At 43.6% G+C, this 576,716-nt stretch overlaps 1 protein-coding gene and 1 non-coding gene across 3 annotated transcripts; one reads left to right on the top strand and one right to left on the bottom strand.

Moving 5' to 3' along the window:
* The first annotated feature begins 97,663 nt into the window (after positions 1-97,663).
* Positions 97,664-462,498, top strand: GRIN2A (glutamate ionotropic receptor NMDA type subunit 2A). Of its 2 annotated transcripts, XM_060122863.1 has the most exons (13): positions 97,679-98,092; positions 307,292-307,884; positions 345,641-345,755; positions 377,367-377,572; positions 382,479-382,647; positions 382,760-382,913; positions 387,558-387,683; positions 391,511-391,740; positions 400,523-400,683; positions 422,941-423,128; positions 453,480-453,718; positions 460,699-461,873; positions 462,217-462,235. In XM_060122863.1, the coding sequence occupies exons 1-13, from the start codon at positions 97,679-97,681 to the stop codon at positions 462,233-462,235; spliced, it is 3,789 nt and encodes a 1,262-aa protein (XP_059978846.1). The 2 variants fall into 2 exon arrangements, with proteins under 2 accessions (XP_059978845.1, XP_059978846.1); XM_060122862.1 differs by having other exon boundaries at positions 97,664-98,092; positions 460,699-462,498.
* Positions 462,499-501,116: 38,618 nt separating this feature from the next.
* Positions 501,117-501,189, bottom strand: TRNAE-UUC (transfer RNA glutamic acid (anticodon UUC)). Its single transcript has one exon. It is a non-coding gene; the product is annotated as a tRNA-Glu (tRNA).
* Positions 501,190-576,716: the final 75,527 nt, after the last annotated feature.

The raw sequence follows: 576,716 nt of genomic DNA, 5'->3' as shown, positions 1-576,716 counted from the left end.
GTGTGACTTTTTTCCCGTTAAATTTGTCTTTTGCTAGTGTAATTCATGAGAGCTGAGATAAACAGCCTAAGAGGACAGAGGAAAAGTTTTTCCTCCCCAACACTAATTTCCCCATTTTAAGATACTACCAAGACTGTGTTAAGATGATGCTCTCCTCTACTGTAGTACATCCAATCAACAGCTTTGCTTGGACAACAGGTTTTATCAGAGGTCCTTGGAGAGTCAATCACCAACTTATATATACTGTGTGTCTGTGATGTGTAAATGTGATAAAATCCCCACCAAAATGCAATGGTCCAAATGATCTGATTGCATAAAATGTGAGGTTGTGTGATTGCAAGGATAATGAAATTCCCTTTTGTATGATCAATTTTTCCATTTCAGTTGTGATCCATCTATACTTACAAACATGATCTAGCCTTACAAAGTTTACTCAATACTCATGAGTAAAAAGTTTACTCATAATCATGCTCAAAGTTTACTCAATACTAAAAATGTGTGGCAGCTTGATTGCAAAAACGATAACTCTTTATCTCTTCCTGTAACAACACCCCTTACAATGTGACTCTGCAGCTCCTCCCATCAAGAGATAGAACAATTGTTTCCCCAGCCCTTCAGTCTGGGCTTGCCTGATGACTTGTTCAGGCCAATGGAATGTAGCAGAATTGAAGGTGTGTCAGTTTTGAGCCTAGGCCTTAAGAGGACCTTCCAGCTTTTGCTGCTTCTCCTGGAATCCCAACTCTGTCATATGAACAAGCCCAAGTTAGCCTGATAAAGAATGAAAGACCATGTTGGGAAATTAGTCAAGCCACCTCAGCCTACAGCCAGCCTACCTCTTATCATGTGAGAAAGCCCAGCCTAGATCAGCAGAGCCACCTACGCAACCCACACCTAACACTGATGTATGTATGAGCCCACTAAGACCAACAGAACCACCCAGCTGACCTACAGACTCCAAATACCTATTGTTTTAAGTCATTGAGTTTTGGACTACTTTGTTATGCAGCAATAGCTAACTGATACTGTGGCTTAACCACACTGACTCCATTCTGTCAGCTCCATCTTAGGCCCTCAGTCCTACCCCTCCCCTTTCTGCATGACTGAGCTTTAGCCTACTCATAAGGAATGTGCCCAAGCCAGATAAGTTCCCTATCAGCTTTTACCCTTGCCTTCATCTGATGTGAAAACTGCAAGAATGTCTTTGCTGGCACAGGTGGTTAATGGTCATGAGACCCCTGGGGTAGGAAAAAAAATCCCTGATTTCCATCATTGTGTATGTGCTTCTCCCTTAGTGGTCAGATTATATCTTCAGTTTTGGCCCCTGTTAATCTCCCTGTACCCCTTTTGGAGGCTCAGAGAGCAGCTGTGAATGCCTCTGGATTGTCATCTGCCTGATCCTGCCTGTATGTAAGTTACCCACGATAAACCTCATAATTGTACTTCATGGAGTTGCCTGCTTGGTTTTTTGCTCTCAAAGTTCCTTCTCAGTTCATAGGATATTATTCAATATCCCTGCCATTCAACAGATACATATACTGTGGCAGATGTTGTTTATTGCCTAAAAACATATCTCCCTCTCTTCTTCCCAGCTAACAGAGTGTAAATTTTGTTCAGATTCCTTGACCTGGGAAAAGGTAGACAGTGGCCAATAACATTATGCCACATTGCTGGCTACAAATAGGGATGGCACATGAGCTATCCTGGCTCCTTGTGAGACATTGCTATGGTCATTATGATGAGTCAAAGATGAGCATCTGAGTGAAGATATGTGTCTTAGTCTGTTTGGGTTGTCAAAACAGAATACCATAGACTGAGTGGCTTAAAAAAACAAACATTTATTTCTCATAGTTTTGGAGGCTGGGAAGTCCATCTAAGTTCAAGGCAGATTCAGTGTCTGGTAAGAGTCAGCTTCCTCATCCATGAACAGCTGTGTCCCCATATGGCAGAAGGGTGCTCTTAGGGGTGCTCTTTTATAAGGGCACTAATCCCAACCCAAGGTTCCCACATCTTAATACCTTTATATCAAGGTTAAGATCTCAACGTATGGGGGAACATAAACGTTCAGTCCATAACAGTATCCCCATCAGAATTCTTCCCTACAGTTTTATATATGGAGGTTAGAAATGAGAAAAATGTGCCTGAGATGGGGGCTAAGTCCGATTGATCTGTTTTAGAATAAAGCATGAGAGATGAATTTTACGTCTGAATATTTTAGACAAAATTTATTTCTGTGTAATAAATTTACCAGAACAGTGAATTTATATGTCACCGCCCTCAACATACAAATTGCGTGACAAGTTATGGTCAGCCTTTGGACTTCTGGAAAGACAGATGCCACATTAAAACAAGATGATACATAATCATTTTTAGGACTCCCACTGAAATTTTCTTTTTTGCCTGGCTAAAAACAGCTGAAGCAATGGATGTTTGTAATAGGTGGGAGAATCATGTCAAATGAACCCATCTCCAAGGAGATTTAAAATGCTTTTGAAACTAAAAATAGAACTACCATATGACCCAGCAATCCCACTACTGGGCATATACCCTGAGAAAACCATAATTCAAAAAGAGTCATGTACCACAATTTTCATTGCAGCACTATTTACAATAGCCAGGATATGGAAGCAACCTAAGTGTCCATCGACAGATGAACAGATAAAGAAGATGTGGCCACATATATACAATGAAATATTACTCAGCCATAAAAAGAAACGAAATTGAGTTATTTGTAGTGAGGTGGCTGGACCTAGAGTCTGTCATACAGAGTGAAATAAGTCAGAAAGAGAAAAACAAATACCGTATGCTAACACATATATATGGAATCTAAAAAGAAAAAAAGATGGTTATGAAGAGCCTAGGGGCAGGACAGTAATAAAGACGCAGACCTACTAGAGAATGGAGTTGAGGACACAGGGAGGGGGAAGGGTAACCTGGGACAAAGTGAGAGAGTGACATGGACATATATACACTACCAAATGTAAAATCGATAGCTAGTGGGAAGCAGCCACATAGCACAGGGAGATCAGCTTGGTGCTTTGTGACCACCTGGAGGGGTGGGATAAGGAGGGTGGGAGGGAGGGAGACGCAAGAGGGAAGAGATATGGGGATATATGTATATGTATAGCCGATTCATTTTGTTATAAAGCAGAAACTTACACACCATTGTAAAGCAATTATACTCCATTAAAGATGTTAAAAAAATTAAAAATAAAATAAAATGTTTTTGAAACCCTCTGTGATACGGACCCAATTTTATGCATTTTCTTTGAACTCTATCATTCTGGACCCTGTTTGCCAACTTGTCTTTGCATTCATGTTTTAGACTAAAGCTCCATCTTCTGGAGAGGAAATGACATTTAACCACTGCCTGGCACATTGACTAACTGTCAAACTTGATTTGGAAGTTTCTGAGAAGATGTCTTTCTTAGTTATCCAAACGATTTCTCATTGGCAGCTCATTTTCGCCTTTGGGAAGAGTGTCATCTCAGTGGGGCAGTGAAACTAGGTGCATGCTATTGATCACCTCCCCTTTTTCAAAGAGAGACTCATGGCATAGTTTCATCTTTATATTTATGGTTTCTGCAGCGGGAGACTGATTGGAATAATTTCCCTTCCCTCAGCTTGTTCTTTCTTTGATCCCTCATATCATTGAACACCTGGGTATTATCTTCTTATTCTATGGAGAAATCAATTTTGCTGTATTTTATTCATGTGGTCTATTCTGAAGCTCCTTCTTGAATGCAAATATTTTAAGAAATATTATACATTAACTTTATATTTTTGAGAGATTGAAAACTGGTCAATTTTTTGTTTTGAAATAAAATTAATTTTTTAAGAATAGTTTTAGATTTAAAGAAAAACTGTGAGGATAGTGCAGAGAATTCTCATAAACCCTGCATTCAGTTTTCCCTGTTAGTATCTTACATTAGTATGGTATATTTGTTACAACTAATGAACTAATATTGATACATTATTATTAATTAAAGTCCATATGTTATTCAGATTCCCTTAGTTTTTACATAGTGTCCTTTTTCTGTTCCAGGATCCCACATTGCATTTAATTGTCATGTCTCCTTAGGCTCCTCTTGACTGTGACAGTTTCTTACATTTTCTTTGTTTTTGATGACAGTTTTGAGAAGTACTGGTCAGATATTTTGTAGAATGTCCCTCTGTTGGGATTTGTCTCGTGTTTCTCTCATGATTAGACTAGGGTTTTTGGCTTGGGGAGAGGAGGACTGCAGCGGTAAAGTACCATTTTTATCACATCTTATCACTGTGGATGCTGACCTTGAAACAGGGTTTGTCAGGTTTCTCACTGTAAAGTTACTCTGGTAGCTTTAAAGTCACCCACTGTAAAGGCTCTCTGTGACCTTGAGCGGCTGTTTTGGGGGGAAGGAGAAGCATAGTGCTTTGCTGTCTGTCTTCGCTCAGCTGGTGCCGCACAGCCGGGCTGCTCCTGGCCCCAGCAGAGAGAAGCAGCATGGATGATGGGGTCCATTTGATTCAATCTATTTTATGCAGCCATGGGGAAATGATGACCTGGGAGGACAATATGAAAAGGGAGTCAGGAAGCCAGAGTTGAGATCTGTCTCTAGACTTGGAAATTCTTTTGTTTCCATCACCAATATGTTACTGAATGCAAGTTTGTGTGCCCAACACACAGTGAGGCCAAACATTACTGAAACATCAGAGTTTGGAGCAGAGAAAGGTTTGTAGCAGGGCCACGCAAGGAGAACAGGTGGCTCAAGCCCCCCCAAACCCCTAACTCCCTGAAAGTTTTCAGCAAAGCATTTTTAAAGGCCAGGTGAGGGAGGGGCGTCCCAGGGTATGTGATCAGCTTATGCACAGTTCTCTGATTGGTTGATGTTGAGGTAACAGGGTGGTGTCACAGAGGTTAACATTATCAATCCTTAGGTGCCAGAAGGTCTGGGGGCTACGTGCTCATGGTCAAGTAGTTAATTTCTCCCATTTGGTGGTGGTGTTTAGCATCTGAAAAATTCAGGAAAAATCCATGAGGTACTATTATCTGGGTACTTCAGAGAGGAGATACAGCAGAGGATATGGTGGAAATGAAACCATGCAACTCAGATTGGGACTTGAACCCATGCCTAAACCCAGATTGGGACTTTGAACCACGTCTTCTAACTGAGATCACACAGCTGGTCTCAGGACTTAATGAAGCTCAGGTTCTTGATGTCTCATCACAGAAAGAATTCAGTGAGAGACAAAGTGATAGGTAAGAATTGGATTTATTTAGAGAGAAACACACTCCACAGACTGAATGTGGGCCATCTCAGAAGGTGAGAGGCCCCCAAATATGGGGTGGTTAGTTTTTCTGGGCTGCGTAATTTCATATGCTAATGAGTGGGAGGATTATTCCAACTATTTTGGGGATGGGTGCCCAGGAATTGGGCCACCGCCCACTTTTCGATCTTTGATGGTCGGTCTCAGAAGTGTCATGGCGCTGGTGGGTGTGACATTTAGCATATGCTAAAGTATTACAACGAGCATATAATGAGGCTCAAGGTCTACTGGAAGTCAAATCTTCCACCATCTTGGACCTAGTTGGTTCTAACCAGTTTTTGTCATGTCCTATGGCTATGTTATTCTTCTAAGGTTGTGCCCTGTCCCCTTCCCTCCTGTTTCAGAAGGGTTTGTCCCAGGAAGGCCAAATAGGTTCCTGCTCAGTTACAATTAGCTAAAGGGCTCTTGGTGTATCTTTGAGGATGGAATGGAAAGAACACTCCAGAAACAGGAAACTTGAGTTATATTCTAAAGAGTTAAGTTGCCTTGGACAAGACAGTTGCCTTCTCTGGACTTAGGGGAGGGGATACTGAAAAATATTCATTAAATCATCCATTCAATGACTTTACACAGCTCATGTCACTGAATGAGCTAGGTGACTCTATGAGGTAGATGTTACACTGTAACAAAACCACAAACATAATGGCAAGATTAATAAAAACAGCCATTGTGTATTGACTCTTACCATGTGCCAATCAGTAGGAATTCGAAGTGACTGGACCTATCGCTTCAGCATTCCAAATCTAAGGGGGAAAGAGAACAAATAGATAAGTTGTGGTATAATAAGAGAAGTATTTGTTTTTTGTTGTCCCCCCACACACACACCAGCTCCTAAAACCGTTGGAATTTCCTGAGTGACAGGAGTGTCTTTTGTTATACATAATGAACTCCTCACCAACACACCTGAGTTTATGCTAATGAAGTGACTTAGGATGGGGCCCCAGACAGCCTGAGGATGGGGCTGGTCACCAGAAAGACCAAGTGATTAGAAGGTTGGAACTTTCAGCCTCAACTACAGACCTCCAGGGAGGGCAGTCAAACTGGAGATTGTGGAAGCTTCTGGGTTGAGGAACATATCAAGGTGCTGGGAGGGTGGCATGCCCAGAGGGGGCCTGGAAGCTCTGTGCTCCCCTCTCGCACATGTTCCCCTAAGCATTTCTTCCATTTGGCTGTTCCTAAGTTGTATCCTTTATAATAAACCCAGAAACGTAAGTAAAATTCTGTGAGTCATTCTAGCAAATTATCAAACCTGAGGCAATTGGTCAGAAGTACAGGTGGCCCAGGATTTGTGACTGTCATCTGCAAGGGGAGCAGTCTTGTGGGATTGAGCCCCTTTAACTTGTGGGATCTGACACTGACTCTAAATAGTGTCAGAATTGATTTGAATTGTTGGTCACCTATTTGGTGCCAGAGAGTTGGTTGGTGTCAGAAAGAATCTTGCACAAGTACAAGAGAGCTGTGAGAGTTGTGAGGTGGCCAGTCCAGGAAGCCAGGAGAACTCAGAGGAGTTGAAACGTATAGGTCAAGTAATGAGTTATTCCATTCAAGAATGTGGAGGAAGGGTACTGCAGTAAAAGGAAGCAGTGTAGACAACACTTGTAGACAGTACTATTACTGTTAATAATAATAGTATATTAATGCTTAATTAATATCAATTAATATTATTGGTATTTAATAATTTACTAATTATTAACAACATAATAGCTGCTCCATTTCTTACTATGTGCCAGGTATTTTTTTTTTTTTTTTTGCGGTACGCGGGCCTCTCACTGTTGTGGCCTCTCCCGTTGCGGAACACAGGCTCCGGACGCGCAGGCTCAGCGGCCATGGCTCACGGGCCCAGCCGCTCCACGGCATGTGGGATCTTCCCGGACCAGGGCACGAACCCGTGTCCCCTGCATCGGCAGGCGGACTCTCAACCACTGCGCCACCAGGGAAGCCCATTTTTTTTTGTTTTAATTTATTTTATTGATTTATTTCTGGCTGCGTTGGGTCTTCGTTGCTGCGCGTGGGCTTTCTCTAGTTGCAGAGCAGGGGCTACTCTTCATTGCGGTACGCGGGCTTCTCATTGCAGTGGCTTCTCTTGTTGCGGAGCACGGGCTCTAGGCAGGTGGGCTTCAGTAGTTGTGGCTCGCAGGCTCTAGAGCGCAGGCCCAGTAGTTGTGGCGCACAGGCTTAGTTGCTCCGCGGCACATGGGATCTTCCAGACCAGGGCTCAAACCCGTGTCCCCTGCATTGGCAGGCAGATTCTTTACTACTGTGCCACCAGGGAAGTCCCCTATGTAGCCTTTTCTGATTGGCTTCTTTCACTTAGCCTTTAAGTTTCCTCCACGTCTTTTTATAGCTTTATAGCTCATTTGAGATGTCTTTTTAAGATGCAAATCGAATGTCCTTTTCCTCCTTCATCTCTCTCTGCTCTGCCCATGCCTGTGTTCCTTCTGTCCCGGATACTTGCCCCTCTCCCTCTGGCCAAGTATCTTCCTCTGGATACTTGCCCCTCTCCCTCAGGCCCTCTCCCACATACCCGTTCCCTCTTCCTAATCACTCTTCCTTCCTCTCTGTACTCTCATCTTTCTTAAGCATCATTTCATCAGGGGAGCCTCCTCTGCTCCCTCTGGGTTAAAACCACCGATCTGAGACCCTTTCATTCAGTACCTATGAGGTGAAACGTTTGTTTTTGTGTGTCTGTTAAATATCTGTCTTCTTTATTTGACAATATGCTCCTTGAGGAAAAGTATCATATCTGGTTTTGCACCAGCACCAAGCACATGCTTAATAAATATTTGTTGAGTGCATACATGCTGGCCAAATCTAGTTAACTCTGAATCTTATAGACCTGGTATTTCTTTGACATTTTTCCAGATATCACTGTCCAATGACATCCAAGGCCCGGTCTGGTCCCCATCCCAGGACAACTCTGAGTCTTCCTCTTTGGTTAAGATGCATCTTACCTCACTCTTTACATTAGAGTTTATTCCTTTGGCCACCTTATAGTCTTTATTTACAAAGACCACTAAACTGAGATAAGAGATTTAAAAAAATTAAGAAACTATGTTTTTCTTTTGTATTTGTTTTTCTCCTAGATTGAATTTTCCAGAAACACGATGTATATTTATAACACCATTAACCAGCTCACCTATCACCAAGTACCAGCTTAGCAGTCATGGCCTGAATGATGCTACACTTCACTTTTTCTTTTTGAGTCATTTGGCCAATAATTTCCATCTAGGGTTTTGGACAAGAAAGAGATCTGCCATCTTATTTTGGCATAAAGCCCTCGTTTACTCAGTGTATTCAAAAAGCCATTTTCCAGAGTAGGGGGATGTGTTAGAGTTGCTCAAACGCTCCGAGGCATACTTTTTACATCAGTTGTCTGTGGTGCTTTGGGGCAGACATTAATCAAATTCTTGGCAGAGGTTTGTAGGATATTCATGTTGGTTGTGGATTTGATCCATTGTCTCCTTGAAGTGGGAGGAAAAGATAGCAGACAGGAGACAGGCTGCCCAGCAAAGGCTGAATGAATCTCAGGGTAATTTAAATGGAAAGGATTAACCAGTTCCCCTTTATGGAGGATGAAATGCAAGAGCTTTGAGAGCTAATCCCTGAGGGTCTTTTCCAACTGCTCCTCAAGTGCTTGAGCTGAGACTACACTTTAAGGCTCCCAGTTCAGATTTAGGAAATCTCAACTGCAGGGCTTCCCTGGCTTGGCCTGAAAGATCCAACTTCTAGATGCAAAGTAGAGAATCCCATCCATTTCCAGATGGCACTGAGGATATGGGAGTTTGATGGTATACTGAGGGGCCGAAGAGTTGTCTTTTATTTGGATTGATTGTGAAGGCACTGGGTTTCCCTGAGTGCACTGAAAAGTTAAACTTCTCTATCCCCTCCTGCTAGCTCCGAGATAAGGTGCCCTCAGTGACAGGGAGGCTGGGATATTATCTTTTCAGAAGTTTACATTTCAAAAGGGAAAAATCCCAGACCTTTGAAAAATATTTCTGGGTTGTAAACTAAGCCAGAGGCTTAGTTCCCTCCAGAGATTATAGACGCAACAAAAGGTTAGGGAGAGGATTTACAACCACTAAGTTTCTCCTGGCACTGTTCTGGCAAGGGGAAGGGAGAAATGATCTCTTTTCATTTCAACAGCCTGGAAAATTCTCCCCTCTCCCACCCCCACACTAGCCCCTTTGAATTACCTGTAAGACAGGTAATTTTCAATGCCCCTAAAATTTTAGAATGATTAGAAGAAATAAAATTTATTGTTGTTTTACTTATTTTTGGTCTATTTTTTCCCCCAGAAAGTATTATTATAAAGGTAACACAATTTCACTGTAAAGAAATTGCAGAAGTAAAGAACATTATAAGGAAACTCAAAATCACCCTTTGAGGTTCACTATGAAAGTATGAACTAAATTTGGGACTGCTTGGGAATTATGTAAATATTCTGTTATAATTAAGAGTGAACTCTTTTGTATTTTTCCATCATCAAAGCCAGCTCAGTATGACTGAATAAAATGTATACCAAACGAAATATGTGTAGACTAATGGCAGGAGAACCAAAGGAAGCGATTATAATTATCATTAACTTTCTAATCATCACACCAGCACAACACCTTCATTTATATAACAAAATGCCAATGAGTGGAAGGTACAGGAGGAAGACGTCACAGAAGAAAGGGTAACCTAAGGATTACGCTCTTTTAATTCCCTTTTTCAGAGATCCAGTTCTGCACTCCCTGCACCCCACCACCAATGGACCATCACAACTGCCTTAGTTTATCCTATCTCTGAATCTTAATTACACTGCTGATAGGACTGTTCCATCTGACAAGTCAGATTGTTTGCCATTTCTTCCTCCTCTGCTACTCATCTGCTCCACAGATATTTACTGAGCATTTTTCTGTGCCATCCCCTGAAACTGAGAAGTACCCTGTGGGGCTCCTGGGCACAAAAGACTTTCTGTGTACCCCCCATTCTTGATTACAGGAAATAGGCTTCATCCAGCCTCCATGACCTTCCCTGCTTCCAACCAACAGGTTCAAACAGTTGCTAATCAGGGAAGGGAGGCAAGAAACAATAGTGCAGCCTTGGGGCAGGGTCCTGGTTCCCCCTCAAGGGACACACATAATATCCTTGAGTTGTTTTGCAGGTACTGAAACCCCCACCAGGTGGGAGAAGTTAACTATATGCTGCCCACAAGCAGGTAGACCCCAGACCTATTGGAACCAAAAGGTTGATGATGCTGACTCACACTTACCTCACCACCAACCAATCAGAAGAAAGTCCATGAGCTGATCACACCCTCCTCTTTGAACCATTACTATAGAACTCCTCACTACCCCCTCCAGGTCAGGACACACAGTTTTGAGGGCATTATCCTGCTGTGGCCCCTTTGCCTGGCAAAGCAATAAAGCTCTTCTTTTCTGCTTCACCCAAAACTCTGTCTCTGAGATTTAATCTGATGTCAGTGTACAGAGGCCAGTTTTGGCATCACCACTAGTCTAGGAGCTGGGGCTACAAGTGAAACAGCAGGGAAGGGGGTAGAGCACAACCTTTAAAAGAATGACATAGCCTGAGGAAATGGCATAAACTGGTTAGAACCAACTAGGTCCAAGATGGCGGATAAATCGACTTACACTAGACATTGAGTCTCAGTATAGGCTCACTGTAACACATCAGCACACTAAATGACATACCCTCAGGTGCCATGACAGTTCCAAGGCCGACCATAAAAGGTCAACAAGTGGGCAGTTGCCCAATTCCTGGAAATCCCCACTCCTTCCCCAATATAGCTGAATACGCCTCCCACTCATTAGACTATGAAATGACTCACCCCTATAAAAACTGACACCCCTGTACCTTGGTGCCTCTCACCAGTGTGTGAGATGGCCCACACTCTGTCTGGGGAGTGTGTTTCTCACTAAATAAATCCACTGCTTACCTATCACTTTGTCTCTCACTGAATTCTCTCTGCAACTAGACATCAAGAACCTGAGCTTCATTAAGTCCTGAGACCAGGTGTGTGATCTCTGTTAAAAGACTGTGGGTTCAAGTCCCAATCTGAGTTGCATGGTTTCGCAACCATGAACAAGATTGGCATGATCCATCCTAACAATGTTCTCCTCTTCCCTTATTGCCAAATGCAAGTTCATGTGTACAGTGAGGCCAAACAAGCTGAAATGTCAGAGTTTGGAGCAGACAGAGATTTATTGCAGGGCCACACATGGGGAACAGGTGGCTTGGGCTCAAAAGACCCAAACTCCCTGATGGTTTTCAGAGAAAAGTTTTATAGGCAAAATGTAGAGTGAGGGCTGCAGAGCGTGTGGCTTTCTTCTGATGGCTTGCTGTTAAGGTAACAGGGTGGTGTTTCAGAAATCGTGTGCTCAGCCTGAAATTACCATCCTCCACCTGGGTGGGGGCTTTAGTTCCTGTAAAAGAACTCAAAGATATATTGTTATATATATTCCTTGAGGAGAAAACAGGCCCCATTGCTGCACTATTCTTTCTTGACTGCTCCTCCTTTGTTTCTGCATTCCCTCCCTTCCCTGATAAGCAAATTGTTTGGATCTGCTCTCTGTTCCTCAGGGAAGGTCTAGGAGGCTGAAGCCTTTTCCCTACAAACTAGAAACGGGGGACACAGAAAGGCTTTTGTACCAGGAGCGCCACACAGGTTCCTGCTCAGTTTCACCCTCTCCTATAATCTGCTTCTCTCCTCTTCCATCCTTACCCTCATTTCACTACTTGGGGCTCCAATATGAAGACCTTTCTAGATTTATTTCATCTTTGTATTCCTAGGGCACAGCACAGTGGGCCATATTTCATACATTTTTCTGTAATGAATAAATGAATTCTCCTTCACTAGAATTAATCAGAGCCTGGATGGTAGAGCTGTGGCAGAAGGAATTTTAAAACTCCTTGGAATTGTTAGGGGAGCAGAATTTGCCACTCCAAAATATATCTCTTTGGCATATTACTTATTTTAAGCTGATTATTTTCTAAGAAATAGCAGCCATGGGAAAAATTCTGAAAACCAAGTAGGAGTTACCCTTTTGTTAGAAACATTTACATTTGCAAGGGCAATTTCCAACTGTAAGGGTGTCTCCCTCTCTGTACCTGGAAGAGGAGGATGACCAAATCTCTAGAAACTCTTATCAGTGGAGAAGGCGAGGACTTGAATTTGCATAACAACCTTACCTTTGTTTATTGTGCTTTTCCTGGTCACCTCCCAGAACTGTGCCTCCTACCTTTAACATCCTCTTGTCTTTAGCTGAGGTTGGTGTTTAAGGTAAGGGTTTTGGCTATTTGGAAGAGTCACTCAGTTTTCCTGGGTCTCTCCCATGTATACGTGTTATTAAATTTTTGTTTGATTTTCTCCTGTTAATCTGTCTCATGTCAGTTTAATTCTTAGAACAACCAAAAGAACCTGGAGGGTAGAGGAAATGTCTTCCTCCCCAGCAGAATCTTTCCATTTTTATCTGTTTTTTTTTTTCTGCTAAAAAAGGAGTCAAATGAGTCAACATAATAATAAAATCACTCCACAAATAAATAAAATAGAAAGTGAAACTCCTTCACATCCCTAACCTCTAGAGATAAATGTAGTTCACAATATGATGTGTACTTCTCCAATTTGTTTCTTTTTTTATGTAGCTCTATCTATCCATATACACACCTACATGTGTATATTTATATCCTATTGCCAATGAAAAAATTAATATTCAATCTAAGAAAGAAGTGGAAAATTTTATTCAAGCCAACCTGAGGGTTATAACCCAGGAGACAGTCTTTTAGAAAGCTCTGAGGACTGTTCTGAAGAGGTAAACAAAGAGGCCAGTATATATGTGATTTTGGCAAAGGGGTACGTGCAGTCAAGCACACATCTTGGTAAAAGGTTACTGCTATTCACAAGGAACAGATAGCTTAGTTAATGGCTTTAGTGCTTTTCTAAGTACGAGAAGATGTGAGAAACTGGATTCAAAATATTTTCTCCTGAAAATATCTGACGATCTGAGGGCCAGTTCTGCCAGTTTTCCTAGAGCACGAAGTGCCTCATCCTGACTTTTGCCCTGAATTCCTTTCAGGGTGTTATTGTAGGTCAGTGAGTGCAGTGGCTACTAACTTGACTCATGTCGAACTGGATAGTGGGCAACATTATGTTACAAACCATTCCCTTTTGGCCTTAATTTTTTTTTTTTTTTCGGTACGCGGGCCTCTCACTGTTGTGGCCTCTCCCGTTGCGGAGCACAGGCTCCGTACGCACAGGCTCAGCGGCCATGGCTCATGGGCCCAGCCGCTCTGCGGCATGTGGGATCTTCCTGGACCGGGGCACGAACCCGTGTCCCCTGCATCGGCAGGCGGACTCTCAACCACTGTGCCACCAGGGAAGCCCCTTGGTCTTAATTTTTATAAAGGTTTGGGAGGCATTTAGGGACCAGTTTGTCCTGTAATGCTAAGAATGCTCATCCCCAGGTCAGGGAGGATTTTGTCGATAGGTCACTCAATGTGTTGTTACAGGACTAGACTCTGTTAACAGTAGCCAAAACCTCTGGACCACCTGTCTTCCTAGTCTGTTATGGTCCAGGAAATAGTTCCCTCTTGTTGCTTCTTCCCATATCTAGAGTTACACTATTACAGTCATTGATCTTTCAAGTTGCTTAATCATCACTAATTTTATCTAAGACTCAGTCACACATTTGGTAATGCAAGAAACAATGGTCTTGTAAAATAGGCAGAATACAAGTAACACAGCTAGTAACATTAATAAGGTCATAAGTATTTAAGCTGAGAACTTCCATTTCGTGTGGCCCAGTATCTCCCCAGGTTGTCTGACCAGTCTGTTCTGCACCAATCGCTGTCTTTAAGGGAAATGATATATTAGCATTGTACATAAAGTTCACCAAAGATGTCTGCACATATAAGGCAAGTGGCGGGTCCTCGTGACCCCTTACAGGGTTGAGAAAGGAATGTTATCTTCTAAGGATAACTGGTGCCAGAAGAAGAAAAAATGATCTTTATGGTTGATCAGGTATTTTTGCCATTGGGGAGGCTTGGTTAATGCAGATGCACAATGCACACTAGAGGGGAGGGAAGAGGCCAAAGGGCAGAGAAAAAGTTTAATGTTTAAATTTTTCTTGTGTTGCCTTAAAATGTGGATTTTTTATTACATCATTATATATAATTTAAAAAACCCAAACAAGATCGTAGTAGTCAAAGGAATCTTCAACTATCTTTTTTTTCTTTCTTATTTGATAGTATATCTTGACTTGAATTTCCTCTAAATTCCTTTCCAACTTTAAATTGTATGCTTTTGAATCAAAGGCAGAATCTCCCTTATTTTTATTAACTAGCTCTCATTATTATATATGTACATGGTAAGTATATTTAACAATACAGAAAGGAATAAAATGAAATGTAAAGCCTCCTTCCTCTTCACAACCTGTTCTACTCTTCAAAGTTAATTATTTATAATAGTCTTCTGAGTATCCTTGAAGAAATTTCCGGGGCAAATAAATATATATATTTAAATAGATAAACATATATGTCCACCTACACACATATATATCCACAAAAGGAACTCACCTTTTTAACTTGTTACATAATTCAATGGAAAGAATTCCAAGTATTTAATAACTTTGTCTTGGATAAATGTCTCTTAAATGAGCCTCTGACAAAAAAATCAGTAAAATCATCAATCAGGTCTGTAAATTGTCAAATACTTGGCTATCTAGCGATGGTACAAACTGCTTTCCATTCTCTAAAAGCCATTCTCCTTTTCTCTATTAAGAGATCCAGAAGTTTTTTTTTTTTTTTTCTGTACAGTCTTCCCAGTATGAAAACTACATTTCCTAGCCTCCTTTGTAATAAAGTATGTCCATAAGACTGCATTTTGTCCAAAGGGCTGTGAGAGGAAGTGTTGTGGACAGCTTCTAAGTTATGCTTTATAATGTAATGTGTGGTCCTTCCTTTTGTCATTTTCCCCTCTCTACTGGTTGGAATGTGGACCTTGGACCATGGGAACAAGGACAACATCTTAGAGATGAAAACACCATAAAGTGAAAGGCTCCTGGGCTCCTGACAGCTTTGCAAAGCAGAACCACCAAAACTACTTGCATTTTGGGAGGAGAAGGAGAAATATATTATTGTCTTTGCTCTTATAAGACACCATTATTTGGAGTTTCTTCTGTACACAGGCGAGTGTCTGTCCTTATTATAAGACATTATTTCAAGATATTTTAAAAGTTATTATTTCCCTGTCTAAAGGCCCATTTTTCTGAAACAAAGGACCAGGATTACGTTATGAATGTTTTACCATGTTGGTTCAAATTATTCTGGGGAAATTAATTACACGGGAAAAAATGTGAACATCAACAAGGGGAGAAATAGAGACATGTAAGCAATTTCCCCCCACAACTTCATCTTTAGTTTCCTCCCCAGAAAACAAGGGCAGGACCACAGGGGCCCCTTTGAATAGAAGACTTTTTGCTCATGGTACATTTCCTAATTAGCCAGAAGCAGATTTTCTGCTCATTTTCCTCTGAACACCATGACTTTCCTTGGAGGCATTTGACTTTCCAACAGAAACTGAGGTTAATAAAGAAAGTGAGAAGAAGACATTTTAAATACAAGAGTGGCAAAAGAGGAGAGTGAAGTTACCTGGAACCTAAGTATCCTGTTGTCTGTTTGCATCAGGAGTCTCATCCTTGAAAGCTGATAGGAAGCTCTCACGGTCTCCAGCTCCTGACCAAGCATCAGACTTATTGCCTGAGGATGAAATAAAATTCGTATAGTATGGCAAGGCAAGAAGAATTTAAACATAAAATTTTTCTCTGCCCATTGGGTCTCCTGCATTTACCAGACCTCCCTAGGAGATAATGAAACCACTAAGTGGCATTTCGGGGGGCACCAAGGAGCTCCAGTTCTTTATGTCTCAGTGCAGAAAGAATTCAGCGAGAAGCAAAGTGATTTATTAGAATAGGACGCTTATGAGGCTTACAAGTGGGAGGGCCAGAGGATGCCATGCCCCAAGAACTTAGTGGGCCACAGTTTTATAATCAAAGGAAAAGTGGGGAGGGGGAGAAGACCACCTTCTTCCTCATTCTTGAGTAGATGTCACACTTCCATCATCAGTTCCTCCTCCATGTCAGGTGGGGGAGTTCTCTTGTCTCTACACGGTCAAGCTGGGACTGTCATGGCACTATGGAAAAATTATTTCAGGTCTCAGTACAATGAGGGTCTTTCACTTTGAAATGTCACCCTTCCATAAATTATTATTATTTTTTTAATGTGTGCAGAGAGCGTGTCCTAGGGGTCATTAACTACTGAGCTCACTGGGCAGGATGTGGGTCTCAATTGTGTGCCACAATTGTTTTATTGTTTTTGGGGCACGTCTCATGCTTCTGTTGCATGGTTTTGTTGCTAAGCAAGCCTGCTTGGTTTGTGGTTAAGCAAACATGCTTTCTTGAGTGATCATTAACTTACAGGTGTCTCCCATTGTTTTTTTCTTTACTTACAATCCCGTAGTGGGATTAACTATTTACCTACTTTGTCCCTTTACTCTGTCCCTATCAATAACATTCCTTCCTAATCTTGTAAGGGGTCAAGATGACTCATTACTTGCTTTGCACATGCGGATCTGGATTGTGTAAACCATCACTATGTCATTTAACGTATAACCCTTTATCTCAAAAATGTATATAACTGTGCTTTGACCTCTAATAGGCAGAAGAGTCCTCAGAGCTTTCTGAAAGACTGTCTCCCAGGTTATAATCCTCAGATTGGCTCTAATAAAAATTTCTATTTCTTTCTTAAATTGACTATTTTAAAAAATTTATTTATTATATTTTTATTTATTTTTGGCTGCGTTGGGTCTTTGTTGCTGCACACGGGCTTTCCCAAGTTGCGGTGAGCGGGGCCTACTCTTCGTTGCAGTGCGCGGGCTTCTAATTGCGGTGGCTTCTCTTGTTGCAGAGCACGGACTCTAGGTGCGCGGGCTTCAGTAGTTCTGGTTCATGGGCTCTAGAGCGCAGACTCAGTAGTTGTGGCGCACGGGCTTAGTTGCTCCGCGGCATGTGGGATCTTCCCGGACCAGGGCTCGAACCCGTGTCCCCTGCGTTGGCAGGCAGATTCTTAACCACTGTGCCGCCAGGGAAGCCCTTAAATTGACTATTAATTAATTTTTCAGTGACACTGGGGTGATAGTTCAACATCTTGATCCTGAAACAGACTTGGTAGCAGCAGGGAAAAGAGACCACAGAAAAGGCCAAGGATAGGGATAGTTGGGGATTCTGATGCCAAAAGTTTGGCCTCTGTGCACCAGTGGTGAATCAAATCTTGGAGACAGAGTTCTGGGTGAAGTAGAAAAGAATAACTTTATTGCTTTGCCAGGCAAAGGGGGACAAAGCGGACTCCTGCCCCAGAAACTGTGTGTCCCAACCCAGGAGGATTTGATGAGGAGTTTTATAGCAGCGGTTCAAGGTTGGGGTTGCTGGTAAGACTAGGGTGTGTGCAGGGTCTGCACTCGTTTAATCTTGTCTCAGGTGGTCCATCTCCTAATCTTCTTTTTTTTTTGCGGTACGCGGGCCTCTCACTGTTGTGGCCTCTCCCGTTGCGGAGCACAGGCTCCGGACACGCAGACTCAGCGGCCATGGCTCACGGGCCCAGCCGCTCCGCGGCATGTGGGATCTTCCCGGACCGGGGCACGAACCCGTGTCCCCTGCATCGTCAGGCGGACTCTCAACCAGTGCGCCACCAGGGAAGCCCCATCTCCTAATCTTGATGAGCTTCTCTGGTCTCCTTAATTTTACCTCAAGTGGTTTCTTGGCTGCTTCTCCCTTGATTAGCAACTGTTTGAATCTGCCCTTTGGAACTCAACGAAGGTCATGGAGGCTGTTCCCTATAAACAAGAAGTGGGGGACAGAATGTCTTCTGTGTCCAGGAGCCCCACAGGGTCCTGCTTGGTTTTAACTCCTTGAGAGGACCAAGGAACAGGGCCTCATCACCATCTACAAAAACAACAATAATATGAAGGATAAGACTTGCTAGGGAGAACCATCTAAAACTAGGAAATAAGGCAGAAATATGATCATGTAGGGGAGCAGAATTTGCCACCCCAAAATATGTCTCTTTGTCATCTTAACTATTTTAAGCTGGTTAGTTTCTAAGAAGCAGCAGCCATGGGAAAAACTCTGAAAACCAAGTAGGAGTTACCCTTTTGTAACAAATATTTACATTTGCAAGGGAAAAATCTCTATTTGTAAGGGTGTCTCCCTCCCAGTACTGGGGAGGGGAGGATGACCAAATCTCTAGAAACTCTTATTAAGGAGAAGGCAACGGCTTAAAAATCATCACAACCTTACCCTTGTTTACTGTGCTTTTCCTGCTCACCTCCTAGAACGGACTTTCCCCACCCTCAACATCTTCTTTTGTCTTTAGCTGAAGATGGTATATAAGGTGATGGCGAGCTCTGGGGATAATAAGCATGGGATGGAGAAGCCACTGCAGGGCTGAGCAGGACCCAAGAGGGCTGCTGCATGGATCACTTGAGAGGCGAAATGATGGAGGTGTATCTCATGTAACCTGTTGCCATTGATTTTTAGCCGCGCTTCTTGCCGTCAGTGGTTTGTATTCAGGGCTCTGACAGGCAGCGCAGCCTGTTGGAAAGAGCTTGCAGTGGGAGGTGGGAGACCTGGGTTCTACTACTTGTTTTATCACCAGCTTGCTGTATCATCTCAGGCTCTGTTTCAGGGAAGCAATTTCACCATCTGTGAAGTGGAGCTGATATTGCCAGGAAAGAAAATGAATATTAGGTTAACAAAGGATCATAATTAGTATTTAGTGATTGAGTGAAGCTTTGTCATCATGAATCTTAGTCTTTCTTCCCTCATTTAGGCATTTTTATTTATGACTCATTGAATCAGCCTCAGTTATTCACTCAGATGCTAGGCAACCGTGCACCCCAGTGTCTCTGCCTGCCCCCAGTTGTGACCCTCATGCCCAGCTCCCACCCAGGTCTTTTCCTCGATCTTGAGCCAAAGTAAAACCATCCCTGGCTCCAGGGGTGGTAACAGAGGCTGTGGCTCTGCTGGAACCTTGACTTTCAAGGAGCAAGGATCCATAAGGAGATGAGGTAGACCACTAGATCACCACTGGAGCTGGCCCAGGGCCCAGCTGGAATGTAGGAAAGCCTTTCCCTGGACTAGTCTTGCCTTTGAAAAATGCAGTGCAGGAGAGTGTAGTGGGTAAAAAGCAAGCATAAATATTCCTGGCCATCTAACTTTATTTGTGAAATAAATGTTTGTATAGCAAGGATATCAGTAATCTGAAGTCAGACCGGGCCGTGTTAGAATCCCGCTCTCCCACTTCTAACTGAGCGATCTTGGACACCTTATTTACCTTAGCTTCTTCATCTATAAAATGGGAATAATAGCCACCTCAAGGAGCTATTGCCATGAGACAATGCGCCTTAAGGGCCTGAGAAGTTTTCAATAAATGTTAACAATGCGTGTCTGGCTACAAACTCCAATATGCCTACTACACAGGGCCGGCTTTGGAGGGTAGCTAAGGCTGTGATGAAGTACGAGCTGCTGGCTGTTGGGAGGCTGTTCTCCATGGGCCTCTTTTTCATACCTTATGAAGAAGGCAGTAACTGCCTTTTGCTCTGGACTTTTCAAGCATGTTTGTGTAATGAAGATAGAGACGGTATGTCCCCTCAGGTCAAAGGGCAGGCATGCTTACTGTCAAACATAATTAAGATAATGCCTCTCTCTGGAGCAAAGGGCTGGCTTGCTTACTGCCTGTTATAATAGGTTCGGGCTCCCTAAGCTAGGGTGTCCTCTCCTATATTGCAACCCACCGTATGTGCAGCTGTAACCTGACCCTCTTCATGATGCCCTGTCAGAATTTGGGTTGGGGGAACCAGCACGAAAAATGTTCATACTCTGGCTACTTCTGTGAGGAATAAACTGTCCTTTTTTTCTGAGGCAGGACTCTCATGTCTTTTACCAATATCCATAAAACTATGGTTGACTAACTTGTTAGCATGCAAGAGGGCTAAAATCTCTGACCCTCTGCAGTTCTTGACACTGTCCTGGTCTCGGATGTCTGCTGTCATCTAGAGAGGAGAGAAGAGGTGGGAGCAGGAGGGCAAATCTTCCTCTTCCCGAATCTTGAGTGTGTGCCAGGGGCCTCCCTGGGAGTGCCTTCTTTCTGCTCCAAGGCCTGCAAGTCCGTCTGCAGAAAAAGCATTTCTGGAACAATTGGTGGGGTGGAGAACGAGAGAAAACATAGGACAATATATCAGGTTTCGCCTTTTGCACAGAAAAACGTACCCCAAACTCCAGACGTTTGAGTACCACCTTGATGTTTATTTTAGTTATATTTGTCCACAGTCTCCATAACTGCTTTCATGTTACTTTTAATTGACTTGCCCTTTTATTTATTCAGATAATTCTTTTAGCAAGAAACTTGATCTCACTATGATAAATGGAAAATCCTGGATTGCTTGGTATAAACAGAAGACAACTTGGCAAATAAATACGATGAAAACAGAAATAACATTGTCAAGTAATAACCAGATACAGTTGCCCCCGAAGACCTTGGTCCTGTTCCCACTGTTACAAAGGGATATGAGCCAGGGTTAGAGAGGGTTTAAAAATAGACTTTCACCAAACAGACTTTTCCCTTGATGCAACAAGCAGCCCTGGGAGATGAGTGAAGAGGGAGGTTGTCTGATGCCATGGGAACTTGCTACCCCAGATTGTCCAAGTGCTGGCAGAGGTTTGGGTGCTGCACTTTGGGAAACACTGGCCAGAAGTGATGCTTTACCAAAAGGGCGTCCTGCTCCTTGAGTGTCCTCCTTGCTTCCACCTCAGTGCTGGCCCTGCCTCCAGTCTCTACCTTCCTCCAGAACGGCCAAAGGAGGCTTTGCACGCTCCAGCTGGACTGTCACTCACGTCTCAGGACTCCCTGTATCCCGTAAGATCACGTCCAAGCTTTTCAACCAGCAGTCAAGGTCATCCACTAGTTCTTGTCTATCCAACACATGTCCTGTTTTCCAGTCAAACAGGACCACTTACAGTTCACTCCTTCATTCAGCAGTTTATTGAGTTTTGCCAACTTGTGTGGTGTTCTAGATACTGGGGCCGTGGGCACCTTACCACTTTATGGGTTCTAGGCACTTTCGCCATCATGGGCCTCTTTCTCCATAAAAAAATACAAAAATAATATTTTATAGCTGTGTTGGTATAGAGGTGAATAAAACCCAGGCTGGAATCATTGTTGTCATATTCATTTGTTTCTTCTGATTTTAAAATAAAATTCAAAAATGATACTTAGGAATTCCCTGGCTGTCCAGTGGTTAGGACTGGGTGTTTTCACTGCCAGGGCCCAGATTCAATCCCTGATCCCTGGTTGGGGAACTAAGATCCCGCAAGCCGTGCAGCACAGCCAAAAAAAGAGAAAAAGATACTTAGGGTTTCCCTGGTGGCACAGTGGTTGAGAGTCCGCCTGCCGGTGCAGGGGACGTGGGTTCCTGCCCCAGTCCGGGAAGATCCCACATGCCGCGGAGCAGCTGGGCCTGTGAGCCATGGCTGCTGAGCCTGCGCGTCCGGAGCCTATGCTCCGCAACGGGAGAGGCCACAACAGTGAGAGGCCCGTGTACTGCAAAAAAAACAAAAACAAAAACAAACAACAACAACAAAAAGATACTTAAAGAGTCATGGGCCCTAGGTATTGTGCCTGCCGTGCCTAATGGGAATTCTGCCCTGACGGGGGCATGAAGAGTGAAGACACATGGACACAGACAGAGACAGACAGACACACACACACAGTACTTATATACCTGAAGCTACTATCCAGTTCCGTGAGAGTTTTCTGCTTTCTCACCTCTCTAAGCTGTTGTCCACTCTTCCTTACTCCATTTCTTCCCTTCTCTGCTTGGCGGATAGTGCTCAAGCACACCCTTTATAATGTGTGGGCTGAGGTCTTGGACATATGTGTGCTGCCAGGCAGATCAGCACTGGGTCCTCCAGCCCATGGAGTTGGCTTTTCACCGTAATTCATTCACTTTGATCAACACAATTAGGGGGTCACTGGTCGATGCCTCTACCTTCTCAGCTTCCTCTGGAATTGTTCTAGGATAGCTGCAGCCGGGCCCAGAGCACACCCCAGCTCCCAGTCTTCACTCTTCAAGCCTTCAAAAATCCTAGACTATAACATAGAGAACCTGAGTTTTGCCCTAAGGCAATCCTGTGTTTGTTTATCTTGTGCAAAACTCCCTGACTAATTGCTAGGAGTCAGGAGCCTACTGCCCTGAAAATAGGATGTTAATAATCCAAGGAGAGACGGCAGCTGAGTAAGCTAAGCTACGTGTTGGCAGCCCCTCCCAGGCTGATCGAGTGCCCTCTGGAGAGAGCTGCAGAGGCAGCATCCAAGGAGGCAGATCCAAGGTCCCTAAAGGCCCAGGTGTCATCCCAGCTTGTTCATTGCATAGGAAATATTTACAGAGCAATCACTTTGTGATAGACACTGTGCTAGGGCTAGAAATAATGTGCTGGGCCCAGAGGAAGCCTCTCCTGGTGGCTGGCTCCCTCCCCAGAGGTTAGGTGTCCAAGAAATGTTTTCGTTTTATTACTTACCTTTCTGCTGTGTAACAGTTTCATTACTTATCTCTTCCTGAAGTTGTAAATTCTTTGCGAGAAGAGAACACTTGTATATTTTTGTCTGGCACATGGTGTATGCGCAATAATTCTATATTAGATGTCTTAGTCTGTTTGGGCTGCTATAACAGAAATACCATAGCCTGGGTGGCTTAAACAACAAACGTTTCTTTCTTACAGTTCTGGAGGCTGGGGAGCAGGTGCCAGCAGATTCGGTGTCTGGTGAGGACTTGCTTCCTGGTTCATAGATGGTGTCTTCTTGCTGTATCTTCACATGATGGATAATGGAAAGGGAGCTTTGTGGGGGTCTTTTTTATGACAGCACTAATCCCATTAATGAGGGCTCCACCCTCATGACCTAATCATTTCCCAAAGGCCTCATCTCCTGATACTATCACACCAGGAGTTAGGATCTCAACATATGAATTTGGGGGGACATAAACATTCAGTTCATTGTATTAGACGAACACCTGAAGTTCCACCATTATTAGTTTATTCCATTGGGTTTTGCATCACCTTCTTTCCAGGTGCTTCTTAATATGCAAATCATTTGTATTTGACAAAAATACATTCAGGTCCTGGGTCCTTAGTTATTTAATTTTGTTAATTTATTTAAAATAGGTGGTATATTCCTATGCTTCAAAGTCGTGAATGGTACATAACCCAGCATCCTGATAATATCGGGTGACTACAAAAACGGAGCCTGGAAACAGACAGATGGAACAGAGAAAGTGTCAGCTGGGGTACAAATGTGGCTGTCTTTGTCATTTTGCTGTCTTGTGTTTTTCTTCTTACTCTGTGTCTATGTTATATTATGTGGTTAATCAAAAAGCAAACAAAACACCTTTACTACCAAACAAAAAGTCATTGGTATCACTACATGATTAGACATGGTAGAACACCTTTATACTAGACATTTTTGTTTGTTTCCAAGTGATAAACTTAATATTAAAACACACACACACACACACAAATACCATTGAATGACCTAACTGAAAAGTTTAGTGATCTTCAGGCCTGGCTGGATCTAGGTGCTTAAGTGGTGAAATAAACAAATATTAGCCCAAGTCTTTCCTTTCCAGGCTAGCAAACCCGGGAAAAAATATGTATTTCCCAATAATTTCCCAAATGTTTTCAGTCCTGGGACTAATGCTGAGTATTTCTGATTGGCCAAGCCTGGGTCTTATACTCCCTCTTGGGAGTCAGGACAGAGCAGGGGAGTCAGGATGCTGTTATCAGAAGAAGGAGGGATTGATGCTGGGAAGGCAAAACTACATTCTTCCATGACACCTCCTTACTCATTAGACTCATCCAAGGCCAGGGACACAGCCTAACAATCCATTTGGCTTTATATTTACTTTCTGAGAGCTCGCGGGTCAGAGATGACTAAACATTTCTGGCACATCATTAGGATAATTGAATCACAAATTCAGGGCAGAGAGAAGCATTGATTAGTTATGTTGACTGATTACCAATGAGCCTGACTTCTGCTCAAATCAGAAAATGGAAAAGAGGGTGAAGATACCCTGGTCAGATTTGCTTACAAACCATGATTCTACACCTGCCATTTTTACTATAAACTTGTTGGCATTTTTGGTCTCCCTACTTTGGTTTAAAAGTTAATGCATTCCGGGCTTCCCTGGTGGTGCTGTGGTTGAGAGTCCACCTGCCGATGCAGGGGACACGGGTTCATGCCCCGGTCCGGGAAGATCCCACATGCCGCAGAGCGGCTGAGCCCGTGAGCCATGGTCACTGAGCCTGTGTGTCCGGAGCCTGTGCTCCGCAACGGGAGAGGCCACAACAGTGAGAGGCCCGCGTACCGCAAAAAAAAAAAAAAAAAAAAGTTAACGCATCCCACTTCTTTCAGAGATGCTCTCCCACAAGGCTGTGTACTGCTCTCCCACAGTACACAGCCTTGCAAGGACTGTCCCTTGGCCGCATGTGGTCACATGAGCCAACCCGGGGGAATCTACTCTATGGTGTCAAAGAAAAAACATTTTTCTGACACTTACTAAAGAAGAATAACAAAGACTTTCTTCAAGGGGCTACTGCAATGGAGTTTGCAGTAGGAGAGAGAGATTGGGCTCAACTCCAAATACAACATGAGAAGTGGGGATTTATAGCCAAGGAGCTAAGGAGGGGAGTGGTCAGTGGATGGAAAATTACTAAAGAGGGTAGGGTAATTCTTACTAAACTGACCTAACAGGAATCTCGCTGAAGATAGCCCAAGGTGATCAGATAGTACCTGGGGAACGGTGGCAGATGAGGAATTTGATCAGATTTTGAGGGTGGAGAGTCTGGCTAAATTGACTTGACAGGATTTTTGCTAAAACCAGGCAATGCAATGAACATGAAAGCCTGAAGGTTGAGGCCTCATTGAAAAGAGCGGTCAGAGGAGCCTGACAAGTTTGGTCACGAAGAGAGTCTTTGATAAACAACAAGGTCCTGCTGTATATCACAGGGAACTATATTCAATGTCCTGTGATAAACCATAATGGAAAAGAATATGAAAAAGAATGTATATATACATGTAACTGAATCACTTTGCTGTACAGCAGAAATTAACACAACATTGTAATCAACTATACTTCAATAAAATACCAAAAAAAGAGTCTTTGTCAATGGTTCAGGGCTCTAAATTTTGAGGACAGTGTTGAAAGATAATCTAGAGCATGTTAAAACTTTTAATTGTTTATTTGAACAAAAATCAATTAGAATCAGGCAGCATCCAATCTAGCAGATAGGAAGGAGCTCCGAGCAGCTGTTCAAAATGAGAGACTTTTATAGGCAGAAGGGAGTAGGAACAAGGAAGTTATACTAGGCAAAAAGTGGCTTGGTTATTGCAAGGTCACTTTTCTTTAGGGGATGATGGGGGGGGGGTCTATCAGGCAGATGACCTATTACCTTCCTGAATCGGTCCCCAACAAGCGTTCTTTCTGTCCAGTGTCCATTGAGCCAAGAGAATGAGACCGAGACCGAGACCGAGTCTGGTTCAGAAGCAAAGGAAAGCTTTATTCTTGGAGCAAAGAACGGAGAGACGTGCGCTCTGAGTAGATACTCTCCCCAGAAGGCTGTGGGCAGGGCAGCTTTATAGCCGGGAGGGGGCGGGGTTCCACCAGGTCTGACGCAGACGCGCTGCTCACGGCTCCAGGTCCCACAGCAGGGTGAAGCCTCTCTGCGCACAGCCCACGGCCGCCATCTTGAATCGAGGTGCCGTGTGCGCGCTTCTACACACGGCCCGTCTTGCCGGCGCCGCCGTTTCTCGTGAGGAACGCTGGTCTGAGTTGCCGGGTGTGAGGCCTCCGTACGCAGCACCCTGTGAGTAAGTGAAACTAGACTAAGCCCAAAAGAAAAACAAAAGGTTAGACTTTATTTTATTACCCAGATTCTAGTTTTATTTCCCGGAAGTTAACAGTTTCTGCCGGTGATAGCACTAGTGCTGACCAGGCGATTTCTGAGTGGCTGGTTTAAGACTACGTTTCTGGGAGAGCGGAAACTGTGATTAAGTTCAGTCGTGGTTTGGTGACGTGGGAAAGCATAAGCGACGCCATTTTGGCCTGTTGTTTTTTAACAACAGTCATTCAGAGATTGGGGGGAAAATGTAAAACTGCGGAGCTGCCCGAATTACCACTGTTTTGAGCCCAATTCCATAGCCTTCTTTTTGGTTCTTCAAGTTACCTAACATCCTCTCTATTCATTCCTTTTCTTCATGAATTTGCCATCTGTTACTTGCGCACAAAGAACCGATCTCATGTAACAGAGGCGTGCAGTGTGATCTGAGCATGTTTAAGTCTGGCATGTTGGTTTCTTCCTCCATAAAATGAGACTATTAATTTCTATTTGATGGACTGGTGTAAGGATTCGAAATATAATGGCTTAGTGCAGTGACAGTATGTTTTGCATTAATGAACGATTTTTAAATTGGGAGATCCGTGGATGGGCAGGCTTCTAGGAGTCAGTGAATCTACCAGAATGTATAGTTTGAACTGTGTGCATGTGGGGGGGCATATGCATGTACAATTACTTAATTTTTTTTGAAAAGAGAGTTCATTAGATTCTCCAAGTGGTCCCTGAAATTATGTGAAGAAATACCTCCCCATCCCCAGCACTAGACTAAGCTCTGTGAGGTCAGGGATAATCCTGTCTTGTTTTCTTCTCTATCCCCACCTCCTAGCACAAAGCCCGGCACTGAATACATTAGCCACTCAACACATACTTGTTGAATGAAGAAAAGATGAACCTTAAGTGCTTTGAGGTTTGATTTCCTCTCCTATAAAATCAGAGAGCTGGCAGAGTTGTCTGAAGTTCATTTCATTTCTGACCAACAGTCCCCGGAATTGTATATCCCAGAGAAGTGAAATGGCACGCCCAAGAGAGCTCCAGGGCCCCAGCCCGTATTCCAGGGCTCTGGTGTCTACAGGGCATAGGTTTCTTACACTTGCTTCAAAGGCTTCTACTCTTGTTGGATGTCTGGTTTCTCTGAGAGTTGTTGCCACGTATAACTGAGGTGAGCAGTTGTCAGGTGCCTACTGTTAGGTCTTTGGGAAGGCAGATATAGGGAAATGGCTGATAGACTGTTGATGTGTTCTTCTGACCCCCTCCAAGGAAATGGCATCATAATTTGGGGGGACTTGGCTGAGTTCTCTTCCCCAGACTATCTGATCACTCTTATTCCAGAAATGAGACACCTTTGTTTTCCACTGATCATGGTGGCAAAGGTGATACTGAGCCTAGAGCTGGTGTGTGTGTGTGTGTGTGTGTGTGTGTGTGTGTGTGTGTGTGTGTGTGTGTGTGTGTGAAGGGGGCACACTCATGCTCTGTTGGTATCATTGAAAGTGGACAAGACTCTCTGAAGTGGGGATAACATCACAGAATGGATCAGAATTTTAATGGTGCATACCTTTTCTTCCACTTTCAAAATTGCTATTTCCAAAAAATCAATTTCAATTTTAAAAAGTTTGCTCTTCCAAAGTGAGAATTTTAAGTAATTCTCACTTTGGGAACTTTTCTTAAGGAGATTATATTAGCACAAAGAATTGACGAGTCAAATCAACCTCAAGTGAATCATACATATAATCTAATGCTTATCCTTACTAGTGATTAAAGATTGCAAGCGAGATGTAGGCACAAACATTGCATTCCTTTTATGAAGGAGCCCAGATCTGTCAGCTACAGCTTCCTCTTGTTCTGGGTTAGTTTTGGATTCATCGGTGAGTTCCCAGTGATGGGTGTGGATCATTGTCCTCAGGTGAAGCAATGTTGGCTTTGCGGTTTCCCAGTTTTAGCCTCCATTAATTAGAAATGTCTGCGTGATTACTACCTATTCTCTAGCCAGTCATTGTCCACAAATTCCAGGGTTACTCTCAGTAATCAATCTAGACAAGCCAGGTACATCCTGCTAAAATTATTTTAGAGATAAGCTCTCCCTGGTCTCTTTCTTCTAGTAAATACCATTAGCCTATTTTCAAGGAAGTCTTGAAATGAATGGTGGAGGCCATTCATTTCCAGGTATTCCCCTGCTGGGAAGGAGGGAGTCATGGACTGTTGTAACTCCTTCCTTTCCAGAAGTAATCTGAAAAGTACAAAAAGTAACATATAGGAGGGTGGTGATTACCATATCTTCATGATGATTGTTAAAATGTAATTCTCAAAATGTTGAAAAGCATAGTTTTTATAAAATGCATAGTGAACATGTGTGAGAATTTCATTTAACTTATTAATGAGGGAAAACAGAATGAAAAAGCTGGATATAAGAAACTGGAGGAAATTAGGGGTTCTGTTTGGGGCGCAATAAGTTTGTGATGCCTATGACATATCAGAGTGGAGAGGGCAATCAGGCAGTCGCATGTATGAATCTCAAATTTAGGAATGAATGGGATAGAGACATACATTCATAAACTAGCACCACTTAGATGATATTTAAAGTCCTGGAAATGAATGAGATCGGCTTGGAAGTTGGTTGAATTAAGATATTTTTATGCATTGGAACATTGTGGGGCTCTTAAAAGGGATTAAACAGCAGTGAAAATACGTTTATGATTTATTGTGGCATGAAAAAAACTACGCCTTCGAGAATATAATGCGTGATACAACTCTATTTGACTATCAAAAAGTTAATAAAGTGTAAATAATAAACTTGGGCAAGGTATTCACCCACCAGTTAGTATTACTATTACTAGTCTGAGAATTCTTTTTTCAATTGTCAGAGAATTAACAAAACCAAGAGCAATACTTACAATCCCTTGCGTTCTAACTTATAATGCCTTGCATTTAACTCATGTGTTGAGATTTAAAAAGCACTTTTGTGTATGTATTTCAAGTAATCCTCAAAAATACCTTCTTAGATGGGGGAGGGGTATTCTGATTGTCTTCTAGTCACTACACTGGTGAGGGAGGGAATCTCCTACCCTAAATAATATGAAATTGCCTGAACGCAGAACACGGCAACACTGCACAGATGAGATGGACAGCTGTTTATGAGTCACACATGTACTTACAGCCCCGGGGGAGGAGGACTCTGCATGCCCTGCAGGGCCACAGGGGTTTTTTTCTCTGAGTGAACAAGCAAGGACCATGGTGGGCAGATTGGGTAGTAACAGGAGGGTAAGGTGACCCCTGGTTCCTGAGGAGGATGTGATTGACTTCTTGGGCTAGCAGGGAAGTGAAACCCATTAGGGTTTCACTCAGCCGACTGAGTGTGGTGCAGCTGTCTCAGCAACAGGGGAACTAGGCAGGTTGTTACCGAATGAGATGCAAGGCCCTCCTTGTGTGGCCCTAGCTGAACCGACGCCCCTCTTGGTTCAGTCAGGGAGTTCTTCCTTGCTCAGGTTCAAACTGCCAATAAGGAAACTGAGTTTGGTGCAAGAAAGACAAACTTTTATTCAATGGCCAGAGAATGGAGAAGGGGAGCTCATGCTCTAAAGACAACTTCTTCCTAATTACAAGCTGGAGCAAGATTTTTATAGGAAAGGATGAAGGAGGTTAGTGGGGGCGGGAGTCTTTTGTCATCCGATTCATGGAAATGAGTGGGGATATCCCAGAATGCAGTTCACACCTCTTTTCTGCCTTGTCTGGCCATTTGGTATCTGGGTCCAAACAGGCTGAACCAATATGGCACTAGCAGGTGGAGATTTTATCACAATGAGATGGTAGTGATATGTAGAGCAAACTTTGTCCCATTTTGAAGTTCAGGCAGCTTATACTGGTTTCTTGTGGTTAAGGCCTTCTCGTTCCTGTCATATAAACACAGCTAGAAGATACAGTCCGTTTTGGTTTTCAGCAAATTTGCCTGGAGGTCTTCATTAGAACTGGGGGGCTTCCTTGCCTCCTTGTCTAAGACAGGTGTACTTGTTTTATAGAGACAGTTTAGGTGCGGGTTAGGGACCCTTGGGTTGCTGCCCTGAGTGACAAGGTGGGGAGCCTTTCCTTCTGGAAGGGGGCATATATGGCAACAGCAGGGGAACCCACAGTAAGGCCTTTGGGGCCCTGTGAGGCTCAAACAGGCCAAGGCAGCACGTGAAACTTCAGGCTTTACAATAGAGCGTGAGGAGGGCAGCAGTTAAGAATACCTGTTTTACAGATGAGAAAACTAAGAGAATGAGCCACATGCCCAAGGTTACCCAGGGACAAAATGTCGTCTTTTGCTAAGTCATTTTTATAAATTTTTATTATACAAATCTTCAAGCATGCATGAAAGTAGAGAGAATAAATGAAACCTCATATAGCCATCATAGACCACAAGTGGCTATCTAAACTTAAACTAATTGGAAAAAAAAATCAGTTTCTTGTCTCAGTAGCCACTGCAAGGGCTCAGCAACCATCTTTGTCTCCTGACTACCATATCATACAGCTTAGATACAGAACATTTCCCTCACTGCAGAAAGTTCAGTTGGATAGTGCTGTTCTAGATTTAACAATTATTAATTTCTTGCATACTGCATTCACCTTTATATTTTGCTATACTATTTTAAAGCAAATCCTGGGAATTCCCTGGTTGCCCAGTGGTTAGGGCTCCACACTTCCACTGCAGGGGGCATGGGTTTGATCCCTGGTTAGGGAACTGAGATCCCACTTGCCGTGCAGCATGGCCAAAAACAAAACAAAACAAAACAAAACAAAAAAAGCAAATCGCAGTCAACATGGTATTTCTCCCTTAAACAGTTCGAGGCATCTCTATAAAGTAAAGGACATTCTCTTATATCACTACAGTGATCATCACATTTTACAAATCAACAATAATTCCTTAATCTCATGTAACACCTGGTTTATAGTTCAGTTTTTGGATTGTCTTCATCATGTATTTTCTTTTTGGCTGCGTTGGGTGTTCATTGCTGAGCGCGAGCTTTCTCTAGTTGCGGTGAGCGGGGGCTACTCTTTGTTCCGGTGCGCGGGCTTCTCATTACAGTGGCTTCTCTTGTTGTGGAGCATGGGCTCTCGGCGTGCGGCCTTCAGTAGTTGTGGTGCGAGGGGTCAGTAGTTGTGGCTCAAGGGCTCTAGAGCGCAGGCTCAGTAGTTGTGGCACACAGGCTTAGTTGCTCCGTGGCATGTGGGATCTTCCCAGACCAGGGCTTGAACCCGTGCCCCCTGCATTGGCAGGCGGATTCTTAACCACTGTGCCACCAGGAAAGTCCCCATCATGTCTTTTTATAATGGGTTTTCCCATCGGGATCCAGACATGGTCCACACCCTGACATTTGGCTGTTGTGTTTCTTGAATCTTTGTAAAGTAACAGTCCTTACTTTCCCTCTGCCTTTTTCCTATGCCATGAACTTATTGAGAAGACAACTCCCAAAGTGTTTTTTTTTAATATCTGTTTTTTATTTTTTTCATATTGTTTTCTATTATTTATTTATTATTTTAAAAATTTGAAGTGTAGTTGATTTACAGTGTTATATTAGTTGCAGGTGTACTTGGTTTTTTTATATCTTTATGGGAGCATAATTGCTTTACAATGGTGTGCTAGTTTCTGCTGTACAACAAAATGAATTAGCTATATGTATACATATATCCCCATATCCCCCCCCCCCAAAGTGTTTTGAATTTAAAAGCTTATTTTTTTTCTCCACTGACACAGTCTCCTTGAACTCTTCAAACCATGAAGGTCAGACTCTGGGGCTCTGAATTAGGTTTTGAAGAAGTTAGTGAAATTCCTCCAGGGTGGTGGGGAGGTGACAGGCTGTCAAATCACTGGAAGTAGTACATGTTTATCATAAATCTAATGTTTGGTCCTGAAGAGTGCAGTGGGGCCAGGGAGGGAAGAACACACCCATGCCGTTAGCAATTTGGGGCCAGCTGGGTGGGCTGCTGTGGGATTGGGAGGAAGTCAGAACAGGGAGGCTGGAGTTGGGCTGGGAGGACTGACAAACAAAACTGAGTTTCATGAAATGAGGGACTTGGACTCCTGAGTTCACCACTATATCCCTAGCACCCTGAACAATCCTGACTCATAGGGAGTGCTCAGTATTTGTTGGATGCATGAAGGAAGGAAGGAAGGAATGAACAAATGAACCTCTCTGGCTCAGATGCCTCCTTTGCATGGGATAGAGGATAACATCTCCTGCAGTGCGTTTGAAGGATTATGTGATTCAAGTGTGTTAGTTTCCTTGCCTTTTGAAAGAGAACTCGCTTTGATATTAGTGGATTTTACATACTGTAGATTTTTCTGAGACTTGCTGGATGACAAATGTCCTATGCCATTGTTCTTATGGGTTTGTTAGAAGGTGGAAATATTTAATAATATCCTTCAAACTAGGAAGGAACTTTGAGACTGAAAAATGAAGCAGGCAACTCCATAAGGTGCGATTACGAAGTTTATTGTGGGTAACTTACATACAGGCAAATTGTTCTTGTACTTATTGATAACTCAGTTTGCTTAATTGTCTGTCTTAATTTGGTCAACGACTCTTGGTGAGTCTGAATAATTAATGTGCATTTCAGAGGAGTTTTACAATCTTGGTGGCCTTTGATGACTCTTTAGATCCCCTGAAGTTGCTGTTAGGTAAAAATGAACTCAGGATTCCAGGATTCTTGCTCATAGGAAGGAGGGAATTAATGCCTACTGATTTTTATTATTTTCATGTTCTAAAGGGAAAATATGTGATATTTAGCACCTCTGTCCTGTAAATGTGTTTTTTTTGTCCTACTTGCCTGGCCAAATCCCATCAAGATATGATTTAAGGATACAAAGTTTATAAAAGTAGGAAGCTCCTTCTTGATGAAATGCCAAGAGTGTGTTGAAAGATGCGAAGCAAATCGTTCACATCTCTTATACCTTCCGAACTGGCACTCCAATCCCAAACTGCTGTTTAGCACTGTGTGACCTTGGGAGGTTACAATTTCTCTGAGCCTCCAGGGCTGGAGGGGAGGGGATAATGGGGGCTGTTGTTTCATGAGTACAGAGTTTCAGTTTAGAATGTGAAAAGTTCTAGAGAGAATAGTGGTGATAGTTGCACAACAATGTGAATGTATTTAATGCCACTGACATGCACACTAAAAAATGGTTAAAATGATAAATTTTGTTATGTCTATTTTACTACAATTAACAAAACAAGAGAAAACAACAACAAAAACTTTTGGCTTCAAAAATACTAATTCATTCAACAAATATTTATTCAGTGTTAATAAGTGCCGGGCACAGTTCTAACCACCAGATAGACAATTACAGGCAAGTCACTTCTTTCTTCACAGAGCTAACCATTTATTAGGGGACAGGCATTAAAAAATAGTCATGGAGATGAAAGTGTAATTCAAAATCAGACCATTAACATAGAAGCTTTCTGTTACCTGCTTTGCTAGGCCTGAATGGGGCAGTTCTGGCCATTTCTTCCATGATTCTGTTACTTTCAGGGTCACAAGGAATGTCTTTATTTGTCACGACAGCTGGAGTGACATGCAGGAATGTAAAGTTAGGTCATGTGACTCCCCTACTCAAAGTCAGCCAATGAGGTCTCATCACACCTCTGATCTTGTTTTCTGTCCCTTCCTCCCTCCTTCAAAAGAATGGTTGCAGCTGGTCCATCATCCACCTTCCTTTAGCCTGGGGAAGCCAGGGTAGAGAGAACAATAAAAGAAAGAAATGGGGGCTTCCCTGGTGGCGCAGTGGTTGAGAGTCCGCCTACCGAGGCAGGGGACACGGGTTTGTGCCCCGGACCGGGAAGATCCCACATGCCGCGGAGCGGCTGGGCCCGTGAACCGTGGCCGCTGAGCCTGCGCGTCTGGAGCCTGTGGCCCGCAACGGGACAGGCCACAACAGTGAGAGGCCCGCGTACCGCAAAAAAAAAAAAAAAAAAAAAAGAAAGAAATGATAAGGTCAAATCTCCTAGTAAATGTGCTTATGGGTCCTCCTGAGGGGGTTCATCACAGAAAGACAAGGGAGGGTCCTTAATCAGTCACACGGGGCCCTGTACTTAGAAGGGCCCTACGCTTGGTTTAAGTGCTCTGCAGTCACCATCTTGAAATGAATAATATTTGAACAAAGGGCCCCTCATTTTCATATTGTATTATGTGGCTGGTTCTGGTTCTCATTCATGGTATGGAATGCTTTTAGTAGGACATACCTGGTTGGTTGAGTTTACGTATGATAAACAAACTTGGAATTAATGGGATTTATGGAAAATGTCAGTGTCAACCATGTAATTATTAGAGTATGAAATGGACCTATTGTATCACTGAAATAGTCCTGCTTTCATCCCATAGAGGGCACGTATGTGAGCCTGAGCTAGTGTGTGTCCTATTGCACAAAGAAGGACTTGAGGAGTAGTGCTGGCCATCTCAGACTTCTTGCTTCACCTGGGTCTCATGGTCACTCTATCTTTTGAATTATTAGTAGAATTTGATTTTGGATAAGATCTCTATTATGGACTGAATGTGTGTGCCCCCACTGAATCGTCCGTTGAAGCCCCAGCTTCCAGTGTGGCTGTAAGGAAGTAATTAAGTTTATACATACAAGCACAAAGCAGGGGGTCATGTGAGCACACAGCAGATGGAGGCCTCCTACAAGTCAAGAGCAGAGGCCTCAGAATGAAACCTGCCTTGCCAGCACCTTGATCTTGGACTTCCCAACTTCCAGAAATGTGAGTAGTAAGTGTCTGTTGTTTTTAAGCCACCCAGTCTCTGGTATTTTGTCATGGTAGCCCAAGCTGATGAGATAACCTCTGGATCTGGTGGGACTGATTTGACAATTCTATGCCTACGTACTGTCACCTGACCTTGACTGAACTATCTAAAATTGCCCCTCCCAGGCACAAGAAAAAATGCTCAACATCCCTAATTACCTGGGAAATGCAAATCAAAACCACAGTGAGATATCACCTCACACCTATCAGAATGGCCATCATCAAAAAGAACACAAATAAATGTTAACAAGGCTGTGAAGAAAAAGGAACCCTCTTACACTGTTGGTGGGAATGTAAATTGGTGCAGCCACTGTGGAGAACAGAATGGAGATTTCTCAAAAAACTAAAAATAGAACTACCATATGATGCAGCAATTTCACTCCTGGGTATATATTCAAAAAAAAAAAACCCCAAACCACTAATCTGAAAAGATACATGCACCCCAATGTTCATAGTAGCATTATTTACAATTGCCAAGATATGGAAGCAACCTAAGTGCTCATCAACAGACAAATGGATAAAGAAGATGTGTATATATACACACACACACACACACACCCCCCACACATATACACAATGGAATACTACTCAGCCATAAAAAAGAATGAAAATTTGCCATTTGCAACATGGATGGACTTGGAGGGTATTATGCTAAGTGAAATAAGTCAGGCAGAGAAAGACAAATACTATATGATATCCCTTATATGTGGAATTTAAAAAATACAGCAAACTAGTGAATAAAACAAAGAAGCAGACTCACAGAGAGAACAAACTAGTGGTTACCAGTGGTGAGGGGCTATATAAGAGTGGAGGATTAAGAGGTACAAGCCATTATGTATAAAATATATAAGCTGCCAGGATATATTGTACAACACAGGGAATATAGCCAATATTTTATAATAGCTATAAATGAAGTATAACCTTTAAAAATTGTGAATCACTATATTGTACACCTGTAACATATAATATTATACCACTATATGGACTTCCCTGGTGGCACAGTGGTTAAGAATCTGCCTGCCAATGCAGGGGACACGGGTTCAAGCCCTGGTCTGGGAAGATCCCACGTGCTATGGAGCAACTAAGCTCGTGCGCCACTATGACTGAGCCTGTGCTCTAGAGCCCGTGAGCCACAACTGCTGAGCCTGCATGCTGCAACTACTGAAGCCTCTGTGCCTAGAGCCCATGCTCCACAACAAGAAAAGCCACCACAAAAGCCACTGCAATTAGAAGCCCACGCACCGCAGCAAAGAGTAGCCCTTGCTCGATGAAACCAGAGAAAACCCACGCGCAGCAACGAAGACCCAATGCAGCCAAAAATAAATAAATTTATTAAAAATTATACAGCTATAACTCAATAAGAAAAATGTAAAAAAAAAGATGTGAAAAAGAAAAAATAAATAGCCCCTCCCTCCCCAGTCACTCTTCATCTCCTTATCCTGCTTTTTGTTCTTCATACCATTTGTCATTCTCCAATATCATATTAGATGTTGTGTTCCATTCCTAGGGTTGCTATAACAAAGTACCACAAACTGGGTGCCTTAAAACAACAGAAATCTATTCCCTTGCAATCCTGGAGGCCAGAGGTCTGAAATTAGGGTGTCAGCAGGGCCATGCTCCCTCCAAAGGCCCTAGGGATGATCTTGCTTCTCTCCTAGCTTCTGGTGGTTACCAGCAATCCTTGGCCTTCCTTGACTTGCAGATCACTCCAACCTCTGCTTCTGCCTTCACATGGCCTCTTCCCCCATGTGTCTGTGTCCAAATTTCCCTCCTCTTATAAGGACACCAGTCTTTGGGTTTAGGGCCCACCCTAATCCAGCATGACCTCATCTTAGCTTGATTACATAAGCAAAGACCTTATTTTCAAGTAAGGTCACATTCATAGGTACCGGGTGTTAGAACTTGAACGTATATCTTTTGGGAGGACATAATTCTACCCATTACAGGTGTTAGTATGTTTGTTTTTTTTACCTCCCCCTCTCCTTCTCACTAGGTTTTAAACTTCCATGGCGGCAGGTCTGGACCTCTTTTGTCCCTGCTTCTAGCCACAATGGCAGGAGCAGTGCTTGATAGAAAAGAAAATTGGTCAAAAACAGTTTGTTGAATTAATACATGAGTGTTCTATTCTGATTCAAATATTCGTAGGACTGTTCTGGCATTGACCCATTTCCAACTCTACTCACTCCCACAGTTTGGGATGGGCTCCCTAGAAAACAGCAGCAACCTTGTAAAAGTCCTTGAAGAAATGGTCTACCTAGGAATTTTTGAAACTTTTCAACTAGAACAAGAAATAGCTTGTAGCAGCTGATGCATTAGTATTAGGCTTTCAAGAGCAAGGAGTAGTCTGAGAGATGTTGTGTTTGAATGACAAAATGTGTTTGTAACAAAAAGAAATGAAATCTACAGAGATTTAATGTCTCCACTTGACCTGTATTAACATGGGAAAAATAATTAAAAAAAATTTTTTTTACTTTAAAAAAAAGATTTATTTAATTTATTTAATTTTGGCTGCATTGGGTCTTCGTTGCTGCATGGGCTTTCTCTAGTTGCGGGGAGCTGGGGCTACTCTTTGTTGCAGTGCACGGGCTTCTCATTGTGGTAGCCCCTCTTGTTGTGGAGCACGAGCTCTAGGTGCGCGGGCTTCCGTAGTTGTGGTGCAGGCTCAGTAGTTGTGGCTTGCAGGCTCTAGAGCGCAGGCTCAGTAGTTGTGGCACATGGGCTTAGTTGCTTCGTGGCATGTGGGATCTTCCCGGACCAGGGCTCGAACCCATGTCCCTGCATTGGCAGGCGGATTCTTAACCACTGCACTACCAGGGAAGTCCCTAAAAATTTTTTTGCATGTCACATTCTCGTTGAAAGAAAGGATAGCAGAAGTGTTACTATTAATACAATTTTTAAAATCGTTAGCCTTAACACCATGCCCCACCCATATTTGAGTTCAATTATCTGATCTTTGTTCTCCCTTATGGCATTACACCTCAGAGTTAATCATTACCATCACTCTTCTGACCTGCCAGTCTTACCAGCAAGCCTGATGTAGCTCAGAACAGAGAAATAGCTATTTAATTGGTCATAGTTCTCAACTAGCAGAACCTCAAATTCAATAACATTTATAATATCTCCAGCTCTTATAAGGACATTTGACTAAAAAATGTTTTTTTCTGGGCTAGCTGTGTGAATTAACCTAAAATTATGTAAGGCAGCAGGACCTGGACTTTTTGGAAACAGAGACCTGGTTTAGAACCCTCCCTGTGTCCTTTACTAGCTGCTGTAACCTTGGTCAAGACCCTCAACCACTCTGAACCTCCTCAGTCTTTTCATCTGTAAAATGGGGACTAATATCTGCTATTCAGATTAAGCTAGGGATCAGGTGAGATACTATAGGTGAAGTTCACAGTCCAGTGTTTACAAAGGGATCAAATAATTTTTTTGTTGTGGGGAGGCCAGGGAGTGAGGTGGGGATGTTACTGTTCAGAATGTCTTTTGGAGTTGATTCATTAAAATTACGCAGGTAAGGCTGGTATCCCAGAAGTTTTCTGTTTGTTTAAACCTTTTTGGCAAATACCAGGAGCATGAAGGAAGGCAATAGGGGTAGATTTGGTAAGTACCTCTTATTGCCAAATGATAGCTGTATCTTGCCTTCCATGCCACTTAGGAGTCAAGGGGGTGGGAGTTAAGCACCAGAAGATACTAATGTATCTCAGGCATAGACGTGAACACTGACTACGCATACCTTTCATACTCCTACCAGATAATTAACTCCAGCATTAATGGTATAAATGGATAATCAAAGTGCATATTAAAACTTTTCTTAAAAATAAAAATAGCATTGGTGATTACTGCCAGTTACTGAGGTTGCAGAGTGCAGTGTTAAGACAACTCCTGCCTTCGCTGGCTGTGTGTCCTGGGCCCAGTCACTTTACCTCTCAGAGCTGCAATATGCTCATCTGTAAAATAAGAATAACACTAGGACCCTTTTGTTAGGGTTGCTGTGAGGATTAGATGAGCTTGCACATGTGAAGTACCTGGAACGGTATCTGATATACAGTGAGCCCAGTACAGATGTTAGCTCTCATTTCAACTAAGGTTCCTACCATTTCTGTTGCAAAGCCTTCTGTGCCTCTGGAGCATATATTTTCCCACAGTGGCTTATTTTACTTACTGAACATATATATTTGAAAAAATCAGAACCTGGAACTGAGTTTGCATTAGGCAGTTGTCTTGACCTTTGCCCTAAGTGCCATTGGACAGAATTGCCATTGAACAGAGCCACGACCAGGGAAAAATTTAGTCTTTTGGGGTGTAGGAACTATGGCCTTTGCAGTGACAGACATTTCTTTGGATGTTAGGAGTGAGGTTGATATCACCTGTACAGGTGACATTTGCTTTACCACTTCACTGCCCACAAAATGGCACATAGATGGTCACATTTCTTTTTTTTTAAAAAAATAAATTTATTTAATTAATTTTTTTATTTTTGGCTGCTTTTGGGTCTTCATAGCTGCACGAGGGCTTTCTCTAGTTGCGGTAAGTGGGAGCTACTCCGTTGCGATGCATGGGCTTCTCATTGCAGTGGCTTCTTTTGTTGCGGAGCACGGGCTCTAGGCATGCAGGCTTCAGTAGTTGCGGCACGCAGGCTCAGTAGTTGTGGCTCGCGGGCTCTAGAGTGCAGGCTTAGTAGCTGTGGCGCACGGGCTTAGTTGCTCCGTGGCATGTAGGATCTTCCCGGACAAGGGCTCGAACCCGTGTCCCCTGCATTGGCAGGCGGATTCTTAACCACTGCGCCATCAGGGAAGCCCCTGTCACATTTCTTTTAAAAATGGAGTCCTCCTGTCAAGAGTCTCTAAGGGTGCACTTTCTTTTCAATTGCTCTGCACTCATTTTGGAGCTAAAATAAAATGTTTTCACTTCATTTTAATTGAAGATGAAGTCACTGTGAACCGTAGAAGCCAGGAATGTGTACTGTGGGTAGCTCTTCCTTCGTAGTCACTCACCTTTGCTTTGACATCCCAGGGAGGGGCTATGTTTTCCAAAGTGTGTTGGGGGCAGGGGTGGGGCTAGTCCTAGGGGATATCCATGGTGCAGTGGTTCAGAAAGTTGGGAAACACTGGGTTAAATACAGCCAAACTGGCCTTTTAAATTAACAAGTTCATTCATATATTTCATTTCATTTATTCATTTTTTACATGCTTACTGAGAGCCTCTTTTGTGCAACATTGTTCAAGGAGTGGGGATATTATAATGAGTTAGACTTGATCCCTGATTCCAGAGCTTAAAATCTAGTAATGGTGGCTGCAGGACTTCTCAGAGCCTTTATTAACTGAATGTGCCACATGTGTTCAAAAAGGAATGGGATATCTTGCATTTTCTTACCTGAAAATCTTTTTTAGGAGAGATAGCTTTTGAGTTTAGTATTCTTTGGAACATACCTTTAGGAAATTCTTGGGTGGGGAGAGTAGTTGCTATATTGAGGGCACCGTAGCCACCCCCAAACTTTTGGTGTGCCAGAGATGATGAGAAAGTGCCAGCAGTGGCTAGGTCATAACTTCATAGGCATCCCCTTTCTTATTCCAATCCACTGACCTTCATTTGGCAAGAATGTGCAAGACCCATCCAAGTGCCAGAGGGTGTACTACATATATGAGTAAGAAAATAATAATAGAAGCAATGGTAGCTGACATATGTTAAGAACTTAATGTGTGTCCAGCCTTAGTCTAAGTGCTCGTTTCCTTAAAATATAATGCCAGTGATAGCTGGTATTCACTGAGTGTTTACTTTCTGCACTTCACATGAATCATTGTATTTGATTGTTGCAAAGACTCTATGAGGTCAATACTTCATTATCTCTACTGGATAGGTCAGGAAACAGAGGTACAGAGAGCTGAAGTACTCTGCTCAAGGCACCGGCTGGGAAGTGGCAGAGCCAAGATCAGTAGAACCCCACAGCCCAGTACCTTAACCCAGGAATTGTCAACGGAGGGCAATTTTGTGCCTAGGGGACAATGCCTGGAGACATTTGGGGCATCCAGAGATGCTACTGGCACCTAGTGGATGAAGTCCAGGGATGCTGCTAAACATCCTACAGTGCAGAGGACAGCCCCAAACAGAGAGGTATCAGCCCCAAATGTTGCTGGTGCCAAGGTTGAGAAACCCTCTTTAGCCAGTGCATTAGCAGGCTTTAGTTCCATTCCAGCACCTCACAGTTTACTGGGGAGATGTGACGAATGCACACACTAATTCTAATGCAAGCCAAGAGATGTGCTACAGAAAGGGTATAAATCACCCTTATGGCCCTCATTCAGGCCTTTTTATTTCTTTATAAACTCTTTACTGCCATGGCCACCTCACTGCTAACCCCCTCAGGGCCGTTTGCGGCCAAGGGAAGCTACTCCAGCCAGTCCCCAGCCTGACCTCTGGGGCCTCCTGGTGGCCTCAGGAGAAACTCCAGCCTCCTCAGAGATGCTGCAAAGTCCTTCCCCATCTGGCCCTCATCTGCCCCAATGCCAACCTCAGCTTCTCTCCCCTCACACCCCCTGTACCCTTTGCTTGTCCTCATACTGTCACTGCTCCCTGTTTGCCATCCCGTCTTTGCCGTAGCCCAGGGCCTCTGATGCAGGCTGCCCTCTCGGTCTGGACCCCTCCTCCTTCCTTGTGTGCTCTGCAAACTACTCACCCTTTAAGGTGTTGCTCAAAGATCCTCTCCTCCTTGACACCTTTCTGATTTTCCCAGAAAGAGTGAATTGCAGAGTCTTTTGTGCTTTCAGCTTCTTGGACACAGCTCTGGGATTCGTGGTTACATTATAACTTATTGATCTAAATGTCTCCCTGTTCATTTATTTGTCTGTCTGTCCCTCGACCTGTGGCTTCTCAGCTCAACTGTAGAATGTCCTGAAGGGTTTGTTAAAAAAAAAAAAAAATACAGCCTTCCCCACTGGATTTGGACATAGTAGATCTCAGATGAAGCTCACATCCTTAATCTTTTTATTGAGGCCCGATGATGTGCCATCTCAATAATTCAAGAAATAGTCTTCTGGCATCTCCTGCACACAAGCCCTAGGCCAGGTGTTGGGTATGAAGTGATGGACTAAACAGGTGTGATTCCTGCCCTCATGGAGCTTTCCCTGTAGTGGAGGAGAGAGAAGAAATGTACCAAACATTTCATGGAATTAAGAATTAAGATAAGTTCTGAGAGAAACCAAGATAAAGATTAAGACCCAAGCTGTCTTAAGCTGGATTCCTCAGAAATAGAGTCTGAGCTGCAGATTCCTTTGTAAGTGGTGTGCTGTGGGGATGCTCTCAGGAGGAAGGGCAGGGAAGGAGCTGGGTGAACATGTGGTCTCAGAAGAAGTCCAGCTGTGACCTGATCCCAGGGGAGCTCTGGGGTGGGAACTGCCTCACAGACACTGTCCTGCCCAGAGACAAGGGGGCTGGGACGCCCTGTACCCCATCAATCATCACTGGCTATGGGAAGGCAAGGAATCTTGCCTGTTGGATCATGGGGAATCCAATCAAAAGATGGGCTAGGGATTTTGGAGAAGATTCCTTGCCTTTCCGTTGGTTATATAAACTCTCAGGGATTTCCAGGTGAGGCAGCTCCCTTCAGCCAAGGATACTCCTCTGGAGAGGGGAGTGGGTATGAGCCAGGAATAGCCAGCATCAGCATCAGGGGAGTGGTCCAGTGGACTGGTAACAGGGATGTGGAGTGGGGGGACACCAGTACTACTTATTCCCTAGTGGTCAGGGAAGGTGTTCGAGGTGGTGGCATTTAAGGTGAGACTTGAGGGTGTGGAAGGTCTGCTGAGAGAAAGCCTGGTGGCATGGGGTGGGAGTCGGGGGAGTGGGGGATGGAGAAAAGAAAATTAGTCCTGCTGGAGGAGTGAACTTGTATGGCTGGAATTTTCTGAGCCAAGGCAAGATTGGCCCAACATGAGGTCCGAGGATTGCCAGGGCCACACAAGCCACCGTGAAGAGTCTGGATTTTATGCTTCGGGCAACGGGAAGCCTTTAGAGGGGTTTTAGTGAGCAAATGCCAGGACCTAATTTATGTTTCAAGATCTTTCTGGCTGCTGAGCAGAAAATGCATTAGGGTGGGGCAACAATGGAAACCTGCTGTGCTAAACATCTGGTAGGCATTCATTGCAAATCCCACAATTGAGCCCCATTTTACGGAGGTGGTGACTGAGACCCAGAGAGGGTAAGCAAGCTGCTGAGAGACACACAGTTAGCAAGTTGGCAGAGCTGGGATTTGATTCTAGGTGGTGTTGATGCAGTCTCCCACTGTAGGAGCATACTGTCTCCTTAGGGTCTGCCTCGTTCTTTATCCTGTCCCGGCGATGTTCAGCTCAGGGTAGAAGCTCCATAAATGTTTGTGGAGTGGAAGAGTGTAGGAGTGACTGAATCTGAACAGGAAGGGAAAGAACAGTGGGAGCATGCTGGGTCAGAGGAGTTGAGAAGGTGGTGGCCATCAAAATTCTATGCTCCCAGGAGACATGCAAGACCCTAGAAAAGATGCTGCACTTAGCGAGTGGGAGTCATTAGTGGCTTGGGCAGGTTTGGGTGGCCCAGGGAGGAAGCCAGATTGCAGTGGATTAAGGAGTGAGGGAGCAGGGGTACTGGTCTCCTGATTCAGCCTCATCAGTCAGGGCTGCCCTCCCACAGGTGCCGGCCCACAGGAATGAGTGCACCCACATGGGCCACTGCATGCAGGTGGGAGGAAGAGGTGGCGGGGTAGGATGGAGGCCCTGGGCAGCATCAGGAGTGCACAGCCTGAAATGGAGAACAAAGCAGTGTGGGCTGCCTAAGGACCAGGTGTGCCGACATCCACCCGGCTTGTGTGGTGGGAGTGGAACAGCGTGCAAGGGGCTCACTTGGGGGCAGGGGTGCTTCTCTTCAGAGATGGCAGTGAGAAAGAGGGAGTGAAGGGAGGGAGGAAATGGTTAGCGGGGCAAAGGGGCCAGCCCCGTGGGGTTTTCCACAAGGTTGTAGAAGTAGTGATGCATAAAAGCTAACGTTTATTGAGGGGCTGCTACGTGCCAAGCACTGTGCAAACTGTGCTTCATCTTCCTGATACTCTCAGCCTTAAGAGGAACGTATAAATAGTATTATCCTCATGTTGTAGGTGGGGAAACTGAGGCCCAGGTTCAGTCACTCACTTGACCAAGTCAGTTCATCGTGGTGCTAATGTGGAAGCCGGGATTGGCAGGCTCAAAGCTCATGCCCAAACCTCTTTTTGGTGCTGCTGCCTTCACCAAAACTTTCTTGTTCAAGTACAAACACCTTCCCAGGAGGGGGCGCTCTGTGGAGCAGATGGTGGTGGTTGTCATGATGCTCTGGCTTCTGCCCCAAACAGCAGGCCCCAGAAATCTCAGCACAAAGATGTTGGATTGTGGGGAATCCAATCAAAAGATGGGCTGGGGATTTTGGAGAAGATTCCTTGCCTTTCCGTTGGTTATATCATAGACACAGTGGCTCAGAGAGGTTAAGTAACCTGCCTGAAGTCACAGAGGTAATTGTTGATGAGGCCAGGATTTGAAGCTGGACAATTGTATTCTGGCATCTATAACCTTCACCAGTAGGCTGCTGGAGTGAGCAGACACTTCTGGTTAAAATGCAAACATCAACCCTGCGAGGCATAATGCACAGAGCTATTCATAGCTGTTGCATGAATTTCAGAGTAAGAAGGGCACTTAGTGATCATTTAGGTGTGTGGAACCTGAAGATCAGAGAGGAGATGTTCTTGCCCAAGGTTACCCAGCTAGGCAGCCAGGGAGCTGGCTGGGTTAGGAGCCTGAGGACAGATGTCTCTAAAGTGTTTGACACTGTCTCCAGCATGAGGCTCATTTCAGGTGGCCCTTGTCAGCTGATCACCCTGGTTCTGTCAGCCACGCTGGCTATACACAGAAGCTGGTCTTTATGGGCACGGACATTTTTATGTCCTTTATTCAGGCAAAACTCATTCCAGAATTTGAGCAACTTTGCATCTGGGGACATGCTTCATGGAGCCCCGGGCAGCTGAGTTGGTTCTCTCTGGGTGACGATGACTCACTTTTATTGCCCCATGGCTTTCGAACCTGTGCCCGCTGCAGATAACCTTGCAGGAGGCTGCAGCTGCCCTGGAAGGTAGCCGCTCCCCGACGCTCTCCCTCACCCCGTCTGCAGCAAAGGTGGCATCCAGTCTTCTTGTCCTGTGTCCCCCTCAACCTTTCTTCTACCCACCTCTCTGGTGTCTGCAGTCTGTCCCCTTGGGGAAGAAAACTTGCCACCATTTGGGCCCAGGATGAGTAATTGGTACTTAGAAGGAAAATAAAGATGCTAAACATGTCCACACATTTGTCTGGGTTACACCTGTGTTCTTTCAGAGCCTGATTTCACGTGGCCCAGGGTGTTCCCACTTGCTTTCTCAAGCACCATTTCCCACACCTCTGTGGGTTGGATATGGCTGGGAGCAGGAGAGACCCAAATTTGGCTTTAAGGCACCAGATGATGAAGCTAACCAGACAGAAGAAAAGGTGACCCCCACGGATAGTGATGACATGACCCAGATTTTGGGAGGCAGCCTTGATTTCAGCCCTCCTCGGGGCATCCCATTTGTCAGAGTCATGTTGGTTGGGATCTAGTTCTGATAGTGCAGTCGTCACCTGTGGTTGCTTATTCATTTGACAAACAAGTAATGAGAACTCCAGCTTGTTGCTGGAGATGCTGCTGGGGACAGGACGCACAAGGTGCCAGCTGTCATGGAGCTTACAGTCCAGTGCGGGGGATAATTCTTAGTTGATAATACCAATCGTTACTGAATTACACTTGTGACTGGTGCTATGCAGAAGAATGGGGATATATAAAAAGGGGGGGCAACCCAAGTTGGGGGGTCTTCAGGGAGTGTGTCCCCTTCCCAATTCACCGTCCGCTGTGGACTGCTCTGGGTGGCTCGCTGATCCTGCTTCCTTCGCAATGGAGGCAGATGGAGATGAGTCCACAGAGTGAAGGCGGCTGTGGTGGTTTCACCAGTCAGACCTGCTCCCCAGCAGCTGTTTGCTGCGGGTTAACCTGGTAAGTGAGCACATTTTCTCTATGCAAGTTCTTGTAACCCTATTTGGGATGTGCTTGGTCCTCAAGTAGAATGTGTCCCAGTTATAACTGATGACTGATGGCATTGGTGTTGTCTTTGTTTTTCTGTCTATCTGTCTGTCTATCCATCTGTCTGTCCATCCATCCACCCACCCACCCATCGATCACCTATTTTATCTTTCTAATTACCCTCTCCCCCTACTTTTTAAAAATTTTTTATATAAATCAAACCTGAATGCTGGTAGACTATAGGCCAGGGTTATTCAGACTTGGGGCACCCCTGCCCCCAAGTGAGCCCCTTGCACTGCGCCACCAGGGAAGTCCCCAATGGGTCTTTCTTAAGCACACACCGCTCATGTTAGCTCTCTACTGACAGTCTCCAGTAGGGCTTCATTGCTGTCAGGATTACAAAGCATTACCAGGCCCACGTACTTGGGCCAGGTAATGCTTTGTTATCCAGAGAGGCTGTTCTGTGCATTGTAGGATTTTGAGCCACATTCCTGACCTCCACCCACTAGATGCCAGTAACACCCTGCCTCCTCCCCCAGCTGTGACAACCAAAAAATGTTTCCAGATATTGCCAAATGTCCCCCGGGAGGCACAATTGACCCCTGGTTGAGGACCCCTGCTGTAGGTTATTAACACCCGCCCCCCAACACTGCCACCCCAGACCACCAGTCTCACACTTGACCTTCTTTCTTAGTGGTTACCCCAGCTGTCACTTCCTTACCTAGTCACAAACCTTGTTCACATGAGGACCCTGGGTCTCCAAATGGGTGTCATCTTACACTGGGTTAGGGACAGAGCCAAGCCTGGTGCCTGGGGCCAAACCAACTGCTGGGTTGGCCTGACTCATCTGCACATGCAGCCTCCTGTCCTGGACCATGTCCCTGGGGATGTCCCCTGGGATTTATGTGCCTCTGAGGCTTTCTTCCAGCTGCTCTTCTCCCCAAGCCCGTGCCCCTCTCCCAACTCTCCTTCTCCAGCGAGTTGTCATTTCCCCCACCTTCCTGGTAATGTTTTTCAGAAACGGATGTGGCTCTGGAGGATTTCGCCTCCGGAAACTTTAAAGGGAGTTTATGTGACTGCATGGAGTTCTCAACAGAGAATTAATGGTTCTATTAGAATTACAGTCATAGAACTCAGTGGGACTGAGGGAAGAAACTCATATTTCATGGTGGAGGATATCTCTGCTTGGGGCCTCATTTAACCTTTAACTCAGTTCCTTCCAAGTCCTCTGGATAATATCCAGACTCTCATCCCCTGACCCCCTCAAACCCCTCCTTGAACACAACTATTTACTAAACTAGATGACCACCTGCCAGGCTCTGCTCTCAGTGCTGGGAGTCAAAGGTATCCTTGCATTCCTGATACTTAAAGTCTACTGGATAACCACGTATTTAATTTTCTTGATTCTAAAATGCTCTTTATAAGATGCACCACTAACTTAAGAGTGGCCTTTTGGTAGTAAGAGGAGAGTAAGGAGTGAAGGAAGGAATAAAGGAAGGAAGATAGTCTATATTAAATGTACATACTTGAGGTAAGAAGTTTCAGAAACATGAAAATATGCTAAACTTTGATTTATTTGGGGGGTGCTGAAGAAGTATGCCTATAGTTGCAAAAATACAACTTATTTAGTAATAATATCCCCCGAAGTCCAGTAGATAGGGCTTCATGAAAGTAGGTGTATTATTTTTCTAGGGCTGCTGTAACAAAGTACAACAAAGCGGGTGGCTTAAAACAAGAGAAATGTATTGTCTCGCGTGTGTTTCTGGAGGTTGGAGGTCTGAGATCAAGGTGCCTGCAGCACCATGCTCCCCTGAAACCTGACGCGGAATCCTTCCTTGACTCTTCCTAGCTTCTGGTGGTTGCTGACAATATTTGACTGTCTTGGTTTGTGGCTAACTCCAGCTTCTGCCTTTGTCATCACATGGCACTCTCCCTGTGTGTGTTTCTGTGTCCAACTTGCCCTCCTCTTATAAGGACAACGGTCATATTGGATTAGGTGCCCACCCTACTGCAGTAGGACTTCATATTAACTATGTCTACAATGACCCTATTTCCAAAGAAGGTCACGTTCAGAGGTACTATGGATTAGGATTTCAACGTATTTTTTTGGGGGGAGAACACAATTCAATCCCCATAACCATAGGTAGCTACTGTACTCTATTTTTATTCTGTTTGTGATGGTATCTCTCTGTATCTGTCTTCTCTCTTTACATCTCCCCTTGCATGAGTGTATTACAGACCTGATACATCTTTTTATTTGCTCTTTTGTGAAGTACAGTTTTATCTTTAAGATTCCCATTGTACTATTTTCCTATGGCCGCTGTAACAAATTAGCACAAACTTAGTGGCTTAAAACAACACAAGTTTGTTAACAATTCTGGTCAGAAGTCCAAAATGAGTCTCATGGGGGCTAAAATCAAGGTGTTAGCAGGGCTGTGTTCCTTCCAGAGGCTCCAGGGAACAATCTGTTTCCTTGTTTTTCCACCTTCTCGAGGCTTCATGCATTCCTTGGCTCATGGCCCCTTCCTCCATCTTCAGAGTGCATCACTCCAGCCTCTGCCTCCTTCATCCCATCTCCTTTTTCTAACCTTCCCCTTCCTCTTATAAGGACCCTTTTGATTACATTGTGTCCACCTGGATAATCCAGGCTAATCTCCGTATCTCAAGATCCTTACTTAACTACATTTGCCAAATCCCTTTGCCATGTAAGGTAACATATTTACAGGTTCCAGGGATTAGGGTGTGGACATCTTGGAGGGGAGCATTATTCTGTTACTGGGGGCACCACACCCATGATGAAAAATTTTTTTACACGTACTCAAAATATCTCTCTCTGGAGAGGCAGGTCTCTCATACAAAAGATGGGAATAGGATAGGAATAAATACCAAACTAGGAGTAGGGATATCAACCTGTAATTGCTAAGGGGATTATAGATTTTGAACCAAGAATCTGGGCATAAGGTCTAACAATAAAACATTGCATTCAAAATAGGAAGGTCCTCAAATGTCTAGGACATCTGGCACCATTGTTCAGCCACATCTTGTCAGTTCTCTCTTTAGACATATTCCAATTTTCCCACTTCTTTCCATCCCTATGGCTGCCCACCTGTCCCAGGCACCACTGAGCCTCACCTGGATGACTTCAGTGGTCTCCTAACAGGTCTCTGCAGCCACCCAGCAGTCCAAGGGGTCTTTCGTTTTTTAAAATACATTTATTTATTTATTTTTGGCTGCGTTGGGTCTTCGTTCCTGTGTGCGGGCTTTCTCTAGTTGCGGCGCGTGAGGTCTACTCTTCGTTGCTGTGTGCAGGCTTCTCATTGCGGTGGCTTCTCTTGTTGCTGAGCACGGGCTCTAGGTGCACGGGCTTCAGTAGTTGTGGCTCGTGGACTCTAGAGTGCAGGCTCAGTAGTTGAGGCACATGGGCCTAGTTGCTCTGCGGCATGTGGGATCTTCCCAGACCAGGGCTCGAACCCGTGTCCCCTGCACTGGCAGGCGGATTCTTAACCACTGCGCCACCAGGGAAGTCCCCAATGGGTCTTTCTTAAGCACACACCGCTCATGTTAGCTCTCTACTGACAGTCTCCAATAGGGCTTCATTGCTGTCAGGATAGTATTCAAATGCGTAAGCACGGCCCCCAGAGTCCTACGTGATCTGGCTGCTAACCTAAGTCTTCTCTGCTACCACTGTCCCCATCAGCAGGTGCTCCAGCTGACCCCTGTCTCTAGCCCCTCTGTCTTTCCCCAACACTTCCTCTGCCAGAGACTATCAGGCTAACCCCCTCCTCATCAAGGACACCTTCCTGGACCACCAGAGAGGTTCTCCCTGTCACAACACAGACCCAACTTTGCTGTTAATTGCTCCTTTCAGTCTGTCTACTTTGCTGGGCTTTAAGCTCCATGAGGGCAGGCCTTGTCTCTAGCACCTAGTTCAGTGGCTGACACATAGCAAACCCTCAACACACAGTCACTGAATATGAGACCAGTGAGTTCTGATTTCAGCTTGACTGTGTGACTTAGAGCAAGTTTTATTCAACCTCTAGGAACTTGAGCTGCATCATCTAGAAAGGTGGGTGTAGAGATATGTTTTACATTCATCACAGGTATTTTCAGTTTACTATCTATCTAGCTTCCATCTGTCACTCTCCCTATCTCTGTCCCCTCTCTTATCTATTAATCTATCTCTATCCATCCATTGTTGAGAAGCACAGGTGAATGGATTGAGAAGCCTGGCTTTGAATCATGATTCTGCAGTTTTATTCTGTGTGACCTAGGGGTAGTTACTTAACCTATCTGAGCCTCACTTTACTCATCTGTAAGAATGGTGATACTTCTAGTACCAGCAGAGTTAAATGGAATGTGTATGTAAAGGGCAGAGCCAGGACAGAGTAGCTGCTTTAAAAATGATAGCAATTAGTATTGCTGTTTCATTAAAAACATTTGACATGATAAAGTCCATTACAAATACTTTTCCTCTTTCAGAGACCTGTTGATGGGCCAGGCAATGTGGTTTACTTCCTATTACCCAAAACTCCATCTCTTTATCAGTTCCCTATGCCTCAGCACTTGTTCTGTTCCGGAAACTTGGCAGGTAGTGTGTGCAGTTATTTTCAGAGGAACGAGTGGGTAAAATCGGCAGCATTTCCCCCGGAGTGTCTGTGCCCAGGGAGTATGAGTTTATGGTGCATCTGCTTTGTGTATAAAAGCCTTGTCCTCCCCCAGCACCCCCTTCCCCCCAGAGGCAGAGCAATTGGGGGCCCAGGCTACTTCCTTCATTCCCATTCCCTGCCAGGGGAGGGCTTGCTGACCAGCCTGCATAGTTGGAGGGAGGGCCACATTAAGGATGGCTTTGCTTCAAGGCTTTCCGGGTGAGCAGAGGCAAGAGGTCACCACTGGGGAGGGTCAGAGGCTTTGGAGAGACTTGAGAGCAGAGTTCAGGAGATTCTTCAACCTGAGATGATGAAAATGATACTGGGGCTCCCCTGGTGGCGCAGTGGTTGAGAGTCTGCCTGCCGACGCAGGGGACACGGGTTCGTGCCCCGGTCCGGGAAGATCCCACATGCCGCGGAGCGGCTGGGCCCGTGAGCCATGGCCGCTGAGCCTGCGCATCCGGAGCCTGTGCTCCGCAACGGGAGAGGCCACAACAGTGAGAGGCCCGCGTACCGCAAAAAAAAAAAAAAAAAAAAAAAAAAAAAAAAAGATGACATTGGATAATGATAATGGGGTGGTGTGGTATCCACTCTTACTGACGCAGCTCACAATACCCAAGTGGGATCACTTTAATGCATCATATATGGGTGGGGGGAGGGAGTGTTTTCCTTGCTGCCCTGCTAGGTGTCCAGAGGTTGCCTTGGTCTCATGGTTGTCAAGGGCTGGGGAGGCATGCTCTTGCAGCATCTACACTGAGCAAGAGTGAAGACTTTGTCCCTGGGGCAGATGCCTTTCCTTCCCTAGAGGATCAGCTGAGGAGGGGTGGTCAGCAAGAGAGCCTCTGGTCTAGCAGAGGTCTTGGGCACCCAAGGGGTCTCTCTTGGCTTCTCACCTGGCATTTCCTGGGCATTGGTCCCACTCAAAACCATGCTTGGTTCAGGGCCTCTGGTCCTGGATCTCCTCTCTCCTCTCTGCCTCTCCTTCCTGCCCCACCCCTTTCACCCCCACACCCCAAGCCTGCATGCCAGACTGCTGTCTCACACAGTAGCCTTTACGGCAAATCAGGAGGATCCTCTCTGACCGTTAACAGCAGAGTCCACATAGTATTAGCCACAGAAAGTTAGTTCCTCTTTCCTTAAGTGCAGGGAGGACTCAATCTTCACAAAACACAAATCTTCTAATTTCTACTTTTGGTGCTCCAGAGCTGAGTTTTCATAATTAAACAAACGGGTCAAATCATCACCTGAACCTTTATTCTAGTCTACTCTTTTCATTTTGTAGGAGAGAAATCCAAGGCTCAGAGAGGGAATAACTTGTCCAAGTCGGCATGTGGTTACTAACCAGCCGAGTCAGGATCTGAAGGTTGGCAGTCCTACGCCAAAGGCTGTTGGTTTAACCACTGTGCTTTCCCCGGTCCTTAGTGGCCTTGCTAACCAGCCTCTCTAACCTCTGGTTGCCCTACTGTTCCATGAGATAACACCTGTCTTGCAGGGCAGTAATAATAGCAATGGTTGTAGTAGTGATGATGATGATGATGATGGCCAACACTTACATATTGTTTCCTATTCACCCCCTTCTAAGCATCTTTTATGTGCTGACACAATAGTCCTCTGCATGGGTACACTGATTGCAGGATTACAGATGATGAGTACAAAGCAATTAAAGCAGGGCCTGACACACAGTGGGCTATAAATTGTGGATCTTATTATTATTGTTATTAATAGAGACAGGACGTGAAACTCGTCTTGGGTCTGAGAGGTCTCATGAAATCACTGCCTTCATCAACCCCAGCACCTATATTTTGGAAGCTTTTCTAGCATATTCTCTCCAGCTTGGCTGTTGCATTCTCTTGGCACCTTCCAGAAGATAGGTATTACCAGACAGTTAGCAGAGAGAAATTATTTTTCTCTTCAAAGAATTCCACTCTCCCCTTTGGCCACCATTTCCCTCCCTGTGTTGGGGAACAGAGCCTCTGATGGCAGCATGAATCTGGGGCAGGGCCAAAACATCACTGCTTCCCATACTGAAGGACCCAGGCGCTTCCCAATGGAAGAACCAGGAAGAATTAACTCCTGGGAGAGAGGGAGCATCCTGAGTGGTCCAGCCTCCTGCTCCGGGTCCCACAGCTGTGAACATGTGAGCGACATGTCTCTTTCCCTTGGAGCTGCCTTGGCCTCCTGAGGCGAGGTGCAGGCCCCCTTCTGCAGGGGAGAAATCTGGCGCTGGGAAGGCAGCAGCCCACTGGTCTCTGAGAGCCAGCTGGCGCACTGGGACCAGCTACAGAATTGAGTTCTGTTTTCTTAGGATTGGGTGGGAGGGAATCTGGGCCTCCAAGGCAATGGGAATAATAATAGTGATGTTGACGGAGGACAACAGTAATAACAGCAGCTACTGTTTAATGAGTGTCAGACTCTTTGTTAGGCACTTTACATTCATTGTCAGATTTAACCCTTAAAACAACCCTGTGGGGTGGGCATCCTTCCCCCATTTTACAGATGGGGAAATAGAAGCTTACATGGCTTAACAGACGGTGTGCCCAAGATCATACAGACACCAAGTAGCCAAGTGAGGATTCCAACCCAGGTTTAATAATGACAAGCTGGGGTTCTCACTGTTAAACTATGTGGGTTTTGAGGGTATAGTGCCCTCCAGTATGTGGCAGCCGCTAAAGAGCATGGGCTCTGCTTCCTACCGCCTGGTTCAAATCAGGTTTCTCCTAGTCTAGCTATGTCACTGTGGGTGGTTTGCATAACTGACCCTCAGTTTTCTCATTTGGAAAATGGGGGCAATGATGGTAATAACAGGGCCTCACTCATAAATCATCATCATGAGATTAAATGAGAGCATACTTGTAATACTTGGTGTCTTGGAACATAACTGGGTTTCTCAACCTTGACACTGTTGACATCTGGGGTTGGATCATTCTTCATTGTGCGGACCTGTCCTGTGCATGTAGGATGTCGAGCAGCATCCCTGGTCTCTACCTACTCAATGCCAGTAGCACCTCCACTCTCTGTTGTGACATCTCACACCATCTCCAGACATTGACAAATGTCCACTATGGGGGAAGAAATTGCCCTTATTCGAGAATCACTGGCGCATAGTACATGCCCATTACATGATAGACATTTGATGATGATTATTCTGACTGGACGTTAAGCTACTGCAGATCTGGTCTGCTGGAGAGGTCCTTAACCACTTTTACATCCAGGAAGCTGCTTCTTGAGGAAATTTGGAGCTGCTCCCTGGCTGGGACTGTCGGAAGGGAAAACCATCCCAGACAAAGAGCTGTGCTTTCTCTTTGGTGATAACAAGCAGTTTTTGCTCCCAGTTCGTTTTGGGGGGACCATTTAAAAGTACCTGGGTCTTCTGTAGCACCGTGATAACACATGGGGACTTCCTTTAAAGTAGTTTGGGTCTCCTATCATTTTACTAAATTAGGCTGCAATAAACGAGCACCTCTTGTATGCCAGACTCTTGCAATATAAAGAGGAATAGCTAGTACTTAGTAGGCCCTTAAAGTGTGCCAAGCACTACTAAGTTTCCTATGCATGTCATTACAATTCATCCTCAAAACAGCCCTATTATTATCCTCATCTTGCAGATGAGGAAAATGAGACACAGACAAGCTAAAGCATCTTGTCTGTGATTACACAGCCATCAAGTAATGGAACAGCAGTTTATACTCAGGTGGGTCTGCCTCCAGGGCCACTTTAATTATTTGAATTGGACAAAGTGTCCTATCCTGAGGGAGCTCCCAGCCTGGAAGGGAAGCCAGACAGTGGAGCAGGGGGCAAGGATAAAGGTAAACTCAGGATACGATGGAAGCCTGAGGGTAGAGGGAAGTATCTTAATCACTGTGGTCAGGAAAAGCATCCTCCAAAAGGCAGACTGCTTCAGCCTCAGGAGACGAGGTGATGAGTGGGACAAAGGCATTCTAACTGCAGGGACAGAATGTCCAAAAGTCCCCAAGTGCAGAGACACAGAACAACATAACTACGTGTCGTCAACTACAAACGTGCTGGATCCAAGAATGTGAGGCAGGGAGTGTTGGCAGATGAGATGGTCCAGGGCCAGAGGGCACCAAGTGGAGGAACTAGATCGTCAAAGGAACCCATTACTCTCTGAAAAATATCCACGAAGAACCAGGTTTGCAGAAACTGATAAAAGGACAGCAAGTACATGTTGGTTAAATTGAAAGGATGAAAAAAGCCAGTGCCTTTAAAAATGTTGACCAAAAAGCTTAGCACGAACAGAATTATACTGAGTTCGCGGGCATGAGTTATCTAGGTCACTGGATCAGGATTGCTGGATCATACAACTTCTGGGGGCGCCATCCACATCACAGTCCGTGTCAGTGGTGCCGTCTGGAGCAGCACTGTCCACCAGCGCTTTCTGCAGTGATGGAACTGTTCTATGTCTGTACTGTCTGTTATGGTAGCCACTCACATGTGGCCAGTGAGCACTTGAAATGTGGCTCATGTGGCTGAGAAACTTGCATTTTGAATTGTTTTTAATTTTAATGACATTTTATTTAGTCTTAATTAAAGTTAAATTTCATTAGTGGCTGCCATTTGGACAGCAAAACACGAGTCTTACAATGCCCAGCATATGTGGCTCTGTGTCATGGCTTTGATTTATATGTTTCTTGGGCAAACCACTTGCCTTTCAGAACACTGTTATTTTCCTTTCTCTCATTAGGAATTCTACAGTAAAACATGCAATGGAACAAATTAATAGGCATTTCAAAGATAATTAATGGTTTGAATGATATAAAAAAGCCAAAACAAACCAACCAACAAAATCAAACAACAAACAAACTCACATGACCAGTCATCAAGAAACATGGCACACTTGATATCCACAGAACAAAAAGTATTGTCTGGAAGGCATTGGTAGAGGTGGAGGTGGAGTTGATGGAGGTGTGGGAATCTGTTGCTAACCACAAAGGATGACCTGCTAAGTCATAGTCTCCATTTCAGACCAATTACAAGCATCTATTAACTAGGGTCGACCACTGGAAATTAATGGCCCCAACTCTTCACACTTTTTGACATGTGCCTTTGTATCCCCTCCCATTGAAGAAGCAGAATTGTTCCCTGATTTGGGGTTTCGTCATGTGATTCACTTTAGACATGTGTGATGCCACCAGTAGGCTTGCAAAGTAATTGCATGATGGGATTTGCCATCTTGCACCTCTCTCTTTGCCATGAGAAGAACTTGGATGGGCCCTCACCCACTGGAAAGGATGAGAAGCAAGTAAAACAGCGTCACTGCAGCTACACTATCCCAGCTCAGCCTCGGTCATCCAGACCCAGCCAGCCCAGAGATACACAAGTGAGCTCAGCCTGGATCAGCCAACCCCAGCCAGCTCAGACATGTGAGTTAAATGAATGACATTTGTCATATGTCACCAAGATTTTGAAGTTGTTATATGACAGAGGTTAACTGATACATGGCTGTTAATTATTTGATTTGAAATACCCTCATCCTCCCTGAGTATTTGAAATTCCAGTATTTAAGGGTCTATATTACCATTTTCTCCACTCTTTGAAACTCTGGTTTCTCTTGGTGGCATTCTAAGTTAAATATTTCTTTTTGGATTTTAAGAGCAATACGAACTCATTTCAGGAAATGGTATAAGAAGAAAAGAGATTTAAAAAATTATGTATAATGTCAACCTCCAGAGGTAACCACTGTTTTATTGTATATCCTTTCAGATATACACAGAGATACATACCTGTACATGCATATAAACACACACACACACACACACACACACACACACACACACACAAATACATGGGATAATATATAGAGATCTGTGTTCTGCATTATTTTATTTAGTTCAACATTTATACACATCAGCATTTTCCCATGTCCTTAAATATTCCAGGAGCATGATTCCTGGCAGTTGCATGTTCATATTCTGTGATGTGGCTGTATCATATTTCATTTAACCATTCCCTACTTTTGGACATTTCAATTCTTGGCAATTTTTCACTATTACAAATGATGCTGCAGTGTTCATCTTTGTATATAATTCTCAGTGTGCTTCTATGATTGTTCCTTTAGCTTATATTCCTAGAAGTGAAATTCCTTGGTGAAAGGGTCTGAACAATTTCAGTCGGGTATGGCCAAGTTGTCCTCCAGAAAGGGCAATTTATAGCCCTAGCAGCAAAATAGGAGAGGGGTCGGTGTTTGTAATTTATAAGGGCATGTTGGGGAAATTTGAGAGCAGCCAGATTGGGACTGGAATCTCTTTGAGTTTGTGGCTTGCACAGGACCATCAACTTGGAATCATGTGGAACCCCATTAAATGTGACATTGAGGGAACCCCAACACCCTTGACCTGCCTGATTGCCTCTAGCTGTGTAATTTCTGTCTGAGCTTGGGTAGTGCTGTTTAGAAAAGACAGATGCATCTGAATTTTTAAAAGTGCAGGGGGTGTGCCCAGCAGATGTCTTCTTTGTTGATAGCATGTGCCTCTATGGACCATCCCTATCACCTGAGGGAAAACTCCAGCTCCATCACTTTGTAACTTTGAGACTCTGCCAATCTACTTACTCTTTTGAAGCCCAGGTTTCCTCATCAGTAAAATGAAGGTAAGCTGCAATTTAAACTGGCAAATCATCTAGCAAAGGGATTGAAATGTAGAAGGTACTCTACATACATTAATTTTGTCCTTTTTTTCTAAAGAGGAACAAGGCCTGAGGTGAGGTGGGAAATGGTTGCAAATTCAGTCATTTCCATACTGGTTCTTTGATTCTTGTATATCCCGGATGAAGTTTCACAGAATGTGATTAAATGAAAAATAATGTATAGGCAAAGGTATATATATATATATATATATATATATATATATATATGTGTGTGTGTGTATATATATATATATGTGTCTGTATATATATATATATATACATACACACATCTGTATATATATAGGCATATATATACACACATCTGTGTGTGTATATATATATATATATAAAGGCTTGTTCTTTATTATGAGATAATGTAATTTATTATTTATTATCTTTAAGAGCTTAAAATCCTTTCTTAAGTGAAATATAGAATTTTGCTCTGGTAATGGCCAAGTAAGTGCCAGTTGAACTGATCTTGCCACAGATAACAAATACAAACTCTGGATAAAATATTAAAAACCCAACTACCTGCAGGGTGGATGGTAGTGGCTGAAACCCCAATAGAAAACCTGTACCCGAAGACCCAGAGGAAGAGTTATGGACAATTGCTCTCACAGGAAAAGAGTCAGAAATGGGGAGCCTCAGATCTGTAGATAAATTCCTCCCAAATCTGGCTGACTTTTGAAGCATCTTTTGCACACTTTTGAAGCATCTTTGCACACAACTTTGCACACAAAGCATCTTTGCTTCCCAACTGGTAGCGTTTGCAATTTGGTTCCAACCAAGTTAATTGCCTCCTAAAACAAATTTTAAAAAATCAACACTCTTTAGGGGGGAAATAGAACAGAATCCAGAGTCTCCACAACATAACATTCAAAATATTTAGGATACAATCCAAAAATTACTTGAAATGCAAACAAATAAGAAAATGTGACCCATTCTCAAAAGAAAAGACAGTCTTCTGGAGGCTGAGCCCACGATGACCCAGGAGTTGGAATTAGCAGACAAGGATTTTTAAAGTAACTGTTGTAACTGTGCTCCACGATGTAAAGGAAGATCTGCTCATGATAAATGAAACGTTAAGAAATCTCAGCCAAAAACAGAAAGAATAAGAAAGAAACAAATGGAGATTCTAGCTCCAGAACAAACAGTATCCAAAATAAAACAACCAAGCAAAGGGTTCACAGCAAGAGGTTAACAGAGTAATGATGACAGAGGAAAGAGTCAGTGAATTTGAAAATTGATCAACAGTATTTTTGAAATCTTAATTGATGTACTTTCTCTTCATTCCATTCTCTCTCCATGCCCCTTACCCCAGTCTAAACAGATGGCTGGGCTATTTCCTAGGGGGAGGGAGAAAAATATATATGGGACAGTGTAAAGAAGAAAGTCTGCAAGTGCTTGACTTTAGTGTTCAAACATCTCAGCCTCTAGGATAATTAACAGGATTCAGAAGAACTTCCAAATGGTTGCAATAACTGGAGTTTAAGATGAGTGAGTCTTCTCCCTAGATTGAGGGGAGGGGAGGAGAGAGAAGAGGGAAGTTAAACAGAAATAATGGTGTATCCTGGGGAAAGACCAAGGTAAAGAGAGCTGAGGAAGGTCTTACATTGTCATTTAAATGCCCCAGTTCAGAGGTGACACATATCACTCATCTCCCAACTCCTTGTGTGGGGCTAGTCACCGTGCCCCACTCAACCATAAAGCGTTCAGGAAGTGTTACCCCACCGTAAGCTAGGGAGGCGGAAACCGAAAACATCTGGCAGAACAGTGCTGATGATCACTACAGTAGGCGTCTTGGGGCCCAAATCTTCTCCCACTGGAGTTATTATAAATACATAAATAATAAATACATAAATCTCCCAGCCCTAGAATCTCCTCACTTCGAACATATTCCATCCAATCATCTTTCCCCAACATAGACTATTTCAGAAAGTTATCATCACGGGAGAAAACTAGGTGATTCAAAGTGACTCAAGTTGACCTAAACTTGTTTGGGTTTTGTTTGGATCTCTACTTTTGAGGCAAGTGTGTTGCCTGATCTTGCTGGCACAGACCCATGGAGACCTGCGATTCATTAGAGTAGCTAGCTGTTCCCTCGTTCTGTATCTTTTTCCTTCTTGGCACATGGAAGATTGCTCACAAGATTCTTCCCTTATCTCAAGAGACCTTGGAAAACAAACCCACTGTTTCCTTCATCACTCAAAGATGCAGATGGGACAGTAAGTGTAGGGACCTGTCTAACTGGCAGGGAAAACAGTGGTGATGGAAAATCCCATCCAGGCCTCACATCTCCCTGCTTCTTTTACCCTGTCCTATGCCTTTTCTCCATGTGCACATTATTCTTTTGGCACACTGAATGATGTATGACTTCCCAAATGCACCAAGGCTTACTGACTCTGCATATGCTCCTAGCTGCGCTGCGAATGTCCTTCTCCTCTCTCTTCCATGTGGGCTCCCACTGACTTACTCACTAACAAAGATTTATTGAACATCTACTATGTGCTATGCTACGCAGAACCCTAGGTGCTGAGGATACAACAGTGAAGAAGACATAGTCCTGCCCTCATGAGCTGATAATCTAATGGGGAGAGCCAGACATGAAAGAGAGAATATCCAGAGTAAGTGCTAAGAATGATGAAGATAGGATGCTTGGAGGGAGAACTGATTTGGATGGGAGTGGGTCAAGGACTGAATGCTTGGCTGAGCAAGAGGCATATAAGCTGAAACCTGGAACATGGACAGAAATTCGCCAGGTAAAGAATGGAGGAGAGCTTCCCAGAAACAGGGAACAGCATCTATGAGAGGCTTGAATCAGAAGGAGCTTTGTGCTTTTGAGGAAAAATCAGAGCATTCTGAACAAAGCTAAGGCCAGCATATCAAGGCTCAGCTCAAATAGCCTCTCTTCTGGAGAACCTTCTCTGACTCCTCTCTGCTCTCACAGAACTTGGGACATCCTTCCTTTATGCACGGTTATGTCAGTATCACTTGTTTATGCCATCCAAATGCCAGTCAGGGCTCCCTTGTCCCTTAGAAGCTCATTTTGTCACTCAACAAGTGTTTATTGAGCATCAACTATGTGCTGGATTCTGTAGACACATTGGTAAATAAGATAAGGTCCCTGCCTTCATGAGGCTTATATTCTGGGGATAGAGAGATAATATACAAGTGATCACATGAACCAATAGTGCAAGTTCAGAGGATGGCAAATGTTCTGAAGAAACTGATACAGAATTGCGTGGTATAGATTGAGGGGGAGGTGCTAAAATACACAGAATGGTAAGGAAAGACTTGAGTAAGGAGGTGATAGTTGAGCTGAGAACTGAATGATGAGAAGCACCTAGCCCTAGGAAGATCTGGGGGTTGAGAGAGTGGTCTAGGCAGAGCAAATAGCCAGTGCAAGGGCTCTGCGGTGGTGGCAAGACGGATCTGTTCAAGGAACAGAAACAAGGATCTTATAGGGTCATGAAGGCCAGGATAAGAACTCTGGATTTTTTTTCTAAATGCAATGGGAAGCCATCAGAGCGTTTTAAACAGAGGCATGACATGACCTGGACTCAGGGACTTTATAAATTTAGATGTCAAGACCTAATTGCAGTTTAAAAGTTCATTCTGGCTGCTGGTGGGGAACTGACAGTGTAGGAGGGGGCAGACATAGAAGCAGGGGACCACTTAGGAGGCTACTGCCATCTTCCTGGTGGGCAGTGGTGACAACTTTCAAAGTTGCCCCAAATGTCCCTGATTCCATGGCCTCAGATGGTCCAAAGCCCTCCCCATGATTTCTCAAAGGCTTAGTTCCTCGTGGGCTCTTCCATTCCCAGCCCCTGTGCCTGCATGCTGGTTTGCTAACTTGCTGAAGATGAGAGGCATCATATAACACATCACACTGCCCCTGGCCTCCCCTCCATGCCTGGCATGCTCCTTCATTTACTGCTCTGGGGAACAAACACATCCCTCTCATCGTCTCATGCAGGGCAATTTCATCCTCTTCTCTTCAGGTCTTGGCACCAGCAGCACTCATGCGCGTAGGTAATCAATTTTGCCCCCAGTGAATTTATTAAGACATCCTTCCAAACAAATATAGCACTTTCTCCAAAAGGAATCCTGGCAAATCAAGCGTTTTCAGGTTTGTGGATGTCAGCCTCTCCAGTTAGCTGGAGAGCTCCTTGAGGGCAGGGACTGTGTAAGAATATTTGTGTCCTTGGTCAAGTTCTCCCAGACTCGGACCCTGGGATGCAGATGCATTGCACGTGATTTATTAGGAAAGTACTCCGAGGAGAAAACTGACAGCAAGGGGATGGGGAAGCAGGATAGGGAAAGGAAAGTAGCCAAAGATGAGATTTCGGACCGAGTCTAGCCATAGCCTCATCCTGCAGGGAGCTCTGGAGGGTAAATGGTTTCTTAGAGTCTGACCCACCTCAAGTCAAGGCGGGCTGGGCTTATACATTCCTGCCCCCATGAGTCATTGGGGATGTCAACTCACAGGCACTTCTACAGCTCTGAGATATGAGTGACGGGGATCCTGCAGCTCAAAGACAGTCCTTCCAAGAAGGTAGTCGGAGTGAACTGGGCACGTAGAAGCTGGGGAATGAGCACGGCGAACTAGTAGAAGTGGTGGGTGGAGCACCAGGGGTGTCCACTACACTCTCTAGTCTCAGTTCCCAGAACCTGAAGCAAGATGGATGCTCCATGGTGTTTGCTGAATGAATAAGTGAATTAGTGTCCAGGGTTTCAGGCAGGTGTGGATTGTACTGGGTACAAGGTGACCAGAAAGGCAGAAAACTCTTAGTGAAGAAGGCTCTTCCAAGCTTCAGGGACAGGATGTGGATGGGCAGGGCCTGGAATTCCAGTGACAGCGGCAGGTGAGGTTCAGATGCCATCATTATGCCATGCCCTATTCTCTGAGAATGTTCCAGTAGCGATCGTTATGTTTGTGTGTTATTTTGACATGTACGACTTGCTTTTCCATTTAATTTTCTCATTGGGCCCTTAAAACATGCCCATGAAAGAGATGCTTCATTTTGGATGAGACGACTGAGGCTCAGAGAACTCACTAAGTTTCAAATAATGGAGGAGTGACAGAGCTGGGACTTGGACTTGTCACTGGAGGTGGTTGACAATAACTAGGTTCCTAAGGATGCTTAAGACGATTATTTAATGAAGTTGCTCTTTCTCTGGGGTAGCTCAGTGTAAGGTAGAGGTTGTAAAATTGGTGGCCCACATTCTAATTCTCCGATGTGTTCTGGGTAGCACGATGCTGTGGTCTTAACCCTCTTAGTTGGGATTGTGGCAGCTGTCTCCTATAGATGGATCATCCCATCTCCAGTTTTTAAACATTCCCCGCCACTCCCTATAGCTGTGCTATCCATTGAGGTAGCCACTAGCCACGTGTGGCGATTGAGCACTTGCAATGTGACGAGTCCAAATTGAGACGTCCTCCTGAAAATTTTAATTCATAAATCTGGCTCCCATTGGATTTGTATTGGACAGTGCTGGCCTAGAATCTCCCACATCAGGCCAGCATCTTGCATTTTCACTGCCTGCCTGACTCTGTAGGCACATGAATTTGTAATCCCTGCTGAATGAGAGGGAAGTATAACCTGGAGGGGACTAGGGTTCAAGTCTTGGCTGTAACACTTGCTGTGTGATTTGGGGCAATTACCTTCCCTCTCTGTGCTTGGTTTCCTCATTTCATGATGAAGACTTTGGACTTAATTTCTATCTTTCTACAACTGAAACTTCCTCTCCCACACACCTCTGAATTTACCCTTTTGTGGTGGGATGCTGCCTGCCAGCTTTGAGCTGAGCTTTCCCTGCTGGCAGCCCCTCCTCTTGCCCTGATTCCCAGCACTCCGGCTGCTTCTACATATTTGGGGAGCCCTGTTTCTATCAGGAGCCTCCCTCCTCACTCCACAGGGGGTTGAATCCTGGATCATTCCTCTTGGCTTGTTGTTTACAAAATGAGAGGTTGACCATGTTTCTCCTTTTTGGTTAATATCTGCAGTTTGCCCTCATTTAATTTGCATATCTTAGCTACTAGTTTGCTCACCTTCAACAATTATTTTCATACACCCTTGGACTCATAAACCATTGTTCCAAGTGGTGTGTTGCCTATTTTAAGAACTTAATTTGTTTGTAATGTGCACATCAGCTGCATGATTTGTTTCTTGCTTGTAATTAACTTTTAAGCTGATGCCATTCCCCCACCAAAAATGAAACTCAAGGTAAAGTTGGTAAGATTAATCATGCTGGCTGCATCCAAATCTTCCAACATCTTCATCGGACTCAGCAAGTTTGGGGAAAATGATATTTTTTCCTTCCACTTCCATCTGTTACCCTGCCGATCTTGGAGCCAATCCATCCATTAGTGGGCTTGAGTGTCAGAGTTGGAATCTGACACTTTCCAGTTTCTGTACCAAGAAACTCCCTCCAAACCCTCTTACCCTGCAACTTGAACCCATCTCCTCCTTCCTGAGAGCGTCCCCAGACTCATGGGCACTGATGAATCATGAAACCCATTACTGGGTTGTGTAATACCTCCCCAGTTTCCCTTATTGCTGTTGCTGATTTCCATGGTCTTCTGCAATGATGTAAATCAGCAATGTCTTAGATTCATAATCTGCACTGATGGGGGTAGTGATTGGGTTGGACAGAGCCAGCTTTATTAATCTTTCCATTTAATGACACCCTATCTGTGGGTCATGTGTGAAATCTGTAATGCAGGCAACTTTCTTCTGTGGCTGAGCAAATTTAGAAATTAGGTTGTACTAGATCCGTGCTTCTCAAGCCTTAATGTGCATATGGGTCCCTGAGAGAGCTTGCTAAAATACAGATTCTGATTTAGTAGGTGTAGAATGGGCCCTGAGAATCTGCATTTTAGCAAGCTCCCCCAGAAGCCAATGCTGCTAGTCTAGGACCACACTCTGAGATGTGGGCACTGGACTGCAGGCCTATGAAGACTGGAATCGTATCACTGGCACATGAAAGCTCTCAGCTATTTGCAGACTGAACGAGTGAATGAATGAATGAACTACACTCAGGAATACAGATTACTCTCTAACAGATCGATCTAATTGGAATTAGATGTGTTCCTTCCTTATTGCCACACTAGCAAAAAAAAAAATAATTTTATATATTTCCCAATTTAGGAAGGGCTAAATGTCATATGCCCATTTATCTCCTCCATATATATGGTATTTATGTGTGTGCGCACGCATATGTTTGGCTTTTGGAAATGAATTTATAGTAACAGAACTGCTCTTCGCCATGCGTCTCTTTCTAAGTATAGCCTGACTGCCTTCATCTGAAAGGGCCCGCTTCCAGAGAGCCCTGCAAACTGAGAAATCCTTGTTCCTGTTTTTAAGATTCTTCGGAGAGCTGCCTGGTTCTCCCTCTGAAGCCCTGGCTTTTCCAACGTTCTTCCAGCTCTCTGATGACATCAATGGAGGAGCTTCAATTAAGTGCTGACTCTCTGTAATCCTTCTCTTGAATATCCTGAAGCTTCTATTATTTTTCAGCTACTACGGATGGGTTAATTTTTTTCTTGAGGCCAAGGTTGTAAATCCATTTATATACACACCGAGACTACTTTTTTGAAACTGGAAGTCAGGACGTAGGATGGGATGAGGGTAGTCGCTTAAACAGACAGAGGACAGAACGCTTTAAATGGGATCCATTTCTGAATGCACCGGATTTTACGTTTAGAATTTCGTATTCAGTTTCTTCAGGAGGTCCTCTTAAACATTTCAGCTTTAGGATCCACCTGAATCTCTTTCTCCAAGACAGGCTGTGGGTTCTCCTGGATTTTCCTACCAGTTTCCATGGACAGTTTTGGGCCCCTGAGGTTTCCTGACTTGACCTCCCCTGTGGGATGTGGGAGAAAGTCAAAAGGAGGAACTCAGAGGTTGTTATTTGCCCAAAGCCTCATGACTGTGAGACCGTGGAGATATTGCACAGACTCAGGCAGTCTGCCCCAGAGCCAGCAGTCTTGCCTATAATGCTCCGCTGTTGTGTTTCTCAAATTTAATGTGCCAAGGACTCTCATGGGGACCTTGTTAAAATGCAAGGTCTGATTCGACAGGTCTGGGGTGGGGCCTGAGAGTCTGCAGTTCTAACAAGCTCCCAGGTGATGGTAATCTAGTGTGTAGCAGGGCTGAGAAGCACTGTTTTGGCCTTTTGTTGAGACTTCATCGGTTCCAGGACCCTTCTGCCCCACCCCCAAGACCTCCACCCATCTGTTCTCCTACAGAACAGTGCAATACCCCGTCTCTGGGGTAGGGGAGACCAGACTGGGGCAGACTTGGGGTCTCCTCCCCAGCACCTGTCCTGCCCTGGTCTGGTTGGTTGGACTGGAGATGCTCTGGGTACCATGGCAGTGGGGAGTGGGCAGGTGTTAGGCTAAATCTGACCAGGTACACGACAAGGAGAGGAACAGAGGTCTCCCCTGGGGAGCCAGGAGACACTTCCAAGTTGCTCCTTGCTGAAATATTCATCTGCTCAGCTGAAAATAACTTCTTCATTGCTGAGGAGGCTACCAGGGGTTCCCCTCCTGCCAGAAAGGGGGGCAGTAGGGGCTCTGGAATTCCAGGAAAGTTGATACCACCAGACCAGGATGTGTCAGCAAGCCCTGGAATGCTCACTGCCTAGGAGGTAGCTGTGTGGGGCCTTAGAACATCTCAGCCTCGTGGGTCCAGGTGATGAAGGTCACCTAGCCCAGCTGTTTTTCAGTGATCTAGATCTTTAGAGAAGATGCATCAGGGGGTTTATTAATTTCCTATGGCTGTTGTAACAACTTAAACTGAGTGGCTTACAAAAAACACAAATTTACCTTACAGTCCTGGAGGTTCAGAAGTCTGGTGCAGGTCTCACTCGGCTAAAATCAAGGTATTCTTTTCGAACCCTCCAGGGGAGAATCTGTTTCCTCATCCTTTTCAGCTTCTAGAGGCTGCCTGCCTTCGTCGGCTCATGGCTCTTGCCTCTGTCGTCAATGCCAGCAGCGGCAGGTTGAGTTCTTCACACACATCATCACTCTGACCTCTTCTGCCTCCCTCTTCCACTTTTGAGGACTCCTTCTGATTAATTGAACCCACCTCGATAATCCACACTACACTCCCTATTTTAAAGTTAGTTAACAACATTTAACTTCACCTGAAACCTCAATTTCCCACTGCAGTGTAACAGAATACACTCACAAGTTCTGGGGATTAGGATATGATATCTTTGGGGGGGCCATGATTCTGCCTAACAGGGGCTTGGGGGTCAGTCTGAGTGTGAGATCCCTGTTTCTGATCCCTTACTTCAACCAGACCATTTTTTTTTTGGCTGCACCGCACGGCATGTGGGATCTTAGTTCCCCCCGACCAGGGATTGAATCCATGCCCCCTGCAGTGGAAGCACAGAGTCTTTACCACTGGACCACCAGGGAAGTCCCAACCAGACCAGTTTTGTTAAATATGCAACCATGCAAAATTTTCTTTGAAGAGAGTATTCCAAGGCTAACAGATTTTTTCAACCAGTGGTCAGGTCCCTCCCTGCTCCAAACAGGATCCCTGGATCAGCAGCTAGCGATCATCTGGTAGCTTGTTAGAAATTCAGAACCTCAGGCCCTGCTCCAGACCTGCTGAACCAGAATCTACATTTTCGCCCAGACCTAGGGCAGTGTGTGTGCACACTGACGTTAGAGGTCCTGGGTTAGTTCCCTGTAACCGTAGCTGCTCACTGAAACAACCTAGAGAGTTTTAAAACACACTGATGCCTGGGATCCACCTGATTCATGGCCTGGGGTGTGGCCTGGGCATTGGGATTTTTCAAATTTCCCAGGGACTGAGATTCTGCTAGTCCAATTTGGGAACACCTGGACTAGCCCAGCTTCCTCTGTGTGCAGAAGAGGCCATTTCCCAGAGAGGGAAAGTGACTTGCCCAGGGTCACTTCCCATCCCAGGAGAGGACTCACACTCTTGACTTTATGGATTGAGGATTTCTGCCCCTACTAAGAAAACAAAAACAGTAGCAACAATATCAGTGTCATTTTGGGTGGAGAGTGGGAAGGGAGGAGGATCCTTTTATTTTTTCCTGCCTATATCCTTCTTTAGAGTTTGAATTATGTTGGAGTATATAAAAATGCTAAAGACTGGCTAAGAGACAAATCATAATGAAAACTCAGGGCTCTAATAGTGGTGACCAATTTTGGAAAACCCACCATGTACCAGGAAACTTGTACACATTTTTTCATTTAATCCTCATTGTGTCTTGGCAGAGTGGGAGGTAATTGTCCCATTTTGCACATTTTTGTGTAACCTCTAGAGTCCTGTCGATTAGGCACTGGAACCTAGCAGACAGCTGACCCCTTGGATGACCCACAGTTAGCTCTTGGCTTGGCCCCTGTTACAAGGCAGGAGGTTTGGGTGTGCAGCAGCCCCCAAAGATCTTGTCCTAATTTCCTGTCTCAGGAAATTCTCCCAACTCATCTGTCACGTGCTTTGTGGGTCACTGTTCTTTGACCATAAGCATCGGACCAGAAACAAGTTTCTGTGTGTCCCCTGCCCATCTCCTTTTTTCTTTTCTTTTTCCTCTTGTCTGAGTGGAGGCATCAAGAAACCACCTACCTTTGCCTTTATTAATTTGGTTCCCAAATAGCCTCATGGCACAACCATACATTACAGAGGAAACACTTGGAAATCTTAATTATTGTTATTATTAACTTTCTGAAGTTCACACCCAGTGCATATCATTTACCTGCTTTACTGGGTTAGTCATGAGGATGATAATAATGGTAACAATAAATAGCTAACACTTAGTGAGGTTTACTCCTTGCCAAGTTCTGTTCTTTACCTGTTTAAGCTCATTTAAATCTCACAAGCCTGGGAGACAGTACAATCATGGCCCTATTTTACAGATGAGAATATCAAGGCTCAGAGGAAATGGGCTGATGCTTGGAAATGGCCCAGTCCGTGGCCACAGTCAAGTGTGCAGTCATGGGTTTCCCCTCCCTCTCCCTCCCCTTCTCTCTCTTTCCGTCTCTCTCTCTGTCTCTCTCATTCTCTCTCTCTCCCTGACAGCTGTCTGGTCAAATCCCAGAGCTTCCTCAGAGGACACCCTGCAAGTCCTCCTTGGCTGAGGGTCCTTACTCTGGGAGACATCAGCCCACTCTCTTCACCTCAGTTTCTCCTCCTAGGCTCTGCCTTTCTCTCCGAGGTGCTGGGAGGATTCTGTAAATAGTTCCTTTGAGGTGCTGGAAGCACTGGGTGGAGAAACTCACTATAAATACCCGGCATTTATAATTAGTCTTTGTGGCGGCACAGTTCTGCATGTGGGGGAGGCAAGCACCTGCAGGGGCAGAAAGTCAAAATGCAGGGCCTGGGGGCTCTTGAGAGCTGGCTCCATAGTGCTACCTGTGCTGGAGAGAACCTATGGGAGTGAAGCCTCCCAGACAAGAGCACAGTGGCAGGGCCCCCATGCAGCCTCAGACAAGAGCAGTGGGGGCTGCTAAGGGCTCCCAGCTCCATTGCTCCCTGTCTGTGAGACCTCCTGCAAATTATTTTGCTCACTTGAGCCTCAGTTTCTACATCCATAAGATGGGAATTATCATTCCTATTGTGAAGAGTTAAAGATAATGGGTATAAAGCTCCCAGTACTGGTGCATGCAGTAGGTGCTTAATACATGTCAGATCCTTCTTGTTCCTTTTTGTGCACAGCTAGGCAGGCACCATCTCACTTGCATATCAGATGGGTTTCTCCTGCTTAAAGACTTTCTGAGACTCACTATTGGCGGCAAAGGTCCCCCGTGCCTGCATCTTATCCCCATGGTCCTCCTCTGAGCTGAGACTCACTTGCTCACAGCTGTCCACCTGAAGACTGTGTCCAGCATCTTCTGCTTTCTTCCCTGGGGCCTTTTCAGATGTTGCCAGAACCTGCTCAACCTATGCAAAAGTGCAGAAGTGCAGAGAAAAGAGCCAAGGGAACAACCATCAACCAATGGGGAAGGGAGCTGGTGGATAAATATGCTACCCTCCCTCCTTTAGGAGGAAATTTCTGGGAGGCTCCCTGCTTGCCTCTCAGAAGTCCTGGCAGCATCAAGGAACCCCAGCAGTCATCTTGATGGTGAACATGTATATGGCTTTCCCTACCAAATCTTTCCACAACCTCATTCCTACTTCTTGAAATCATCTCCCATTAAACCACCTGCACTAAACCCTTGTCTCAAGCTCTGCTTTTGGAGAACCCAACTTATGACGTCATCACACCTGGAATAAGATCCAAACTCCTCACTGTGACTGCAGGGTCCAGCATTTTCATCATTCCTTCCTCATCTCCCATCTCTCTCTCTGCTTCCCACTGCCTTCCAGTCATGCCAGCCTTCCATCATCTTCCTTTAACTTACCAAGCATTCCCTCCTTAGGGTCTTTGCAGATGCTGTTCCCTCCGACTGGAATGCCCTTCCCCTCACTCTTCGTCTGTGTCAGTCCTTCAGGTTTCAGCTTAAACATCAGTCCCTTAGAGAGTGTCACTCCCTCTTGGCCTCATCTCCTGCAGGTTCTAACCCCCTTTATTCTCTGTCACAACAGCCTGGATTTGAAATTGTATATTTGTATATTTGTTTGAATATTGTTACCTGTCTCCCCTACTAGACTGTAAATCCCATGTAAATATGGATGGGCTCTGCCGAGTCCCATGGACTCTACAGCATCTGGCACAGCCCTTGACACAGGGGGCATAGTTAATAAATATTTATTGAATGAAGATGGAATGCAGGTTGGTCGGTTCCCCCTCCAACCCAAGCTTTCTCTATCTGTCAGACTATGGGATGTTGACAGAGGGCTTTTATGGGGAGTGGTAAGGAGGCAGGAAAATACAGTCTCCATCCTCACCTCCCTCACTCCCACTTCGCCAGGATCAGGGTCAGAGGTTACTGAAAGAGACTCTCCAGTCTGGACTCAGGCTTCAGGAGGACATATCCAAGTGCTTCCTCCATGAACAGGAGATTTCATACACAGCTGGCCCTGTTCTCATCTGGAGCATGGCTGGGTGTGACTTCAGGGGGCCGGAAGGTTGATCTTCACTGTCAGCCTTTGTAAGGATAGGGCCAACTTGCAGCTGGTCTGTGTAACTCTGTGCTTATCTCCAGAGACACTGGAACCATGGACTTGGCCAAGAAGGGATGGGATGTATTAATCAGTGATTTATAGTGTGCTGTCTGAAGTTCAAAACCGCCTGGAAGTGCCGTGTACGAACTTGCTGCACAGTTTGTTGGAAAAACGTAGATGAATGGTGTGCACCTGGTTTCAGTTTGTTATGCCAGTTACTCAGCCCAGTTTTGTCTTTGTGACCAGAGGGAGGCAAAACGAACAAATGTCTCATGGGAACTTATGCCTTGGCATCCCTGAGGCTGAGATCTCCCACATACAGTTAGGTGGTTCGTGGTCCCGAGACCAGGCTAGTTCTGTGTGACCAAGAGGGGCATTATGGGTCTTCCTAAAGTTGCTCTGAGTTTCCTTTCTCTTATTTTCTGCATCCTTTGCTTGTAACGAAGTCTTTCATGACTCTTGCTTTGCTGGAGTCTTGTGAGTCCTTTCAGTGATCTGACCCAGCATAGTTGCTGCAGCCTCTCTGGTATGCTGGGCCTTAGTTCCTGGTAATTTCCTCTCTTGACACTGAAATTGGAGAGTCCTGGGATGTTTCATCTGGGAGGGCTCTCAGGGTTTTGGGACTGGCATCTGTTTCTTATGGATGAGAAGATGGAGCCGTGGAGACCCAACCTACATCTCATGGAGGAGAAGAGAGAGCAGCAGAAACCCAACCTGAAGGTGTGAATTGCCCATAATCACCAAGCAAGTTATACTCAGAGGAAAGGAATGTTACCTATAATCCCATCATCCAGAGACAACAGTAGCTAACATTTTAATACATTACCTTTTAGTCTTTTTTCCTTTCATATATATAATTAAACATAATTGACATATACTGAAAAAGCCATTTTACCCTTTGCCTCAGTATTACATTATGAGCATTAGTTGACGATCTTATAAAGACTCAATTTCTTCATTTGTAAAATGGGAATAACAATAATAATGATAATAATACCTGTACCTATATTTTAGGGTTGTTGTGGGGATTAAATGAGAAAATGCATGTAAAAGCTTTTAGCCCAGTGTGTGGTATATACTAAGTGCTCAGTAAAAATTATTATTATAATGAAATATTTAAAATCACAAATGGCTACAGAGTAGTCTATTGAGTATGTCATTATTCATGTAACTATTCCTTTATTGAATCCACAGGTAATAGTTAAGAATCAGGTAATCAAGTTAATTCTCAACTTTGTTTTTTCTACGCAGCACTGTTACCTTCTAGAAAAGCAAAATGTCAATGCAGAGGCCACTGGAGCCCATGTGTTGTTGATAACGATGATCACAGCTGCAAAAAAATAAGGGGTGCCTTGAGCCACTAGACCCCTCTGATGATGGGGAGACTGTCTCAGTTGGAAGTATCTTGGAGCTTAATGCAAAGCAAGTTCACAAAATCACTGTGACAGTGGGATGGGATGGGATTGACGGTGCAGATGCCCCACAGGTGTTGGACAGAGCAGGAGACCTAGGATCAAGTGGCCTGGGGGAGAGGTCAGCAAGGGTGTCTTGGAGCAGGTACAGCGGTGATGTCACTACAGATTTATGTACGTTGAAGCTCCTCTGAAAGCTCAACCTGAGACAAGGACATGGGTGCTGGTGTTTTATTTGGGAGAGGACCCCAGGAGGGAGAGAGTAGGGGGTGTGTCCTGAGAGGGAGGAAGCCAATAAAAGGTGTGTTATTGAACTATGGACACCTGGTCCTTGGGGCCTTTGGGACCCTTTGAGGAGCCACTAGAATGTACTTCAGAATTGTCCCTCCAGAGCATGGGATCCTGGGCATTTATCCATGATGGTTGATGGTTGCCTCTGGGTGTAACTCCTCTGCAATTCCAGGCTGCTCTGTGCATGGAGACACAAGGGGGTGAATGTCTGTAGTTCTGCAAAAATACCTGAGACAGAAACATGGAGGGACACGGGAGCCTAGGAGGGATGGTGTCAGGTGCATGGATCCAGACACGCAGCTGCCCCTGAAGCTGGTGGGTCAAGAGGAGTTAGAGGGACGAGGGATTTGCTTCAGAAATGAGGATGACAGCGGTGCTTCACTGCCCTCGCCCCGCAATTCCATGCCTTCCACTGTTGTCAGGAAATTCTCCCTTGTGTCCACCATGGATCTCTCTTGCTGTGGTTTCTTCCTCTTTCCCTTTGTTTTAGCCTAAAAGGAGATGCAGAGCAGCTGGCTGTGGTCAGATGGAAATGCTAGAAAAGCTACAGATTCTTGGCAGCCCACCCCTCCAGGTTCACTTCGGGCTAGACCAGTGCTCCCAGAGGACCCCTCTCTCCTTTCCTGTTCTCTTTCTTAATCCACTTACACAGGATGTGAGCACTGAATGTGGCCTGTTTGCTCCATTGGGTGGTCCAGATGCTAACGTCTCCCCTTTAATGATAGCTACAGCTGACATTAGTTATTTACTGTAAACCAGGCCCTGTGCTAGGTGCTTCCCATCTCAACTCTGAACGGCCTCTGTGCTAGGTTCTGTTAGTACCCCACGGTATGGGTGAGGAGGTTGAGGCTCAGAGAGGTAGACATTTCAAGCATGAGGTGGGACAGGGCTTCAAGCCACAGCCACGACACCTGCTCCCCTCCCTTTGAGCAGGTGTTTATTCACCTCTTTGTAACATGCTGTGTGCTCAGATGCTCAAGGGGGCACCTTGGGGTTCACAAGATGTTGTTCCTTGGGGGCCCTTTGCGTACCTGCCTAGTCTTGAGTAGGAAACAACTCTTAGCACTTGGGAAAGTGATAATTGAAGTAACATTTAATACTTACTGTACATTGAGTAACATATACCTGTTACCTCTGCACCTGTCCAACCCCCATTGGACATATGAGGAAACTGAGGCTCTGGGAAGTGGGGATTTACCCTGGGGATACCCAAAGCCACACAGGTGGTAAGCGTGGGAACCAGGTATCAAACTCAGCCTGTTTGATTGCAAAGCCCATGAGGTTCCCCACTAGCATGTGCAGGGTGCCTTCCATAGGGTGGCCATAAAGACCACAAACGAAGGTGAGAATGCATAATGAATGATTTATTGATATTAAAACACACACCCAAATAACTTCTGGTGCCGGTCCTTATGGCCTCCTTGTAAGTGCCTGGTGGGGGAGAGATTGAAACTGACTAATGGCCGTAGGTAACTGACATAAGCACTGGGTGGTGAAAATGATGTTGAGGGGCAGAGGAAGTCTGTACCAAAGTGCCAGCTGGATCCAAGCTGAGAGCGAGGGTGGGGGTGGATGGAGGATGATGCAGACTTGTTTCCGTTACAACAAGAAATGTGCCAGTTAGAGAACATTTGGCTCAGAGGACCTGAGATGATCCAGCTCCTCTGGCACTTTCAGGATGGGGCAAAGGAGGCCGGGATAGAGGAAATGAACGCCTGAGGCCCCACTGCTTCTCAGGGCCACGCCCACTGAATCCCGGCTCTCAGGGCGCAAGCTCGCCACTCTGCCTGTGTGCCCCGCCTCCCGGATCAACTGAGGGTGCGAGGGGATCTCTGGTGACCTGTGGGTCCTTCACTCCGTGGCTTCCTTGCCCCACTCCAGGGCTGCAGCCTCTTCCTGCGCCTCCCTCCCTCTCTCTGACTAAGAGAAGCCCTGAGGCCCTCCCTTCTGCCAACCCCCAACCGCCCCCTCTCCTCCGGAGCCCCCAGGCCGTGAGCGGTGGCTCCATGGAGAAGCAGGGCCGTGGGCGGGGCGAGCGGGATAATTATAATCTTGGAAGGTTTGAATCTCAGGCGTAGAAGCAGGGAGGCAGTTCTTCCTGCCCGGTTTGGGAGCTGGGTCTGAGTCAGAAACTGTCTCCCACAGCCCAGCCCCCTCAGAGGCTGATCTCACCTTGCCCTCCACCTTGGAGCCAGACCTTGAGTCAGTTCATTCATTTACGTGTGCATTCATTCATTTACAAAATGCTGGTTGTGTACTTATCACATGCCCCGCACTGCATGGAGCCTTGAGATACAGATTGGAAGGGGGCCAGGGGCATGTCGCCTGGTGGTTACCAGTATGTTGTCCGTCAAACTCCACAGTTTGCAATCCTGCCTCCACCATTTAGTAGCAGTATAATTTTTGATGCATTGTTTAAGCTCTCTGTGCCTTACTTTTCTCATCCGAGAAATGGGTATTATAAATATCTCCCTTGTAAGGATTAAAGGAGAGAATACACATAAACCACTGAGTACAGTGCCTGAAGCATGTTAAAAGCATACAAAATGTTAGTTATTGTTGTCGATATTATTTTTAAAATTTTTATTAAAGTGTTGAATAACGTAAAGTTCCTATTCTGGAAAGTCTAGAGTAGAGATGGCCAAGAGACTCACATGTCAACTTTGATAGATTGATAGAGGGTGCTTGGAATACTGTATTAAGAAAGATTATGAGGATCAGTTAAGACCCATCAGAAAAAAGAGCATGATTGATTACCAATGCCCGCAACAGGTTTTAGATAAGGGCACATATGCCTAGTATCAGCTGTCTCTGTTACTGAGTTAGTCCTCGAGAGGAGAAGGGAAGGGAATGGCAGGGGTAGTAAGAAATTTAGAGGAGTATACAGTCAGACCGTACCAGGTATTTGAAGCAAATGTTGGAGGGGCCAAGGCTGCCTAAGAGCTGTTCCTATGTGGATATTCCTGAGCGTCCACAAGGATGTGGATTCTTCCTGCTGCAGTGTGCCGAGAACTTTTTGTCACAATATCCAGGTTTGAATCCTGGCACTGGTACTCACAGGCTGTGTGGCCTTGGGCAAGCATTGGATCTATCCTGTGTCTCAACTTCCCCATCTGGAAGATGGGGAGAATGACCCACCTCTCACCACCTTCCTTGGATTTTGGTGAGGATTAAATGAGATAATACATGTTAAGAATTTAGAACAGTGCCTGACACATAGTAGATACTCCAAACCCTCGTGGTTAGCCATTGATATTTTGTGTGCCTTAAAGAACTGGGGGGGTAGGGAGGAGCTTTCTTTCCTTTATAATCCATTATCAGTCAAATAGTTCTACTCTAAGTGTTGGAAACGAGGATTAGTTGGAACAGTCAAGTTATTTAAAAATAGAGGATTACTAGGAAAAAGCTGAACATGTCAAACAACTGGTGAGTTGTTCAAATACATTATGGTAGGTTATACAGCATTATATAAAATGATTCCACTTTTTTGAAAAAGTATTAATTCATATATGACCAGGAAAAGATTTGGAAATTTGAACACCACAGAGTTAATAATGACTAGCGTTGAGTAGGTGGATTGTGGGTGTTGACGAAAATATTAATCAATAGTCGATCTAAAGAAGAAATAGAGAATTTTATTCAAGCCAACCTGAGGATTATAACCTGGGAGAGAGTCTTTCAGAAAATTCTGAAGACTGTTTCACTTGTTAGAAGTTGTTATATACGTTTACACAGTTATTATCAAGACAAAGGATCATACATCAGAATGGCACACTGATATTTGACATAAAGTTCACCAAAGATACGTAGTCCAGATAAGCATGTATGAAGCGAACAACTGGTCACCACGACCCCTTACAGGATTGGGAAAGGAATGTTAACTTCTAAGGAGTTATGTTGCTGGCATATGAAGAAGGGTAATGTTGATCTTTACAGTTGAGCAGGCATTCCTGCCTTGAAGAGGTCTGGTTAATGTATAATTCAGATGCACAATGCACATTAGGGAGGGCCCAATATGGGCAGGGAGTATGTTATGCTTAAATTTTCTTGTCTTGCCTCAAAACATAAATTTTATTCCATCATAGGTTACCATAGGTACCCATTGGAGTTCTTAACAGAAGCCAACCTGGGCTAAATAAGCAGAAAAGGAAATTGTTAAAAGTGTGTTGGGAGCCCCAATCCTCAGGTGAATGTCTCAGCTTTCAGGGGCATGACCTGAACTTGTCTGGTTGGCTTGCCCAGACCCCTGTGTGGATACCAGGAACTTGACCCTGCAACCACTATGATTCCTGAATGTAATTAACTCAACTCTGAACCCTAGGGGTGGCCAAAAATAATAATCTTTAAGACTAAATGGTCATTAGCTCAGAAGAATGTACAAAGTCCTTCTTTTCAACTCTGAGTTTTATGTTCCAACTCATGGAGTCCTCAGGTGGGCAGTTCCTCAATCTAGTTCACTTGGTCTCTGCTCCCTGGTGGGCAGGTACTTCCAGTTGAATTTCTGAGGCTTGCCAGTATAGTCAAGTCTCTTCATAGTCATGAAGGAGTAAAGTCCCCCAGCCCTTGATCACCCCTTTGTACCCTTTCTCTCTTCTCCTTGGAATAGGCCATTTGTCTTTTTTTTTTTTTTTTTTTTTTGCGGTACGCAGGCCTCTTTTGTGGCCACTCCCGTTGCGGAGCACAGGCTCCGGACACGCAGGCTCAGCGGCCATGGCTCACGGGCCCAGCCGCTCCGCGATATGTGGGATCTTCCCGGACTGGGGCACGAACCCGTGTCACCTGCATCAGCAGGCGGACTCTCAACCACTGCGCCACCAGGGAAGCCCAGGCCATTTGTCTTTGAAGCCCAATGAGTATCAAGACCATCAGACCCTTCTTCTACATTGTAGCACTTTTCAGTATGAAAGGATTTTGGGGAAAGGGTTTATGGGAGAGACGGCCATTGGTCAGGAAGGATCTAGACATCCTCATGGAGGAGGAGGCTTCTGAAATGAACCTCAGGGGTAGCTGTGATATTCCAGGCAGGGATAGGATGGAGAGAGGGCAGTGCAGGCTAGAAGAGGGAAGCATGTGATTTGGGAAAAAGTGATTTTTTTGAAAACAGCTCGGTCGACACAGTCATTGGTCTTGTTTTCTGTTCTGTCAATAATGCCCAAGTGTATTGCTTGACACTCAGTAGGCATTTCATGCATATTAGATAAAGTAATGAATGAATGAATGAATCAATGACTAGTCACAGGTATGGGGGAGGGGGAGATCTAAAGCCCAGCTGGGTGGTCATGGTTTAAATTCCTAAGGTGGGTTGTCATTGACTTTGGACAACAACATGGTTGTAATTCCCCAATTGAGTCCTAAGTGATGCCTGCTCCTAGCAGTGGGGGGAAGGGGAGGAAGGAGAGATCCCTTCTGTTGCCCCACCCAGGGTTGGAGTGAGAGACCTCCAACCAGCTAGTCCTTGTCTCTTTAACAGCCTCCTAGAGGCCAGGTTCTAAGGCACAAGCCCTTAGGCAACTGGCTCTTGCCTCCCTCTCCAGGTTTACCTTCCTCTGTTCTTCACCTTGAACATTTCTGAGAAGGAGAAAAGGAGCCCCTGATAGCTGGGAGGTGGCCTGGTATTCTCCTATGGAACAGAAATGATTTCACAGATCACCAGCACCAGACACGGTCACCCTTGGCTGTGATGGGTTGAGACCACTCTGCAGTTATGTCCGAACCACAAAAGTGACCAAACTGTCCCCATCCTGGCTAATATGAGTGACCGTTGCATCTTCTTCAGTTACTGTTGTAGCCTTCCTTTCCTGCTTTCTAGATAACATTAAGATACCCAGTTATAGACACAATATTCAATCGGTTAGTAGCAAGTCACCAACCCTGGTGGCACTCAAGAGAGGGTATTATACAGGGCGAAACACCAAGGGGTGGAGATCACGGGGGACATCTGAGAATTCTGCCTGCTGTGGCAAATCATTAAACCTTCACTTTAATGAGCCTACTCCCACTGTGCCCCCAATGATTCAGGCAGGTGGAAGGGGAAGACCTATAAGGAGACAGCGTAATGGGGTGGAAACCTTTACATATGGGTCCAAGTCCTCCATATGGGACTTGGGGCAAGTTACTTAAACTTTAAAAGTTTTAATATCCCCATTTAAAAAATAGGAGTCATCATAATAAATGATAACAGTAAAAACTACTTCATAGGGCTGTTTTGAAGGCTGAGAAAACACGTAAGGACTAGCTGGAGCAGAGTAAGCAATCAGTACATGTTAGGTATCATCCTGTTGTGCAATACTTCCCCCCCCCCCCAGCTCCCCGCCCCAGACTGGAAGGAAGGTTTTCAGTCCTTCCTGGCTGGATCGGGTGTCCCTGTTTGGGACTTCCACGGCCCCTTTGCCCTCTACCAACACAGCTCTTCTCTGTTCATCATGTCTTCCCCATTGGACCCAGAGTGTATTAAGGCAAGGTCCTGTGTCAGTTTTCCATAAGCTAGGTTTTGCTGCAGTAACAAACGACCCCCAAAGCTCAGTAGCCTCCAACTGAAAAAGTTTGTTTCCTTCTCACATTGCATGTCCATCGCGGGTTGGCAGTGGCTCTGCTCCATGTCATCTTCACACTGGGACCTGGCAGATGGAAGAAACTCTGTGTGGAACAGTGCCAGTCTCATGGCAGAGGAAAAGAAAAGACATAGTGAATAATGTGTCGGCTGTTAAATCTGCTGGGAAGTGACACGTGTCAATTCCATCTGCACATGTGTGGCCAAAGTCACATAGTCATTACTGAGTTTGATAGGATGGGGATGTAAAAATCTTCTTGTGGGAGGTAATCTCAAATCTTTGGCAAATAGTGTTAAAATCCACCATGTAAATCTTATAAAATTCATTTTATGAACAATAACAATACTAATAGCAGCAAAGTACTGGGTGCGTTTCCAAGTTCTTTACGTAAATTAACCCACTGAACCCTCATAACAACCCTGTGAGGAAAGGGCTATTGTTATTCCCATTTTATGGATGGGAAAACTGAGGCACCGAGCAGTTAAAGTCCCACGCCCAAGGTTGCACAGTTAGGTGGAACACCCAGAGTTGGGTGGGGAGAACCTCCAGGGTTCCCTCCAGGCTGGGAACCAAGTGGAGGTCCAGGAAGGAGCCATAAGGCAGAATTCCCAGATCCAGCTGGGGAAATGTGAGGCTCCTTCCTCCTCTGGCTGCTTCTCAGTGACCTCCCTTTGCACCAGGCTACATGGGGCCCCATCCCTTCCAGTAGCTTACATGCAGCTCCCTAGATGAAATTCTGTGTTTAGGGCCTGCTGAACACTGTAAAAATGTCAATTAACTTGATTTTAAAATGCTCCCAGTCTCATTAACAACAAACTATTAGTGTCGGTGCAGGCAGTCAGGGCTAAGAATAAATAATATAAATATTAAAAGGTTTCTGGTGTCATTAATTATCAATAATAAATTATACCCCACCCCCACCCTCTCACTGGCTGCCAGGGATCCCAGGAAGAGTTATTACTAGAAGTCTGACATTTGGCTTATTCATCTGCTGTAGAGAAGGAATGCAGGCATTGAAGACTCAGGCCCTAGGAATCACCGCTCTTATGACCTCTAGTCTGATGAATTTAAGTTGTTAGCAGTCCTGCAGTAGACCGTAATCACAGTGTGGGCCATAAGCCAGCTCTGACCCCGGGCAGGTGCCCTATCAATGTCTGGTGAATGAATAAATGAATGAAATTAAAGTTTTGAGCTTATAGTTGTACCTCTGAGCATGCATTTGGGCTCTGCTCCTTCCTAGCTGTGTGACCCTGAATGAGTCACTTCACTTCTCTGTGTCAGTTTCTTCTGCTGTGAAATAGAGTTGATAGTACTAGCAGCTACTTCACAGGTTGCAAAGATGAAAACAGAATATGTGTGTTAAAGCTCCAGGCACATAATAAGTGCTCAATGAATATTAGCCACCATCATTATCTTCATTTTCATCATCATCATTATTTTAATTATAATTGCAGCTCTGTGCTGGAGGAACTTAAAAGTTTTCTGGTTCATCCCCTCAGAGAAACATTCTGTAGCCATTAAAAATGATGTTTGCAGGGACTTCCCTGTTGATCCAGTGGTTAAGACTCCAAGCTCTCAATGCAGGGGGCACAGCTTCGATCCCTGGTTGGGGAACGAAGATCCTGAATGCCTCATGGCACGGCCAAAAAAAAAAAAAAGATATTTGCAAAGACATTTTAATGACAAGGAAATAATGCTTGCTTTAAGTTTAAAAAAGCAGACTGCAGAATTTCATATGCTTTGTGGTTGTGGTGATTTTAAACACAGACAAAAACAGGATGGAGATACATCAAAACATATTGGTGATATTTTTCTAGGTAGCGAGTCTGGGTAGTTATTTTATTTTCTTCAGTATATTTTATGTAGGTTTTAATTTTTACAATAAGCATATTTTGTTTATTATGAAAATTTCCCAACTCACACAAAAATAGACTAGTATTATGAACACCCATAAACCTGTCACTTAGATTTAGTGATAGTTAACATTTTGCCATATTTGCTTAATCTTTTTTTTTGGATGAAATATTTTAAAGATACTGACATCATGTTATTTTATCCCTAAATATTTCAGTGTGTATCTCTAAAAAAATTTTTAAAAATTTTCCTACCTAACCACAATACCATGACCACATTTGGCAAACTTAGGAATAATTCTTTCATGTTATCTAATACAGGCTTACCTTGTTTCATTGCACTTCACTTTATTGTGATTCACAGATATTGCATATTTTACAAATTGAAGGTTTGTGGCCACCTTACATCAAGCAAGTCTATTGGCACCATTTCCCCAACAGCTTATGCTCAGTTCATGTCTCTGTGTCACATTATGGTAATTCTTGTAGTATTTCAAACTTTTTCATTATTATTATATTTATTATGGTGATCTATGATCTGTGATCTTTGATGTTACTACTATGACTCGCTGAAGGCTCAGATAATGATTAGCATATTTTAGCAATAAAGTATTTTTTAGTTAATGTATGACATTGTTTTTTTTAGACATAATGCTATTGCACACTTAATAGACTACATTATAGTGTAAACGTAACTTTTTTTTTTTTTTTCTGTTTTTGCGGTACGCAGGCCTCTCACTGTTGTGGCCTCTCCCGTTGCGGAGCACAGGCTGTGGACGCGCAGGCTCAGCGGCCATGGCTCACTGGCCCAGCCGCTCCGCGGCATGTGGGATCTTCCTGGACCGGGGCACGAACCTGTGTCCCCTACATCGGCAGGTGGACTCTCAACCACTGCGCCACCAGGGAAGCCCAAAAACTTAACTTTTATATGCATCGGGAAACCAAGAAATTAGTGTGACTTACTTTATTGCAATATTTGCTTTATTTCAATGGAACCAAACCAGCAATATCTCCTTGGTCTGCCTGTACATAATCCATATGCAAATTTCCCCAATTGTCCTTCAAAAAAATTTTTTTTTAACAATAGATTTGTTTGAATCAGGATCCAGTTAAGGGCCATACATTACATTTGGTTGTCACGTCTCTAATTCTCTGTAAATGGAGCATAACATAGCCCTGCCTTTGTATCCATCACATTGACCCATACAGTTATTCTGTTGAAGGTTCCAACTTCTGTATTTACCTTTTCTTTGTGGTTGCATTGCTTTTGTAATATGAAAAACAGTGTGATTAAAAAAAGAAAATACTCCCCTCTGTAGTTTCTAGCCATGCTCCCAACTGTGTAAGCAATAGTAATAACTACATTTTCCTTGTGCCAGGCATGGTAGTCAGCACTTTATACTATACTATTTATACTATCTTATTTAATTCTCATAATAAACTTGTGACGTAAATACTCTTTTTATCAATCCTATTATATAAATGATGAAAATGAGGCACACAAGTAAGATTACTTGCCAAGGCCCAATTGTCAAGCAGATCAGCTCTCAAGCCAACAAGCTTAACCGCCATGCGGTATTAAAAGAACTGAAAGAGGGACTCCCCTGGTGGTCCAGTGATTAAGACTCCACGCTCCCAATGCAGGGGGCCTGGGTTCGATCCCTGGTCAGGGAACTAGATCCCACACGCATGCCGCAACATAGATCATACGTGCCGCAACTAAAGATCCGGTGCAGCCAAATAAATAAATATTAATAAAAAAGAAAAGAACTGGAAGAGTTGCTGCAAACTAAGAAGGAAGGCAGGGAAACCAACTCTGCCTCCCCTGGGGATGCTACATGACGACCAGGAAGCAGATTCCCCGTGATGCTCAGGGACAGGTCTGCAGGGAGGCGATGGAGTAGTGTCTGCAATGATTAAACCTGTTCTTCTGTCAGAACTTGGAGCTGCTCTGGGCATCTCTAGGGTTTCCTTCTGCTTCCTTTTCTTCCATTCTTAGCAGATTGGAAGGGTCCTAGGAAGTTGTGCTATTCCTTTTCTGGGCTTGAGAGTCCCTGGGTCTGTTTTTTATAGGCAAGGAGACATCAGACCCAGAAAGCAGCCCTCAAAAGGGAGGCTCCACAGCTACCAGGGTAAAGGACCTGTGGATTCACCAACTATTCCATTCCTGGGTCTTCATTCATGAATATTCTGGAAAATCAGGCAGTACATAGTGTGTTTTAGGAAAGAACACTGGAAGGGGACATTCAAGCACCTGGGTCCTTAGGAAGATTTGCCTCTTCCATGGACAGGCTGTGTGTCTTTGTCTATGGCACCCAGATTCCCTGAGCCCAAGTGTCCTGTATTATATCTGATTTAAAGCTGTCAGTTCGATTTCCATTGTGAGGTTGGTATAAGGACTGTGTGAGGATAAGAGTGGGAGTAACGACAGAGATATAAGAGCTCCTCTCCAGGGTGTACTGCAGGAGTTGCAAATTCAGATGTGCACACTGTCTAGGTAGGTAGCATGTGGTTCCCAGGAAAGTTGTCATGTTCCAACAGGACCCCAAAGCCATGGTTGACTGATAGATCAAGGCCTTGGCAATGGACCTAGGTTACCCTGGGATATTTGGACTTGGGGAAAGAGGGTGGTGAGTCATTCTTTCCTGTGGGTTTAGGTCCAAACTAGGAACAGGGGGCATTGATATGAATGCTCTCTCACTATGAGGAAGACAGTTTGGTGAGGAAGGTGAATACAGTGAGCAAGTGAGAGGGAGAGAGACACGGGAGACCCAGCTTCCAGTTGTTCTTGGGATCTGACTGCATCCCTGAGGTTTGACCATTCAACCATTTCTGGCTTCTCTGAGCCAACCATTCCTCCTTTTCTTGGCTGAATGGTTTTGAGATTGTTTCAGAGGAGAAAGCTAGAATGTACAGAAGCTTGGAGACCATCTCCTGGTCCCTCTACCTCATTTCACAGCTAATGCTTTGTTAACCACCTTGCTTCAGGTATCTGAGCAAGTGAGCAGCAAAACCAATACAAGAATCCAGGTCTCCTGACTTCCATCTGAGGGCCTCCCCCACCTCTCCACTCTGCCTCTTTTCTGTCTGGGCAGCACTTCATAATGACCCATGTTAAAACACAGTAAGTCTTACTATTTACTGAGTATATACTAAATTCTTCCCTGTGCTCGGTGATTCTCATGCATTATCTTAATAGCAACCCAGTGGAGAAGCTATTATTTTCCTCATTTTGCATAGTGGAACACTGAAGTTCGGAAAAGTTAAGCAACTTGCCCAAAGACACACAGGTAGTAAGTCACAGAGCCAGAATTCAAACTCAAGTTCTCGTGCTTAATCATGGTGCCCTGCCCTGTCTTTAGCGTCCTGCTCTACCGAGAGTGGCAGTGGCCACACACTCCTTAGAGCCGGTTCCCTTGCTGAGTCTATGACTGTGCCTGAGCAGCCCCAAGAGATCTGTCATTTCCTGTATCCTGTGGCTACTGGCATGGGAGTTCTTGGACTTGTATTATTTACCTAAGAATTTTCAAGGCTGCTTACTGCTTAGGTAACAAATACATCTGAAAATATGGATGGAAAATTGGCTTTGCTTACCCAAAAGTGGGGAGAGCTCTAGGCATTCTTGGGAAATGTTGGTGCAAACATGTGTGTGTGCAAAAGAGGCCTAGGTTTTTCTCATCATCCCCATGGTAGAGGACGGAATTCTTGATGTCTCCCTGATAAGGTGGCTTTGGTGCAGATCAACAGAAGTATGCCCTGTGGCGGACAGGGATGGCTCACTAAGGTCCTTTCCAAGTTCACAGAGATGACAGAGGGTAATCTATCCCGAAGTTTCAACTTCTGATCATTAAGAACCACCTGGGAGGGACTTCCCTGGTAGTATAGTGGTTGAGACTTCGCCTTCCAATGCAGGGGGTGTGGGTTTGATCCCTGGTCGGAAAGCTAAGATCCCACGTGCCTCGTGGCCAAAAAACCAAACATGAAAAAGAAGCAATATTGTAACAAATTCAATAAAGACTTACAAAGAAAAAAAGAACCACTTGGGAGGCTTGTCAAAAATGCAGTGTATCAGTTGTCTGTTGCTGTGTAACGCACTGCCCCGAATCTTAGTGGCTTAAAGCAACAACAGTTAGTTTGCTGAGGAATCTGTAACTAGGGCAGGGTTCAGCAGTCATGGCTTGTCTTTGCTGGGGCAGCTCAGCTGGGGACTGGAGGATCCACTTTTTTTTTTTGAATTTTAGAGCTTTACTACAGAAAACAGTGGCATCAGCATGACATGAGTGTGGTGCTCCAAGGACAATTATGCTTCAAGGACAGAGAATGACCCTGCCTGAGAAAGTTGCAGTGTTACACCCCCTACTGGACTCTTAATCGTCCTCCCCACCATGTTGAGATGGTTACGAAATTCCTGAGCCCACCTGGGCAACACCCACCTGGGCAACGGGACCTGTCTCAAATAAGGAAAGGCATCTGGGCTGTCCCACTCGTACCCTATAGAAGGAAGGTGTATGTGCCTCAGCCAATCAGTAAACAAAATTTTCACCCCGGACCATTATTTTGTTTTCTGGCTATAAAAACTGATCAATAGCATATGTTTGGGCTTGACTCTCCCAGACTGCTAGGAAGTTGGCCCGCTGTTCTGGCAGCGACCCTTCCTTCTAATAAATTCTGTCTTCTTTACATTCTGCCTTGTGTCTGGAAATTCTTTTCCAACCCGCGTTCAGACCACAACATTTGGTGGCCCGTACGGGGCTCTCCAGGGGCATCTCTTTCCCCACCTCCTCTCCTCATTCCTTGGGACCCTCTGTGAACAGGCAAGTTGCTGTGGAAGCAACGGAGGAACTCTGGCCAGGGCCACACCCTGTGTGTTCCGAAGGCTGCACGGTTCACTTTGCCCCAGTAACTGCCGCCCAGAGCAGGTGAGGATCCCTCTGTCTTCCTTCCAACTGAGGACTAGGCTGAAGGGTATCATGCGGGCACGGGTAAGGCATTTAAAAGCCATTAGGGTGCCTGCTGCTTGAAGACTCCCATGAAAGGATAAGGGGGTCCTGGAACGGACCAGGCTATTAGAGCGCCTGCCCCCAGCAAGACAACTTCCATGCAACGCGAGGCACATTGTGGATGAAGCAAAATACACAGCTCCCAGTCTCTTGGCCACTGCCTCCTCGGTAGGGATAGAAGGCGGAATCCTTAGTCCTCTTTTCTGTCGCTTCTGCTTCTTTCTCCTCAGCTCGGACTGACTCCAAAGGACCTTGCCGCCTCTAGGTCTTCCCGGGAGCTCCTTCCCATCCCTGAGAGTCTAATAACTGTGAGTCAATTCCCGGCTGGCTTCCGGGGATTCCTCTCTCTGGTCACAGATGCCCTGGCTGCACGGTTTCTCACTGCTCTGGCCACCTCAGTCGGACGCGACTGCTGAGACAGCCGGCCTTTTTTTGCCTAAGTCGCACGGAGCCGTCACTGGAAGAGCTCAGCAGCCTGAAGCGTGGCGGGGAGAGCGGGATCCACTTTTAAGATGACTCATGCACCTGGCTGGCAGGTTGGTGTGCTTGTTGGCAGGAAACCCTGCCAGGGTCGTGGGCTGTGGGCCTTGGTTTCTCTCTGTGTCAGGCTCTCCCTTGGATGCTTGGGCATGGTGACTGGGTTCCCAGAGTGAATGTCCCAAGAGAACAAGATGGCATTACACTGCATTTTTATCTAGCCTCAGAAGTCACTTAGCAACACCTCTGCTGTTCTGTATTGGTGAAGGGAGTAAAAAAAGCCACCTAGTTTCAAGGGTTCATAAACTCAACCTCTTGATGGGGAAGTGGCAATAGTGGTTGCCTCCAGGGAGGGAAGCTAGGTGGCTGTGGGGAGAGAAGAGAGGGAGGAGGGAAGGGGACAGTAGAGAGAGACAGATGAGAGAAGGGGGATTATGTCCCACTGCAGGGTTTTGGCATGCACATATATTACCTTTTGTTTACAACATGAATAAAAGGGCTAAGGTGGCAGGGAGTAGTGGGTGGTTATGTTGATGTGTGAGCATGTGTGTTTCTGTGCTCAGTCTGGGCAGGTATGGGTGACACAGTTAGAGCAACAGCTCCAGTGGGAAGCAAAGGAGAGGATTCCACCCTGGCCCAGGCTCCAGGGTGCCAGTACCCTTAATCCCAGAGATACACTAGGCTTGACCTGGTCCATCTCTTCAAATGGCAAGAGATCCAGCTGTCCCCCAGGGGCTGTGGGTCCCCCTCTCCCGCCCTAGTGACAGCAGAAACACATCCATAGGCAGAAATCACAAAAATCCTTTACCTTTTCACTAAGAGCAAAACAAAACAAAACTCCAAACAGACAAACAAAACCAAACCTCCAAACCTCACAAATAACTTCATTCAAGAAAGAAAGCTGGGAAGTATAATACCCACCATTTATTAAAGACCCCACATGTGCCAGATGCTTTACCTAATTTAATTCTCACACAACCGTGGTTTTGCAGAAGAGGAAAGAAACTGAGGCTCAGACCGGCAGAGTGACTTGCCCACGCTCGCACAACTAGAGGCAGGTGCAGAAGTGTGGTTCCTGCCAGGTCCCTTGGCGCCTGGGTCTGGTTGGTGAACGTCAGTCTTTCCTCCTCTCCCTGTAGCCCAGACCCTTGGCTTTGCCTAATGAAGAGAAATGTTCTTGATGCAATTTGGATCTGACCGCTGGACTTGGCGACAATTTATTTTGTGACTTCCCAGTAAAAATGGAGTTCTTTTTTAGGAACAGTGACTCTCGGAGGGCAGAGCCAGGAAGTTTAATTGGGTGAGAGGCAGCAACGAGTGTTGGAGCAGGGAGTCGGGAAACACCTATTCCAGTCCTGCCTGTGTGACCTTGGGCAACAGTGCTAATGCTCATTAATAGTAATAATACCCTCTACTTCTTGATTTCTTCTTATGTACCAGGTGCTGTGCTGAGCAACTCAGTGTCACCTGATTTAATCTTCGCAGCAATCCTGACAGGGAGGGAGGTACAAATATCATCCCCATTTCGTAGGTGAGGAAACTGAGGCTGCAGGCATTGAGCAACTTGCCCAAGGCCACCCAAATAGAAGGGTTACATCCGAGATTTGGGTCTGGGCAGAGGGCTTCCGGAGTCTGTGCTTTTACCATTGTGCTATCGTATTGATACACATAGGAATACAATACAGACACTGATAGTGGCTAACATTATTGAACATTTCCATGTGGCCACACACTATTCCAGTCACTGAATACAATATATCATTTTAACCCCCAAAATGACTCTGTGAAGTCGAAATTATCATCATCTCCATTTTTTCAGATGAAGAAACTGACTTCTCACGTGTTCAGTGAGGGGTTGGTTTTTCTCCTTCCGCCGCATGGTTGTCATCTAAGAGCTGTCACTTTCAGACAAAGGGTTAAGCTAGGCATGGACTTGGGTCATGTGGAGTGGAGGCTGGCCTCTGATGAAGCCCCTCCCTCTCCCTGTCAGAGAGAAGCTGGGGTGGGGGTTTGCAGAGGAGGTTGGGCGGGTGCTGCTGGACAAATGGCTCACCTGTACCTTCTCTGGAGGCTGGAGGCACAGGCCGCTCCCGGGGCTCACCTGGGCCTGGCTTCCACCAGTCCGGGATGGGCAGCCAGCCTCCTTGGCAGAGCGGGCTACAGCCCGAGGCTCCTGGGCCCCACGTGGCTTGGTGAAGTGTGCAAGGAAGGGAGGATCTGCCAGCGCGTCACCAGCCAGCTCCCCGCCGGGCACCATCTGGGACGCACTGAGCTGGAGAACAGGGCGGCCAATGGCTGCCTCCTCTACCCTGCGGGCCTCACCTCCCCAGCACACAGTCCAGGGAAGGTGTCAGGATGTCAGGAGACAGAACATCCCAGGGGAACTTCTTGTTTAGTCCCAGAGGGCCCTATCTGACACGTTAAACGAACATTTGTCAAACCTTTCCTGTGGCCGGTACTATGCTAAGTGCTTTGTGTGCATTGTCTCATTTAATGTACTCTACGCACCCCCATATTTACGTACTATTATTAGCCACATTTTATAGGTGAGGAAGCTAAGGCACAGAAAGGCTGAGGGACTTAGCCAGGGTCATGCAGCTGGTAAGTTTCAGAGCCAGGGTTCAGAGTCCATTTTTTAAAGCCTGGCCGGCTCCTGAGTCTTGGATTCTAATCTTTGCTCAGTCTCTTACTGTTGAGTAATTCTGTTCAGTGCCCTGCTCTTTGTGGGTCTTCAGTTTCTTCTGTGTGTTGTAGGGTTGGACCACATTTTCACAATGTGTTCATCAGCCAGGTTCCAGAGTTCTGTCAGGAGCTGTGGTGTGGGTGTGAGTGGGGTTGGGGAGGGGATGAGGAGAAGCTGAGGATGAGCATCAGACCCCCAACATCTTCCCGCTTTTCACCTGAGAGCAAACGCCACTTTCTGCTGCTCCCTCGGTCAGGATTGTGTGTGAGAGGTGGCTTACAGAAGGGGCTATGATAAGTTAGAATACTAGCAATTGCTGATCTGACGTTCTTGTACCCCAAGAGAGGAGGAAAATAAACCGCAGAGAGGGTAAAAGACCTATATCTAAAGAGGACCAGCAAGCTAGTGACTTGGGCCGATAATGTATTTGCTGAAAGTGCAGGTTCTGGAGCCAGACACAAATGGTTCAAGTCCTAGCTCTGCCTATTACTAGTGGTGTCCTTGGGCAGAGTCGGTTCTCGACTGCTAGACAATCCTGTTTTACTACCACGAACTGCTCCAAGTGGGATCGTTGAGGCCCTGAGTTATTCCACCGATGAAAGAACGCAGCAACTGGGTCATCTTTCTTTTAGCTCTTCACCCCCAACCCCAACTGCCAGCTCAAAGGGCCCAGGGCACCCAGACACGCCTTTGGACCTGACCAGTTTATGATGCAGATAGTGGGCGTTCCCAAGGACTGTCCCCCCACCCTCCACAAAGGAATAATTTGTAGTGACTTTATATCTGGCAACCTCTACTGGAATTCACGCCCAACAGAGTTCATGGGTAGGGAAAGGGCTGGGCTTGGGAGAAGAAGACATAATAAGAGGCTGTGTGTGACCCTTACTATTGATAATCCTTCAACCAATGAAGGATGAGGAGGTGGATGAGTCCCCTGATTCCTTGCCACCAAGTGGGATAATTAGGGGGCATAGTCTTCACGGTCTCTTAGCCGGTCTTCAGCTAGATTGGGACTTAGTTGAGCCCAGGTGCCACCCTCCCGTTAACACACCCTTGATTGGCTTCTTCTTTTCCCACTTCCTCCTGGGCTTCCTGGATCACCTCCCAAATAAATCAAGGTTCTTAGCTCCTATTTCAGGGTCTGCTTGTGATATTGTGATTTATAACAAGACATATATATTTGGTCTTTGTTGTTTTAGGCACAGAGCTCCTAAAACCCTTGGAATTTCCTAAGTGAAGAGATTGGAAAGGTGTCTTTTGTTGGGTTAATGAGGCGTCTTTTGGAAAGCACCTAAGGATGGGCTGGTTACATGCCAGTGGAGCCAACCACGTGATTAGAGGGTTGGCTGTCAGGGGAGGGCAGAGGGTCTGGAGATTGAATTCAATCACCAATGGCCAGTGATTTAATCTCTCATGCCTATGTAAGGAAGCTTCCATAAAACCCAAAGGCACAGCTACTAGGTTGGTGAACACGTGGAGTTGTGGGGAGAGCGGTGTGCCTGGAGAGGGCATGGAAACTCCTCGCCCGTTCCCTATACCTTGTCTTATGTATCTCTTCATCTGCCTATTGATTCATATCCTTTAATATTCCTTGTAACTAACGGGTAAATATAGTGAGTAAACTGGTTTCCTGAGTTTTGTGAGACACTCTAGCAAATTAACCAAACCCAAGGAGAGGGTCATGAGAACCTCGGTTGGTCTGAAGCACAGATAACAACCTGAACTTGCCATTGGCATCTGCAGTAGAGGGCAGTCTTGGGGTTCAGAGACCTTAACCTGTGGAATCTGATGCTGTCTCCAGGTAGACAGTGCCAGAATTGATTTGAATTGTAGGACACGCAGCTGGTGTCTGAGAATTTCTTGGTAGTGTGGGAATTACCCCCTCTTCCCCGGCACTGGAATTGGTGCAGAACCTTTACTGCTCTTGGAGGGATCCGCATTAAGACATAGCCTTTCAGGAACTTCACTGCAGTGCTGGGGGAGGTAGGGTGATTTTACTCCCATTTTACTGATGAGGAAACTGAAGCCTGGAGAGGTTAATGACTTTTCCCAAAATGGTAGATTATAGGACTCCTGACTCCTAAGTCAGTATCCTTTTCTCAGTGGTATACCTTGGTGCCTCCTAGCCACCTCTGATATAAGGGAGGACACTGGGTTGCTTTGCGTAAAGATCAACAAGGAATGGAATCTTTTGCTGCTGTCTTCATTTTAGTTCTCAAGACTAGCAGTAGATTTGTTTAGAAAAAGCCTTGCCCTTTGATTAGAACTATTTTCCTTAATGGGTTATGGGAGCAGAGAGGGAAGTTCAGCCTTTTGGTTAAGATATTATGGAAGGGTTAACTAGTGCCTTGGTTGATCTCAGGGTAAAGACCTTCAAGAAAAGGCACAGAATCATAGAATGTCAAATGTGGAAGGCAGCTTTGAGGTCATCCTGGCTAGTCTATGCCTTTCTTTTATAAATGGGAGAACGGAGGTCTAAAGAGGAGAAAGTCCTTAGGGTCAGCAGGTGACATGGAGATTAGGATCTGAGAGAAAGTAAAGGAAATACAGGGAATCAGAGTCAGGTTGTGCTGAAATCAGGACTCTCTGGGAACTTGCTAAGTTAGAAATGGCAAATTGGAGTCAACTTTATTCAGTGGATGGGGCTACCCAGAACACCTTGAACCGAGCAAGCTTGTGAAGGTCAATCTAAACTTTGAGAGAACCACTTGAAGAATTCGTTAGTGTTGTCTGCCTTGGCACGGGACATCTGCCACTACTAAAAAGACAAGGTCAAAAAGGCCGGGACCGTGGTTAGCTCAAGTGTTGGTGCCCATAGGCTGGAATTTGGAGGGATGGTGAAGGTAGATCACCAGTGGCAAAACAATGCCTAAAGGTGGTGGCTAGTCTGGAGTTTAGGTTACTCCACTCCCCCACCCCCCAAATATTTTTTTGCTCTATCCTTCTCTCTCATACTGCCTTGATCCCAATAACCTTGTAGAATGCAAACACACACACACACACACACACACACACACACACAATTTTATTTTACACAGCAGACAGTTAAAGCAAAAATTCTGGATCCTGCTCCAAATTTTGTCTTTAGCATTTTGTCTCTCCTAGTACTAAAGTCCCACTTGAGTCTCACTTTCCCCATATGCAAAATAAAGGTGTTGGGCCAGCTCACTGATTCTCAAAAAGTATTCAAAGAAATAGTATTCCCGCGGATGGTAGCAGCTATTATGTGTAATAGTTTTCCATGATTAATTTCTTTTAGAATATTGCCAGACTAATAAAAACATTTTTTTAAACTGCAAAACATCTCCGATCTTTGATAAGAATTCACCTTAAAGTTACTCAGGTAGGCAGATTTCCCCAGACTTACTTGAGAACAGAAAATACACCATACACAATAGTCTCTAAAGGTCTTTAGCTTCAAAATGCTATAATTCTTTACCGAGTTCCTCTGAGATGCATAATCAATGATTGGCTTGTTTTAGTTCTCTCCCATAGATATGATATGGTGGTTGATTTTTTAAAAAAATTTTTATTAAAAAATTTTTTTTAACATCTTTATTGGAGTATAATTGCTTTACAATGGTGTGTTATGGTGCTTGATTTTTAACCACAGTGTTTAAGTGGCTCAAAGCAAATGGCAACCCTGGGGGTCATTTCTTTAGTTGAGCGTTTGAAGATAAATCAATTGAATTGAGAACAACTAAAACAATTTGTTCCTTAAGACCAGACTAGGTTAGTTCAGTTACTTTAATGATGTAAATAATGTGATAAAAGCAAATGGCAAAATGGACTGCAGAATATTGTTGACTAGGGGGCCTTTTTTGGGGACATAGCCTTTGTCAGCATAGCTGCTATGAAGGTTCTCCATCTCAAAGTCTCAAGTAGCAAAATCCTACTCAACATCCTAAGCTGTGTGGTGGGTTTAGCTTTTCATCACAGCACAGGATAAAGTGGTCTTGATGACATACACTGTTACAGTCTCCATCCACAATGTGATGGAGTTCTAGGTACCTGATCCTAAGTGGTTCTCCACACTGGGGAGATGTCCAGCCTGGGGCGACTCCAGTTGCCTGTTCCTTAGACTGTTCCTTCAAAACTCCAGACTAGCCACCACCTTTTGGGTTCTTTCTCTATTCAAAAGAGGTCACACCTGTTTGATCTACCTTTCTGCAAGTCTGGTCACGAATAACTTCAAACTTTCCATCTCAATAGTTTTCATCAAAGACTATTTTAGAGTCAGCACTGATATACAAGGATGGAAAGCACGGTGGTTAATAACCGGGGCATCATCAGAATCATCTATGGAATTAAAACAAACATGCTTGGCCCCACCTGTGGAGATTGTAATGGAGAAGTTCTGAAGTGGGTGCAGGCATCAGTGTTTTAAAAAGCTCCACATATACCAACCCACATGTCCATCAATAGGAGACTGGATATGCAAAGTGTGCTGTATTCATACAATGGAAAGCTACTCAGCAATAAAAAGGAAAATGCTGCTGTTACGTGCAGCAACATGGATGGATCTCCCAGACATTAGGTTAAGTGAAAAAAGTCACCAAAAAAATATACAATGTAGAATTCTGTTTATATGAAGCTTGAAAATAAGCAAAGCTAGTACATGGTGTAAGAAATCATATTGGTGGTTTCTGCTGGGAGGAAGTGGAATTAACAACAAAGGGACACAAGGGCACTTTCTGGGGGTAATGAAAATATTCTATACCTTGTTTTTGGTGATGGTCTACACAGATGCATACAACTTCAAAATTTGAACTGAATCCTTAAGAGATATGCATTTTATTGTGTATAATTTATACCTCATTTAAATAGAAAAAGCCTAACTTCCCTGTAAGTCCCCAAATTAGGGTCCTGTACCTGTGCCAAAGTCCAAGAAATGATCATCTCCACCCAAGGGATGGGCCTAACCCAGCTCAGCCCAGTTACAGCCTCAAGAAATGGAACACTTTCCTATTCTTTGTCTTATATCACACAACTCCCCATTCTAATTTACCCTCCAGTATTTCTCCCATCCTTTCTCTGTCTTTTGGATGATAAAACTCTGGAGAACTCAACATACAACCACCAGCTTAGTAATAAACACATAGGTCTCCAGGAACTGTGCTTCTTTGCTATTTCCATTTCAGTAGCCACATCTGCATTCCTGGAAGGAGTCCCTTCCGTCTCAGGCCACCTTGTAGTTTATTGAGCACCTACTATGTGCTGGACCTTGGTGGCTCCTTTACCAAGAGCTGCTTCATTTTCTTTTCAAAATAACCCTGAGAAGTTGATCTTTTTTACTGTCCTCCCCATTTTCCGGATTAGCAATCAGGCTGATTAAGTGGAGGATGCAGGGTTAGAACAGTGATTGCAAAACCCCGTACAATTTAAGACCTCTTTCCCTCCAGGGCCTGAGGGGAGAAAAGCAGAGTGTTGGAAGGAGAGATACAATTGAGTTTAAAAGGGATAAAGGTCCTTATTTGGCATTGCTTTTCATACCCAGTTACCAGAATTCAAGCCAGCCAGGCCCCACGCACCCAGGCAGCCCCGTGCTCTCTGGCTTGCCCCTGCTGGTAGCTTAAAAGTGACAGCCTCAGGGCGACTTTGGTTTGGTATAACTTAGAAAACAAGAAAGAAGCAAGTGGAGGATATAGAGCTGTCTTTAGTTTTAGGATTCTGGCTCCCTGAGATCAGAGGAGTGGGTTCCTGTTCGGGGGTGGCGAGGCACAGGGAGAAGCATTGGAGCAGATTCTGTGGTGTGTGTGTGTCGGCGCGCCTGTGCGTGGAGGGGGATTGCTGCACCCAGCGCGAGGCACTGGGGGAGGAGGAAGCGGTAACGAAGATCTGAATAATTGATTCCTCAGCCGCACCAGACACCCGGGAGCGGGCGGAGAGCGTGGTTTCAGCACGAAGGACAGCGGCGCGCGCCTCCGCAGGCGCCCCCGCCTCCAGCCAGCCGCCTATCCTGGCCTTAACGCCGCCGTGCGCTCCGGAAGCCGGTGGCCGCTCTCTGCGCCGCTGCGGCTGCGGGGGGACTGCGAGGTCTGCCTCCACCGGCCTCCGCGGGGGGCGGCTGCTGACGGGAGACTCTTTGGCCCGCCTGAGCTCCAAGCCTGTCGGGCTTTCGCGGGGGCTGCTGCGTCTCGCCGACTGAGAACAAGTCCCCAAGTTGGCGTGGGGGCGCCCCTGCCTTCCTCCTCCTCTTCCTCTGAGGCGACCGCAGCAGAAGCACGCCTCGGGAGCCCGGTTTTGCCAGTGCTGTGAACCAGGGTGATCAGGAGCTCTCCGGACTCCCGCCGGGGAGTCGGAAGCTGAACGTACGCCTGGCGCGGAGCTGGCCTCGCAGCTAAGGGCTAGAGAGAGCTGCCTTCCCCCGCGCGCACCTCTCTCAGCCGGGGACCGCGGGGATCCCCGGCCACACGCGCGCGCGCGCGCTCCCACATCCACTCACACACACACACACACACACACTCGCCCTCACACACGCACCAGCCCGGAGCCTGGGCTGCGGAGAGGGCTCTCGGGTGCGCTCAGAGGATCGGGCAGCTACTGTCCGGAGTGGGGCAGGAAGCCGAGCTCAGGCTCTTGGAGGGAGGCGCCGAGGGCTTAGCCGGAGCACGGGGTCGGGTGAGCGCTGAGAGTCGCGGCCGCAGCCATCAGCCCTGGAGATGACCAGGGGCGGCCACTGCTGAGAACTATGTGGAGAGAGGCTGCGGTGAGTGCCGGTGCGGGACGCGGGGCCTGGGCGGCCCCTTTGGGAAGAGGACGGTGGGAGGCCTTGATAGGAGGGGGCGGCAGGACCGCAAGAGGGTCGTTGCGTGGGAAAGATCGCACCTCCCTCGGGGATCCGGTACCGCGGGAGCCGGAGTCCTTCCCTCCCCCTCTCCCCCTGCCGGCACATCGCAAACTCAGCCAGTCCCCCCACTCAACCCCCATTCCCTCCTCTTTCTTTCCCTACCACCCCTTGCTGAGCAGCTCCTGGCCGCACAACTCCCAGCAGCCGGCGCCGGGGAGGTGGCAGGGGGTGAGGGTAGAGGTGCTGTGTTAGCTTCTCGAGGGTGGCCAACCTGGGGCTCGGGTTCTCCTGTGCGCCCCAGAGTGGAGCTCTCCATTTCGGCCACAGGGTCTTAGGATCCGCACTGGGGGCGTCTCGGGCACGGAGCTTCAGCTTCACATCTCCGGTCGAGACCCCTGTGCGCACAGAGGGGCTGTGAGCATTGCAGACTGCAGCCTGTCCCCCCATCCTTCTCCCCCGGCCCGTGGGCTGACGCTGCCTCTCCGTCTCTTCTCTGCCCTGGTAGAGCCCTGATGCAGAGCCTCCGGCTGGGATAGCCGCCCCCCGTGGGGGCGATGCGGACAGCGCGGGACAGCCAGTGGAGCGCGCGGGGGCCGCAGCATGCGGTAACCCGCTAAACCCGGTGGCTGCTGAGGCAGCCGAGATGCTCGTGCGCGCAGCGCGCCCCACTGCATCCTCGACCTTCTCCGGCTACAGGTACGTCCCAGCGGGAGACCTAGGCTCGGTGGGCCAGGGAGAAGGAAGACTCGACCGGAGGAAGAGCGGGAGAAAAGATCTGGGGAAAGAGGGAGAGAGAAAGCGGGAGAGGGAGCACCGGTAGCAAGGCGCGGGAGGAGCACCAGGGGGCGCTGCGGCTCCGCGCTCGCGGTGCTTCAGCCGAAGAACGCCGAGGCCGGTGCGAGTTCGCCCTAACTTCCCCTGGTTTCAGCAGCGCCCGGCCCGAGGGGCGCGTGCCAGTGCTCGCGTGCACGACTGTGCTGGTATTTGCAGACAGGCGCGGCTGTGCACCTGGCGCGGTACATGTATGTGCACTGGCTAAGGACATGTGCGGATTCCGGATGGCCGTGGGCTCCCCTATTGCGGCCTGCGGATGTGCGCAGAAATACGCGCGTGCCTGTAAGGGTGTGCAGCCCACTGCCCACGTGCACCTAAGACTTGGTAACAGAACCTGAAGTGGAAAGCCTGGGGTGGTGAGTGGGGGAGCGCTGTACAGTTCACGTCCGTCGGAGAGCTTCTTGGGAGCCAAGCTTCCCCCCGCCCCTCCACCCCCCCCCACGCACGTTCTTTGCCAGCTCCCACGCATCGGTCTGCTGGGGGAACGTGCCTGGTCTCCAGAATTCTGCATTGCACATGGCGCGCGTGAGAGAGAGAGTGTGTGTGTGTACATATGCGCGCGCGTGTGCACGCGTGCGTGTAGGGGGCTGGTCCTAGGGCTGCTTGCACTTGAGTGAAAATCGCTTCATGGCCCCTCTGCGCAAGGTGGGGCAGACCGTAAGTTTCCCCCAGGCACGCGGGATTCTCGGGCGCACAAGCGAGCGTTCTCACTTCCATGCGCTTAGGGTGTACCCTGAAGGAGAGGTGCGGGGTCTGCTGCGGGTGTCCAGTGGAGCAGGTGGGTGCTGAACCCCGCGGGTTCGCAGGGGGCGGGGTCAGCCAACTAGCTTAGAGCGGGAGCAGGGTTGCGGAGTCGCTCTGTAGCCTCCGCATGCATGCCGGGGCTGGCTTGTAGTTTGCTCCCAGTGAGCAGGGGGCGGGGTGTGAGCTTACTTTCAGGGGCAGTGATCCAAGTGGTCCCACTTGGCGGGTGCGGTGGGAGACGTGGGTAGAGTCGGAGATGGAGAGGAGGCTGAATGCGAAGATGGATTTAGGGACAGATACGGAGAATTAGCTCGGATTGGAGTTGTGGATAGAGTTGGAGATGGGTCAAGGGACGTGGATGGCTTCGAGGATGGGGAATGGATTCAGTGACTCCAACAGCTCTCGCTGGGGTGCTTTCTATACCTGGCTCCTAGAGCAAGGGGCTGGGTCGGTAAATCCTTCCGTCTAGAACCCTCGCACACCGCGGCCCTCACTCTTGCTCTCCACCTTGCAGGGACCGTAAGTGGCGACTATGGGCAGACTGGGTTATTGGACCCTGCTGGTGCTGCCGGCCCTTCTGGTCTGGCGCGGTCCGGCGCAGGGCGCGGCGGCGGAGAAGGGTCCCCCGGCGCTGAACATCGCAGTGCTGCTGGGTCACAGCCACGACGTGACGGAGCGTGAACTGCGAAACCTCTGGGGCCCCGAGCAGGCAGCAGGGCTGCCCCTGGACCTGAACGTGGTAGCACTGCTGATGAACCGCACGGACCCGAAGAGCCTCATCACGCACGTGTGTGACCTCATGTCAGGGGCGCGCATCCACGGCCTGGTGTTTGGGGACGATACCGACCAGGAGGCCGTGGCCCAGATGCTGGATTTTATCTCCTCGCAGACTTTCATCCCCATCCTGGGCATCCACGGGGGCTCATCTATGATCATGGCTGACAAGGTAAGGCTGGGAGGTGATGGGCTGCCAGGACTGGAGCATGTGCCAATCATATGGTGGCCACCGCAGGTCTTCGGGAGCCCCTGACCTCTGTCTTAATCTGAAAGGGGGTTGTGACCACTGACCCTGGTGAGAACCAGGTCCTGCCTCTTCAACCTGGAATTGAATGGAAATGCTTATTACCTTGCTTCTGAAAGTTGGGTACTCAGAGACACCGTGGGTGTGCCAGGAAGAACTCAGGAAATGCAGAAGTATGATGGGGTGGTGGAATGCTTGGAGATTTCCAAATAGTGCACAGAGATGAGCTCGGGAGCACGTGAAACAATAAGGCTTATATTCCTATAATATTAGTTTTACCTGTTTGTGTTGTGGAAAATGTCTATTTTTCCCCCTATGGTGGTAAGCAGCTAAAACTATTTTTAAAGGATCAAACATGGGAATGTTGTAGAATAAAATGCAAAGTTTTTAGGTAAAGCAGAAAAAGGCAGAGAAGTGTCATGTTTCCATAGATCTCTACAATTAGGGGAAATAGGGTGGAAAGTTTGAGAAGCCCTGGGCTAAAGGCACACAGGACCGTGTCTCTCCAGGGGAGTGGCCGTGAGTGGGAGAACTGACTGCAGACCCAGAGCATGGAGGGTCTGGTGTTTTCCTACATGTTCCTTGCGAGGGACTGACAGGGGCTTCAAGGCCCTCAGATGGAGGGATTGGCTCCCAAGGATGGGTTTTGATGAGGTAGTCGGAGGGTGTCAGAATGAAGGAAGGTATGTCCAGATCTCTTGGCTTAGAGTGAGAGGGAGGGTCTTTCTGTGGACCAGCTGGGAGTGTTTCTGTGGAGAAGAGGGGAGAGAGGTTTGAAGATTTGACTGAGATGTTTTGAGGGCCCAGTTTGAGAATTGTACAGAAGTGCAGGTGGGAAAGGTGAAGCAAGGTGAAGAATGAGAAAAAAGGGAAGGGTTGGTGTTGTGGGTGCTCTGTGCCTCTATCTAAGCCCCGGGAAAGAAATGGAGGGGATCAGGAAGAGAAGGGTGAGTGTACTTGTGTGCCGTGGTCCCCAGACCTGGGACCTTCTTGTAGCATGTTCCTTAGATAGCAGGAGACATCCTAATGGAGCAAGCAGACATTTGTCATAGCACTTTTCTTCTGACACTCTCAAAGCACTTTTACATTCATCAAATCAGATTCTGCTTCTGCCTTAGCAATTCCCACCAGCTCCTTTGGGAACCGTATTAATTCTTTCAGGTCTCCTGGGCTGCAGCACATTCAGCCGAAGTACACAACTGATGCAGTATCTTATTAAACATTCATTTTAAATGGTTTGCAGCCTAGCAGGATTCCTATGTGTGGTTGAGTATTTTCCCAGCCATCTCTCAGTTTTGGGGGCTCCATTCTGGGATGAAAAAAAATAGGGAACAGCCATGTCCTGCCACTGATATATGACCATTTCAGAACTGGCAAGGCCATTAGAGCATCCTGTAACTTTCAGATGAAGAGACTGAGGCATAGAGCAATTAAAGGCGTAGCTAAGACCACCTGGTGTGTGATGGAACTAGATCTCTGGTTTTCTGGTCCTCTGGTTTCTGATGAAGGCCTGAAGGAGAAGAATAACATTGTCCAGCAGTGTTTTGGAGTGTGATTTTGGGATTTAAATATTACCACCAATTCCGTCTCCCTTCTGAAGTTTTGACGGAAGGAGCAACAGCCTCCAAAAAACAGTAGCCAAATTTGAAAGTGAAATTTCTGAATAGACTAGGGCCCAGCACAATCATTGGAGAAATATGGTGAAAAATGAATTGGAGAAGTGACTTGAGGCTTAGGCTGGGCTGGCAGGTGTGGGGCTCGGCTCTTACCTGACTTAGCCATCCAACTGTAGGCAAAGAAGTAGGAAAAGAAGTGGACTTATAGTTGAGCATCCCCTTCATATGCAGTGACCCTGTCCATGTCAGGCTCTGACTTACTAGACCAGCAGTTGCTTCTCCCTTGAAGGGGGTACTAGGAAGGGAGTTTTGAGAAGTCCAGGGAGTATGGGTGGAAGCATCTTCCCCTCCTGTAGAATGAAACTGCCTTATGGGGATTGGACAAGAGTGTGACCCCACTTAAGAGTAAAGAAGAAAAAGGGAGTCAGGAAGGGGCAAGAGGAAGATGAGAAAGGACATTTTCAGAGAGGTCAAGATTAGAGAGGGATTTAAGAGGGATGGAGAGGAGAGGAATGAAAGGGTCCATTGGCTCAAAAATGGTGAAAGGAACTGGATATTCCTCATTATTGTTGGGGCTTTCCAAGTTGGTCTTGATGGCAGGGAGTCAGGGAAGTCAGTGGGATAACATTGGGTGTATGTTGGGTCCCATGTGTGGGATGTACAGGTGATGTTGAGAGGAGTTGAGTTAAAGAGTGGTATTTTGAGAAACCTGGTTGTGTTAAAAAAGGAAAGAGATTGTCTGAGATATGAACAGCCCTTCCTTCCATTAGTAACACATTGAGTTGGCTTGTGCCTTTGCCACCTGTTTCTTGCGGAGCTGAATGCTGAGTGCAGTTTGTTTGACTCTGAAGGAGCATCGTGGGCATTGCCTAAAACTCCATCTTGTTTGGTTGGGTGTGCCAGTGGTGTTATGGCCACAGAATCTGAATCTCCCCAAACCGATAAGACCTCTCTGTCCCCTCTTAAGATGATGCTCATTCGGTAAAGCCCAGAACATACCTGTGTTGTTTGCACATCTAAATTGGTAACATGATAGTGTCCCTGTGGATTACAATGACAGTTAATTTGATTATCAGTTAAAGTGAGCCTCTCCCCACAGTTTTTACCTTTTCCTCAGTCTTCTTGACCCTTGAAAAAAAGAACAAAGCTTTGTAATAATAGAAAATGTGCTAAGTGGCAGATTTCTATGGTTAATTTACAACGGAGATGTTAATTTTTGCTTTTATCACTGGGTGGTCTTGAAATATAATTAATTTAGAGGCGAGAATAATGCTTAATGTAGATAAAGTTCTAATGTTATCTTGGTTTGGCCATTTTGATCCCGTTCACATGAAATACACTCTGGTTGTAGTACCAGCCCCTGGTAAATCAAGCGCAGATGCTAGACCTATACATTTCTGCTGAGTGTCCTCACCTCCTCCTGCCCTCCCCCCTTATTCCTCACTGCTTCATGGGGGAGAAGGCAAGGCTTACATTTTAGCTACATCCATCCATGTCAGTTACTGTGTGGGTTTTGCTTTATATATTATTTCTATACATACCTCATCTCCTCTACTGGAGTGTAAGTTCCTTGAGGACAGATTTTTTAAAAAGTGAATATGTACATTTGAAATAATGATATTCCTCCAACACAGACAGTTTATAAAAATAATTCTTTTCATTATAGAGCACTTAGAGAGTATATTAAAGCTTAAAGAAGAAAATAAAAATCTCTCTTTAAATCTTATCACCACGGGTAACCACTGTGGACGCTTGGGTCTCTTTCCTTTTAAGCTCTATGTATTTAGTTTTAAATTCAGGATTGTATTGTATGTACATATTGTTTTGTTTATTGTACATTGAATCCTTTGGGCTTTCTTAGAAGATCCAGATTTTTCTTGAATTCTGGAAGAATCTCAGCCATTATCTGTTGGATGTTTCCTCTCTAACATTCTTTCTTTTCTCTGTCTGTGTAGTTTCTCTGTCAATTCTCCATGTATCTTAAACATTTTTTTAAGTTCTCTCTCTGTGATACGTTTGTGCTATGTTTCCTCAGTTCTATATTCCAGTTAGCCAGCTCTTTTCATTTGTGTCTGGTTTATTATTTTGCCTATCTGTGGAGTTTTAAATTTCAACAATGGTTCGCTTTATTTCTAAGATACATAATGGTCCCTTTTCATCCCTTCCTGCTTTTGGTTAGTTTTGTTTTATGAAAAACTCTTTTCACTTTGTGTTGTAAATCCCTTCTCTGTGCCTTTGAGGATTTAAAAAATACTTATTATGAAGTCCTTCTCTGATTGCTCTAGCATCTTCTCTTCTTCCGGTGTGAAATCTTCCATTTTGTAGAGTCTGATCATTGGATATCCTCATATGTTCTCTAATTTTTGTTTGTGAACTTATTTTCAAGGCAGTTTTATGGCTTCTTCTGCCCTATATCTGTAAGCGTGTGTGCTTGTAAACCAGAGCTCCTGTCAACAGCTCAGCTCAGAGCTCTCTTTCTGCTCTATATACTCTGTGATGCAGGCTCAGGCCCTCGTCTCACGTAGGTGATTTTATTTTGGCCCCGTGCATACAGGGGCATCCTTGTGGCTGTGACTTGTGGTGGATGCTGCAGACGTTCCATCCTTATTCACAGCTAGCAGCATGGTTCTCTGTCCAGTTCTGCCCCTTCTCCCCTGGGTGGATGTTGGGACCTCTGCTCCCATGGCTCATATCAGACCCATTCCCCCACAGACTTTGATTCCTCCTGAAATTGTAGAGCCTCATCTTCTGATTCATTTATTTTTAGGGAGTCCCCTCCATTTTTGATCTGTGATTCCTTTATTTTCAAGCAGCACTATATAAATTGTGAAATATCTAAAGATTTATCTATAAATTCTATGCCTTAGGAGCGGAAGAGGGGGGTTACTGAATGTGTTCACTCTGATTTTGACCCAGTTATATTTCACAACCTGCTTTTATTTTTTTTCAAACTTGATTATGTATTCTTGGAATTTTCCCTTATCATTAAATAAACTTCTAAAACATGATTTTAAATGGCTGCAGAATGTTCTGTTTATACCACAGTTATTTGAACTGTTCTGTTTTTTTCTACCTTTAGTAAGGTTGATTTATGGTCCACATGTATGTTCTTTTTGGCACCTTGCACTGATCTTGCTTTTTGCATTTGTTTCTCGGTAAATATTTGGTGGTTGAATGATTCAAGTCATTGGTTTCGATGCCAGTTTACTGCAGTTTCTGGAAGAACTTTTACCATGCTGTGGGTTAGGGCTTTCCATGCAGTGTTTGTTCCCCAATGCTGACTGATTTCATAGGTGTGTGCCAAGTCTCCTCTTCTCTCTAGTGGGCAGATAATCACTAGCCATCCTGGGGATTAACAGAAATTGGGGGCTTCCATATGAAAGGCCTGTGTAGCATTGCTGAGTAACAGCTCATCTGCAGGAGGTTGGTGCTCTTGTAACCTGGCAGCTCTGAGTTTGGATGTGAGTGATGGGCCTTCCCATTAAACACAGAAAGATCATGGAAAGGGGAGACCTGCACATCAGAATGTTGGTGGAGCCCACTCAGCTCCTGCTCTAAAGGCATCGGGTAGTTCCTGGGAGAGTGGGGAGGCGTGTCAGATGCAGTCATCCACTCCTCCTCACAGAAGGCATTGGAGAGCAACAGGCATCACCCCGAGAGGCATGATTACCTTCCCACATGATTACCTTCCCACGTGATTACCTTTGGGGGTCACTGGCAATCACTTGGACCCTTGATAGATGTGGTCTGGTGGGGTTGGAGGGTTCATCTTCTCTTTGGTAGCCTCAGATGTAAAGTGCTTCTCTAGGTAGAGCGAGGGGGAGAAAGAGAGAGAAAATGAGAGAGGGAGGGTCTCAGGTTTGTAATAGGGTGTTGGTGGCTTCTGATAAGGCCATCATGAAAAGGAACAGTTATAATGTTGTTAACTAATGTGCTTGGTTTGTTCTGCACTCCCCCTTAATTATTTAAATTTGAATTAGTTGCCAGCATTTTAAAGTTAGGTGATATCACATTTTAAAAAAAATCCAAATTTCATGCCTCTTTGGAAAAATCAGAAGGCCTGGTAACATTGGGCTTACTTCTCCCCACGGTGATAGTTTGCTGGAGATGAATAGCATTCCTCCCTCCTTAGATGGGGCTGGCGCTCATCCTTTCTTCAGGCTCCAGCTTGCCCACTTCACTCATTTATGTTACGGACTTGGTCCTGAAGGCACTGGGGTTTGAGACCCCTGATGTTGGTGAAGAAAGTAGGTGGTCTTTGTTAAGAGGGCCTTTCCCGATCATTCTTCTTCTCTCCCAGGACTTCTCCTTGGGAGGTGGCAGATTCGGGGTGTGCACACGGCCGTGCCGCTACTTTCACGGCCACCATCACTGACCTACTGTAGCATTTTGTCGTTTTCGGCCACAGGCCTTAAACCCTTCTCAACACGGTCCTCTAGGAAGCCACTATCAACCAACTCAAGTCAGAAGACCCCAGAATACCTTGGACAACAAATCTGACAACCTAAATTCCGTTTCCAAACAGCAGTGTGACCTTGAGAAAGGCTCTTCAGCTTTCTCTACCTCAACTTCTCCTTCTGTGAAATGAGAGTTTAGGGAGATATTATCTCTAAGCCTCTTTCTAGCTCTGAAAATTTTATCACCTTCAAGAAGAGACTGGGAAGAAACACACCAAAATGTGAGCCGTAGTTATCTTTGAGGGGTAGATTCGTGGCTGTTTTCATCTTTTAAAAAGTGGCATTATAGCACGGTTAATATTATAAGTTGCACCTTGAGTTAGAATGTCTGGGTTTAAATTCAGGTGCCGGGTGCTCATGGGGAAGTTCCTTAATGTCTCTGAGCCTCAGTGTCTTCATCTTTAAAATGGGGACAATAATAGTACTTGCTTCTTAGAGTTGTGAGATTTAAATGAGATACTGGATATAGAATATGTAGCTTAGTGCTTGACTCATAATAAATACTTACTATAGGAATGCTACTGTTACTGTGTGGTTTTTGTTTTTCTCCAAAGTACATGTACTTTTTAATAACCAGAAGGGTTATTATAATAAAATGATAATAATATTATCATATTATCATATATTATATATTATAATAATATTATAACAGCCTGAAGGGTGATGTGGTGATGTGAGGGTATTCCCTGCAAGAAGCTGGGAATGACTCTCATAGAGCTCTTAGAAGTGGAGAGTCCAACATGAAATGATTCATATTTTCTTAACTGGGACAACCAGAAGCTTTTTTTGAGTTCTTAAGACTTGCTTGAGCTTTATCCTGGCAAACGGAAGACTAAGTGTGGCCAGTGTGAAAGTGACTGTGAGAGGAGACCGTCTCAGTGACCTTTACTGTAAGTAACTACACCAATTGGAACACATGTTTGCACTGGGCTTAGGGCTTTAGGGTGTGGACATATATAGTTTCTCATTTTCTTTCTGCCAAGGATTAAGTGGCTCTGAGATAGCCTGAGGACCCTGGCAGCCCCAAAGATATTTGATTAAAGAAGCCTTGTGATCTTATTCTTTTGCTCTTATTTTGTTATCCTTTCAAGGTAATGATTGCAAATCCAGTTGGTTTAGGGAAGGGGCTTAGATTCAAGAGGGCAATAGATTTTGATGTTAATAATCTGATTGCCTTAATTGAAATGATTAAGATGTTGGATGATGGAATTAAAATTCAAAACTGTCTTTCCAGAACAAAATGGTGAACCCATACTACAGACTGCACTGAAGGGTTTAAGAAGGATGTACATTCTTACAGGAAGGGGGAGATGTGACTTTCCAGCTCACTTGAGATTGATTTTTGTAAGGGTCATGAACCGGTGGACTGCCTGCTGAATGTGACTCATAGATGCATTAGTATTTTATTTCACCAGCATAGTACTTTAAAATGCTTGAATTTTAATGTCTTTGGGAGAGGTATGCATTTTCAAGTTCCCTACAGCCCTCCTTGCTCCCTGTTATCTCACATCTGGCCAGATTCACATATTTATGTTAACTGCATCGTCTCTGCAAGCATTTGAAACTGTGATCCTCAATTACAGGGTTTTTGTTTAGTTGCACATTTGTTTTGCGTTGACCAGATGCTCAGGAGATCCCAAGGAGTGATAGGGCTCTTAAAAAAGTAAAGGCCACATCTCCAGAAATATAATGTTCAAATCCAAAGAGGTAATATTTCCATTATACCTTTTCTGTTGTTAGGAGTGCCTTCTGTTCCAAGTCGCAGAATATTTGACCAATGCTGGCTTAAACTATTAAGACATTTAGTTTTATTGTTTAACAAGGAGCCCCAGGTCTAGTTTAGTATCGCAATAACCCATCAAGGGCTCTGGTCCTTTCCATTCTTCTACTTTGCCTTCCTCAGCTGCTGGTTCATCTTGGTCACAAGATGGCTGCTTCTGTTCCACCCATCACATCTTCACATACCAGCATTCATAAAAGGAAGAAAAGAGAGAGAAAAGAAGCTTTCTTCTAGGCCCTCTATCCTTTCAGCAGAGCAGACTTCCTCTTATATTTCATTGGCCAGAACTGGGTCATGTGCCACCCCTTGAACATCACTGATAGAAATTAATAATAAAGATTCTTCTCTAAGAATGGATAATTGTCACTGGAGCAAAATTTACTTCTGTTAGCAGAGGTGTAGGAGCAGTGGCTAACCTGGTACACCAGATGCTGTCTCCAGCAACACTAACACCATTATCTGTAGACTTGACTTAGTTCTTGGGGGTAATATTTGATGATGAATGTTGAAAAACTTCAGTGTGCCCAGAGGAAGAGCCTCCAGGTTTTGTAGTATCTAAATAACATATGATAAGAGTCTCAGAAGAAATATTTAGGAAAGTTCAGCCTGGAGAAGAGAAATCTCAGAGAGGACGTGAGAGATGTGCTCAAATACCCCATGGGCTGTTACAAGGGGTATTACAACCCCTTTACAAATTAAGAAGGTTAAGTCTTAATGTTTTTGAATTTTTTTGTTCTGGGGAAAGAACTGATTCCAGAGGATGAAATTTTAAGGTTGTTATGAAGAATAAGCTTTGGCAATTAGGTCTCTAATAGAAGACTGTGATGTTTCATAGAATAATGTATCTGTTGGACCTGACTGAGCCGAGAATGACTGCCAGGAGCAGGATAGAGAGTCAGACTCACATTGGCGAGACTGGATTGGGCCACCTCTTAAAACCCCCAAATCCTGGTACTTCAGGGCCTTGGATTTGGCTGAAAACCAACATCTTCACTTTCTGTAAGTGTGAGTAATTCAGTATAAATGTGCCTGGCATGGGGGAGGAATTTCTGATCCCTGCATCATCACCTCAAATCCCCAAAGGACTTTACATCATCCTGAAGGGTAGACCGTATTTGAAAAGCAGAAAACCTATGTATATATCAACACACACACATATATAAATATAAACATAAGTAGGTCAGCCGGCGTCGTATTTACTAGTGGAAATGTGTTTGGCTAAGAAGCACATCTCAGAAGACGATGTTTAGAATAATTGCCAATGATCTTGAAAAGGGAAGTTTTCGCAGTTGCATTCAGTTAGTCATAATTATTTATTAAAGTATATTCATGTTTTTGCACCTGTTACTGTGGTAATACTTTTGTACCCTAAAGAGATAGCCAGACCTCTCTCTGATTTTTCAGTTGGGTAATTATCCTTTGTCTGTTGTACTCCCCTGTGTTTCGAACATTTGCTCATGGCTGAAATTGCTCTGGGTACTATTCCATTGTTTATCCGCTTTTTCTGTTTTCCCCTCACATCTCCCAAGGAAGAAACACAACCCCAAATTCTTTCCAAACGCTTTGCCTTTCTGTTCAAATTTTACAACTTTCCATGAGATGGAAATGGATATGTTTTCTTTCTAATTATTCATTTATTAGAAACAGGTACTCACGTGAAGAGTAAAAAAAAATTCCAAATAATACAATGCATCATTCAGAGAAAGAATATTTGCTTAATGAATGCACGGCAGATCCTCAGTTGCCCTGTTCTCTCCATGGAGGTGACCATGTTACCAATTCAAAGAGGAAAAATGTTAATTGGAATGGTAGTTTGTTTCCCTTTGTACTTTTTTGCTGAAGTTGGTATGGTACAAGGATCCTTTCCTCTTTTAAATCTCACTGACTTGAAAGAGGTTAGTCACTTTAAATTGGTCCCCAACTGTGCCTATTTTTCCCAAGCAAAATAAAAACTCACGCTCAAAGCTAGGCCTGCCTACTCACCCAAGGAATTTAAGATAATGTGGAGTGATTTTGGTGGTGGTGGGGGTGTCATGATCACTTTATAGGCTAATGAGAGTTATGGGCCCTCCTCAGAGGAATGCATATTCAAGAGCATGCGTTCAATATTTTGTGCAATTTCAGGGGCACACAGACCCTCAGAAACCCATTCATAAGCTCCTTGGAATTGATTTACTTACTGGTTTATGAACACGTTCATGCTTCAAACATTTTTTGAGCCTGTTAACCTGGGCCCGAATGTTCTGTAGATAATATCTGTGATCACATTATTTGCTTTGATGTATTAATAACTCAGAATCTAGTTGGAGGAGACTTGCAGTTAAATCCCAGAGTGATGCACTGATGATTGGGACAGTTCGGCAGCTGTGAGCATATATAGAAGAGAACCTCGCTCAGAGGTCTGAGGGTGGGGGGTTTGTCAGGGAAGATGCCCTAGAGGGCTGTGATCTAGAGCCAAAGTCAACAACTGTTGATCCAGGAGAGGCCGTGACCCACGTGCCTGCCCTGCAGGTCATCATCCAGCGTGGCAGAGGATGAGCCATGGAGTGGAGGAGGCCGCTTCCCTCCTCTTAACGTGTCTTTCAAGGCTGCCAGGCTCCAGTGATGCTTTGACAACTCCTGAATTCTCTTCTGGACAGCAGTTCTCACAATCAAAACACTGAGCTTTTTGCCGATTTCTATTCTGTTGTCACAAACAGTGGAATGTCTCCTGCTTTATCTTGTCTCTTCCACATTAGGAAATTCTTGCCAGGAAGAGTGAGTGGCATTTGAAATCCATATTGTTTTGTATGTCTATAGTCTTAGGGCTGAAGGAAAAAAGACCCCTTATTTTCCAAGTGAATTGTTGTAAAGCTATTTGTGGGGCTGAGGAAATGTAGTGTTGGTTGATGAGTGAACAGAGCCAGAACTATGGGAAGTCGGTGTGAGCTGTAGAAAATGATATGATTGGTGTGGCTCTAGTGCCAGCCGATGGGCATGGCTTCCACCAATGGGATTTTGAAAATGGCAGGCTTTGGTGAAGACCCAAGCTTTAAGGTCAAATTGCACTTTAGTTAATTGCTGTTGGTTTTCGCCTTGGGTAGTTGGTACTCGTTTTTTTTTTCTCCTTACTTACTCTTCTTCTTTTTTTCTTTTTTTAAATTGAAGCATAATTGACATAACATTATGTTAGTTTCAGGTGAACAATGTAATGATTTGATATTTGTATATATTGCAAAATGAGCACCACAATAAGTCCAGTTAACATTCGTCCCCACACATGGTTACAAACTGTTTTTCTTTTTTTCTTGTAAAGCTGTTTGCCCGAGGTGTTGTTTTTAATAGCAAAAAATATGAAGAAATCTAAATTATCAAATAAATCACGATGTGTCCATAGAATAGGAAATGTAGCAGATAAAAATACTTACAAATAATTTGTTATGCTAATTACATACTAATTACATGATACAATGTTAAGTAAATTAAAAGCTATGTATGAAGTTACATAATCAATATGTATATTTTATATGTGTTTGTATATAAAATATAGAAAAAAAGACCAGAAGGGTATATATCAAAGTATTAATAGCAGCTGTTTGTGGATGATGAGGATGTGGATGTGATGATCAAAGATGATTTTTATTTTCTTTATACTTCTCTGAATCTCACAAATCCTATAACATGTGCATCTATTAGATTACTTTTATATTAGCTGTGGTTATTTTTTTAAACAGTCCTTTACTGCTAATTGGTTTCCAGAAAGATTGGACCACTGACATTTCCAGTAGCTATGGTAAAGTATCTCTGTCACCTAACTCTGGCCAGCACTTGAAACAAAAATTTTTCTAGTTGGCTCTGTGAAAATGTTATCTCATTGTTTTAATTTGCATGTCTTTTATGACACCTTCTGTGAAATATATTTAATTTAGTCATGTCACATCTTTATACTCACTAGGTGCTGCACATCTTAACCTCTTTGATGTTTCTCATTGTGTAAATGGAAAACCTCAGAAAATGATGGATTCCAATATAAAGTACAGTGAAATAATTTGAATTTCTAAAAAATAATAAATATTTTGAAGCCTGGCAGGGAGTTCTATGATTATTCATTCTTAGTCACCAGGCATTGCTCAACCGGTGTGTCTATATCAATGTTGTTTCAAGAATTGCTTTAAAATGTAAAATTTCCCAGCAGAAAATCATTTTGTGGGACTTGACTGTTAAGATTTGCCAGGAGGTGAGGTACAGAACTATGTCCTAGTTGGCTGGAGATGTGCTCATGTCACAGGCTTTGTGGTGCACGGTGGGGATGTGAAGCCACGGTTTGTTCTTTTCTCTAGAAAAGTGAAGGCAGAGTAAGGATGTGACAGTAAGTGCCCTGCAATCTGAAAGGGATATTGCATGGGTGGCAGGGAATAGATGTTCTCTGTTTCCATGGCAGGGGTGGGTGCGGTGAAATGAATTTTAAATGAAAGTACGAGGGATTTAGGGTTGATATTATTAACAGGTGTGGAGGATCTTCAAAGTACTTAACCACTAGTACAGCGTGATCATTCTTGTGAACTGAATGTTTGCATCCCTCCAAAATTCCTATGTTGAAACCTAGCCCCCAGTGTATTAGGAAGTGCGGCCTTTGGGAGGTGATTAGGTCATAAGCATGGAGCCCTCATGAATGGGATCAGCACCCTTATAAAAGACACCCCAGAGAAGCTCCCCAGAGAGCTTCTGCCATGTGAGGACACAATGAGAAGAGTTATGTCTGTGAATCAAGAAGCAGGTCCTCACTAGACTCTGAAGCTGCTGGTGCCTTGATCTTGGACTTCCAGCCTCCAGAACTGTGAGAAAGAAATATCTGTTTAGAAGCCACCCAGTCTCTGGTATTTTGTTATAGCAGCCTGAATGGATTAGGACAGTCAGTGACGAATCACAGCAGACTCCTCCTTCATAATATCCTGGAGCTCTTGTTGTGCCAGGCATTAGTCCTCTAGTGACTGATTATGAGAAGGTTGGGGGGGGGGCGGTTCCTGAGGGAGGGGCTGAGTAGCAGAGGGACTTGAAGGCCCTGAAGGCTGTGGCAATCAGAACCCAGGCATTTCAGTATGTTAATAACCATCTCTGTTGTACCTGTGTGTATCAGCTTGATATCACACTAGAGTAGTAGTGAGATCTCTTATGTCTTTTATGCCAAAGTGTGTGCAGTGGTTTTCCAGGACAGGAAAGAGGATGGCTGTCTCCTTTGCCATATGTCAAACCATGCCCCGAAATGGGGAGGTGGGGCTGAAAACATTTCGAAGTTCCCTTTCTTGAAATATGGATAGAAATGTGCTTTCTTCTACTTCTACCTCTGAGCCCAGTGCTCTTCCCTTCTCTCCTGTGAGTTAATTGTCCACCTGTACTCCACAAGCATGCCTCCCTCCCATGGTAAGAGGCAGGCATGGGAGCTGAAGCCAGCTTTGCGTCCGGCGCCCACCTCCCACCCCCTTGCTCCTTGTCTTCCAGGGCAAGACCTTCCCAAGCAACTCCTGTTTTCATTGGCATTAAATGAAAGGATCTGTTTCAGTCTCTGGTTTTGGGGTGTGATGTGGTTGCTTGCAGAAACACAAAAATAAACTTGTAACCTACTGGAAATAATCCAAGCATAAATGAGCTTTGTTAAAGATCAACTTTCAAAAGATGGCCATGGATGTGCCTTAGTGGGATCGTGTACTTGATTTGTGTAGAGTCTGTGGCGTTCCTCCCTCCTCTAGAATGGGAAATTCTCCTTCCCCATCCTGGTGCGTAGAGGTTTTCAAATCCTAATGTTTTCCAGGGAAATGAGGCATGTCTCTGGCTTCATCTGAGGGTAGGAGGAACTTGGGATATTTTGGAGTTTATTTTGTGAGAGTGTTATGGGCTCAGTTCTGTCCCCCTAAAAACTATATGTTGAAGTTCTAACCCCCGGTACCTCAGAATGTGACTGTATTTGGAGATGGGGTGCTTAAAGAGGTAAGTAAGGTACAACGAGGTCATATTTAGGTTAAAATGGGTTCTAATATAATGTGACTCGTGTTGTTATAAGAAGAAGAGATTAGGACACAGACATGCACAGAGGAAAGACCGTATAAAGACACAGGGATAAGACGGCCATCTGCAAGGCAAGGAGAGAGGCCTCAGAAGAAACCAACCCTGCTGACACTTTGATCTCAGACTTGTAGCCTCCAGAACTGTGAGAAGATAAATTTCTCTTGTTTAAGCCACCTAGTCTATGGCACTTTGTTATGGCAGGCCTAGCAAACCAATACAGAGAGGTTGGGTGGTACTTCAAGCTTAATTCCAAGCCTCCTTAGTGCTCTAATTCTGCTCGTGTACTGGGAGGGAGTTAAGATGCTCCAGCTCAGAGCCCAGACCCCCATCTTCTCTAAGACTGACTTTGTTCTTCTCATTGTAAGGTTTCTGTCCTGGCAGCGGGGCTCCTACATTGAGGAACTGAGTCCTTGTCTTGGGATCCTTCCTAGAACACTTCTAGGACGTCAGTGCTTCCTAAATAGTTTTACTCCAATAGCCTTAGGGAGTATGGCACACAGAACAGCGGTCCCCCAAAGATGTCCTAATCTCTGGAAACTGTGAATACATTACCTTTTATGGCAAAAGGCACTTTGCAAATATGATTAAGTTAAGGATCCTCAAGTGGGGATATTCTTCTGGATTATCTGGTGGGTCCAGTGTAATTACAAGGATTCTTATACGAGGGAGACTTGGGTGAGAGTCAGATGAGATAGGATGACAGAAGCAGAGACTGGAGTGATTTCCTTTGAAGGCGGAGGCAGGGGCCATGAGCCAAGGAATGCAGGCAGCCTTAAGCAGCTGGGAAAGGCCAGGGGACAGATCCTCCTCTAGAGCCTCTAGAGGGAACACAGTCCTACTGACACCTTGATTTTATTTTTATATTTTTTTCCTTTTTTTTTTAACATCTTTATTGGAGTATAATTGCTTTACAATGGTGTGTTAGTTTCTGCTGTATAACAAAGTAAATCAGCTATACATATACGTATATCCCCATATCTCCTCCCTTTTGTGTCTCTCTCCCACCCTCCCTATCCCACCCCTCTAGGTAGTCACAAAGCACCGAGCTGATCTCCCTGTGCTATGCGGCTGCTTCCCACTAGCTATCTGTTTTACATTTGGTAGTGTGTATATGTCCATGCCACTCCCTCACTTCATCCCAACTTACCCTTCCCCCTCCCCATGTCCTCAGGTCCATTCTCTACATCTGCGTCTCTATTCCTGTCCTGCCCCTAGGTTCTTCAGAACCATTTTTTTTTTTTAGATTCCATATATATGTGTTAGCATACGGTATTTGTTTTTCTCTTTCTGACTTAACTTCACTCTGTGTGACAGACTCTAGGTGCATCCACCTCACTACAAATAACTCAATTTTGTTTCTTTTTATGGCTGAGTAATATTCCATTGTATATATGTGCCACATCTTCTTTATCCATTCATCTGTCGATGGACACTTAGGTTGCTTCCATGTCCTGGCTATTGTAAATAGAGCTGCAATGAACATTGTGGTACGTGACTCTTTTTGAATTATGGTTTTCTCAGGGTATATGCCCAGTAGTGGGATTGCTGGGTCATACGGTAGTTCTATTTTTAGTTTTCTAAGGAACCTCCATACCATTCTCCATAGTGGCTGTATCAGTTTACGTTCCCACCAACAGTGCAAGAGGGTTCCCTTTCCTCCACACCCTCTCCAGCATTTATTATTTGTAGATTTGTAGATTATTTGTAGATTATTTGTAGATTTTTTGATGATGGCCATTCTGACTGACACCTTGATTTTAGTCCAGTGAGACCCATTTCAGGCTTTGGACCTCTAGAGCTGTAAGAGAACAAATTTGTGTTGCTTCAAGCCACTAAGTTTGTGGTAATTTTTTCCAGCAGCCTTAGGAAACCAATACAGGGGGAAAGTCTGGTAAACATACCCTGGAGGGCAGGCTGTGCCCCAAATGCCTTCTCTCTGTGCTTTATCGTAGAAATTCATGGGGATTATGCAGCCCATCTCATAATGTAACTATGATGGTATTAAAGCCAAAGTAATTGTAAAGTGACTTGTCAGAAAGATGTGTCAGTTTTTCCCTTCACCAAGGAGTCACGAGAAAGTGATGCTCTAGGAAGTTCTACTGTATTTATTCTCTCGGTGTGTGTACTGCTGGGCCATGCATTCCTCTGTTGGAAAATCCTGTGAGAGTATGTGCTTTGAATCCAGACAGCTCAAAACCTGGCTCCTCAGCTTACTAGCTCTGTGTCCTTGGGCAAGTCACTTAACTATCCTAAGCCTCAACTTCCTTATCTATAAAATACATGAATAGTAATACCAATCTTGCAAGGTTGTTGTAAAGATCAGTAATTACCTGTGAAAAGTGTATAGCACCTTGCTTGGCACATAAAGTAGAACCTGCTATGCTAACAGTAATATATCCTACATATTAACACTTCACATCCTCACGACAGCACGATGAAGTAGGTTTCATTATCATCCCCATTTTACAGATGAAGAAATTGAGGCCCAGAGAACTTAAGGTGTGTGTCTGAACGCACACAGGTGGTAAGTGGTAGAGCCAGGATTTGAACCCAGTTCTAGTTTGGCTCTCGGGCAGAGTTTCTCAGCCTCGGCACTGCTGATGTGGTGGCTGGAATGTGTGTGTGGGGGGCTGTTCTGTGCATTGTAGGCTGTTTAGCAGCATCCCTGGCCTCTCCCACTAGATTCTGGTAGTGGAATCCTGCAGCCCCAGTTGTGACAAACCAAAATGTCTCCAGACCTGCTAAATGTTCCCTGGATGAGAACCCTGGTTCTGGGTTTTGAGGTCTGCTCACTGTGCAATACCATCTACACAGTAGGTGCTTAACAAGTGAAGTCTTCATTACACTTTGGGCCCCGTGTTTCACAAAACCTTCGAAGCTCTAAGTAGACAAGTGTCAGTTGATGTTCCTGCCTCTTTATCTAGCCAGCATCCAGTGGGATCTGTTCTCCTATTTGGGGGTTGGTGTCAAGCCCCAGCAGAACTTTGTGTGTGAGGATGTTAATACTTTTCCATTGGCTTCACTGGCAGCTGAGGAGTGCTGCGGCAGACTGAGTAAGGGCACTAAGCAGATTGCAAAAGGCACAGACGCTTGTGCACATAGGCGCTTAATACTCTTTTGAGAGGGATGATTCATGTAGCTCACACATGGCCTCACGGGGAGTTGTCTGAACAATTAATGTGCCTCTGCCAGATTCTTCACGAGCAGTTTCCCCATTGCTCTTGGACCTGGATGGGAAAAAAGAGTTAAGAAATTCAGGATACTTGGGGAAGAGAAAAGAGGAAGAACGAATTAATAATGAGCTCTCTGGTAATTTGAGCATTTCTCCAAAATACACTGAGATCAACTTTTATCTCGTAAACGAATCTATTAAGTTTTATGGTTGATTTGGGTTAGGGTAGTTGGTTGAAAGAATTCATTAGGGTAGCCAAAATCTATGGTTCAGTTGCATGTAGGAAAGGTTCTGTTCCCTGACCATACCTCTGCCTCTAAGTAGTGCTATCGAAAATACAAATTGTCAGCCACACAGCCATGACCTGAGATCTAGATCATCCATGTTGTAGCATGTATCAGTACTTTATTCCCTTTTATGTCTGAATAATATTCCACTGTGTATAAATACACTTTGTTTAGCTATTCATCGATTGATGGACATTTGTGTTGTTTTCACCTTTTGACTATTATGAATAGTGCTGCTGTGAGCATTTGTGTACCATTTTATGTTGTTGAACACCTGTTTTCAATTCTTTCAACCTGTTTTGTTGTTGAACACCTGTATATACCCAACAGATTGCTGGGTCACATGGTAATGCTACATTTAACTTATTGAAGATTGACCTTTTTTTTTGTTTTTACTTTTTTTCCTACAGTGCTTTTCTTTACATCTTAAAATAAATTTTAAAAGGAAATGCTATATCAATACAAAAAATAGAAACCAGTTTCCTCTGCCATAAATAGATGGCAACAGTAAACTAACAAACAAACAAAATCTCTCACGCACACACACACACAAATCTTAAAAGAAAAATAAAAAAGAGGAAACACAGAAGTGCTATTAAATATAACTAGGTGCTATTTCGTACTAAGGCTTAACATTTCAAAAGGGCATTAGAAAGTGTTAGAAAGGTGTTGAAGATCTGTTAGCACCGAAATGAGACTTTCTCATCAACTAATTAGAACGACTGAAAGAGAATCAGTTTTACCCTATGTGCTTTAATGTTGTTTTGTGCCTTGTTTGTGTAAGACAAACCATCTCTGGTACCACATCTGGTCCTCTGGATCTGTCCATTCCTTAACTACCTGACTCTAGGTGACCACCTTCCTCTCTGTGTCACTGGGTCCCAATCACCTTTCACTTGGACTCTTGACTCCAGTCCTCCTGCCCATATGCTCACTATCAACCACCGCTCACACCACCAAAGGGGAGCTTTGAGCATATTAATCTCCACTCTTGAAGCTTTGGTGTGACACCGCCATTATTTCCAGGGTAAAATTTAAACCCTTAGCCAGGCACCTAAGAATCACCGCAATCTGCTCCTCATCCCCTTCCCGCTCTTTCTCTCCCGTACTGTACTCATCAGCTGAACTCGAGAATCTTGCTCTTCCTTCCACATTGCCCCTCGTTCTGACTCTGTCACTGAGTTCTTCCCTCCCTCCTCCACCCTCACCTGTGTTGATCTTCACCTTGGTTGATGTACCTCTCAGTGTTCTTACGAAGATCAAACGTGATAAGCCTAAGGAAACCCTGAAAACTCTAAAAAGAAATACAAATGCAAAACAGGTCATTGCTAGCCCTCCTTTGTCTTAGGTCCTTTGAATTTTGAATGTCAAGGTGTGTTTTCCACTTCTCAGTTTGGAAGCAATTGCCTTCCTCTGCCTCCTGTGCCCCACAGACAGAATGTCCTCCCATACGACTGAGCTTATTTCTCTCTTTATCCTTGCTGTAGCCATTTCCGTCTCCCCCCAGCCCCCACCCAGTGCCTGGTATATGTGGTTTGAAAAAGCAAAGCTGTGTCCACCGGCCCGAGAGGCCGTGTTGCCAGCGTAGACCAGGAGTGGGAAAGCTGTAGCTAGCTGCACTGGCTCCAACAAATATACTTTCTTTCCTTATTTTTCTTCTCTTATTAGTTGCGTCTTTGAATATTCTTCGTCTAATAAGAAGTGACAGTTTAATCGTTTGGGTTTTTAAAATTTATATTCTGCTACACAGCTGACCACACGTGATAAGGCAGGCAGCTCAGCCTTGTGGCATGATCCCCTCCCTCTTGCTCTTTGCATCAGAAGATTTGGGCGGAGCTATGAAACAGTTAATTCTATGAGTGACAAGAGTGTTGAAAATCACTGTAAGGCACAGGAGCTTCCCTGAGGGGAAAGGAGACAGGTGTGTGTGTGCAGGAACAGAAAGCAGACAGTTCTCCCGGCCTCAAGGCTACACCATCCCTTTTATTGTTCAGGGTCCCTCTACCACTTACAACTGATTTTCTGCGTGATTATTCACTGTCTTTTGAAATCTTTTGAGCCTTTGGAAAGATGGTACCTTAGACACCCAACATAATAATCGTTGACGGCATCAAAGTTGCATTATTGAACAAAATGATCGACAGAGACCATAGAAGGGATGTATTTAACTCAAGCCATTAAGCAGATGTGGAAGATGAGGCTCAGAGAGGTTCAAGGACTTGCTGAGGGCACCCTCCTTCCTGACTCCCTGTTAATGGGTCTCCTGGTCCATCAGATGGTGCTGTTGAAAGGACCAGCAAGGACATGCTTTTTCTGTGATGGGGGATCCTCAGTGCACACTTGCACACCACGTTGCCTTCAGATGAAATGTAAAACTACTGGCCATACAAACCCTCTTACCCTGACTTCTGATCTCTGGCCACCTCTGTAACCTCCAGCCTCCACTCGCTCCCCCCTTTACAATTTCCTCTAGTCCTGCATTTCCCAGAGAGAGTTCCAAGGAATATTAGTCCCAGGAGGTGTTCCCTCCAGAGAAGAGTTTGAGCCGAAACAAGTTTAGAAGATGTTGAACGTCAGGAAACCCTTGGATATTTACAACACATGTTATCCCATTAAAGGCTTTGAGAAGTCCTGCCCTATAGATCTCTTTTAAAATGTGTTTAAATTGTTTCCTAAATCAGTTCAATCACAAAACTCCCCTTTTGTTTTTTATACAATGCTTGTCCTTGTTGGCTTGATAAAATGTAATGATAATAGTGCTCCAGTTGTTTCAATACACCTGGCTTCTTGCCCGTGCTGCGGCCCTGCCTCTCTCTGGAACCCTTCAAAACTCATCTCAGAAGTCATCCCTCTGGGAGAACTCGCACCACTGCCCTCCATGGGATTAGGTGCCTTTCCTGTGCTTTTGCAGCTTTAGCATTCTGAAGCTAAGGATATTTTTGTTGAGAATAGGAACGATTCTTACCTATTTCCGTTCGTGTGTTCGTTGAGTCATTCCATAAATATGTACTGCGCCTCCTGTGTCCTTTTGAAGGGGATCCTGGGTGAATAGAACAAGCCCTTGCCCTCAGAGAGCTTACATTCAAGAGGATGGGGACAAAATATGAACTTGTGACACATGTAATGTTAGATTGTGGTAAGTGCTAAGATAAAAGCAGGGTAAAGAGGCTGAGAGTGACAGGAGCTGCCCTTCAGCATAGGGTTTTCAGAAAAGCTGCATCAACTAGGATGGGTTAGGTTATGCTGCATCTTAATGGCTTATGACAATGGGGGCTTATTTCTCATTCATGCAACATACCCATCCAAGGGTCAACTCGGAGCTCTGTTCCACATCCCTCCACTTGGAGACCCGGATGGACAGGGCCTGTGACACATGGAGTGTGGCTGATTGTCATGGGTGGGAGAGAAGGGGTGTGATGAGTCAGGTACTAGCTTGTAGAGGCTTCAGCACACATTTGATTGGCTACAAGTAACTCAAGGGGAGAGGAAGGTGCTCTCCTGCCTTGTGCCTGGAAAGAGGGGAACCGGAGTGGCTGATGGACAGCATTAATGAATACACAGAACCTCTCTCTGATACAAGGACATGTGAGCAGACACCTTAATGAGAGAGGAAAGGAGCCATGTGGATATGGGGGAGGGGCACTTGGGGTGGAGGAAACAGCACGTGCAAAGACCCTTCAGCACTCAGCACAGGGTTTCACATCCAGTAGGTAACCAGGCGGTGTTCGTTGAATGTACATCTTGAATTCCAGGACATCGTGCATTTGTGAGGTCTTTCTATTCCAGTTGCCCAAGTGGCAGATTTAGGCAAGTGCACCTTTGTAGGAACAGAACATATCTAACCAGCCCAAATAAGGGTTGTTTGATATTGGAGTCTCTCAATTAAAGGACTTAGAGTCAATTTACTGAACTTATCTCTGGCTACATGATTTATTTTGACCTGTCCTTTGATTGAGGGCTTTTCCCTCAAGGATCTTATGTTCCAGCCACAAAACAAGATAGAAACAAGTAAGTCACTCTAACCATATAATGTTTATAAAATTCATATGAAGAGGAAAACAAGTGTTTACCCCTGTGTCTACCTCATGGCTTTATCATACTTGAAATGACTTTATCACTGTCCTGATTCCCCGGTACACTCCAAGAAGGCAGGGGCAGGTCTATCTGCTTTACTGAGTATCTCCAGCACCTAGAATAGTGCCTGACAAGTGATGGATGGCCAGTACATCCAATACTTGTGGACTGGTTGACCAAGGAAAGGGAAGGCTGCGCATCTTTTAGAGTTTGGCTGTGGAGAGAGTGCTGACTTCAGCGCAATTGCCTGCCAAGAAGATGAAATGGATTTAGCTAGAGGAAGAGTGAGTTTATCTGATAAAGGCAGTGGTGAACTGAACACCCAGCCAAGAAGGATGATACGGTAGAGAACAGTTTGCTGAGGCCACAGGGAAATGAATCAGATCAGAGTGAGTGCTGGTGGGGAGGAAGAACAGGCTTGATGGATGAGAAAGATTTCAGTTGTGGAGCTGGGAGAAAGATTGCCACATGGGATCCATGGCGTTTAACCATAATTATGTCCATATTAAATGCTAACTTTGGCAAAAATAAGCAATTTGCTTGGGCTTATCCATCCAGAGAGAACAGCATGAATAAAGATGTAGGCGGCCAAGTACACGGTGTGTATGGGGAACCATATGTAGATGGTGTGGTTGAGGCGTCGGGTGTTTGCATTTTAACCCTAACTCTTCTTGACTTCGATGCTAATTTGGGGCAAATGGAAATGGCACCAGCCATGTTCTTGGATCTGCCAGGTGTCTTGATTTTCTGGTAATGGCTTGCTCAGTCCTGTGGTCTCCCCTGCTCAGACCACCATTGTACCAGCTTTCCTGGTGGCCACTGCTGGGGAGAAGATGTCTGAGATCGGCTGGCTCAGGCACGCCGTGACTCCTTCTCAGGATGAGTGACAAGTTCAGCATGTCTGTTGGCATGATGCTAAGTCAGCAGAAGGTTCTGAGTGTGCAGGCTCAGCATTTATCTTCCTGTTGGCTTGAATGAATGTCTCACCTGCAGCTGCCTCGATAAAAGCTGCAGTCTCTGATGAGGAGGGTTGGGGGTCAGTAGAAGCTGGGCTGCCTTGATGACTTTGAGGGTTTTTGTTTGTTTGTTTGTTTTTAACAGGTTGGTATTCCCACCTGAAGAACCTGTAATGCCTTGAACTCAGAGGCTTTGGAGGAGCATGTATATTAATGTTCCTTGAATAGCTGAAATTACTGGACAAACAGAAGATGGTAATGGCTGTGATAGTAATTATGATAAAGGCAGGAGGAAGCTTTTAGTTGGCTGGCTTGATTTCATTTTAAGGAAGCAAAAATGGAGGCTGATGATGTTGGCCAGACATTGCTCTTGCACAAAATGCCCTGTTTTCCTGTAGGTAAGAGATGTTCTAGGAAAATAGCTCTCTGATTTTTGAATTGAGTCCCTAGGGAGTCCTAGAATTTTGGGGTAACATATGTGTACCTTGAAGGAACATTTGATTTTCATGCCCCATCATTTCCTTTTGTGTCATGCTTCAGTGCCTTGGTACAAGTTGTTACCTGCATCTAGAAGGCCCCTCCCCACCCACTGGTAAAGTCAGGAACAGTTATTCACTTATAGGCACCAGACACGTTCTCTGGCCAGGAAAAGAGAGGGGAGCTCATAAGATTGAGAGGCTGAAGGGGCAGGGCCAGGGCAAGTCCTGGAGTTAGGGGAACAGAAACTACTCACAGTTCTTGGCAGGAACATGCTGTTTGAAATTAAAAAGGCTGTCTCAGATCTTGACCAGGGGAAGCCATTTAATGGATTCTCCAAGACGGTAGATAGCAACAAGGGCCTACTGTATAGCCTAGGGAACTCTACTCAATACTCTATAATAACCTATATAGGAAAAGAATCTGAAAAAGTAGATATATGAATATGTATAACTGAATCACTTTGCTGTACATCTGAAACTAACGCAACATTGTAAATCAAATATATTTCAATATAAAAAATTTTTAAAAAAGATGGTGGATGGCAAAAGTAAGGATTCCCCAAAGGCATTTATGGTAGTGGTGGTTGCTATGCCACCAAAGAAATGAATATATGTACATTACATGCCTCCGCTCAATGGTCATCTCCTCTTGGGAGCTTCCTTTGACTTCTCTGTTCACTCAGCATATAACATTCAGCAGATATTTGAGCATCTACTGTGTGCCGGGCATGTTCAAGGCAACCAGGTGCAGTGATAAACAAGATAGATGAGGTCCCTGCCAACAGGGAATTTACTTTCTAGTGGGGATGACAGATAATAAAAGAATGAATCACCATATAAGATAAATTCAGGTAGCCATCAGTGATAGGCAGGGAAGTAGAGCAGAGCAAGGTGAGAGGCTGGGGGTCGGTGAACTGGCATATTTTCGACAGACTGACCAGGGAAGGCCTCTCTGAGTTAAGTAAGGGAGCGAGTTGTGTGGAGGATGGGCAGAGGGTGACAGCAAGTGTGTGGACCCTGGGGTAGGGGTGGACAGGCTTAGCATGTTTGGGGAACAGACCAGGGTGGCTTGAGCAGACAAATCAGATGGAAAGTGAGAGGAGACAGTTTCTGAGAGGTGGGCAGATGCAGCTCCCATAGGATTTGTGGGCTATGAAAAGAAGTTTGGATTTTATTCCAAAGTGTGATGGGAAATCATTGAAGGGGCTTAAACAAAGAAGTGATATGACCTTATTTATGTTTCAAAAAAATCACTGCAGCTGCTCTGTTGATAGAAGAAGGGAGTGAAGAGGGGAAAAGAGGGCACCTGGGAAGCCTTGTTGCAATAATCCAGGTGGGAGACAAGCCAGGAGAGCTTCTTGGGCTAGGAGGTGTTGGTGGAGGTGGTGAGAATGATCAGGTTTGGGATATGCTTGGAAGGTAGACCACTCTTACTTGCTGACTGATTGGATATGAGGAGTGAGAGAAAGAGAAGTCAAGAATGAGTGAGAAAGAGTGACTTCTAGGGTTTTTACTTACTAAACTTTTGAATTTGGGGATAATTTTAGATTTATAGAAAAGTTGCAGAGATAATACAGGGAATTTCAGTACATTCGTCACACAGTTTGCCCGAACAGGTAGAACCCTAGAGTTCTAACGTGGTTAACAAGGTGGATGGAAGTCGCTATTTGTTGAGATGGGGAAGACGTAGTGGGGCGGAGGATGCCGCTAGCTCTGCTTTGGCCACATTATCATGTCATTTTACATCCAAGTGAAGATAGATGTCGATTAAGTTGGCTGGATAAGTGAATCTGGAACTCGGGGGAGAGCCTGGGCTGGAGATGCTGTTCCCAGCATGTGCATGGCATTTAGTGTCATAGAACTTTCTACTTTTGTATATTTGATCATTTCTACAATGAAAAGTCATTATACCTATGACTGATTCACTTTGCTGTACAGCCAGAAACAAATACAACATTGTAAAGCAACTGTACTCCAATAAAAATGAGTAAAAAAAAATAGTCAATTAAGCAAAAAGAATGATTAAATACAATAATAATTAGGTTAGGTGTCAGCATACTTTTCTGTAGGGACCAGTCAGAAAATATTTTAGGCTTTGTGGGCCATATGGTCTCTGTTTCAACAACTCAACTCTGCCATTGTAGAGAGAAAGCAGTCTAGATGATACGTAAATGAATGAGCATGACTGAGTTCTAGTGAAACTTTATTTACAAAAACTGGGCAGTGGGCTGGATCTGGCCCACAGGTTGCCAACTCCTGACACCTTTAGTGTGAGGTCAGGAGGATGAGGAAGAAGCAGCAAGGAGGCTGAGAGGGGGCCTCCAGGAGGGTAGCAGGAAAACCAGGGCAGCGTGGTGCCTAGGAAGGCAAGGAAAGGAGGGATGTGCGGCGTCCAGTGTTGAGTAGGATGAGGACTGAGAATTGGCCAGCGGATCTGCCTAAGTGGAGAGACCTTCACAAAGCCCTTCAGCAGCGCAGCGGTGGCCACACCTGCCTGCAGCTGGTGAAGTAGAGGATGGTAAATGAAGAAGTGGGGGTGGCCATTTAGATGACTCGTGGATCATTTTTGCTATAAAAGGGAACAAAGAAATGGAGAATTATCTAGAGGGGTTATGGGGATCAAATAAGGGTTTTCATTTCTGCTTTTAAGGCAGGAGCTGTGTTTATATTTCGGAGTTGATCTCTTCCTTTTGCTGCAGTTGTACCTGCACACACTTCTATAATTACATCTTTCATACGGTCATTTGTTTAAAATCTGTTTCTTCTAGGAGAACAGGGTTTCTCAAGCTTGGTGCTTTTATATTTGGGGCTGGATAATTCTTTGCTGTGGGAGGCCATCCTGTGTACTGTAGAATGTTTAGAAGCATCCTTGGCCTCTACCCACTAGATGCCAACAGCACCCCTTCCCCTGGTTGTGATAACCACACAGGTCTCTAGACATGGCCATGTATCTTCTGGTAATATTATTGCTCCTAGATGACCACTGATTTACTATGTGAGCTCCTAGAGGGCAGGGACTAAATGGACTCTTCTCAGTCTCTCTGGTTCCTAATACTGTGTCTGGTGCATATTAAGGGCTTAATAAGTATTCTGTTGAGTGAGGGGTGTTTGATTATCTAATGACAAAGCCGCATCATACCTGGGTGACCCAATGGGGAGGAAAGGGAGGTGTCTAGGGAAGACTTCAGCATGCCTCATCTTTGTTGAGGGTCTAGGGTTTGCAGTTGCACTTGAGAGCGGCGTGTGGTTGTCATCATGAGGACGACCACATACAGCTGTCATTTCTCATGCAGTTTCTGGTGTCGAGGTCTCTCACCTCTTGCCTCTATCAGCAGCTTGGCAATGTCACTGTCATGTAGTGTCTCCACAAGCAGGTGGACACCAGCGATGGGGAAACTCTTTATCTCAAGTGTGGCTAGGAACTGTGGATTCTGTGATTCAGGCTAGTGCCTAGAAACCCCTGGAATCACCTCCCCAGCTCCTCTCCTTCATCTCTAGACAGAAACCCAAAGGTGAGTGGACTTCCAGAGTCAGAACAATAATATGAATAACACTCACTTGGAAATAGCGCTACCAATTTACACTCTGTCGGGGAGCCTTCATTCTCCCATTGGCTCAGCACAACCAAGGGGTGTCTGTGTGTGAGCTGGTCTCAGCAGGAGCTGCAGATGACAAGGAATCACCATCCCCTGATGTGGGCTGACATGATGTCCTCCTCCTGAGGATCTTATAAAATGTTGTTGAATGAATGGAAGAGTGATAGGCTTCTCTGCTCCCGCCTCATCCTTGACTCCCTCGTTTCAGTGTCTCTGTTGGGTCTCTTATTATCCCAAAGGAGGGAATCTCAGGGTTCCAAGAGTTGAGTACTTCTCTCCCTCTTACAGACCTTCCTATATTGCCGTCTCATGGTCTTTGCCATATCAGTGTATTATCTACCTCAGGGGTCTACAAGCTATATAACCCATCCCCTGATTTTGTAAATAAAGTTTTACTGGAACATAACTGCACCCGTTCTTGTACAGACTGTCTGTGGCTGCTTTCTTGCTACATCAGCAGAATTGAGTAGTTGTCACAGAGACTGTAGGACCCCAAAGCCTAAAATACTTAGCATTTGGCCCTTTACAGAAAAGTGTGCTGACCCCAACCTATATTATTATTCAATCAAATATTTTAAATTAACTCAATTTAAAAATTATTATGATGAAAATGATCAAACATACAAGAATAGAGTGAAAATATAATGAACCCTCATGGCCCCTTAATTTAGCTTCAACTCACAGTCAGTCTTGTTTTCTTAATACTCTCCTCCTTTATACCCACCCCCTTGATTATTTTAAAATGCATTGCAGGGATTGTATCATTTTGTGATAAAATTTCAGTAAGTATCTTAAAAGAGAAAGACTCCATTTATTGAACATAAACATAATTTTGCTATTACATTTAAAAAAGTAATAATTCTTTCATATCATCAATTGCCCATAAATTGACTCAATGTTTTTAAACATAAATACCTACTTAAGTTTCATTCCGGGTGACAATTTGTTTGAAATTATGGTTTGGAAATGCTACTTATATTTTTTCTCACACACATTAGAATAACTACTGAATTATTAAAAGCTTTGAAGGAAAATGTGTCCGTGTACCCTTGCCTTGGAACACACCGTGTTAAGGAGGCCCTCGGCAGAAAGTTCTGACGACTTTCTTTTCTGTTCCTGTGAAGGGTCTTGGCATGTCCTCGTTTTACCATTTCAGCAGAGCCAGTCAGAGCCTGGAGCAAACACTGAGAACTCGCAAACCAACCATGAAACCTAAGGAACAGCCACTTTATAGTCACCTTCGCCAGCTCAACACAATTTATAATACAATTAAAACTGACAGATATAATTGAATAAACAGAAAATAGAATTAAGGTAATGTATCCTAAGTGTACCAAATTCCTATAATGAGTTGCTTTCAGCAGTTGTGGAAACATATAATTACCAAACAAATTACATGTTATTTTTATCCAAGAAGCTAATTAAGTGTTCTGTTTAAATGATTATGTGGTGGCACAAGGATCGAGATGTATTAAGTACCTAACTGGAAAAGGGACGGGACCTGAGAATTTTACATGGGAATACAATTGAGTGAGATCATAGTAAGGGTGCCTGATTCTGAGGCAGGGGTTGTGGGAAGTAGGGAGGGATCTGGAGAGGTTTGGACGCCTGCGGTTTGTTGAACTGATTGAACATGAGCCTGGGTGGCTTAAGTAAGTCAGGGCTGTTGCCTTGATGGAACCCTGGATCCTTGTTATTTGTTTGTTTTAAAAACTTACTCCCTTTTCTGAACTTGCGCAGTGGAGCTCCATTTGTTCCAGCTTGACTCTGACCCTGGGCTCTGCCTTCTTTGTAGCACTTTGCTGTCGTTTCCTTGAGACTCAGTAAATCTTCCGGTAGCTCCTTGTGGGGCTTGTGCCCTTTTGCTCTCTGGAATGTGAGGAAATGGGCATTTTGGGTTGTACACTTCTTGTTTCCCATATCTCAGAATAAGTAGCCTGGAAGAATTTTGCAGTGGAGCTTGGAGCTGGAGCCAGGCCCCCTGAATGCATCCCTCTTGTGTGTTATAGGAGAGAAGGACGCCTCTAGGTGGAGGAGGGGAGGAGCGGGTGGAAAGTCCTCTGAACCAGAGTCGTAAGACTAGATTTATTGTCCCTGTCCTGCCGTTGGTGAGCTGTGTGGCCTTCTGCAAGGCATCGCTCCCCTCTGAGCCCTGGTATCTCATCTGTAAAGTGTGGAAAATAGCCCGTGGCCTGCTTAACCTCATAGATGTGCTTTGAGGATGACACACTGTAATGCAAATGAACATTATATGTAAAGTCTAAATCCCAGCACAAAAAGAATCTGGTTTTGCAGCTATTATTAACCAATGACAGTTCTACCAAGTCAGACAAGGTGAGTGATATAACTGAAAATACCAGGAGTTGTCTTCGAGCCTGTGTAAATCCAGGAGTCATGGGTCTCTCCCATATGTCAGCTTGGGTTTTCTCTGTATTAACTTCATTTTCAGGGGATATCTCCTCATCCCAATTCCCAGTGGGGCAACATGGCCCCCAGGAGCTCTTGTCCTTCATTCTGCCAGTTAAATGACCCAGAGAAACTAGAGTGAGTGCAGAGTTTCCTTCCTGGTAGCTCCATCAAAAGACCCAGGGCTAATCCTGACTGGACTCCGCTGGATCATGTGCCCATAACTGAGCCAGTCGCTGTGGCCAAGGGATGGAGTATACTGATTGGCTGTGGATGTCTGATTACAGGTCAGAGTTCCAGTTCTGCCAGGCCTTTTGAAATATTCAACGGCAGCCACAGATCCCTATTTCTCATCTGCTGTACCCCAGGAAGTTACAAATGGTTGCCTGCAGATGTGTTTTTTTTGCTCTTGCAGGAGCCTTAAAAAACATGAAGGTAGTTCACTGAAAAGTCTGAATCTAGAGTTTCTGCTAAAAAATCAAAAGCTCTAGAAACATGCAGCCTGAATTCCCTCATGGCAACATCTCATTTGAGCAGAAAAGTAGCTGCCTCCTTTCGCTGAGGAGGGCCATTCCAAGGTTACTACAGTCCCCACTACATCCTTTTGTTACCTGGATAGTTGAGATCATTCATATCACCTGTCTTGGTTCTGGGGCATCTGAATTTGCTATACCTGACACAGACCAAATCAGTGTTTTCTAAATCTCCCTCATGTTAAAAATAACCAGGGATTGCTTTTTAAACATACAGCTTCTGGGGTATCCCTCTGACCTGCCATAACCACCACTCATTTTGACTCAGTGGGTTTGTACAAGGCTGAATATTTGCCTTTTTAACAAGGTACTCCCAGGTAATTCTCATAAAGGCAGTCTGGAAACACTGGACTAATGTCTAAGCCTTGGTATTCAAAGTGTGGCCATTGGATCAGCAGGGTCTCTATTTCCTGGGGTATCTTGTTTAAGTGGAAAATGTCAGTCCTGCCCCAGACAGACAATCAGAATCTGCACTTGAATAATATATCAGATTGGCTTTTGATTTGACCTCTCTTGTGTTTTCCTTTTAGTAAGTTTTCTCACCTACCCTCCTTTCCCCAGGCCTTTTCAGAAGAGCCAGTGTCCCCTGCCTCTCCCCACCTGGGAGAGCATTATAGAGACCTGTCCCATCCCTGGGGGATGCTCACCCCGACCTCCCATCACTGATAGATGACATGGAAAGATGCTCTGCGAATCTAAAGAGAAGTCTAAGCAGCTGGAGATCTTGCCTCTTGAGAGCAGGCAACCTGGACCCCCAGGTCCACTGGCCTCTGCAGATTCCAGGCCCCCAGGCCTGTGTCATGATCTCAATCTGGACTCAGGCTGATCTGTGTTTTCTTCATCAAGTGTTCTGAGGTATCTCACACACGACTGGGCTTAAACAATTTAGCCAAGCCTATTCTATTTTCTTTCAGTTTTCTTAATTTTGAGGCTTTTTGTTTCCCCAGTGGAGAACTTCTATAAGAAGAATTCTGAAATCCAGGCACTGCCAGGACTTAGCTGATGATGTTCTTTTCTCAGCATTCATTCATTCAGCAAACTGTCCTTAAGCACATCTATATTCAAAGCGTTCTGATAATGATGGCATATTAAATATAAAAATAGTTGGCATGTACTGCAAATCCATTATGTGCCAGGCATTGTGCCAAGTGCTTTAAATATCTCATTTAATCCTCACGCTAACTCTGTGATGCTTTGGGTATTCTTAGCCCCATTTGGCAGATGAGAAAACTGAGGCTCATTGAAGTGAAACAAAGTACTCAAACAGCTGGTAAGTGATTGGACCTGGATTCAAACCCAGCCCTCTCTGACTTCTGAATCTGCATTGTTAACCATGATAAGTCTAACTAGCATGAGTTAGACTTGATGAAAGGAAGGCACTGTTCGTGACACGTTATCTACAGAGTTTTTAATTTTTATTACTGCCATGAGGAAGGGGCTGTGTCCACTTTGGTAAAGACAGACCTGAGGTCTTGGAGTAGATTGGTCAAGCATTGACAGAGACCAGATTTGGGCTCTGGCTTGTTGCTCTTAATCCAAGGCTCTTCCCACCACCTCAGGCCGTACAGGCCACAGTCTCAAGGAGCTGGCCCCTCAGAAGGGGGAGAAGTCCTGTCTAGTACCTGGGAGTTTGTGACAAGTGTTATGTGGCTCTGACAGGCAGATCCCAGGCTCTGAGGATGAAACAAATGACTTTTTTTTGGTTGAGCTGTGATTATAATACAAGTTCGCCTTGATTCAGCAAGTACTTTGTGCCAAGCACAATACTCTCTCATTTAATCCTTTCAACAACCGTGTGATTATCCCCATTTCATAGAGGAGGAAACCAGAGGGTATGTAGTGTCTCACACAGAATAGACAAAAGGCTCTTCCATGGGTCTTTTCTAGATAATACTCTCTATCTCTGGCTTCTGCTTACCAGAGCCTGGGGGGTGGGGTGAAGAAAAAGGAGAGAGATTGATCTTTCAGTTATAAGATGAATAATTCTTGAGATCTAATGTACAGCAGGGTGACTGTAATTAGTGTATTATATACTTGAAATTTGGTAAGAGAGTAACATCTCAAGTGTTCTCAACCACACACACACACACACACACACACACACACACACTCAGATAGTAACTATGTGAGGTGATGGATAGATTTATTTGATTGAGGTAATCATTTCACAGTGTATACATTTACCAAAATATCACATTGTGTACCTTAAATGTGTATAACTTTTATTTGCCAAAAATAGACATCAATGGATGTAGAAAACGAACTTATGGTTACCAGGGGATAAGTGGGGGAGGGATAAATTAGGAGATGGGGATTGACATATACACACTACTATATATAAAATAGATAACTAATAAGAACCTGCTTTATAGCACAGGGAACTCTACTCAGTGCTCTGTAATGGCCTATATGGGAAAAGAATCTAAAAAAAGAGTGGATATATGTATATGTATAACTGATTTACTTTGCTATACACTTGAAACTAACACAACATTGTAAATCAACTATACTCCAGTAAAAATTTTTTTAAAAATTGAGAAAAATAATAGACATCAAAAAAAGAAAAGAAATGCCCCATTTTCCCTTCTTCCCAGCCCCAGACAACCACTCCTCTACTCTTTGATTCTATGAGTTGGACTATTTTAGATTTCTCATGAAAGCGGAATCATGTAGTACTTGTCCTTCTGTGACTGGCTTATTTCACTTAAGATAACATCCTCAAGGTTCATTCATGTTGTCACATATAGCAGAATTTCCTTCTTTTGAAAGGCTGAATAGTATCCTGTTGCATGTATGTACCACAGTTTCTTTATTTATTCATCTATAGATAGACATTTAGGTTGTTTTCACATTTGGCTATTGTGAATAGTGCTTCAGAGAACACAGTGCTAATATCTCTTTGAGATCCTAATTTCCATTCTTTTGGGTAAATACCCAGAAATGGGATTGCTAGATCATATGGTAGTTTTATTTTTAATTTTTAAAGAAACCCTTCCATTCTGTTCTATAGTGGCTGCACCATTCTGCATTCCCACGAACGGTGTGCAAGTGTTCCAGTGTCTTCATATCCTCACCAACACTTGTTGTCTTTTGTGTTTTAGATAATCACCATCTTGGCAAATGTGAGGTAATATCTCATTGTGGCTTAGATTTGCATCTCCCTGATGATTAGTGACATTGAGCATTTTTCACATATCTGTCGGCAATTTGTATGTCTTCTTTGCAGATAGACCTGATTTTAATCCAGCTCCATCATTTCTGCAAGTTACTTTATCCTCTTTGAGCCTCAATTTTTTTCTAAAATGGGACTAATACAACCTACTTACTAGGTTGTGTAGCATGCGCTGCTGGTGCTTGCTTGCCCATATCCCCCCCAGTCCTCATGTCTGTATATCAAAGGCTGTTGACTATGAACACACGTGACTATCTGTGAGGTCTTTTCTGACTCTAGAAGTAGGTTCAGCCCACCTTCAGGGTGAGTGAAGGTGCTGGAAGCAGCCAGTGATAGATGGGGAGTTGTGGATAACTACTCCAGTCCCTTGCCTCTTAGGTGCAACAACTATAATGTAAATATTTTATGCTAGGTTCCCAATGTCCCCAGGGGTAATAAGGTTCAGTCGCCCACAGTTGTAACTTGCCTAAAAATGCACCATTTACTTTTTCCTTTTCCTTCCCTGTCTCATTTCTCTTTTTCCCTACCAGTGTTTCCTGCGATCATTTCTCAAATAGGTGACTGGAAATTCAAATCTTTGTCTCAGTGTCTCCTGCTGGGACAACTCAAAGTATGACAGGTTATCATCATGTTCAAATTAAATACTGTATGTAAAGTGTTTAGCGCAGTCACCTGGCACGAAGTAAGTCCCAATAAAGGGTAGCTGCTATCATCATCATCATCCTCATCCTCATCCTCATCATCATCACCACCATCACCACCATCATCACCATCATCATCAGTCATCATCATTCTGAAGGTAGAATGAACTCATTCCTTCAAGGCATTTACTGACAGATTAAGTTTATCCAATATTATGAAGAAAAATGTGAAACAAAAGGTCACCTGGAATGTGTGCAGCAAAAGTATTGAAATAGTTTCTTTTTTTAAGGAGATAGTTTATTAATTATTAATCAGTGTTTTTAACCTTCAGTCCTTGTCTAACAGCATGGATAGGATAACAGGTCTGCAGTTGGCTATGGTTAGTCAAGTGCCTCTTGCATCCTAATTTGGTGATTCTGAGTTATCCATTTTGCTTTTCTTGGAAGAACTGGTTTTGTTAGAATCTAGTTGCAAGTGAACCTCACCTTTGAAGTTTTTTATTGATATGTGAGCTTGGTTTCCTAGTTGTGGGCTAGAGAGAGAATTATTCTTGGATTCTTATTGTTTTAGCCTTCATCACCTGTTGGAGAGGCAGGATTATAGGGTCTGTGCTGTGGATTATTATGCTCCAGTGTTTACAATATTGTCTTCCCAAAGTGTTGATGATGGACTCACTGAAGGGAAGGACAACAGAGAGCCTTCAGAATCCGTGGGGTTGGGTGGTGGAGCAGGAGGGGCAGGGGAGGGAGATGAAAAGTAATGATGAAAGGATAAGCCCATTTACTTGTAAACTTACTCAATTGACTTCCGTGTTCTTACTCTGGGCCTGGGACCTGGGACCTGGGGGAGGGGATATAGAAATGCATGAGAGGCTGTCTTGAGTGTTAGGAATGTAGCCTGATTATGTATCGCACCTGTGTTGGTCAGTCTTATTCCTCAATTTAGTTAGGCTACATTTGCCAGTTATACAGTCAAACACTAATCCAGGTGTGGTTGTGAAGTTGTTTTGTAGCTGTGACTAAAGTCTGTAATCAGCTGGCTTTAAGGGAGATTGTCTTAGGTAGTCTGAGTGGGTTTGTCAATCGGATGAAGGCGTTAGGAGTGCAGTTTAAGAGGCTTCCCTAAAGAAGGAATTCCACCGGAGGCCAGAAGCTTTGGCTCATGCCCAAGAATTCCAGCCTGGCCTACAGATATCAGACATGTCTAGCTATTCCCCACAGTTATGTAAGCAAATTCCTTGTAATAAGTTTCTTAATATATATCTCCTACTGATGTGTTTCTCTGACTGAACCCTGACTTACACGGATTTTGGTGCCAGGAGTTGGGTGCTGCTGCAACAAATACCTGCAAGAGTAGAAGTGGCCTTGGAATTGGGCAGTGGGCAGAGGCTGGAAGAATTTTAAGACACATCATAGAAAAAGGCTCGATTTTCTTGAACACATTGTTAGTAGAAATATGAATGCTAACGCCTCTGCCACTGAGGACTCGGAGCAAGTGAGGAGCATCATGGAGAGAACATATATCATCGTAGAGAACGCCTGAATCGTTACCAACAGACTGCTGGTAGAAATAGAAATGTTAAAGGTGCTACCAGTGAGGGGTAGCTAAGATGGAAATGAGGAATATGTTATTAGGAGCTAGAGAAAGGGAATCCTTATTATAATGTGGCAGAAAGTTTAGCTGAATTGTGTTCTACAGGCGTGTGGAAATCTGAAGTTGTAAGCGGTGAGCTTGGATAGTTAGCTGAGGAAATTTCCAAGCAAAGTGTGGAAGGTACAGCTTGGTTTCTTCTTTCTACCTTTAGTAAAATGCTGGAGGAAAGAGATAGATTGAGGGAAGGACTGTTAAGCAAAAAGGATGACTTGGGAAATTCCCAGCCTATCCAAATTGTAAAAGATACTAAAAGTAGGAGACACAGTCAGGAAAGCTGCTCTGGAGAGAAAGCCAAGGATGTGACTGGATAACCTTTTATTAGTGCCTGGAAATGATCAAAATGTCACAGTATTTGATCATACTGTGGGATCTTTAAACAGATTAGGTGTGTGACTCTCAGCCGTCTAAACAGAAGCCAGGGATAGAGTGGAATATTTAGAAAAGGTCTGTGGAAGAGCCTCTTGTCTAATGGAATGAATCCCTATGAAATACACAGGAGACCCACAAGGTTCTTGAAATTTCATACTAGTGGGAACATTGCCAATTTAGTCCGAAGGAAACAGAGAGAGGATGAAATGAAAGAAGACCACACTCCCAGAATTCTACAGGCAAGAAACATACTTCTAAACTACTAGGCTGCAAACACATGCTACCTCGCGTGAAAAAGGATGGATTACTCTGAAGGCAGTCTTGAAACACAGAGGATTATCTCCACACTTGAAACCGAATGTTTGTTTGCCTAGCTGGATTTCAAAATTACTTGGGTGTGGTAACTAGGTTGTGGTAACTAGGTTTTTTCTTTCCATTGTTTGTTTCCCTTTTAGATCAGGAATGGCTATAACTGGTATCCTATGCCTGTCCCACAATTGTATTTTGAGAGCAGATAATTTGTTTCCTAGTTTTACAGGACCACAGATGGAGAGAAATTTTGCTCCAGGATGGATTATACCTGATTTAGATGATTGAGATGATAAGATTTGGGACTTTTGAGCTGATGAGGTTTAGATGAGATTTTTGGATTTTGAGTTGTTGCTATAACAGGTTGAAACTGTGGGAGATAGGGTGACGGTTCTTTGCCCGTGGGACAGATGTGAATCTTTGGGGGCCAGAGAGTGGACTATGGTAGGCAGAATAAAGGCCCATCAAAGATATCCACCTTCTGATCTCTGAAACCTGAGAATATGTTATCTTTGGGGGCAAAGGGACTTTGAAGATGCGATTAAGTTAAAACTCTTCCCATCTTGAGATGGGAAGCTTATCCTGGATTATTTGGGTGGGTCCAGTGTAACCACAAGGGTACTTAGAGGGAAGCAGGAGTGTGAGAGTCAAAGGAGACGTGATAGTGGAAACAGAGCTTAGGGTGTTGTGGCTATGAGCCAAGGAATGCAGGCAACCTCTAGAAGTTGGAAAGGCAAGATTCTCCCCTAGGGCTGGGAAGGAAGTTCTAGGAAGCCCTGCTGACCCATTTTAGACTTCTGATCTCCAGAACTCTAAGATAATAATACATTTACAGGGTTTTAAGCCACTATGTTTGTGGTAACTTGTTCCAGCAGCAATAGGAAACTAATACCATCTGCGGGCCAGCCTTCTGCTACACTCTTTAAATATATTATGTTGTTTAATTTTTTAATCAGTCCTTCAGGATGTAGGTATTACTATCCCCATGTTGTGATTGTGACAACTGAGGCATTAAAAGTTCAGGTAGCTTGCCTAAAATGATAGAGCTAGTAAGTCTGGGATTTACCCATGTCCAGCTGGTTCCAATGTTTATGGACTCTTGAATGATAAATGCTGAAGGATGTGAAGTGGGCAAAAGGGTAGGTTGGAAAGCCATGAAGACATAGTTCAATGTGAAGCTTTGCTACATATGGTACGTGTGATGACCTAGTGGAAAGTGGTATACCAGATATTTAGATGCACTGGGGTCATATTACCTGGGCTCAAATCCAACTTTGCCACTTTTACTGACTATGTGACTGTGGGCAAGTTATTTCACCTCTCTGGACCTCAGTTTCCTCACCTATAAATGGAGATCATAGTGGCATCTTTCTTATAGGGACGTGGGGCTAAAAAGAGGATAATGTAGGTAAAATGCTTAGTATGGTGCTTGGCACATACTAAGTGCTCATAAATAAAATAATGATAACAGTAGTAGTAGTAGTAACAACAAAACATCAAAATACTAATAACAATGATGAATTACTCTTCCTGTTATAGAACGCTAGGCAAAGTGATATTGGGGGGAGGAACACAGGATCCATGGCAGATAAGGGGCACAAGCATATTACAAGCAAAGGGAAGAGCAGATTCTCCAAGCCTTTGCATACACCATGTTCCCCACATGGACCTCTCTTCTCTGCCTCTTAAATTGGCTACCCTCTTACGATTCCTCATTTCCTGTTCAAAAGCCACTTCTCCTGGGAAGTCGTCCCTGATCTCGGCTGGAATGAATGCTCTTCCTCTGTGGGTTTATAACATGAGGTACTTTCCTATTCCAGTATGCTTGTTGCCCCCCTAGGGGCCTGGAAACTCCCTGAGGGTAGAGGTCCCCTCAGTCTTTCTCTTATTTATTGCTCTGTCCTGGGGATTTCTCTCTCTCTTTCTCTCTTTCTCTCTTTCTCTCTTTCTGTCTTTCTCTCTTTCTCTCTTCCTTTCTCTCTTTCTTTCTTTCTTTCTTTCTTTCTTTCTTTCTTTCTTTCTTTCTTTCTTTCTTTCTTTCTTTCTTCCTTTCTTCCTTTCTTTCTTTCTCTCTTTTTCTTTCTCTCTCTCTCTCTCTCTCTTCCTTTCTCTGTCTCTCTCTCTCTCTCTCCCTCTGTCCCTCTCCCTCTCTCTCTCCCTCCCTTCCCTCTCCTCCCTCCCTCCCTTCCTTCCTTTCCTTTTTTTTTTTGATTGAATGAAGCACCATTCATGATGAGACTGGAGCAGTAGACCTGAGCCATGCCAGGGAGGGCTCCCTCAGGTTCCAACGTCCCCATGAATTTTCCCTTGAGTTGGTTTTCTTTCTTTCTTTCTTTTTAAAAATTAATTAATTAATTTTTTATAAATTAATTTTAATTAATTAATTTATAAATAAATTAATTTTTAATTAATTAATTTTATTTTTTGCTGTGTTGGGTCTTTGTTGCTGTGTGCGGGCTTTCTCTAGTTGTGCCGAGTGCATACTACTTCGCTACTCTTTGCTGTGGTGCGTGGGCTTCTCATTGTGGTGGCCTCTCCTGTTGTGGAGCACTGGCTCTAGGCATGTGGGATTCAGTATCTGTGGCATGGGGGCTCTAGAGCGCAGGCTCAGTAGTTGTGGCTCACAGGCTTAGTTGCTCCACGGCATGTGGGATCTTCCCGGACCAGGGCTTGAACCCGTGTCCCCTGCATTGGCAGGCGGATTCTTAACCACTGCACCAGCAGGGAAGCCCTGCTTTCTTTTTGTAACTGAGAATATCCCGGGGAGAGTCGAGGACACGGGACCTGCAGAGATGAGGCTGGTTGCCTAGCGTCTCCATGGCCCTTCACCATGGCAGCCCACTCTGTACGCTGTTTCTGGTCTCATTAAAACCTGTTCTCCACCAGGCTCTGTGTTTAATATTTATTGATCGCCTACAGCATGCAAGCTGCTCAGTAAGTGTATTCAGGAGCCTCGCTGCATGCCTTCTTGATCGGCTCCTGCCATCATCCCAGCTCTTGCAGTCTCATAGACGTGACTTTTTTTTATCAGCACCTTTCTAACGAAGGTCTCAGCTTCGGAGATGCAGTAGCTGAAGTTCCATTTCATGTGCTTCTCCAGCCTCGAGGGCATTGGTTTTTATAAAGCTGCCTCCTTCCCTCTCATTCCTTAGTCCCCACACTTCTTGGGATTGCTGAAGGGGAGGAAGAGCCCACGATTGGCTCTGAGTTCCAGCTGCCTGGTAGCTATGCCAGTGTTAATAGCATCTCTATTAGCATAATCCTTTCAATTCCCCCAGCTGTTTGCTTTTTCGGGGATCTGCCTGAGCCACGCCAGCCGCTTCTGAACTTCCTTAATGAAGATATGACAGTGGGTGGCTGGAGACAGGAAGTTGGAGGAAAACGGAGAAGGGGAGAGTCCCCTGGGTTATCTCCTTGTTACTCAATATTGTTGAATTGGATCCTCAACATTCCGTCACGTCATGTTTGGATGCTGGGAGGGGAGTTAAATATAGAATTCCTCCTTTTGGCATTTCAGAAGGTTTATATAATGTCCTGTTTCTTTTGACAGTGGGGAGGAAGCGGAAAGGATGGTTTGGAAGATGGGTCTGTGTCCGGAGCTCCATTCAAAGCAAAGGCTACTCAGCAGCCCGACCCATTTGCTTACTCAGGGAACGTTCTGTGAATCATGTTTGCAAAGATGCAGGTGTCCTTTTGAGCCTAAGGATCTGTTTAGCTCAAAAATTCTATTAATTATATGATTCTACAAGTAGCCTTCACAGGAGTGGATGCTGAAAATAGATCAGCTGTGTGGCATGCCCTGAATTTTCCTGGGACTGATGTGATTTTTCCTTCAACTCCTCTCTGAACCAGACTTGGAAATTCAGCTTGCTTTGTCATTTTGAGTCCCAGGGACCAGCATTCAAACCTTGCCTCCACCATTGCCCGGCTGTGTGGCTTTTCTGAATTTCATTTTCTCACCTTTAGCGTGTCCCCAAATCTGTGCCTCCTTCTACCTTTCCTATCTTAGTAAATGACCCCACTTTCCATTTAGCTGTTCAAACTACAAACCTAGGAGTCATCTTTGATGTCTCTTTCTCTTAACTGCTATGTCCAAATCATCAGCAAGTGCCGCCAGCTCTACCTTCAAAACGTAGCCATAAAATATGTCTCCATCTCCACTGTGACTCCCTATGTGAACCACTGTCAGTGGCAGCAACAACTTCCAAAGTGGGCTCTGTTTCCAGCCTTGATATCCTACAATCAGTGCCTGACCTAGCTGCCTGAGTGATTAAGAACGACAACAAAACCCATAAATCTAATCACACTCATCCTTACTTAAACCTTCCTACAGCTTTCCATTTTACCAAGAATTAAAATCAGTTTTTTGCTATGGCCTAAAAGGCTTGCCCTGATCTCCTGATCACATCTCAGACCAAATCCTGTTCTCCTTTTCTTTGGTCCCTTCTTTCTCTTCCTGGAGCAATCCTGAGCACCACCTCTGTGTCCCCTCTGCCTGGGATTTTCTTCCCCCAGATCTTCCAATGGTTGGCTTCTTCTCATGATTCAAGTTTTATCTCCATGTTGCTGCCTTTCACTCAAGTTCAGGTGGCCTCCATGCTCAACATTACTATATTGTCAGCTCTATTTTCTTCTGTAGCGTAGGTCTATCTAAACGTTATTTTGTTTATGTTTTATCTGACTCCTTCCATTGGGACACATTGTGTGTCCATTCAGAGCAGGGAACTTAGTCTTGGTCACCCCTGTATCTTATATCCTAAGAAGAGAGTTGTTCACATAATGGGTGCTTAGTAAATATCTGTTAAATGAATGGATTAAGAGTGGCCATGGAGGGAACACATACACACACACTTATATATGCTTTGAAAATGACATGGTAAGAAATGCTACGTTACAAGCTGGGAGCCAGACTTTCCATAGCTCTCCAGTTGCCTTGGGCAGCCTTGATCATATTTATGCTCCCAAGAAACTTTTTCTGCCTCTCGTTGAATAAAAATTCTTTAACTTTTCAGCTACCTCATGGGCCTTTGCATCTGTTCTGCATCTGTTTCTTAACAGAGTAGCTTGGCACATGGTGCTTTTTAGAGACATTTAGCATATAAAGATATTTATAGAGAAGGAATTCTCTTCTATTTTTGCCCAGTCATCTGTCGGAGAGAGGGGGAGCAGCAAGTATGCACTCATGATTCATTCTCCTGCCTGGCGAGTGCTGCCCATCTCCATCCAGGGGGGTGGGACAGTGGAGAGGAGCGTGCTGCATTCCAAGGCTGCTTTTAATGAATGAGGCATCCACAGTGATGGCTTTGCCAGTCTTGACATTCCATACATCGGGCCTGTCCTTTATGGTTCACATTTTCCAGGTGAGTTCTTATTACAGCCACTGCCCTCAGAGTGTCTTTAAGAGAGAGGAACTGCGAGGTTGAGGGAGTACAGTCCACAAAACCACCTTCATGTCTGGTATCAGTTGCAAGTGTTGGGTTCTGCAAGACCACCCTCAGTGTCGATAATTCACTAGAAACTTACAGAACTCACTGGAAGCTGTCATATGGTTTATTACAGTGAAGGATGCAGACTAAAAGCGACCAAGGGAGGCACATAGGGCAGAGTCCGGGAAAGTTCCAGACATGGAAACTTCCAGTTGTCTTCTTCCCATGGAGTCATGGACGGTGCTACTTTCCCAGCAGGGATGTGTGACAACAGCATGCAGTACTGGCAACCAGGGAAGCTTGCCAAGCCTTGATGCTCCAACTATTGGGTCTATGGTTGACTGCCTACATGAGTGGTTTCAGTCCCCAGTTGAGCTGATTTATGTAACTCAAAGCCCCCACCCTAAATCCCATTGTTAGATTATATCCAGTGTTATTCAAGTCCCCTGTGCAAACAAAAACATTCCGAGGGCTTACTGAGAAGCCAAAGGAAAGCCCAACCCTCTTTTGGGGAAAGGTTTAATTCTTCACTGTATAAGAGCTAAATACTCTTATACATACTCCTGGCATGGACCTCTGCAGATAGCGATGGGGCTAACCTTTTTTTTTTGCGCTATGCGGGCCTCCCACTGCTGCGGCCTCTTGCGTTGCGGAGCACAGGCTCCGGACACACAGGCTCAGCGGCCATGGCTCACAGGCCCAGCCGCTCCCCGGCACGTGGGATCTTCCTGGACCGGGGCACGAACCCGTGTCCCCTGCATCGGCAGGCGGACTCGCAACCACTGCGCCACCAGGGAAGCCCCCCCCCTTTTCTTATTCTAACACTTGAAATGATCCATTGATTCCACAGATATGTAGTGATTGTGAGCCATGAGCCTGGCTCTGCGCTCACTGCTGGGCATACAGTGGTGAAAGACACAGTTCAAGCCTTCAAGGGCCGGGGAGACAGGTAAACAGGCAATTATACATAATTATACAATTGTGCTAGAAATGATCCTAAGGGTTCTTGGTGGAGGGGTGTCTGTTCCAGCCTGGCTGCTGGTGAAGAGGGGGTGATGGTTAAGCTGAGATTGGAAAGATGATTAGAAGTTGGCCAACCTGGGTGACGTATGGAAGTGGGGAGGTGTTGTTTAGGTAGAGGAAGATCACCTGCAAAAGATATGGGGGTGAGAAAGCATGTGATGAGCATGAAGAGCTCCGTTTTTTCAGATGGCACAGCTCACAGGTGATTCACATAGAGCGTATAGTCAGTAAACACCATCACGGATTCCTCCGTCTTGTACCAGTGCAGTCAGGTTTTGATACGAAGTTTCTGTGAGGGATGCTTGGCACCTGTTGCTGTCAGGGAGTCGTTTAGACTAAAAGGAATGGAGGTGAATGAAAGGGGTTGAGTGGGGCGGACGAGTGTGAACTTTGGTGTTTATAGTGACTGAGGGCATCTCCAAGCCATCAAGAGACTGTGCTTTGGTTACGGTGACCTCAGCACTTCAGTGTGACTCAGAAGTTTCCCAGATCTGGTCACGGCCTCTACACAGGCAGAAAAAGAGTAGATTGGTGCCAAAGGTTTGGTTTATAAATGGTGTGGTTTATAAAAGCAAAGGATTTCTGAGACATTTTTGGGCACGTGAGCAGATGATTCACGGAGATTCTAGAAACCCTATTTCAAAGGCAGAGAATATTTTTGGCAGAATTAGATGGCTGCTTTGTGGTCCTTTCAGAGAATTCAAGAAATGCCATAAAAATTGATAGAAACCAGCCAGTGGGAGGGGAAAAAGTTGGCAGTTTGTCAAAGGGTTAATATCGTTCATATAAAAAGATTACTTACAAATTAAGAAAAAGGCAAATGCACCAAAAGAAAAACTGACTAGGAAAATTAACAAGTGGTTAGAGGAGAAAAACACAAAGGTCAGTAAACCCCTGAGAAAATGTTGAAACCCACTAATAATACAAAATATTAAAAATAAAATAACCAAGACAATCAGAGAACCCAGAAGTGTTAAGAGGGACTCCAAATTACTTTTATAATTAAGGAAAGCAAAATCACAGGTAAGGAAGCGAAACAGGGCACTTGGAAGGGGCTTTCTCAGAGGCGTCCTACTTCATTTTGGTGGGAATCATGGGGTGGCAGGGGGAAGGGAGGTCTGGGCCCCTCCCTTCTGCGATTTGGCTACTTCCTTGTCTGTATTTTGTCCTCACCCCGGCTCCCCTGCAGGTGTGAATGTGTCAGACCTCCTCTGTTCTGAGTATGCGAGAACTCTCGCTGTTATCTAGTGAGCTGAGGACAGGAAAAGACTGGCCTCAAGCCTCCTCTTACCCCGTCTCCTGCCCCGTCCTGCAGTCCTGCATTATGCCTAGATTCCTGGCAGAGGAAGAAGGTACCCTCCCTCTCCTGTCCCTGGGTGCCTGAATCATCCCTGTAGTTGTTAAGGCGTCTCCTTTGCTCTTGGCCACTCAGCCTTGTGTAGACAGACTTAGCTAAGCAGTTGGGGACCGGGGTACTCGGAGAGCCCTGCTTCCTTCTGGCTGCTCGCGGCATGGGGATTATATTTTAGCTCTCTTGCTTTGCTCTCGGCTTTCAGCTTCACTGGAGGAGAATTTCTGCCTCTCCCTGTCATGTCTTGGATTTGTGTAATTGAGGGAGGCTGCCGGGGGCAATTTATGTCTGGGATTTACTTATTCCTTAAGAGTGCAGAGACCGAGGTGGAGGGACAGGCTGGTCAATAGTGTGTTTACTCAGTACTGTCTCTGGAGGTTCTGACTTCTCCTAACAAGGGTTTGGGGTGTCTCTATCCAGTGCCTCCTGGTACTTCCAGGTAAAGCCGCATGTTCTTTGCTTCCCCTGCCGTTTTGGCAATGAATCCAAAAGGCTTTAAGAAATTCCACACTGGGGCGGAGGGGTGTCCCCAGGGTCAAAGACCTTCAATCTCTAGTAGGAAGCAGAAGGCTTTCAGAAGTCAAGTCCTGACCCCATGGTCTCAAGCCACCGTGGGGCTTGATTTGCTCAGTGTTCCATCTAGGGTTTGTAGGACAGATGTGTGGCATCCCCTGTTTATTGGCATCACATGGTCTTTGGACTGACATCCAGTGTCCTCACCGCCAGGCCCTGCGTGATTGGGCTGCTACCTGCTTTTTTTGCCTTCATTTTCTACCGTTCTCCTCCTTCTTGTGTCTAACCCCAGAGCCTTTTCACTCGCGGTTCCCTCTGCCTAGAATGCTCTTCCACTGCTCTGCATCTGATTGCCTTTTTATTATCCTTCAAAACTCAGATTAAATATCTTTTTTCGGAGAGGCCTTCTGTGAGAATCCTGTTAACTGCTCTCTGAGGAGCCTGCCCTTCAGGAACCTTACACAGCTCTAACTTTTATCTGTTCATTTATGTGATTGTATCTCCTCCATGAGGTGGGCACTCCTTGAGGGTGGGACCTCTGTCTGGGTCACCACTGAATGTCTAGTAGAGCAGCTGACACATGGCCAACTTCACAATACTGTGGGCCACATGGAAAAACCTCTTGCATCCAGTAACTTCAATCCCCTGTATCTAAGGCCGCGGAAAAGCTCTGCACCCAAGCACTGAGCAGTCTTGTCCTCATTTATCATCCATTTCAGGTTAGCAAATAGCTTTTGTTCTCCTGGATGAACAAAGCATTATCCAGGCTAAGTTGCCAGTTTTGTTGGTTTCCTCTCCTGCTTGTCATTGTGCAAATGGAATTTTGATGGTAACATAATAATAACAGCTTCCATTTATTGAGTGCCTACTGCACGTGGGGCAGGCACTTTGCATACATTATCCCTGATCCACACAGCATCCCTGTATGGTAGGTTTTATTATCCCCATTTACGGGTGAGTAAATAGAGGCTGTCAGAGACGAATTTGCACACTGGGTTGCCTGATTCCAAAACCCATATTCTTTTTCCACCATACAACATGGCCTGGCTTTTGGAAAACATGCATACACAGCCCTTCTCAAACTATGATGGTAGAATGAGCTGACAAGACCTTTCTTATTAAAAAGACTAAGCTGGTAGTTTGCATTGTGAGGGTTAGAAACTTTCAATTTCACATCCTCTGTCTCTGGGGACTCTCCTGGGTTTCCTCTGGCTGGGAGGGAGGTGGACCCAGGGGACCTGTGAGAGGAAACCAGAGCAGCAACAGCTCACATCTTGGCTGTTTATTATGTGCCATGGGCCGTGCTCAGAGCCTTACACCTACTGCTGCATTTAATCCTCATGGCAACTCTATTTTTGCTGTTATTTTGCGTACCATTCTGCAAGTGAGGAAACTGAGGCACAAGGAAAGTTAGAAAGGGTAAATAGCAGAGACTGGCTATAAACCCAGGTAATATGACTTCAGAGCTTGAGGGCTCAACCACCACGTTATCTACTAACTGGTTAAATAAGTAAAGCTTTCCCAGGCCCTCGCTATTCAAGGTGTGGTCCAGGAACCAGCAGCTTCAGCATCCCCTGGGAGCTTTTTAGAAATACCAACGCTCAGGCCCCCGCCCCGGACTGACTGGGTCAGAATCTACATATAACAAAGTCTCCCAGTGATTCGAGTCTGTGGTAAAGTTTGAGACATGCTGCTCCAGAAGCTGTGTGGTTGTGAACTAAGTGTGATATTCCCGAAGTCAAAAGCTGGAGATTTAGGGCATGTGGATTCTCGGAGACAGCCTGCAATTTCAATATCTTACAAATTATGGCATTAATGAGCCGTTGCCTCCTTTGCTGGGGGGATGAGTGATGACTAATTTAGTACCTTCAACAAAAATAAAAGCAAAATGAGCTTACAGAGTTGATCCAGGGCTTTAAAAAAAATAATAAAAAGAGGCAGCTGCTGTCTGCAGGATACTCTTGCTATAGTAGTACATCTAAGTGACCAGGGAGCCCCTGAGCTAGCATGGCTGAAGGTGTCCAGATTGCAGGTGAAGCTTTGGCAAATAACGTCTCTACAAATGGGGAAGGTAATGACCGCATTAGGTCTGCCTGTGACTCACACATCTGCAAATATGGTGAGGACAAAAGGGGCCTTTGATCCAAGAGAAACTGGCTGCATCTTACTGTGTTGGGGGAAATACTTTGATTTCCTTCTTTGACTCGAAACACTGGCATTGTGAGCTATATATATGTTTAATCATTGTCACTCACTGGGCAGTTATCCAGCTCTACTTCTTTATCTCACTGAGTCCTTGTAGACGTTCCCTTAGACAGCTGAATCCTTACAGACAAGGAGAGGTGGTTTTTTGTTGTTTTTGTTTTAACCTTTCAGGATCTATAAACGCCCCAAGGGCCACAGGAAGCTTACATGGGGTTTACCAATGATGTATGTGGTTGTGTTCCAGTCAAAAGATGAGTGGTGGTGTAGAAGATGATTGATGTCGTGTACCTCTGAGGCGCCTCATTTTCGGGGAGGGGATATGCTGACCATGCATCACCCGTCTAGCAGCAGACCCCAAGAAGGCCAGCACCATTTTCATCTTTGCTGTTTCCTTTCATCTTGCCAAGCTACATTTAGCAGGTTATTCGTCTAATTCCTTTAAAAAAATTTTAATGCTCCTCATTTTTTTCTTTTGAGGGACAAAAAGAGCCTTTTAGGAAATAAGCATCAGGAAACTAATCAAAGCATAAACTTTCTGGGAGGAATCTGATAGCAGCATGTCTTTAATGACCTTCAAGAAGATCACATGCTCCAGGCAGTTACAGGATTTGGGAGAAAATAGCTCTTTCTGAATAGCCTAACCTGCTGCAGTGTTCCTGCACTTTGCAGCCGTCCCCTCCCACCCCCGTCTTATAGCTTCCTTACTAAGAGTCTCCTGAAAGAGATTTCACTTGGATTAATACTCCTCCAGCTTTAACAAACTGCCAAGGGGACAGCTGATGCTAAAAAGGGACCTTTTGCAGGGTGCCAAGGTTTCTTCTGAGCTTTTTGGCCCTGGCTACAGGAAGTGTATAATGCATTCTGACTTGGGGCCAAATATTATTAGAGGATTTTGCTGCTTAAGCTCTTGAGTGTGGGTGCAGTTGGAAAAATAACATATTTGTCAATAGTTTACCCATTTCACAGCTGGTAGCGTCCAAAAGAAAGGGCATTGAATGAACTCCAGCTGGACTGGACTGAGGCTCGTCTAACATGAAGTTTTTCTGAAAAGGGTTTCCAGGAGCCTAGAAGCTACCTTTCACTTTATTTTAATTAAACCATGTTTCCCTCTTGTTTTTAGGGTTATGTGAGATGTTATGCACATTCTGCTTTTTTCACCTCTCTTTTTGCCTGACAGTGTTCCCATTATTTGAAATCTTTCATATTGAGTAAAATTCGCCAAGGCTGGTGTTATATTAAAGTGTCGAAAGTTTCAGCATTTGCTCTCCCTCCTCTCCCAGGGAGAACAGGTTTCTTGTCATGTTTGCCTGTGCGCTTTGCTATGAGCCATAGTTTAGAGAGACCCCCACATTCCTGTGCAATGAAAGAAACAGCATAATGATTTCAACTCAGTCAGAGTGCCCTGGAAACCCCGCCAAGTGCGGCTGGACCCAGCTGTGACTGCGCTTGCATTGGAAGCCTCTTGCATTGGTGTTATAGCAATGGATGAGCTTCTGCCTTTGTGTTCCAGGGTTTCTTGAGAGCTACCTGATTTCCACAGTCACAGGGATCCGGAACGAGACATGTGGGCCCTAGCCTATGGTGGATGCTGTTGTTGTGAACGATTCCAGGGAAGGAAGCTATCTGTGGGGTAATCTAAATGTTATTCTGAAAAGCCCCATCTCCTTCCCCTTCGCAGCTGCTGAGACTGAAGACCAAGAGTTGGGATCCTCTAAAAAAGTATTCCCAGACAAGGTGGGCGACTGTCCCTCAACAGGGATGCAAGCCCATACAAGGGGCAAAATGATTAGGTGACCTCTTGGGCCTGGGAGGTAGGTTTGTCCTGCTGGTAGCTCAGTTTAACTCCGTGGTTGTCATCACTTGGGACAAAGGGTAGGAGCATGTGAGAGAGACAGTGTACCAGGGAGGCCAGTTGTCATGGTTGCCAGCTCATAGCACCTGCTTCCTGAGGCTTCGTCCCTTCTTCCTTTGCAGGGCTGGTTTGACCAGGGTTTTGCACTAATTGAAGTGCAGTCAATCCACAGACCGTCTGATGACTGATGACTTTTGTGGCTGGGCTTGAAAAGAACTTGACTGTGGGGTTTTGTGTTAGAAATCGGATAGGCTTTTCCAGTTAGCCTAGTTGATATGGGAGCTGAAGGGATGCGGCCAGAAGCTGATCAAGGGAGGTCTGTGGGTGGGGACAGTGGGGTGAAGACTCCAGAGGGAGGCAGAAATAAGAGCACATGGAGAGGGGGAGACAGAGACAGAGAGAGGATAAGAATACAGAGGTTTTCCAGTGGCAGGCTGCATGTGTCCTTACAAATAAACAGGTTTTTTTTTTCCTTGAACTAACTGGGATGGGTCTCTTTTTTTGGCAACCCAAAACACCTGCATAGGAAGAGGGAGGGGGAAAAAAAGAGATCACGAGTGTATTTCAGACAGGAGATCTGTTTTCCCATGTGTTTAAATGTGGAGTCTTTCTGGTCTGTTCACCTCCCACCCATCCACCCACCTACATACACACACACTCTCTCTCTCTCTCACTTAATGAATTAAAAAAGAGAGAACTTTTATCAGGAGGCAGAATTCTAAGACACATCCAGAAAATTAATGTTTCATGAATTAGGAAGCTGAGAAAAGTGTCCACTGGCATCAGGACCCAGCAGAGTTCAGTAAGAGAAGGAGGCCTGAAAAAGCGATGAAGTGATTAATTGATCAAGTTGGGGAGGTGACCTCAGGTTACACCAGGGCTTTTCACCCTCAGCACTATGGCCATTTTGAGCAGGAAATTCTTCATTGTGGGGGCTGTACTGTGTATCGTAGGAGGTTTTCCAGCATCTCTAGCCTCCACCCTCTAGACGCCAGTAATAATCCCCGGTTGTGACACCAAAAATGTCTCCAGGCATTGCCAAATGTCCTCTGTGGTGAAATGGCCCCTAGCACTGGGTTAGACAAAAAGAAAGCCTTCCTTCCTTCCTTGAACAGGTTATTTCCTTTCCTGTTAAATCTGCTATTTGTGAAATGTGTGGAAGCTATAGAAATGAATAAGGCACAGACTCTGACTTGTAGGCACTAACAGATTCCTGGAAAATACGAATGAGAACAGCTGATCAAATAAAGCTGGAACATCCCTTCCTCTTGGTTTTGAAGAACAGCAAAGATATCCATCTGTGAGGAATGGGTGAAACACATTCTAATTTAAAGTATGTAAAGATAATGGTAGAGGCTGTAATAAAAAATACCCAGAATTTCAGTGGTTTAACACAGTAGAAGTTTGTTTCTTGTTCATGTAACAGTCTTCCTGACTGGTGAACGGCTTTCCTCCACATGGTGATGCGGGGACCCAGGCTTCTGCCACATTGTGGCTCTTCCAATCCCCAAGATCTCACTGTCCTCTGTTTCCAATCAGCAGAAGGAAGAATAAGGAGAAGGCATGCCCTCTTCTTAAGAGCCTCGGCCTGGATATCACTTTATTTATGCTCACTTCCCATTGAAAATTAGACTCCTGATGGTTTCTGATCAGACAGAATGAATCGGTATTGAATTGCTCATCTTGACTCAAACTCTGTGATACTCTCTGGTCAGGAAAATTCCCTAGGAGCCTGTTGATGTAGAGTGCTTTCTTCAACATGGGGGGAGTCTTGCATAGAGTCCTCCTCTATGTGCTGTTAGAGTGGGAGCTGGGGTAAGAAGCCAGGTCTCTGTGTTCAGCAGTCTGTCTCTCTTTGCATTTCTTCTCTCCTTTACCAGGATTGGAGACATGGATGGTACATAGTTAATTTCTCTATCCCCAATACCTAGCACAGGGTTGGGCACATATAAAGCATTCAGTAAATGTCTGCAGAGGGCATGAAAGAATGAGCAATATTGTTCACACCTTTAGAAGCACACATTCAAACAAGGTTTTACTTGTTAACCTGAAAATTACAACGTATGTGCTTGTAGAACTGTACCCCCAGCTCTACGCCGATGTCAGGTCAGGACGAACTCCCAAGTACTGCATTGGGGATGATCATTCTTTATTAGCCAGGGATCTAAGTGTCAGAAGTACAGCTCAGAGAGCTTTAAGATAAAAAGGGATATTTATTTGGTCATATAACTAAAGAGTTCAGGGTATTTGGTCTCCAGCAGGGCTGAGTACAGACGCTCGACAATGTGATCAGAACCTCTTTTTCTCTGTTTCTTGGTTCCGCCTTCCTCTATGTCAGACATTCTTCGGCGGACTCTCTTCAAGTGATGGCAAAGATGTCACCGGCAGGGGCAGACATTCATCATTCAGCTGAGCCACCTCAGGGGGAAGGGCTCCAGAGAATGTCACAGGGTTGAATTTCATTGGCCAGTCTGGTGTCATGTGCACATCCTTGCACCAGTCACCAATAGCTTCCCTCTCATTGGCTGGACCAGGTCACATGTGCGCTGCTGGAACGAGGGGTTCCCAATGCACATGGATTGAGAGGTAGAGAGGGACAGTTCTTTAGGGAAAACCTGGAAAGCTGTTGCAAAAAGCTTTGTAATGCCTGGAAGGTGGTGCTGGATGGGCAGAGATACCCGATGTCCACTCTATTTCCAGTCCTCTTATACAGTGGAACCCTATATTTTGCACCTCACACTCATGAACATTCTTCTGGCAATTGTATCTGATTAACCTCTTTTAAGTCCCTTCCCTGCTGTGGCCCCTGAGCTTCTTGTGGAGATTTCCCCCAGTTCAGAAGTGGAGCATATGGCTCAGGCCTGGGCCACTGGGGTGATTATATTCCCCTGGTCACAGTGAATAGTTCAGGGATGGTTAAGTGGCCCAGGAGTAGCCGATGAAATGAAATCAGACGTTAGCTCAAACTTGAGCGAAAGAGATCCTTTTTTCAAAATTAACTTTTATTTATTTATTTATTTATTTATTGCGATACACGGGCCTCTCACCGCTGTGACCTCTCCTGTCGTGGAGCACAGGCTCCGGACGTGCAGGCTCAGCGGCCATGGCTCACGGGCCCAGCTGCTCCGCGACATGTGGGATCCTCCCGGACTGAGGCACGAACCCGTGTCCCCTGCATCGGCAGGCGGACTCTCAACCACTGCGCCACCAGGGAAGCCCCCCCAAATTAACTTTTTACTATTAAAACTTTCCAGCATACACAAAAATAGAGGTAACAGTATAATAATACACAGAGGAAACTCATGTATCCACCACCCAGCTTCAGCATTTATTAACTTATGGACAATCTTGATTCATTATATCACCAACCACAGTGGATTATTTTGGAGCAAATTCTCAACATTGTATCATTTCATCTATATATTTTTCAGTATGTATCTCTAAAGGTGAGAGCTCTTGGGGGAAAAGATGGTATTTCCAGTTAATAAGGGAATCTAAAAAGATGTAGGGAGTAAAGTTACTGCCGCCATCTTCCTTCCACTTGGAGGCAGTGACTGGAGCCAACCAGAAGATGGCAGAGTAGAAAGAAGGAGAGTACCTAAGTCCTGATGACAGATTTTGGGCCCTGAATTCAGCTGTGCATGAAGTCAACTTTACCACTGTTCTTTTTAAGTTGGGTGAGCCAGAATATCCCTTTTAGCTATGTTGTTGGTGTCCTGCCCATAACGTCTTGGACCACCCTGAGGGTCATATGAAGCTTAGGTGGACAGTTCCCAAAACAATGATGGCTCCTTACCCTGAGCATGGGTACCTCTGTGCCTAAGGGCTTTTTCTGGCCATAGGATTGTGCTTGGCTCCTGCATATGGCAGACCAGAAGTGGAAGGGACTAAATGCTCCCCAGAGCCACCCTCAACCATAGGGAGCAGAAGTTGGTGTATAGATATCTTGGCTTCCTCGTGGCTCAAGGAGACAATACTGAGGCATGTTCTCCATTGAGTGTCAGAAGGTCCCCTGTGGAATTGAGTCCCAGTTGCCGCAGCAGTAACCCTCCCATTAATGCACCTGTTTTGGCTTCCTTCCCCTTCCTGTCTTACTTTCCTACTACATCACCTGTGGTCACCTCCCAACTAAACCACATTCCCATGATTTCTCATCTCAGGGTCTGCTTTAGAGAAAGCCTAAACGGAGACATTCCCCTTTCCTCTAGTCACTCTCAAAAAAAGCAAAAAAGAGTACTAAGTATTTATGCCCCATATTTCCCACCCTCAATATTTGCTTGGAATATGAAATAACGGATACTTTTGGGAAACTGTGTCTCCCCTCAATGCCTGTGACCCGGTATTAACACAAGACGTTTCCAGTCTTAGGATCCAGTTGCAGAAGTCAGGCCTCAGGAATACCAGGTATGCAGTGAATTTCACCTGCAGCATAATAAGATCAAGGTGCTGTTGACCTGGGCACAACTGCCAGACTGTGGTAACTAATATGGATACCCCAGCAGCTTTGCCTGATGGTTCAGATGATGATTTGCAGGGGGAGCTGCCCCTGGGTGTGCACATGGCAGGATGCTCTGTTTATCCTCCTTAAGATAGATTTCTGGCATTTTTGATGGGGGAACACAAAGAAGAGCTACTGTCTCTGTGAGACATTTTCAAGTGTCTTTCCTACTACCTACAAATTAAAACACATATGCAAACAAATACTAAATTGGTGATAAAACAAGTAGCTTCAGTAAAGAGACTTGGCAGTGTTTCTGGAGACCAGTTGTCCGGCATCTTGAACCTATAAGGAAATCACAAAGTAAGCTGAGAGAAAAAAAATCTTAGATCATGCAACCAACAGTCTCAAAGTCTGTGTGCTTTATTCAAAGGAAAATCCTCTTAGACTCTCACTCAGGGCTAGGTTACTCTGCACACAATTCCAACAGAGGATTGGAAGCCCCACATCTGAAGCAGAAGGGAACATCAGTAGTAGGGGCTTCAAACTCAAAAAATTAAAGGAACCAGCTGAGAATTATAAATAAGTGAAAAAAGGCAAGTGAACGCTACCTGGAAATGTGGGTCCATTGTTGTCAGCTTGTCCAATTTTTCAGGGAAAACTGGAAATTGGGATTTTTTAAATGAAAAAAGAAAACCCTTACTTTTATATAAGAAATATTTAAACAAAAAAGTTTTAAAAACAATGTGCAGGTTTGATGCCTGGGCGGGGTGGGGGCTGACTTTGCCCCATCAAATGAAGGATGAATTCTCCATTTTGCCACTGTTGCTTCTTCTTGGCTCCTGTAGGACACTTTAGCTTGTGATTCCTGGGTGAGATCACTACAGCTTTGAGCACAGGGTCTGGATTAGGCTTTGCAAATACTTGTTGGAGGAATCAGTGGATGCATAACTGTTTGCAGAGGTCATTCTTATTTTGGTTGAGTGGGCAGTGTTCTTAACTCCCCAAAACAAACTAGCTGTGGACATCCTGGGATCCATGTGGCAGGTGCCTGGGGACTGCTGGGGACACATGATACATCTTCCACCTCCCTCTCCCACGTTTACACAATCGGCTTTCAAAGGTCATGATTACTCTGTGGGCGATGGGCCGGCAGCCTCCGCTCTCTGCTTGTCTTGATTTGGTTCATTTCATCCAGGCTGGAACCTCCACGTCTGGAGTTTTCTCAGCTTTGCACAGCCATACCCCATTGGGCAAATTGAAAACAACCCCTTCAACTCTCTCTCAAGTAGCCAAGCGGTTCCCCTGTGGGGCTTTCCTGAGACCATATTTCAGCATCGGCATTGCAGAGCACAGTCCCATGAAGTCCTGGGGTGTAGTTTGATGATTGAACCAATTCTCCTTCTTAAGGTGTTCTTCATTCTTCAAGACCCTGCTCTTCAAGGTCATGAGATGGGCTTTTAAAAATTTAAAAATAGGGACTTCCCTGGTGGCGCAGTGGTTAAGAATCCGCCTGCCAATGCAGGGGATACGGGTTCGAGCCATGGTCTGGGAAGATCCCACATGCCATGGAGCAACGAAGCCTGTGCGCCACAACTACTGAGCCTGCACTCTAGAGCCCATGAGTCACAACTACTGAAGCCTGTGCACCTAGAGCCCGTGCTCTGCAACGAGAAGCCACAGCAAGGAGAAGCCCGCACACCGCAACAAAGAGTAGCCCCTGCTCACCACAGCTAGAGAAAGCCCGCGTGCACAGCAAAGAAGACCCAACACAGCCAAAAATAAATAAATAAAAACGAATCTTATTTAAAAAAAAAACTGAAAATAATCTTTGTTGTATTTATTTTTATCTGATCCCAATGTTATATGCCCATTGTTTTGGGAATATAGAATAAAATTAAAATTATCAATAATCTTGTCACGTGTATTAAACACAAAAGTATTTTTCCTTCAGTTTTCTTCTATGTATGTGTACATTGGTGTGTGTATATATGTGCTTTAGTCTCTTCAACCTGCTGTGACAGAAATACCATAAATTGCCTGACTTATAAACAAAAAACATTTATTTCTCATAGTTCTGGAGGCTGGGAAGTCCAAGATCATAGCACTGGTAGATCTGGTGTCTTGTGAGGTCAAGCCTCCTTATTCATGGTGCTGTATTCCCTGTGTCCTCACAAGGCAGAACCAGGAAGGATCTCTCTGGGATCCCTTGTATAAGGGCACTAATCCCATTCGTGAGGGCTCCACCCTTATGACCTAATCACCTGCCAAAGGCTCCACCTCCTAATATCATCACCTTGTGTGTTAGGTTTTCAACATATGAATTCTGGGGGGACAGGACATTCAGTCCATAGCAGTGTGTATATGTATGTATGCGTGTGTGTGTGTTTATGTACACACATACAGAAACATATAAATATATATCAATAAATGTATATTGATAATTGAGAAAAATTTAAACATGGAGTTCGTGTCTGCATTTTTTTTTTTTTTTTACGTATTATCAAATTCTCTGCAAGCATCATTTTTAATGCCTTAATAAGATCATATCATCATGGTGCTTATTTAACCACTTATCCAATGTTGGATATTTTGGTTGTTTTCATGGAAAGTTTTACTAATATAAATAACATGGTGATAAACAATTTTGTACATAAATTTTTATATTTCTCATGATTTTCTCAGCATAGGTTCCTCTTTTTTTTTTTTTTTTTTTTTTTTGCGGTACGCGGCCCTCTCACTCTCCTGACGCACAGGCTCAGCGGCCATGGCTCACGGGCCTAGCTACTCTGCGGCATGTGAGAGCCTCCTGGACCGGGGCACGAACCTGTGTTCCCTGCATCGGCAGGTGGACTCTCAACCACTGCGCCACCAGGGAAGCCCCTGTTCACGATTTTGACATGAATGGCATGGAATCATCTGAAACATTGCTGCTAAGAGCTTATGACTGAGGGAGCCCAGCTGAGCACCCAGAACATGCCAGCTTGATGTGCATTGGGGATCTCATGTGATTCCCCTGACAAGCCACAGCTATTTATCCCCAGCTTACAGAATGCTGATGCCAAGGATTCCATGCTATGATGAGGGTCACAAGTATCGTGAATCACAAAATCCTCTCTCAAATGAATGCTGATTCTTTTAGAGATGAGGGCTGTGCGTGCAGTGGCTAAGAGTCCCAGCTCTGTGATCTGGAGGCCTGGGTTTGATTTCTGGCTCTCCCACTTGGCAACTCTGTGACAGTGGATGGGTTGGATGAGGCGTGCATGAGAAGGACCTAGCCCAGGGTCTGTCTGTTGCAGGTGGAGTGCTCCCTGAAACTCTAGTATTATCCCCAAGAACATCAGCTCTTCCCACCAGAGGGATGTTACCATGGGAGGCACTTTGCGTGTTTTGTTCACCTGTATCCTCACCACCTAGACCAGTGTAGTCAGATAGCAGGCAGTTCAAAATACTTGTGAAATTGATTCTTCTTCTTCTTTTTTTTTTTTTTTTTACGGTACACGGGCCTCTCACTGTTGTGGCCTCTCCCGTTGCAGAGCACAGGCTCCGGACGCGCTGGCTCAGCGGCCATGGCTCACGGGCCCAGCTGCTCGGCGGCATGCGGGATCTTCCCGGACCGGGGCACGAACCCGTGTCCCCTGCATCGGCAGGCGGACTCTCAACCACTGTGCCACCAGGGAAGCCCCGATTCTTCTTCTTCTTGTTTATTAAATCTGTGCCTCTGACTTCGGTACCCTGAAGCTCAGCAGCAAAACAATATCCTCAGTAATCTAGGCCTTGGTTATCTCAGCTGGCACCTGCGCATCTCAGATGAGCTGCTAATTTTCGTCTCAGGAATCTTCTGGACTGCCAGGATCCCCGGGGAGGGACAGGACTTTCAGGGATCTTCTGAACTCCGGAAAAAATAACAGTTCTTGTTCACAGACGCGTGTCCCCCTTCCTTTGGCTCTGGTTTGCAAATTCCAGAGATGGTGCTGGGCTGCTGGCTAAGCTGGGCTGGCAGGAGTGTGGGCATTTAGTCAAAGGCTACAGGACACAGGCAGACTCAGCAGGACCCCATGAGTACTCCCCGTGCAACACCCTGCAGTGAATTTAAAGTTGGCTCATGGTAGTTTCCATACCAGAGTTGCAGGAAAGAGGTTGTATGTATCACGTTCTCTGGGGGCTGCTGTCGTTGTTTATACCCCTTGGTTTCCTTTGGTGCAAGCAGATCCACCTTTCTTTTCTTCTCCATCTTCTGACATGAACTTATCCTGTTATGTAGTGATGAAGCAGGGGATAGTCAAGGCCATAGGCTCGTGCTGAGATTTCCTGCCTGGCTCTTCCCAGTACAGAGAGAACTTCCCTCTGTGTGGTTAGGATTGAAGTACACAGGCTTGTACTTCAACATCCCTTCAATAAGAAAGTCTGGTCCCCCCCCTCCTGCCACCCCACACCATGCTTGCTAGCTTCTCAAAGTCCCTTTAGGGGTAGACTTCTCTGAGTTCGAAGCCAACTGACCTGTTTTCAGATCTCCACATGTCCATTTGTGAATGTTATGTTTTTAGTCCAGTTCCTTTGTCTTAATTTCTTTACCTGAAAATGGAAATGAAGGCAGTGTCTACCTTGGGAGTTTCCGAGGAGGAAAGAGTGATGCATAGGTTTAGCTTTCTATACACGGCCCATCTTTCCTACCTTCTTTCCTCTCCCTTCAGGAGTACCCCCATCTCCCACTCTGCCCGTTGCATTGCTGTTCACAAGAGTATTTTGCATTCCTGCTTCATTCTCCTTCTTTCTCCGGAAGTGAAGGAGCTAACTTCACAACATTTCTTGGAATGCCCTTTTACTTTGTTAAAAAATTCCATTTCTTCCTGTGCCTTCACATTTGTTCATCTAACAAACATCATCTGAGCACCTTTTTTTTTTACATTTTATTCATTATTTTTGGCTGTGTTGGGTCTTCCTTGCTGCACGTGGTCTTTCTCTAGTTGTGGCGAGCGGGGGCTACTCTTCAGTGCAGTACGTGGGCTTCTCATTGCGATGGCTTCTCTTGTTGCAGAGCCTGGTCTCTAGGCGTGCAGGCTTCAGTAGTTGCAGCACGTGGGCTTCAGTAGTTGTGGCACGTGGGCTCAGTAGTTGTGGCACATGGGCTTAGTTGCTCGGCAGCATGTGGGATCTTCCCGGACCAGGGATGAAACCCAAGTCCCCTGCATTGGCAGGGGGATTCTTAACCACTGTGCCACCATCTGAGTACCTTTTCGGTTTCAGGCTGCTTCCAGGCACCAGGAATTCAGAGACAGACTAGTCATGCTCCCTACCCTCAAGGAACTTGGCATCAGCCACAGAGCAGGAGGCTATAGCAATGCCATGTGTGATGGTAGGGTCAGCATGGTGGTGTTAAGGTGCTGGTGTTTGGAGGGTTTTTCTTATTTTTAAATAAAAATTATTTTAACCGGAAAAAAATTTTTTAATTAAAAAATTTAAAAAAAAGTTTAAAAAAGCCCTCAAATCAAAAAACCTCTTCCACTAATTTCTTTCCCTACAATGTTCGTCATCTTGCATATTTCAGGTGGGAATTTATGCATGCCTCATTTTATCTATGCTGTCTAGAGAGCTTGGGGGTACGAGTCTTTTTCCTTACATGATTCCATATATAATAGGTGCCAAAAATTTTAACATAATGGCTGGTTATTTTGCTTTATTTATTTAGAATGTCATAAGGAATTCCTATGTCCTTAAAATTATTTATGTTTATAATGGCTGCCAGATGCTCTATCGTATAACTTGTTTCACATGCATCTAAACCCTCCCATTGTGATTTTCAAATGTGGTTTCCTTATGTTTGTATATTTTTAATATCTCTATTAATGTTGGGTCAGCTGGTCTTAATGCCCAGGATTGAAAGCTTTCCTGGCCCTGATATGACCTTTAGATTTCCCCTCTCATTTTTCTGTGTCTGCAGAAAGACACAGTACAAGCTGTTAACTTTGGAGGGTTTTGGCAGCTTCACTAAAGGGCAAGGCTTTTTTTCTCTGGGGAATTGGCTTCAAGCTTTAACTGCCCCGGTCAGCATCGTTGGGTAAAGACCCTTAGGCCTTTTGTCAGAGTTTCAGAACCTTCTCACTTCCACTAAACTCTTTCTCTGGGCTTCCATCCATGGAAAAGATTCAGGATGAACTCTGGCTCCTCTGGGACCACGACTACAGGCACCAGACCTAGAGCAGCACTGCCTTAATCTTGGCAGAGAAGACCAAAGACTTTTTTGGCAACGAATTAAAAGTTTACTTTAGGCTTCTTTTATTTTATGCCTCTTCTGTGCCCCGTTGACACTTAGCAGGTGCCTCTGTTATATCGTTTATCACATTGTATTGTCTTTTTATTTTATCTTATTTTAGCTTGCTCCTCAGTCTTACTTATAGACTCTGATCTCATGAAGGATGTGGAAATCTGATCCGTTTCTCTTCCTGGCACCTAGTGGAGTACCTGAATATACAGTGGTGTCTAAAATGTTGATTTGATTGGAACCCAGGGATCATTGTATTGATTTTTAAGGCTGGGCATTTATTTATTTATGGATATTCCTTGCACTTTTCCACTAGGGAATCAGGACTCAGTGTAGAAACTTGGCGTTGTCATGTGGGTGCCCCAAAGAATCCAGTAATTGGAAAAAAATATATATGATACCATTCCTCCTTACAGCTTGGTGAAATCACACTCATGTATGGTCCCCAAACAAAGGAATGCGTTTAACCAAATGGAAAGCCAGTGGCAGAGCAGAATTAATGTAACTTCCATATTTATTATTTAATTACTTCATCAAATCATTTATTCCGGTAGTTTTTTATTGGATTCCCACGAACTTTGGGGATAAAAAGTTGAAAAGACTTTGTTCTCATCCTTATGCAGTGCTCACATCTGAAATCATTCTTTTAGCAAATATTTATTGAGTATCTATTGCTGTTTGAGGTGCTGGAGATACATCAGTAAACAAAACAGACAAAACTATTGAGTCTCGTCCACAGCGGGAGTACAGAATGATGAAGGCATGAGCGGTACTGTCATGCAGGGTACTTGGCAAATGAACAAAACAAAACAGAAGTCCAAGCAAACATCGTGTTGTGGGTTCTCTTCCCACTTTGCCCTTCCTTGTATTTTCCTTCTTACCCATCTCTTATTCTCTTTCTTTCTGGAGATTGGAAGAGGATGGGGAAAGAGAATTTCTTTAGGAGCTCTGAAAAATGGACGTTATATTTGGTGAGATTTCTTTGAGAGTCTAAAGTTGAAATATAAATAGTTCACACCATGTCTGAATCACTAATCAAGGCTGTGTCTGTCTATATACCTAAGCTGGTTAAAAGGAAAAGTTTGAACTCAAACTTCCTTACCCAGTTTTTGTACTCCACAGAACCATTTTTTTCCTTCCAGTTTTATTGAGATATAATTGAGATATACAGCATTATGTAAGTTTAAGGTGTTCAGAATAATGATATGATTTACATACATTTTGAAGTGATTATCACAGTAAGTTGAGTGAACATCCATCATTTCATATAGATACAAAATTAAAGAAATAGGAAATTTTTTCTTGTGATGAGAACTCTTAGCATTTACTCTGTTAATAACTTTTGTATATAACATACAGCAGTGTTAATTATTTATCATGTGCATTACATCCCTAGTAGTTATTTATAACTGGAAGTTTGTACCTTTTCCAGAAGAACCTTTTTTTTTTTTTTTTTTTTTTAGAAGAACCATTTTTGATGGAATTCAATCACACTTCTTTTCCTTGTCAACATCTGCCATGTATGGCTGTCAAAATACAGCCATATCTGTATTTTCTGACTTTGCACCCCAAGTTATCCTTTTATTGATCACCTGTTTTGTACAGTGCAAGGTGCTAGCAATGAGGGATGTGTAGGAATGCAAGACAGGTGTAGTCTCAGGCTTTATTACGCTTACAGTCTCATTGGACAAAAACACCAAATAATGAATGAGGCATCAAATTATATAATTGTAATTGCCAAAATTGCAATGACTGCTAATTACAGGCTGCTAACAGAGGGGCCCTCAGGGTGGGGGCAGTGCTCAAGGAAGGCTTCTTTAAGATAGTAATTGTTTCTGAAGGGTAATGAGGAGTTAGCTAGGTGAAGACAGACAGGGGTTGCAGGAGGGAGTAGCAGAGGAGCAGAGCATTCTAGCATGTGCAAAGGCCCTGTGGTTGGAAGGACTATGGGCTCTTTAAAGAACTGGAGGAAGGCCAGAATGATTATACACTAAAGGTCCAGGAATGGGAGTAGAGGAATGGAATGATGGTGGTGTTGTTAGAAGAGGTGGTGTCAGAAGAGGCCGTGCAGGGGAAAATAGGCTACTTTGGGGAGATCCATGAAGGGTTTTATTTAGGTAGTAAATAGACATGAACAGGTTTTTGTTTTTTTAAGAGAACTCTCTGGCTGCTGGATGGGGAATGAATTACAGGAGGCAACAATGGAAGCAGGAAGAAAAGCTAAGACGTTATTGAACTTGTCCAGGTAAGAGATTACAGAGAGTTAGGCCAGAAGAGAAAACAGAATAGTAGATGGATGGATATAAATAATGTATCGGAGGTAGAGTGACCAGGCATAGGTTGTGAGGGAAAGGAAGGTGGCAAGAATTCCAGAGTTTCAGCTTAGACGTCTCGGAGGGTAGTGGTGCCATGCACCGAAGGGGAGCGTGAGTCTGAAGAGGGAAAAGTAATGAGTTTTTTTAAAACACGTTGGGTTGGAGGAGCCTGCAAGTCCTCCTGATGGAAATGTCAGGGAAGCAATCTAGAGCTGGGGGGCAGGTGAGTATTTGGGAAGCTTCAGCCTTGAAGATAGATAAGATCACCCTGGGAGAGAGAAAATTGTGGGAAGAGAAGAGGGCCATGGACTGAGCCTTGACTGATTGCTAAAGGGTAAGAATTGAGTTTATTTACCATTATATGTCCAGCCCTTCTCTTAGGCCATAGTTTTAGAATCAGCACAGATCTGTGAAATGAATGAACAAATGAATGAATGATGAATTTAATAGTTTTTTCAAACTAGTTTGTGATAAGAGAACTGTAGTTTATAATTTTGCTTGGTTCCAGAGAGGGGGAAAATTCCTTTGCTTCTGCCTAACATATTATGGTTTTTACAGCCATCTCACAAATATTTTTATCATTGGCTATGCTCACATCTGGGTTCCATATTTTAAGAAGGATGTTGATAAACTGGGCTTGTTAAGAGGAAGATGACTAGGGGAGGTGCAGGCTGCTGGAAATGGTTCACTAAGAATATCAATGGAAGGATAAGTGTGTGTGTTTCTGGGAATAGAGAAAAATGGGGAAGGGAGAGGATTTGGTAGCTTGCTGTATACAGTTATTTGAAGGGCTTCCATGTTGAACATGGAGCAGATATGTTCTGTGTTGCTCTAGAATCTAAAGAGGTAGAGTCCAGAGGAGACAGAATCTGTCTCTAGAAAGAATAAGGAAGAGCAATGGGTAGACTCATTAGGTTTGAGTCCTTTGTCATTGGAGGGTCATCAGGCAGGTTAGGCATATGTCACAGAGAATCCAGCAGGGATGCTTGCACTAGGCTTGATGGGTGTGTATGAACTTTCTTATCCTTCAGGTTCTGTGAGGTTACTAGGACTTCTGGCAACAGTCCCATGATATAGATAGGTATCTCTTCAGCTGCCTAAACTAGCATCTCCTTATACCCTCTCCCAATTCTAGAAAAATTTTTAAATTAATTAATTTATTTTTTGGCTGCGTTGGGTCTTTGTTACCGCGTGTGGGCTTTTTTCTCTAGTTGTGGTGAGCAGGGCTACTCTTTGTTGCAGTGCGTGGGCTTCTCATTGCGGTGGCTTCTCTCCTTGCGGAGCACAGGCTCTAGGCGCTCAGGCTTCAGTAGTTGCAGCTCTCAGCCTCAGTAGTTGTGGCTTGTGGGCTCTAGAGCTCAGGCTCAGTAGTAGCGCACGGGCTTAGTTGCTCCGCGGCATGTGGGATCTTCCAGGACCAGTGATCGAACCCGTGTCTCCTCCACTGGCAGGTGGATTCTTAACCACTGTGCCACCAGGGAAGTTCCTTGACCATCGGATTTTAAGAAGAAATATTCTGGAGGTTAGTTAACATCCTGTTAGAATTGGCTGTTAGAATTCTCTGAGGCTGTGATTCTCTTTGTATCTATTCTGGTCTCATGATGGCTGAAATGATTGATCACTGCCCTTCAGATACATTTTCTGTATGCATTTTCTGTATGCATTTTCTCATACATTTTCTGCTCTGAAAAATGTCTGCAAATTGCATCCTGATTGGTGCAGTGTGTATTTTCTTGTCTCCATTTGATTTCTTTTAGCTTGAGACCCACACTGATTTTCAAGGCAAGGAGCGGTAAAGTGGACTGACATCCCTGGGTTTTCCTTGCTGGAAGATTAGGCTCTTGTCCTGGGTTTATAATTGGTATCCAAAATAATGGATTGAGAGGTGCTGGCCAGAAGGAGAGGAGAACAGGCTAAATCACAGGCCCGAATGACCCCTGGGATTCCGGCCAAAACCAGGGAGCAATCTTTCTTGGAACCCCAACATCTGCTCTTATTCAGAAAGCTTCCTGGTAATTTGAGCCAGCGTAATTAGACCATTCTCTTTCATAGCTCTTAGAGTTTTTAATCCTTTGAGATAGCAAACAGCTCTGAGTTGCTTAACTTATCTCTGTTTCTTTTATATGCTGCTTCAGGTAGTAGCTTTTAGTTCCTCTTCTCTCCAAGGTGTGCCCGTTGGACCCTCCAGGAAGCAGAGGGACTCAGGAGTGCAAGAGGTTTTAGGGAGCAGGGAGAGGGAGTGTAAATGCCTGTGGAAAATAAAATGAGGGAGGGAGGAAGCAGGATCAGGCAAGTGACAGTCTCAGACCACAATGCACAGATAGTGAAACCCCACATTGGGCAGAAACGGCCAGGCCCCGGTACCTCCACCATGCTCAGTCACTGGCTGGGCATCACTTGGGAAGAGTGTGGCCTCAGCTCCAAAGCTGAACCCGATCCTGAAGGCTATAGTTGGAAGCTGTCAGTGACGTGTGTTCTTAGTGGCCGAACAATACGTTCTTTCTTGAAGGAAGATTCCACGGAATGGTACCTCCTGGAGACCAGCACGTCTGTGATGGATACAAACTCAAATGATTAGGGAGCCTAGCTGAGTGCCATCAGCTGGGCCGTTCAAGTCGGTTCTGTCCACAAATATTTATTTACACTTTCTGGATGCTGGTCACCCTGCTCAGCAATCTACTTTGCAATGTGGTGAATCCAGCAGGGACCATCCCTTCAAGGAACAGAAGGCCTTGCAGATGCAATGAGAAGTGTGGACAGACAACCATTTCAAAAGATAAAAATGGACAAGGGTCTTAGGAGAGGTGCAGAGAAGATCGTCATTATAACAATAGCTGTCATTTATCGAATCCTTGTGATGGGCCAGGTGCTTTCCATGTGTCCTCTCATTTCATTAAGAGGTGTGGGCATTATTATTCCCATTTCACAGATGAGGAAGTGGAGGTTCAGAGAGTGGAAGTGACTTGGCCGACATCATGCAACCAGTAGAAATCCTTCTCTCCATCTCCGCTGTCACCTCTGTGCCCAGCACTCAGCATCTCTCGCCAGGACAACCGCAGGTCCTCAGGCTGCCCTCCTGCATGCATCTCAGCTCCTCTCTCAAACCTCTTCTCTCCACTGAAGCAAGCCCATGGGATCTTTCCAAATACAATCTGTGTCTCTCCCCTGCTTAAACCCCTTTGCTGGCTTCCTTTGCTATGGTGGTTAGAGTAAAAATTGTCTCTATGATCATCGAGGCTCTGCTTGGCTGACCTCAGCTACTTCTCCACCTGCCTTTCTTACCTGCCCCCCACTCACTGCACAAGTCCCGTGGGCCTTCTTGCAGTTCCCCACATGCTCGTCTGCTTCTTTCTGATGCAGGCCCTTTGCACCTGCTGTTCCTTCCACTGTCACTCCTGACTAGTAAATTCTTTTCCTGTGATTGAATAACACTTGCTACAATTTGTGTCTGTTTGCTTCTGTGATAATTAAGTATCTTTTATACTGAATATCGTCTCAAAATAGGTAGTTGACTTTCATAATGGTTTTGCAATTACCCTTAACGATGCCCTTTATAAGTCTTTAAGGTCAAGGAGGAAATCTTTGGTCAGATGCGCAAGGAATTTTAGAAATCTCTTTGCTTTGATCCAAATTCCTGTGGATGGGGGAGTTTAAGAAGGAAAGTGCAGCTTAAGGATCTAACCATGTTTATCAGCCATTTCCTGTCTCCACTGCTGCCCATGCCTGGCTTCACAGAATCCAGGATCTTCCCACAGTGGCAGACTTGGTCAGGGTCCCTTTCTAGCCCCTGAGTTTCAGAAAGATTTCATGGACCAGAAGGAAGGGAGAAAGCTGGTTCTACTGGCCCCTCTATTGGGCCTAGTGTTCCAGTTTGGCTGGAGGCTCTGTTCCTTCCCTGATGCCTCATAGATTTGATCATGGAGGATGCAGTCTCCAAGACGCCAAGATGATATGTGTGATGTGAAAATTTCACAGGGAAGAGGCCCGAGTCCTCCTCCTCTAAGATTTCCAACTTTAAACATCTCCTCTACGATTATTTGTTTAATGTGTGTTTTAAATCACTCCCTTTTAAATTTAAGTACATTTGTTTTAAAAAAGCAACTTGGCATCAGAACCATAAATGGAAAACCAGTATCACTTCCCACAAATAGAAAGTAAGTGCAAAAATAAATACAACGAAGACCAAACAGTGCTTTTTATTTCTAGCTGGAGACTGCTGCCTGCCTAAGGCTCTGAGCCCCAGGCCTGATCTCTTAAAAAGGGAGATTAGCAAGTGTTGTATGGTGTTTGGGACATTTTCCTTGACGTTTTCAGGAGGGTTGAAACAGACTTGAAAGGGAGCCGCTTTCTCACTATGTGATTTGATGTTATTTAATTCTGTATCCTTGTACCAACCACCTAAAAATCATCACAGTTAGTACCACTATTACAGCCTCACACTTGGGAAAGAGTTTCAGCCTTTTTCTAGCAGATGCCCTTGAATTAGTTAATTTTGTAGATTGGTTATTTCTTTCTAGGCTCCGGGGACCTGGCATGAAAGTGATGTAGGAGAGAGAGGTTAGTTCAGTGAGTTAGCGGTGGTGGCAGCAGGGCTGTGCATGTGGTGCTAACCTGCAGGAGAAGTAAAAGAGACGGGGTGTCTGGCAAGGATAGAGGATATCGGGCGTGGCTTGGAAGAGTGGAGGTAAAATCCACAATTTCACTGTTGTTCCTGGACTTTGTCCTTTGGGGACATTTAGGGAAGGTGATCTGGGGCTTGATGTCTACACCGATTTAAAACTTTTCTGAGTTCCTTTCTCTCTTCTCATTGGGTCTAGACCTTTGCTATTCAAAGTGTGGTCTGCAGACCAGCAGCATCAGCATCACTTTGGAGCCTGTTAGAAATGCAGAATCTGGGAGGTCCCTGCCCATACTGTGTATTTTAACACTATTCATAGGTGATTTGTGTACATACTAAAACTGAAGTTGCTTACTCAGGATCCTGGCAGCATTACTCACAGTAGCCAAGAGGTGGAAACAACCCAGGTGTCCATTCATGGATGAATGGATAAACAAAATGTGGTATATACAGACAGTGGAATATTATTCAGCCTTAAAAAAGGAAGGAAATCCTGTCACATGCTACAACATGGATAAACCTTGAGGACATTATGCTAAGTGAAATAATCCAATCACAAAAAGGCAAATACTGTATGATCACACATGTATGAGGTCATCAAGTTCATAGAAACAGTAAGTACAGTGGTGGTTGCCAGGGGCTGCAGGGAGGGGGAGATGGGCAGTTGTTTAATGGGTGTAGAGTTTCCATTTTGCAAGGTGAAAATGGAGATCCACTGCAACAACAATGTAAATATACTTAACACTACTGAATTGTACATTTAAAAATGGTTAAGATAATAAATTTTGTTACTTTTTTTTTAACCACAATTAAAAATAAACTAATAATGAAAAGAGGAACACTATTAGTCACTTTCAAATAATTGAGAAGCAGTGTAGACTGTGGGTCTCAAACTTTAGTGGGCATAACAGCCCACTTGAAAGCTTATTAAAACACAGTTGCTAGCCTTCCACCAGAGTGTCTGATTCATTTTGTCTGATGAGGCCCAAGGGTTTCCATTTCTAACAACTTCCCGGGTGATGCTGCTGCTGGTTGGGGATGTGTTGTGAGCTGTACTGCACTAGACTATTCACCCTGGTGCTCACCAGTTCAGAGAATGTCAGAATATAATTTTCTTCTAAGACCCATAGGAGTTCTCAACCCAAGAAGCATGTTAGAATAACCTGAGGGGCTTAAACAACAAAAATAAAAACAAATACATGAGTGCCTGGGCTCCACACCTAGTGAATCTGATTTTATTAGTCTGAGATGGGACCTGCCATATACTTTTTTTTTATGTTGGGTGTAGGAATTAATTAATTAATTAATTAATTTTTGCTGTGTTGGGTCTTCGTTTCTATGTGAGGGCTTACTCTAGTTGTGGCAAGTGGGAGCCACTCTTCATCGCGGTGTGTGGGCCTCTCACTATCATGGCCTCTCTTGTTGCGGAGCACAGGCTCCAGACACGCAGGCTCAGTAGTTGTGGCTCACGGGCCTGGTTGCTCCGCGGCATGTGGGATCCTCCCAGACCAGGGCTCGAACTCGTGTCCCCTGCATTAGCAGGCGGATTCTCAACCACTGCGCCACCAGGGAAGCCCTGCCGTATACTTTTTTAAACTGTATATTTTGATGTAGGTCAAGTTTATAGAAAGTCACATACCAGGTGAGTGACGGAACTGAGCCTACAGCCCTTACCTCCTGACTCCAAGTCCTGTGCTTTTTAAGACCTAAACCCTGCTCTCCCCTAACTGTTTCACGTGTAAGTGTCTCATTGTTTCAGGGGTGTGACTCACTCACCCCATCACCGGTTAATGTGGCAAGGGCTGTGGGGGAGATGCCAATCAAGAGCATGACTGGCTCCCTGATTATAATGTGCCCCCTGCATCACACTTGTCACAGTGCTGAGCAGAGGGTAACTTCTTGTTATGGGCTGAATTGTGCCCCATCCAAATTCGTGTGTTGAAATCCTAATCCCCGGGACTTCAGAATGTGACTGTATTTGGAGATAGGGTCTTTAAAGAGGTAATTAAGTTCAAATGAAGTCCTCAGGGTTGGCCCTCATCTAATCTGACTGGTATCCTCAGAAGAGAGGATTAGGACACAGAGGTGTACGGAGAGAAGAGCATGTGAAGACACAGCAAGCAGGCAGCCATCTGCAAGGCAAGGAGAGAGGCCTCAGAATAAAGCAACCTGGCTGACTCCTTGATCTTGGACTTTGAGCCCCCAGGACTGTGAGAAAAGAAATTTCTATTGTTTAAGCCTCCCAGGCTGTGGTACTTTGTTATGGCAGCTCAAGCAAACTAATACACTATTCAGTAAGATCTTGACTTTTCAGATTATTTGACTGACATCTGGGCCTCAGATCTTGGGAATCTGGGCTAGGAAGACAGGAGATTTAGGTTTCCACCACACCTCTAGCACTCACTCACTGGGCAGCACATCCGTCCTCCTTTTTAGGCCACATTTCTCATTTATAGAGGGAGAGAAGCCAAAATACATGAGCTCTGTGGTCAGAGGGCCCCAGGACCATCCCCTCTCTGGAGTCTTGGGCCCCCTAGGCAAAAGCCACATTGTAACAAAGTGTATCAGTTAACTATTGCTGTGTAACAAACCACCCTAAAATTCAGCGGCTAAAAACAATAATGATCTGTTATCACTCACACACCTGTGGGTTGGCAGGAGCTGGCAGATCTTGGCTGGGCAAGCTCCTTGACATTTCAAGTATGCGGATGGCTGGCCTAGCTCCTTCTTGAGCTTTGGGCTCAGGTCTGCTCTGGTGTGTTTGTTCTGTGACTTCGGCTGAAAAGGCAGCAGCTATCAGGGGAGGTTGCTCTTGTGATAATAATCGTGGCTTAAGAGAACAAGCAGAAACATACGAGGCCTCTCTTGAGGCCTAGGCTCTGAACCCATCCACTGTCACTCCTGCCTCACTTTATTTATCAAACCAAGTCATGTGACCAAACCAAAGGAAAGAAGAGGGGAAATATGACCTGTTTGCTCCTTCCATGGAAGGGACCCCAGAATCGCATGATAAGGGATACAGTAAGGAGTGAAGAATTGGGACGGGGCTGCAATCTCCCACAGAAGACTCCCCCCATTATTTTGGTTGTTAGGGTATCCCCTAAAATAGCCAGAGACTGTAGATCTTTAAATATAAAGCCCGTTGATGCCTCTTGATTGTATTATAGTCCCTTGAGCTCAGGTGTCAGTGCTGTATGGCAAAAGGAGGAATGACATTGAATTTTAGCTGTGTGCCCGGCGCCTCCCACAAGTCAGGACTGAACTCAGTGGTCCAGTAGATGGGGAGGCCTGATGAGAAACAGGAGACACATCTGCAACATGCCTCTGATACTTGAGATCTTCTGACAGAGAGGCCGTTCTTTTCAGGACCAGGCAAGCAGAAAGGATACAGTTTCCTTTGGGACCTGCAGGCTGCTAGAACAACTGTATCCCACCGCCATCTGCCATTATGACACAGATACTGCCTGCGGTGGAAAGAAACTGTAACTCTTAGCTCCTTGCTTTTCTTCCTCTCAGGGTCTCAGAAGAGTGGGAGATGGCATTAAAATTTACTTCTCTTTTCCCCAGACCTTGCTATTTGGTGCCTTTGAGTACAAGAGGAAGAGGGCTTAAAAGAAGGGACTCTAAAGTTATCTGAAAAAAAAAAAAAGGAAAAGTTATCTGCTTTATTTGAATCCTAACTCCATTATACTAACTTGCTGTGGGATCCTGGGCAAGTCACTTAACCTCTCTGTGCTCGTTTCCTCATCTCTAAAAGGGGAATAAAAAAGAACTGACTTCATAGGATTGTTATGAGCATTAAATTAGTTAAGACACAAGTGCTTAGAACGGTGCCTGGCACATGGTAAGCAGTTCCTAACAGTTAGTTATTATTGAAGGCCAAATTATTGAGAGAAAAAATTGCCCATTTCTACTTTTCCCTTTGGTGCTGGGAAGCTATTATTTTATCAGACAAAGCAGCGTTCCTTCTGTTCTGACGTTGGAGAGAAGTGAAGACACGACAGTCTCCATCTACTGCTGCCTCATTTGCCTGGAGGCGCAGGAGGCGCTGCTGTCCCCGGGTGGCCTAACTGCTAACGTAGGAAGGTCTCACAGGACAGTTCCTTTCTGCTGAGATGCAAATTTATTATTCAGCATAAAGACCGATTTTCCCTGGACTGTAAAGACTCCCGTTCTAAAATTGAAGAGATTAAAAATATATGCCTGTAGATATTGTACTGACACTATCGTGCTGTTTGTGTCACTTTATTTTTTTTTTTAACTCTTCCTAAATATTGCTTGGCCAGGATTATTCAGAGAGAAAGAGGTTAGAACCTCTCCAACTTCAAACACCACGCCTCTGACCAAACTCTTCTACCTCTTGTTGAAAGGACCAGGTTGGTGGTACAGTGTTTGTATGTGACTAGACTATCGGGTGGGCTGGTGGGGGCATAATTACTTTATTTTGACAGTTTTATTGATCCATAATTTACAAATCATAAAATTTACTTATAAATTCAGTTATTTTTTAGTAAGTATGCAGATTTGCAACCAGCACCACAAGACAGTTTTAGAACGTTTTTTTTATCACTCCTACAAAATTCCCTCAAGCCTGTTTGTAGTCAGTCATCTCTCCACTCCCAGCCCCAGGCAACAACTGATCTGCTTTCTCTGTAGATTGGCCTTTTCTGGACATTTCACATAAATGGGTCATACAATATATGGTCTCTCGAGTCAGGCTTCATTCACGTAGCATAATGTTTTTGAGGTTAACCCATGTTGGAGCATGTATCAACGTTTCATACCTTCCTATTGCTAAATAGTATTCCATTGTATGGATATACATCATTTTGTTTACCGTTCACCAGCTGATGGGCATTTGAGTTGCTTCCACTTTTTGTCTGTCATAAGTAATGCTCCTGTGAACATTCATGTACAAGAATTTGTGTGGACATAACGTTTTAATTTCTCTTGGGTAGAAACCTAAGAGTAGGAGCTGCCAATCTGTCTTCCAAAGTGGCTGTTACCATTTCACATTTCCATCACAGCAATGTATGAGAGTTTCCGTTTTTCTATATCCTTGCCAATACTTGCTTTTTTAAAATTTTTATTTTTTTTAATTTTTGGCTGCGTTGGGTCTTCATTGCTGCATGCGGGCTTTCTCTAGTTGCGGTGAGCGGGGGCTACTGTTCGTTGCAGTGCGCAGGCTTCTCATTGCAGTGGCTTCTCTTGTCGCGGAACATGGGCTCTAGGCACACGGGCTTCAGCAGTTGTGGCATGCGGGCTCAGTAGTTGTGGCTCGCAGGCTCTAGAGCACAGGCTCGGTAGTTGTGGCGCGTGGGCTTAGTTGCTCCGTGGCATGTGGGATCTTCCTGGACCAGGGCTCGAACCCCATTGGCAGGTGGATTCTTAACCACTGTGCCACCAGGGAAACCCTACTTGTCCTTTTAGTAAGCCATTCTACTAAGTATATAAGTGATATCTCATTGTTTTAATTTTCATTTCTTTAATGACTAATGATGTTGCACCTTGTCATGTACTTAGCCATTTGTAGGTCATCTTTGGTGAAATATCTATTAAGCCTTTTAACCATATTTTAATTGAGTTGTTTGTTTTCTTATCATAGAATTGTAAGAGTTCTTTATGTATTTCTTAATATATATGTCCTTTATCATATAAATGATTTGAAAATATTTTCTTCCAGTCTGTGGCTTGTCTTTTCATTTTCTTCTTGTGTATTTTGGAATGCAAAAGCTTTTAATTTTAATAAAGTCTTATTTACCCATTTCCCCTTTTATGCTCATAAAAAAATGGTGCTGTGTCTACGAACTCTTTGCCTAACCCAAGGTCATGAAGATTTTCTCTAATCTTTTTTTTTTAAAGATTTATAGTTTCAGCACTTAACGTTTTGAGTTAATATTTGTGCGTGATTTGAAATAAGAATTTATGTTCACTTCTTTACCTATGGATTTAAAGTTTTCCCAGCATCATTTGTTGAAAAGATTAACCTTTCCCTATTGAACTGTCTTGTTATCTTTGTCAGAAATTAATTGACCTAATATAAGGGTTTATTTCTGAACCTTTAGTTATGTTCCATCGATCTATATGTCTGTCCTTACTTTAATATCTCACTCTCTTGATTACTGCAGCTTTATAAAAAGTTTGAAATTGGGTAGTGTAAGTCCTCCAACATTGTTATTCTATTTCAAAATTATTTTGGCTCTTTCATATCCTTTGTATCTGCATACAACTTTTAGAATCAGGTTGTCAAATTTTACAAGAAACCCTGCCGCTGGAATATTGATGGAGATTGTATTGAATCTAATGGTCTTCCAATCCATGAACATAGAATGTCTCTCATTTTATTCAGATTTTCTCTGATAATTTTGGAGAATGTTTTGTAGTTGTCAGGGTACAAATCTTCTGCTTCTTTTGTTACATTTATTCCTAAGTATTTTATTCCTTTTGATGCTAATGTGAATGGACTTTTCTAAATATAGTTTATAGTATTTGTTCATTAGTTCAATTAGTGTTTTATGGATTCTTTAGGATTTTCTACATATAGGATTATGTCACCTATGAATAAAGAAAATTTTACTTCCTTTCCCACCTGGATTGGATGGCTTTAGTTAATAAACTAATTCATCAAGTCATTTATGTTTATTTACTAAATCTCACTGACTAGAATCTCTAGCACAGTATTGAATAGAAATGGTAAAAGTGAACACCCTTGCTCTGTTCTTGGTCTTAGGGGGAAAGCAGTGTCTTTTACCATTGAGTGTGATGTTAGCTGTGGGTTTTCAGTAGAAGCCTTATATCAGGTTGAGGATGTTTCCATCTCTTCAAAATTCCAATGGCATTTTTCACAGACATAGAAAAAACAATCCTAAAATTCTTACAGAACCACTAATCCAATCTGAGCCCCAAAGTTCTGCTACAGAGAAAAAGTAAGTTTCTGGTGCTACAGGGCCTCTTCCATCTCATCGAGAGCATGGTGTTCCCTACTAAACTGCCTTTATTTTTACTTGAATGCTTCCCCTGTTGTTTACTTTAATCTTATTTGTTGCAGCTATTGGAGACCATTGCCCCCAGTGTCTGTTGAGGGTTTGGGGTGGGTGTGGGTAGAGTACAGTGACATTTGATGTGACCCCAGAGAGTCTATGGTGGCAGTTTCCATGCTGAAGCTTAGGGAACCTACTTCAGGATAGTAAGATGAGTTTCTCAACCTGGGCACCTCTGCCAGGGGCTGTGAGCGTCGGGTGTGTGAACCACCTGTGGGTGGATGCATAGTTGTGTCTGTGTGTGCATTTCTCAAGGGAGAGGGTAAAAGCGTTCATTAGCTTCTCAACGAGGTACGTGATGTCTCCAAACAGGGTGAGAGCCAGTGCTGATGATATTGATATTAGTAATAATAAATAAACTTTACTGAATGCTTAGGAAATGCTAGATATGTGTTAAGTGTATTATACAGATGATCTCATCTGATCCTGGTATCAGTTGGTGTTTAAGCTTTTTTATGTTGCAGTAACAAACAACCCCCAAATCTCAATGGCTTGCAGAGCAAAGGTTTATTTCTTGCTCATAGTTCATGTTAGGTTAGTTGTGGCTCTGCTTTATCTCTTAGAGCCAGGACTCAGGCTGAAGCAGCAGCCTCTATCTGCGTCATTGCTAGTCTCATGGCAGAGATAAAAGAGAAGGGTGTAGACCATGAGATGGGTCTTAAGGTTCTTCTTGGAAGTGGCACACCTCACATTCCACTGACTCTGAGCCTGGCACCAATGGGGACTCCAGTTGCCCAATAGGGGGGGGATCCTGCAGAGAGGGGCAGTGAATATTTGAACAATAATGTAATCTACTAAATTTTTTATGAAAGTCGATGAGGTAGATGGTGGTGATTATTATTAATGTTCCCTTTGCACAGATGAGGAAACTGAGGCTCAGAGAGATTAAATTTCCCCCTAGTGCTACATAATTATTAAGTAATGGATCCAGGATTTAAGTGGACTCAGTCTGGCTCCAGAGCCTGTGGCTTTAACCCCTGCATGATCCTGACCTCCAGGGCTATAGTAGCAGCAGGCTTCTTCTCTCCTCTCTCCCCACCCCTCAATCCCTGGCAAGCCAAACACACCAATCTCTTAAAGCTTCATCACTCTCTGACAATGCTCAAGAGAAAACCACTTCCCTAGCTGGGTTCCCCGTTTCCCTAGGCCCCAGCCTTGGGACTCAATCTGGAGTGTCCAGTTAGGCATTTGTTTGGCAGGATTCCTGTCCGCTAAGAGCTTACCACTCATGCCATGTTGGGAATGTGCTGAGTATTTTTAGAGCTCAGCAGCCTTGCAGTGCTGCTTGCTCTTCCCCGCGGCCCGTGGATTAACCCAGGAGTGGCATATGCCCACGCTTTGCCTGCCTGGTCCTGGTACACAGTCCTCTGTTGCTGTTGAGAAAACAGATTGTCCCAGGTAGATACGCAGCCAGGATTTTTTTCTCTGCTTCCCTCCTCTTCTGAGCCGCTCCTCCCCTTTGCATGGTGTGGCTTCTCTGGGGGACCCACCATGATCTGGCAGCTGCTTCTGAGCCACCGAGGATGCTGGGATTTGCTCACTTGCAGTTAAGTCTGGCCAGGAAGCTGCTGGTTCTTGCCACAGATGTCTTATGTGTTTGTAGCTTTGCCTCCTCTCCTGGGCAGCGTAATAGAATTCAGAGGGCTCAAGAAGCAGTGATTTCTTTTGGCATCACTGCTCCTCCAAACTCATTATCCACATGTACCAAACACTCATGGCCCAGAAACTGGTGGTAGTGCCACCGTGAGGCATGGTGGCTTTGAATTGCTTACTGTCAAAAGCTCCCAGTAAGTGTCAGCAATGTTGCAATTTGTTACAGAGCTGTAGTGAATCTCCTTGGGAAGGAAAGCTGGGGATTTGCATGAAACGGTACTTAGAGTATCCGGAAACATTAACTCAGGTGTGATTCAATTCAACAAATACTTCCTAAGCACCTACTGTGTGCAAGGCATAGGATTTTGCTTCATGTAGAGGTTACAACGTTCCAGGACATACATGGGCAGCAGATGTGCATACCCCCCAGTATAACCCTAGACTTTACATTGACAGGAAATTAACATTTTTCATTCATTCATTCATTCGTTTGTTCATTCTAGTGTTGTGGTTAAAAGCATAAACTTTGGAGCCTGACTGCCTGAGTTTGAACCCTTGCTCTGTAGCTCACTGGCTGCATGACAGGACAAGTAACTGATATGCTCCATACGTCAGCTTCTTCCTTTCTAATATAGGTCTAATGACAGTACCTAACTCACAGCGTTGGTGTATGGATTGAATGAGTTACCATACGTAAGGCACTCAGAACGGGTCTCGGTGCATAGGAAGTGCTATCAAAGCATTGGTTACTTCACCTCTCATTCATTCAACAGATATTTATTGAGTGTCTACTATATGCCAAGTACTGACTTAGGCCCTAGTTACAGAGCAATGAGCCAAACCCAAATCCTTGCCCTTGTGGAGCTTATGTTTCAGAGGATGGAGACATAAAACAAACAAATAAATATATCAGGCATCAGCTGGTGATGAAGTCTTGGAAGAAAAGTGCACAAGAGTCAGATTCTAGAGAAGTCAGATGAGGAGAGGTTAATTCCTAATGATCAGAGATTATGAAAACTTCCCCAGAGGAGATGACATCTGCTGAGATGAAGATGTGGTCGTGTGAAGCATGCACACAACATCCAATTCCAAAACAAGATTTTGCCGGGACATTGAAATATTCTCCTCAGGAGGTGTGTTTGTCACATCTCCCTTTTTCTTGCTTCCTTTAAATAGGGATTCCAAGTGAGGTCAGAAGCCAGGGCTTATTTCTGGTCTTAATGATCTGGGTGTTAGGTTCAGGGTTCCAGGAAGGCTTTTGTCCCACCAACAGATTCCAGGAGAGGACTGATGTCCTTGCTAGACTGACATGAAAAGGGGCTTGCCCTATAGGAGGAACTGTACCAAGCCCCCACTCTTAAGGCGCTGGGGAAAAGGTCAGGGACTGTGCCTGTTTTGCACTCTATCTGTCCACATGACTTTCAGTACTGAGTAGGTGCTCAGCAAACAACAGAAATATTCACTGGGTTCTTGTTATGTGCCAATGACATGTTGCCAGGTTCTAAAGCACTTGATGTATGTTAACTTATTTAATTTTTACAACCAAAGTTCTGTTTTTATCCCCGTTGATCAGATAAAGAGACTGAGCTCAGGCTCTCCTGGGATATCTAACACACCATAGGAAGAGTCAGAGAAGGCTGCCTGGAGGCAGTGACTTTGAAGCATATCTTGAAAGACAAACAGTAGCTGTCCAGGTAGGAAAGGGGGTGCAGAGAAGCAGCTTAAAGAGAGAGATTGGTGAGTCAGCAGTACAGAATAGAGGTTGGGGAATCGTGAAAGATGAGGGTGGAGAGGAGGGCACGTTGGACAGCATAAGGGGCTATGTACACCTTGTTCAGTAATTTAGATTTTTATCTTAATGGCATTGGGTAACCATGCAAGTAATTTCTGAAAGGGAAGGGTCCCATGATCAAACTGGCTTTACATAAAGTTTACCACTTAAACCCAGTAACCAACAGTTTAACACTTAATTAAATACTGTCTTGTAACGTTTAATCCCATCTCCCAGCAGCCAGGCATGTCTTCTCATTCTCATGTGCACTAGCACCTGTTTGGGGTCTGGGATGGTGGGAATTAACACAAGGATTGTTGTGCCCTGCACACCTGTCAAGAGATTTGCACACCCAGAACTAATTCCCTTTTGCATCATCTCTCCTCCAGCTCCTGCAAATGCCAAATAGTGGGAGTTTCTTCTTGGCTGAAGTTGTTGTTTTTTTAGGTTTGAGACTCAAACGTCTCCTTTGAAAAGATGGTTGTTTTTTTTTTTTTTCCTCATAGAGCAACTTGTTCCTCCTATGCCGGCAGAGTCCTCTTTTCCTTAGCACTTGGAAGCTTATCTAATCATGGTGTGATCACGTCAGCCCAGGGTGCCCATGGAGGCCTTTAACTTTCAAAAAGTGAATGACAGGCAAAGGAAATGGGCCAGTTAGGTTTTGAAGTCTTTTCTGGTTTATTATTATTAAAGGAGGCCCACATGGTAGAATGTCTAGTGCTAGTTCCTCATTTAGCTACCACTGACATCACCCCCACCGTGACCTCTTTAGGAATTGTTGTTTCTTGGCTGTATATTAGCTGTGTAATGAATTACCCACAGATTAGTGACTAACACCTACTTCTTATTTCCCAGATTTTGTGGGTTAGGATTCCGAGTGTGGCTTAGCTGCATTCTCTGCTCAGGGTCTCACAAGGCTGCCATCCAGGTGTCAGCTGGGGCTGGGGTCTCATCTGGCCTCAGGGGCTCTTCCAAGGTCTCGTGGTTGTTGACAGGATGCATGTCCTCGAGGCTGTAGAACTCACAGAGCCTTCCTTGTTCAAAACCAGCAATGGAGGGAGGGATGGGGGAGAGAGAGCGAGAAAGAGACTGACTTTCTCACTGCTTCCAGTCCCCGAGCACAGGGAAAGTCTCAGCCCACTTTTAAAGCTCTCAACTGATGAGGTCAGACCCACCCAGGATAATCTCCCTTTTGATTAACTCAGCGTCAACTGATTAGGGACCTCAGTGACACCTGAAAACCTCTTTGCTGTTACTGCATAGTGTAATATCACAGGAGTGATGTCCCATATATTCACAGATTCCACCCATACTCAAGGGGAGGAGATCATATAAGGGTGTGGGTCATTGTTGGTCATCTTAGAATTCTGCCTACCGTGGCTGGTGACCCAAATCCAAGTGAGAGACTCTATACTGTTCTTCCTAGTCTTTGGATTCAGCTTATGGGCTTGGAGAACAGCTGTTTTCCAAAGCCCTCTTATAATTTCATTTAAGAGGAGGTGGGTGTGACCATATGACATTTTGGATGTTTCAAGTCTGGGTGAAGTGGAACCACTGGATACAGGAGAAGCATCCCTTGTTTGCAGAGGCAGGTAAAAGCCACCTGTTTCTAGGTGGGCTTTGTCAGAACTGATTTCTCTGCTGGATAAAATAGACTAGCAGATTCTTAGCTCTGTGGAAAAATAAGGTTTCTGGACGTTGACAAGTTCTGGAAGTGACGCTAACCTTAGACCTTCTGATTCCAGGTCCTCTTCTTTCATTTTCTTTCTTTTTTTTCCCCTTTCAGTTTTACTGAGATAATTGACATACAGCAATGTATAAGTTTAAGGTGTACGGCATAGTGATTTGACTTACATATGTTGCAAAGTGATTACCACAATTACTTAACATTTGTCATCTCATAGGTACAAAAAAAAAAAAAAAGAAAGAAGGAAAAAATGTTCTTTTCCTTGTGATGAGAGCTTTTAGGATTTCCTGTCTTAGCAACTTTCAAATACACCACCCAGCAGTGTATACCCCCCAGTACCTCTTTATCTCATAACTGGAAGTTTGTACTTTTTACCACCTTCCTCCAATTTCCCCCCACCCCTGGTAACCACAAATCTTACCCCTTTTTCTATGACTTCGAGTTGTTTCTTTTTTAAGATTCCACATATAAGTGAGATCATATAGTATTTGTCTTTCTCTGACCTATGTCACTGGGCATAATGCCCTCAAGGTCCATCCATGTTGTTGCAAGCTATTTTCTGTCCATAGGTCTTAGCTTCCCAATCTGAAAAATGAGGGAGTAGGGTCAGAGAGTCTCTGAGGTTCCCACTTGTCTTAATATCAGTTCCACAGTATGACTCAGATCCAGGGAACATCACATTTGGAGTATGCACCGTTTAAGAAACAGGCAGGTGTGGGGAGAGATTCCTTAGCACGTCTGAAGTATGTTCCCCTTCCAAAATAACCAGTTCTGGCTAGACGCTGTGTCTTCTTCTGCCTTCTGGGCAGAGAGAAGTTCTATTTGTATTTATAACTGTCCTCAGTTGTATTTGAAAATGGAAGAATGTGGGGCTTAAGGGCCCCCTGGGTTCACGGTGCTTGCTTTCTTAATGTCTCGATCGTACTTTTAATCAGAACAAATTTTGAGCATTAATCTTCAGTGCTTGTGCCTGCCATTTCCAGCCACTCGACACTTTTTCATAAATAAAGTGACAGTTTGATTGAATATGGTTTTTAATTAACTTGCCTTCACTTGGAGCAACCTTCTGGGAGCATATGTAAGGAGCAGAACTTCAGAAAGTGTGAGCTGAGGCTGACTTCTGAGAAACATCTCCAGGCAGTTCGGGAAGAACAAAGGAAGCCAGGCGAGCGGAATTAACCAGGTGCCAGGAATGCGGGGCGACAGCTCCCACTCCATCCCCACTCACTGTCCCTTGTAATAAGTGTGCAAAGGCTCAGCAGTGGGTCCCGTTGCCTCATGGTGAACTCAGAGCGTGTGAAATCTGAGGAAATTGCCCCACAGCGGCTATTTATATTATTGGCGTTTAAACTGTTTATGGCATGTCACTCTCTTTCACAGTTGGGACTTTGCAAAAACAAAATGAAATAAGACCTCTGTAATTCTGCCTTCAGGCACAGCTCAAGTTTTATGAGAAAGGGTGAATTCTGTAATACAAGATCTTCCAAGATCTTAGATGTAATAGAGACAAAGAAATTCTTGGGGACGGGATACACAAGATAAGAATTGATGAATGGGCTGCCCAAGCTTGGAGGGTGGAGAGAGGTCTGGGAACCACTTTACAAGCTCTTCCAAGGGCTGTTCAAACATGACAGGGGACAGTATGTCAAGGGACAGTGTTTGACCTCCTTGAAGTGGGAGTTTGCATGGTGAGAGGGTCCCAGCGTTATCATCTGGTTACGATGCAAGGATGCAGGTGGGGGTGATAATGTTTTAAGTAGCATCAAGTCAGAAGCCCATCCCTCCTTTCACGTTCTGTGTTCTGTGGTCTAGAGATGTACCCTGATAAATAGCTGCCACCGTGGAGAAATCCATCAAGCCTTCACCCTCTGCATGACTCATCTCCCTGTGGCAGGCATGGCGCTCAGCTTCCAAGAATAGCCTAGCCTGAGGGATCCAAGCTCGGAATCCCTTCCAACTTTCAGGGCTCTGAAATTCGGCGCCCACAGAGGTCTGTGCTTAGGTAACGGGGTGCAGATGGCTTGGTGTTTGCAGAGACAGTGGTTAATAGTCATCTCCCTTCCACCTTTCTTTTCTGCAGAATTCCAGGAACATAAAATTCCAGGCCAGATCACATTGCTTATAAAGGAAACCTAATCCTAAGGAGGCCTGACAGTGCATTTCAGTGGCTCAGAGATAAGGGAACCAGGAAGCCCACTCATTCATTTATTTGTTCATTCAACAAATATTTGCTGACTGCCTTGTGAGTGAGAACCCCAGTAAGAAACGCAACGTGGGATCTTGCAGAGGCGAATCTGATCTAAATGCTCAGCCCTGAATGTACTCTTCGCTGCTGAATCCTGGTAGCCAGGCAGGGAGATGATTAAAAATAATAGCTGACATTTATTGAGCACTTACTATATGCTGTGTCTTAAGCACTTCACGTGAATCAACTAGATTAATCTTCCCAATCATTCCATGAGTTAGATTCCATTATCACCCTTGTTTGTGAGCATTATGGCACAGAGAGCAGCTTTCTCAAGCTCATACAAGCCGGTAGGTAGCTGTGTCAGGAGTTGAACCTGATATGAACACACTTAAAAATCACAGTGCTACCCAGTGACCTTCTGTCACCTCCCAGAACGTGCCAAGCTCTTTCCTCCCTGTGGGCTTTGCACTTCCCTCTGCCTGAAACATGATTGCCTTGGCTCTCATCCTTCAGGTCTCAGCTTAACGGCCAGCTCTTTAAGAGGCTTTTGCTGTCCACCCAATAAGTTCTCTCCTCTTATTCTCTAGCCCAACACTTCATTTCCTTCACGGTCCTTATCATATTGTGACATTACCATGACTGTCTGCTTTTATCCATATGCCCCTCCCCACGGATCCCCTCTAGAATTTAAGCTCCCAAAGCCATGAAACTTGTATGTCTTATTTGCCTCCGTGTCTGCAGCCCTAAGACAGAGCCTGGCACCCGGCAAGTCCTCCGTAGATATTCGCTGGGCGGTCAGAGGAGGCACATAGGTGCGGAATATCCCTGATGCCTCCTTGTTAGAATGGATGAAGCCATGAGTGCAAGGCTGTGTGGTTATTGTTATTACTGTCATTACCGTGGCTGGTGAAGGGGAAAGACACCGGAGATGCAGAACGCACAACTTAACACTTGTGATTGCAACGCACCCTCGACCTGAGAGTCGCTCAACGCCGGCCCCTTTCAGGGGCTCTGTTTCGGGAGGTTTCTGCACAGATAACAGAGGCATCAGCTCCTGGACAGCTCCCCTCGCCCACCCCAGCCACCTCTGTCGACTGGAGGGGGCTGTGCCCTTTGTTCCCCGCAGCTGCTGCAGGCACAGAAAGGGAGCAGATCCGGACCTGGGGTGGTGCCTCTGCAGGGCAGTAGTGACTGAGCAGAGAGTTGAGGATGCAGGCTGCGTCCTCCTCGGGCACATCACTGTGGCCCAACGTCCCCTCCTCCCAGGAGCTCAGAGAATTCCCTCATGCTGTCGGCTGTCTCCCTCTCAGGGCCTCCTTTTGCCTCCCCTTCGATTTGCTTTCTTCTCCTCTGCCTGGCTTCACCTGCCACTAGTGCATGCTTGTTCTAGAACATTCTACCTATGTGGACTCTGAGTCTCACTTTGTTCCTGTGTGAAATTGGGATTACACTGACTGATGGGGTGGTCATGAGGATTAGATGGGGCTGTCATTTCCCCGGCACAGTTCCCAGCACTTAACAGGTGAAACTCTGCTGTGCTGGCCCCATCCCACTAATGACAATAAACCAAAAATATCTTACATTTAATGAAGATGTTTCAGGCGTTAGACTAAGCACTTTATAATTATTATTGCCATTATTATTGTTACTAAAATGTGCATTTTTACAGCTTTATTGAGACCTAATTGACATTGCAATAAACCGCACTTAAGTATTGACATATACATAAACTGATGAAGCCATCACCACAGTTTTATTCAGTTCCTACCACATCCCCATTTTACAGATGAGGAGACAGAGGCTTAGAGACATAAATACCTTATCCTGGATCCCAAGGACAGCCAGAGGCAGAGCTGTCTGATCTGGGCCTGAGCTCCTAGCCTCTGTTCCACTGCAGCGGACGTTTCCCTGCTCAGGGATGTTGGAGGAGGCCTGACTGCTCACACTTTGGAGGTTTGCAGAGCTAAGGAGCCAGACATCCTGAGTTGTGTTAACTGGTCAGCTCACCCACAGCGAAACTCTTGCCCTGCCCCCTCCATGTGTGAAACCATATCACGGAGCTCACTTGACGACGGGATGGGCAGCTCTGTGAGGATAGAAGGTAGCTCACCAAGATGGACAGCACCCAGTCTTCCAGAGGGTGATCCACGTGCTGGATGCATTCACAACCCAGAGACCAAAGCCAGTCCCCTCAACTCAGGGCCACGTGGGAACGTTTCGGAAAATCTCATGGATGTTATTAGATACAGTGTCCCAGTCCTCAGAGACTTGGAATGCTGGACATGGGCGGGGGTCCTGGAAGCTGCAAAAGCATGAGACCTGGGCCCCGTCCACGGTTAGCTCCCCCCTCCCCAAAATCTCCTGACTGTACTTCGGCTCCTTCAAACCTTGCTAGTTTTTGGAGGCTTTCCTTAGACACCATGTGTTTGCTTAGATTGTTCTCTTCTCCACAGTATCTTTTCTCCGTCTCCTCGACCTGTTTCATCCATGGAGTCAAGCTGCCTGGTTTAATTCCCTGCCTGCTGCTTACCAGCTGCATGATCTTGAACAAGTTACCTGATCTCTGGGCTCTGCATTTCATCCATCATGTGTGTGTGTTACATGCATTAAGTGAGGCAGCACATGACAAACGCCCAGCAAGATGCCAAGGCCAGAGCAAAGCACCCAGGAGATAGTGATGCTGTCACTGTTGCTATTGGTGGTTGTTTTTCTTATTAACACCACACTTTGCCTAGCTGGTCCCTTTTCTTAGACCTGTCCTTTCGTCCTCTCTTTCTCCTCCTCCTCTACCATATGACTATCTTATTGCTTGCCCTTCAAGGTATTACCTTCTCCAAAAGCCATCTCTGATATTGTTGCAGGAAGGGGGACCCCTTCCAGGGCCTGAGAGTGGACTCTTGTCTAACACTCGGAAATGAATTGTTGGAGGAGATAACATGTGCTGACAAAACAAGAGACTTTATTGGGAAGGGGCGCCCGGGTGGTGAGCTGTGGAGTCTTAACCCAGGAGAACTGCTCTGCCTCGTGGCTCGCAGTCTTGGGTTTTATGGTGATGGGGTTAGTTTCCGGGTTGTCTCTGGCCAATCATTCTGACTCAGGGTCCTTACTGGTGGCACACACATCGCTCAGCCAAGATGGATTCCAGTGAGAAGGATTCTGGGAGGTTGGTAGGACATATGGACTGGTGTCTCCTCTCTCCTTTTGACCTTTCCCGAATTATTCCAGTTGGTGGTAGCTTGTTAGTTCTGCGTTCCTTACCAGGACCTCCTGTTGTGAGATAACTCACGCAAGTGGTTACCGGGCCTGGCCAGGGCAGGTGGTTTCGGTCAGTGGTTCCCCTAGCAACGTGACCAACCCTTTGGGTTAAGACTTCCTCTTCTGAGGCCCATTTATTCCTTCCTCCAACACGTATTTATTGAACAACTACTGTGTGCTGGGGAGATGAACAAAATGGACAGAAATCCCTGCTGTTATGAGTAGGAGGAGGGGAAGAGGCAGATGATAAATAAGATGTATGAGTAAAATATGTAGTTTAAAAGTAGCAGGTGCTATGGAGAAAAATAAATCAGGGAGGGAGGGTTTGGGGTCTGTCCCAGTTTAAATCTGCTATTTCAGGGTAATTACTGATAGTTTCAAAACCATCTCAGTTTGGACAATAATATGTTCACCTTGGAGACAAGGAAAGTCAAGGATGAGACTGTAGCCTTAAATACGATGTCAAGGAAGGCCTCACTGAAGAGATGATATCTGAATAAAGGCCCAAAACAGGCAAGGGGATGGACCATTCATGTGCAAAGGCCCTGAGGTAGGGGCATTTGGGGTGTGTTTGAGGAACACTAAAGAGACAAAGACGGCTGGGGAAGGAAAGGAGCTGATGGCAGAAAGGTGACTGGAGGCTGGCTGGACTGTGAAGGGCCTTGCAGGACAGAGTAAGGTCTTGCCTGGGAAATCATTGCAGGGTTTTGGGTAAAATAAGGGAGGCGAACTAACAGGGTTGCTGTGCTGGCCTCTGTGTTGATACTGAAGTGTAAGGAGGCACAAGTGGAACCGGGGACAGTCATCCAGGGGAGAGGGGACGGTGGCATGGACAGGCTGCTGGTGGCGGTGGTGAGAGTGGGGTGGATGGATGGGATTCCAGGCGTGAGCGGGAGAGAGGAGTCAGAGGTACCTCCGAAGTGCCTGGGCTGAGCACCTGGAACTGCTATTGACCGAGACAGATGGTAGATTTGAGATGCTCGTCAGATGTTGTGTTAGTTTTCTACTGCTGCCCTAACAAATGTCCACAAACTTAGTGGCCTGAAACATTTCATTTCTTATCTCCCAGTTTTGGAGGCCAGAAGTCTGACCCAGGTCTCGCTGGGCTAAAGTCGAGGTGTCATCAGGGCTGTGTTCCTTCTGGATGCTCTGGGGAGAGCCTTTTCCAGCTTCTGAAGTCTGCCTGCTTCCCTTGGCTCGTGGCCCCTTCCTCCACTTCCAAAGCCAGCAACATCGCATCTCTCTGTGCCTTTCTCCTGCAGTCACGTCTCCCTCACACCAAAGCTGGGAGAGGTCTTCTACTTGTAGGAACCCTTTGCTTGTGATTATATTGGGCCCATCAGGATCATCCAGGATAATCTTCCCATCATAAGAGCTTTAACTTAATTGTAGCTGCAACTTCCTCTTTGCCACGTAAGGTAACAAACTCACAGGTTCCAGGGATTAGGGCCTGTCTGGGAGGCTTTCCTCTGCCATCCGGCACATACATCCAGCTGGAGGCGCTAAGAGGCAGTTGGATGTTTACATCTGGATTTAGCGGGGAGCCCACAGTCCTCTGGACTCTTCCAGACTCACACTTTGTGTTTGTTCAGTCCCACGGCTCTTTCTCCTCCCGCCTCTGAGCCCTGGGAGGCCAGAGCCTTTTTCCTCTTTGTGTTTCTCAGAGCCACACCCCAAACAGTTCTGGATAGTCTGTGACATGAATATAGTTTGAAACCAAATTTAAACCAAACTCATCTCTTACGCAAGGACCATGACATAGGTCCTTGCTCTCAGGATGTCCACTGACCCCTGTTCTCCGCCCTGCCTTGCGTTCGCCGGCCTCATAATAGCTGACGGCAGACCCCCTCCACCCCCGCCCCAAACTCCTGTTTCAGCTTCCAGGTCCCCACCTCCGTCACTCTGGGTGTGAACTTGGTACGTGGTTTGGGGTTCTGTGGGCTGGAGGCAGCAGATCTTGCTGCGTAGAACATTCTCCTGTGGATGGTTTTTGGGTCAAGGCCCAGTTCCACAGCCCCCTGGATCCCAGAGTGAGTCAATTTGCAAAGCTTAGCAGTGCCTAATGCAGCAGAGAGGGGAAGCAAACCCAGGCAGCAAGGAGAAACTTCCTGCCGGTGACTCAGAGGAAGGCCTGTGGGGTGGGATCCTCCACCCACTTTGCTTACTCACATCCCAGGTGTGGGGCTGGGCGAAAGGTCTGGTCAGTTCTGTGTCTGAACACGGGGAACGTTCCCGTTTTTCTGTGCCTTCTCATGGGCAGCTCAACGGGCACATTTCTTACTTTTGCAGATGGGTCTCAGAATGAACTCTGTCGGAACAAATGGGGAAAAAGGGGATGGCTTGAATTTCCTCACTGTCCTTTTAGGAGCCTAGAGACTTTGTCTGGTTCATAGCCCAGCTACAGGACCTTAGACAGCTCGTCTCTCTGGGTCTCAGTTTCCTAATCTGATTGTGTGTGATTGTGAAAATAACAATAGTCAACATCCTAGGTACTTACTATGTGCCAGGCACAAGGTACGATTATTTTCCCCAATATATGGAAAAGGATACTGAGGTGCAGAGACATGAAGTGACCAACGTAAAGCCCCCCAGCCAGCAAGGTCAGGGCTGAGATTATTTTTTTTTTGGCCCAGTTTTTTGTTGTGGTAAAATGCGCATAACATAAAATTTACCATCTTAACTGCTTTTTAAGTGTATAATTCAGTGTTATTAAGTACATTCATTTTGCTGTGCAACCGTCGACACCATCCATACACAACTCTTTTGTTCTTGCAAAATGGAAACTCTGCACCCATTAAACACCAACTTCCCATGACCCCCTCCCTCTAACCCCTGGCAACTAACATTTTTTTCTTTCTTCTTTTTAAACAATCTTCCCTTTCCCCTCACACCCTTGCCTCTGGTAACGACCATTCTGCTCTCTATTCCTATAAGTTTGGGTTTTGTTATTATTATTTAGATGCCTGTAAGTGAGATAATGAAATATTTGTCCCTCTCTGTCTGGCGTATTTCACTCAGCATAGTGTCTTCCAAGTTCATCTGTGTTGTCACGAATGGCAGGATTTCGTTCTTGTTTAGGCTGAATAATATTCCATTTTTAAATCCATTGATCCATCGATAGACATTTAGGTTGTTTCCATATCTTGGCTCTGGGGAATAGTGCTGAAGTGAACATGGGGTTGCAGATATCTCTTCAAGATGCTGATTTTATGAGATTTTAACCCAGGCGGTCTGGCTCCAGAGCAGTCTCTCAGCAATAGTACTTCAGAGGATTCTTTTAAGAGTGAAACACGATATTTGATATATGTATAAAACTTAGCTCAGATATCTAGTATTTTTTTAATGTTTTAAAAACTTTTCTTAAAAATCTTTAATCAAGACGTAATTCCCATAACATAAAGTATACAATTTTAAACTTTTTCATCTCCAGTGGTTTTTTATTATATTCACCATATTGTACAACTCTTACTGCTGTCTAATTCCAGAACGTTTCCAAAAACTCCCAAAGAAACTTTGTACCTATTAGCACTCACTCCCTGTTCCTCCTCGTACACCTCTGCCCCAGCCCCTGGAACTCACTAATCTACTGTCTGTCTCTTGGAGTTTTCTGTTCTGGAAATTTCGTATAAACAGAATCATAAAATATATGGACTTCTTTCACACAGCATGTTTTCAAGGTTCATCTACCTTATAGCATGTATCAGCACTTCATTCTTTTTTATAGACTAATAATACTCCATTGTTTGCACATAACCCATTCTGTTTATCCATTCATAATCCATTCATGAGTTGATGGACATTTGGGTTGCTTTCACCTTTTGGCTATTGTGAATAATTCTGCTATAAGCCATTCACGTGCAAGTTTTTGTGTGGACACGTGTTTTCAGTTTTTTCGGTTGTATACCTAGGAGTGGGATTGCTAGGTCGTATACTAATTCCATGTTTAGATTTTGAGGAGCTGCCAGACTATTTTCCACACCAGCTGCACCGTTTTATATTTCTGCCAGCAGTGCACAAGGGTTCCTTTTTCTCCACATCCTCATCAACGTGTATTATTTTCCATTCTGCTAACCTTACCTGTTTGCAGAGAAGTGCGGGTGAAGTTGCATCTTGCTGTGGTTTTGATCTGCATCGCCCTAATCCCCAGTGATGCTGAGCGTCTTTTCATGTGCTTAATGGCTATTATTTATATATCATCTTTTAAGAAACGTCTATTGAAGTCCTTTGCCTATTATTTAATTGCCTTATTTGTCTTTTCATTGTTGAGTTGTAAGAGTTCTTTATATGTTCTGGATAGTAGACCCTTATCAGATATGGTTTTCAAACATGTTCTTCCATTCTGTGCGTTATCTTTTCACTTTCTGAGAGTGTTTTTTAATGCGGAAAGTTTTTAATTCTGATGAAGCATGCCTAGCATTATTGTTTATGATCCATTTCCCCCTCTAGCCCACATTTTTATCCTCAGCCATCACAGTGGTTTAGGAATTTGTTAGTGCCATGCTGGTTCTGGGGGTGGGGAAGAACAGACCAGCCCTCTGTGCTTTGTCAGACCCCTGACTCGGGGTGAGAGGGGAGGAGGGACAAGGACCGTCAAGCGGTCAGTCGAGGCTGGTGATCACTCTGGTGGTCACCATCACTGCCCCTGGCTTCAGGGTCCCTTTCCCGGACCACCCCTACCTGACCTCAGTGTGTGATGAAACAGCCCATTTGAATCTTTAGAGGCAACAGTCTATAAATTTTTTTTTGTCTCCCCTGGGCCTTGCCTACAAGAACCTTCCATCTCTCTCTAGGTGTCAGGAATGCTCAAGAATTATGGGGTCTTGTCCCCGAGTTCCCTGAGCCTGCCTCTGCCTCTATCTTAGCTCATTTTTCCTCCTGCTTCTCCACAGCTGCCTTGATAAAAACCAGCTTCAGGCTCTGACGACACCCAATTCTGGAAGGTCCCAAACTTCAGAGTGTCTCAGAACCACCCAGGAAGCGTGCTATCAAACGTGAGGATTCCTGGGCCATTCCCCAGTGACACCGAATCTGAATTTCTGGGGGTAGGACCCAGGGATGTGCATTTTTTAACCAGATCTCCAGATTATTCAGTTCTTGGGGGTCCACAGACCACATCTTGAGAGGCACTGCCCTAGCCTAGAAGCCTTCCCACCCAAATCTGAGATCCCAGCAGTTCTCAAACTTGACTGCATATTAGAATCACCTGGGGAAACTTAAAACCTCTCCACATCCAGGTCATACCGTGGACCAGTCAAATCAGAATCTCTGAGCCTGGGACCCAGGCATCAGTCGGTAGTATTTAAAGCTCCCCAGGTGGTTCCAAGGTGCAGCTAAGGCTGGAGCGAGAGGTTATATAACCACCTGGGACTGGAGGCCATCGCACTGCACGTGCTGTTTCCCTTTGCTGAGCCCTCTAACCCACTCAGGTCAGCTGGATTTGGTAGTTTACTCCCTTCTCTTTCCCCCGTGCTGCAGTTTATTTTTATATTCTCTTGCTGCACACTGAGGGCACAGAATTGCAAGAGTGGAAATGTGCACACGTCTCCAAGTTCGCTACAGCGGGGGTTGGCTGACCACACAGGACACAGACTGAGGCATCTTTGCTCACTCTCATGATGATGCTGGATTGACCTGGACTTATTAAGGGAGCCATTGATGTCACAGGCCCCCCAAATAGAGGGACTGTCACCTTCTGATCATGAACCTGTAGCACCAGGGTCTTTCTGGAAAAGGTTGTCCTACAAAGTGGTCAAGAGTGTGGGCTTTGGATCAGGTGGCCTGGTTTGAATTTTAGCTCTACCACTTGGGTGGGTGAGCTACTGGCCCTCCCTGAACTTCGCTTCTGATCAATACCACCCATTGCTGGCCAGGGAAGTGTTGGATAGATGACAGTGGTTACTCTGGGAGGGTGCAGAGTCCTGTGATCTCCAGGGCAGGGCTCCCAAGTAGTTGCCATGTGGATGCTAGCTGCTCTCCCAAACAGAGACGTGGGGAGAGGAGGAGAAAAAAGGAAACCAGAACAGACAAAGGGAGCTGACTCCTTGGAGGGGAAAGGGCCCCGGAGAAAAGCAGACAAGGGAGAGGGGGCACTTGGAACACGTCTCTCCTATAAACCATCGGGTCCAGATGACCTGTATATGAGGTGGCCTGCAGAGCTGGCTAACCCCGCTGCCGAATGATTTACAGCCAGTTCACAAAATCTAAACGAGGAGCCACAGAGGTCCAGACAGGAGTAGAGGGAAAAGAAGCGCCTACCTAAAATTTGCTACCCAGAAAATCTGATGATCGGTGATCACGGAGCACGAAGGGGAAACGTTCATAAATATCTCAGTGCCGCCAGGATCTCGGGCGCCAGGTGGTGCTTGAGGTTTAGGAACAAGTCATCTCAGGCCATGCCGGTAGCATTTTTTTTTTTTTTACTGTAATTACAAAAAATTACCATACGGGAGTGTTATGGCTGGCTGCCTTCTGAGCTGTAGACCATTGTTTCTCAGACTTTCATGTGCACATGAATCACCTGGGATATGGTTCAAATGTAGATTCTGGTTCAGCAGAATGGAGGGGCAGCCTGAGACTCTGCATTTCTAAGAAGCTCCCAGGAGATGCAGATGCTGCTGGTTATGGACCACACTGTGAGTGGTGGGGCTAGAGGAATGCTTGGTAAACAGATGTAGGGAGGCCTGAGTGGAGGTGCCTCCTGGTGGCGTGGAAGCTGCTGGAGTGTCGAGAAAGCACTGCCGGCATCTCTGGGGCCTGCGTCAAGGGGAGGGCTTGGGGATCCCCCTAGGTGACAGCCTTTCTATCTGTGTCTCAGGTAGAGAAGAGAAAGATTGCAGTTACGAACCTTGTCATTGAGCTTTGAGAAAGGGAGGAGGTGGGGTGGGGAGTGGACAGGCAGGAGGGAACCCACAGGTATTGAGTGTTTCTTGACTGTTTTTCCTCTGCTTCCTGCCCCCAACTGTCTCCTCCCAAGTCTTTCTCTCCTTAATAATTGCACCCACCAGCCACCCGACTGCTTAAGCCTGGGAGCTGGGAGCTGTCCTTAGATTTTCCCTGTTGGGAAAGGCAGTTGTATGCAGCTTGCGTAACCCCTGCATGGCTGCTTAAGAGCAGCCTTGGGCCTCGAGTGTTTTCCTGCAAAGAGATAGCAAGACCTCGCAGCCTGTGCTGGACATACGTACTCGCTTGGGCATATCTTTCCCAGCTCTGAGCTTGATGTGCACTTCCTTGTTTTGCCTAGGCGTGTGTGTTGTATTGGCACCTGGCCAGCCCCCGCCGCTGTATCTGTTCCCACGGGGAGGGATTGGGATCTTTCCACTGCAGCACAAAGTGGGGTTCATGCGGCCACACCACTGCATGGACTTCGGGGTGGACCCCGGACCATGGGGCACCAACCTATTGCGAGGGATTGGATCTTGTGTGTTCTCACTCCTCTTCTGCAAGTAAGCACTGGACCGCGCGAGCCCAGTGTGTGTGTTGCCTGTTCCCAGTGACCTCAAATCATGCACTGATCTCTTCCCTGAGTGTCACTTATCTGTCTTTCAACCTTGACTGCACAGCCTGACCCTAATGGAGCAGTAGACCATTCCCTTCTCTCTAACCACATACCCAGCCTAGTGCAATTTATAATCATTCTCCTTCAAATGCTTCCCCACCTCCACTGCCACCACCATCTCCCGCCTGACCTCTGGAACAGCCTTCTAACTGGTCTTCCTGCTTCCACCTTCATCCCTCTCCAATCCATCCTTCCCACTGTAGCTGGGTCACTTCTCTCCTTAATAGCCGTCAAGGAGACATCTCATGAGATCTCGGCTAGAACCCAGGTACCTTCTCAGGATCTGCAAGGCCCTGCCTTTCTCATCCCTCTCCCCGCTGCCAGCTGAGTGCCACCAGGCTGCCTGTTCTGACACACCCCATGTATTCTGAGTCTTTGCATATTCTGTTCCCTCTTCCTGGCACCACCCCTCCCCCACCCCCAAATAAACCCTCCTTTTTCATTGCTTCCATGAGGGCAGGGATCCTGCCTTTCTTCTGTACTGCTGAATACCCAGTGCCCAGGTCCAGGCTCATAGTACACATTCAATGCATATTAGTTCAAGAATGAGTGAATTAAAGAATAAATAAGCTTCAGGAAAGCAGAGGGCAGAGAGGAGTGCGTAAAAGAGGCTAACATTCACTGAAGCACGTGCTGTGTTCATTGCACACCTATCCTCTCATTTACTCTATCCCACTGATTGCTACAAGATTCATCTTGCAGCTCAGAGATTTGGATTCACCTGCTGCAGCTACACAGCCACTGAGTAGCTGGCTTGCACCCTGCTCGAGCTTAGCCTAGGGTTTCTTGACCTTGGCATTATGATGTTTGGGTCAAATAATCTTTTGTTGTGTAATGGGGGGGGGGGCTGTCTTGTGTACTGTAGGGCATTTAGCAGTATCCCTGGCCTCTACCCTCTCAATGCTAGTAGCACCCTCCCCAACGTCTGGCAACCAGAATGTGTCCAGAGACTGCCAAATGTTCCTTGGGGACCAAGCCAGCCTCCAGTTGAGAACCGCTGGCTTGGCCTGTGGATAACTTCAGCCTCCCCTGTGCTCCTCTACTTCGATCTTCACCATTTCAATCCTCTCGGAGAGCTGCTGTTTTTCTCGTGGACTCTCCCTCACCCCATCATTTCCCACAGTCCTCCTTGTGCATCACTCTGGCAATGAAGCAAACGGATGGTGAAGTTCCAAGTGTTGCAACAAACATTTGCTCTTCTGGTTTATTTAGTGTCAGCCCCGTGTTTCAGATGCTTGTGTCACTGGCATGGATGCTCACAGGCTGTCTAGAAAATGTGCAATATATTTTTTCCCTTTGCCGAGATAGCACATCTGAATGTTTAGCATGAGATAAACTAGTATGTTTATGAGGAGATAACTTGTCACAACAGACTTGTGGCTCCACCGCTGGAACAGCCTGGCCTCCTAGCCTTTCTTCATTGAGAGACAGAGTGCGAATTTTTCTTGGGTGTTTTATGTGGATTTAAAGTAAAAATTTACTTCCCACCTTTTTTTTTGACAGAGAAAAAGCCCTAAATGCAAGTGTCTTTTTAAGCACAAGGGATGAAGAGAGAGAAAGGAATAGAAAAGAGGCATGTGTACATTAGAGAAAAAAATCCGGGTGAGTTCCTAGCCAGGAGATCCACTTAGAGGTAGGGCTCCCTTTTTGGCTTATTCATCCACCCACCCATTCCCTCCATCCATCCTCCCATCCACTCATCCATCTACCCATCCACTCATCCATTCACCCACTTATCCATCCACTCATCTCCCCACTCACCCATGACCCCATCCACTCATCCATCCATCCATCTGTCCATGCACCCATTTATCCATCCACCCATCCATCTACCCATCCACCCATCCTCTTATCCACCCACCTATCCACCCACCCATCCATCTGTCCATCTGCTCATCCAGCTGTCTTTCCATCCAGCATATTATGAGCTAGGATGTGTGCTGGTGCTGGGGGCTGGGCACAGATTTGTCCCCACTCTCTAGGTGTTTTTGTGGAAGACACACAATCAACAATCATTACATTACAACACAGGGTGTCACGTGCTGGCACAGAGGGAAACACAGGGGCTAGAGTAGCCAGAGGAAGACCCCTTGGCCCAGTGTTGTGGAGGGGTGGTAATCAGGGAAAACTTCCTGGAAGGAGTGAGCCAGGGATTCCATAGCAATCCTCATCCTTCCTTCTAGCCGCAGCAAATGCATTTGAGTGGAGAGTTGTTCACTTCCAGCAGGCAACTTAGAAGAGGGCAGAGGCTGAGTTGTGTGTGCTTACTGCGACCATTGCTAGTTTCTTTAGAGCTACCTGTGTGCTCTGCATGCTCGTGGGTCGTCTCACTCAGCCCTTACAGCTGCCCTGTGAGGTCAGCACTATTCAGAGGACGCTGAGGCCCAGGGAGGTGGGGGATGGCTGCACCTACTTTTAAGATTGTTATAGCAATTCGGGGTAATGTATTTGAGGTTTCTGGTACCCGGCACCTGCTCCATATCATTGTTACCCACGCGGATCTCTCCTGCTAACGTAGCGACAGTTCCTTGGTTTTGGGCAAAGCCAGTTTCGGCCTCCATCTTCCTCTTCCTCTCTGAAGAGGGAAGTGCCTCTCCTTACGCCCTTCATGAATCAGCCTGAGGATCCCTAGGCTAGAGTTTTGGGTTGTAATTGATTTGCTTGGGTGGGGCCTGAGCCATCCTAGTAAGCATTCAGTGGTGGTCATCAGTTTCAGAATACACTGCCTCTCCAGCTTTGACTGTGCTCTGCATCCCCCAATCATGACCTTAGGTATCTGCATCTTTTCTGGTTTTCTGAGTGAGTATTTTGGTGAGGGCCACGCTCCCATTGCTTTAGAGCTCAAAGTGGACGATGAGGAGAGAGCCCTGATGCTTCCCCTGTCCCTCAGTTCCCTGCCAACGTCTAGGGGTTGTCTCAGACTCCTTGGACTTCCCCCGCTTTTTAACCATTTAAATATCTTTGAAGTGCACTACTCAGTGGCATTAAGTACAATCACATCATTCTGCAGCCTTTAGCATCACCCATCTTCAGAACTCTTTCATCTCACAGAACAAAACTCCATATCCATTAAACTGCAACTCCCCATTCCCCGCTCCCCGAGCCCCCCGGGGACCTCCATTCTACTTTCTGTCTCTGTGAATCTGACTCTGTTAGGTACCTCCACTAAGTGAAACCATAAGTATTTATCCTTTTGTGACTGGTTTACTTCACTTTGTGTGATGCCCTCCAGGTTCATCCATGTTGTAGCATGTGGCCAGATTTCCTTCCTTTTTAAGGCTGAATAATACTCCATTGTATGGCTGGTCCACATTTTGTGTATCCATTCACCTGCTGATGGACATTTGGGTTGTTTCCACCTTGTGACTATGGGGATAGTGCTGCTGTGATGGGCTGGCCTTGTAAATCGGTATGAAAGCCAAGAGCTACTAAGTGCCTACTGTGTGGCCAGGACTGCGGTGGACGCGGCACACACATTCTCTCGTGTAATTGTCTCAATCCCGTGTGAGGTTGGCCTTCTGATCACGTGTAACAAACATTGGGAAGGGGGGCTTAACACGGTTCAGTCACTTGTCCCGGGGTCTCCGAGTGATAGATCCTGGGTGAGAACACCTGTCCCTTGGAGGTTCATCATTTTATAAACAGAGTCAGTGATTGTGAGTGAGGTCTTATTCAGTGAGGAAAAGGAGAAGCCCCATAGTTTGTCTCTGCTGTGCTACCCCCTGTATTTGCGTGGCACTCCTTCAGCACAGCTACCTTCAGCAGGCCGTTTGTACTGCACAAACATTGGCTAACCTTGAGACTCTGCTGCTCCTTCCCTCTCTCCTTTTCATGACAGAGAGATAAATAAGTAGGTGATCTCTCCAGAAGAAGGACATAATGAGACAGACAGGATCCAAGTCTGGGAAAGACCCTGGGGGCTGCTTCGTGAGCCAGTGCACAGCTAGCCCTCCCTAGAAGTGCAGTGCAGCAGAAGTAAAGACCCCCGAGAGGCAGAGAGGGACACACATCCCAAACTTCAAAGGCTGTCAGGCTTCTGCTTTGATGCCGGGAGAGATGAAGTCCTGTGTCAGGACAGAGCAGCGTCTGCTTTCTAAAGCCTGAAGGACGCTTCCACTTAGCTCCTAATATGGGGCTGCAGTGTGAGTGGCTGGGGTGTGAGGTGTCAGGAGGACAAGGAGGAATGATTTCTGCTTCTTGAAGCCGTGATGTCTAAATCCATTTCCCAAAGCTCTCTCTCAAGGAAGAAACTTTAAGGTGTGGGCAGGTAACTTAACAGCATGCTATTAGTTTAGCCTTGGTGTGGGATGGGGCTTGAGTAAATGATGTAGCCATCGTTCTTCCAGCTTAGCATTCTACCTGGTGGCCATTGAGATCTTCCACAATTATTAGCACTACTGAAGACCTGCTACATTCCAAGCTCCATGCAGGGTGTTTTATATCCATGATCTCATTGAATCCTTTTAAAAGCCCAGTGAGGTAGGAGCTATTATTAGCCCCGTTTTACAGATGAGGAAACTGAGGTTGAGTAACTTGTGCAAAGTCACACAGGGAGCAAATGACAGCAATCTAAACATACATTAAATGCCCTTTGGGGGTGGGTGGCTCCTCGAGGCACCTTGGAGAGATGGGTAGTGATTAGCCTGAAGTAGAGAGACCTCTGTGACATTCGTATTAAATCCTCATAGATGGGGAAAGAAAACTCTGGTTTTAACAAGGAGCCCTAAATAGAAAGTCATAAGGGTAGACACTCTGAGTTTCAGGCTCATTATTGTGCTAACAAGTTGTTTCTCATGTGGGTACCTCCACACAGTGGGCTCCTAGGTGGGTGGCAGAAGGGACATATTTATATAATGACGGTTAATAATTCTCCAAACTAATGCCAGGCAGGTGGGTTACATTAAAGTAAAGCACAGAACTCATTGGCATCTATGAATTCACAATAGCACCGGAGATTTATTAAATTCCTACTTTGTATGAGAAGCAAAATATGAGATGCTGTGTGGAGAGCCTTCTTATATGTTATCACCAGACTTTGATGAATTTACATGTAATTTTTTGCATGGTCTTCACCCTTCTCTTTCATTTAAATTATTATGGAATTTCCAATTTATGTTACCTTCTGGTCTCTGTAGGTAAGTGATATTCAAAAAGTTTAACAATTGGCCAGGTGTAGGTGCTGGTCAGTCTGGATGGATGCACTGGCCAACTGAATGGATGCCAGCCATCAGCTACTGGCTGGATATCAATCCTGCTGTGAGGTATTGGAGGTTGCCCCCTGGTTTAGTCCAAGGGATCAAATAGTAATTTGTGTTTCACCAAAGTGTGTGGAGTCCAAACAGAGACTGAGCCAGCAAGAGTCAGAGATTAGCATGTGAAGCAAAGATTTTCTTTTGAGACATATGTGTATAATATTCCTGGAGTGGTGATAGCAGGGCCCGCTGAACAATGACATGACTTGATATGTTTTAGCTGCAATATTAATTCATCTCAAAATTTGAAATACCATTAGAGGAAAAGGCAAGTTTAAAAATATGTATCAAGCTAAATGGGTAATGGAAAGGCAGTATATACATACAATGGAATATTATTCAGCCCTAAAAATGAAGTCTTGTCATTTGTGATGACATAGATGAACCTGGAGGACGTTAGGCTCAGTGAAGTAAGCCAGTTGTAGAGGGACAAATATTGCATGGCGAATTTTTTGCAAGACAAATTTTATGCAAGGCACCTAAAATTGTCAAACTTATAGAAGCAGAGAATAGAGCTGTGGTTGCCAGGGGCCAAGAGGAGGGGGAAATGGGACTTGTTCAATTGGTATGGGTTTCAGTTGTGTAAGATGACTTCATTTAGAAGTCTGCTGTATAGGGTAGTGCCTCTAGTCAACAATTCTGTATTGTGCTAAACATTTAAGAGGGTAGATCTTATTTTAAGTGTTCTTACTATGAACAAAATGAAACAGCACACACACGAAACCTCAGAGTGACACAAGGAAACTTTTGGAGGTGACAGACGTGTATGTTCCCTTGATATTGTGGTGATGGCATCATGAGTGTATGCATGTTTCCAAACTTATCAAATTGGATACATTCAGTATGTACAGTTTATTGTATATTACTTATATTTCAGTAAAGCTGATTAAAAAATGTTTATCAAGGAGGCATGGGTTATAAAAGCTTGAGAAGGACTAATGTGAAGGCATGAGCAGAAGTGAGCATTGGTTCAGTGTTGCTTTTGGGATATTATGGAGCAAAACCGTTCATCTTTCTCTGGTTGATAAATAAGGTCCTCACTGAAGCTGTCTGAGGATCTCTGTTTCTGGGCTTTGGGAATCAGGCCAGGTCTCAGTCCCCAGAAAGTGAGAATGAGGAGGGGCCAGGGTTGATGCTGTTCCTGATGCATCAACATGGGCAGAGATGGGGAAGTGCCTGGGACACACTAACCAGTATTCATGGAGTGTCTGCAGGTGCGGGGCTCCTGCACGGTGTTGGGGCTAGTGGGGGGTTGTTTGAAAAATAGAAAAGTCAGCCCCAGCTTCTCAAGACATTTCTGTTCTAGCAGGAGAAAAAGACACTCACCAGTGAAGTGAGTTCAATTCCACAGGTATTGATTGAGAGCCTACCATGGGTAAGAAAAACACTCTGCTTGAGAAGTAACTTGAGAAACATTGCAAGATGACACATCAGTGTGAATCGAATGAAACAGGACAGAACAATCCTATACATTTCGCTGTGAGACGCAAACCCCCAGAACGCTAGGCCTGCTCTGATTAGGAAAGGCTTCGAGGAAGAGGTGACTGTGGGTCATGGATATGGTGGCTGCCTCCTGGGGGAGCCTGAGAAGTGGGCTTTTGCTCCATTACCAGCTAGGCTTTGGGCAATGTGAGAAATGAAGGCTACCATATGTATAGAAGTTTCTAATGTTTTCACCACCTAATGTGGTTCTTTTTATTATTTTGGCCCCTACGGACACTGTGTTTGGAAGAATTGTTTCTACTAGTCAAATCTACCTGTAACTTGAGACCCAGATCTTATTTGCTTGCAACTGATGTATTCATTCAAAAAATATTCACTGGACGCTGGACTAGTTGATTTAGGTTTGGTACTTTATGGCAGAAAACTCAAATTAACAAATGGCTTAAGTGAGACAGAATTTTATTTCACTCTCATATGAAAGAAGCCTGGCAGAGGACAGCTCAATGCCTGTAAGGTGGCTACACAATGAAAGGACACAATTTTCTTCTCTCCTGTTCCTTACTGGATGGCTTCTATGCCCCCACCCCGGTCACCTCATGGTTCAATATGGTTGCTGGAGCTCCAGCCATTATGCCTACATTTTGGACAGCTGGACAGAGAAAAGGGGAGAAAGAGGCAATAGGTGTATATAAGCTGTCTTTTAATGGAGGTCCCCAGGAGCTGCCACATATACTTATCTTACATCTCACTGGTCAAAATTTAGTTACATGGCTAAACTTAACTGCAAGTGCTCCTGAAAAGTGTAGAATGTAGGCTTTGTTCTGGGTAGCCATAAGTCCACCTGAGACTGGGGATTGTATAATAAGGAAGTAGAAGAGAACAGATTTTGGGGTGGGAAGCTAGTAGTTGCTGTCAAAGGTGACTACTAGGAACCACACACCAGACCATGTACTAGAAGTGGTATGTGAGACAGTGATTTGCTCTGCTTCTACCTCAATGGTTTTTGAACTTTAGTGTGTGGAGGGTTTGTGAAAATAGGTTTCTAGATATCACCCCTGAGATTTCTGATTCATTAGGTTTGGAGGTGAGAGACTGAGAATTTGCATTTCTAGCAAGTTCTAGAAGCTGCTGATGTTGCTGGTCTGGGGATCACGTGGATACAATGCCTTAGGTAAGGGGGTAGCAACCCATGGCCCACGGGTCAAATCCAGCTGAGTAGTTTCAAAAGAGACTCTGTAGCCTGCAAGCCCAAGGTATTTATTATCTGACCCTTTATGGAAAAGTTTACCAACCCCTGCCTTAGATAAAAGCTGATTCTAAACAATCCCTAAGGAAGTGTGTATGGGACCCAGATTCCCATCCCATCCCGGCCACTAATTTTCTGTGTGCCTTTGGGAATCAACTTCCATTACCCTGTCTGAGACTCAAGCGCCTCACTTTGTACTGGGGGCAGTGGGAAAATGATTTCAAAAGCTCCTTCCAGCACTTCTCTGATGCTGCAGAGAAGCTGATTTTACAGCTTTGCAAAATGGCAGGCACTAGCTGAATACACTCCATTTTGCTGCCGAGCTGGAGAGTTATCTTTGTGTTGTTTGTAAAGGTGTCCCCTTCACTACTTTTGGAGGAAACACATTCCTTTCTTTTTTTTTTTTTTTGGCGATACGCGGGCCTCTCACTGCTGTGGCCTCTCCCGTTGCACAGCACAGGCTCCGGACGCGCAGGCGCAGCGGCCATGGCTCACGGGCCCAGCCGCTCCGCGGCATGTGGGATCTTCCCGGACTGGGGCACGAACCCGTGTCCCCTGCATCGGCAGGCGGACTCTCAACCACTGCGCCACCAGGGAAGCCCCTCTTTCTTCACTTTTGATTGACAGTTGACATTTGTCGGAGCCGACATTCATTAGTTCCTACTTTCCTCAGCCAGCTTCCAACATGTTTTGTTCATCACCGTGACTTTTTGGTATCTTTGCCACTACTAGCCTTCTCAGAGTCAGAAAAGAGGCACTTAGAGTTTATAATGACATATAATATCACACCACCTCTCTGCTCCAGAGTTATTTCACTGGATTTGAGAGTCTTTTTCAGAAACAACAAGGGAGAAAAGTCTCCTTTTGATGGCACCTAGTCAACCAAAGTGAGACACACAGTCGACTGTATTTAAACGGGAGTGAATGAGTGGAAATGAGTATATAGAGGAATCTGTATTCATTTGGATTTTAGTAAGCATTGTGGACCAGTTTCTGCATTGTTTAGGAATTGTGTTTGCCAGTAGACAGGTCTGGAAATGAGTTGCTAAAGCAAAATAGAAGTTTATTTCCTCCTGGGTTAAAGCAGTCTGGGGGTGCGTGGTTCAGGCTGGCAGAGTGGCTTCACGGTGTCATCATACATCTAGAGTCCTCTGTACACTCTTTTGTTCCTAAACGCACGGTTTGCATCATCAAAGTTGCTTCATGGTCCAAAGGAGCTGCTGGAGCTCCACAGCCTTTTGTCAGGACAGTGTATAAAGTTTTGTTTAATTCTGTGACTCTTTATTAGCTACAGGAGAAAGTCAAAAGTCCTTCTTCTGTTATTCATACCTTCCACAGTCTGTTGTGTAAGCTCCTTCCTAAAATTATTACTCACTACTGAACTTTAGACAGTCTTAGAATACATTTTTTTCTGTCTTGCCCATTATCTCCAAAAGATATCTTCAAACTGCCCACCACCACTGCAAGCTGGGAAGTGAGTGTTTCCTTAATTTTTGTACCCTAGATACCTCACCCTAACCCAGCCCTGACCCAAGTCACCATTGCCTCTCACTTGGGTGAATGCTCTGGCCTCTAAGCTGGTTGCTTCTGCCAACGACCTTTTCCTCTACAATCCATTCTCCACTCAGCATCCAAGGAAATCTTTTAAAACAACGTAATCAGATCCTGTTATTTTTCTGCTTAAGCTGCCTCAGTACTGCCCCCTGGACTTAAAGTGCGACCCCAGTGACCCAGGGTCTATGAGGTCCAGCATAACCTGGCAGCTGCCCCATCTTTGCTTTCATCTTCTACCTCTGCAAGCTCCTCTCTGGTCATAGGGCCTTTGTGTTCTGAATTTTCTGCATTGTGGTTCCCCAGGCTCTTGCGTGGCTTGCTTCCCATGGATTGTCATGCCAAGGGTACCTCCCCTCTCCCAACCACATTTATTTATTTCTTTATTTGTTTATTTATTTTTGGCTGTGTTGGGTCTTCGTTGCTGCACGCGGGCTTTTGTCTAGTTGCGGCGAGCAGGGGCTACTCTTCATTGCAGTGCCTCGGCTTCTCACTGCAGTGGCTTCTCTTGTTGCAGAGCACAGGCTCTAGGCACACGGGCTTCAGTAGTTGTGGCATGCAGGCTCTGGAGTGCAGGCTCAGTAGTTGTGGCGCACAGGCTTAGTTGCTCCACGGCATGTGGGATCTTGCCAGACCAGGGATGGAAGCCGGGCCCTCTGCATTGGCAGGCAGACTCTCAACCACTCCGCCACCAGGGGAGTCCCCTCACCATGGTTTATCTCTACCATATAGCCCTGTGGACTCCCTTCCTGGCAGTTATCTCAGTCTGTAACTGTCTTGTTTATTTACCTGCTTCTTGACTATTCCTGCCCACTAGAATATAAACTCACGAGGGCAGAGACCACATCTGTCTTTTTGCCGAGTGTGTTCCTAGCACTTACCACATTGTCAAGTGTGTCATAAGCACTCAGGATTTGGGGAACGAATGAGGGAATAAATGAATGAATCAGTGTATAAAGACTTAAGCAGATAAATTAGGAGTTCTTATCCTGGGGTTCATGGGCCCTCAAAGGGTCTGTGGAAAGAATTCAGTGGTCTGTAAACTTGAAAGTGGGAAAATTACCTATTTTTACTCACCCATAACTGAAAATTTTATTTCCTTTGATTTTGAATGGTAGCAACGAACCACACTAATTTGAGCAGTTCTCTGATTTTTTTTACCAAGAGAAATCACTTATATTTTCATATCACATTACCATGGTTGCAGATATCTTAGAATTATTGTTTACTTTCATCAAATTACTTTGAAATGACAGTAGTTAGTAAACATAGTATAGATCTTGTTATCTAACATTTCAATGGGAGCTTATATACATATCACAAGTTTGTTTAAAAATATTGTTATGACAGTATTTTGATATAATTGGTTTCCTTTGTAATTCGGCAGATTTTCAGTCATCTAATAGCTTTGTTCTGGGAAGGAATCTGAAGGCTTCACCAGCCTGCCAAAGCGGTCCTTGGCACAAAAATGTCAAGATCTCTTGGAATGAATGAATGACCTCTGTACTTTTGTTTATTGAGAACCATTCTAAATGTAGACCCCTACCCCCCTTCCCTCGCCAAGCACCAATTACTTAAATCCCAATTATCCAATAAGCCTTTGAAGCCTGCACTGGGCTCCTACTGCTCTGAGAGTGTCTAGTGTTTACTCATTTATTTGGCAAACCCAGTAAATCCCTTATCCTGCATTAAGCCCCTTTGGGAGGTGATGTTTCACTTCTATGAGCCTTCCCAACCATAATTAATGCCTTGGCCCCTGCAGTGTTATAGTCTTCTTCATAGAACTGAGTTTTATCCTTCGTGGAATTTAGCACAACTTATAAATACATATTTATTTGTATGATTATTTGTTTAATGTCCATATATACATTGGGGAAGAGACTGCTTATCACCTAGTGGAGGCTTCAGAGCTTCTATATTGAAAGGGCCTAAGTGCCACTAATAGGTTGTGGGTGGCAGGGATGGCTTGGGAACTTGCCTTGAAGCTCAATTTTCTCAGCAAGCCCATTGTGTTTATTTAGATTATATTTATACTTGGAGTCTGGTGATATTAATGGGGTATTAGCATGCATGGGAGGCAAAACCCATGACATTTTGCTACTGCCATTGTTACCATTGTATACCTAGCACTCAGAGCCATGCCTGGCACGTAGACTCTAAATAAACCATGGATGGATGGAATGAATGGTTGATGAGGTGGACTCTTCGGGGGTTGGTTAGTTGGAAGGTTTACCCGTTGGGCTTGGAGGGGCGGAGAGGGGTGGTTGGTGGGAAGAGTTTCGTAGGGCTGCCAAAACAAAGCACTGCAAATTTGGTGGCTTAAAAAAACAGAGTTCTGGAGGTAGGAAGTCCAAAATCAAGGTATCGGTAGGGCTGTATTCTTTCTGAGGCCTCTAGGGAAGGATCCTTCCTTGCCTCTTCTAGCTCCTGGTGGTTGCCAGCAATTCTTAGCCTTCCTTGACTTGTAGATGCATCATTCTAATCTCTGACATCATTAGATGACATTCTGCTGTGTATGTGTGTCTCTGTTTTCTCCTCTTATAAGGGCACCAGTCATTGAAATAAGGCCCACTCTCATTCAGTATGACCTCATCTTAACTTAGCTAATTACATCTGCAAAGATCCTGTTTCCAAGTAAATAGGTCATATTCTGAGGTTCTGGGTGGACATGACTTTTGGGGGGAACACTATTCAACCCAGTACAGGTGGTTAGAGAGTTGACGAGATGGATGTGTGGAGCAATAGAAGGTAGTTGAGTAGGTGAATGGAGATGGAAGGGAGGATCAAGGTCGTTGGAAGTGTGGAAGAGTGGATGGGTGAAGGGTTGTTGTACGGATGCGTGGAAAGATGTAGGATTGAAGGGATAGAGGGTGGAAAGTTGGATGGGAGGAAAGGTGAGTGGAGGGATGGATGATTGGCTGGTTGGATAAATATAGAGGTGAATTGATTGGATTATAAACATCATAGTAGAATTCGTGGCATATATGTTTATCTTCTCTTTATTACCTAGTATGGCAGTTTGCATTTAGGAAGTGCTTGTTAAATATTTGTTATCTGGTTTTCTCTGCACAATTTCTGTTCATTGGAATGACTACTGACAGCTCTCTTCGGCTGTGAGCTTCCAGGGGAGAAGGGTATATGTGTGAATTTACTTGGCACCGTCCACTCTGGGTCTATGTCCAGCCTAGAATGTGCTTCTGGTGCCTGAAACAACTCTAAGAAAGAAATAACATGTTGGGTATAATTCCCGCTGTTCAGGAATAAAAAATATACAAACACCACTATTTCATATCTCAGTATATTTTAAAATCTTAAACATGATGTTAGATAAATATGCCTTAGGCATGTACAATTGCTTTCATTTTTTCAGATTGGACAGGGGTAATGTTATAGTGTTGGTGATTCTAAAGTTTGGGTATTGATTTCTGTTGAAGGTTTTATTTTGTCTAGGGAAGGGCTTAGTTGAATTGCAAGGCAATGATTCTGGTTTTGTCTATGTAAGTGATTGAGTTTGCCAGTGCTCTTTTAATAAGAGGTTTGCATGTTGGTGCCAGATGGATTCACTTCATCAGATGCCAAAGATCTTCTCAGATGCTTTGTCTGCTCAGAGCATTCATTAGTGTTGGTCCAGATATCTCTGATGAACTCAGAAGTCTCAGAGGAGTCATATCATTGTGGTTGAAAACTTTTCTTTGTCCTTCAGAAGAAAAGATCGATAAATGCTAGAATATTTCAGACGTACAGAGAAGCAAAGAAAATAAAATAACAAACACCCACGTACCAAACATTCAGATTTAACAAATGTTAACACTTTTATCACGTGTATTTCAGATTTTTAAAATGTAAATAAAGATGTTGTCAAATCCTGCTACCTTGGTTCCATTCCCTTCTCTCTCTCATCAGACGAAACCACTAACCCGAAGCTGACAAGCATGTTTTTCCATATGCTCATGCAAACCTAAAGAGTATATTGTATTCGTATTTTCAAGCTCTTTGTAAACCGTACTACATTGTATATATTCTTCTGCAATTATTTTTTTATTTAAATGTATCTTATTGAGATTCATCTATATTTAAAAATATAGCTCTAGTTTATAGCATACATTGTACAGATGTATACAGTTTTTACTTACCCTTAAACTGAATGTTGGGTACCTTTTTTCTTTTTTTCTTTTTTTTAACAAGAAACAGTGAAGCAGTGAACATCCTTACACATATGAGAGGTTTTCTTAAGAATATATCCCTGTGGGCTTCCCTGGTGGCGCAGTGGTTGAGAGTCCGCTTGCCGATGCAGGGAACACGCGTTCGTGCCCCGGTCGGGGAAGATCCCACATGCCGCGGAGCGGCTCGGCCCGTGAGCCATGGCCGCTGAGCCTGCGCGTCCGGAGCCTGTGCTCCGCAACGGGAGGGGCCGCAACAGTGAGAGACCCGTGTACCGCAAAAAAAAAAAAAAAGAATATATCCCTGTAAGTAGAGTTTCTGAGTCATAAGATGTGGGCATCTTCAGTATCACTAGAGATTGCCAATATGTTCTGCAAAATGACTGAGCTAGTTTATGCTCCCACAGCCAAGAAGGAAAGACCCAACTTTCTCATATTTTTTTCAAATCTTGGTATTATTAATCTTGTCCATTTTCGCTTATATGATAGGTGTGAAATGGAATCTTATTATTGTTTTCAATTTGCATTTATCTTATTACTTGGGAAGTTAAGCATATTTTCATGTCTGTTGGCCATTTAGGTCTTCATTTCTATTGGGGTGATCATTTTTTTCTTATTGATTTGAATGTATTTTTTTATATGTCATGGATACTAATTTTTGAATCTATTAAAAGTATTGCAGAATTCTTTTACAATCTCAGCTTTCAGTTTGTCTTCCAATTTTATGTATTGGGTCTCATAATTTAAAAAATTAAAAATTTTAACAGATACAAATTTATTGAACTTTTTCTTAATAGATTTTGCTTTTTGCATCTTAAAAAATATATTCCCTACCCCAGTGACATAAAGATAGACACTTCAGAATGTAAAGTTTTGCCTTTTACATTTAGATATTTATTCCACCTGGAATATATTTTGTATGTGTTGTGAAATAAGGATTTAATTTTATTTACTTTTCATGTGGAGAGCCAATGACTTCAGCACTATTTGTGGAATATCTCACCATTTTCTCCCAATTTTCAACAACTCCTCAGTGATATAATTCTTTCTGGATTCTCTGCTTTGTTCCATTGGATTATTTGTTTATCCTCATACCTTTTTCATACTGGTTGGGTTTTTTTGCATTAATGTAGCTTTATAATAAGATGATTTCTGAGAGGGTAAGTGCTTCTGTCTTGTTTGTTTTAATCATAATTTCCTTTTCTCTTCATAGGCCTTTATCCTTAGCTATAAATTTTACACTCAGTTTGTCTTAGTCCATAAAAAATTCTATTGATTACCTTCATTAATTAATGTGGTATTGAATTTATAGATTAATATAGAGCAAATCAGCATTTGATAGGAAATCTTCCTATTCATGGACATGGTGTACAGCCTTTTCACTTGTTTGGGACATATCTTAAGTCATTTAGTGAAGTTTTAAAACTTCATAACTGTCTCACATATTTTTGACATTCCTGAGTGCTTTATAATTTTTTAAAAAGTATTTTCAGTGGGATAGATAGCTCTAGCCATAGATAAAACATTTTCTATTTGATAGTTACTGGTGTGTAGGCACATTATTGTTTTCTGTGTATGGAGGTTATTTTGAAAATATTGTGAATTTTTTATTAGTTCTCATTATTTACCTGTAAATTATCCTAGATATTTCCATGTAGGCAATCATATTGTCTGTGAATGTTAATATTTTCTTATCTTTCTAATGTTCTTATTTCTTAAATAATCTTTCTTGACTGATTACACAGACAAGGACTGCCAGTTCAGTGTTAAGTAGAAGTAAAATATAAGGACTTTATATGCATCATCTGATTTAATCCTCACTATTGTCCTATGAGATGTGTCCATTTTACAGATGGGATAAATGAGACTTGGACTGATTATGTGAATAGCCTAAGGTTACCCAAATAGTAGGTAGGCTTATGGCAGCCTGGCTCCAGAGCCTTGGTTCCTAACTACTATGTAACACTGCTTAAAAAAAAAAAAAAAGCTGTATGGGGAACTTCCCTGGGTCCAGTGGTTAAGACTTCACCTTCCAATGCAGGGGGTGCAGGCTCGATCCCTGGTCTGGGACCTAAGATCTCACATGCCTCGTGGCCAAAAAACACAAAAACAAAAAAAACCCCAAACATAAAACAGAAGCAATATTGTAACAAATTCAATAAAGACTTTTAAAACAGTCCACATCAAAGAAATCTTTAAAAAAGCTTTATTTAAGTGTAATTTATATGTAAAAACTGTACATATTTAATGTACACAATTTGATGAGTTTGGAAATATGCATACAACTGTGAAACCACTAACACAATCAAGGTAATAAACATATCCATCACCTTCAAAAGTTTCCTTGTTCTCCCCTTTTTGTGTGCAACACTGCCTTATAGTCTCTCCTTTGTACCCCTAACCCTATGCAGCATGCTCACCCCAGAGTAAGAGCTCAGTCCACCATGGCTGAGTCAGGAGATCTGGGTTTGAGTTATTTCTGTGTCATTTAGCCAAGTACCTTTTGTCATTTGACCACTTGTGACTCAGTTTCCTCCTCAGTTACCAAATGTGCAAGAAAATCCTTGCCCTTTCAACTTGACGGTCTCAGTTCTACCTACAGAATTAGTCCATGTCTCTTCATCCCCACTGCCGGCTGCCCTACACTGGGCTACCCATTATCTCTTACCTGGACTACTGCCACAGGGACTAACCGATTTCCTTGTGTTCTCTCTGCTCATCCCAAATTCATCCTCCACCCCTGCTGAAGGGAACATGAAGCTTTTCTCAGACAGCTGCACGCAGGGACTCTGTACATCAGGCCCCTCACCTCTCTACCCCTGTTCTCAGATGTTGCTGCATAAGCAATTATGTTCTTTTTAGAATTCTAGGTGATGCAAAGACTAGCATAGCATACAGGCAAACAGGTGACCTGGCTCAGAGCTTAGATTAAAACACCCTTTGTCTTTTAAGGGCATGAGGTTGAGGTTTTTACCTAGAACTCTTTGAGGAGACCTCTGGCTCCACTCCTTCCTGGCCCTGATCAGCACTACAGGAGGTACGATTTAGATGAGGTCAAGGGGTCTAGTCTTGGCTCCATTCTCTCCCCAGGCCAATCCAACTTAATGCAAGTTTTGGTCTCTTAAAATTCCCTGTGAACTTGTTGCTTTGCCTGCTCCAAAGACATCAGTGACTCTACTCGGCTTGTGGCTTAGAGTCCATAGGAGAGATGGGATATAGCAGGAAAAATATAGGCTTTAGAGGTACAAACATTCAGACTCTGATCCCAGTTCTTCTATTATTAGCTGTCTGTCTCTGGGCAAATTAAATTAAAATGGGACATCCTTGTAGGATTTTTGTGAATATTAAAGCGATATATGCAAAATGCCTAGAGAATCTGATATGCAGCAGATGCTCAATAAATATACATTACCTTCGTTTTAGCCTGACATGTAAAGTCCTCTAAGTCAAATGAGCCCTTCAATGGTATCCTCTGCTACTCATCTATGGAAACCACCTGTCCCAGTCCATCTGATTTTCTTGAATTTGGAAAGTTCCAGGTGAAATGCCTCTACCCCACCTGTCCCCATCTACTCTTTCTGCAAGCGTGGCCCTGAGCTGTATCAGAATCACCTGTGGGGCTTGTTCAATGTGCAGATTCTCAGGTTTCACCCAGACCCTCTGTCTGATTTTACTGGTAATGGGACCCAGTGTCTGCATTTAGTAGAAGCTCCCAGGTGGAGACTTGCTGCCTTAACAAACCCTTCTTTACATCTAGCACGTGGCGCACGTCTTCCAGGAGGTCCTTCCCACCAGCCAGCCCTGGGTGACCTTGCCCTCCCCTCCTGTGAGACAGGTTGTGTCTTTGCCCACTCCTCTCCCGGGCAAGCCAGTGTCATTCCTGTCCCCTCAGGCAGATGGTGAGCCAGCTGGGCTGGTGTCTTGTTTCCAAGTTGACTCTTCCTGTTGGACAATAAGTAGAACTTAGCAAGAGCGTGGCAGGGAGCACAGGCTTCGTACTTATCCAGGTTCAAATTCCAGCTCTGATCTGATACACCTGGCTCAACTTGCTCAGTCTATTTTATATATATATATATATATATATTTTTTTTTTTTTTTTTTTGCGGTACGCAGGCCTCTCACTGCCATGGCCTCTCCCATCGCGGAGCACAGGCTCCAGACGCACAGGCTCAGCGGCCATGGCTCACGGGACCAGCCGCTCCACGGCATGTGGGATCTTCCCAGACCGGGGCACAAACCCGTGTCCCCTGCATCGGCAGGTGGACTCTCAACCACTGCGCCACCAGGGAAACCCTATATTTTTAAGTTTATTTTTATTGAGAAATAATTAACGTATAACTTTGTGTAAGTTTAACGTATACAACATGTTCATTTGCTACCTTTATATATTGCAATATTGATTATCACCGTAGTGTGAGCTGACACCTCTGTCACCTCATATCATTATCATTTCTTTTCTGTGGTGGGAACAATAAGACCTAGTCTGTTAGCAACTTAGAAGTTTATAATACAGCATTGTTGTCTATAATCCTATGCTGTGTGTTATATCTCCAGGACTTATTTATGTACTGGTTCCAAGTTTGTGTCCTTAAACAACATCTCCCCAGTCCCCCACCCCCACTTCTGGTAACCACCATAGTACTCTCTGTTTTTATGAGTTTGGCTTCTTAGGTTCCGCATGTAAGTGATATCATACAGTGTTTGTCTTTCACTGTCTGACTTACCTCACTTATAATGCCCTCAAGGTTCATCAGTGTTGTAGCAAATGGCAGGATTTCCCTTTTTTCCACAGCTGAATAAGAGTCCACTGTATGGATAAACTACATTCTGTGTATCCATTCATCTGTTGGTGGACACTTAGGTTGTTTCCACATCTTGCCTATTGTGAATAATGCTACAATAAGCACGGGAGAGCATGTATCTCTTCAATACACTGTTTTCATTTCCTTTGGATAAATATCCAGAAGTGGGATTGCTGGATGATGTGGTAGTTCTGCTTTTAATTTTCTGAGGAGCCTCCACACTGTTTTCCATAGTGGATCCTCAGTCTTAACTTTAAAGTGGTGTTAGCTTTGTCCACCTCGCAGGTCTTGAGGGGAAGACTAAATGTAATAGGTTCTTTGAAAAGTAGTTTCCTTTTCTCTCCTATTCCATATGCGGAATAGCTTAGATCATCACGGGAATACATCTATCATTAGGATTATATTTGTGTTATTTTCCTCCACAGTAAGATTTAATAGCCTCACAAATTTCCTGACAACATTGTTTTCGGTGTGCCTGATATCTTCTGGCCTCAATTCTTGTCCTTTAGGGACTTATCTTTTCAGTCCATTATGATTCTGCAGTTTTCCTACTGAAGTCATCAGTAAAACAAGTAGCTTGGGATCTCTCAGTACAAATGAAAGAGGTTTTGTTTTGTTTTGTTTTTAACATTTGATGGTGATCTGAGAAATGAAAATGCATTGTTATGAGGTCCACATTGCTGCAAGTGCAGTCTTTATAAGATACCCATCTAACTATGTCACCCCTCTGCAGTGTAGACAGGTTTTGGGAAACAAAAACCCTACAAGGTTGAAGTGGAGAGAGGAAGTGAGGAGAGAAAGTCTTTATGGATTGAGATATTTTGGGCCACTTAGAGCACCAGCCCAAGGGGGTATGGACTATTGCTTGCCCATTCCATAACCTGGGGAACGCTCGTGTCTGCAGGGCACAGTGCTGGGGTATTTCAGCATTTGGGACACTGATGTCTCAGTCTGTTTCCCAGGACGGAGGGACTATTCAGCAGGTACGGATCTATCCAGGTATAGGTTTTGAGTATTAATTCAAGTTCAGAAATCCAGGCAGTTTGCAAGCAACATATCCCCACATATGTCTTCACCAACGAAGGCTGGGCTTGTGCTTGGGGCAAGTGGGAGAAGCCTCCTTCTTGCTGTTGTTGACTGTGTTTGGAAATTGGTGGGCAACTGAAACTTATTCCTGCAGGAAAGTTCTAGGAATCAATGCAAAATACATGCCTGAGAATTATCCCTACTGAGGAATGAGGTAGCTGGGCTATTTATACTCCCGTGTCCATTAGGCATCAGTTAAAGGCTGTTCCAGGGTGGAGTATGCATGGTGGATCAGAAGTGTCCAGGCAAAGAGGGGCCTAACATCTGCAGAGTTGCTCTCTAACAAAGATGCAGGTGTTGGTTCTTGGAAGTCAAGCTGGCCTTGCTGAAATGGTAAGAAGATCTGAGGGCATTTCAGTGGAGAACCAACAGCATCTACATCAGGTGTGGGACTCAAGTCTGTAAAACAGTGGAACAAAGTGAGGAAGGCTAACAGGAACTAAGGTCCTAATTCCTAAAGCCAGATAATAATCTTTGAACCAGGAACACAATTATAAGCAAAGCTAACATGTATTAAGTACTAATGGTATGCCACGCATTTTGTTAGGCTTTTTGCACTCATTATCTTATTTAAGTCTGAAGATGCTCCAGAGAGGTAGGCTTTCTCATCCCCATTTTCTGGATGAGGAAGCTGAGACTGAGACAGTAATGCCCCAGGCAAGTAGAGAGGGGAACCTACATTTGAATCTAAATCTGTGATCTATCTGCTACCTAATAATGGTTGTGATAGTTTTACAGTTAAAAAAAAAAGATTGTTTATGTAAGAATGTAAATTCCTTCAAGTCATGGAATAAATCTTTTCGTCTGTATGTCCCCATTGTCTACACCAGTGTTTTTCAATGAGGGGCAATTTTGTCCTTCAGGGATGAATGTCCCCCCTTTGGCAGTGTCTGGAGACATTTCTGGTTGTCATGACTGGCCGGGCATGCTGCTAAATATCTTACAGTGCACAGGATAGACCCCGCAACACAGAACTGCCCAGCACAGAATGTCAGGAGTGCTGAGGTTGGGAACCTGATCTACACACGCTTAATATTTATTGTCCATCTTAGTGGAATGTCTGACTGTTGGGTGGTGACTGTAGATGTGCCGCTCTTCAAAGGGTGGAAGGGGCTGAAAATGAAATGGTACTCGTGAAGACTTTAGAGTTCACCAAGCATTTTCATATGCACTATCTCATTTGATCATCATAAAATCCCAAAGGAGTGCAGAATTGTTGGGATTACAGTTGTAAAGACGAGGGAAATTAAGTGACTTCTGAAGACGCCAGAGCTGTGTGTATGGAGCTGCTGCTTGAACTTAGCGCTGTCTGACTCAGAATCCAGGGCTCTTTATCCCACACAGCTTCTCAGTGCATTTAAGGGTGATGTTTTGATCTACTTATGAGTGAGAGAGGCAAAGTGGGTGGTTATGGAGAAGACAGAAAGATGTATCAGTTAGGATGATTGTGGCTGCAAGTAATGAAATCCCAACTCAGATATGTTTTGTTAATAAGAACATTGTTATCTCATGTAACAAAAAGTCTTGCGGTATGGCGGCCCTTGGGTTGGTTAAGTCACATTGGGGAGCCATGACTTAAAAAAAATTTTTTTTCATCTTCTTCATCCCTTTTGTTGGCTGGCATCCTCAGGGTGTTTATAAGATGTGTGCTACAGTACCAGGTGTCAGATCTAGACATGTCAGCAACCAGAAAAAGAAGAGGGGCCTTCTATTTCATAGCTTCTTAAGAGTGAAAAAACATTTCTTAGAAGCCCTCAAGGTGCCTTTCCCTTGGGTCTCATTGGTTTAAACCAACCAATCACTGGCTAAGGCAATGGGGCTACCATGTTGGTTTAGAGCAGTAGTTCTCCATGGGGGCAGTTTTGTCTCCCTCTACCCTAAGGACAATGTCTGGAGATATTTTTGGTTGTCACAAAAATGGATGTTGCTACTAGTATCTAGCATGCAAGGGCCAGGGATACTGCAAAATATCCTACAATGCACAGGAGAGTCCCCACAGGAAAGAATTATCTGGTTCAAAATATCAGTGGTGCAGAGGTGGAGAAACCCTAGTGTAAGGCAAAAAGGATTTCTTCCCGAGCTTCATGGAGGAGAGGTAGACATCTGAACAAAATGGAAGTCCATCAACATGGAAGATGGAGGGGCATAGAATTGGAAGGACCACTAAGATGATCTGCTGCAGAAGGACTTTTTGCACATTTTTTATGACTAATGTCATAGGAGACATGTGCAGCTCTTTTCTACAAAACATCTCTGGATGCCTCTGCCAGACAGTGCCATGGCCTGAACAGGCCATTGGTCTGACCCAGTCTGGCATTTCTTATCTCCATCAGGCTTGCTGCCAAACCCTGAGGATAGGATGTCACCTCTGGCAGGAGATCAGTCAGGATTAATTGATGGTGAAGCTGTGCCCCACTTTGAACCTCTCTCTTCTGCAGCCTGAGCTGTGCAGACCAGTTTCCAAGAGGCCTGAGATGAAGCCTGTGATGCAAAACGATGTGAACTAGCCAGAGACCCCTGGTGAACATAAGGGAAGGAAGAACGGTTTTAACTTGCTTCTTTTGGGTGGAAAGAAATAATTTCCTAGGAGAGGGTATCTTTATTATTATTATTATTACTATTACTGGTGTCTGTATTTTTAAAAATGCCCCTTTGTCATATTGAACTCCTGGGATACATTTTCATAGGCCAAACCTTATCAGAAATCCCTGAGTCAGGTCTGCAAACTTGCAATGCAAGGCACCAAGGGAAGCTTTGGCCAATTGGCAAGGAGCTGTTGCCAACTTGAAGAAGACTATGACATCAACTAATGGTGCCCAAAAAATGTTTCTCAAAAGAGTAATTTTTGTACCATTTTCTGCCAGGAGATTATGTATAGTAAATGTTTAATTCAAGACCAGTTTCTTTGCATTACTCAGTAATTCCATTGGTCGTTGATTGGGGAATGGGTAACCTGTTTAATGCTTAACTGAACATAACAGTTGTCACACATTTATGTACAAATATTTAAATGCTTGCCTTGAGGTTAGAGACACAATGGTGAAGAGAATCCATTCCTTGCTCTTGGAAACTCACAGTCCAAAAGAGAAGACAATTTCAAACATACTATTGCAATGTAGTGGGCTGAGACCTGTGATAACTGTTACAGAAACACAGCAGACATTGGGTATCATTTGAACCATAAATGTACTCATCCATTTCATCAAGATTTATTTGGAGAACAGTATAGAGGTTCCTTAAAAAAACTAAAAATAGAATTACCATATGACCCAGCAATCCCACTACCTGGCATATACCGAGAGAAAACCATAATTCAAAAAGACACATGCACCCCAAAGTTCATAGCTATTTACAATAGCCAGCCAGCTATTTACAATAGCTATTTACAATAGCCAGCCAGCTATTTACATAGCTATTTACAATAGCCAGGTCGATGCTGCTCATCGACAGACGAATGGATAAAGAAGATGTGATACATGTATACAATGGAATATTACTCAGCCATAAAAAGGAACGAAATTGGGTCATTTGTAGAGACGTGGATGGACCTAGAGACTGTCATACAGAGTGAAGTAAGTCAGAAAGAAAAAATCAAATATCATATATTAACACATATATATGGAATCTGGAAAAATGGTACAGATGAACCAGTTTGCAAGGCAGAAATAGACACAGATGTAGAGAACAAACGTATGGATACCAAGGGGGGAAAGCGGGGCAAGGGTGGAGGTGGGATGAATTGGGAGATTGGGATTGACATATATACACTAATATGTATAAAATAGATAAGTAATAAGAACCTGCTGTATAGCACAGGGAACTCCATTTCACTGTACAGTAGAAACTAACACAACATTGTAAAACAACTATACCTCAAAAAAAAAAAAAAGATTTATTGAACTTCTACTAATACCAACTGTTGGTACTTGGGGACTTGAAAGTATGTGATTTTTTACATAGCTGATTTCCCAAGGGCTTTTCAAGAGCAGTTAATCATAAAGCAGTTAAGTTTCTTGTTTTATTAAAGATATATACAGAACACAATGATAGTCTAAAAGCAGAGTGACTTAATTTGGGGGTTTTGAGAGGTTGTTAAGAAAGACTTCACAAAGATTGAGCAAAAGCATGAAGGAAAGAAGAGGTATAAAAGCGGGCAGGCAGGTCAAACTTGCCAATGCAGCAAAAAGCCATATCGACATGATTTCAAAAATAATATTGCAGCCCCTGCCTGTTGATCAGACAAGATGAAACTGTATATTAGGCACCCACATTGTGCCTAATACTTTGAGCTGAGCAAGAGAAGAATTTGGCACAGGGATTTGATCTTAAGAAGCAGACAGCTGGGCTGATGGGGGCAGGTTAGGATGCTTGAAACAATTTGAAAACCCTTTAGCATTAAACTGTATGGTTCCGGTTATCAGTGCAATAGGGGTTCAGAGCAGGGAGCCTACACCATGGGCTAGAATGATTACAGAAGTGTTCCCAGCTGAGATAATTGAAGGTTGGTGGTGCCTTTGTAGGATATTGAGAAATAATACCTTATACAGTGAGAAGTGGAAAATCACATCAAGACCTGTCCAGCCTTGGGAGGCTACATGGCAGAAGGCGATGTACGGCTCTATGCAAAGCTAAGGAGTTAGCATTTAAGGTTTGGACTTGCTGCTGATGTAGTCCTGGCCGTCTTCCTGAGTGAATCTTGGGGCGCTATCTCAGCATGACATTTTCGTTGTCAGCGTGGTGTGTTGGAAAGAATGTGGACTTAGAGTTCAACAGGCATGTACTGAATCCAATCTCTCACTAGCTATGTGACCTGAGACAAGTTATTCAACTGCTTTGAGCTTCAATTTCCTCATTTTTAAAATAGGGATGAGAATACCCAAATTGTTGGATCCTGGAGAGATTAGAAATCATCTGCAGGAAGTGTCATAGATAGTGCTTAATGTAAAATGCAGGTAGCCCATTAAATGTAACTCTTTGAATGAGTTGGGATGTGTTTACCTACAAGTAAGAGAATGTATGTATAAGTTTATTATCGCACATGGCCAGAAACTCTGAAGTAGATCAGGCTTTGGAATTGGTAGGTTCAGTGGTTCAGTGTCATCATCAAGAACACAGCTGCTTACTTTCTCTACCCTACCGTCCTTGCTGTTGGCTTCACTCATAGGCTGGTACCAAAATGATTTCTGAGGTTTGGGGCATCACATCCAGCCACAAATGTCTGGTAGCACAAGAGAGACTTTGTCTTCCTCTGGCCCCCTTAGGAGTGAGTAAGTAAGCCTTCCCTAGAACCCACCTTTCCCTTAGCAGCTTCCTCTCACTGTACAGCTTTCCAGGATTGGATGAAATTCCTGAACCATGTACCAATGGAGTGTATTAGTTAACTATTGGTGTATAACAAATTATCCCGAAACATGGCATTTTGAAACAAGCACCTTTATCTCACAGATTTGGTGGGTCAGGAATTCAGGAGCAACTTAGTTGGGGGATTCTGGTTTGGGGTCTTTCACAAGGTTGCAGTTATATAAAGGCTGGACTGAGACTGGAAGATCTGTGGCCAAGATGGCTCAGTCCAGTGGCAGTGGGCAGGAGGCCTCATTTATTCACTCTCTCCATGGGTCTACTTGAGTGTCCTCATGTTCATGGCAGCTGGATCCCTCCAGAGTGAGTGATCCAAGAGAGACAGATGGAAGCCACAGTGCTTTTGTTGATTCCATCTCAGAAACCACCTACTTTCACTTCTGCCACATTCCATTCATTAGAAATGAATCACTGAGTGCACAGGAGGGGATCAGGCTCCACCTTTTGAAGGGGGAGGAGTGTAAAAAAATTGTGGACATATTTAAAAACTACCAAATGAGTAGTGCAACAGAAATTCCATATTGTCTGAGAACAATTTTCTCAGGTCAGGGGTAGAATGCATGTTGGGGAACCAACCACAGGTCTGCCATGCTGTCACTGTTACTCACATAAACAACCCACCGGAGTGCCCACTGCGTTCATCTCATTGTTCCGGGTGCCGAGGAGCACACAGGGATGAGTTAGACATGGACCCTGGTAATTACGGTACAGGGGGAGTATAAGGTGTGCTGGAGGTGACATTACAATACAGAAGCTAAGTGGGCCCCAGGAGAGGGACAGATAAAGTGCCAGAAGGTGGGTGTAGATCACAGGCGGAAATGGTTTACTTCCAATGAGCACATTCACGGAGAGACTTCATGGAGGAAGTGGGATCTGAACTGAGCTCCACGGAAAAGGTCAGAGTTACACATGGAGAGTTGGGGGTTGACATTGGGGAAGAGCATGATCATACCAAAGGTGTCAGCTAGCATTTATTGAGCACCTAATAGGTACCACATTCTGTGTATGTGTGTATCTTTTAATCCTTATAACACTCCTGGGAGGCAGGCAGTATTATCCCCATCTTGCAGATGAAGAAACAAGCTCAGAGATGTTAAAAGTGATCCCCCAGAGGACCTGTAGGTAGTAAGAGGCCCCACTCAGGTGCTTGCCTAAGGGATAATTGTGTTTCAGAGAACTTGGGGGACAATGTCTTGCCTTAAGAAACTTGGCTATCTTGTTCAAAGTCAGGCTTTTATATGATAATTTAGCTTTAGGGAGTAGGTACAGCAGAGTGAGTAATCTCTTTACAAAAGATTTTGTCATTTTATTGAAACTTTACTGAATATTCTCCCTAATCATCAGGCCCACACCCCACCCAGTGCTTTGAAAATATGATTCAAAATTTATTAAGATTAACTTTGCATACCTCTCCCCCTGGAATTCCTACTCTGCATTATACCTCTTGTAGGCTGGGTTGTTGGAACAATTAGCTTGTAAAAATTCACTTGTAAAACTGGAACAGTCTCGTGAAAGAAGTGAGGTCTTTAAATTTGCTTTTTGTTTATTATAAAAGTGATAAGTTTTATTGAAGTAAAAATTAATTGTTGTTAATTAACACCTGGAACTCCTCCCACTCAGATAAGCACTGTGTACAGGAAGTGCACATTGGAGGGAGAGGGGAGTGAGTCAGCCATGGTTACTTTGTCAAGATGGTTTGGTGTCAGGTAGAGGCTGGGAAGGGCTTACAGGAAGCAGAGAGAAAACTCCCCTCCCCAAACCTGAGACACAAGGGAACATTTCAGCCTGAGATTGCTCCTGCCAAACAGTCAGGATGCTTCACCAGGGGCACTGTGGGACCTCCCAGTCTCTCCCCCATCCACAGCTGCATCCTCCCCACAGCTGCATCCTCCCCACAGCTGCATCCTCCCCACAGCTGCATCTTAGTCTCCAGAATGGCTTTTTGAGGAACAGAGGCAGATGTAAAGAGAATTAGAGGCACAGATGTATGAGTGTGTTGTATGTGTGTGTATCTATGTGAGTGTGTGTGCAAAAATGTGTCATGTTTTGCCTGTGATATGTGTGTTTATGTGTAGTGTGTGTGGTGTGAATGTGTGTGTCTGTGAGTGTGTATTTGTGAGTCTGTGAGTTTGTATATACGCTGTAGGTAGGGTTGTGTGTTTGTGTGAGGGTGTAAAAGCACCTATTTGTGTGCGTGTTTGTGTGTGTGGGGAGTGCATATGGTTTGCCTATGGTGTATGTGTTTGTGTATGTGTAGTGGGTGTGTGGGTGGTGTGAATGTATGTGAGTTTGTATGTGTGCTGTGAGTGTGCGGCCCGTGGAGAAAGGACTTCTTTCTCCTTCAGCCCAGCTCCTTCGCAGCTGAGAGAAGGGACCGATTTCTGTCTGGCGCCGGGTTCTCAGAGCTCTTGGCAGAGACATTCTCCTCCCACTGGCCAAGGAGCCAGGAGCTGGGCCCTTGCGCTGACCCCTGGCCCTTCTTCTGGAGGTGCCCCTCCCCTGCCCCTCCAGCCTCTTCCCTCTGCTGCACTCAGCTTTAGGTGCCCCACTGCTCTGTAGGTGGCAGCGTTGGTAAGCCTGGCTCCCATCCTTGCTTCTGGGACGATTAGCTTTAGCAAACGTCTTTAAGACTTAAGCTTTCCAGCTGCATAGCACAGAGAGATCAGCTCCGTGGTTTGTGACCACCTAGAGGGGTGGGGTAGGGAGGGTGGGAGGGAGGGAGACGCAAGAGGGAAGAGATATGGGGGTATATGTATATGTATAACTGATTCACTTCGTTATAAAGCAGAAACTAACACACCATTGTAAAGCAATTATACTCCGATAAAGATGTTAAAAAAGAAAAAAAGACTTAAGCTTTCTTGCCTTAAAAAAAAAAAAGTCTATCTTTTAAGGTTTAAAAAAGAAACCTAGAGAGTGTGGTTTTAACAAAACAACATCTGAGACCCCGGGGATGGAGAGCGGATTTGGTGCCAGGCTGGAGTGTGAGTCATATATGCTCCTTCTGTGTTTGTACATTCTTATTCATATTCACCTTTTAGTGGTGAGTGTGAGAACAACTGAGAAAACATGCTGGATTCAGGGAAACCTCTTTATGTCCTGGCACCAGGGGGCAGGACCACCCTCTTCCTCTCTCTTTTCCACTCACTTGCTTTTTCATTTACTTGATCCACAAACAGAATGGGAGGCCCCCTCCCAGGCAGGCCCTGTGCTAGCACCAGAGGCACATAATAGAAGCAGACGTGGTCCAGGCTAATTTGGGGGAGACCCAGAGTAAACGCACAGTGAATTTGCACTGTGAGCGATGTGGTAAAACGTGGACATTGCACCATGCAACCTGGAGGAGGGGCCCGAGAGCCTCCTGGAAGCTCTGCCCTGAGTTTTAAAGGATCAGTTGGAATTATCTAGGCCAGGGGACATTTGACAATGTCTAGGGACATTTTTGGTTATCAAAACTGGAGGTGGGGAGGAATTTCTACTAACATCTAGTGGGTAGAGGCCAGGGAGGCATCTACCCACTGCACCCTGCTACCTACCACCCTGACCACCCTGCAGTGCACAGACAGCCCTGCACAAGGCAGGATTATCCCAACCCCAAATGATAGCGGTGCCCTGGTCCAGGCAGAGCAGGAGGGAAAGGCATTCCAGGGAGTGTGATGGGGACTGAGAAAAGCTGCAGGATGCTGGGCTTGCCTGGGAGGACGGCTAGGTGGCGGGTGAACTAAGAAATGGGAATTGAGACATTGTTATATGCAGAATAATGAAGACCCTTGAATGCCCTGCTAAGGAGTTTGGACAAGGGGGAGCATTAAAGTGTTTTAAGCGGGGGAGTGCCATGGTCAGATAAGCTTTTTAGAAAGACCAGGCTGCAGACTGAGCGGCAGGTGAGATGGAGCGGGGCAGGGCTGGGCCTGTGTGGAGGCAGAGTGGAGGCTGTTAATGCAGCAAGTGGAGAGGCCATCACTGTGTTTCCACAGAAGGGCTTCAAATCCATTAGTTAACTCAGTGCGGTGGAATGTGGTTATATAACAGGGTTGTTTTTATATTTCATGAAGCAAGCTACGGGAAGAAAAGCCTTGGTGAGATGTGTATCCAACGTTTCTCATGGCTACCAGTGCCCTTTCATTTAAATTACCTGCTAGGTCAGCACATTGCATAATAACATGAGCCATTCACTTTTGCTCACCAGAGCAGAATTCTTCAGTAGCCTAAATTCTGATGCTTGGATTGGTGATGAGGGACATCTATGAGATGATGTGTCATCAAGGCAAGTGAGTTGTTTTTCTCCACAGTATGGATCCTCCAGGGATCAGAGGTTACCTGACAGGGTGTCAGGAGTTGCACTGTGTCCCCCTCCCAAATATATGTAGAAGTCCTTAACCCCCAGGACCTCAGAATGTGACCTCATATGTAGATAGTGTCTCTACAGAGGTGATCAAGTTAAAATAGGGTCATCAGGATGGACCCTAATCCAAAATGAATGGTGTCCTTATAAAAAGGGGAAACTTGGACACAGAGTCAGACACATACACAGAGAAGATGATGTGGAGACACATATAATTTTTTAAATATAGTAAGTACTAATGTTTTTATTATGGCATAAATGGGAGAGTGCTATCTGCAAGCCAAGGGACACTTGAGGCTACCAGAAGCTGGGAGAGAGGTATGGAAGAGATTTTTCCTCATAGCTCTCAGAAGGAACCAACCCTGCCGACACTGTGATTTTGGACTTTTCACCTCCAGAGCTATGAGAGAATAAAATTCTTTTGTTTAAACCTCTCAGTTTGTGGTTCTTTGCCACCTCAGTCTTAGAAACTGTTTACAATCAGAGTAAGCAGAGTGATTAAAAAGGGGGAGGGCCTCGTGTATTGCAGAGAGACCTCTTGCTCTCAGTAACACAAGGGAAGGGTTATTCGTGGGGAACCTAACAACCATTCAGTCACCACTTTCACCTGAAGCAGGAGGCAGAAAGGAAATTAAATTCCACAGAAATCTGTTGATTGCCTAATGCAGTCGTCCTCAAAGTGTGGTCCCCAGACCAGCAGCATCAGCATCATCTGGCAGGTGGCGCTGATGGACACTCAAATTTGAGAGTCACTGGCTTAGGTGTGGGAGACCCTGGAGAAGGCAGGGGGTGCTTCATGGGGGAGGCGACACCTGAGATGTGCCTTGAAGGATGGGTAGGGCTTCGGGAGGAGCCGGGGAAGGACATTTCAGATGGAGCAGAGGCAGAGAGGTGTGGAAGCATGAGGCTTATTTAGGGGAAATGGAGCAATCTGGTTTGCCCAGGGGTAGAGTACATATACGAAGAGCAGTGTGAGAAAAAGTAAGTACAGACACACAGTGGGAAGTGAGGAGGAAGCCAAAGATGTTATGTTGTATGGGATATGAAAGCCAGGATGAGTTTATGCCTAATGGGGAGACCTGGCAGGAGTTTGAGGACAGTTACTAGGATGCTGCATCCGTGTGTGATTTGTATGCGTGACACTCAAATCCTTGTTAGGATGCTCCCAGCCAGCAAATCACTGAATACTCGACCAGTATTTCTCAAAGTGTGGGCTGCACACTGGTGCTTCTTGAGATGAATGGAGGGGTCACACCAACATCAAGTTAAATGGACTGAATCACAGACCCCCTTTTTAGTTATCTTCCAGTTTTCCAGGTTATGTCAAGGGGAAAGTCTTAGCTGGAGGTATGATTTCTCCAGCATCAGCTTTTCTCCCTCCTTAACAAAATCTCTAAGTAAGTCTCTGGCTAAAGGTTTTCTTCAGGCTCCTGTTACCGCTAGAATTCACCAGCATTATTTTGTAATTCATTGTATTTATTTTTGTAGCTGCCTTTATGTCACGATGAATGACACTGGTTTTACGTTTATGGTGCTACAGATAAAGTTATATTTCAGAATAAATTAAGTGAAAACTAACGTAATTTGTAAAATATTAAGTTACTAATAACATAGGTGGCTCGCAGATAAGGCAAAAATCACAAAGATGGTTTTGGAATGATGGAAGCTGGGAAAACACCAGTGTAGAATATGAAAAGAAAAGTGTAAGTGGTAAAGAAGGGCATGGTTGTATGTAAGGAGGGTGAGGTCAAATTATAGGGGTTTTAGGGTTAGGATAAGTTTATTCTTCATGCAGAACCACTGAAGATTTTTTTAGAGTGAGTGTGATGTGATATCAGCAGTACATACGTGTATCTATGTGTACATACATGTGTGTCTCTCTACACACATATATGTGAATGTGTCTCTCTGTGTCTATACATCTGTATATCTCTATATTTACATGTTTACATATGTGTCTATGTATGTCTCTATTATATATGTATACATACATGTTTGTGTCTATATATATGCATGTCTGTATGTGTAACTATATGTGTGTAAGTATATACATATATATGTGCCTATATATGTATATAAAATATACGTGTGTATGCATATGGTGCGGATACCTCGAACTTGGGGCTCTTTAAGAATGCCAAGGGGCTTCCCTGGTGGCGCAGTGGTTGAGAGTCCACCTGCTGATGCAGGGGACACAGGTTCATGCCCCGGTCCGAGAGGATCCCACATGCCGCGGAGCGGCTGGGCCCGTGAGCCATGGCCGCTGAGCCTGCGCGTCCGGAGCCTGTGCCCCGCAACGGGAGAGGCCACAACAGTGAGGGGCCCCCCCCCCAAAAAAAAAAAAGAATGCCAAGGGCCAACAAATCTCCTGAACAGATATTTCAGTTTTCTCTCACCTGGGGCTGTTAAAAGACAAGTGACTCCTTTATCTCTTGACCTTGCCCATTAGCCAGCAAGTCATGCTTCTTCTCCCCAGAGCCTGGTTTCGTCATCTCTGAGCCAGTTTTGACCCAAGTTGCTAAGCTCCCCTGATTATCAACCCAGCCTGAAGGCAGAGAATGATGGGCCGTTGTCTCTGGGAGCAGTATGATTTGGTCAGATAGCATGTAGAAGTGTCTGCCCTTTACTCCACTAATCTCGGCTCTCATGGCAGCCTGGCTTCGGGAGGCCATCCATCTATGCCAGGGTTCTGGCCCATCCTGCAAGCTCTTCCAGCCAGTGTTTCTTGTTGGTTGTTGTGCCTGGGGCAATAGGAAAAAATAAAAAAGAGGCAGAAAGTGGGCCCATCTGCCTCTGTCTCCTCTTTGCTCAGTGACCCGGCAAGGTGGGAGGAGGAAGATGCCTCCTGTCTGCCTTTCTCACGGTTGGCCGCTGGGCTGGACAGGGCTGCAGGATGTGCCTGTCTTGGTGGGCAGTGAACAAGCATGGACTCAGCGCACAGAAGGCTGCATCAGGAGGAATGGGGCGGATTGCACACGATGTCTTGTTTACATTTGAATACGTAGCACCTGGCTTAACAAAAGCAGAGCTTTCATTTATGAGCATTTTACATATGGAGTAGATATGACCATCCCCATTCATGGATTTGAAAACTGTAGCTTGGAGGGGTTAGGAGACTTGCCCAAAGGCATGAAACTTGTCAGGGGCAGATCACGGCCCTGGTTTAAAGGCCTCTCCAACCCTCTACTCTCAGTTTTATCCTACCATATCTCCCTATTTATTTTCGTCATTGAATGTGTAGCACAATTGCCAATTTTCTTACGTGTTTAGTGTCTTGGTGTCTGCCTGTCCCACCAGGCTCTGAGTGCCCCTGTCTCTTGGGTTCACCTTGTATCCCGAGTGCATGAGCAGCCCCATCACAGAGCCAGGGCTCCACAATATTTATTAACAGAATGAATGAATGAGTGAATGAATGAATGAGTAAGTGAATGATTTGAACCCAGGCCTGTCTGACTAAAGCTTCACTCTGTAACCTCTGCTCTCTGCAGAGTTCCATGTGGTAGAATCTTGGTAAATGCTGATGGAATTGACTTACAGCCCAAAGTTGGCATGTCAGGTTAAGGGCACCAGGTATATGCACCTGAGAAGGTCACCAGAACTCATCCATTACAGGTATAAACATATGCCCAGGAGTGTAGGGCAAACTGCACCCCTAGGTACAGCCCAGCTGGGGCTTCATGTGTCCTGGAAGCCTGGTGTGCTGGAGGACATGACGTGATGATGGGTTCAAGGGACTCCTCACTGGGCAAGGACACTGGATATTGGTCTCTTTCATGCAAGTGGAGGCCTGGTGTTCAGAGTTTCAGCTGGGAGTCAGCAGAACATGTGACGAAATCTTTCTAGGCCTCAGTTTCCTCATTTGTCATTTGTGTGTGACTTTACTGCTGCTGCAGGATGGTTCAGAGCATGGACTGGAGTTAGAATGCCTGGGTTCACACTCAGAGTTCACCACTTTCTAGTTGTGTGTCTACTGGGAAGTTCTCTTTCTCCTCCATGCCTCAATTTCCCCATCTGTACAATGGGGAGATTGATAAGTTGCCAGGGAGGAATGTGTTAATTTATATAAAGCACTTAAAATACATAGTAAATGCCCAACTTGCTGATTTGATGAGAAGATCCTGTGAGATACTAACTTTTTTTTGAATTTTATTTTATTTTTTTATACAGCAGGTTCTGATTAGTTATCCATTTTATACATATTAGTGTACATATGTCAATCCCAATCTCCCGAGATACTGACTTTTAATAGTGCAAAGGCTACTAAAGAAACTCAGCAGATGTGGTATCTGGATTAAAATGTCTGTGGAAGGTTTCGAATTCAATGGATCAGATGAGAGACCTAGAGGTGGGCAGACCCAAGTACTTAAACAACCACTTAGTTTGTACAGATTGTGCGCATTTCTATGTACGAAGCATCATCCTAATTTATCTCATGGAGGCCTTCCATCCCTGTGGTGTAGCTATCATTGCCCGAGGCTCAGAAAGCTTTAAGTAGCTTATTTGAAAGTCATGTTCATTTAGTTATTTGTTCACGTATTTCTTGAAAACCTAACTGTGTGCTAGGCTCTGAGAGTAAAAATAGGAGTAAAAACTATGCTTTCTCTGCTCACCTGGAGCGTATAGTCTAGAGGGGGAGGGGCAGATATGAAAAATGTGTCACCCGCATAAATATCCAGTACCCTGTATTCAGTACTGTAGAAGCACGAGGACTATGAGAGCACATGCTGGGGGTTTGCCCCACTCAGGGAGGCCAGAGAGATTGCCTGAGGATGTGGACTGAAACTTGATATGAAGACTCAGAGAGGGTGACTGGGAGAGAGAAGAGTGTTCCAGAAGGTGGGAACAACCTGAGCAAAGGCTCTGTGGCAGGAAGGACTGGAGCAAATGAAGGTCTGAGCAAATGCTGGAGATTCTGGAGATTGGAGGGTGAGGATGAAGGTGGGCAGGTGTGAGAGCATGCAGGGATTTGCAGGCCATGTTGGGGAGTTGCATCATTATCTTAAGATCAGAGAGAAAGCAATGAAGATTTCCAAACCATGGTGGGAGGCGGTGGTAAGCATCTGATTTACCTTCCAGAAGCCTCCTCTGACAGCCACATGGAAAACTGACTGGAGGGGAGCAGAGTGGGTGCAGTAAGTTACAGCTGCTAGGTGGCATTCATCATTCAGCCTGAGAGAGCTGGTGCCCTAGTGGAGGAAGACAGACGGCAGAGACAATCAGATACATAGAGACTGTGTCACGGAGCAGTGTGGGCTGAGAAGAAACACTGAAAGCAGGTGTCTTAGTCTGTTCGGGCTGCTCTGACAAATGGACTGGGTGGCCTAAACAACAAACATTTATTTCTTACAGCTCTGGAGGCTGGGAAGTCCAAGATCAAAGTGTCAGCAGATTCAGTTCCTGGAGGACCCTCTTCTTGGCTTGCAGATGCCTGTTTTCTTGCTGTGTCCTCACATGGGGGAGAGAGCAAGAGAGAGAGAGCAGGAGAAAGCTCTCTAATGCCTTTTTATAAGGGCACTAATCTCATTAATGAGGGCTCCACCCTCATGACCTAATTACCTCCCCAAAGCCCCACCTCTTAATATCATCACATTGGGGGTTGGGACTTTAACATATGACTGTCCCCCAGGACACGCAGTCTATAGCATCAGGGCAAAGAATAGAAAGTATTGGCTGCCGTTTAGATAGGAAAGACCTCTTGAAGTGAGGGCGGCAGCCATGTGAATGTCTAGGGGAAGAGCAATCAGGTGGAGGGCGCAGCAAGTTCAAAGGCCCTGAGGTAAGAACAGACTCTGTGTCTTTGAAGAACAGCAGAGAAGCCAATGGGCCGGAGAGAAGGAATAGAGGATGTATTCAGCGAAGTAGCAGAAGCAGCTCATGTGGGGTCTTGAAGGCCATGTTGAGAATTTGGATTTTATTCAGGGAGTGACGAGATGCCATTGGAAGCTGGAGAGCTGGGAAATGATGTGAACTGAGTGACAGAAGAAATCTTTTCCTCTAATTCCAGGGACCCAAACCACCTTCCCAAGTTCAGATGTCTCCCTGGCCTCATGAATGTTAGCATATTTTTATGTCAGCAGCCACTGCTGTAGAGCCCCCGCAGAACAGTGGATGAGACATAAAACCAAATAGGCTTTACTTAAAAAAAATCTTTGGAGACAAATTATAAACTTGTTTATTGTCTTTCCTACTAGAATGTAGGTACCTTGATGGCATCGACTGTGTTTTGCTCACTGCTAACTCCCTTGAGGCTTAAACAGTATCTGAGATTGTAGATGTCAATAACTGCTTGCTGAGTTAATAGATGATCACCCTGCACTTAAGTTTCTAAATAATGTCTCTTGGCCTGAGAGCAGAGAATCAGTGAAGAAAGAGGAGGGGGAAGGCTAGAAAGAAGAGAAAGATGGGAGAGGCCCTTCTGTAATTCACCAGTATAAAAGGCCAAAAGGAGAAACGCCTGATGCTGAAGGCAGAATGCAAGTAGGAAGTATCCATGACAAAAACCTTTCCGTCTGAAAATGCCAGGTCCTGTGCAGGACCTTCCCAGGACGTGTGGATTTCCAGGTGCCAGCTCAATTACCCACGCGGTAAGAGAAAGTGCAGGCCGGAGACCACAACTGATACCCTCTGGGTTTCACCCCCCACCCCCACCCCATCCGCATGGCAATGGCGAGGCCTGAGCACATCGCTGGAGAGAGCTGTGGCCACACCACTTCAGTGCCTCCCAAAAGGGCAGCGTGTCAGTTGTAAAGATGCTGCTAATGCAGTCACATCACTGTCTGGTGCAGAGAAGGGGGGAAGGAAACCCAGAATGTATCTATTATATTTTCTGCCAGAACTGACAGTAATATTGAGCGACAAGAGAAATGCCACTGTATAATATTTAATGGTTAAAAAAATTCACCCAAGAACGTGAAGATGACTTGGAAAGTGTCTGAAATGGTTTCCTCTTGTCCGGCATAGCACCTTGCCCACGATCCGTTTCCATGACCAACAGTAAACTCGTAGAACCCAGCAGCCTCTGTGGAATTTCTACTTTGACTGGCTGCATTATGCAAACAATGAAAAAAGCCATTGCATGAATAAGGCAGGGAACCTTGTAATCACAGATGAGGTGAGACATATGCTTCATCCCCAAAATAAATGTTGGGGCATTAACTTCTAAGTGCTGCATTGGGTTTTTCTATTTAATGTTTTATTCAGCATTTCTGTCCTCCTTTTAAAATGCTGTTTTTCATTTGAATCTACATGACTGCAGTCTTTGGGAAGATGCGTGATTAGGCTAGGAAATGTCCTCTTCAGGACTCCCCCTTCTCATTTTACACAGGCAGTGAAGACTGTGGCCTGGATTCATGGCCCGCTCAGGCTTTGGGAAGGGAAGATGGGGTTGGGACTGGGAGATCCCTTCCTGTGTGTATGGTCATGGATGATCGGGGGACCAATGAGGACTGTTTATCATCGTTCCACTCTTCTCCCCCATGTTACTTGATTAACATTAGCTACAATGACAGATACTCAGCCACCCCCAATTTCAGTGGGTTTACCAGACTACAGCCCAGGGCCAAGTCTGGTTGTCTGTCTGTTCTATTTGTAAATAAAGTTTTGTTGGAACACAGCTACATTTGTTTGTTTACAGATTGCCTAAGGAAGCTTTCATGCTACAAGGGCAGAGCCGTAAAGCTGAACATATTTGCTGTCTAGCCCTTCATACAAAAAGTTGGCTGACCTCTGACTTGGCAGTAAAGCTTATTTCTCACTCATCCAATGGTCCAATGCAGATCAGCAAGCAGTTTTTCACTGTGGGGCAATGAAAGACCCAGTCCCTACCATCTGGGGCTCTGCCATCCTCTAGACTGTTCTACCGCCAGCCAGTGGAGGCAGAGGCGGGAAGGAGAGAAGACTTTTCACCTCTTAAAAATGCTGACTCACATCCTATTGGTTAGAACTAGTCACATGGCCACACCCAGTAAGCGGTGCTGGGAAATGTAGTCCCTGGCTGGGCAGCTGCCTCCCAGTGATAGCACCACACTATTTATGTAAAGGGGAGAGCACACATTTATTTTGGACAGATAGCTGTCATCTCTTATCCTTCTATGCTGGATGCCTAGCTTTGAATCATCACTCTGACACTTGTTTACTGTGAAACTTCGGAGAATTTAATGAAACATCCTGCCTCAATTTCCTCGTTTCTGAGGTGGGTATGACACTAGTGCCTGCCTCATAAAGTTGTTGCGAGGAGTGAGTGGTACTACGTGCTCTAGTCCATAGCACACGTGTGGCGTGGGGCATACAGAGGACAAATGCCAGTTGCCAGCTAGGATGATGGCTTTCCAGTGACTCCACAGACAAACAGAAAATCAGCAAGATCCTTTAGTAATAGTTCCCAACCACCTGCGCTTCTCTGGGGGAAGCTGAGTGGATGTGAAAGGGGATGCCTCCTGGAGAGATTTGTCCAGGCCAAGGCCGTGGGGACAGACAGAGGGTGGAAAAGGTCCTCTGTTCAAGGCACAATGCCTAGGAGGAGGGAGGAGAGAACAAGCAGACAGAGTGCTTTGTTTATGGGTGCAGCAGCATCTCTGGTTCTGTTCTTTACTAAGAGATGGCATCCTTTGCTTGTGACTCGTGGTGATGAGTGTCTGAACGGGAAGGCACAGAGGCACTGGGCCAGCCCCCACTGGAACTTTAGCACTTCCAGTAACACACCACAAGGGCCCCTCCTGTCTCACGAGGTACGCCTTTCACCGTGGAAGCCAAATATTCTACTGATGCTCAGAGCAGCTCTGGTTGGTGGTAAGGGCAGGATTTATTGTTCCATTTTAGAGGTGGCAAGGTGGAATCACTGAGAGACAGGCCAACCTCACACAGCTAATCAATGCAGACCCAGGACTGGAAGCCATGCTCCTAGCCTGCTCTTGTGATTATGGAGGTTGTTTCCGAGACAAGGCAAGATAGAACATTCCTTGGAGAGGAAATTCATTATATTCTAACATTGATATTCTTGCAGGCTGAACTGCTAAACTTTGCTGAGAAATCTTGGACAAGTCCCTTCTCTCTGGGTCTCAGTTTTCTCATCTGTAATATGGATGACTTCTTTTTAATATCCCTTACACCTTCATGCATATGCCAGGGGTTGGGGACAGATATGAGCAACTCATTCTTTCATGTAACAAATACTATTTGAGAGACTTCTGTAGGCTGTGAATGCTGTGAATACAGCAGTCAACAAAACAGGCAAAACCTTCTGTCTTCTTTGTGGCTACAATCTAGGGTGTGAAGCGGGGAGACAAAGTATTGATACGTAATATGTCAGCTGGTGATAAGCCCTAGGAAAAAACAGAGCAGGGAAGGGCAAAATAGAGGGTTAGGGTAGTGGTGCAATGAGGCTTCAATTTTAAATAGAGTCATAAGAGGGTTTCACTAAGAAGGAGCCATTTGAGAACAGACCAGTCACATAGGAGAGGGTTTGATCCCCGCCAGGAGCCTGAGGAAGAGCATCGTAAGTGAGGGAACAGCATGTGCAAAGGTCTGGAGATTCTTCCAGCTGATATGAAGAACCTGAAATGACCTGCTTTCACAGTTCTGCAGTTTTTTTGGTGGGAGGAGGGAAGAGAGAGAAGAATAGATGTGGTTATTTTTCAACATGTCTCTAATTGAGTGGAGTTGGTGGTTTTTCCTGGGATCGTTGTTAAGAGCTGTCATGGCCCATGTCTGCTGGGGGTGCTCTGCTTTCTGTGTTCTCTGTAGTCCCTCCCTCCTGGCTTGACCATGTGCCAAGTGGAGCATCACCAGTTTCTTCAGTTGATAGAAAGGGAGAGTCAGAGACTGGTCCTATGCTCTTCTTGGATCAGGGGACAAAGTGATCTGAAGATTGAATTTAGGAAGGTTTTTCCCCCCCCCCCAAACCATCTAGAAAAATCGTTCTGGCTGTGTTGGGTACATTGCACAGATCACATTCAAATGCAGAGAAAAAAGATAGAATCCACTCAAATAACAATAATAAATAATAGCAATAGCTTCCTGTACATGGTAGACAGTGCATCAAGGATTTTGTTTTATTTTTTCACATTTTGTTACTTCTGTCATGCTGAGGTTCAGGAAGGTGAAGTGGCTTGCCCTAAATCATTCAGGTAGTGAGAACCTACGTCTGGATTTGAACCCTGCTCTCAATCACCAAGCAGTCCTTTGTCCTGGTGGCTGCCATTGGGTGGGGGATTCTGGAAGTCTTCTTTGCATCCTTCTGCCTTTGCATATTTTTTCTGTGGTGGGTGTACAGAGCTTCTATAACCAGGAAGAAGGTTGGATTGAGAACAGTGATGATGTGGAACCAGACAGGGTTGTGTGAGGCGGAGAGGCTGCTGAGAGTTGACTCCAGGACTCTGGCAGCCAAGCTTGCTTTGCCAGACTTGCTTAAGCCACTTGCCTCCCTTTTTCCTTTGGAGGAAACTTCCACCGCCTTGGATACACAACATCATTGCAACTCTGTCCAAAGCCCTAGTCTGGAAGCCTCCAGGGTTTGCAGCAAGATTTCTCTGAAGCAAGGCTGTATCTCCGCCTGTGAGCCTGTGCATTCCCTAGCCTGCCTCTCACTGCAGGGTGACACGCTGGGGGGATGGCTCTTGTCAGTACTCTTGGGTGGACCTTTCCCAAGAGGCTTGCGTGTTTATTTTCACCCCTGGCGCAAATTGTTTTCCTGGAGTCAAATAAGAAGGCACACTGGCCTCCCTGCTTTAACACGTTCCAGGAGTCCTGCTGCTTTCCCAGTCTGGCAGGTTTGAGACGTAACACCTTTTGTTAAACCCTAGAGCCATGAGTTTCCTATAGACATGAAAGTTTTATGATTCAGCTGTACCACTAATAATTACCTTTCCTTCTTAGCCCCTCTAATTCTCTGCATATCTCTCAATTTCCTCCTCCACTCTCTCTCCCTGGTCTCCTCCCTTCTCTCCATAACCTCCCATTTCTCTTTCTACCCCTCTCCCCTCCTCATTCCCTCTCCTCTTCCTCCTTTCACTTTCTGCCCCCAGCCATATCTCTTGGCTTCCTCAGCCTCTGTCCACTTCAACTGTCAACTCCTGAAACTCATGGCTCATTCACTCTTGGATTATTTTGTGGGAGACTGTGTTTGAATTAAAAGCTTATTTCATTTTTTCAAAAAATGAGCAACCAACCAACCAAATAGCTCTTCTGTGTCTACAGGTGGTCTCTCATGCCACTCAATGACACCTACTTGACATAAAATCATTGCTAAGCAGGGGGAGAGCTATTGTGCCTGCCTTCAGTGAGTGAGGAGTGGGGGGTTATGCTTCAACGAGGGTCTTTCCACTGTTGTTTAGTGTCCTCATGTTGATATCACTCTAACTCTGTGACTTGAATGGGACTGCAAAATGAGAGTCTGAAAACCATAGCATATTATGTGATTTCCAACAGGAAATAGGCAAAGAGGCAGTGAGGACATAGGCTATCTGAGTCTGAAGCACATCTTTGCTTTGAACTGTGAATGGCATCAGCAAAGTCTTCACAAGAGTCTATAATGAGTGACAAGTCCAAATGAATGGACAGGTATCTGATGGGAATCTGATGGGCTTAGTGTGAGCCCTTGTCCTGGGGAGAAGCTGGATGCCATGGTGGTTGAGAGCAGGCCCTCGGGTTCGATTATGGCTCTGATGACCTGCCATATGACCTTGGGTAAGTCATTTAACCTCCCTGAGCCCCAACCTGCTCTTCTGAACAGTGAGCACCATGACAGCTTCACACGAGTGGATTAAATGGCGTAATGTGCAAAGTGCCTGGCATCAGGCCTGTGCTTAATAAATATGTCATCACTGTTTTGGGATCTCATTTGCTTTGTATGTAAAATTACACCAGTGCTCACTCCCAGGGCCATTGGGGGATTAACTGAGATGCCACATGTTGATGACCTCTTTGGAAGGCCTATGGAAATGAGTGGATCTGTTGCCACTTGTATTATTTCTGTCTGCAGGTTTAACTAGCAAGACAAGAATGCCTATTTATATCAACATACACTGAAAACTTTCATCTCATGAGAGATCATTGAACCAGGGCAAGAGGAAGTACCAGAAGGCTCTTTGGGACCTTTAATTCCACCATACCTACTTCTTTTATCAATAGTAATTGAGGACTTTTCAGTTCTCACCATCAGTGGTAATAGTAGAGACTGGGCGCATGTTGCTGTTCCGATCCTGGTAAGCCCCCTTACTGGTTTAAGATCTGTGCCAGATTTCTAAGTAAATCTCAGCCTTAGTTTCTCATCTATAAAGTTGTAATCATAATACTGACTTTGAAGAGTCATCATGAAAACCATACTTACATGGACCCAGATAGACACAGACACAAGTACCATAGAAAATTGCCAGTAGACAATGTGACATCTGTCCAATATATTCTGCTTGGCTTCTCGTGGTGTTTATGGAGCCAATGCCTTAGTTGGCTGAATTACTCCTGATTTGGAAATACCTCATTCTGTAGCTTTGGAATGCAACTGGAATACCAGGAGCATCTGGCAATCATCATTTTGTTTGTTTACAGTGTGGTATAAGGTTAGCTTGGGAGAACTCAGTTGGAATCTACCATCTCAGTGTCTAGTGGTTGTTCTTTCTGCAGCAGATTGCTGAGGTGAGAATCCTGGCTTCTCCTCTTACCAACTGCTGGGATTTTGGGCCAACTTTTTGGACCTCATTTTCCTCTTCTCTAAAATGGGGATAATAATAGATCTTACCTTATAGGATCATCCAGAAGGGCTTCTAGGAGGGCAGAGCCTGACATACAATAGGTGCTCAATAAACGTTGATCATTGTTTCAATGAGTGCACTCACTTGCCTTTTGTTGTACCTCTCCCACAAGATTAAGCTCAATGAGGGCTATCTCCAGCACCTAGGACAGTGCTTGAAATATAGTAGGTGCTCAATAAATATGTGTTGAATGGCTCCATGCTTGGTCAGTCTGTTCATGTAATCCGTCTTTCAATGCCTGCATACCTTAGAGCTGGGAAGGCACAGGTTTCTTAGAGGACCCGACTCTAGTCTCCCTTCCCCAACCCACTTAGTGGCTGGTCCCCATAGGCTGTGGATATGCTTCTGTGAGGATTCTGGCAGCCACCTGCCCCTTGGTGAACTTCTTCCAGAGCCCAGGCTGTTGAATCACAGCCAATAGGACTGATTAGATGTCAATGAGTCTGAAGCCTTGGTAGGCTGTTCAGCACATACTCAGAGGCAAGAGGGAGAAGTTTATGGGATGTAGTGGCATCATGCACAGGCTACAGAAGTGCAGGGGCCTGACCGAGACCCACTGTAGCTCAGTGACGTGTCTGGACTCTGCAGCTGTGGTCCTCTCTGCTGGGGCTGACACAGGTATGATTCCTGCTATACCTGGCATGAGAGTAGCAAGGATAATAATGATGATGATTATGAGAGGAAAATAATGCTATTTACTGAACATTTAATAGAGGTCAGGCACTATGCATGGTGCTTTATATGTACTTAATTTTATTTCATTCTTACAACATCGTGGGTTACACTGGAATTATTTACCCTCATTTTGCAACTGAGTATTGGAATACTTAATTAATTGGCCTTATATAAAATAGCTAGTAAGCACATTTGATCTTTTGGCTCCAGAGTCCACATTCTCCTTGGCTATTCAGAAACTCAATACGGAAAACTCTAATCTTATATTATTGAGCATCTACTCTGTGCCTACACATTAAACTCCTACTTTGTACTGAAATCATAATATGCAGACCTTCAATTTTATATTTATTGGTCATGTACACCGTGAAAGGTGTTTTCTACATAATTGATTTCTGGACTTCCTGGAAAAATAATGCAGGGCAGGTATGAGGATTCCCATTTTCTGGATGAGGAAACTGAGCCCAGAGAGCTTCAGTGAGCATGGAAGTGCATGCAGTGAATGAAGGATAGAGCCTGGGTTTCAGTGGAGGGCCACCTGACTTCAAGGTTGGTCCTGCTTCACTACACCAGTGCTTCTAAAACAGCAGCAGTGGTGGGATACACTTCTAAAAAACCTATTAATCCTTTATTGTCAGGTGCTTTTGTAAAATACAATAAAAATATTTATTAGAAAAAATGATCTTATAATACTTGGACATTGCAGCAATGCCAGATTGCTATAAACATGTCTAGACAGTTAACTCTCAATTCCTGTTCCTCTTGTCATGGACCCATAATAACAGGTCCATGGACCACACTCTGAGTAGCTAACACTTCTTGAGACACACACACTGCTTCTCCACTATATCCTTTTTCTCTTGCCCTGCGGTTGCCACCCCTACACACACATCGCACCCCCAGAAAGTTCTCTGAATTAATTGTTCTGGGGTGGGGCCTATGCATCTGAATTTTTTAAAAGTACTGTACGTGGTACTAACATGTAGCCAGGGTTGAGGTGGCCTTTGAGTGTCTGTGTCCATTATTTCACTTGAAACCTTCTTTTAAAGGACGCACGTGGGGATGATTCCCTATTTTTTCCATTTCTTACTGACCGAGAGCTGAGGGCCAGAGAGATTGGGTTCACGAGCCAGATCTAGTACTAGTGTCTGGAGTCCCAGCTCAGGGCTCTTGCTGTTCTTCTGGTACCCCAGAGAAAGCCCCCTTCTTCCTACAAGACCCTGGAAGCCCATCTGCTTAAGGCCTGATTCAGTGGGAGTCCTCATGCACTCCCAAGACCCCTGGCTGGATGGTGGGAAGGGGAAAAGAATGAGGAAGTCGGTGCCCGGGCAGGAAGAAAATGTCTGAGCAGCTCCTTGAGGCCGAAGCTGCGTCTGAAATTGTAGGGAAGTTTGTATACATCGTAAGTGACTGGCAGGGAAGCAGGGCTTGGACCAGCCAGCCTGTGGAGGGTTTTGTGATTACAACATCACGGAGCTCAGCAGCCTGGCTGGCATGAGCCTGCTTCTCTCTCTTCTCCTCTTTGCTTACACACTACGGCAAACATGTAGAAAAATAGAGAACTGTTTTACAACACTGACCGGCCTGTTTCCTAGACTGCGCATTTACCCTTTTCTGGCCCAAAGGAGAGTCTATTAAAAAGTTTCCTTTAAGATCAGAGACTAAACGTTCTGAACCAGCCACCCATGGGGGAGAAGTACAGTTTGTGGTTTCAGATTGTGAGCCCAGAGCTAGAGAGGCTTTTAATTTCTGCAAGGTAATTTCCAGCTCGGCCTGGGAGTCAGGGCGAGGTAGATCCAGGAGCCGCTACTCCTGATGCCTGTAGTTCTGAGTCCTTTCTGGCCTGGGCTGAAGTTGACCTGGCTGCAATCTCAGAAGAAAACATTTGCCAAGCAAATGTGTAGCAAGAAGGGAATTGGGGCATGGGGTAGGGGTGGTTTCATCCACTTGAGAGCAAATTCTTTTCTTGCCTTGGGTAGATAAATTGTTTATATGCAAATAATGCTGATTAGAAATGTGTTTTATCTTTACATTAAAGCGTGCCCACGGATTTCTGCTTAGAAATACTATTTTAGCTTTCCTCTCTGAAATGCCTCGCAGATTTTAGCATTTCCTCTAGGCCATCTTTATGACAATACCTACCATTTACTGTGCTCCTGCCGCGTGCCAGGCTGTGATGGACGCTTTACGTGCGTGATCTGATTCTAATCCTTACAACCAAATAATAATAATAATGACAGCAATGATTATAAAATGATAACAAACAATAGCTCTCATATATTGAATACTTGTCATATGCCAGGCATTGTGCTGAATGCTTGCTTTGCCTACACTATCTCATTTTATTCTCATACCTGCTACACAGGAAAGGACTGTTAGTCTCCCTGTTTTACCAATAAGGTATCAGCAGTGGGGTGATTCCCCTCTTTTTATTGTTGGGGCAACTGAGACACATGATCTGGCAATTTGTTGAAGATCACAAGCTTAAATTGGGGTCCAGGTCTTTCTCAGAGATCCATACTTCCTTGGCCTTATCAGAGAATGGACCATCCCATCTCATTGGATCTTGTTAAAAACATGTTTTCTTAAAAATGGAATTTTTTTGTCAGGGCTTGGAGGGACTTGGGAGAAAAAGTGGGGTCCGAGCCTTGGTATAGTCCACAATCACTGAATGCAGGCCCCAGCCAGTGCCCAGACCAAGCGTTTGGAGCTGTAGCTCTGGATGTATTCTCATTTGTGACAATCAGGGTTTCCAAAGCGTCTGTGCTTACGAGTCTGGGACCTGGACAGTCAGAGCAGCCCAGAGATGAGAGGCGAGTTTCTTTCCTGCTCATCTTCACGGTGCAGCACAGAGCTGGGCACGCTGCTTACGGGCGAATGCAGTGACAGATGGGCAGAGCGGAGTGCCGCAGCGCCAGGACAGCCACCTCCCTGACTGAGTTCCCCTCATGCAGCCTCAGCACTAGCGGGCCCGGAGGCTCCCCACTCCCTCTGTGAAAGTATGCCCCAGGTGAACAGCCTGAACAGCCTCCAGGATCCTCTCACCTGTCTGTAAGCAGGTCTGGCTGCAGAGTGGAGCTGAGACCTGGACCACCACAGTGTACAAGCGCTGGCTGTCCCTTCCACATTTAGGTGAGCTGTTCTCCAGGGGCTGGAAGGCATGTCAGCTATGATGGGATTGATGTGTGCCTTCTGGTGCTACCTCCCAAACCCCACCTCCTTCTCTTCTGACTCTTTCTAGAAAACACCAGCCTTCCTTTCTCTCCCCTTGATCAGAATTCTTACAACATCCACCGATGTTTCACTTAGCAGGTACTTTATCGTGTGCTGTTTTATGGTTTTGTGATTGAAATGGCCCACATGTTTTGCTTTGCCTCCCAAGCTGATTGAAGTGACTCCTGCTCAAGTCTCCTTTTAACAATTCATCTCTTTAAAATTGTCATCTTACCGTTTTTTCTAATTATAAATGTGACGTATATTCATAGTATAATAGAAAAATTTGAAAGAAATGCATCAGGGTCAGGACTGGGTGAGCCGGTGAGGCACTCGCCTCGGGTACAGAATTCAAGGGGGCGCCAAAAACTTATCAAAATAAATGCTATTTTAATGCAGTACTTAAAAGGACAGAAATTAATGTAAAGAATTCTATGATGAGCTATATATTGAATTTTTAAATAAAAAGAGGATCCAACAGGACCAGGACTCAGTGCTAGCCAGGCGGGTCAGGCAAGTGCCGGGCCAGATTCTGTCATTATTTCAAATTCTGGTATTTCTTTCACCATGGATTTTCCTGCATTTATTTTGATTTGTAAAAATGTGGCATTAAACTCTTATCTTTAGTGCCGAGTCTTTTGACACCTTAAATTTTGTATCCAAAGCAAGAATCTCATTCACTTTGCCCTGGTCCCAGCCCTGGTAATAATTAATGGCCAGTGTTTACCGAGCACCCACGGGGTCCCGAGCTTGTTCTCATGCCTTTTATGTGCACAGTCCACACAACAACCCCATGAACTAGGAGTTGATACCGTTCACGTTTCTCAGAGTAATCGTAGTAACTTGCTACTAACGCAGTTTGAAAGAGGCAGAACCAAGATGCTAACCAAGGCTGTTTGGCTCTAGACCATTCACTTGGGTGATCATACCCTGCGCAGAAGTAATTTCTAGTCCTGCCGTCAGGCATTGTCTCCCCCAGGTAGCTTCTGTGACCCCCAGACTCATCAGATGCCTTGTGATGGTGCCATCCCAGCACTTCCAACAGCATGTGATCATTATCTATTTACTTGTCTGTCTTCCTCATGGAGCCTCTTAAAGATGGCCATTTCTTCATCTTGCCCTGGTTACTTTGTGGCCAAAAGAGGAGAAGTTCATGGCATGCTTCGGGCTTGCGTACGTGCTCATGATTGGCTCTGGACACAACCTCATTTGCCCCCATAGAAACACCTCTGCAAGGACAAAAAGAGGCATCTTCCTGCATTTGTGTTCATCCATCATGGTCCATTAACCAACAGTGGGCTGGGGCCATTTTCCAGTATGACTGATGATATTTGAAGACTCAGCAGAGGAGGTGTGGAAGGCTCGTCTGGCAGACCAGCTCCATCCTGCCGCCTTGTGTAAGGGACGCTGGTGGGGTCAGGGGTGGTTCTGGTTGAGTCAGAGATGCATAAGCCTACGTTGCCCTAATGTGGCGGAGAGCAACATAATCACTCAAAGGGGGAGAGAACTTATTGCAAAACTGCAGCTCAGCTAAACTCCCAGCCTCTTGGTTATCCATTCATCTCATAGTCGCTTTGCCAGACGCTCTGGCCCCAGCAGTGACCAAGGAGGAGAGGGCTCCCTGCCTTCATAAGGTGCGTGATTTGTTGACTGCCATCTGCATTGTGCGCTGAAATGGGTTTGTGATTGGCGCACAGCTGTAGCCCCTTACAAATACTAGCTGCGGCGCATCCATGGAGCAAGAGTCCTTTGCTTCCCCGAGCATGTGTGGAAACACAGTGTGCAGGAAGTAGAGGTCTGAACCTGTCCTGTCAAGACGTATGTTGAGCATCGCCTGGGGTGATTGGAGGGAACACTTACCGTGAGAAGCCCACCGTCCAGTTGAGAAGCTGAACAACTCTCAAATATCCAAAGTGTCTTTCCTGACTGTCCCCTACCCTATCATAGGCTGGGTTAGGTACCCCTGTGACCCCCTGGGCTTCCTTTTCCCAGGGCATGCCCACCATGTTATTGAGCGACGGTCTGCATGGGTGCTCATTTCCTACATCAACCACGAGCTTCCTCAGAGCAGTGACAGAGTTGTTTTACCTCCCCGTCCCCTGCAGTTACCAGGGCCTGGTAAATAGTATGTGCTCAGTAAATGTTTGTTGAAGGAATATAGTGAATGGATGATTGAGCAGGTGGAAACACTTGAGAGTAAGCTTATGCTGCAATGTTAAATGCATACAAATTAATCTAGTGCAAACTGCGTACACAGGGCAAAGCAACTTCCCAAATGTAAGTATGCTCGAAATTTGAAGTGCTTTCAGAATCAGCAGGGAGTCCTTTTTTTTTTCTTAAGTAAGCTAGTCATTAATAATTTGTCACTACTAATTTGAAGTAAGTCACCTGGAAGCAGGTCTCTGGTGGCCTGCCACAGGTCTCTATACTTGGGTCTGTTTTATAAAACATTGTGGATCTTTCAAGTCTATGGCTCTCTCTCTATCGTCCCTCCTATCCTTTATAAGACTCCAATTATTTCTCATTTGGGCTGTTATAACACCCTTTGAAATGCCCCCTTACTTTCTATCCGTGCATCTTCCCATAGACACTAGAATTTTTTTCTGAAATGCAAATGTCATGCTCCTATTAATAATCCATTACTTGTGGATAAAATCTGTGTCACTTAATCTGCTGCCCAACTCCCTCCATTCATAGCCTTCTAGGCTTGTCTCTCTTCACTTTCACCTATGTTTCAACCACTTAAAATACTTGTCACTTCTTGAGATACCTCCAGGCCTTTGTAATGCTTTTCCATTTGTCTGGGGCTCCTGTCCCATTCTCACCAGTTAAACCCTGCTATTCCCACAAAACCCAGCTTTCTTTAATAATAGAACTTAACACGGTTACACGGGTTACACGGTCATCTATATGTCTCTGTCTCTCTTACTAGATTGTGAGTGTTTTAAGGGCAGGGGTCATGCTTTATTCACTTGCTTATCTTCAGCTGCCCTGTGGGCTTGGCTCATAGTAGCCACTCAGGCTGTGTTTGTTGACTGAATGAAGACCCAGGGTTTTCTTAACAGATTAGTAAATGCCAAAGCCAGGAGGAAAGAACATATAAAGGCCAGTGAAACCAAGCTTCAAATATAGGTCACCGACCTAGAATGTGGAATAAAGTTATCATTCAAGTGACATAAGTACTGAAGTCTTGCATATCATTTACAAAATTTATTCCACAAGTGCTAGGTTGAAAAGGTGGTGGTATTCATCCATGAAAAAATGACCAAATGACATTAGTAGGCCGAAACTTCCATTTCTGTTAATAATAAGGCAGAATATTGACAAGTTAGATTCTCCCACACATTCACCCACCCACCCATTTATTAGCTGGACTAGGCACCAGGGAGGATGATGAGCAAACATAGGTTTAGACCCTACCCCCCCCAGAGTTTATAATCTAGTGGGGGTCACAGACATTAAATGGCTAGCCATAGTAACTGTGCATACTACGGAGAGAGTGTTCTAAAGGAAGAGGGCATTCAGCAGAAGAGTTTGACCCAGATTTGTAGCTGGTCAGGGAGGGCTTCTTTGAGGAAGTGGTGCTTGAGCAAGATTCGAGGGATGAGTAGAAGTTGACTCAAGAGCTTGATAATTTCCAGGAGGAGAAAGGAGGCTGGAGGGGGTGGTATGCCAAACCACACAGCGGTCACTCTGAGTGATTTTCTCTTTGCTGGACAAGATGTCTTTACCTAGGAAAAGATTGAAAAATTTGAAGCATAGTTTATATTATCTGCATTTGAGAAGATATAGAAGAGAGGCTGCCATGGTTTTGAGTCCTTGGTCCTGATGCAGGGGGATGCTGGTTGGTACTGGTCACTACATTTTAGAAGGGCATGAGAAAACTCGGAATGTGAGCAGAGAGAACTGTGATTCCAGGCAGAGTCTCAAGAAGAATGGCAGAGGCCACGTGAAAGCAGTCTTCAGACATCTAAAGGACTATTCTGTGGGAGAGAGACAGCAGATCCTTCGAAAGATCAAAGCTCTTGGGCATTGGGATGATGCTTACGAAAGCGGTCAGCTCCCATCATGTGACATGTTTAGGCAGAAGCAGGATGACCATTCTCCATGATAACACAAGGAGAATGCTTTCACGGGAGTAGAGAAGAGGTTGAGAGGCAGCCTGTGAGCTGAATCTAGCCCACAGATATTCTCTGGGGCTCAGAGTGTTAAAAAGTCAAATTAGTTTTCATTAAACTATCTAGGTTTGAGTTGCTTTTTAAAAACTAGAAGAACTGGCAAATTGGATCAGCATTCCAGAACTGCAGCAGTTGTTTGAAGCTGATACTTGGGTGTATTAGTTTCCTATTTCTCTAACAAATTACCATCCACTTAGTGGCTTGAAACAACACAAGTTTGTTATCTTACATTCTATAGGTCAGAAGTCTGAAATGAGTCTTACTGGGCTATAATGAAGGTGTCAGCAGGGCTGTGTTCCTTCTGGAGGCTCTAGGGGTGAATCTGTTCTATTGCCTTTCCCAGCTTTTAGAGGCTGCCTGCATTCCTTGGCTCGTGGCCCCCTTTCTCCATATTCAAAGCCAGCAACATAGCATCTTCAAATCTCTTTCTCTGACTCCATTCTTCATTTTACTCCTTTCTGATTCTTTTAAGGACCCTTGTGATTACATTGGATCCACCCAGAAGATCCAGGACCATCTTCCCATTTCAGGATCCTTACTTTAATCACATCTGCAAAGTCCCCTTTGCCATGTAAGGTAACATATTCACAGGTTCCAAGGACTAGGATGTGGACCTCATTATTTGGGGACCAATATTCTGCCTACCCACATGGCCACCCTCTTAGACTCTACTGAATGGGCTTTATGTGGTTTCTTTAACTGTCTCTCCACTGCATTTGTGATCCCTGAGTTAAAAGCCTTGGCTAGATGACTAGTCTTCTTACAATTATTCTGTAAATAGAAATGAGTTTAGCATATGAATGAGGGTTATCTGTATTAATAAAAGCTTTCTTTCTTGGGGGACTGGAACCAGGAGAAAAGGAGGTGAGGGAGAATTTTAAACGTTTTTTAGAAATATGATTTTATTGCTTGCAAGATGTCGCGTAATCAATTCAGGTCAACATATTACTGAGCACGTGCTCTGTTCTTTACAGGATTAGAAAATATGGAAGACAAAGCATAAAATAGAAGTCTTTTTCATTTCTTTCCCACTCAAGAAAACATCTCAGAACACAGGTGCACAAGAATGATGTGATTATAGAAATGACTTTGAATGTGCTATAATTTACAAAAAAGCCAAAATCACAAATGCCACTGTTTGAACTGGAATTCTAACAAATTAGTCGTGTCACACCTCATAGCTGACCACTATCCATTGGGATGGAAGATCTCTCAGTATGATATGGTCTCTGGCCTTCAGGAAGATTGTTGTCTGTCTGCAGAGATAAGTGTTACGGTGAAAGTCAGAGCAATATAGCATTGTGTGTGGTTAAGTACTTACATGCGTGGTCCAGACAATAGGTGCTAAGTGGCTTTGGAGGGCATGATGGTGAGCCAGCCCTGAAGGACGTTTGGTGAATACCACCCCATCACAAAGCAGATACCTGCTTTCTGGTTCTGCAATAGGAGAGCAGGGAGAAAAAACCAACTCTGGGTAACTTGGATTGAAAAATACTTCAATGGTAGGTTTCAGGGATGTTCTGGAAAAGCATGTCTCTGCAAGAACAGGAAGGACGGTCTCTCTGGGGACCTAGGAAGCAGGATCTGATGGGCAGTTATTTCAGCACAGAGCCAGGGTGAATCAGCTCTGACCATGGGCTGATTGCAATGAAGGGAATGAGTCTGATTGGTTTATCTCGGTCCCACCTTGACCTGGGGAGGGCACCTGCCTTGATTAATGCCCTCACCAATGTGACTGGGGAGAGTTAGTGATTCCCAAAAGGAAGTAGAATGTTGCTACCAGCAGGAGAAGGATTGGATACTGATGTCAGCAGTACCTTTTTACTTGAAATGATTGTTAGAATCGAGGCCCAGGCAATCGTAGGTCCCCTGGCATCTTGCTAAGTACTTAAGGGTGGACTGGAGATATTGATAGCAAAGAGCTGCTCATGAGCTGAACAAACTTGGTTGAGTCCATTTTCGTTTCTGAGACTCAAATTCTCTTAAAACAAATGACGGAAGCCTAGAGCATCTCTAAGTTCCCTCTCACCTCCAAACCTAGAATTCTATCTAGCATAAGGCCCTGGGCAGATAACTTTAGCACTGAAAAAGTTAGTTTAACATTTACCTACAATTAATGATAAGAACCATCTTCAAAGTAAAGGCACAAATATTTCCCTATAATTTCAAATTGATTCATGAATCAGAAAAAGTGGGGAGTGGTAGGTGGGCATCTCCCTAGTTTCTTGTGGGGGTGGCAGTTGCCAAGGAAGAGTGTGGCATTAATGGCTGGGTGTACTGGCCATGAAGAGGTGGGGTGGGATACCATGGAAACAATGCTACAGTGATTACCCAGCAAACCTGAAACTTTAGCACAGGGGAGCTGCCATGTTGCTCAACTCCAGATGCCAGTGGGAGACTATGCTTATGGAATACAATATGAATGCTACCCCCTGTAGTTATGCAAAGTGGCAGTCCTGGCTGAGAGATTAGCTCAGTATTAATACATGTCATCCCTGGGGACCAAGGTAAGAGCCCTAAACAGACAAGGTAAGACCCTTTACCACCTGGGGTTCAAGGTCTGCCCTTTTATTTAGTCATCACTTATTAATGCTGTATATCCATGGTCCTCATGGATGGATGATAATGATGGGAAGCATTTGTTGAGAACCTACTATGTGCTAGGAACTGTCTTAAACACATGATCTCATTTAATTTTACAATAATTTTCAGAGGTAGGCACTCAATCTTCTTAAGACTAAACACTCTTGTCTCTGGAACAAACTCTGATCTTGAAAGTTCTGGAGGACTCAGAAAAATAAGCAGATGGGAATTCCCCTAGGTGGGCTTATTCTTGCATAAGCCTACAGGGTAATATAAAAAGCTAGACATATATACCAAAATGAACAGCTAGATAATTAATAATAAAATAAGGACACTAGCCAGGTAGGCCTTATTTTATCTGCCTGGAGGATGGAGGCTCAGAGATATTGATCAGTGTGCCCCAGGGCACAAAGCTAGGACGTAGAGAGCAGGAATTCGAGCTGAGTTCTAAGTTATACGTGCCTGCTCAGAGGGGACACTCAGAGAGAGCAGAGGGGCCTGTGTCTGGCCCAAAATAAGTGGCCACTCCATGCCAGGCCGACATCTTTAGGAAACTCAGTTCCAGTCTTTATGTGTTTGGCTGCCTCTTGGTTATCTCTGTCCCGTATGATCTCTTCCTGCTGGGTTTGCCTCTGGCCACGTGACCTAGCTTCTCTGTTCTGTCCTGGAATGATACACTGGCATTCATTTCCTTCAGGAAAGATCAGGTTGGCAGGTTTTGCTCATTTAAGGGAGACTCTGAGAACATGGAGGGTGGTGATGGGAAGTGGCCTTTTGTAATCCGTGCTTGTATCGGTGAATTGAGTGCAGATAAGAAAGACCCACGAGGATCACCTGGGGCAGGTATGCTGGTGAGTCCAGGTATGGATTCCACTGCATCTCGTCCCATCCAGATCTCTCCCCGGTTTCCACTAGCTTCTCCTGATCTGTGTCTAGGAATTGTGCTATCCTTAGGGACTGAGTTGAATCAAAATAAATGGCCACTTATGGCTTCAAACTGAGCAAACCCTTCTATGGTATGTCACCTGCCTACTGTCACCTGGTTACTTTTGCATTAAAAAAAAAAAATCTGCCTCCTCTTAGCTCTTAATCCTCACTCCATCCTTATCTACCTTTTGCCTCTCTCTGTGTGCCGACTTTATTGTGCTCTTACGGTTATATATTTAAAAATATTTATTTGTTTTGAATAAGCAGTACATGCATGTGATAAAAAAAATGAGTCAGCCCACCATGGATAGAGCAAGCATTTCCCTTCCTTAATCTGCCTTCCTGGAGGAACCACTGTCCGTTTCTTTTACATCATTTTGTCTGTGTATGTATTAAGTTAGACCTTATGAAATTACCTTGTTATAGGTCAAAGTGGTCGCATATTGGCGATTTCACGTGGTTCAGCGAAATTCAAGCATTACTATGGGACCTGTATCTTATTGCAACCTGGTATGTAACCTTTTGTCATGTGTATTATCTGTGTTTCTCCATCAGATTGTAAACACATGGAACCAGGACTTGTTTTGTTCACTGCTGTGTCCCTTGTGCCTGGCACCTTAAGTGTTCTCAATCAGTAAATGAATATACCACTCACTCACACGTGGTGGTCATCTCTATACACTGTTCTGCAACTTGCCTTCCTCATTTGACAATTTGTGTTTCAAATTGTTCGCTGTCAGTACAGTTGACCTTCGGATAATGCCAGGGTTAGGGGCGCTGACCCCCACACAGTCAAAAAACTGAGTACTGCTCTCTCTGCCTCAAAAAAAAAAAGGCATTGATAAATGACTCACCCAAGGGCAGGAAGCTGAAACAGACTGGATAGAATCAGGACCCAAACCCTAGTTCTTGTTTTTTATGTTTGTTTGTTTTGGTTTTTTTTTTGCGGTACGCGGGCCTCTCACTATTGTGGCCTATCCCGTTGCGGAGCAACAGGCTCTGGACGCGCAGGCTCAGCGGCCATGGCTCACGGGCGCAGCTGCTCCGCGGCATGCATGTAGGATCCTCCCGGACCAGGGCACGAACCCGTGTCCCCTGCATCGGCAGGCGGACTCTCAACCGCTGTGCCACCAGGGAAGCCCAACCCTAGTTCTTTTGATTCCACGTATCATGATCTCTAATTGAGGCTGTGTTGCTTTGTTTTTTTTTTCAAAAAAAAATTCTTGTCTTTTCTTTTTGCATCTTTATTGTAGTATAATTGCTTTACAATGGTGTGTTAGTTTCTGCTGTATGACAAAGTGAATCAGCTACACATATACATATATCACCATATCTCCTCCCTCTGGTGTCACCCTCCCTCCCACGCTCCCTATCCCACCCCTCTAGGTGGACACAAAGCACCGAGCTGATCTCCCGGTGCTATGCGGCTGCTTCCCACTAGCTATCTATTTTACATTTGGTAGTGTATATAAGTCCATGCCACTCTCTCACTTCGTCCCAGCTTACCCTTCCCCCTCCCTGTGTCCTCAAGTCCATTCTCTACATCTGCATCTTTATTCTTTTTTTTAATATTATTTATTTATTTACTTATTTTTTTATTTTTGACTGTGTTGGGTCTTCGATTCTGTGCGAGGGCTTTCTCTAGTTGTGGCAAGCGAGGGCCACTCTTCATCACGGTGCGCAGGCCTCTCACTATTGCGGCCTCTCTTGTTGAGGAGCCCAGGCTCCAGACGCGCAGGCTCACTAGTTGTGGCTCACGGGCCCAGTCACTCCGCGGCATGTGGGATCCTCCCAGACCAGGGCTCGAACCCGTGTCCCCTGCATTAGCAGGCAGATTCTCAACCACTGCGCCACCAGGGAAGCCCTGCATCTTTATTCTTGTCCTGCCCCCAGGTTCTTCAGAACCTTTTTTTTTTTTTAGATTCCATATATATATATATATATATATGTGTTAGCATACGGTATTTGTTTTTCTCTTTTTGACTTACTTCACTGTGTATGACAGACTCTGGGTCCATCCACCTCACTACAAATAACTCAGTTTCGTTTCTTTTTATGGCTGAGTAATATTCCATTGTATACATGTGCCATATCTTCTTTATCCATTCATCTGTCGATGAACACTTAGGTTGCTTCCAGGTCTTGACTATTGTAAATAGAGCTGCAGTGGACATTGTGGTACATGACTCTTTTTGAATTACGGTTTTCTCAGCGTATGTGCCCAGTAGTGGGATTGCTGGGTCATATGGTAGTTCTATTTTTAGTTTTTTAAGGAACCTCTATACTGTTCTCCATAGTGGCTGTATCAATTTACATTCCCACCAACAGTGCAAGAGGGTTCCCTTTTCTCCACACCCTCTCCAGCATTTACTGTTTGTAGATGTTTTGATGATAGCCATTCTGACTGGTGTGAGGTGATACCTCATTGTAGTTTTGATTTGCATTTCTCTAATGATTAGTGATGTTGAGCATTCTTTCATGTGTTTGTTGGCAATCTGTATATCTTCTTTGGAGAAATGTCTGTTTAGGTCTTCTGCCCGTTTTTGGATTGAGTCGTTTGTTTTTTTGATATTGAGCTGCATGAGCTGCTTGTAAATTTTGGAGGTTAATCCTTTGTCAGTTGCTTCATTTGCAAATATTTGCTCCCATTCTGAGGGTTGTCTTTTCGTCTTGTTTATGGTTTCCTTTGCTGTGCAAAAGCTTTTAAGTTTCATTAGGTCCCATTTATTTATTTTTGTTTTTATTTCCATTTCTCTGGGAGGTGGGTCAGAAAGGATCTTGCTGTTATGTATGTCATAGAGTGTTCTGCCTACGTTTTCCTCTAAGAGTTTTATAGTGTCTGGCTTTACGTTTATGCCTTTAGTCCATTTTGAGTTTATTTTTGTGTACAGTGTTAGGGAGTGTTCTAATTTCATTCTTTTACATGTAACTGTCCAGTTTTACCAGCACCACTTATTGAAGAGGCTGTCTTTTCTCCATTGTATATTGTTGCCTCCTTTATCAAAGATAAGGTGATCATATGTGTGTGGGTTTATCTCTGGCCTTTCTATCCTGTTCCATTGATCTATATTTCTGTTTTTGTGCCAGTACCATACTCTCTTGATTACTGTAGCTTTGTAGTATTGTCTGAAGTCTGGGAGCCTGATTCCTCCAGCTCTGTTTTCTTTCTCAAGAGTGCTTTGGCTATTCAGGGTTTTTTGTGTTTCCATACAAATTATGCAACTTTTTCTTCTAGGTCTGTGAAAAATGCCATTGGTAGTTTGATAGGGATTGCATTGAATCTGTAGATTGCTTTAGGTAGTATAGTCATTTTCACAATGTTGATTCTTCCAACCCAAGCACATGGTATATCTCTCCATCTGTTTGTATCATCTTTAATTTCTTTCATCAGTTATATGATAGTTTTCTACCATATAGTTTTCTGAATACAGGTCTTTTGTCTCCTTAGGTAGGTTTATTCCTAGGTATTTTATTCTTTTTGTTGCAGTGGTAAATGGGAGTGTTTCCTTAATTTCTCTTTCAGATATTTCATCATTAGTGTGTAGGAATGCAAGAGATTTCTGTGCATTAATTTTCTATCCTGCAACTTTACCCAATTCATTGATTAGCTCTGGTAGTTTTCTGGTAATATCTTTAGGATTCTCTATGTATAGTACCATGTCATCTGCAAACAGTGACAGTTTTACTTCTTCTTTTCTGGTTTGGATTCCTTTCTTTTCTTTTTCTTCTCTGATTTCTATGGCTAAAACTTCCAGAACTATGTTGAATAAGAGTGGTGAGAGTGGGCAACCTTGTCTTGTTCCTGATCTTAGTGCAAATGGTTTCAGTTTTTCACCATTGAGGACGATGTTGGCTGTGTGTTTGTCATATATGGCCTTTATTATGTTGAGGTAAGTTCCCTCTGTGCCTACTTTCTGGAGGGATTTTATCATAAATTGGTGTTGAATTTTGTCAAAAGCTTTTTCTACATCTATTGAGATAATCATATGGTTTTTCTCCTTCAATTTGTTAATATGGTGTATCACATTGATTGATTTGCTTATATTGAAGAATCCTTGCATCCCTGGGATAAACCCCACTTGATCATGGAGTATGATTCTTTTAATGTGCTGTTGGATTCTGTTTGCTAGTACTTTGTTGAGGATTTTTGCATCTATGTTCGTCAGTGATATTGGCCTGTTGTTTTCTTTTTTTGTGATATCTTTGTCTGCTTTTGGTATCAGGGTGATGGTGGCCTTGTAGAATGAGTTTGGGAGTGTTCCTCTCTCTGCTATATTTGGGAAGAGTTTGAGAAGGATAGGTGTTAGCTCTTCTCTAAATGTTTGATAGAATTTGCCTGTGAATCCATCTGGTCCTGAGCTTTTCTTTGTTGGAAGTTTCAATTACAGTTTCAATTACAGTGCTTGTGACTGGTCAGTTTATATTTTCTGTTTCTTCCCAGTTTAGTCTCAGAAGGTTGTGCTTTTCTAAGTATTTGTCCATTTCTTCCAGGTTGTAGATTTTATTGGCATATAGTTGCTTGTAGTAATCTCTCATGATCCTTTGTATTTCTGCAGTGTCATTTGTTACTTCTCCGTTTTCATTTCTAATTCTATTGGTATGAGTCTTCTTCCTCTTCTTCTTGATGAGTCTGGATAATGGTTTATCAATTTTGTTTATCTTCTCAAAGAACCAGCTTGTAGTTTTATTGATCTTTGCTATATCTTTTCCTTCATTTTCACTTATGTCTGATCTGATCTTTATGATTTCTTTCCTTCTGCTAACTTTGGGATTTATTTGTTCTTCTTTCTCTAATTGCTTTAGGTGTAAGGTTAGGTTGTTTATTTTGAGATGTTTCTTGTTTCTTTAGGTAGGATTGTATTGCTATAAACTTCCCTCTTAGAACTGCTTTTGCTGCATCCCATAGGTTTTGGGTCATTGTGTTTTCATTGTCATTTGTTTCTGTTTTTTTTGGGTTTTTTCGTTTTTATTTTATTTTATTTTTTTGTTTATTTTATTTTTATTTTGTTTTGTTTTTTTTTTTGTTATTTATTTCTCACTGTTGTGGCCTCTCCCGTTGCGGAGCACAGGCTCTGGATGCGCAGGCTCAGCAGCCATGGCTTATGGGCCCAGCCGCTCCGCGGCATGTGGGATCTTCCCGGACTGGGGCACGAACCCGTGTCCCCTGCATCGGCAGGCGGACTCTCAACCACTGCGCCACCAGGGAAGCCCTGTTTCTAGTTTTTTTGGTTTCCTGTTTGAGTTCTTCAGTGATCTCTTGGTTATTTAGTAGTGTATTGTTTAGCCTCCATGTGTTTGTAGTTTTTACAGATTTTTTTTCCTGTAATTGATATCTAGTCTTATAGCGTTGTGGTCGGGAAAGATACTTTATACGATTTTAATTTTCTTAAATTTACCAAGGCTTGATTTGTGACCTGAGATATGATCTATCCTGGAGAATGTTCCATGAGCACTTGAGGAGAAAGTATTCTGCTGTTTTTGGATGGAATGTCCTATAAATACCAATTAAATCCATCTTGTTTAATGTATCATTTAAAGCTTGTGTTTCCTTATTTATTTTCATTTTGGATGATCTGTCCATTGGTGAAAGTGGGGTGTTGAAAGTCCCCTACTATTATTGTGTTACTATCAATTTCCCCTTTTATGGCTGTTAGCATTTGCTTTATGTACTGTGGTGCTCATATGTTGGGTGCATAAATATTTACAATTGTTATATCTTCTTCTTGGATTGATCTCTTGATCATTATGTAGTGTCCTTCTTTGTCTCTTGTAACAGTCTTTATTTTAAAGTCTATTTTGTCTGATATGAAAATTGCTACTCCAACTTTCTTTTGATTTCCATTTGCATGGAATATCTTTTTCCATCCCCTCACTTTCAGTCTGTATGTGTCCCTAGGTCTAAAGTGGGTCTCTTGTAGACAGCATATATATGGGTCTTGTTTTTGTATCCAGTCAGCTAGTCTATGTCTTTCAGTTGGAGCATTTAATCCATTTACATTTAAGGTAGTTATCAATATGTGTGTTCCTTTTACTCTTTTCTTATTTGTTTTGGGTTCGTTATTGTAGATCTTTTCCTTCTCTTGTGTTTCCTGCCTAAGGAAATTCCTTTAGCATTTGTTGTAAAGCTGGTTTAGTGGTGCTGAATTTTCTTAGCTTTTGCTTATCTGTAAAGGTTTTAATTTCTCCATCGAATCTGAATGAGATCCTTGCTGGATAGAGTAATCTTGGTTGTAAGTTTTTCCCTTTCATCACTTTAAATATGTCCTGCCAGTCCCTTCTGGCTTGCAGAGTTTCTGCTGAAAGATCAGCTGTTAACCTTATGGGGATTCCCTTGCATGTTATTTGTTGCTTTTCCCTTGCTGCTTTTAATATTTTTTCTTTGTATTTAATTTTTGATAGTTTGAGTAATGTGTGTCTTGGCGTGTTTCTCCTTGTATGTATCCTGTATGGTACTCTCTGTGCTTCCTGGACTTGATCGACTATTTCCTTTCCCATATTAGGGAAGTTTTCAACTATAACCTCTTCAAATATTTTCTCAGTCCCTTGTTTTTCTCTTCTTCTTCTGGGACCCCTATAATTCGAATGTTGGTGCATTTAATGTTGTCCCAGAGGTCTCTGAGACTGTCATCAATTCTTTTCATTCTTTTCTCTTTATTCTGCTCTGTGGTAGTTATTTCCACTATTTTATCTTCCAGATCACTTATCCATTCTATTGCCTCAGTTATTCTGCTATTGATTCCTTCTAGAGAATTTTAAATTTCATTTATTGTGTAGTTCATCATTGTTTGTTTCCTCTTTAGTTCTTCTAGGTTCTTGTTAAATGTTTGTTGTATTTTCTCTATTCTATTTCCAAGATTTTGGATCACCTTTACTATCATTACTCTGAATTCTTTTTCAGGTAGACTGCCTATTTCCTCTTCATTTGTTTGCTCTGGTGGGTTTTTACCTTGCTCCTTCATCTGCTGTGTATTTCTCTGTCTTCTCATTTTGCTCAACTTACTGTGTTTGGGGTCTCCTTTTCGCAGCCTGCTAGTTCGTAGTTCCCGTTGTTTTTGATGTCTTCTCCCAGTGGGTAAGGTTGGTTCAGTGGCTTGTGTAGGCTTCCTGGTGGAGGGGACTGGTGCCTGTGTTCTGGTGGATGAAGCTGGATCTTGTCTTTCTGGTGGGCAGGACCACGTCCAGTGGTGTGTTTTGGGGTGTCTGTGAACTTATTATGATTTTAGACTGCCTCTCTGCTAATGGGCGGGGTTGTGTTCCTGTCCTGATAGTTGTTTGACATAGGGTCTCCAGCACTGTAGATTGCTGGTCATTGAGTGGAGCTGGGTCTTAGAGTTGCGATGGAGATCTCTGGGAGAGCCTTCACCATTTGATATTACATGGGGCTGGGAGGTCTCTGGTGGACCAATGTCCTGAACTTGGCTCTCCCACCTCAGAGGCTCAGGCCTGACACCTGGCCAGAGCACCAAGACCCTGAAAACTGGGTTCACCTCTTGGTGGGTGTTGAGCCAATAGACACAATCAAGCCAAAGAGCTGGAGAAGGAAAGATTTATTACTTGCAGCAAGTGATCTCTTTTGCTATTTTGAGTAGATATTGCCTAATTGTTTCAATGGATGCCCAGAGAGGAATCCTCATTCTCATGGGGTGGGTATTTGATATTTCGGTTGTTACTGCTGGAAACAGCCCACCCACTTTCTTGGCTCTGCAGAACACAGGGAGGGGGGTGTTATTGCGTACACTTCAAGCTTCTAGAAGTCTATCTTGGTAACCCCTGGGGTCACTGGCAGTCCGTTCCTTGTGTGCTAACCTGCTACGTTTGTATTAGAAGATGGATTTCTCAGCATGATACATCCAAATTAGTTCTCCCGTTGGAAGCCAGCATAGCATGCTAGTTGGGGCACAGCTGCAGCATAGGCAGGAGACATCAAAACGTGGGAGGGGGGAGACACGGCCATGAAATCAGTCTCTCTTAGGAGCGGGAGCCGTCAGGGCTCAAGTGATCCGTTTTCCTCCATTACCTGCAGCCCCTGCCTTCTCGTAGAGTTCTTACAATCCCGCTCCCCAACCTGTTCAGGTTCAGCTCCCTTTCACAGAGTGCTTACTGTATGTCAGATGCTTCTCCCCAGGATCAAGTTGAACTTTCTGAAGAGTCCAAGAACATTAGCTGCATCTCGGAGAGAGTGCAACAGAGGCTCAGAGAGGTGGAATGACTTTCAGAGTAAGCTTTTTAAAAATGTAAATAAGACTAAGTCACTTCCAGCTTAAGACCTGCCAATGTAAAGCCTTCCGATGTTCTCACCTGGCCTCTGCCCATAGCTCCAGTTTAATCCTAATCCCTGTCTCTTCCTCTCATCTCAATACAGGAACCATAGCCTTCTTTCTGCCTCTTAAGTACACAGGCTCATTGCTAACCCTGGGCCTTTGCGTTTCTACTTCCCTCAGTCAAGAACATTTAGCCCCTAAGTGATAGGCAGTTGGTTTCTTCTGGCCATGGCACAGATGTCACCTCCTCAGGGGTGCCACATCTTTCTTGCCTCTCCCTTGCATCACACTCCCTCTCATTGCCCTGTTTTTTCCTGCAGACAGCTCTTCCCACAATCTGAAAACATTGTTTTTGTTGCTCACATGTTTTATTTGTTGATGTGGACTTTGGGGTTGCTTTTTTAAAAACTGTGTTTTAAAATCTGGGTAAACTGTTTATTTGTAGTTCCATGCAAGCCTTGACCTTAGCCTGGGAGGATGTGACCAGCGACCTCTCTGGTTGCAATTGGGATGGTGTTCCAGGTTCCTGGGACCTTTTTGCTTAGATTGTCCACTGAGACTGGTTACACTGCATTTGGAGGGCTTGTCTTCTCTCACAGGAAGTAGGTAATTATTGCAACAACCTGCAGCCCTACATAGATCTTCACTGAAGGGAAAACAATTTGATGCTGGCCAAAGCTGTAAGATGAGGTTTAAAGCTATCCTTTAAGAACTTATGGTTTCAAAAATAATTCATTCACACAATCATAGGTTTGTGTAGGTGTGTATATATAGGTGCGCACACGAGATAAACATTCAATACAGATACAACCATATCATGCCGCCACTGAGTGAAACCTTCCCCCTTTTGTTCTCAGGTTGTAAAGTCAAAAGTACTTAACAACTTATAATGGAGTTTGCACGGTGTCAAGTCACAGGTTTCATGAGCTTTATTTGGCCTGCAAAGTGTCCTGATTTAGCCCCCAACATTCTAAAATCTGGAAATACTACATGAAATTCTGGATTTTTGGCTTCTCTTAAAAATTTAAAAGTTCTGGTGATACTGCATTTTGAAACAGCAGTAATGAGACAGATGTGAGTAGTGGCTTCTTTATCTAGGAAGGGTCTGTACCCTTCAGGTTGCCACTTTTCCCATCTGAACCACTTCAGTCACTTATGTCACAGGATGGGAAATAGCAGGTAATGTGACTAATAAAAAAGGATATATCCATGTTTGTTAATTCATGTAATTGCCCAAGTTTACCAGTACAAATCTCTCTCTGAGAGAGAGAGAGAAGGTGAGGAATAAACATTTGAGATTACATTGGCTCAGAATAGTAGTAGCTTTTGATATCTAAATATTTCCTGCTACTTTATGCATCAAGACTTACTTAAAATAAGTGCTTGCACAGAAGTAATTACTTAATGATTACTTTAAGTGATGCATGTTGCTGGCTGTGATTTTTTTCAAATGATTATTTTCATTGATTAGTGCTTATAACCTACATACTGGCCAATGTCCCTTGTGGTCCAGCCTCAGAACCATGTCAAATTCAGAGACACACAGTTAACAGTTATTAAAAAGAAATTTTCCTCTTATTTGTATCTTTCCAACAACATTAATGGGGATCTAGTTTATAATGCACTTTAAGTAACAATTCTTAAAATTGACTTTCTTCTCCACTTCTGCTCTCTTGCCCCATGTTGTAAGCTGGATAATAACTCACTAAGATATCCATGTCATGATCTCTGGACTCTGTAAATATGTGAATATATTACCTTATATGGAAAAAAGGACTTTGCAGATTGACTAAACTAAGGATCTTTAGATAGGAAGATTATCCTGGATTATTCAGAGGGTCCCAATGATATAATCACAAATATCCTTATGGGGATAACAGGGAGAAGGAGAAGATGAAGGCATTTGATGGCTGAAGGAAAATGCTATGCTTCTTGATTTGAAGATAGAGGAAGAAGCCATGAGCCAAGGGATGCATTGACTACAGCTCTAGGAGCTAGAGATGGATTTAGGGAATGGATTTCCCCCCAGAGCCTCCCTTACCCACCTGATCTGCAAATGTCTCTTTTCTATGTCTTGATACTGGTTATTTGGTCTCCAGAGATGAAGTGTTCATTGCCCTCCCACATAACTATTCCTTCTGTAATCAGTTCTCCCTGGAAGAAAATTCTTCCACAGATTGAAGTAATGTTTTCATTTCTTACGTCATCCCACCCCTTGGTTGGAGTTACACTTGTGGGGCATCTATTTGGATTATTCTACTCCTCCCAAACTTGATTTCCACTGAATTCCCAAGGGCTTGGACCTACTAAGGGCTGTCAGTTCAACATTTGTACAGTGCTCCTTGTAAAACACCAAGAACCCTGATCCCTCCTCATCCTATAACATTCTTTATCTGGTTATTTGATGCCATTTGTAAGCTCATCTGATATGTGAGGCCATCTGAGAGATTTCTCAAGGCTCACTTGGGAAGACCCAAAGGAAGATATGTTAATTTTATAGTGATAATAATATTGATAACAATGTTGATAATAGTAGCTACCTTTTATTGGAAAATGGCTGCCAGGGTAAACCATATGCCAGGAAAAATGATTAATAAGCATCATTGTATCTAATCTTAGTTAAAGGTAGGTGTTATCCTAGTTTATAGATGAGTAAACTGAGGCTCAGAGAGGTTAAATATATTCTCAAAGGCCACAGTGTTTGTCTCCCCCAGATTCTTCCTCTGTCTTTTGGTAATTGCCATAATTTTCCTTTGGGTTTCCACCCCTACCCCATGCAGTTCGTGTCCTTTGGAAAAGGCAGGCCGTGTAACTCAGGCTTAAACCAATCAGAGCAATTCCCATTCACTGGCCATAGCAAATGGTTTATTGATTAGTATGAGTCACAGTTAAGAACAATGAGATTGGAGAATATTTGGTTGGGGGAGCTTCTGAGAACCTTCTGAATAGACCCTCTTCTTATTACTGAGGACAAAGAAGAGCATGCATGTTGCTCTTGGAATGATTGACATGTTCCTATCTTGTGTCCATAACGTGGTTTTAACAGGGAATGCAGAACGGAGTGTTGGAAAGGACAAAACCTTGATGGCATCATTGGTCCAACGACTCAAAATAATCCTGAAGCCATCTTTGTCACCAGTCATTCTAGTCGCATTAGCTGATAGTATCTCTTCTGAAAATTAAAAAAAAAATTTAATTTTTACTTTTTCAATTTATTTTATTGAAGTATAGTCGGTTTACAATGTTTTGTTAATTTCTGCTGTACAGCAAAGTGATTCATCTATACGTAGATTTGCCTTCTTTTTCATGTCCCTTTCCACTATGGTTTATCACAGGATATTGAATACAGTTCCCTGTGCTATACAGTAGGACCTTGTTGTTTACCCATTCTATATATAATAGTTTGCATCTGCTAATCCCAGATAATATCTTCTCTATTGTTTAAGATAGTTTGAATTTTCTGTCATTTGCAACCAGGTGAATCCTAACTGGTAGATACACTCAGCTAGTAAGTAATGAGGCCATGATTCAAACCCAGGACTGTCTGGTTCCAAAGTCTATGCCATTTCTGCTCTTCTACGCTTGATTTAGATAGACCTTCTTTTGATAGAATCACAATCTCAGAGCTGGAAGAGACCCATGAGATCATAACACTCAGCCTCTGATCTTACAGACAAGGAAATTGAAGCCAAAAAAGGAAAAGTAACTTGTCCAAGTAAAGTGAGGTTCAAGTCTAAGGTGGGCTGACCCCAGTGCACTGCTCTTCACATCACAGCAACTTTATTCCTTTTTCTGTTAAATGGATTTTTCTCAGGGATTCAGATCCCTTGCCTGCAGATCATGGATACAGCAAGTGATGGGACAAACTTCTGGGGCCAACAGGAGTTTGGAGGTCACTTGTGAAGTCTGCCTTTTGTGTTGCAACTAAGACTAGGATCAAAGCCATTGGGATGAAAAGCTGAAGATACCCAGTATTGTATCCATTTCTGGAGAAAGAGAGAGAAGGGAGTGAGCAAGGGCAGCAGGGAAGGGAAAGAGTAGAAAAAGGAGAGAGAAAGAGGAAAAAAGTGCTCATGAGGTGCTGTCCAAAACAAAGGAAGCGTGATAAAGGAGAATAATCTTTGCCTTTCTCCTCAACAAAATGAAATCTGTGTAGATAAGATTGTCCAACGTATCCAGAATGCTGCTTCTCTCTTCCCTGTTTCTCTCAATATTCCATGCCAAAGTACCTTCAAGGACTTTAGGGTCACTTAATAGAGATTTAGGAACATAACTCAGTGCTTGATACTTCAAACAAGTGGCCCATTGGTGAAAAAGGAAAGAGATGTTGTATCAAGTAATTTCAGAGGAATTCTAATGAAAGGATATTGGATTTTTACCTTCTGTCTTGATAGCTGAGCCATGAATGCTTCTCATTTTCCTTTTAGAAGGACAAGAAATTTTCTTCTTCTATACTAGTAGGAGTAGAAAAGAAGCAGCAGCAACTAATACATGAATCTTACCACATGTGGTCAGCAGAATAATGGCTTCCCAAAGATGTACATGTCCTAATCCTCAGAATCTGTGCATGTGTTATTGCACATGGCAAAAGGGACTTGGAAGGTGTGATTCAATTAAGGATCTTGAGATGGAGAGATTATCCTGGATTCCTCAGGGGAGCCCAATGTCATCACAAGGGTCTTCAGAAGTGAAGGAAGGAGGCATCAGGGTCAGAGACAGAGGAGGAGATGTGATGACAGAGGCAGAAGGAGCAGAGTCGGAGTAATGAGATTGCTGGGAGGAGACGTGTCCCAAAGGATGTGGTAAATCCTAGAAGCTGGAGAAAATCAAGGAAATGGATTCTCCCCTAGAGCATCCAGAGGAACACAGCCCTGTGGACACTTTGATTTTAGCCCAGTGAAGCCCATTTAGAACCTATGACCTCCAGAATTGCATGATAATGTGTGTTGTCTCAAGCCACTAAAGTTATGGTAATTTGTTACAGCAGCAAATGGAAAGTAATACGTCTTGTGACAGGACCTGTGCTCATTGTATTGCATATATTGTTGCTTAATTTTGATCAATCCTTCATTGTAAAGACGACAAAATACTGCTCAGAGAGGTAAGTTAATACACGTAGGGTCACTTCATTAGTTAAGCGGTTGAGTCAGGATCTGAACCTAGGCAGTCGGATACCTGAACCTGGTCCCTTAACCACTGCTCTCTGCTACCTCCCTAACACGGCTGGGAAGTAGTAGACATAAAAACGTCCTTCCTGGACCATCAGGTGCCTGGGAGGCTGCCTTAAGTGTAAAGTTCTGTGCTGTTCTGAGGGAAGTACTCAACTCATATCATAGGAATTGTGATACATTGGAATCGCTAACTTAACTTTGGTTGTTCTGTGGATGTCGTGCTTCCATTGGCTCTGACCTGACTGCAGGGATAAGGATTCCAGGCATCCTTACACTCAGACCGCCCCCCCCCCTCCACCTCCAGTATGTTTGTGTTCCTCAGGTAGCCATCTAGGAATTCATCCCTGGGCAGCAGGAAGGGGAAAGCCATGCATGTCATTGGAACAGATACAACACCTGAATTGGGGGGGGGGCAATTGCGGGAGTATTGGTGACTATCATCAGAACCATTCGTGGAGTTGGAGAGGAAGGTCGGAAGGGGTTCCCCACAATCCTGAAAAGGAAATAAGAGCCTCGAGAGGGCAGGGTGGGAGCAAGGGAGAGAGGAGGAGGAGAGAGAAAGAGGAGGGAGAAGGGCCGAGAGAGGGAGGAAGAGGGAGAGACGGATACTGAAATAAATTGAGGATGAGACATAGAAAGGCATATACTACAAGTAATACAAACACAGAGAAAAGAAGTAAGGTTTTGCAGGGCAATTTGCTGTTCTTTATTAAAATCAAAAGAGCATCTACTCTGCGATTCAGCAGGTCTGCATTTGTTTTATTTCAGTAAAATACCCATAATGTAAAGTTTACTACTTTTAAAGTGTGTACACTTCTGTGGCACTAAGCACATTCACCATGTTGTGCAGCCATCACCATTATTTAGTTCCAGAACTTTTTTTTTATCACCCAAATGGAAACCCCAACTTATTAAGCAGGCATTCAACGTTCCCCCCTCCCCAGCCCCTAGCAACCGTCAGTCTGCATTCCCTCTATATGGATCTACCTATTCTGGCCATTTCACAAATGGAATCATTCAATATTGTGTAAGGATTCTTTCATTTAGCATGTTTTTGAGGTTCATCCGTGGTGTGGCGTGTAGCAATGGCAACAAAAATAACCAGACATGTAGGTCAGTAACTCACCTGTACCATGAGAAAAAAGAACTTGATAGAACGAAATAGGGTCTTATACTGATATGGAGCGGTCTCTAAGACGTTGTTTTGGGTGAAAACAGCTAGTTATAGAACAAAAAGCATATCTGGTTATTTATGTAAAAAGTTATGAAACAGGGTGTTACAATTCTCTATATAAATATAGGCTCATAAATGCACAGGCAGAGGTTTGGATGGGAACACAACAAATTTATAACACTGCAGCAGTTGCTCTGGGATTAGGGGTGATGGTCAAGGGATCAAGAAATCAAGGTCAAGAGATCAGTGTTTGGATTTGCCACAGGAGAATATGTTCATATATTGAATGTGTACGTATAAATGGATGGAATTGAAAGAAAACAAGAAAAAGAGTGAAAGAGAGAAAGAGACCAACAATGCTGAGAAAAAGTCACAGGGAGAAGGCCACAGTGAGGCAGAGAGGCCCTGGGGTGGAATTTGGGTGAAATTGTTCATCACAACATTAACTCTACTCTTGGAGCATTCTGAACAGCATGTGTGGGGAGTGTTGAAGAGTGAGGGCTTTCAGACTCCATCTTCTCCCCATTGTGATAAACCGAATTTAACCATAACATCTCAAACGCTGGTGATTATTGGTTTGTTCCAGTGTTAGGACGTCTTAGAGGCCAGTTCAGGATGAAGCTACTGTGTTGAGTCTTACTCGGCAATCAGTGTTTCGATTTTAGAGAAAGTTTTTCAAGCTTAATCAAGTTGTTCTTTCTTTGTTGTCAGTATGATAAATTTTGAAGATGGTGGTGATTAAAAAAAAATTGTGATTTGCTTAAAAGAATGGAAGAGCATAGCTTAAGGAATTGTGTAAAGATTGGTGTCTTTTGCTTGAAACTTCATAGCAGTTAACTATTCAATGCATGAGAAATAATTTTATGATTAAGAAAAAAAACCTGGTGGAGGAATTAGACCAGAAAAATGAGCAGTATTTTTTTCCTTGTTAAGAACTGTGAATTCTGGTTTGGGATCCTCACCCCCCCAATTCATTTACCCATTCTTCAGGATTATGATTATTTTTTATTGACGTATACTTGATTTACAATGTTGTGTTAATTTCTCCTGTACAGCAAAGTGATTCAGTTATATATATATATATATATATATATTTCAGATTATTTTCCACTATAGGTTATTATAAGATATTGAATATAATTCCCTGTATTACAATCAGTCCTTGTTGCTTATCTATTTTATGCATAGTAGTTTGTATCTGTTAATTCCATACTTCTAATTTATCCCTGCCCCCCATCCCTTTCCCCTTTGGTAACAATAAGTTTTTTTCTATGTCTGTGAGTCTGTTTCTATTTTGTATATAGATTCATTTCTATTAATCTTTAGACTCCACATGTAAGTGATATCGTATAATATTTGTCTTTCTTTGCTTGACTTACTTTACTTACTATGATATTCTCTAGGTCCATCCATCAGCATTATTTAATGAGTGGTTATTATGCACCAAATGCTAGGGAATTAAAAAATAGGCATGGCCTGTTTCCATGGATGGAGTTTATAGTGCACTGGGGGAGACAGATGTTCAACAACAACTAAAACAATTATGTATACGTGATGACAAATCCTGACAAAGGAAATTCTGTGTAGACAAATGAATTTGGAAAATTACTTACAGGTGTGCCCACCAAAATCCACTCAGGGACTGATCACTTGGGAGAAGATGTCTAGTTGGATTTCTACACTATGGCCTCAGGCAATTAATTTTTTCTCTTATTGATTATGGTAATGGGTAGTAGCAGGTCTTCTGAAGTTCAGTTTGCATTTAGTTGAACTCAATTTCCTTGTGTGCCTCAGTCTGAAAGAATCTCTGTTTGGGAGAGCACAGGGAGTGTGCATCATAGCAGTGGGAGCAGAAGTGCGTTCACACAGTGCAACATCGTGGAAGAGACTGAGGCTAGCTCCTTCTGCAGCTGAGTCATCAAGGCAGAAAGAAGCAAATGATGATGCAGTTGAATGCAGTTGTTGGAGAGGACCTTCCACCTTGCATCACTCTGCCATTTTCTTGGTCGTCTTGCTTCTTCCCTTTCTGGCATCCTTTTCTTCCATCCTTTTATTACTTTATTCCCACACTTGTGTCTCCTTTCTTTCCTTTCTAAGCCCTTCTTTCTCATTCTGTTGCCTTCTGTTCTCTTCCTTCCTTGTCTCAACCCTCTTACTCCTTGCTCGCTCTTGGTCCCTCCTGTTAGTCTGTTATTTTACCTCCTTAGTCGATTATTTTACCTCTTGCTTGCTCTTCACTGTACTTCCAACTCTCCTTGTTTCTTTTATTTCTCTACCTCCCTACAAGCCCCTCCCCCATTATATCTTAGATCCATTGAAGGTGCCACGAGAATTCTACACACATCACTCCCTTATCCCTCTGTAAATGGCAGTTAGGGTCATAGGGACCACTTACCCCTTGCACTGAAAAGGCATTCTGAGGATATAGGATTGGGGGAACCACTGAAAGGAAATTGACTGGGAGATGTAGAATGCAAGAATCATTAACTTTATAGGCACAGTGTATGGGGTGTGTGTGTGTGTGTGTGTGTGTGTGTGTGTGTGTGTGTGTGTGTGTTGGAGGTGGGGAGAAGACAAGGAAGTGGGAAGTGTTGATATCAGATGACCAGGACCTTGGGTGTGTTTATCTGTTTGGGAGATTTCATTCTGGGTCAGACTGGTTTGAAGCCCTTCATTTGCTCACATAATTTCAAGCTTTCCCCCCCTCCTTGAATCGGTGCCAGTGTGTTTGGAAAGAGTGAGACTTCCTCACGATATCTCAGCAAAACAACGACAACAAAATTCTAGTCTTTATTGAACCTCCTGAGGGGTGAACACCTAGAAAGTCTTTAAATAATCCTAGTTCCTCATTTTCCCTTCCGTGAACCTGCTTAAAAATCTCTCGTCTTGGGCTCCCCCGGTGGCGCAGTGGTTGAGAGTCCGCCTGCCGATGGAGGGGACACAGGTTCGTGCCCCAGTCGGGGAAGATCCCACATGCCGCGGAGCGGCTGCGCCCGTGAGCCATGGCTGCTGAGCCTGCGCGTCCGGAGCCTGTGCTCCGCAACGGGAGAAGCCACAACAGTGAGAGGCCCGTACTGCAAAAAACAAACAAACAAACAAAAAAAACCTCTCGTCTTTTGTTTGTTCCTCAAATTCTCTGGACTGTTTCTTTATCACCTACATCAGCTTAGCCTTACTTTCCCTTGTCCCTTCCCCAACCCTCCCCAAGTCTTCACATGCCCAGTTTCTTCTTATCATTTGGGTCCTCAGAGTGGCCTTGTCATGATTCTCCCTTGAAGTTATTTCTAACCTTTTGTAAGGTGGGAAAGATACCTTGGAGAATTTGTTGAAAACCAAGGACTCTCTTCACGGGAACATGCACATACATATAATAGTTTTCATTTTCTCTAATCTCAGGAGATTTTTCAGTTCCTTGAAACCCATCTCTCTGGACCTTTTGGGCATCTGTACTGCCAGCTCAGTCCCCGGTGGTGTCCCTCCTTTGTCACACACTGTCATGTCAGCTTACATTTATCTGCTTCTTATAAAACTAGCTGAAATGAGGTTGTTTGTTTGCTTATCTGTTGTCATCAAGATCTTGGCCAAGATCTTGGCCAAGATCACCTCCATTACCAGCAGCTGGAGGCAATAGGAAACATTTTCAGGATAAAGACAGTCCAATGACATGCAGATGTTGAGCCTAGAATGTTGCTTAATTTTTTTGTGTGTGCGGTGATATAGGTGCCCCTGGCCTGAAACTTCATCCAGAAACTCTCGATGTTATACATGGTGGTTTCCATTTGTATTCAAATCCTCCCCTGTCTGTGGTCTTCTCTTCTATTTGCTCTCTGTCTATTTTGATAGAAGTCAATAGTCCCCTCTTTGCCCCTGCATTTAGAAAAGCAAATCAACTCTCTAGTCTCCCCACTCCTTTGACACACAAAGGCTAGCCTTTTGGGGACGTCAATCCTTGGGACAGAACTTAGTTAAGACAGTGTTTTCTTCCTAATTGATTGGATCCCGTTGCTGAGACCCTCTTATTCCACCTCTCACCTGGGATTGTGGAGGGCTCCACCATCCCCCGAACAATGACATTTTGCTTTATTGCCTCGGAGAGAAGGAGATAGAAAGCATGGGCACAGGCAAGATGAGACAGGTAACTCAAGTTACCTCCTCAAATAACAGAAGGAAACTCTCCAGGAGCTGATAAATGGGTTTTGTATTCTGACAGGGACAAGGCTCTCTTCAGCAGTTTGCCTTGGGAATTGGAAAAAAATGAATCTCATCATTGAAGAGAGAGAGTTTTCTTTTTTTTTTTTAATTAATTAATTAATTTATTTTTGGCTGCATTAGGTCCTCATTGCTGCATGCAGGCTTTCTCTAGTTGCAGTGAGCAGGTGCTACTCCTCATTGTGGTGCGCGGGCTTCTCATTACAGTGGCTTCTCTTGTTGCAGAGCACGGGCTCTAGGCACATGGGCTTCAGTAGTTGTGGCATGCAGGCTTCAGTAGTTGTGGGTCGCGGCTCTAGAGCTCAGGCTCAGTAGTTGTGGCGCACGGGCTTAGTTGCTCCGTGGCATGTGGGATCTTCCCGGGCCAGGGACCAGGGCTCGAACCCGTGTCCCCGGCATTTGCAGGCGGATTCTTAACCACTGCACCACCAGGGAAGTCCCTTCATTTTGTTTATTTAAGTGGGGTATTGCTGAGTATTTGTGCCAAAGATGTGAGATGATAGCACACAGGATCATATTCCGTGTAGTGAATTTCTTCTTCCCTTGCTCCAGAATGTTCAAGAATAAGTATCCATCTGCAATTCCTGTAAGATAGCAAATGGCTCTTTGCAAGTGAGTCGACATGAGCATGCAGCAGAACCAAGAACTGCAATGATGCTTCTGAAACCTGGGACAGTAGTGAGAACAACTGCTGAACCCTTTCCTTCCACAAGCATCTACACTGACTCATGATGTACCTTGAGGTTTCTTGCCCCTGTTGACCTGGTACCTGGGGTCTTTACCAGGGGGTGGGAGTGGAGATGGGGCAGATTTAGGTTTTGGCCTTAGTTCTCCGTTTTGACAGAGTGATTGGGTGCCTTAGAGGAGGTCACCCAATTACTCTCTGTCTTTGGTTCCCCACCTTCAGTACAGGATGGAGACACAGCCCACGCACAGGAGAGGTTTGAAATGGAAGAGTCTCAATTCTTAGGGAAAACAAAACAATTTTTTTAAAACTATGAGAGTTTAGCATCATTACTTACTGAAGGAAAATATAGTGTTGGAAGCAAGATTGAAAGGAGTTGTATTAGGGCTCGAGAATAGCTCCTGTTGTATTTCCTATTATGTACTGTCACTCAGTCGAGCATTGCCTCTCTGTCTCAGATTTGTTCAGTATCAACATTTCCCTGTGAACTGCATTTCACGTGGTTGCTTTGATTCCTCTTTGGCCTGATTTATTAGCCTTGGTTGATGCAAAGCTAACCTCTGTATGAAATCAAGAACAATTTATAACCTTCCCCATCAGCAAATATCCAGAACATCATTCACAATAAATGAGTTAGTTGGTCCTTTTCTTTGCCTCTGGTTGAAGAGGCTAAAGCAGGGCAGGTTATTTTAGCCATAGATACCTTCTCCCTAACTTCAGGCACTGAGAAATATATTGACCTGTTTCTTACCTTTTTTTTTTTTTTTTTTTTTTTTTGCGGTACACAGGCCTCTTACTGTTGTGGCCTCTCCCATTGCGGAGCACAGGCTCCAGACGCGCAGGCTCAGTGGCCATGGCTCACGGGCCCAGCCGCTCCGCGGCATATGGGATCTTCCTGGACCGGGGCACGAACCCATGTCCCCTGCATCGGCAGGCGGACTCTCAACCACTGCGCCACCAGGGAAGCCCTGTTTCTTACCTTTGATGGCTTAAAGAAATGGGACATAAACAGTTTGCAGTGAACTAGCAGAGTGCAGCTGGCCCTTTTTCTGCTGAGCAAATAGAATATCTCATCCCTATTCCATCTTCACATGGGAACATAAACTCCCAGAGCTTCTAGATAGATTTATCCCTCTCTTCATTCTTCCAGCTTTCTTTATAAGCTGTCTTATCATCTGAGAGGCCTTCACATTAAGAACCATGATTACAACTTGAAATCACATCATTTATTTTACCAATTGGATCATTTAGTAATTCAGAGCTAGACTTTGGGGTTAGATGACCAAGATTAAATTGTTTCTCCACCTTGGGGACGTCATTTCCTCTTTGGGAAGTATTTTCCTAATCTGGAAACTGAGTTAATAGTACCTGATATTACATTATTGGGAGCGTTAAATCTGATAACTCTTGTAATGTGCTGAGTGCAGTGCCTCATTAAGAAATGCCAGACATCTGCTTTTTTTCCGTTTTGTTTTTAATGAGGACATTGGCATCTTATAAGTGTCAGGTCATTTGTTAAAACAAGAAAACTGTATTATCCAAAAACTACCTTACAAGCTCTGTTAGCCAAAATTTCCCTTACACTTGACCTTTATGAGAAGGAGACAGGTAAAAGAAATACCAATAGAAAGAACATTTTCAAAATTCTACCGCTAGGCAGAATCTACGATCAGCATTCATCTTTACCTCAACCCTATAATATTGATCTTTGGGCAAGGATTATTGATGTTCAGGGTGATGGTACCAAAACCCTGCCAAGGTCAGCATCACACATCAAGATTCAACACGCATCAAGATATCATCTCCTTATTAAGCAGAGAAATGGACCAACAGATTAAGTTTTCAACATTGACTTGAAGGGAAAATATTGGTTAGTTATAGGATGAAAACTGTTAGCTAGATAGGTCTATTGATTATACCTTTCTTCCTTCTCATCTTTCTGGTTGACCACATTGGATTCTTATTGATCTTGGGCTACATTATATAAAAAGTGGGAGTACTGTGGGGCTCTGTGGTATTGTGTAAAGTGTTCTTTATTCTTTGTCCTTGTTAAAAATGTGTGTGTGGAGAGAGAGAGAGAGAGAGAGAGAGAGAGAGAGAGAGGAGGTAGAAGATAACCATTAGGGGGAATAGACTTGGAGGGAGGTTTCTGGTGATGTCCTGTACCTTGATTTGGTAAGTGGTTACATGGGTATGTTCAAATTGTAAAAGATTAATTGAGTGGTAATCCATAATGATTTGTCCACTGTTCTTATGTATTAAAATTTTACTAAAAATGTATCTGTGAGACATGCATACACACAAATACATATTTACAACAAGGGCCTCTATTTTTCCATGTCCAGTGGAGACACAGTCCCAAAACATCTTGGCATCTCCTTCCTTCCATGTTGATTCTTGCTGCCGACAGGCCCATGTTTCTCTTTGCACCTGGTATTCTTCCATTGCCTCCGTCAGGTGGTGCAGTGGGAGACATGCAGACTTCAGAAGCAGAGAAACCAGTGTCTGCATCTTGGGTGTATTTTTTTTTTACAAGCCTCAGATTTCTTGTCTGCAAAATGGTTGCTGTGAGAATTAGAGATGATTCAGGTAAACCGTTCTTAGTATTAGCCTTGCACTTTTTGGATTCATCTCTTGGGCAGACACAACTCGTTGCCCCCGGTCTGAAAAGACATTGACTTTTGTAGAGCAACCTTTTGATAGTTAGGAAATCGGTTCCATGCTTGGGAATTACCCCTTCTAGAATGGATGTATCTACCCAACCTAGATCTGAGTTCACCAGGATCCTCCTAGAACTATTTAAGACCATTATCTCTGAACTGGGTAAGTAGAGTAAACAGATACCATGTAAGTGAGAACTTCTCTTTCTTTGCCTTTATTTAAGCCAAATGTATGCAACTTGACTGTCTAGTCATTTGCTTCTATTTGGGGTCATTGGTTTTATTTTCTCAGCTTACCTCAAGGTGGAGGTGACTAGATATTTTTAGTATGCTGCTTTTTAAATATGTGTGGACATATTTGTTTACTTTCATATGCCCTCATTTATTTTTGCTGCATTTGGCCAAGGTATAAAGTAGCCATTATCAGTAGTAGTAGATACTACTCTTAGTGAATAGGCGGAATTCCACAGGAGTGCCTAATGGTATACAAAGAAAATGACATTATTCTAGTTGCTTTTTTTCTTCTGAATTACAGATGGAAGTGAGTAGACTATGATACGCAACCACATAACGAATATTTTTAAAAAAGGAAGAGGTAGCATGTGTTTGGGTCATCTTTATTGTCCTTTCACCAGTAAAGTTTTGAGAGCTCTGGGACAAGCCATGGCTGTTTTTTCCATAATTAGTAACCTGGTGGCAGGCACCAAATTATGTGCCCAGTGAAAAGTCAAGTCCCTAATACAGTGTCTCCGAGTGGGGTCCATGGAACAACTGCACCAATAACACCAGACATGCGAGTTCAAAATACAGATTCCCGGGCACCATATCCAGAGAATCTGAGTTGGGCTGGAGTGGAACTCAGGTATATGCCTTTAAAAAGCTCATTTAGGTGATTCTGATGCTCACCAAATTATCAAATTACTGCCTCCTGCACTCTAAAAGTTTGGAGCACGGAAAATCCCTATGTGAGATTGTAGGGATTCTGGAAGAGGAAGAGTGATATCTAGATCTTGCAGGATAAACTGACAAAACTAGCATATTGAGGGATGGACTGGGAGTTTAGGATTAGCAGTTGCAAACTGGTATATATAGAATGGAAAAACAACAAGGTCCTGCTGTATAGCACAGGGAACTATACTCAATATCCTGTGATAAACCAGAATGGAAAAGAATATGAAAAAGGATGTATATATATGTATAACCAAGTCACTTTGCTGTACAGAAGAAATTAACACAACATTGTAAATCAACTATACTTCAATTAAAAAAACTAGCACATTTTATTTCTTTAAAAAATCTTTTGGTTGTTTAAAATAGAAAATACTATGAAATGTAATAGAAAAGGATCACTTGTAATCCCATCACTACCATAATATTTTGTTTTTCAATGTATAGTTTTTCAACTTTTTTTTTTCCTCATGAGTATCTTTGACGGTCGTCTTTTGCGTGTTTGTGTCCTGCTTTTATTCACCCAATGTCTAAGCTTAAACATTTCCCATGTTATTACAGCCTCTCCGTAAGCACTCTTTTCTTGGTTGTAGAATATTCTTTCTTATCAGTGTATCTTGGTACCCAGGTAGAACAGTGGTGTTGATGATTTCTGCTTCCAGAGAAGGATGAATGCTGCTATTTCTCCTTCAAAGTTGTTACTCCGGCCAAATGATTAAGAACCCTCCATTTGCCGGAATCTAGGTGATGGTGATTACCTATGGTTTTAGCCAGATAATGACCTCATTTCAATGTATTTTCCTTTTAAAACACTGACTAATAATCACTTCTGATGATGAAGACAGATAAGAACCAGAAGGATAAATTGAAGTTTCTTCCCTTTCCATATGGAGAACCATATAGAAATGAACATGTAAATTATTTGGCCCCATAGCTGGATGTTGTAATAACACCATTTGGTTTATTCTTGTTGATGGCAAGGGAATCTAGCTATCCCACTTAACGGAGGAACATACTCAGAATCGGGCAAATCAGGCAACTTTTGCCAATAATTTAGTTTCTGGCAGAACCTTATGGAGAGTCAGGTTACTCTTTAGAGTGTGTGTGTGTGTGTGTGTGTGAACACATGAGTGTACATGTGAGGGAAGGCACACATACTGGTGTGTGTGCATTTGTAGCTGAAAGAATGTCTCATCAAGAATAAGCCTATCAGGGAAATCCTGGTGCTTCTTGGCTTGTGGAAGCATCACCCTGAGCTGTCTCTTCCTTCGTCTTCACACGGTGTTCTCCCTGTGTGTGTCTGTTTCCAAACTCCCTCTTTTCATAAGGACAGCAGCCACCCTAACGACCTCACTTTAAACTTGATTTCCTCTGTAAAGACTCTGTCTCCAAATACGGCCACATTCTGAGGTAAGAGGGGTTGGGACTAAACATGGATTCTGGGGGTGTGGTAGGGGATACAGTTCAACCTATAAGAGGCATATTATTTAACAGTAACCCTCAAAATATAAAGATAAATCGTCCTACGTATGAAAATATACACTGAATAATGATACTGAAAAAATAAGAGAATTACATAGTGAAAGAGTCTTTGCCTGCCTATTTATCTATCGATCTATCTACACATATACACACACATTGTATATGTATGTATAATATAGTGGCTGCCTATGAAAGAAGGAGGAAATAGGATACAGTGGAGTAGAAGCTAGACTTCTTTGAACGTATACTATTTTTATAGATTTGATTTTAGAAATATTTAAATATTTATCTAATTATGAGAAATGAAATAAAAAGCAATTCCTAAGTACTAAAAATAAAGTAAAACAAGTAAATCTAATTTTTGCAATAACCACACAGAAAAGAACTATTCCAAATGACCTTAAAACAGAACTTTGTATATACGAGGTGGAATAATGCATCCTAAGGACAAAAGGAATAGCAAAAAATCTTGTTTTCAGTATTTTCAGGGATAGTAATAATAATATTGTTTTTCTGAGACTTGTATGCGTATAGTGTGGGATAAAGAAAATTAGTAATTATGTTGATGACATGGAGAATGAGCCTTTTGTCGTAAGAGAAAGAAGAGATCTGTGAGATTGAATCCTGAACTTGAATAAAAGGTATCAGGATGAACTTATGATGTATTTTAACTTAAAATACATATACTCTGGAATACTAGTCAACCTCGTAACAATAAGCACCTCTAGAATCAGATTTTGGTTTCAAATACTATTTTGCATTGAGAGAAACCACTGAGAAAGTAGCTCTTTCAAGGTGTGGGGGCTGATCCTTCCTGGAGCATCATTTCAGAGCAGAGAGCAAAGCAGTTAGACTGAAGGTCAAAAGAACCCGGAAGCCAACCCGAAGTCCCAATGGCCAGAGATGGAACAATTTGGGCATTAATAAGGATACTAAGAGCAATATCATCAGATTTCACTTTCTATGTGGGGTGTGTGTGTGTGTGTGTGTGTGTGTGTGTGTGTGTGTGTGTGTATTCATATACATACATATATATCAGATGTCTTCTCTATGTATACAGAACTTTATAGTTCCCAAGTGTGTTTGAATACATTCATTCATTCAGTGACTATTTATTGACTGCTTAGATGCCTGGTACTGCACCAGATGATGAGGATACAGTATGAAAAGACCCCAGCTTCAGACACCGATATACAGGAGAAAAAACTAATCATAGATTTTAAAAAGTGCTATGGAGGAAGAAAAAAAGCAGAGAGCCATGGTAAAGACTAATGGGCAAAGACCCTTCTCTAGAAAAGGAAGATGTCTCAGTGCAGATGACACTTAAGATGAAAGATGAAAAGGAGCCACTAAAGATGGGAAGAGTCAGGGGAAAAGCATTCCAGGCTGACGGAACAGCAAGTACAAAGACGCTGAGGCCAGAGAAAGCTGATCACGGTGTGGAAACTGTCGAGGTCTGTTGTGGTTAGGGAACAGTGAGTGAGAGGGAGAGTGGCCCAAGGAATTCGACCTAATTTGGCTTTCAGAATAACCGTGTCGTCTGTCCTTATTGCTCCTCTCATTTCATAGATGGGAGAACCAAGGCAGCCCTCTTGTGTCATTGCTAGTAAGTCACGGAACAGAAGCTCGAATTCCTTTCATTGGACTGCAGAACTGGTGTTCCTCCAAGCAGATAAACTAAAACCTGTTACAGTCGAATGAGAGTGGTGAGAGTGGACATCCTTGTCTTGTTCCTGATCTTAGTGGAAATGCTTTCAGTTTTTCACCATTGAGTATGATGTTTGCTGTGGGTTTGTCATGTGTGGCCTTTATTATGTTGAGGTAGGTTCCCTCTATGCCCATTTTCTGGAGAGTTTTTATAAATGGGTGTTGAATTTTGTCAAAAGCTTTTTCTGCATCTATTGAGATGATCATATGGTTTTTATTCTTCAGTTTGTTAATATGGTGTATCACATTGATTGATTTGCGTATATTGAACAATCCTTGCATCCCTGGGATAAATCCCACTTGATCATGGTGTATGATCCTTTTAATATGTTGTTGGATTCTGTTTGCTAGTATTTTGTTCAGGATTTTTGCATCTATGTTCATCAGTGATATTGGTCTGTAATTTTCTTTTTTCGTGATATCTTTGTCTGGTTTTGGTATCAGGTTGATGGTGGTCTCGTAGAATGAATTTGGGAGTGTTCCTTCCTCTGCAATTTTTTGGAAGAGTTTGAGAAGGATGCGTGTTAGCTCTTGTCTAAATGTTTGATAGAATTCGCCTGTGAGGCCATCTGGTCCTGGACTTTCATTTGTTGGAAGATTTTTAATTACAGTTTTCAATTTCATTACTTGTGATAGGTCTGTTTATATTTTCTAATTCTTCCTGGTTGAGTCTTGGAAAATTGTACCTTGCCAAGAATTTGTCCATTTCTTCGTGGTTGTCCATTTTATTGGCATAGAGTTGTTTGTAGTAGTCTCTTATAAACCTTTGTATTTAAACCTGTCAATAGTCTTAGTCTCCTCTTGCCTCACTCCTCTTACAACCAGAGAGGTCAGTTTACGCTGTGCATGGCACGACCAGCAGGAGGGACTTGTGTTGAAAAAAGAAGTGAGATTCCATCTGCTTCTCAAACCGATGTCAGCATTACTTCACAGGTTTTGCTGTAGGAGTAGGAAATGTGGGTACAACTTTTTTAATGTCTTACAAGTGTCTGTGGGTACACAGCAGAATTTACTGTCACATCCATCTGCTGCTCTCCCTCTGTCTCACTGAGTAACCTGCCATTTGAGATGGAGAACCAGAGCCACATCATGTCATCAGCACAGAGATTAAGACATCACTGGTTCCGGTGGAACTCGGCAGCTCAGAATACGAAGCGAGTTGCTTTCATCTTCCGAGAGACGCCTACTCTTGATTCCCTGTTTTCTCTTCTCCAAAGAGAAAAGTAATGAAAAGCCTTCTGGAGGAATGTTCTGCTGGCACGGTTGTTTTCATGGTGAACTTGACCCAGGCCACAGAGTGGGAGAAATTTGATGTGGTCATTGAGGATAGATCTTTTCTTGAGGAGGAGGGGGAGGGGGAGAAGACCTATGGAGCGCTCTGCGTACTCATGATAATCCTTACAAAAGCCCAGCCAGTCTAGGAATTGCCAGGCTAGGAATTATAATCACCTTTCTACAAATAAGCACACTGAGGCTAAGTGAGGTTAGAAGACCTGCTCAAGTTCACACAGACAAGAAGCTGAACCAGGCCTGTGCAGCCCCATTCCCTGAATCACACAGCTTCTCCATGGATGCTTTGAAATGTGAGTGGTTGGTGCTTTGCAGTGTTCTAGAAATGTAGCATCCAAAAAACGTAGCATCCAATTGTTTCACGTTGCACAGAAGAGGCTCAAAGGTGAAGAATGTGTCCAAGCTCACGCAGCTAATAAGCAGCAGAGCCAGGATCCAAATTCTAACTCCAAGTCCACTGCCTTCTCAAACCATTGCTGCCTTGTTTTTGCCAAAGCTCTTTTTTCTTCGATACCTCTGTGGTCAAGGTCCAGGATCAACATAATTGAGAACCTCCTTCTTTTGTGAATTAGAAAGGTTTTTCAGTTTGCTTATAGTTGGGACTGAGATTATAAGAGGTATATATTCACCAAAGTCTACTTCCCTGGGGAAAGTCAACAGACTGAACTGAAGTGTGTGTGTGTGTGTGTGTGTGCGCGCGCGCGCGTGCGTGCACATGCGTGTGATGAGGGATAGAGGTAGGACTGAGAACATTTACATATGTGCTAGTGTTGGGGAAGGAAAAATTCTCCTCTCCTCCTCTTTCTAGGTTCTTCGGGCTGGTCTAAGAATTAAATTAACATGAGACCCATTAACAAGAGAAAACCAGATTTAATTGCATATGTACGGGGGCTCCATAAGAATAAAGGACCCAAGGACCAGTCAGGCAGTTGACGCTTATGTGTTATCTGAGAGGAGAAGAGGATAGGGGTTTGGGAGGAAGGCAATTTACAGGAAGATGCAAATGAGCAAATGTTTGGTAAACAGATGTTTGCTGGGCCACCTACAGACAGAGCGAGGACTTTGATCAAACCAGCCTTGCTAGGTTCCTTCCTGTCTAGTACACCGAGTTCATATACTACCATACACCGAGTTCATAATTATCTGTTGTGACAGTTCTTTCTGGAATAGGTGCTCTATCTAAATCCTTTTAGGCAGTTAGGAGGAAGGTCAAAGGTTCTTCCCGAATCTTTGGGCCTTGATTGCGTTAGCTTGAAGCAATTCGCATGCCAAAGAGGCACGTTTGGGGGTGGCAAATTTTGCTCTGCTACGATAGTTAAAATTCAGTGGCAGAGTTGCCCAAACATGTGCTTGAGCTCTGCCTTCAACTCTCAACCCTGGAGTGGGTGGTACTCTATACACTGAGCAGCTAGACGTGCACACAGCTCTTCTTTACAGCCTACATACCTGCTCCAGGACACATAAAGGGCTTTACGCAATACCTGGCAGATGGCATGCGTGAATGCTATTAATTTTTATTATAATTTGCTCACTTAGAATGAGATAAAGAATATTTCCTCAGTTTTACAGATTAAAAAATTATTTAGAGATTTAACTAACTTCCTAAAATCAATCAATTAGCAAATACCCAAGGACTCAAATCCAGATCTGTTTAAGGTTTGAAACTGGGGTCTTGCAGGCCAGCTTCACGTTGAATGGGCGCCATGTAACACACTGGTCGATTAGGGATTAATCACTGTGCTCAGTTAGGGAATGCAGAGAGTTAACTTCTTCTTTGTTGTCGCAAGCAGAGGCAAAATTGGACGAAGTTCATTTACAGCAATGAGCGGAGCCTAGGCAAGATAAACTATTTTGTATTCCATTAATGTGGCAGCCTTTCCCTGATAACACATGGCTTTCGAGATCTTATTCCTCACCCAGTGTGCTGCCAGGCCAGCCACCTGATGGATAGTGGCTTCCCTCCAAGGGATGAATTAGCAAGTCGTATCAGCTGAACAGCTTCAGAGGACCTGCATCCTTTGTGAGGCTCCTATGAGGTGGGGGGGTGAGGGTGTAGGGGCACCTGCCTGAGATTCCATTACTGGAATTAGAGTACTCCCTCCCAGTTTTCTGTAAGTCTGCTGATGACATCAGTCGTGTTGGACAAACAAACGTGGCTCTGAGTATTCCTGGATGCTGACTGCTCTCAGCACACTGGTCTGGGTCTGGGTCTTAATTTCTAAAGATGACTGATGGATGACATGGGAATGCCAGTGCCATTGAAAGAAAACTTTCATGTTATGCATGGTTCTCCTGAAACGAGAGACACAGCACGTCCAAGGGAGGAGAGCACCTGGTTTTGGTCGGGAAGCAGAAGCTGGGAGGAGTGAAAATTTTAGGGCAGACCTTTTATTGGGGTTTCCAAGGGTAAGGCAAGACAGTGTAAAACAGCTTGGGACTAGCCACTTTGAATAATTTTGGCGGGCTCTTCACTGTGGGGGTGGTGTGTAGTTGCTCAGCACCTGGTCCTGGGATGATTAAGGCAGTATTGCCTCCTGGAATTCATGGGCCAGACAGAGGCTGTATGGCTCCAGATTGGTTTTGTTCGCATCACGGGTGTGCTCCTGAGTCCTTGCCATGTCTGAGAACTGGGTAGCCCCAGAAGGGGCAGTTTCTCCCGTTAAAAAGTCAGAAAAGCTTTTAAGGATGTCAAAACATCGTAATGTAGAGAGAATTAAAAATACGTATAATATACACTTGTAACTCTGTGAGTTGGTTCAGGATTTTGGATTTGGGTTTTCTGTTGGGTTCTAGCAAAGGATCAGAAGACGGGGCGTCTGATAGTCCCTTGTTTCGTGACACGAGACCAGTTAATCTCCCTTGCACATATGAGAGAGTTGGGTTGCATCAGTGTTTCCCAGAATGTGGGATGCGTCAGGTGAATAAGATGCTTTTAGGTGGTATGGCCCCAGCATGAAAGAACGTGGACTCACAGAGTGGGCATGCACTAATGCTGGGATATAAGAATATGGTTTGTTTTATTTTTAAGGTGATAACTTATGTAAGTGACAGAGTTTCTTATTTATGCTAGCTATAAAATTTCCCTTAAAATAGCTTAATTACACTTGAAAGTTGAGTTGATTTATAGACAAATAATAAGTAATCCCAAATATCTGTGATTGAAGGGAAACTGCGATTATGGAGTTGTCTGTTTTCTCCTTTTCGTACTTCATATGTTTGGGGATTCTATTATTAAGTGTATAAGCATTTATGAATATTCTATCTTCCTGATGAATTGACCCTTTTATCATTATGAAATGTCTCTGTGGTAAACACTCTTTGTCTTGAAGTCTGTTTTATCTGATGCTACTACGGACGCTCCAGCCTTGTAACGCTTACTGGCTGTGTGGTATCTTTCTCCATTAATTTACTTTCAATTTTCCTGTCTTTATATTTAAAGTACATCTCTTAAAGATAGCAAATAGTTGGTCTTGCTTTTTCTAACCCATTCTGATAATCTCTGCCCCTTAGTCCAGTACCACTAAATGTGACTGTGGATGTGTATGGATTAGGTATATCATTTTATTACTTTGTCTTCTGTATTTCTCCCATTTTTTATTCTTCTCTTCTCTCTTCTGTATTGGCTTTCTATTGTTGCTGTAACAAATGACCACAGACGTAAGGGTTGCAGGACTGAGGTTTGCATTTCCTTGCTGTCTGTGGGTTGGGGGCTGGTCTTTGCTCCCAGAGGCACCCACTTTCCTTCTCAGGCTTCCTATGTGTCCCCCTCCAGCAATGGCTGGTCTTGTCCCTCTCACCCTTTGACTCAGTGAGTCTGACTCCTCTGCCACATCTCTCTGATTTCAGCTGGAGAAAGTTCTCTGCTTTTAAGGGTATGTGATACATTGGGCTCAGTGGGCTAATCTCCTTTTTTTAATGTCCTTAACTACTTCTGCAATCTTTTTTTTTCATGTAATGATATAGTCATAGGATCTAGAGATTAGAGCATGGGCATCTTTGGGGACTATTCTGCCGGCCACACCTACCTTAAACATTTTTTTTAGGATATTTTAGAATTCCGTCTTAATTTACTTATTGGTTTTAGCTATGTTTCTTGCCTTTTTAAAGCGATTGCCCTGGGGATTACATGAAACATTCTTAGCTTTTCACAGGCTACGTCAGTTTATATTGTACCACTTCAGGTAAAATGCAGAAATCTTTTACTGGATGTTCCAATTTACCACCCCTCAACATCCTTTAGGCTGTGGTGTGATGTCCACGGAATCTATATACATTAAAACTTGCAGGAGACAATGTAAGAATTTTTGCTTTAAACAGCCATATGCATATGTATTTTTTAAATTAAGAAGAAAAATAATCTTCTACACTTACCCAGATATTTACTGTTTCTAATGCTCTTCATTTGTTCCTGAAAGAATCTGGGTTTCCCTCTGGTATTATTTCCCCTCAGCATGAAGAACTTCCTTCAGCATTTCTTGAAGTATTGGTCTATTGGCAATGAATTCTCCTAGTTTTCTTTTATTTAAAAAGTCTTTAACTTGTTTTCATTCTTTTTTATTTTTCAAAACCTAAGACTCATTTTATTTTATTTATTTTAAATTTTTATTAGAGTATAGTTGATTTACAGCGTTGCATTAGTTTCTGCTGTACAGCAAAGTTTATCAGTTATACATATATCCACTCTTTTTACTTATTTCATTCTTGAGAGGCATTTTCACCCAATACAGAGTTCAGGAGTTTTCTTTCAGTGCTTTAAAGATGTTATTCCACTGTGTCCTGGACTCTATAGTTTCTGTTAAACCTGTGAAACTTTTGAATCATCGTTTTCTGTATATAATATGTCATTTTTTTCTTCCTAATTTCAAGATTTTATTTTTCTTCTGATTTTCATTAGTTTGACTATGATGTGCATGGTTTTCTTCACATATATTCTGTTTGGGGTTCACAGAGCTTTTTGAATTTAGGTTTTTCACCAAATTTGGGAAGCTTTTAGCTGTCATTCTCCAATATTTTTTTCTATCCCATTTTCTCTCTTTCAGAGACCTTGCTCTGCTAATTTTTTAAAGTGTCTCTCGTTCATATTGAGTCATTTCTACTGATCTATCTTGAAGTTCTCTGATTCTTTCTAACGTCATCTCCATTTTCATATTAAGTCCACCCAGTGAATTCTTTATTTCAGATACTTTCTATTGGCCACACAGTCAAGAGACCAACTAGATTCAAGAGGAGGAGAAAGGACCCATCTGCCATTGGCGGAGGGGGTGGGGGCTAGCAAGAAATGTGTAGCCACCTTTAATTCACCCCACTTGACCCTGCCTGCCCCTCTCTATCCTTGCCACCATGTCGTTTGTTCATGCCCTCATCATCTCCTTACAGGACCTCTGAAATAGCTTCTAACTTGTCCCCTCCTTCCTCCAGTGTCCCTCCAGTCTTGCTTCTCTCAAAGGTCTATCTGCACAACTCCTTGCCTTCTTGAGAAAGCCTTCCTCTGTCTCCCAGAGGGAATGACCTTTCCATCTCCATACTTTAGTATTTACCACATCGTCCTGCAATTGTAAGATCTGTTTGTCTTCCTCATCACCTAGTCTGAGTTTCTCAGGGGAAGGAACCATATTTGATACATCCAATGTTTCCCCCATTGAGAGTTCACTGGCTGTGACCTCCCTAAGGTTGGAGACATTGACTGCTTTGTTTACTCTATCCCCAGAGCCTAGCCTCGTGCCTGGCTCATCAAGGATGCTTAATGTATGTTCCTGAGCTAGAATGATTTTTTTTTTTTTTAATTTCACACAGTTAAGGCAGGACCAGAACTGGATTCCAGATTTGTTTTCCCTCTAGGTTAATTCTTCCTAGGGCTCGCCAGCAGCTGAGTGAAATTCAGCAATCCTCAAAGCCTCTCTTCCTTAGTATATCCAGCTTATATCTTTATCCACATATCTCGAGATCACTTTCTTTCATGTTTTAAAATATAAACTGAGTTTAACAGGGTGAAAAGCGTTGAGGATTTTCCTGCATTGGTCTCTGCTCCAGTCTCTCTAATGGGCAATGCAGCAAGCACTGCTCTGTTTCTTAGTTTCAAACTTGAAGAAATCCACTCTGAACTCCAGGAATAAGAAGCATACTGTGTATCGTATACTTGTTGCTTTGGACCATGAACTTTATAGGTTAATTTCTTCTGGAATAGTGTAATAAAGGGAGAAAAGAGTTCAATGATTCACCTTGGGGCCCAGGAGGTTGGATCCTGAAGGCTGAAGTCATGTGCTCACTCAAACTTTGAATTTGAACTTCTTTTTCTGTATCAACTATTCTGTTGCTTACACAGAACAAGAACTCAATGGATGTCTTTGGCATTAAAGTTGTCTCTACCTAGAGCAATGATTCTCAAACTTTAATGTACGTAACAATCACCTGGAGAGCTTGTTAAAACACTGATTCTGGGCCCCACTTTAGAGATTCTAGTTCAGTAGGTCTGGGTCCAAGAAGATGCATGTTTATTAGGCTCCCATACGATGCTGATGCAGCTGGTCCATGGCTACTCTTTGAGTGGAAAGGCTTTAAAGCAGTGTTTCTCAACAGTGGAACTCGACATTTTGGACTGGGTAATTCTTTTTTTGTTGTTATTATGGTAAGAACACTTAACAAGAGATCTAGCCTCTTAACAAAATTTTAAGTCTGCAATACAATATTATTAACTCTAGGCGTTATCTTGTAGGCAGATCTTTAGAACTTATTGATCTTGCATAACTGGATATACCCATTGAACAGCGACTCCCCATTTCCCCTCTCCCAACCCCTGGCAACCACTGTTCTACCCTCTGCTTCTGTGAGTTTGCCTATTTTAGAGTTCTCATTTAAGTGGTATATCATGTAGTATTTGTCCTGTTATGTAGCTTATTTCACTTAGTGTAACGTCCTCCAGGTTCATCCATGTTGTCACAAATGGCAGAATTTCCTTTTTCAAGGCTGAATAGTATTCCGCTATATGTATATGCCATATTTTCTCTACCCATTTATCTGGTAATGGACATTTGGGTTGTCAACATATCATGGATATTGTGAATAAATGCTGCAGTGAACATGGGAGTGCAGATATCTCTTTGAGATCCTGATTTCAGTAACTTTGTTCAGTTTCCAAGAAGTGGGATTGCTAGATCATATGGTAATTCTATTTTTTATTTTTTTGCCAAACCTGCATACTGTTTTCTGTAGTGGCTGCCTCAATTTACATTCCCATCAACAGTGCACCAGAGTTTCCTTTTCTCTACATCCTTGTCAACACTTGCTATCCTTTGTTTTTTTGATGACAGACATCCTAACAGGTATGAGGTGATACCTCATTGTGGTTTTTTTTGTGTGTTGTTTTTTTGCGGTACGCGGGCCTCTCACTGTTGTGGCCTCTCCCGTTGTGGAGCACAGGCTCCGGACGTGCAGGCTCAGCGGCCATGGCTCACGGGCCCGGCCGCTCCGCGGCGTGTGTGATCTTCCCGGACCGGGGCACGAACCCGTGTCCCCTGCGTCGGCAGGCAGACTCTCAACCACTGCGCCACCAGGGAAGCCCTCATTGTGGTTTTGATTTGCATTTCCCTGATGACTAGTGATGTTGAGCATCTTTTCTTGCACCTGTTGGCCTTTGGAGAGATGTCTTCTTTGGAGAAATGTCTGTTGAAGTCCTTGGCCCATTTTTAAATCAGGTTATTTAGGATTGTAGGATTTTCTTACATACTTTGGAAATTAACCATTTATCAGATATAGGGTTGGCAAATATTTTCTCCCATTCTGGAGGTCGCCTTTTCACTCTGTTGATTTTTTCCTTTGCTATGCGCAGGCTTTTTAGGCTGCTGTAGTCCTATCTATGTTTGTTTTCATTGCCTGTGCTTTGGTGTCATATCCAAGAAATCACTGCCAAGACCAGTGTCATGAAGCTTTCCCTCTATGTCTTCTTCTAGGAGTTTTACAGTTTGGGGTCTTACATTTAAGCCTTTTATTCCATTTTAAGTTGATTTTTGTGAATGGTATAAGATAAAGATCCAATTTCACTGGATAATTCTTTGTTGTGGGAGTTTTCTTGTGCACTGTAGGATGTTTAATAGTATCTCTGGTCTTTACCCATTAGATGTCAGTAGCATTCTCTCCTCTGAAGCTGTGACAACTAAATATGTCTTCAGACATTGCCAAATGTCCCCCCGGGGGGGGAAATCACCCCCTGTTTAGAACCATTGCTCTAGGGTTTTGGGTCTGGATGGCCCATAGATTAATGTATCATTCACTGAGCAGGTTCAGGTGGTGGATTATAAGCCTAGTTTTAGAGTCTGTTGAATTCAGGTGGCTTATATGGTACCTTGAATGCCCAGTCATTTGTATACAGAAGCCAAATGGAATGATCAGGCCTAGAAATATGGATTTGAGATCCATCAGCATATAGTTAAAATCATAAGGAATGTATAAAATTTTCAAGTAAATGACGCACTGAGAGAGGATAGAAAACAGAACCTTCGGGAACACCAACTCTTGAAGAGTTAAGTGAAGGAAGAGGTGCCCATGAGAAGGAATGATCAGGAATGTAGGAGAAGTACAAGGAGAAGAAAGTGTCTCGGAAAACAGTGGAGGAGAGTGGGCAAGGAGGAAAAAAGAGGTAACAGTCGGCAGAAGAAAGATTCACTAACACCAGGTCTGAAAGACTGGTGGGCTATGTCTACCAGACATAGCCTCCTGGGCTGTGTCTACCAGAAGGTCATCTTGAACACAGAGCCCTATGCTGTCACTGACCACAGGTGGCTACTGAGCAGAGTAAATGCAGCTAGACCGAGCTGAGGTGTGCTGTGAATGTAAAATTCACACTGGATTTCAGCTTTACTATGAAAAAGAAAGAATGTAAAATACCTCATTAATCGTTTTCATAGTGATGGCACCTTGAAATGATAATATTTTGGATCTGTTGGGTTAAATAAGATACATTATTAGAATTGATTCCACCTGTTTGTACAATAAAATGTGAAATTACCTATGTGGCTTGCATTGTATTTTATCGGACAGTGCTACACCGAGCAGAGTTTCCGTGGAGGGGGAAGGACTAGGAACAGCTGGTAGTTGAGGAGTGAGTGGAAGCTGAGGAGGCACAGTGGGAGAGCGGACTGCTCTTTGGGCAAAAGGGAGGACAAGTGTGGTCCCACTGGAGAGTGTGGATTGCTTGCCCTTGGGCAGAAAAAGGGAAGATGAGTGATGGCATTGTTATCTAGGAGAAGACACAGTGCCTCAAAGGGTGTATTTTTAGGAAGGGAGAGACTTGGACAGGTTTGAGGCCAAGTGTAAGAGAGTCAATAGAGGAGAAGAGGTGGTAGATAAGGAGAGAAAAGAACAAAGCAGGATGGGGCTTAGAGAGATTGTCCTTGAACAGGTGAGTGCAGAGGAGGGAGGAGGAACTTATCTCTGTTTTTAACCCTCTGAGCCTCATTCTTCTAAAAAATGAGGGCGAGGATTATGTCATAATAATGCCTCCCCACAGGGGTGTTCTGGGGTCTAAATGAGATAGTAGATGAGGAATCAACTTTGTAGGTGATAAAACACCATAGAAAGTATTTCAGCCACAGTCACCAATGCCACAGTCACAGTGCCTTTCTCTCTGACAGCTTGCTTCCTTGGCCTCCTAATGCATTCACAGTTCATATTCTTTATTGCCACAGCATTGCAGGAAGAATTCATTCCAAATTTCCAAATGTTGGACATACTCAACCCAGAATCTACTGCTAACATGTGGAACACGAGTGACTTCTTTTTTTTTTTTCACGAGTGACTTCTAAACAGTGATGGGCGTTGGGTGACCCTTGTGCAGTGGTTCTCAAAGTGTGTTCCTTGGACCAGCAGCACAGCATCACTTGGGGATATGCCTAGAAAGTGGACATGCTCAGTCCCCTACAAGCCCTACTGAATCAGAAACTCTGGGGGCAGGGCCTGACAATCTGTGTCTTTAACCAACTTTTTGGGTGATTCTGGTTCAATCTAAACATTTAGAACACTGCCCTAGTGAAATCAAGTCACTACCCTTTTAGTGCAAGGATTCTCAAACTTCGGGAAACTAGTTAAAATTCAGATCCTGGACCTAGGAAGCTGCATATAAAAGATCCCAGGATTATTCTGATGAGCTACCATATATATTGTAAAGCAGGGGTCAGTAAACATTTTCTGTAAAAGGCCAGTTAGTAAATATTTTAGGTTTGGCAGGCAAGGAGGCCACATGCTCTGCTCTTGTAGTAGAAAAACAGCCACAGACAATAAATACTTTAAGGAATGAGTGTGGCTGTGTTTCTGGGGCCATATAAAATGGTCTGCTTGGTAGATTTGGCCAGTGGGCCATAGATTGTCAACCCCTGCTTTAGAATCTAAATATCACCCTTGGTTGTGAAACTGGTTTGCTCATCTTCCCGTCAGTCATTCTCTTTCCATTCAATCACTCATTCATTCATTCTTTAACACTTCTTATTGGATCCTGACTATGTGCCAGACACTTAACTAGGCACGGGAGAGTGACAGCTGATTTCCTTGCTCTCATGGAGCGGGCAGTCTCACCTACTGTGGGGGGATGTTAAACAGTGTCAAAATCTATGCCACGTCTGGTTAAAATGGGGGAGAAAGTTTACTAGCCATCCAAAGAACTTCTATTCCATAGCCCCAGTCCAATATACTTTATGTTTAGTTTTCTGGCTTTCTAGCTGCCCAACTTTTAATAAAGTTGAGGCAACCTTTGGGATCATTTTTGGTTCCACCCCACCAGTTTCCAGGAGTTCTTTGCAAATGATTTACGGAACACTGATCACCCACCACCAGGTGATAGCCGTTTATGAGCCAGACTAGACCCCTGGTTGATATGACACAGAGGGTTAGGAGAGGAATCTGTTCTAGCTGTTGGTATGGAAATGCTGAAACATCACGCGGTGTTTGTTCTGCCAGCATACGAGCATGCAACAGATAGTGTTTAGTGAGAAAGTTTTTATTAGAAACTTCTGCCCAAATGGGAACTCTAGATTTGTGTATCTTTTGGAGCAGTTCCTGAAGACCTGAGCATTCTCAGGATTTACAACTGATTTGGTTCAGACTTGCATGCCTCCTGACCCCAGAGGCTCTGGCATTTTCTTCTCATATTCCTTTGAATCTGCCGTAATAATAACAATAGTAATATCATGGTAAGTAACCATTCCGAGGCACGTACTGTAAGCCAGGCATTGTGCCAAGTAATGATGTGTGTGTGGACAGAAAACCAGCTCCCCAAAGATGTCCACATCCTAACATCTGTGAATATGTTACTTTAATGGCAAAAGGGACTTGGCCATTGTGAGTGAGGTTAAGGACCTTGAGGTGGAGAGATTATTCTGGATTATCCAGACGGTCTCAATTTAATCACATGAATCTTTAAAAGTGGGGAAGCTTTCCAGGCTGTGGCCAGATGTGAAGACAGAAGAATGGTCAGAGAGATGCTACCCTACTGGCTTTGAAGGTGGAGGAAGGAGGAGCCACGAGCCAAGGAACGCAGTGGCCTCTGGAAGCTTAGAAGCTGGAAAAGGGCGCGGATTTCCTCCTAGAGCCTCCAGAAAGGAATGCAACCCTGCTGGCACTTTGATTTTAGCTCAGAGAGACCCCCGTTTTGGACTCTGACCTCCAAAACTCTAACATAATAAACTTGTATTATTTAAGCCACCAAGTTTGTGGTAATTCGTTACAGCAGCAAAAGGAAGTTAATACACCATAATCTCATTAAATCCTCAAAACTATTTAGTTAACTACTGAGGATTAGTCACATTTTGGGGAGGAAGAGGACTCCAAGGCTGAGTAGTTGCACAAAGTCACATATTTATGGAGTGGTAGACCCAGGACTGGACCGTTGGCTCTAGAGCCACAGACTTCACGTCAGCTCCACAGTATCCAACCCTACGTGGATCTCGGAGCATCCCCTGACATTTCGTGCAGCTCTACTTTTGCACCCATGCCTTTGAGGATGCTCTCGCCTCCTCCCAAGATCCACCTGGGAGCTCTGCCATGTCCTTCAACTCTCAGGCTGTGTATGTCTCTAAATTCACAGTCATGCCCCAGGGCCCCTTCCTCCTGCGCATCAACAGCACCAGAGAAGTCCACACACCGCATCTCAGCACTTACCACACAGCATGGAACTGACTGCATCCGTCTTCCCACCAGACTGTGAGTTTTCTCAGTTCCTGCATCACACTACCTCTCTTGTTGTAGGAAGGGGAATCCCTTCTAAGACCCGAGAGTGGGCTCTTGTCTAACATTTGGAAATGAATTGTCTGAGGAGACACATGTACTGACAAAGCAAGAGACTTTATTGGGAAGGGGCGCCCGAGCAGAGAGCAGCAGGGTAAGGGAACCCAGGAGAACTGCTCTGCCACGTGGCTCGCAGTCTCGGGTTTTATGGTGATGGGGTTAGTTTCCAGGTTGTCTCTGGCCAGTCATCTTGCTTGGCCCATAGTTGGTGACTCAGGGTCCTTCCTGGTGGCACATACATCTCTCAACCAAGATGCATTCCAGCGAGAAGGGCTCTGGGAGGTTGGTCATCTCTTCCCTCTTTTGGCCCCTCCCGAATTCTCCCAGCTAGTTTTCGGTGGCAGCACCACATTTCTTATTGGGTCCTTCTGTTGTGAGACAACTCAGGCAAGCGGTTATCGCCATGCCTGGCCAAGGTGGGTGGTTTCGGTCAATGGTTCTCTAACACTTTCACCAGGATGTAACACTGTGTCTGGCCCGTAGCCTACTGAAATGCAAGCCCCATGAAAGCAGGGAGATTTGTCCATGATTGCTGTGTTCCAGTGCCTATCACAGTGCCTGGCACATAGTAGTTACACAATAAATATCTGTTAAATGGATGAATTAATGAATAGCAGGTGCCCAATAAACATATAGAGACTGAGAGTTAATAAACCTGCAGTAATTGTTTGAGTCTTTTATTTTTTCCACCCGTACTTTATGGAGGTATATGTGGCGGTATAATTTACGTATAATATAACGCACAAATCTTACATGTATGACTCACTGAATTTTTACATGTGTTTCCAACTGTGAAATCACCACACAGATCAAGATGTAGAACAGTTCCAGTGCCCCAGAAAGTCCTCTTTTGCTCCCTTCCCATCAACCCCCAAATGACTACCTTTTTGAATTCCATCAGTGTAGATTAGCTTTGACTGCTCTTGAACTTTATATAAAATTTCTGTTCTGTTACGTTGTTGTAAGAGGGATTGTATAGTATGCCTTCTTTTGTGGCTGGCTTTTTTCACTTAGCATAATGTTTCTGAAGTTCATCCATAATGTTGAGTGTAGAATGCTCTTTACCGCTGCATTGCACCTGTGACTCCCATATCATTAGATGAGTTCCCAGCCTGGCGGGTGGGCCTCCAATGGAGGATGGTTCCTTATTGACATCTGAATGGTATCTGGTGATTCAGGCTTGGAATGCCTTCCTCATGGTGTACAGCTTCAGTGAGAAAGTGGTTCTTTGTACATAGTAGAGAATTAATGAAGGACTATTAGTAAATGAGTTCATGACAAGTGCTACTCCACCTACGTATGTTGGGGGTTTACTATATAGCAGGCACTACAGAGCTGAGCATTTTGCATTCATTATCTTATGTAAATGAAAACAACAACAGCAGCAACTCACTTGAATGGTAGATATTATTATCTCTAGTATATAAATCAGGAAATTGAGACCCAGAGACTTACATATTGGGTCCAAGTCATATGTCATATGATCAAAAAGTGATAGGTTAGTTGATTCCAACAAATACATTCCCCTCACTTGTCTGGGCTATATTTAAAGTTAATTGCTTTTTCCTTTAAAAAATAAACACAGAAGTTAATTATAGAAAATTTGAGAAATACAGAAAAGCTGAAAGAAGAAAACGTAAAGGCATCCACGTGCCACCACCTCAGGACAATCACTATTAATATTTTTAGGTATATTATCTTCTTGTATTATTTTCTATGTATAGTGTATTATTTGTTTAATATAGTTATGATCACGGTACACTTGCAAAATCATATATCTTACTTTTTCATGTAACTTCTTTTTCCGGCTTGTTATAAACTCAGTGGTTGTGATGATTTCATTCAGTATTCATGCAACTGATGTTTATGAATTACTTGCTGTATGACATTGTTTGTTGAGCCTCGCTTGTGTTCCTTATCCTTAGGGTCTACCGTCTCCTACCTGAGCCAGGTTAGTTGGGTCCCAACCAGGAAGCCACACTGTTGCCCCCTTAACACTGCTGGGTTATGTGCCTTTAATAAATTCCTAGGTTTGCTGCTTTGTGCTACTTTTCTAATTAATAAAAGAAGAAAATCACAAGAACACCATCCACAATTCCCTGCAGATTCCCTGGGCTCCTTGCTTTAAGTACAGCAGGAATCCTGGGTAACAGATTGGAGCAGGGACCACTGGAATACACATCACAGGAGAGAAGTTTGGATATCACATACCGAGAGCTCTGGTTGCATATTAAAATACTAAGGAGGCTTGCTCTGCAAATAGATTGAAGGGATTCCAAAACCAGAGTGCCATAACTTGATTTTCAGAATCAGGTGGAACCTGCAAGCCTGTTAAGAGCTCTTATTGGGGGAGGTGCAGGGTGTGAGGAATTGAAATAGGAAGAGGAGATGCAATGTCAGGTAATTTCACCCCAGGTTCAGAGATGAGAGCTGGGGGGTGGGTCAGGGATGGGCAAATGAAGCCAGATTGTATATCTCTTGGGAGGTTGGACAAGAGATTGTATATCTCTTGGGATGTTTTCTAGAAGGCTGTGAATTATTTGAGGCAGATTTCAGAGCGCTGCAACAGATGAATGCAAATCCACCCTGTTTCTCTGGTCCAGATGTTTACTCATCCTTGTGATGCTCAAAATTAAACATTTGAATGGAAACAGTGCTTATGGGGCAGTATAGAGCCAGACCACACTGCTCCTAGCAGTGTTTCAGCGGCTTGATGGAAAGATAATTATAAAAATGCATGCTGTGGGGCATAGGTTGAACATTTGTCTGTATGAACATAAATTAGCACTGATTCTTTTCTTTTTGTGCCTTTTCAGTACCAACTTCTCTATGTTCATTCATTCATTCAGCAAAATCTTTCGATCACCTCCTGTACGTCTATGCAGGTGATACAACAGTGGGCAAAGCCATGCCTATATGGACTTTATAGTCTGTTGGGGGAGTTTATGCTTTAGATATTTACTGAGAACCTACTCTATGCGGCTTGGGAAGAGGTGGTACTATGAGCTATTCAAGTTCTAAGTTCTGCCCTCACGTAGCTTGTAATCTGAAATGAAAGTTAAGATATTCAACAGGTACCTATTACATAGCGAATATTCTTCCCCCAACTCACTGTAATTCTTGATAGTTCATTTTGGCAAAATACTTCCATTCCTTGGGTCTGTGCTAGGGCCAATTTGAGGACCAGGTGACTCAGAATCTGCTTTAAAAAATACAGATTCCTGTACCACACCTCAGGCAGTGCACCAGATAAAATCTCTGGGAATAGGGACCTAGATGACCATGGAGCATGGAGCTGGGCGGGGAGGAGGCGTGGAATTGAACTTATATGTGTGTGTGCACATGTGCATGTGTGCATGTGTTTGCATGTGAGTGTGTGTGTGGTCATTGATAGGTGTGAGGGGTCATCGATAATAAGTTTGGCAACTTACAGTCTGGTTTGCCAGTAAATATGGATTTAGAAGCTCAGCATTGCCCAGTTTGGCAAGGGGGAGCCATAGTCCTGTGGCAAGCCAACTTTCAAGGAGGGTGTGTTTGGTAGTAAGTTCAAGGTGGGCTGGATGATATATAACGGCAATTTCAGTAACAACTAAATGTATTGGGAGCTCATTGCTTGCCAGCTGCTTTCACATCATCACCACCTGTAATACTTGTAGCGTCTTATGCAGAAGGTACAGTTGTCATCTTCATTAACAGAGGAGGAATCCAAGACACAGAGAGGCTAAGCAACTTGCCCAAAGTGGCCCAGCTTGGAGATAGCAGAGCTGGAAGCCTAATGTAGTTTATCACTGCTCTTCCTTCCCGGTGTAACTGAGAGGAAAGACTAGACAGGAAGCACGCACCATCAGTACGAAAATTGAGCTGACCTGGCCTTCGGGGAGGATCTCATCTCCTTGGCAGATGTTGCTCATGAGGGTGACCCATGTCACACTCTGGAACCTAAGAGTGTGGTTGCTGGAACCTCCAGTAAGAGGTTCAGGTGATGTTCTCCTGCCCGGGTCTACAGACAGTTCTCAGATGAGGTTCAAAGAGGTCCAGGGACTACCTCTCTGAGACACCTAGCCCTTCAGAGTTGTCACTGGTCATCTTTGGGTTGTTAAATCATTCAGTTAAGGAGTTGGGATTGCCCCATCCCTTTGCCCCCTTTCCTGTGCTTGAGAATTCTGGCCGCATCTCTAGGTATGATGTGATTGTATATTCTAGTAATCTCCTTCGGTCTAGGAACTGCTCTCAGGGTGTTTATTTGCTTCATTTCTGCTATTCCGGCTGCCCAGTGTAAGCAGAGTACAGTTGTGGATTGCAATTTTGTTCCTGATAATGTCTTACAAGGTGAAGTGGAGTTTCACGAGGGGAGGCATGAAAAAGAAGGTTCCTTGAAGGAAACCACAGTGTCTGAACCCAAACGCTGAGGAGTGCTTTTAGAAGTGAAAGACCTTGTTTCTCTTTGGGTGACCCATGGGGCAAGCAGTGGCCGCATGGTACAGCAAAAGCAGCCCTGGGTTTGCAGTTCAATCCTGGATACACCATTTATGAGTTGACCCTGGGCAGTCTTTTTAACTCATCTTCCCCATGAATAAAACGAGAGTCTGGTGCCAGGTAGTCCTGGTCCCCTGTGCTGAGAACAGGCCAAGGCAAGGAGCACACACTTGCCTGTTCCCTGGCCAGAGTGACAGGCAAATGGTATTCCCAGGTTAGAGGAAGTTAAGAGCATTTTGTGATCACAGAGAAGCAGAGGAGTGCTAATAAGGTAATTAGCACCTTTCCTCTGATTAGCAGCCAGGGAATTATTGAAAGAGATTAAATAGAAACTGTGAAAAGATTCCTGGGCAACTGAGAGGTAAGAGAAGGTTAGTAGCCTGTTATATGTATAAAGGGATAAAAATATGTTTTATAAGCAGGGAAGGGGTCTTTCCCACCCTCTCATCCTGATGCCTTCCATTGAGACCATCACAGTTGCTTCCTACCACAGGGCCTTTGCACATGAAGCTCCCTCTTCACGAGAGGCACTCTTCCTTCTCCTCTTTGCTTAGGTCACTCCTACTCCAGCATCCCTTCCTCAGGGAAATCTCTGACCATCTAAATTGTTCAGTTTCCTTCATTGTGGGTTCTTAAAGCACCGTAAACTTTTCCTTCAAAACCTGAATGTCAGTAGTAGCAATTTTACATTCATGTAACAGTTTGATTTATGCTTGTCTCCTGTCTGGACCATAAGCTCTGTAGGTGCAGGTCCCATGGCTGTTTTTATTCACCATTGGATCCCCAGCCTTCAGCACAGTGCCTGGTACAGAGGTGAATAAATAGTAGGATGAATGAACAAATGAATTAAAGAAAGACACAGTTAAGTGATACTTGGCATCTGGTCCTTTGCAAAGTTCTAGGAAGTTGGTAAAGCTGGCACTATTTGTTATTCCCATGAAGAAACTGAGGCTCTGAGGACCAGTGAACTGAAGTGACTTTCCCAAGACACACACCCCAGAAACCAGGATTTATATAGAGCCCTTGAGAATCCAAAATTTTATTCATCTTTGCTTTAAATGTGGGCATTATGTTGCATATTGGTAAAAGTAGTTTAAAAAATTTAGAAATTAAAATGAGCAAAAATCAACAACAAAAACAAAAATGAAAGATACAACAAAGCCCATAGGACAATGGATTCTGTTCCAACTTCTCATTCCAGCATCAGGTGATGTTGGAAAAGCCCTAGTTCTGCATCCTGATCACCACTTGGAGCAAGAAAACCCTCAGAAAAACTTTCCCAGGACGACACAGACAACGTTAAGGAAATATGTGGAAGTGATGGTAGGAACAGACTCAGTGCCTGTATGAGAGTTGTCAGGTGATACACAAGCTGCCCAGCACTTCTGCGCAAAGGTCATGCAGGCTACTAAGCTTCCTGGCTTGTTGAAGTTGGAGGTGGAGATAGAATCTGAATCAGCAATGTCTTCCTCGGTGCTGTGTGACTCAAGGACCTAATTCACGTGGACACACCTGGGCAAGACTCCTGACCTCATTCAAAAGAAGCCAGTAGGGCTTCCCTGGTGGCGCAGTGGTTGGAGTCCGCCTGCCGATGCAGAGGACACGGGTTCGTGCCCCGGTCCGGGAAGATCCCACATGCCGTGGAGCGGCTGGGCCCGTGAGCCATGGCCGCTGAGCCTGCGCAGCCGGAGCCTGTGCTCCGCAACGGGAGAGGCCACGACAGTGAGAGGCCTGCGTACCGCAAAAAAAAAAGAAGCCAGTAAACCAAAACAAAACCAAAAATTGAATCAGGCTTCTCTGTGTGCTAGGGATACAGTGATTAGTAAAACAAAGCAGAAAAAAACCCAAAATAAAATATCACACATAGTTCCTGCCTTTATGGAGCGAATGTTGCAGTGGGGGACACACACACTCAAAAAAGCCTATGAATACATATTACAACCATATTAGTGCTATGAAAAGGCAAGAAAGAGCACAGAAGAGAGGAAATTTACCCAACCAAGGTGATCAGGGAAAGCATCCCTTGAAAAATGATGATCTGGCAGTGAAATGAAGGATGAGGGAGATTGAGAAGGAGGGAGCATCCCAAGGGAGATGGACCAGCACAAGCAAAGACCCTGTGGTGAGCATAACGGGGCTGAGAAGTCACTGGAGAGGGAGGGGAGGAAGCAAGCCCACGTGTGGCCTGATTCGATCCTGCAGAGGCAACAGGGCCCAGACTCTTCTGGAATCTACAGGCCACGCTGTGCTCTGTGTCGTTTGTCCTAGGAGCCATTTGACACTGAGTGGTCAGTGCCAGAGTGGAGATAAACTCCGGGTATTGAGAGGGTGAAACCATCTTCTGACTCAGGCAATTGGCTGTAAGGATTTATTGAGTGCTCACAGGGACGACACCAAACTCATCCCCAATCCCAACCAGACAGGCTGCAGAATGAGTGCATTGTGATCCCGGGTGAGGGAAACCGCATTGTCACGGTCACTATTTGCGTAATAACCATGGAGCAAATCTACTACCACTTGCTACAAAGTTACCACTCATTGCCAAGATGAGCAGACAGAACACTGGCCTGGAAGAAGGAGGGCTTGGACTATTAGCGAATCCTGGGGCTCGTCTCACAGTCAGTCTATCTTGCTTCATGGATGCGTCTCACCTGAATGTGGAGAGAATTTGCGTGTTGGGCAGATAGATTCATTTAGAGGCAGAAGGCTCATTCAAATCCCAACTTTTTTGTACCTGCAGTGCCTCTGTTTTTCTAATTTGTCCCCTGAAAGTCTTGCTTGGCAAGGGATTTTTAAAAATGAAGAGAGTTGGCATTTTTATGCCAGGACTGGCCGATCGCTGTTGTCGTATGAACTTTAGAAAAAGAAGCACCTTTGTGGGTTGTTAATGAGCTGAGTATTCAGTAGGCCCTCGGTACGCTGTTCTCTCTGTCCCATTCAAAGGAGAGGGTGTTGGAATAACCCCCCAGAAGAAGGCAGCAGAAAGGCATGCGGAGTGTGTGAGTTGCAGAGAGCAGCCTTCTCGACTCCAGAGAGTGTCCGCGTGGCTGTCTGTCTCAATCTGCTGACTGTGCTCAACCTTCACTTCCTTTATGTTCTTGGGGGGAGGACATAGCTTTATGTGTTCTCTGCAAAGAAGGGACACCCAGAGTGAAGAACTGAGGGACCCCATTCTTCAATATTGGTGGTCTATCACAAGCATGCATTCTGGAATTATACACAAAGGAAAACATTCAGTTCATCATTCTTTAGCATGCAGGAAGTTATATTGGGACTTCCTGTGTTGTCCTGTGTTTCTTTGTCCCACACGGGAGGAAAGGTGTGGAGGACCTGGTGGATGGGAAAAGAGAAGAAGGCAGGGGGAAGGGCCCCCTGACCCCACGTTGAATTCCAGCATCAAAGGGATTCTCCTCTTGGCCTCAAAATACCTTTGTGCTGAAAAGAAGCATCGTTTGCTTAGAAAGTGTTGTGCTTCTTCCGCTGTCTCCTTCACTCCTGTGGCTGGCTCTGAGGTCTGGCTTCTGCTCCCTCCATTCGCTCTGGAGCCCCCAGTGGCCCTCTCCGGGCCCTGTGCAGCCATCCTGTTCAGTCTCTGTCCTCCTGGACACTTCAGAGGCCTCCCATCCCTCCCGCCATCATCAAGCTCTCTACCCTCTTGGCTTCTAAGACTTCAAACTCCCCTGCTTTCTCCTTGTACCTCACCTGCATGCCCACTCGGTCTCCTTTCCATGTATCTCTCTTTCTGCTAGCTCAGGCTTTCTGATGTTTTCCTTAAGTCTTCAAGGCTCTTCTCTTTCTGCATATGTTAGGAGATGTCAACACAGCTGTCAACCCCCTGCAGGTGGACGATTCCTGAATCTCACACCCCAGCCCTAACCTCTTTCCTGATCTGCCTGCGTATCCCGCTGCCTGCTAGGCTTTCCGACATGGAAGTCTCACACTCATCCAGTCCCTAGCTGCATTCCGTGTATATTTCCCCCTTCTCCTCCCAGTACCTGCTTGTCCACCTTGCTCACTTGTTCATTCAACAAACATTTACTGAGCCACTACTCTATGTCAGGCATGGTGCTAGGTGGCAGGGGTACAACTGAGAGGAAGAAAGCAAGGTCCCGCACCAGTTCCCCACCTGGCCGTCCTCCTCAAGTCCTCCCTCTTCTCCACACCCCTGACCCCACCAGTCCCATCAGTTTGTTGCCAAAGCCAATAGGATCTGTCTCCTAAGCATCTCCTGAATCTTCCTCCTCCTTTTAATCTCCACTGCCGCTATCCAAGTTCACGTCTTTCCCTCCTTTTCTGGGATTGCTTCTGTGGCTTCTTGACCTGCTCTTCCTGCCTCTATTCTCTCCTCCCTCCAAGGCGTTCTTCATGCTGTAGCCAGGGTGGTCCTTTCAGAAGACAAAAATCTGATCATGTCACATTTCTGCTTAAGATTCTTCAATGGATTCTTCTCATCAACCACAAAAAACCTTAGCTCCTCATCTCTTTTTTTCACTCCATTTCTGTGTCGCTCCATCCTCCCTTCCTCCCTCCCTCCCTCCCTCAATCTGCTGACCATTACTTCCTTTATGTTCTTAGGAGCAGGCCACAATTAAATTTTATGTGTTCTCTGTAAAGAAAAAGGGATGTCCAGAGTGAAGAACTGAGGATCCCCATTCTTCAGCATTGGAGGTCTATCACGGGCATGGCTCTCTCTCCCTCTGGGTGAGTCTAGGAGGTCAGTGAGCCTCCCCCACCCCAAGCCTCAATTTTCTCATATATAAAATGGGAAGAAAGAACTGTCTTCTGATTTCTCATCGTTTCCACGAAGGTTGCAGAAAGTATGAAATACATGGGGGTGAAGGGCTGGATGGTCAGTGGGTGAAGTGTGTCAGGGCTCCCCTTGCCTTTGGGACCCTGAAACAGGAGTCTCTTTTGTGTTCAGTGATGTTGGAGAGGACAGACCTCCCTGAGCTTGAAGAGCTGACTTGGGGTCCTGTGGAACCTGCACTGGTTGTAGCTGGGAGGCACCAGGACTGAGCAGGAACACAAATGGACCATCATCAATTGTGTTTTTCTCCTTTCAAATAGTAATTTGGAACCCTTTTCGGAAGCTGACATTCAATTTTCCCTTTTATGTCACTTCTCCAGAGAACACTCAACCCATCAATTTTTCTGTTAAAATATCTCCCTTCTCAACCCTTGTTTCCGTTCCTAATTCCTTTTGTGCTTGGAGTTCAACTGTGATGATGAACTCTGGTCGCATTAATTCATACTCTGTTTTTGAGCTTCAAATAGGTCTTCACTTAGCCCTTGTCAGGAGGAAACAAACAAATGTTACCTTTTTGTCGTGTGCCTGTACATAACGGTGCACAGGAGAATTTGGCATTGCCCCGTTAAAGAGGCCTCTGGTATTCTGTGTTTGGTCCGCTGGTCTCCAAGGGTATGAGAGATGAATAAGCCCGATGCTCTTAAGATGCCTAGGTCTACATACGGTCCAGGAAGCTCTGTATTCTGTTAGCTTCACAGGGAAGTGATTAGTAAGCAGAATATTATACCCAAGTAAAATGGGGTAGATAGGGTTGCTAAATAACTTGGCGTTAGTTCAGGGCTCATACATCTGCTGTGGAAACATTACTTCTAGAGGAAGAAGACTGCAGTGACCAGCACTGTGCTGAGAAGGGGTGATCTTTAGGCAATATCTGAATGTATGCACAGGAAAGAAGGCAAACATTGATGAAGAGGAGGGTGCACATTGCCGGCGGTGGAGAGCAAGGGCTTTGGAATCCAACAGAATTCAAATTAACTCACTTCGACATTAATACCTCCAACTCCGTGGGCTTGTGCTAATGTTTAAATCAGTTGATGTGGAGAAAGGGAATAGCATGGAATAAATTAACCAGTAGATAGCGGCCACTGTGGGGCAGGTGCTGTGCCGACAGGTCTGCGTGCAGGACCTAATCTAATCCACAGGGAGGTGGCAATTGCTTTTCCCATCTCACAGTAGAGGAGATGGAGGCTTAATGATGCAGAGTCTGTTTCTCAAGGCCACAGAGCTGGTCTGCTGCAGAATAGAGGTTTGAGCGCGGGTGTGTCTCATGCCCCAAACCTGTGTGCCGTCCACTGCAGCAGGTCACCTCCTGCAATTCTACTGGGTCTGTACTCTTGCAAAACAATTATACCATCCTGCTTGAGTGTGTTAAAGAACCGGAAGAACCAAGCCTGCTTGCTAGCCCTGTCTAGAGAAGGCTGTTGTCACAGCCACTGAAGTGTATGTTCCATGAAGTCGGGGGTGACTGATGACCACAGGGCTGCTGGGGGATTTCGGATACCCGGGAAGGGCAGGAACACGTGGAGGGCCGCCTGCGCCCTACTAGACTCCCAGGAGGCCCTTGCTTCCAGCTGGGCCAGTGCCTCAAGCGACCGTGAGGTCCGAGGGCTCCCTAAGGGACCCCCTCACACCAGCTGCAAGATTGAAGGGACCTAGGAGAAGCATCCAGCCTCAGCTGCAGGCCCTGCTTGCTTGCTTTATTTATTTGTCTTGGTATTTTTAAAAATGATGGTAAAAATACACATAACAAGATTTACCACTGTAATTCTGTTAAAGTGTGCAATTCCGTGGCACAGCTGCCTGCACAGTGTCATACAACCACTGTCTATTTCCAGAGCTGTTCATCACCCCAGACGGAAACCCCATGCACGTTAGCAGTCCCTCCCATTCCTCTCTGTCCCCAGCTCCTGGCAGCCCCTCACCTGCTCTCTGTCTCTGTGGATTTGCCTGCTGTGGACGTGCCATGTAAATGGAGTCAGACAGTAGGTTGTCTTTGGTGTCTGGCTTCTTTTGCTGAAGGTCTGTGATGGTGGAGAGGGCAGAAAAGGGGGCTTGGGAGTGAGGTAGGGATTGGGAAGGGAAACAGTGCGTTCCTGGGTTTGGATAGAGAGGGTTATCATTTTGTCTGAATCTGTTTGGCTCCTGAGTTCTGGAGAGCAAGTAGCAGGAGTTCAGACAACATGAATACCAGCCCAGTTCCCCACCGCCGATTTGTTTCCTGCTTCAGATCATGAGAGTTCGGGTAGCAAAGGATCCCTGTACTTCAGACACTCAGATTTGCCTCCCAGCTCCCTCATCTCACCCCCCATTCCAGCAGGACCCACTTAAACCCTGCCTCCCAACTCCATGGCCACGCCCATGAGTCAGCCACTCTTTCTCACTGAATATTCCTTCCTTCCTTCCTTCCCTCTCTCTTACCCACAACCCCCTTCCTTCCTCCCTTCTTTCCGTCCTTCCTTCCTTCCTTTCCACCCCCTGCTGACTTACACCTGCAGCTAACGTGTTGTGTTCTTTTTTTTTTTGCGGTACGCGGGCCTTTCACTGCTATGGCCCCCCCAGCCGCGGAGCACAGGCTCCGGACGTGCAGGCTCAGCGGCCACGGCTCACGGGCCCAGCTGCTCCGCGGCATGTGGGATCCTCCCGGATCGGGGCACGAACCCGTGTCCCCAGCATCGGCAGGCGGACTCTCAACCATTGTGCCACCAGGGCAGCCCACGTGTTGTGTTCTGAGCCCCACTGTGTACAGGAGCTGGCCTGGTGCTGTTCCTAAAGAGAGGAATTGGCATTAATCGAGTTGCGTGGAGACAGATATTTAAGTAGACACTCTGAATGCCTGGTGACGAGATCAACAATTGAGGCCTGGACAGTGTGCTCTGGGAGCACCCTGGGGGTGAAGGGGGCGGAGGGGAGGGCGGAGGCAGCAAGGGCTCGCTCTCCGCCCAAGGGTGGCACACCTGTCCCCACCCTGCAGTTCACAGAGCTCTTTTGAGTCACCACGTCACGGATGGCCAGGCACCCCTCCAGGAAACCAGAGTCCCACTAGGTCCATTTTATAGGTGGAAACACGGAGGCTCAGAGGGACTCAGCCACTCACTCTAGTGTGAGAGCAGCAGGGCCAGCGTGCAGGAGGGGGCGGCTGCATCCCAGGGGAGTTGGTTCCCACCGGTAGGTGGGCATGGGCAGCACCTGAATGACAGCGATCTCTCTGTGCTCGCCTGGGACTCGCCTGGGAGCGGGGCAGCTCTCCCGGCGCCTCCCCTCTTCCTCCTTCCTGCACAGTAAGCTGTGGCTCACAGCCTCTCCCTGAAAGTGCTTTGTCGGATAAGATGATGGGACGGACAGGCTGTGACATGTGGCTGTCTCAGCCGGCAAGGCCGATGGAAACACACAGGGGTGAGGATGTCGGACAACAGACACCGTCTTGCATCCCTCCCCACTGTTCCCTGGAAGACAGAGGCCGCCTGGCATCATGGCTGCAGCCTGCTGTGAGGTCAGACCTGTAGGTCTGAACCTCTGCTCTGCCAGACCCTGGGGGACCTTGGACATGTGACCGACCGCTGCAGCATTGCTACTCAAAGCTTAGTCCATGGACCAGCAGCATCAGTGTCACCTGGAGCTTGTTAGCAATGCTCCAGTCTGTAACCACTGAGTCCGAGTCTGCAGTGGAACAAGAGCCCGCAGTGGTTCCTACGCTCGTTAAAGTAAAGAAGCATCTCTCTATATCCTCAACTTCCTCAACTGTAAAATGGGAATAGAAATATTAATACCTTTCCTGAAAGGTTAGTGTGAGGATTAAATGCACTAAAAGCTCTCTGCTTGGCCGAGGAGTCATCCTGATGTGCCCAGGACCTAAGGGCCTCCAGGGATGTGGGACTTTCAGTTTTAACACTGGGATGAGTTGTCACCTGCTCTCAGCTCATGCCTGGCGCACAGTAAGAGCTCCTTTGAAGGGGTGGTGTCATTATTAGGATGTTTAGGAAACGGGGGGAAAGAGCCACAGGGGAATGTTTGTATTCTCATTAGTGCTATGCTCGTGGGTTGTAGTGTCTTGGGGCTTGGGTTTCATTGTCGTCATTGTGGTTGATTTTTTCCTGATGACAACAGCCACAGTAATCCCAGTTCTCATTAATCAAGCTCTTGGTATGTGCTGAGAGCTATACATGCATTATCTCAATCACAACAACCTCTTTAAAGTAGGGACTAAAATTCCCTCCACTTTGAAAATGAGAAAATGGAGGCTTGAAGATAGGACATGTTTTGCCCAAGACCCTGACATTAGCAAGAAGAGCCAAGACTTGAACCCTTGGTCTATTTGGCGTCAATGTCTGTGCATTTAATAACATGCACATCCAGATCCCCAAAGGAAGAAGCAATTTCCTCTCGAAGCTCAGCTTTCAGAGTTGTTTGTAGGCATTTCTTAGGGAACAGTGGGGCATTCTGAAGAGGACATTTCTACTACAATGTTTACCTCCAGGGTCTGCCCCTACCAAGTGTTATGGGAAAACCTGAGATTCTCCTTTTTCCAAAAATAAAGCTGCCTCGTTCAGTCCCCTCTGTGTGTGACAGCCAGAGACGGGAAGTTAATGAAAGGGACCTGTTTGCTTTTTCTCCTCGCTGGAACGGCTTAATGACAAGCGATTATTATTGGTGGCAACTTGTCATGTCTTTCATCTGGGTCATGGCAGCGTGGCTGTCAGACTCTCTGAGAGGAAACCAATCTCAGCAGCATATGAAAGAAAAATGAAACAAAACAAAACACCCCCAAAATAAAGGAATGATGAATAGCTCATGCAAGGAAGGGAGAGATAAGTGGAGAGAGGCGGCTGCCCTGGGGAAAAAACAGGATCAGAAAAGAGAAGAATGGTGAAGGGAAACGCTGTAGCTTGGATTCTTCTGATTTAAGTTCAGAAGATGAGTGAAGAATGAATCACGTTATTCTCCTTTTTTTTCCCTAGCTAAAGTGACGTCAGAAATCTTTGGTTGCCAGTGACAGAAAAGCTAATTCAAATTGGCTTAAGTAAAATCAGGTAGTTAATTGGCAATTAATTGGGACCTACAGCGACAACAAGGGTATTGGCTTCAGGTATGGCTTGAACAAGGTGCTCAACAACGATGTCAGGACTTCGTAACTCTCCATCTTTCACCTTTGCCTTTGGCTCTGATGACTTCCTTCTCAGGATGGTGTATGGTGGCAGGATGGCTGCCAGAAACTCTGGCTGAACATCCTTCTAGGTTCAAATCTAACAATAAGAGAAACTGTCTTTTCCTAGTCACTTTTTGCACAAATCCTAAGAATCACTCGGATTGTACCAGTTAGGACATGTTCCTACCCCTGAACTAATTGATGGCACTACGAGAATTGGATGGGCCAATTGGTTTGACTGAGAAAGGGGAAAGGATGCCTCCCCGTGGAAATTCACTATGACCAGTAAAGGAAGGACAGATGCTCAGTGGCCAGAATGACACATTACCCATGATGTGGCTCAGGGAGGCTGCTTGTGCTTCTTTAAGAAAAGGAATCTGAAAAAAAATAGCTTCAGGTGCACAGAGAAAGTTCAGTAGCCCAGTGACAGTTGGGACCTCCAAAAAACGATGCACTCATGTACTTGGGTTTATCAGCTCCTTGGAGACCTGACTCAATGATCTGATCAGGTAGAATTTCCCTCTGGCTTTCTGTGTGAGGATGGCTGGACCTAGCCTCAGACAATCCATAATCGCTAATGACCCTGTTTAGAAGCCCTGAGTCAGATGCTCACCCGCAGTTTGACAGAACCCCAGGTGAAGCCAGCTTGGGCCTTTGCTGCGTGCTTGCATAGAAATAAGGGCCTGAATCTCAGCAGGTGTCTCTTCTTGGCCTGCCCTGCTAATGATCTAGGAAGCAGGACTGGGTCCAAGAGCAGCAGTCGCCATGTGGTTCTGATGAGTGTAGAGGATGTTGGGCTGTCCTAAGCTAGTTGCAGCTGGAATCAAGGACTACATCTCTCCGTGCATGTGTGTATTCTCTCCTCCAGCATTACGATGTATGTTAGAGGGAGGGCTTGACTCTGGATGATGAACTGGGACAAGCTCTGGAAGGCCCAGGCAGACGTGGGAGTCCTAGCCACACTCTTCAAGGTGAGGGTACCAGTTGACTAAACAATATAGCAAGCATTTATGTGCCTTACTGCATCTTCAAGGGAGGCTCCCCACTTGGCACAGATCAGAATTCCAAAGGGAAGAACAGGGCTAGCTCACATGAAATTCCAATGTCCCCAGAGTCCCAGATCCTCTCCCAGCTGCCCTGCTGGGAGATACTAATGGTGCATTTAGCAGAGGAATTGTTTGGAATAATATTACTCAGCCATAAGAAAATGAAATTGAGTTATTTGTAGTGAGGTGGATGGACCTAGAGTCTGTCATACAGAGTGAAGTAAGTCAGAAAGAGAAAAACAAATACCGTATGCTAACACATATATGTGGAATCTAAAAAAAAAAAAAGGTCATGAAGAACCTAGGGGTAAGACAGGAATAAAGACACAGACCTACTAGAGAATGGACTTGAGGATATGGGGAGAGGGAAGGGTAAGCTGGGATGAAGTGAGAGAGTAGCATGGACATATATACACTACCAAACGTAAAACAGAGAGCTAGTGGGAAGCAGCCGCATAGCACAGGGAGATCAGCTTGGTGCTTTGTGTCCACCTAGAGGGGTGGGATAGGGAGGGTGGGAGGGAGGGAGATGCAAGAGGGAAGAGATATGGGGATATATGTATATGTATAGCTGATTCACTTTGTTATAAAGCAGAAACTAAGGCACCATTGTAAAGCAGTTATACTCCAAAAAGATGTTAAAAAAAAATTGATCTAGGAATTAAATCCAGACCCCTTGCCATGATCTTCAGAGCTCTCACTGTGTGCTATGGCCTCTGCTTCCTGTCCTAACTCATCTCACCACCCTCTCCTTTGCTGATTAAACTGCAGCTGTTCTGATCTTCCTCCTGTTCCCTTTCCTCCCTTTGTACATGAGGTTGCTTCTGCTTGGATGGCTCTCCTTACCCCCACCTCACCCCTCAGCTTTGTCTGGCTGACAGCTCCTCCTTCACATTCTGTTGATCAGCTCTGACGTATCAGACCAGATGATCGGAAGGGGTGCTCCTCTCCACTCCACCCCTGAACTGCTGCATCATCTGATTTCCTTGAAATCATCCTACTGATTTCCTTCTTCCTTGTCTGTCTCCTCCCGTAAGAATGTAAACTTTGTAAAAGTGGGGATCTTCACTTTGGTCGCCTCCTTCCCTAGATTCCCTTCCCTAGAACAATGCCTGGCACATAGTAGGAGTTTGTTATAGTGACCAAATGAGTGAAAGGCAATTAATAGATGAACGTCTCTTCCTAGAGCAGAAGTTCTGGCAAGTCAAATACTTTAAATACTTAAAGTACTAGTCTCACTTTCTGCCCACTGGCAGCCGTGAAGACTCCGAATGCTACTCCCAGTTTCATTCCCAGAGCTGTGGCTTAGTGCCATGCAAGGTGTTGAGGAGGACTCAGAAGGGCGTGGGGTCCTGCCCTCAAGAATTCTAGCCTGAAGGGCAGGCGAGATGCATGCTTCTCAGCAACTAGGCAACCACACACAGTCAGGGCTGAGGGCTGGGCTGTAAAGATCAAGGTGCTGGAAACTCAGAAGGTTAGGAATATGTAGGAAGTGGGGTAGTAAGGAACCCGTAGTGGATGTGAGACTTGGGGCTTGACATTCAAGGCTGCCATCTCCACCACTAACACCAACTCAACTTGACTGAGCCCCTCCTACGTGCCAAGCGCTTTATGTACATTACCTCTCAAAATACGCACAGCAACCCTTTAAGGTGGTGACCGTTATTATCATTCCCGTTTTTCAGATGGGGAAATAGAGGCTTAGGTTAAAATACCCACTTCCAGTAAGAAGCAGATCCCAGGCAAGCTGTCAGCAAAGCCATGTTCCTCCTGCACATGCCCCATCCCTTGTGGGTTCACTTTGCAGAAAACACTTCACACACGATGGCATCATGACACAGCAAAGAGAGCACCAAATTGGGAGGGGAGAGACCCTCCATGTCTGTACTGCTGTCCTGCTGATTTATGTGAAATGTGGGACAAGTCATCCAAGATTCTGGAGCCTCAGTTTCCTCACCTTGAAAATAGGGGAGTTGGACTTGGCAGCACCAAGTCTTGCTGTTCATCAGCACTTTCAGGGGCAAATACATAACCTCAGGCTCCTCAACGGAGATTCTGATTCAGTGGAGATGGCTTGGAGCCTGGAAATCTAAAGGTACAAAAAATTCCCCAGGTGAACTGATACATAGCTACAGGGTTGGATACTGAAGGCTTGGATTAGTGTTTTCAATCCTGGCACATTAGACTTAACCCAGGGAATTAGAAATATCCTGGATTCCATCTCAGACCAACTGGATTGGCATCTTTAGGGGTAGGCCTGGTAGGGGTGGGAGAGCATCAGCTTTAAAGTTTAAAGACTTTTGGGCTCTTAAAATGTGGTTAGTGGGCTTCCCTGGTGGCGCAGTGGTTGAGAGTCCGCCTGCCGATGCAGGGGACACGGGTTCGTGCCCCGGTCCGGGAAGATCCCACATGCCGGCGGAGCGGCTGGGCCCGTGAGCCATGGCCGCTGAGCCTGCGCGTCCGGAGCCTGTGCTCCGCAACGGGAGAGGCCACAACAGTGAAAGGCCCGCGTACTGCAAAAAAAAAAAAAAAAAAAAAAAAAAAAAAAAAAAAAAAAAAAAAAAATGTGGTTAGTGTCACTGAGAAGCGAAATATTTAATTGTATTTCATATTTTAAATTTCAGTGTAAATAGTCATATGTGACCAGTAGGTGCTGTATTGGAAACCCAGGATAGAATGAGGCTGAAGGCTTGGTAGCTCTGTGTGGCTCATTCCTTGCTCCACCCCAAATCATAGGACTCTTCTTTGTAATTGTCTTGCCTAATACCCATCCTTCCCACTCTAGTCTAAGAGACTATTGCACGGACTCTGAGTTAAGCCTGTGTTTAACTCAGGTGTTCTCCTGGTCTCTGAATCAAAGCACTTCAGCTACCTTGGACAGCTCCCCTACCTGGGAACCCAATAGTCACCAGAAACCTAAGATTAAACTTCTCATTTGAAGAGAGAGGAGGATAGAGCGGAGAAAGATGTTGTTAGGTTATTTCAGACAAATGCCAGTGGATTTGCTCCTGAGAGAAGCAAAATGGGAAGTAGAACACAAATCATAAAATGGTCCAATGAGTGGAGGTTGCTTGGAGTGGAATTTTGTGTTTGTGGGTGATGGAACTGATGTGCTTTTGGGGAATGGCACCTGGGTATGACTTCCTCACTCTGTTCCAGTCTCCTGATTGACAGTTGATGTGAGATCATTGCTGCTGGTTGCCCATTTCTGAGGGATTTTCTTTTCTAGTTGGGTGCCTCAAGAAAGATTAAGTGGTGATATTCATCTCACACACACACACACACACACACACACACACACACACACACACACTTCTTCCTGATCTGCATACCTGGAATCAGTATTTCCCAGTAGCTAAGTAACCAGATTTTGGATTTGGATCACCTAGTCTGGGATCCTCCCTCTGCCATGTACTATGTGGGTTAGGCAAGTTACATTCTCTGAGCCTGTGTTTTTAATCTGTAATACAGGGGTCATAATAATACTTCCTACTGTATGCCACATTGTACTACATATAGAATAGACCAAATTAATATTAATTTTGATAGTGACCATGATGATGGTGATGAGGAGGAGGAGGAGGATGGGTGGATTTGATGGCTGTGATGATCATGGATGAAGATGATGATGATCATGGATGATGATGATGATGATGATGATGGTGATGATGGAGGGGGTGGAGGATGGCTGATGAGGGGATAAAGATCCTCTAGTGAAACAGATCCAGCTTATATGTATGTGAGAATGCTATTCATCTGAATCCTCAGGCTCATCAAGTTTGACACTTTTACTTTTCCTCTCATCCATGGAAAATGAAATCAAATATGTTTAAAAGCTCAGTTAGTACACAATAAGAGTAGCAGAAGGTACATCGGGGCTTAGCAAGGCAAAAAGCAAATTCCCAAGGAGTCCTGCAAGACCTTTGTCGGGTCCCTTGTGAGATTATCCTCTTTTTGGTGCTCACCCTGACAGGCAGAGGAAAATAAGCTAAAATAAGGGTGCAGGGTTGATAGCAGCAGCCAGTTCTGTCTTGCTTCCTAGGGATGAGTTTCCTGCTCATTTATTTTCTCACCAAATATTTCCTGGGCCCCTACTGTGTGTCAGACATGGTGCTAGGCTTTGAAGATGCTAACTTGAATAATGCTCATCCTGCTGTTGAGAGGAGACAGAGAAAAACAAATAAATCAGCTTTGGAGTTCATGTACTCAGGTCACAGAAATTCAGTTTCAGTTGGACTGGCATGGAGCATGAGCATTGGTGTTGTTTTTATAACTCTCCAAGTGATTCTGTTGTGCAGCCAGGAGTGAAAGCCACTGGTGTGTACAAAGGAACATTGGATGACATCTTGCAGTAACTGAGCTGTTGTCTCATGGGGCCATGTGGATTTTAAGGAAATCATTTAGCTTCTCTTCCTGTGTCTTTATGAGAAATGCCGTCCATAAGGGTTATAACCACCGGCAACACCTCATCTCTTAGGTAGTTGGAATTAAAGGGATAATGAGTGTGGGTGTCCTTTATAGCCTTATAAATGGGTAAGTGAAATTAAAGTTGGTTTTAGACTCTATTAAACATCAGACCTTGATACCCATGGAGTCAGGTCTCACCCTGGGGACTCAGCAAGATCTGGAAAATTCTAGAACCTTACTTATCCCAGGACTGGAACACAGAGTTGAAAGCAGACACCCAGAATCCCACACCTGCCTTCCTCCCTGACTCTGTGTTTAAAACAGTTTGTTCTGCTTCTGCAGAGCAGTGAGCTTGGGGAGGGCACTGCTTTTGCTTCAGAACCAAAGTGGGTGTCTGAAATCTGTTCCTCTCCCCCGGCTGCACACTGCCAAGGAAGCTGGTGCCAGAGGTGGTCAGACTGATCTGACCACGAAAGGGCAGGCTGTCATGGCAGGAGGAGGTAAGTGCAGGAGGGTCAGAACGTGCAGGACCTTGAAACAAAGGGCCATTTGGCATGTCAGATGCCAGGTCCTGGGAGTGTGGCCAAACTCCCCCATCACCTCCTGCCAGTCCCTAAAGCCACCTTAGAAAATCCCAAAGCTAAACGTGAGCCTCTTCAGTGCCTCGCTGTGCAATTATGTTTTGCAAATAACAACTTGCTTTCATCCCTCCGAGGGGTATACAGTATACACCACAGTGGTTTTGGAAGCTTAAGTTTCAGATGCCAATGGAAATGAAGGTGGCGTAGGGTAACTGCATGAGGTCCATAAAGGACATTGGCGATGTTTTCTCTCCAAAGCGTGACTCATCACTTCCTTCTCATGCAGCTCCCTTGGGCTCAGGATGAATGGGCTGGTTTGAGGAGGGAGGAGGGAATGTGAAATTAGCATGTCAGTAGATCTGGAGATACCATTTTTTACAAAGGATAAGGATCCGATCCCCTTAGGTTTGTGGCAGTGTCCATGTGGTCTAGAGGACAGAGAATGAGGAGAGGGGTCCCCAAACTGTTGGAGTCAGACATGGATAAATGAGCCTTTTACTCCTTCTAGTTCATCCTGTCGTCACAGCAACCCTATGGGATGGTGCTCACGATTCCCATTCCATAAGCAAAGAAACTCATGTCCAGAAGGTTTAGGTAATTACCCATGGTCACATGGCTAGTTAATGCAGAACCAGGACGTGAGCTCAGGTCTTATAGACCCCAGAGCCCATGTTATTCCAACTATGAAGTTTGACTGGTGTGCATGGAGGGGTGAACTAGAGAGTCTGAACTGAATGTGATAGGCCTAGGGGAGCCACTGGTGACTGTAGAGGAGAGGAGTGGTGTGATTAAAGCTGTGCTTTAGGGATTTCAATCAGGCAGCCGTGAACAAGGCAAGTTGTTGAGATGCTCAAGTCAGGAGTGAACTACGTCTTTTAGAGGGACAGGTGTCATAAACCCCTGATGTGAGACACCAGAACTCCTGACCCAGGGGGAAAATATTGAATAATAGTGGGTGAAAATAATAGTGACGTACACTTGTAGAGCACATGATATTTGATGGGTACTGCACTGGGTGATTTTATACAGAGAAATCATTTAATTCTTACAACTTAATGAGGAAGTGCTATCATTGGCAATAGGGTAGTGAGGGGTGAAAAGCTTGGAATCTTTCAGGCAGGCAAACCTGATTCGCTACCTGTGTGATTCTGAAGAAATCATTCTACCTCAGAGTCTACTTATTCATTTGTAAAATGGGGATAATACTAGTACCAGTTTGGCAAGATTGTTGGGGGTGGGATTAAATGAGCTACAACCTAGAAAGTGTTGAGCCACATGACTCTTACAAAGTACTCCTGGCATGTTAGCTGGTATAATTATTACCATTGCTATACCCATTGTACAGATGTGGAAACTGAGGCCTGGAAAGATGAAGTGATTCTTCCCAAGGCTACACAATTTGGATCGGTACCTGGGCAGTCTGATCCCGGAAGTTACACTGCTATCCATTCTGGGGGAAGAGATTAATGGGGATCAGAGGAGGGTAACAGGAGAGATTCAGCTTGGGCAGGACAGTAGGGATGGCACAGGGCAAGGGGTTTGTACATACTCTTTCACAGGGGGCTTGTGCCAAGCCAGCTCTTGGCTACTGAATGGCTATCCCTATAATTACCTTTCTCCTTTCTGAAGTTTAATGTGTAGCCGTGCCCTCCTTTCTCTACGTAGAGAGCCAGATAAGGCTGCATTTGCTTACAGTTCTGCTCTGTGCTCATGGGTACACGTACATGGATATAATAATGTCCAACTCATAGTACATAGAGCAGAGGTGTTGGAGCATCCCAAACACCACCAACTCCCACATCTAGCATGTTTGACCTCCACCTCTTCACCAATACCAGTTATCCCAAAGAAATGGGATAACTGGTAGTAGGTTGTCTCAGAGATCCTTTTTATTGGGTTCCAACTGTGCCCTTAGCATATGTCCACCTGAGAACTTTCTCCGTTCCTCATGTGCTCAGGGCAAGATGCTGATTCCATTGCCTTTTGCAGTCATAATGTAAGTCTAGTGACCGGCTTCCTCAGAGGCATCTTTGCTCCATGGGAATGATGACATTTCTTTTGTAAGTAAGGTTGGAACTTTTCAGTCCCATCCCAAGAGACACCTGACAGTGCTTTAGGTTGATGACTATAATTGTCTTGAGACTTCACTTCTGTGCCGCCTTCTGCTCGTGGATTCTTTATATTGTTGCCTTTCGGGGTATTTAATGAGGCTCTATGGGCAGCTGTTGAGGCTCACAGGACTTATATATTCTCCTTCTTATCAATAAAGGACACACTAAATATATCTGGGCCTTGGATGGTGACGTGGTTCCTCAGGATAGGGGGATGATAATGTTGAACGTTTTTATTTTTTGGACATGACATTCGAGAGCCATATAAAAAAAATACAGGCTTGGATACTGAACCTCCCCTTTCACTTTGTGTTTACACCAAGGACATTTCTCTTGAGCTTCACTCACACATTCATTCACTCATGCACTCCCTCACCCTCCTTCTCCAGACGGGTCGTGTGCCAAGACTTCTGCCAGATTTTGGGGACAGAGGGATGAGGCCAGCAAAATCTCTGCCCTTAAGCAGTTCGCCACCTTGTTGAGGCGTGATAGAAAGTGATTAATCAATCCAAGAATATTGGATTTCTCCAAAAGCTACTGTGGGGGAAAAGATAATTATCCCAAGTCTTTAAATGTTACCCCATTTAATTGATTTAATGATAGGTAAAATTCATAGAACTGTAACGTTGGAAGCGGCCCAGAAGGCATTTATTCCTGTTTCTTCTCTCTGCCTTCAGGCCGTGCCGCACTCAGATTACCCCCCAACCTCCGTGCACTTTAGAAAAGGGGGTTGTTTCTAAGAACGATGGCTTTTAGCCCTTTCAAATAAAACTTCCTAGTCAGTGAGCATCCACAGGGAAGACTATGCAGACTTGTTGAAAGGCTTGACATGCACAGCTACTAAGTGTTGTTCAGAAAGACATGAATGGAATCATCCCCTCTTCACGTACACACGCACACACGCACGAAATGGAATCCTCGTATTTGTACACTTGAGGGTGTATTAAATGCCGTGGTACATACAGAATGCAACATGCAAGCATGGCTGCAATACGATAAGGACCCTTTGAGAATTCTTTCAGTTCCCAGAAAAAAATATATCTCTGCATTTGTCAAATCCTGTTTTGCTGTAATACAGAGCCATACTTTCTGTTTAGTTGGCATTTTTGCACCATGCCAGTGGGTCCACAACATGGTTTAAGCACCTACTCTATGCAGATCTTCAGTGATCCCAGGAAGGCTGTGGTGGTATGTTGGGAAAGGGGCTGGAAGTGGAACCAGAACCTGAGTTTGGACGCTGACTTAGCCATGGACCATTCTGAGCCTCATTTTCCCCAGCCAACAATACCAACTTCATAGGATCATCACGGGATTTGACGAGTTAAGGAGTGTGAAGGTAGTTTGGAAATGGTGCCACTGTGGGCACCACCCACTTTTTTTTCTAAATGGAAGTTTGTTCTCATGATCAGATCATGACTTGGTGAGATGTTAGGACTATTAGAGACCCTTTAACCCAACACAAGTAACCGTGTCACTTCCCAGTGTAAGAACATTCGGCATCTTGCCCTTATGCTCAGAATAAGGTCTAACATAGCCTCTGAGGCTGTACGTGATGGGGTTTTTGCCAAGCTCTTCAACATCATCTCACCCCCCCTACATCACAGGCCATCATGCATTTATCTCCAGTTCCTGGAATAGTCAAGATGTATCCTCAGGGCTTCTCTGACTATACTGTCCACTGGCTTCCCCTCTTCTGTACCTGGATATTCCTTCAACACCCCCTTATGCCTCTCTCAGCCCCCAGTCCATAGACGTTGCTCTTCTTCACTTTCCTTCCAGGTCTATGAAGGCAGAGGCCATGTCTGTCTGTCTTATAAATCATCATTTCTGCAAGCTCTAACATGTTGTTGCCATGTAATTAGGCGTTCAACAAATATTTATTGATTGAACAGAGAGATGTCCACCTAGCATTTATCATACTCTATATTACGCAGGAATCTAGAGTTCAAGTGAATCTAGAGTTCAAGACTTTAGAAACACTCCTAAAATTGGCTTAAGTGAACATGGAACTTGTGGCTTACATAACCAACAGGTCCAGAGTAAATGGCTCCAGGCATGACTGACTCCAGATGCCCCAAGTATGTCATCAGGAACCTCCTTCTATTTCCTGTTGTTGTTTTATTTCTGTCAGCTTCATTTTCCAGTCATGAGCTTGGGGGCCAGATAGAGTTCATTCTGTTGGACCCATCTGAACCCAGAGGGGTGGTGGTGAGATGAACTAGAGGAAAAATGAAGCTGGCAAAATAACAGATGTCCTTCACTGTTCTGGGCTGTGGGCTCCAAGTTCAGGGACCTCTCTCATCCCTGTGTTTCCAGTATCTGTTCCAGAGTCTGGCATACGGTAGGTGCTCCGGAATGTTTGTGAATGAACAGATGTGGGATTTATTTTCCCTCACTTCTAGGAAGGAGCTTCTTTAAGCCAACAAAGGCAGATGGTTGTGCATAAACTGCCTTCGGCCTCATCCTCTGTTTTGCTTTCTTTTTACCTGTTGGCAGGATCCAACGTCTACCTTCTTCCAGTTTGGAGCGTCCATCCAGCAGCAAGTCACCGTCATGCTGAAGATCATGCAGGATTATGACTGGCATGTTTTCTCCCTGGTGACCACCATCTTCCCTGGCTACAGGGACTTCATCAGCTTCATCAAGACCACGGTGGACAACAGCTTTGTGGGCTGGGACATGCAGAACGTGATCACACTGGACACGTCCTTCGAGGATGCAAAGACACAAGTCCAGTTGAAGAAGATCCACTCCTCCGTCATCTTGCTCTACTGTTCCAAAGACGAGGCCGTCCTCATCCTGAGTGAGGCCCGCTCCCTCGGCCTCACTGGGTACGATTTCTTCTGGATCGTCCCCAGCTTGGTCTCGGGGAATACGGAGCTCATCCCCAAAGAGTTTCCATCGGGACTTATTTCTGTCTCCTACGATGACTGGGACTACAGCCTGGAGGAAAGGGTGAGGGACGGCCTGGGCATCCTGACCACTGCTGCATCTTCCATGTTGGACAAGTTCTCCTACATCCCCGAGGCCAAGGCCAGCTGCTACGGGCAGATGGAGAAGCCAGAGGTCCCACTGCACACGCTGCACCAGTAAGAGGGGCTCTTTGCTTGTCCGCCAAAGTGGAATCAGAGTTTTGTTGTTGTTTGTTTAAATACAAAAAACGATATGTACTCATTGCTGAAAATGTGCACTGAAAATAGAGAATGTTGTGTGTGTGCCTGTGGGATTTGTTGGTTTGTTCTCTCCCCTCTTCCTCTCGTCTTATCTCCTTTTGTTTTTAAGTAACATCATCCTTGGTTTTCTGCAACTTACTTTTTTTACTCAACGGTATACCCTGGAAACCTGCACCTGAGATCTATTTGTCTGTCTATCTATCTATCTATCCGTCCTCTATCTATAGCTATATCTTAAGTATGTGTGTATATATAGATATATGTATGTATATACATGCCTATCTATATACACATGTATGAATATATGTAGATGTATGTATACATACATGTGCGTGTGAATATGCACAGATATATGTAGATATACATATGTATGTGTATATATAGATATGTATGTATGAATATCTACGTTCTTTGTAAACTGCACATTGCATTCCTCAGTAGGGATATACCATGATTTATTTATCCAATCTTCATAATAATAGAAATTTATGTTGTTTCAGCTTTTTTTCCATTAGAAACTAAACTGCAGTGATAATCATCCTTACCTGTCTCTTTGTGCACATGTGCAAATGTTTTTCTAGGGTTGATTCTAAGAAGTAGAGTTTTGTGGTCATGGAACAAGTGCATTTTAAAATTTAAGTGTCTATTGCCAAATTGTCCCACAAAGTAACTATATATTTTATGTTCACACTAGCATTCTGTGAAATCACTCGACTTCCCACATCCTCACCAACACGTTACATGTTGGGGAAAGTGCCCACACTGGTGCTCCTAGTCTCAGAGTTTGTATCTGAATTTCCTCCCTTCATATGGCCTAAGTGTTTTTTTGTTTTTTTTTTTTTTTGCGGTACATGGGCCTCTCCCGTTGCGGAGCACAGTCTCCGGACGCGCAGGCCCAGCGGCCATGGCTCACGGGCCCAGCCGCTCCGCGCCATGTGGGATCTTCCCGGACCGGGGCACGAACCCGTGTCCCCTGCATCGGCAGGCGGACTCTCAACCACTGTGCCACCAGGGAAGCCCATGGCCTAAGTGTTTTTGTAGGCTGTTGGAAATCTTGGCAGACATCACTTTTAAATCTGCATTGTATTCCATCATATGGCTGTATCATAATTTAGTTAACTACTCCCATCTTGGTGGACATTTAAGTTAAATTTGATGTTTCCGAGAAGTGTCATTGTTCTTTGTGGGCCATCATTATGGCTCAGCTGTTGAGATTTAGAATGATCACTCCTACACCCATTTTGCGTGTGTTTGCCTGATGTTCGTTGATTTAAGCCATGCTCATTCTTCAGATAAGCAGTGTAGCACCATGATTAAGGGACTGGGCTGTGGAGTTGGACTTGTTAGGGTTCATATCTTGTCTTGTCCACTTTCCATGTGACTTGGACAATCATTTTACCTTTCTGGGCCTCAGTTGTTCATTGCAAAATGATGGGGTGTTTTTTGTTTTTGTTTCTTCTTTTTTTTGTAATTTTTATTTATTTTTGGCTGCTTCGGGTCTTCGTTGCTGCGCGCAGGCTTTCTCTAGTTGCGGCCAGCAGGGACTACTCTTTGTTGCGGTGCGCGGGCTTCTCATTGCGGTGGCTTCTCCCGTTGTGGAGCACGGGCTCTAGGCACGTGGGCTCAGTAGTTGTGGCACATGGGCTCAGTAGTTGTGGCTTATGGGCTTAGTTGCTCTGCGGCATGTGGGATCTTCCTGGACCAGGGATCGCCTAGGTGGTGGTTCTCTCACTTCAACATGCATGAGAGTCACTGGGAGGGCTTGATAAAACAAGACTGCTGGGCCCCATGCTCAGAGTTTCTAATTCAGTAGCTCTGGAGTGGACTTTAAGAATTTGCAATTCTAGCAAGTTCCTGGGTGATGACGATGTTGCTGGTCTGGGGAACATGCATTGAGAACCAATGTTCTAGGGGTTGTCCTGAGTATGAAATGAGGTGATGCATGAAGAGTGCCCCTTAGCATGGGTGCCTTGCACCTGGCAATTATTTAATGACTGTCGGAGTGAGCAGTGAAGTTGCTTTGGTCATCAGAAAGTATAGTCAGCAGACCAGGTGAGTTTATTATCGGTAGAATAACATGTCACTCTAAAATGTCTCTGGAAGGTTTTAGGACTCTGAATCTGCTACAGTTCAGGGATAATCTCTGGTCTGCAGCTGGTGTGTGTGTGTGTGTGTGTGTGTGTGTGTGTGTGTGTGTGTGTGTGTGTGTGTGTGTGTGTGTGTGTGTGTGTGTGTGTGTGTGTGTGTGTGTGTGTGTGTGTGTGTGTGTGTGTGTGTGTGTGTGTGTGTGTGATGGAGGAGGCTTAAAGATTTTACCTGAAACTGACATTTATCCGAAAAATGAACTCTTAGGTTAGGAAATCATGGTCCTTTGAAATTTTCCCTTCCTCGCTCCTCTTTCCCTCTTTAATGATCTTGTTTCTACGTTGCTACTTTCAGCATTTTTAATAATTGTCCAGGTATCAGGAAGGAACTAGGATAAATTGGTATGAGTCACGGGAGTGTCTTACAGAGGCAGGATTGCTGCCAGCCCAAATGAATTCTCACTTCCCATAATAAGTGCCTTGCAGCTGGAATATTCGTATAATTCTGATGGAAACATAACTCAATTGTAGGGCAATTGAAATATAATATATACAGGAAGAGGAACTTGAGAAGAATAATTGGCAAGACATTCAGATCTCTTTCCAGTGACCACCCTGAATTCCACTCCTTAAAAAAAAAAAAATTCTACTCCTGTGAAATCCTGGTGTGCTCTTTCCAGGAGTTATGCTTTGAATGCAGCAATGTTGTAGGTGGTATTTCAGCCCCAGAGAAGTAATGCATTAAGTGTGGTAAGCCGTCATCCACCGCCTGGTTTTGTTTTTTGTTTTTTGTTTTTTTTTCTTGCGGCATGCTGGCCTCTCACTGTTGTGGCCTCTCCCGTTGCAGAGCACAGGCTCCGGACGCTCAGGCTCAGCGGCCGTGGCTCACAGGCCCAGCCGCTCCGCGGCATGTGGGATCTTCCCGGACTGGGACAGCGGCCATGGCTCACGGGCCCAGCCGCTCCACGGCATGTGGGATATTCCCGGACTGGGGCACGAACCCGTGTCCCCTGCATCGGCAGGCGGACTCTCAACCACTGCGCCACCAGGGAAGCCCCCACCGCCTGGTTTTAATGAAACATTTCTCCACCCTTGGAGCACTGGTGGCGCTCAGCCTCAGTGTGTAGGGCTCAGCCAGTATGTGGGTGCTTCGCCACACTTCCCCACTAGCACAGTGTTCCTTAAGCCCACCCAGGAAAGAGTGGGACCTTGCGAAGCAAGACAAGGACCAGGAGCTGGAGAAAGCCCCAAGACGCAGTTTTTAAGAAAAGGATTAAGGGCACTATATCTCTATCCTCCATCCATCACTCCTTCTATCCAGCAAACCCTGTGCTAGCCTCTGGAATCATACATGAATTAACATATAACTTCTCAAAGAATGTACAGTCTGATGAAGATGGGGGAAATTCGTCTAAAGACAAACTCAGGTAACAAGGGCTTTTTTTTTTTTTTTGCCATACGTGGGCCTCTCACTGTTGTGGCCTCTCCCGTTGCGGAGCACAGGCTCCGGACGCGCAGGCTCAGCGGCCACGGCTCATGGGCCCAGCCGCTCCGCGGCATGTGGGATCTTCCCGGACCGGGGCACAAACCCATGTCCCCTGCATCGGCAGGTGGACTCTCAACCACTGCACCACCAGGGAAGCGCAACAAGGACTTTTTTTAACATAGAAAAGAAAAGAATAGTAAAAAAAGTAGAGTCTAGCAAGAGGGAGGAGATACGGGGATATATGTATATGTACAGCTGATTCACTTTGTTATAAAGCAGAAACCAGCACACCATTGTAAAGCAATTCTACTCCAATAAAGATGTTAAAAAAAAAAGTACAGAGTCTGATGAAACACCCACCCCCATACTCATCCCAGAGAACAAAGTGAACATGTCATATTTGTTTCAAATTTTTAAAAGAAATAAAACATTACTGATAATGTAGAAGTCCTGATTATACCTCTCCCCAGCCCCACTCTTCTCCCTTTCTCTCCATGAGAGAGAAAAACACCACAGTGAATTTGGTATGTATCTACATCCATGTGCATGTTTTGTACTTTTGATACAGATACAGTGCGACCTTAGACCCAATGGGTAGTTCTTTTTGATATCATAAGTGGTATCTAATGTGCTGGAATTTCCTTTACCTCAACCTATGGCTCAAGCATGATCTATGAGGACACATATAAACCTAGTGTATTCATCTTAGTTGCTTTTTTGTATTCTGTTGTATGTGTTCTATCTTTTATTTAATCAGCCCCCTTTGATGGACGTTTAGGTTGTTGACAGTAAGGAATCTTCAGTCTGGGTAACTGAAGGCAGAGAACACATGTGTCTGCAACCTGATTCGGACCCATCAGCTTGAGTTAGGAGTTCTCACTTAAAGCTTTAAAAAGTTACATTTTCAGCTGGTTTAAAAAGTCTCATTTCGCAAAGCATCTGTAAACAAATAGCTCTCATCACTCCCACTCTGCAGTAGGGAGGAGGCAAATAGCTTCAGAAGAGGTTCAGGTGAAGTCACGCCTGATGGTTTCATGGTGAGTTGCTGAGGGATCAGGGGTCCTGCTTTGACTGGTTGAGTTCTACATCTTGGGGCTAACTAGGTGTGTCCCTCAGTGGCCCTCACGGACGTTGCTTGTAATCTTACACACGGAGTTTGTATAGTTAAAATATTGTCACGATGGTTTACTGCTCACAGTGATGGACCAGGTACAAAGGGTCTGCTTGCCGGGTTAATGATCCTACCGTGGACCTGTGTCTGTTCTTGTTTCAGAAAAAAAAAAGTGGGGAAAAGGGGAAATGTTCTTTATGTTTAATATTCTGGTTTTACAGAAGGCACTTTGAAAAGAGCAGTCAGCGTTTTCCAAAGTTCAAAAATAGCTCAGCCATGTTATGTAACCGCCTCCTTGCTACTGCAGAGTTATTAAACATCTGTTCCTTCACCAAGCACAGAGCACATCGCTGGCAACTCCTGGATCTGTGAAGGTAAACCATTACCTGTTTTGTTGGCATGGAACTTAGGCTGCTCTGTCCAGTTCTGTCCCAAGAACATCTCCGGTTCACTAGCGGATGGGGCCCCTCCGGAGGCAGCACGACATCATGGTCAAGAGTGTGGGTACTTGGGAGTTCCCTGGCCGTCCAGTGGTTAGCACTCTGTGCTGTCACTGCTGAGGGCCCGGGTTTGATCCCTGGTCAGGGAACTAAGATGCCACAAGCCGTGGGGTGCAGCCAGAAAAAATTGATGAAAAAAAAGTGTGGGCACTGGAGACAGGCTGCCTTGTTTGAATCCCTGATCTGAACTCTCCTAGTTTCAAGACTTCGGCCAAGTCACTTGATTCCTCCAAGTCTGCTCCCTCGGATGTAACCTGGGGATAAGAAAACTGTTGTCCTGTAGGCTAGAGCCTGGCATATGGAAAGCAATCTGTAGATGGTTACCATTGTTGATAAAATGTGTGTGCACATCTGTGTGTTTCCTCTTCCACTTTTACATTTATGAAGGAGGAGGTCATAGAAGGGAGAAGGTGGATGCTTTTAAGACTTAAACGCTCTTGCCAAAGGATTAGCTTGGGAGGAGCGTGGCCAGTGGGAAGAAGGGTAGAGAAAAAAGTGGAGAAAAGTTCATGGGCTGAGTGCCAGCTTGGTTTAGAATTAGCCACATACTTACCAAGTATAAGTTACTAACCACTCCGAACTCAGGCTTTTTTCCTAAAATGCCCATGTGTCTGTGTGTGTGTGTCTGTGTGTGTGTGTGTGTCTGTGTGTGTGTGTGTGTGAGAGAGAGAGAGAGAGAGAGAGAGAGAGAGAGAGAGAGAGAGAGGGAGGGGGGGGAGAGAGAGTCATTTCTTCATACTGTAGGAGAATTAAATGAAAGCATATATGTAAAACAGTTATCATTGTGCCTGGCATGTAGTAGGCATTACACAAACAACTGTGAAGTCATTATTCTTATGATGATGATTATCATCATTATTATTACTTTAATTTATACCTGTTATACTGCAAGCTGTACAGAGACAGGGAAGTGAGAGATGGAGGTATATTTCAATCTTGTTTGTTACCGATTGAGTTGTGACTCTGTGTCCTGTAGCTCGGCTCCCCTTTCAGTTGTGGAGGAGGATGTGGCAGTCGCTGCGCTGGAAGTCAAATAGAAGCGCTCAGGTAGATCTACAGCCCCAACCAGGGGAAAAAGAACAACTTCTTCGGGAGAGCTATGAATTACTATTAAAGGGAAGTTATTTGGTTTTAATTGATGGTACCTGGCTTGACCATTTATGTGTTTTACATTAACTTCTTGATTTATAAAGTCCAGCTTCTGCTTTAAGAAGCAACAGCATTGTAAATTATCACCCTGACAGGAAGGGAAATGGAAGGAAGATAAATAAGTGAGAGTAAATTTAATTCATATCCAATTTACATTGATACTTTTTTCAATCTTCCTTTCTGAAATATCCATAGGAAAACTTCCTGGTTTAATGACCCGTTAAGAGACTGATCTGAACCTGGTTGGCATATTTGTATTTGATAATCAGAATTATCACTGTTGGTTTTTTTTTTTTTTTTTTGCGGTACACAGGCCTCTCACTGTTGTGGCCTCTCCCGTTGCGGAGCACAGGCTCCGGGCGCGCAGGCTCAGCGGCCATGGCTCACGGGCCCAGCCGCTCCGCAGCATGTGGGATCTTCCCGGACCAGGGCACAAACCCGTGTCCCCTGCATCGGCAGGCGGACTCTCAACCACTGCGCCACCAGGGAAGCCCTGGTTTCTTTTTTAATGCCAATATAGAGGCCTGCGCAGTTATAATTCTCTGTGTTATAACATCCCTGGGTGAATGTAATAACTCTGCAAATATTTATCTGTGGGATCAGCATATGCTCAACAAACATTTCTGGCGATGACACCAGGTACCCGGGAGACCAAGCCATCCTCTGGGCCTGTGCTGTAAATCTGATTGGGAGTCTGGACTCGGGAAAGGGGGAAAAGACTGAGTCTCAAAGAGATATGTAGTGAGAGAATCCAGCAGCCTGTACCACATTAAGAACCCAAAGCGTATTCCACGAGGCTATGTGACTTTGTGGAATGTGGTTTTGGATAGTGCTTTGTTCAAACCCTCTCATTATCTAGGCTATCCTGGGCAAGTTACTTAACTTCTTTGAGCCTCCATTTCCTTGATTATATACAGAGATAATTCCAACCGTACAGGATTATGGTGACACTTAAATGCACATAATTTACCTAGCCAAGCATCTAGGATGTAGTTGGCCCCCTGCAGATGTTAATTCTCGCCCTTCGCTCGGCCAGATGCACAGCTTGATCTGACACCTCTTGTGTCCTGATGGACCCATGAGAGGTGGGCTGTGCTCCCTGGGTGTTCAGCCTGAGAGTGAAGTCAACAGCCTCTCCTCAGCCTCATCTCTGTTTGTGGCACCTCTCCTGGAACACCGCCCTCTCTTTTTTGGCTGGAAGTCAAGAGCACCGTATGCCAACCCAGCAATGCAAGTCAATCATTTCCAATTGGCATCCAATGAATAGCTCGACAAATGGTGGAAACCCAGTGCTGGCAACTTGAAAGGGTCAGAAATTGTCCGTGCCTTTACCTTGAAGGAAAGGTGGTTTGGGTTGTTTTGGGGTCACACATAAAGCATAAATATTGTTCAAATTTGCCTTAGGCCAGATTCAAATCTTTGGATTTTGGAACCAGCATGCCAACAAAAATACGTATTGATCTTTTTCCTACGTATTTCCTTTTATCCTTTTTTGAATACTAGGGAAGCTTTCATTTTGAAACTTGTTAATTTGGTGACATATACTACATTTGCTACAGCTTCCTTCTGTGAAAGGATTATGCGAAGAAAAGCACCATTTTCACTACTCTGGTGCCTGCTAACAGAGAGTATATTGGGAGCAAGGGGTTTTAATGTGTAAGCACAGGGACCAGTTAGGAGATTAAGACCTAAATCTGTGTAATGCTATAGATTCAGAGGGAAGTGGGTGGGCTTATGCATGTTTCGGAAGTAAAATGAACAAAACGTGATGGATGGATATGAAATGATAGAAGAGATTCAATAATACTTCTTCACTTGTACAGCTGAATAGATGGCGGTACCTTGCACAAAATTGGAGAAGAAACAAATTGGGGGAGAGTGAGACAGGAACAGCATCTAATTTCAGACATGTTCAGTTGAACATACTTTGTAGACATCCAAGTGGAAATCTCAAGTAGGCAATTGGAGAAAAGAGTCTGAGTTCAGGCTGAAAATCTAACACACAGGTTTTGAGCTTACTGATGCCAGTTAAAACCTCAGGATTGGGTGAGATCATCTAGGGGAGAATGAAGACTCAGAAGAGTGATCAGGTTCCAACCTTAAGGAACTTCAGCATTAATTGGTAAATAATCCCTGAGGGGAAGGAGAATACTGGAGGAAACGAGTTGGGCTGTGAATTTCGGCTGCCTTTTCCGCCTTGGAGACTCTCTATTCTCAGCCTTGATTTTGTTGTGGAGCCTAGTGGGTGTCTGTACAATGTCTGTTATATGCTAGACATCATGATGGAGGCTATGGACCTTCCAAAGATCTATAATCCACAAGCATTGTTAATCTATCTGGGCTTAGTGCAACCTAGGAGAGTTAAATAATCTGACCAGAAGTTTTAACCAATATGTGGAAGAAGTAAAATTTTATCACATGATGAACTGCCAAGCAAATCATCAGAGCAGTGAATGCTTTGAGTTAAAGGAAACCAATACCATACTGGGCTGGATCCATGACATAGGTGGCGAGCCAAGCTTTGGGTCTGAAGAGACGAGGAGGTCATACTCAGGAAGGGGGAAAAAACCTCTGCTTCTGTTTCATTCTTGACATGATCTGGAAAACATCTGATGCCGCACAAAACAAGTTAAAAATCCTTTCCACCACAAGAGAGGAGCATATGGCAAGGTGTGAAGGGCCAGTTCATTTATAAGCTGTCCTTTGCTTTCCTGGAAGGGTGTCTGTCTATACCCCTCCTCCTCGTATGTAGGACAGAAGCCCTCCTTGTCATTCCTTCCAGGTGGGAGCTAGACAGCCAGAACGGGCCTCTCCACCTGTTCTTTGCCTTTGTCCTCTTGCTTTCCTGCTCCCCGCTTCTCCTGCCTCCGTGTAGATGCTGCCTGCCTGCAGGTGTGACTGAGCCCCTGTGCAGGCTCCTGGTGCCTCAAAGCCTGGCATGGATCGCAGGGACAGAGGAGTCACTGTCAGCTTGGTGATGCTAACTGGGTTCTGCGTGGGCAGGGGAGGCCAGCCACATTGCTACACAGGCAATGAACTGGCTGATCTGCTATGGTGAATGAACTGGCTGATCTGCTGTTGTCTGGTATACTCTTGTCCAAATCCCCATAGCCAGTTCCTGAGGGTTTGCATCATTTGATTAAATCCTATCCAAACACAAGGAATAAACATATATCACTGTTTCCTACACAGTGGAGGACAGCTGTCCTGAGACACATGCTCATTTCCTTTTCATTTCCATCCCTGTTAATAAAAGGAAGTTTCAACAATTTAATTAATACATCATTATGTGTTGGGGGGGAAGGGAAACTTCAAGTTTCGTAAGTTACATTATGGAAGCATAGATAGATAGAAGTATAGTTGATTCACGATGTGTTATTTTTTGGTGTACAGCAAAGTGATTAAGTTTTATATATATAATATATATATATATAATACATATATTCTTTTTCAGATTCTTTTCCATTATAGCTTATTACAAGATATTGAATATAGTTCCCTGTGCTATACAGTGCACCTGTTGTTTAATTTGCAGCAACATTGGATGGACCTAGAGATTATTATAGTAAGTGAAGTAAGTCAGACAGAGAAAGACAAATATCATATGATATCACTTACATGTGGAATCTAAAAAAGTGATACAAATGAAACTATTTACAAAATAGAAATAGACCCACAGACATAGAAAACAAACTTATGGTTACCAAAGGGGAAAAGGGAGGAGGTATAAGTTGGAATCATATATATTTTAAAATCGGATGTAATGGAAATGTTAAAATACTCTAATGATACAACCTACCATGTATTAAGTCCCTCCTATGTACCAGTCACTTTAAATACATTATCTTTTATCCTTAGGTATGAGTTAGGATGTTTTTGCTGCAGGTAATAATCAACTAAATTCAGTTATGTGATTGAGTTATTTGATTGGAATTCTAGACACAGGGTGGACTTCAGATGCAGTATGCTCAAGGTTCTGGTTCTTTCCCCTGTGATCTCTTGACTCTGCTCTTTTTTTTTTCAAGATAAATTAATGTCATAATAAGTTATTTAAAATCCATATGCAGTCACACAACTAAACTTCATAATTATCTCTTCTTGGATAATAATAAAGAATTTGTCCTGTTAAACTCTTCCCTTTGGTTGTTTAGAATCTAACATCCTCTTATTGGATGCTTAGGTAATTAAATGACAGCTTCAAATATAAGATCTTATCATAAACATATATTAAATTTAGTTTCAATTTAATGAAATGCAAACATTTGTAATTTGGGATTTAGGACAATTCAACTCACGGAAATATTTTTTAAAAACTTCACACTCCGGGGCTTCCCTGGTGGTGCAGTGGTTGAGAGTCCGCCTGCCGATGCAGGGGACACGGGTTCGTGCCCCGGTCCGGGAGGATCCCACTTGCCGTGAAGCGGCTGGACCCGTGAGCCATGGCCGCTGAACCTGCGCGTCCGGAGCCTGTGCCCCGCAACAGGAGAGGCCACAGCAGTGAGAGGCCCACGTACCGCAAAAAAAAAAAAAAATAATAATAATAAAAACTTCACAGTCTGTATTTTATTATGTGAAAATTAAACACAGTTTATCACAACATACAATACTTTAACTGTAAAAGTGTCTCATGCCTACAGAATACTAGAGGTTAGTAAGAATCCTCTTCCTACACAAAGAGACCTCTAAATGGCTTTATATTTTTCTACTTAGGATATGAACTTGACTCTGCCCTTTGAGGAGTATAGTCCTCGTTCTCAAAGTGCTTCCTTCATGACCTTAAGCTTGCTGTCAGAAACATCTCAGATGACTTCTTTGTTCGTGGCCAAATTAGGTCATGTGCCCATCTTTGGGCCAGTAATAACCATTTTGAAAATGCCATGTACTGACCGGCTTAATTTCAGACAGCTAACCCAATCCCTGAGAAGGCAAATAGGATTAAGTTACACCAAACCAGACCTACTCTTAGAACTGAGATGGGGTAAGCTTCCATTCCTCCAAGTCCCATGGATTCTTATAGGAAACATGAAGTCTCAACAAATGTGATTTCTATTAAGAGTGAGGAAGAGGGAAATGGATGCTGGATAGATTACCAGCAGGTCAATTATAAATCATAACTCATATTACAGGTGAGGAAATCGGGGACTAGAGAAGTTACATAACTTGGCCAAAGCCATACAGCTAATACAAAATAAAGCCAGACTTCAAATCCAGTTTTGTTTGGATCTAAACTCCACTACACTACTTTAAAAGCTTGCAAGTTGACTTGAAGTTGCGGTATGTCTTTTTTGACTTGAATGTTTTTACTGTTTTCAAAAATTGAATAAATTCCAACATGTAAAACTTGTAAGATTTCACAAAAAATTATATGTTTAGCTAACCTTGAAAAATATGAAAAGCTGATAATGATAATCCGACATTCCTATCTGGAAGTCTTAAAAGTTGGGACTCTAGATGTTGGGTCCAAACCTTCACTCTTCAGGGAGAAGCTGGAAGTTGTAAGTTCCCTCCTGATTGTATATTGCTGTGCTGGGGGTAGAGTATATGGTGAGAATGTGTCTCAGCCTTTCCTACACATTTGGATGTGGGTATTTTATTGTTCACTTGATGTGTAGTTCGCTCAGCTAGTTTCTGGATTTCTTTCAGAAAGAATTGCTTCATAGCTGTAGATTCAGTGTACCCATAGGAGGAAGTGAGTTTGGGAGCCTCCTATGCTGCCATCTTGTACCAGAACCTTCCTCCTACCTGGAGATGGTCAACTGGACATGGGAAGTGACCTTTAGATCAAGAAGGGCCTTCCCAGTTCACTTTAGTCCCCACCTGGACTACTTATTCATATTACCTCCATAGCCTCTTTCAGTGTTTGTTTTATCATAAGATGTGTATTTATTACTTTTATCATAATCATCATTATTTATAAGCATTGCCAAAACAAGACCTTGATGAACCTTAAGACTGGTAGATGTTCAAATGAGTGATGACAGGAAGTTTCGATATCTCACTTACAAGGATCACCTTTGGGACTAAGTGGTCTTTTTTTATGGCCCTAGGTCATAAATCTACTTCTCTGTTCAACTTACAGGTGAGAATTTGAGTTGTTTGTGCCAAGTGGCTTGCCCAAAGGCCAGAACTTATTGAATTACCTAGAGAGAGTTCCCACTCATCAGATTGGATTAATTTGTAGATGTTCCTCTAAAACTGGAAGAAAACATTTGTTCTGGTAGGGGGTAGGGATAGGTATCCAGCTTTTCTACAGTATCCTGAAATTTGTCAAATAAACAGCAAACGAGGGAGTCTGATGGAACCCACGCTACTTGTGAAGGATTGTTGCTGAAAATGTCAGTGTATCATCTAAACCTCGTGAAGTCTATGGTTCAAATCTGATTTTTCTTTTTTATGGCTCAGATTCATAAAATATATTATTAGCTGTAACAAATTATTTTCAACTGGTGTTATAACATTAAAATGTAAATTCTCTATGCTTTATTACAGATGAGGAAAGTGAGGCCTGGAAGACACAGGGCTCATTTTTCATTAATGAGAGACTGGCTAATGGCAAAGACATGCTAAGCCTAAGTTTTCTTTGCCCCAGACCCAGATGTGTTGCTCCACTGAATCAGTCCTCTTTCCTTCTAGGTCCTTTGTGATTAATGATAATAATGTGGTGATGAGAATGATGATGATGGTGGTGGCGGTGGTGATAATGATGGTGGTGATGATGATCGTGAAAATGAACTCCAGGGACTTTGTCCATTTTACTGGTACACCAGTACCCAGAATAGTGTAGACACTTAAATATGTGTTGAATGAGTGAATCATATAATTGCTAACACAGCGCTTGCTCTGATCTAAGAATTTTTACACACATTATCTTGTATTCTCACAACTCTATTTTTGCTAGAGAAAAAAAAATCTCAGAGAGAAGATTGACTTTTCCAGTGTCACTTAATGGTAGAATCAGGATCAAGATTGCCTCTCTGACCCTCTGATTCTCTGGCCTCTCAGGGAAAGAGGACATCCTAGGTGTGCTTTCATGAGACCTTAGAGGTCTTACATTGTCGTAAAGTGCGTACAAAGATCCTCCCGTTGTGGGCGGGAGTCATTTTGCTTTTCTTAGAAATTAATTTATCACAAAAATGTGATGCATGGGATTTCATTTTATAAACCACAAAACCTTCCTGAAAATGTTAATAATATCCTCACCATCAATATCAGTTATTATTATTGTCATTATCATAGAGATTGATATTTGGCATTGCCAAGAATAAAGCAAGTGGAGAACAAAGGGGAGAAGCTGATCTTTCTTGGGAGAATTTTTATAAGAATAGTCAAAAGCTCAATTGCAGAGTCATCAACTCTCTTTAAATTAGTTCTAGAATGAGTCCCTTCAGATTTTGTGCCTCCCTGAGGAATGCCAGTAAATATTAATTGGATGCAAAGAATTGAGCAAAAATGTCAGCAAGGGAATCTCAGTAATTCTGACTAGGCAGAAGGAAGGAAGTAAAAGGTAGAAAGGAAGAGGGAAGCCAATATTTAATTTTGACACTGGGTGCATGCCAGGTCATAATGGGGTTATCTGCCTTGATTTTTCTTTTTTAAATAATCTTATTTGTAATAGGATCCAATTTTTTTAAATGAATTTATTTATTTTTGGCTGCGTTGGGTCTTTGTTGCTGGGCACGGGCTTTCTCTAGTTGCGTCGAGTGGGCGCTACTCTTAGTTGCGGTGTGTGGGCTTCTCATTGCGGAGCACGGGCTCTAGGTGCATGGGCTCAGTAGTTGTGGCTTGTGGGTTCTAGAGCGCAGGCTCAGTAGTTGTGGCGCACCAGCTTAGTAGCTCTGTGGCATGTGGGATCTTCCTGGACGACCAGGGATTGAACCCGTGGCCCCTGCGTTGGCAGGCAGATTCTTTTTTTTTTTGTTTTGGAAAGCAAAAGGGTTTTTCTTAACGTCTTTATTGGAGTATAATTGCTTTACAACGGTGTGTTAGTTTCTGCTTTATAACAAAGTGAATCAGCTATACATATACATATACCCCCATATCTCCTCCCTCTTGCATCTCCCTCCCTATCCCACCCCTCTAAGTGGTTACAAAGCACTGAGCTGATCTCCCTGTGCTATGCGGCTACTTACCACTAGCTATCTATTTTACATTTGGTAGTATATATAAGTCCATGCCACTCTCTCACTTTGTCCCAGCTTACCCTTCCCCCTCCCCATGTCCTCAAGTCCATTCTCTATGTCTGTGTCTTTATTCCTGTCCTGCCCCTAGGTTCTTCAGAACCATTTTTTTTTTTTAGATTCCATATATATGTGTTAGCATACAGTATTTGTTTTTCTCTTTCTGACTTACTTCACTCTGTGTGACAGACTCTAGGTCCATCCACCTCACTACAAATAACTCAATTTTGTTTCTTTTTATGGCTTAGTAATATTCCATTGTATATATGTGCCACCTCTTCTTTATCTATTCATCTGTCGATGGACACTTAGGTTGCTTCCATGTCCTGACTATTGTAAATAGAGCTGCAATGAACATTTTGGTACATGACTCTTTTTGAATTTTGGTTTTCTCAGGTATATGCCCAGGAGTGGGATTGCTGGGTCGAATGGTAGTTCTATTTTTAGTTTTTTAAGAAACCTCCATACTGTTCACCATAGTGGCTGTATCAATTTACATTCCCACCAACAGTGCAAGAGAGTTCCCTTTTCTCCACACCCTCTCCAGCATTTATTGTTTGTAGATTTTTTGATGATGACCATTGTGACTGGTGTGAGGTGATACCTCATTGTAGTTTTGATTTGCATTTCTCTAGTGATTAGTGATGTTGAGCACCCTTTCATGTGTTTGTTGGCAATCTGTATATCTTCTCTGGAGAAATGTCTATTTAGGTCTTCTGCCCATTTTTGGATTGGGTTGTTTGTTTTTTTAATATTGAGCTGCATGAGCTGGCAGGCGGATTCTTAACCACTTCGCCGCCAGGGAAGCCCTGCCTTGATTTTTTTAAAGTGTTCTTATCACATATATGCAGGAAGGCTAAACCATTGGCAAACATCTTCCACTCAGTATAGGAGATGGGGAGGAAGCCATCATGCATGCCTCTAAACCATAGTTCTTGAGTTTAATAACTCTTCTGCCTTCAAAACAGAGCATTTCTTAAATAGACTCTGAGCACTGAACACAGGACTGGGAGAAAGTGTTTGTCTTCAGCCAACTAGGTGAAAACAAAACAAAACAAAGAGAATAAAAACAATCCCCTGGCATCAGTTACCAATGTTCATCTACTGATTGCCTGGATCTCATTCTTTCATTTGTTCATTCATTCATTTATGCATACATGAATTTGTTTTCATTCATTTACCCTTTCATGTATGCAACACTTAATATCTGTCTCAGTCCCACAGTATGTGTGTCATACAGCGTCATACAGTGATGAACCAAACAGACAAAGGCTCCCCACCTAAATCTCCTGTTCTAGAGGGGAGACCAAAAATGAGTGAATAAACACATAATATCAAGTTGGTATTGACATGAGATGGGAGGAAAAATAGGGTAGGGTAAGGAGATAGAGGTAGACCAAGTTCTGTAAGATCTTAGGCCATGGTGAAGGTTTCAGGTTTTGTTTCAAGTGTTATGGGAAGCCACTGGAGAGTTTTAGCAGGGGAGTGAGATAGACAGCTGCAGTGACCCCTGAGCTTGCACAGGTTATCTCCGGAGCCTCATTTGCTTTTTCTTTGCCCTGTGCCATTTCATTTCCTATTACTAACAGGCTTTGCTTAGTGTGGAGCGTAGGTGATTTCTCAGATTCCATTCCTCTTTTCTCCCATTATGAAGGCTGTGGTGAGTGAGTCCTATTTGGCCATAGCCAATTTAAAAAAAAATCCCATCCATCTCATTATAGCAGTTGGTTCAGGAATGGACATGTGATCTAAGTTGGTCTAACAGAGAGAACTTTAGGACTATTTGTTGTATGGTCATTGTTCAGATGTGAGGCCCGGAATTTCTGCTGCCGGTTTTTTACCATGGAAGAAATCAGGCTGAGAATAATGGTGATTCATACATGGGCCTGAACTAGAGAAGTATGGTATGGAGAACAAGCCAGAGCCATGATCAAACCATACCTGAAGTCCACCCTATCACCGATCTTTTCAGATCAGAAAAGCCACCAGACTTCCTTAGTGGTTTAAGTTGGTTCACGTTGGCTTCTGCTAATTACAACCAAAAGAACTTTGATGAATATGCATATTTGGCAGCTAATCCGTAATATTATGCTAAATAGTTGAGGCATTGTACCTTCTAATGTGGTTGCCTTTCTAAAGCTGAGTTTGACCAACAAGGGGATATTAGAAATAAAAATCTTAGATTGTTTTACCCAGACAACTATGACTCTTTACTTCCATACAGAAGACTCCTTGATGGGCATAATTTGTGCTTGGTTTATGTTTGTAGTCTTTGGAGGATTCCAGTCTGATAAATCCCACAGAATTTGGAATCAAAATCTAGATTTTTCTGCCACTTATTAGCTGTGGGACACTGAACAAGTAACTAAGTCCTTCTAGACCTCATTTCATCATCTGTAAAATGGAGATAATGCTGGTTCTCAGAGTGGGGAGTCTGTGAAAATTAAATAAAGCATGGAAAGCATTTGGCTCAATGTATGGTACGTTTTAGTTCTTGTATAATAATATAATTCTCAGAATGACCAAGAAAGTGGAACAAAAATGCCACCTAGATGGCAGGATTGCTCTGCATATAATAATGAAGTGAGTTTCATTATTCTAACTCCCTAGGGCTTTTGAAAGAAAAACAGATTTTTAAAAATTTAGCAAGGCATTCTCATTAACTAATAGACTGGGGAGGAACAGTCCTTAGAGAGGAAATGAGAGGGAGGCAATGGTGCAATTGTGGAATAGAATGCATTAGTATTGATGCTGACTTGCTCCTATACAGTAAATAGACACAGAGAGCCACATAACCATGTCTTTCTAGAGGATTTTTTTTTAACATAAGAAGACCTTGAGTCCTACATAAGAGTGAGATGTTACCATATTTTATATAATCTAAGACTCCAACGATTATAAAATGATCTTTATTTTAAAAAGGATAAAATGCAAAAGTTGGGCATCTTAAAACTGATGTGGAAGAGTAACAGTGCCTGCCAGTCCCAGTGCTCTTAACTACTTATAAGGCAGATGAGATCCTCATGTTATGTATGAGAAAAATGGGACTCAGGAAAGTTAGGCGGCATTTCAAAGTCATATCACTAATGGGCAAGAGTCACAGTTGCATTTGTCCATTCATTTGAAGCATTTATCTAGTGTTCAGTGTCAATCTCTGCAGGGGATACACCAGTAAATACAAGAGTATGGTCCCAGTCTTCATGAGGCTGCAGTCTAATAGGGAGTGTAGAGAAAATTGAGACAAAATGCTGTTATTGTAGACAAAAATATTTATAAATGATTATAAATAAAATGATTACACTACATTATGGCTGCTGAGAAGGAAAGATAGTAGACACTGAGATGGAAAACATCAAGGCGTGCAGAGAGCATGAATCTCGTGGAGGATGAAGAACTAGACATGCAAAGAGCCAGGGGAAGTCATGCCAGGCAAAGACATGAACAGAGTGTGCCAAGTGCCTGAGATGGGAAAGACTTTGAAGTTTATATAGAAATGAGAAAAAAATGGTATCCTGGTGGACTCAGTTTCAGGTCTTTCTGACCACTAGGTCACACCGCCCTTGAAGAACAGGCCATTGAGGATTCGAAGGGCAAGAAAGACCATGGAGCAGTGGCTGTCCAAGGGATGCTGATCACCTCCTCACATCAATGACTTAATTCTCCAGAAGAGAATCATTTCGAACATTATCTCACCAACCCCATCCCTGTCCTGTTAAAGCTGGAGGAGATATTTGAAGAGCTTCCATACGAGACGTGGGGGAGGGAGAACCACCTTCATGATATTGCAAAAGGGACGCTCATGGAAGAAGAGCTGGGGGTGGACAATGCTTGTTGACTTGAGCCATCCCCTGGTCAGAGGTGCGTCACGGGCCGGCTCTCCCTGGAACACTAGGTGTCTCTGTTAATCCACGTGGCGGAAGGCACATTGCTCTTGTCCTGCTATGGCAGCAGCTCTTAAAGTTGCGCCTTTTTGTCCTGAATGGCTTCACCTTAGAACCTTCCTTTCCACCAGGAGGTGATGAAAATAAGGGAAGAATGAGAGAAACCTCCATTTATAAACGCCTGCAAATTTAGGGTGTATGAAGGGCTCCTAGTCTCAGCCTCTTTGTCCCCGTGAGAAGCTGGGTGACACTTCAATGTAACATTCCATTTTTCTTTTTCCAAGGACTTGCCATGAAGCTTTGGTCTCTGTGGGAGGATCTGTGGCTAATAGGACCATCATTTTGCTTGGTTCCCCTTCAACATGGACATAATGAATAGTTACTACAATAGTATTGTATAGACCTTTTTAGATTCAAATACAAAATGTCCTTTAATCTTCATAACAGTCCTATGAGTCACATGAAATTATTCTCATTTAACAGATAAGGATAATAAAGCTCATAGAGGTGATGTGATATAATCAAATCACACAAAGCCATTGACCTAATTCTTTTGCCTCCCAGATCCAGAAGATAAAGGTAGCTGAGGATTGGGAGATGTGATGCTCTTCTACCTCTCTCAGCAATCTCAGGGGGGAAGTGGAGATGTTGATTAATAACTAGTTCTCCGACACTGTGCTAGGTTCTTTCTGTTTATCAACCAATTTAACCCTCACAACAACTTCATGAAGTAGGTGCTGTTATTATCTCCATTTAGCAGATGAGGAAGTTGAGGCTCAAAGAAGTGAAGAAACCACTTACCCCAGTTTACCTAACCAGAAAGTTGCAGGGAGAGTCCACAAACCCTAACAGTTTATAACTCCAAGTCCAGTACTTGTCATCACCACTTAAGTTGCCTCTAGTGAGGACATACTTCTGTTTTATAGGAGTCACACAAATTTGTCGCATTGAGCACACTTCTGCTGTGACTCCTGGTAAAAAAAAGAAAAAAGAAAAAGTTTTAGGATGCTGTCTCTTACCACATAGGCAAAGACAAGCAAGTAATTGGAGCAGTTGCCTTGAAAAATAATCAGACTGTAAAGCTGCCATCATAGAAAAATTTGTTCATGTGTATTTTCTACTAATCAGAGTGTTTGGATGGTTGCCTGAGTCCATGCTATTCTTCCTAAGGAAGGGTGTTGCTGTTATTAAGGATAGTAGACTCCGTTCCAGCTTCCCAATTTTGATATGTTTCTTAACCAGTTGATTCCTATTTTCCTGACTCGTGTTTTGCTGTCAGTTTCAGCTTCTTCCACTGGCCTTCTTAAGAATTCTGCATAGTCAATAGGATGCAAATAAATGGAAACATATGCACCTCCCTGCATGTGGGAAATGCCGCTGTTGGCTGTCCTGCTGCTTAGCTGCCTTTGCAGTGGGATGCTTCAGCTTCCAATTGAGGCTTTGCCTCTTTGGGGGCTGATCTGACTGCTACTGACAGATCCAGGTGATGGAGCTAATACGGCATTCACGGCAAGTTCAGTTCACAGGCTCCTCCCTCAGCTTTGGATCTGAAAGCCCCTTAGGCTCCAGTTCCTTTCACTCTGGGCCCGTTTATACATCTTCAGTGAACCTAACTTCTGTGCCACAGCTGATCGTGTGCACTGGGGCTGGTTGCTGAGAGTGTAGGTGGGGAAGAGGTTCTACTGTGGTTTACCATGGTGGGGACTGGGTTAGACTGTGCTGCTCAGAAGCCAGATCTGATGTTGAACGCAGGTGCAGACCTGTCAGCCACACAGCTAGGTGAGTTAGCTCTACTAGACAGTGTTGGACAATTCTGTTGTCTGAAATAGAAACCAGTATGGTGGCAGGCTGTCCACTTGCCACATGGTGCCCCTGCTGTGCTGGTTTAGGTCTGCCTTTCTTGTCGGTGCATCCGCTGGGCTTGGCTGCCAGCACGTTGGAAACTGGCAGTTCTGTAAAGTTTTATTTTCTTTCTAGGTGTTTCTGTCAAGGAGAGAAATACTAAAATTTGCCATTTTTAAATGATGATTTGGCATTTTTGATTCATGGCTCTACTTCAGCTGGAAGAAATTAGTCTCTGTTATTACGTTAATATTGGAAGTGCATTATCTTTTGGACTAAGAACGATGTTCTACTTTTCTTATAAATCATAGATTCTCAGGAGCCTCTTTTCTGAATTGTTTCCACACACTTGGTTCCAATGCCCCCACAGAATGGATTTTTGTAATTTTTTTCCTTTCTTTTGAAAATCAGCTGCAAGTAGAAAGGACCCCAGTGGATGAAATACAGTAGCCCTCCCAGAGAGGAGATGGAGAAAATGTTTTCTCAAACTTCAAGCCCACACGGATGTGATCTGCCTTCTACAGGTTCAGCAGGCTTTGAGGACTGAGATGGGAAATGCAAATGTAACCTCTTAGTTAAAGGCAAAGCTAAAACAAAGGAACCTTGTACATCAAGTAGTTCTTACCAAAGAGCGTTTTTATGAGTGAAGTGCAAATGGAGCATAGAACAGAGCTCCTTTAAGGGATATGAGACCCAGTTTCTGAAACGTGTGAACACTCTCTTGACTGACTGTATTAGCTGCTTCGTTGGGGTGTGAAATGCAGTGACTTACGTTCAGCACGCAGCACTGGGCCTGGCACATGTTGAACTCCCAATTTCATACCATCGTTAATAATTCCCAGGTAGAGGGGAAACATAAAGAAACTGGTTTCGATTACTTCTTTGACGTGAAATACAGGATTGCCTACCTCATTGTAGTGAATGCCTATCAATCTTTACACAAAGCTTCCTGGGATAGGATCTCCTTCTGAACATATTCCGAAAATCCCACATTCTGTCTGGAGAAAAGAGAGAAGAATCTACAGGTGTGCTTTTGAATGGAAAGGAGTCTTTGTGTCTAATATACATGAGCAATGGCTGAAGAATCCCCGGAAGGGACTTTCAAGGGGGACACAATAATACTTGTCTTCAGAGTTTTAAAGTTTTTTTAGTCTCCTTTGCTTACAGTGGAGAATTAGAGCCAGCAGGTTGAAGTTCCAAGGAAATAATTCTGGTTCAGTGGAAGGAAGTCTTTGCTAAACACTTATTTGGAGCTGTCGGTGAAAGGGACCCTCCTAGGAAGTGGGGAGGTAGCACTCAGACACTGGGACCCACCCAACAGTTGGGCAGCTGTCTGTCAGGAAGGGGTTCAGCAGTGTGCTGGGGTCAAATGTGAAGGCAGGCCGTTCTGTCAGTTTAGATAAATAACCTTAAAACCCTTCTACGTGGAGACCATTTGGTCCATTGATTTCTTTGCCTTAGAATGTTCTACCCACTTGTGCTGAATGTTCCACCCACAGCCATTGCTGCCCTGTATGTGTGGAATTCAGTAGACTTTGTCCCTTGGCTCAGATCCCCCCTTTCATTGTGCCTGTTAATACCGGTGATAACTAATGTTTATTCTTCAGTTACTATGTTTCAGGATCTGTACGAAGTGCTTTCTGTGCATTGCTCTTTAAGACTCCATATGAGATGAGTATTATTTTAATTAAGGTGTAATTGACATATTACATTGTGTTAGTTTCAGGTGTACAACAGAAGGATCCGATGTTTGTATATATTGCAAAATGATCACCATAATAAGTCTAGTTAATGTCTGCCACCATACATAGTTATGAAATTTTTCTTCTTGTAATGAGAATGTTTAGGATTTACCTCTTAGCAACTTTCAAATATGCACTACAGTATTGTTAACTATAGTCATTGTGCTGTACATTATATCCTCATAACTTATTTATCTTATAACTGGAAATTTGTACCTTTTGACCCCTTCACCCATTTTGGCCACTCCCCACCACATGCCTCTGACAACTACCAATCTGTTCTCTGTATCTATGGGCTTGGTTTTCTTTAGGTTACATGTGTAAGTGATATCATAACGATATTTGTCTTTCTCTCTCTGGCTTAATTCACTTAGCATAATACCCCAAGGGCCATCCATATTGTCACAAATGGTAGAATTTCCTTCTTTATGACTGAATAATATTCCATTGTGCGTGCGTTTTGTGTGTGTGTGTGTGTGTGTGTTTAAATTTCACATTAAAAAAAATCCACTCATCTGTAGATGGACACTTAGTTTGTTTCCATGTCTTGGCTATTGTGAATAATGCTGCAAAGAAGATGGGAGTGCAGATACCTCTTCCAGATCCTTTTTCCTTAGGATTTAATCCAGAAGTGGGATTGTTGTACCAATTTACATTCCCATCAACAGTGCACCAGTGTTCCCTTTCTCCACATCTTGCCAACACTTGTTATCTCTTGTCTTTTTTGTCTTTTTGATAATAGCCATTCCAACAGGTGTGAGGTGATATCTCTTTGTGGTTTTGATTTGCATTTCCCTGATGATTAGTGATGTTGAGCATCTTTTCATGTACCTGTTGACCGTTTGTCTTCTTTGGAAAAACATCTATTCAAGTCCTTTGCCCATTTACAAATCAGATTATTAGTCTTTTTGCTATTGAGCTGTGTGAGTTTCTTATTTTTTTTGATATTAACCCCTAATCTGGCATATAGTTTTCAAAGATTTTTCTCCCATTCCATAGGTTGCCTCTTCATTTTGTTGATCTTTTTTTTTTTTTTTTTTTTTTTGCTGTGAAGAAGCTTTTTGTTTGATGCAGTCCCACTTATTTATTCTTGTGCTTTTGGTGTCTAGGCTGACCTTTCTGCCAGAGTGGTTGTAGAAATGATTCTCGGATAGAAGCTTAGATCTAAAAAACTCTGGGATCTCTGATAAACCTCATATCCCAATTCAGACTACTTATTGTATCTTTTGAATTAGTTCAGTCTTTTTCAGCCAACTACTTATTTTCTTTGTTACTTTTTTAAAACCAGTTTTTTATCATGTTAAAATACATATAACATAAGATTGATCATTTTAAACTGTACAATTCAGTGGTAATAAGTACATTCACAGTGTTGTTCAAACATCACTACTGTCTAGTTCCAGATAGTGGTTCCACAGATAACTAGTTCCTCTATCTTTTTCATTACCCCAAACAATTCCTCTCGTAGTTATATACCCCAAAGAATTAAAAACGATATTCAAACAAAAACTCGTACATGAATGTCGATAGCACCACTACTCACGATAACCAAAAGGTGTAAGCAAATGTCCCTCAACAGATGAATGGATAAGCTTAATCTGTATACCCATAGAATGGAATAATATTCAGCCATAAAGGAATGAAATGCCAATACATGCTCCAACATGGATGAACCTTGAAGACATGATGCTAAGTGAAAGAAGCCAGACCCAAAAGGCCACACACCATATGATTCCATTTATATGAATATGTTTATTACTTTTTCATAACTCTAAACCCACTGTGATATTTTTCACATAGTACTTTTTATTTACATTGATTTACATTTTTAGAGATAAAATTTCACTATAGTTTCTTCCTAAGCAATGATATCTATGAAATAATGTGTGTGATATGCTAGTTCCACTTTCAAATATATATTAAAATAAACAAATTTAATCCTACAAATAAAGTTAACCCATGCACCATCGAAACGAATCTGTGTGCCACCTGAAACGTACACTTATGACATTTCACAAAACAGCCTTTTGGTTCCTCTTGGCAATCAGTTCCTTCTTGAATGTGATCCACACGGCTTTCAGACTCGAGCTGTCCAACATGGCAGCCAGTAGCCATATGTGGCTATTTAAATTTAAATTCATTAAAATAAAATAAAATGGAAAATTCAGTTCCTCAGTCACACTCTCCACATTTCAAGAGCTCAGTAGCCCTAGGTGACGAGCTGCTACCGTAACGGACATCACAGATGTATGAATTTCTATCCTTGGGAAAAGTCTATTGGATGGTGCTGTCTAGAATTGGCTTTCATTCTTCCCGTTGCGCTAGGGAGGTGCCCCATCTCCCAGGTCCTGTGCGTAGGTCAACCTCTCACTCAGCATCCGCACTTCCCACCACTGTTCCTGGCTGACCATTCATTCCCCAGCCAGCTCTGAAACTGACCTACTTTTCCAGTGTCACCAGGGAGGGCTCGGTGCCGGACCACAACATGGGACCTCTTCCCGCTGGTCCCCTTCCTGCTTGCTGCGCGACCAGCTCTGGACGCCCTCCATCTTGCCTCTCTCTCTTTCCCCCTCTCTTGCTCATCCTACTGCTGTGAGGATCTCCTCCCACAGAGTGCTTTCCAGCTTTCCTGAAGGGCCCTGCTCTGCTTCAGACTCCATTTTGTTTTATTATTCAAGTGGGAGAAAATATCATCCCTCCTTTTCCCAGGCTTCTCTCTCCACTCCTTTCCCTGTCTACCTTTCTCTCCCTTCCCCCCCACTTTTCCTTCTTTCTAACTTCTCTTCCTTCTTTTTCTCCTTACTACTCTTTTGTTTCATCTCTTTCTTCTTCCTACTCTCCCCACAATTATTTCCCCATAGTTGTAAAATTAATCCTTTAAAGCGATGTGGTAAACAAATAGGAAGAGGAGTTATAAAAAAAAAAGAGCTTTATTCTTTCTATTATTTATTTAAAAAACCCAGCCATCATTGATATAGCAGTTCTTCTTTGCTCTTTAGGAAATAATTACATTATTTTCTTTCCCATCAAGAAAGCAATCTAGCAGTTATGGGAGAAGATAGGACTATCAGGGCAGGGCAGGATTGCGGAGCTGAGTCTTCTGGGGGGCAGATTTCCACACCAGAAATCCATGGCAGGATGTGAAACATTATTACTGCTGAATTTACACAGGGCCTGCAAGTTTCATTATGAGACTGGGGAGCATTTAGACTGCTGTTTAGGCCAGGACATATTTAACTCTGTCCTGATGGTTCTGAGGTGTCATCCAGCACCCCAGAACATTCTCTGTGCTGCTGAGGCCTCCAGCTCTGGCCAGATGAAAATCTGATCCTGTTCATTCAGCAAATGGTCACTGATCACCTCCCATACGCTGGACGCTGTGCTCAGGGTGCAGGGCGTGTGGCACCAACTCAGACAGGGCCCATGATCCCTGGGGGAGTTTACCCTCCAGCAAAGGAGATGATTTGTAAGTGTGTGAAAAACTCTGCAACAAGGTAGAAAGGGAGCTGCAGAGGAAGTGATGAGAGTTCCAAGGAGGGAGCTGAGGCTGGAAGCTCAGTGAACATTTTGGAAAGAGGTGAACTCTGTGCTCAGTTTTGGGGAGTCTGAATATGTGAATATTCAGGGGAGAAAAATCTTCATATTCATTGAGACTTTTATGATATTAAATTATAGAAAACCAATTCTCATTAAGTTAAAAAACAAAAACAAAAGGATGTATTGGTCTATTCTACTGGAAAGGCATATATGGGGTGTACGTCTTATCTGTCATATCTTGATCCAGGTGTAAATGATGTCTTCAAACCCCTCTCTGTCTCTCTCTTTCACTCTTTTTCCCTTTCTCTCTCATGTTTCTCTCTGCTATGGCTCACTGTTTCATCCCATTGAGATGGGAAAGAGCACATTTAAATAGGTGTGGGTTCACATACTTTTGTCACGGTATTTCCTTAAGTCAAGAGAGGCAGTATTCTCTCTAGCTGCAACAGAATATTCCCAGAGAAGGATTCTGATTGGATGAGGTTGAGTCATGTGCCCATCCCTGAACCAATCACTGTGGCCAGTGATACTCCTATTGGCCAGGTAGGGGAAAATCTATCATCAAGAAATGGTCATAGCAAGAAACATCAGCTTTTACTGTTTTCCCAGTGGAAGAAAATGTAGGAACAAGTAGCCAAGAAGTGGGAAATCACAAGGACACCATAAGTGTTTGGGTCTGCTCCAATGCAAGGTATGTAAAGAGCAGTTTTAGAAAGTAAGGTTGAAAGTTAAAGTTGGCTAAGGAGCATGGATTTTAGCTCTGGACATTAGGGAGCCATTTCAAGCTTTTGAGCAGAGGTGTATATAATCGGAACTGAGGTTTAGGAACATTTACCTGGCAGGCAGGCTTCAAATGAGTGTAAGGGATGCTATACAGCGAGTCTAGAGACCGGGTAAGATCTTTTAACAGCCCAGGTAAAATGTATTATTTAAAGTATTTAGGTAGTAAGTAACAAATTAACTCTGACTAGCTCAATTAAACAAAAGGAGGTAATGAACGAGGAATGATAGAAAACACATTGGGACTTTACTGGGGTATCTTGAAAAATCGAAGTAAATATTAAGCAGCCAAGGTTTGGAAAGGTCAGAAGGTGAGGCAACATTTACTGATGAAGGAAGTTTACTATCACCTTTGTCCCGATCAAATAATTTCTGGTCTCTGTCTCAACCATCATGTTTCAAATTCCAGAAAAGAGAATCTGATGGTTGCAGCTTGGGAGAGGTGCACTTCCCTCTCCCACCGGATCTATTTTTTATGGCCAAAGGAGAGGAGAAGAATAGATGTTCTGGTGTATATAGTGGGCGGGGGGGTGGGGCGGGGAGTTGCTGCTTTTCCAAATAAGGGAACTTATTGTGTGTCAGTAAGCCACCTACAAAGGATGCAATCTTTTTTTTTTATTGGAGTGTAGTTGCTTTACAATGTTGTGTTAGTTTCTGCTGTACAGCAAAGTGAATCAGCCACACGTATACATATATCCCTTCTTCCTTGATTTCCTTCCCATTTAGGTCACCAAAGAGCAATGAGTAGAGTTCCCTGTGCTATACAGTCTGTTCTCAATAGTTATCTATTTTATACATAGTAGTGTATATATGTCAATCCCAATCTTCCAATCCATCCCACCCCTCCTTCCCCCCTTGGTATCCATACGTCCATTCTCTATGTCTCTATTTCTGCTTTGCAAATAAGTTCATCTGTACCATTTTTTAAATTCCACATATATGTGTTAATATACGATACCTGTTTTTCTCTTTTTGACTTACTTCACTCTGTATGACAGTCTCTAGGTCCATCCATGTCTCTACAAATTACCCAATTACATTCCTTTTTATGGCTGAGTAATATTCCGTTGTATATGTGTACCACATCTTCTTTATCCATTCCTCTGTTGATGGACATTTAGGTTGCTTCCATGTCCTGGCTATTGTAAATAGTGCTGCTATGAACATAGGGGTGCATGTATCTTTTCGAATTATAGTTTTGTCTGAGTATATGCCCAGGAGAGGGATTTTTGGGTCATATGGTAGTTCTATTTTTAGTTTCTTAAGGAACCTCCATACTGTTCTCCACAGTGGCTGTATCAATTTACATTCCCACTAACAGTGTAAGAGGGTTCCCTTTTCTCCACATCCTCTCCAGCATTTATTGTTTGTAGATGTTTTAATCATGGTCATTCTAACTGGTGTGAGGTGATACCTCACTGTAGTTTTGATTTGCATTTCTCTAATGATTAGTGATGTTGAGCATCTTTTCATGCGTTTGGTGGCCACCTGTATGTCTTCTCTGGAGAAATGTCTATTTAGGTCTTATGTGCATCTTTTGATTGGGTTGTTTGTTTTTTTGTTATTGAGCTGCATGAGCTGTTTGTATATTTTGGAGATTAATCCCTTGTCAGTTGCTTCATTTGCAAATATTTGCTCCCATTCTGAGGGTTGTCTTTTCATCTTGTTTATGGTTTCCTTTGCTGTGCAAAAGCTTTTAAGTTCCATTAGGTCCAAGGGATGCAATCTTGTGAGCTATATGGGCATAGAAGAAAGCAGGGTTTTTGCTGGAGGAAGGAATATGAATATTCCTAAGTTTGAATTTAGAACAGAGAGTTCAAATGAGTGGTTAGTAGATATACTACATTTCATTTACAGTATTATTTTAAAATTAATTTACTGAATGCCTTTAGCTGGGGTTTTCATCATTCTCTATAATCTTGTGTCTGGTCCGTTTCAGCCCTTGACGTTATCTGTCCTGTCTCATACCTGGAAAGCATGAGAGTTTTTGATTCCTTCCAAGAGCTCAACTTGGTGTTTGCCCAGAAAAAAAGCAAGTAGAAATGGAGCAATGGAAGACTAATCTGTATTCTGATAGATTAGGTCCCCCTGCTAATGTTCCTATAGCATCAGGGAATTTAGTTGCAAATATATTACCATTTATTGGAATTATGGTATAAAACCTGCTTCCTCCCTAAACTGTAAGTGACTTCAAGGGAAGGACCACAAGTTTTTTACTTATCATTTTATCTCCTGCATGTTGCTGGCATATAGTATAGGTACTCAATTAATATTTATTTGAATTGAGGATGTGTTTGATAAGAAATGAATTGGAGGCCTTTCGATAGATGTGCTTTTGAGGTGTTGCTTACCGGACCAAACTCTTAATTTATGGTCCATAACTTATGATCTTGGTTTTAGCACTGAATGTTCCATGTCCCGGGAAATCCTTCAGTTCTGGGAAAACTGAGATAGTTGTTCATACTACTTACAGATGTCAATCCTACCTCTTAGCCCTAGCACCGTAAAACTTCTCATTAGTGCTGTGTGGTTGTTACGTACTGAATGTTTGCATTCTCCCAAAATTCACATGCTAAAGCTCTAATTCCCAGTGTGATGTTATTTGGAGGTGAGGTCTTCAGGACGTTGTTATGGTTAGATGAGGTCATGAGGGTGGGGCCCTCATGATGGAATTAGTGTCCTTAAAAAAGAGGAAGAGACTAGAGATCTGACTCTTTGGCCATGTGAGAACAGAGCAAGATAGTGTGTAAACCAGGAAGAGAATCCTCACCAGGATTCAAATCTGCCCAGGCGTGACCTAGGACTTCCAGTCTCCAGAACTGTGACAAATAAGTGCCTGTTGTTTAAGTCACCCAATCTATGGTGTTTTGTAACAGCAGCCTGAGCAGACTAAGACAGTGGTGTTTTACCCCATTGACATAGGAGGGAGGTGAGACTCAGAGGAGTTGGATGATTTGCTTAAAGGCACAGCGCCAATAATGGAGGGTTTAAAACTCAACTCTAGCTTGCAAATCCCTAATCTGCTCTTCTGTCTACCTGACAATGTTCCTAGAGTTCAAAGTACTGAGTTATGTACTCTTGTCCTTAAGTACTTTGTAACCCGGCAGAGGTGATACAGTTGTGCAGGTTATGAATAACCAGGGGGGACCCCTTTGCATCGTATTCACTGCAGATTTGTGTTTTATTTTCACAGTTCCTCTGGCAGATGGTAGTATCAGGTTGTATTAGTCAGGGTTCTCCAGAGAAACAGAAGTAGTAAGATATTTATATAGAGAAAGACATTTACTACAAGAGATTGGCTCACATGATTATGGAGGCTGAGAAGCCCCACGATCTGCCATCTCCTGGGCCCCAGCCTTTCTCCTCTGCCTTAGTTACCTCTAAGGGTCCCCAGAGACCCACCGAGCACAGGTGAACACGCTCTGAACAGATAGAGAAAGTGGGGCTCATTGTCAGAGGGCTAGAGAATACGATAGAGACCTGAGACTTTTCCTTCCCTCAGTAAATATGTACTGAACAGCTTCTCTCTGCCAGGCACTGTTCCAGGTTCTGGAAAGGGGGAACAGCCGAGAACAAGACAGACAAATCCCCTCTTCTCATGGGGCCTAAGGTTCCAGGAAGGGGGGATACCCAGTGATTCTTGGATAAAGTTGCACTTTGAATTGATTCACACCATCTAATTCTGCACATTTGGGGAAGGTGAGGAGTCAACATGAATGTACATCTGCCTGTTTGAGATCCTGAATAATTTGATAGCATAGACACAGGTGATCCAGGGAGTTCATAGAAACTGCTTGTCATGTTGCCTACTTTTTTCCAGCTCTCTTGGAATAGATGTTCATTGCAGGGGATGAATCCATTGACCCCTGTGCCAGCCAGTTCCAAATGGTTAGGTGAGGCAGAGCCATTAGAGGTTCATGGTGATATGTTCAGTACTATTTTGATAGTGTTACAAAATACTATCCAGAATTTCAAGAATTTCCACATCCCCCATCATGTTCCTGAAAAAACCACACATATAAGGAGCAAGAGATCCTGAGAACTGCTTTATTAATGGACATTCAGGCTTCCAATAATTCCTGATAAAGTAGAATTAGGGCATGCATCTTAGATCCTACTATAGATCCTGTTCCCACTGCAAACCTTTGGCCAAATGGGTCAAGCATGTTGTCTAGTGATGGGGTAGATAGAATGGTCACACTTACAGAGAAAGCTTTGCCCTAACTTACTCCATGTTTTAAACTTAGAAATTGTATTACAAAAGATAGTTGGTGGGGCATGTCCTCAGAAAGTCACCTTTGGCTCAGGTGTGCTCACCAAGCAGAGATGGGAAGCCCAGGAGTCATGAAGGGCAGGCTGGCACCTGGGTCAGCACTCTTGCACCATAGCCTGGTCCAGGGGTACCTGGGGCTCTGAGTAATCAGATTAGCTTGGGGTAGGGGCCTACAGGGTTCATTGCCTCCCTTGGAAAACTGGGATTAGCAGTCAAAATGATCCTCGAGCATCTAAGAGAAAGCCTTTTAATTTCAAATTTTAGAAGGAAAAAAGATAAATATGTGAAACCGTGACACCTACTACTACCCCCGCTGTCATTATTTACCAGACACCATTATGTGCCAACACTCTGCTGGTCACATTACATACCTCTCTCATTAAATGTCATCTAATGTGATCCCTATAATTACACAGAGATGTGGCTATCATAACTTGACTTTTACAGAAGAGGAAATGGATGCCCTGAGAATTTAGGAGACTTACCTGGGACTGGGAGCCACAGAACTGCATGCTAACCCAGGCTTTCTGATTCCTAAACTAAACAGTCGTCTTGCAGAATTGCTTCTCTACAGTTGTTGCACAGGAAATAAACGTTGAATGAGCAAGTTCCCAGCAGCCTATGCCTGCTCATTCATTTGTTCGGTTATTCAACAAATACTTCTCAGCTTGTACTGCAGGACACTCTTTTAGGTGTTTTAGAATTGCAGTGATCAAAAGAAAGATCTCTGCCTTTTTGGAGCTTACCACTCCTGTTCTAATTTTTTTTAATTAGTATTGCTTAGCCAAGACAACATTATTATTATCATTTTTTAATTGGCCACAATGGAATTTGAGAAAGAGTAAATACTCCCCTCTCTTTTTTTAACCCAGTTTTGTTTCTTTGTTTTGGGTTTTTTTTTCTTCTTCTTCTTTTTCATTATGCTGCAGTTTCTGAGTCCGTTTTGAATTATGCTGGCCTGGATTATGCAGATCTATGTGTTGGAGTTATTACATTTCTGTCCTGACATTTAAGTCTCAGCTCTTCGGTCATGCCTTTGGTAATCATTCAGGGGAAATGAGAAACCACCAATGAGTATATGAAGTTAAGAACCGGGGCAAAGAGGAAAGTACACTCATTAAGAGACTTGCTGAAAAGAAATGGTGTGAGGGCGTATTCGGGGAAGGTGTGGTGCAGGTGTTGGGAGTCGAAAAACCATGAGTTTGCTCTAAAGAGAGGATTTGTGCTCAAAAGGGAATGGTTAATGGAGGATGAGAGGGTGCTGAGAAACACATCAAAGTGGAAGGGATTTCAAACCACCAAGAGGAAGACGGAAAGCACCAAACTATTTTGTAAAAATGAGAGTGTCTTGAGAACTGAAAAAGGGTAAAGAAAACAGTGACTCTGTTTCCAAAAACATGTAAATTAAATGACAAATGAAAAAAATGGTGACACTAAAGCAGTTTGAGGAGGCATTTAAGGGCTAGTGCGATTCAGGAAAAGGCCTGGGGAACATGAGAAATAGCAAAGCAGATGGAAAATTAACTGAAAATTGAGACACACTGAATGGGTTCTGGTGGCATTTATGAAACAGTAAGAGAATTATAGTCTGAAGGGAAATAGTGAATAATAATATGTCTAGAGAACATTGTGAATAATCAGATTTGGAAAGTTAAAGGAGACTTACGAGGCAAAAGAGAGAAAATAGAAATCTGGAGGAATGAGACATTTTAAGTAATAGTTGAAAGAGCTTTTGCAGCCCATATATGGTTGGCCTTTGACAAAAAGAAAGAAGGATCCTGGCAATGAGTACCCAGAATGGCCGCAATAAGCCCGGCTTTAAAAGGATGAGGTTGCATTTGGGGTGGGGTGTTAGGAAATATGACAGGGTGGAAAAAAAAAATACATGGAAACTTTATGTAAAGGTTAACTACTATTTAAGCAACAGCTGTGTACCGGGCATTGGGCCGGACATTTTATGTGCACTATTGCTAATTCCACCCACACACCTGGGAGTGCGGGATCTGTTAGGTTAAACCACATGAAACCATCATGGTTACTTCATATGATTTAACCTGATCTGTTTTTACAAAGAAGGAAGTGGAAGCTCAGAGAATTTTAAATATATGACCCCAAGTGGCACAGCTGGGGAATAGCAGAGTCAGGCTTTGATCCCAACAATTGCTAGCAATAGCAATTCATTCTTTAATTCACTCTGCGCCTATCTATTTTAGCACCAGCCATGTGCCAGGCACTCTGTTCGGCACTAAAAATACAATACAAAACAAGGCTTAAGAGGTCCCTGCCTTCATGATGCACACCGTCCATCTGCTGGTTAAAAAACAAGATGAAACACCAAAGATGGTCCAGGACAGCTGTCCAGTAGAAACATAATGTAGTCACTTATCATCTCAAATTATCTGGCCACACAGTGAACAAGTAAAAAGAAAATGAAATTAATTTTAATAATGTATCCTACTGCGACCACAGTGTCTAAATTTTTTCAACATTAAATGAATATAAAATTGTTTATGAGATCTTTTACACTATTTTTTCATACAAAGTCTTCCAAATCCAGTATGTCGTGCCCTTACGGCACATTTCTATTCAGACTAACCACACTTCAAGTACTCCATAGCCACCGGTTGGTGGTGGCTACCATATTAGAGCAGATCTAGAAAGACCTTGATAATTCTGGCCCAGTTTCTTTGCAGTCATAATATAGGGAAAACAGTCCACCTGTTTTTCCATGTTATTTCTGATCCCCATACGCCAGCATTTCACAGGGCACAAAATGCAAGCCGTAGAGAAATGTTTCTTTCACCTGGACTTCAGCTTCATACACGTGAGGCTGTAGATACCAAAGGAAATTTGTAGGTGTGTGCATCACATAATTTACATATTTTCTGTTATGTATTTCACTGATTAAAAAAACAACAACAACTTGACACTTTACCATCAATGGACGATAATAACACAGAAGTGGACCCTCTGCAAACCATCAGAGCCTCCGCCATGTCCACCTTTTGCCAGCATGTCTTCATGTGTTTATTGCTCCTGGTGGAAACATCGAAGATGTAATTCGAAGCTTAGCAGCAGCCAGAATTTCTGATATTTCATCTGGTCATTAGAAGTTTTGTAATCAATTTTCAAGAGATAAACAAAACAGTGATAAGATTTTACTGTTTAATACAAGTGCCCAGCAGGTGTTAATGGGGACCAAGCAGTGGGGTGTATAATGGTTTTTCCCTGGGTAAAGAATTCTGCTCTGGAGTAATTTTAAGTGGGAAGAAAGCCTGTGGAAATACGGATCATCCTTCCTAGAAATTAGATGGGGGAATTGAAGGTCATGGGTACTTGCTCCCTGCCAACTTCATAATGAAATTACTGTTCAGCAGATATTCTTGTTAGAGGTTTTTTTTTTTTTCTCCTTCCCAGGGGACTGAAGACTTTTAATGGGAAGGAAGGGAGGGAGGGAGGGAGGGAGGGAGGAAGGAAGGAAGGAAGGAAGGAAGGAAAGGAAGGAAGGAAGGAAGGAAAGGAAGGAAGAAAGAAGGAAAGAAGAAAGAAGGAAAGAAGGAAGGAAGGAAGAAGGAAGGAAAGAAAAGAAAGAAGGAAGGAAGGAAGAAGGGAAGGAAGGAGGGAAGGAAGGAAGGAAGGAAGAAGGAAGGAAAGAAAAGAAAGAAGGAAGGAAGGAAGAAGGGAAGGAAGGAGGGAAGGAAGGAAGGAAGGAAGAAAATAGACAATATTAACATAGAGTATGTAGACTCATTGGTCCAGAATACTGATTTTTAAAGGAACACAGAACAATGTGGAGTGTGAGAATTTCCATATAGTCGTTTCCATATAATCTGAAGAAGATGGATTGCATCTAAATAAGGTCCCTGCTAACTCCATCTGATTTCACTACAAAATGGGAGAAAAGGAAATGAGCAGGGGAAACAGAGATGGGGAATTAAAGAAGAGGGAGATTTAAGTAGATTCAGCTGGCATGTCAGAAGAAGACTGGGTGCTCAACAGGGCATGCTAGCTCCTAGATTAAAATGGTGACCGTGACATCGGTTCACACCACATAACCCTGTGAATGGCTCTCCCCGGGCCAGGGGTCCAAGTCAAACCCAAAGTGTTCATCCTCTGGTCTGCCATTTCCAAACACATATCAAATTGGATATTTTCAAACCTCTTGCTAATGGACTAAATTTTTCAGTTTCACCCACATTTGGGGTGTTAGATTGACCCAACGTGAACTCTATTCACTTCAAATTATTGTATAATCAAAACTTGGCTTGAGAGCTTTTATTGGATTCAATAAAAAACAACAAACAAACAAACAAACTAAAACCCTCGATGAATCAGCAGGCCTAACTATGAGTTTTGGACTGCAGAGACAGAATGACTTGTTACAGATTTCCTGCCAGCTCAGGTAAAGTCCACTGGTGGGCTTCGTCTGCAATTTTTATGCTGAAATTCCATGGACAGTGTTCCATCGTGACATTTCATGGGTCTTTGCCCTTGGCCTTGAAGTTTCCTCCATGCGGTGAATCACTCCTCTACTTAAAACCTTTTGTGATCCTCATGGCCATCTGCACAAAATCCAGACCTTTAGGTCCCTTATGATCTAGCTTAAGGGATGGTCTCCAGCCAAATCCCACTGCCTGTCAGCTGTACTAAGCTATTTCCCCTAGCGTGTCACTTCCTTTGCTGACTCTTCCTTGTTTAAGATGACTCCTCTGCTCTGACTGCTCTTCTCCACCTCTCCTCAACCCCTTTACTCTTGAAGATTCCCAGGAAGTCCTCCCTACGTTGCAGAGATTGTGTTAGGGACCCTTCCTCTACATTCTCATGACTTATACTTACTGTGCATTGGCGCACAAGTGGCCTTCTATGTACTGTCATTGTTTATGTGTCTATGTCACTGAATTGTGAGGATGTAAGAGGGGCCACAGGCACTGTGTTTTTTATTTCTGTATTTATGGGACTCACCATAAGGCCTGACACACAATAGACATTCAGTAAATCGTTGTTGAATCGGTAAATTATCTTCCTAGGAAATGATCAGCGATGCCTCAGATACACCAAATAGAATCGTGATTACCCTTTGCTTCTTCTAGAATAGCAGTGTTTGATTTTTCTGTTTTTAAACAGTATTTTGTTAAAAATAAAAACTATCTGCAGAAAATTTGGAGAATACAAAGATACACAAAAGAAAATGGAAAGTACCTGGGATCCTTCCATGCATAGACAAACCCTATTTTTATCCTCTTTTCTGCTTGTTTAACATTAAGTAGCAAGCATTATCTTCATGCCATTAACTTGTCTCAAAAACATGATTTTTTAAGGACTCAAAACAGTCCATTGAATGGATACACAAAAATGTTCTTTGCCTTTTCCCCAATTTCTTAACCTTGTCCTTGGAGACCTGATTCTTCCCCCATAGGACACAGTCAGGTCTTCTGCACTGTGGCTGTCCAGGGGCAGACATGTGATCATTTAGGCCAATCTCTCTTTTTGGAATTATTTTTGTAATCTAGTCCTCTTCCTTAATATTTTACTTCTTTAGCTACTTTTGTTGTTAAAGGAATATAATGCAAAAAAATGCTATGACTTTGAGGTACCCTGTCTTTCTGGGGAAGTCTCTGAATGCTTCTAACTACCATACTGTATTTACTGAGTGTCTGCTAAGTGGTGTGTTTTCTTGGACGTCTTTAACATCATATTTTTCTCATGCTGCAAGGAGATGTGAACCCCTGAGAAGCCTCCCTCCCAAATCCTGGGAAATGAGCTCTGTCTTGCTCTGCATCAGAGCCGAGTGTGACTACAGGCGAGGTGGTTTGAGGCGGGGGTGTGGGAGGTAGAGATAAGAGTATTGTAAACAGACAGACATCACTTGTGACGAAGACAACTGCACAGTTGTTGTATAGGGCAGACATCGAGGAGCCATCCTTGATGCCTCTCTCTCCTCCACCCTCATGTCTAACCCATCACTGAATACCTGCTCAGTATTTCTCCACTTGTGTTGCTGCTCCTACTCTTCCTTCTCCTCCTCTTTTGGGGCCACAATGGGACCAAAGCCAACACCATCTCTCACCTGAATAATAAGAGCACTGTGACCAGCCCCCCTCTACCTACTGTGGTCCCCCGCAAACCTATTCTGTACACAACATTTAAGTCATATTATACTGATACAAGAAAAGTCTGATTATATCACCTCCTTGATTAAAGTCTTCAATGTCTTTCTATTGTTTTAAAATGAAGATAAAACTCCTTAACATGGCCTGAAAAGCTTTGCACTGTCTGCCCCTATTTACCTTCTCACCCACACCACACCCCCCATTTCCCTGTCTCTCTCTGCTTTGGCCTCACTGGTTTGCACTCAGCCCTTCATAAACACTACCACAGGACCTTTGTACATGCTGTCCCCTTTGCCTGGAATGTGCTTACATATTTTCTGATCTAGTTAATGCTGAGTCATCCTTCAGGTCAAGCTGCAGTTCCTTATAGAAGCCTTGCCTGACCCCTGTTTCACTTTCACATAGCACACCCCGCCCCCTCTATTGTAGCACTTTTCATAGTTCAGTGATTAACCAATTAATACCTGTCCTCTCCCTTAGACTATAAACTTTAAGAGGACAGAGATCATGTCTGTTTCTTCTTTATTGCCAACCAACTAGCTGAGTCCTGACATGTAGCAAATATTTGATAAATATTAGTTGAATGAATAATGAATGAATGGGATATCATTTCTTTGACGTTGTATACCATGTGGTTTATGAGCAAGCAGTTTCCTTTAGGGAAGCTTGTTAAAACATGCTTTCAGATCCTCCTGTAAGAAGATCATTTGAACAGAAGTCTGTAGTCCGGCAGGACAAATATGTTCTATCCCCTGTGCTTTCTGCAATAAATTACTAATGCCTGTACAGGATTGGGGATTCTGGGATTGATTACAGGCTCATGAAAAAGAAGGCATGGAAGTTAGCAGAGCCTGTGTGGGTACTGATGCTTCCACAGATAAGATGCTCCTTCTGATGAGTTCACACCTTCTCAGTTTTATGCTGAGGGTGGCATCCACTTATTTGTTTGAAACCTCTTTAATTCTTCCCTAAACATTTGTTTTTCTCTTCCTCTCTCTAGATTTATGGTCAATGTGACATGGGATGGCAAAGACTTGTCCTTCACTGAGGAAGGCTATCAGGTGCACCCCAGGCTGGTGGTCATCGTGCTGAACAAGGACCGCGAATGGGAAAAGGTGAGCATCCTCCTGTGTGCCGAATGCAGGGGAGGCAGGAAAGGTGTGGGCAGCAAGGGAGCTCAAACGACTCCATTTTCCCAAAGTATTTCCCTCTGAGCAGCTCCACATGTCATTCCATGACCCCTGATGGAACAAGGCAGACAGATACTGTAAAGTGGAGGTGCTTTCCCTGGGTGAACTGTGGCAGTTGTGTGCTGTTCGTTGTGTTGGGTTCTCAAATCTGAGTAGGTAGTGTCCTTGAAAGACTTAAGGTAATTTAAAAGCAGTGAAGTTTGGTTCACATCATTGCAGTAGCAAGTGTTCACTCTCTGGCAGTGATCACACCAGTTTGCCTAAACCTCATAATGGGGTACGATATTCACACATTTTGCCCTATGAATGAACCCCTTGTATGTTCATGTACTTAGTCTTTTGCTTTGAATCAACTCATTTCCAAAACTTAAATGTATCGCTTCTGCAAATCATGGATTGGAGAGGGTTGTATTTCTTGTAAAGCACATTTTCTAGAACATATATAATAACTATAAAAAATCAATATTCAGGAAAAGCTCATCTGAGGTACGGCACAGGGGACTTTCTAGAGTTATGGCAATATTCCTTGTCTTGAACATTTGTCAAAATGCATCAGACTATCACACAAGATTTGTTTCATTGCATGCCATTGTATCTAAATTAAAAGATATATTTTGAAACTGTTCAAATTGAGATTCCCTGCACAATTAATTACCAATGTTTACTGAGTTTTCATACTTAACTCCCTGACATGAGTACTAGTTATGACAACAATAGCCATTGTTTATTGAGCGCTTGCTTGATTTTTGCTTTAGGCGGTACACCCAAGCTCTGAGTGACGACTTGGTTTATTCATTCATTCCACAAACGTTTATTCAGTGCCTGCGATGTGCCAGGCACTATTCTTGATGCTTGGAATCTATCAGTGAACAGGAGAGACAAAACAACAATTTCTGATTCATGGAACTTAGACGCTGGTGTGTGTGTGGAGAGGGATGGGTTGGGATTTTGTGCACTTTTGTGATGCTTGAGGAAAGCACTGGATTCTGTCCCCGGGTGTTACCTCTGCTCTTCCCTCTGGTAAACCCTGTAACCCACTGTCCTAAGTGGCTCACATCTCCATGTCTGAGCTGGTTCCTTTATGTATCTGGGACTTTGAACATGCTTTTTTTTTTTTCTTTCCTGTAATGCTTCCCTGTATCCTTACTTTCTTTTATTCATCCTTCAAATTCTGGCTTCTCTCTCCTCTTGCAAATGGAAAGTCGAAATGCAAGTTATTTTTTTCTTGTCCATAATAAGAGGTAGAGAACTTGAGCCTTTCTGCCTTTTGTTATTCCATTTTGGAGTTATTTTTCAACCTTTTGAAGTTACACAGTCTGAGGATCACTTTTGGAACTGTAAAATCATTCTCGTTGGTTGGATTTAACCAGTCCTGGGTCAGGCTTGGCTCACACCTGCGGATTCTCCGTGCTGCCTTTGGACGTACCTCATTTGCCAGGGAGCCTGTTTACAGGGAGGCCACTGGAGTGCAGGTGATAACATTGCATAAAAGAAGGCGGCCCTTGATAGGCTTCATTTCCACATACAGAAAATACCCTTTTAATATATTGTGTGTCCTCCTTCAAATTTCTGTTGAAATATAGCAATTTCCCAAAAAGGCAGCTCCGGGAATTGCTGCGGAGTTGAGCTTAGAATGTACAAATGCTTCCTGTAGTTGGTCTATTCTCTCAGCGCTCAGGGGAACCAGTGCTTCAGAAATAACTCCTTGTGCTTCTGTCTCGAAGAAAGAGGAAGCCAATGGAGCAGGTAAATACCAGTCATGTTATCCTTAGAGCCGTCCCCCAGCAGCACATGCTGGTACAGCCGGTCAGCAGAGGGGAAGGTCTGCAGAAGGAGGGAGCTGTTATTCTGGGACTCGGGAGATTTCTTTTCATCTCTGAGGTCCCTCAGTGGAGTCACTAGAAGCAGCATGTACTGAGGGTGTCTTGGAAAACACGACAAGCCCTTAGAGGGACATTTGCTTTCTGCTGGGCCTTCGTGTGCAGCTGGTGTGGATTAATCCAGTGCTGTGCACAGTGCCTGCTTGTGTTCAGCAGACATAGAACTCAGGTCTGAGCAGACTTTCCTCTTGTAAATTGGGCCTTCCATGCCCTCTGCCTCTCCTTTTTTATTCGATGGCTTTGCTCTGCATTAGAGCTTAGTGGGTCCAAGCCTTCCCAGAGATGCTTGGAAGTAATACCCTGGTTACAAGCCAATTGGCAGCCCAGGCCGATACAATAAACACCCTCTGTGGGCCAACTCTATGGCCAACATGCCATCTGCACCAGAGTGAGGCAAGGATGAATGGGATACCACCCCTCTCCTCAAGTAGCTCATTACTGAGCCATGTCTGGGGAGAGAGGGGTGGACTTGACTTGGTCAAATGGGTAAGTCTTCACGAGGGTGGGGACATTGAGTAAAAGATTGGATCTCTCCATGGTGAATCATCTTATTAACTACTTGAAAAAATGCTTTGGGAATAATTCTATTTACCATTTTAGGGTTACACCGGTCTAAAATGAAAAAAGTATGTGTGTATATGCACATGCATATAACATACATACAGACTAGTTTTAAAAAGCATATATATTTAGAGAGAAAGAAAGAGGGAGAAAGAGAGAGGGGGAGGGAGAGAGATTTAAAGAAAGGTTTTTAAAGCAGTTTTGACTTCAAGCATGAATGGGACAAAAATCATAAATATTAAAGTAAAACAACCCTCTTCTCTTCTAGAGAAGCTCTAATTAAAGATGGTAGAGATGCCCCAGAAGACAAAAGGGAGACCCATCATTACGTCTTCCTGAATGAAGGACCCCATTCCCGTCTCTCTGATGTGTCTGCTTCCCTCTTTATTCTCACCACTCTGTTTGCATTCTCTTTGGTGCCCTTGATCTCAGTTGCTTTCCACACTGTGATGACTCCCAGATCCCTCTCTCCAGCCCAGATCTCCTGATCTCCAGACTTGGCACCAGGACTCCCTTACACGGACAGCCCACAGACCTCCACTTCATCTTGTCCAAAGCCAAAGTCACCATCTTCTTCTCTCAAATATGGTTATTCTCCTGTGTCCCAGCAAAGAAAGCTTCATTCTTATCCTCCCAATATCCTCCAAGCCCTCATAGTCACTTGTCATCTGCTCATTCTCTGTCTCAGTTCCTGTCTCTTTGAACACTTTCCTCTTTTTGCCAAGGGCACCCCTTCCATTGATTCTACATCTGGATAATCCAAATCAGGCCGTGTCCTTTCCACTTTGTACAAACCTGTATACTAACTCCTAAGAGTGTTAGCAGCTTGTGTTATAATTATTTTCTTGCATGTTCATCTTCACTTGGACTGTGAGCCCCATCAGAGAAAGGTCTGTTCCTTCCACATGTTTCTTTGGCTGTACCACAAAGTGCTATTTCTTTTTTTTTTTTTTTTTTTGGCGGTACGCGGGCCTCTCACTGCTGCGGCCTCTCCCGTTGCAGAGCACAGGCTCCGGACGCGCAGGCTTAGCGGCCATGGCTCACGGACCCAGCCGCTCCGCGGCATGTGGGATCCTCCCAGACCGGGGCACGAACTCGTGTCCCCTGCGTCGGCAGGCGGACTCTCAACCACTGTGCCACCAGGGAAGCCCACAAGGTGCTATTTCTAATGCCTAGAAGGGCCTCTATACAATCTGCTGGTAATGCTGACTTCAATCACCATTTACTAAGAGCTACTCTATACCAAGAACTATGCTGAGAGTTTTATGTCCATGAGCTCATGGACATAACAACAATTCATTCAACAACTCATCTACAGTAGGTATTCTTATCCTTGCCTCATAAATGGAAATTCCGGTTCAGAGAAGCCAGGGACCTGCCTTAGATCCTGCATGTGGTAGAAGCAGGATGTGAATGGAGGACTGCCTGACCACAGGCTGCATTCCTAATTCCTACATCGTACTGAATTACAGCTGGTGGGAAAGGAATATTTTAGAGGAGAAATTAAGGGAGTTCCTCCTATCCTTAGAGTGACACCCACCTCCTTATTCTCACTGGATGCAGCAGATTTCACTCAAACCCAACCAGTTGGAACTTGGGGTATAAGCATTTATCACGTCGCACAGGCCGTCTCTTTTGTTCTATAGAAGTTCCACCTTCCAGTCTGGCTCACTGAAGAAGGGGTTCTACCCTGTTCCTGTGTCTTGTGCATAATGAAACAGATGCCAGTTAAAGAATTCCTAGTACAGATACGATAAAGGAGATCTTAGAAAAAGCTAAGATTGATCCCCAGTTCTGTCTGTGGCATATCAGTGTGTTACCAGATCTATCGAGGCTTTCACCCACAATGGTGTATGCATGGGGTGCAGTTTTCCCATGGTGGGGTCTCTAATTAGAGAATCTCATAACTCCCTCCCTTCTAAATCATTGTACTTTAACTACCCCTCCATCACTTTCCCACCACATTTAACCTAGATGGCTTGGTGAGTCTCAGGAACTCATGTGCAGAAGATTTCTAGTGTGTGTGTTTGCTTGTGTGTATGTGTGCGTGTATGGTATCAGTTATCTGCCAAAAGGTTCATCCTGCTAAAAGATGGAAATATTTATGCAAACATTATACTTGGCATCTGCATACACATACTTCAATGATTATGTTAAAGAAAATCACGGAGGAAAATTATAATTGAGAGGACACCAGTAAGTTACAGTTGATAGAACAATTGTGCGAATTGCTAAAACTGAAGTGCATTGTTTATACGTCCTACAAGCAGCCAGAAATATATTATGGCTTCTACTATGTGCTTGCTTTGCTTAGAAAAATGATGGCAGTGCATTGATGAAGCCGTGAATTCTGGCTATGACTAGCACTGAGAGAATACTGTCTGTTTTCAGGTTTTCACTTTTTCCTTTACCACTATATCTCTGGTGCTCAATAGCTGTGACTCAATAACTATTTATAGAATGGATACGAGAATGAAAGGATTTTTTTTCACGAACTTCCCCAAATGAGGAACAGCTTTTATTGTGGTCATTTTACATGTGTGGTCCTGTGGGCTACCCATATCAGAGTAACCATGGGAAAGGTGTAAAGGTGCTAAGGCTTTTGCAGTACAAGCACTACCTCAAACCTACAGAATAATCATTTCTGATTCTGCTTTTTCATAAGCTCCCCTAGCAATGCCCATTAAAGATATAGAACTACTGCTTTAGGACATGGATTTACTCTTTGTTATCTTGAAAAAATGGTTTCATCTAGGTCATCCTGGCTATCAAGATTTCCTGCTTCCTGTCTTTGTCCCTTGTTCTTCCTTTGGAATACACAGCTTAGTAGCAATGCTAAAGAGCAGTGGTACAGGAGAAAAGGAAATTGGAGTCCTGTAGCACCTAGAGTAATCTCTGCTGAATGAGACAGTAACAGTGCCAAGTGAAATGTTTATGGATGTAGTATAGTTCCTATCACCTGGTTTTCCTCAACAAATATTGAGTTATTAAATAACTGGTATTTTAGTTAAATCTGTCCCCCTTAAGCAGAGATAGTTGAATTTGGGGTATATCACCCTTATTTATTCACACTTTTATTGTGTCAAGCAAAATTTCCTGAGTACCTACTATGTGCAAGCCATTGTTGAGGGTTGCAATGAGACATGTACCTGCCTTAGAGTGTCATAGGGCATGAGGAGATGCTCGTAATTGCAAGACAGTATGAAATGTGCCACAGAAGATGCTCTGATAAAAGTCTATGATGTTTGGAGAAGGGATATATTACATGTAGGCTGGCTGATCAAGGGCATCTATACAGAGGACTTCTAATTTGAGCAGGGTCTCAGATGAGACCTTCTGAACATGTGTGGGGAGGCCATTCCATGCAGAAGGACCATTGAAAGCCAAAGTCCAGAGGCAAGCATGCTCAAGGCTCATTTGAGAAAGAGTTCAATGTGTTTGAAACATAGCTTGTATGGTAAGCAGAATTCTAAGAATGATCCCCAATGACCCTCACTCTTCTATAATCCTCTCTTCTAGGAGGATGACCTGTGAATATGACGAGATATGCCTTCTATGATTGTTACGTTAGATAGCAAAAGGAGTTTTTCAGTGGACTTTGAGTTAATCAAAAGGAGTGTTGTCAGGCTGGGCCTAACCTAATCACATGGGCCTTTTTTTGGCGGGGGGTGTATAGTTGTTTTACAATATTGTGTTCATTTCTACTGTACAACAAAGTGAAGTAGAGTTCCCTGTGCTGTATAGCAGGTTCTCATTAGTTATCTATTTTATACATATTAGCTAGTGTATATATGTCAATCCCAATCTCCCAATTCATCCCACCCCTCCTTTCCCCCCTTGATGTCCATAGGTTTGTTCTCTACACGTGGGCCTTTTAAAAGTAGAGAGTTTTCTGAAACTAATAGCAGAAGAGGAAGTCAGAGAGATTTGAGCATAAGCAGGAATTGTCTGACTGCTGGATTTGAGGATTGAGAGGGCCACATGACAAGGAAGCAGGTGGCCACTAGGAGATGAGTTTAGTCTCTGGCCAACAGCCAGCAAGGAAACAAGGGCTTCAGTTCTACAACCTCCAGGAACTGAACTCTGCCAACAACCCGAATGAGTCTGCAAGTGGATTCTTCCCAGATCCTGCAGCTATGAGCCCAGCTGAGTGACAGCTTGGTTTTGGCCTCATGTGACCCTGAGCAGAGAACCCAGCTGAGCCCCGCTGGACTTGTGACCTACAGAACTGTGAGGTCATAAGGGAGCATTGTTTCAAGTGGCTATGTTTGAGGCCATTTGTTACATGGCAATAGAAGACAAAAGCAGATTGTTTAAGGGGAAAATATGGGAATGAAGGACCATACTGGAGTTTGAATTATACACTGTGGGATTTTATTCAGTCACCTTTGGGGTACTGTTGAAGACCTTGAGATGGGAGAACAACATAAAAATAATAATAGTAATAGCTAATACTCATTTAGTATTGATGATACACCATGCAGGGTGCTAAGCGTTCAAATATGTAAACGTATCTAATGCTCACATGAACACTGTGATGCAGATACTACTATTACCCTCTTTTACATATGAAAGGGATAAATAAGGCCCAGAGAAATTCAATAACTTGCTCAAGATGACAGAGCTAATAAGTTGCAAAGCCAGGATAAGAACCCCATAGCCTGTTCTCTTAGATAAAAACTAAACTACTTCTTCAAAAATAAAATGGTGATTGGCATGGATCTTGGGGAAATTTTCTAAGGGACTATTTAAGTAGCTCAGGTTGAAGGGAATGTAGGTGTGAACAAGAACAGTGGCAATGGCATCTGAGAAATTTCAGCAACAAAACTGAAAGCACATGGCACTGACTGTATGATTTGCTGAGAGATTTGTGAAAGAGAGAAGTCAGAAAGATTTAAAAAAAATTTTTTTTAGGCATGGGTTTGTGTTTAGGCATTTCTGGACTGAGCACTTCCAGAAGAAATTTGTCATGCCTGTAAATGACATGGTTCATCTCTCATCCCTTCCTCTCCCCCTCTTTCCCTTTCTCTGTTTCCTTTATTCTCCAAAACCCACAGCTAAAATCAAGTGGCCTTTTGTAAAATGGGTTTGGTAATATCACCACCTTAGCAGAAGCTGTGTGAAATTTAATTTGTTTCCTTATATAATGATCATTAAGTTTCTCAGATGATGTAAGCCACAGAGAGGGAAAATTAAGCCATTACAAAAGATTTAAAATTATCCTCTGACTTCCCTAGAGTCATGCATGGTGACTGTTTTAAATACCTACACGGTACAATTTGTTAGGTCACAGTGGGGAAAGTACAATAGGTCTATAGCAAATGAACACATCAAACTGAAATGAGTAATGCCACCTCCGTGTGTGTGTGTGTGTGTGTGTGTGTGTGTATCTGTTTCTGTCTTGCATGGTTCTATTTCTTTCTTTCCTTCCTTCTTTCCTTCCTTCCTTCTTTCTTTCCTTCCTTCCTTCCTTCCTTCCTTCCTTCCTCCCTCCCTCCCTCCCTCCCTCCCTCCTTTCTTCCTTCCTCCCTCCCTTCCTTCCTTCCTTTGTTCCTTTCTCTCTTGCAGTTGTAATATAAGCCTAACTCCAAAAAGAACAGCAATTGAACCATGCTTTTCTGCAAGGCAATAGTCTGCTAATAGTTTTCTAGATTTCTGAAATTTAAAAAAGAGCAGTTCATAGAAAAGACATCTCTATGGGAACATGCCTTGATGGGAATGTTGATGACAAAGATGATTGATGGCAATGATGATGATGGTTCTGTTGATTGACGGGGGGTCATGATGGCAGCAGCTGTCATTTGTTACGCTCCTGTTATATGCCAGACACCAAGCAGAGTGTTTTCAATACATTATCTCACTTAAATATCACAATATTCTCTGCACTTTCTCATATATAAAAGGGAGGTAATAATAGTACTTACCTCATAGGGTTGTTGGGAAAATTAAACAAAATATTATGTCAAGTGCTTAGAACACTGACTGGCACATAGTAGATGATCAGTAAATGCCAGCTCCAGGTATCATTAGAGCTCCATATTATGGGAGAGAACTTGAAAGCTGCATGGAATGAATGACTTGCCCAAGGTCATATAATGGTGAAGGCAGAATTTGAACATAAACAGTATTACAATAGAACCAGAATCAACCAGTATGTCATCTGGAGTATCCATCTCTACCCAACTCACAAACCCAGTTTGATAAGGAAGCTGTCTGAGAGTGAAGGGGCATAATTAAGCTGACAGATGGTATAAATGTAAGACAAAAGCTGTACCCTTGACAGCTTGCCTTGCCATCAATTATGAAAATGAGTGAATAGATTATTGAAATGATCTCAGATGAGTAAATTATTCAAAGAGCCTCTCAGTTGGAAGTATTTCTAGAAACTCCTGAACAGACAGATGAAAACCATTTTTTTTTTCTGACTGGGTCATCAACTCTTCTGTGTTGTAAGTGAATGCAAAGCCCTGAGCTCCTGTGATAGAGGGGAAAGAGAGGGAGGGAGGAAGGGAGGAAAGGAGAGAATGAGAGGATGAACACCAGGCTTTAGTCTCAATGCTGCAGAACATAGAATAGACTTCCTCCATTATCTAGGAGAAAGTTGTTTTTTCTATCTATGTTCCCTGGAATGCTAGCTTCTTTCACAGTGCCACAGGGGTCTCTGACTTGATAGGGGTTAATGAGACAAGATCCAGCTATAGCCAGAGATGGTAAAGCTTTATCTGATTGATATATTGGTGCTCCAAGCAAGCTTTCTTTCGGGGAAAAGATACAAAATTTCTAAAATAATTTTGAAAGTGAGTAGAGTAAGGGGATTGAATTTAGACATCCTCTGAATATAAGGCAAATAAATGGTAAGCATTTGTTGAGCACCTACTATAAGCCAAACCTTACAACATGGGCTTTATATTTATTATTTCACTTCAGCTACAGTGATAACCCTATGATGTAGGTGGTATTCTCTGATTGTTGAGTAGGGAAGACCTGGAGATATTCAGTGACATTTATTCAATAGCTGAGAAAATATTCAAATTTAGGTCTTGTGAGTCTCCCAGTCTGGTGCTCATTCCGCCACTTGACACAGTTTCTAGGATGAATGATGGGAATTTTCATAAAGGACCTAGAGATTCTTGTGAATATTATCTTCCTTGGAGGTTGAGTGGAGGGAATGAATGACAATACCTAGCCCTTTTTGTAGACTTAAATCTTACTCTTTAGGATACATTAATTATTAACAACGAATGTCCCATGTGATTGATCTATATGTTTATTTATCTGTCCACCCAGCCAATCATCCAGTGATCAGTCGTCTACATAATAAACCATCCGTCCGTCTATCCATCCATCAACCCATCTGACCAACCAACTTTCATCCATCCACCTGGTCAGCCATTCTCGACGCCCCCCCCAATTACCCACTGCTGATCTGTTTGCCATGTACCTCCTCTGCCAGGCTGGGGGTAGGTGTGGGTGAAGCCAAAATGAATAATACAGTGTCCCTACCCTCAGGAAGGTCACAGTCTAGTGGGAGAGACAGAGAAATGAACTTTCAATTGCAACATAGATGGGTGTTAATAGTAGAGGTAAGCCCAGGGCACTGCAGGACACCTACCCAGCCTGGGTATTAGGAAAGGGATGAGAAAAGGCTTCCTCGAAAGAACTAACATATGTCCTGAGTCCTAAAGGATGAAGAAGAGTTATCTAAAGGGTGAAGATCATTTGGCCCATTTTATTAACTGAATCACAAACATTTGAAGCCCCTTATTATTTGTTCCTCATTTCACAATTTATCCAGTTAGCTAGCTGTAGCTGGATTGCTTCCCACCCACCTACAACCACCAGACCTCCATGATTTGCTGTCTGGACCTGCTCTCTACTTTCTTAGCATTGTGTCTGTCATGTTTGTTATTTCCCTCATTTACATGCTGATGATGCGGACAGGAATGACATTTGTCTGTAAGAAAAGAGGCAGAACAGTGAAGAGTACTCTACCCCAGCAGTCTGCTTCTGGCTACAAGTGGCTGTGTCAGGCTGCCTTCTGTAGCTGCAGCTTGGTTTTCTCATCTGTGCTATTGGCAGCAGAAGCTGCACTTCCCACTACGCTGTTTTTCTTGGCTTTGGAGCCTGGGTTGGGCCAGAGAGAAAGGCAGATAGAAAAAGATTGAATATTCTGAGTGTTGATCTCTAAACTGTGAAAGACTTACTGTGCTTTCTAGATGCTGAAGACGAGAAAATTGGCTATCTGATACCTTGATATATTTCCCCACATTTTAAAAATAATTAATAATAAAACATAATAATTTCTGCGTCCTAGTTATAGCCTAGGGGCTTTATATTCATTACTTCGACCCCTTTTAAACAGATATTGACATGAGTACTATCATGCCTTCCCCAGTTTATATATAAAGAAAATGAGGCTCTGAGAAGATTGATGACTGGCCCAAGGTTACAGAAGCAAGTAAGTGGCAACTTCTAGATTCCAGCTCAGGTCTGTCAGATGATAAAGTCAATTTTATTTTGACAACACCATATGGTAGAGTTGGGGGTTCTTTGTATATTGATAGTGAAGGTTGTGATTGCTTTAATTATGAAAACCTACCTTGGGAGCCCCCATCCCTGCATGGTGGACATGCTCTCAGTATTTGCAAGATGGGCTGTTATAGGTACAAGATTCTCCACTGAACCAGGCATCTCTTCCTGATCTTAGCCCAAAACATTCTACTGAGTTGCATGAAAGTCTCCCGTATAATCAGCCTCTCGCATCTTTGTGCAAAACCAGTCAGCATTCCTCTGCCAACTTAAAGCTGTCAGTTGCCCTCCACTCCTACAATATGCTGTGTGTTCATTCCTCATTACTCCATCATATGTTCATTATCTGTAGCCGTTGTCTTTTGAAAATGTGTTTTAAAACTCATTGCAATCATATCTATAGAGTTCTTGGAGTCTATTTTCCTTCCATTTGAATTATAATTCTGCAAATTAGAAAGATGGAATGGACCTGTTTGAGAAGGAAGGAGGTAGGGGCGGAATCATCTTGATTTCTCTCAGTGTGCAAATAAAGACTCCATTGGAAATGCATGTAAGGGAAAAAATCCTGAAGTTGGGAAAAGACAAGAGAATCAATTCTCATTCCCTTGAAGGGAGTTGTAAAATGACTTGAAGAAAACAATGTCCCCTTGATTATGCTGTTTTTAACTTTAAAGTTGAAACAGATGATCTGAGTTGGAAGAATCCTGATTCTTCATATCATTCCCCACCGTACTGGCCTCTATGTGCACAGCAGATTATAGTTGACGGCATATTTTTTCTTTCCATGATTAAAGTGTGTTTGAAGAAAACAGGACAGGCAGATACGAGGTAGAAAAGGAGAGCAAGAATTGGATTTGGATAAGAGATCCTGACAACCACCCTTCCTAGAGGAAAAGTGGGAACATTTACCTTGTTTTAACAAGTGAGGAGCTGAGATTCAGACAGAGTAAGAAACTTGACCAGGGTTCCTTGGCAGGGACTGTATACATCTCTCTCCACAGATGGTTTCGAGTTGGTGCCTTGAATCAACACAGAAGGAGTTGAGTTTCATTACCAAAATGACACCCTGACCTGTGCATTCAGAAATTGTCACCTTGTTGAAAATGGACGAGGATTCAAAAATGTGGGACACCCATCCAGTTATACTATAAATCAATCAGGACAGAAGTTGGAGACAAAGATGTGTCTAATCCAGAGCCCAACTCCCAAATCAGTGTCCAAAGATAAGAGAGTGGTACATGCAGGCAAAGCCAGGTCAGCACCATTGTCAGCAGAAATGGGCTGATGCCCTCATTCCCGCTTCATTGAGCCTGGCACTGGTTAGTAGCTGAGACAGTTAGGAGAGAGGGGTATTTGATCAATTTCATAGGAGTTGATAGTTCTGAGACCCAAGTCAACCCTGAAAAGTTGCTATTCTTTGTATTTCTCAGATAATCAGTGTCTCCATGAGTAAAACGGAGCCAATGGTAATACCTACCCCATGGGGTTTCTGTAAGGGTATTAATCCTAGCATTTATTAAATGCTTCCTGTATGTCAGAAAGAGCTTTAGATACATGATTTCCCTTAATTCATACAAAATCTTATGAGATTGGTACTATTAATATCCCCATTCTATAAATGAGAAAACTAAAGAATACAAAGAACTGGTTAATTTCCAAGACTCTGAACCGAGTTTTGAACCCCCATTTTTCTGATTCTGAAACCCATTCTTTGACCACTAAGTTCTGTTATATTCCTCAATCAAATTCTAAAATGCAGGGAACATCACCCAGTGCTGTGGGAGGTAGAGGATGCAAGTGGGAAAAGCACGCAGTTTGTTTTTCTGATATATAATAATTCCAAATAGTGAAAACAAAGAGCCTAACAATTGCTTTTTTTTTTTAACATCTTTATTGGGGTATAATTGCTTTACAATGGTGTGTTAGTTTCTGCTTTATAACAAAGTGAATCAGTTATACATATACATATGTTCCCATATCTCTTCCCTCTTGCGTCTCCCTCCCTCCCACCCTCCCTATCCCACCCCTCCAGGCGGTCTCAAAGCCCCAAGCCAATATCCCTGTGCCAAGCGGCTGCTTCCCACTAGCTATCTACCTTACGTTTGTTAGTGTATATATGTCCATGTCTCTCTCTCGCCCTGTCACAGCTCACCCTTCCCCCTCCCCATATCCTCAAGTCCCTTCTCCAGTAGGTCTGTGTCTTTATTCCTGTCTTACCCCTAGGTTCTTCATGACTTTTTTTTTTCTTAAATTCCATATATATGTGTTAGCATATGGTATTTGTCTTTTTCTTTCTGACTTACTTCACTCTGTATGACAGACTCTAGGTCTATCCACCTCATTACAAATAGCTCAATTTCGTTTCTTTTTATGGCTGAGTAATATTCCATTGTATATATGTGCCACACCTTCTTTATCCATTCATCCGATGATGGGCACTTAGGTTGTTTCCATCTCCGGGCTATTGTAAATAGAGCTGCAATGAACATTTTGGTACATGACTCTTTTTGAATTTTGGTTTTCTCAGGGTATATGCCCAGTAGTGGGATTGCTGGGTCATATGGTAGTTCTATTTGTAGTTTTCTAAGGAACCTCCATACCATTCTCCATAGTGGCTATATCAGTTTACATTCCCACCAGCAGTGCAAGAGTGTTCCCTTTTCTCCACACCCTCTCCAGCATTTATTGTTTCTAGATTTTTTGATGATGGCCATTCTGACTGGTGTGAGATGATATCTCATTGTAGTTTTGATTTGCATTTCTCTAATGATTAATGATGTTGAGCATTCTTTCATGTGTTTGTTGGCAGTCTGTATATCTTCTTTGGAGAAATGTCTCTTTAGGTCTTCTGCCCATTTTTGGATTGGGTTGTTTGTTTTTGTTATTGAGCTGCATGAGCTGCTTGTAAATTTTGGAGATTAATCCTTTGTCAGTTGCTTCATTTGCAAATATTTTCTCGCATTCTGAGGGTTGTCTTTTGGTCTTGTTTATGGTTTCCTTTGCTGTGCAAAAGCTTTGAAGTTTCATTAGGTCCCATTTGTTTATTTTTGTTTTTATTTCCATTACTCTAGGAGGTGGGTCAGAAAGGATCTTGCTGTGATTTATGTCATAGAGTGTTCTGCCTATGTTTTCCTCTAAGAGTTTGATAGTTTCTGGCCTTACATTTAGGTCTTTAATACATTTTGAGCTTATTTTTGTGTATGGTGATAGAGAGTGATCTAATCTCATACTTTTACGTGTACCTGTCCAGTTTTCCCAGCACCACTTATTGAAGAGGCTGTCCTTTCTCCACTGTACATTCCTGCCACCTTTGTCAAAGATAAGGTGTCCATATGTGCGTGGGTTTATCTCTGGGCTTTCTATCCTGTTCCATTGATCTGTCTTTCTGTTTTTGTGCCAGTACCATACTGTCTTGATTACTGTAGCTTTGTAGTATAGTCTGAAGTCAGGGAGCCTGATTCCTCCAGCTCCGTTTTTCGTTCTCAAGATTGCTTTGGCTATTCGGGGTCTTTGGTGTTTCCATACAAATTGTGAAATTTTTTGTTCTAGTTCTGTGAAAAATGCCAGTGGTAGTTTGATAGGGATTGCATTGAATCTGTAGATTGCTTTGGGTAGTAGAGTCATTTTCACAATGTTGATTCTTCCAATCCAAGAACATGGTATATCTCTCCATCTATTTGTATCATCTTTAATTTCTTTCATCAGTGTCTTATAAATTTCTGCATACAGGTCTTTTGTCTCCTTAGGTAGGTTTATTCCTAGATATTTTATTCTTTTTGTTGCAGTGGTAAATGGGAGTGTTTTATTGATTTCACTTTCAGATTTGTCATCATTAGTGTATAGGAATGCCAGAGATTTCTGTGCATTAATTTTGTATCCTGCCACTTTACCAAATTCATTGATTAGCTCTAGTAGTTTTCTGGTAGCATCTTTAGGATTCTCTATGTATAGTATCATGTCATCTGCAAACAGTGACAGCTTTACTTCTTCTTTTCCAATTTGGATTCCTTTTATTTCCTTTTCTTCTCTGATTGCTGTGGCTAAAACTTCCAAAACTATGTTGAATAAGAGTGGTGAGAGTGGGCAACCTTGTCTTGTTCCTGATCTTAGTGGAAATGCTTTCAGTTTTTCACCATTGAGGATGATGTTGAGCCTAACAATTTCTGAGCATTGACTGTGCCACAGGCCCTGAGCCAAACATATTACATACATTATCACGTTTTATGTTCACCAGAACCCTAAATGGTAGATTTCATAATTAGTTTTATTTTACAGATGAGAAAACTGAAGCTGGAGAAGTGAATTAATTGCAACACGGTCACCCAGCCACTTCATAACTTGAGGGATTATAAATAACATATGTGAAATATCCAGCAAAGGGCCTAGTACGTAATAGAAAAAGTTTAACAAATGGGAGCCATTATGCAAAGTACAGTGTGGATTTTTTAATGACAATTATCAAGGGTTTTTTGTTGTTTGTTTGTTTTTGCATTTTGAGTGGGTTTCTGGAAGCCTACTGCTGGCATTCTCTTTTCTCAGAGGAGTTGGGCTTCAAGTTTAAAGATGAACATACTAAAGAATCATTGTATTTGTTTTCTCTTTGAGTCCCGTGTAAGGAGTTGAATACTGAAATATAGGCAATTAAGCAAGTCCTGGGCCAGCAGACAGAAAACTGTCTCTAGTTCTTTCACCTATTTGCTGTCCTTATCTTGTCTACGTTACTTGAATGAACATTAGTTTACTGCTCTGAAAAGTTGTAATAATATCTCCACCTTTGTGTGACTCTCTGCAATGAAGGCCAAATGAAATGAGATAATAAATAGCAACTTGTAACCCACAAAGGGCTATATAAATTCTGGGGATTTTATATTATTAACCTCATAATGACATTTAGCACTCTGGCCAGGATGATTCTTCCAAATGTGTCTTGGAAATTTATCTGAAATTTCCTTTTTCTACTTCTTTTCTTTTTTCCCACAATACAGCTTCTTAACCAGTTGAGAACTCAAAAGTACATTCATAAGGTTTCATTTTGGGGCATAAGGATCCAAGAAAGCTTGGGTTACATTTATAGTTATGAAATTAATAGTGTGTATTAATTGTGCATAACCTCAAGCCAGCAAATGGAATTAAAAATAATTGTCAGGCCTTTGGATTTATTGATAGAGCTAAAGTAACACCAGGCTGCTTTTGGCAAGACCTTCTCTGTGTGCAGAATTATATTAATAGGCAATATCAGTTCTATCTAAAATAGAGTAAGTGAAGAACTTATCTGTCTCCCTTTGGGGGAAAAAAGCAAGTGCATTTCCTAAATGACATCTTGGTATATAAGACCTGGGCTTGGAGTTTTAATAAAATTAATGCCTTGCTCTCTCCTGTTCTGGAGATAGTCTGTGCCCTACATTTAGAGTTTAACTTCAATCTCAAGAGGACCTGCACATTGTAGATGGGATGGAATTAACCTTGACTGAATACCTACGATGGGCCAGGCTGGGAGTTTCACATAAAGGAATCAATGTAATTCTTACAAGAGCCCTGTATATAATAAAACACCCAATGTTGGTTGAGCAATGGTGACCATGTGGCAAACAGAGTAATAACTGCTTTGTAGGCATGATTTTATTTAATTCTCACAACAATCATACAGTATGATTGCTCTTATCATACCCACTTTAGTGGGTGAAAGAGGAAACTAAGGCCCATGAAGGAAACAAGTAAACGTAGCCAAGTTGTGCAGCTAGTAAGCATAAGAGCTGATATTCAGGCTCGAGTTCAGCCAACTCCGAAATCCACATTTTTTTCAGTACATATTACCAGAAGAAGACAAATAAAGTTGTGATTACAGGAAGATCATAGTTATGGTAGTCATGTTGGTATATTGATTTATTCAGTTATTTACTTACTAAACGTTTATGTATTTACTCTGTAAGGGGCACTGGGTTGGGTGTAAGGGATACTAAGAACATAGTCCCCACCCTCAGTGAGTCTGCTGGGGCAGACAGGAGGGTGTATGGGTACTTATAATACTTGATGAGATAAGCAAAGAGGAGGTCACCCGGCCAGTTTTGTGGGGTCATCAGGGACTGCTTCCCAGAAGAGCTGTTCTCTAGGTTGAGTAGGAGGGTGCCAGGCAGAGAGTGGGAAAGGGTTTTCTGTGCAGGGTGAGGAGTGTGTATGGATACCTGCCACTGAGAGGGGAGCTCAATGTACTGAGAAGGCTATGATTAGTGCTAGGGGATTCGCGAGTCCCTGTATGGGGGGCAGGGGTAGAACAGGAATTTGGCTGTCAGAAATGAGGTTGGCGTGAATGTAGAGAGCTGGAGATGCCTGGGAATGAGATAGATCATTTAGGCTACGGTCAGCCATGTTCACTTGATTCCAAGTGTAGTGAGAAACCATCCAAAGGCTTTAAGGGGGAGAGTGGAATGATCACATATGCAGAGCTATTATTTAGAGTGACGGCTTGGGCTGCAGCTTGGAGGATAGGCTGGGATGAATGCTATCTGGGGCAGGGGGAAATGTCTGGAGGCGGTGGCAGAAACCAGTGACAGGAGAGGACCAGGACTGAGTGGTGGTCTGACTTAAGAAAGAAGTGGACAAGGAAAAATCAAATATTAGAACTATCAAGGCTTGGCAATTGATGGAATATAAATGGGGGTGGAGGGAGAGGGGTGAATTAAGGAATATTTCCAAGGTTGAGATTTCAAGAACTCATATTGGCACACGTGATAAAAACTGTGCATTTTTTTAAAAAATTGAAGGTAAGATGATGAGTTCTGCTCTGAGCCTGTTGAGTTTGAGGTTTCCTGGAGGCAGTAGAGAGGAGCTGGTGAAAGACAGCCATGTCTGAGAATGGTCAATATAGAGGTGATAACAGAAGGGTGAGTAGTAGATGCCTGAGCATGGAGGTCTGAGGACACGAGGGAGGGTCAGGACATGTAAAATGTGTGCAAAAAAAAGAGAAGCTTGTATTTTGGCGGAGCTGGAGAAGTCAAAGAGGTAGGAACTAGCCTGGAAAGGGTAGGATCATGACTGTCTAGGGCAGGGAGACTCAAGGAAGATGGGAGTGGGTCTCAGTGTCAAATAGATGCACCTGTTAGCTTTAGTAATGAGAGGGCCACTGGCGATCTTGTTGAAGCCAGTTTTAGAGGAGAGGTTGGTGCAGAAGAGGACTGTGTCCTGCTCACAGATGATGGGATTAGTAGGAGAGAGGCCTCTGTCATCAGTGGAGGAGGGGAGAAGGAAGACGTGTGCCAAGGCGGGTAAGTTTGTAGGGTATGCAGGTTGTCCATAGACTGTGAAATCAGAGGCAGATTCATCAGCTGGAAGTGAGGATGGAGCTGTCAGAGTTGCAGTTCCTCATGGGCAGGTGTGAAGGTTTGAAATACTTCCTAGGGAATGTAAGATGGCCAATCAGGAAAAGGGAAAAGAATTTTTGGTCAGAGACGGGGTCCTTACATTCAAAAGGGTATTCATCTATGCGGTTACGTGATGTTTTCCACCTATACTTGGTGGTTTTCAGGTGAGGAAGTGGTTGGATTGACTGAGTTGGCAGAAGGTGGTACCAGGGAGGTATGACAGGAAGACAAAGTGGGGTCAGGATAGTTATGGATATGGAAGAACATGTATTGATGTGGTAGATGAAGAGGCCTGGGTTGGAATGGGGAGGAGGTGAAGACATGAATGAGTAGATCAACTGGGAGGAAAGAGAGGGCCCTGGGACCATGGCCAAAATGATGTTGGAGAAGAGACATGAGAATAGCAGTGTGAGAGCACTGTGGGGTTTTCTAAATTGAGAATCACTGAATCAAGCAATTCTAAGTGAATTTCCCCTCATGGGAATGAGTGGCTAAAGTGGGCTGGAGGTGGCCTATGGAGAGGAGGTCAATAAACTGACCTCTAACTTTATCCAGATAGTCTGGCAAATATGAATGTATTTATGAAGGATATGATACAATCATTTGAAAACAGGACAATTCCAAAAGATGTGGGAGCTGACAAATACCAACCATACATGTATGAAATCACCAATATTATCCCCAAGTGCTAAGTCATCAAGGGATCCCAAGGCCAATTGCCAGTTTGAACTCAAATGCAACCAAATTGCAATGTGCACATAGCAATTTCAGCTTACTATCCAGGGGCTGCTATAATCTTGTCCCACTGTATCCCTTTATTCCTCTTTCTCTCTCATCCTCTTTGTACATTGTGTATTTCATCCAATTCGGGCAAATTCCTAGTCCACAAACATGTCCCTTAAGCTCAACTGCTATGCTTTTGTCCACACTGTCTGTTCAACTTAGAAGTCTCTTCTCTCCACACTGATTTTCCAGCTCCTCTGCCTGTTCTACAACTTCCCTCAATTGCCGTTCCTCTCATAAGGTCTCCCCTCTCTCACCAGATCTCCTCTTCCACTTCTGATGCTCCCTTGCATCTACTTCACCTTTCCTTTTTTGGCACTTGTCATTTTCTGTTTTATTTTATAACATTCTGAGAGCATTGTATTTTATTTTCCCTATTAGTAGGGGGGTTGCTTACACACAGAGACTTAGATCAGGGCTTGGTAAACATTTTATACAAAAGACAGCTAGTAAATATTTCAGGCTTGGCGGGCCATACTGTCTTTATGGCAGGTACTCAAACTCTGCTGTTTTAGTGTGAAAGCAACCATAAACAGCATATAAGGAAATGAGCATGGCCGTGTTCCAATCAAACTTTATTTATGGACATGGAAATTCAAATATCGTATCATTTTCACATGTCACAAAATATTATTCTTTCCATTGTTTTCAACCATTTAGAAATATAAGATCCACCCTTTGCTCATGGGCTGTATAAAAACCACTGGCCCTTGGGACAAAGTTTGCCAGTCCTCAGCTTAGAGTCCTTTTGCTGCTGTATCACCAGTGCTAGGACAACGTATGGCACATAGTAAGCACTCAATAAACATTTGTTGAGTAGATTAACCGAAGAGTCAATGTAATCCAACCTTAACTGACCGAAAGCCTAGAGAATAGCTTTGCTTATTGGTTGTTAACACTCAGAATCAACAGGGATCTTGGGCTTCTACCTTTGGCTATACTTTGTGTGAATCTGAAAAGTTTTGATTTAACTAAGGTGACATAGCTCACGGGCATCATCACAGAACTTGAATTTGAGTCTTCTGACTCCAAGTCTAGGGTTCTTTTGAACTATGAGTTTGCCAGTATAATTCAATAAGAAATGCCAAGTAGCTCCCTGGATGGTCACCAAGATTTTCATTTCATCCGAGTAACTCTGTGGGGCTCTGGCATTGTTAATTAGTGTCCAAGATGAGGATGATCAGTTTGAATGAAATTGGTTTGACAGTGGAGGGCTACTTAGGCTCAGTTTTCTGAAATAGCAAGTCTTATCTGGCCCATCCCAAGGGGATCCTTGTCTCCTACACCGCCTTCTAATAATCATGTTTTTAACAGTGGGCAAAGCTGTGGTTAAGCTTATTACTCTTCCCTCACCATTAAATCTTCTGTTGGCTTTAGTGTTTCAAAGGATCCTCTCACTGGAATACTTTAGGACTCAGACAAGCCTGGAGCAAAGTAGTTTGGGGCCCGAGCTGAGCAAAGAAAAACGACTGTCAAAATACCATCTTATTTAAGGAGAATTGAAATTCTGATCCGGGTGCATTTCATCACAGGGATGGATTTCACCCATGCACAAGAGCTTTTGTTAGCATCTTTGTAATAACCAACAAGGCCTCAGGCACCAACCCCTGGCTCGCCCTTTCATTTAAAAGGAGGAAAACCTCCATCTCAAAGACTTAAATGTATTATTTTGCCCCAGATGTGAAAGAACGAATGCCCATCAGAGGCCTGACACCAAGTGTTCCAAACCCTTCAACTTTCACAACCCAATAACTTTTCACCGGTGAGAGAATTAAATACTTTGCAACTGATCAATACCCCCAGGTCTTAAAACCTTATTTTAAAACTCTGCAGACACTGTCAATGAGGTTAACTTTGAATGTTCAGGCTGAGATCCAAACGGAACTGGTTTTTTTACATAACGCTGAGTGAGGAAATCAACGAGCCTTTGGCCCGTTCTATCCCCTGTCAGGTTTGATGCATTGAAGTCTCCTGTTCCCTTAGTCTCCAATTTAATTACCTGGAACTTATCTCCTTTTATAAACTGTTACACACTCAGCCCCCAGTTTTTTTTTTTTACCACTTTGCAAGGTTTTCATGGGAAAAAAAAAAGCTGCCCAAGAGTAAGAGGAGGAGTCACACCTGTATTCATATCCAGCCTCGTCATGATTTTCGGGCTGGTAAGAATGACTTGATAGTCCCAATGAATGAAGGGCCCTCTCAGCTATCAGCCCAGCTCTGGAGGGCTCCTGACCACCTCCTAACTCTTACCAACTCTGCCAAGGGAGCAAAGAGCTGCTAAATATCCTTCAAGTAAATATTCAAAAAAGAGCTATTTACTCTGCCGGATTGCAAATGGTATTTCATTTATCTTACAAGTAGAAACTACACCGATCTTTGAAATTTACTCAGAAAAGTACATTAGAAGGTCAAAAGAAAAACCTTTTCCGTATTTCTAAATTGTCTTTGCAAAGGTGTTAAAAAAATAACCCTGGTTATCACTACTATTATAATAGAGGACTGTCCTTAGGTCAAGTTCTTGTTCAATATTAGGTGCTTATCCCCCCCCCACTCCAGGTCCTGTGTTTATCCCATTTTCCTTCACATCTCCTCCTGAAGTGTTTTTGCAGACCTATAGGCTTCCTGGTTTTCTTCACCAAGGCAACAGCCTTTTCAGGAGTTCAGCCAAGTTTAAGTCCAAATTTTGATGATAACAGATGCAGCAATGTAAACAGAGTCACATCGTCTTGGCCGTCAGCATCTCAGGTACAATGTGTGACAGAGGCAAGATGGAATCCTCCCTTCTAAGGCCCCTTACGTAATGGATGGAGATTACCACAGAGGCGAAGAAAAAGTCTAATCAGCTGTTAGAGCCCTAAATTACATTCCTCTTGGTTGAAATCCCCAAATTACCTAATTGTCACACAGTTCACATTTGAGCGGCTGATTTTTTCCCTGATCTATTATTCTAATCGCCTTTTGGATGTCGATGTTAGCAACCTCAAGCCTGCAAGTGCTCACTGCAGCGCTGCTGTCAGAGACATGACCCAGGGTGGAATTCAAGGTCCTTAGAAGAATCAAGTCACAGGCGCACTGAGGAAACAACTGGAAAACATGAAAGAAAACCACAAGATAGCCACCTCTGGCTGTTCTCTCTCCTCCTCCTGTATTTCCCAGGGAGAGAGCACCTTGCCCCTCTCCAAAGGGGACAGGCCATGCATCTGGGGAGGCTGAGCTCAGGTATCCCATCTCCTCAGGGCATCGCTACTCGCAGCAGGGTCTTTCCAGTTGATCCGTAGAATGTTCCCTCATTTCCTTTGTTTGCCTTAATATTTCCCAGACCAAATCTGATGGCAACCTTGGGAATATCAAACAGTGGTGATGACCCCAGTCTCTCAAGTCAGATGGCCTGAGCTCAGCCTCCAGATGCTCTCTCTTGGTTTTTTGATCTTGGGCAAGTCACATCAGCTCCCAGTTTCCCAATCTATAAAATGAGGGTAATGATGACCTTTTCCCTACAGGGATGTGAGGGTAAAATGAGGAAGTGCATGTTGGGGTGATCACAGTGTCTCAAGGCATGCCAGTTATTATACTTATTCATTATTTAATAATTAGTACAGTCCATTGGAGGGCTGACTGATACTGACACAGAAGTTACATAATGAAGGACTCCCAGGAGAGGGTTCAAAAATTAATTAGTAATTGTGAGAGGGATCCTTTTTATTTTTTGCTGATTTTTCAAGTCTCTAATGTTAAATGATTCCAACATGGAGCCAAAGGAGGGAAAGAAAACACTATTAACTGTTTAGCTAATGACCAGGACACATCACTTTTTAAGATCACATAAATAATTAAAATTAAACCAAAGAAGTAGAGCTTCTCTCCATCCCCAGGGACCTGGGAACAGAGGAACTTTGTAGAACTGAAGATAATAAGTGAACTTCTGAAGAAAATGGAGGCTCATTGTTCCAGAGACTTTCACTTTTAAATCTGAGCTTGAACGAGCATTGAGCTCTTCTCGTGTTGAATGAACCTCAAGAGGAGAATGGAAGCAATAGGCAGGTTGTTCGAGGAAATAACGGTGATCAAAACACGTCTCCATGAATTACCAGATCAGTGCTGAGTCCTAAGACAGCCGATGTCATTATCCATAAAGATATTAGATTATCCTGAGAGCAGTTATTATAGGAGAAAAAAAATCAACTGCTCCAATGTGAGCTGTATAACAATCAGGCAATTCTGAAATTTCAGCTGAGAGGAATTTAATTAAGGCTCTAACAGCTGATTCAACTCATTTAGATCTGCTGGCAATTGCTACTGGTTACATAAGAAACCCAAGAAGAAAGATTCCCATCTTTTCCTTATGCTGTGTTTAATCCTGCTGGTGGCCATACATAGGATCCTTTAGGTGCGTCTCTTAGATCACCCAGAACAGAATGAGCTGGGATCCTGGTTAAAAAGATAGGTTCCCAAGCCTCATCCCACATTTACTGATGCATACACTCCAGCGATCTAGGAGTCTGCATTCATTCACTCATTCATTTATTTTAATTGAAGTATAGTTGATTTACAATATTGTGTTAGTTTCAGGTGTATAGCAAAGTGATTCAGTTATTTATATATGTGTATTTTCAGATTCTTTCCCATTATAGGTTATTACAAGATATTGACCTGTGTCAATATCTTGTAGTGTCCTGTGCTGTACAGTAAATCACTGTTGTTTATCTATTTTATGTATAATGGTGTGTATCTGTTAATCCCATACTCCTAATTTATCCCTCCCCCCTCTTTCCCCTTGGAGTCTGCATTCTTAATCAGCCCCCAAGGAGAGGTTCTTATTCCTCCTAAAGTCTCATAATCCCACTACCTTCAGTAACCGCATTTAAGACAGTGCGTTCAAAGGAAGCAGGTGCTTTACTTTAACACCTGAAAAGCAATTCTTAGTTTCACTCTGCCAGTGGCCATCTGAGACCCCATGGCACTGAAGGTAAAGTAGGTTTGGTCCACACCTGCTTTTCTGCAGTTTTATTGTAGAAGCTTGTTTGAATATACCATGCAGGGGAAATCTGGGGTGCAATGTGACATCTGGTTTCAGCAGACTCTAGCTGTCTTGAACGAACTTTAGATCGGGTTTTGGTTCACAAAAAAGTCACGACTCAACTGCAAACTACTCCAGATAGAGCACATTTCAACTTAATATCAAGTCAGGGTTGTGGCTCAGACATCTTTGTTGTAGTTTCCAGGTCAATCAAATTCAGATCTACTTTTGGCTTCGAGCAGCAACCGAAGACACAAAATTACTCATGTGTAAGCCTGCTATCAGCTCTGCATTTGCATGCAGAGGCATGGAAGTGATGCTAACCGGTGAAGCTATTTATGCTAAATACAGACTTTAAGTCATTTTAAATTTCCTTCATGGACATTTATCTTATGTCCTTTAGAAGACTTTATATTTCAGGTGGAGAGAAATTGGCCTCCTGTTTGCTTTGCTTTTCTCCTGAAATTCATCTTCCTGAAGAGTTAATTACTCGCATTTTTTCCACCTTGGGAGTAAATCCCTGCTTATTATCTGGAATGTTTTCCAGTGTTTTGCACATGTGAAGTGTTTGTTTTAGGACCTGTTTCCCCCTTGGTTATGAAATCACTCAATGAGCTAACCAGGGCCAGTCAAGCTGGAGCACAGGCAGCGTGAACTCTGCTTTCATTGTCGGTTTTGATAAATTTCATCTCTGATTTTTAATTTTACAATCCCTATTGTCTTGTCTCCAAGGAGAGGATCTGAGTAAACAGGCAACTCTCCTCTTTTAACTTTGAACTCTAAGTAAAAATTGATGCCAGTGCTGTCTTCTGAATTGAGTTCAGTTCAGCAAATATTTATTGAACTGGAATGTGGTGAACACTGTACTACAGCCGATGTGGGTCATGTTGTGTGAAAGGCTGTCCAGGCCAGAGATTCTATAATACAGGGCAAACTGAGCCCTTAATCCCCACCCCCGTACAGATACACAGTCGGTCTCTAAGTTGTATTGATTCCACCACTTTGGGATCCTGTGAGTTCATGCCCCCTCCCCATGCGGCCCTATGCCAGACTCATCCAGATTAATGCAGCTGCCTCCAGACCCATCACTCTGCCTTCAGAATCTTTTAGGCACAAACCCTTTCTCTGCACTGCACTGGGAAGAAGTGTCCTAATACGTCAGACTGATTGTATCCCTCCCCTGATTAAAAATCTTCAATAATCCCCATCTCCATCTGCCATGCTGGTATGGCTCATGGTTGGAAGTCAATTCCTTTAGAAGCATCTTTGGTTTCCTTGCAGAGCAGGAAGCTCTCTGCTCCAGTAGTATACTGTGCCCACCCCAGCATGGCAGTCACTGCATTTATTATCTCATGTTATCTCATGGCCAGTGTGCTTTAACTCCTCTTCTCTAACCAGACTAGAAAGTCTGAGCACTGGGACCAGCCTGCACTGTTCACAGTTGTAGCCCCAGAGCCTCCTGCAGTGCCTGGCACAATGTAAAGCCCTGGACGCATGTGTATTGAGCTCATGAATGAACAAGCGAGAGAATTCAAGGGAAAAAGAGAATGCTCAAAACTGCGTTCCAGGGCTTCCCTGGTGGCGCAGTAGTTGAGAGTCCGCCTGCCAATGCAGGGGGCACGGGTTCGTGCCCTGGTCCGGGAGGATCCCACATGCCGCGGAGCAGCTAGGCCTGTGAGTCATGGCCACTGAGCCTACGCGTCTGGAGCCTGTGCTCCTCAACGGGAGAGGCTGCAACAGTGAGAGGCCCGCGTACCGCAAAAAACAAAACAAAACAAAATGCATTCCAGCTGGAGTATTAAGCTGCAGGGGAGAGACGGTATTTGAGCTGTACCTGGAAAGAGTGGGTAGGATTTCAGTCAGTGGAGATGATAAGGAGAGGAATTTCACGTAGAAGTAGTGCAGGCAAAGGCGGGGAAATGGGTGTCATTCAGGGTATGTGTGGTGAGAGTGAAAAGTGTATGCATCATTGTGGCTTAGTATTGTGCATGTTTGTAGAGGTGTGAGTGTAGGTGTGTGTTAGGCATGTGTGTATGTGTAGTTGTACGTGTGTGGAGGTGAGTGTATATATGTGTGTATTGTGAATTCAGGTAGGTACGAGTGTAGCTGTGTGTTCATGTATAGATGTATAAATATATGATATATGTATGTGTGCATGTGTACGGGTTTGAATCCACTTATATATGGATTTTTTTCAGTAGTAAATACTGCAGTACCACATGATCCCCAGTGGGTTGAATCCCCAGATATGGAGGAACCATGGTTATGGAGGACCAACTATATCTTATACACAAATTTTTGACTGCACGAAGGGTCAGTGCTCCTAAACCCCATGTTGCTCAAGGCTTAACTGTATACACATATGCACATACATATATATGTACATACATGTGTGAGTATGTGTAGGTGTAAGCGTATGTGTGTTTGAAGGTGTAGATGTATATGTTTTAGTGTGAGGGTGTGTATAGGGTGTGCAAAAGAGAAATCAACAAAGTGATAGAAAGAGAGAGAGGACAGTGTATTGAGGTTGATGGGACCTATACTCTAGAGTCCATTAATGTAAGAGGAGTCTGACTGATTTTGTGGGCAGTATGAGTCATGGAAGGATTTGAGTAGAGGTAGATCTATGATTTTGGTGTTTAGATATACGTTTTTAGGGAGTGGCTTGGGAGAGAACAGTTGTGAGGTGATTTTAACTGTGTCTTGTAAGCATTTCATGAATAGATCAAATACAGTCAAGCACTCATACCTCTTTGAAAGGAGAGTCACAAACATCTATTAACCTCGTTTCTTCCAGCCTCTCGCAGCCTCTGTGACATCGCTATGGATTTAACCAGACCTTAAGGGATGAATATTAACTTATGACAGTTTCTGGAGATGAAATTATCTTTTCCTCTGAGAAAATATTGGCTGAACGTTTTGATAAGTAATCACTGCTCTGTCACAAAACACTTCCTAGGAGCTGAAGAGGAATTAGATTTCTAAAAGCACAGCATTTAAATTTTATTAGTAAGAACAGATTAAAAAATCATTACAAAGTTAATTTCCCCTTTCTCCACTTCTTTTAACAAAATCACTTTTCTCCATTAGAGGTCAATTATTTTTCTTTGTCCTCAAAACTTCAGTTTATTTGCTGAAAACATTTAAAGGTTTATCACCAAAATCCAGTTTATTTTGAAGATAAAGGTTTTTTTTCTTCTCCCACACAGCCTAGTTGGGGGAATTTGGGACTGTTTTCAAGTCCAAAATTCATGATAGAGATAAAAATCATCTGCCCACACCTTCTTCTTGTGTATAGGGTGTTTATAAGAATGAAAATAGTGCTAAGAATAGTGCCTAATAATCTCTGGACCTAGAGGTTATCGTACTAAATGAAGTCAAGTCAGACAGAGAAAGACAGATGTCATCTGATGTCACTTATATGTGGAATCTAAAAAAACATGATACAAATGACTTAGTTACAAGACAGAAATAGACTCACAGACATAGAAAAGAAATTTATGGTTACCCAAAGGGAAAGAGAGGGAGGGATAAATTAGGAGTTTGGGATTAGCAGACACAAACCACTGTCATCGAATGTTACAGACTCTGCTAAGTGTGGTGTGTTCATTCATTCCATCAACACCTATCCAGCTGTGCCAGGCCCTGAGTTAGAAGCTGTGGACATAGAAACCAACTAATATACATATATATTAATATATATAATATAATATATATATATATCCCTGCTAGACTGAGGAATCACAATCTAATGAGTGAAACATATACACAAACATATAGGTTGTTGAGGTATAATATTGTTAAGCAAATGAAAATTAGGTATTTAAATCAAATCAAGGATTTGTGAATGAAATGTTATGACGTCTGAGATTTCCTTCAGTATAATATGGGAGGAGTGGTTGGGAGTATAAATGAAACAAGATTGACCATGAGTTAGTCATTAATGAAGCTCGATAACGGGAAGATGGAGATACATTCTAGTATTTTACTTTTGTATGAGTTAAAGTTTTTCCATAATAAAAAAAGAAAAAAAAGAATGGAGGGGGCAAGAAGCTTCCACTTTTGGGAAAGTTATATATGGACCCATGTTCATGATGATTTCTTCATTTCTTTTTCCATTCTGGATAACAGACTAGATTAACTCTTACAGCAAATCTCAACTCCTTAGCTGGACCTGCGAGGCTTTGTGTCATCTGGCCCCTGCCAGCCTGGAGGGCTCTTCCTGCCTCTGCTCCCTCTACCCCCTCATCCACTCATCTTGGATTTCCAGTCTCAGCTTAAGGGCCACCTCTTGGGGAAGACTTATGTAATTTCTTTCCCCCTTTTTCCAGTCTTAGACCCATGTTTTGTTTCTTCCTCCCAGTTTGTACGATGTATATTTTTATGTGGTTATTTGACTCATGTTTGTCTTTCCAATTAGCATAAAAATTCCTTGCAAGTAAAAATTGTGCTGCTTGCGCTACAGTACCCTTAGTGCCTAGCGCAGTGCTTGCACCTAGTAGCCGCTCAGTAAACATTTATGGAGTAAACGCATCTCTATTAAGCCTGTCTACAGACTCCAGACTCAGTTATGTAGTCCTTTGTAAATAGGAACATAGGAGGGGAAAGCGAAGGATGTCTGTTTCTCCCCTATCTGGTATATAAAATCCTGGAGTTGAGATTTTTGGCGTTTGGAACAGGAGCCTGTCAGACTCAGGGAAGGAAGTAAGAGCTCTCAGGATCTAAGGCAATGTTTACACAGCAGCTTCAGCTCCTAATCAAGTTTTCCCACCACCACTTGCTTCCACCCTCCTTGGCTGACCCATGGGTGCTTACTTAGACGTGTTGGGAAGGGAGAGAGGAACTCAGAGGAGATTTAGGAAGTTATTGCACTCTGGGAACTCATAAACCTTTGCAGCCTCTCTCTCCATGAGTCAGCCTTGGGCTGGAAGCTTTGCCTGCCTCCCATGGTGTAGGGTATGTGACATGGTCAGTGACATCACCAAAGATTCTGCTGGCTAAACGGGCTTTGCCTCTATTTATGTTACCTTGGGACTTAAGGAGCTGTCTCCGAAAGGAAGAAAGGGTCTTGGAACAATAACATGATTGCTGCAGATCAATTAATAGAAACACTAGTGGGAAAGCACCTTTGGATTCACATAGTTCCATGGTATAGCTCTGGATCCACCACTTACTACCTGTGCAAGTTTGGGCAGTTTACATAACCTCTCTGTGCTTCAGTTTGCTGAACTGTGACGCTGGAATAATAATCCTTACCACGTGGAATCTGTAGGATTAAACTAAGTGGTAATATTGGCACATTTCCCGACTACACAGACATGCCCAAAAGTGACATTATTATAAGTATAACATCAAATGCTGTGGTGGAGATGTGAGCAAAGTTCTCTGTTACCAGGGAAGACAGGAATGCTTGTACAGATTAGGTGATAGTTGAGCTGTATCTTAAATGCCACCTACAGTAATAAAATAATAGCAGCTGCCACGATGTTACAGGTTAAGTTCTGTGCTCAATGCTTCAAGGACATTTTTGGCTCATTCAAATCTCACTACAGTTCTGAAAGCATATCCTGTTGCAATCCACATTTTACAGATAGAGAAAGCAAAGCTCAGAGAGGTTAAGCAACTTTCCCAAGGCTACTCAGCTAATGGATGAAGCCAGGATTAGCACTTAGTTCTGTGTGACTCCAAAAGCCATTGTCTTACCCACTGAACTGCCCAGCCTCTTTTGAAGGCTATGTTTGAGTTTTCTAAGGGAGATGAAAAAGAAAGAGATGGGTATAACATGTTCCAAAAGGAAGAGCCTGGATATCTCTTTATCTATTTGCATGTTTATTATTATTGGCTTGGTCTTTGTCCAGCAGCTGACTGATGGTTCCAACAAGGCAGGAATCGTTCTGTTTTATCCCTCATTGTTCCCGGGCTGGTGTCAGCACACACATAGCTGGTGTTCAGTAAATCTATGTTGAATGAATTAAGAATTTGATGGGCTCCACATTCTCTCCAGCCTATGTTACATCACAGCCTGAGGAGATGAACGTGTTTGCTTGACCAAATTACTCTACTGCCCTTCCTAACTTAAAAAGGAAGGTATGAGTGAAGCTGGACAGTTTTGTAATTGGCCACACGGCATGTTTCTCTACAAGCAGCAAACATTTTCCAGTCCAAATGATGATGTCATCTTCCAGAGCACTGATTGCCTTCTCTCCTGTCACCTATCACCTCTCCTGGTGTCCAGCCTGTCTGAATTCTCTTTAAGGGCCTGAGATTCATTTCTGGTGACACATTACAGGAGGAGAGGTGAGTGGGTCATATGAACACAGACAAGGCTGGACTTGGCACTTTGCTCTTCAGACGAGGTATTTTCCTTGAGGTTTGTGTTACAAATAAAGCGCTGCTCTGTGGTGTCGAGCAGTTGCGCTTGGGAACGGGAGGAGGAAGCACAAAGTGCGGTGCTGGGGGCAGCTTTCTCCCAGTGTGTGTGCGAGAGTGCCAAGAAGCTGTCAAATAAAATTAAGGTTCAAAACATACAGGCTTCAATTTGATTTCACTAAGATGCCGACAGCTGCTCAGAGGGAACACAATCGATTCTGTTTTGACAGGTCTTGATGTACAGTAAGCAGTAAAAGTCTCCACTCTGTGCTGGATTAAGAAAAATTCACCTTAATTTCAACTTAAATAGAACCGTATCTGAGCTTGAAGGGAGGCTTCTCGTCTGCTCACCTGCTCTACCCCCTTGTTTCACCTGCCAATCCTCCCTCTTTTTTGCCCTTGGACTTCATCTTCCTCTCCCCTTTCCTCTTTTTCTTTTTCTTAGCACTTTTAAAATCTCTCTCCCTCTCACTGACTCTCTTCTATACTTAAAAGGGAGAATTTGGAGTCCTTACTACGTGCTGAACACTGCCCTGTATGCTTTTCTCGAATTGCCTTATTTAATTCCCACAACATCCTTATAAAGTAGGTGGAATTGTGTCTATTTACAGATGAGAAAACAGATGTTCATAGTGATTAAAAGCCTGCCTGGGGTTGTACAGCTCGTAAGTGGCAGATCTGGGGATTCAAGCCTAGACCTCTGATTCTAAAAGTCCTTGCTCTTTTCATGACATTAGTGGGCCTGAGCCCTGGCAGAACATCACAATCACTTGGGGATCTCCAACGGCATCAGTGCTTTTTCACCACCCCCGTATTTATTAGTCTGGGGAGAGTCCAGGGCATGGGAGCGGCCCAGTATTCTGCTTTCCCTTTGTCCTCATCTTTCTTAGCATATAAACAGAAGTGTACGTTGAGGTAGGTAGCAGAAAAGCCCTGAAGATGATGGGGTTCTTCTCCCATACCTCTTACGGGGGAGGACTCACCTTTCTGGAAGCCAGTGGTGCCGGAAAGCACAGGTGTGTCTTTCTCTTTATACCAGGTGGGCAAGTGGGAGAACCACACCCTGAGCCTGAGGCACGCCGTGTGGCCCAGGTACAAGTCCTTTTCGGACTGTGAGCCAGACGACAACCATCTGAGCATCGTCACACTGGAGGAGGCCCCCTTTGTCATCGTGGAAGACATAGACCCGCTGACTGAGACGTGTGTGAGGAACACTGTGCCATGTCGGAAGTTCATCAGAATCAAGTGAGTCCAGGGATGCTGTCGGTTGAATGTGCCCAATCCTTTACAATAGCCTGTATCACTGATAACAGGGGTATCTCTACAATAATAATAGAATGTAATATAAAATATATTCTATTATAATAGGTGGGTATAAAAATAGATTTTTTTAAAAGACCTGGAACTACACCAGGTGGTTTGCATTCATTTGATTCCAACAACGGCAATACGAGGTGCATGGTTTTGCCCATTTAAAACATGATAAAAACTGAGTTATGAGAAGATTAAGAAGCACATTCAAAGCCACTTAGCTAGTAGATGGAAGAGGCAGGACTCAAACACTTGTCCATCTGACTCCACCACCATATTCTTAACCAGTATGGTAAGTCAACCCTCCCCTTCAATATTTCCTAGAATAATTATTTCTTTTGTATTTTTCTGGTTGCTCCCTCCCCCAAACCATATCTACCACTTCCTTCCACCTCTCTTCTATTTCCCAGATCCAAACTTTTCAGAATTTTCAAAGCTTCTCTCCATTTTGGAGTCAACATCCACCTTACAAGTGACTTTCTGATGTGCTTAAGGTGGAGCTGATCTCCTGGGGATCTCCTAGGTCACCAGCAACAAACCAGCATTGCATCTAAGTCATTTCCTCTTTTATTACGATTGAAGAGGAACTGACATTTTTTATCAGATCCCCTGGTGAAGGGTTCTCCCTAATCTATAAACCCTTTGGAGATACATAAAGCTTCATGGCCAAGTCCAAGGCCCTGAATTTTGTCTTTGTAATGCAAACATAAACACAAATACCACCCTTGTGGAGGATTCACAAAAGGAAAAAGCCTACTGCTAGATGGAAATCTTTTTTTTTTTTTTTCTGAGTATTTTCTGATTGCCTCCTTTCACCTGGACAATTTTTGCTTGCCCTTTAAGTCTTAAGCACTCCCTCCACAAGCTAGGTTAGTTCTCCCTACTTCCACAGTACCCTGGCTATGTCTCTATGTCTTAATCAGTTCAGGCTGCTATAACAAATTACCACGAGTGGGTGGCTTAAACAACAGACATTTATTCCTCACAGTTCTGGAGGCTGGGAAGTCCACGATCAAGGTGCTGGCAGATCTGGTGTCTGGTGGAGACCCTCTGGTTTGCAGACGGCTGTCTTCTCCTCACCTGGTAGAGAGCAGAGGGAGAGGAAGCAAACTGTCCTGCTCCTTCTTATAAGGGCACTACTTCCATTTAGGAGGGTTCCACCCTCGTGACCTAATTACCTCTCCAAATACCATCACATTGGGGATTAGGGTTTCAACATATGAATCTGAGGGGAACATAAACATTCAGTCCATAGCACTCTCTAGCTGTCTTTCTCACTAGTTTTTATGGCTTACAGTTTGTCTGTATTCCCCCCAGAGTATTATCTGCCTAAATATAGGGAATGTGGCTTATTAATATTTGTGTCTTCAGTGACAAGCATAGAATATGACACCCCAATGTTGATGAAACTTGAACGGAGGGTGAATGGATACTTTTCCTCCCACATTCCAAATTCCAACCTAAGTTCTTATTATACAAGATGCAAATCCCCATGGCTCAGTGCTTTGGATAAAGATAATTTTTTTTTTCCGGTACGCAGGCCTCTCACTGTTGTGGCCTCTCCCGTTGCGGAGCACAGGCTCTGGACGCGCAGGCTCAGCAGCCATGGCTCACGGGCCCAGCCGCTCCGCGGCATGTGGGATCTACCCGGACCGGGGCACAAACCCGTGTCCCCTGCATTGGCAGGCGGACTCTCAACCACTGCGCCACCAGGGAAGCCCAAAGATAATTTTTTAAGAATATGATTGCTAAGTGTATTATGAAGGTGCATTTTGGTTTGGAGAGATTTTTTTATCAATAAGCAGCATTTTTGGAGTTGAAATTCTTATGGATTATTCAGTAAATAATCATCAGCTTTTTTTGGAGTCATCAGCCTCTTTGGGGTTGAAATTCTGAATAGATTAGTCAATAAATAAATACGCATGAAACATAGTTTCTGTGTTAGTCACAGTGCTGGGCATGGGGGATGCGTCAATGAACCGGGAAGGATCTTGCAGTCAAGGGGTGCACACGGTTAAAAAACTGCCCAACTAATAAGGGAACAGGGCAGCTCCACATTAGGATAAACCCTGTGAAGGATCTGAATAAGGTGGTGTGATAAGGGAGTCACTTGAGGTATGTGGGGGTGCTGCAGCTCACACAGGTAAGATTTAAGGTGACGTGTAAAGGAGGAGAAGGAGCCAAACATGTGAAGAACTAGGGAAGAGCCACCCAGCTAGAGGAGCAGGTGCAAAGGCCCTGAGGGAGGAAAGAGATTGGCGAGTTTGGGAAACAGAAGGAAGCCTAGTGCAGTACTTGGAAGTGATGAACTGGGGGAATGACAGAAGGGGTAATGTGGAAAAGTTGTCAAAGGAGGTTTTGACTTGGGTGGGTGTTCTTTGAGCAGAACTTGGTCAGATCAAGAAAGCAGAGTGGCTGGCACAAAGCAAAGAGTATAACCCCACTGGGGCACCTCCTTTATGATAACAATATCTTCTCTGATTCAACAGGGCCAATCAAGTAGGGCATCTTATGCTTCACACTCAGTCATTGGAGATTAAAGTCTTTAAAATCAGAAGACTTGGAGCTGAAAACAATAGATCACCAAGTCCTGAGTCACACTGGTCTGGAGGAAATGAACCTCCAAATAAACTACTGTCTTTAAAAGAATTGACTTTTCAACTGAAGAATAGAAACAGATTAACAAGTTCAGATTCACAATTTGGGTTCCTGTGGGAGGGGGTGGCTTGCAATTTTCCTTTTCCCACTTGGTGACATGAGAATTGTACTGTGCTTCTAGGTGAAATTAAAGTCTTTGATTTACCTGAAAGCAATAGAAAATTACTAGGATCCAGTCATCCCAACATTAACACAGTTTAGATCAACTGCATTTCCTAAAGGTAACATCTTTGAGGCAGGCTGATTGGTTCCAAAAAGGATTCCTGTTGGACAACATGATTGTGTTTGTTTTCTTGGTGATATTCTTTCAGGGAAAACCCTTTGTCTCTCACTTCTGGCAAATGGTGGGGTCTCGAGGGCACACATCATTCTTCTAAAAAATCAGGTAGTAGGAAATGGGCTGAGAAATCAGACTTTTCTTCTTACCTGTTAGTTGAGTGTTAAGACGTGAAGAGAAAATTGAGGAAAACTTACCTGTTTTGATCTGTAAGGATAAATGGCTATACTGCCAGTTAATCCCCTAAACTGTCAAATCATTGGTGAAAAGAGAGGAAATATATTTTTAAGCACCTATGTGAGAGGTGCTTTAGATACCTTATTTAATATTTCCAACTATCCTGCAAGGTAAGTATCAGCCTTCTCAATGCACGAATAAGTAAACTGAGGTCTGTGAATGAAGAGACCCGTCCGAGTTTCCATGCTTGTCAAGGGCAGACCCAGGATTTGAAAGCAGCTCTGTCTGACTCGCAAGGCACATCCACTGGCCACACTGGGAAATTATACAGCCAGAGAATTGATGACTTATTGGATCCCTTTCCCCATATTTGTTTTTATGAGTCTCCCTTTCTTTTGGGTGATGGTGGAGAGCAGAGATTACATGGGCACCATTTCTCAGATGTCTGGGTAGTTGTCATACCCCCTCCTCCACACACACACACACACACACACACACACACACGCACACAAGGTTTGTGTTAACAACAAACAAAAGTTCCCAATATGGTCTGTGTTTCCAGATGTGGAAACACAGACCAAATGATGTTAGATAAACATCATTTTAGTGCTTAGATAACAATTCAGTATGTAGATGTGTCAACAATGGAATATTGAGGCAGCACCGTATCCTATGAAATACGTGACTCAGCCTCTGACCATGGTACTAATGGATGCCCCAGGGCAAGGTGGAACCAAGTGCAATGCCCAGAGAGGTCTTGATCTTCCTGTAGCAGTGGTTTAAATAGTTTTTGTTATCACTTGGGAAGACCCCTGTTTCCTTCCCTTTTAAGAGCATTTCTGGTTTTTCTGAGTGTCCTTTGAGTATGACTTTGTCAAGTAAATAAAGCAGAGTGGCTGACACAAAGCAACAAATGTAACCTTGGTAGATTCTGATAGGTTTTACGACAGCAGTGCCCTCTGTATTTTAATAGGGCTTTTTCCTGATCAAGGACATTGCTATTTAATAGTGTCACCTCTTACACTGCCTCCACGTAGGTAGGGAGGGAAAATGTTATAAATGAGCCTTCATTTGCGAGACGACTCGATCAAGAGACATTAAGTCCACAGACTCAGGCACAGAGTAGACCCCAGGTCTCCTGATTCTTAGCTGATAATTCTTAGTTTTCCTCAGCAAGGAGAGTATCTTTCCTAAGTAAGTAAGGCATCCTTTCTTCTTCCCTTTGGTTGCCAACCTCTATTTTCAGTGAAAGGATAAAGCAAAACTCTCCTTGCTCTGAGAATTTCACATCTTCCTCTCCTCCATTTTCCAGTAAGTTTTTATAATTCAGTTTAGATTAGATGACTAAACTCTGATCTAAAGAGGTTGTATGTGTTATAAGCTTTAAAAAAATAAGACGTAGTAACTCTCATCTGTATAATGGGGATCTGAATACTACCTAATTAAGAAAAATGTTGTGAAGATTAATCCAACAATTAGTATAAAGCATTTATCACAGTGCATAGCAAATAGTAATTACTCAAGAAATGTTACCTGTTGTCATGCTTATTGTCATAATTAAGAACACTTTCTACTTTCGCTGTCATAAACTCACTGAACATCCTTGTAAAGGCCGCTTCCTCATTTTGGGCCTCTATTTCCCATGTGAAAAATAGTAGAAGAGTGTAGATAATGACTGAACACATTTTCCAGTACTAATACTCTACCATCTTGGGATTTTCTCTACAGCAATTCAACCAATGAGGGCATGAATGTTAAAAAATGCTGCAAGGGGTTCTGCATCGATATCCTAAAGAAGCTTTCGAGAACAGTGAAGTTTACCTATGACCTTTACCTGGTGACTAATGGGAAGCATGGCAAGAAAGTTAACAATGTGTGGAATGGAATGATTGGTGAGGTAAGTTATCTTTTCATCCCAAGGGCCCTCATTCAGACTTAGGGCCCAAGGTCCTCAGGGATGGTGGGAAGGATAAGTAAAGGGACGGTTCTTTTTTTTGCCTTGTGTCCAGGTGGTTTATCAACGGGCAGTCATGGCAGTTGGCTCACTCACCATCAATGAGGAACGTTCTGAAGTGGTGGACTTCTCTGTGCCCTTTGTGGAGACGGGAATCAGTGTCATGGTTTCAAGAAGCAATGGCACTGTATCACCTTCTGCTTTTCTAGGTATGTGAACTTCACAGTCACTATTGCTTTCCTATGAGGAATTATAGGTATTTTGTCTTGTTTGCTCAAAAGACAGGACCAGATAGGACCTAGTTCAGTTCTAGGTAACCACGTCAGCATATTGAAAGCATGTTGCATTGAATTACGCAAATTTTCCCCCAGTTAACATCTTTCATTTATCTTTAACTTGGAAATAGCTGCTAAAAATACAATCACATATTCAGATACCGTCCTTGATAGTGCAGAATATAGATTAGTAGATATATTGCTTAGAGCCTTGAAAGCATTTAAAAAATAAACCTGTCTGTCCACAGTTAATTTAAATCAGCTCATAAACTTTTATTTAGCAGCCACATACCCATCCTCCATCCCTCACTAGAATGACAGTCATTTATTTACTGGATGTAAGAGTAAAAATAATGATGACTGTGCAATGATTTATACCAGTACTCTGATAAACAAAACAGAAGCAGTCTGAAGAGGATACACTGTTTTGAAATTAATGGAATCATATTTTAAATGTGCCTGTCCTTTAAGCTGAATGGTTTATAAGAGAAGAAATTCTTCTTACTCTCCTTTTAACTGTTTCCTAGATTTATGTTTTTACACAAAAGGTTTTTATTTTTTAAAGCAAGGTAGTTCTGTTTTTTTTCTATCATCTGGTTTTCTTTAGCAGCTATGCATTAGGTAGCTTGGCTGGTGTAGCTGAAACTGCATGGAATCTAGCCAAGCATTTTAAATTTTTTCTTTAAAGGAAATCATTGTGTTGAGTGTTTTGTCATCATAGTTTTTGATAGTGACTGTCTTGAAGATCGTGGGATTCAGATTAACTTCCCCTTGGCATTCCCACGTCAGTGGGTTTGTCCCAAATTGGGAAGGTTAAGACAAACATTGACCCCTAGAAGGAAACTGCAGGAGAGAGTGAAAACAGTTAGATTAGGGTCAACTGAATTTCTTACATTTTTCCAAAGACAAAAAAACTTTGTTTATTAGAGAACTAAAACTGCAGACTAGGGCCCATTTGTGGATGCCAGCTCCAAGCCCATAGCCTTACTCTTCCACTGTCTTCATTTATATGTGGTGTTAGCATCCAGTGAAGTGTTCTCTGCTTCATTCTCATGAGTGAAATGTTGACTAACAGGATTTTGGATACTGCCTTACTCACAGAGACATATGGATTTACTGTTTTCATTTTCCATAATCCATTGAAGCTGTTGAAATCCTTACCACTCACTGGATTTGATTTTGCACTCGCTTCCATTTTTGTAACCTTTGTTGGAGTAATGTGGACCTTGACAAATACACACCTCACTGTGTTCCTTCTGTGCCTGTGTCTGATATGGATAACGATGCCCATATCTTAATAAGGGAGCCTCACTGGATCGTGAAAAGTACTGCTTACTGATATTGACAACACAAGCAGAATGTTAATAATTATTGGATATACTCTCACTCACAGTCACTCGTAATCGTCTTTTTCCCCATTCCCTATTGGAACCTTTAACAGAGATCTTTGGTCCTAGAGGTTGGAGGAAGGGAGTTCGTGGAAGAAATGGAAAGAGAAAGTTGTCCACTTATCTTCTTAGTGAGCTAGAGAGAACTTCTCGTCCAGTTCAATCAAAGAGGAAAAATATTTCCATTGACTTGTCTCATAAATATGAGTCACTGATACCGAATCTGGCCTCAACCCAGTTTCCCTAGATTTTTATCTTATCTGTGTTAGTAGAACATTTCCATAAAAGTCAAGTATTTTTGCTAAATTTAGCTGAACCTCTTTTCCCCCTACTCTTCCTACTGTATCTTTAAGAATAAAATAAATTGTAGCCAGAGGAAGCTATTTTTAAAGTTGTTTTTACACAGAAGGCTTAATACTTTCCCTAGTCACTAAATTACATCCCTATTCGATTGACTGTGCACCCCCTTATTTACGGTCATTATCTGCAGGTTTTGAAAGTCATAATGAACCATGCTAAGCTACATTTTTCCATTCACTGGCTCAGTCATCTGGAAGAGCCAAACATTCAAAATCTGATTGCATTGCTCTTCATTATTTCCTATTCTCTCTCCTCTGCAAAATCCATTAACTCACATTGGAAACACTTGCAGGTAATGCCTCTGAGCTTTTGTATCAAAATGTAACCAGCGACTCTTCAAGGACAGAGATGATGTCTCTGGCAATATTCAGTTAATTCTTAAGACTTTCCAAGTAGGTTGGAGTCTTTGATCCAAAGAAATGCTGAGCTGGGGTCTCTTCTAGATTAAAGTTCCTTCACAGACAGATGTTGAATCTGTTGAATCTGTCCAGTAGAGGATGTAATCCAGAGCTATCTAAAAATACTTCTGGGTCACATCTTAGACACTACAGACAGTAGCTCATCATTGTTCTAATGACTTTCTTTGTTGTGGGGGGTGTGTGTGTGTGTGTGTGTGTGTGTGTGTGTGTGTGTGTGTGTGGTGTCTGGGAATAGCCATCCTTCATGGCACTCATAGGTACCTAACTTACTAAAACCAGAATACTACAGCAGAATCTCTCTGCCATCCTCACAAGTCAAGGGACAGATGTTGTCACTTCGAAGTGAGAAAACATCTGGGATCAGTTTCTTGATCGTTTCCATCTGATTTTCTGACCAGTTAGTGACTAGGACACATCAAGTGCCCAGTGAAGTCCACTGAAGGCTTACAGATTCTGACATGTGAGTACAAGAATTCAGTAAGGATTTACCCTAATATTTTTAATAATGTCATCATAACCTGCAGAGAAAAGGAGTTATCAGATTAATAAGTGTGCGTGTTTTAAACTAGAACGCCTTTTTCAGGACCCTGGACAGCACACCACCACCACCAATTCTGGCTTTAACCACGGAACCCAGCAGCTATTCCATTTAATTTATTATGTGTATGCAGTGTGCAAAGCACACACCAAATACTTTACATGTATATAATGCCCCTTTACTCATTACAGTGATCCTCCTCTGCTGAGACACACTATGCCATCAGCACATCCAACCTGGAGAATTACTTTAACATCTCTATTTTTGAATATTAAGTAATTTTTAATCTCCTAATTATTCATTTCTTTCTCCTGGATACACCTTACTACCAAACTGCTGCTTTCAGGGACACGATATTGTTTGCACTCAAGTTAAATTTAACTAAGATAAATTTCAGTTTTAGTCTCATTGGTTTCTTTGAGCTCATCTTGGCTTATTTAAGTCAAGTAAGTTGTCTTGGTACTTGTTGCTTCTTAAAGTATTTGCACTATCAAAACTGCATTACAAAGTATTCCTTCAGGTTTTAAAATTATCCAATATCATTAAAGCTTCGGACATATTAGTTTCTTATTATATATTAAGCTCATTACATTGGAATTTGTGATGAACTCTAGCTGTGTTAGGTAGTCACAGACTTTAATAAAAAGGTGGCCTGCTATCAGCCTAGTTCTTTATTATTATTAATAGCTTCATCAGAAAAAAAAATTTAAAAATAATAAATTGTGTACTATTCAAGAGATATTATTGGGCTTCTTATATTTTATTCTTAGAAAATGTTTGCTCATGATGAAAAGGATTATAAGTTCATTGGTGTCCAAGGGCAGTTTCTTCCCAATGATGCAATCAGGTGGAGCTATGTTCATTTAAAAAATTTTAGTCTCTGTTGATTTTCTAGCAAATCTATGTCATACATGGATAAAATAGCTCCTTTCAGCTCACTTTCACGTCCTCAGTCAGTTTGAATAAAAATGTTAATTTGTTTTACATAGTATCTCTTACCTTTCTAAAGTGATCTAAGATTTAGAACCTTGTGTCTTGGCCTGCCCTTCTGAGACACCCACATGAAAATGAGCTGATGAAAACTATTTTTAGGGGAAATAACCATCTATCCATCTACTACTTCCTTGCCTCTATCTTTAAACGATGCATTTTCATTGAATTCTCGTGTGAATGTAATATCCTCAAATGACTTGTCAATTGCGTTTAACCATTACCAACCTCGACAAGATTTTTAAATTGTAGAGATCCCATCTGTCCGAAGCAGTAGGTGAAATGGAGAGAGTGGTAGTATTGGGGGCACACTATGACATTCCAATATTCCTGTCAATCCCACGATTTTACGATCCTTTTCTACCAGGTTATAATTCTCCCTTTACTTCTAGAATTCCTGCACGTCCTCCCTCCAGCATGTCAAGATGAAAATGAAAATAAAAATAAAACTCATGCTGATTCGCAGGTGCCTTATGTTTGACTATTTGAATGTAGTCTTGTTTCTCTTTAGCTTTGGTCCCCTGGATGATTCTATAATTACAGAGGACCCTGTAGCCTCTTGGTTTGCATTTTAACTTTCTCCCTTGGTCTTATCATTATATTTTGTTTTTATTATCCTTGACCTGATTTGTAAAATGTCATATGCTTTTCTGTTTTTATCCTATGATGTGCATTCTTATAAAACACCTCAAATATTTTGTAGAATAGAGAATGATTTAAATGTATGAATAAACAATGACTAGCTTCTTTTGAATGATCAGATTCACGTCAGAGCGGGTTTCTCAGTGAGTCTGCAAATGGCCCTCTAGGCTTCCTGCTAGCCCTGGTTGTGAGGAGGCGCTCACTGACCATGTTTCCATCCCTCTGGCCTGTTTACCTGCAGAACCATTCAGCGCCTCCGTCTGGGTGATGATGTTTGTGATGCTGCTCATTGTATCCGCCATAGCTGTTTTCGTATTTGAATACTTCAGTCCTGTTGGATACAACAGAAACTTAGCCAAAGGGAAAGGTGAGACTAGCTTCATAAGCATGATTCAAAGTCAATGCTATGTAATTTACTTTCAATGAAGAGTTCAGATTTAGAACACATTATCCTATATTGCCTTGCTGTACCATCGTATAAATCATGCTGGGTCATTGATATTACTTGCAGTGCCATACAAGTATGGGTTATTCCCTTCTACTGAAAAGAAGGATAAAACTTAAAAATGAGACATTTTAATCTTGCTATAATGTGGAGTCGGTAGTTAAGTGAAAAACTACTGATGTCTGCTGAGAAAGCATATTTGAAAAAGTTTTCTGGCAGTTGTCAAAATGTGCATCAAAACAAATGTTAAAACTACTAGTGAGTCTCAACGTCAGTCTATGCAAAGAAAATGGTTTTATAGAATCTAGGCTAAGAACATTCTCCAAACTACCAAATCATGCTCACATTCGTTTGATGATAAATATATAAATATATGATAAAATGGTGACTTTCCCCAAACAGTTACATTTTCCTCTTGACAGTGCCTGACCTTAGTGCATTGTACTTGATAAAGTGGCAATCAGTAAGTAGAAAATTGAATTGGGATGCATTCATTGGCCATAACTTTTTTTTTTTTTTTTTTTTTTGCGGTATGCGGGCCTCTCACTGTTGTGGCCTCTCCCGTTGCAGAGCACAGGCTCCGGACGCGCAGGCTCAGCGGCCGTGGCTCACGGGCCCAGCCGCTCCGCGGCATGTGGGATCCTCCCGGACCGGGGCACAAACCCTCGTCCCCTGCATCAGCAGGCGGACTCTCAACCACTGTGCCACCGGGGAAGCCCGGCCCTAACTTTTTAAGAGGCTCCCACACGAACCATATACATAAACACATTACACAATTTTGAGTGAATTTTTCTCAACGCACAACACATTCTAAGTAGACGGTATCAGAAGGGTGCCAGGACGAAATCTCTTTCCTGAAAAATGACTTTAGATGATGGAAGACGGCAGATCTTCAAGGTACAGTTATTCAAAAACAAGGCACTTTAATTTGCCATATGTTCTTTTTGCTTGGAAGATTCAGTATTGGAAAGAGCCAGCAGGTCACAGGAATCTATTGGGAACTTAGTTTTACTGAAATCCTCCCGCTTCTTCTTAACCACTGTTACCACATAAACCACCTGCCGTCAACCAAATGTAGTTAAAATGCCACAAGTAATCACGTTGTGTTTAAGTGAGAGAGTTGCCAGCATTTCACTAAATGGGTAATGTAATTAACTAGTAAGAAGCTTTCCAACAGAGTGGGTCCTGAGGCAATGTTCTATGGGTGATCATACTGCAGGAGAGTAGATATTTACGTTTGCAAAATCAGAGCTTGTGTTGTTTGTGAATTCGTGCGTTTATTTGATGAATATTTCCAGAGTACCTGGTACCGGAGCAGGGGTTTAACGTGGTAAATGGGATGGAGATTTCCTCATCCTTGGGCCACAGCGAATTTAGTTGTGGAGACAACACGTAAACATATAAGTGAATAATCACAGATTGTAATAAATCTCAAGAAGAAGGGAGAAAAACCAAAGTGAAGTGATGGGATATGGGCGCTTCTTAAGTATGACGGTCAAGCAGGGAAGGGCTTTAGGAAGAGATGACGCTTGAGTTCAGACCTGAAAGATGAGAAGGATTCAGTCCTATGAAAAACTGAGGGAAAAGCATTCCATGCAGAGGGAACAGCAGATACAAAGGCCTTGGCATGGGCTCAATCTTGATATGCTCAAGAAACAGAAAAGTTATGAGTAAGTGAGGTAGACAGTGGTATAAGATGAAGTCAGAGGGATAGGCTGTTGACTGTGTTAAGCATTTCAGATTTTCTTCAAAATACAGTGAAAGGGAAGAGGCAGAATACAAACCTGTACGGTGTGGAAAGGTCACTTTCTATCTATCTATCAAGACGATGAGAGGGGTGGCAGCAGTGGAAGGAGGGAGACCAGTTAGGAAGGTGATACAGTTTTCCAAGAGAAAGAACTGCAGTGCTTTGGACTTGGATGGAGAGAATGGAGATGGAAAGAAGTGGATACATTTGAAATGTATCTTGGAAGATAAAAAGCTATCCAAAGGCCACCACGTGCTGAAGCACACAGTATTGTGCAGGAAGGAACCTAGCATGCAAACTCCTTCCATCACCTGGAGGCTTTTTGTTTTCTACTCATCCGCATGTAGAAACCCTCAGGAAATGACAGCTACTTATTTCCTTGCACAAAATAGCTTTCTGTTACATCTCATTGTCCTTTATGGGGAAAATTATATGACCCAGTAATAGTCTTCATGAATCAGGAATTCCCAAACGTCTTGGACAGCTCCCTGCAACTGCCCATTTCTGATTCCCAAATAGCTATCACTTCTGATCAACACGCATCCCTAATAAAATTAAGTAGTTCATGAAGTTTACTGGATTGACTCTACTTTTTACTAAGAATTCTCAGCCTCTTGGGAATAAGCCCAGAAGATCATAAAATTAGGCAAAGAAAAAGAGGAGAGCTTGAAACTGAGAATAATAGAATTAGTTGCCTTCTCTCTAATGTGTTGTATATGGATATTGTAAGTATTGCGATAGCCTGAATTTGGCCTCCCATGTGCGGAAAGCTTGCTTCCCAACTAGGCTCTCTGCCCAGAACTTCGTAACTTCCATCAATCTGGATTCACTGCTGCCACTTTATTTATTGCCCACTCTGTGTGCATTGCCAACTGAAGTCTAAGTAGATCATTTTTTCATATCTTCATTTACTTAAATGACATAAAAACCTTCTGTTAAAGGAAGACCCTTTTTCCCATGAAATGAGGGCATAAATTGATTTTTTTCCCCTTGCACAAAAACAGACTTGAAAGCTCTAACATGTGTGTTTTACAGCCTGCATATTCCCCTGCCCAATAAATTTTGGCATATTGTTCTGCCTCTTTAGTTAAGTCTGTTGCAAGGAACACTTAAGAATCTTAAAAAAAAAAAAAAAAGAATCTTAAGAATACGCTGAGGGAGAAAAAGTGCTGTGATATCAGAGTTCATTTTCCATGACCCTGCAACCAAATGTCTTCCATCTGCGAAGTGTTAGAAGAATTAAGCTCTATTGTTCTGTTCCTTAATGTCTCCATTTGGAGAGCGTTTTAGTTTGGTTTAATTCCTACGTTGTGCATATCTTACATCTGAGTTTGAACAGGAGCCATGGCTAGGAACAATCAGATTAGAATATCAAGCACCAGTCCCTCTGAATTGCATGGTTCTTATACGAAAGCACATCTGACGAATACCGAAGCAGCCCCCATGCACATGTTTTTGTAAAGCTCTGCTTCCCCAAATGGAAATCAAATCCACATTTAAAACAGGTCATAACACTACTTCTAATTCAAACCCATGTTTTGCATAACCATTTTCTTCCTTCCTCCCTCCCTCCCTCCCTCCCTTCCTTCCTTCCTTCTTTTTTCCCTTTTTCTTTTTCATTCTTTCTTTCTTTCTTTCTTTCTTTCTTTCTTTCTCTCTCTCCTTCCTTCTTTCTTTCTTTTTTCTCTCTTTCTTTCTTTCTTGTTCTTTCTTTCTTTCTTCCTCCCTCCTTCCCTCCCTCTCTCTCTCTTCCTTTCTTTCTTTCTTTGTCTTTTTAGAAATGTGGCAAAAAGCCAAATATATAGAAATGTGGGAAGAATGCTAATTTTTAAAGAGAAAAGGACTCATTGTGTGTGTGGTTCTGGGGCAGTGATGGGACACGCTATGATCTAAGTCCGTCTTCTGGCAGCCTTCAGTGTTGCTGGAGCCTCTGCATAGTATCAAACACTCACCAGTGTGCATTTTGAGGAGGCGCTGAGAATGTCCTTCCTGTCATTTGCAGCACCCCATGGGCCTTCTTTTACGATTGGAAAAGCTATATGGCTTCTTTGGGGCCTGGTGTTTAACAACTCCGTGCCTGTCCAGAATCCTAAAGGGACCACCAGCAAGATCATGGTGTCCGTGTGGGCCTTCTTTGCCGTCATATTCCTGGCCAGCTACACGGCTAATCTGGCTGCTTTCATGATCCAGGAGGAGTTTGTGGACCAAGTGACTGGCCTCAGTGACAAAAAGGTAAGGTCACTTTGCTTTCATCTCTGCCTGAGGGGTTGATCTTAAACGTTCTCCCCTCAGAGGAAGAAAATCAGACTCTCATCCAAACCCATCAACTCTAAAGCACAAAGCCAGAGGATTTTGTTTTTCCTCTTAACTCAAATGGGCATATTTCTAAAAGTTCCAGGAACGGAAGCTTAAGCTTAGCTCCTAAGTCTTAAAGTGTCTAGATCTAACTTGGAAACGAAGTTTCCCCCGGTGGTCGTTTCTCACACTTACATGACTGTGTTGATGCTTCCTGAGGTCTGTGACTCATGTTACAGCTTAGGCTAGAGCTCGTCTTGCCAAGGAGAGTATGATGTTGAGGGAGATCCATTAGCCTTGGATCAGGAGAAACTTGGGGTGAAGTGAGATGCTCTCGGCTGTAGGTACCTCCTAGTTTTGTGACTTTGTATGAGTCTCTTACGTGCTCCATGCCTTGGATTCTCTGACTTGAAAACAAAAGTCCTCTGTAAGCCCTACCCAGAGACAAAACTGACAGCTCCTTTTTACTATGTAGCCAATCAGCCCCATCACCAGCACTCCTGACTCACCTGAAATTTCTTCAAGGGACGCAAACGGAGCAGGGAGGTTTTTCATTTCCCACCGGTTCCTTTTACTCAGACTCACCTTCAATCCTCCCTCCTGGGGCTGTGCTTCCCACATCAGGGAGATGGGAGTGTTAACACCTGCGCTCTCCATTCTCCGCTGCCATGTAACGAAGTTTGCAGGGTGTGAGTAGCTATTCAGAAACCTACAGGGAGGAAGAGGTAAACTGGGTATATCTTCCTATTGAAATTTTAGTTTCAGGAAACAAACCCTGACTTGCTAAGCTCAGCAGTGTGGGGACTGCAGCACTGCAAAGATTTTCTGTCTTGTATGTGGGGATAATTTGTCTCTTTATAAAATCTCAGTATCATGTCTTATTGGCATGAGTCTACATATATCCTTTCAGCATTCATCAACAGACTGCTGAATAGAAAATCAGCCCATGAAAAGACTTAACAGCTTAGCCGTGACTTACACGGTGGTTGAAAGAGGTACAGAGAGGCCTGTCATCAGAGAGAAGGTGAGGGATTGGAGTGAGTCACCATCACAAAAGCGCCACCAACCTTATGAGCAGTTGGCCTCTCTGATGGCTCCTCCTTGGAAATGCCACTTGAGTAAATGCCACTCTCTGCGTCATGGCGACAAAGCCCTGCATTATCTGGCCCATCCCCCCATGTCCCCTCCGTCTTGCTTGCTGAGGCCCTCTCTCCGTTCCTTAGACACTCCAAGTGTATTTCCACCACAGTGCCCTTGCACTTGCCATGTCCTGTGCCTGGAATGTTCTTCCCCCTCTATTCTCATGGCCGGCTTCTCCTTGACTTTCAGGTTTTAGGGAAACTATCACCCCTTGGGAGAGCCTTCCTGGTCACCATGGTGAACTTGGCAGCCTGAGCTTGTGCTCCCATGAAACTTAAATTCCAGTAGGAAGAAATAAACGACACACAAGTAAACGCAATGGAGAAGAAAATTCCAGGCAGGAATAAGTGCTGTAAAACTGATGAGATTAAAATTGACTTGGGGGAAGGCGATGTCAGGGTTATCTGACACTTAGTAGATGCTCAGTGCACACTTGTTGATTGAATGGGAAATGCACGGTGTGTTGGATGCTGCGGGCACCCTGCCTGGGGCCTCAGATCCCTTTCTCAGTTCTGTGTGCCCAGCCTCACCTTTGCTGACAAAGGTTCGTACCAGGGACCTTCAGAGGATGATTACCTTGGGGCACTGAAATGGTAAATGCCTGGATATTTTTATGTCCCCCAAATCTTGCAGTTGCCTGTGACCAATGGCTAACCAGTGTGAGAGTACAAAAGCCCAGCTGTTCTGTTGCTTCTAGGCAAACTCGGAGGTGCAGTTTACTTTCCAGAGCTCCCTGCAGGATCAGGCCGAGGCTGAGACTTTGCTCACAATCACACCCTTGGCTGGCTTCCTCACCTTCCCTAACCTTCTTCCCCCGTGTCCTTCCTGGTTTCTCCTGGAGCCCTTCCCTAATACATCATGCTCACCCAATTCCTTGGCTCACCTAAAGCACATGGCATCTGGGAGGCAGCAGGGAAAGCCCTACACTCAAGTCAGGAAAGTCGGGTTCCTTTTCCTCTCTGCTGCATACTAGTTGTGTGATGCCTTTTTGTTGGGTAACCTTGCTGGGCCTCCTAGTTCCTCTCTGAACATTTGGGAATCATCGTTGTGGTAAGGATGGAAGGAGGCTGCACATGTGAATGTGCCCGGTTGCCTGTAACTGTTATGCGATTCCATCACATCATGGGAGCAAATGTACAGTTCCTAGAATAAGTGACCAGAGATACATTGGAAGCAGTGGGAAACCAAGTTTTGGATGAGAAGATTCTTCAAGAAAGGAGTTGGCAGCGTATTTTGCTTTTTGTTGCTGTTTTCAATAGCAAGGGGGAAAAATCCCTTGCTACCTAGTTTTGGGTCTAATAACATGACTGCTTGTGGGAAAACTAATTAGAAACACTAATAATTAGACTGACCTTCTCTGATTTGGAAACGTCTAGTAACAGATACCATATCCTCATGAGATACAGCTCAGTTTCCATGCTCAGAGTGTTAGCAGCAAGCAGTTAGCTCTTTTAATTAAATGTTTGATACAATTAGATAAACAGCAAAATTCCTAGAGTAAATAAGCTAAATGCTCCCAGAAGATTAATGGCAAATATACCAAGAAAGTCTGCAAAATAAAAATCTATATTGAATCAATTTATTTGAATATTATATACAAGTGTTTTTTCTTTCTTTCTTTCTTTTTTATCATGAATACCTGTGTAACAGCTCAGGTTTATAATACTTTTAAGCCATTTGCATACTTGCCATGAAAGAAGCACCTTTGGAGCCCACGGTGTGCTCAGATGAGCTTGGGGTTAGATTATACGTAGGTGAATTCATGGGTAGATGCTCCCCTAGGAATTATTAAAGAAGTTGGAATGTTGGTGGCGACCCTTTCCAAAATGTTGGGTGTTACTGTGGTTGGTGAAATCCATCCCTGGGAGGCAGACTAATGTAGTGGAAAAAGCAACACCATAGGGGTCAAATGGATCTGGATTCAAATCCTGACCTTGCCATATAGTAGTTGTATGGCCTTCAGTGTGTCAGTATCCCCACAGCTTAATTTCCTGATAGAGGGGGTTTAATACCATTCTGGCAAGGTTGATATGAGGATTAGGAATAATCCTCACACCGTGCCTGGCACATGGTAGATAATCCTATTATAAATGGTATTTCTTCCCTCAAGCCTCCTCCCACCCCCTCCACTACCTCTCCCCTCTCCTCTTCGTCTCCCTCGGCTCCCTCCTCATGACCATCACTATTGCCTAATTCGAACCATTCCTCACTTCTGGGGTCTGAAATATTACTGCACTGAGTTGGCCTTTTGTGACAGCAATAGAGGAAATTCAGGGCATGTACCTTGTGGATGAGCCCATAAATGTGTTCTCGGGGAGTTGTGCTGGGTGAGCCTTGTCCACCATTCTTATTGGTTGAATGGAGGCCTCTGAGCCTCTCCTTCCTCTTAAGGACCACAGCAGTTTGATGCTACATCCAGAAGCATGTGGAGCTCACCAGTGGGAGAAGACCTTACTAGAAACAGGGGCTCTAGTACCAGACATTCCTTACTTATGTCCACAGAAGATACATATTTTTAATAATTGTGTATTTTTTGGTTCATAAGAGGAATAAAGAAATGTCCTGATTAATTGCCGCATTTTTCCTAGAAGTTTTACTTCCCAGACCTGTATCTCTACTCCGTCCATCATAATGCACTTGCTATGACTTATTCGCTGGAATGACTCTCAGACCTGTCCACATACCAAATGGAAAAGAAGTGTAGGATACAATCCTCTGATCTTCTGTTCTCTACATTGGAGGGAAACTGGATCCTTTATTTGACTAAAGTCATGCTGGGTAACAACGGGTGATGAGGTGATGTTTATCAAGCATTAGGGGATGCCATTAAACACTCTAATTGCAAAAGCAGTCTTCAGTTTACAGATGGAGAAACAGAGGCTCAGAGGGTTTAAGCAAATGTCTCAGTTCCAAAGTAGCAGATGAAAAGCCCAAGGCCAGGTGCAGCCAGCTAATATGAACCATGAGGGCGACCTTGAGAGAGAAGCTGTGAGGAGTTCTGCTGACACTGGGCTTCATGATTACGTTGCCCTGTGGTCTTGTTGATGGGGGAGACCTCTGCACCACCCCTTCCTGCACTGGAGCCCACATTGGTTTCTTCCTGCTTGCACATGGAACTCTCTGGGAGAAAGTTGCATCAGAAATCATTCCCCTAAGACACACAGAGTGTGCCCTCCACGCTAGGCCCTGGGATTCCGGCGATGAGTCATCCTTGCCCCTAACTATTTTTCACACTGTAGGTCATGACTCTTTAGAGAGTCATGAAATTAATTTAAGAGTTGTGACCATTAAAATAGTAGATCACCATGGATTACATCAGAATATATCCTAAGTAGAAAGTGTGTCTTTACAGGGTGGAGATGGAAGATGTATTGTGAGTCATGCTTTTAAAAGTTTGACAGCCTTTAGTTGAGCGGGAAAGGTTCCTAGGTCTGGGTGCCAGGCTGAATTTAGTGTGGGTGAGGGTACAATCAAGGCCAGAGAGGTGTGGAAATTCATCCCCGAGGCTGAATCTCTGTCTCTATCGCTGTGCAAACCAAACGCAGGGAAGGAAGGGAATCTAAAAGAGCTGCGTGTCTCCTCTGCTACAGATGGTGAGTGAAGGGGAAGGCAGTTAGGCAAATAGGCCATCAGATGTCTCGGGAGATTGGGAGCGGCTGCTACGATGACTAGATTCATGAGCAGTGCTGCTGCCTCTGTGCCCTGAGCAGACAGCTGCTGTGCAGACAGGACTGGGCTGGTGCCTCCCCCTTTTAGGTGGTGAGTTGAGGCACTGCTTGCCTGAGTGAGTGCAAAGAGCATTTTCTGTTCACAAACACACACTTGTACATACACACACGCTCCCAACACAAGGTGCCCAGCAGGAGGATCTCATTGGGACAATGCATGGCCACTTCCCCCAAATCCAGTTATGGCTGCTTATTAGGCGGCAGCGTGCCTAATTTAAGGGGAGCAATCTTCAACTGGAAAGTTTAATTAACAGTGAAAAGAAGTGTGTGTCTAGAAAGAAGAATAGTGTTTCTGATTAGCCTGACTCTTGGGTAAATTTGGACACTTCCTCCGGCACTTCTCAGTTCCATGGAAGACATGCTGATGTGGAAATCTGAGAGACCTCTGGATCCCAGCCCTGGTTCTGCCAGAGATTTGCTGGTTGTCCTTCCCCCTCTGGGTCTCAAGGTCCTCACCTCTAAAAGAGGAGAGGTCGCTAGTAATGGTCTCGGAGGAATGATAGAGTTCAGACCTTAGGTTTGAAATCTGGGCTGCTGTTTACAAGGAGCGTAATCTTAAGTAGGTCATAGAACCTCTCTGAGCCTCAGTTTCTTCATCTGTAAAATGGAGCCTCAAAGATTAGCTACCAGGCAGCGTTGTTGTATTAAATGAGCCAGTGTTTGTATCAGCACAGTGCTGGCCCCCAGCAAATCCTCAAAACATGTTAGTCACTATAATCATCACTTTCTAGTTCCAGAATTCCATATTTCATAGAAAAATGAGGCCCAGGTTACTTTTTTTGCCCACGATGATGGCAGAAATGACGAGTAAGAGTAGTTTTATTTTTGAGTGCTTACTCTGTTGCAGGCACTATTCTAATTACTTGACAAAAGTTGTAGTTTTAGATCTTCCCATTGACCCCACAAGGGAAGTACTCATGTGTTTCCCACTCTGCAGATGGAAAATAAGTGGAGGCAGCGGGAAGTAAGGTGGCTTCTCTAAGGCCCCACGGTCTGTAAGGAATAGAACCTGACGTTGGAAGCTGTGACACTGAGCTCACACTTGTAACCATTGCCTTGTGTTGCCTCTAGATTTTAACTGTATTTCTGGGACTTAGACCTAGTTCTCTGGACTCCCAATCTGGTTAGGTTGCCCCAAACACTGAAGGTGTGAACAGATGGGGAGCAAAGAAACTTTTCTCTACCCTTCTAGATAGTTCTGCCTGGTCTAAGAATTAAATTGACATGAGGCAGATTAACAGGAGAAAATCTAACTTAATTTCATACATACGGGAACCCCACATATATGAGAGGTTCAGAGACAGAAAGGTAAAATGAGGTAGATGTGCCGTCCTGAGCTAAGGAATAGGCTAGGGGCCTGGGGCTCCAGAGGGGAGGAGGGCAATTCACAGGATGATGAGAAGAGCAGACGTTCAGTAATTAAATGTTTGACTGTCACAGGTCATAAAATGTTATTTCTGGTAATAACTCTTATTATGGGCAAGGCCCCCAATTTAAATTCTTTAACAGAGCAGGGAAAGTTCCTCTTGAGCCCACAGGGTCTCAATTGCCTTCAGCTAAAAATAAATCATGTGCCAAAGTGGCACATCTGGGGGGAGGGATAAATTAGGAGTTTGGGATTAGCAGATACAAACTACTATATATAAAATAGATAAACAACAAGTCCTATTGTATAGCACAGGGGATTATATTCAATATCTTCTAATAAACTATAATGGAAAAGAATATAAAAAAGAATATATATATTCTTATATATATATATCCATATATATATATATATGAATCACTTTGCTGTATACCAGAAACTAACACAACCTTGTAAATCAACTATACTCCAATAAAAATTTTTTTAAAAAAGAATAGAAAAATTCGGGCTTCCCTGGTGGCGCAGTGGTTGGGAGTCCTCCTGCCGACGGAGGGGACACGGGTTCGGGCCCCAGTCCGGGAAGATCCCGCATGCCGCGGAGCGGCTGGGCCTGTGAGCCGTGGCCGCTGAGCCTGCATGTCTGGAACCTGTGCTCCACGGCGCGGGTTGGGGGGTGGGGGGGCCATGAGGGGGGCACACAGCGGTGAGAGGCCCACGTATCACAAAAAAAAAAAAGAACGGGCCCAGCCGCTCCGCGGCATGTGGGATCTTCCCAGACCGGGGCACAAACCCGTGTCCCCTGCATCGGCAGGCGGACTCTCAACCACTGCGCCACCAGGGAAGCCCCTTCACTGGTGAAGTTTACCAAACAGTTTTAAAGGAGAATTAACACCAATCCTTCTCAAACTCTTTAGAAAAATAGAGGAGGAACACTACCTAACTCATTCTCTGAGGCCAGAATTTCCTTGATACCAAACTAGACAAAGGAATCACAAGAAAAAAAATGATAGACCAGTATCTTTTTAAAATATTGATGCAAAAATCCTCACCAAAATACCAGCGAACTAAATCAAGCAGCAGCATATAAAAAGAAAAATATGCCATGACCAAGTGAGATTTATCCCAAGAATGCATGGGTGATGAAACGTATGAAAATAAGTCAGTGCAGTACACAACGTTCATAGAATGAAAAAGCAACCACATGATCCAAGTGGCACATCCTGGGGAGGCCTGTTCTGACCCCCTTCACAGACAACATCAGCCAATCAGGGAAACCCAGTAGAGCATGGACAGTGAGCCTTTATGGAGGCTCAAGAGGCCATACCAGACATGGGCATCACCGGGAAGCTAATGGTTAGTATGGACTTCAGCTCAAGAAACGTTCATGGAAGCTGCCATTATGCCTGGGATGTGTTAGGACCACAATAAGTATTGCATGCATGCATGAGCAAATGAATGAATGATGGCTGGAGGGTGAGTGAATGACATAGAGTCTTTGTACGGGAAGAAAAATGATTGTCCCTCTACCCTTCCAGGTTCTACCCTCCATAATAAATGACAGATTTAACAGGAGAAAAACATGTATACCATCTGTATATATGGGAGATACCCAAGAAAACTGAGTAACTCCCCGAAATAGCCCAAACCACCAGCTTAAGTACTATCTTCAGCTGAAGACAAAAGAAAGATGTAGGGTAATGGGAGGCGTGATGGGGCGTGGGGGGAGAAGGAAAGGCCAGTTCTGGGAGGAGACCAGGAAGAGCACAGTAAGCAAGGGCATGGTAGTGAGGCAGATTTAAGTTGCTGCCTTTTCCATGGATAAAAGTTTTAGCGATTTAGTCATCCTCTTCCAGATACAGAGAGGAAGACACCCTCACAAATATAAGAGTTTGCCTCTTCCAAAAGAGTTAACTTCTACTCAGTTTTCAGAGTTTCTCCTGTGTCTGCTGTTTCTTAAAAAATAACCAGCCCCCAGATAATCCGTATGCCAAAGAGGCATATTTTAGGAGTGGCAAATTCTGCCCCCCTTTGTCATTTTCTGGGTGAGGTGAAAGAAATTGTAAGTGGGGTCCAGAGAAGGGAGTGATTGGTGAGGATCTCAGAAAATTTCATGATAAGGCAGATGAATGAACTGAAGTCATACATTAATTCCAGCTTAATCAGCATTTCCTGAGCACTGCCTGTGAGCCTAGGACTAGGCTGGTCTCTATAATGGAGACGAAAAATTCCATCCAACAGATACCTATTACACGCCCAGCCAGCCCCTATGCTGGGCACTGAGGAACAGTAAGGAAGAAGACAGACACTGTTTATGACTTCCTGGAGCTCCCAGACCAGTGGAAGGTGTGATTAAGTAGAAAGGAAGCACAAAAATGAGTGGGTGTTTACTGTCCTGTGCTAGCACGTGCATATGTGTAACTCCTGAGGCAAGACAGAATGATGGCTGATTCTTCCTCCTCCTCCTTCTTTCTCTGTCTCTTTTCAGTTTCAGAGACCTCACGACTATTCCCCTCCCTTTCGATTTGGCACGGTGCCCAACGGCAGTACGGAGAGAAACATTCGGAACAACTACCCCTACATGCATCAGTACATGACCAAATTTAATCAGAAGGGAGTAGAGGACGCCTTGGTCAGCTTGAAAACAGGGTAAGGATGACCGTTTCTTTTGCTCTACAGGCCTGCCCATCCACACACCTTACAGAAAATGACTGCACACCTTGCCTTTGTGCTTGTCTGCCCCCACTGTTGTATGTTCTCGAGAGCCGAGCTGGAAGTCAAGAAGGCCCCCAGTTGAGGGCTACTTTTGCTAATCTGATGAGTATCACAAGCTTCCTTCTGAACTGTGTTAAGAAAAAGCAAATCCAGGACACTTTGAAATGCAGAGAACCAGAGGGGTTTCTTAAACTGATAAAGAAGTTGGTCCAACTCAATGGGATATTTTAGCCAATAGGGAGATCTAAGGAGATGGAGTTTATTTAATGTGGTGAAAACAAAGTACTGTAAGTTTTCATCTGATTTTAGATAGGAGTTTATGGCATGTAGCTTTCTGTGAAAACTAAGAGTGTCACATTGAGGAAGGAGAAAGGAAATACGGAGAGAAAAGCTGGGAACTCAGTCTCTCTAAAGGTACAGCTAACGTTTCCGTCTACCTGTTGGCATTGTGGAGGATAGCAGACACGAAATAACTGAAGCTGTAAACAGAAGACCTATTTTATGACCTTGGACAGTTCTTCAGTCACTCTCATCCTCATACATAAAATGGGAATAATGATAGGACCTAATTCATAGGAGTTTTATGAGGACTAAGAGAGAAAATTTGTGGTAAAACATTTCGGACAGTGCCTGGCACAGAGATAGGACATAATTGCTAGTGTTGTTATTTGCTGTAAAGGTTAAATTCTATTCCATGTACTCTTCAACTTTTTGAAAAGTTAGGGAAGTGTGAAATGTGTTTTTGAAAGGGTTCCATTAAAAAATATTCTGGGGCTTCCGTGGTGGCGCAGTGGTTGAGAGTCTGCTTGCCGATGCAGGGGACACGGGTTCGTGCCCCGGTCTGGGAAGATCCCACATGCCGCGGAGCGGCTGGGCCCGTGAGCCATGGTCGCTGAGCCTGCGCGTCCGGAGCCTGTGCTCCGCAACGGGAGAGGCCACAGCAGTGAGAGGCCCGCGTACCACTAAAAAAAAAAAAAAGATTCTGTTTTAAATGAAAGGATTGTTTATTAAGGAAAGTTTTGCTTATCCAGAAAATTTACTTACGTGGACCATCTCAACTGTCAGGGATCCCTGGCAAGTAAAGCGGGATGTAGTGCCTTCTCCTTGCCGATTAATGCGCAGCTTCTGCCTGTGGGCTGTTCTGCAGGCCCATTGCGAAGGCCTTGCTGCTGCTTTGTGTCTGGTGGGGCAGAGGGGGCCCCTCTAAGCCATCAAGCCCGGATCTCTACATAATTTCCAGGAGCTTTGGCCAATGACATTTTGTCGTTTCAGTCTCTTTGGAATCTCTTTGGTATCCCAACAGGGGCTGGGACAGCATTTATTTAGAAGCTGAACCCATTTCTTATCTAAAACTCATTCACACACTGCTCATTCTGGCTTGGAATGACTTTTTAAAACTTTTTACTAAAAAGCATGACAAAAAATGCAGAAAAGTACAAGTATTAAGTATACTGCTGGATGACTTTGTCCAAACTGATCTGACCATCCAGTTCAATTAACAAGATGTCCCCAATCCCTACAACACCCACCACATACACACACACACACACACACACACTCACACACACACACACACACACACACACTCTCTCTCTCTCTCTCTCTCTCTCACACACACACACACACACACACACACACACCCCTCTTCCAGTTACTATCTTTGTAGATCATCCTCGCTTCTAAAGCAGTAGATTCTTTTGCCCTGTTATTCTAACATATAATAAAATCATACCGTATGTTTTCTTTTTTGTTTGTCTTTATTTGACTCATCATTCTGTTAGTGAGATCACTGTGTGTCATTCCAGTTCTTTCATTCTCGTTGCTGTGTAGAATTTCACTGTGGGGATATACCAAAATGCACACATCTTTTCTAATCTTGATGAATGTTAGGGTAGTGTCCCATGTGGGGCTATTATGAGTAAAGCTCCTAAGGGCTTTCTCCTACATGTCTTTTGTTGTACAAGTGAGTACATTTTTCTTGTTATATACCTAAGAGTGGAAATTGCTGAGCTATAGAATGTGGTATGTTCAATTTTAGTAGATACCAGAAAAGACAAATTTTTGATGACTTTGCAGCTTAGCCATGGGTATGGGTTTTTGTTTGTTTTCACTGTGGTCTTTTCATCATATATACTGTTGCTTTGGACAAACCATGAGCATAAATGTGATGACAATGGTTAGAAAAAATGCTTGAAGGCTGGCTGTTTCCCTCCTCATCCATCTGCCACCCAGAGCACAAAATGGGTTGTTTTCTTTCTTTTTCACTTTTTTTAAACAATGCAAACAAAAAGGAGTAGAGAAATAGAAACCATCCCTGGCCATAAATTATACAAATTGTTCTCGGGAAGCCATATAATAGTTATAACATCCATCTTAGCAAACTTGGGCAGATGGTGGGTTTACCCTATATTCAATCTCCCATGAGGGGGATGCATGACACATTACTTTAAACTCAGAAACTAGAGCTAAAGCGGTGTGAGTCTTTTCTTTTTAAGAAATAACTACATGCACCCTTAGGGGTGAGGACATTCCTGCTCATTCCGGGAGATTCTGTCTCAGTGGAGTTAATATCAGGGGAAAACACTTACATGTAACAGGTTCCTCAGTGAATTATTTAAGTTATTTAAATTAAATTTTGAACAGATAGTACATTTACATGATTCAAAAATCAAAAAGTAGTATATAAAAAGATAAACAGTGAAGAGCCTTCCTTCCACACTGTTCCTTATTCACCTAGTACCCTCCATAGTAACCACATTTACTACTTTCCTGTGTGTCCTTCCAGATCTTTCTCTATCAAAGCATAAATAGCTACAGAGTTAATTTTTAAAGATTTATAGTCTTTCATCGTGTGAGTGTATCACACGGTGTTTAATCAGTCTCCGACTAATGGATATTTAGGAGCTCATTTTTTGTTGTTACAAACAATACTGCAGTGAATATCCTTACCTATGTGTCACATCCAATGTCAAATAAATTTCTCGGACTGCTGGGTCAAAGACTACACGTGATAGTAATTTTGACAGACATTGACAAATTTCCCTCCCAAGGAAATTCACCTTTACCATCAATGAATGAGGGTACGTATCTCCCCAAAACCTTTGCCAACACAGTGTATCATCAGTCTTCTAAAATTTTGCTAATAGGTAAAATGTGACAAAATATTTTTTAATATGCACCATCTTGTTATCAGTAGATTTTTACCAAATGTAATGAAAAGCCTTCTGCAGTTCCTTTTTTGAAAGTGTGCCTTATTTTTTTCTGTTGATTTGATGGTTTTTCTTATTAATTTATCTGTTAGAGAAATGAGTCCTTTATTTGTGATGTGATTACAAATGTTTGTCCCAGTTTTTTTTTTTTTTTGCGGTACGCAGGCCTCTCACTGTTGTGGCCTCTCCCGTTGCGGAGCACAGGCTCCGGACGCGCAGGCTCAGCGGCCATGGCTCACGGGCCCAGCCGCTCCGCGGCATGTGGGATCCTCCCGGACCGGGGCACGAACCCGTGTCCCCTGCATCGGCAGGCGGACTCTCAACCACTGCGCCACCAGGGAAGCCCTGTCCCAGTTTTTTTGCTGCTGTTAGTTTGTCTTTTGAGCTTGTAGATATTTTTTTCCACAGAGATCTATGTTTTTTGTGGTCACACCTATCAATCTTTTTTATGGCTTCTGGAGTTTGAGTCGTAATTCAAAAATCCTTTTCACTCAGGTTACAAAATAATTTTCTCCTGTTTTCTATTTTGGTGGCATTTTTAATATTCGGAATTTTTCTTGGTGTAGAGTATGAGAGATGAATACAACTTCTCAAATGATTATGAGAACCAAAATTTAAGAACCACCATTGAACTGCACCAAGATCTGACAAACTCTTTGTGTTGATCGTATCTGCTCATCACCCCGAGACTTCTGTCTTTCAAGTGTCTACTACACCACACTTAGTTGCCTTTTCCCTCTCCCATCTCATTTGCTTTTAAAATTTTTCATTATGAAATACATTACTTTAAAATATGAACTGTATTATGAAATAATTTTACAAGAGTAAATATCATGAGGGTGTAAGGAATAATAAAACAAACTTCTCATGTAATAATAATAATAAACTCCAGCTTTAAAAAATAGTTATTCCCTTCCTTCACCAGGTACAGCATCTCTAGAAGTTTCTATCCCTCTGGAAGGTAGAGGGAGGTACCCTATGTGTTTCTGAATTGTTGAATTTCAGGATATTCCTACCCCCAATACCCTTAAATCCAGTGAGGCTTGGCTTAAAAACCCCAGAGCATGTAGCTCAGCTACTGGGTCCTACCCCACCACCCACAAGTCTCAGTGATATCTGTGGCTTAGTGAATATATGTTCGTATACACCAGGGTCAGTGAAATGGGGAAGCTTCTTTATGGGTTGTAACTTCCTGGAAGAGTCTGGGACACAAGAGGGATTTTGCATTGTGGTTGAATGAGGGTCCCAGCTTGGTTTGAGTCTGGGCTCTATCATTAGCTAGCTGTGGCCGTAGACAAGTCATGTCACCTCTCTGAACCTCAGTTTCCCCATCTAAAAAGTGAAAGGGCTGGATTCTCCAATCTCTGAAGTAATTCTGAGATTCTTTTACTTGTGTCAACACTCGAACACTTATTTAGAACTTTCCAAAATACAAAATCCAGACAAACCACAATTATAAACAACTGTCATTTTTGCAGAAAGGATTTAGAGTAATTCTCCAAAGCTGGGTGTCTCCAAGCCTGGCCAATGGACCAACTCTACCTGAATCAAATTGTTACTTGTAAAAACGCAAATTTCTGGACCCAACACAAGACCTTCTCTTTAATGATGGAGCCTGTGAATTTGCATTTTAACAAGCATGCTGCTGCTCCAGGTGATTTTGATCCAAGCTAAAATTTGAGAACTACTATTCTAAAAGAGTTCAATAAATACATTACGCATATAAAGAGTAAGGCAGCCAATATAAACATGTAGCTTATCTTCGGGATGCAGAATCACCTAAGAGCATAGGGACAGAGAGACTTGAAACTGAGTTGTTAAGTGTCACTTGAAACTAAGTTGTTAAGTATCATTGTTTGTTGAAATGTGTAATAAATGGAGATAAGGTATCCCAGAAAATATCAAGTAAATCAGTGAGAAAATAGGATTTGCACCGAATGTGTGTTGTACAAACATTGATAGGTAAGGTTTTCCAGGAACAAGTCTGTTCTGACATGTGGGGTTCTCCCTAACCAAAGGCGGACGGGCATTTCATGACCCCAGGTTTCTACACCAGCGTTTCGCAAAGCGTAGCCTGAGTCTGAATCAGTAGGGGTGCTGATAAAGATGTGCATTCTTGAGCCCCACTGAGCCAACAGAACCAGAATCGCTGGGGCAGGGGCCTGGGAATCTGCATGCGGTAACAAGCGCTTCAGGTGATTCTGATGCACACTAATCAAATTTTGGGACCATCTGCTTTAGAAGAGGGAACTGAAGCTGAAATGAGTGGAGACAGATTTAGATTTATAAATGCTCAGTCATCAGAAGCTGATGTTCTCCAAGCAGTTTTGGCAAGTAGGCAAAACTGCAAGCGTAGCACTTACGCCAGATTTCAATTAAACAATCAACATTCCTACGACTCTGAAGAGGCTAATATTTGAAGACATAGTGGGATGGTTTATGTTTTTTATTTTAACTGGTTTTCATGTCCAATTATGTGTATATAAATTTATGGAAAAGTCCCAGTTTCCTTTAGAAGCTTTAATTTTCGGCATCAGGCCCCCCAGTCCCCTGTCTGATTTCATTTTCAGCCCAACAATGTTGGGAAACAGACGGGCATCTTTTGCCTTCACTTACATTGAGTAGTTTGGGAGAAGAATTGGAAAGGAGGGTTGCCTTTTGCCAGTAGGCATTTTTCTACAAGGCCCAAACTGTATAATGTGTCTGTAAAAATCAAAGGATGAGGGTGGTCACATCTATTTGCAAGTGTCAGAACTGTCTTTATAGAAGAGGTGAGCACTGAACCCCTCTGTTCTAAGACACAGCTTCTCCAAGCCTGTAGGGATGAGGAATCCCTGTTTTGAGAGGTTAATTCATTGAATATTGAGAGATGGTGTTCTGTGAGGAATGGACAGGACCAAGAAGAGGAAGGGCTCAGAATGAGTAGAGGCGTGGAGGAACACATATTTAGGTTTGGATGAGTTAAGTCGGCAGTGCCTTCGGGACAACATCGTCATATTTCATCTCTGCGTTGATTGAAACCTAACCATCTGTGAGATGCAGCTCCAGGCGCTTCACATGCATAATCTCATTTAATCCTCAGAACACTCCTAAGAGCTGAGTACTGTCACTCCTATGACCTGAGCATTATTATTCCTTTGAGCTGTGTACTATTACTCCTATGCGCTGGGTACTTTAAGCGATGAAGAACCTAAGGCTCTACAAGGTTAACTAATTACCCAACACGCTATTTAACTAAGAACTTACATTGTAGAATCATTGACTGTAGGAGTTGGGCTTGCTTCCCAACTTGGCAATGCCAGGGAGGCAGCTGGATATATGAGGTCAGAGCTCAAGGGAGAAATGGAGACCGAAGTTACATATTATATTATTGGGGAGGAAGAAATGTTCCTCTACCCTTCTAGATTCTTATGGCCGGTCTGAGAATTAAACCGACGTGAGGCATATTAACAAGAGAAAATCAAACAGAAGTTTAATAACGTGTATACATGAGAGAGACCTGAGTAACTCTCCAAAATGGCCAAACCCTCACCTTAAATACCATCTTCAGCTAAAGACAAAAGAGGATGTTGAGGGTAGTGGTTTGGGACTTCAGAGGGGAGGAAGGCAATTCATATGGAGATGGGGAGCAAATGTTTGGTAAATAAACACCTGTTGGACCAGGCAGAGACAGTGTCGTACACTCTGATCTCTAGGCCCTGCCTAGAGTTTTCCTCACCACACTTAGCCCACCGTATTCTCTGCTGATAGCTCTAATCTGGGAACAGGCCCTCAATCTAGTTCCTTCAGGCAGTTAGGAGGAAGGTCAGAGTTTCTTCTTGAGTCTTTTGGGCCCTGATTGTTTTCAGCTTGAAGTAATCTGCATGCCATAGAGATTCTTTGCGGAGGTAAATTTTATATATATGTATATATATATATTTAATATTGTATATAATATACATGTATTATATAATACATAATTATCAATTGACAATCTGGGAGTTGATAAGATCATAGCATCCTTCTTTCCATCCTCAAAGGAAACTGGTCCAGGGATGTTGAACTTGCCAAGGTAGACCAGGAAGGCATAAGGATGCTCATAGATGTTGAGTTGCCATGCAGAGCAAATTCTTTCAAGGGTGCCATCTGAGCATGATTTATGAGGTATATTTTGTCAGTCAAGCAGAATCCCACTCAGAGGGTTCATTTCCAGATGCTGAGTTCGATAACAGGTGTAGACCTCAAGGTTCGGTGAGCTGTTCTCTTAACTGGAATAACGTCGTCTCCAGAGGACATCAGATCTACAGTGACCTGGTTTCTGAGATCCACCCCCACACTGCAAGTAAAGCTCAGAAATAATTGCTACCACATCAGAGAGGTAGGAATTTTACCCTTAATAAAAACTCAAGGAAGCAGAGACATCTTTTTTGTACTTGAAATGATCTCTTGTGAAACTCCATTAAAACTATATGAATGGATGTTCAAGGCCACCCATAAAGTATTAAAAATAGAAAAAAATGGGGGAAAAGTTGAATAAAGTGGGATCCCAATTCTGTAAAGATGGAAGGAGAAGGAAAGAGAAAAGAAGAAAGGAAACTGAAATGAAATACATCAAAGGTTATCAGAGATATTGCTAGATGATGAGGGTTGTGGGCTTCTTTCTACCCCTTTTATACTTAACACATTTTCTGCAACAAAAGTATTACTTATAATAAGAAGAAAAAAAGTTTCTTCTGAACATAATTCTTCAGTTCTTCCTGCATTTCCTTCGGGGATTTGTACACATGTTCATAGTTTACACACACTGAATCGGTGTCCATGCAAATCTGTTTGACTTTTCTCAGTTAAATCTGTATGGTTTTGTTGGACAATTATCACATTTAATGACTAGGAGATATTTCACTGAGCTAGAGGAAGATTGATTAATTTAACTTTTACTGCTATGCATTTTCATCATACCTTGTCTGGCATTGGAGGGCCCTCCAAGAAATAGTTATTTCAGAAACCTTGCTGATACCATTATTGTACCAATTTGTTCACAATGTCATCCTACCTCATTTCTCAGACTTCTGTACAGTAAACAGCATTGTCTTTCTTCACTGTAAGGTTCTTTTATCTTGTGGACAACGCAAGTCCTGTAACTTCTTGTAGTGTTCTTTTTGCTTGGGTTTCTACATAATTCGGAGCTTAATTTATGATGTTCTGTTAGCAACTGCGGAGAGATTATGGCCTGAATATCTGCTTTCAGACTTTCCCTAAGCCCTTACCTGCTATTCTATCTCAGAATTCAGCTCACTCAAATTGCTTTATTGATATGTTTAAACCTTCTTCCACTGCAGTTTGAATAACCTGCCTGAATTGTTCTGGGAACTAAGAGAGGTATTTCAAACTGATAGATACCATTTACTGGGAGCTTACCTATGTGCCAGGTACTGTTTTGAATGCTTTGCCTGCAGTATCTTATTTAAACCTCATAACAACCCTACGAGATAGTGATTTACAATCGAAGAAATAGGCACAGAGAGATTAAAATAGCTCGTCTGTGGTCACACTTGCTCCAGAGCCTATGCTTTGAGTCACAACTTAAAATACTAAATATGAACATTCCCGTAACAGTGCACAATTAGCCTATTTCTAATTATGCAGTATTATACAAAACGAAGAACTAATTTTGTTCATAATTCAAAATGTCTCTTTTTCCTTTGAAAGTCTTGATACTGCTTTTAAAACGGTCAATATTTCTTCTTTTGTTGAAATGGAGAAAAAAATGAACTCACAGAGGAAAACCAGCCCAAAACAGGATGTATTCCTTGTATTCGGATACACGTGGTTAGGAAATTCTCCCTGGGGAGACTGAACAAGCAGGAGCTTCCTGGCAGATTCCATCTCCTTGTCTCCTTAGGAATCACCTCTGCTTATTGATTGTCAGATGCACATGGAGACTTCAAATGTGTCATCTCATTTCATCCTGATTCAACTCTGCCAAATAGGTGTCCTCTCCATTTTGCAGAAGGTGAAACTGAGGCTCAAGGAGCAGAAGCAACTTGTTCAAAGGTTACGTGATTGGCAGAGCTGGCATTCAGACTCAGCCCATCATCTCTTTCTACTCATGACATCTAACTGTCTGCTTGTCCTGACAAGTGAAGGATTCTGGGAAGGGTTGGACATCTTTGTTATGAGGCGTATGAGGCTAGGGGGGCGGGTGGGGAGGTAGAACCAGGGAAGTTGGCGCTCCTGCCCATCAGTGGCTCAGTTTTGGAAAACCTCAGTAGTGTGCTTCCTTTCTCTCCACTGTGAAAACTGTAAACAAGCTCCCACTGACCCAGGTGCTAAATGGTCTCGGTGTTAAAGCATCAGCCCTGTGTGTTCTCTTGCTCTAGCAGCAGGGGGAGGAGTGAGTTTTCCTGGTGCTGGGCTAGCTCAGGCCATGGGAGGCCTTAGCACAGGTTGGGAGATGCTGTCCATACCCCGTGGTGAGTGCTTGGGGCCTAGACAGCAGCCTCTGCCTTAGCAAGTCCACCCTCATTCCATCGAGAGAAATGCAGGTGGAAGAACAATAGGAATTCAGGTACCACGCCTCAGCTTTCCCCACTGTGGTAGTTCCCTGTGGCTGCCATAACAAATAACTACAAACTTGGGGGTTTAAAACCAGAGAAATGTATTCTCCCCCGGTTCTGGAGTCCAGAAGTCTAAAAGCGAGGTATTGGCAGGGCCATGCTCCGTCCGAAGGCTCTGGGGAGAAATTCCTGTCTCTTCCCGTTTCTGGGGCCTCTTGGCTTGTGGAAGCATCGTTCAGATCTCTGCCTCTGTCTCCATATGACCTTGTTCCATGCGTGTCTCCTCTTTTTTCAAATATATTTATTTATTTATTTTTGGCTGCATTGGGTCTTTGTTGCTGCACGCGGGCTTTGTCTAGTTGCGGAGAGCTGAGGCTACTCTTCGTTGCAGTGTGCAGGCTTCTCATTGCAGTGGCTTCTCTTGTTGCAGAGCACGGGCTCGAGGTGCATGGGCTTCTGCAGTTGTGGTGTGTGGGCTCAGTAGTTGTGGCTCGCAGGCTCAGTAGTTGTGTCGCACGGGCTTAGTGGCTCCACAGCATGTGGGATCTTCCCAGACCAGGGCTCAAACCCGTGTCCCCTGCATTGGCAGGCGGATTCTTAACCACTGCACCACCAGGGAAGTCCCTCCTCTTCTTATAAGGGTTTCTTCTTCTAAGTCATCAGATTTAGGACCCACCTAAATCCAGGATGATTTTGTCTTGAGATCCTTCACTAATTACATCTGGAAAGACCCAATTTCCAAATAAGATTACATTCCCAGGTTCTGGTGGATGTGAATTTTGGGAGGACACTATTCAACCCAACACACTCCCTTAGGCACCAGTGTCCGACAGGTGTCCGACGTGAGCACTGCCACAGAAGGCTCACCTCCGGGGTCTGTGGGGAAGGCCTCACCCCCCAGCGCTCCACCCGAGTATGTGCTGTGGGGAGTGACCTTGTAGTGCACCTCAATGCCCGGTGCACATAAATGCAGTACGGGCTCCTGGGTGTAGACCGCCACCATTGGGCAATGCGATTATTCTGCTAGCTAGTGTCCATCCCTGCTTCCTAATCTCAGTTGCTTAGTTGTCCTTGCTCTGTGCCAGACGCTCTTGTAAGCACTTTACCTATAATTCTTCATTTAATCTTCACAACTGCCCCGTGAGGGTTGGTACGTCCAGCATCTCCACTGTGTACACAGAGAAGCTATTGTTGGGAGTGGGGGAGAAATTGTACTCTACTCTTCTAGCTTTTTCCTGGCTGGTTGAAGAATTAAATTGACAGGAGATAGATTAACAGGAGAAAGTCAAACAAAACTTTAATAACATATATACATGGGAGAGACCCAGGAGAACTGGGTTACTTACCGAAATGGCCCAAGCCTCACCTTAAATACCGTCTTCAGCTAAAGACAAAAGAGGATGTTGGGGGTGGGAGTTTGAGACTTCAAAGGGGAGGAAGCTGTTCACATGGAAATGGAAGAGCAAATGCTTGGTAAATAAATGTTTGCTGCACCAGCAGAGACAGTGGGACACAGAGAGGAGTCTGATCTCCAGGCCCTGCCTGGTTTCCCCCAACACACTTAGCCTGTATTCTTTGTAGACATCTCTGGTGGTAGCTCTATTCCGGGAACAGACCCTTCATCTAAGTTATTTAGGCAGGTAAGGAGGAGGTAAAAAGAAAGGCTTCCTGAGTCTTCGTTTCTTAAAAATAATCAGCCTAACTTAGTCTTCATGCCTAAGAGACACAATTTAGGACGGCACATTTGGCCCCCCTGCGCTGTCATGCAGAGGTTAAGTCCCTGGCCAGGCAAGTAAGCTTCAGAGCTGGGATTTGAACTGGCTGTAGCATTTATGCCGTTAACCACTATGCTGCATTGCTTCTCATTAAAAAATATATTCTCATTGTAAAAATGCAGCTAAATAAGCATCCATTTGACCACGTCCCAATCCCAAATCACCCCCACCCCCACCAGGTAAGCACTGTTATCTGTCTGACATACGTGCCGTTTCTCCTAGACCTTTGTTAGATGCATTTGCATATATTTATATGTTCACACATAATTATAAAATTTTGTTCTGTGGGATGCTATCAAACTCTGTGCAGTAAGGCACAGTTTGGTTTTCAATTAATACTGTGGTTTTTTTTTCAAGAGAAATTAAATTTATTTTGAGCTTAATTGTGAGATGTAGCAAAAGCAGTGCCTACCGTGAAATTTATGCCATCAACCAAATACACTGGTAAAAAAATAGATGGGTAAGCCATAATGCAAGCATCTACCTTAGAAAAAGTAAGAAGAGAATATAACAACAAAGTAAGCAGAATAAAATTATAAAAACCAGAAACGAAATTAATGTAATTGTGGAGAATTGAAGGAGAAGAAAAATTTTAAGCTAGTTCTATGAGTTTTTTTTTTTTTTTTTTGCTGCGTTGGGTCTTCGTTGCTGCACATGGGCTTTCTCTAGTTGCAGCGAGTGGAGGCTACTCTTCGTTGCGGTGCACGGGCTTCTCACTGCGGTCGCTTCTCTTGTTGCAGAGCACGGGCTCTAGGTGCGCGGACTTCAGTAGTTGTGGCGCATGGGCTTAGTTGCTCCGCAGCATGTGGGATCTTCCCGGACCAGGGCTTGAACCTGTGTCCCCTGCATTGGCAGGTGGATTACTTTATTTTTTTTTCCACACACACTGTATTTTATTTTTACAAGAGGTAAATAGACTAACAGCAAGCATTGTAAATGGATGGCCACAACAAAAGCAACAATGATTGCAATTACCAAACACGAAACACACTCATACTGTGTCATAATATTGACATTCAGTCCAGTAATCTTCCACTCTAACAGCTCCTTTACTTTGCAGTGAAAATTGATTTGTATATTTTTTGCCTCTGAGTCTTTGTGGGATTTTTTTTTTTTACTCAAACAGAAAGTCACAAAAATTATAATCATTCTCATCAGTTCTCTCAGTCCCATGTAATTAATTTTTTTTCATCTTGATCTTTTGTTAGCACTTTTATGAATTCATGCTATCAAACAGTAAGGCACAGTTTGGTTTTCAATTAATAATGTGTTTGAGGCGCCTTCCATATCTGTAGGTGTCTTTTGCCTTCATTCTCTTTGACAGCTGGAAAGAATTCCATGGTTTGCATACATCACAGTTTATTAGACTATTTCCCTCCAGGGAGCTGTTAGTAATATGGGCACGTTAAAACTCCATGATGAGTCCTCTAGGCACTTCTGCAAGTAATTCTCTAGGAATGATCTCAAGAAGTAGAATTTCTGGGTCAGAGTATTTATATCTTCTAGAAGAGGTTAGTCTTATTCAACTGATTGATTGATTGATTGATTGACTTATTTTCTGAGTGACCCCATCGTGCAGAGCATCAACTTTGGACTGAGAAATACCTAGCTTCATATTCTGACTCTGATAATTACCAACTGTGTGACCTTTGGCAAATTAAATAACCTCTCTGAGACTGTTTCCCACATCTTTCAAATCCCGTCTCCCAGATTCCTTTGAGAATTAAATGAATTGACTTAGGGAAAGTAGCCGACACTGTATCAGACACGTAATAGGGTTTCATTAAATATTGATTCTTTTCCCAGTCTCTCACTTTCGTATATTTTCTGGCCTTTGAGAGTCCCTGTCTTTCAGTCCTAGTGTGCGGCAAGTTTAGCAGGATCATTGTCACTACCAGGAGTGGGTTATGGTGCTTAAAAGCCAGCATCCTGGATTCGAATTCCCTCTCTGCTAACATTCAGCTGTGGGACCTTAGACAAGTTAATTAACTTCTTAGATCTCGGTTTTTTTGTTTATAAGATGATGGTAAGTATGATTTCTTCACTTCGGAAACATAACTTAGGAACTTGCACTTAGAACTGTTGTAAGGATTAAATGAGATATGCAGGCAAAGAGCAGTGTCTGGCACATAGGGAACATTCAGGAAAAGTCTGAACAAAGAAAACATTCTCTGTAACATGAGCATTTTTCATAATATGCTGTGCACCATGGAATACCTGCAGTAGAGTGTTTACTCTGATCCCAACCCTTGAAGAGTATCTACTTAGAAACTCTATAAAAGATTTACGTGTCAGCTGGAATCAATACCTTTCCTATGGCAGAACATGAGTGGTAACATGAAGAAAGAATAGCATTTGCATAGTGCTTTATAATTCATCAAGCAAATTTATAGCCATTCCTTCCTTCAACCAGAGTACAACCACATGGGAGAGGTGGTTTTCCTTCTGGTCAGATGGGGAAATCAAGGTTTGGATATGTGCACAGACTTACCCAAAACCCCACAGTAGTGCTCCTCTGACCCGACATCCCACCTGAGGACATGCGCTCAGATTTGGGAAGCCCTGCAGCAGTGCCTCGAGGATGCGTTGCTTTGGCAGGTGGTAGACAGGTCTGGGAGCACTGACTCTGTGGAACACCCAGGACTGAGACCTCCAGCCTTTGGTTTTCTCTTCTGAAAAATTAAAAGATTGCATTACATGATCTATCACCAACTTGGACAAGGTTAGTTTGTTAAATTCCATGTTAAATTCAACAGTAACGAAGAGGGGATTTTCTGTATCACTTTAACCTTTTCCTGTTTTTGTGGTTGTTAGTCAGTAGGCAAACTGTATGTTTGTATTGTGTTTGCCCTTGTTTCCTTTCCTTCCTTCCCTCCCTCCCTCCCTCCTTCCCTCCCTCCCTCCCTCCTTCCCTCCTTCCTTCCCTCCCTCCCTCCTTCCTTCCCTCCTTCCCTCCCTCCTTCCCTCCTTCCCTCCCTCCTTCCTTCCCTCCCTCCCTCCTTCCCTCCCTCCCTCCTTCCCTCCCTCCCTCTCTCCTTCTCTCCTTCCTATCCTCCTTCCCTCCCTCCTTCCCTCCTTCCTTCCCTCCCTCCTTCTTTCCTTCTTTCTTCCCTCTTTCTCCATCTCTCTGCCTCCCTCTCCCTCCCTCTTGTCTCTTAGTCTCTCCCTGTAAGTCCATCTCCCTCTCTTCATTCTCTCCCTCTCTGTCTTAACCTCTTTCTCCTTCTCTGTCTCTTTCCCTCACTCTCGCTTTCCTGTTCTTTCCTTTCTCTCTTTCTCTCTCACTGTCTTCCCATTTTCCTTGGAGCCTGCTTCCATCTGTATTTTTGCCTCCCTCGTTTCCTCCCTCCTTCTCTGCCTCTCTCTGTCTCAGTCTTACGATACTGCACAGAATTTTCTCAGTTAAAAAGTAAATATTCACCATCCATCTTTTTTACCCAATTCACAGTGAATATTACTGGAAGAATTAATCAACACAAATTAAATTGACAACAACAAAAAGCACACAGAGTGAAATTTGTTATTGACTACAAAGCCATAGACGACTTGAATCTTCTTGGCCACTTTTGCCTCTCTGAACAGTTTTGACCCAGAAGAATTGGACTTGGTGGCAACCATACCCACAAAAGAAAACTCAAAATGGCAGAAGTTATAAATTAGTAAAATTTATTATGGTCCAAATTCAGATCAATGAGTCAAATCCTTATAAAATTCCAACACAAAAGAATTGATCCCAGTGAAAGTAGTTTCCAAAAAACTTGGAAACAATTCAACTATGCTATGCGAGACATTGATCTAGGAATTAAATTAATGTAACAGACTTTGCTCTGAAAAATGCTTCCTTAGTGAAAGTGCATCAGTGTGGGTACAATTCTGACTTTGAAGTTTGTATTCACAAACTCAGAGTCATAATGTGATTCTAGGCCATTTTCCTGAAGCCTATTTTAGACCATCCCGTGCTGATGTCAGGTACAATCTCTGTATGTATTGAGTGTCTCCTGCCCAAGCAGGCACATTCAAAGGTATCCTCAGGGGGACCACTTCTTGGCCCATGAATGCCCTTCACCCACTAATAGCCCTGTGTCTGGGTGCTTGATGATGACCTGCACCATCGCTTCTCTGCGCAATGACATCATCACTGCCCCAGCAAAGTCCTGAATTTGCACCAGGGTGTGCAATTTCCAAAACACCTTCACTCCCGTTTCCATCCATCCAATATCCAGCCCTGTGAATGAGCTATTCCCCCATCTTACAGATGAGAAAACCGAAGCTCGAAGAGGTCCCATGACTGGGTCTCATTCATAGAGCTGGCAAAGGTGGACCTGAACCCCGTCCACTGTTCCACAGTTGCCCAAACGTGCTGACTGGCCTGAATTACTGGCTGACGTGCTCCTCCTCCTAGCGAGGCTTTGATGTGCCCTAAAAAAATACATTCAGTTCTCATCAAAGAGATTCGTTCTTTTTTATTTATTTATTTATTTATTTATTTGGTTTTGGCAGCGCTGCGCACAGGCTTTCTCTAGTTGCCGTGAGTGGGGGCTACTCTTCGTTGCGGTGCGTGGACTTCTTGCTGCGGTGGCTTCTCTTGTTATGGAGCCTGGGCTCTAGACATGCGGACTTCAGTAGTTGTGGCTCACGGGCTCTAGAGCGCAGGCTCAGTAGTTGTGGCGCACAGGATTATTTGCTCCGCGGCATGTAGGATCTTCCCAGACCAAGGCTCGAACCCGTGTCCCCTGCAATGGCAGGCAGATTCTTAACCACTGTGCCACCAGGGAAGTCCCCAAAGAGATTCTTAATTCTCAGTAATGCTTTAGACTAGACCTCCAAAACATACACACATAACACACACACACACACACACACACTCTGGTTTCATTAATTCATCAGAACAAGTCAATGTCTAGTTAAAGACTTCTTGAATGTTAATGAATGAATAATTAATTTTAACTATATAATTAGCCTTTAAATGTGCTGAGACCCCCAGAGAGCATCTGAAAACATGCATGAGGAGATGATGAGCTAAAGCCGGAAACTTTTGATTAGGAAATGTCAAGCCACTTGACAATACAAGTCCCTTTCCCCAAAGGGGCCATGCCTTGACTGGGGGCCATGGTGTCCCCTCTTGTAGGGAGAATCAGCTTTGCCGGTAAACAGTCTTGGGGCCAGGAGTGAACATTCAGGCCATCGTGTAGGTGCAGGAGAGACCAACGGAAGTAACAGGGTCAGATCTACACACTCCAGAAAGCTGTGGCAGCTCTTCAAAGCTGTCAAAGAATCTGGCAGGAAACTGCTGGGTTAAAGTGGCATGGAGCTCACGTGACAGTCCTCCTTACTTTGCTTCTTGGCAAATTTGCAGAGAGGAGGTCTTATTTCCCCCTCTCATTCTGAATTACTGTCATTTTTTTATCGTTTGCTTTCCTTGAGGGCTGCGGGTGACAGGGAGAGGGTGACAGCACCCACACAGCCTCCGTGATGCCTGGCGGGGGGTGGGCACATCACACAGCCAGCACAGCATGAATTTTCAGACTCCGGTTCTGTTCCAGCCCTTGCACTGGGGAGCCGAGATGTCGTTTCATTTGTCACAAATGTTTGGAGCAGTGCTCGCCCTTCTGTAGGGAGCAGAGGCAGAGAGGCGGGCTGGGTAGGGCCTCTGTCCCCATCACGGTTCTCAGACCGGATCTTTGAGCCTCACCCACCCAGTGGAAGAAGCACTGAGCCAGTGACAGCCAGTGGCTCGGTAGGAGCTGGGAAGGCAGAGACATAGATGATCTCCCCTTGAAAAGCAGGAGAAGAAAACACCAAGCAGAGAAGCGTCACTGTGTTCCCTCCCTGTGAGCCCTTAAGCTTCCAGCTGATGGCTCTGAGTTCTGAGGGGCTCTTCCCTCCCGTGCCAGCCTGTAATCTCTGTGTTGTTCCAACTCCAGTGCTGCCAATTACGCTGCAGCCTAAGATGTCACTCGGTCTCCCACCATCACAGCTCCAATCCCCCGAATGCTTTTGGTCTAAATTGGGCTTCAGGTGGCCTTTTTCTCTTTCTGACCCCCTACCCTCAACCAGAAGCTGTGGCCATCTATGCCTAAATGTCTCCCAGACATGTAGGATAGGATGTGTTGAGGGCAAGAGATGTTTTCTGTGGAGGTGACTCGAGACCTTACAGGGCTATGCATCTCCTGGGAAAGAGAGAGATGAAACTGAACGACCCACCAAATCTTTTGAAACTGACGACTCTGGTCTGATCCTTCCACTTTTTTCATAACGCTGGGCTTCATGTAGAGCTGTAACCCCCAGTCTGAATCTCAAAGTAGTAGACAGAGCTGTTTCCATTTATTCCACAAGTTTTATGGGTAACATGGTCAGAGTAGTTAGGTCTGTGACCTTTGTCATCAGACTGTGTCAAGTCCAAATGCTGCTTTGATGCTTACCTAAGCTGGTCAGCTGTGTCCCTTACTTTACCTCTCAGTGCCTCTGTTTCCTCATTCCGTGGGGACGGCAGTAGTGCATCCATCTTTGCTCAGTTAAAAGGACTCAGTGAAATGAGATAATGTGTATAAAGTATTCAGGACTGGATTTGTCCCACAGAATGCATAAAAGTTGTAAGCTCCTTTGCTGTAAAATCTGAATTCAATTGCACACATCTGTGTGTCTTGAGCATTTGTTATGTGCCGGGCACTGCGCACACATCTCCTTATATAACATCGCTTTATTCCCAACAGCCCTCGAAGGGCAGGTAACGTCTGCTCCACTTTGCAGTGAGAAGAATGAAGCTCAGAAATACAGGTGCCTTGTTCCAAGTCTTTGAACACAAAGCCCACTCTTGAGGATGTCAGTGAGTTTTACATCTTTTCTTTTCAACAATGGGAACATTTTTCCTTCAGTGGGAAAGAGATCAAAGGCACAGGTCTTTGAGTCGGAGCAAGGAGAGCCCAGGGCCCTCGCTCCCTCCACCTCCCCCGCCCACCGGGAGCCACCGTGCCGGCCACTTCAGTAGCTGCCGGCCACGTGCGGCCATTTACACCAGAATCTAAATTAATGAAATGAAATAAAATTTAAAACTCAGGTTCTCAGTTGCACTAATCACATGTTAAGTGCTCAATATTTCCATCATCGTAGAAAGTCCTCCTAGACAATCCTGCCATAGAGGGTTTGCGTACAGAGTTCGGAAATACTGCCGATGAGCTCAGGCTGCCTTAGCCTCTCAGAACCTCACCTGCTCATAGACAACATAGGAGAAAATAATAATAATAAATTTCCCTACTGGGCATTTGTGAGGCCCCGGTGGGATGATGTATGTAAAATGCTGTGCACTTTTATCAAGCATTGTGCAAACAATGGCCTTGTCTATCAGAGGGCTGTGTAAGCCCCAGGATGTTTTTAAACATGCAGGTATCTGTGGCCATTGCATTTAGACCCCAGCTCTCTAGAATCATCAATGAGGGACGGAAGTCACAGTCCACATGGCCCTGTGGTTTCCTTCATGTGTTGTCCTCACTGTGGTCCTGACGTGGCCCTGAGACCACAGAGAGTCTCCCTGGCCAGACCGCTCTAAGAGCGTGGCCGCCAGCCACCCAGACAAGCCAGCGTGTGGTTGCTTTGCTCAGAATTAACTGTCTTTTGCAGCTGTCCTCGCTCTGACTTGATGGCATCTTGCATTTGCAAACTTTGTTTTCCAAGAAAACTTCCCTTTTTCTTTGGGCTCATCCGGCTGTTTTTTGCTCAGCTGAAGATCTGTCATGAAATATGGTAATGATTTGCAGAAATCTGTGCCTGTCCGTAAAATATGAATTTAAACTGCTGTTGGACAACTCTCGTATGAATGCCAGGTACAGTTTTAGATTTCCATTGCAGAAATGCATCAGTGTGTGGTGGGTTAACAGGATGGGGAGGGCTTTCACCCCATGAATACCAACAGGTGGCCTTAACATTTGAATGTACCTAAACGCACCTGTGTGTGTATTTGTTTGGTTTTTGAGGAATTGAGAGAAGAGAGTTGCAGGAATCTTAGAAAGTGTTACTAAAACCCCGGTTCTCGCCATCTCCATGGCAACATGAAGTATTGAGGTGGCAAGCACCCCAACTTCATTAAGAGTACACATGTTGTCCATTTGTCCTGAAGTCCTCAGGGTACACACGTTATCCAGAGTCTCACTTTCCCTCTTGAGATTGACAGAAGGTGACTCTTGGCTTGCAGAACCGTAGGATGCCACAGTTCAAAAGGACCGCAATGACAACCTCATCTCACAGATGAGAAACCAGCAGTGCAAAAGAAGGAAGTGACTTTCCAAGGTGGCACCATCATAGACGTAAATGTAGACTAGAACTCAGATCCCTTCCACCTGCTCCCCCGCCGCTCCTGTCACACGCCGTACTGCCATCATAACATAAACCAACCTTTAAAAGCCCCCCAACCTGTATTTGCATGGGTCTCAGCATTGCTGGCTGTCCAAAAAGGGTGTTTCCTCTTGGTTCGACAGCTCTGTTTGCCATTTCTGTTGACAATGCCCAGTTTTTCCCCCTCTTCCACTTGGATGATCTGATCCCCTTTTAATACTCTCAGAGTATAAAACTAAGCCTCCAGCCCTACAGCCCTGAGATGAAAGCTTCAGAGTCTTTCTGTTGGTGAGACAAGCCTTGTAGTCTTGCCCCATCTCTAACCATTACAGAAGCAAAAAATTAAAGTGAAGAACACAGCTGTAAACCTTCCAAATAGTTTTCTTCCCATAGGGAGTCCTTCAGCAGCTGTCTTTGGAAGGATGCAGCGTTTGACATCCTCTTCCTGCCACTTTTATTTTATTTTATTTTATTTTATTTTATTTTATTTTATTTTATTTTTGCTTCACTGTTGTATGTCTTCTTGTTAGGGAGTGAAGGGCAGTAAAGTTGAGGAAGTGTCAGGAAGTTGAGAACTCTCCCATTTAGTTTTCCTACCTACATTAGAGTTGAGATATCCATCCCCTGTATTCAAGGTTGATCATTTCAGCCTTGTTAAATAACTTTAAAAATTGGAAACAACATACATGCCCACCAATAAGGATGTAGGTCATGAATTAGACACAGCCGTGCCTTTGAGGGGATTACTGGGTGCTTGCCTTTTGGAGGGTGCTGACTGGGAGGGGTAAACAGGACTTCTGAGGTGATAGTGATGTTCTCTACTTCAGTCTGCATGGTGATTTCAAGGATGTACACATATGTAAAAATTTATCTAGTGCTTTATTCCATATAAGGTATACCTCAATAAAAATAAATGTACCAAAAAATTAAAAAGAGTGCTGTACACTGACATAGAAATACATTCACTATGTGTGGGGTTAAACGAGAAAAGAAAGCCATTGGTGAAATGGTTTGCGTGGTGTAATTATATTTGGAGAGTTGAAACAGGGTTGGCAAACTATGTCCCATGGGCCAACCTGTGTTTTGCAAATAACCTTTTATTGGAACAGAGTTGAATTCCTTCATTTATGCATTGTCGCTGGCTGCTCTCATGCTGTGTGTTAATTTCCTAGGGCTGTCATAACAAAGCATTACAAGCTGAGAAGCTTAAACGATAGGAATTTTTTGTCTCAAACTTCTGGAGGCTGAAACGCGGAGATCAAGGTGTCAGCAGGGCTGTGCTGCCTCTGAAGGCACTTGGGAAGGATCTGTCCGGGCCCCTCTCCTGGCTTCTGGTAGTTCCGAGGCTTGTGGCAGCGTAACTCCAACCTTCACCTGGCGTTCTCCCTGTGTGCACGTCTGTGTCCAAATTTCCCCTTTTTATAAGGACATCGGTCATATTGGATTAGGAGCCCACCCTGCTCCATATGACCTCATCTTAATTACATGTGCAATGACCCCATCTCCAAATAAGGTCATATTTGGAGGTACTGGGGGGTTAGGACTTCAACATATGAATTTTGAGGAAACACAGTTCAGCTTCATGCTACAACAGAAAGCTGAGTAGTTGCACCAGAGACCAAGCCTAAACTTTATTATCTTGCCTTTATAGAAAAAGTTACCAACCCCTGTTTTAAAAGGAGTGTGTATGTGTGTTTGTGTGTGTGTGTATATGAGGTGTGTGTATACACACATGCATATAAAATTTGGAAAGTTGTTCACAAATTTATTAACAGAGGTTGCCTCTGAGTTATGGAATTATAGGCAATTTTAATTTTAATTGTATTCTTAATATTTTCTGCATTATTTGGGTTTCTAAAATTTATTATGTAATAATTTTTATAATATAAATGAAACATGTTTCATAAACATGTTTCTTAGGGCAGGAAGAGACATCATTCCTATTTAGTCTCTCTCCCCTTCCTGCACGAAACCATCTGATTCTCCTGTCCCTTAATGGTTTATTTTGTTCTAATGCAAACCTTTCTAAATAGGCCACTGCTCTTCACTGTTGGGAGTGCTAAGGGCAAACACTTGCAAACCAGCAAATTCGACTGTTTACTCACTTGGGCATAAGGATTCTTCATGTCTTTATTTAACTGCCTCTTGAAACTTCGAGAGAAAAGGTTCTGGCTTTTATCTCCTCATTAAAAATAGATCCTTTTATGCTGATGGGATGGAGCCGTCATGAATCATCATCTCCCATGTGAAAGAAAGTGTGTGATGCTGGATCAGGCCTTAGGAGCTGGGCCCTGAGACGGTACCTCGCCTTCCCCGTGACTCCCTGGTTTCTTGTCATTGCAGGAAACTGGACGCTTTCATCTATGATGCTGCGGTCTTGAATTACAAGGCCGGGAGGGACGAAGGCTGCAAGCTGGTGACCATTGGAAGTGGGTACATCTTTGCCACCACTGGTTATGGAATTGCCCTCCAGAAAGGCTCCCGTTGGAAGAGGCAGATTGACCTGGCCCTGCTCCAGTTTGTGGGTGATGGTAAGACCTTGGTTGACCCCCTACTTCTGAGGGACTTGAGACCCTCACATTCTCTGTTTTCTAACTGGCTTTCCAGTAGATCTTTGGGTGGTGAGTTTGCTCACCAAAAGTATTTATTGAGTGCTGATCACATGATACCACAATTCTCGTAATGGAAACCAATTACAGACAACTCAGTAAATTAAAAGGAGTTTATTTTAAGGATGCAGAAGTGTCTATCTCAGTGAATTTAAGAAAGAGTTGAGCAAATAGGTTCAGAGGAAAAAACAGGAACCAGGAAGGACAGTCCTGGGGCCTCAACAGCAGGAATTCATAGGTCCTCTCTGTAGAGCAGTGGCTCTCAGTGCGGGGCAGGGATTTTGCCCCCCAGGGGATATTTGGCTGTGTTTGGAGATATTTTTGATTGTCATGACAGGGAGGCTATTTGATACCGGCATCCGTGGGTAGAGGCCAGGGGTGAGGGATGCTGGCAAACAGGCTACAATGCCCAGGACAGGCCCCCACATCTCAAAACACAGAATTAATCTGACCCCAAACGTTAATAGTATCAGGGTTAAAAAAACTCTGCTCTAGAGCAGTGACATTATGTAACAAGGCTACAATAAGTCCCAATCTCTATTTGCCAAATTCTAAATTTCAAATTCCAGAGGAAGGATTCCTGATGCATTTTGGGTCAAGCACTCTTTCTTGGACACATCAGGAGTGAATAAGGGGTGGGGTTACGTTGTACTAACACAACAGCTCCAACTATTATCCTATGGAGGAATGAAGGCGAGCCAATCTCTATAAAGGGAACAGTGAGCAGAAATCCCATGGGTTTCCTCTACAGTCCACCTCTCGGCTGCCTATCGTGCAAAAAAAGGCTGTTTCCACCCTCACGGGGCTTACAGTCTAATGGGATGATGGTACTTCTGTACTCATAGCTGGTGATCTCACCGCAGCCCATTGTTCCCTAGCACGGGTTTTAGAATCCTCTCATGGCTCACATGGCATGCTAGTTACCCTTGGACTTGCCAAAACTGAGACAGGAAAAGCAAAGGCAGCAGAGATGGCAGGTGAACCCTTAAAACTTGAGTAAGTGTGAGTAGGCAACAAAAGCTCAGGGCATCGGGCAGAAGCTGCCTTCAAGAACGGTGGAAGCTATATTCGGAGATGGTGCCAGGACAGGCTACGCCTGTCTAGAGCTGGTAGGGGACAGCCTGGCAACCACCATGGCCAAATACGGTACTGAAAGGGGCAGAGGTTAGTGCTGTGGTTGGTGTGAATTTGAGCAAAGTGCATAATGCCTTACAGTCTCTACTCCCAGAATTAAACCCCGGATTCTCACAATGCCATCAAGAAATCTAAGTGTGCTTTATATTTCTCTCCCAAACGAAAGCATCTGATTCTTTGAATTCCCTATAGGGCATTTGTACCTTCCTCAGATCAAGAGCCGTGTTCTCTGCTGTGTCATAGTGATTTGTGGCTGTGTTGCTCAGCTGTTGCTGTGAAATCTTAGAGGTACACGACAATAGCATGTATTTTGCTCGTGGGAGCACAGATTGAGTGGAAAAGCTCTGCCTCAGGCCGTGGTGGCTCCCCTGATGCTGCAAGACCATGGGTCATCTCTGTGGTCTCTGTTCCACCTATGTTTATTCTGGGTCTCAGGCTGAAGGGGCAGCACCTACCTGGGAAAAGCTCTTCCCTTGACTATGATGAAGGCAAAGGAAAAAACACCTACCTGCACGTGCACATTTCAAGTCTCTGCTTTGTCAGATCCACGTCGGCTAACACCCTTCTGTCCAAAGTAAGTCCTGTGGCCAAGCCCAAAGTATACTCTGGAGGTATACTCTGCCTTGTGTGGGAGGAGTTTGGGAGTTAGATGACAAGGCATCAGAGAGGAGTGAAGCACCCCTCCACCACAGTGCTTGACTAAGCACCTCCACGTGGGGTGCAGTTCTCGGTAAACGAGAGTCTTGTTTCCAGCAGTAAACACTACAAAATCTTGAGCATGACAGGTAACTGGTCAATGAAGGATTGAATGGATAAATACATGCGTGGATGAATGGTTGGTGTCAGGATGCATTTCATTTGACAGGAAACTTTTAAATATGATGGGTAGCTGTCAAATAAGTCAGTTCTAACTCTACTCCTACCTACCACTGCTGTCACTCTTGCAGCATCTATTATGAAATAGCAACATATTGGGGGAATAGAATATGCCAATCACCATACCGGATGCATTAAATGTGTTCTTTAATTTAATATTCGTTAACAACTTTATGAAGTTAAATATTGCTTATACTCATTTTACAGAGGAGGAAACTTCAGCTCAGTGGGCTTGTGAGTCCCCTAGTGAGTAAGTGGCAGTCTCTACTTAAGGCGCCTTACTCTGGACGGGGGTCGATCATGTAAGACTCTTGTTTCATTCAGTTCTCTAGGATGTCTATCAAAGTTGGCTAATCAGATGCTTGAGATATATAGATACTTTACGAAAAAGTAATTGTGTATGTGCGAACAATATTTCTTGTCCCATTTACAAATGCTTCTGTGAAAGGGGTAATTTTTCTTAGCCTCAGTTTACTCATCTTCAACTAAATGCAGAAATATTTACCCGATAAGGTTGTCATGAAGACAAAATGAGAGGTTCTATGTAAAGAGCTAGCTAAGTACAGCCACCTGGAAATAGAAATGGTTCAATCAATGCTAGCTGTTGCCATCGCCACCCCCAGCGCCATCAACGCCATCATCACCCTGCTCTCCCTCCCCCTCCTCGTCGTTGTTGTCCATCCACAAATCCAGCATTCAGCACAGCCTGGTTAGCGTCGTGGTTTTGATAATATGGTCAAGTTAGCATCATGGAAATGCGGTGCTGAACAGAAAATGTCCTCTTTGTGGCAAATTAAAAAAAAAAAAAAGTAAAGGCATCCAGATAAGCCAGAGGTGTGTTCTTTGTACGAGCAGAGCATCCAGATTCTTGGAGATGTTTTCTGTCCCGACTCGTGGCTTTTCTGGTCAGACTCTCTGGGCTGGAAAATGTGTCTTCACAGCTTCATCTTTAGAGACCGCCTGGGGGCAAAGACATTGGAGAGAAAATGACGTTGCTCCAGGGGGCGTCTTAAGATAATCTTCTCGGAAAGCGTGTCCAGTTCTGAATATCTCTCTAGGAGTAAATACATGAATTAACACATCTGCGTAAATATTTCACTTATCTCATGCAGCTTCAGCAGGATTAATTATGCTTTGAAATTAGACCTGGAAAGAGCACAGTGCTGAGCGGTCCCCAATTATTACTCATCCTCTGGAATGGAGTGTTTATCTCTTGTTATAGAGTAGCTTCGGTGGACGATTACAAGTCTAATGAGTGTCAAAAGTATAAAAAATTTTCCTAATGAGCTGTGTAAATATAACCTTTGAATGGAGTGTTTGGTTATTGTGAAACCTCTTATGTGAAGCCTGCCAGGCATTTCCCTAGGAAACAGGCTACTGATCTCCCTTAAGAGACACACAGGGTCCCAGTAAGACCTTTCCTTCCTTTTCCTGTCTAACTGTCGTGTTCTTTCTGGAACAGTTGAGTGCACCGTGGGGACACTCAAAGGTACTTTTCAGCATTGATCATCAATACCCAACGTTTACTGAGAAACACACATTCTCAGGCACTGATGTTCCAAGAAGGCGATCTCATGGTCTTTTCCTTCTTTCTTTCAAGGAGCTTACAGTCCAGTTGGTTGCCAATGTATGAAACTAAAATATCTAATCTCAAAGTATGAACATATTTGTAATAATGCGTATATATCTATGAGTTCATATATACTATATATGTGTTTATATATATACATACCTATATATACTCTTTGGTATCTTGGGTAGGTGAGAGAATGCTCAAGGAGAAATATGAGATATATCAGCTTTTTTTTAAATGGAAGAATGAAAAGACAGAATAAGTCATAAAGAAAACAAGTAAGATCTAGACAAAGATAAGAATAGGCCAGAGTTCACAAAGCCGCATTCATTAACTTATCCTGCGACCAGCAAGTAACTGGTGGGTCCCTGTTATCACCCTGGCACCTAAAAGCTGACAGCTGAGTGAGAACATAAAGAATGAGTAAGTCTGGGACCTAAAAAAAATGGCATTTCTGGTTTCAAAGGGGAGGTTGAACAGGAGATCTCTTAGGCCCCAGCAATCTCATGGATTTCGTAATTTTTTTATGTGATTCTGGGATTTGAAGAGTCAGAAGGAAGATCATAGAGGTTAAAGCACTTTCGATGTATAGAGGCCAGCAAAAAGATATCAGGGAGAACAAGATGATATAATAATATTATTCAGAAGCAAGCGATGCTGAGAAAATAGAAGGAAACCATTGTTTTTTAAAAATTTATTTATTTTTGGCTGCATTGGGTTTTCGTTGCCGCGCAGAAGCTTTCGCTAGTTGCGGCGAGCGGGGGCTACTCTTCGTTGCGGTGCACCGGCTTCTCATTGTGGTGGCTTCTCTTGCTGCGGAGCACGGGCTCTAGGCGCACGGGCTTCAGTAATTGTGGCACACAGGCTCAGTAGTTGTGGCGCACGGGCTTAGTTGCTCTGGGGCATGTGGGATCTTCCCGGACCTGGGATTGAAGCCGTGTCCCTTGCATTGGAAGGTGGATTCTTAACCACTGTGCCACCAGGGAAGCCCTATCATATACTTCTACAAATTATTTATATGGTGTATTCCATTGCACTTATGTTTAGGTATATATGATAGATATCATATGTAAATATTTGAAAGATATGACACATGTATCTCTTGTATTCATATTGTATTCTAGGATAACCAACTCAACCTATTTTGCTGGGACTCTCCCAGTTTTAAAACTAGCTAGTGACCCCGATTATATCATACTTGGGCATATATGATAAATATCATATATGAAATGTTTTCAAGATTCCATCTATATCATTTCAGTTGGATAGGTGCATTGGGTTCCCTTTGTCCCTTTTGTACTGCAACTTTGCAAGCAATCGCCTTAAAGACTCATTCAAATTGGTAACAAATCAGAAAGAACCACACCCTCTGCTCTTGTGTCAATAAGGAACCTTGCAGCAATAGACTCTAGAGCTTTGGAAAGCACCACGCCAGGGTAAGATGCTCACAGGTCTTGGAGTGGGGGAGTGCTGGCGGGGGGGTAGTCAGTGGAGAATCCCCCTCCCTGCTTCTGGGTGGGTCAGTGTTAGTGTTCCTGATTCCTTTATTTGTTGGCGGCTCTTCCACTGAAGCTCGCAGGATGGCTTTTGATGGTGAGAGACCCCGTGCTGCCAGCCAGAGTCGAGGGTGTTTGTGCGATTGCAGAAGTTCTTTGTGTATCTAATTAGGATTCTCATAAATTGCTCTGAGCCACTGGATGGGTGGCTAACATCCTCAGCACTGTCCTCATCCAGCTTCCCAGCTTAATATTTTGGGCCAACATCCGAGTCTCAGGGAGAGCTCGACACCCCTGCAGCCTGGGTGGTGAGGCACCCACGCTTCCACTCTGAGGATGGGCACGTCTCTGCGTGGCTTTTGCAGCCCGTCTTCTTAGGGCTGGCTTAGGAAAGGTATGGCGTGTGGGTTGAGGAAATCACTGAAGGCCACTTCACTCCTAAATATTTTCCCTGCTCGGCCGCCTACAGTATTTGAAATTCCACCATTTGGAATTTTTTTCAGGTAAGCGTGGATTTTTCCATGCAACCCCCTTTAAAAATGGAGTCCCTTCTTACATCTTCTCCTGAACCCATTTCCTACTCTGATATCTGACCCATCCTTCAGCCCATGTACTCCTCCATTTCCTTAAAGACTACAGCTCTAGATATGCTTATAAACTATAAACTCCTTTAGCTCCATGCTTACAGCATTCTTGTGGCATTTAGCAAACCAACACATAAAAGGGGTGCAATGGAAGGTTCTGCAACTTCCTAGCTGCATGGCCAATCTATTTCTCTGAGTGCCAGGTTCCTCATCTTTAAATTGGAGTTGTTTAAGGATTGAGTGTGAGAACAAACATAAAGAAACTAGGCCGGTGCTTGGCACACACTAGACGCCTACTCCTTGCTGTCCTCTCCACGTCCCCTGTCCCCTGCCGTGCCCTGCACTGTCAGTCCCTGGAGGGCACATTCTTTCACGTCCATTCTTGTTGCCCTTTCGTTTCCCCTAGGACTCGTTCCTGAGCTTCGCACATAGTAGGTGCTCAAATAAAACTCCGTGGATGAATGAATAAATGAATGAATGGATTTGAAAACACCACAGATATACTTTGGGGGGGCTTATTTCATTAATTAAATATCTTCTCTGATGAAGGGGATGTTTTCTTCTTTGGGAAGGACATCAGGTGTCTCTAGGGAAGAGACCCAAAGCGGTAATCACTAAATCACTGTTCAGTCTGACAATCTTCCCAAACCTCTGACCCCCATATTCACTATGAGACAGGCAAGTTCTTCTGTTGTCTAATTTGTGTGCTATAGTAGGCAAATATCTCTGTTTTACTTTTTCTTTTTAACGCAATTTTTCTGGGAGAGATAATCAGCAAGATTAGATATTCCCTGGCTTTTAGAACCGGAGTGGATCATAAATCGTTGGTGAGTTTGTGGTTTGTAATCAAGGAGGTGAATGAGAGAAGGAGTGTTTTCCTTAGGGTTTGGCAAACTATGACCACGTCTCCAATCCAGCCACTGCCTGTTTTTGAAAGTGAAGCTTTATTGAAACACAGCCACATCTGTTCATTCAGGTATTGTCTGTGGCTGCTTTCACTACCATGGCAGAGTTGAGTTGTTGCAACAGAAGCTAGAGGACCTGCAGAGCCCCAAATATTTACTATCTAGCCCTTTATAGAAAAAGTATGATGACCCTGGTCGTAGACTGTCTGGAGAAAGACAAGAAAGGCAGAGAAGACTTGAAATTGTAGGTTCTTCCGAGGGAAGGGAAAAGATTTAGATGGAAAAAGGAAGAAAGAGGCAGATAGGAAAGAGGGACAGGGAATACGAGGGGAAGAAAGGAAAGAAGAGCAGGAATAAAATGATAAAGGGATAAAGGAGAAAAGAATGGTCCAAAACGAAGGACAGAGGAAGAGATAGGGAAAAAGAGGAGGAGGAAAAGGAGAGATGAGAGGGCAAAGAAAGGCAGGATGGGGAGAGGAGAGACCAGAGAGAGCGGTGTGCTGGGACTAGTCAGGCAATATTCAGCCTGGGCATCTAGAGCAGGCTGGTTTGTTCATCTGAGCCATTAGCCATATTGAAGATGACACTGAACAAGCCTGGCAGCCGTCCGCTACCCCTTCTCGGCTCCTTGGTGGAGCTGGGCACATACCCCCGGCTGACTCACTCCTGCCTCGGAGAAGTCTAATCTGTCTCCTGCTGGCCTCCCCTGCCATCAGTTCTTCATGACATAGGCCCCTGTGTCCTCAGATGACTCAGCAACACCCTATGTCAACCAGTAGCCTTGGACCATTTTAAGAGATAAACACCAAAATAAGGATGGGGGATGTGTGGGAGAGGAGGTGCCGAGAATCTGGGAACTCACTTGGAGGGGGAAGAGACAGTCTTCCATGACTCTAAATGGAAGTCATTCAAAGCTACCATTATCATTGTTATGTTATTTTTATGGACTTTTATAATGACAGGTAACACAGAGGGATAACTATGGGTCATAAAATAATCTGTCTTTATATGTATTAATTTCATACAGTCCTCACGGTGATTCAATGACCTGAGTTATGATTACAACTCTCTGTCTACAGGTTGAGGAAACTGAGTCACAGGAAGGTTAAGTAATGTGTCAAGCTAGTATGTGGCCAGTCTGACCTGGGCAAGCAGGCTCCAGGGCCTTCGTTTGAACCATTATGCTGTATGGCTTCTCCTTTATCTGCCGTAACCCTCCCAGACATCTCATAAGGCAGGCGTTACCACCTGGGAAGGGGCAAAGCTGTGATTTAAACACAGGTGGGTCAGCATCCAGCCTCTGTTCCTTCCTCTTTCACTGAAGGAACAGCATGGTTCGCCTTTAGGTGATACTGGGCAAAATAACTTGGCAACAGGGGTTGAGGGTGGGAGAGAAAGTGACCTATGTTTTTTCCATCTTTCCACGGAGAAGGAGACTTGTCCATGCCCCAGGCACTGGCACCATGGGAAAAGACTCAGCCTAATTTTTGAGATCATTCAACCCTGGCAGTTTGGGGAAAACTCAGGACCCAGAAGCAAGAGATGAGAAGGAACGAAACAAGGACAGGATGTAATTAAGAGGAGTCAGATGTTTGGCCCCAACACAGGCTTGCAGAGCAGCCTCTCCAGGTTCACAAGGACCGTCTTGGTTGCTGGTATTTCTTGCTCCCCACAGAGATCCTCGGAGCTGCAAAATCCCCAGCATTTCAGAAAGTTGTCGTTCCTTGCTAAACGTATTTTAATCAAATTGAGACTTCAAAGGTGGAAATCACAGTTTGGGTTGAGCAAGTCTACTCTGTAAATCACAGACTTTGTAATCAAGTTAGCAAAGGCCAGGGACCATAGACAAAGCCCCCCAATTTATTCACACATTTGCTCATTCATTCATTCGTTCTCCCTCTAGACATTCATCAACAAAGAATAACTGAGCAGCTTCCAAGCTCCAGGTGGTGGGACATAAAAATGCTTAAAGGCTTTTGCTCTGTTGCCTTCACGGTCACCTTACTTACAAAGATGCTTTTGGCACTTCTGTGTCCATCAGACTCACTTGGGGAGCCTGTTGAAAGTACAGATACCTAATTTTTCACCCCACAGGGCATTTTTACATCTTCTCTGGGTGATTCTAATGCACAATAAGACTTAAGAACCACTCTTTAGAATAACAGTATTTAGCATTTAGAAGCCGCTTATTCTCTGATTAGCAGGTACTGGATATCAATGTCAGTGGCCAATAGACCCCACCCATTTGGAGTCTATGAAGTTGGATGTTGGCCCTGTGTTTTATTCATCCTCCTTCTCTCAGGTCTCTTACTTGAGTTTCCATATCCAGAGACCTTGGTGATTGTGAAAACCCAAGGAAGAAATGGTGTGGAGCTGTGTCAGCCTGCACGCTGACCACAAAAAGGAACATAGGAGATACTGGGTTAGACTGTTAACAGAAGTAGTCAAATAGGCTTGAATGTTTCTCATTCAGAAATGAACAAAATAGACATGAAAGTGTTTGTTGCTTCCAAAGATTTCATTGTCATGTATTGACTATAATAACAGCATTAAAAAAAAAAAAAAAGCAGGCAAGACTGAAAGACCCACATTTGGGCAGAAAATGAGCCAGTGTTTCTATTGATTAAATTAGATCTGGAACCAGGTTTGGATTGGATGGTTGTCCTGATTCCTTACACATGCAGATGTGGTCTCATTGGAAACCACCAGGGACATGTGGCCGGAAACCATTACTGATGAGTTGACTGAGTCTGATTTTTTCCTATGGATTTCATTAATGCTCCCACTCTATGTGGGTGACTTTTACATGCACCCAAACCTCATTTATACACAAAATAGCAGCTTTGATGATATATACCCAAAGGCGGTGATGATTAAAATGAACATTTTGATGCCCAGCAACTAAGTCACTTTGAGCCTCCTATGACCTAAAAACGAAGTCCAGGGCAAACTACTCATTTGGAAATAAAATGTTTTCAAAGGAAGAAATGTGTCAATCCTAAGCATAGAGTAGCAATAAAGGACTTAACTGCTCCTTCACTGGCCTGTGACCAGATGGTACCATAGAAATTAGACTTGTTTATCTCCCTCCTAATTTTAACTAGAGACATATTTGGAATAATAATGGAACGGCACTTACTGAAGAAACAGATAAAATCCATAAATATCCTGGAGAGCCATTGACTCTCCCTCTCTGTTAAAGCTCTGAGGGTTTTCATCTGTGTAAGTTCACAGTGAATTTCCCGATAGGTCTCTTGAGATCCAGAGTTGCAGTGTTTATTATCAATCTGACACCAGGATTAGAACAAGGTCAGCGGTGCCATATTCCTGCCTGACAAGCAGTGAATCAGTCAAACCAGGGAAAGTCAAATGTTGAGAGAACCATCAAAGGTGAAATGAAACATAATGAATGGTTTGCTGGTAAGTCAAACACTGATGTCACAGACCCTTATGTAGGATTTACGGGATGGATAAGCAATGACCTCAAATCCCTCTCGGTCTACATTTTTTTAAATAAATTTATTTATTTTTGGCTGCATTGGATCTTTGTTGCTGCATGCAGGCTTTCTCTAGTTGCGGCCAGCAGGGGCTACTCTTCCTTATGGTGCGCGGGCTTCTCATTGCAGTGGCTTCTCTTGTTTCAGAGCACAGGCTCTAGGCGCGTGGGCTTCAGTAGTTGTGGCACGCAGGCTCGGTAGTTGTGGTGCACGGGCTTAGTTGCTCTGAGGCATGTGCGATCTTCTCGGACCAGGGATCAAAGCCGTGTCCCCTGCATTGGCAGGCGGATTCTTAAACACTGTGCCACCAGGGAAGTCCCAGTCTACATTTTTTTGAACACTTTAATTTGGAAAGGCAATATAATATACATATAAAATCACCCCAACCTACTACCTTAACATAATCGTTTTCAATTTATATATTACCTTCTGAACCTTGTTACTTACAGACACATTTCTTTAAATAAGTATAATTATTGGTTATATACACTTTTATGTTCTACTGTTTTCATTTACCAGTATATTTTAAACATTTTTGCATGGCGTTACATAATCTGGTCCTCACAGTTATTTTAATTTTTGCCTAAAATACCATAATCATTATTAAGCCATAATTCATTACATTATTTTCCTAACGTTAAACACTTCATTTTTTTCCTAATGTAGATAATGCTGGAATGAACATCTTTCTGCCCATTGTTTTTCTCTTTTGAATTGTTTATTTGTAACAATCTCTTAGATGTAGATTTTGAAGGGTTAATGGCTGTAAACATCTCTAGGAGCCTCACTCTGTAGTCTCATATTAATGCCCCAAAGGTTTGTCTCCATTGAAAAGTGCTTCTAATAATGAATCAATGGACCAATTTTACAATAACCTAGCAGCATCGAGTGTTACCATTTGTTTTGATATTTTAGGAGGTGCAATGTTGCCTTAATTTGAATTCCTTCAAATACTGGTGAAAATGGGGGAAAAAAGTGAGTTGTCTTTTCATCTTTTGGGGGCATTTAACTATTTTTACATACAAATTTTAGTGGATGTTTTGTATATCCTGGTAATTTATTACAACTTTGGTGGTACCATTTCACACACACAAAAAATCATAGATTTTGTAGCAGCTTGGCATGCAGTTAAGAACAAAGGTTTTGGGTTCAGATATAAGAACTGACCTTTACCAGTTCTATGACCTTAGGAAATTTACTTACCCTTTTTTTTTTTGCGGTACGCAGGCCTCCCACTGCTGTGGCCTCTCCCGTTGCGGAGCACAGGCTCCGGGCGCGCAGGCTCAGCGGCCATGGCTCACGGGCCCAGCCGCTCTACTGCATGTGGGATCCTCCCGGACCGGGGCACGAACCCGCGTCCCCTGCAACGGCAGGCGGACTCTCAACCACTGTGCCACCAGGGAAGCCCTACTTACCCTTTTTAAGGGCCAGTTTCCTCCTCTTTCAATTGGGGATTGTAATGGCACCAATCTCACCAAGTTAAATAGTATAATTGGTATATACCCATCAAACAGTAGGTACCCACTAAATATCATAGATGATAACAATGATTAAATTGGGATTTATTCTTGTTCATATATATATTATTTTGTAATCATTTTATTTCCATTTTTGATTGCTTAAATCAGGATCCTGCAAATTATGGCCCACATTAGCCCATTGCCTGTCTTTGTAAATAAAGTTTTATTGGAACACATCCCATCCATTCATGCACTTTGTGTTTTTATGGCTGCTTTCGAGCTGCAAGGTCAGAGCTGAGTAGTTGTGACAGACACTATATGGCTTGTAAAGCTGAAAATATTTACTAATTAGCCCTTTACAGAAAAAGATTGCTGACCTCTGGCTTAAATTATAAAAGTAAAACATATCTTGTTAAATAATTCCAATAATATGGAAGAATTTGACATAGCTCATGCCCCTTCATCCTTTAAGACATTTTTGTTAAAAAAAGTTCATATTTCTTTAAAAATGAGGTTTTTATTTTCTGTTTAGAAAGTCAGCTTCCTTCCACTTTCTTGTTATTCCCTCTTTTGACCCCCAAAGTGGAAGAACACCTTAGACCTCTACTATGCCACTCTTCTTTTTTTTTTTTCCCCTTCTGTGGACTGCAATATACAGTCAACCTTGGTATCAGTGGGGACTGGTTCCTTTGGTTCCCTCAGTTACCAAAATCCACAGATGTTCAAGTCCCTTATATAAATGGAGTAGTATTTGCATATAACTTATGCACATTCTCCCACATACTTTAAATCATCTCTAGGTTACTTTTAATACCTAATACTATGTAAATGCTATGTTAATAGTTGTAAATACAATGTAAATGCTATGTAAATAGTTGCGGCTGCACTGCAAATCAAAGTTTTTCTTTTTGGAACTTCTTGGAATTTTTTTCTGAAAAATTTTCAATTTGTGGCTGGTTGAATCCGGGGATGCAGAACCCGTGGATACAGAGGGCTGACTGTACATTCATTATATTGCACAGATCTCAGTGCCCAGTTAAATTTTTGTATATCTGTGTAACTGCCACCCAGATTGAGACCTAGAACATGACCAGCACCCCAGAAAGGTCCTTCGTGGCCTCTTACAGCCAATATCGCTCCCAGAGGTAACTGCCATTCTGCCCTCCATGGTCATGGGTAGGTTTTGCCTTCTTTTTAACTTTAAATAAATGGTGGAATCATACAACATATATTCACTTGTGTCTTTTATGTCTTGGGTCCATATTACTGCATTACTAATCAGAGCTTACTGTTTTTTTCATTACTACATGGTATTCCATTGTACAAATACACTGTAAGTTATTTATACACTTGCTATTGATAGACATTTGTGTTATTTCTCATTTTTGTCTTCTTTGAACATACTTGCACATATTTTTGGTTCATGTAGGCACTTAATTGTTGGGGAATACACCAGGGAATGAAACTGCTGGGCCATAGGATGTACATATACTCCACTTCAGTAGATACTTCTAAAGTTTTCAGAAGAAGTACAACCAATTTACATTCCCACCAGCAGTGCATGTGGCTCCCCTAATTTATTTTTTTGTTGTTCTTTAATTTTTCTAATTTAATTTTTATTTTATATTGGGGTATAGTTGATTTACAATGTTGTGTTAGTTTCAGGTGTACAGCAAAGTGGTTCAGTTATACATATACATATATCCATTCTTTTTCAGCTTCTTTTCCCATACAGGTCATTACAGAATATTGAGTAGAGTTCCCTACTGCTATACAGTAGGCCCTTGTTGGTTATCTATTTTATATATAGTTGTGTGTTTATGTTAATCCCAACCTCCTAATTTATCCCTCCCCCCTCCTTTAATTTCTGAGTGCCCTGTTTCTACCTTCCGTGAGAGAGGCAAAGCAGGCTTGTATAACTGAATCCTCGGTGTGTTCCTCAGGGTCTGTGTGGTTGGTTGTTGTTGTATGATCATAGCCAACAGCTGAAAGACCCAGATTCCATTCCCAGCTTCTTTATCTTGACTTCAGCTGCATCGTAGCGGAATGGGACGAGAGGATCGTCACGTCTGTCCCAAACACCCTCCTGCGTTGGAATCTGAACCTGACTACTCCCCTACCCCACACACTCTCCCAGGCACCTCTGGCCACGGGCTCACCCCCGTCTGGTACTTCAGACTTGGGATACAGGAGAGGAAGCCAGAGGAGCACCACCACCATTAATAGGGAGAGGAGGCTGTCATCAAATGGGATGGGCGAGCTCTCGTAGGGCCCAGCCCAGCCCTCCAAGTCACCCCACCACGCTCCACAGAAAGAGAAACCGGGTCTTCTGCTTTAGTTGTGGATAGCTCTGACAACAGGTACAGGATCCTCCCTATAAGGGCTTCATTTCTCCCTTCTGTTCTTCTCTTTCCTCTTTCTTCCCTCTCTGCTCCTCCATTTTCTCTCCTCTCTTCTTTCCTTTTTACTCTCTCCTTCGCTTTCTCCTTCAAGCCACAACCAAGTCTTGAGTGCCCACTAAGCTCCCTGCACCGTCCTAGGCATTGGGAAATGCAGATAAATGGACAGTGGGTGTGATCGCTTTGCTTAAGGATTTTACAGTCTCAGAGAGCTTGTTGATAGCACTTCAGTTAAAAAGGAACTGAAAGGCGGTGATGTCATGTTACTTGCTGAAGGAAAGAAGATATTTCTTGGCACGGGTTGTAGGATTATTGCTATCTTTTTCTTTTTTTTTCTTACATTCACAGCCTTTTAAAACACAAGGATCTTTCTGTGATATTAAAAGGCCCTCACACTCTTACACAGTGAGTCATAGGATTTTGAGGACTATTGATTGAGAAAATGTGCAATGTCAAAAAGTTACTATGAATCCATTTATGCTCGCAAATGCATACTCCTTTACATTTATAGCAACTTGACCATCTATAGGCGTGTGAAGCTGACTCCAGAAGGGCTTGGTACACAGGATTTCCTGGACTTCTTGCCGTTTTTCTGCAGTCTTCCTCCAGAGAGTTATATTTCGCCAACTCCACCCTCTAATGGAAAATTGTGACCATATACGTTGTTTGATGCTTGATGGAGTTGCCCAATCCTCTCTCCTCTTTTTCCTTTTTCTTCTTCGAGAGACACAGGTTGGGGACCTGTGTGCATAAAATTCCCCAACACCAACTTGCACGGCTGATCAGGTGGCCTATGAAATCTCAGCCAGATGGCGACAGGCAGCAGTGAGTTCTGCAACACTTGAGCTCCATCCGCAGAGCAGAGACCTCAGTTGGAAGGTGGTGCTAAAACATTTATGGCAAAGACAGCCCGTGTCTGCATCTAACTGGGTACATTTAAGCCTAGCCCTATTTTTATTTTGGTTTTGTGACTTCTCAGCATTATACAGAAATGGAATATTCTGACATTTAAATAAGGGAGATTTATCTTCCAAATTCAGTCTATTTGTGTCCAGAATCTTGTACTATTCCTCTCCTCCCCCCAAAGGTACTTTTTTCTCTCTAGCAAATTGTTCAATTTAGAGATCATGGATACAGAGGTCCTAGGCTCTGGAATGCCATTATTTCCAGATCCAAGGTCATCTGGCTTTTAATCTAGAGTGTGGTAGCGAAGCAAGGCCCCAAGGTCAGTGATCAGAAGGTCTGGCTGACCTCACTCTGTTCCAAAGCCACAGACTACATCCCAGCTCTGACCAGCAGCTTCCTTCCAGGGCAACTGGTAAGGAAAGGACTTGGTCTCAGTGCTGCAGCCCCCCAACCACCATCACTCCCAGGACCACAGCTCGGAGCTCACAGAGACCGGATCTGTTCTCACTGAGAACATAAGCCTGTTGATGAGGGTGCCCTATATTTTCTACAAAGCAAGTTGTTCCCTTGCCATTTCCAATTCCATTCGGGCTTCTCAGAAACCCAAAGTGGCCGGTCCCTGGGGAAAGACATGAAACAGGATTGAAACAGGGTCAGTTTCCCTCTCAGTGTTCACAGCAAACCCTAATGGGATCAGCAGCAACATCCCCCTGACGCCTTTAGGCTGTAGACGGAAGGTGCATCTCTGGGGGGGCCCACTGGACTCTATCACTGGCATCTTTGATTGGAACTTGCTTTCCCCAAGAGTCAGCCTTGATTTCTGTGTTTCAGAAACTATTCCTGACCCCTTTGCCTGGGGTTTCACAGATTCCTTCCTCTCCCTAGCTCTTGCTGATCCTCGGACCAGTAAATCACAAGCTGATCAAGGAGAGGAGACTTGTGTCATCTACAGTCAACACAGTTTTATGGACCACCTACTATGTGCCAATTCCTGTGCCAGGGACTGGGGATACAGGAAGAAGACGACAAGATCCCCACCCTGAATAAACTCACCTCCCAATGGGGAGAACTTAGAAGCAAGTGGCAGTTATATTCCAGTGTGACAGGTTCTCTATTGAGGAGATATCCAAGATGTCATGGAAGGAGAAAACATAGTCTCATACTCACATCCCTGTGCATTCAGGGAAGACTTCCTGGAGGTGGAGACCTCTGAGCTGGACCCCAAAGATAGCCATTGCCAAGTTTTCAGCACGATACCATGCAACAGGTAGATCCAGTGTAAATTGTTATGGGTGGTGGTGATATTAATAACATTTTACAATGGATCCTCATCAGCAATTTCTTACAGGTGACTTTCTCCCAGTCACTTCAAAGCCTGGGAGCAGGAGAGTTTAGTCTGCCTGTACTGCCTGCCTCTGAGACCAGGGGAGGACCCTGACAGATCTGTATCACTAGGATAGAATTTACTGGTGACCTTCTTGCACACTATAGCACCATTGTTCAAATTTGCCATTCCTCACCCACCTGTAACAGCCAATCTTTTTTTTTTTTAACTTTTTATTTTATATCAGAGTATAGCCGATTAACAATGTTGTGATAGTTTCAGGTGCACAGCAGAGGGACTCAGCCATACATACACATGCATCCATTCTCCCCCAAACTCCCCTCCCATCCAGGCTGCCACATAATATTGAGCAGAGTTCCCCATGCTATACAGTAGGTCCTTGTTGGTTATCTGTTTTAAATATAGCAGTGTGTACATGTCGATCCCAAACTCCCTAACTGTCCCTTCCCCCCACCTTCCCTCCTGGTAACCATAAGTTCGTTCTCTAAGTCTGTGAGTCTGTTTCTGTTTTGTAAGTAAGTTCATTTGTATCATTTCTTTTTAGATTCCGCATATAAAGGATATCATTCGATATTTCTCTTTCTCTGTCTGACTTACTTCACTCAGTATGACAATCTCTAGATCCGTCCATGTTGCTACAAATGGCATTATTTCATTCTTTTCAATGGCTGAGTAGTAGTATTCCATTGTGTGTGTGTGTGTGTGTGTGTGTGTATATATATATATATATATATATATATATATATATATATACCACATCTTCTTTATCCATTCATCTGTCAAAGGACATTTAGGTTGCTTCCATGTCTTGTAACAGCCAATCTTACACGTGGTTTCCAATTACAGGCCAGGACTGCAAAAACATGGACAGCAAGTGAAGAATCTTGGGTCTACCAGGCATACAGCTAGTCTCATCCAATGGCTCCACTGTTCCCAGGACACCCCAGATCCTTTAGCACAAAAGCTGAGTCCTTTGCCATCTGGCTCCCGCCCTTCAGGCCTCTCCTTTGATGGCTTCTTTCTTCTCCCAAATTTTGAACCATCCTCTGATGGCAAAACATTCCATGTTTCTTGCTACCTCCAGCCCTATGCAAATTCAGTCGTCTCATTTTGCCATAACTACTGGTTTGCAGGACTGTCTCTCCAGCAGGACTCTGAGCTGATAGAGGCCGAAGACTATGTGTTATTCATCTCTGTGAAAATACAGAGATGCCGATCTCGCACTAAGTGCTTTAGTAATGTTCTTTTTACAGTGGATGAACGAGTGAGTGAATGAATGAGTGAGGGAGTAAGGCACAACCCAATGAGGTCCTCAGAGACCCCCAAAGCATTCGCTTCCTTGACTGGGAATGAAACAGAACATCAAACCCAGCTTCTCAAAACCACACACTGTTCCTTTCCATACCATCACTGCCTAGGGTCAGGGGCTTTGGCCAGAAACCAAGAAAAAAAAAAATGTAGATGTGTGCCTGCAAGGGTATATGTGTGGGCTGATTTTAGAAGATGTATTTCAGCAAATTCTCAGGCCCTGGACAAAACCTAAGGGGTACAGGTTCAAAATGGACTTTTTACAACCGACCTCGGAGGAGGAATGCTGAGGCAGTCTGAAGGCTAGTCCATTGCATGCTATAACATCCTTTCCCGAAGCAATCCCCTTAGCACTCACACAGCCTCACAGACTAGAATGAAATCTAATCTGAAAGACAACTGCAGTCCCTCTGGAAGCAGAGGACGAGTCTGAGGGCAGAGAAGGAACTGATTTCTCTGACTTTGGACATAGCAAGTTCCTGTTGGAGAGCTACGCCTTCTCTCTGGATATGCATTCTTGGAATCATAGACTCCATGAACGGGAAGGGCTCAGGGAGGGGTATGTGATCCACCCCACCCACCAGTTCCCTGGCTTCAGGCAGGAAATAAAGATCTCTCCAGGGATACATACTGAGTAATCAAGGTGTGCCAGGTACGATGTATGCATGCAGCCCCGCTTAATTCCAACAAAACTCCTATAGGTAAATACTGTTGTGTTGCATTTGGTAGATGTTAGGCCTGGAGCTCAGAGAGACTGAGCAAGTTCCTTAACCGCTCTGTGCCGCATCTGTAAAATGGGTGGGACAGGGACACCAGCCACATTACGTTGAGATGAGGGCTGCCTGGGTTAATCTGTGAAAACTCTAGTATAGTGCCTGAAGCAGAATAGAATTTGTGTAACTTTGTTAACTAAAGACTAGAAAAATAGGTAAACGAATGGTTGAGTGGATGGATAGAGAAGCAGAGTATCGGAACCAAGATCAAATGGGTAGTGAGTGTCGAAGGCGAATTGATTGCAGGCAGTCTGACCCTAATTCTACCTCCGGTCACTGTCTAGACCTTACGGAATGATGCGCCACACTCCCTAAACCCTTCAGGGAAGGGTACTCCCTTTTGTAGTTTATTCTAGTGTTTTCTACCTCAAACATTCTTTCCTGTGATTTGCTGGATGATGTCTATTTGAATCTTCTTTTTTTTCAAATATGAAACCCATGGCTTCGACCTTGTGAGTAGACAGATAATGCTGTCTGCCGGAGAGAGAAAGACAGTATGGCCCTGGCTGCAGACCCAAAGCTGTGCAGGCTCCCTCTGCCCCCAGGAGCACCTTTAGCTTTTGTCCTCCCAGCAAGAATCAGTCTCCTTCAGGAAAGACGTTTAATTTTCCCATTTACCGGCTCCACTTCATAAGATCACATTGACAAAGATCATGGCCTCTTTGTAATGGGAGAAACGGACATGGAAAGAGCAGCACAGGGCTGCTTCCTGGAAAAAAATGACATTTGCTTCTTCTCCCTAGCTGAGGACATGCAGACTTCCCAGCCTTTCACTCTCAAGCCACTGCAAGTTCCCTTTTGCTCTGTTATCTCCTCTATTTATGTGGCAGAAAAACTCACCCAACATATCTGACCTTTTTTTTTTTTACAATGCTGCCCAATTAAAGCCTGGAGATATAAGGAAAGAAACAGGAACAGAAAATATGGATCCAATGCTTGCTATGTGCTGCAGGCCATGAGAAATATCAAAGTCAAAAAACGTGGTCCCTGGGCTTCCCTGGTGGCGCAGTGGCTGAGAGTCCGCCTGCCGATGCAGGGGACACGAGTTCGTGCCCCGGTCCGGGAAGATCCCACATGCCGCGGAGCGGCTGGGCCCGTGAGCCATGGCTTCTGAGCCTGCGCGTCAGGAGCCTGTGCTCCGCATCGGGAGAGGCCGCAGCAGTGGGAGGCCCGCGTACCGGGAAAAAAAAAAAAAAAAAAAAAAAAAACGTGGTCCCTGATCTCCCTCAAGGAGATTACAATATACTTGAGTAAATTAAAAATGAAATCAGAAAGTATTTGAACTACAGTTCAGTGCACTAGTAGAAAAGGCCACGAGGCAGGAAATGAACGGCTGGAAAATGATTGGAACAGGTTGGAACTGGTGTTGAGAAATGTGCGTTTGCTTCCCTTTCGGGACGTGGGCCTGGGTGTTTGTGCAGAGGTGTGCAGAGGTGTTTGCACAAAGGGCAGAGGAAAAATCTTTATATTTACATCCTGAAAGAAATCAAAATGATGTTCCTTCTACCGAGACTGACCCTGTTACAGGCATCCAAACCTGGGTCTCTTTGGGACAACACCAAAGGGAAGACTTGCTGGGAATTTGACAAAATGTGGTGAAAAGACCCATTTTTGAGTCCTCACAAACTCCAAAGGGAGGGAGAAGGTCAACAGCATGTAGTATTTTTGGAGGGATGGCATCGGTGTTTTGGGGCGAGGAGGAAGCCATCATGTAAATCTTGAAGCACAGAGTGGGCAGCGAATTTGGACGAGTCAACTGTGGTGTTGGGTGGAGAGTGAGGTCATATTGCCGAGTGTCCCAGGACATTTGTGACTATATGAAAGCACTGTAGGCTGTTGGAAGGAAAGGAATTGAAATCAAGATATCCCTTCCCACCTCTTTGCCTGCACCACGGGTCAACCAGCACCCTTCCTTGTGGGTCAAGAATTTATAAGAGGATACATTTCCTATTTTTTCTCCCGTAAATATGCATGCTTTTAAAAAATCATTATTACAAAAGTTATACTCATACAAAGGGTGGTGGCACAGTGGAAAACTGACTGATACGGGACCCCTTGATGCTACAAATGCATAAAAATGCAGAATTGAAGGTGTGTGCGCTCACACACACACACACACATACACATACACAAACCCACAATGCACAGCCAAGGTCAAAAGAGAGAAATCCTTAGGTGTCAGAAACAGAGGGGAATGGGATATTCTCATGGTATGTTTCAGCTGAGGTGCCTACAGGGATACAGGCAATAGGGATGGAGCCTGGGGCTTTAACATCCACGTGGGGACCCTGAACTGTGCAAGGAGGGTAGAAAATGATACCACTGCATAAATCTGAGACTGTCAATGAGTCCATGAAAAGGAAACTAGAAAAAACTGTCCATCAAAGCAAAGAAAGTACAAGGAGCTTGCCATCCATTTGAAGCTGAGTGAGAAATTAAAACCCAAATGAGTATGGAGATCTAAGTGTATATTACTTAAATGGTGCAGTAATTACAGTAAAATTTATTTTATATGAAAACTGGTACTTTGAAGGGCCCTGGAACCATGGCGGAAGCAAACCCAGGACGCCTCTGTAGGGACATGCCTACATGTAGCCCAGGATGTTCGGGAGTCCCACGGGGTTTAGGGGGAGAACAGCTCTGCTGAATATTAGCTCATAGTCAAAGGTTACAAATACCACAAGAAAGTAATCCACCATGAAGGTCAGCATGAACAGCAAACAGAAGAATCAGAATCCCAAGAACTAAGGGGGCAGGGATGGGGTGTGGGGCTGAGAGTAATCTGAAAGAATGTAGGTGTGAAATTATTAAATGTATCAAAGTTTTAAAAGTCATAACAAAAGAGTAGGACTTTATCATGAAAAGAATAGGCAGAATTTTAAAAGAGCCAGATGAATGTCACAATTAAAATAGATTAAAAATTAAAACATAAAGCCAAATATTACTAATGAAGGAATTCATGAACTGGAAAATAGATCTGTGGCAATCAGCTAACTGCCAGATGGAACAATAAAGAAATGGAAAATATGAAAACAAAGTTAATAACCTGGAAGATACAATGAGAAGATCTAGAATATTTTAAACAATTTCAGAAGAAGAAAAGATAGGATTATCATGTGTCATTAGGGAATTGAAAATTAAAACGATGTGATACCTCTACACACCTTATTGGAATGGTCAGAATCCAAAACACTGACACACTAATCAATGCCGGTGAGGATGTGTCACATGGACAGGAACCTCATTCATTGCTGGTGGGAATGTAAAATGGTGCAGTCACTTCGGAGGACAGTTTGGCAGGTTCCTACAAGGCTGGACATAGTCTTACCATACAATCCAGCAGTAATGCCCCTAGGTACTTGACCAGATGAGTTGAAAACTTATGTCCACACAGAAACCTGAACATGAATGTTTATAGAACTTTGTTCATAATTGCCCAGACTTTGAAACAACCGACATGTCCTTCAATAAGTGAATGGGTAAACAAACTATACATCCATGCAATGCAATACGGTTCAGAGATAAAAAACAAACAAACAAAAAAAGAACCTATGAAGCCAGGGAAACATATAGAGGAGCCTTAAATGCATCTTGTTAAGAGAAAGAAGCCTGTCTGAAAAGGCTACATACTATATGGTTCCAACTGTATGATGTTTGGAAAAGGTAAAACTGTAGAGACAGTTAAAAGATCAGTGGTTGCCAGGAGTTGGAATGAGCGGTGAGGAGGGATGAACAGCTGGAGCCCAGGGGATGTTTAGGGCACTGAAACTGTTGTGTACGATGCTGTAATGGTGGATACATGACATTAAGCATTGGCAAAACCCACAGAACTGTACAGCACAAAGATTGAACCCTAATGTAAACTGTACACTTTAGTTAATAATAATGTATTTGGTTCATAAATTATAAAAATGTGCCACATCAATGCCCGATGTTAAAAAGGGAAAACAAAGGAAATGGAAAGAGGGAGTGTATGGGAACTCTGTACTTTCTGCTCCCTTTTTCTCTAAATATAAAGCTATTCTAAAAAATAAAGTCTGTTAACTTAAAAGAAGGTAAGATGGGGAGAGTTAAGAGCTGAAGCAACAATGGGTGAAATTTTTGCAGAATTAAAGTTATGAATCACCAGATTGAAGAATCACACTGAGTCCAGAGCAGAACAAATAAAAACATTCACACCTAGATTCCACACCAAAGACAAAATGAAATTCTCAAAAGCAATTAGAGAGAAAATACAGATTGCATAGAAAGTAATGACAAATAGATTATGAGCTGACTTCTCAACAGTTACAGTCCAGATCAGGACGCTTAATAACATCTTCAAAATGTCAAGGAAAAATAATTGTCAACTTAGGTTTCTGTGTTCAGCCGAATCATTCAAGAGTGAGAACAAACCAAAAGCAATATACACATATTTTACAAAACCTAAAAAAGAGAGCAATGTGAAGCCAACAATTATGATTACTAACTTCAAAAGGAAATCAAACATTTCGAGTATTTCCTTTATTTTCTCTACAGGGTTTTCTTTTTTTTTTTACATCTTTATTGGAGTATAATTGCTTTACAGTGTTGTGTCAGTTCCTGCTATATAACAAAGTGAATCAGCTATATGCATACGTATATCCCCATATCCCCTCCCTCTTGCGTCTCCCTCCCACCCTCCCTATCCCACCCTTCTAGGTGGTCACAAAGCACCGAGCTGATCTCCCTGTGCTATGCGGCTGCTTCCCACTAGCTATCTATTTTACATTTGGTAGTGTATATATGTCAATGCTACTCTCTCACTTCGTCCCAGCTTACCCTTCCCCCTCCCCATGTCCTCGAGTCCAATTCCACGTCTGTGTCTTTATTCCTGTCCTGCCCCTAGGTTCATCAGAACCTTTTTTTTTTTTTTTAGATTCCATATATATATATGTGTTAGCATATGGTATTTGTTTTTCTCTTTCTGACTTGCTTCACTCTGTATGACAGACTCTAGGTCCATCCACCTCACTACAAATAACTCAGTTTCGTTTCTTTTTATGGCTGAGTAATATTCCATTGTATATATGTGCCACATTTTCTTTATCCATTCGTCTGTCGATGGACACTTAGGTTGCTCCCATGTCCTGGCTATTGTAAATAGTGCTTCAATGAACATTGTGGTACATGACTCTTTTTGAATGATGGTTTCCTCAGGGTATATGCCCAGTAATGGGATTGCTGGGTCATACAGTAATTCTATTTTTAGTTTTTTAAGTTACCTTCATACTGTTCTCCATAGTGGCTGTATCAATTTACATTCCCACCAACAGTGCAAGAGGGCTATATTTTCTCCACACCCTCTCCAGCATTTATTCTTTGTAGATGTTTTGATGATGGCCATTCTGACTGGTGTGAGATGATACCTCATTGTAGTTTTGATTTGCATTTCTCTAATGATTAGTGATGTTGAGCATCCTTTCGTGTGTTTGTTGGCAATCTGTATATCTTCTTTGGAGAAGTGTCTGTTTAGGTCTTCTGCCCATTTTTGGATTCGGTTGTTTGCTTTTTTGATATTGAGCTGCATGAGCCGCTTATATATTTTGGAGATTAATCCTTTGTCAGTTGCTTCATTTGCAAATATTTTCTCCCATTCTGAGGGTTGTCTTTTCGTCTTGTTTATGGTTTCCTTTGCTGTGCAAAAGCTTTAAAATTTCATTAGGTCCCATTTGTTTATTTTTGTTTTTATTTCCATTTCTCTAGGAGGTGGGTCAAAAAGGATCTTGCTGTGATGTATGTCATAGAGTGTTCTGCCTATGTTTTCCTCTAAGAGTTTTATAGTGTAGGTCTTTACATGTAGGTCTTTATCCATTTCGAGGTTATTTTTGTGTATGGTGTTAGGGAGTGTTCTAATTTCATTCTTTTACATGTAGCTGTCCAGTTTTCCCGGCAGCACTTAATGAAGAGGCTGTCTTTTCTCCATTGTTTATTCTTGCCTCGTTTATCAAAGATAAGGTGACCATATGTGCATGGGTTTATCTCTGGGCTTTCTGTCCTGTTCCATTAATCTATATTTCTGTTTTTGTGCCAGTACCATACTGTCTTAACTACTGTAACTTTGTAGTATAGTCTGAAGTCCAGGAGCCTGATTCCTCCAGCTCCGTTTTTCTTTCTCAAGATTGCTTTGGCTATTCAGGATCTTTTGTGTTTCCATACAAATTGTGAAATTTTTTGTTCTAGTTCTGTGAAAAATGCCAGTGGTAGTTTGATAGGGATTGCATTGAATCTGTAGATTGCTTTGGGTAGTATAGTCATTTTCACAATGTTGATTCTTACAATCCAAGAACTTAGTATATCTCTCCACCTGTTTGTATCATCTTTAATTTCTTTCATCAGTGTCTTACAGTTTTCTGCATACAGGTCTTTGGTCTCCCTAGGTAGGTTTATTCCTAGGTGTTGTAGTGGTAAATGGGAGTGTTTCCTTAATTTCTCTTTCAGATTTTTCATCATTAGTGTATAGGAATGCAAGAGATTTCTGTGCATTAATTTTGTATCCTGCAACTTTACCAAATTCATTGATTAGCTCTAGTAGTTTTCTGGTAGCATCTTTAGGATTCTCTATGTATAGTATCATGTCATCTGCAAACAGTGACAGTTTCACTTCTTCTTTTCCAATTTGGATTCCTTTTATTTCTTTTTCTTCTCTGATTGCTATGGCTAAAACTTCCAAAACTATATTGAATAATAGCGGTGAGAGTGGGCAACCTTGTCTTGTTCCTGATCTTAGAGGAAATGCTTTCAGTTTATCAACATTGAGAACGATGTTGGCTATGGGTTTGTCATATATGGTCTTTATTATGTTGAGGTAGGTTTGGTTCCCTCTATGCCTACTTTCTGGAGAGTTTTTATCATAAATGGGTGTTGAATTTTGTCAAAAGCTTTTTCTGCATCTATTGAGATTATCATATGGTTTTTATCCTTCAGTTTGTTAATATGCTGTATCACGGTGATTGATCTGTGTATATTGAATAATCCTTGCATTCCTGGGATAAATCACACTTGATCATGATGTAATGTCCTTTTAATGTGCAGTTGGATTCTGTTTGCTAGTATTTTGTTGAGGATTTTTGCATCTATGTTCATCAGTGATATTGGCCTGTAGTTTTCTTTCTTTGTGACATCTTTATCTGGTTTTGCTATCAGGGTGATGGTGGCCTCGTAGAATGAGTTTGGGAGTGTTCCTCCCTCTGCTATATTTTGGAAGAGTTTGAGAAGGATAGATGTTAGCTCTTCTCTAAATGTTTGACAGAATTTACCTGTGAAGCCATCTGGTCCTGGGCTTCTGTTTGGTGGAAGATTTTTAATCACAGTTTCAATTTCAGTGCTTGTGATTGGTCTGCTTATATTTTCTATTTCTTCCTGGTTCAGTCTCAGAAGGTTGTGCTTTTCTAAGAATTTGTCCATTTCTTCCAGGTTGTCGATTTTATTGGCATATAGTTGCTTGTAGTAATCTCTCATGATCCTTTGTATTTCTGCAGTGTCAGTTGTTACTTCTTTTTTATTTCTAATTCTATTGATTTGAGTCTTCTCCCTTTATTTCTTGATGACTCTGGCTAATGGTTTATCAATTTTGTTTATCTTCTCAAAGAACCAGCTTTTAGTTTTATTGTTCTTTGCTATCATTTCCTTCATTTCTTTTTCATTTATTTCTGATCTGATCTTTTTGATTTCTTTCCTTCTGCTAAGTTTGGGGTTTTTTTTTCTTCTTTCTCTGATTGCTTTAGGTGTAAGTTTAGGTTGTTTATTTGAGATTTTTCTTGTTTCTTGAGGTAGGATTGTATTCCTGTAAACTCCCTTCTTAGAACTGCTTTTGCTGCATCCCATAGGTTTTGGGTCATTGTGTTTTCATTGTCATTTGTTTCTAGGTATTTTTTGATTTCCTCTTCGATTTCTTCAGTGATCTCTTGGCTATTTAGTACTGAATTGTTTAACCTCCATGTGTTTCTATTTTTTACTGTTTTTTTTCCTGTAATTGATATCTAGTCTCATAGCGTTGTGGTTGGAAAAGATACTTGATATGATTTCAATTTTATTAAATTTACCAAGGCTTGATTTGTGACCCAAGATATGGTCTATCCTCAAGAATGTTCCACGAGCACTTGAGAAGAAAGTGTATTCTGTTGTTTTTGGTTGGAATGTCCTATAAATATCAGTTAAGTCCATCTTGTTTAACGTGTCATTTAAAGCTTGTGTTTCCTTATTTATTTTCATTTTGGATGATCAGTCCATTGGTGAAAGTGGGGTGTTAAAGTCCCCTACTATTATTGTGTTACTATTGATTTCCCCTTTTAAGGCTTTTAGTATTTGCCTTATGTATTGAGGTACTCCTATGTTGGGTGCATAAATATTTACAATTGTTATACCTTCTTCTTGGATTGATCCCTTGATCATTATGTAGTGTCCTTCTTTGTCTCTTGTAATAGTCTTTATTTTAAAGTTTATTTTGTCTGATATGAGAATTGCTACTCCAACTTTCTTTTGATTTCCATTTGCATGAAATATCTTTTTCCATCCCCTTACTTTCAGTCTGTATGTGTCTCTAGGTCTGAAGTGGGTCTCTTGTAGACAGCATTTGTACGGGTCTTGTTTTTGTATCCATTCAGCCAGTCTATGTCTTTTGGTTGAAGCATTTAATCCATTTACATTTAAGGTAATTATCGATATGTATGTTCCTGTTACCATTTTCTTAATTGTTTTGGGTTTGTTTTTGTAGGTCTTTTCCTTCTCTTGTGTTTCCTGCCTAGAGAAGTTCCTTTAGCATTTGTTGTAAAGCTGGTTTGGTGGTGCTGAATTCTCTTAACTTTTGCTTACCTGTAAAGCTTTTAATTTCTCCATTGAATCTGAATGAGATCCTTGCTGGGTAGACTAATCTTGGTTGTAGGTTTTTCCCTTTCATCACTGTGAATATGTCCTGCCACTCCCTTCTGGCTTGCAGAGTTTCTGCTGAAAAATCAGCTGTTGACCTTATGGGGATTCCCTTGTATGTTATTTGTTGCTTTTAACATTTTTTCCTAGTTTTTAATTTTTGATAGTTTGATTAATATGTGTCTCGGCATGTTTCTCTTTGGGTTTATCCTGTATGGTACTCTTTGTGCTTCCTGGACTTGATTGACTATTTCCTTTCCCATGTTAGGGAAGTTTTCGACTATAATCTCTTCAAATATTTTCTCAGACCCTTTCATTTTCTCTTCTTCTGGGACCCCTATAATTCGAATGTTGGTGCGTTCAGTGTTGTCCCAGAGGTCTCTGAGACTGTCCTCAATTCTTTTCATTCTTTTTTCTTTATTCTGCTCCCTGGCAGTTATTTCCACCATTTTATCTTCCAGCTCACTTATCCATTCTTCTGCCTCAGTTATTCTGTTATTGATTCCTTGTAGAGTATTTTTTTTTTTGGCAGTACGCGGGCTTCTCACTGTTGTGGCCTCTCCCATTGTGGAGCACAGGTTCCGGACGCACAGGCTCAGCGGCCATGGCTCACAGGCCCAGCTGCTCTGCATGTTGTGGGATATTCCCAGACCGGGGCACAAACCCGTGTCCCCTGCATCGGCAGGCAGACTCTCAACCACTGCGCCACCAGGGAAGCCCCCTTGTAGAGTATTTTTAATTACAGTAATTGTGTTGTTCATCACTGTTTGTTTGCTCTTTAGTTCTTCTAGATCCTTGTTAAATGTTTCTTGTATTTTCTCCATTCTGTTTCCGAGATTTTGGATCATCTTTACTATAATTACTCTGAATTCTTTTTCAGGTGGGTTGCCTATTTTGTCTTCATTGATTTGGTCTTGTAGGTTTTTACCTTGCTCCTTTGTCTGTAACATATTTTTTTGTCGTTTCTTTTTCTTCTTTTTTCTTTTTTTTTTTTGATGTGTGGTGCTATATTCCTGTTTTACTGGTTGTTTGGCCTGAGCCGTCCAGCACTGGAGTTTGCAGGCAGTTGGATAGAGCTGGGACTTGGTGCTGAGATGAAGACCTCCGGGAGGCCTCACTCCAGTTGATATTACCTGGAGCCTGAGGTTCTCTGTTAGTCCAGCGGTTTGGACTCGGAGCTCCCACCACAGGAGCTCGGGCCCAACCTCTGGCCTGGGAACCAAGATCCTGCAAGCAATTAATCACCACAGACTGGGAATTGGTAAATGCTCTTCTAGGAAAGGATGTGTTGTCTCATTTCTCCTTTTGTAAATTATGCTACTTTCTCCCAGAATGAAGTCTGAAGTGGACACTTCTCTGGATTTGAATCCTAGCTCTTCCACTTTTGAGCTAACTGGCTTAGGACAAGTTTCTAACTGTCTTCATGCCTCCCTTTTCCTATTTCTCCAGCAACTGAGCATGAGATTTTTTCTTTCCCTGTATTCCTGCCAGCATTGGTCTCTATCCTCACCAGTGTTTGCTGTTTTATAATCTCCGCTAACCCAAACAAATCCAGGGCCCCGAGCCCAAGCTCGGCAACGCGGGCCTTGCCCTTCCCCAGGCAGCTTTAGTGCCCTCACTTAGGTGGTTAGGCTCACACCTAAACAGCGTTCTTTTCTGGGCCAGGACGTCCCTGCCTCAGGGACTAGGTGCCAAGGTGGCGCATACTCCGCGCCCAAGGGTCCTGCGGGCGGCTGCAGTGGCCACAACACCGGTCGCCTGACAGGCTGCGGTATGAACACCCGGGTGAGGACCTGCGCACATCACGGTGGCAGCGGTGGCGGCAGCTGCGACTTCCCAGCTCCAGACCACGCCCGCTGCATGCCTCTGCAAGTGTTCTTTATTGAAGTGTAGTTGATTTACAATATTATATTAGTTTAAATGGTGCAACATAATGATTCAATATTTTTATGGATTATACACCACCTAAAGTTATTACAAAATAATGGCTATATTTCCCTGTGCTGTACAATATATCCTTGTTGTTTATATATTTTATGCAGAGTAGTTTATATTTCTTAATCCCATACATCTTTTATGTCTTAGAGATCGTATGTATATACAATGTAGTCATACTATTCATTTAACATTCTATGCATCTTCCTTGATTTTCACTGTTTTCGAAGGATAATTTTTAAAGACCTGAATCATAGTCTAGTGAATTGCTAGACAGTTAGTATAATTACTAGACATTTAGACTAGAGAATTTCCTCCTAAATGACAACTGGATAAAATGTGCATAAAAAAGAGACATAATAATGTCAACCGTGCCTACTTTTTTCTTCCATTGCAAACCCCACCTGCTTCTTTAGCTGCCTACTGAAGTGGGGAGGTGTTTAGTTTGCAAGGGGCCATTCAGAGCCGACTGGGATATTTCTTGTCAAGGAACACTTTGTGCTCTAAGTGCACTACTTGGGGTGACTTTTTGGAATAATATTGGATGTTCTAAAGGAAGAGGAAAGAAGAAACAAATATATTTGAGGACAACTGTGTACCAGGCAGTGTGCTAGGCACTTCCTTTACAGCAACCCATGAAGGTTCCTATTTAGGAGAACTTACCATGAGCCAGGCACTACGTTTAGGAATTTTGCATATGTGAGCTCATGTCCTCCCTAGAACTTGAGGGAGTATACACTATTATAATACCCATTTCACAGACAGGATAACTGTGGCTCTGAAGTCACACAGCTAGTCTATGACGAAGTCAGAATGGGAATGCGAGTCTTTCTAATGTAGGCTTCAGCCAGCTTATCCTATGTCCTGTTCCAGGCTTGGGTGGGTGTTGGGGCCGGGGATAGAGAAAAGAGGGGTGGGGAGAGCATAGTAATGATGACCAAGAAAAAAAAGGCAGGGCCTGAGCCAGATTCTCTCTATACATGATCTCACTTCATCCTCCTACAGCGATATTACATAGATGCTGTTGTCATCATTATCTTCACCCCGCAAGTGAGGGAACGAGACCAGGAGAGCTCAGTCACTCTCACTGAGGTTGCACAGCTATAAGTCACACGTGTCTGTCCCGAACGCAGGCGTGTCCGCCCCACAGTGCGTGCCCTGCTCCTTACTGCCTGTGGCTCTTGTCTTCTGTCCAGGGGAGATGGAAGAGCTGGAGACCCTGTGGCTCACGGGGATCTGCCACAACGAGAAGAACGAGGTGATGAGCAGCCAGCTGGACGTCGACAACATGGCGGGTGTGTTCTACATGCTGGCGGCCGCCATGGCCCTCAGCCTCATCACCTTCATCTGGGAACACCTCTTCTACTGGAAGCTGCGCTTCTGCTTCACGGGCGTGTGCTCCGACCGGCCGGGCCTGCTCTTCTCCATCAGCAGGGTCAGTACCCCTGGCGGCTACTTCCCTCTGAGGCAGGCAGTTCCAGAAAAGCACAGGGCTTCCAGAGAATCAGGGATTCTTGACTCCTGGGTGGGGGTGTGGTGTCTCCACACCCTCCCCTCACCCATTAATCCTTCTTGGATTTGTCGGAAGGGCACCAGTTTCTGTGTTCATAAGCCAGATGCAAGCTAGAGATGAAGGTGAATAGGTAAGGCAGGCCGGGCGTGAGAAAAAGAGCAGAAGTGAAACTAAAAATAGCAGCTGAACCCTGGTGTCAAAGGGAGGGAACAATGGAGAATGTGGAGAACTAAGACACATTGCGTAAAACCCACCACACCCAAAGGGGGCAGTCGTCCTCCACTCCTGCTGAGTATGGTTTTAGCGGAAGGCAGAGCCAGTCTTATCAGGTCTTCCAGTTTTTAAAAGAGAAAGCAGTCATCTGATTATACGTGAAAACTTTCAACTTTTGAATACTAGTAACTAATTCCATTGACAAATAGAAAAACACACGGACCAAACACAGCCCGTCTGTGGCCTCCCTCATGAGCACCCAGATATGCTCTAGGACATTATTAAAATTCCTGTGTAGGATGCATTGCTGCATTCCAACAGCAGGATGATCTGCTGCATTCCAACAGATCACGTGTGACAAAACGAAATCTACATGCAAAGCCATGTTGTGTGTGTGAATGCAGCTAACTAACCACAAAAGCGTGTACGATGTAACAGAGCCTGAAATGAAACACAGGCAGGAAGAACCACGAGAAAATGCACACACATCAAACAGGAAACAAAATATACATTCAGCACGACATAAACCACAGCACAGAATACACACGCTGTAGTAAGCGCACTCACGTTCGAGCCACGGAAACCTCATTGCATGCTACACAATATGGCGTGTGTGTGGCCATAAACAGGTACATGTGTCATAATTCATCAATAACGATGACAATTGTGGAAAATGCTTATATTTGTAGGTACATGTATGTCCCTGGCACCATATAAGGAATTTATACTCATCATTTCATTTAACCTACAAACCAATTCTGTGAGGTAGGTACTGATATTGGCCCAGAATTGGGGAAACTCAAATTTATGAGGTTAGAGGAATTACCCAACACCACACAGCCTTGCTGGAGCCAGGATTTGACTCCAGGTGGTATGGTAGCAGCCAGAGCCCACACTCTTACACAAGCAACAAACATCAAATACAAGCAACACAAGAGATTTGATACAAATCATACTACACAACCTGTATGTGCACACAACTCATATAATATATTTTTTTACTTTTTTTTTTTTTTTTTTTTTGCGGTACGCGAGCCTCTTACCGTTGTGGCCTATCCCGTTGCGGAGCACAGGCTCCAGACGCGCAGGCTCTGCGGTCATGGCTCACGGGCCCAGCCGCTCCGCGGCATGTGGGATCTTCCCGGACCGGGGCACGAACCCGTGTCCCCTGCATCGGCAGGCGGACTCTCAACCACTGCGCCACCAGGGAAGCCCTATTTTTACTTTTTAAATACAAGCTACTCACTTACTTGCATCACAATAAAAGCACATACGTACATATCGTTCACTTGTCTTCCAACACAGTATAACATTATCTATCTATCCACCTGGCAATCAGTCAATCAGTCATCCATCCATCCATTCATCTATCCATCTGTCCATCTATCCATCCATCTATTTATCTACCTATTTCTTCCTTTACTCACCTTGGAATTTTTTTACTCTGAAAGAGTTTAACATATTAGGATTTGAAACATGGTGAAAAATATGTGGTTAGAAACATCTAATTTTATATGCTAATGTTCATTGGGAAAATGAAATAATCATCTAAAGAGGAACTTGTGTATTCTTAGTATTTGGTGGTTTTAAGACATCAGAAGGTACACATGGGCTTAGCCAGGAGGATTGATTTTCTCCATTCAGTGGCACTCTAAACTTGAGTTCTATGCAAATACATATTTCCTAATTAGCTTGATGGCCTCTAAACACACAGATTGCTTAAGAATAACAGCGTGCATGCATACAGCTAGGTATTAAGCCAACTTTAAGCTAATTCTCTTCACCAGTTACTAAAGGCTTTCCATATCCAAATGATTCTGAGATTGCCGTGAGCAAATGCACACTATTGCCTTTACTCGTAAATCCTGCTTGTTTTTGCAAGAGTGTTCCCTCTGTCCGAGATATCATTAAAGAAGCCAAGTTAATAGGATTGTCACTATGAGAAATGGACTAAATCCCTCACTCCCATTCCAAGCATCTTGAGGGACGGGGGTGAAGTGGGGACTGGGCACAGCATTGCTGTGTTGTGCCTTGACAAGCTGGAACTGGAACTTCTGTCTCCCCGTCCCTAGAGGAGAGAGGACCCCATGTCCCATGGGGCACAAATGCAAACCTCAGATGCCTGCCCTCCTGGCACGGCCAAGGGTGAAGGTCAGAGTTCACAGAGTCATTTATTTTACATTATATTATTATTATTATATTATTATTTATTTTACATTAGATTATTATTATTATTACATTAGATTATTATTATTTACATTAGATTTTACATTACATTATTTACATTACATTTATTTTACATTATTTTACATTAGAACCAAGTTTCTCCCACAGCTGTGGCCTTTGTTTATTACGACTTACAGAAATGCATCCTCTCTTCTGTGGGATGCTCTTAACTTTTGTCTTCTCTCCGTAATGCTGTCCCTTTCATGTTGAAAAAAAAATTCACTGTCACCAGTAAAAAAGAACCACCTCAGTTGTCTCCAGAGACATGAGGAATGGGAGATGTAGCAAAGCCAGAGGCCAGGGAGGTGGAAACCGTGGCATCTTCCCAACGAGCCCAGAGGAGAGCTTGCACAGCTTCTGGCTGACCCGCAATGGGGCCCAGCAGAATGGAGGTCAGACACTGTCTTAGTGCATTCGGGCTGCTATAACACAATGCCACAGACTGGGTGCTTCATCCACAATAGAAATGTATTGCTTACAGTTCTGGGGGCTGGAAGTCCGAGATCAGGGTGCCAGCGTGGTCGGGTGCGGACCCTCTTCCGGGCTGCAGATTTCCCCTTGTGTTGAAGGGATGAGGGAGCTCTGTGGGGTCTTTTACAAGAGCGCTTATCGCATTCAGGAGGGCTCCTCCCAAAGGCCCCACCTTGGACCTCATGACATAAGCACTTACCTACCACTGATACCATCACCTTTGGGACTAGGCTCTCCGCATATGAATTGGGAGGTGGGGTACACAAACATGCAGACCATAGCAGACACTTCGGGGATCAGGCCCAGGCACCAGGGAACCAGGGAGGACAGTATCGCCCCAGTGAGAAAGGGGGCGGGGAGTGGAACAGAGCAAGCTGTCTGGAACGGCACGTTGAGTCTTCAATGCTAATTTCATCTGAGCCCATTATAGGGCCGAGAGGGCATCTTATTTCCACAACCCATAAAAGGTAGCCGGAATCTATGAATAATAGAGAGGAGGAAAGAAAGAACTCTGCAAGGAAGAAAGAAACTCCAGCCCAGGGATTTGGCTCCTGAGGTAGGATTTAGGCAACTTAGCTAATTAGAAAGCCGCAGTGCTTTCCAGAACAAACCTCCAGCTTCGATCAAACGGGCGCTGTGTGCTCGTACTAGTGTGAGGAGAGAGAGGTGAGGTGACCAACAGGGAGGGCACATCGGGGATGACTGAGCAGCTCACCCACTAGCATTTATGGAGCCCCTTCCGTGTCAGGTGCTTGCTTGCATTATCAGGTCTTGCCCTTGTACCCACCTTAGAGTGTATGATTCCCATCTTACAGATGTGGAACTCGAGGCTCAAAAAGATGTAGTTGCTCAGCCAAGGTCACAGAGCTAAAAAAGGATGGAGCTGGGGCTCATTTCCAGTGGGTTCCAGGTCTCTGACTCTTCCCATCCTTCTGTAATACACATCCCACCTCCTCACCAGCACATCTGGAAGATGGGTCAACTTAGTTGGTGAACACTTTCATCCAAACCTGGGGTACAGGCACCACGTTGACTCCTTCCCGAAGCTTTGCCAGGCAGATCAGCACCTGGGAACTGCCTTAGCTGTGTTGTGTGAGTCCCAGCGGAAACCAGGGATGAGAAAAAGCAGTCAGCAGCCATCCTCTCTGCTCCTGAAACATAGCGCAGCTATGTGGGCCTCCTGCAAATACAGAGACGACCAGCTCATCTTGGCGGGCGAGAGCACACTGCCCTGATGGCAAAGGGTGGAAGCAAGTTCTCAGAGTCTCTAAAAGGAGGAGGGGAGCTCATTAAAATAAAATTGCAAAGTTAGAAAAAATTTAAAAACTAGTGTTTTTATAATGCTAGCAACAGGAAAAAAAGGCTATGATCTTGGCTGGTTCAAACGTGTAGGAGACACACTGATTTCCACCCATAGTAGCAGAATCCCTCTAGGTCACTGTAGGAGATTATTACATTACTCAATTGGACAGGGAAGGCATACGTTAACATAAAAGATTCAAAAGCACGGTGCTATGTGAAATACACGGTGTGTGTGTATGATTTTGACGTCCAGCAGCCCTGGAAGCAAAGAGGAGACACTGCTTCCTGGGAGGGAACAGGGAAGGAGACCACACAGCATCGAGAAAGAGACTAAAGGTAAGGCTGCAGCAGGTGGGAAGTGCCCGATGCCAGGGCCTTGGCCTCAGGGAGCCTTCACCGTGCAGCCTGGGGTTGAAGGGGGTCAGAGAAAGAGAAGCTCAAATGTACAACTGTAGGCTTTTCTGTTTACTGTTCCTCGACGGAGTGGAGACTGTCTCTAGAAAACTACAAGAAAAACGCAGCAGTGCAAACAGGTTGAGGCTGTCACAGTTCTGTGAGCGTCCCTGCAGGTTCAGTGCATCCCCACCATGGGGAATTGATGGAGCTGCTGTAAGAGTCCAGAGTTACCAACCCATAGTCCCCACTAGTTTATGCCAAAGTCAGCAGCAGCTACCGCATCCCTTTTACAAACAAACCCCTTCTTGGGCCGGCTCCCTGTCAGTCTTGGGAGGACCAGGTCAAATCCTGCAGCCTGGACCGAATTGTTCCCTTTAGGTACCGCGGCCAAAATCTGGGGGCAGGAGTGGGGAAGGGAGGAGCACGAATCACAACACCACTGACGCTCTTTTGCCTGTTATTGTAGAATGAATCGAGAGCTCTGCCCCTGAGGTACTTTCAAGGAAAAGTAAACAGTTTTGTTTTTTTGTGGGGTTTTTTTGCGATACGCGGGCCTCTCACTGCTGTGGCCTCTCCCGCTGCGGAGCACAGGCTCCGGACGCGCAGGCTCAGCGGCCATGGCTCACGGGCCCAGCTGCTCCGCGGCATGTGGGATCTTCCCGGACCGGGTCACGAACCCGTGTCCCCTGTATCGGCAGGCGGACTCTCAACCACTGCGCCACCAGGGAAGCCCAACAGTTATTTTTAAGACAGGAAGAAGGTGGAGTGGAAAACAAGAGATGTATGGATGGGGTGCTTATATCTGAGCTACCCCCGAGTCCCTTAGTCATTCAGTTCCCTGGATGGATTTAAATGCAGCATCACCGCGTCATCAGGACTCTCCACTCTTCTTAGTAACTAAAACTCTAACTATGCTCAACAAATTCTCACACAGCCAAAACACAAAGAATATATATATATATTGAGTGGGTAAGTGAAAAGTCCAAGAACGGAGCTCCAGGGGTTCAAACCATATGATGTTTCTTTATCCCACCATCTATGTCTATTCCTCCAAAAAATGTCTGATTGACCCCACATGGGTCTCAGGTCTTCTTCTTCTTTTTGTCGGGGGGGTGGAGCTGGGAGAGACTGTTCCAGAGGTTTTAACTTGAAGTATAATTGGCTTACAATATTGTATATCAGGTGTACTACATAGTGACTCAGTATTTTTATACATTATGAAATAATCACCATAATAACTTTAGTTACCATCTATCACATACAAAGTTATTAGAGTATTATTGACTATCTTTTCTATACTGTACATTATATTCCCATGACTTATTTATCTTAAAGCTGAAGATTTTACCTCTTAATCCCCTTCACCGGTTTCACCCATCTGTCTAACCCCCTCCCCTTTGGCCACTACCAGTTTGTTCTCTGTTTCTGTTGAATCTGGTTTTGTTTTGTTATGGCTGTTCATTTGTTTTGGTTTTAGATTCCACATATAAGTGAAATCAAATGGCATTTGTCTTTCTCTGTCTGACTTATCTCAGCATAATACCCTCTAGGCCCATCTATGTTGTCACAAATGGCAAGATTTCATTCTTTTTTATGGCTGAGTACTATTCCAGTGTGTGTGTGTCTGTGTGTACATACCACATCTTCTTTTCTGTTCCTCTATCAATGGACACTTCAGTTGCCTCCATATCTTGGCTACTGTAAATAATGGTGTGATGAACATTGGGGTGCATGTATTTTTTTTAGTGTTTTTATTTCCTTCAGATAAATATTGGGTCTCATGCTTTAATTGATGGCTTCAGTGTAGGGGTAGCAGTAATTCCCCAGAGGAATCAATGATTGGTGATCCTTGTATGCTGACTCAGTTTGTTTGTCAATAGCTGACTCTCTGGTATCCAAAGTCCAGAGATGATCCTGGGAAACTTTAATAAAAGTAAGGGTTGGTGACTGGGGTGTTGGGAGGGTCAACCAAATCCTTACACGCCAGTTTGGAGGTGCTGAGACCCTTAGAGTTCTTTGAGGATTAGTGGATATTTTTTCTCAAACTCTATGTATGACTGTTGGCAAAAGTGTCAGATAATCTTGATACCTTGTGCCAGGGCGACAAGATACGCCTGATGCTCTGCCACTGGCCTCACACATTCAAGAAGCATTATCGGGATTCAGATTGGATTTCACTGTTTCTCCAGGTCTCCTATAAGAAGGTCATGTCTCACCTTTGCAGGTACAGTTCAGGTGTGAAATGGTTTCATGTCCTTGCTGCTGAGGATGGTGTTTTGTGCTCCTCCCCACAGGGCATTTACAGCTGCATTCACGGGGTGCACATTGAAGAAAAGAAGAAGTCTCCAGACTTCAATCTGACCGGATCCCAGAGCAACATGTTAAAACTCCTTCGGTCAGCCAAAAACATTTCCAACTTGTCCAACGTGAACTCCTCAAGAATGGATTCCCCCAAAAGAGCTGCTGACTTCATTCAAAGAGGATCCCTCATCATGGACATGGTTTCAGATAAGGGAAACTTGGTATATTCAGACAACAGGTCCTTTCAGGGGAAAGAGAGCATTTTTGGGGACAACATGAATGAACTGCAAACCTTCATGGCCAACAGGCACAAGGATAACCTCAACAACTATGTGTTCCAGGGCCAGCACCCTCTGACTCTCAATGAGTCTAACCCTAACACAGTGGAGGTGGCCGTGAGCACGGAATCCAAAGGGAACTCCAGGCCCCGGCAGCTTTGGAAGAAATCCATGGAATCTCTACGCCAAGATTCGCTGACCCAGAACCCAGTCTCCCAGAGGGATGAGGGAACCGTGGAGAACAGGAGCTACTCCCTGAAGAGTCCTAGGTACCTTCCAGAAGAGGTGGCCCACTCGGACATCTCAGAAACTTCGAGCCGGGCCACGTGCCACCGGGAGCCTGACAACAGTAAGAACCACAAGGCCAAGGACAACTTCAAAAGGTCAGTGGCCTCCAAGTACCCCAAGGACTGCAGCGAGGTCGAGCGCTCCTACCTGAAAACCAAAGCGAGCTCCCCCAGGGACAAGATCTACACCATTGATGGGGAGAGGGAGGCCAGTTTCCACCTCGATCCTCCCCAGTTTGTCGAAAACGTGGCCCTTCCCGAGAACGTGGACTTCTCCAATGTCTACCAGGACCATAGTGACAGTTTCCGCAAGGGGGACTCCACACTGCCCATGAACAGGAGTCCCCTGCACGATGAAGATGGGCTCCCCAACAATGACCAGTATAAACTCTACTCCAAGCACTTCACCTTGAAAGACAAGAGTTCCCCTCACAGCGAGGGCAGCGACCGGTACCGGCAGAACTCCACGCACTGCAGGAGCTGCCTGTCCAACCTGCCCACCTATTCAGGCCACTTCACCATGAGGTCCCCCTTCAAATGCGACTCCTGCCTACGGATGGGGAACCTCTATGACATTGACGAAGACCAGATGCTTCAGGAGACAGGTAACCCCGCTACCCAGGAGGAGGTCTACCAGCAGGACTGGGCACAGAGCAGCGCCCTCCAGTTCCAAAAGAACAAGCTGAGGATTAGCCGGCAGCATTCCTACGATAACATCCTCGACAAACCCAGGGAGTTGGACCTTAGCAGGCCCTCCCGGAGCATAAGCCTCAAGGACAGGGAGCGGCTTCTGGAGGGAAACTTGTACGGGAGTCTCTTTAGTGTCCCCTCCAGCAAACTCTCGGGGAACAAAGGCTCCCTTTTCCCCCAGGGTCTGGAGGTCAGCAAACGGAGCAAGTCTCTCTTGCCAGACCACACCTCCGATAACCCTTTCCTCCACTCCTATGGGGATGACCAACGCTTAGTTATTGGGAGGTGCCCCTCGGACCCTTATAAACACTCGCTGCCATCCCAGGCAGTGAATGACAGCTATCTCCGATCGTCCTTGAGGTCGACGGCATCATACTGTTCCAGGGACAGTAGAGGCCACAGCGATGTGTATATTTCGGAGCATGTTATGCCTTATGCTGCAAATAAGAATAAAATGTACTCTGCCCCCAGGGTTTTAAATTCCTGCAGCAATAGACGCGTGTACAAGAAAATGCCTAGTATTGAATCCGATGTTTAAAACCTTCCATTAATGTTTTATCTATAGGGAAACATAGTTAATGGCCAACGTTCCGGAGGATAAAGTTGGATGTCCAATAGTGCCCTGCAAGAGCAAGAGGATTTAGGAAGGTATTTTTCTGTTGGTTCTTTTGCACATGGCTCCATGCCACAGTCTTCCACTCAAGGAATCTTGTGAGGTGTGTGCTGAGCGTGGCAGATACCAGATAGGTGAGTCCTTAACCAAAAATCAACCACTAAAAGGGCAAGTCTCCTGGACATGCCCGCTAGGTATGTTGGCAATAATGACGCGTTGGATGCCAATGGTGATGTGATGATTTCCTATATTCCAAATTCCATTAAGGCCAGTCCACCATGTAATTTCCTCATCAGAAATGCCTAATGGTTTCTCTAATACAGAGTAAGCAATATGGTATGCATGTAAATCTGACACAGACAAAACAAGAATGCATCTGCACTGTAGCGAGATTGACACGTGCAAGAGATTAGGAAGTTTGGATTTATAACTGGTCCAGCTTTATTGTTATGCCTTCCATCACAGCCCCAGCCCAACCCCAGAACTCCAGGCTCCCCCAAGGAGTAGCAAATCAGTGTGTTTGTGGTCACTCTGCTAGCTTCACTGTAGTCCATTTCCAAGACACATCTGGAGTAAAAGGCCAGAAGGGCCCTCAGGCAGAGAGCTACCGGAATCCCTTTGGATGTCGATTTGTGTATTTCACAGACACTCTCTCACCCTTGGCTTCGATGGTCTTGTTCAGAGCTGCATAAACTCACACATTTGTGTCTTCAATATCGTGTAAGTGTGGACCTTCTGTCTATGACACAGCGGCCGTTGTAGTTTATCCCGAGGACTCCTGTGTACGTAAGTTTGCATTTCCCCCTTCTGGTGATGACTCAGGGTTGTATAGTATCTGTTACCCTTCCCCCGCAGAGTAACCATTACTCGTTCAGTCCCCGAATCGCCATGGTGGCGTTTCATTGCGTGTTGCTCTTCCCAGTGTGGTGAATGTGGTGGCATGTGGCAGCAGCCATATGTGTACTGCGATCCTTAAGAAGTAAAAGGCCATCCGTCTGCTGAGGGCCAGCATGGCTGTAGGGTTATCTTCCTTAACGTCCTGAAATTCAGCTGGACACTCGTCTCCAGCCCCACTTCCTTAAATCAAAAGCCTTCAAAACATGAGAGACACTCATGCATCTACCCTGAGCAGCCTCCAAATTGTGGATAAACTTTAGTGGGACAAGTGATTTCTCTCTTCTGAAATAGTCACTCTGTTGGAGGCAAACTGCCTCACTAGCACCAACGGGAGATGAAAAATTCCTCGAAGCATTTGTCATTTCCGAGTCACCTCCATTCTCACTCTACTCAAACCTGTGCATAAATGATATGAGGTGATACTCATTTTGTAAACCTTGGGGGAAGGGTAGGGAATCTTTATGCGTGAGAAGCTCTTAGCACAGTGCCTGGTACATGCAGTGTGGCCCCCCAAAATTAAGGCAGTTGTTATGATACTTCATCAGACAAGAATTTTCTAGTTTAAAAATTAAATATGATAAAACCCACAGCCATATTAATTGAACACTTTATATCGTTCTAATCCAATAATTAGTGTGTTTTAAATACATGAATATCCCTGAAATGCTTGGGCTAAGTAGCCACCCATTTTGCAGGGCATCTGGGTCTGTTGTGGTGTCATGTTACAGAAGCCCTAGGCTAATGTAAACGAGCCTGACCATTTCCTGGTTTGCTCCTGCGTTTTGCTCGGGTTCCCAGAGGAGGGGACAGAATGGCAGGTTGAAAAGTTATCCTGTTTCTTTTAGTCATGCTGTGTTCTGTTTCGTAGGCAGTGCTTTCCCATGAGTGGGCAGGTGCCAGGAATAATTCTCTTAGAGCTTGAGGATTCACTGAGTGGCTCCCTCTTTGAGAAAGTGCACCTGACCTACAATATTCCTATAATGATGAAAAGTGGTTGCGGTAAAGTTCAGGGTCAGTGGTAGAGAGGCAGAGGGAGGCAGTGGGTGAGAAAGTTTTTGAGGTCGAGAGGCAGAAGGGGCCAACCAGGTGCTGAGGAGGAGCGCACTCGAATGTTGCGTTTTATTTCTTGGATGTTCCACCTTTTCTGCCTCAAGAGAATGGAGAAGCCTAGATTGAAAGACCCGGAATAGTCCCCCCAATTTCTAATCTTAGACACACCTGTGACCATATCATTGTTTAGAATTTACTGCCTTTGCCCTTCCACTGCATTCTAGACCCATACAGCCCCAGCCAGGATCACCTCCATTTCCTCACAAGACTGGCATGTCTTGACATGAAATGAATTGAAAAGTCTCCCCAGAATACAGAAGAGTGGTACATCGCCAGCCTAAAGAGGCTGTCTGTCTTCCTCCAGTGTCCTCCAAACCAGGGAGCTGCCAAATATGGCAGAGATCTCCAGGGAGGGTGAGAATTACACTTGGAATGACCCCATAGATCAAAAACCCTTCTTCTAATACCAGCATTCGTTCTGCTATGAACCCCATGCCTCCCTGGGTATAGAAACTAAAAACATGGCTTTGGGAAGAACCGACAGTAATGTAGTGGGAAAAAGTATACACTTCCTTTAATGCCTAAAGTGTTTTAAAAAAAAATAACTAGGATTGGATGCTATGTAATAAGTACCATTTCCTTCCTCCACAAATTCACGGACTCCTAATAGTGATGATCCCAAACTTCAGACAATCGACCATTGATGAGACGGTCACTTTCCAAGTGAAAGGTAGTGATGTTGAGCTATTCAGAGGTACTCCAAGTCATTTCAGTTCTTCGGAGAAAGAGTAGCAGGAATATAACATCCAACAGTAAATCACACCTACAGCACGGGAGGCGATAAGAATTACATAGGAGGCCCTGAACTATGGGTTCGTTACAGAGGGTTCCTCTGACACGTCTAGGCTCTGAGTCCTTAGATTTGTTGATGCCAAGGGTTTCCTCTGACTCAAGTCGGAACTGGCATCCGTAATGATATCGCATTAACTCCACATGGTTTTCTCCCCTTGAGAAGGACCCAACTAGTCCTCAGATAGGTAACAGTATGCACATGCAACCAACTTAAAATATTCTTTGTATGAGGAGAGTGTTCTAGGATGCGAATTCTACTCTGGGAAACCTTTGGGTTTTTGGAAAATTGTTTCCATTATCCTTACACCGGCAAGTTCTTAGGCCACCTCTAGTTTTAATGCTCTGAGAGGGCAGGTCACCAGTGGGTCTACTTTTCTGCCAGCGAGTCTCCCGTGAGAGGTGCAGGATTATAATCACCCTACTCATTACTCTGTGTCCTTTGCAAATCTCACTGCATTTTTGTAGCCAGCACTGTCTCATGGCTTATACCCGGTTTTCTCTTCCCTGTTTCATAAGGTGCCTGAGAAGTGTTCATACGTAGGTTCTCTGATGAAAGCATTAAAATTCACCCATTGCAGCAAAATCAGTCAAATCAATTCACGCCTATTTTCAGGGGAGAAAAAAGAAAATTACACCTGGTTTACAAATGAAATAGTTTCACTTAAATGGGACTCTAGCCAAGGCAGTTAATTAGTCAAAGGATCCGCGGCAGCCACGCAGTCGTACATTGTGTATTCTATTTGATATGTCTACCGCTGATGTGCAGTGGTAATATTCTGCATCTGCATATGGCTACCACTGATGTGTGTTTAATATTCTGCATCCTTCTCAGGAAATGACAAATGCCCCGAATTCTTTGCGGATGGAATTGCTAATGAAAAAGAAAAAAAGTTGGTGTTAGTTAAATGGTGATTAAAAATTTATCTCCTTTAAACTTAAAAAGTGCAGCCTTAATAATCAGTTGTCATATAAATAAATAGCTTGCACTGAAATCCCTTGCGGTTTAAGACCTAAATAAATACTAAGTTGAGAAACCTAAATACCTTTCAGAAGAGCTGAATATATTCATTAACTTTATGCAAACCCTGTACTGTTTCTTTGGGCGTAACTGTTGTGTATGAATTCTTAAAAGGGGGACATGAGTTGTTTCTGAAATAGAGCCTGTTTGTATTAAGCACAGCTAGAGTAGACATAATTGGACTTCAAGGGAAAGACCCACACCAGCAAAACCCAGAACTGAACAGGTGAGAGCTAAACTCAGTGGTTGGTATTTAATACGACTTAAAGGCAATTTTCATTTGAAAAGCAGTGTTTATTTTCACTTGAGATAAAACTAGACCTTTCTGGATACCCAATCTTCTCTTGGTAAACAGGGTTGCAAGTGCTTAATGAGAGGTTACGTGGGGTCTGTACTTGAAAAGTTCTCCCAATATGCAGTTGCCCTTTTCCATTCAATCCCTTTACATTATTCTTTGTTCATATCTTATTGTATCAGAGGAGGTCAGCTTGCCACTTGGTAGAGATCAGAGATGATCAAATGCACTTATCCTGTGAATATAAATGCTCATGTACACATGTATATAATATACATGCTTGGTTACTACAATTCACAAGTAAGTGTATTATCCAAATAAAATTGTATATAATGTAAAGTTTATGTTAAAATTTAAATGGTGATAATGATATTAACACATGGAAAACCCATTCTGGTTATTGACGGGATGATATTTATGTAAAGAGGGCACTGTTTTTCTAAAAAACATTATCTCAGTTCTAGGGAGGATAATGGAGCCCAAGTGGGATTTGGGTGTTGGAGTTCTTGGCCCCTTATTTAAAAAATATATATCTGGGGTTAGGGCTGTGGGATGTATTCTGCTCACTTTTACAGCGCTGATACGGACATGTATGTGATTTCTGTAAACCCATCAAAGGGCGTATTTCCTGTTTAAACTCCTCCTCTTCCCCCGCCCACACTCTTTCTGTGCCCGGAAGTACTCAGTATAGTATCAGCTAAAGGTGCCTGCCCAGAAGGGTCTTAGAAAGCCAGAACTTATAGAACTACACCAAGGTTTGGCGGGAGGGGAAGGGAGATGGGAAAATTAAGAGAAAATGAAATTCCAAAGGGGCGGTAGTCATCTGTATAAGATTGTCAGGTTGTCAGGTCTAGAACCCGAGACTTCCTGGTCCAATTCCTAGCTTGGTCCCCCTTTCCAGGCTAACTCGTTCCTAGGTTTCTCACAGGAGTGCTCCCCTGAGTACCTCTGGGATCAGAGCCAGAGAACCTAAGAGAACTGACCTGGCTATCTTTGCCTTTTGCCTTATACAGACCCACGCATCCCTCTCTGAATGTGGTTTTCCTTTAAGCTCCCCAAAACCTCCTGCTTCAGAGTCCTGGAGAAGAGAAACTTTTTTTCAGGGACCTACCTGTTCCCTGGGAAGAGTTGATAAGGGATATAGTTTAAAACCTCAAACCAAAGTTGAAAGCTGGCAGTGATCACTGCGATAATATTGTTATATTTCTCATGAGCCAGGGATGAACATAGGACACTGATTAGCTGATGGAGCCTGACTGGGTATCCACTCTCCTTTTAAGGACAATTTGGGATTGGGGAGCTGCAAAGGGAATAGAAAGTACAGTCTCTTCCCATAAGTAGTGTATGGTCTAGAACTTCAGTTCCCTAATGCAAAAGATAGCTGAGGACCCATGAAACGCAAACATAGACTACATGAAAAAACTGGAAATGATAAATAAAGTTTTTGTCAGGAGATAAAAATTTATCTGATTCCATGCTCAAACAAACAGACTGACAGACAATCCCTTCCCTCGGCTCACTCCCAAGTAACTTTAGAGAATCTAGTTGTTCCTGGAGATGCCCTTGATTATTTCAACCTTCAAAGACAGTACTTAGGGAACCCAGGAGCATCTGATCAGGTGAACAAACTTGCCCTTCTCGGGTTTTGCACAGGCAGCCTTGGATCTGGTTCCATTCAGTTCTCCAACCGTTGCCAAATCATGCCTCCTCCCAGCCGTGCTTTGTGACATGTGCTTTAAGAAAAGGTTGTGGAAAAAAATCCTCAAAGGATTGGGAAATAGACCATGATGTAAAAAGACTATTTTCTGAAACCTTTTTTTGTTTGGTTTCGTTTTTGACTTGTGAAGAATACTTTGGGTAGTTCAGGGTATAAATGTATCAGGGAGGGAAGTAGAGAGAATTCCTGTTGAGTCCCAAGTGCCTCGTGTTGTGGCTGGCAAAAGAGAACACATCAGGTGCCTGGAGAGAAGATGGGACAAGGAGATGGCAAAAGGGGTCAAGGTGTGTTTCAGAAAGGTGGTGGGGTGGAAAGGGAGCTTATTTTTTCTCTGTCCATCCTATTCTGTACGTTACTGGAACGTTGGATTATCTGTTCATCCCAAGGACACACCTTGGTTCAGCACCTGAATTTGGAAATATCAAAATATATCTACATTGAGTGTAGACTGTATTCTAGGCGTGTCCTAGAATGCAATCCTCAAAATAACCTTAGGATGTTAAGTATGATTGCTCCCACTTTACAGATAAGGAAACAGGCTCAGATTGGTTTCAGCCTCATCAGCCACAGAATCTGCTAATAAATCTGTAATATTAGGCATAGTCTCAAAGTGCCTGATCTCCTCCAGGGAGGTCAGAATAGAAGTCAGGAAAAGAGATATTCTGTTTTGAGGTCCCTGGGGCTATTGCTTGAGTTTCAGCCTCTGTGGTGAGGAAGTTGGTTGGTGTCCTACCCCTCGTCGTCTGGTTTGGGGTGTGTTGAAAACTCCCGGGACCCCACCTCTGTTCATGGTCCCTTCTGAGACTTGAATGCTGTATGTGTCTCTCCCCTGAATGCTTGCACTCAGCACTTACTTTTTTTGGTTCCTGGGGAGTTATTTTCTCTACTTAGCATGTGCCTAATCTTAAATATCCCCTTCCTAATATCTCTTCTCTTTCTTAGTAGACATCAGGGATAATTCCATTAAACATATGCAAACAATATGCTCTCACATATGTGCGGTTGCACACACACACACACACACACACACACACACACACACACACACTGCCTTGTGGCCCCCATTAACGCTCTCCTAAACATTGTGGCCCATTTTCAGAAAGGGCATGCTCTTTGCACCCTTCTGTTGCTTGTCTTCGCCAAGCAGACAGAATGAGGTTCAGAGGTGTGACAGGGAATTGAAAATAAAGTTTTTGCATAAATGATCAAGAGTTTGGTAATCAGTATGACTGAGGGGCAGCTATTAAGATTTTTTTTTCCCTTCTTAGTCTGTTCTATTTTTTTCAAATTGTCTTAGAGATATTTTCCTGGTCATTGACATCAAGATAACTGTTGCACCACTGAATGCTTGTTTGGTTTATCTCATTAAAGAATGTCCAATTGGAATATTTCCACCAGGCTCTCTAGGAGTCTAAAATGATGTCGTGTGTAATACACTGTGTACACGATGACCCTGAGGCAATGACGCATTCCTTCTTGAACCCCCGCTCCCATGTTCTAAGCCACACCTCTCTCTCCTGGCATTTTATTTACTGTGAGGTGGGACACATTAGGACCATTTTATAGATGAGAAAACTGAGCGGGGTTTGAAGGAATGTTTCCCGGAGAGGTTCTGTGATTCCACCCCCTCTGGGGGTCATTTAACCTAATGTAAGGTCGTCCTGGTCCCTGAGAAATGCTCTAGCCCTTTATATCTTTCAAGCTGGCAGTAAAGTCTCTTAAGACAGAAAGGTTATTATTATTTCATAGCTATTTTGAGATCCTGTTGGGTCTACAAGTGCATGACAACATTCTCCCAGGGACGCTGAGCTTTGCAGAAACTGGAACACTCAAAAGAACAATTTGGCCAGTGGTTATCTCTTCACTGCGGCCGTATTTCAAAGCACACAACTCTCCAGGGAGCAGGGACCAAACTGTTGAAAATGGAGTCATTTCTCAGATTAACCTCCTCCAAAAAAGTATCATCAGTACATAGAGACAAACAAGACCAAACAGATTATCACTCATAAATCCCTCTTATCTACTACATTTGTGAAACAATGAGTTTGCGTTTTTGCAATTCTGAGAACATTCCTCATTAGCAGTAGCCCTGGGTCATAACCTCTTCCAGTTAATTCTCTCTCACACCTTTGGGAAGGATTTAAGATGAGCCTTCAAAAGGATATTAATATAACAAGTAGCCAATACCACAGCTGCCTTTTAAATTAATAAGGTTAATTGTTCTCTAGCAAACATAAGTTTGTCTTTGACATTTTAAATGCTTCTCATTGATCGGACATTTTGCTGTTTCAAGCTTTTAAAGGGCTCAAATCAAAGACTATTGATAGCTGAGCAAATAGTGAAGGTCCAGAAATATAAAAACATTGTCAATTTTTCCATGAAGAACAATCATAGGCTTTTGAATTCGACTGAGGTTTTTACATTAGCCATCTAAGACTTATTGAATTATTTCTATTCTCAGTTAAGCTAATTCAAACAAATGAACAGTATTGACTTTTCAAATCTTTTTTTTTTTTTTAATCTTTAGTTTATAAGGTTTGTAGACACAGCTCTGAGGCCATGACCATTAAGTAAATGTTCCAGGGTAGAAACTAAAGATTCAGATGACTATTTTGGGTCAAATTCAGGTGATCATCTTTGAAAATCCTGATGGATTTGGGAAGATGAAAGTGGCACTTGTAACATTTATGTTTCTCAAATTTTTCCCTGGGAAAGGATGTCAATTATTTATTTTTTTTCAAATAAGAAATTAGGTCAAGAGTAACATTTTCATAGAAAATTCAGTAAGCTACTCAATACAACTAATTACATGGCTAGATATCGCTCAGATGCCTTCCAAGCCTGAGGGTCCCAAAATATTTCTTTAACAGTTGTTTTTAACTATGAATCTTAATCTTGTTCATTCCCTTGCTAAAACAAATTTAAAAGCATATACTTTCCAGATTATGTAGTCGGGATAATTCAATGTAGTATATCACAATAGAATGTGCGTATGTTTATGTATAGTCTATATATTTCAAGCTGAATATTCAGAAAGAATTAGGTGAGTTAATTGGTGGCTTGAAAAAGAAGCAGATCATAAACATCGTAAATAATGGCCTTCTCACCCAGAAAAAGAGGGTAAACTGTCCGTCTTTCATTCGTGTTATAAGACTCGTTGCATAATAATACACAAGCTGGTCATTACTCACAAGAAAGGAATTGAATTAAGCAGCTTGAAAGGTCCGTGTCTGAGTTCATTTTTAACCCAACATGGATGGGTTTGAAGTCCTTGTGCAGAGGGTTTCCATTCACAGCTACATTCAAACAGTCTAAAACCCACATCAGAACTGGCTCGATCTCTTGTATGGAGGAGCCCCAAGCAAGCTGTGTTCTCTACTCAGTGGTTTTCATCTGGGAATAAGATGTTCACTTACCAACCGTAACAGTTTATACCTGTCATGTTTTAATCCACTGCATGAGGAAGTGCTAATAAGTGTATTAAATATTTCCAAGCATAGCTACAAAATTATACGTTTGCTTAACACCTTTCTATGATAGAGGAAGTATATACTATGGTTGTCTCCTTGTAGTACGTCTTTTATTTTTGTTCAGCGTGTTATCAGCTGTCTTAAGGAATGGGGTTTGAAATATGTGTGCAAACTGATATGTACATAACTCCCGAGGCAACAAAAGTGCCCAGTCATATCGTGTAAAAATGTAAATACAGGAGAATTTCATTTTTCTAATAAAGATAATTTCTGCCAATTGATATGAAAATGAGAAATGGAGTTGTGGTCTTTGTTGTTGCTGCTGCGGTTGAGGGCGTCACTAACGTTTCGGGCGGGCTTAGTGTTTGTACAAAGGGGAAAATCACTTATTTCCTCCTTTGTGCAATGGAGGAGTGGAGGGGGGAGCACGGAATTGGGAAGAATACAGGAGTTGGCTTCAGGGTTTTACTGGCAAGCTTTGCCACTGTCCCTAACCTGGATCGCATCTTCCTGTGCAGTTCCCACACTTGCAGCACTGACTCTGATAACGTTGGACTTCACCGAGCCCTGTGACTTATGTTTCTGGAAAAGAGTGATGGTTAAAGACCTCCTCTCCTTTTGTATCCCAGGCAACAGCTGACTGCAAAGGACCACCCTTCTCCATATGACTTCGATATGACCCATGGGTGCCCCCCTTCTCCATGCCAAGGCCAGACACAGAGCCTCCAAATCCCCAATCCTTGCCTCATAAACGATTAGCGGACATTCTTGTTCTCACTGATCAATTGGAGCAAAATGCTTGTTGAGCAGCCAGAGCCAGCTCACAGCCTCCTCCTGGGAAGAGGCGGGGCTCAGATTTTTGGGTCTGCTACTATCCAATCCCACCACTCCCGTTCATCTCACATCCCCACACCCTGTTCTGTCCAGTTTTGTTTACTCCCTCCTATAAAAGAAGCGCTCTTTTTACCTAACTCGTGAGGCGCCTGCAGAGCTTATAGTCGGAGCATTCCCCCTATTCCAACAGTCCTCCTCCCCCTGTTGCAATAGTCCCTTTCTCCTCCTTGCAATAATTTTTCTATAATCGAGTCCCTCCTTACTAAATCTAGATTTAATTTTCATGTGACAACTCCCATCCCTAGATCAAATGACATTTCTAAAAAATCTGACCTTGTTCACTCTACCTCTCCTTTACTTAAAATCTTCAGCTTAAAACAAATGACCCAAAGGGAAAGCAAGGATTCCATAGCCCGGCACACAAAGTCTTCCAATCCCCACAAACCCCTTCCTACCACGTGCCGTATGCACCTAACGTCTCTCTGCTCCTCTCCAAAGACACTATGAGCTCTCGGGGTTCCATGCCTTCACTCATGCTATTCTTCCTTCCTGGAATGCTGGTCTCCTCCACGTCTCCTCGCCAACTCTTGATCCTCCTTCAAGTTGTATCTTCAATAGAAGCTTCTTCGTAGTCTTTCCAAGCTCTCTCCCAGCAGCAGAGTTAACACTTGACTTCTCTGTGAGCCAGCCCTTGCACACCCATCTCTCACATGATTTAGCAGCCTTTAACTAAACTTTTTAGTGTGTGCTATCTCTGTTTAGAATGTGAGCTTTTCCAGGGCTTTTCATATCCAGATGAAAATATATAATTTTTCATCTTTGAATCCTAGCACCCAGCCCAGCATCTAACAAAGAGTGGGCATTTTTGGATGGATAGGAGAATAGCTAATTGGAAGATTGGGTGGCTGTTGGGTGGGTGAGTGGCTGGATGGGCATGTAGATGGAGTGCCTTGGAATCTGTTCTTGGTTTACTTCACTCTCTATCTTATCTACTGTTTTTTACCCAGACCTTTGACTATAAACGCCACCGATTACTCCTACGTTTTTATATTTGGGTCCGACCTCCCCTATAAATTCTAGACTCACATATCCATATCTATATTAGTAACTCCACCTAGAGATCTGAAAGACATTCAGATCCCAAAATATCTTAAAAGGTATATTGGGCCATCCCCCAGGCCCAGTAGAAATCTTATCCTCCCCAGAGTTCCCCAACTCAGGAACTGGCACTGCTACTGAGCTGATTTCTCAGGCTAAATACCTTCTGGTCATCCTTCAGTCTTCTTCCCGACCCCGCCCCACCCCTTACATTCAATCCATCCACCAGCTCTGTCTGCATGACCTTTAAAATACATTAAGAATCCATCTGCTTCTCATCACTTCTACCACCGTCACCCAGATCATCACCTCCCATTTATACAAATGCAACTGCTTTCTAACCCATCCACCTGCTTCTTCTCTGGCCTCCATGTCTCCATTCTCCATACAGAAGTCAGGATAATCTTTTTTTTTTTTTTAACATTTTTATTAGAGTGCTTTACACTGCTTTACAGTGTTGTGTTATTTTCTGCTGTATAACAAAGTGAATCAACTATATGTATACATATTTCCCCATATCCTCTCCCTCTTGCATCTCCCTCCCACCCTCCCTACCCCACCCCTCTAGGTGGTCACAAAGCACTGAGCTGATCTCCCTGTGCTATGCGGCTGCTTCCCGCTAGCTATCTGTTTTACATTTGGTAGTGTATATATGTCCATGCCACTCTCTCACTTCGTCCCAGCTTACCCTTCCCCCTCCCCGTGTCCTCAAGTCCATTCTCTACGTCTGTGTCTTTATTCCTGTCTTGTCCCTAGGTTCTTCAGAACCATTTCTTTTTTTAGATTCCATATATATGTGTTAGCATATGGTATTTGTTTTTCTCTTTCTGACTTACTTCACTCTGTATGACAGACTCTAGGTCCATCCACCTCACTACAAATAACTCAATTTCATTTCTTTTTATGGCTGAGTAATATTCCATTGTATGTATGTGCCACATCTTCTTTATCTGTTCATCTGTTGATGGACACTTAGGCTGCTTCCGTGTCCTGGCTGTTGTAAATAGTGCTGCAATGAACATTGTGGTACATGACTCTTTGAATTATGGTTTTTCTCAGGGTATATGCCCAGTAGTGGGATTGCTGGGTCGTATGGTAGTTCTATTTTTAGTTTTTTAAGGAACCTGCATACTGTTCTCCACAGTGTCTGTATCAATTTACATTCCCACCAACAGTGCGAGAGGGTTCCTTTTTCTTCACACCCTCTCCAGCATTCAGTGTTTGTAGATGTTTTGATGATGGCCATTCTGACTGGTGTGAGGTGATACCTCATTGTTTTAATTTGCATTTCTCTAATGATTAGTGATGTTGAGCATCCTTTCATGTGTTTGTTGGCAGTCTGTATATCTTTGGAGAAATGTCTATTTAGACCTTCTGCCCATTTTTGCACTGGCTTGTTTGTTTTTTTGGTATTGAGCCACATGTGCTGCTTGTATATTTTGGAGACTAATCCTTTGTCAGTTTCTTCATTTGCAGATATTTTCTCCCACTCTGAGGGTCTTTTTGTCTTGTTTATGGTTTCCTTTGCTGTGCAAAAGCTTTTAAGTTTCATTAGGTCCCAGGGTAATCTTTTAAATACTCTAATTAGATCATATCCCTCACCTGGTCTCAAGCCTTCAGTACCTTTGCATTACCGTCAGAATAAAATCAAAATTCTTCCCCATTCTAACTCCATGTTCCAAACTCTTACTATAGTCCACACTCCAAGAAAAAAGACGAATGTTTCTCTTTTCTCTTGCCTCATTCCCTGTCTCTGGAGCCTCTCCTTCCCTAGCCTTTTCTCTTTTTTTGGAGCAGCCAAAGATGGGCCATTTCCAACACATTTTCCATTAACTGAAGTGGCACTAAATACCATCACTGCTATGAAACTAATCGGCAATTTGTGAGATGCCTTTACACCCATGTAGCCCCATTTGGGGGCATAATTATTTCCTAATTAGGAGGCGATTTATACTCGTTACTTGGGACATTTGCTTCTGCCAGTGCCGTGCCTACCCTAAATGGCTCAGTTCTCTTTTTTTCTCCCCCAAGATTCTGCTGGCTGAAGCCAGATGACCAGACAGCCAAGCAAACTTAATTAACAGACAGTTCTGTTCCTGTGGGAGGGAAAAGCTCAAATGTGCTGTCATTCTGAGGATAAAACCAAACACGTTTCTCTTGGAAGACCTTGTAGTCTTCTGCTAGAAACGGAGTTTGGGGGTGTCTGTTACCTTCTTTTCCAAGAGTTCTGATGAAATTTATTATTAAAGTTCACTAAACTAACCCATCTTTGTAAAAACCCTTTTAAAATCTTTAAAGCCCTCCTTTGTAGCAGGGATTATAGTCCCCATTTTACATATTTAGAAACCGAGGTTTAGAGATTGAAGTGACTTCCTTAAGACCATACAACCAGGTTGTTGTGAAGCTGGGACCAGGGGTAAGCGCATGTCAGCTGGACTTCATATCCCATGATTTTTCATCTCAGCTTAGTGCTCACTATTACCTAGATTCCAGTAGTGTACAGGCAGGAACTGCCTCTGTGTGCCTGATGCCTTATATGCTGTAAATGTCTAGTAAGTATTTTTAAATAAACAGGAAGCAGAGAGAAGAGCCAGGAAATCTGAGTTCTTGGCCACCTCCTTACTGTATGACTTTTGTCTTTTCACTTCTCTTATTCTCGTAGTCTTCTCATGCATATCTGCAAAATGAAGATTTTCAGCTCCAACTCTGCCCGCTTCCTAGGCATGTGCAGAGGCATTGTCAACCATACCATATATCAATAAAAGATAACTCCTTCTGTACTATTTTTAGTTCCAAAACTTAGGAGTTGTGTTCAGGGCGTGTCCAAAGAAAAACAACTTCCAGTGACTGGAAGTCCATACCATCTGACCTCTGCTTTTCTGGGGACAGAGGGTATCTCTCCTTGGGGGTGAGAATGGTCCAAGAATTAGAGGTCATAGATCAGGACTTTCCCCTAAGGAAGCAGATAGAAGAGTGGCCCCTGGCTTTGTTGCCGAGCTCTCCAAGGTACTGAAAGTTCCAAGGATGTAGGTGTCAGGTCTTTACTACTCTCCTTAGACAGCAGATGGAAAAGGTCCACATTTTTGCTTCTGGAAACTCGAAGGTGCTAAAATTTCTGGGGCTGTGTATGCAAAGCCTTGTGCACTATGGTTCAGCAAAAACTTCCATTCAGTGTGCACGCTGGCAGGAGCCAGGGGGAGACTGTGCTATGACTTTCCATTTGAAAGCCTTTACCCCCCTTGAAGAAGTGTCCAGCTGTCCCCTATCTCCCACCACCCACTGACATGCCAGGGGGTTCCAGAAGTGTTCTCTTTCTTTCTCTTGCCTTTCTCTCACTTTGTCTCTGTTCCTGCCTGAGGAAGAAACAGCAGCCTTGTTCTTTTTAACTCAGCAGTACTGCAGGCAACCGTGCATTCTAAAGGATAGCCTCCTCCTCTTCCATTTCTTCCTAAGCAGATAAGACATCCCAGTCCCCAGTTCAGAGGCTGGGCCCCAGGAGCTAGTGGCATCAGATGTGCTCAGAGATCTTGTTACTTTTGATTGCTTGTAGCCTTTCATCCAAACAAGAGCCCAGGAATACAAATGTACAGTAAAGGATAGAGGGAAGAGGAGGTCATTCTCTATCAAACAGCACCCAGATCCCACTCTGTGCCCCATCACCAAGCACAATGAGAAAAAGCACACAGACTTCCACTTGAAAATTTATAATGCTGTGTTCCAAGAATGTGACTGATTACCTGTGGCCTCCCTGCTGCGCTCAGAGTAACTTAAAGAAGCCAGGGTCCAATCTGACTCACCAAACCATAGCATATTTGGCTGGCTTCAAGACATACAAACATCATCAGAATAGGGAATGTGGAGATACGAGCCTATTTCAGGGCAGTCAACATGCCCAGGAGGCTTCATAATCCACGGCATCCCAAAGCCACTACCGTGGGTTAAACCATAAACCTAATTCTACATCTTTCCCAATCCCCTCCCACCATCTTAACAACTCACATTCCATCATAAGCTGCAGGGGAGAGTAATTTACAGGAAGCGTGAGTATTGGTATTGCCTTCAGCAGTTTTCAATGTTGGCCGTAAGAGATAAAGCTCAGGGTTGTAAAGCTCACAGTTTTTCATTAAAGATAAGTAAAATAAAAAAATAAAAATAAATTTTTAAAAAAGATAAGTAAAATAACAACACAGATACATATTTTCAGTTGCCTCTTGGATATCTTGAAAGCATCCCAAATGCAACATCTTCAAAACCAAATGTATCCTCCTCCTTTCACCAGCGCTTTCTTCCCTTCTAGAGTTTTCTAAGAGCAGAGCGTCATCAGCTCCCACTCACCAGGCCAAAATCATGACAGTCTTTTGACTCGTCTCTCTCTCTCCTTCCTCCAGTTTTGGTTCATTTCCCTGTCTGTACCTCCCACGTGCCTCCTGCTTGCCATCTTCACTGTCTGATTTCCATCTCTCCTCTTCTCCTACATGAATTATTGTGACAGTCTAATAACAGGTCTCCCTACCTCCAATATTGACTCACCTTTAATTCTTTCTCCATTTACCAGCAACGGGAATTGTTCTAAAATAAAATTCTGGCCATGTCATTCCCAACTGAAAGTCTTTGAATAACTCCCCATCACCTAATAGTGTAAAGACCAAGGTCTCTGGCATGCCTGGCATGGAGTTTCCTGGTCTGTTCTTGCTGACACGAATTCTCTAACCTTAACTCCCACTACTTCCTTGTACACAGATGCTGATCCAGCCGAAACAAACCTTTGTCCTTAAAAATACCGTTTCCTCTTCTTCATGAATATTCTTTCACCATCTGACAAATACACAATTATCTTTTACGTCCCGGCTCAAGTGTCACCCCCATGAATCCTTTCTCGGTTCACCCAGAGTTAGAGGCACTGTCTTCTGAACTCCCATGATTTTTTGGACATTTCTCCATTGTAGCATGTTATTTGTCCCTTTGTATGTCTACATTTCCCTACTGTGAGGTTTCCCTTAAAGACAAGTAACCTGTGACCCAACAGACACATTAGTAAAGATGCTAATCATCCGGGAAATGCAAATCAAAACCACAATGAGATATCACTGCACCCTCTTTAGAATGGATATCATCAAAAAGACAAGAAATAACAAGTGTTGGCACGGATGTGGAGAAAAGGGAACCCTGGTTCAGCCGCTTCTGGTGGGAATGTAAATTGGTGCAACAACTATGGAAAACAGTATGGAGGTGCCTCAAAACGTGAAGACTACAACTGCTAGATGATCCAACAATTCCACTTCTGGGTATATATCCAAAGAAATTGAAATTAGAACCTTGAAGAGACATCTGGACCCCATATTCACAACAGCATTCACGATAACCAAAATATAGAAACAAATGTTTGGCAATGGATGAATGGATAAAGAAAATGTGGTATATGTACATGCAATGGAATATTATTCAGCCTTAAAAAGGAAGGAGATCTTGCCATTTGGGACAACATGGATGGACCTGGAGGACATTATGCTGAGTGAAATAAGCCAGACACAGAAAGACAAATACCGTATGTTCTCACTTGTATATGAATCTAAAATAGTCATACTCATAGGAGCAGAGAATAGAATGGTGGCTGCCAGGGGTGGCAGTGGGGTGGGGAGGGGGGAAGGGGAACATGTTGGTCAGAGGATGTGAAATCTCAGTTTTGCAAGATGAATACATTCTGGAGATCTACTTTACACATAGAACCTATAGCTAACAATACTGCATTGCATACTTAAAATTTTCCAAGAGGATAGATCTTATGTTAAGTGTTCTTACAATAACAATAGGGGCAGAAGTAAACTTTGGGAAGTGAGGGATGTCTATAGCCTTGATGGTGGCGATGGTTTCATGGGTATGTACTTATCCCCAAACTCATCAAGTCGTATATATGAAACATATACAGCTCTTTACATGTCAATCATACATCAATACAGTGGTTTTTTTTAAGATAATGGACTGTGTGAGGCACAGGAAAAGAACTGAACTAGAGATAATTTGGAAGCAGAAAGATACAGATCATAATTAAAACTGTGGATGTGGAGGATCATCTAATGTTAGCCCCACAAAATGCATGTTACCGTGTGTCAGCACAGGTGGTAATATAGGATAGGGCTTAAGAGAGTGGTGTTTGGAGGTAGACCAACCTCCAACGTTTCCTGCCATTATGACCTTGAACAAGGTAATTAATCTTTCAAAGACAGTTGATGTATCTGAAACTGAGAATAATTATATTACTACCTCCTAGGTTTGAGAAATTAGAGATAATGTAAAGAATGAAATGCCTATCACAAAGGGAACACTCTAAAATGTTAGCTATTTTTAGTTATTTATTCATACTTCAAATTACTAAAGACCTTCCCTTTTGCTCAGTCCTGAATAAGAGGCCTCAAACAGTTGAGAAGATGGTCTATAAACTTGTTAGTCTCCTGGACCCTCCACTGGTGACTTGAAACATTAGCCTTTTTTATTACACATTGTAAAGTTTAAAAAGTTGATTAATTTCATTTTCCGGTACTAATTTTCCTCCTTTTTTATAGAGCACAGTAACACTCACCCACATGTCACCTACAGTCTCACTCTAATGAAGGACTCTGATAGCACTTTGAATTAGCTAAGTTGCTATGCCAGGTCTGCCCATATACCAAGTCGATTCAAGAAATTCCTTACATTTTCTTTTTGTTCTCCCTGAGGAGAGTATCATTTTTTCTATACGATGTTCTCTTACTTTAACAGTTGAGGCTGTTATCTGATGTGCTAGAGTTTTAGATGGATACACATCTGCCTTTGTTAAGGATGGGTTGAAATTTTGTTCTCTCTTTCTTTTTATAATGTAACCTTGGAAAGCGTTGTTGAATGAACATTACCAAATAAAGTTTGAAATAACATTGATTCCTTTAAAACAAACCAAAAAACTGTGGCTGTGGATGAGACCACTTGAGAGTATGTTGGATTTGTACTGTGTCACCTTCCTGGTTGGGGGTTACAAGAGATATGGTGGGAGATTTGGAGGGAGGAAGCAGTCATTGGTTTTTATGCTTGGAAGGTCAGGGTAGTGCATACATGTTGCTGTTTATCTGACTGGCTCACCTCATTGGGGTGGGGTTGCAGGCTGACCTGCTCCACCATCCCCCGCCCCAAGTCCCCCGTCAGCTTCTCTGACTCCAAGTCCAGATGTGTGCTGAGTTCCATGACACAGGGTGTCAGCTTCTCGAGCAGGACTCCATGTCATCAAGGTTGGAGGCAGTGAGAAACTGACACAAGTTCTGTTCTCTTATCACGAGTTCCAGGCTCGTTTCCATGGGTTCCACAGTGCCCTTGCTCTTCTTCTTCCCGCCATATCAATCTGCCCTTCCTGATGGCCTTCCTTGGAGACTTCAATCTTCACCAGTAGATGTGAAGACGAGAACCTTACAGACACTGTTTAATTGCATGAGGTCAAATCCCTGTAACAAATCAACAAATCTATCATCTGCCTCTATATCTATCTATCTATCTATCTATATCTATCTATATCTATCTATATCTATCTATATCTATCTATCAATCATCTATCTATCTATCTATCTATCTCCTAGTGGCTCTTATCCAATTGGACCCTAACTACTACATAATTTGGTGCCATGAATGGGAATGAAAACCACATTACTTATCTATTGCTACAAAACCAATTGCCCCGGGCTTCCCTGGTGGCGCAGTGGTTGAGAGTCCGCCTGCCGATGCAGGGGACACGGGTTCGTGCCCTGGTCCAGGAAGATCCCACGTGCCGCAGAGCGGCTGGGCCCGTGAGCCATGGCCGCTGAGCCTGCGCGTCCGGAGCCTGTGCTCCACAACGGGAGAGACCACAACAGTGAGAGGCCCGCGTACCGCAAAGGAAAAAAAACCAAAAAACAATTGTCCCAAAACTTAATGGCTTCAAACAACAAACACTTACTACCTCAAAGTGGGTCAGGAATTTAAAAGCAGCTTAGCTGAGTGGTTTTGCCTCAGAGTCTCTCATGAGGTTGCAGTCAAGATGGTAACTAGGACTTCAGGCATCTGAAGGCTTGACTGGGGCTCAAGGAGCTCTTGCAAGCTCACTCACATGACTGCTGGAGGGAGCCCTCAGTTCCTCACCACGTGGGTCTCTCCACAGGGATGCCTGAGTGCTCACAACATGATATCTGACTTGTCTAGGGAAAGCGAGTGACGAGAGGGAGGGAGAGAGACACAGAGAGAGAGAGAGAAAGCTGCAACACCTTCTATAAAATAGTCTCAAAAGTGAACCACCAGCTCTTCCATCATATTCTATTCGAGGGAAATGAGTCACTGAGTTCAGCCCACACTCAAGAGGTGGGGATTAAGCTTCACCTCTTAAAGGGAGTATCAAAGAATTTTTGGCCATATTTTAAAACCACTATATATATATAGAGAGAGAGGGGGAGAGAGCTGAGTGTAGGAGAGGGCCAAGTATGTCTGACCTCATTTATCCAAAGTGGTTCAACTATTTTTTCTGTCTCTCATCTTTTGCTGCATGTGAGCAGATCTTGCATGCAGCCAAGCCCTGGAAACAGAAATTTCAGTAGCAATTGTACCCCTCCACCAACATTTTGAAACTCTTCCTAGCCTAGAGATATTTTCTAAACCTATGACCACACACTAATGATTGTATTAAACTGCACCCTTATGGTAAACACCAAGTTGAATTGAAACCCAGTAGATTCATATTTGTCAAATGAATAAATTGCATCATTCAAATGCCTGTTCATTTCCTCTTATATTCATTTATTAGATATTCATTGAGCATGTATTATGTGAGACATAGGAAGATGAATAAAATGGGACTTCCTTGGTGGTGCAGTGGTTGAGAGTCCACTTGCCAAAGCAGGGAACACAGGTTCAATCCCTGGTCCGGGAAGATCCCACATGCTGTGGAGCAGCTAAGCCCACGCACCACAACTACTGAGCTTGTGCTCTAGAACCTGCAAGCCACAACTACTGAGCCCACGTGCCACAACTACTGAGGCTGCATGCTGCAACTACCGAAGCCCACACACCTAGAGCCTGTGCTCCGTAACAAGAGAAGCCACTGAAGTGGGAAGCCTGCGCACTGCAACGAAGAGTAGCCCCCGCTCGCCGCAACTAGAGAAAGCCCGTGTGCAGCAACAAAGACCCAACATGGCCAAAAATTTTTAAAAAGGATAAAAAAAAAAAAGAAATGAGCACATACAGCAAAGGATCTTAAAAAAAAAGACAAATAAAATATAATCCCTATCTTAAAGGGGCTCTCATTTTGCTGAATGTCAATTAATCCCTTATATGAGGCCTCAAGAGCTCTCGAGGGTGAATTTGCCTTAAGCTCTTAAGAGCAGAAGCCCAGCTTCTCCTTCACAGGGATGACTTCTTGAAATTCTGGATCAGTGCCTTAAAGAGGGTAGGCCGTGGCTAGAGGTAGGGGGTCCTCCCCTTGGGGCAGCCATGAGCTGGGTCTCTCAGGGGCAGATGGAGCAGGTGAGACGCCGCAGAAAGTCAAGGGCTGGGTCGGAGGGACTGTCTCTTTAGCCCTTGTGACATACATGAGGATTGAATCCAAGGGAAGGTGACGTACACAAGCCCCAACTCCTCCTCCTGCCTTACTGAGCAGCTATTTTTGGAGCAGGCGCCCTAGATTTACGCCACGTCACAACCAAACTTGTCACTTTAGAGCAGGTGGGGGAGGTAGAATCAGACTTTCAGCTTAAAGGGCCAACGGAGGTTGTATAGCTCAGTGTGATGAGCATATCTTTCGTGTGTTGTTTCCGTAAGTGGTTGTCTAGCCTAGATTTGGGCACCTCTTGTCACGGACAGCTCACCGCTTCCTGAGGCCATTCCTCGCGCAGCAGATCAGGCTCCACCTGTTTGAAAGTCTCTCCCGGCACCATTGAGACAAACCAGCTTCTCTATAATGTCTACGCATTTGCTTTCATCTTGTCTTCTGGACTCACCTAGGCTAAGTTCAGTTCCCTTTCAACGATAACAATCATGATGATAATAATAATATAATGGTAATAGAAACTCACACTCTCAAGGACCATGTGTCAGACCCAGGATGGTGCTTCACCTGCAATATATCATTCATCCCTAAAATAACCCTAGGGTGTAGGTACTATTATTATCCCCTTTTCACAGATGAGGTATCTGTATCAGAAAATAAATATCCAGTTCCACCACATTTGTATTTTCCAAGCTATGTATCCTCCCATTTTATTAGCATTTTGTCTTTTGTCTTGAGAAGCAACACAGTATAGTGGGAAAAGCATAACAGTTTGAATCACATTGACCCAAATTAAAATTTCTTCTCTGTCTCTTGCGAGATGCACCACCTTCAACAAGTCACTTAAATATCTGAGCTGCTGTCCCCTCGTCAACAGGGTTAACATATTAGAAGGTCAGGAGGAGACGTAGAGGTTATGTGTGTGAAGTGCTTGATACAAAACAAATGCTCAGACAATGCTACACGTTTCCCTGTCAGTGCCCTGGACACCATCACGACACGGTGGGGTCTGTCAACTCCTTGAATGTATGACGGCAGAATTGTACATGTCATACCCTAGGTGTCTTCTCATAGTCACCTGGGGACACAACCTGTGACAATATGAGTGTTTGGGAGAGCATGTCACACGGACAGTTCATACAGTATTTCCAGCTGACTCGGACCCTGAGGTCTTGCCCCGCTATGTGCTCTGCTTAGAAATAACACCCCTACCATGTTCTGGGACAGTGGCTATTTGGGGCCCAGTTGCAAGAATTTATCTTATCCCAGTTAAATTATAACTTATTGAGTCACTTTAGATCCCAAACTGTTGCCAAGTGTCTCCCTCTTCCTTTATCTTTGGACCAGCCTTGGATTTGGCGAACAGCTCTCTATGCCCTCGATCCAATGAGGGAACGATTACTTCTCCTTCTCCCTCAGCCACAGAACCAATTAATCACAAAGTTCCTGTCCATTTCGCCTCCTAAGGGTTTTTTTTTTAATCTGTCAGCTTTTCTATTACTCTGCCGTCGCCCCTCTGGTCCAGGCCTCCATCATCTCATCCTGGACGATGATGGAATGCTCTCAGCATCGGTCTCCCTGCTGCTTCTTTTGCAACCTGTGCTTCACAAAACAGCCAGAGTGAACTTTTAATAAACGCAGATCATGTGACCTCCCCGTTTAAAAACTCTCCATGGATATCCATGGTTCTTCCGGTAAAGACCAAAGCCTCTACCGTGATCTGGAGGCCTTTCCTGGCCCACGTCCGCCTTTCTCTCCAGCGCACTCTCTGATCGCTCTCCCGGCTCCCTGAGCTCTAGCTCCACTCAGCTGCATTCAGTCCCGAGCACCCTGTGAGCTCCCTGCGGAAAAGGGAATCTGGGCGTGCTGTCCTCTACCTCCTTCCTCTGTCTAGTTAAAGCCTACACAACCTTCAGATCTCGGGATGGTTAAGAGCACGGACTCTGGAGCCAACTGCCTGGTCCAGCTCTGCATGTGCTGGCTGCATGACCTTGGGCACACAAATCACTTAACCTTTCTGGATCTCAGTTTCCTCGTCTCTAAAATGGGCACACTAGTAGCAATATATAATAGGGCTGCTGTGAGGCTAATACGTAAAGCATAACAAGAAAGCTCAGTGTCTCAGCACATAGAAATGCTATAAAAGCATTAATAACTATTATTACATAATAACGATTATAATTACTCAGGAGAGCTTTCTCCAAGCCCTCAGACTAGGTCAGGGACCCAGGGTTTGTGTGTGCACATGTGCGTGTGTGTGTGTGTGTGTGTGTGTGTGTGTGTGTGTGTATCAGGGACTCTACTTCCTCAGGGTAGAAATTATTTCAGTTGTAATTTTGCGTTTATTTGGTGATTATATGCATTATTCCAGCCCCTCCCACTAAATCGTAAGCTCCACAAAGGCAGTGCCTTGAGTCACCTTTCACTCATTTCAGTGTCTGGCCCAGTTTGTGGTACTTCTGGGAGTTCGATCAGTATTTGCTGAACGTGTGTATGTGCCTTGTTGAACATGGTGGGCATGTCTTCAGGCTGACTGTGGCTCTTTGACCTGTCTATTCACCCCTCTACCCACACACACCCTAGGATACTATCCTTCAGTCAGTTACAAGTCTTCCTGGTGGCTTGGTCATTAGTTTTCCATCCCACTTTCAAGGTTACGGGTGTAGAAGAAACAACGCCAGCCTCGTGAATGGGGAAGACAGATTCAAATCCCAGATCGTTTTCTTTGTATCTCCAGAGCGATCCTCTAACGTCTTTGAGCATCAGTGTGGGTAAGTTGGGAGAAAGGGGGAAGGGGGAGAGATAACATTAGCACCTGCTTTAAATAGTAAGAGGATCACTAAATACGATGACAAAAACGGACAGTTATAGAGCAGACACCACATTCCCACTAAGGGCCTTAATCTTTTACACAATCGTCCCATTTAATCCTCACAACCAAGCTCTGAGGCAGGTGGCATCATTTTTCCCAGGCTGCAGATGAGGACATGGAAATCCAGAGTCATTCGTATCTCGCTCAAGGTCACATGGGAAATGGAAAAAAAGAAAAACCACATTTGAGCCCAACCTGTGTGGACCCAGAGCCTGAGCTCTTCATCACCTTCCCTTTGGCCTCACGCACAATATTTAAGAAGCGCCCGGTGCGGGTCAAGTGGTGGAAGCACAGGTCGAGAGATGCTGGAGGTGAGAAAGGCCTGACAGGAGGAGGTGTGGCCAGCACTCTGCTACGTACAGACACATTCATTCTCCTCCGCCTTCTGCAGCCCCTCAACACCCACTGACATCCCTCAAGATTACCTACTGACATCATCAACTACCCAGTAAGTATCAGGGTCTAATCAAAAGAGAGGTTTTCTAAGAATAGCTTTTATTTTCGCCACACCACTGGCTAATATTGTCCCCCATCTACGCGGTCCAATCAGAATTCTTGCTGATTTGAAAGCAAATATAATAACAATAAGAACATCACTTATTAGCACGCAGCTTAGAAAGTGGCTCATCCCAAATGGTCTTTTTTTTTTTCCGCATGAGAAGTTTGGAAATTGTTCAGATAAGCCAGCTATTGCTTGGAGGCAGGAAAGTGGAGGAGTATCTGAAATCAAAGAAACCCCACAGATCATGTGACCTCCCTGTTTAAAATCTGGCTGTCATCTAATCTCTCTCCACAGAGAGTTATCAATGATCTGCCTTTTGCTACTGGGGGTTTGGAAGGCGATTAGGAAAGCATGTGGTGTGAGTCAAGGAATTACAGAGTTGGGGGCAGAGGCTGGGAGATCAGGGAGGGGTCTTGGAGAAAAAGCAGCCCCCAAGCCTCCTATAATTTGTAGTGCCTTTATGACACACCCAAGGTATTAGCACACATCATTTCTAATCCTCATAACAACCTTGGGATGTAACATTCTCCTGTTTTGTGGGTAAGGGAAGTGGGGTTCAGAGAGGCGGGGGTAACTTGCACAAAATTTCCAAGGTTGTAAAGGGCAGAGGCAGAATTCAAATAGCTTTGTCCCCCAGTTCATTGTCCGTGGTGTGTGTGTGTGTATGTACGTGTGTGTGTTTAATTACAGAGCCCATAAGGCTCAATCTCCTTTCCTCAATGTATTCTTTCTCCCTGTATTCCGCCTATGTCCCCACTCAGCCTCATGGCATTCAATGCAAGCTGCGGACTGACAACTCTCAAATTCGTATTTCTAGCCTAGACCTCCCTTGAGAGCTTCAGACTTGTAAACTTTTTTGCCTACTTGACTTTTCCATTGGCTGTCTAACTGTAATCTTAGACTTAACACCCCCCAAACTGAAACCTTCATCTTATCCTAAAGCTCACTGACTCATCCTGCAGCCCTCCCCCCTGCAGAGGTTGGTACCACCATCCTTCAAGCTCAAAACAGAAAGCAGAGAGCCTTTGTTCTCTCCGCCTCACACACACCATCACACAGCCCCACCCTGCCTTCTCCCTCCAACCACCTCATTCCACTTCTCCCTGCACCACTGCAACAACTGTGGTCTCTCTGCTTCCGCTCTTGCCGTCCTCTTCAACCTATTTCCTACTCATCCCTTAGAATGAATTCCACCTCCGTCAATGACCTTTAAGGCATGATGTGATTTAACCTCTGTCTGAATTGTATACCCTTCCAGCCACACTGTCCGTCCTTCAGCTTTCTGAGTATATCAGCCTTCTTTATGCATTGGACCTTTCACAGCTGGCCTTTAACCTTCTAAGATTCCTCTTCTACTTTCACCACTGGCTCTTATTCACTGTCTAGATCTCAGAGTAAATGTCCTCTTCTCAACAAGACTCTCCCAAACCACATAATCTACAGTATGCAAGGCTTTCTTCGTTTTCCATCTGTTTTAATCATTGGCTCTTTTTTGCTTATTGAACCTTCATTAATTATTATTCTTTACAACAACTCAGTGAAGTAGGCATATTTTCCCCTCTTTTCTGAGAAAACCAAATTATGGGGCAGTTTTGTAACTTGTCCAGGGTCACAGAGCTAAGAAGTTGCAGGGCCAGAACTCGACCCCAAATCATCCTGACTGCAGAACCAATACCCTATCCACTACACTGTGCTGCCTGCCCAGCCCAATGCTTGGGTTCACAGTAGATGTTCAATCTAACGTACATCTCTCTTTTTTCCTCCGGTTTCTTATTCAGTGAGTTGCAGCTTAACTGAATGTGCACATTACCAGCCTTCTCTGCTCTGTTCATCTCTCCTGTGCTAGTAAAAAAAAAAAGAAGAAGAAGAAGAAAACCAAAAAGACCTGGGATTCTTCAAATAAACTCTCAGCATTTTCATAACAGAGCGTAGAGGGAATGCCATTCTTTTATTTACTAAACAATTCTGAGCTCTTTGGGGCTCTTCCACTTTGATTGTTGCTATTTTTTAAATGTGCTTCCCTGCAAGACCTTGGAAACAGCCATCTGGTCCCCATTCCTTTACAGCATTAGAAATGTTCAATACAGAGAAGAGCAAAGCAACGTGACCTAGACTAGGAGATCAGGAAAGTCATCTAAGATGAAATGAAGCCTGAGTGGGAGTTAACTAGGTGAAGAGGGTGGAGAAGAGCCTGTGCAAAGGCACTGTGGAGATATGGAGCATGCCATGTCCAAGGAAGGGGAAGAAGGACGTGTGGCTGGAACGCACAACTGCTCTCCGTTGACCACCCTGGCCCACGGCGCGTGCCTTTGGCTGTGCAAAGGATTTTGTTCAGGCGGACGCGTTGGAAAACACTTAGATGGTAATGGTGAGTATAAAAGAATGGTAATGATCATTGCTTTGAATGCAAAATGGTCTCAGTGAATAAATAGCCCTGTCGATGTCCGTAAACTGGAACTGATATGTAATCTCCATCTCTGCCCATCTGGCCATTCCAAATGTCCTGTGGGGAAAGGAAAAGGAACGCACTGGCAGGGTCACCTGAACGGGGGTTTTTGAACAGTGCCCACCTCTAGACGAGATACGGTGATATGGAGAAGACGTGCCACCCAGGCTGTCACTGAGCATCTAGCCGGGGCCAGGCGCTGAATTCAGGCCTTTTGCCTATTGTTTGGCGTAACCCCGATGCTAAAGCGACAGTAAGGTGCTGTTACTAACGCGCTTCGCAGGCGGGGAGATGAGGCCGGGCGGCGCACTCACGATGCTCCCCAGCATCGCAGCTTAGTTTCTTCGCGGTGTTCGCCGCTGTCTGGAGTCACCGTGTGTATCTGGGGGTCGCTTGCTCTTGCCTCCGTGCACTCCAGTGCACGCAGCTGGGGGCAAAACCGAGTCTCTTTTACCCACCACTGCACCCCCAGGACCTGCTGCGGCACAAGCAACCGAAGGTCTTCAATAAGGAGTTTGAAGGGGGGTGACGTCATGGAGATGGTGGAATAGGAGACTCCGGACTCTCCCCCCACCCACGGGTGCACGAAGAAGCAGCTACCGAGCACATCAACTTCAGAGAGAAATCCAGAAGCTACTGAAGAGACTCCTGCACACGGGGTGACTGAGAAAATTCTTCAAAATGGGTAGGAACAGCTGAGACCTAATCTCGCCGTAAATCCCACCACTGGCCCAGCCCTGTACAACCAGGAGGGGACCTCAAGCTCCCAACGTGTCACTGAGAATCGAAGGGTTTGGACACCTATCTAGCACTCCAGCTTTTCTGGCTGCTACCCTAGGGACTGGCTCCCAACTCACGTGTCTCTGGAAGCTAGTGGCCCGGCATTCGCTGGTCCCCTGGGATCACAGAGAACAAAGTTGAGGCTTTAAATGGGGCGCCGAGCACTTCCTGTTACTCCTCCTCATAGCTGGCTCCAAACTAAAGCCTACGGGCACCACATTGCCAGGGGTGTCTGTTAAAATGCAGATTCCTGGGCCCCATCCATCTGTACTGAATCACACTCTCTAATGAAGAGCTTATTGTGGGAAGAATAAAAAAGCTTATTGAAAGCTCTCCGCAGCCGAGGCACATGCATCTTAGAGACTTCCCCTGATTCTATACTTGTCCCCTTTCACTCACCAGAACTCTATATCTAAATCAGTTCATAGCAGACAAGCTGTCCTGGAACACAGGAGAGGGAATTTTAATGAGGGATGTCCTCCGGCTTTACCCTTCATTGTCAGAAACCTTAAAAAGCATCAGAAATGGGCTCCACCAAGGCAATGAAAACGCTCTTTATATGCAGGCCTAGCCCGGTCTGCAGAAGGAGATCAGGCTGAACAGTTAACCCACACTGGTCAGGCTCTGGGAGTCATTTCCCGTTTCACATTTGAGGCTGAATCTTTGAGAGGCTCCGTGGTGGAGCAGACACTGAGTCCAATTTCCAGCTTCGCTACTTCCTAGGTGTGTGATTCCGGCAGTCAGTTAACTAATCTGAGCCTCACTTTCCTCATTTGTAAAACAGATGACAGCCAGCTCCAAGATGGTGGTGAAGATAAAGGGAAACAACAGGCGAAGGCGCCCACTGCAGCAGCTGGGCGGGGGCCTGCTTCATCACTGCTGCTGTAGTTTTAAAAAAATTAGGGCTAGCATTATTTGAATACTTACTAGATATCAGGCAGGCACATTGCCAAATATATTTATTGTAATATTTATTATAACATATTTGTAATATATAAATACATATTTTTATATTTATATATTACACATATATAGTAAATATGCATATGTATAATAACTATAATGAAATTTTATATATTGGTGATTATATATATAAATATAAACAGAGAGAGAGAGAATAATACCCTCATGGGTAAGGCTTCAATATCCACCTTTTACACCCAAGAAAACTGAAGTCTGAGAAGTTTAGTAACTTGCTCATGGTCACACAGCAAGTAAGGAGTAGAGCAAGGATCTAGGTGTTTGCAGTCAATATTCTTCCTCTTGACCAAGGGGACTAGACTGTTTTCTCCCTCATTACCTTTCTCTTAGGGTAGAGTTCAGAGAAAAAAATAATAACTGTCATTCTGGAGTGTTGGTCCCGATTTGTTTAGCTTTGCAGTAGATGTCCTGTGTGTTAAAGAGAATAACCCCCCACCTGCCAAGAAGCTGCCGTGCCCTGATCCCCTGCTGCCCTGGCCAGAGGCTTCCTGGTTACATGTTGTTTAAGACACTGGCTCTCACATCTAGCTTCCCGATAGTATCTTCCGGAGAACTTAAAAAAATACTTATCCCGGCCCCAATCAAAGGTGATTTCAAAGTGCATTCAAGGTTAAAACTTTAGAGATTTCTAGCTTGGTCTTCTAACAAACCCCAGCTCAGATGTGACAGCATCACTTGCGGGAAGCTCCTTAGCCTTTTTTAAATGACACCTTAGAAATGAGTTTATGGGATGACTGGGGATGCCTTTACGGTTATTGAAAACATCCTTGGTTATCGCAGAGTAGAAAGGGAACTCAGTTTCCATTGTCTCAACAAATCTCAGGTGAGCATCTTCTAGGCACATGGGCTGTGCTGGGATCCCCCAGGCAGTGGGAGTGGGATGAAGCAGCATTGATTTGGGGTCAGACAGTCCCAGTTACTGGCTGTGTGGCCCTGGGCAAATCACTTCACCTCTCAGAGCTTCGATTCCCTCTTCTAGAAAGTGCAGCTCATAATGTGTACTTTGTTAAAGTGCAGAGATTAGAGACCATGTTAAGAAACAGTAAACTGGACTGTGCCTGCCACATAGCAAGTGCTCAATAAACAGGAATGATGAATAGTAATAGTTGTCGTTTATTAAACAGAGATAGTTGAACGATATAGTGTTGCTGTTTTGTAGGTCAATAACAAGTGTCATTAGTTTCTTAAGGTTCAGCCCCACCCACTGTGCCGTGGCTTCATATGGATTAAGGCATTCAGTCCTAACAATGGCCTTGTACGACCCCCATTTCATAAATGAGTATAATGAGTCCTAGTGAGGTTAAGAAATTTCCCGGGGTCACAATAGTAAATAGCAGTGTCTGCCTGGAATTCATCTCCCAGAAATTTCCACGCTGATTCATTCTCTTCCTTCGGGTTTTAGCTAGGTCACTTCTGCGGGGACTTCCCTGCCCCCTGTCACCCCCCCCAGCTTTGTTTTCCTCACATCACTCACTTCGACCTGCTGTGTTTTTGCTCATATTCTCTCGTCCTCAACTTGACTTGGCACCTTACGAAAGCAAGGCTCCTATCTTAGTGACAGCTAGAGACCCAGCACCTAAAACAGTGCCTGGCACACAGTAGGTATATAATAAATGCAGAAATGAATGATCAAAGGAGCCAGACAGTCTGGTTCAAGTTCTTAGCGGCTGCATTATATCACCGCTTTTGCATGGTTATCACCAAGGTCCTATCACTTTAAGATCTGATGCTTAATCGTCTTCCACATAAAATAGAGCCCAGAACTTGGAGGAAGAATGTGGGGAAGGATTATCTGCCTCCCCCAGTGTGGGATCTATTTTCCTGCCCCCTCGATCCAACGCATCCTCACAAATGTGCGCACAGATGGGGACGCATCATCCATGGCTTACGTTGCTTTTGCTCCAGAGTTGGGGGTGGGGGACTTGATCGTAAACTCCCAGGCAGAAAACCATGGCGACGATCCTCTGGCTCTAATAAAGGTTTGATGAGTCAGTGTCTTGAAGGACTATAGCCAAATTGAGTCTGATCACATTCATTTTTAAAAGGCCATGTTTCAGCCACATAATTTTACAGGAAGAATTGTTCTGAAGGTCATTCCCAGCATCATTTCACACAGGTGAAATGTTTCTGGTGGTGATCAGGAATGCTGGGCGTACCTTCTCAGAGGAGGTGAAGTGTGAGGGGATCCATCCCTCTAGCAGTGTGTCCTGTACCAGAACCCTCGCCATTTATGTCAGAGAACCCCATAAGAATCACACATGGTGCCTGGCCAAGTGTTTTCCGGCGTCTTCAGATCTCCTTCTCTCCGCAGGCTGCGATCCTTGAGTCTCCAGCTTCAGGCTGTCTGGATACAGATATACAGTAATGAAAAGAACATCGTGTGTAGGGTCAGACATTTGAGTCCTCCGAGCTGTATGACCTTAGAGAAATTGCTTAACCGCTCTGAGCTCTGAGTGTCAATGTTTAGCAGGAAAAAGTGTCCTTGAAGTCCTTCCAGAAAGAGAGGCTAGAATCGGATGCCACAGGTGTCACTCTCAGAGCCCGCATATTATCAGAGAAGCCCAGGTCCTGTGGGTCTGAGTATAACTGGTTAGTACCACTGTGTGGGCTACAAATAAAGTTTTACTCTTCTTTATTTTCTTGCCTGGGATACTTATGCAACACTGTAATATATCTTCTCCCCAAAGTTAGTTAGAAATACAATCTTTAATTTATTTTTGAATTTTATTTCTTTATTTTTTATACAGCAGGTTCTTATTAGTTATCTATTTTATCCACATCAGTGTATACATGTCAGTCCCAGTCTCCCAATTCATCACACCACCACCGCCACCCCGCTTTCCCCCTTGGTGTCCATACGTTTGTTCTCTACATCTGTGTCTCTGTTTCTGCCTTGCAGACTGGTTCATCTGTACCATTAGAAATACAAGTTTTAAAAATCACCTATAATCTAACCAACCACCATAGGGTGTTTCCTACCCAATATTTTTCTGTGAAGATATAAAGGGAAAATATTATTTTTAAGATCTAGCCAGGAATTTCTTTTAGTGTCTGAAATAACGCATTGGAGAGCCATTTGCTGTAGAAGATGAGCTTGTGGATATCGGTGTCCTTCAGGGAGAGAGAGAGAGATGCTCCTTGTGTAGAATGAGAGAAAGGTATGCGTAGCTCTTCTCTTGAGAGGGAGGGGTAAAGAGAATAAAAAGAGAGGAGAGAGGCGTTACCAAGACTGTGTGCAGCTATGGGCTAGTGGAAATCTGGGGGAGAAGATGGACATTTGAATGAAAAGGAATACATATATTACATATATTACCCAGTTTCAAATGTTTGTCAGCTTTCTTTGTATGCGTTCAACTATATTACATTCACCAATGCTCTGTATCTGTGTGTGTGTGCACGCGCGCGCGCGCGCGTGTGTGTGTGTGTGTGTGGCTTAGTACTTCAGGAAAGCCTAAATGTCAATCACACTGGTTCAGTGAAGCCTGGAATGGAGGCAGTCTGAGAGCATCAGGTTCCTGAAGACACAGGTGACCTCAAGACCCTAACCACCCCTTCTTCCCAATAGATAATTAACTGAAAACCTGGACTTCCATGGGACAGTGCACGCCCACATTGATCTCACCTCGATTCCAAGAGGAAAGAGGGTGCGCGAGAGTGTGAGGGGCGAGTGTATTGAGAAGTAGGATGCTTTGGGCTGGTCAGACGCACAGCTAATTGCAGGCATCGATTTCCTTATCCACGCCCCCTTCTCATCACCACAGACTCTGCATTCACTGATACGCGTGGCAATTTTATTTTGTAGTTGGGGAAGAAAGGAGGAGTTTTGATTAAGAATCTTGGAAAAAGATCTATGGAGCTATGACTGAATTTCCTTATGAGGTAGGGCTGTTGGAAACCCAACTTAGACTTGCATAAACTGAGAGAGGAAAAGGGGGAAGGGTGGGAAATAATTCATATCTGAATAATTGGCTCATATCTGAATAATCAGTAATATTGGCTCATATCTGAATAATCAGTAATATTGGCTCATATCTGAATAATTCAGTAATATTGGCTTCAGGAATGGACGGATCCAAGTGCTTCAGTGCTGTCACCTCCCTCTATCTCTGGTCCCCGCTTTCCTTTGTGTTGGCTTCATCTGCAGATGTGCTTTCCTTATGAGGTGACAAGATGCCACCAAGAGTTCCAGCCTTTTCTTCTAGCCGCTAAGCAACCACCGGAAAGAGAGCTTCTCTCCCCCAAGACATCTAGCTAGAGTCCCAGGGCTGACTCACAACGGCTCTGACCAACTTCATTAAATCTGTTTGTGTGGACAAGAGACAGAATGTGTGTTACTGGGAAGGTGATTCCCAAAGGAAGGTTGGGGTCCTGGAAGTTGCAGAGGACTTGAGGCTGGGCAAGCAGAAACCGTAGTGTCTGTTTCTGCCCTGGTTCCCTGGATTGATTTTGGTCCCTTTCATTAAAATCCAAAAGCCATCCTCTCCCTCCTCCCCAAGATCTAAGCCTCTTTCCTGACTCCTTTTCACACAGATGCAAAGAAAAAAGGCTCCCAACCAGCAGCAACAAAGAATGAGTGCAGTTCAAGCAGCAGGTCCAGCCCTTTACCCCATCCCCATCTCTTCCCATTAACTGACTTTGAGCATAGACCTGGGTGTTCATCTCTTACAAGAGTGGGACCTCAGCCCTCTCAGAATTGGAGAAAGGGGTGGAGAAAGGGCATGAGGCTCCAATGGCGTGGGGAGGCTCGTCACTCCTTAGTTGGAAGAAAAACTTAGGCGAGGGAGGACCGACCCATGGAAGCTTTGCTGTTGCCCTGGAAGCTGCCGGTGTCTGTGCTCGGGGAGCTCTGGCCGCAGCTAACTGAACCCAGGGATCAGGAGAGGAGGAGGAAGAGACAGAAGATCCCAGAATTTTTTGCAGACTGAGTGATTCAGGAGCAGAGGAAGTTAGTGGCTTTCTTTATGGACTTTCAACCTATCAGGCAAAGATGATTCTACCCATGAGGACTGGTAAAGGGGAGTGGTGTGCCCATTGATAACGTCGTGTTCCCAAGCCTGAGTGCTGGGATTTCCTTATCTGTAATATGTGTGTATGCTAGATTGATTTCAAAAGTGTCCCTGAGTCTTCACCACTCCCGGCATCCATTACTTTGCCATGTGACCTTGTAGTTTCTCTGATCAAGATGTGTTTACTTCTTCACCCGTTGAATGCCAGCTGGCCCCAGCATTTGCTTTAGTCACTAGGATGTCATGGAGGTAACAGCACATGCCAGTCCCCAGCTGAGGTCTTAGGAGGTCTTGTGTGCTTCGCTGTTGTTCTTGGAAACTTACCCAGCGGCCATGTGAACAAGCCCAGGCCATCTTGCTGAATGATGGGTGACACGTGACCTCCACCCCAGCCAACTGCCAGCCAACGACCAGGCATGTGAGTGAGGTCAACCTGGAGCAGCCAGCCCCAGCCAACTGGTCAACCAACCATAGATGCAACCGGTCAAGGTCACTCAAACGTTTTAAGGTACGAGATGATGGGGGTCTAAGAAATGAGGGGAAAGCAACCCTGGGAGAAACTTAGATGGCTAAGAGAACAAAGTAAAACAGTTCCCTCCTCACTCCCCACATCTTATTTTGAGCCTCACATCTGAAAGCAGAGGCTTGATATCCCACCAAGGCTTAGCCTATCCATCAAAATGATCAATATTCCAAACTGGCATCCACACACCCACAGACTCTTACTTTCCTGAACAATGCCCTGATTCACATTAGCCCAAGAATGGCAGTCTGTATCCTTTCCAGTCCCAATGAGTCAACGTCTTAAAAAATAGGTATATATTTAGGATTTCCAAAAGAGATAATGAGCAATTGCTAATAATTATTTGAAGCCATTAGAGTTGGGCCCAGCACAATGAATGCTACTGTTGGATTTTGATAATACCAGAAAGATAATTTAAGCTCAGTGCAACGATGGATGCCAAGACACGCTCAACAATTGAACGGAATTTTCAAACATACAGATGTAATCTTTTCAAGCAGTGTGAATTCAAGTGAATTGAATTGCAACACAATGATGGTCTCTTGTACATTTCCTAGAATGTTCGGCATTGAGAGGCAGATGTTTTCAGGGAGGGAACAAGCTCGGAGGAGTCTGGCCTGCTTCCTCAGGAGCTGGACAGGGTGCTGACGTGTAGCACCAATTCAGACCAGAACAGTGGCTGCTCTTTGAGTCAACTTTGAGTCGTGACTTCTGAATTCGTTTCCTGGGCTGCTGTAACAAATTACCACACACATGATGCCCGAAAACAACAGAAATGTATTTCCTTACAGTTCTAGGGGCCATAAGTCCGAAGTCAAGGTGTCAGCAGGTTGGGTTCCTTCAGGAGGCTCTGAAGGAGAATCCGCTGCGTGCTTCTCTTGCAGCTTCTGGTGGCGGCTGCCAATCCTTGGCATTCTTTGGCTTCTAGATGCTGTGCTCCAATGTCTTCATGAGTCTTCACATCACCTCTCCTCTGTGTATCTTCTCTTCTTTTATCTTACAAGGACACTTGTCATTGGATTTAAGACCCACCGTAATCCAGGATAAAATCATCTCAAGACTGTTAATTACATCTGAAAAGACCGCGTTTTTCAAATAAGGTCACACTTCCAGGTTGTGGGTGGGCATATAGTTTGGGGGGCCACCGGTCAACCCACTACAACTTCTAAGGCAGGAGGCTCCTGCCCACCTCTGACTTCAGCTCCTACCAAGCTCCCCATCATTCCAGGCACATGGGCCTCATGAGTGTTCCTCAAACACACAGGCTTCATTCTTAATCAGGGATGCTGCTCCCTTTTCCAAGAATGTTATGCTGCCTTGCAGCCATTCAGGTCCCAATTCCAGTGTCTCTGTCTCAAAGTGACCTTCCTTGTTTTCTCTGTATAAACTGACACCCCATCTCCAGTCTCTCTTCATGACATTCTTCTGTTTTACTTTATTCGTGGCATTTGACACCATTTGAAATTACTGTAGGTATCTGTTTATTCTTTTGTCTCCCTTCACTAAAATATAAAGCTCCGTGAGCTCAAGAACCTCCCTGCCGTATTGATTGGAATAACATCTCTATCAATCTGAGCAGTTTCTGTCCTGTTGCAGACACTCAATGAAGAGTTGTCGAGTGAATGACTGTATATGCCACCCTGGGTATCACAAAGTCAGTTTCATAACTTGAGAAATTGTCTGACCTTCTGAAATGAGAGGAGTTTTTCAGAATCAAGACCTCAAGTTATGGGACAAGGAGAGAGAACTCTTGTCCACAGGGTAGAGCCCAGGCATGACTGTGTTTTATAAGCACCATCAGATGATTCTAATGGGGCAGCCAGGATTGAAGACCAGTGATCTAAGACAGTCACAGCAATTCCATTCCTTTTGTCAAGTGATTGATATAGTAATCGGGGCATGTGACATAAACATGGTCAATAAACCATGAGGCCAAATCAGCTGGGGATATTCTGGGAAAGCTTTTCTTCCATTTAGAAAAAGGACACAGAGAGAGATTGTTTTCCACCACTGGGTAGCACTCTCCTTGTGGAATATAGACCAGACCTCCCCTGTGTGACTATAGAGAGATTTCACTGCACGTGTCACTTCTTCTGTAGTTTTTCTATCAGTTATCCTATTGGCAGTCATTTAGTAGAGATCTAGTGTATTTTCCATCATCCAAGGACATGGGCTTTTCTGCAGGGTTCCATGGTTGAGAAACTAAGGAGCATATGATGAGCATTTATGTTCTTTCCCTCTTTTTGGTATGCCAGCGTCCGATGGGGTTTATTCTTACCTCGTGGCCTCAAGATGACTGCTGCAGTTCCAGGCATCACACAAAGGCAATGCCACCCAGGGTCAGGAAAGAGGTTGTAAATATCTCATGTCTCTCTTCTCCGTGGACTCCACTTTCCTGTAGTCCACCCCCAGCTGACTTACACTTCAGGGTTCATTGGCCAGCTTTATGTGTGCACCGAGGTAAATATGACGCTGTTGGACAAGGATTCTCTGGGAATAGGAAAGTCAATAAATAAAGACTCCTAAGTATCAGAAAAAAAGAGCCCTGGAGTTGGAGACCACAGTGACCTGGGTTCAAATACCAGCCCTGGCTCCTTATCCACTGTGTGATCTGGTGGCATCCCAGGCTGCAGCTCCCTCTCTGTAAAATGGATAAATGGCTCTCCTGGTCTTAGTTCTCCTGATCACTTTCTCATGCCTGAGAAGCCAGAACCCAGAAAACCTCAGTGTTCTTTAGGTACCTTCGATTTTTCTTTTCAACAAGCCACTCTAACATATCTGTGAAAGTATGCCTCAAAGAGGGGATGGACTTGCACTTGCGAGGTTAGAACACGTCATATCAAGTGCAATATAAAAATCTGAATCCCCAGGCCCCTCCCATAGCACTGACGGTCTCACTTGTTTGTGGCGTTCAAGGAAAAGCATCTTTGACTTCCTCTCTTAAAGCAACAGTGCCCCAGCAGCACCTGCATGATGAGCCGTTAAGGTTTCGTGAACCAGCCAGCAGCACAGCCCCCAGCTGCTCAGAGACCACCCCCGCCCTTGTCCTGGCAATTCTCACATATCCCGGATGTCATCCAATGGACTTCAGCAAAAGTCGATTTATCACCGCTAATGTGAGAATGTATTTACCGCTCGCCAGGCCCTGTTCTAAGTAGATTAGCAATCACCACTGAAATTTACATTGAACGTGCCACGTGTGGGACATGGCTTCACGTGCTTTATACATACATTTACTGCATTCTCATAGTAACCCTATGAGGTTCTGCATTTGAGCAAACAGACTCAGAAAAGTGCAGTAAATTTCTTGAGGTTTTTCAACTAGGGAGGGGCAGAGTCGGGTTTCAAACCCTGATGCAAAGTCACAAATGTATACAATTACATAAGTTAGTGTACTTCACATGAATATAAATGTACTATATGGAGACGTGTCTTGCAACAGCCTAAACTTTGTACCTAAACTTTCTGTATGTGACAGTGTGGGAGTGAGGAAACTACTCTTTTATTTTTAAAGTGTAAACGAATTATACTGTTATTTTATTTCCAGGAAAAAACAAAGGCTTTGAGTTCTGGGCAATATTTCAGACACTTACTTCTACCAAGTAGAAGCCATTTCCTGTCCAGCCACAGCTTTTGCTCTGTAGCTGGGAACACGATTCCTGTTTACTAAGTGCTGACACACTTTACTATATACTGCACTACAGACTACAGTGTCGTTCACTAGATAGCCACTCGGGTAGAGCTGGGATTTGAACCCAGGTCTCAGGACCCCAAAGGTCCACTAAAAACGGTTTCTTTCTATGAATAGGACTGTTCTAATATTCCAGAAACGCTTTGAGGGCATCTGCTATAACTAAGCATGTATCAGACAAGAGAGGAGCAGAATTAAGGCTGCGAGACGGGCTTGAGGGCTCACACAAATGTTTACTGGGCATAGACTATGCTAAGCCCTGGGATAAATGCCACAGATACAGAGTCGGAAAATTAGACACAGTCCTTGCCCTGTGGCGTCTAGTGTGGAGGACGGTTGTTAAACATAGAATGTAATGGATTCTATCATTTCAGACTGTGAAAAGAGCTATTAAGGAAAACAAAAGGGAAGGTCTCATTTAGCTGGCGGGGAGGGAGAGGTTAACCAGGAATGTCTGCTTTAAAGATACGATATACGATGAGCCCTCAAGGATGGGGCACCGTTTGCAGATGAAGAGTGAGGTGGAAGTGCATTCTCTGCAGAGGTAACAGCGTATGCAAAGGTCCTGAGGCAGACATGAGCTTGGCACTTGGAGGAACAGAAGGGTTAGTGTAGCTGTATTAATACTGAGCGGGTCTAGGCCACAGGATGATGTTAGAGAGCTGCACTTCTTGGAGTCCAGCTAGGGAAACAATGCAGGAGGTCCTGGCTTAGGCTGACCAAGAAGAAGCCAGTGCCTGAAGCAGCACACCCAATGAATTAGCACCTCAGCAAGTCACAGGAAGGACCAGGGAGGAAGAGGAGTTGCAGGCACAGAACAGAGCCATGAAGGTGAGCAGATGGGAGGGGATGGCCTTGGTGAGCCAGCCAGCATCATACTGTACCCATACTAGCCCTTCCTCTCTTTTTTTGGTATATATTTTTTATTCATTTATTTTTTTATTTTTTTGGCCGTGCCACGCAGCTTGTGGGGTCTCAGTTCCCCGACCAGGGATTGAACCTGGGCCCACGGCAGTGAAAGCGCCAAGTCCTAACCACTGGACCACCAGGGAATTTCCCCTTTCTTCATCCCTAATTATCTCTGTGACATTAGACCAGACTTTGGTGTTTTAGGGTCTCCCTGTCTCTTAACTGGCTGCATTTTATTCAAGTCTGCCATCGTGACCTTCAGAACACAGATCTGAGAATGTCACTCCCCAGCTTCCAGGAGAGAATTAAAACTCCTCAGGTGAGCACACCAGTCCCTTGGTGATTTGGGGCCTGCCCACCTCTCACCGTGTGACTCTCTCCATCTCCTGCAACCTATAGCATTGAAGCTCCACCATTGTTCCTTGGGATTCCATAATGCCTTGCCTTGCACTCACTGATGGTTGACTAGATTACACCAAAAATCTTTTCTAGCTCTGAGAACCCAAGAGAGAAGTGCAAACTCTTTTTCTGACAATAGACATAACAAGCATGAGTCAGTCACCCTGCTTCACTGTTGATCAATGACAAACCCATTGTCATGTGTGAGCTCCGTGTCAGTCTCCACTTTCATTAGAACTGTTTGCCCTCCTTTGCTGAGACACATCTGTAACATTGCTGTGTTAAGACAAGTTGCCTAGAGAGTTTCTTTTGTGTGGAGATGTGATCATAAGGTATATTGAGTTTCTGTTCTCTTCCAGGGGCTGAGGAGTGGTTGGTTACCGAGGGGTATTGGATGCCCCCAGCCTGCTCCCTCGGTCTCTCTCATTTCTGGGGAGTAGCTGGCAGTATTGCAATTGCTTTGTGAGGGAGACTTTCTCAAGGAAGGAAGCAGCGTTCATAACAGAGAGAGTGCACGAGGCAGGGGAGTGGCAGGAGACTTTGGGAGGATTTCTGAGCTGTGAATGCCAGGTTGTCAAGAGGCTGTGGAATTAACTGGAAGAAGAGCACGCTGGTTGAATTACTAGTGATGTTTGGGTTCTCTCCTGGCTCAGGTGATCCTGGTGGCCTGCACTGCCCAGTTAAATGACACGAAAGCTCTAGTATGAAAAGGAAGAGCAAAGCTCTTTGTGGAAACTGTATGTCCCACAGTCAGATCTTCTTGTGACTTAGCTCCCACTGGCTATGAAGAGCATCAGTGGAAACTTCTGAACCACGGGGGCACTTCTGATTTGCCCCCCACTGCACCTTTGTTGCTGCTCCTCGTCTGACTGCTCCCACCACCCATTCCTGGACTCTGTCCCTTGACTTCTATCTCCTCCCCCAGTTCCTCGTGGCCTCTGGCTTAGTTCGGTCTTCAGCATCCTTCAGCCAGGTTGCAGCGTTGCCTTCTGTCTGGTCTCCTAGCTTTGTTCTATTTATTCTTCTATTTGTTCTCCTTCCTCTAACCTAATCATTCCGAGTTAAGGTTCCGCCATCATACCCCTGGGTTCATAACTCCTGGTCCGGCACTTTCCTCCATCAGAAGACCTATGCGCTCTCTTATTTAACATCCTTATTGAGATGTAACTGATATACAGTAAACCACACTGTTTCAAGTGTACACTTAGAATAGTTTTTTTAAATAAATTTATTCAATTAATTTATTTATTTTGGGCTGTGTTTGGTCTTTGTTGCTGCGTGCGGGCTTTCTCTAGTTGCAGCGAGCGGGGGCTACTCTTTGTTGCGGTGCATGGGCTTCTCATTGCGGTGACTTCTCTTGCTGGGAGCATGGGCTCTAGGCGTGCAGGCTTCAGTAGTTGTGGCACTCGGGCTTCAGTAGTTGTGGCTCACAGGCTCTAGAGCGCAGGCTCAGTAGTTGTGGCGCACAGGCTTAGTTGCTCTGCAGCATGTGGGATCTTCCCAGACCAGGGCTCGAACCCGTGTCCCGTGCATTGGCAGGTGGATTCTTAACCACTGCACCACCAGGGAAGCCCACAGTTAGAATAGTTCTGACATGCATATCCACCTGGGAAACCATCACCACAATTCAGATCATGAGCACATGAATCCCCCCCAAAGTTTCCTCTTGTCCCTTTGCAATCCCCTCCATGCTCCCTCCCTCCCATCCTCAGGAAAACACTGGTCATTATAGGTTAGTTTGCATCTTCTATGATTTTAGATCAATAGAATCATACAGTGTGTGCTCTTTTTTTGTCTTACTTCTTTCACTTGGCATAGTTATTTTTGAGATTCATTGTTGCTGTTGAAGATCTCAAAAGTTCATTGCCTTTTATTGCTGCACAGCATTGCATCCTATGGGTAAGAGATTTAGCACAATGTGTTCATCCAGTCACCTGTTGATGGACAGCTGGGTTGTTCTTGGTTTGGAGCTATTGTATAGGAAGATGCTATGAACATTCATCTACAAGTCTTTGTATGGATATACATTTTTATTTCTTTTGAATAAATACCTAGATGTGGAATGGCTGGGTCATATGGTAATATATTATCTTTGAGTAGATCTTGAACAATTAGATATTGTGTTGTAGGAAAGGATGATACCTGTGAACTTCTACGTATAGTTGTGGGATGCCTCCAAGTGCATATCATGGAACCACAAAACATATACTTTCTTCTTTCTTTATCCTTCCCTCAACCCCACAGGTTTCTGCCTTGCTGGCTTCTTGCCTTCAAAACAGTTTATGAAGGAAGAATCCAACTTTTCTTCATGTCTCAAGATATTGTGTGTACTTGGAGGCGTCCTCCAAGTAATGGCTGTCTCTCCATGGTTCCAGGTTAACATTATAAGAGACCACGTTGGTTTCCAAAGGGTGGGACAGGCTCACTGCGTATTTATCCTGTTACAGGAATCAGAAAGGAAAATATGCATCCCTTTTGTAAGCATCTTCAAATCTGACCACCTTCTCCACGCAGCAAATATTCAATAGGTCAGTGACAGCTCTGGAGCCAGACCACCTGGATTTGAATCCTGGTTTGTGTCATTCTCTAGATACGGGACTTTGTGCAAGTTACATAACTTCTTGTGTCTCAGTTTCCTCTTGGACACAACAACATGGTCTGCTCAACAACTTAGCAGACCATGGGGTCTTTCTGAGGGTTAAAGGTGGAAAGCATAGCGCCTGGCACATAGTAAGTTCTCTTGAAATGATATCTATTATTGTCATTATCCAGTCTCCTTCCAGCCTAAGCTGTCATCACTGTGGCAACCCATGTAACAAAAGGGATCAGAGGTGAGTTCACCTTTGATGCTCCCACCATTCCATTCAGCACTCTGCTTTGAAGATGCCTTGTTAGTCTATATTTTTCATAATCAATGGCCCTAAGCACCTGTTTGAAGGATGAATGGAAATAACACAGGTACGTTAAAGCAATTAGTTGGGACCACAGAAACGCCCAAAGAAATAAAATTAGTCATTATGTTAGTGCATGGGCATTCATGGCCATTTTCCTTGAGATAATGTCAAATGTCTGCCAGAATGTTGGTGAGTAGGGGGGACACTGCAGGAAAAAAAGCAAGACTTTCCCCCATACCGATCGTGTTTTATGAATAGTGAACCTCGATACAAATAATGTTATACCCAGGTAACCCTGACTTATTAATATTCTTCAGCACACGGCACCTCTGGGAACTTCACCAAGTTCAATGATACGGTGAGGCTTTGGAAATACCCAGCTGAGTAGACTGGCTTTTAGGAAAGATGAGCCTTTTGAGCTCTGTCTGCTCTTCGTGGTTTTCTGTATCCTCCACGGTTGGGCAGTCAGCTTCCCCTTCTCTCACCTGCTTCCTCATGCTTTTTCTTCTCTCCTTCTTCAGTTGGGTGCAAAGTGTGACATAATTCGCCTCCAACGCAGACCTCAGAGGCTACAGTTTGCTTTGAGCAATGTTGGCGACATTGTTTTTTGGATCCTCTGTTGTATTTTGATGTTGAGGTTGCTGGTGCAATCTCTACTCCTCACTGGGGATTTGAATAAGCAAGGCTGGTGTAAAAATAACCACTGGTTTATGAACATCATGTCATATTTGTATAATGAAGGGCAGGGTTTTATTTCATTTGAGATTCTCCCAAGACAGGAAAAGGTTACAAATAGTTCCAGAGAGGCATTTTCAATGCAGGAACGGGATCAATGACTTAGATCCCTTGATCGTCTAGTCAAGGAGCAGTGAGATGCTATGGAATGAATTGGGGTTTACAGCCAGACAGAACCAGATTCCAATTCCATCCTTAGCTACCCACCAACACGATGGGGAGGCTAGTCCCTCGTCCCCAGAATTTGGGGTTTAGAGGCTTATGGATGTCAAGTGCGTGCCACTCAAGGAAGCTGGACACCTTCACCTCCATCCACTGGGGCAAAGCATACTTCCTCCCTTCCTGAGGTCGTTTCTCTCAGCTGCCCAGTGTAGGGACAGAGCCCAGACATCCTAGAAGCAGACCTCACGAGAGCAGGGTTCACTCTGGTTCCCTGGCCCTGCTGCATAGTGGATATTTCATAAATAAATGGTTGAAGAGTACCAGGATCTAGGATCAGGCTGAGATTGTGATGTGCATTGCTGGTACTTATGGGAGTACATGGGTTTTTTTTTTAAGCTGTTTCAGTCCTAATTAAGACCGTGCTTGGGGCTTCCCTAGTGGCGCAGTGGTTGAGAATCTGCCTGCTAATGCAGGGGACATGGGTTCGAGCCCTGCTCTGGGAGGATCCCTCATGCCGCGGAGCAACTAGGCCCGTGAGCCACGACTGCTGAGCCTGCGCGTCTGGAGCCTGTGCTCCGCAACAAGAGAGGCCGCGATAGTGAGAGGCCCACACACCGCGATGAAGAGTGGGCCCCGCTTGCCACAACTAGAGAAAGCCCTCGCACAGAAACGAAGACCCAACACAGCAAAAATTAATTAATTAATTAATAAACTCCTACCCCCAACATCTTCTTTAAAAAAAAAAAAGACCGTGCTTGATTGAAATTCACAACCTCCCAAGCACATCTCACTGTTCCTACTTCCCCTTTGCAGGTTCCTCGCGACAGCTTGTCTCGCTCTTGTTCTTGACAGCTCTGTGTCTGGCTGAAATGGGTTCAGCCCAGCCTCCCTCTGCCTCTAACCTGGGCAATTAACTTCAGCCCAAGCTGCAGCTCATTATCTCCCTGCAGGTACTAACTGAAGCAGAGCTGACCTCTTAGGAGCTCATTAGTCAGATGCCAGAGGTAGCATGTAGACTAGGATTGCTGGGGCCCCGTGACAGTGCCGTGGACCAGAAGCCTCTCTGTTGGAGTACTTTACATCAGTTTAAAGAATAAAATAGCAATGACCTGTCATGTCTTGGATATCTCCCTATAGGATGCTTTCTTGCCAAACTTTACCTTGGCATGGTGCCACCCACTTGTATTTAGGGACCAAAATACAAGGTGAGAAATAACCCGTAAACTGTTTCTGTGTTCGCTCGAAGGCTGTTGTGGACAGCCACGCTCATTACTTAACACAGGGCCCTCCCTCTGAGAAGCCCTCAAGAAAGTCTTTTCGGCTTTCGGTACGAGAGACGGTTGTACATTTGCAGGGCAGCTGATAGTGGAGAAGTGCAGCTCAGTGCAATGAGAAGCAGGCAGGTCTTGGAGAGATCAGACCTGGATGTGAATTTCCTCCTCACCACTTTCTATCTCTCAGCTCTCAGGTTGGGTACCTCTTTCATTTTCCAACGCAGAAGATAATACTTAGCTTGCATTTTGTTGTGAGGATTAGATGAGGTAATATATACAGAAGCCCGGTACTTAGTTTGTACATGATTGATGGTCAGTGCCATTGTTGTTTGCTTCTGTGTATAGACATGAAACATAACTGTCTTTGCCTCTTCTAGATGCTGGGAGGTACAGAAGCAAATCTCCAGCAAATGTCTAGGACTCCTTGGTATGGATTTTGTGTAACAAATCTTGCTCCTGGTTCTCTCTACCTTTATTGTTTATTCTGTTGGGGTGTTTTCTGTTTGCATATTTTAATTAATTGGCTATAATTTATTATACCTGAAGTATTGCATATATCTTTCATACCTGCCTCAAATCCTGTTTGGAATAAGCTGAGATAGAAACATTCTAATACAAAATGAAAGAAAGAAAGAAAGAAAGGAAGGAAGGAAGAAAGGGAGAGAGAGAGAAAGGGAGAGAGGGAGGGAGAGCGGGAGGGAAAGAAAGGAAGGAAGGAAGGAAGGAAGGAAGAAAGAAAGAAAGAAAGAAAGAAAGAAAGAAAGAAAGAAAGAAAGAAAGAAAGAAAGAAAGAAAGAAAGAAAGAAAGAAAAGAAAGAAAGAAAGAAAGAAGGAAAGAAAGAAAGGAAGAAAGGGAGAAAGAGAGAGAGGGAGAGAGGGAGAGAGGGAGGGAGGAAGGGAAAGGAAGGAAGGAAGGAAGGAAAGAAAGAAAGAAAGAAAGAAAGAAAGAAAGAAAGAAAGAAAGACCTTAGCAACCTCTGACATTCAATTTTCAGTGATCAATTTTAAAAATCTGAAGGAAAAATATCAATATAGAGGCTATCAAGAAAATGACTAATGCCCACTCTAAAAATGGAAGGTATCTTTTGGAAATTAACCCATTATCCGATACATAGTTTGCAAATATTTTTTCCATTTCTCACGTTGCCTTTTTATCCTACTGATTATTTCATTTGATATGCAGAAGCTTTTTAGCTTGATGTACTCCTACTTGTCTATTTTTGCTTTTGTTGCCTGTGCTTTTCTAATAACCCGATTAAAAAGTGGACAAAAGACTTGAATAGACGTTTCTCCAAAGAAGACATATAAATGGCCAACGAGTACAGGAAAAGATGTTCAATGTCACTAATCAACAGGGAAATGCAAATCAAAACCACAATGAGACACCACTTCACACCTGTTAGAATGCCTGTCATTAAAAAAAAAAAAAGACAGCAAGTGTTGACAAGTTTGTGGAAAAATTAGAACCCCTGGTCCACTATTGGTAGGAATGCAAAATGGTGTGGTCACTATGAAAAACAGTATGGAGATTCCTCAAAAAGTAGCCAAGACATGGAAGCAGCCTAAGTGTCCAAGGATGGATGAATGGATAAAGAAGACGTGGTACATATATACAATGGAATATTACTCAGCCATAAAAGAGAATGAACTAATGCCATTGGCAGCAATGTGGATGGACCTAGAGATTATCATACTAAGTGAAGTAAGTCAGACAGAAAAGACAAATATCATATGATATTACTTATATGTGGAATCTAAAAAGGATGATACAAATGAACTTATTTACAAAACAGAAACAGACTTACAGACATAAAAAACAAACTTATGGTTACCAAAGGGGGAGGGTGGGGGGCAGAGATAAATTAGGAGGTTGGGCTTAACAGATACACACTATTATATATAAAATAGATAATCAACAAGGACCTACTGTATAGCACAGGGAACTCTACTCAATATTCTGTAATAACCTGCATGGGAAAAGAATTTGAAAGAGTGAATATATGTCTATGTATAACTGAACCTCTTTGCTGTACACCTGAAACTAACATTGTAAATCAACTATACCCCAATATACAATTAAAAATTAAATTTTAAAAAATTTTAAAGAAAAAAAGTTAAAAATAGAACTACTACATGATCCTGCAATCCCATTTCTGGGTATTTATTCAAAAGAATTGAAATCAGGATCTCAAAGAGATATTAGCACTCCCATGTTCATTGCAGCCTTATTCACAATAGCCAAAATGTGGGAAACGACCTATTGTCCAATTGATGGATGAATGGATAATGAAAATGTGGTCTATACATGCATAGAATATTATCCCACCTGGAAAAAGAAGAAAATCTTGCAATGTGTGACAACATAAATGAACATTGAGGACATTACGCTAAGTGAATTAAACCAGTCACAGAACAACAAACACTATATGACTCCGTTTATATGAACTGTCTAAAAGAGTCAAACTCAAGCAAAGAATAGCATGGTGGTTGCCAGGGCCCGGGGGAGGGGGAAATGGAGAGCTGCTGATCCATAGGTATAAACTTTCAGTCATGCAAGATGAATAAGTCCTAAAGATCTGCTGTACAACACAGTGTCTATACACGACTATACTGAATGTATCCTGAAAAAAATCTCTCAAGGTGGTAGATCTTATACTCAGTGTTCTTACCACAGTAAAATTTAAACAAAGAAGAAGGTGTCCGCCTTTTATTTCTTCTCTCCCATTAGGGGGTTCAGGATACATCTCCCTATTGTCTCCCTTAACATTTTTTTTTCTTGGAAACATATTATTATTATTATTATTTTTGCGGTACGCGGGCCTCTCACTGTTGCGGCCTCTCCCGTTGCGGAGCACAGGCTCCGGACGCGCAGGCTCAGCGGCCGTGGCTCACGGGCCCAGCCGCTCCGCGGCATGTGCGATCTTCCCGGACCGGGGCACGAACCCATGTCCCCTGCATCGGCAGGTGGACTCTCAACCACTGCGCCACCAGGGAAGCCTGGAAACATATTATTTGATACAAGTTGAGCCAAGTGTCAAAGTTTTTAAATCAAAGTTGTTTGGCTCCTGTTCTTACTCATCCATTCTCCTCATTTCCTTCTTTTTGGGCGAGATTCCTTTCATATACACATATTACAGTCCCATCATGGTAGACGCCTAGTACTCTCCCAGCTACCAAATTCATCCAGAGGTTGGATTAGCCCTGGGGGATTCTGGGCAGGTCACTTACCTTTTCTGAGCTCATCTTCCTTGACTTCACCCTCATCACCTGTAAAATGAAGCGGATAATTTCTTCCCTATAGACTACTCATACTAAAGGCAAAAACATGTTTGAGACTATCTGGCAGGTGCTCAATAACATATTATTTTTCTTTCTCTCAGGTTCCAAATCCTGGATGAACCCAACTGCAGAATTTCAAACCTGATCTTGTTTGAAACACCTGTTCCTCCTTGCCAGCTCTCCAGTCATTATTGGGTAAGCTCGATGTCTTTCCAACGCTAACACTCTGGATCAGTTCCCATTGTATTAAACTAATTTCTGCTGAAATTATATGAGGATAAGTTGTGTTTCAAATAAGTGGTTCGTCAGTTTGGTCATCATTTGGCTGTATAGATGTCTGCAACGCTGGCCTCTACTGTACAGAAGCATCGCCCCTGATTGGGGTCCATCCAGCCCAGAAGGCTATCTCTGATGGACACAGGGAGATTTACAGCCTTGTACTGTCTTGAATCCACAATGCCTAACTCTTTCATTATAATACTCAGGATAAGTAATATTGAGCACTTAGGCATAGTGCTTAAGCCTATGCATTTTACATGCATAATCTCTTTTACCCCTTGTGTTCGTTTTCTATTGCTATGTAACAAATGACCACACATTTAGTGGCTTAAAACAACAAGCATGCATTCTCTCCTGTCTCCCATGGACTAGGATTCCAGGCCTGAGTCAGCTGGTTCCCCTACTCAGGGTTTCTACTCGAGGCTGCGCTCAAGGTATTGGGCCATGCTGCCTTCCTATTTGGAGGCTTGACTGGGGAAGGGCTCACTTCCTATTTCCCTGAGGTCATTTTCTTGTAGTTGTAGGATTGATGTCCCTCTTTCCTTGCCACCTGTCAGCCAGGGACTTCTTTAAGGTCCAAGAACCTGTTCTCTAATCTCTATCACGGTCCCTTCCTGTCGTAAAAGAGCAGCTTAATTCTCCAAGATGAGCAGGAGAACCTCTAGCTCCAGTTGGCTGGACCTGTTGGACCACATACATTTTATTTTTTTTAATAAATAGTACAATTTTAGATTGGTTCCTTTTTTATGTATTAGATGGTGACTTAGATAACGTAACACAATCACAGGGGTGACAATCCCATCCCCTTTGCCATGTTCTGTTGCATAGAAGCAAGTCACAGCTTCCTCCTCACTCAAGGGAAGAGATTCTGCAAGGGCGTGGATGCCAGGAGGTGGGAATCATGGGGTCATCTTGGAATTCTGCTCACCATACTCTTCATCACTACTCTCTACGGTGGGTATTTTTATGACACTCATTGTACACAGCAGGCACTGAGGCTTAAATACCAGCCAAGGTTGCTCAGCCATCTCAGTCCTAAGCAGTAGCCTAAGAACAGTTTAGTGCGTGTTATAAACAGTGTCTAGGAATTCCAGGGTGTTTCCACCCCTGCCTGTGGGTAGAAAGTTAAAGGATGGAGAGCCTTGATCTTAACTCTGTAACTCGGGAACTCTTTTGTGTAAACAATGTTTGCACAGTATCTTAGCCACATGTATAGCCACAGTATCTTTGCACAGTATCTTAGCCAATGTTTGCACAGTATCTTAGCTACAGCCTATGTATCCTGGCCTTTATTTCAACTTTGTAAGGACTGGCACTTAATCCGATCAAAGTTTGGAAGCTTATTTCTCAACTAAAGCAAACGCCAAGAAGTCAAATAAAACAGCAAAGGTTTTAAACTTTTTCTTCAGTTTCTAAAATGAAAAACCATATGGAAAGGAAAAAGTAGTTCATCTGGGATTTAAACCACTTGAGGGTAGTGGTTTTATATTAAACTGTAACCGGACTGAAAAAAAAAAAAGAAGGCAAAGGATTTGCTTAAGGCCACAGAGAACTGGTAAAGGGCCAGAGCCGGTGCTGACAGCAGACGGAGCAGACACAGCTTGCCTGCTTGCTTTTTTTCTTTTTTAATTTTATTGGACTAGAGTTGATTTACAATGTTGTGTTAGTTTCTGCTGTACAGCAAAGTGAATCCGTTATACATGTACATATATCCAGTCTTTTTTAGATTCTTTTCCCATATAGGTCATTACAGAGTATTGAGTTGAGTGAGTTCCCTGTACTATACAGTAGGTCCTTATTAGTTATCTATTTTATATATAGCAGTATGTATATGTCAATCCCAATCTCCCAGTTTATCCCCCCCTTCCCCCCTTGGTAACCATAAGCTTACTTTCTTAATTCATTCTTTCTCCCTTTATTTTATTTTCTTACCTTGAATCCATTGCCCTTTCCATCCATTTGGCAACAAAACCTCATTTTCCTTTGGATAACACCTCTTCTCTCCTCTCAGTCACTGTGATTCAGGTTGAGCTGGTCCTTCCTAAGGATCTATAGAAATGACCAAACAATTTAGGCTTGACCAATCAGAGGAATGCAACTTCATGACCACAGTGATGGTTGAAAGTAGGCATATAACCCAAGTTAAGTCAATAAGAGTTCGTGAGACTCTGCCCTAAAGCTTTTTCTGGAATTATTAAGGAAGGAAGGCTATCTTTCTGATTAGGTCGTTAAAGAGCTGGGACGGGAGTCAGGAGCTGCTGGGGACAATCCGCCATCATATGCAGAGAGTCATCTTGAGAATAAAGCCAATACAGAGAAAAGTATGTGTAGAGAGAGACTCCTGGTGTCACTGAGCACCTTGATTGAGCCATGCCTGAAGTTAGTGCAACTCCTAGAATTTGAAGACAATACATTTTTAAGCCGATACATTTTTGTTCCACCCCTTAACCTAATTTGAGACGGTTTCTAACATGACCAACTAAATGAATTCTAACTGAGACAATCTCCTTACTTTTATTTTAGGGCTCTATCCCTTGCATTTGTGATTTAAAAACTCACTGACAGTTAAAGATTTCAGAGCCCCACTCTCTTCTGTAATAATGTTAGAGCTTTCCATCCTAGCTCTGTAGTCATCTTAGTCACCCTTTTCTCTGTAGCCTGAATGTAATAGGACTTTCTTGACATCAAATGAAAAGGTGTCAAGTCACTGAGCTATTCCAGTGGGTTGGAAAGATGCTTGGGTGAATTAAACTTTTTCTCCTAAAATTGACCAATGTTTATCAGACCCTTTGGCCCCAAAGGGAGCCGAACTATGGGGCAGGTGTCTTCCAGAAGTAAAGTGCATATAATTACTGAATTCTTCTCTGGGTCTCAGTTGCCAGCTACACGTCCCTCATTTTTCACAAGTACCGAATGGATTATTTTCCTTAAGCATGTTACCTGCATTTGGCATGAGTAACCTCAGTTCTGTCTCTTTCCCAAAATGGTTATCTGTAAAATTGGAGTGATGTGTCAGGATTCTAAGGCAGCTGTGTTTTCAAAGGATAAGGCACAAAGCCAGAGAAGGTGGCGATTCCCCTCACAAATCACTGTGAAAGAACAAAGGCTTAGAAAGCAATGACTTGGCTTAGGTTTTTATTGTTTTATTGATCAAAATTGTATTGGGACATGATGATCCAATTCCAGCCTTTAAGAGCTGCCATCAATCGCCATTGTCTGAGAAACGAGAGCGTAAGCTTTATGCTTGCAGGTAATCAAATGATTATATGATATCGGCACATGGTACTGGGAGAAAAATGGGCCTTAGAGCACAAAACTGGGTTCAAATTTCACTTATGCTAATCTCCAGCTGATGTTCCTAAGGAATTAATTTATGGAAGCCCTCATAAAAGGAGATAATACTTATTTCATAAGTTATTTGGTCAAACCTGTAAAGTAAGAACAGGGTTTCAAACTTGAGTTACCCTGACTTTAATGAATAAGCCCATAACTATTTCTAGTTTATAAGACTATTGCCTTGCATTAAAAACAGCCGGACTCTTACAATTCCAGGTAAGATGGGGTAAGTACCCAGTACCCTGCCTCTCTGGCTGGATAGAGTGACAAAGCCTAGGCATAATGTAGGGATCAGGTTTTGAGAACTCTGAAAAGTAAAAAGTGGCAGGCAGATGGGAGGATAGACTATAATAGGAAGTACCACCAAATCATCCGTAAGTTTAGCATGTTTTTCCTCTGGAATCCCCTAGCGTGGGCTCAAAGTAGCGCCCAAACCAAGATGTGAGCATCAGTGAAAACAGAGAGAGCTCCAGGAGAAGTCCTTTAGGTTGAGCTCTAGGGACAGGAAAGGGGGGATCTGGGCAGCAGCAGCAACAGAGAGCTTAAAGCTCTTGAGAAGGAAATTTCCCTTCTGATTGAAGAAGCTGTGGTCCCAAGAAAGTCAAAAAAAAAACCTTGCTCTTTTCCCCTCTATCCTCATACTACCATACATGGGAGTGTTCAGCAGAGTGAGGGAAATAAAGCCCAGCTTCTGGATGGAGGAGCAAAATGGGGGGAACCAAGAAATCAAGAAGTATTGGGAAGATCACAGAGGGATAGAAGCTCAGGAGAACATCTCCATAATGTTGTTTGAACTACTGGGCTCAGTTGTGAGCAGGACATGTGTGGATCTGGTTCTTTCCAGTGAAATAGACCACTGGCTAAATCCCAGACTGACTAATGGGTGGCTCACGCAAGAGTCAAATCCAAATAACACTGCAAAGTCTTTAAAAGCGGAGGTTACACTGAAACAACAACCAAGAAAAGGGCAGTAGGAACTTGTAGCCTCAACCCAACAAGCTCAGTTGTTCATTAAAACAAAATTATCAACATCCTCAATAAGATTTAAACAACATTCAGTCTTGTAAAATAATATGAGGATACAATCCAAAATTACTCAGTTATGAAGAATCAAGAAAAACTCAACTTACATAGGAAAAGACAGTCCAACAGATGACACAGATGTTAGGATTATCTGGAAAAGACATTAAAGCATCTATGACAAACAATGCTCTTTTAGGCATACATTCTTGAAATGAATGAAACTATTAAAAGTTGCAGCAAAGAAACAGAAGGTATAAATAAGAACCAAATGGAAATTTTGGAACTGAAAAAATATAATAACAAAAATAAACAAGCTCAATGAAAGGATGCAATAGCAGAATGAAAATTAACAAAGGACAGAGTTAAATAGATTAGTAGAAATTATCCAATCCAAACAACAGAGAGATAAGAATTTAAAAAACTGAACACAGTCTCAGAGACAATACATTCATGTCATGGAGAACAGAAGAAAGAGTATGGAGTGGGAAAAGATATTTCAAATAATAATTGCTGAAAAAGTCCCCCACACCCACATAAATGTACCGAAGCTTGGTGAACCTTAAAAAGGATAAACCCGAAAACTTCTTAGCCAGACAGATATCATAGTCAAACTTCAGAAAATTAAAGACAAAGAAAAATCTTCAATGCAGCCATTGGAGGAAAATGTGTATTATTTATAAGGGAAAAACTTAAATGTCTATGAATTTCTCATCAGAAACAGTGGAGGTCAAAAGAAAGTAGAATAACATTTTTAATGTGCAAAAAAAGGACTGTCAAACTCAGAATTTGATATACAAAGAAAATATCCTACAAGAATGAAAGTAAAATAAAGACATTCTTCTATGAAGGAAAAGTAAGAGAATTTGTTGCAGCAGATCTTCTCTAAAAGAATTGGTAAAGGAAACTTTGGGCTAAAAGAAATTACAGCAGAAAGAAATTTGGAATATTGATAAAGAAGGAAGAACAACGGAAATGGTGAATCGGTAAATACAATAGACTACTCTTCTCCTCTTGAGTTCTTTAAAATAGATTTTTTTTTTAATTCAAAAGAAGTGAATTCATTTAATGTTACCTGTATAAAATCTTAGCTTAATTGCAGAAAAAGGTTAGATGTTTAGAAATGCCTATAGTTATTATAAATATTCACAGAGATTTCCAAGTGGCAAGAAAGATACCAACCATGTGGTGGGTCTCACCAATAGTTCACACTCTTTTTTTTCTGTTTTGACCCACCAAATGGGTTTTGTCCAACCCCAAGCCATGGGTATGCCCATAAAATAGATTCATTGAAAGCAAATATAATAACATTGTCTAGTGGAATTTTTAATGTATGTAAATGTAATATATAAGACAATAATACCAACATAAGGAGGAAGGGGGAAAGGCCTGTATGGCAGTAATATTTCTAAATTTCACTTGAAGTGATAAAAACTGAATCTAAATGAACTGTGAAAAGTTAGCATTTTTAAACAAATCACTACCAAAAAAAATTATACAAGCAATATGGTCAAAATCACAATTTATAAAGTGGGGAGGGGTAATATAGGGGTAGAGGATTAAGAGGTACAAACTATTATGTATAAAATAAGCTACGAGGATATATTATACAACACAGGGAATATAGCCAATATTTTATAATAAATATAAATGGAGTATAACCTTTAAAATTGTGAATCACTATATTGTACACCTGTAACATATAATATTGTACATCAACTATACTTCAATTTTTTAAAAACACAATTTATAAACTAAAATGGGATGCTAAGAGAGGTTCAAAGGAAACCTCAAGGAAAAGTAGAAAATATCTGGAACTGAATGAAAATAAAATACAGCATATAACAACTTGTGGGGTAGAAACAGAGTAGTGCTTACAGGGAAGTTTATAACATTAAATGCCTACATTAAAAAAGAAAAAAGGCCTCAAATCAACATTCTGAGCCTCCACTTTAAGAAATCTGAAAATAATGAGTGAGCTATCCCCAGGCAAAGAGCACAGTGTTACTATATTTGCTTCCAACAAGGAAATGATTAAGGGTAGCAATCAATGAACTTGAGAACAGAAAAGGAGTAAGGAAACAATGAAACCAGAAGATGCTGTTCTTTGAAAAAAATCAATGCATTTGAAAGATCTCCAACAAGACTGGAAAATAAAAATATGAAAAGACACAAATTACCAATGTTAGCACTGAGGGGCTAACGCTACAGACCCTGCAGCTATTAAAAGGCTAAGATTGGAACCCTACAAACAACTCTATACATGTAAATTTGAGCACTTAGATGAAACAAACCAATCCCTTAAAAAGTACAAACTATCAGACTCACCAAGATAAGATAGATAACCTGAATGGACATAGGTGCCACAGGGAAAAGAAAAAAAAGAAAGAAAGAAAGAATAAAGAAAGCCTTCCAAAAAATAATCTCTTGACCCAAATCTAAAATTTATGTGAAAAGTCAAAAGACCTTGAATAGCCAAAATAATTTGAAAACAAAGAATAAAATTAGAGGAACCATATCACCCAGTTTTAAGACTTACTATAAGAAAGTACAATAATCAACACAGTATGAAATTGGCAAATGGATTGGCATACATAGATCAATGGGAGAGAATAGAGAGTTCAGAAATAGACCAACATAAATGTGTCCAATTGAATTTTGGAAAGGTGAAAAAGAGACTCAGTGGAAAAAGATGCTCTTCCAACAAATGGTATTGAAAAAATCGGACATGCATGTGCAAAAAAAAGATCCTTGACCTGCACATCACATCTTATACAAAAATTAACTTAAAGTGAATTATAGATCTAGGTGTAAAATGCAAAACTATAAAAATTTTAGAGGAAAATATAGAGGAAGATATTCATAATCTGGGGTTAGACAAAGAGTTAATAGACATGATGCTAAAAGTTCACACCATAAAAGACAAGTTGATAAACTGAACCTCGTCAAAATTTAAAACTTTTGTCCTGTGAAAGATGCTGTTAAGAGAATGAAAATACAAACTTACAGACAGGGTAAAAGCTTGCCAATCATGTAATCAAGAAAGGACCTGTAATTGGACAAAAACAGAAATATAGATCAATGGAACAGGATAGAAAGCCCAGAGATAAACCCACGCACATATGGTCACCTTATCTTTGACAAAGGAGGCAAGAATATACAATGGAGAAAAGATAGCCTCTTCAATAAGTGGTGCTGGGAAAACTGGACAGCTACATGTAAAAGAATGAAATTAGAACACTCCCTAACACCGTACACAAAAATAAACTCAAAATGTATTAAAGACCCAAATGTAAGGCCAGACATTATAAAACTCTTAGAGGAAATCATAGGCAGAACACTCTGTGACATAAATCACAGCAAGATCCTTTTGACCCACCTCCTAGAGAAATGGAAATAAAAACAAAAATAAACAAATGGGACCTAATGAAACTTAAAAGCTTTTGTACAACAAAGGAAACCATAAACAAGCTGAAAAGACAACCCTCAGAATGGGAGAAAATATTTGCAAATGAAGCAACTGACAAAGGATTAATCTCCAAAATTTACAAGCAGCTCACGCAGCTCAATATCAAAATAAGAAACAACCCAATCCAAAAATGGGCAGAAGACGTAAAGAGACATTTCTCCAAAGAAGACATACAGATTGCCAAGAAACACATGAAAGATGCTCAACATCACTAATCATTAGAGAAATGCAAATCAAAACTACAATGAGATATCATCTCACACCAGTCAGAATGGCCATCATCAAAAAATCTACAAATAATAAATGCTGGAGAGGGTGTGGAGAAAAGGGAACCTTCTTGCACTGTTGGTGGGAATGTAAATTGATACAGCCACTATGGAGAACAGTATGGAGGTTCCTTAAAAAACTAAAAATAGAACTACCATATGACCCAGCAATCCCACTACTGGGCATATACCCTGAGAAAACCATAATTCAAAAAGAGTCATGTACCACAATGTTCACTGCAGCTCTATTTACAATAGCCAAGACATGGAAGCAACCTAAGTGCCCATTGACAGATGAATGGATAAAGAAGGTGTGGCACATATATACAATGGAATATTACTCAGCCATAAAAAGAAACGAAATTGAGTTGTTTGTAGTGAGGTGGATGGATGTAGAGTCTGTCATACAGAGTGAAGTAAGTCAGAAAGAGAAAAACAACAAATACAGTATGTTAACACATATATGTGGAATCTAAAAAAAAGAAAGAAAATGATCATGAAGAACCTAGGGGCAAGATGGGAATAAAGACTCAGACCTACTGGAGAATGGACTTGAGGACACAGGGAGGGGGAAGGGTAAGCTGGGACAAAGTGAGAGAGTGGCATGGACATATATACACTACCAAATGTAAAACAGATAGCTAGTGGGAAGCAGCCGCATAGCACAGGGAGATCAGCTTGGTGCTTTGTGACCACTTAGAGGGATGGGATAGGGAGGGTAGGAGGGAGGGAGACACAAGAAGGAAGAGATATGGGGATATATTTATATGTATAGCTGCTTCACTTTGTTATACAGCAGAAACTAACACACTGTTGTAAAGCAATTATACTCCAAAAAGATGTTAAAAAAAAAAAGAAAAAAGAAATGACCTGTATCCAGAATATATAAAGAACTCTCAAACTCAACTGTCAAAAAACAATCCAGTTACAAAATGGGCAAAAGATTTGAACAGATACTTTACTGAAGAGGGTAGATGGAAGGCAAATAAGCGCATGAAAAGATATTTAACGCTATTAGCCATTAGGGAAATTCAACTTAAAACCATGATGAGATACTACTAAACACCTATTCAGATGGCTAAAGTAGATAATACTGCCAATATCAAACACTGGATTCCCACAAACTGATTAGAACTCTCATACTTTTCTAGTGCAAATGGAAATTATTTTGGCAAACAGGGTGGTAGATCTTAATGAACTTAAATGCATACTTAGCATATGACCCAGAGTTCCCACTCCTGGACACTTATCCTAGAGAAATGAAAACTTATATTCACACAAAACCCTGTTCATGAATATTTAGGTGGAGCTCTGTTCATAATGGCCAAAACCTAAACAACGCAAATGTTATTCAATGAATGAACAGATAAACTGGGTGGTACATCCACTCATACGGGGATACTACTCAGCAACAAAAAGAAGTGAACTACATGCAACGGGCCAGTTTCAGAATGTAACATACTATATGATTCTCTTTATATGACATTCTCCAAAAGACAAAGCTACAGGGATGGAGAACAGATGAGTGGTTGCCAGGATTAGGTGTAGGAAGAGGGTGGGATATGAAAGCATGAGTGAATTTGGGGCAGGTGATAGATCTGTTATGTATATTGATCATTATGAGCTGAATGCTTGTGTCCCCCCTGCACCAAATTCATATGTTGAAGTCCTAACCCCCAATGTGATGGTATTTGGAGGTGAATTTAATTTTAAAAAAGTGTAAATTTAAAGAGCAATTGACTATATCACCTGTCATGGAGAAGGATGGAAATGATGAGAATTCTGCTTCTGGAAATACCTAAACAAGAGAAAAATATAGTATGACCAATAGCAAACATTTACTGAACACGTTCTTAGCAAGAACTGCAATGTTACACCATTTTATCTAATTTAATCTTCCTAACAACACTAAGATATTGGTCCCCTTATTATCCCCATTTTGCAGATAAGAGAAACTGAGGCCCACATTACATGGCTTGCCCAAATCCATGGCTAGCTAGGAAGTGGAGCAGTTGGTATTTGAACTGAGGTCTCACAGACTCTAGGGACTGGGCTTTGTGCCAACCACATTCTACCCCTTCTAGGGCTCCAGTATTCTGCTTTTCTCATTTTAAAATCCTGCATGTAAACTAGGGATGGTCTTGCCACTAATAAACATCATCTCTGCTTTGTGATAAGTGCTTGTCTCACCACTGACATCTGGTCCATGAGAAGTGCAAACTCTGGCTGAGGAAGTTCTCCTATATTGATTTCCCTTGTTTTCTTTCTTTAATGCGGCTGTTAAGTTCATTTTAACAATGTAATCCATCATGAGACGGCCAAACCTGAGTTTTATTGATGCAACAATTAATTAGTTGGCTGCCCAGTCCTGCGAAGTTTATTCTGGATGAATGGCTGGCCTGGCAGGGAGAACCATGATACAAATCCAGCAGACGAGCTGAATATACTGCTGACTTGATCACTCTTGAGGTGTTATCAGGGGCCAGTCCCCCGCCTTGCATCTGGGCTGGCTGGTGGCTGACACTACACCAAGAGCCGTTGAGGGTACCATCTTCATCAGCAACAAAGCTGGGGGCTGGTTATTCCTGGTCTTTTCCAAGCTGGGTTCTTGGGCCACATTAGAAAAAGATCTGTGACCTCGTAAGCTTAGGATTTACCCTCATACTGGAGTAAGGCTGTGCTGTGTAGTGGACAAGAGAGAGAGGGTCACACTGCTTAGGATTCAATGGTTGACCCTTACTGGCTGGGACAGTGGACCAGTCGTCCTTTTTAATAGCTTTGTTAAGATTTAATTTACGTACCGTGCAATTCATCCATTATTAGTCTACAATTCAATGATATTCAGTATATTTACAGAATTGTGCAACCATAACCACGCTCTAATTTTAGAATATTCCCATCACCCCAAAAGGAGCCTCACACCCATTTGCAGTCATTCCCAATCTCCCACTCCATCACCCTCATCCCTTAGGCAACTAGCTAATCTACTTTTTGTCTCAAAAAATTTGCCTTTTCTGAAAAATTAATATAAATGGAATTAAACAATAGAATGTCTTTTGTGCCAAACTTCTTTCACCTAACAAAATGTTTTGAGTTTCATCCATGTTGTAGCATGTATCAGCACTTTATTCCTTTTAATGGTTGAATAATACCCCATTGTACGGATAGACCATGTTCTGTTTATCTCTTCATCCATTGTTAGACATTTGGGCTGTTCCCACTTTTTGGTTAGTAGGAATAATGTTACTATGAATATTCATGTACACGTTTTTGTATAAATATATTTTCAATTCACCTAGGAGTGAAATTGCTGGGTCATATGGTAATGCTGTATTTCATATTTTGAGAAACCGTCACATTATTTTTCAAAGTGGTTGCATCATTTTACATCCTTACCAGTAATGTGTGAGGATTCCAAGTTTTCCACATCCTCTCCAACACTCCTTACTATCTTTTTTATTTCAGCCATCCTTATGGGCGTGAAATGATATCTCATTGTGGTTTTGATTTGCATTTCCCTGATGGCTAATGATGTTGAGCATGTTTTCATGTGCTTATTGGCCACCTGTATATCATCTTTGGAGAAACGTCTATTTAAATATTCTGCCAATTTTTAAATCAGGTTATCTTCTTATTATTGATTTGTAAGAGTTCTTTATATATTCTGGGTACAAGTTCCTATAGACCATCCATTTAACACCTCAGCCTGCTTTCTCTCCAGGCTATATATCAGCGTTTAATTCCAGGAAATATATACTTCTGTTTTCATCTTGCCTGTACTTTTTCTCTTATTTTATACTCCTTCCCCATCAGAGAAGGGATTTGATGTGATGCACTCACTACCTCAAGAGGGCAAAACCCCAGACACAACAGACCTAGAGCAGAATCAGCTTTCCTCAGAATCAGACCTACCAGTGCTCACTTTCAAAAGACAGATTTCTCCTCCTCTACTTCCCATTCTTTGAAATATTTTCCTTGTCCCCTCTCTTCCCCCCAGAACACTCTAAATTTGGAATCAAAAAGCCAGATTCTCAAGCCCTCCGAGAAGGCATCAAGGTACCTCAGAAAGAGACAAACTTAGAGTTTCACTGCTCTGCATTCAAATCTCAGCTGTGTCACCATCCAGCTGTGTGTCCCCAGGCAAATTGCTTAACCTCTCTGAGCCCAACTTTCTTCAAATATAAAAGAGAAAATAAAATTTAAGTTAGTGCTGAAATGAGTAAGAGCCTAAAAAAAAATGATTGGGGAATTAAATGATCACCTCAAGTGTGTACTAAAAGTTTAATAAAAGAATTTCCTCTGCTCTGGGCTCATTTATTCTCATAGTAATTCAGTGAAGTGGGTGTTATTATGCCCATTTTATAGGCAGCAGAAGAGAGGCTCAGAGAGGTGAACTCACTTGCCCTGTGTAACACAGCCTGGGAGAGACAGAACCAGGATACAAATCCAAACATGACTCTCTCCAGACCCTCTGTTCTTCTTAATGAATTGCAGAGGGACCCCACTCTAAGCTATCACCCCATTAGAGTTATTTAGAGAAAAATGAATGAAATCAGTCAAGAGCATCCCTGCAGGGGTCGTCTGTGATGTGTTCACTTTGTGTGGCTGATTTAGTCTTATTGAGCAAAGGCACTGTGCTAGGTAGGATACAGAATCAGAAGTAGCTTCTGCTTTAAAGCCATTGAACAAATAACCGCAAAGTGATTATTTCATTACACTTTGTGCTAATCGAAGTGCCTGCATTCCAGCTCCACAGTTCACACCTTGGATTCTTTGAGCATCAGTTTCTCCATCTGTATCCTGGGTAGGTTAATTCCTACTTCACCAGTCTCTGGTGAAGTCTAGGGATATTTCTAGCATGAGAAGGTCCTGCTCTGAAGCTGGCATCCAATTAAGGACTGCAGGGGCGATCGTCCCGAACTCCAATTTTCCAGTCATCGGCTTGCAAATATTCTGAGCTTGGCTCTGGGTCGTCTTGAGGCTGAGGCAGCTCCCTCTCCTCTGAGCTGCGGCGGTCCAGCTGTTCACAGAAAGCGCCCAGTGTGACTTCATTAGGAGAAAAAGCAGCCCTGACCAGCACGCGCTGAGGATACCGCACCTCCACGAAGAGCTGCAGAGAAATGGCGGTGTACATGATTAGGGTTTTAAGGAAGTCTCAGAATAACAGACCTCACTGGACTTGGTATTGCTACTGCAGAGAAGGGAAGATGTGAAACCATCCGGGGAGACTTCCGTTAATTACATTTTAAGGTTCTTTCTGAATAAAGCAGGGCAATTGCTCTTAAAGCTGTATTTAGTAATAGGCCAGAGCTTGCCTGACGTGGGGCGGGGGAGGGAGCGGTATATAATGAATGCAGTGACAAATCCTTTGCTCTGTCTCTGCTCTGTCTTTGCTTGCAAATGGGAATTTTGTTTGACCTCCAACATTTGGTTCTTCAGGGGAAATTACACTAGTGCATGAAAAGGTGGAAAATCTGTAGATGAAAAATATTCATGTGTTGCAGAACAGGTACAAGCCCAAACTCTGTAACATGGCATCCGAAGACCTTTACAGTGTGGCCAATGGATTTCTTTCCTGTAGTTATTAGCAGGGAACTGGAGCTTGGTTGCTTGGGTTCCAATCCCCACTCTTCCTCTTAGTCGCTGTATGATCTTAGGCAAGCGACTGAAGCTCTCAGAGCCTCGTTTTCCTTGCCTGAGAAATGGGGATAAATGTACCACCTCATGGGGCTAGGAGGAGGAGGAAATGAAAGTGGTCAGCAGAAGGTCAGCCTACAGCAGGGTTTGGGAGGAGAGCTGTCTTGTGCACTCACTGCAGGAGGCTTGGAAGCATCCCTGACCTGCGTCCCCTCGATGCCAGTAGCTCCCCCTCCCCCACTGCAGTTGTGATAACCCAAAGTAGCTCTAGGTATCACCAAATGTCCCAGGCACACAGTAAAGGCCCAATTAGGGTTATCCTTCGTCTCCCACACCTGCCTCTAAAACCCTCCTCCTAAGTCCAATGACCTGAAATTCCCACAGCGAAATGTGCCTTCTGACAGTCCTCCGGGCACTTGCTCACGCCCTCCCTTCTGCCTCAAACTCCCCTTTACGTCTTCTTTTCTGAATCCTCCTGTGTCATCTCCTCCAGGAAGCCTTCCTGCTTCCCTTCTCCCCACTCCAAAGGTTGGGGTGCTCCCTCCCTGGGCCCACAGAGCGCCAAGTGTTCCATTCGCTCATTCATTCATTCCTCTGTTTGTTCATTCAGAAAATACTGTGCCTGGCACACAGGGGGCACCCAAAGAAGCACTGATTACACAGGGTTCTCACAGCCAGGTTGTGTCTCCCTCTCACACAGGACTGTGATCCTCCGAGGTCAGAACTGCTGGCGCACAGCGGAGGCCAGTGCAGGGAGTGGGGAAGGGGGAGCGATGGCCTGGGGTCGTTCCCAGTAGGACTAAGAGACCAGCAAACTCCGGTTTCACGCCGTCTCCCTCCTGCCTCATTTGCTTCCCCAGCACACAGCCCAAGAAGCAGAAGGAGTTGCGTCAGCCCCAGTAAATAAGACCCGCTTTTTAAAAACATCATTAGAAACTCATTTACCACAAGCCACCAAAGCTGCGTGAGGCAGAGAAAACTGACCCCTTCCCCGCCATCTTCCTCTTATCCCACGTGCTCTCTTCTTTTGTCTCTTTTTTTCCTTGTGTTTTGCTGATCCTCCTCCTTTGCAAAGAATTATTGCCACTGCTGTTTGCCGCCAAGTCCCAAACAATCGAGCGCACAGATGTGTGTGTTGCTCAGGGCGAGAAGTGCCGCTGAGCACATTTTCTGCCCTTCGCAGGGTTTTCATTCCAAAACCCCAAAATGCTGGAGCCCAGCCTTGCTCACTTGTCAACTCTTGGACTTACTTTCTCCGCATTAAAAAAATGTACAGGGGCTTCCCTGGTGGCGCAGTGGTAGAGAGTCCGCCTGCCGATGCAGGGGACGCGGGTTCGTGCCCCGGTCCGGGAAGATCCCACATGCCGCGGAGCGGCTGGGCCCGTGAGCCAGTGAGAGGCCCGCGTACCGCAAAAAGAAAAAAAGCACATACGGGTTTTTAATAGAGTTTAATTGCTTGCATTTTCCATAACTTTCTCTCTTCCCTTCCCAGTCCTGGTCGGTGCTATTGGTTGCCTCTGAAAAAAGTTGTTTCAACTTATTTGAAAATTGTCTTAAAAATAAATTTAAAAAAATTTTCCATTCAAAGAAATTTGCCATTCATTCAAAACTGTCTTAGTTTTCAGCTGGGAGCCTGCCCAGTGTCTCTGTGCCCCTGCTGCTACTCTTCCTACCTCGAGAAGAGGGGGCAAAAGGAGGTGGAAGTGATGCCTGGAGACCTACCCCGTGCCAGTTCCCTGGAGACGAGGACTCAGGAGCCCATGCTAACAAGGGAAGGCTCTGGGGCACAGAGAGGTTACGCAACTTTCCAAAGTCACACTGCTAGTGAGTGACAGAGGCAGGATTACTAACAGAACCAGCTTCTGGAAAACTCTAATGCTGTCATTGCCTCTGTCTTCTTGTTCCAAATTTTTTGAGTCCTGATAGTATACTAATATCTCCTGCAAAGACCCATCCCGAGAAGGAGCAGTGGAAATCCTTTTCAATCTGCCAATCGTTAAAGGAAATTCTAGTCTCCATCCTCCTAGTGCTGCTTTGAGGATTAAATCTCCCAAGTCTAAGTTTGCTCAGCCGGGCACCCAGAAAGCACTTTATAATTATAGCGGGCATAATTATTTCCTCCTTCAAAAGTATCCATCTTCTGTCCCATTCTCTAGACTCTGCCTGGCATGCTAAGATTTCTAAATGGTGAGTTCTTTGAGAACTGTGTCCACGTTAGGACCCACCAGGCTTTGAGTGTGCTGCCTGGCACTGCGCTCAGAAAATGCTGGTTGAATTGAACAGCGGCCCTGGTAACGGGCTCAGAGAGTAAACGGTGCGCTAGTAAACATCTTACCCTGCCCAGGCAATCCGATGCCTTGGGCTGTTACAAATGCACCTCTAAAGACCGTAAAGGATCAAGTGAATGGCAGAAATATAAGACATGGTAGCAGGTGAACAGGGAAAATATTTCAGTGTGGATGGAAATTTTTTGTCTCCTCAGATTATATTGTAAGAGGATCAAGTCTTTTTCTATGTGCGTTGCAGCTATCCTATTTTTAGAGTTAGGCTTTCTAACATATCGTCCTGAAGTTCTACCTTGCGCTAGGCACTGTGATCTAGTGCTGTTGAGGATAAAGGAGGATGAAATCATACTGTTCCTTAAGGTGAAATGAGGTTCATGGTAATTTAAAGGAAATTACACGATGAGCACCCACGTGTGGGTCTCCCCCGTTCCGCTTCCTGGGAGGTTTTCTCCTGGCCTCCCAGTGGGATTACGTGACTCATTCTGGCCAATGAGTTGAAAGCACGTGTCCCATTTCACTTCTGAGCTGGACCATTCGTTTGCCAGGTAAGACCCACCCTGCTCTCTTCAACATGATGGTTGCTCATCAATCTGGGACCCTAAGTGATTAAAATGCACAGAACCCTTCTGCTAACTTTCAGTGGGTGCGCAGCATGTGGGAGAAAGAAACATTTGTTTTAAACCCCTGAGTTTTTCTCAGTTTGGGGCTGTTTGTTACTGCAATATAACCTAGCCTATCCTGACTCACGCAAAATAGCCATATATTAGATCCTTGCTGTGAGCCAGACCCTGTTAACTGCATTAGAAAAATTAGCACATTCAATCCTCATAATAACCCCATGAAAAGATTCTCTGTATGTTTCTAATTGAGCTTTGAAAGTTGAGTGGCCCAGGGTTACACTGATAGTAAGTAGAGGGGCCAGGGTGGACCCAGATGGTCTAACTCCTGAGTCCTTGTTCTTTACCCCTGTGTGGTACCACGTTGCTGCCTCTCAAATAAATCAGTTAGTGCTGTAAGAGGGCTAAAAATGAAGCCACCAAGAATTAGGAAGAAGGAGGGATGATCCAGCTGGAGAGGAATGGCAATGGCTTTGGTGGGGGAGGTAGATTGGGAAGCTCCTCTTTGGAGCACAGACTTCAAAGGGGCAGACAGACTCTGTGGTGGTCCCGGAAGTCCCGCCTCCTGGTTGTCACATCCTGTACAATCCCCTCCCTTTGAGTGTGGGCTGGACCTATGATACATCCTAGCCAAATGATAGAGCAAAGGTGAAGGGATTTTACAGATGTAGTTAAGGTTTCATATAGGTTTTTGATTTGAGTTCATTAAAAGAGACGTTATCTTAAATAGGTCAGATGTAATCAGGTAAAAGCCTTTAAAAGGGAGACAGGGCCCTCCCTGAGGTGAGAATTCCTCCTAGCTGGCTTGATGAGGTGGGCAGCCATGTGGAGGAATCCTATATGGCAGGGAACTTTAAGTGGCCTCTAGGAACTACAGGGGGCCTCCAGCCAACAGCCAGCAAAATGCTGAGCCCTCAGTCCCACAGCTGCAAGGAAACTCATTCTATGAACACCTTAATGAGCTTGGACGGGGATTTTTCCCCGGTCAGACCTCCACATGAGAACACAGCCTGGCAGATACCTTGATGGCAGCCTTGTGAGACCCTGAACAGAGGACCCCACTAGGCTTTTCCCGGACTTCTGACTCACAGAGAGAGTGACATAAGAAATTCATGATGGTTTTTGTTGTTGTTGTTGTTGTTTTGCGGTACGCGGGCCTCTCATTGTTGTGACCTCTCCCGTTGCGGAGCACAGGCTCCAGACCCGCAGGCTCAGCGGCCATGGCTCACGGGCCCAGCCGCTCCGCGGCATGTGGGATCTTCCTGGACCGGGGCACGAACCCGCGTCCCCTGCATCGGCAGGCGGACTCTCAACCGCTGTGCCACCAGGGAAGCCCCATGATGTTTTAAGCTGCTAAGTTGGTGGCAATTTGCTATGGAGCAATAGAAAAGTGATACAGAGCCCAAGATGGGAACATGGGTGGAAGGACGGTGCAAGAGGGAGGATGAGAAAACGATGAGGGCCAGCAGCTCAGCACCTCCAGAGCCAGGTGCATGAAGGGAGGAGAAGCTCAGGACCTGCTGGGGGAGAGCCTTCGATGGCAGACCAGCATGGCTGGAAGACTTTTAGGTGGAAAATGAGAAGGCTTTGTAGGCCTTTTGATGTGTGTTTGGCGAAGATTGACCTTGAAATGGTGATGTGGTGTTGGGATGTATAGCAGATTGAAAGGTGACCACCCCCTCAAATAAAAGATATGTCTACATGCTAACTCCAAGAACCTGTGACTATGACCTATTTTAGAAATGGAGTCTTTGCAGATAGAATTAACTTAAGGATCTCAAGATGAGATTACCCTGGATTACTTAGGTAGGACCTAAATCCAATGACAGGTGTCCTTACAAGGGCAAAGCCTAGAGGGAGATGAGACGGACAGAAGAGGAGAAGACACAGAAGGACAGAAGAAGGCTTTGTGAAGACGGAGGCAGAGATGGAAGGATGCAATTACAAGCCAGGGGACACCAGGCTTGCCGGCAACCACCAGAGCCAGGACAGCGGCTCGGGATGGCTTCTTTCTCAGAACCTCCGGGACAACCAACCCTGCCAACGACTTGGTTTCACACTTCTGGCCTGCAGAGCTGTGAGACAATACGTTTACGTTCTTTTAAGCCTCCAATTTTGTGGTAACTTGTCACCACAATCCTTGGAAACTAACGCAAAATGATTTGGAGGGAAAAGAGAGAGAAGGAACCACAACCAGACAGGAAAGCATTGCACTGGTCCACACATGAGGTGTGACTGCTTCACACCAAATAGTGGGGATGGGAATGGTTGGAGCCAAGAGGAATCTACAACCCAATTTTCATATTTGACCTCCTATAATTTCCCCCTTGTATATTACACATACAGAAACTCATTTATTGAACCCTTATTATGTGCCAGGTACTGTACCTATTGCATTAATTATTTCATTCACATAACAAAAACATGTTAAAATAGAGATGATTATTACTCCCATTTTATGGAGGAGAAAACTGAGACTCAGTGGTGAAGTAATTTGCCGATGGATATAGCATGTGTAAGTGGCAGAGTTGAGATTGACATGGAAATGCATCGTACTGAAAGGGCAATGCCTTGAACCCAATGCTATACTGTCTCTGAGCTCTTTCTTCCATCAAGAAGCTTTGTAAAGGGTTCTTAGATGTGGGAATTCAAGGAGTCCTGGAAACACAAACGTAGGGCTTGGATCTCTGCCTATGTCATCCTCTGGGTACAGCCAGAGTGCTAATTAGCATTTTTGTATTGCTTCTAATTACCCAAGACTCTCTGACAGTTTGAGTTCATGAATGCTAATGTAAGGGCAAAGTCATGAGAACTTGGAAGCAGAGGCCTTGGGCTCACAGAAACAAAATTTTGTGTTTTAGCTGACCCAATGGCTTTTGGTAGGGCAGAGTGACAAGGAGATGGGGCTCAGAACAGGGATTGAAACGAAGAGAGCCACTTCCTATGTACCTCCCATCCCAAGAGCTCTCACCTCGGTGGAATTATTCTCTAAGCAACCCAGCTCAAGCACTAGTGGGTTTGAAAGACTGATGTAATCTTAACATTTGTATTGCAAAAGGTTGTAGAGTACATCTATTATTTTTTGCCTGTCCGGAAAAAATGTCTCTTTCCTCTGGTAATAAGACTTTGATTTTGCTTGGAAGCCACCCATCCCTACTTTCAGTTTATGTGATTCTGATGGGGTCCAACTCACATCCCAGACCTTGGCTCCAGGAAGGGTCATGTGGTTCAAACCTGGCCAATCAGCAAATTCCATCCCCTTGGGCTCAGTGATTGACTCGTGAATAAGCCAATGAAATTCAATTCCAATTTGTTGGCAATGCTGGGAAGAGAAGTATGTAAGTTGCGGATAGATCCCTTAGATTTCAGGCTCAGCTATATCCATAGGCTCAGTTGTATAATCAAGACTCTGTCGTTCTCCATCTCTGGTCCTGCTTCCCTTGATGTTGCTTCATTTTTAGGTTCATTCTCTACATAGGGCAGGAATGCTGGCCACCAGCAGGGCCCTTCTCTGACTTTGCATCCATATGTCCAAGTTCACAGAACCCTTGGTCACTCCTACTTGCCTGTACAGTCCATCCCTGGGGTGATCACAGTTGAGGAAATGAAGCTTTATGACAAGTCCAGGCCATCTTTGCAACTGTGGGGAGGTGGAGCAGGCAGGCACCATGAAGTTACTCCCAGGGGAGGATAAGGAGTTTTCTTAAGGCAGGTGAAGTCCAAACGCCCTCCAGAATGCCTTTCAACTGCGAGTGGCTTCCTATCCTTTGCCAGTGTCCAGAAATTTGAGTTTCTTATTAGACTTTTCAGACTTGGAAGGGCACAGTGGCTTCTCTGTCAGTGGTGTCATTGGCCAAATCTCACTCCTCGGAAGCCTTACAATCCAGTTTATAAGCAGATGTTGATTACATGCTAGCATGCTACTGCCAAGACACAAGCTTTCAGGCCGATGGGCTCACCTGGGGCAAGGGGATCCTCAGGGGCCCCCATAACCCTCCTAAAAAAGGAGACAGGAGGAGATGGTGACTCTTTCTGTTCTCAGTCAGCATCCTGGGACAGCCTCTCTCCCTCTTCCTGTTTCCTCCTGTCTTAGGTCCATCCTCCATGTTACCGGCTGAGAGGTAATTCCCAGCTCTAAACTGCTCATGTCACTCCCCTTCCTAAATGCCAGTGGGTCCCCATTTTACTAGGTCCAAGTCCAAGGTTCTAACTTGGCATTCGGGGCTCTTTCCAGCCCAACCAGAACCCACCTTTCCAGTCACATGTCCTCCACACTTTTCCATCTTCTCCTTTTCCCCCATGGCTTGTTATGCTCCGACTGCAATGAGATATTTTTTGCCCCCTTCATGTGCAGGCTCTCTGGTACCTCAGGGTCTTTGCACATGTGATTGCCTCTGCCCATGAACAATCTTTAAAACTCCCCTCATTAGGCCAACACTGTATTATAATCATCTGAGAGAAGCTATAATGCAGTGCCTAAGAGCATAGACCCTTGAAATCCAACATCCTGCTGCTACCACTTACTGGCCATGATCTTGGTCAAGTCAGCCTCGGTTTTCTCATCTGTGAAATGGGGGGACAATGCTTGTACCTTCCTCTTGGAATTATTGTGTGGTTTAAATGTGGTAGATGATCTAACACACTTAGAGCAGTGCCTGGCACATCCCAAGCACTGTAGAAGCAACTGCTGTTGTTTTTGTCCGTTCACATTTCTTTCTCCTTGTAAATTGTAGACTCTTTGAGGGCAGTGCTGTGGCTTCTTCCCCTCTCTTCCCTCTGTGTTTATTTGCTCTCTTTTCTTCCGTCTACTGCAAAAAGAAACTGGGTTTCTGTGCAACGTGAGTATGAACAATCCCCGGGTTCATCATGGGGCAACTCATCCAGAAGCAAATCTCAGCCAACAGGTGAACTGAGCCAAGGTAGGAGGCTGGAGTCGTGGGAAAAGCATGGTTATTTGGGGCCAACCGGCGTGTCACACCAACTGCTAACCTAGTGGCTAGGATGGACCATTCTAACAGGTGACAGTACAGAGTTGACAATATGTTCTCATGCATACCGGTGCCTGTACAGGGAAAGGCAGAGCATGGGGTGAGAGGCAGGGAGTGACACTGGGAAAATCGATTAGGAGAAGCAGAGCTCCTGTGAGCGGAGTGTGCTGAGTCCTCTGCCAGGCGGCTGGAGGAGGGCCAGTGTGCGGAGCAGCATTTAACTGCTCTGCTGTTGCTCCCAATAACTGGGCTATAAATGCTCATACTTCAGACGAAGAATAAGCCATCGAATCTGAAATTGTATTTCGGTAAAAATAAAAACAGGCTGGGTTGGAAGACAGTTGTGTTGCCTTTTGATTCCCCCCACATACACTTTTATTGCAGGAATTGCATGGCTGCTTCTCCAGCTGTGATAACTCTTTCAGGAATAATAAGAGCTCTCTTCAGTCTTAAACAGACCAACAAAAGAATTTATTCCTTCTGATCTGCCTGTTTGTGGATACTGAGCGCAGTGATAACTGGCATTTGTATATTGCCTTTCATGTGCACTACCATTGGATCCTCAGGGCAGCTTTTGGAGGTAGGTGTGGTAATCAACTCAGTTACAGATGAGGAAATGCAGGATCAGAGAGGTGAAGCAACTTGCTCAAAATCACACAGCCAGGGCATAAGGCAAGACGGTATAAAGGAAAGAGCTCCACTTTAAGGTCAGAGAGATCTGGGTTCTAATCTCTGCTACTTAACAACTGGGTGACCTTGAGTAAGCTATTTCACCTCTCTGAATCTCCATTTCCTAGTTATTAAAATGGCACTGTAATACCCACTCCATAGATTTATTATAAATTGAATGAAATCGTATGTGAAAAGGTCTTAACATCATATATACTGCTTAATAATCTACTCTTTTCCCCCTTTTTCATAGTGTTGAATAGAGTTGGAACTTGAACCCAAACTAACTGATCAACCAGCCCATGTTCTTTTCACCTCTTCATGCTGCCTGGAAACTTGACCCTCTGCCACTATGATAATACCATGCAGGGGTGAGGTAATGCCTTCTTGTAAATTGCAACACAGAGAGGGAGATCCTGGGTACTAGAGGAACCTGCATTTATTCACTGTTCAGAGAGTGAGCCCTGTGGGGATTTAGGGGGACAGGGAGTCCAACTTTGAATATTACCTACATGTTAAATGGTCTGTGGGGAAGCCAAGTAGCACTGTCTACTTTAAGATGCAATGTCAGTGAGAGATGGACTCACTGAGCTGAAGCTTGGGAAACCAATCTGAGCTTTGGCTGCAGATTTATGACTCTTTGTCGTACGGGGGCCAGGATATGATATTGTTTTCATGACTCTCAAAGGTAGCAGAGATGAGTTGTGGTGAGGACAGAAATAATTATAGTACAATATAAAACATGCGAACGCTGCATCACAACAGATAAAAACAGACAAGACTCCTGTCCTCGTGGAGCTTAGGTTTTAGTGCAATTTAATAGACGTGAATCAAACTTTCATTCAAATGGACACTAAAAATTGAAATGTCGGGCTCTGCAACTGGATCTATGATGTCTCCAAAACTCATTCATTTATTTATTCATTCTTACAAAGCATACTTATTCTGCTCCTGCTGTATGCCAGAGTCCATACTGAAAGCTGGCGATACAGTGATGAGTAAGGGAAGGTACAGTCTCTTCCTTTCATGGAGCTTCGAGGCTATTGAAAGGGACAGATAGTAACTCAGTTTTGTGTAATGTACATAAAATCACACCTGTGACAAGGGCTATAATGAAATGGCAAATGATATTAGAAAGTTTTAACCTAGACAGGTAAGTTGGGGAGGATTTTCCTGAGGAAATGATGGGAACTAAAGAACGATAAGACATTAACTAGGTGAAGACGGTAGAATGGAGAACATGACAGAACAGCATGTGCAAAGATCCTGTGGTGAGAAGAGCATGTGCATATGAAGAATTGGCAAAAGCCATTGCTCCATTTATTGAGCAAAAACCTATCATCGTTTCTTCATCTATAGCATATATTTGGGCCCTATTAATACTTAGCTACTTTGATTTCAAGATGCCAGTGTAAGTTACCCCATTGGTTTAGTAACATTGTTTTTTTTTAAAATTAGGAATTAAAAAAAAAAACTAGTCAGAGCTTCATTACCACATTCAATTAGTACATGAATTTCTAAACAAACTTTTAATTCTGGATTTTTTATTGAAATATAGTTGATTTACACTATTATATTAGTTTCAGGTGTATAACATAGTGATTCAATGTTCTTATAGATTTAAAGTTATGAAATATTGGCTATATTCCCTGTGCTGTACAATATATCTTGTAGCTTTTTTATTTTGTACATAAAGTAGTTTATACCTCTTAATCCCCAATCCCTATCTTGCCCCTTACTCCTTCCCTCTCCCCACTGGTAACCACTAGTTTGTTCTCTATTTCTGTGAGTCCGTTTATGTTTTGTTATATCTATTGGTTTGTTTTATTTTTTAGATTCCACATTTAAGTGATATCATACAGTATTTGTCTTCCCCTGTTTGACTTACTTCACTAAGCATAATAACATCTAGGTTCATCCATGTTTTTGCGAATGGCAGAATTTAATTCTTTTTCATGGCTGATTAATATTCCATTGCACATATATATCTATTCATCTGTTGATGGGCATTTAGGTTGCTTCCATATCTTGGTTATTATAAATCATGCTGCTATGAACTTTGAGGTGCATGTATCTTTTCTTTTTTAAAATAAATTTATTTATTTATTTTTGGCTGCATTGGGTCTTCATTGCTGTGCGCGGGCTTTCTCTAGTTGCGGCAAGTGGGGGCTACTCTTCATTGAGGTGCACGGGCATCTCATTGCGGTGGCTTCTCATTGTGGAGCACGGGCTCTAGACGTGCAGGCTTCAGTAGCTGTGGCACGTGGGCTCAGTAGTTGTGGCTCGTGGGCTCAGTAGTTGTGGCTCGTGGGCTCAGTAGTTGTGGCTCACAGGCTTAGTTGCTCTGCAGCATGTGGGATCTTCCCGGACCAGGGCTCGAACCCGTGTCCCCTGCATTGGCAGGCGGATTCTTAATCACTGCACCACCAAGGAAGTCCCACATGTATCTTTTCAAATTAGTGTTTTCATTTTCTTCAGATATATACCCAAGAGTAGAAGTATTAGTACATATGATAATTCTATTTTTAGTCTTTTGAAGAATGTCCATACTGTTTTCCACAGTGGCTGCACCAATTTGTATTCCCCCGACAGTGTACAAGCGTTCCCTTTTCTCCACATTCTCACTAACATTTGTTATTTGTGTTTTTTAATAGAGCCATTCTGACAGGTGTGAGGTGATAGCTCATTGTGGCTTTAATTTGCATTTCTCTGATAGTTAATCATGTTGAGCATCTTTTCATGTGCCTGTTGGCCATCTGTGTGTCTTCATTGGAAAAAATGTCTATTCAGGTCTTCTGCCCATTTTTTAATCGAGTTGTTTGGGGGTTTTTTTGACATTGAGTTGTATGAGCTGTTTATATCGATATATTTTGGATATTAACCCCTTATCAGTCATATCATTTGCAAATAATTTCTCCCATTCACAGTATGTTGTTCTTTTGTTTTATTGATAGTTTCCTTTGCAAAAGCTTTTATGTTTAATTAGGTCCCACTTGTTTATTTTTGCTTTTGTTTCCTTTGCCTTAGGAGACAGATCCAAAAAAAGATATTGCTACGATTTTGTCAAAGAGTGTTCTGCCTACTTTTTCTTCTAGGAGTTTATGGTTTCTGGTCCTATGTTTAGGTCTTTAATACATTTTGAGTTTATTTTTTGTATATGGTTTGAGAAAATGTTCTCATTTCATTATTTTACATGTAACTGTCCAATTTCCCTAACATCACTTGAAAAGATTGCCTTTTCTCCATTGTATATTGTTGCCTCCTTTGTTGTAGATTAATTGACCATAAGTGCATGGGTTTATTTTTGGGCTCTTTATTATGTTGCATTGATCTGTGTGTCTGATTTTGTGCCAGTTCCATGCTGTTTTGATAGCTGTAGCTTTGTAGTGTAGGACAAAACATGTAGTATAGAACATGCTCCCTGAAGACAGGCAGCATGTTGCCTCCAGCTCTGCTTTTTTTCCTCAAGATTGCTTTGGCTGTTTGGAGTCTTTGAATAATTTTAGATTTATAGAAAACACATAAATTTTAAGATGCATTCAGAGCTTCAAAATGTGAAGAAGATACATCTTGGAATTGTACCAATTTCTATGATTATGGCAATCACAGCTAACATTTATTGAGTTTTTACTATGTACCAGGCACTGCTAAGCACTCTTAATTTAAAACTTAGACAATACAGATGGAGAAACTGAGGCACAGAGATGTTAACTTGTTTTCCCTGAGTCACCCTTTTAGGATTGACCAAGTCAGGACTTGAATGTGGGCAGTCTGGCTCCAGAACTTTATAACCACTACATATGACCAAGCTTTACATGTTTGACCCAGCTCCAATTTCCATGATGGGCTTTTCTTCCAACAGCTGCTTTCAGGGATAATTGATGAGCTGAGTGTCAGTGGATGAAGCTGAAGGGGGCTCAGTCCTTAGCCAATGACACATCCCATGCCCTTGGGCATTCCTCTCTGCCCTCTGTGCTCACTCCATGCCATACCAAGTACAACATGGAAATGCCATAAGTTCCCTGGCCTCAGAGGAGGAGATGGGCACCTCCAGGCTCGAGACCAGCCTGGCCACACTGGCTGCACAGATCTACTGTGTTAGTACCGAGAACTGACTTTCCAATGAATGTGGAGCTCAGGGGCTGTTGATGGCCACATAATTATTCATGCTTTTGTCCAGATAATCAGAGTCATCCTTCAATCTCATTTATCTTGTCTACCCTTGTGCACCATGAGAGAAAGACAGCCATTACTCATGGCCCAACTGTTGATCTCTTTTGTTAATTTGTTAATTGGTTTTATGGTAACTTTGGTGGCAGATTTAAAGTAAATAAGAGAATTTCTCTATAAAGAAGGTTAGAAAAAAATAGAAGTTACTCTTGTTCATTCTCAACATATTAAGGACCATGTGACTAAGTATAGAGATAGCTGTTACCTGTAAGGTATGAGAGTCCCCATATTCCTTGCTTGCCTTAATGCGTGAATTTTCTATTCTTCATTTTTCCTCTGGGTAAAGGCATTTAAGACAGTTATACATTTTACAGCTCATACAGAGCCCTATAGCCTGTAAAGGTTAGAGCTTAAAAGTGTGCCTCTGTCCTCAGATTATCTGGGATTGAACCCTAGCTCTATTACTTTCTTTGTGATCTTAAGTCACTTAAATTCTCAGTGCCTCAATTTTCTTATCTGTAAAATGAGGTTAATAATAGTACATACCTTGTAGAGTTGTTGGAGGTCCTAGTCCATATTAAATCTTCAGTAAATGCCCTGTCCATTCTCCTCCTTCTCATTATAATTATTTTTATTGTTGTTATTATTTTCAATATGCTATTTCATTAGATCTTTTCAAGCAGCCTGTAATAAAAGGAAGAGCATCATTTAAAGTAGTGTAACCCACTGAGAGAGGAATAGTGCTTGCTATTCTTGTAACCCACTGAGAGAGGAATAGTGCTTACTAGTTGGATGAGTCACCTTGACAGAGACATTCCCACGGAAATTGCATTCAGTTAGTAGCTCACCAAAGGAAAACAAAAGTGTTTGTCATCTGTTTTATTCACTTAATATCCCAGCAACTTTTTTTTTTTTTTTTGTGGTACGCGGGCCTCTCACTGTTGTGGCCTCTCCCGTTGCAGAGCACAGGCTCCGGACGCACAGGCTCGGCGGCCATGGCTCATGGGCCCAGCCGCTCCGCGGCCTATGGGATCTTCCCGGACCGGGGCACGAACCCATGTCCCCTGCATCGGCAGGCGGACTCTCAACCACTGCGCCACCAGGGAAGCCCCCAGCAACTTTTTAATCGACTTTATTGAGTTATAATTAACATTAAATAGAATGCTCACATTTTAAGTGTATTGTTCGTGAACTTTTGTCAAATGTATATACCTGTACTATCAAGATACAGAAAGTTTCCATCACACTCAGTTGTTTCCTTGTATCCCTTCCCATTCAATCCTCCTCCCCCAGCCTCAGTCAACTATTCATCTGCTTTCTGTCACTACAGAGCATATTTGTCTTGTATAGAATTTCATATAAATGGAATCATGTAATATGTGCTCTTTTGTGTTTGGATTCTTTAACTCAGCAGAGTGCTTTCCAGATTCAGCTATGTGTCTGTGTATCAGTAGTTTGTTCCTTTTTATTGCTAAGTAGTATCACATTTTATGGCTATAACAGAGTTTATCTGGTCAATGGTTGATGGACTTCGGGGCTGTTTCCAGTATTTCGGTGTTGTGGATAAGGTTGCTCAGTAACTTGTGTGCAAGCCCAAATCCATATGGATTATATTTTCATTTCTCTTGGGCAGATACGTAGGAGTAGAATTGCTGGAGAACCACAGAATCTCGACCACAGTATTTATTAAGGACTTCTCACTCCTCCAACCACTCATCTATACGAATACTTACATTTTTTTGGGGGCTGCACCATGCAGCATGCGTGATCTTAGTTCCCCGACCAGGGAACAAACCCATGCCCCGTGCATTGGGAGCTTGGAGTCTTAACCACTGGACCACCAGGGAAGTCCCCACATTCTTTTATTCAGGACTTTTAAAAGATTAAGAAATTAAAACTATATATAATTTATCATAAGTTGACCTGAGCTAATTAGTAATACCCAATAATGCATATTAGTGTAGTGGCTTCCTGCTAGTGACTTCTGATCCTTCTGTTCTGAGAAATAGTGACTCATGGAACCAAAGTAGGAAGGTGTCTCTCTCCTGGTCCCAACAGTGTGACTGGTAGTAACTCCCTGACATCAGAACATGTAGTACCGAGGAGACACAGATTGCAGTGAACTACTTCGGTCAGTCCTTCACAGGCTTTCAGAAAACAGCCTCTTACTCATGGAAGACACGTCCATAGACCCTCTAGGAAGCAAGATGCTGCCCCATTGATCCCTGGATGATGCCAAAGTTTGTCCTTGATCAGATTCCACCTGCTTCTCCAGGTCCTGCCATCGTATCCTTTTAAAGTCAACTCCCTTCCCTAATGCCTTTTGGTTAAAGATGCAACAATGTCAACTTTTCTCTTCTGTTTTATTCCATATTCCACTTGAATCCCACTCACCATTTCACTTCTCCTTTCCCATGGACAAGCATTCCAGTGCAGTCAATGGATATCATTTCTCTATATATGTTCTTGCAAAATGTTACTATTTGAGGGTTGGATGAGTCACCTTGACAGAGACATTCCCACGGAAATTGCATGCAGTTAGTAGCTCACCAAAGGAAAACAAAAGTGTTTGTAACCAAAAGAAGGGGGAAGGATTCCTGAACAAGGGGAACCAATAGATATCCACTACAGTCCTCTCCATCCCAACAGGATCCTTCCTGCAGACACTAGTGAGCCCTTTAGGTGTTTAGAATTTTAGATACTGTGTCCAGGTGTAGTGAAAGGCTTCAAATAAATTGGGAGGGAAGACTTGGAATAAGGGGAGCCTAATAGATGTCTTTTAATCAGACCTCTATTGAGTACCTCCTGCGCGCCAGATACTCTGGAGGGATGCAGAGTGGAATCAGTGCTGCCTTTCTTTCTAGAGCCTATGGTCAGATGGAGGGAGACTGACATGAAAAAAAATGATCGCTTCTACCAGACACATTATTATAAATGGGCAAAGGTCTATGAAATAGAAATAAGGGAGAGGTTAATTTCAGCACTGGGGTGGGGGGGGGGAGTTGGAGAAGGCTTCCTGGAGGGGGTGCCATCTTAGCTGAGCACTTATGTAACAAACATCTACTGAGCATCTCCCATAGGTGCTTGGGATGCTGCCGTGAATAAAAAAGATCAAAGCTGTATTCTCATGGGCTTTCCAAGCAGATTCTAGGGAACTGTGACTTGCCCCTGTCAACCCCTCCAGCACGATGTCTCCTCTAGCCCCACCCTACACCTCACCTGTGTTTTAACCACGTGGTAACAAGTCATTAGCAGACAAATGGCTCCGGTTTTCTCCTGCATTCACGGATGAGCTCATGCTGTTCTCTTGCCTGAGACCTGCTCCCTGCCTGCTCTGTATCTAACCAACAGTTGCTAATACCTTCTCCTCCAGGGGGCTTCCTGGAAGCTCTCTCTCCTCCCCTGCCTTGGCTTTGTCCTGCCTCCTCTGTGCTCTCACAGACCCTGTGTTTTCTCTCCTCCATAAGTTCATTGATTACAATATCAGCCTTGATTCCCCTCTCTGTCTCCTTGAAGGCAGGGACTGCATTGGATTCATCTTATTTCCAAGTACGCGTTTGCTAAATTTTTGATGAATGAATGAATATTGGGGAAAAACCTATTCTGAGATCTATGTCTTGATTCTGGTCTTGCTTCAACAATCAAATTACTGTGTGACCTGAGATAAAGCCATTGCCCCCTCTGATCCTCTGTTTCTTCATCTGGATGTGAAAATCTTCAGGGTCCTCTCTTTAGTTCTGAGCTTCTATATACCTCCTTCTCTCTCAAGAAAATTATAAGTGTCTTTGTGGGAAAGTACAAAGGAAGAATGGCAAACTTACCCCAAATCCCACCATACAGAAATAACCATAGTTCACATTTGATGAAGGTCACTCCAGACATCTTTCTAAGGTCATGTACTAATAGATGGGAGATCAACAGATAGAAAGAAAATTATAAAAATCAGGATCATTGTATCCTGACTTTTTGAAATACAATGTTAAATTAATTTTTCCCTAGATGTAATAGAAGCAAAAGAAATTGAAATGAAACTAAAGGACTTTCTGAACCCCAAAGTCCCATTATTCCGACATTAAACACTTACAAAGCTACAGCCCTAGAAATACCAACAATTTAGATACAAAGAAATTTCAAAACAGAGGGTAGAACAGATGTCTTTTAATTCTGACCATGAGATCTCAGACCCTAAGCTAGAAGAAGAGGCTGCAGGGTCTCGATGATTCAGTTCCAGCAGGCTTGCGAAGGCATGATGGATGACTAGCTGCCCCGCCGTGGGCCATAATTGATGACAGCACTGCCCTGACCCAAACTCTTCTGCTAGAGAAGCCCGGTACCCGAGGCTGTCAGCTGGGGCTGTCAGCAATCCAGTGGGGCTGGGGTGGACCCTGCGAGCCCCGATCCTGGGGAGGTGACACGTCTGACTGCCTGATACATCCTCCCCAGAGTCCAGAATGATTGAGGGCAGATGGGCGCGATCTGGAGACCATGTTCTGATGTGATTCCAGGGGGTGCTTCTGGCAATAAATTACACATGTGGCGGAAATTCACCCATCTTCAGGTCCCAGCCCCTCTTGGCTTTCATAGACAGATGAACTCACAGTCTGATTTTATCTCCTCAGACAAGGCAGCTGTCACAAGAGACGGGGATGCCTTGACTCTTGCAGCAAGAACATAGGACAGGACACCAGTGGTGGGATTTTAGGGTCAGGCAGGAAAAAAAAAAGATGGTGGCATCACCATAGGACAGGGTAAGTCTCAAAGTTCTGGGTCTGAATCCAGGATCTGCCCTTTACTAGCTGTGCTCATTCAGGCTAGTGTCTTAACCTTTCTGGGCCTCAGTTTTCTCGCCTATGGATGGAGCTGAGAATAGTAATGATTGCTGAGGGTTGCTGTGGGTATAAAGCAGCTAGCACACCCAGGGTTCTTGCTAAATTAAATTTATTTGTATGACCTTAACAAGTTAATATGGTCTCTTGGTATCTCAGTTTTATCGTAATCAGTATAATAACAATATGGTGATAATAGCTAACCATGAAGACCACGTATTGGATTCGTACTGTGTGGTGGGCACACAACAAAGAGGTAATCGACGAGAGTTTAATGAGGCGTATGGTTACAAAGATGGGGTCAGGTTAAGGGGTATGGTGAAGTACCCCAGAGTTGGCAAGAGTGCAAAACCATAAACTATTCAGCCTCCAGGGTCAGGAGAAGGACGGGCTCCAGGAGCTCAGGGAGCAGCCGTGGCTGTGGGAAAGGGCTGCCCAGCAGAAGCACAGCTTTTTAATCTGGAAACTCCCAAGGCTGCGGGAAGGGACCGGGGGAACAAACGCACTTTCCAGTTTCTGCCGTGGCTCCTGAGGGCCAAACCCACTGAAAACCAGAGGGCAACGGAGCGAAGGGTGATGCAGTTGGAGGGGTTTCCGCTCTCGGAGCACAGAGAGGGTTGAGCAGGGTGAAAAGATCACCAGCACAACCCTGCAGACTTTGTCTTATTTCATCCTTGCCATGACCTAGAGGTCAGGACTGCTGTACCCCTGTTTACAGATGAAGGGACTGAGGCCTAGAGAGTTTAGGAGCCCCATCCAAGTTGCAATGCGGTGAGTGGCAGAGCTGGTCTTCAGACCTGGTCTGTGTGAATCAGGAACCCCCCTCACAATTACTTCTGTTAGCGATGCTAACTGTCAGAGATGATCGGCCTCCTTGGGATATCTCATGAGAAGAGGATGGAGGCAGGAGAGGCACAGGACACACGGAGGGGGTGACAGGGCCATCCTCCACTTAGCCACCAGGATGATCTTTCTGAGACACATACCTGAAGCTGCCTCACACCCACTCCTTCCATGGCTCCCCATCGTCCTCATGAAAAAGTTAAGTCTCTTTCCTTCTCCTCCACAAGCTTCATCTTCTTCCACAGCCAGCCAGATTCCCCAAGCTCCAGCCGCATGGAAGCATAAACTAATCTCTACACTTATGGCATCTGTGGCAGTCAGTGTTCTACAGAGAAACAGAGCCAAGCTAGAGATAGAGATATACATATATGTATTAAGAGATTTATTTCAAGGAATTGGCTTGATGTGGGGGGGGCTGGTAAATGTGAAATCTATGGGGCAGGCTGGGAGGCTGGAAACTCAAGCGGGAGCTGATGCCGCAAACTTGAGGCAGAATTTCTTCTTCAGGAAACCTCAGTCTCTCTCCCAAGCCCTTACAACTGATTGAATGAAGCCCACCCACCTTATTGAGGGTAATCCCCTTTCTTTAAAATCAACTGATTGTGTTAACCACATCTACACCATACCTTCAGGGCAACTCCTAGATTAGTGTTTGATTAAGTAACTGGGTACCACAGCCTGTTATCACAGCATCCTTTCATGCCCCCATGCCTTTTCAAAAGCTGTCCCCTCTGCCTGGGCATCCCTCCCAGCCTTCTCAGTCTTGTGCGCCTTAGAGGCACTGCCCAGACGTCCCCTCCTTTGTGACGGCTTCCCAGATTTTCCCAAGCACGGTGAGACCCCCTCTCTTGACCCCCATAGCACCCGAGGCTCAATGCTGTAACAACATTTATCACACAGCACAGCAAATATTTACTTCTATCCCCTGCACCCCCCAACTAGACTAGGTGGACGGTGGGTATTTTTTCAACCCAGTGTCCCCAGCACGTAGCACATGAAGGGGGAACAATAAATATTTGTTAAATGAATCAATTTCTTATGGTCAAGAAGGAGAATGTGAAGGAACAAACCCTGAAGCTCCGTGAGGCATGGGGAGATTTCACCACACACAAAATCCACCGAGGTATACGTTTCACCCCACTCAGCCTTGATCTCAATGTCTTTCCTCCCTGCTGCTTAGAGCTAAGTCGAGGCAGAACTGCCACGGGGCCAGGTGAGTCAGTAAACAGGGTGTGTGGGGTTGGGGGCAAAGGCAGGCATGTCTGCAGAAAGCCACCAGGGGCTGCTCTCCGTGAGAGGTTTCTGCACTTGGTATTCCACAGTATGTGCCATTTTGCAGCTTCTTGCTGGAAAGCACCAAGTAGTTGACGTGGTTGTAAATCATTCCAATGCAGCTGTCCGACTGATAAGTGCCTGGGAATTGGGAAGGGACGTGGGGACATGCTCCCGCCCTTGGGAGCCAAGCAGGCTATTTCCGAAGCTTGGCAATTTTTTGCTGAAATGCAGGGGTCTTGGTCCCTTGGCTCCCGAATCAACAGGAGGCGGGGTGACTTTCATTCTCATGCTGGGGTCCACAGGGAGAAGATGCGAGGGGCCAGATCTCCTGGGAGAGTAGGTGCTTTAGCACCCTGGACGTGTAGCCACCTCAGTAAGAAATCCACTTCTAAGCTTGGTCAACCTTAGAAAAATTATTCAAACTCCCTGATATTCATTCTACTTACGTGTAAAATGGAGACAAAAATAGTAGCTACTACGTAGAGTTGTGAGGATTAAATGAATGCTATTAAAGCATTTGTAGCAGTGCCTAGAATACGGCAACCACTCTATAAATGTTTGCCATCATCACTATATCATTATCACCATCATCATCACCATCACCTTTGCTATTGTCATCATGATTGTCTTGTCAAATATTTACTTAGATCCTATTACATACCAGGTTCTATACTAGGTTCAGAGAATTCTAGAGATTGAAAGATATGATCCTCTAACAGGAAGTTGGGCATGCAGACATCCACAGGTGCTGCAACAAACACTTGTTCAAGGGAAGGGGCACAGAGAAGAAATAGATGAAGACTTCCAAGGGGAGCAGTGTTTGAACTGACTCTTTAAGAAGGTCCAAGAGAAGAAGAAATTGGTAAGGCAGACGAGAGGGTGCTGTGTACGGTGCAAGATAACATTCCAGGCAGAGGAAGGGCATGGAGACCCTGATCTGCAACGTGCAATCAGGGTGCTATATGACCCGGCACAAAACCTGATCAGGGATATGTGAGCAGAACTGATGGCCCCTCAGAACCTTGCTAAGGTGCATTCACGGCCACAGAAGATTCCTGGCCTTCAATACACTGTAACATGTATTCTAAGTAGGTGAAAGTTTCTGCTGTAAGCTGTCTTCACAGCCTCACTCCATCATCTCCATAGAAACATTAGATGGATAAATCCCAGGTAAATGGTCCTGGATTCCTTCTTCCACCCATAGCACTAACATGAAGGAAAAGATGCTACTCAAGTCCCATTCACACAATTGTAAGTGTAATATTAATAGCTCTCACCGAATTGGCTTTCATTTTCTGTGCCAAGCACTCTTCTAGCCACTTAATATACAACATATTATTAACTATCAGCAGAGTTGCAAGGAAGACAACGCACTAAGCCTACCTAATAGGTGAGAAAACCGAAGCTCCAACTGACACATCCAAGGTGATGCAGGCAGAGAGTGCTAGACCTAGGATTCGAATCTCATTCTGCAAAATTAATCTTTGGATTACTCTAGAGCTACGACGTCCAATATGGTAGCCGCCAGACATGTGCAGCTATTTACATATAAATGTTAATTAAATAAAATTTAAAATTCAGTTCCAAGTTGCACCAGTCACAAAGTGTTCCATGGCCGCATGTGACCAGTAACTACTGTATCGGGTAGTAGAGATGTGGACCATTTCCATCATCCAGCAAGTTCTATGGAACAGAGCTGCTCTAGAGGACTCGCAATACCCTTCCTGTATCTGCCTTGTGCTATTAGGAGATCATGCCTTGTTTAGTTGGAGCTTTGCAATATCATACTTCAGACACTCCAGAGACCCACAAAGCTCCCCTTATAAGGTTGCCACCCAGGAATAACCCATTTGGAAGGTAATTAGGCAATGTAAATCATGAAAGTTGCGGTTAATCAAAGCAAAAGGCATAGAAGGAAGACGTAGGATGGGCAGCTTCTCAAAGTATGGAAACTGCACTGAGGAAGAGCAGACCAGCCCCATGAGCACTGACCCACCCACACCGTGCGCTCTCCCCTGGCCTCAGAACCACAAAGTAGGTTCCATAACATTGTTTGATGGCTTTCCTCCATGTTCCTGGAGTTTGCCCTCGACAGCCCTTCATGGATATTAACTCACTGAGTTTCAGCATGGGTCTGGACCTACTATGAGTTGGGCACGCTGCAGGTTCTGTGGAGGAGAATCCATGTGGGATTTTGACTTCACACCTTGGCTGTGAGAACCGGGTTCAAGCCTGAGTCTCCCTCTCTCTGCGGTCAGGCACAAGTCCCTTTGTAGCTCTGGACCTTGGTTACCCAACTGGAAAATGAGATCTCAAAAAATGTTTGTCATGATCAAGTCATCATCATGATAGATGACGATGTGTGTGAAAATCCCCCCACAGGGTGAAAAGTACTGCTCTGAAGGCCATTGTTCTAATTGAACTTTAAGGTGTTTCCTATGGTGCCAGTGAGTGTCAGACGACAAGCTCAGAGAAGGAGGGGAAAGACTAGCTCTATTTATTTGAGTCTTCATTTCACATATGAGAACAGGTGGACACGGGCTAAAATGACTTTTGAGAGGGAGCCCAGGTAGGCAGAGGGACAGAGAGACTGGAATCCCAAACTCCCACATCTTCTCTTCTTCTCACTGTAATCACCTTTCCATCCTCAACCAAGCTGGGAATCCCGCTCTGCTTTCAGGACCCACAGGCTCTGTGTGGACTTTCATGATCTGAGGTCAATAATAAAGGTCCTGGAGATCATTTACTGATCACTTATCATGTGCCAGATAATTAACACACATACTAGTGGTTAAGCTCCATGGACACACCCTTATCGTACAGAAAGGGAAACATCATAGAGAGGTTAAGTTCACTGTCCAAGGCCACACCACTGACAATTGGTGGAGGAGCTGATCAAGCCCATGTTTTTCTGACTCTGAAGGTGTTTCACAGCTCACTGTCTGCTAGGGCAGCACCGTTTTGTACTTGCCAAGGGCTACAAAGATGGTGGGGAGAAAGGTCAGCTGTCTGCACCGGGGCAGGGCACTGCTGGGGCCCCTTTTCCCAGGGCTGATCAAAACGTCCAGCAGGGCTTCCCTGGTGGCGCAGTGGTTGAGAGTCCGCCTGCCGATGCAGGGGACACGGGTTCGTGCCCCGGTCCGGGAAGATCCCACGTGCCGCGGAGCGGCTGGGCCCGTGAGCCATGGTCACTGAGCCTGCGCGTCCGGAGCCTGTGCTCCACAACAGGAGAGGCCACAACAGTGAGAGGCCCGCGTACCAACAACAACAACAAAAAATGTCCAGCAAGACTGACCACCCTGGAACATGCTGTTTTGTCAGAGGCCTTTGGTCTCTGCAGCTGGCTGGGAGAGGACTGTCGCTGTAGAGCAGAGCTTCCTAGAGGAAGAAAATGGAGAGGTCCCTCGGGAGCCTTCCCAGGGCATTGAGAAGCTCCCTCCACGCCAAAGCCTTGAGTTTCCTCCTCTGTTGGGATTTCCTTAGCTTTTTAATTATATTTAACTGAATTTTTCAGTGAAAACACTTCTGGAGGAATTTCCTAATTAAACGAAGAAGCAGTATTCTCAAATTATTTGGGGCAAACACCGTCTCCGTTTCCCGCTTAGAGAAGAAACTAAAATCCCACTTTGGCCTTTTAGAAAGATCAAGGCCAGTTTTACTCCGGTATATCCATTCTAGCTGCAGCCTCCCCCTCCTTCCTTCCTTCTTCTCCTTCTTGCAAATTTGCATCTCCGGTTTAGAACAAAGGTAGTAAACGTATCTGAGGATTAGAGGATAGAATTTACAGGAGTTTTGGACAAGGTCCTCACCTTTTGCTTGTGTCCTGGTTGATCAGCGCACCTGTGGTAATTTCTAGGCTGTGATAGTTTCAATTTTCCAGACAAAGATTACGCATTCCCTTGTATTACAGCATTAGTCCGGCTTGTAACGGCCACTTCCATTTTCATCAGTGGCTGCAGCCTCAGCCTCCATAGCCCTTGATGCGTCTAACAGATGTCCAACAATTATTGGTTAATAACACTTTGTGTGTCTTTCATAACGTTTAACACCTCCTGACCTTAGTTTTTGTGCCTTTCATGTTCTCTGTCACTAGAATTTAAGCCCTAAGGAGACAGAGATTTGTTTCTTTAGTTCATTGCCCCGTCCCCAGTCCCAGGAAGAGGCACTCCACCGATATCTGTTGGATAAATAAAGCACAGAAAAGCCACAGAGAAGGAGCTGCCCATCTCAAATTCCAGAGTCAAGGTGAGAAACGAAATGGAAGGTGCTACTCGGGCCCTGCAGGGAAAACAAATTAGGGCCCTGTGTATCCAAGCGTGGCAAACAAAACTACCCAACAGGAGAGCTGTCATTAGTAAACAGTTCATCTACAACTTGTGAAAATCATCTCTCACAGCGCTTGGCAACCACTCTGTTGCATTTCATATGCATTTTCTAATTCAGTCCTTCACAGCTGCCGGGTGTGGTAGGTTATTCTTTTTAAAGGATCTCTTTTTGTGAAATACATGCAGATGAGAAAATCAAGGTATACAGAAGCGAGGGAAATTGTCAAAGTCACAGGGTTGGCAAGTGGCGAGGCCAGATTCGATCTTTCCTGCCCACCCTGCTCTACCACCTCCCTCAGTATGAAAATCAGCCATTGAGAGCTGCAATATCATTAACCAGAAAGGGGCTTAATATTCAAACGCAACTGAAGTGACCTAAGGTAAAGGACAAAAAAATAAATAAAATAAAAACAACTCACCTCCCTCTCCCTCTGTCTTTGTGTTCTAACAAGCATCTCTATGCTTCTCAAGAACTAATCCCTTTATTTCCATAATTGATTCTTCTTTTTCCTCTTTACTTTCCCAGCTGAGTGCTGTAAAATATGTTTTAGTACCTGAGCTTTTCTTCTTATTTACTATGTTAAAGCTGTCTTGACTGGGGCCTAAATTTCCCTTCTTTGTTCTCTGAAGTCCCTCTATTGTATGATTTTTTATAATGCAGAGCCCGAGCTCCAGGAGAACAGGGAGCTTGTCTAATCGGTCCTCCATTCTACCCATCCCCGGAATCTACATCAGTTCCAGGCACAAAAAAAGACACCATAAATATGTCTGAATGGACAAATAAGGGCACTTCAGATGCAGGTAAAATAACAGGGCCTAAAAGATGATGGGATGAAGGAGGAAACTCTGTCTTCCTTGAAGTCAGGAGGTCCTGGAAAGGTGGAAACTAGCATCTGTTTTGTGAGGGACCCCCCGCTATGTATTATAATACTAGAAGTGGCAACGCTGGGAAGAAGCTGGAGAGAGTATTGTAATGTGGAGTGAGCCTGGCTTGAAGCCAAGTATGGTGTGCGTTCCAGAAGCTAAAAGAATCTAAGGCCAATCTCCTTCTTTAGTACGGATATAGGGGAGAGTACTGGTATTGGTGCCCACATCCAGATTGATCCAACAATGAGAGAAATCTCAACTGCGTCTTTTAAACTCCAATTTATTTCAACAAATTCTCCCCAAGTCAAGTTCCATCGTTGCCTTGAGTAAAATAAATGTAGTGAACCCTCTGAAAGCTACTTATGAAGATTTAGATGTCTGAGATCCTGGCTAGAGAGTCGGCCTCAGTCCTGAGTGGATGATGATTTGTCTGTTCTGCTGCTCTCTGATCAGAGTGAGTGGCCCTAAATGATTTCCCATTCCTATTTGAAAAAGGATAGGTCACCGGTTTTGCTAGTTTCCAAGAGGCCACCATCACCCTGACACCGAAACCAGACAAAGATGTCACAAAAAAAGAAAACTACAGGCCAATATCACGGATGAACATAGATGCAAAAATCCTCAACAAAATACTAGCACACAAAATCCAACAGCACATTAAAAGGATCATACACCATGATCAAGTGGGGTTTATCCCAGGAATGCAAGGATTCTTCAATATATGCAAATCAATCCATGTGATACACCATATTGAAAACTGAAGGAGAAAAACCAAATGATAATCTCAAAAGATGCAGAAAAAGCTTTCGACAAAATTCAACACCCATTTATGATAAAAACTCTCCAGAAAGTAGGCATAGAGGGAACCTACCTCAACATAATAAAGGCCATATATGACAAACCCACAGTCAACATCGTTCTCAATGGTGAAAAACTGAAAGCATTTCCACTAAGATCAGGAACAAGACAAGGTGCCTCCTCTCACCACTATTATTCAATATAGTTTTGGAAGTTTTAGCCACAGCAATCAAAGAAGAAAAAGAAATAAAAGGAATCCAAATGAGAAAAGAAGAAGTAAAACTGTCACTGTTTGTAGATGACATGATACTATACATAGAGAATCCTAAAGACGCTACCAGAAAAATACTAGAGCTAATCAATGAATTTGGAAGAGTAGCAGGGTACAAAATTCATGCACAGAAATCTCTGGCAGTCCTATACACTAATGATGAAAAATCTGAACGAGAAATTAAGGAAACACTCCCACTAACCATTGCAACAAAATAATAAAATACCTAGGAATAAACCTACCTAAGGAGACAAAAGACCTGTGTGCAGAAAACTATAATACACTGATGAAAGAAATTAAAGACGATACAAACAGATGGAGAGATATACCATGTTCTTGGATTGGAAGAATCACATTGTGAAAATGACTATACTACCCAAAGCAATCTATCAATTCAATGCAATCCCTATCAAACTACCAATGGCATTTTTCACAGAACCAGAACAAAAAATTTCACAATTTGTATGGAAACACAAAAGTCCCTGAATGGCCAAAGCAATCTTGAAAAAGAAAAACGGAGCTGGAGGAATCAGGCTCCTGGGCTTCAGACTATACTACAAAGCTACAGTAATCAAGGCAGTATGGTACTGGCACAAAAACAGAACGATAGATCAATGGAACAGGATAGAAAGCCCAGAGATAAACCCATGCACATATGGTCACCTTATCTTTGACAAAGGAGGCAAGAATATACAATGGAGAAAAGATAGCCTCTTCAATAAGTGGTGCTGGGAAAACTGGACAGCTACATGTAAAAGAATGAAATTAGAACACTCCCTAACACCATATACAAAAATAAACTGAAAATGGATTAAAGACCTAAATGTAAGGCCAGACACTATAAAACTCTTAGAGGAAAACATAGGCAGAACACTCTATGACATACAGCGTAGCAAGATCCTTTTTGACCCACCTGCTAGAGGAATGGAAACAAAAACAAAAGTAAAAAAATGGGACCTAATTAAACTTAAAAGCTTTTGCACAGCAAATGAAACCATAAACAAGGCAAAAAGACAACCCTTAGAATGGGAGGAAATATTTGCAAACGAAGCAACTGACAAAGGATTAATCTTCAAAATATAGAAGAAGCTCAATATCAAAAACCAAACAAGCCAATCCAAAAATGGGCAGAAGACCTAAACAGACATTTCTCCAAAGAAGATATTCAGATTGCCAACTAACACATGAAAGGATGCTCCACATCACTAATCATTAGAGAAATGCAAATCAAAACTACAATGAGGTATCACCTCACACTCGTCAGAATGGCCACCATCAAAAAATCTACAAACACTTAATGCTGAAGAGGGTGTGGAGAAAAGGGAACCCTCTTGCCCTGTCAGTGGGAATGTAAATTGATACAGGCACTATGGAGAACAGTATGAAGGTTCCTTAAAAAACTAAAAATAGACCTACCATATGACCCAGCAATCCCATTACTGGGCATATACCCTGAGAAAACCATAATTCAGTGTCATGTACCACAATGTTCATAGCAGCACTATTTACAATAGCCAGAACATGGAAGCAACCTAAGTGTCCATCAACAGATGATAAAGAAGATGTGGCACATATATACAGTGGAATATTACTCAGCCATAAAAAGAAATGAAATTGAGTTATTTGTAGTGAGGTGGATGGACCTAGAGTCTGTCATACAGACTGCAGTAAGTCAGAAAGAGAAAAACAAATTCCATATGTTAACACATATATATGGAATCTAAACAAAAAAAACAAAAACAGGTTCTGATGAACCTAGGGGCAGGAGAGGCATAAAGACACAGACATAGAGAATGGACTTGAGGACACGGGGAGGGGGAAGGGTAAGCTGGGACGAAGTGAGAGAGAGGCATGGACATATATACACTACCAAATGTAAAACAGATAGCTAGTGGGAAGCAGCCACATAGCACAGGTAGATCAGCTCGGTGCTTTGTGTCCACCCAGAGGGGTGGGTTAGGGAGGGTGGGAGGGAGACGCAAGAGGGAGGGAATATGGGGATATATGTATACATATATAGCTGTTTCACTTTGTTATACAGCAGAAACTAACACAACATTGTAAAGCAATTATACCCCAATCAAGATGTTTAAATAAATAAATAAATGAAGTTATTAGGGTGGTCCCTAATCTGACTGGCATCCTTATAAGAAGGGGAGATTAAGACACAGACACACACAGAAGGAAGACCATGTGAGGACACAGTGAGAAGACGTCCATCTGCCAGCCAAGGAGAGGGGCCTCAGAAGAAACCAACCTTGCCGACACCTTGATCTTGGACTTCTAGCCTCCCGAATTATAAGAAAATCAATTTCTGTTGCTTAAGCCACTCAGTTTGTGGTGCTTTAATATGGTAGCCCTAGCAGACTAATATAGCAAGAGATAAGGAAAAACATTCCTGACCAATGGATCAGATGAGCTAAGGTCCAGGGTGAGAGAGAGCTTCACACTGTCAGAATCTGAGTGGCTGGAGGGTAGAGTCGGGGGGGCCAGGAGTTAGGGGGGAGATGGATGGAGCACAGGAAGCTGGGAGACAAGCAGGCCCTGCATGCACAGGGAGGGTCTCAGCCTTTTTTGAAAAGGGCTGTGAGGAACCATGGGAGGACTCTAGGCAGGGTAGTGATGTGATCAGACAGTTCTGGCCCTGGGGTGGACTGAGACCCTTAGGTTGTTTCTGTGAAGCAGGAGGGGAGGGGAAAGGCAGCAGCTGGGGCCTGCTGACTTCCGGGTGGACAGACCGATGTCATCCTTCTGAATACTTCCTGGGATGGGGGGAGGAAGGGCAGGGCTTCTCGACCTGGACACAATCGACATTTCGGGCCACACAATTCTCTGTGCACGGTAGAATGTTTTACAGCATCCCCGGCCTCTATCCACTAGATGCTGGGAGCACCCACGCTAGACCAATTGTAACAACCAAAAACGTCTCCAGATATTGCCAAACATCCCCTGAGAAGTGCAAAATAGACCCCCATCACCACCACCACCGGCTGAGAACCACTGAGGTAGACTGGAGTGGTAATAAAAAAAGTCGGTGTTTCTCAAAATGTGGTCCTCAGACCAGCAGCAGCAGCAACTGGGAACTTGTTAGACATGCAAATTATTAGACCCCTAGAAACCTACTGAATCCAGAACTGTGGAAGGCGGGACCCATTAATCTGTGTGTGAACAAGCCCTCCAGGTGGTTAGATTTCTCTCTAAGTGTTACAGGGGGACCCAAACCAGATTTGGAGGGAAGGTCGTGGGTGCTGGTGGGAGGGTTGGAGAGCTCTCTTCACTTCAGGAAACAAGGAACTTGCATCGTGGGCTCCCATCTTTGGCAGTGCCTCTCCACCTCCCCGCAAAATGTTCTCCTCTTTCCTTTACACTTTCGGCACTGTGACAGCCCTGCAGGGTCAGAAATGATTAAGACACAGTCTTTACCCTCCAGAGTTAAAATCCCGTGGCATGATGTTAATAAGCTTTTTTTTCCTATAAATTAGTAAGCTTTCTTTTACCATATAATGAAGGAGCAAACATTTGTTGAGTGCTAATTTGTGCCAGAAATGGTGATGGCCAATCTCATTGTCTACTCAATCTTTACAACGGTGTGAATCGGTTATCATTCACAACCTCATTTAACAGATGATGAATCTTCACTCAAGGCGCAGAGGAAGTAGCTAAAAGTCAAATCGCTGGCAGGTAGGTGACTCTCAAATGCACGCTCATCTGACCCCAGAGATTTTAGACTTTTCTCTACATCGAGTACAAAAATGATACTTATCCCCAATGATGAGAAACACAAAAACGAGCAGAGTCTTAGAAGTCCTCAGAACTGAATAAGAGTAGAGGGGAAAAATACACAGGGCAGCAAAGAGGACTCAGAGGATGTAACGGTATCTCCAGTCTAGACTGCAGCCAGCATCAACTCTTTATCAAAGAGAGAGAGCAGCTTGGGCAAGCATTTGAAGAAGCCTTGAAGCAGAAGAGGCAAATAGGCTGAAACAGGGGGTGTCAATAAGTGAACTTTCCGGTAGGAATAAGGCAGAGTCTTCGGGGACGCCGAGAATGGATGCACAGGGCTGGGAAAAAAAGAAGGTCCTTGATATGGCAGCAGAGTCCAGGACACCGAATTTAGGGGTTTTGCAACCACTGTCTCAGTCACTCAGTAAGGATTCATATAACAAGACATGACACATGAAAATACAGCTCTGCAGCTGGACATAAATTGGGTCTAACAGGACTGGGTGATTCACGGTACCCAATGTAGCATCCTATTACAAGGCAGCGCGCATGATGAAGCTTCAGCCCCATAATTCAACATGACGGCTGAAATGTCCAGAGAAGAAGCATTTGTATCTACGTCAGCTGTGTTAATTTGGGTGGTGGCTGTCTGAGGGGACATTGTCAGGAAAGGAGCCCTAGCCAAAGCTGGCAGGCAGGAAGCTGGCCAGGGAAGGAGATTATAAACATGCAGGATAAAATTCCAGGACTGTATCACAGGGCTGTTAGTGATCATAAGAGGCAGCCTTTATTTGTGCCACACTAGGAACAGTCGGAAAATATATGTTCACTGTGAACAATCAATGCATTATCTCATTTAATTCTCAGAACAACCTAAAGAGTTAGGAATAATCCCCACTTTATTGATGAACTGAGAGTTAGGAATATTGCCTAATGGCACCATAGCTAGAAGGTGGCAGAGCTGGGATTCCAAAGAAAGATGTCCGATTCCAAAACCCATAGTTGCAAACACTCCACTCTACTTCTCCTAGCATCTAGCAGGAGTGCCTTGAACACAGTAGGAAAAGGATATGTGTGGAATACATGAATGACTGTGTGATTTTGGTGAGATGATCCCCATAGGCAGGTGATTTTGATTAGGTGCCTTTGCTGGTCGTACGTCCACAAATGTATTTTGTTTAGCCCACAGAAAGCCAGCCCACATACTGTTTTAAAAAATAAAATTACAACATTTAAATATTGGAATATTCTGCATAAAAATCCAAATTTCCTGTGACTTTGGGAAGACTGGGAAATGCAGCAGTGCCAGGCTCACTTGGCAACCCTCTGTTGGAGCTGACAATGTCTGTCCTCTCTGATTTGCTGCACTCCCCACTCCTCCCTATCACCTCTCTGAGTCTAAATCCAAATGCTCCTTGACATTTATCATTGCATTTGGGTTATTTTCCTTTCAGGATAATGAAGGAAAAGGTTAATTATTTATTATACTCATCTCTATCAAACACAGTAAAACAAAATACAGACTGAGAGGACCACACATTTCAAAATAATTTGGTATTGTGGAATTGAAATATATCCTATGCATTTAATACATAAATAGAGTGTGTCTGTGTCAAAAGTGTGCATCTAACCCAGGCAGCTCCACTCATTTTCATTTCCAGCTCGATCGCTGTATGGATTTGACTTTCAGCCCCTTGTCTAGACAGTCAGTTTCAGTGGCCCAATAGCACATGGGGTCTTGTCAATGTGAGGTTTAGTCTATTTCAGAGCAATCAGGGAAATCTATAACAAATCAGAACCAGTCATTTCGTTGTTGCTCTACATGCATTTAAGGATTCATATGTATTTCAGGACTTAGATCTTGAAGCCACCAGTGATCTATTGCATTTGTTTTTTGGAGCAGAAATCTATTGTAAGATAATGATAATAAAAACAACGAATACTACCCTCTATATTGAGCTAGCTACCATGAGCCAGATGTTTAGTGAGTTCTATACATATGCTGTATCATTCATTTTAATGATCACAATCCCTTAAATGTAGGTATCATTTAACCTCAGCTTTTTCAGTAAGGTAGTTGATGGTCAGTCAAAGTTAATATACAAACTCAGGTCTAAGTCCAGAGCCCAGACTCTTTTCACTATCTTACACAACTTTAACTTTGCCTGATTGTAACGTGGCCAACTCTGCTTTCCTTTTTAATTTTTTTCTGAGGTTTGCTTGCTGGTTTTTCTTTTGTCAGCTTTGTCATTTACGACACTTACGGACAACATCACTTGGATTTTTAAGACAGTTCTTAGAAGTTTTTTATAAGGAGTTTTTGCCTTATAGTAGAAAAATACATCTATTTATATTTATTGTCATAGCTGATACACAGTTTTATGTGTATTTGTTCTTTCTTTTATTTCTTTTGTACCTCTGCATAGTGAAACATATCAGAACTCTGTACACAGCAGGTAATCGGTGAACAGTTTGTCACAGAGAGATGGTCAACATCGATTGGGAGAGAAGATTTTAAGTTAAGCAAAGTTGGGCCATTCACTGCTTAGCCCCTGGGAGTTGTAAAGGTGAGGGTATCCGAGGTTTGCATCTTTTTCTTCTTATTCTCTCCTCTAAAGAGGCTGAAGGAGTTTCTTGTCCAGAAACCTTAATAAATATGGTTGAAAATTCAGGGAACATTACAAGCCTCCCAGGCCCTGGAAACCACCACTCTACTCTCTGTTTCTATGGGTTTGGCTTCTTTAATTCCACATGTAAGGGATATCATACACCATTTGTCTTTCTCTGTCTGACTTATTTCACTAAGCAGAATGCCCCCAAGGTCCATCCATGTCATCACAAATGGCAGGGTTTCCTTCTTTCTCCTGGTTGAATAATATTCCATTGTACGTACATACCACATCATCATCTTCTTTATCCATCCATCCATCAATCCATCTTTGGCCCTTTTTCTTCCATGCTTCCTAGCAACCTTCTCTGACGGACATGAGGATGCCAAGTTTAGAGGGGGGAATGGACAGAGGACCAGAGCAAAGGAGAAGCAGATCTCATCTCTAAACTCAATATTCTCTTCTCCCACGTCTTCTTCCCTCCTCCCACATCACCATCTCACTGTCTCTCATTCTCACTCTCATCCCTTTGCTTCTATTTCTGCTTCCTCCCTGCCTCCCTGCTTCCCCTGCTCTTGACTCCCTCCTCTCTCCCTTGCATGGGACATGAGTCCAGCCTTTGAAGTGCTCTTTGTTTGAAATGCTCTGTGAAAAACACTCTTTAATGAAATCACAAATAATGGCTCTGAGAGGTGGAAGAAGCCAGGACATCCACTGACGCTCCAGCCACGACAGCCTCGGGGGCTCCAAGTGAGAAGGGGCGGGGGATTGGGGGGGGTGCGGAAGAGGATGTGTGTTGGGTGCAGGCTTTTGACAGGACTGAACTGAGGCTTCCCCTTGGGGCGAGTGCCACGGCTTCCTAGGAAAAATGCTGGTTAAACACAGACACGTATTTTAACTGGACAGGATGTCTGCCGAGCTCTGAGCACCAAGCCTACCTCCTTCCCCAGCAACTTAGACGGGTGGGTAGCAAGAAAAGCTCTCCCAGTCAGCCTCTGGGTCTAGCCAGTGACCAAGCTGAGGGCGTGGACAGCCCCCCAAACCCTGTTCAAAGAACCCAGGCTCCTCGAGTGGCCTGGTGGCCAGCAGAGACCCCCTCTCATTCATCTCTGTTGGTTGTTCCCTGATCTACCCTGCCCTTCCATCCAACGTCTTTGCTGGAAGACTCTCCACCCCACGTTTTTTCTGGATGTTCACCCTTCTCCAAAAACTGTGTTCTCAGGGAGGGTACCTTTGAATTGACCTATAAAACACACAATTCTTAATTGCTCAGCCTGATTAATTTTTACATATGCAAACCCCTGTGAAACTAGAATGAGATCAAGATATTGAAAATTTCCAACACACCAGAAAATTTACTGCTGCCCCCTTCCAAGTCAGTACCAATCACTCTTCTGACTTCTACCACCATGGATTTGTTTTGCCTGTCCTTGAACTTCATATAAATGGAATCATACCCTATGTATGCTTTTGTGCGTTCCTCCTTTGCTCCACATACTGGTTTTGAGATTTCTTCATATTTTTGCATGTAGCAGTCATTCGGTTGTTTTTTTTTTTTTTTTAGGAAGGAACATACTACGATTTGTTCATTTTTTTCTATTGAGAGAGGTCACATTTTAAATGATGCAATGCTGATATCTGGAAAATTCTCAGTAGAAAGAGAAAGAAAGTTCATCTTACTGAAGCAAAAATATTGTCACCGCTGTGATATCAAAACTTGCTGCACCTGTCTTATTCTATCTCAGTATGTCGGCAGGGAAATGTATACAACATCTCTGGGATTTTTTCCTGTAGAAGCAGGCTGGCCAGAAGGGTCTGAAGCCAAACTACTGCGCAAGGGACTCTCCCTCTAAGCTGGACCCTGGGTACAGGGAGCTGCCAACAAATAACAAGGAAACAGACCAAGATGTAGTAGAAAAGCCTGAACCCAGATAGACCAACTGGGTTCAGTTCCTGGAAGTTACTCTTAGCTATGTAACATTTAGAAAGCAACTTAAGAGTTGTAGCTCTCAGATTCCACATCATAAAGTGGGTTGTATAAAAGAGATTTCATAACATTGTGAGGTTTCAGTGAGGCACTTGACACATTGTATGGGTTTTTTCTACTGGGGAAAAGATCTGAAGGAAACTTTTAACTTTCAGGGAAGAATTCCATGACGTATTCTAACCCAGGGACATTGAACATTCTCCCCAGGACTTGTGGAGTCGTGGCTATTGTCTGTGTCTCCTGCAGGAGTAAACACCAACAAAATACACCCGCCGTTATAGTTTACATCTGGGGTCTCCCGCCGGGTACTCCCTGCTCTCATTCTGTCCCTTCTGACCAAGTTCACTTGCCACGGAATCCCATCGTACCCTGGCACCCCCTTTCTCTCCTGCATCACTTCTCCACCTTAACTGGATCACCCCACTGGTTCATAAATTAGACTTAATGGGTCCTATGGGAAGTCCTTCTCATTCTCTCCAGATAACACCCAATTTCTCTTCTGTCCTTCTGAACAAAGTTCCTTGAGAGGGTTGACCTTACTCACCATCCTCACTTCCTAACTCTTCATCCTCTCCTCAGCCCACTCCCCACTAATGAGTATTACCAAACGTTGACAGTGACCTAGATCTTGCCAAAGTCAGTGGGGATCCGTTCAATCATTCAACAGCTACTTATGACCATTTCTTCTAGCAGTTTGCTCTGGGTTCTGGCATAGATCTCTGAACAAAGGCAAAGATCCCTACCTTCCTGGAGCTTACCTTCCAGAGCAGAGTAAAGAGGTTGAAAGCCATCATTTCTTCCATTCTCTCCACAGCACTTCATTTTCTTGGAACACTTTCTAACTGTATGACCTTGGGCAGAACAACATTTTAATGCCTTAATTCCCCTCCTTGTTGGAGGAGATCATTGAAAGGACATGAAAGAGACCAGGACCTGTGTAATCGCAGGCTCCTTGCCCCTCCCCGTCCTTGGAATGTACAGTCTGCCCACGTTCCCACAGTGGGAGCCGTTTTCAAGGATGCGGCCTTGAGAGAAAATGTGTGGAGACCATCTGGATGGTTTACATGACTGAACCCTGTTAAGACCTGTATATAAACTGTTAAGATTCTGGCGGGTGGGTGTGGAGATCTACACACCATCCAAGAAAAGCCATATATGTAAGTTCCCTTGTTTACTAACCCTGCCACCTACCAGTCTGGAGTGGCTGCCTCTTGCTTCGTTCTGTCTTTGCCCACTGTGTACAGGGGCCAGTTTGTGAATCCTCTGTAAGATGCAAGCGATAAAATCTACCTGGGAGGGTTCTTGGGAAGATCCAGGGAAGTACGACGCGCTCAGTGCCTGGCACACACACATACACAGAAACCACAGCTCTAGCTCCTGATTTTTGGCTCTTTACCCCACAAAATCTTTAATAACAAAGTATATAACTTCAGATTTGTTATGCTTGTAATTATAAAGTAACCTCCACAATAATACATGCAACGGAATTAAATTGCCTACAGCTCAACATGTGTTTTTTTTTTTAACTTTCAGTTTTATGGTTTCCACCAGCTCTCTGATTTACAGACTTGTAATCATCCCTTTCTGCCTGTCAGCCCCTGCCAGCCCAGGGACAGCCTTGGCTTGTTTAGTCAAGACCTTCAGAGCTTAACAGCCTGGCCTGAGGCCTTGTTCTCCCAGAATCATGTCTTGGGTCTCTCACTCTCTCCCTTCCTTCATTCCCTCAACTTTTGATTTTGATATAATTTCAAACTTGCAGAAAAGCTGCAAGATAAGTGCAAAAAAAATCCCAGTACCTTTAACCATTTTCATAACATCTCGCTCCATTTTCTTCATCATTCTACATATGATGGATTTGAGACGTTGGAGATTATCATGTCCATCATTCATTTTAGTGGGTGTTTCTTCAGATCAAGAACGTTCTTTTTTGTAAACACAGCATCATCAAATTTGAGAAATTTATCATTGATTTAATACTATCGTGAAATCCACCGTTTATATGTTGTCAACTTTACCCAAAATGTCTTTTACGGTCCCCACCCCACTCTACACCACCATCCAGTCCAGCATTTAGTCGTCATGTCTGTTCAGTCTTCTTTCATCTAGAATGTTCCTCAGTCTTTCTTTGCCTTTCTTGATCCTTATAGTCTTGGAGAGTTCTGATGGGTTATTTTGTAGAACAGTCCTCAAAATCTCTCAGTTAATGTGATGTCTACCAGGCTTCTCCTCTGTATCTTCACCATTTTCCCTTTAAAATTAATAAATAATTTGTGCATAGATACTTTGAAGCTCTGTACATATCCCATTCCTTTACCAAAGCTTCACAGCAATGGTTTAGTGTTAACTGGTGATTTTCTAACTCCATCAATCCTTCTGTATTTATTAGTTGACATTTAACCATAAGGCAGAGCTTTTCTTTCTTCTCCATGGGCTTATTTATTCATTTACCATCTGTATCATTATGGACATCATGGATTCCTGTTTTATTCGATGAGTTGTAATCTATTATCATTATTTATTTCCATACTCAAGCTGTACTAGATTGAGCCAATAGGAACTCCTTCATGTCGATGCCATTTCCTTTTGACACTGCCACATCATCCTGGAGCACTTCCTTACTTTCTGACACAAAAAGGAATTCCGGGCTCAATTTATACTCTCCCTTCCCCAGCCCTGGATTTGGCCTTTTTTCTCCAAATGATCCAAGTGCCTTTCAGAAGAGAATGATACTTGGAAACCAAGATCTAGGTCTTAATGTGCTCACTGCTGCTACTATAGCATTGCTGCTATAGCATCTACTCAGCAGATAGAGCTAGAATATACATATATGTCTACACACACACACACACCTCTGTATTAAATAAAAACCAAGAGCTTGTACTGATACTTCTAAATCTAATCCAGTGGCACAAGAAACATTCTCGTTTTCCCCCTTTCTATACTTGCAGCTGCTTTTTCTAACAGTGAGAAAACTAGATCTCGTTATCTTCAAAATATTTACTCTTTTGCTCAAGCCCAGGAAACACAAAATGTAGTTTCAGAATTGCTAACTCATGCTGCTATAAAAAACAAACCAATTAACTAGAGTTCAAATTTCGTTTTTAATTCTTCTTTTGGGTAAAATTCACATAAAATGAAATGCACAAATCTGAAATGTACAATGTATGAGTTTTGGAAAATGCATACATCTGTGTAACCTGTAATCCTGTCAATATGTACAGCATTTCCATCATGCCAGCAAGTTCCCTTGTGCCCCAGTTTCCAGTCAATTCCCCACAAGAGGCAACCATTTTTCTGATATTTTCCATCATAAATGAGTTTTACATGTTATAAAACTTAATATAAATGGAATCAACCATTATGTTCTCTTGTGTGTCCAGCTTGTTTCTCCCAGCATATAGAAGTGATTTATCTATGTCGTTATATGTATAAATAATTCATTCCTGTTTACTGCTAATTGTTAGTCTGCTGAATAAGGATGCTACAAACTGTTTCTACATTTCCTTGTTAATTCTTCTTTTGGTTATTTCCAACTTGGGGCTATTATGAAGCTGTTCTCAACATTCTTATACAAGTTTTTTGGTGGATGTATGTTTTCATTTCTCTTTGGCATATACCTAGGAATGGAATTGCTGAGTTATTGGGTAGAAGGTGACAATTCTTCCCAAAGTAGTTGTACCATTTTACACATCCTCCAGCAATGTATGAGAGTTCCTGTTGCTTCCCACCTTTGTCAACTTTGGTGTTGTCGGTCTTTAGTTTTAGCTATTCGGGTGAGGGTATAGTGATACGCCATTGTTGTTTTAAATTTGTATTTCCCTGGTTACTGATGGTGTTGAGCACTTTTTCATGTGTTCATTTGAAATTTGCATATTTGTTTGTAAGAGGATATCTAAGGTTTTGTCCATTTTTAATTGGATTGTACATCTTTATATTCTTGACTTGCAGGAGTTCCTTATACAGTATATTCTGATGCAAGTCATTTGTCATGTATGTGTTTTGCAAATATTTTTCTACAATCTATGTTTTCTTGCTTCATTTTCATAATGGTGACTTTTAAATAGCAAAATTATTTAATTTCGATAAAGTCTAATGTGTCAGTATTTTTTCTTTCTCCTTTTTTTGTGTTCTACTCAAGAAAATTTTAACCACTCCCAAGTTGTATGGGTATTCACCTATATTTTTTCCTAAAATTTTATATTTCTGATTTTTATGGTCAGGTCCATAGTCCATCTCAAATCGATTTTTTTGGTACAGTGTAAGGAAGAAATCAAGGTTTATTTTTCTTTCCCTAATGAGCTGCTTTGGGGTCTTTGTTTAAAATCATTTAACCATTTAAGATGAGTCTGTTTTTGGAGTCTCTGGACAATGATTTAATATTCTTTCATTTTGCCAATATCACAATGTGTTACAAAGTAGCTTTCAGTCCATTAAGTCTGGAACTATAGATAGATGGTGACAGTTGCACAGCATCACAGATGTAGTTAACGCCATTGAAATGTACACTTTAAAATGGTTGAATGGTAAATTGTATGTTATGTGTATTTTACCACAATAAAAAGAATGTAATGAAAACTTTTCAATTCCTATTGTCCTTGACCTCTCAGGGAAATGTTGCTCTGTTACCCACTCTCCTTCTTCTTTGACATCTTCTCATCCCAAGACTTCCAGGACTGAAGGTACCCATCATTTAATTATCCTCCCCAAAGCCCCCATCTCTCCAATTCCTCTTCTCTGCTCTTCATGTTGCTTTTTCTCAGGACTCAGCTCTCTCCTCTCTCCTCTTCTTATTCTGAGTGTGTTCCTTGGGAGATCTCACACGATCCCATGGCTGCCCTTCCATTTCCATCTGTATCCTCAGCCTAGTCCCCTCTTGGAGCTCTAGATCTTTATTTGAAGCTGTCTCTTGGACCCCCTACTAGGTTGTTCATCCAATATCTCAAGTCCACCAGGTCCCAAACCTAATTCAGCTTTCCTCTCATTTCCTCCAAATCTGCTCATCCTCCAGTGTTCTACCCATTTTACTCACTACCAGTGCTACCTTGGGAAGGTACCTGAAGTTCATCTTAACTGTCAGGGCCATGGCTAGAAAAAGGCAGTCATGGAAAAGAGGAGATTGGGAAAGAGCTTAATGGTGGAAGTCTGTGCAAAGGCATGGGTGGGCTTAGCAAAACTGGCTAGGGATGTTGAAGCACCCTGGGCCACCAGCTACGGAGAGTCATCATCACAGCAGGCATAGGAAGAGGGAGCATTGTCCAGAATTCAGCAAGAGCTGGAGGACAGCACTACCTGACACAGACTGTGGTCTTCAGAGAGGAATTCAGTCCCTGCCAACCCACAGCCCACCAGGGATGGAGACGGGAAGAAATCTCTCCAATGGCTCTTCCCTCTCACACCCTAATCTCCAGCTGATGCCTGTTATTGGCTGACCCTAACCAGAAGCCAGACGGCCAGGGAACCTGGTTCAAGCAGTCCATAGAATGCAGTCACCACATCAGAGAATAGAGAAGGGTGGAGAATGAATCTGGAGGGACAAACGGAGAATATCCAGCACACTCACTATGCCTCCTTTTTCTCATGTATAAAACTGGGATGAGAATAGTACCTACTTAATGGATCCTTCATGAGCAGTAAATGCTTTATCATATATAAAGCACCCGGAACACTGTCTGACGTATGATAAAAACTCAATGAATGGTTGTTACCGTGTTTCTTTTCTTCCTTCTCGTCCACCTGACTGGATTGAAACTAATCCAAAAAAAATGTTTTGAATAAAATCTTCTAGCTCCAAGAGAAGGCAACTGTCCAAAACGTGTGTGATAAGTCCTGGTTGTCCCAATGTGTGCAACAGTGTGGCTTGTTTGTCGACATCTGTTCTTTCTGGAAACTGACACGTAATTTTCTTACCATTAAGCCACTGATTTCTCATATGCAACAAATATATAAACGCATCCGTCACCCATTGTGAGCTGACTTTGAGCAGACCGTGAACCCCAATGGCCTGTTCCGATGATTTCTGGAATCCATAGGTGGACTCAGATTCATTTGCCTTGAATTTTATGAAAAGTTCATCTTTTATCATCATCTCCTGTCAAGCCGGCCTTGTATTAGTTGCTTTAAAGTGTTACAAAGTGTGTAATTATATCTATAGGAATATGCTACATTTAAAATACAATTAGAAAAATAACAAGTATGCATGATGGCAAATATGAAACAATCACAATCCTATAAAGTGCATAAAATTACCTGTAGTTTCCCTAGCTTCAAAACACTGTATCCATAGTACATTATGCTCTATGTTATCCATAATACTTTGAATATTATGTATTACAGTATGTATTACAACATAAAAGTTTCTGAGTCAGACAGCATAGATTAAAATGTAGGTTCTGTCGTGTACTAATTCTGTGACCTTGGAAGATGTATGTATCCTCTCTAAAATTCATTTATCTCATTGCAAAATGAGGGCAATGATGTCTAATTCAAGAGGTTGTTATGAGGATCAAGTGTGAAACTATATTATTGGGGTCCAGGGCAGGCCACCCCAAAATGTGCCTTATTGGCATATTGATGATTTTGAATTAACGTTACTTAAGAAAAGGCCAATGCAGAGGTACACTCTGACTGTCCTCTGTCTCTCTGAAAGCAGGAAGTAAATCCCTGCGAAAGGTATCCTCCCTCCCTCTGGAGGTGGAAAAACACCCTTATCGTCAGAGAGAGGGAGTTCCATCCAAGAAGCCTACATCAACAAACCTTGTCACTTCTTTAACTGACTTCCCCAAGCCCTAACTCTGTTTAGATTCTTCACCAATTAAACACCCAAAACCTAAGTTTCTTTATTCCTCACAAATTTATTGTTTCTTTGTCTAAAAAATAAAAAAAGCTGCCTGCTTTGGCCACTTCCTAGGTCTTATTTCTATGAGACGTCAGTGTGCACAAATTAAAATTGGTTTCTTTTTCTCCTATCTTATTATCAGTCCAGCCACAAGAATGCAAGAGGGGTAGAGGGGGGAATTCCCACCCGCCAACAATATGTGAGATGTCTAGTACTGGGCCCAACACATGATCTGTGCTCCATATATTAAAGATTGCAGGGAACTCCCTGGCCGTCCAGTGGTTAGGACTCTGCGCTTCCACTGCAGCGGGCACAGGTTTGACCTCTGGTCGGGGAGCTAAGCAAGGCACAGCCAGAAAAAAAAAAAAAGTAAAGATTTAATTATTATGGAAAATCATATGGCTGTTTATCAAGATTTAAAGTTTGTTTTCCAAAGAGTTCTATCTGGAAGAAGGAATGCTGGGTAAATAGAAAACTTTACAATTTAGAAGGAGATTTTAGCCGGAGGGAAGGAGCGATTGCGCTGTGTGTCTCCTGGGTATTTTTACTGCAACATGGCCTCCTCCCGATTGTCACTGACCACAGGCTCCTCTAAAGACAGAGGTTTCCAGGGAAGGCCTGTCTCAACATCTCCATCCAGACCAGCTCTGGGAACGTCAGTAGCCATATTTCTTCCATTTCTCACTGTCAGCCCAAGGGCTTGGGGACACTCTGATCTCATCTGTGTAGCACTTCTCAGGATGAAACGTCTTTGGGCATTTCACACATGCAAAAGAATAAGGTCAGAAAACAATCCCGAAAAGACCCTGTGTTAGGAGTCAGTGCTAGGATGAGAGAGCTCTCTTCTGTCTCAGATCCTTCTGGGGATGAGCTGAGGCATAAGTTAAATCAACAGATAAAAAAAATGAAATGAAATATTAAAAGGTCTGAGGAAATGGATTTTGTTATCATGGTCCCTGGACCAAACTTTCCATTTAAAAACACCCAGATAAGAAGGTGGGATTAAATCAGAGTCATGAGTATATTACAAGAAAATAATCATAATAATGGTAAATATAATAACAATGACTAAGGTTTCTGAGTGTTTACTATGTACTAGGCATCACTCCACATGCTTTCCATATATGAGTTCTTAAATCTTCAAAGCAATTCTGTGAAATAAGTGCTATTATTTTCCATATTTTTCAGATAAGGAAACTGAAACAGAGAAGACAATAAACTTGCCCGAGGTCACACAGCTAATAAGTGGCAGCGCTAGGATTCGAACCCAGGCAGCTAATTCCAGTCTGGAGACAGCCCGCCTCTGACCTTGGCTTCTCTTCCAGATGAAAATGTGGCCTTGCTGATGTGAGTGTAGGTAAGTAACAAGGAGACTCCGATATTTGTAAACATCCCTTTAAATGGAAACACATAATATTATCAGCATAAGTTATTCTGGGAGGCGGAGAGATTTCTGTAAGCCCCAAGAATACAAAGACAATGGCACCAAGATGATCATGCTGTTTTCATATTTTGACAGGGACCTACCTGTTGAGACATTGTCATTACTAGGCAAGTGTCACATTAGGGGGACAGGGACCAAGGAAATCCCTGCCCTGGTTATGCTATGACTGTTCCTGCCCTATGCGTTCACTCTGCATGCTTGAAAAGTTCTAGGATTTTGGCTAATAAAAGTTAGAACTTATCGTAGGTCTGTGTGTGCACCCATGTGGGCCCTGTATTTTTTTTTAATTTTATTGAAGCATAGTTGATTTATAATTTTGTGTTAATTTCTGCTGTACAGCAAAGTGATTCAGTTATATATATACATACATTTTTTTTCGTATTCTTTTCCATTATGACTTACCACAGGATACTGAATATAGTCCCCTGTGCTATATAGTAGGACCTTGGTGTTTATCCAGTCTATACATAATAGTTTGCACCTGCTAATCCCCAAATCCCAATCCTTCCCTCCACCACCCACTTCTCCCTTGGCAACCACAAGTCTGTTCTCTATGTCTGTGAGTCTGTTTCTGTTTTGTAGATAGGTTCATTTGTACCGTATTTTAAATTCCACATGTAAGTGATATGATATGGTATTTGTCTTTCTCTTTCTGACTTAGTATAATAATCTCTTCTTGCTGCAAATGGAATTATTTCATTCTTTTTATGGCTGAATAATACTCCACTGTATATATACACCTATGGGCCTTTTAGAGCCCGTGGGCCAGTAGCACCGGTAGCACTTGGGAGCTTGTTAGAAATGCAGTCTCAGGCCCCACCCCAGACCTTCTATAATGAGTGGAATTGTGTCACCCCAAAAGGCCTGTCCACCTAGTACCTCAGGAGGTGACTTTTCTCCCTCTCTCTCTCTCTTTCTTTTTTACAGAAATTATTTTCTTGTTATTATTTGCAACAAGGGTCTTTGCATATTATACTAACTAAAGGATCTCGAGATGAAATCATACATCCTGGTGTTCTTAGAAGAGAAGGAGAGGACACACAAATACACGCAGAGGGACGGAGGCCGTGGGAAGTTGGAGGCAGAGTCTGAAGTGATGAATCTACAGCCCAAAGAACACCCAAGATTGGCGGCAGCCTCCAGAAGCCAGAACAGAGGCAAGGAACAGATTCTCCCCAAGAGCCTGTAGAAGGAGCCAACCCTGCCCACATCTTGGTTTCAGACTTCCAGCCCCCAGAACCCTGGGGGAATAGATTTCTTTTGTTGCAAGCCACCCAGTGTGGGGGGCTCTGTGACAGCAGCCCGAGGAAAAGAATATTCTTACTGACTCAGATATTAAACACTTGGTTTAGCCAAAATTAAAAGTTTGACTATAGATGCCTAATGTGATGTACATTTTAAGAAAAAGAAAATTTATTTTTACAAATCCCTGGGTGATTCGCATGCACATTAAAACTTAAGGAGCATTGGCTAGCATTTGCCAGGTATGTTGACATCTATCACAGGTTTTCAATCTATTCGAAGGAGCAGGTCCACCCGTGCCCGTCCCCGGGCCAAGAGACCTGTCGGAGACAAAGCCCATTGTGGCTCTAATACATGTACAGGTCCCCCTGATGCTTTACAGAAGCAGTGAGTAAGAGCAGGGTCCCTGGAACCTGAAGGTCTGAATCCCCACTCTGCCCTTTCTTAGCTCTGTAACCTTGGACCATTTAGTTTCCTACACCTCGTATAACACCGGTACTTGTGTTTATAACGTGATCGTCAGGAATGAGTTAACACACTTAACACACATTACGACAGGGCCTCGCACAAGCACAAAAGAATCTAGCTGTTCTTCTGTGAGTCTGTATCCTCACGTTGGTGAGTCTTGTCTGTGGCACTTTATCGATGAAGAATTGATCCATTCCAAGTCCTGTCTGTCTAGCACATGCCTCATCTCTCGATAGGCACAAGGCCCTCGTTCAATCTATAATGACCAATCCACTGAACTCCCTTTCCCCCTGACTTCTCCAGGTCTGAAATACCTCAGCTGAAGCACTCATTATGTCCCATGAAAGAACAGTTGCTATTTCAGTGTAGCTTTGATTCTATTCACCCATCTGCTCCTCTGATTTTGCCGCCTTCTTTCAAGTTCACACCTGCACAGACCTCATGCCTGCCCACCTGTCTTAGTTTCCAGGTGGCTGTACCTGACCCATCTGTATCCTAGTACTTAGCCCCAGGCATTAACCAGAATTACTTTGAGTTGAAAGGAAACACAGAAGCTGCCCCACTTTTACAATGAGGAAACAGAGAGGGGTGGATGAAGGGAAAGACAATGGAAATGTACGCACATTAATTGAGCACCCTCTTGGTGCCAAACGCTGTAGCATTTAGCCCATGGGATTTCAGTTCATCCACAGGGCAATCTTACTAAGTTGCTGTTCTCGTTCTCCATGTACCAATGACAAATGTGAGATTCAAAAACGGCTGGATAATTTGCCCAAGGTCACACAATTGGAATGCGGTGAATCCAACATTGGAAACAGACCTTTCTATTTCTAAAGCAATTTTGGTCATTTCATTAAATCATGTGACTGAGCTGCCATGTGATCTATCCAAGGTCACAGAGCTCACAGAGAATGTCTGAGATGCAGATGCAACCCTCTTCCCCACTCTCCCTCCTTCAGTTTGGTCAATTGCAAGACCTTTTAAAATATATGGTTTTATAATCTGCTCAGGTTATAAAAATCTTTGAAATGCAGACACCTCATTCCTGTAGCAGAAATATTAAATGTTGCTCAAGCAAAAGGCATTATCTGATAAAGCAGCTACTCATATCCAAGCATTGTGATAAACTACTGCTTACCATAGAGAATGTACTTATAAAACCATGAGAGACTATCAGAGTGGATACTAAATCCCCTTTTTCCTACCTTTATAGAAAAGTTTTCCCTTCGCAGCAAACAGAAGGGCACTGGGGCAGAAGGGAGGGTGACACTGCCTCTTTTAAGTTTCCTATCCAGTTTAGAGGTCACTGCTGCGAGCCAGCCATCCCCTTCCTGCTTCTTTGAGATATGAGGACGTCAGTCTGGGACCAGGAAAGAGAGTTAGCTTTTTCCTAGTGCTCATGTTTGCTGACCTTCGCTTAACAGGTATTTATGAGCTGTGCCTATTTCCAAACTGCGAGACTGGCAGGAGTGATCAATATCATGGCAGCAGGCACCTGCTGAACTATTATGTGCTGAGCACTGTGCAAAGGGTTTTGCATGAATCATCCCATATGATCTGCCAGCAATCCGATGAGGTCGATTATTTCATTACACCCATTTTACAGATGAGGAGACTGAGGCTTAAAGAGGTCAAGTGGCATGGTGAAGGTCGTGCAGCTATAATAGAATATGACAAAACTTCTCAAACTGACCTTTTCCAGCAGAACCTTGTGAAGACCCCAGAGAGTCCTTTGTTTTTTCAGAAAGAAAGGTTGGTTGGGGTATTTATCCATTAGCTCCCATTCCCCAGTGGTTGAGGGTTGCCCCTAGGAGTGTTAATCCCCCGTACTCCCAGGCTTCGCTTGCACGGGGGCCAGGCAGTTTTCTGCAGCCCTTGGAGAAGGTCCTGGGGCAGAAATCAGAAAGACACACAGCGCATGGTTTTGACTCATTCCAGCTGAATATATTCAGGGGTACTTATGTGTGTTGGAGGGAAGTTTGAAAATGTATAGGTCTATGACAATGTGGGTTGATACTATAGCCAACTCATATGTAGCTACTTACATTTAAATTAATTTATATTAAATTTAAAATTCAGTTTCTTATTCACACTAGCCACATTTCAGGTGCTCAAGAGCTTCATGTGTCTAGTGGGAACACTATTGGGCAACATGGATATAGAACATTCCATGACCACAGAGAGTTCTGTTGGACAGGGCAGGGCTTCCAGTCACCAACATCTGCTTGCTCAATCCCATCACCATGATGGTTTCTCTTGTCAAGGACTTTTCAATTGTTGAACACCTATTGTCCATTGAGCACCAGGGATAATGCATTCCATATATCATCTCCCTCAATTCCCGAAATTCTAGAAGTGAACAGTACCCTCTGCCCATTTTACAGCTGAGAGGACTAGTGCTTTGAAAGGTCAGGTGACTCACCCAGCGTCACGCTGCTTGGGCTGTGGTAGAGCTGTGATCTAAGACCAAGGCACTGGATTCAAAACCAGGGCTCTTTCTGCAGTGAGCATTTGTTTCTCACTGCACACCTTGCTATATGTGTGTGAAATCTCCCATAGGCATCTTGAAATCAGTTGCTAACCGTGTTTCAAACTCATCCCAGATGAGTGGTAGGATGCGGGGCAAGCATCATGTCTCGTCATTTTGACTCGTATGTACAGCCATACCTATACATCTGGTTTCCAGATGAGCGTTCTCCAGTTCAAGAGATGGATAAAATGCCAATGGTTTTTTATCTAATTAAACATACATATTACTCGTAGAAATATACGACACAAACCAGAACTGACAACTGTTAAATCTGCACATGGTAAAATGTGTTACGGTAGAAAAACTGATTGAAGAATCGCAGCTTTTTGATAACACTGAAAATCTGCAAAAGCAAAATGACCCGAGGAAAAAATTAGAACGGGTAGAACGCTTGAAAGAAAGTAAAACTGATAGCAGCAAAAACTGAACTGACTGGCAAAGTCTGTTGTTGATTAAAAGTTGTTGGAATGGGAAGTCCCTGGGGGTCTAGTGGTTAGGACTCCACACTTTCACTGTCGAGAGTACGGATTCAATCCCTGGTCAGGGAACTAGGATACTGCAAGTTGCGCAGCGTGACCAAAAAAAAAAAAAAAAATTGTTGGAAGACTCAAATGGTCTTGACAAAACTTAGACATGAAAATTTTACCTGAGAATATTTAATTTGATAAATTAAAAATTAGTAATTTTTTTAAATGGCAAACACTAATCCGAGCTGTCTTATGGATCAGCCAACACGATAAACACTTTGTCTGGTTTATTTTACTTAATTCTCAAATAGACTGGGAGACTGATATTAATGTTACCTTCATTTTACAGTTGATGAAACTGAGGCAAAGAGAGTTCATGGAACTTTCTCAGATTGATAATACAGCTAATAAAGGCTGATGGTGGACTAGAACCCAGGAATTTGTTTATAATGTGTACGTGCCTCAATATTTATTTCACTTTACCATGCTTTTTATTTGGTTCCTTTTTGGGGGGCTTTCTGTGAAATTATTTTCTGCACCTCTTTTGGTTTATATGAAATATTTTATATTTAAGGATTTAAAAATATGTGTTTGGGCTTTATATTTCAAAATAATTTTAAACAGAAAAATTGTAGAAATAGTCTAATTTGAATAATTTGTGAATGTGTTGCAGACATGATGTCCCATTATTCCCAAATATTTTAGTATTTCCCAAGCCAAAACGTACTCTCCTAAATAACTACGTACAGCCATCTAAATCAGGAAATTAACATTGCTAAAACAGATGAATGGATAAAGAAGATGTGGTACATATATACAATGGAATACTACTCAGCCATAAAAAGGAATGAAATTGTGCCATTTGAAGAGATGTGGATGGACCTAGAGACTGTCATACAGAGTGAAGTAAGTCAGAAAGAGAAAAACAATTACCATATATTAATGCATATATGTGGAATCTAGAAAAATGGTATAGATGAACTTATTTGCAGAGCAGAATGGAGACACAGACATAGAGAACAGATATATGGATACCAAGGAGGGAAGGGGGGAGTGGGACAGATTGGGAGATTGGGATTGACATATATATCCTACTATGTATAAAATAGATAGCTAATGAGAACCTACTGTGTAGCACAGGGAACTCTACTCAATGCTCTGTGGTGACCTAAATGGGAGGGAAATCCAAGGAAGACGGGATGCATGCATACATGCGGCTGATGCACTTTGCTCTACAGCAGAAACTGACACAACACTGTAAAGCAACTATACTCCAATTTTTTAAAAAATCACTAAAAAAAAGACTTCGCAATCTGTGATTCATCATTGAAATTCAATGGCTTTAGGCAATATCTGGCGCATAGTAGGTGCTCAACACAGAGTGTTGAATTGGTGGGTGATGCATGGACATGAGGAAACCAGAGCCACAGTGCCAGCCCCTGAGCCCAGCAAGACACCTCTGTTAACCCAGGAAAAAAGGGCAGCTAAACCCCGACCCCCTCCCTGTCCCAGTCACCCTTGTCCCAGCATCTCAGCTTCACTTTTAAAGGGAACCCTCTTTTGTGGAATCAGCCCCATTGCTGCGGATGCATTCATTAATTTTGCTACTTAAAGATCCAAAATACTAACTTGTCTTTTCCACTTAAGGAAGTTCATCCAACCTCCAAATATGTGTGGTTTTTATTTGTTCTTTTTTCAATTATAAAAGCAATATGTGTTTACTGGAAAAAATTTGGGAGATAGAGACAAGTGTAAGAAGTAAACACATCAAACACAGCCCCTCCGTGTGTCGTTATCATTTGAGTGTTTCTGTTGCCACCTATTTTATTAGGTTGTTTTTTTTTTTTTTTACACAGCTCGTAAGTTGGAGAGCTCTGGTAAGTGCTTGTCTACATTATAAAAAGGATTGAAAACATTATTTTCAACAGCGACATAATACCCCGTTGCATGGAGTATTATGTACCATTTTATTCTCCTGTTGGACTTGTAGCTTATTACCAAAGTCTCGTTATTACAAATAATGGTTTCTTGAGCATCCTTACAGATGCATACATTAAATTTGGTTTCGCTTGTGATTATTTCCTTATGATAAATTCCTACAAGTGGAATTACTATGTCAACAGGTAAGAACATTTCTAAAGTTCAGGATATATATTAGCTGCTTTTCAGAATGTTTGTAAAAATTTCTGTTGCCTGTGGAGCGTCTGATGATATCTGTAAATGACATTTTCTGGTTTCTTCGTCCTTTTAATGGGAACTGTTCTCCTTGGCTAAAAGGAAAGTTCTAAAAATTGGGGGAAGAGTTCAAAAAGCACTGTTGGTCCCTGACAGCAGAATCCCAGTTGGCACGCTTAGATGCCCCACATCCCCTGGACTTTTATCCCAGAAGAACAAGACCAGATTTCCCAAGGGGGTCTTCAGGTGGATGTCTCAACCCTCTGCCTGTCTTTGCTTGTAGAAAGGGGGAAACTCTGAGGATGGACTTGGGGAGCAAGAATCAAAGGCTCACATTGGTCTTGTAATTTCTTCAAGTCCCTGAAGATGCTGTTAGCCTGGGGCGGATTCTTTCAGAATGAGCCGAGTACTGGGGCAGCCATACAGTCGGCCACCAAGAGGGGGCAGGGGAGGGGAGGGGTGTCCTCCAATAAACACATATTGCTTTTATAATTGAAAAAAGAACAAATAAAAACCACACGTATTTGGGGGTTGGATGAACCTCCTTAAGTGGAAAAGACAAGTTAGTATTTTGGATCTTTAAGTAGCAAAATTAATGAATGCATCTGCAGCAATGGGGCTGATTCTACAAAAAAGGGTTCCCTTTAAAAGTGAAGCTGAGATGCTGGGACAAGGGTGACTGGGACAGGGAGGGGGTCGGGGTTTAGCTGCCCTTTTTTCCTGGGTTAACAGAGGTGTCTTGCTGGGCTCAGGGGCTGGCACTGTGGCTCTGGTTTCCTCATGTCCATGCATCACCCACCAATTCAACACTCTGTGTTGAACACCTACTATGCGCCAGATATTGCCTAAAGCCCTTCAGAAAAGTATTGAAAAGGACAGGTGGGGGGAGTCAGTTTTGCAACTGGACCTGTTGCTGGCCTCGAATATCACTTCCTTCTTTTCTGAACACACACACCTGTTCTCTCCTGCAAGCTGCTTTCTTTGGACTTTCCCACCTGCATCCTACAGGTTTCCCTGAACCTCTTGGTCCTGCGTCCTCTCACCTCCCACCGTGAGCAACTTACTTCAAGAAGAACCAGTGGCTCAGAAATTATCCCAACTGCTGGGCTACATTCCTCTTGACAGGTCTGCCCTCCTGAGCCAGAGACCTTAACTAAACTACCAGGGCATCCTTATGTGTCACTTAACTCTTTTGAAGGGCATCTCAACCCCAACTGCTCCATCAACCAGCTTCCAGAAATTACAGAGAATAAAAATGCTAGCTGAGGTGTGGGCTGGAGGTGATCCATGTTATGACTGAATCAAAGGACCTTTGCAGAGCCTGGGGCCAAACCTGTTAGTGTTCCTCCAGTATCCAAGCAACCCTCTGCATTTCCCATCCTCCCATGCAGCTGGCGTGGACCATGTGCCTAGTGCCAGCCAATGAAATGTAAGAATGGTTAGCAGTGTTGGAGTTCAGACATATGACACTTCCAGGTTGAGGCATTTAAGACCCTTCCAACACTCTCTTCCCCTGCCACAGTACCCATGGAGGCTGTGTGTCTTGATACATCTGGGTTCGTGTAATAAAAATGTTTGCACTCTGAGCCACTGAGATCTCAGCTAACGTTAGTTATCTAGTATAACAGCAACTTCAATTACCCTGATCGATATGGAAGCACAAAGTCAGTTTGAGGAACTGGTTTGTTTCCATATGTTGGTTAATAACAAAATCTTTCTTTGACTGGCTTCTGCTGTCCCTTTAACTTTGGCCAAAAGCCCTGCAGTCTCAGAGCCTAAGATGAGGTTTGAATGGCACCTTCCCGTTGACAGTTTGACCCAACATAGCATCCTCTACTTTGGGGATTGATAGGAGTTAGAGTTTATGAGGAAAGATGGGTGAAAGTGAAACTAATGGATGTGAATTGAGTTCTGGGTTGAAATTTTGATTCCACCACTGATTGGCTGTGACTTTGGGCAAGTTGTTTACCTCTTCAGCCTCAGTGTCTTTATCTATAAAATGGGACTAGTAATAGTACCTGCCTCATCATGCATTTGATGTGAAGATCAAATGTAATGATCCATGCAGAGCACTTAGCACGGTGCTATGAGACATTGCTATTTGACAGACGAGGAAACCGAGCCTTAGGTGAGGTGATCTGGCCGTGTCACACAGTGAGTTATTTGCAGAACTTGGGTGGGAAGCCAGCCCCGTCTTGACTCCAAAGCTGGTCACGTCTCCTCTGTGCCATTCTGCTTCCCTGTCCCCTCCCCTCCTTGGAGGGCCTTCTGACAGCTTGCGGAGCTGCTCTCTGTGGGATGGGCTGCAGCGTAAAGCCGTTCTGTGTGGTGTTCATTTGTGTCTCAGCCTTGGGCTGAGCTCCCTGCTCAGGTGTCTGGACCTCCTCTGAGCCACAAGGAAGGGATGTTGAGAGTTGATAGGGCTTTGCTGTCACTGGAGAGAAACAGCTGAGACAGAGATTGTCTTCGAGCCCATTCGTGATGGTGAATGAAGAACTTTGAAAGTGCCCCTCAGACCCATTTAAGACAACAGAAAGACACCATTCAGACAGAATTCCCTCTGCCAAGTGTGTCTCCCATTAAGCCTTCCTTTGTGTGGGCCCAGCAATGGGCTGTGATAACCTAGGCTGGTGAAAGGGAACAATATTCCTCTGAGGAAGAACAAGATGCCATTTCTCTGAGACGCCTTTTGTTAGGTGAGCTGTCATTGAAATATGGGGACAGGGACCATGGTAAGCAAACAGCTACTGAGCACAGAGTTAGGTGAAGACAAGATAAAGAGGGAAGCTTTCTGAATAGCTCACAGGCACTCGGCTCTCAGAAGGATGGGAAGGATTTTCACGATGTTGCATAAGAAGGATGAGGATGGAGCAGTGAAAATGCGACTTCTACCCAGGATCCTCCCTGGAGACACAGCTTTCTGAGCAGCATCGTCAACACCGTAGGTACCGTTTCTGAAGCACTTATGACGTGCTGGGTCGTCACGTCCACTCTCTCAGGTTATTACCATGACAGTCATGTGTGGTTGTTCTCTTTATTTCTATTTTACAGGTAAGGAAAATGAGGCTCCAGGAAGGTCAGGAAGTTGCCATTAGTCGCATGGTGTGCAGTAAAGAATTCCGCCTTGCCCAAAGAGAGGCGTGGTCTTTGCCCTTGGCTTCTGAGGGGTAATCTCTAAGCCCTTGGAAGGGCAAGCCTGGAAAATGCCTTTGTTTGCTTGGGGGCCTTCAGTCACACCATGTGATTTAGGGTGGAGGCTGTCACACGATATCAGCTCAACCTCCAGAAGACTGCAGACTGACATCAGACACAAGGATGGTCAACCAAGCCTATGAAATGGAGCCCCAGTAATACTGAGGCCCCAAGCCCCTGAGGCCTGGGTGGGCTTCCCTGCTTGGCAAGGCTCCATATATATTGTCGCATACAGCCGCCTGGACCCCAGCTCAGTCCTACTGAAGGAGAATTTCTAGGAGTTAACGTCAAGGAATGTCTACTCTTTGGTTTTA

This window comes from Lagenorhynchus albirostris, chromosome 15 (assembly GCF_949774975.1).
Source record: "Lagenorhynchus albirostris chromosome 15, mLagAlb1.1, whole genome shotgun sequence".
Classification (NCBI taxonomy): Eukaryota; Metazoa; Chordata; class Mammalia; order Artiodactyla; family Delphinidae; genus Lagenorhynchus; species Lagenorhynchus albirostris.
This window is presented reverse-complemented; position numbering and strand designations above follow the sequence as displayed.

What these genes read in the sequence shown, in the direction of transcription:
- GRIN2A (XM_060122862.1), top strand. Translation starts at nt 97,679, where the DNA reads ATGGGCAGACTGGGTTATTGGACCCTGCTGGTGCTGCCGGCCCTTCTG. An exon ending in GGAATGGAATGATTGGTGAG is followed by an intron (nt 382,648 to 382,759) that starts GTAAGTTATCTT and finishes CCTTGTGTCCAG; the next exon opens with GTGGTTTATCAACGGGCAGT. An exon ending in TTGGTCAGCTTGAAAACAGG is followed by an intron (nt 400,684 to 422,940) that starts GTAAGGATGACC and finishes TTGTCATTGCAG; the next exon opens with GAAACTGGACGCTTTCATCT.